This window comes from Ambystoma mexicanum, chromosome 10 (assembly GCF_040938575.1).
Source record: "Ambystoma mexicanum isolate Mex_15411 chromosome 10, UKY_AmexF1_1, whole genome shotgun sequence".
In the NCBI taxonomy this organism is placed as follows: domain Eukaryota; kingdom Metazoa; phylum Chordata; class Amphibia; order Caudata; family Ambystomatidae; genus Ambystoma; species Ambystoma mexicanum.
Window position 1 is genome coordinate 229043366 of NC_090932.1, and position 576716 is coordinate 229620081.

The following is a 576716-nucleotide window of genomic DNA, read 5'->3' on the forward strand; positions in this document are numbered from 1 at the left end:
CACAATGTGCATGCCCCTAGACTGGAAAGGCAATTCCACAAAAATCATCCTGAGAAACCCAAACCCGAGCCCTTCCGTGCGGGGGGGGGGGGGGGGGGGGAGTACTGTCAGGGTACAGGGAGTTGTAAGGGGGAGTCAGGGCTTAGTGAGAGGCCCAGGGCACAGAGGAACCAGACACAAAACAAGCCCAAAGGAACAGCCTCCAGCCTTACAGTAGGCTTCTCTGTCCCTTCTGCAGGCAGAAGGCTCGCCGGACCACAACTCCCAGCAGCCTCCGGGCCAGGAACTACTTTTCCACTCCCAGGTTGGGAGGGGCTCGCGCATGCGCGCAGAACGAAGGCACGGGGCTTGTGCTTAAGCTCCCGACCGGAACGGACGCATCCAGCAGAGCTCCTGCCGACGGGGATTACGCGAGGTGTCACGCCCCAAGGAACCAGCATTCCGGCCCCTCGCTCACAACAGATAAGTGCGGCCAAACCATTGCGAACGAGCGGCTACTTCCTACATGGAAATCAGAAGCGCAGCAGCGGGGGGAGAGCGCAAAAGAAGCAGAGGAGCATTGGGACATCCAGTTCGCTGAGGGGCTCGCGCAGGGGGCACCGCCCAGCGATATTACGTCCCTGCAAGGGACAAAAGCTAAGTGTTACGCAGCGCTCCCCCGCATACAACCAGCCTGACTTTGGGCTACCAAGACCCATTACCATTAACGCATGCAGCGTTTGTATTTCACGTGTTATCGGCCACATGCGGCGAACTTTGGCAGCACGGAGAGCATTTCTGACCACAGCCACGTGCGGCAAACTTTGGCAGCACGTAGTGCTTGATACAGGCCACGTGCGGCAAAACTTTGGCGGCACGATGGATCTAGCTCCTTTTAAGCCACGTGCGGCGAACTTGAGCCACATGTTCTGAGACACACGCTGTTGTTGGGAACAGCAAGCCTTAAGAGCATGTAATGTGCATGTGCCAGCACTGTATGTGTGTGAAACGTATTATGCCTATGTGAGTTAACACAGGTCACTAATACTAAAACTCTCTTGCAGCATTGGAACTGCTCTGAACTCCGGACCCGGGAGTGCACAGGCAGGAGGCAGGCCAGCACTCAACCACAGAGCTAAGTGCCTTTTGCATCAAAAGTTATTGTAAAACACTGTGTGTGTTGGTGTGATAGTGCATATTACTGTTGTTTTTTCCTATATGTCCCCTTGCCTGTCCACTTCCCCTCTCCTAACCCTCACTCCGGTTATCCTCTGTTCGAGACCCATCCAACCAACGAGATCCTAAGCCTCTTTCCCTGCTGGGGTCTCGGCGGCTTGTGTAAGCTCGCCTTGCAGGTGCTCAGACCGCAGTGGGGGTAGTTGGTTCGCGCCACTCCTGCACCTGGACTTTGGAGCCGTGACACAATTCATCCATTGCATTCCAATGAAAGCATAGATGATGCACTAGAAACTTACCAAATGCGACAAGCCAAAGGTTCACCAATGAGCATATGGGAAAAAAGTATAGAAGCACGTGGTGGAAGATATGATGATAGACCCACTCAGATTACGGCATCAGACAACCGCTCACTACGAATGTAGTCGCAAGATCCCAGATTTAGACAAAATGTGGAAAATATATAATATAAAAGTGAACTAGCAACCCTATGTTACGGAGTTGCACACATTTTGAAATCTGGAACCCACTTTCAAAATATGTCAGCTACGCAATTAATACAAAAAGTACAAGAAAAAGATGAGGTTTTACAATCAAGTATAAAAAATTTGTTTGCAAACATGCGTGGTACAAAAGAATACTGGTTCCGACGGCACGGAGACGTACATTGTATGATCAGAAACCTTGGACCACCGACTTGGTTTGTTACACTAAGTTGTGCAGAATATGAATGGGAAGATTTACATGAGTTCCTAAGCATATCAAACAACAACAAAACCAACATAGATATATTAACACCTGGAGAACTTTGCTCTCTAGATCCAGTTAATGGGTCAAGATATTTCCATCATCGTTTCATTGCGATTCTACACTTTATTTGCAATAAAACTGTTCCTCCCCTCGGAGAAGTGCAACACTTCTTTTGGAGAAAAGAATACCAAGCGAGAGGAGCACTACATATTCACATGCTTTTATGGATCAAAGGTGCACCTAAATTTGGTCACGACGCTGATGCCACTGTTTTGCAGTTCATCCAAAAATATGTCACTTGTGAAATCCCTTCACAATGGACACAGTGACGTGCGCATGGGCAGATTGTACAATTTCAAAGACACAAATGTGGCAAATACTGTCGTCGCAAATACAAAAACAAAGGGAAATACTACACCAAATGTCGCTTTGGTTTCCCTAGACCAGTTACCGAAACAGGTGAAGTGAACAACTTCATGTCTTCAGTTCGGTAAATCACCTAAGAACACGTATTACATAAAAAGAACAGAAGAATCAAAATATATCAATGATTACAATGCATTCATTGCCCTCTTATGGAATGCAAACAGATGTGCAGTACATTGCAGACAATTCCACTGCTGTTGCATATGTTACGTTACAGCCTACTTAACAAAAGCAGAGAAAACAAAGCTTCAAGACCTCTGGGATGACCTATCATCAGACAAAACACTATCTCAGAAATTGTACAGCCTAGGCATAAAAATGCTCTCTCATAGAGAATGTGGCGCCTATGAAGCAGCAGATCGTTTAACCGGTACTGCTTTGTATGGAAAATCAGACAACATAGTATGGCTAAGTCTTGGTACTGCTAAATCTAGAAAAAGAGTTCTGAAATCATATGAGGACATAGAAACAATTGCCAGAAATGATCCCAACAGCCAAGACATTTTAAAAAACAATTTACTGGACACATACTATCCGAACAGGAGTAGCACTTTGGAAAGCATGTGTCTATACCACATAGCTCAAAACTTTGCATACAAAAATAATATAAAACCCGATGAAAGCAAAGGTAGATATAGAGTGACAGATTGTGAAGGCAGCTTAGTGAAACTTACCAAACAAAGCTTAATTAATCGTGTTCAATTGTCATTAAAAACTACTTTATTACATGTCTCTGCTACTACTTTTTAAACCATGGAGAAAAGGGGAAGAGATACTAGATAACTGACTGCTATGAAGATGCTTTCAAAGCAAATGAAAGCGCCATCACCGATGTGAACTTTACACAGTACAAAACAATGTTGCACAATGAACAGCAACACGAAGAAGAACTTCAGGCCCAACTAGATAAGGACTCTTCCAACAGTAGTCAACCTTCTGTAACAGGAAGCCACAAACCACTAGGACATCCACTAATAGCAAATGAGGCAGAATTAGCTATGACAGAAGTGGAAAACAGCATGTGTCACTAGCAAGAAGATATAGAAGACTTAACTGTACAACAAGCAAAACTTAAAGATCAGCGCAACATTTTTGAAGACGTAACATGGTGTACAACACGAAAATAAAGAATGCATCTGCCAAACTTACAAACATATACTGCTGTACGTCAGTGGTGAAGCTGGGTCGGGAAAAACATTCTTAATCAAAATCATCAGCATGTTCCTTCAACAATTGACAAACAACAAACTGTCAGCTGTTGTAACTGCCCCCATAGGTTTAGCTGCCTACAACATAGGCGATGTCACTTTACACTGATTACTACTCCTTCCAGTATAACACCAAAACAAATTAGACTATTACAAACTTTCTGCAGAAGCTGCAATGGAACTATGCAGAGTATTAAAACTAATGAAAATGCTACTAATAAATGAAGTGAGCATGGTCTCCTACCTAATGTTGGCTTTGATTCACCTCAGATTGCAAGAAGTATTCAAAACAAACTACGAAGAACTCTTTGCAGGGAAACACATTATCGTTTTCGGAAATCTTCTACAATTGACACCAGTGAAAGGTGAACATATTTTTAAAACCTTAGGACACAAACACTGCCGTAAAACTGTTGGCAGCATAGGAAATGTCAACCTTTGGCAACATTTCCAATACAGAGAATTAACAGAAAACATGCAGCAATCTGCAGATCTCACTTATGCCAACATCTTAAAAAGTGTTTGCGTTGGTGTACTAGCTCAAGAAGCACAAGCAATATTGAGAAACCGGCACATTCATGCACTTTATGGTGATAATGCATGTGCTACTGATGTTATGAAACAATTAGCGCACAAAAATGTCATTTGTATGGCCTTAATGCCAACTCTTGCAAGCTGTTTCAAATTCAATGAAACAATGTTAAATAAAGAAATGCAACCAATAATGGAAATTTGCGCCACAGACAAACTAGACGTACATGGTATGACAGTACCCATGTTTGAGCAAGCCACAACAAGACTAAATAGCTCAGAAAATTAAATCTCCAACACAGCTGGGTTGGAAAAAATATTAAAATTATCCTTAAATTATAGAGTAATGCTTAAACGTAACCTTGACGTGGAGCAAGGGCTAGTTAATGGGGCACTGAGTACAGATGTTGGCTTTTTTTTTCATACAAAATGAAAGTCTGATAGTCTATTGGGTGTCATCTAAACACTCTTCCCACATCAATTGGCATTAATTATCACAACATTTTATTAATTAACAATTGATACATTTCATAAAACAATCAAAAATGATCATAATGCATAAGACATATACAATATGTTTAAACAACACAAGTAAGAACACCACAGGTGAGTAATGTTGTAATGTTTTTTTAAGGATCACAATGATGTGTATAAATATCACACCTCAATTCCTAAGCTTCACTACTTTCAGCCTATTTTATATTACTGTAATTCAAAACAACCCGACTTGTACAAGTTTCTGTCCTTGATAAACAAACATGTGGAACATTCTTCAGGGGGAAGTGTCTTGTGCCGGAATTAAAAAAAATCTTTTGTTGGGAGAGAACCCTGTTAATCAAAACATGGACACCCTATTAGTATTACAAATCACAAAGTCCCAATCTCTATTGATATAAAGGTATACCCTTATCCCTAAAAGGGTATTACGGGTATGTTAATTATTGCATACCTCTCTTTCCCGTAATTAAATATGGGGCCTGTTCTGGTACTTCTTGCAGATTCCAAATTTCTTCTGGAATTCTTGCGATTCCACTTTCCTTTTCTACACTAGTGTACAATTGAGGTAAACAGTGTTATAATTCTTCTAAAGATTCCTATTTCAAAAGTCATGCAGTGTCAGGAGCATCTGTATATAGGGTCAATTCTATAAACAAATTGAAGGTACAGCAATGGGCTCACCTATGGCTCCAAATGTCGTGAATTTGTATGTATTCGAAGAAACGGTAGTCTAGAACGAATGCAATCCCTATCAGAACAATATTCTCCGTTGGCTGCGTTATATAGACAATGTTTTCGTCATTTGGAAAGGGAGTGAGGAGGAAGCAAACAACTTTTTGCAGTGGTTGAACCAACAAAACAGATACCTCAAATTCACCAGTAATATGAGTAACAAGGAGGTAAATTATTTAGATATCTGCATTTACCATCAGAATGGGTCCCTCCTCATTCGACTTTATACAAAAGCCACCGACAAGAATGCTTTGCACTTTAAGATTCACCATGCACAACATGTTAAGAATAATCTCCCGTTCGGTCAATTCTTACGGTTGAAGAAAAACAGCAGTACAAATGAATCATACGAAAATGGAGCTAGTAAAAACTCAGAAAAAAGCACTCAGGTACAGAACTAGCTGGTCCATTAAAATTTTCAAATGAAACTGGTGTAAGTTGCTATGCAAATATAGCAATGAATATTCTATTTCAATTGCTACCAATTGTTAACAATATTTACTTACACAGTTCAGACCAATTGTGTTTGCAAATGTTAGTCCTTCATAGAAACGCAACAAACAATCCTGACAACACGTACAGTGTTCACGGAATAAGACAAGAATTGGACTACTGTGCTGGAATGGTGAGATTCACTATAAACTCACAAGAAGATCAACAAGAATGTCTAATGTACTTACTACAAGTACTGGAAAACAAAAGCATACCTATAAATGAAATCTTTCAGATTTCATACATGTGGAAACATACATGCACTCTCTGTAGCAATGTGGTACAGGAACAAATTCCTAATGATGTATCCATACCTAATTGTGAATCCATTCCATTTCAGCAACTTGCAAACCATGCCAGATTATGTACTATGTGCAATTCAGACAATCGCTCCACCTTACTGATACAAACTCATAGTAACTACATAATACTTTTGCTTCTACGTTATAATGCAGATGGTACCAAAAACAACTGCAAGAGGACTGGATTCACACACGGTCAAGTGTCACTTGGAAGGGAAACCTTTACAACAATAGGTATAATCTACCACGCAGGAGCTACAACCAATGCAGGTCACTACACTGCAAACATTAAAAAGAAATGTGGATGGTTGGAATGTAATGATAGCACGATTACTCTAAAGCAGAGATTGCCAGCTAATCTTACAAATGTGTATTTAATCTTCTTAAAGCCAAAATTTAATAACTAATGTGTACTTCAACATTACCAAAAAATTAAGTAAAAGACTACAAACAGTTAGAATATGCCAACAGGTATCTAACTGCCCAAGCATATATAACAACACAGATAAATGAATACCACAGATCCGTAACAACAAATGCACAGTTAGAATACGCCAACAGGTATCTGTTAAAAATCTGCAACAAGGCAAAACATAACATTAATCAGAAAGAACAAGGAAACACTCAAAGAAAACAAAGAAAGTTTGTAGCATAGCAAATAAAGGGTTTTTTTAATCCGACAAGATTTCTTTTCCCCCAGACCCAAGGATTTGAAAAACAAACACAGAAACTGAGCAAAATGCACAGTACACTGGTTTGTAAGCCAAATATGAGGGTAAAAAAAGCTAAACTGTCTATTATACAATGTAATAAGTCTTCATAAAATGCAAACACTAACATGCTTTTTTCTTTTATCACAGAAATTAAAAAAGGATAGTTCCGCAAAGTAGTAAAGTCATGTAAGACATATATGAATTCTGAACAAAGTAAACAGTAAGTATAATTACAGTCATTTCATACATATTTCAATCTACACGTCCAACCTATGGCAGGAATACGGTGCAGTGGCTGTAGGATGGGCCTAGCATCTTCGATGTATAACCTACCACCTACAAGCTATGGCCAAGCAACCAAGACTACATGTCCTACCCACAACCATTGCTGCATATCAAAACCATGGTGCTTGTAATTTGACTACTTATAAGTTTACTCTTGGGTGCATGGTCTGAAGCCATGCACCTAAGACGCTAGGTCGTGCACACAACCACCACACCACACCCATGTTCACTTATAACCTCACTGCTTATGACTTCAGTCTTGGGTGCATGCAAGACTCTGGGTCCTGGCCACAACTACCACACCATATCACACCCATTGTGGCTTGTAACAACACTACATATAAATGTGCTGTTGGGCGCATGGCCTTCGGCCATGCACCCATGACTGCAGGTCCTCCCCACAGCCACCTGAGTGATGTTCAATACTACGGGTGTATCTATAGCGGTGATATGCTGCAGTGGTTGTGGCCAGGGCCTAAAGTCTTAGGTGCATGTCCATACATATTTCAATGTATGGGTGTGAAGTGGCTTATAACTCCAATGCTTATAACTTTGTTCTTGGGTGCATGGCCTTTGGCCATGCAGCCAAGACTTTACACACTCCCCACAACCATCTGATCTGATCGATAATGAATACTACAGGTGTACCCATTGCTGTGACATGCTGCGGTGGTTGTGGTCAGGGCCTAGAGTCTTGGAAATATGGCCTACGGCCATGCACCCAAGACTCTAGGCCCTGGCCACAACAACCACAGCCTATTACACCCATGGTTGCTTATGAATCAGTAGCACACCCATAGAAGGAAGCATTGTAACTGTAGCATGTACTCAATTTGTACCCAAGACTCTAGGCCCTGCCCACACCTACCAGATACATATTGATATTTTATTTCTATCGCGCTCGTACACAAGTGTTTCAGAGCGCGACAAGGCAAGGGAGGGGAACAGGTGAGAACAAGACAGCGATCTTACTAGGCCCAGTGACATTGAGAACGCGCAAGTGCATGGGAGAGGGGAGAGGGGAAAAGTGCATGGAAGGGGGGAGAAGTGGAAAGTGCGAAGCAGAGGAGAAACATATAAATAACAATAAATAAATAAAGGCAACAAACAGTGGGAATGCAGCCAGCAATTTGCAAGTGCTAGGTTTAAGGCAGCAAACAGGGTAGGTCTGATAAGTGCAGGAAGAAAAAGGGGCGGGCTGTATGGGTACAGATACAGACCCCAGTGCAAGGGGTGGCCCGGAGGCAGTGCGGGAGGGTGGCAGGATGAGCAGGTACCTAGGCCCGAAGGACAGAGGTTCATGGTGCCAAGAGAGAAGAGATCAGCAGGGGAGAGGGGGAGCGAAGGCAGAAGAAAAGAGGAAGGACTTGAGGTGCTTCCGGAACCGTAGATGGTTCTCCTCAAGTTTTAGAGTGGCAGGGAGGCTGTTCCAGAGGGAGGCCCCAGCTGAAGACAGATCTACCCCCAGCTCATTTCTTAGAAAAACGACTGACCCTGAGAGAGTTGGAGGTAGAGGAGCGAAGAGTTCGAGAGGGGAGGTATTTGCGGGGGTATAGCTGAAGGTATTTTGGGCCCAGGCCCCAGAAAGCCTTGTGGACAGTGCAGAGGGTTTTGAATTTAATCCTTGCATCCACTGGGAGCCAGTGGAGAGATTTTAGAGCTGGAGAGATACGATCCCAAGGCTTGAGGCCAAGGACAAGTCTCGCAGTCCTGTTCTGGATTCGTTGCAGAAGGCGGAGAGTAGAGGCAGGTAGGTTTAGAAAGAGGCTGTTACAATAGTCCAAGCTAGAGAGAACCAGAGCTTGGGATACCATGAGCTTCTGGGGGAAGGAGAGGAAAGGCAGAGTACCTCTGAGGAGGTGCAGTCGGAAATTTGACTTTTTAGAGACTTCAGAGATGTGGGCGGAGAAGGAAAGGGTGGAGTCAAAGATGACCCCGAGGTTCTTAGCCTCGCAGGTGGGGTTTGGAGGAGGACCAAGGGAGGCCAGCCAGAGAGTGAGGGGAAAGGATGGTGAAGGTGTGCCGATGAGGAGGATCTCCGTCTTGCTGGCATTCAGACAAAGATCATTGGCAGCACACCAATCTTGAATGGCAGTTAGGCAATCAGAGATGGGAGAGGAGGTGGCAGAGGGCAGCCTGAAAATGAGTTGAGTGTCATCAGCGTAGCACTGGAAATTTGAGCAGAAAGTGGCAATGCAGTGGGCGAGAGTTGCCAGGTATTGGTTGAAAAGCCAGGGCGAGAGGTTAGACCCCTGGGGAACACCACAGGTAGAGAGGAAGATAGATGAAAGGAAGGACCCAAGTTGGACCTGGGAGGGTTGATCTGAGAGGAAAGAGGTCAGCCAGGCCAGAGCCTGATCAGTGATACCCAGGTTTTCACGGAGACGGTTGAGCAGGATGGTATGGTTGACCGTGTCGAAGCCAGAAGAGATCGAGGAGGATGAGGACAGAGGGAATGTTAGAGTCAAGGTTGAAGAGCAGATCTTCACGGATGTTCAGGAGCGCAGTTTCCGTGCTTCGAACAGCTCTGAAGCCAGACTGGTGGTCATGGAGACAGCCAACAGAATTGGAATGAAGGTTAAGCTGAGAGATGGCCAACTTTTCCAGGAGTTTGCCAAGAAAGGGAGTAATGGAAATTGGGCGATAGTTGGACAAGAAGGATCAGCTGTGGGTTTCCTGAGAAGAGGATGCACAAAGGAGTGCTTCAGAGGGGAGGAGAAGGATCCAGAGGCAAAGGAGTGGTTGCAAAAATCAGCAAGGGCTGGAGCAAGGGTGTCAATGTGGTCCTTGATGGTTTTCGAGGAACAGGGATGAACCTGTTTTGAAGAGGCTTTCATAGATCGGACTTGTCTAGTAACCTCATCAGGGGTGAAAAGAGGAGAGAACGAGAAGGATGGTGGGAGGGTGGCTAAAGGAGAGTCAGCAAGCACAGATGGAGAGGGAAGAGGAGGGGTGTGGGTGGAGAGGGTGGACCGGATTACCTGGGTTTTGAAATGAAGTGAGAGGCAAGGGCATTGCAAAGAGCCTGGGAGGCAACAGGAGGGGTAGAGACTTCAGCAGGTTTGGCCGGCTCCTTGCAGATTTTAAAGAGTTTGGCTGAGTTGATAGATGCCGCAGAGACACGAGCTTGAATGTGGACTCTCTTCTTGGTGAGGACAGAGTCGGTATTGCCTTTGTAGCAGGCGACAGGCCAATTTGTCAGAGGACGAACAGGAAGTCCTCCATTTCCTCTCAGCTGCCCTACACTTACGTTTAAGTGTAGCTAGGTCAGAGTCATACCAGGAATTCCACATAATAATAATAATAATAATACATAATTGATTGTATGGGTGTGATGTATGAATGTGATATGCTGCAGTGGTTGTGGGCAGTGTGTACATGCTTGGGTGTATGGCATACAGCCTGCAGCCATGCACCCATAAGTCTACGTCTTGCCCACAACCACCGCACTATATAAAACCCATGTTGGCTTATAAGTTAAGAGGTTATAACTTTGTTGTTGGGTGCAGGGCCTCCCCACAACCACCTGAGTGATGTGCGATACTACAGGTGTATCTACAGGTGTGGTATGCTGCAGTGGATGTGGCCAGAGTTTAGACTCTTAGCTGTATGTCCATAGATATTGCAATGTATGGGTGTGCAGTAGCTTATAACTCTAGTGCTTACAACTTTGTTCTTGGGTGCTCGGCCTACAGCCTACGGCCATGCATCCAAGATTCTAGGCCCTGGCCACAACCACCACAGTATGTCACACCAATGGCGGCATTCTAATCAATAGCACACCCATAAGAAAAATGTATTTAATTACGGCATGTACTCAATTTCAATGTTCGCTAACACCACGTGTGTCCTTAGAACAGGTTCAAGTTTCCTGCGCACAGCACAGACTGAAGTACTACCCTTATGAAACCCCTAATTTTCTGTACGTACAAACATCCCGAACAAGGCGGGCATAGAGAATACATCACTAACACCTACCGCCTGAACAAAGACAGTTTTTCACCCATCTCTTACTGTCTGAACCTTCCCAAGCATTATGACACAGCAAAATAGTTTTCGAAATAGCATGTTGCTGCTGGTCGTCGCTGCGCTGTCGGCGGATCGAAGATGTCGGGCGCATTCAAACAATCTGACGCAGAACACGTCTCACTGCAGCCAATCGGCAGAGACGTCGCATGTCTGCGGTGATGACGCCAGCCCCTTAGCCAATCGGGATCTTGTCCGCGGAGCAAACAGGGAAGTAACACCGCAGAGCGGACATAGATATCACACATTTTTTTAGACCTACTTTTTGGTCTTTTTAAAGAAAAGTACTGCACGGATGGTCACCAAATTTACAAAAGCACGCTTTCGGGACCAAGCCCCTGCCCCTGCCGCAAATTTGGTGAAAATCCGTCCAGCGGTTTGGCCTGTAGCCATGCGCAAAGTTTTTCTCCCATTCAATCTATGGAAAAAAAAAATGTTTTGGGACCCCCCGTATAACTTTTCCCCCCCTAGACGAATCCTCACCAAACTTTGCAAAAAAATTCAGAGTGGCACATATTTTTTTTGTTGCAAAGTTTGGTGAAGATTCGTCCAGGGGGGGCGGAGTTATAGGTCACCCAAAAAGTGGTCCTCCTATGGAAACAGCAACTTAACCATAACTACACAGCCACTACTGTGGCTGTGTAGTTATATATATATCCTAATTACTTACCATAATCTTATTTGTGATGCTTGTATCTGCTTAGATTCACATGCTATGCATAGGCCAACATCTAGTGGTATTCGTTGAGTATTGCAAGATTTGTTTTCAAAATTTGAATAGGGACGTCGACTGGGTGCAATTGTAATACTATCCCTTGTGTGACGTCTACTGTACCCATGGTCCTTCACACGTTGAGGTCCCCAAGATTGTTTTGTTTCTGACATGACAGAACATGAAGTGTTTGTGTGAGTACAAGCAAGATAAAGAAAGATAAATGTGATGTGAAAAACATCTGTGCACCTTCAACTCCATGAGGGGAGGAATGGTGAGCGCATGTGAATCTAAGCAGGTACAAGCATCAGAAAAACGATTACGGTAAGTAATGTATGCCTTCTAAGGCTTGTGTGTCTGCTAGAATCGCATGCTATACATAGATTAGCAAGCACTACCTGGATTAGGAGGTGGGTTGTGTGAAGGTATAGCAGCAAATAGATGTTTGGTGTGAAAGGCAATTACTTTTTTGAAAGTGAGTAGCAAAGCTGGATGCCTTGGACTATCCATCTTGAGATCGTTTTTAGAAACATGATCTCCTTCTCTAGCAGTTGCTATGGAAACAAACAGTTGATCTGTTTTCTTGAGCAGTTTAGTCTTATTTAGGTAGTACATGACTGCTTGTCTTAAGTCTATGGTATGGAGATTCTTTTCGGCTGAATTTGTTGGAAAAAGCAGGAAGTTCAATGGATTGGTTAACATGGAATTTAGATATGAATTTAGGTGAGAATTGAGGATGGGTTCTAAGAACCACTTTGTCCCTGTGGATAATAATGAAGGAATCTTGGACTGAGAGTGTTTGAAGTTCACTGAGCAATGGGAACAAGAAAGGCAGTCTTGCAAGTTAATTGTTTAAGACTGGCTTTGTGCCTTGGTTCAAAGGGTGGAGCCATGAGCTTTGTGAATACAACATTGCAGTCCCAACCTAGTGGTGGATTGGAAATTGGAGGATATGGTCTTTTAACTCCTTCCATGAACGCTTTAATTACTGTGACTTTCCACCATACTTTATTCTGAGATGCAGTGTAAGCAGAGAGTGCTGCTAAATGCACCTTTAGAGAATTGAACAGTAGACTACAGTCTAGAAAGTAAAGCATATAGTGTACTATACGCAATGGGGAACAGTCAACTGGATTGATGTGTGTTTTGCAAAAAATAACAAATCTCATTTGTTAAAATAGCAGTGTTAGCAGTGTCTTGTATTAGGCTTCTGTGCTTCTTTAAGGATGTTCATACACCTTTGTAGACTGTTTAAATGTCCAGGTTCTATGACCTCAGGAGCCACGCTGCGCAACAATGTCCCCTTGTACTGGGACAGGATGTAGTATGGGCATGGAAGCTTTATTGGTTTGCACAGTGCCAGTTTGAACAGGTGTGGAAACCATGGTTGCAGAGCCCACATTGGAGCTATCAGGATTAGCATGACTTGTTCCTGGTGCATCTTGTGCACTATTTTGTTGAGGAGCGTTAATGTTAATGTTAAAGGACATTTGTACCGCGCACTATCACCACCGTAGTGGTCCCTTGGCGCTCTGGCGGCTCTGAAAGAGGAGGGGAGGATGAGTTAGTGGGAGGAAGCAGGAAAAGTGCAAGAGCAGTGATGTGCTGTTGGCGGCCTCAGCCCGGTGGGTCCGTTGGCTGGGCCTGGGGTGTTTGCGGCCGGTAGTCGTCGTGTACTGTTGTGCAAGGCTATGTGCGTTTTTGTTTTGTTGTTGCCATGTAGTGAAGTTTGTACGGTTTGTTGTGTTGTAGGTTTTGGTTGTATTTGGTTTGGAGTTTGAGAGGTGTATGCAGAAAGGGAAATTGTTAGTAGGGTTGGTTAGTTTGCATCTATATCCTGAATTGAAGCACTTAGCTTGCGTAGTCTCCCCTTTTGCGGCTCTGTCCTGAACTGGGTCTGACTGGCATGCAGGTTCCATACTCCTCTAGTCCCCGCCTCTAACATGCTCTTTGATAGCTCCCCTTATCCTCCATTTAGACTCTAGTGGGCCTGCCAATGACAACCTCTCGGGTAGTGGGGGAGGTTGCCAGTGTCTCGATAATTCCACACCAATGTGGTACCTGGCGGTAATTTAAATTAAGGGGCGGGCGAAAGTGTTGGTGGGATTGTCGGGGTTAGTCGACTCAGTCTCTGTGCGTGCCGCCTGTGTTCCTGTCTATCCGATGTCGCCCGTCCAGCTGCCGTGGGCTTTACTCTCCCCGGTCAGGGATGTCCGTGTCTTTCCAGTTTAGTTATCCTTTTTACCAGTTTCGTTTTCCAGGTTTAGTCTGTGGTGTTGTAGAGCCATTAGTATTAGACAGAGTATTAGTTGAAAAGAGTAAGCGCATTTCCCTGACCAACTCATCCACATGGTGTTCCCCTTTGGCTCTATGTGGGTAAACCTGGATGCAAAGTCTGGGCATGGTGTGTTTTACTTTGTTGCAAATAGGTCTAGAGGTGGTTGCCCATGTTGTGTGAAGATATTGTGTAAAATATCTGTATGAATCTGCCACTCGGGCTCTGCAGGCAGATGTAGAGTTCTGCTTCGAGTGTCTGCTAGTGAAGGGTGTTCCTCTGGAACGTTTTGAGAGACTAGTTAAATGTTTCATTTGAGAGACCATTTCCAGATCTTCTGTGATAAACTGAACAGACAGAGTCTGTCCTGCCCTGTTTTTTTAGATAGAAAATGACAGTGGTACTGTATGAGAGGACTAGAACTGTTTGACCTGATAAGTATTGTTGAAAAGCATATAGTGCTTTGAGGACTTCTAGCAATTCTAGAAGGTTGATGTGGTTTCTCACCGTTGACTGTGTCCACACGCCGTCCGCAGTGTGATGAAGGTAACGTGCTCCCTATCCTGAGAGTGAGGAGTCTGTTGTGAGAGTGGCCTGTACCGGTGGGTTGCAAAAGGGTTTCCCTTGTAAGAGCTATAATTTGGTCCACCAGCATAGAGCTTGTACTAATGTTTGTGAAACCACTGGATAGTCACACTGACCACTTGCCTGAGACCATTGTTTCTCTAGCCATTTTTGCGCAGGGCGCATGCCCAGCTACACATGTGGGACAAGAAAATTGCAAAAAGCCATCATGCTGAGTGGGCACACTGCCTTGCGCACGGTTCTCAGACAACCACCAGCCGGTGGTCAGTCATAAACCCGAATTCAGAATCCCGGAAAAAAAAATCTCGAATAAAAAAGGCCGAAAAAAAAATATATCGAATTTTCATATTTTTTTTTGGCTCTAGTTATATAATTAAAATAAGTAAAAACAAAAAAAACAAAAAAAAGGGGGGGAACCACCCCCCCATTTCGAACAAGAAACGTCAAAAAAAAAAACATCAAAAAAAAAAAAAAAAACGATTTTTTTTTTCTGCCTTTTTTATTCGAGATTTTTTTTTTCGGGATTTCTAAATTCGGGATTATGACTATAAACCCCACCAGCCACATTACCTGGAATAGCATGTTTTGGACTCTCGTTTGAGGGGAAAACCGACCCTTCTTGGGGCTTTATAATTGCTCCCAGGAATTGTTTTACTTGACTGGGGACGAAACGTGACTTTTTCTAATTGATTGAGAACCCCAATTGGAATAGATCAATTGAAGCATATTTATTAAGTGTGCCATTCGCTTGAAGGCATCTTGGTGCTACTGGTAGAGCACAGGAGATAAGGACCAAGAGAAAAAAGCTTTACGGAAGACAAGGTGGTCAACTGTAGATCTTAAGGGATGTGGAAGAGCGTGCCACAGGCCTGCAGCTACCACCAAAAAAGAATGCCCTCCAATGTGGCAGTATTTCACTGCTGGAACAGGGAAAAGACAGGCTTCGGCAGAGAAGCAAAGGCCCGACCCGGAACATAAGGCTGGAACTCGGCCTGCAAATATTCTGCTCCTTGCCGATAAAAGCGCAGTGGACCAGGCACAAACCTTTGAAACTAATGCACGTGGCTACAGAGAGCCAATGCAGCCTGCGAAGAATGGGGGAAATATGTGAGCAGCGAGGATTGTGTGGAAAAAGTCATGCCACGGAATTCTGGAGAACCTGAAGGCGCTGTATGACATACGCAGGTTGAGCAAGGAAAAGACGATTACAATAATCAATAGATGAGGCAACAAGGGAAGAGACCACAGTGGCATGAGGATGTGTTGGGATAAAAGGGAGCACTCGGAGAAGAAGCTTAAGCTGAAAATAACCCCGCTGACAGATAGCACTTACCTGGGGTTCCATAGAAATATGACAGTATGACCCCCCCCAGATCTTTAACTGTAGAAACAGCAGAAGGCAAATGGTTTAAGGAGGAAGGCCAGAAATCGGAGGTCCAGAAGGAAGAGGCCGAAAGGAGGCCCCAACACCAGAACCTCTGTCTTTTCTCCGTTCAACTTGAGCCAGTCCGGCATCCACTCCCCCACGGCCACAAGGCAAGCATCGAACCTGGCCGCTGACTCAGATGGACAGGTCAAGGTGAACCAGGATGCGTGCGTCCTCTGTGTAAGAATAGCAGAGAAAGCCATGGGAGTACATAGGCTTGGTTAGAGTTTGAAGGTAGACATTAAACAAGACCAGGGAGATGGCGACCCTTGAGGGACACTACAAGTGAGGTCAGTCACCTTAGAAAGAAAAGGAGGAAGAGACTCACTTTGTCGACGACCCGGAGGAAAAGAAAACCAGGCCAGGACAGTGCCCGAGAGGCCGGCCCCCGGTCAGGCGATCCAACAGGACCCCATGATCGATGGTGTCAAAGGCGGCAGAGAGATCAAGCAAAAGTAGAGCACCGACTCAGTCTCAGTCATGGGTCCACACCAGATCGTCCAGAACAGAGATCAGTACACTCTCAGTACCACGTCCGGGATGAAAATAAGACTGAAAAAAAAAAGAGTATCCTCAAGAAAAGCAATCATCAATGGACAGACTAAAGATTCCAAGAGCTTCATAGAGAAGGGGGAGGAACAAAATATGTTGCAAATTCACTGGAATCACCGGTCCAGGGAGGGCTTCTTAAGCAGCGGGATGACAATCACATGCTTGAGGGAGGCTGGAATCACACATGTAGAAAGGAAGGTGTTAACTGCTTCAGTCAGAATATCAATAAGACAGGGCGTAATAGCTTTAATAGAAAGAGGGATAGGATCCTGAGAAGACAACTTCAACTAAGAAACAGTGGAGGATTCTAAAGGAAGCACAGATTGAACAAATGCATCAAGAGGAACATGGCCAATATTGATCCTAATGGTGGCAATTTTATCTACAAAGAAATGGAACAAAGAGTCACAGAGCTCCTGAGAGGAAGGCACAGGATCTGACGCCAAAATGGAAAGTCCCCAGACGGCTTTAAAAACAAAATATGAACAATTGCAGAGGCTTCAAAGAGCTAGGCATAATAAGATTGTTTAGCATGGATAATGGCCCGATGGTTCTGAAGAACAATTTGGGACAGTGCAATATTGGGAGAGGAGATATAGGAAAGTCTCCATTGATTGATTGTTGCCTGGGTGTTCTTTTGGAAAATTTGTGACGTTTCCCCTGTTGTGAGCCAGCAATCCAGATAAGGGTACTCTGAGATGGATTCCCTTCACAGGTGTGCTCCCAACATGGATAGTACTTTGGTGAACATCGTTGATGCTGAAGGGGAGTAACTTGAATTGGCAGTATATTTTCGGGTTGAAAGCGCAGGTATTTTCTGTGTGCTGGCAGCATTGAAATAAGAAAGGATGCCACTTTCATATACAATGTTTCCATGTAATCCCCCTGTTTTAAGAGTGGAATTACTTCTTGCAGTGAAGTCATGTGAATGCAGTTTCACATACATGTTGGCTGGACGCAGGTCTAACACAGAGCGCATAGTTAAATCCTTCTTTGGTACCAAGAGGTACACAGAATAGATACCCTGGTTTACCTGGTGAGCTGAAACCAGCTCTATTGTGCCTTTCTGAATAAGAGACTTACATTCTTCTAGAAGTATTTTTCTGATGTTGTGAAGACATTTTACGGTTTCTTGGCAGATGATTCTGGGGGTTTCGGAAAAACTCGATGGAGTACACCCCTGCCACTGTAGATAGCACCCACTGATTGGATATGTTCCCCTCCCATGCATGGGTGAATTGACAAATGAGACCTTCAACTGAGTGGCATGGGAGGGAACTTGTACTGGGACATCATTATTTAGGTGGGGAGCCTCTATCAATGGAGACTCTCCCTCTGTGAATGACCCTATGAAGAGTACTGTCTCTGACTGTAGCTTGGTGAACGTGGGTATCCTTGCCCGCAAAAAGAGCAGCGTGTATTAAACACCCCCGTTCTATAAAGGGTTTGTTGGTGATTTGACCCAATGACTTTAGGGTCTTGTGTTGTTCTTTTGGACTTCTCGGTGTGTCATTAACAGCTTTAACGCACAGATCTATGGGCTCAATTCAATGGGCATGTTTAATAAGGAAGCCAGACTTTCTAACTTGAAGCCGGATTGCCGTAACCATGCATGGAGTTTTAAAATTGTTCCTTCTGCAATGATATGGCCAGCATTGTCTGCTGCATCTAAGATGTTTTTGAAGATACAGCTGGCAACCTGTTTACCCTCAAATGCTGACTTTAAAAGATTTGGGAACAGTTTCTGGTGGTTGTTCCCCGCTGCCCCACAGATGGCAATTATAACCTGCTAACAGGGTTGTATTATTAGCAATGCGTGTCTGGTACGCTGCTGTGGTTGCCAACTTCCTGCCCATTGTGTATCATTTCTTACTCTCCTTGTCAGGTGGTGCCTCTGCAGGTGCTAGTTGGGTACCCGCTCTTTTTCTTGTGGTTACCAGCAAGGAGTTTGATTTTAATTGTTCCCTAATGGAGAGGGCATCTGTTGGGGCAGGTTTAAAGATATTTTCAATTCTGGGATTAACTGCTCTGGTTAATGTTGGGGTAGGTAAAGACAGTTGGATGCGTTTTTGCACCGATTGGAGTGAAGGGATGAACTGTGCGACAGGCCATTTATCTCCTAAAATGCTGTCCACAAAATGTGTATCTGGTAGGGCCTCAGTGTTAATTTTAAAGTGTTGGGCTGCTTAAATTAGCAGTTAATTGTTTATAGGGGATTCAGCGGTTGGTTGGTTCTGGTCCTCTGGAGATGGTAAGATATAGATGTCTGGGGCATCGTCATAATATTGGTCTTGGATGAAGTACTCAACCGGGGAGTGGGGGGGGTTGAAGTGTCTAACCTCTGTCTTAACAGGTTTCCCTTCCCCTTGCGGGTTAGCAAATTGTTCAGGGTGCCTGTCCACTCAGACTTGGGAAATGGATTTGTGGGTTCAGAGAGATTTGTGCCCAAATGTTTATCCTGATATAAAGCTTCTGGTACGGATGTCCTGGAACGAGTATAATGCTGGTCCTTCGACGGGTTATCTACTGGGTTCGAAATTCCTAACGTTTTGGATGGTTTTGGTTTTAAAAGTTTTTGATTTGTGTATTAAGTATATTTGTTGCATTTTTCGACAGTACTGGAAATCTATGAAGACAAAGATTGCACACACAGTGCATGTCCTTCCAGGGATATTTACGGTTACAGGACGGGCAAGAATTAAAAGGGGTGTTTTCAATTTGGAATATATATGGCAGCTTGACGATTAATGTAAAGCGGATGAAGAGTAAAAGGCATTCTCTAAGCGGAAGAGTAAATGGCCACCCCCCACTCTCCCTACTGAAATAGGCCGGGCCTGGCGTAGGCCGAAGCCAACTGTCTTCAAAAGTTGAAGATCCACGAACGTTGTAGCTGGAGCCGTCCGTTGAAAGCGGCTTGCGAACCAAGCTAGCAATGGCTATTATAATTGATAAACTTTATATAATCAATGGTGTTAACCAGGAACTCTGCAAAAAGCGCCAGACTACGATGACGGAAAAAAATTCCAGGGACCTCGATGAGTAAAGAACCATGGTTAAATAGATGTCACAAGGGAAAGTATAACAATCACACCCAGTCGACGTCCCTTTTCGAATAACAAAATCAAATCTTGCAATACTCTGTGATTACCACTAGATGTCAGCCTATGCATGGCATGTGATTCTAAGTAGATCCACAAGCCTCAGGAAAAAAAAAAGAATAATAATATATATCTCAGACACACACACACACATACACATACACATACAAAGAGTATTTCTGGTGCTTATATCTGCTTAGATTCACATTGTGCATAGGCCGACATCTAGTGGTTGTCGCAAAGTATTGCATGACTTGTTTTCGAAATTCAAAAAGGGACGTCGACTAGGTGAGTTTGTAATACTATCTCTCGTGTGATGTGTACTTTGCCCATGGTCCTTCACGCATCGATGTCCCCCAGATTGAAGTGTTTGCGCGAGTACAGGAAAGTCAATATAGAAAAAGTAAAAGGTGAAAGACATCTATGCATCTTCAACTCCAAGAGGGAAGGAAGGGTGGGCACCTATGAACCTAAGCAGCTACAAGCATCAGAAAAACAATTACGATTCCCTTGTGTTATTATCTTACATGTACTTGTTTGAAACCAAAAAATAAAGATGTTAAATAAAAAAAAACAATTACTGTAAGCAATGTATGCTTTCTGAGGCTTGTGGATCCGATTAGAATCACATGCTGTACATGAATTACTGAGCAGTACCTGGAGAAGGAGGTGGGATGTTTGAAGGTACAGCTGTAAATAGATGTCTTAATACCGCTTGACCCACCTGGGAATCTGCTTCCGAGTGTGCGTCTAAGCAGTAGTCTTGTGTAAATGGGTGAATGGAACTCCAAGTAGTTGCTTTGCAAATTGCATCTAATGGAACATTTGCAAAGAAAGCTAAGAGTAGTGCCTGTACCTAGAGCAGAGTGGGCTGTCTGTGTGAAAGGTAAGGATTTGTTAGAGCGTGAATAGCAAACTTGGATGCATTTGACTATCCACATTTCGATCGATGACTAGGAGACATGATATCCTTCCCTACCAGCTAATACGGAAAACAAAGAGCTGATCTGTTTTCTGTAATGTTTTAGTTTTCTCTAGTAGTACATGATGGCTCTCCTTACATCCACAATATGGAGGCTTCTTTCTGTAAAAATTATGGGGTTTTTGAAAAAAGCTGAAAGTTCAATGGATTGGTTAAGATGGACATTTGGGATGCATTTAGGTGAAAAGTGAGGATGTGTTCGGAGAACCACCTTGTCTTTGTGAATAGTAATAAAGGGATCTTGAACAGAGAGGGCTTGTAGTTCATTGACCCTTTTTTATTGACATGATGGCTGTACGAAAAGCAGTTTTCTATGTTGGATGTCCAGGACTTGCCTTTTGCACTGGTTCAAAAGGTACCCATGAGTTTTGTGAGCACAAGTTAGGTCGCAACATTTAGGAGGTGGATAAGAAATTGGAGGGTAGAACCTCTTTACTCCTTCCATGAAAGCTTTGATTACAGAACTTTCCACCACAGCACATTGCTTTGCGATGTGGTGTAAGCAGAGAGTGCTGCTACATGCACTTTGAGGGAATTAAAGACTAATCCCCAGTCTACAAGGTAAGGCAGATATTGCATTATATGCAAAGGGGAACAGTAAATTGGATTGATGTTGCATGACTTGCACCAAATGACTAATCGTTTCCACTTGCTAAAATAACAGTGTCTTGTGTTGGCTTTTCGTGCCTCTTTTAGTAGGTCCATACACCTTTTGTGGAAGGTTTAAAAGTCCAAACTCTATGACTTCAAGAGCCAGACTGCCAAATTCAGAGTTTGAGGATATGGATGGAATTTTATCCCCTTGTGTTGGGACAGCACGTTATATGGGCATGGAAGTTCAATTGGTTTGCATAAGACAGTTTGAGTAAGTGTGGAAACCATGGTTGTTGAGCCCACAATTGGTGCTATTGGGATCAGAGTGACTTGTTGCTGGTCCATTTTGTGAAATTTCTAGTTGAGGAGTGTTGTTGGGGGAAAGGCATAAGTAAATGTCCCTGACCCATCCCCAGGGTGTTCCCCTTGGTCTTTATTTGGGGAAACCTGGATAGGAAGTCTGGGCATTGTGTGTTTTGCTGAGTTGCAAACAGCTTCAAGTCTGGTTGTCCCCATTGGGCAAAGACATTGCGTAAAATATCTGAGCAAATTTGCCACTGTTCTTCGGGAAGCTACACATTTCTGCTTAAGTTGTCTACTAGTGAATTGTGTTCCCCTAGAATGTGTTGAGATAGTAGGAACACGCTGTGTTGGGGGAGACCATGTCCAAATCTTTTGGGCTAACCTGGACAGACTTAAAGAGTGTGTCCCGGCCTGCTTCTTGAGGTACAACACGGCAGTGGTACCATCTGTGAGGACTAGAACTGTTTATCCTGCCAAGTGATGTTGAAAAGCTTATAGGGCCTCGAGGACTGCTAGCAATTCTAGTAAGTTGATGTGATATCTTTGTTGTTGATTGTGTCCACATGCGATGCACAGTGTGATGAAGGTAACGTGCTGCCCATACTGAAAGTGAGGCTTCTGTTGTGAGAGTGGCCTGCACAGGAGGGTTGCAAAAGGGTTTCCATTTTAACCTAGTATCTCTGGACCACCAGTGTAGAGCCTGTACTAAGGGCTGCAAAATGACCACTAGATTGTCCCACTGCTTGAGACCATTGTTTCGCTAGCCACTCTTGCACAGGACGAATACGCAGCTGTGCATGTGAGATCAGGTATATGCAAGAAGCTATTGTCCCAAGAAGGCACAATGCCTTGCGCACAGTTCTCTGCCGATCAGCGACATAACGATGGATTTGAAACAACATATTGTGGACTCTTCGGGTGATGGAAAGACTAATCCTTCTCAAGTTTATTAGTGCTCCGAGGAATTGCTTTACTTGACTAGGGACAATACTTGACTTTCTCGTTGATTGAGAACCCCAATTGGAAGAAACGATTGATTGTTGCTTGAGTGTTTTGACACATTTGTGGTGTGTCTCCTGTTATGAGCCAGTCGTCCATATAAGGGTAGACTGGGATGGATAGCCTTTGCAAGTGTGCTGCTACCACGGTTAGAACTTTGGTGAACACGCTTGGGCTGAAGGGGCGTATTTGAACTGATAGAAGGTTTGCCTTAATTTGAAGCGTAGGTTTTCTGTGCACTGGCAGCACTGAAATATGAAAGGATGGATCTTTCATATCCAATGTTGCCATGTAATCCCCTTGTTTTAAGAGGGGAATTACTTCTTGAAGTGTTGTCATATGAAACCTTTTCTGTTTCACATGTTTTAGCTGGATGCAGGTCTAACAGAGGGCGCATAGTTAAATCATTTTGGACACTAGAATATACACTGGATACCCTGGTTTACCTAGAGAAATGGAACCAGCTCTATTACACCTTTTTGTTTTTTGTAGGAGACTTGATTTCTTCCTGCAGAATTTCTTGATGTTGTGGAGTAATCTTCCTGTGTCTTGGTGGAGGATGTTCCGGTTTCTCTCGAAACTCTATGGAGCAACCCTTTTCCACTGTTGACAGAACCCACTGATCCGATGTGACTCCCTCCCATTCATGGGTGAATAGGCAAGTACGGCCTCAAACTTCAGAGACATGGGAGGGAACTTGGACAAGAACATCATTGCTTAGAGGCTGCAGCGTCTCTAGCAGTGGCAGCTCTACCTCGAGTTCCTCTGTTGTCCCTTTGAAAATAGGACTGATAAGGGATGGATTGACTTTGAGAGGCAACCCAAGAAGAGGACTGTCCCTGATTGTATCCCGCCCGCGAAAGAAACTGTGTGTGTTAAATACCCCCTGTAGTATAGGGGTTGATATCTGCTGTAATGTGTTTAGAGTCTCATCCGCCTCTTACGCACTTACGAGCATCGTTTACAGTTTTGCCAAAGAGAACACTGGCTTCAATGGACAGGTTTAATAAAGTAGCTTGTGTCTCTAGCTTAAAACCAGACTGGCGTAACCAAGAGTGGTGCTTTAAGAGTGTCCCTTCAGCAATAATAGGGCCAGCGTTATCGGCCATGTCTAAATTGTTTTTGCCCTCAGAGGCTGTTTTTTGGATTTGGGACTTTAAGGGTTCAAGAACTGTGTTTAGTTGTTGAAGTACAGTATTCCATAGGTGGAAGTTATAACTAGCCAATAAGGTAGTATTAGCAATGCATGTTTGGAATGCTGCTGACATGGCAACATTTCTGCCTAGGGTATATAGCTTTTTTGCCTCCTTTTCAGGCACTGCAGATGCTAATGAGGTACCTTCTCTTTTCTTTGTGGTTGCAACAACCAAGGAGTCTGGCCTAATTTTCAGACCTAATATAGAGGGGATCTTGGGTGCAGATTTGAATTTTTTTTCAATTCTTTGGTTTACAGCTCTGGTTAAGGAGGGAGTTAGTAAAGAGTGCTGAATGCGTCCCTGAACGTATTGCAATATGGTATCATCTTTCGTCTCCTAAAATATCATTGACAAAGTCTTGTGTCCTGTAGGGCTTGTGTTTCAATTTTAAAATGCTCTGCCACTTTAACGAGTACATTGTTATATTGCAGCTGGTCACGTATAGGAGAATCAGCAATGGGCTGATCCTGATCTTCAGGTGACGGTAAAACAAATATCTGGATCATCATCGTCATAGTATTGATCCAGAGTATATTGGCCATTCTGAGAATACTGAGCACCATGCTAGTGTTGGTCATCAATTATGTAGAGATCCCCTGATAAGCTTTGATCATCAGGAGGGGCAATTTGTGCAAAGGAAGTGTCAGGGGTGGGGGGGGTGCACCTAGTGCAACCTTAGGGTGTTAGTAAGAGGCCCTCTTTCCCTCTTGAGGGTCTGAAAATTGGTCAGGATGTCTGTCCATAAAATCAAAAAAACATCAAATTCTTCTCAAGAATCTCTCAAGTCCACTGGCGACAATATGAAAGTGAAAAGGATCCAGTGATCCTTTCCTTGATAATGCAAAGCTCCTCTAAAAATGGAGACATGGAAGCTGTGTATTGTGCTTGTTTCGATCCGCTGTCATTGGGCGCAAAACTGTAGCTAATTTAATAGGACTACCTATGGGTTTAGAAACTGTTTTTGAAACATGTTGTAGGCGTATCTGTGAGTTTCGACATACTGTGTACATGCATTAAAGATTTATGTTTCAGGGCTGGTTTTTCAGCACGCGAAAGGAAAGAAACTTTAGGTGAGGTTTCAGTAGTTATCCTGCTCAGCGCTTGAGGTTTGTCATGCAGCAATCGAGTAGGCGAGGGCCGAGAGGACAAAGGACGCTTTAAGCCTGAAAGGATATTACTACGTTCTTGTGACACCGTGTGGCCATGTTTGTCCAACGATTTAGTTGACGTCCGGCTTTGGGTTCAGTGCTTAGTGCGGTGCAAATGTGTGCCTTTGTCGCCGAGCTTTGTTTCCATCACAATACTTCCGGCCTACTTATCGGAGGCGGGGACTGGCAATGGGGATTCTGAAGAACCAATGTTGTCTTTGGCGTCACTGTGTGCCGTAGCTGCCTTGTTCCTGCTCAGGCTCTTTGATGCCCGTTGGGATATCAATGGAAGCCTCGGACTGCACGGCATGCCCAAAGTTTTGTACACCATTCTTTTAATGTCTTCGGTTTGAACAATTTACTGGACTCACAATGTTTTTCTGAATGATCTCAGGTGAGGCAATGATTACACACAGTGTGTGTCCTTGCAAGGGTATTTACGATTGCAGGACGGGAACACTTTAAAAGGTGTATTTTCCACTAAGTGTAAAAGGCAGCGCAAGGACAAGTGAAAAGGGGAGAGGCAATAAAATACATTTTGTGTGAATGCAGTATATGAAAATCCCCACTCTCCCTACTGTAAAAGACTGAGGCCTGGTGTAGGGCGAAGACAACGGGTCGAGTAGCAGGGAGCTGTTGAAGAAAGCTTTTGGATGTGTAGGTGTTCATTGAAAGCCACCGAATGATGGACCGCGATGCGTGAAATACCATGGTTACAGTACACATCACACGGGATAGTATTACAAACACACCCAGTCAATCTCCCTTTTTCGGATGTCGGCCTATGCACAGCCACTGTAATCGTATTTCTTATGCTTGTATCTGCTTGGATTCACATGGTTTGCTTAGGCCGACATCTAGTGGAAGGCAAAGTATTGCACATGAAGTTTTTGAAGTTCGAAAATGGATGTCGATAAGGCGTGACTATCCCTAGTGTGACGTGCCCTGTACCCATGATCCCTCACACATCGAGGTCCCTCTGATTATTTGTTTCGGACAACAGGGAGTATAAGTTGTAAGTGTGAAGTGTAAGTAGAGACCATGAGGTGTGAAAGATCTATTCATTTTTTACCCAAGCACCTTCTACGCCATGAGGGGGCAAGGGTGGGCGCATGTGAATCTAAGCAGATAAAAGCATCAGAAATATGATTATGGTAAGTAATTTTGAGGCTTGTGGATCTGCTTAGAATCACATGCTTTGCATAGCTTAGCGAGCAGTACTAGTAGAAGATGTGTTATTAGAAGGTAGTACTGCAAAGAGATGTTTCAGCACTGCTTGCCCCACCTGTGTATCACCCCTAGAATGTGTGTCCAGACAGTAATGTTTGGTGAAGGTGTGTACTGAACTTAAAGTGGCAGCCTTGCAAATGGCATCTCTAGTCATGCTTGCTATGAAGGCTAAAGTTACCCCAATGCCTCGAGGCGAGTGTGCTCTGGGCTTAAAGGCCAATGTTTTCTTGGCAAGAGAGTAACAGAGTTGGATGCAGTTAACAATACATTCAGAAATTGCTCCTTTACAGAGAGGATCCCCTTCTCTTCCAGCGGCTACAGATACAAAGAAACAATTTGTTTCTGATAGACTGTCTTTTGAAGGTAGAACATGACAGTTCTGTGTGCATCCAGCTCTGTGTACATCAAGTGTATATGTCTCTGCTGCGTTTGTTGGGTTTTGGAAAAATGTGGGAAGCTCTAGACTTCGATTGACATGGAATTTGTATATGAATTTGGGAGAGAATGAAGGATGTGTGCATAGCACCACCTTGTCCTTGTGTAGAACTACAAAGGGGTCTTGTATTGACAGAGCTTTTAGTTCACAAACCCTTCTGATTGAATAACAGCTATTCGGAAGGTCATTTGTATGCAAGGTGTTTAAGGCTGGCTTTGTGCATAGGATTTAAGGGGGCCCCCCCATGAGCCTTGCGAGTACGAAATTGAGGTCCCAGCCGGGAGTAGGATTAGAGATGGGAGGGAACAGTTTTTTAACGCCCTGCATGGAAGCCTTAACTACCGGCGCCTTCCACCACTACATTCTGTTCTGAGAGGTGGCGTAAGCGGAGAGAGCCGCTAGGTGTACCTTGAGGTAGTTAAAGACTGATCCTGAGTCAAGTAGGTTAAGCAGGTAAATTGACTATATTAGTGGGTGATCAGTTGGTTGGATTGAGAGACTGCCTCGAGTATTTCCATGCACCTTTGGTCTAGGTTAAGGTTACCAAATTCAATGACATCAGGAGCCAAGCTGCTAAGTTCAGCTTCTGAGGGCATGTTTGCAGTGTTGCTCCCTCATCCTGGGTCAACAGGTTGTCCTTGCAGGGTGGTTTGATGGTAGGACACAGCAACATCATTTGTAGGTGAGAGAACCAGGTCTGGCGGGCCCACATTGGAGCCATTAGGATCATTTTCTTGTTTTTGTTCCCCTTCCAAGGCCCATTAGGATCAGTTTTACTTGTTCCCGTTGTAGCTTGTGGACTATTTTGTTGAGCAGTTGTCAGGGTGGGTAGCTTATGCAAATTTCCCTGACTAGTTCATCAGAAGTGCATTCCCCTTGGATCCTTTATGTTGAAACCTGGATGCAGTCTTGGCATTGCACATTTTCAAGGGTTGCGAAAAGGTCTATCCCTGGGAACCCCCAGTTTGAGAAGAAGTTGTTTAGCATGTCTGTGTTTAGTTGCCATTCGTACTCTGAGGGCAGCATTGTACTCTTGCTTACTACGTCTGCCAGAGAATTGCGGTCCCCTTGAACATGTTGTGCCACTAGGAACATGTGATGTGGTGCCCATCGCAAGATGTTCTTGGCTAGTTTGGACAGCCCTGGAGAATGTGTACCCTTGGTTTGTTTACATAAAACGTGGCAGTGGTACTGTCCGTCAAGACTAGGACTGTCTTGTGCTCTAGTAGACAGCAATGCAGCAACCCTTTTTTTGATGGACTCTAGGAGAGGAATAGCCTGGCTAACAGACTTTCTTGAGAATATTTTCAACAAGGTCAGACCCAGCGGGACTAGATTCCTAAGTGTCGATGCCAAAATGGTGAGCAGCCTTTTTCAGCAGTTCATTGTACAGAGCGTGTCTGCAATAGAAGACGAGTGATGCCTACAACTACAGAGGGGTTGACAGGGTCAACAAAGATGATATCTGGGTCGTCCTGGTCCTGAAAGTAGTCGTCCTCATCTGCCTGGCCGGGGTCATCGTGGACATCCACCCACATATCCTGATCAGCCTGTGTGGACTGCATGTCCTCCTGAAAAGGTCCTCCTGAAGGCTCCCCTGCTGGCAGGGCTGGGAGAGAAGGCAGTGTTGACACTGGGGGAGGTGTATAGGAGGCTGCTCAATAGGCGAGTGAGTGGGCAGCTGTCATGAAAAGCATCTAGGCACTGGCATTAACCTGCACTTGTGTTAACCTACTGTGCTATCTTGCATGTATTTAGAGCTTATTCGAAGCGTGGAGGAAAATCCTGAACCAGCCAGGCCTCTAGGACTGAGTGAGCCAGCATGCTTGCGAGGGGTTAACTGCGAAGGCCCTTCTTGAGATATAAATATCTAGTTTTGCAAGAAGCCCTACGCAGTGTTTAGGAGCCAGTCACTGCCATTCTCTTCTGCGCTCTGCGCTTGCCAGGTGCACTGATAACACAGCAATGTAAAAGGCGCTTCCCACAACAACATACTCCGAGCCCGAGAGCCGAACACTGGCAGTAACTTTCCAGTCAAAAACATTTTGCTGGATGGAAGTTTTTAGCCTAGAAGATTCTCGAAAAGCTGGTACGTCATAGTGAATGACGTGCAGCGCCTAATAAGAGAACTGTACTTGGGCCAGTTAGGGGAGGACTCTTCCTGGGGTGTTTGCGAGATGCGTGCACAGAGAGAAACAGCGCCTGGATGACCAGCCAGCACTAGAGGGCATAGGCTTCTGGCATCACATCCCTGCTCTGGTGTAGGCTTTTGGGGGCTGGGCTAGGCCAGTCCCTGAGGGTTGCCGGGCACACTGAGTGGCGTGGGTCCTGGGTGTGATTTTATCATATCATCAACAATTCCTAGGAGTGTAAGATAAATTGCATATTCATCTGTAACTGATAATTCGTATTATTCAGCTTGAACTTTCATTCCCATATTACGCAAAACTGCTGCTTGATTATAATAAGTGTATGTAGTAAATAAATGCAAGCATAAAATCTTCCGAGTGAGTGGCTTTCTTCCAGATGGAGCTCATTGTGACTCGCATAGTTTTCTTACTTGTGAGGGAAGGTGGTTAGAAGTTATATTGCACTACGGGCTGGCCCCGGGGGGGGGGGGGGGGGGTGCGGGCTCCTCTTTTCACTACATTTGGCGTAGTCGATAGCAGGATTTGCGAGCACAATGCCTTTCTGGAAGAAACAGGGGAAGGATGAATGCAATGGAGGAGATACTGCACTCTCACATTCCAGGGTGGCCGACAACAAATGCCTGGTCGTGTGTAGCAGACATTTTGCATCGGTACTCTGCGCCGAGGGCATGGGATATGCTTGAAAATGATGTTTCCCCGGCAGTAATTAGTGAGTGTTTGGAGAGTTTACCGCTTGGGAAATGCAGAAGGGAGCAAAAGGCAGCATGAAACGTGGACTGGTTGTTCCTGCAGGCGCTCAGGAAGTTGCATGAGAATGAATGGCTTAGAGATGCACAGATTCGTAAATTAAATGAGATTTCCCTGCTCCAGGTGCAACAAATCATAATGAGAGACCCTTGAGTCGTCCGTTAAGCGGGCTGATTAGATGGAGGACAGGTGTGCCTCTTTAGCTGTGCGTGTAGCGCAGACAGTGGTGAGGCAATCCGTCAAAGATAAGGATTTGTGCATTAATTAGGAAAGATACTTGGGACCCAAATTCATGGTCTGGTGAGATTAGTGATAGCGAAACCGAACAGACATTTGACTGGGATGAATCCGTTGAAGTCAGACTTGCAGAGCTAGACTGTTCTGAGGAAGAGGAGCCGGAATGTGCTCCAAAGAAAGGTGTTTATCCAGCGCGGCCGTTAATCACTAACAAGTCAAAAGGCCAAGCTGGCAGTGGAAACATTCAGAATACTAGGATTGTCCGCGATTATACACAGACAGAGCTTTTAGACATTGGCAAGTGGTTTAGACAGAAAGCAGGTGAACCGATTTTGAAGTGGATTTTGAAAGTGTGAGACACCAGGGCAGATGGCATCTTCTTAAGCCCAGAAGAGTTGTTAAAGATGGGTTCAATCACTACTAATGTAATGCTGGGACAGATGTTGCGCAGCGGGCTGGGGCAGCAAGGGTCGCATTCCTTGTTTAATTGGCTTCAGACTGCTTTAATAAATTTGTATGCAAGTCCGATGGATATGGAGGAAATGTGGGGCCCCTGGGGTTCACTACCCGAAGCGACAGATCAGCTTAGAGAGATAGGGTTACAGTGCGCAATGTACAGTGCAAATTTTGCAGGGCCTGACATGGAGAGGTTTACAGCAGGGATACGCACGCACTTACTGAGGAATGCCCCGGGTCATATGAAGGGAGCATTGCTTTCATTGCTGGGTCCAGCGCAAGGTAAAGCCATTGGTGAGGTTGCACTGCTACTAGGGCAATTAGTAGGGCTGGATGTGCGCAAAGCCGCGCGCCTAGTGGCGGCGAGTAATGATTCCGAGAAAAAGCATGGCAAGAATGCAAAGTCTAAAGCAAAAACTGACACTATTGAAATTACACGCAGGAAAATGTGGGTGGACCTACTAAAAGCAGGAATTCCAAAGGAAGAGATAGACTGTAAACCCACATCTGTGCTGCTTGAGAAATGGAAAAAATTGCAAAAGCAGGGGTCAGGCAAAACTAGGCCTTCTGCACCATCTGAGGAAGAGGTGTTGAAGCTCAAAGTGCGGCAAAGGTGAACCCTGATTTGGCAAAGGACAAATGGGAGGTCCCAGACCCCATTTTTGATTGAAGGGCTGGCTCTGTCTTTGAGGTACGGTTAATAAAGAGAACCAGTCCCAGAGACAGACGCCCCTTTGTACCATTTACCTTGTATTTGAATGACAAAGTGAAACAGGTTTTGGCTCTATTAGACACGGGAGCTGAGGTAACCATTTTGAATGGCAATCCCAATAAATTATCTGGTCCCAGAGTTTTGGTCAATGGTTATGAGGGAGCAGAAACTGTTGCAAAAGCATTCAATGTAAAGATGTCAATTGGCGAGGGATTGCCCTTCACGGCAAATGTCCTGATTGCAGACATACCCGAGTATATACTAGGGATGGATGTGTTGTTGGGCAAAAGTGTGACTACAGATTTAGGTGAATTTGTTTTTGGCAATCGGAAAATCCATGTGAGATTTGTTAACCCCATGGTGGTTGGGCATGCAAAATGGTCCCCCTTGCATTTACGCCCTCCTGCTGAGCCAGTGTGCGTGAAACAGTACAGGCTGCCAGGCAGGCACAAAGAGATCAGTGAAACTATTGAGTCATTGGTGAAAGCTGGTATAATGAGGCCGGCAGTCAGTCCATTCAACTCGCCGATCTGGACCTATCCGTCGCCCAGATGGGGCGTGGCGTCTGACAATTGATTTTCGTGCTTTGAACAAGAAGGTGCCACCCTTAGCTGTGGCAGTGCCAGGCGACATTACTCTGATTGAAAACCTCACGAGAGAAGTGGGTGAATGGCATGTGGTCCTTGACTTGGCCAATGCATTTTTCTCCATTGATATTGACGCTGAATCACAAGACAATTTGCTATCACTTGGGGAGACAGACAATTTACATTTACTAAATTGCCCCAAGGGTATTTGCATAGTGCCACTCTGTGTCATGGATTGGTTGCCAGAGACTTGAAGAATGTACAGTTGGATGATGTGTATGTTGCCCACTATATTGATGACATCATGCTGACCAGTGTTGAGAAAGAACATGTAGAAAAAGCTGCTGAAAAGTTGATCAAACACATGCAAAACCGGGGGTGGGCCATAAATCCCAAAAAGGTACAGGGGCCCTCTCAAGAGGTAACATTTTTAGGTGAAATCTGGTCTGGGTCAGTTAAGAACATTCCTGTTCCTGTGAATGACATGGTTCAGCAGATGAGTCCACCAGCAAATAAAAAAGAGGCACAAAGGTTAATTGGCTTAATGTGTTTTTGGAGAAATCACATACCTCATTTAAGGCCAATACTGAAACCCATGTACAAAGTCACCAGAAAGACATACTTTTACATGGGGCCTAGAGGAACAGTTTGTCTTTCAGCAGGCTAAGGACGCTTTGCAGAATTACATCACGGTTGGCCCCATGATGAAAACTGATCCTTTTGAACTGGAAATTCTGGTCTACAATTATGTTGCTGTGTGGAGCTTGTGGCAAAAGCAGGGACAGAAAAGAGTGCCGCAAGGTTTCTGGTCAAGAAAACTCACTGATCCTAGGACAAGATACACTCCGCTTGAGAAACAAGTTGCTGCAGTGTACTGGGCTCTAGTTGAGACTGAAAGAATCACAGGCGAGCAACCCGTGACAATTTGCACAGAAATTCCGATCATGGGCTGTGTGCACGACACTGCTGCAAGCGGAAAAAGTGGCAGGGCGCAAGACGCCACTCATGTCAAATAGAAATGGTATTTACAGCAACGTGCGAAAGCTGGCCACACAGGGGTTTCCAGACCGCAAGAACAAATGCTGGAGGCAGTGGATCTGGAAGCGATGCCTGAACCGAGCACCCCATTGACGTTGCCAGAATCTCCCTTCAAAGTTGCACCCGCCTATGATACATTGACAGAGGAACAACAAAATTTGCTTGGTTCACAGACAGCACAGCAAAGTATGATAAACGGCAAAGACACTGGCAAGCTGTTGCATTCCAGCCCCACCGAGAAACACTGCTGATGAGAGAAGGTGTGGGAGGATCCAGTCAATATGCTGAACTGCAGGCGGTGGCCTCCATGATTGAACAGGTGAAAGAGAGAGACGGCGTACATATACACGGACAGTTGGGCCACATATCAGGGCCTGACGCATTGGGCACCGGCATGGAGAAGAAACGGCTGGCAGATCAAAAACACTCCAATCTGGGGAGGGCCGGACATCTGGGAAGAGATGTGGCACAAAGGTGAGAGGTGCAAAATCTGCATTGGGCATGTCGATGCACACATGCCCCCTGACACCTCACTGGCTGCCCTGTTCAACAACGAAGTGGATCAAATGGCTAAGATTCGCCCAGTGACAACACCTGAAGAAGCTGAGGTATTGCGAGGAAGGGCAGACTGGGCACACCAAACCTCAGGGCATCTAGGGCAAGCAGGAACTTAGGAATGGGCTAAGAGGAGACAATTGCCCATTACCATGGATCACGCCAAGCAAGCTGCCTCCCAATGTTCTGTGTGCTGCAAAGTGAAGCACTACCCACTGGAGAGGAACCCTCAAGGCCCTTTGAGAAGAGGTGAAAGAGCTGCTAGCGTATGGCAAGTTGACTACATTGGCCCTCTGCCTCCCGAGAATGGGAAGCATTATGTGTTGACCATGGTAGACACATATTCGGGACTGCGGTTAGCCTACCCAGTCGCCCATGCAGATCAACGGGCTACCTTGCAAGGAATGGAATACCTCATCAGGCACTATGGCATTCCAAATGAAATCCAATCAGATAAAGGCAGCCATTTTGCTGGACATAATGTGCAAAACTGGGCGCTAGAGCAAGGCATCAAATGGACTGCACATCAGTCGGTACCCAGAATCCTCTGCTCTGGTGGAGTGCAGCAATGGGCTGCTCAAGCAACAAATAAAGAAACTGACTAAGACTCACGCTCTCAAGGGGTGGTCCAAACACCTAGAACAAGCACTGTTTGAACTGAACAATCGTCCGTTGGGAAACCGGCAGACACCCTTTGTGAGACTGACAAGTGAGAAGGTGGAATCCACAAAGACTCTTATCGTGTGGAAAACAGACAAAGAAGCTGTCTGTGCATGCTACTGCGGGTAGCATTGTACTTGATTTATATACCTATGAAGATGATGTTATACCAGCGGGGCAAACCAAATCCATTTCGCTGGGTATTGGCATCAAATTGCCAGCTGGCACTTATGGACGCATTGCTGCACGATGCAGCCTGGTGAAAAAAGGCATTGACATTTTGGGAGGGGTGATTGATCCTGATTATCGAGGGACTGTTTTGGTACTTTTACATAATGCTGGTGCATCTGCGGTACCATTAACCAAATCTGGCCGAATTGCACAATTGATTTGTGAGCAAGCAGTTGTTCCCCTAGTGGTTGAAAGTAAGCAAGCCCCAGACACCACACTGAGGGGTGAAGGAGGCTTCGGTAGCACCGGGAAAAAGGTGTGGGTTCACCATCCAAACAAAAAGCCTGAGGCTGGGGAGGTGTTAAGTCAAGGTGTTGGAAGTACTTATGTTGTACTATTGCAGAATTCTGACATGCCTGTTTATATCCCTGCTACTAGGCTCACACCACAAACTTAGTGCGACATGAAGGGGATGGGACTTGCCTTGCTGTGGGTGCTCCTGACCTGCCAAGCAAACACTTTCTCTGTAAAGAATGGGTTGATGCAAGACGCTACATGGACTCTGAGAATCGCATGCACTACACCTGATGCTCCAGTCCTGCATGATGATAACAATCGCACCGTAATCTGTGAGAAACGTGCTACAAATGAGTATCCACATGGAACTGCTAATGTACTGGCTTGACATATTGTCGGACACCTTTTGTCACCGACTCATATGACTGGTGCTTATGAAATCCTAGGCCCAAATGTTTCAGTGAATGGATCCAACAATTTGTTTGATGTTTCATGTTTTTTCTGCCCCAAGAACTGCAGTGAGTGTACTCGCCAAGATTTTGTGGACTATAACTTGACTAAATGCATTTCATACAATTGTGCGATGAAACACCCACTGCCGGATGGTAGTATGGTGTTTATATCTAAAACTAATATTGTTTATGGAGGGCATGCCACTTGGAGAATGGTGTTCTTTAAATCACAAAAGGTAGAAACTGTACACATGCTAGATTTTCCAGTAGTAAGACAACATTTAAATTGCAGGTCCGTAATGCACGCCTCTATTATTACAGAAGTACACCTAGATATAGATTTGTCACGAGGCAATGTTTCAGTATTACAACCAAGCTGCTACAAATGGAGTCAATTTCTGTGGCCCATGCCCAAATTGCGCGTAGCTAGGGGGCTAGATTCATTGATTGCGGGAGCAGCGGGGGTGGGAACAGGAGCTTTAAACGCTTTAAACGCCTTTGACATAGAGACAATGCGCAATAAGTTAGCCACCATGGCACCATGGATTCTGATGCCAGCGCTGCTATAAAACTTCTGGCCCAGTGGGGCCCTTTGATAAGCCCTACACTGCGAAACACTGCTACAAGTATTGGCAATGGCTGAATTTTAGCTATGAAGACATCTTTTCTGCCAATAAGACACCCGATGCATTTTATGGCAAACCTTGTTAAATCAGCAAGTGTTCACTTTTCGCTCCGAGTGGGGGCGACTATCCTCAACCCACTGGCACACAGAGCTAGTTACCAGAAAACATATGGATTAAACCGCTTGCTTTTGATTGCATGAATAACACATGCCACGCTTTAATGCTAGTTAGTAGAACCGCTTATGCTTTAGAAATATGGTGCCCTTTTATAGTCTTGCCTATGAAAATAAATGGTTCCTGGTGGGTTCCGCAGATAAGAGGGGAATGGTTAGACAGCCAAAACTACACCATCCACAGTCACACCTGCATGCCCTGGGAACAGGGGTGGGTGTGTCCCCAAACAGAGGATTCCGGACCCATGCATGCATCCCATAGCCAGGAAGTGCACCTGGATGCAGTACCACATTAATGGGACTGACATTTTCCAGATAGACCAGCACAAGGCCTGTATAGTTACTAATCATTCCTTGCTTATTAATAATTATAGGTTGCTAGGAAACCCTCAAGAATTTTGTGTAGATCAGGTTGTGACGATATTAGACATTGTTACTCACACCTTATATTCATTGACCCGATGGTCTCATACCACTCTGCATGCCGAACTCACGCAACTGCTTAACTGGACTCTACCCTATGGAGTGATCACTGCCAGGCTTCAAACTATAAGACAATTTGCTCAAACCGCTTGGAAGGATTTCCAAACATTAGCTACCTCGGTTATCTCTGCAGAGTGCAAGATGATGATTGACAGGAATCAATTAATCAAAACTGCCGATCATCTGCAATCAGTTACTACTCACCATTGGTGGGATGTATTCACTGGATGGTCTCCCTCCTCCACAAGGCTGCTTAATATAATGCTTCATCCCTTGCTGTGGCTGCTGATTTCCCTAATACTGATAGCTATAGTTTTCATTGGGCTCTTGCGCAGAATGACTTTTCTCTATAATAGAATGACTGCGCTAGAAAAACGATTGATCGGCCTACAGCACACCGTACATGCTTCTAGATCATGGAACTGAGTCAGCATTTTCAGACCTCACTTCGAAAGGGGTGGAATGTCATGAAAATTATCCAGGCACTGGCATTAACCTGCACTTGCGTTAACCTACTGAGCTATCTTGCATGTATTTAGAGCTTATTCAAAGCGTGAAGGAAAATGCTGAACCAGCCAGGCCTCTAGGACTGAGTGAGCCAGCAGGCTTGTGAGGGGTTAACTGCGAAGGCCCTTCTTGAGATGTACATTTCTAGTTTTGCAAGCAGCTCTGCACAGCGTTTAGGAGCCAGGCACTGCCATTCTGTTCTGCGCTCTGCGCTTGTCAGGTGCACTGATAACACAGGAATGTAAAAGGCGCTTCCCACAACAAGGTACTCAGAGCCTGAGAGCCTAACACTGGCAGTAACTTTCCAGTCAAAAACATGTTTTGCTGCATGGAAGGTTTTAGCCTAGAAGATTCTCGAAAAGCAGGTACATCATAGTGATTGACGTGCAGCCCCTAATAAGAGAACTTTACTTGGGCCAGTTAGGGGAAGACTCTTGTTGGGCTGTTTGCAAGACGCGTGCACAGAGAGAAACAGCACCTGGATGATCAGCCAGCACTAGAGGGCAGAGGCTCCTGGCATCACATCCCCGCTGTGGTGCAGGCTTTTGGGGGCTAGGCCAGTCCCTGAGGGGTGCCAGGCACACTACGTGGCGTGGGTCCTGGGTGTGATTCTATCGTATAACCATCAACGATTCCTAGGAGCGTAAGATAAATTGCATATTCATCTGTAACTGATAATTTGTATTATTCAGCTTGCATTTTCATTCCCATATTATGCAAAACTGCTGCTTGATTATAATTAGTGTATGTAGTAAATAAATGCAAGCATAAAATCTTCCGAGTGAGTGGCTTTCTTCCAGACTCATTGTGACTCGCATAGTTTTCTTACTTGTGGTCGAAGGTGAATAGAAGTTATATTGCACTACGGACTGGCCCCAGGGAACGGGGGGTGCGGGTTCCTCTTTTCACTACAGCAGCTTACTCATGAAGTCCACAAAGAATTACATTTTGCCCATAGTATCTTCGAACTGTGATGGGGTCCAGGGGCCAGTAGACAAGATAGATCTTGGCGGCTCTGGAGTGACCTTAGGGGCCACAAGAGATGCTTCCAATGGACACTCCACTTCAGGGGTGTCCTCTGGCTCCTGAGGGTGCTTTTTGTGGAGAATGGAAGACAAAAGGTGAGGACTCGTCTTCAAAGAGGTCTGTTGATCTTGTTCAGAATGCTCTTGGTGCTGTTTGCAATGTTTTTCTGGGTGAAAAATTTAATTTTTGCTTTTTCAGTTTGTCTGCCTCAGCCGTCGAGTGGTGTTTGTGCACACCCTTCGCCAGAGTGTCTGCGTGATCGCCTTGTGGTAGGCACATATTGTCGGTGGGCGTCGACCAACGGTGTGCAGCCTCTCATCGATGGACCTGTCGAGGGACAGCTAGGGGATGTTTATGGGAAGTATGCATGTACACCAGCATCGCCAGAGGCCTTCCTCATAGCAGCACGCTGCGACTGCCTTTCAAGGCTGGGGATAGGCGTGCAGAAACTAAATTGTTCCACGGTAGTGTCCTCGAGCTCCGAATCAGAGTCTCGGGTGCCTCAGCGTTTGTGGTCCGACTAAAAAATTCCAGCAGCAGTTTGACTCCGCAGACATGGCATATGCCGCCCACAGATTGATCTGACGCTCCTTTAGGGTCTTGGTCCTAAAGAGCTTGCACGCCATACAACAGGATTCAAGATGGTCACGTTGAAGGCAGTGGTTGCAAACTGTGGTAGTCGGCCCACAGGAATTTTCTCTTGCAGAATTTTAAAAAAGGGTGCGCTTCATAGTGGAAGGAGGACATACAGAGGCAGGACCAAAAGTAGTAGGGACAGAAAAAGGGGGTACACCTTCTTTAACAAAGAAGCATCAGTCCCCCCAACTCTCCCTACTGGTTAGGCCGAAGCCCGTCGTAGGAAGAGAACATTTGTTTCTGAATCCGGGATCAGCTGTCAGGATGTTCAAAGGAAACAACTGTCAAATTAGTGCGTCGAAACACAAACAGAAGAGGTTTGGATGAGTTTGAACTCACAAAGTAGTTCAAGCTACGGACTCCGTGAAAGAAATAACTTACCACGATGGTGGAAAAAAAATACCTGTGCGATCATGGGTACGTCACACTAGGGATAGTATTACAGTCACGCCCTGTCAACATTCCTTTTCAAACTTCAAAAACTTCAAGTGCAGTGCTCCGCAACTTACACTAGAGGTCAGCCTAGGCAAAGCATGCCATTCTTTTTTTTCAAAACTTTATTTATACATTTAGAACTTTACAGAAGCAATAGAATATAATACAATATCTCAAATGCACAAGGTGATACTTATTCACCCATAATTTCCTAAATAAATCTTGAAGTAGTAACAGAGGGAACTAAATACAGGGAGTAAGGCGACAGAAGGTAAAGGAAAGAAATAAAATGAAAAAACAAAAACAAAGCAAAATAAGAACCCTAGAACACGATCAATTCTAAGCTATATATATCATGCATTACTCACCGTAATAGCCTTTCTGATGATTGTATCTGCTTAGATTCACATGCTGTGCATGTAGTCCACCATCTAGTGGAAATCGCGCAGTATTGCATCTTTCTTTTGAAGATGGAAAGGGGACGTCGCCATGGGCGTGACGAACACTATCCCCAATGTGACGTGTAGTGTACCCAAAATCCCTCATGCGTTGAGGTCCCTCTGGTAGTGTTCTCTGCCTTGAGGGAGCCTTATAGTCCGCTTGAGCAAGTACAGAAGAGAGAAGGTGTAAGAGGTCTATGTTCCTTATACTCCACGAGGGGAGGAAAGGTGGGTGCATGTGAATTTAAGCAGAACTAATCAGAAAGGCTATTACGGTGAGTAATGCATGTCTTCTGATGCTTGTGGATCTGCTTAGAATCAAATGCTGTGCATAGACTAGCAAGCAGTACCCAGAGATGGTGGTGGGATGTGTGAAAGAACAGTAGCAAAGATCTCTTAGCACCGCTTGTCCCACCTGAGAATCAGACAGTGTGTATTTAGGCAGTAGTGGTGTGTAAAGGTGTGTACAGAACTCCAGGTTGCTGTCTTGCAAATGGAATCTAGGGGAACATTTGCAATGAATGCTATGGTAGCCCCTGTGCCCCGAGTCAAGTAAGCTCTAGGCGTGAAGGGTAGATCTCTCTTGGCAAGAGTGTACCGCAATGTGATGCAGTTTACGATCCACTTGAATATTGCTGATTTAGAGACAGCGTCCCCTTCTCTACCAGCTGCCACTGATAAGAAGAAGTGGTTTGTTTTCCTTAGTGGCTTTGACTTTTCCAGATAGTAAATTACCTCTCTCTTCACATCTAGTGTGTGGAGGCTTCTTTCTGCCACATTAGTGGGGTTCTGGAAAAAGGTGGGTAGTTCTATGGATTGGTTTACATGGAACCTTGAGATAAATTTAGGCGCAAAGCGACGGTGTGTGCGCAAAATCACCTTATCTTTGTGAATCGTGACAAATGGGTCCTGAACTGAGGGCCTACAGTTCACCAACTCTACTTATAGAGGTGATCGCCACCAGGAAGACAGTCTTGTAAGTGAGTGCTTTAAGGCTGGCCTTGTGCATGGGTTCAAAGGGAGGTCCCATTAGTGTGGTAAGAACAAGACAAAGCGCTTCCAGCAAGGCCTGGTGGTAGGTTTCTGTGCCTCTGAGTATCTCCATGCATCTTTGAGGGAGCTGGAGGTGCCCAAACTCTACAACCTCAGGAGCCAGGCTGCTAACTTTAGAGTTTGAGGGCATGGATGTAGTGTTTCCCCCTGTTCTTGAGACAGCATGCTGTACAGGCAAGGCAGCTTCCTGGGTGGGGAGACTGACATTGCCATGAGATGGAAGAACCAAGGTTGGCGGGCCCACACAGGGGCCACCAGGATCATCGTGACTGGTTCTTGGTGCATCTTGTGCACTATTCTGTTGAGCAGGGGAATCGGGGGAGGGAAAGCATACACACATTTCCCAGACCATGTTATCCAAAGACTATTCCTCTTGGAGCGGTTCTGAGGGTACCTGGGCGCATAATGTGGGCATTGGGCGTTCTCCAGTGGCAAATAAAATTGATCGTTGGGAAGCCCCATTCTGCAAAGACATTGAGTACAATGTCCTCCTGCAGTCACCACTCGTGCTCTACGGGTAGGGGGGAAGTCTCTGCTGGGTTACATGTATTTACATCGAAAGTTATATATCGAGTGCATGTTTTACCAAAATGTTTTCACCTAAAACTGATTTACCGAATTCAGATTCTTAAAGTGAAAAGTGTTTATATACCGAAACTCTTTTACCGAAAAGACCCCAGATTTGATGATACATTGAGAGGTCTGAGAAAGGACAATGAATATTATTTTGAACCACTTTTGGATTATTTTGATACCACCTGGATCGTCCAATTAACGAGAAGCGGATCACATAGAAGAGAACTTTTGATAAGAAAATTTGGAATTGTTACAATGCTGTATTACATGGAATTTCGAAAACAAACAATAAATAAGAAGGTTGGCACAATGGTTTGAGAACATTGAAACATACAATCCAAGCTTGTGGAGATTTATTAAACAATTAAAAAAAGAACAAAGTCACCAAGAAATGCAAATTGCTCAAGTAATCTCACGCGAAAAAAATGCAAGCGCAACGAAAAAAATATTGTGATACCCAACAGAGATTAAAAGAATGCATTTTATCATTCGAAAAACAAGAAAAACTGACATAATTGAACAGTATAGCAATGAACATAAAGTGTTAAAAATTTGACAACAGACAACACAGCAAGCTGGAAAAGTAGAAACTACACAAATACAGAAAGAAATCCACATCCATGGGAATCCAAAACACCAATATATCCAGAAATCCAAGGAAAAACCAAAAAAAGATATATATATATATAAAAAAATAGTGCAGCAGAACGGGCGAAAAAACCATAATTCCCCAAAAAATCCATAAAAAGCACGAATCCGGCAAGAAATCTACATCCATGGTACAGAAAAAGCAGAAATCGACAGGAAAAAAAAACATTCAAAATCCAAAAAATGCAGGGAAACAGCCAAACAATCCATAACAGGAACTCCAAAGAAACACTGCCTGGTATCCAATGGAAGAAATCCAAAATGGCCGGAACGGATGTACTTCAATGCAAGTCGATGGAAAAAATTGGCTAAACAGCGACACCAGGTGGTCAAAAAACATATCCACAAGGAACAAAACATTTGAAAGTTTTTATCTTAATTATTTTAATGGTTTGTAATGTTATATTAAAAGTTGAATGCAGTTTTTTCGATATTTAATCATTCAAATTATAATTATTTTGACATAAAAGTTTCAATAAATTGTTGAAAAAGCTCTTGAGAAAAATTATTTAGATATATAGACTGTATACAGTCTCTGCTGAGCACATCTGCCAAAGATTGAGTTCCCCTGGAACATGTTGTGAAAGGAGGAACATGTGCATATGAACGCGAGGAACTAGGTAGACACAGGAAGCCATCATCCCCAACAGTCGCATGGCTTTGTGTACGGTCACCGGTGATTGGCTACATAGTGAGGGATCTGGAACACAATGTTTTGAATCCTCTCACTGGAGGGAAAGACGAGGCCATCTTTAGTCTGGATTAGAGCCCCAGAAACTGACCCGATTGGGGTCTGGACTGGATTTTTTCTCATTGATCGAGAATCCTCGGTTGAAGAGGAGATCTACCGTCTTCTGGGTATTTGTCTGGCATGTTCCGTACAAATCCCAGTAAGAGCCAGTTGTCAAGGTAAAGATAGACTGGGATGGACTGCCTGTGCATATGAGCAGCTACTACCGTCAGTACCTTTGTGAATACCCTTGGCGCTGAGGCAATGCCGAAAGGGAGAACCTTGAACTGATAGTGGGTGTCCTCTATCATGTGCCTGAGGTACTTTCTGTGCAATGGAAACATTCAAATAGGAAAGTATGCATCTTTCATGTTCAATGTGGCCATGTAATCCCCCTGCTGCAGCAGTGGGATTACCTCCTGCAGTGTTGTCATCCTGAACTTTTGAAGTTTGACGTATTTGCCTGCTGGGCGCAGGTCTAGAACAGGACGCATGGTGAGATCCTTTTTGGGCACAAGGAAGTACACTGAATAAATACCCTCATTTAACTAGAGAAGGGGACAACTTCTATGGCGCCCTTTTCCAGCAGGACCTGAACTTCTAGCAGGATACCAGGTGTTCTGACGACAGGCGTCTACTTCTCGGTGGGTGGTATCGAGGTGGCCAGAGAAACTATGCAGTACCCGTGGGCAGCGGTCTTTAGTACCCAATGGTCTGAAGTGATCCCCCTCCCAGGCGTGGATGAATGATAAGCGACCCCCGACCGGGGAAGCGTGGGAGGGGACCTGAACCGGCGAGTCATTTTGAGGCTCCTGCATCTACCCTTGCCCCTACGAGGGCCTCTTTGTTGGTATTGGTTATTAATAGATGAGTCTTGGCCGGAGGACCAGGGGGTATTCCCTGAGCCGTTTTGTCCTTCAGGAGAGTGGGAAAAGGAGGTCAGGTCCTGATTTCTTCATCCGCACGAGCTGCTTTACCCCACAGCCCCCCCGAAAAATGCAGACAATTACTGATCAAGAAACAGCAGAAGTCTTAACGTCCCCGGGGGAAAGGGGAAGTGGATAAAATAAACTACATCACTCCATCAACCCACAAACTCTCAGCCCCTAGAACCTTTAGTACCGGTTCGCCTCTGGATAGTACTGAGTGGAGCCGATTAATCCAGGGCTAGGATTAGAGTCTTCTTTTGAAAGCTCTGAATTGATGGATAAATCCAACTAAGAGTTCTGGTTCCTTGAAGTATCTGTGTAATTAGAGAACTCTGCTTTTCTAAACATGAAATCTACTCATACTTAACATTCATCTTTTAGAAGCCTCAACATTTTCAAAACCTTTTTCAAAAGAACGTTGATGGTCTTCCCAGCGCTGCTGCTTGAAACATGCAATTAATACATTCATTGTATTCTGTACATTGATGATTTTGAATGCTCAAAGACCATCTATACAAAAGAATGCTGTATTGCCTTCTCAACGTTGCAGCTTTAAACATGCCATCTACTCATTCCTTGTTTTCAGAAGTCCCTTGGTTTTAGAATGTTCAAAACCTTGCTTTCAAAGTTTGCTGAATTGTCTTCCCTGTTACGTTGTACTATAACTCCTTTATTTCTTCATACCCTTGTAGCAATGACACTGATTGGGTTCATTGTGAGGTCTGTGTCAACGTTTTAAGAAACAAATGTCTTTCAAACTATGCGCTTTTGAGTTCTGCGCATGCGTAAGCAAAGGTTGCCTGACTCTGTCCTGAGTGATCACTACAGTCAGTCAGGCCCTTTGAACATGCGTGCAGTGAATTTCTAAGGCGCATTTCAATTAATGTTGTGCATGTGTGAAAAGAGATTGCCCGACTCTGTCCCGAGAGATCACAACACTCCCAGACAGGCCCTCAGAGCCTGCGCGCAAAGGATTTCATGCGCACGGGATAAGGAAAGAAACACTGCCCTTTTAACCAGGTGCAGAGAAAAGCAAGTGTTTAACAAGAACGCTACTCCTTACACACACGCATCAGACTCAGTAAGGGAAAAAGAAGCTGAGTAAACGCGCATATGAATTCCAGACGAGTTCATGAATAAGCATTTTTCTTGAACGGAAAAATAAACGTGACGCATTGTATAAAGAACAATATCCTAACTAAATACCTAAACTAAAGCTTAACGTTAATTAAGGCTCATTCCTTGAAAGAGGATATTAAACTCCTAACTTCTCCCGTCACAAATCAGAGCGCTGCGCTCCCACCATAAACACAGGTTGTCTTGTCCCACGAGGAAGTAGATTTACATCAGGATTCATACACTGCTCTTCCCAAACAGGCCCTAGAACAGAGCCTCATCAGCACATGACCTTCCTTTTTGAGGATGAAAAATGAAAGGCAGTTGGAAAGACCAGTTTAGGTTCCAAGTTCAATGGTTCCCCTATCAACTAATCAGACCAACCTGGCCAATCAGCAGCCATGATGGCTTGGGGTATTCTTTTAAATAGCAATCAAGGATCAAATAAAAATGGGAATTCACCCACCCCTAGATTAATCAACCCACATTACACTCAGTCAAAATCCACAACATGACCAGACAAAACTCCCAGTCCAGAACCTGATAAAGGATTGGCCACGAAAGGACTGGCGTGAGTTAGAGCCTCCACGCTGGTGAAAGGGTTTAGCCGTGATCTAGATAAGCGACTTCAGTGTTTCGTGTTCTTTCTTTGCCATCTCCAGAGCATCATCAACAGCCTTCCCAAAAAGGTTGGAGTCCTCCACCGGCTTGTTGATCAGAGGGGCCTAAGTTTCGGGTTTAAAGCCAGAGTTCTTAAGACACGCCTGGTTAAAGGCACCCCTGAAAGGCTTTGATAAATGGAGGGTAGGGGGGCTATACCAAGTAGCAGGCTTTTACGTCAGCGGGATCCCACTAACATTCGGAGTGCAAAATGAAATTTCTGGTCACAGAGGCCGAAAGATTCAGATTCCGATATGCGCAACTTAGTCACTGGATGTCCCAAAGCAATACAAGAACACATGGGGGCAGGGAATTAACAACACTAGAGCGCACCCTAACAGCATCAGCCCACAAAGGGAACATTTCAACTTTATATAGGATACTTGACAAATACGACCCCAACAAAAAAGAAAACAACTTGCTGAAATGGGAATGGGACCTGGTAAGAGAGCTAAGGGTGGGGGACTGGGGAGGGATTTGGGCCCGAATGCACAAGAGCTCTAACAGCATCACGAACAAGGAGGGGACAGTAAAGGTGTAGTATGGGTGGTATGTAACCACAGAAATTCTAAATAAAAGCAACACAGCAATACCATCACAATGCTGCCCAAACACAGACACACGGTTTCATCTCCTATGGTGATGCCCAAAATCAACCCTGTTCTGGAGAGAGGTATTGGAACAGATTTGACTAATCACAGGGTTGACAATCCCATGGGACCCATGGATAGTTCTGTTGGGGGACACGGGCGAAGAAGTATTCCTGCTGACAGGGCACCTGGCGGACCTATGCACACATCTGCTCACAGCAGCTAAAATTACCATAGCACGGTTATGGAAACAACCCGAGGGCCCTGCGGCCCCCACGTGGTGGTCCAAATGTTGGGATACAATAGACGCTGAAAAAATTACTGCCACCCACATGGGAAGCATGAGCAGATTCCACAGCATATGGGAACCCTTTCTAGATTATGCAGAGCAATTCCGGGAATGGTTCGCCCAAACCACCGGCGCTCTGATGGTTCACGAAACATAACTAAAAGGCAACCCCGGAGCCACGGTCACTCCAAGACCCCTAACAGTACGGATAAGACCAGATACCAGGTCCGCAACAAACCACTACAGCCCCTTCCCTGAAGTTCTACAACAAAGTTTATGATTGTAATAACGCTTCTATGTTGATAAATTGCCTGTACGATTACTGCAGCTCCCCTATGTCACCCACTCGATGCCATTTTGTTTAAGACAGAATATGTTGAATTGTATTTTGTTAAAAATCCTAATAAAACAATATTTTGAAAAAAAAAGTACGACCCTCTGGGCTAGGGTGCGTCCAGCGATCTCAGCACAGTCCAGAATGTTTTTCAATATGGGTGACTTGTCTGACTTCAGCCATGACTGCCAGCAGGCGTGGTCGGGTGGGCTGTGGAACATCTTGAACACCATCCTGAACTAAGCCCCATTGGACATCACTAATTTGCCAGGAGAGAGAGAGGTATTATTTGCGATCCTTGTGCATTAGGACGCAGAGGCGGTGACCTGTTTACCCAGGGCATAAAGCTTTTTACAGTCTTTGTCCAGAGGGAAGACAGTGGAACCCCGCCCTCTTTCGAGTGGTAGTGACCACCATTGAATCTGGCGTAGCATGACCCCTTATGTAGAGTGGGCCGGAAGGTGATGGCAGAATAATTTTTCAACACCCCCCCTCCCCCATGTGTGAGAGACAGGGACAGCAACGAAGGGGCCAGGTGTCTCTTTATAGAATTTAGGAAGGGGATGGTTTGACTCATCAGAGCCTTCTCCTTGAGGATATCCTCTACGAAGTCTGAGTATGGAGCTGCCTCATGTGTTGCAATTTGGAAATGATCGGCTGCTCTCTTTAAAATAGCATTAAACATCATCTTATCGTTAACAGGTGACGAATCCCTCTGTGGAGGAGAAGGGGGGGTTCTAGACAGATGACGTCCAAGTCAAGGGTATGCATTGGTGATAGCCAAGGGCCCCGATCCTCTGCCTGATCCTGATCCCAGTCTGCGTCTTGATCAACCGTATCTTGTGCAAAAGGATTAAGGTCTTCATAAGTATCCTCCTGTGTTGGGTCCTCTGGGGCATCCACGATATCTTCATGGTGTCCCTGTGCAGAGATGGGTAATTTCTGCAGTTTGTAAGAAATGGGGCAGAAGTCCTCTTCCCTGGTTCTTTTTTGTTGTAATGTACCGGTCTGAAAAGTCAATACACTGGGCCATCTTGTCCATGGCCTTGGGTCAACCCTCTCCCTAGTCCATAGGGAAGAGGCAGAAGGGTCTGGAGGTGGAAAAGGTTGGCCAGGAGGGTCTGGAGGTGGAAAAGGTTACCCAGGAGGGGGTGATTTTCCCAATAAGGCCATAGAGAGAGGCTTGGCGGCTTCTGAATACTCCTCTCAACGAGAGGATGTACCCTCGTGCTGTGTTGCAGCCAAAATGATAGCCACAAGGCTTTCGCACATTTTTGGCAGTTGTATCGAAGGTCTCAACGCGCCTGAAGGCGCAGTGGCGGTTGGGGACTCCACCAAGGCCTTAGGTGCTTGTGCGCCCTTGGACGGTGTGTCGATGACGGTATGTTTTTTAGGGTGAACGCCGGTTGCAGGAGGATGCCCAGTCGCATGCCGTGAAAGCGGTTGCGTGGAGGGCGCCGAACCATTCAGAAGGTGCCGTTGAAACTGTCGGCGGTCCTGTTGACATTATGCGCTTCTTCGATGATTCACAAGAGGCATTAGGGGTTGTTTGCTTTTGTACCCGTGGTGCCTTTGTCGCTAGGGTGTGATCTCCCTGACAAACGGGCCACTGGCCCCGTTATAGGGACAGGGATTTGGGAGCCTGCAGGCTCTGCTGAAAGGTTGATGGCTTCCAATTCGGAGACATGGCTGCCGATTGATTCCTCGTCCTCAAAAGCAATGGTGCCAACGAGGGAAAGGCTTTCAGCTGGCATAGCAAGGCCACCCACCATTTAGTCCACCTGTCTTTCAACGTTTTCGGTCGAAAGATACAGGCCTTGCATGAGCGCTCATCGTGGTCTTGAGGAAGACACTGCTTGCATCAGCGATGGGTGTCCTTCCAAGGAAACTTGCCTTTACACGACGGGAAAAATTTAAAGTGTGTCCTCTCCATAGCAGAGGCTAGCAGTAGCCAGACCAAGAAGAGAAAGAGGGTTAGAGGAAATACATTCTTAGAGATACATAAAACCGGGGCACCCCACTCTCCCTACTGTAAGGGCCTGGCTGGAGGGTAAAGGCCACGCGGTCGACAGTCGCTGAGCAGTGGTAGTTTTTGTCGGCGGCAGGAAACCCACGAGGCAGTCATCAAGTAGATCAATCGGGAGACTAGACGACCGTAGGTCGTTGGGAGAAAGTTAATATAAAACTCTTGTGAGCTCTGCATTAGATGACCAACTAGGTTGGCGTAAAAAACAAGGGACCTTGACGAGTGAGGGATTTTGGGTACGCTATGTCACATTGGGGATAGTGTTACAGTCACGCCCATGTCAACGTCCCCTTTCGATCTTTGAAAGAAAGATGCAATATTACGCGATTTCCACTAGATGTCGGACTATATGCACAGCATGAGATTCTGAGACTCGCAAGGTTCAGAAATATATATATTTATTTCTATTTATTTGGCATCTGGTTTGTTACAAACCATGGCCAATTCTTAGAAAAACAATTTGTTTTCTTTATAGAATGTGGTTATATCATATATCAGAAATATAGGTATTTAAAACAGAATTTACATTCATATTTAAGTTAAAAATGGCTTAAACTATTCAATCAAAAAAGAGGTTAGAGCAATTGACATTCTAACATTGTCACCTTTACACAACAATTTCCACCAAGTATCCACTTCTAGATTTCGAAAGTCAGACATCAAAGCACCTACAAATTTAGTTCACAATATTGCTTGGGACGTATCAGAGCTATGTGCATTAGGGTTTCACTCGGGAATTTGCACAATCTACAAGAATCTGTCTCTCCAATACTGTTTTTTCTTGTTGTTAATACTTAATTCGTAAGAAAAAGATTCAACCTAGCACGTAAAAATAAGTTACGATGACAAGGGCTAGGAAATAATCAACTATTTTGGAACTACACTTTTTCGTTTAGTATCAGTAGTTATATAACCATGTGGATTTTGCACCCTAGTCATTTCAACAGTTTTCATCCAATCCCAGTTCCACAGGTTTTTTTTTTCCGCCGCCTCTGGCTTATTAATAAGGGCCTCTAGGTCTACATCCACGTCGGTCATTACTTCGACACAGATTTGACCACAGGGCGAGTATCCAATCTTGTGCCACCAAGGGATCCAGATGAATAATATCGTATTGTATCGGGCCTTTTTGGATAGACAAAGTTCTATACAGGGAAATTGATTTCCATACGACTGTTGCGTATATAGAGGTCAGACCCAATTCATGGCGGATGAAAGCTATATGGACACATCTTGGTAAGTTTAAATTTTTTCCCCAAAACAGAGCCTATAAGGTGTTCCATATCTCCCATGGGAGGCATAGTGAGGCTTCTGAACGTAAGTGAGGATGGCATTATCTTTTGTCTATAAAATGTTAGTATAGGGATCAGTGAGAATTTTCCCAACCTTTTGTGGATGACCAGTGCTTGTGTTGCCAAATTTCTGGTTTTGGATTTTAACTCACTTATCCGTGGTGTATCATTTCTGCTCAAGTTTATATCAAGGCCAAGGTATCTCATATTAGTCACCTCTTCTATGCTTCGATTGCCAATTCGCCATGAAATTCTTTCATCTTCTTCCTTCCAGTTGATTGTTGTAGAGTCAAAACAACTGAATTTAAGTCTTTGATTTTTAACCCATTTGTTGTCACATAGCGGTCTAGTTTAGCAAGTATTCTTTGTAGGCCAACTGGTAATTGATCTAAAACAATAAGATCATCAGCATACTTGCAACCATCATACTGGGTAGCCATGTAGCTTCAGAGGAGAGGATCTATCAGATTGCATTTGAGGTTGAATGTCTGAAATGAAGATGTTAAATAGTTCTTGCAGCAAGGGGGCAACCCGGTTTTAGTCCTTTAAAGGTGGGTATTTGTTCGGTCAAGAGTCCTTCATGGACTTACTTGAATTGATGTTGCCGTGTAGAAAGCCTTTATGGGTTCCCGAATTTCAGACAGGCAACCCCAAATTTTCATCTTAGATCACAATAATGCTCGATCTACACTATCGAATGCTTGTGCTAAATCTACTGCTGCTATGTACATCTTTGTTTTGTCTCTTAAAGCCCAAAGTTTAAAGATGTTTAGAATTAACAAGTTCAAAGAGCAGCCAACTTCCTTGATGAAGCTTGTTTGTCTCTGATCGAATTGTCGTGAGCTTTTAACCCATTCTTTTAGACGAGTAAGAACTAAGGAGGCAAATAGTTTGCCTAGGACATCAAGGAGTGCAATCGGACGATAACTTTTTGGATCTAATCTGCTGCCTTTTTTTTATAAATCTGAATAATGACAGCAGATTTTCATGTGTCTGGTATTTGTCTATTTGTTATAACAATATCAAATAACGTTAGGCAAAACACTACCCATTCTATAGGGGCTTTTTTAAGCATAGCATTCGAAAGGTCATCCGGACCAGGGACCCTAGAACTACTTGCTTTACGGGTAAGTCCTTCAATTTCGTCTTTGCTAAATGATTGCAGCCAAATGATTGTGTCATATTCGGTGGTACACTATATAGCTTTGTGTAAAAGGTCATCCATACATCCTCGTGGATTGTGGAGCTTTGTAACAGTTTGTTTTCGCTATAATTCGATGAGCCGTACCCACAGGGTTCAGGAGTCGGTAGTTGCCAAAGTCTTCAAAATTTGCTCTGCATCTCTCTGAAGCATAATGGCCTTGTGTTGTTGGATCCAATGTTTAGGTTGTTGTTGATACTTTTTTGTAGCTTTATTCATGTCTTTTCTTTGTCTAGAACGTAGATATCTGACTTCGGTGTAGCTCTCGTTTTTTAGAGGCTACATCCAGATCGTAGATATGTTTCGATTTAAAATGCGGTTTCCCATTGGACACTTTGGTGATGACAGTCATTAAGGAAAGATGCATAGTTTGAATCCATGGCCAAATTTTCAATAGCAAGTTTATAATTAAAATGTAATTGAAGAATATCACAGGGCAGAAGGTATAGCCTATTTCTGCCAGAGTTAAGAAAAACTTTATGATTCCTGACATCAGTCGTAGTTTTAGTTGGGAGATAGAGTTGCACTTAAAATAAGTCATGGTCACTGTGTGTTGTTTCAATGATGACTAGTGATTTAACTAGTGAGTAAATTGAACGACACAAAAAAGTAATCTAAAATAGCAGCTTGTTCACCGCTTCCAGTTTGGGGCTGCTGGAATGTCTCCCTAGATGTGGCTATTCAGTAGATGAAAATTCTGTTCGTCCATTTCTATTTTCCAAGACTTCGCTTTTGAGCTTTCAACGTTAAGACTTAATTCCAATTTGAGTTTTTACATTATATGTGGATTTGCCAATACAGTTCATGGTAAGGGCACCACATAGTATAACAATTGGGTTTACATTAGTTATCTCATCAATGGCAGCAACTGCAGTCTTAATAAAACACTGGGTCGTCCACACCACCGGGGTCCAGTATAAATTCATGATAACTAGGTGCTGCGAAATGATATCAGGTTGAGGCAGTTCTAGGATCATAATCTGCAGATGCGGATTTAGATTCTTTTGATTTACAATTTTTAAGCCTTTCCCTGTTTTGATTATTATCATGAGACCAGAAGATGGTCTACCCTTTTGGCCTTTAGTTGCTGGATTTAAAAACAGTAAATAAACATACATAAAAATCTAGGCCTTTTCCTCACTATTCAGGACTCTCAAACTTAGGTGCGTTTCTCTCCCGTTTAAAAAAAATTGCTTTGTGAAAGTAGTGCCGTTCTGTTGCTTTGCCTCCTAGCAAAATCACTCATCTAGCAAACTTTTCTACCCCTAAGCGTCTGTCGCTTGTCTAATTGTCTACTTGTCTCGTCTCTCTGTCTCGTCTGATTGCACCCTGCCCAGTGTCCTTCCCTATTGTCCTCAACCTACCCCCATTACCACTCCCTTCCTCGTCCCTCCTCTCCCGACCTAATCTAAGGTGCTCTCTGTCTCTATCTTTTCTAACTGCTACTCTATTTACTATCCTGCTCTCCTCAGTAAATCTGGTAGGAAGAGTTTAAAAAGGACATGCTGGTCTCCAACTCAGGCCTCCCTATCGCTGACACCTATACCAGTGCCTCCTCCAGGCAAACCTTCACTGACATCTTTGTCGTTCCCCGCCAGACCTATGGACTCTACATATGGTCTCTGTGCTCTTTCCCTTCTCTTCCTCTCATTAACAGTGGCAGCCGATGGGAAGCCCTCCTGGCCTCCTTTCACTCCTTTAAGGTCATCATTAATGTTTACTTGAACTGTACAGTCTTGGTCCAAGGCCCTCAAGCCAACCTCGTCCTCTTGGATAGAAGCTTCCCACACCTCATCAATTCCCTTTCTTCTCCTGCTGTCCCCTCTCTCCCCTCAACGGCTTCCTCGCCTCCCACTGCTGTCTTGTCCTTGGCTACCTGACCCTCTACTCCTTCCTCTTCTGTCCCCACTTGGGCTGCTTCTACACCTCCGCAAGGAGTACCTCTGATTTGTACCCCTCCCCGGAAGTCTTTCAAGGACGGCAACATGCTTCTATTATTGCCACTCTAAATTCTCGCTCTGCTGTCAAAAACGTCTATGACATCTGCCGTCTCCTGGAGGAACGCAACCTCAATGTCCTAGGTGTCACCGAGATATGGTTCACGGCCAGCTCCGTCACGAGCTTGGACACTCTCCTCCCTGATGGTTACAAGATCCTCTCCGCACCGAGGTCCAACTGTTCCGGAGGGGGTGTAGCCCTGATCTTCCCCGAGTGGAATCTCGCCTCTGTCATTCCTACACAGGCCTACTCCTCTTTCGAATGCCTCATCTGCAGGCTCTCTCTTTCTCCTGGCCACTCCCTTACTGTGGCTACCATCTGTCGACCACCTGGTCAGACCCCCACACCCTTCCTTTGAGTGGGCGGACCTCTCCTCTTCCCTCCTGGTCTAAACCACTCAACTACTCCTCCTTGGAGATTTCTTTATCCACCTGGATGCTTCCTGTCCATCCACTGGACTCTTGTGACCTTTGCGACTCTCACTCTCTTTTCTCCCCTCTGGCCCGACTCACTCTGGATGTTCTGATCTCTTCAGACCTTCCACTTTCGTCCCCTTTGAGCACTCCTGTTCTCCCATCTCACGCTCTCTACCCCTCAGGCCAAGCCAACTCCAGCACTGCCACCCACCTTCTTGGTTATCCGACCAATGAAGCATGTGCCAGTTGAGGCTTTCGCCGCCACTTTCTCAACCCATCTCCCCCTTGGCTGACTCGCACCCCGACACAGCCCTTTCCATGTTCCACTCTGCTATATCGAATACCCTTGATGTTCTTGCCCATGTCATGAGGATCCGCTTGAAGCCCAAAGCCAAGTGCAACTCTTGGTACGACTCTGACCTCGTCACCCTTAAACACAAGTGCAGGGTGGCTGAGAGGAAATGGCATGCTTCTGGTACATCCTCTGACAAACTGGCCTGCCGCCTGCTCCAAAGGCAATACCGGCTCTCTGTACGCACCAAGAAGAGAGCCCACATCCAAGCCTGCGTCTCCGCGGCATCTAACAAATCAGCAGAACTCTTTAAAATCTGCAAGGAGCTGGCCAATCCTGCTGCAGTCTCCAACCTCTCCTGTTCCCTCCCAGGCCCTCTGCACAGCCCTGGCTTCTCATTTCATCTCTAAAACCCAGGACATCCTGCCCTCTCTCTTCCTCTCCTCCATCTACTCACTGCTCTTCTTCTGGCCCTTCTTCAGCCACCTCTCCTCCCTGCTTCTCTGCCTTTCCCCTTTTCTTCCCAGATGAGGTTTCTAGACAAGTCCGATCTATGAAAGTCTCGTCAAAACAGGTTCACCCCTGTTCATCCAAAACCATCAAGGACCACATTGACACCTTGGCTCCTGCTCTGGCTGATTTCCGCAACCATCCCTTCGCCAATGGAGTCTTCCCTTCCCCCCCATGAAGCCCTCCCTTGTGCACCCTCTTCTTAAGAAACCCTGTGCTGACCCTTCCTGCCCGGCTAACTATCGTCCAATCGCCATCACTCCTTTCCTGGGCAAACTCCTGAAAAAGCTGGCCATCTCCCAGCTTAATCTTCACTCTGAATCTGTTGGCTGTCTCCATGACCATCAGTCTGGCTTCATAGCTGCCAGAAGCACAGAAACTGCTCTCCTGAACATCTGTGAAGACCTGCTCTCCAACATCGATTCCAACACCCCGTGTCCTCATCTTACTGGATCTCTCTTCTGCCTTTGCCACGGACAAACATGCCATCCTGCTCAACCGTCTGTGATAACCTGGGTATCATTCATCAGGCCCTGGCTTGGGTGACCTCCTTCCTCTCTGATTGACCCTCCCATGTTCAACTTGGAGCCTTCCTCTCCTCCATCTCCTTCTCTACCTGTGGTGTTCCCCAGGGGTCTAACCTCTCTCCCTGGCTGTTCAACCAATACATGGCACTTCTTGCTCACTGCATAGCCGGTTTCTGTCTCAACTTTCAGTGCAATGCGGATGACACTCAGCACATTTTCAGGCTCCCTTCAGCCACCTCTTCTTCCATCATCGCGGACTGTCTGCTGTCCAGGAGTGGTGTGCCGCCAATGATCTCTGCCTTAATGCCAGTAAGACGGAGATTCTCCTCATCGGCACACCATCTTCCTCCTTCCCTGTCACTCTGGCCGGCCTCTCTTGGCCCTCCTTCTGCTCCCACCTGTGAGGCTAAAAACCTTGAGGCAATCTTCGACTTCACACTTTCCTTCTCTCCTCACATCTCCAACGTCTCTAAGAAGTCACACTACCAGCTGAACCTCCTCAGAGGTATTCTCCCTTTCTTCTCGTTCCCCCACAAGCTCACTGTCTCCAGAGCGCTGGTTCTCTCTAGGCTAGACTACAACAGCCTCTTTCTAAATCTGCCTGCCTCTACTCTCCGTCCTCTGCAACTCAGCATCTCTCCAGGACTGAAATTGCTGCACTGGCTCCCAGTGGCAGAAAGGATTAAGTTCAAAACCCTCTGCACTGTCCACAAGGCCTTCTGGAGCCTGGGATCTCAATATCTTCAACTCTCTCTTCCTAAATATCTTCCTTCTCAAGCTCTTTGCTCATGCGCCTCCAACTCCCTCAGAGTTAGTTGCTTCTCTTTCTGCTGCTGGTGCCTCCCTATGGAACAGCCTGCTTGCCTCTATGAAACTTGAGAACCATCTCTGGTTCCGGAAACACCTCAAGACCTTCCTCTTTGCTTCTGCTTTCTCTTCCCCTCTCCCATGCTGAATCTGAAACTACACTGGTTTACTTGGCTACCCTCTGATTTCAGGCCTAGGCCCCTCCACCCCCGCTGCCAGTTGCACACCTACACTGACCCCCTGGCAACCTTTGACTGTTTCTGTATCCCTACAGCCCCTACCAGCACTTGACACCTGATGTCTGCACTTATCCTTGCGACCAGCTGGCTGCACTATTTATTTATTTTACTGTCATCCTATGTACTGCATTGCACTGCCCTCTCCCCTGCACTTCTCCCCTTCCCCCTCCCCTGCACTTGCGCGACCTCAATGACACCTGGCTTAGTAGGATCGCTGTCTCAGTCTTCCCTCGGTTTCCCCTCCCTTGCCTCATCATGCCTTGAAACACTCGTGTATAGGCGCGTTATAAATGCCATATCATTACAGGTTGGTTTGAGATCCAAGTTTCTTGTAGACATCAAATGTAAAAATGAGTTAATTGGGACATGCTATTGCGGAAGAGAAAGCCAGCCAGCAAGCAAAGCTTACACAAGTACCAACTGATTCAAAATCAGGCGATAAGAGTCAAACTAAAATCAAGGAGAGATCACATCAGCGTAGCCAGACGCGACCTACATTGGTTGAAAATGGAAGACCGCGTACAATTCAAGTCCTTGTGCCTAACCCATAAATGCCTTTATGGAAAAGCACCTGCCTACCTTAAGACCAAACTTACACCCTACAACCCTACCAGAACATTAAGATCTGAAGCCAAGGGACTGATAACTCCAAAATTAAAAAAAGAACTAGGTCTAGGAAGAGCTTTCCCCACTCGTGCGGCAGCATTCTGGAACAAACTTCCGACTAGCCTTAGACTGGAATCAAATCTATTTTCCTTCCGTAAAAAACTAAAACCTTGCTTCTTAAGTAATTCGAGATAAGGCTTTACGACCTCTGATGGACAACCCCTATATGTAATGAATCGTCCTGTATATTGTTTGTCTTCACTATTTGTCTACGTCTTCATGTAAGCGCCCCGATGCTTGCGAGCAGTTCGGCGCTCTACAAATCAATAAATAATAAATAAAATAAAGTATAAACCAGAGTATTCCAACTTCCCACAATCAAGGTGGCCTTATTCGGTTTGACAGTTAGCTGTTATTGGGTGCTACTGCTGTTTAAAGTCCCATATGTACACAAAAAAGAACACATGTCTAAGGTATGATTAGTTACAAAAGTCGCCAGTACAATGTTATGAAATATATTAGAGAGAGATGCAATGATTGACATATTTTAATCAATATATACAAAACGTACAAACATTAAAAATAAATCACATTAAAACACATTGTGAAAAAAAGCCTTGTGGGGCTGGCACAAAAAAACCCATAATTAGGCCAATGCAGTCCACTTATCACAGCGTAATCGTGAGGTTAGTAGGGACGTGAGGGAAACATTTCAATGAATTAATGAACCCTCTTGTTGTTGTATGCTTATCCTCGACTTAGTCGACACTAAAAAAATGTGTTTCTAGGTCCTAAGGAACTCCGACTATATGCAACCGACTTAATCTGATTTACACCGTCCAATGGACCAGTCTTCAGGACACTGTGTGGTAGCACAGATGGATTACAAATGGCCCATCATATGGCTATCTTCACTCTTGGCAATCTAAAAAGCCAAAACGAATACGTATTGGTCACATAGTAAAAAGAACAAAAAACGTTTTGTATCTGTTTATTGGCGAATGCAACCATCATCACTAACCTTATGTTTTCCTTAATGGCGTGTTAGGCTTCATCTACGATGAAGATGACAGAATTTCTTGATTGTTTGATGTATTTATCCCCATGTTAATGTGGCTATGGCACGCAGAATAGAATAAGAAATGATACATCCCGTTTCTCCTTATAGCATATTGCATACTTTCAACTAAAATTACCCTCGCGCTAGGATTTGAAGTTCTCAAGCTGTCTTTGTATGACTGACTGATCAAGTCTATTTGAGCGCTGCCGAGTGGGGTGCCTCACAATCCAAGTGAAAATAACAATAGCAGAGAGGGCACTGTCAGGCTGAGTGTGCAATCTTTTAGTTTGTGCCAATAATATATGGAAAAAACATTTGTGGTACCCTGTAGAAAAGCACTCAGTTGATACATAAGAGCCGCGGTAGAAACGTCTGTCGCATTCGATTTCCGCATGGAGAATGCCCGAACGCTAGCCTGCAGCAAGACAGACTGGTAGTGGTCACAATGAAACAGTAGAACGTGAGGCTAGCAGCGAGATGGTTAGTTTGCAATGCCATCTTGAATGTATGATTAAAGCGCAAAATACTGCAATCATGCATGTTGGTATGGATGAACTGGAACAACAGCTCAATTAAAGAATGACATTTCGTTTTATTTTAGCTTGTAAAGGCCGCACATATATATATATATGCTAACCAGTGTAATACGTCTTCAGACACATAAGTTTATTAATTCAAAATGACATCAGGTCGGAGGCTAACCACAGTGTACACCTGAGTGATGTGTTACCATAAAATCAGACTCCTGCCTCCATGTGGTCTAGATGCAGTCTAATAGGCATGGGGGGTGTCCATGCCATTGTGGGCAAATTACACATATTGGTGTCATAAGGCAACTGAACTTGTTATGTAATAGGGAGAGTGGTGCACATCTATATATGTTATCATAGGTATCATTTATGAATAAACTAATTCCATTCAATTCCAACGTTTAAACCGGCATGGACCGTGTTCAAATCATAAATCCATGTTTGCACCAGTTGTTTAAGTTTAAGATCTTAAATGTTAAATGTTCATAAGTAGCAAAATGATAACCAGGAGATGCAATGTATTCTTGCATAGGCTTGCATTATGTTAAGTAGTATGGCTCAAACAGAAACCCAGCCATGCAGGAAGGAAGAATGAAGCATCCCTTGTACGGGAAGGAGGACAGTATTGATGATCCACGGTGGTGGTACTGACAGCCCTGTTCAGGGATCTGAGGAAAATGGTAAGCGAGTTTGTTTGGGAGGGGAAGAGGGCAAGAGTCAGCAGGCAGATCCTGATGGCTCGAAGGAGGGGGGGCCCTTGTCCTTCCCAAGCTCCAACAATACAATGAGGCAACGCAACTCTGGGTGCTCAAGGAATGGTTTGCGGGGGAAGGGGACAAGCAATGGGCCACGATGGACAGGGCAGTGACGCAGCACGACTTAAGGGAGTTATTATGGCTGTCAAGACAACACAGACGGCAACACAAGTACAAGAGCACGATAACCAAACTAGTAGCGGACGACTGAGACAGACTAGTGGGGAGAAACGCAATCACGACATTCCCCCTCCCCCTTCACCTCCATCTTTAATAATGGGGGGCGTTTTGGCAATGGAGGGAGTTGCAGAGTAATTCAGGATATGTTCCAGGGCCAGGCCATACGCTTGTTCATAGACTGCAAGCAAGCGTTTGGAGTAGAAGGTGAGAGGCTCAGATAGAAGCAGGTAAGGCATTGGTTGTTGAGTCCGGGAATCAGGGAGGCAGCCACTAGGCAGGTTGCCCGATACAAAAGATTCCTTCTGACACATGACAGCTCGAAGTGATTGATATCTGATCTATATAGAATCCTTGACGACACTACACCCCACAGCGACATGGAACTATATGAGTCCATGGGAACAGATGCTGGGGCGAGAGATCGGGAGGGAAGACTGGGAAAAACTGTGGAGGCGAATCCCCAAACTGGCCAAACCTTCCCAACTACAGGAAACATGGTACAAGACCCTTTATGGGTGGCATTACACTCCCGCCCGCCTAAAACGCATATACCAGCAAACCTCAGGGGCCTGCTGGAGGGGTTGCGGTCAGGAGGGCACGGCGGCCCACATATGGTGGAAATGCCCGAGAATAGTTCCATTCTGGGAGTGTTGTCTTAGGCGCAAACTCAGGCCTTTGGACAAGGTGACACTAGATCCCCGGAGCACATTTTGTTGGGATTGCCAGGAGATAAGGGGGAAAGCAAACCTAGGAGCTGGGAGAAGGCAAGAGTTGTCCTCACTTTGGCCGCAAGGACTCTCGTAGCTCAGAACTGGAAAGGGCCAACTATTCCTACGATTCAGGACTGGCTGCTAAAGGTATGGGATCTGGTCGCCCTCGAGTGGGCATCATACGCAATGAACAAAAATGTGCTGCAATTTGCAGGGGAATGGGGAGAAACATTGACACTCTTGAAAGACGACTACAGGGCGCAATGGTGTCCACAACGCCTCAAGCTACTGGATCTCTACTGAGTACATGGTCTGCACTGGTCCTAGGCGGAAGAAAGAGACAAGGTGGTCCTCCGGAGAGGGTGGGTAAAGTTTTTCATTGTTGTAAAACCAATACACAGAATAAAAAATAAAAAGATCAGAATGAGTCATTGCTAATAGAGTCGCTTGGTCTCTATAGTTGTCATTTATTGACTCAAAGTTTAAGAAACGAGCTAAAGATATTGTTAGCGCTGACATAAGGGTGCAATGGAGGCGGTCTTATAGTCTTTGCCTTTTTTGTCATTTTAATGCCTCGGTGCTCGTTTGTATCTCTCAGATGATTCTTCAGACGAGTTGCTAGACGAGTCGGAATTTATTAAGTTTTGTTTCAATTGTTTAGAGTTCCTTTGTGGATTGAGGCTCAAGTTTGTTGATTTGGAGCAGTCAGATTATGTTTTCAGAATTTCAGGAGAGAAGACTCAAAAGTCTGAGCGACGGCTGTTAGTCTGTCTCATTAAAGGTTGTGCATCAACAGTTTTCACAATTGACGAAGTTAAATGGACTTGTGGCTTTGTTGTGTACAAATTTGCTTTGTAAAATCGATCAAGCATTTTGGTGACAATCATTATAGCCTTGAGGTTTCACTTAACCTAGTTGCTCAAGCTCAGGAGGCGAGTTGGAACAAGGAAAACTCAGAAAAAACAGGTGATGGTAAGGGCGCTAGAGAGCCATCCAAGATGGCCGCCTCCTAGAGAGCTCCGTGTGGCTTTCCATTAATCCTGCGACATCCTTGCCTCTGCGGCATCCGATTCACCCAAACCTACCACCGGGTGCGCTCGGCAGGCGCCACTGATCACCCAAAATCCTCTCCAACGGCGGAGCGCCTGCTGAGTTCCAGCCCGATCGCCAAGGCCCGCGGACCGCGCCAGCAGCAGGCCGAGGGGGGAGGAGCAGCACGGGTACGAAGTTCAGAAGCAGCGGCTGGGTCAGAGAGCGAGGCCGCATCAAGAAACGGGTGGACGTGCGCACGACAGCGCCAAGAGACACACGGTCTCCGTCCCCGCTACGGCCTGGCAGAAAACCCGGCAGGGAGCACGAAAGACTACGCCACCCTCGTCGGACACGCAGGTAGGATCCCCATTCGGCACGCACGGTCGGCTTCTCGACCCCACCAGACTGCATGAGCCCCTGCGCTTTCGCCAGACACCGAGAAAAGCTCAGACCTCGGCACCCATCCGAATAACGGCCACGCTCGACCTAACCTGCACATTGGCAGCATAAAATAAAAGGGAACCTCCACCCCAAGAAAGCAGACAACAACTGGAGAAAATTCCCGCTGCCCCCACCACCCCCTCGCCACACAAGCCCTATTACCTGGCGACAACTCCCCACTCCAAGTCCCAACAAACTGTAGCCGGAACGCCCTCCAAGAGCAACGGAGGTCGCCCCCGCCACCAGGCGCCACGAGTTCCCCTCCAAAGTCGGATACCAGCCACATAACACAAGAGAACCAGGCCCCAAATCGGCCCCACACTCAGATCGACAAGGGTGAACATCGTCGGCCTATTCTACAAAACAGTGTAAAACCCACCAGTACGTCCAAACACCGGCACGGAGACCACCCTTCACCTCCAACGCGTCGGAAGCACCAGACACGTTACAAACGCCAGTGTGAAGCCGCCAGCTCCTTACCCACCGCACTCTCAAGCACTCAAGGTAGAAACAAGAGCATAATGGGGAAAACAGATAAAACCCAAAAGAAATTGAACTTCGAAGCTAGCCATACCAGCAAAACCCCCAACGAAGGGAGCAGAGCAGCGTCCCCAACACCCACTGCTTCCATGTCGGAGGACCAAACACCAAGCTTCGACATTAGGGAAATCCTGATGGACCTCAAAGCGGGAATAGGCGACCTAGGCAGCAAACTCGACAATCTCTCGTCTAAAGTTGACCAACTCCAACACAGGCTCGACAAGCACGCCGACAGGCTGGACACTGTGGAACAACGGGTCTCCGACATGGATGACAGCACGTCGGCCCTGACCACGCGTATCTCCACCCTCGAAACCCAAATGAAGGCAGTCTGCGCCAAAAACGAAGACTTAGAAGGGCGCTCAAGAAGGAACAACATCAGAATTATAGGAATCAGAGAGAAACAACTTCAAGGGAAAATGGAAGACCATGTTGAACAGATCTGTACGGCACTCTTCAGGAAAGAACTCCTCTCCCAGTTGTTTGTAGTCGAACGCGCCCACAGAATTCCAAATTCAAGACCAGTCCCAGGCGCAAACCCACGGCCAATTATTGCAAAACTACTAAACTACAAAGATCGAGATGCGATACTCAAAGCAGCCAGGGAAAAAGGGAAACTCCAGTACGACGGAGATTCAATTCAGTTCTTCCCAGATTTCTCTCCCAATGTACAGACACAGAGACGCTCCTTCACTGCCGTAAAGAGGAGATTGCAAGACAACCAAATACTTTACTCAATGCTATACCCGGCAAAGCTTCGCATTCAACATGAGGGGAAAGCACTTTTCTTCCACACACCTGATGATGCCAACGACTACCTGGACCGTGCCGGTTGCAGACCCGCCCCAAACAACCCCAGGCCTCAGCGCGAAATCCAAAGGCGCAGAGACCCACCATAATAATCGTCCCGGGCAGCCAGGAGAGATGAATTCCTGCCTCCAACACATCTACACAAGCTCATGCCGCAGAGATAAACTCCTAGTTCGTAGGAAGGCCACCCTTACCTCTCGGGAGGCATCTAGTGCCCCAAGCACAGCAACCCTTATTGTTTGTTAATGGATGGGGAACATTGCGGGTCTGTTGGGGGTTGCCCGCGCGTGGGAGGGAAGTTACGTACACCACACCACCTCCAGTTGAGGTGTGCACCCTCACAATGGTTTAACAGTGAGGAGCGTCCAGGTTCCGCGCCATCTCCCCCATGCCCCCCCGTTTCACCAATGCCAGCACAGCGTCCAACCTCCGAATCTCCTGACTCCATTCAATCCGCTGAACTGTTCCTAGCTGCAACACCATCAACCTTGGGAAACAAACGTCGAATCAACATAGACCCTAACTCATTCCATTCAAAGTCATAACCTGGAATATAAGAGGAGGCAATGTCCCATCTAAAACCAGGAAAATCCTCCAATACCTTAGAAGACACGAAGTGGACATAGCCATGATTCAAGAAACACACTTGCTCCCAGGGAAGGATCACCAGTGGGCCAAGGGTTGGGGGTGTCACAGATACTTTTCCTCATACTCTTCATATTCCAGAGGAGTCGCAATCCTAATACACAAGAGGATTGGCTTCCGCCTTGTCCACACATCAAAGGACTCCGAAGGGAGGGCAGTCCTCGTAAGTGGCATCATAGAGGGTCAGAAAATCACTCTCGTCAACTCCTACGCACCAAACGTAGACGGCCCCGACAACTTCAGCTGGGTACTATCCCGTCTCTCGTCTCAAGACCCTGCAACCATAATCTGGGGTGGAGACATGAACACAGTACTGGACCCGGTGAAGGACAGATCCCACGCTACCCCATATCCTCCGTCCAAAGCCTGCCTCCAAATAAAAGAAATATGCAAAGCATTCGACCTGAAAGATTCGTGGAGAGCATCAAAAGGAGAGCTGCGGAATACACATTCCACTCCGCGCCACACAACTCGAGCTCCAGGATCGATTACCTCTTCACCTCAAGGAACGGCCCATGGACCGGCGGCTCATGCGATATCCAACCAAGAACTCTCTCTGACCATTCCCCGGTAACTCTCGTCCTCAACCCAGCCAACCCCAAACCTCCCCTACTGAGGTGGCGATTCAAAACAGGCTCCATGCGAGACGAAGTCTTTGCCTCAGAACTGAAAGAGGAGATCTCAATGTTTCTAGAAGCCAACACAGGGTCAGTTTCATCAGCCAGCACTCTCTGGGAAACTCTAAAGTGCTACATCAGAGGGGTCTGCCACGCCAAAGAAAATGGCATTCTAAAGCTAATACGGCGGGAGCTGGCAACCTGCGAAGAGAAACTAAAGCAACTAGAACTTCAATGCTCTAACACAAACAACCCAACAAGATCAGTCGCCCTGAGGGAAGAGCTACAAAAATTTAGGAACGCTGCCGATCGCGAAGTGAAATTTCTAAACCGTGACAGACTGGTCAGGCAATACGGCGAAGGGCAAAAGCCAGGCGCTCTTCTGGCAAACTTGGTCAGAGCTGACAACAAACTGTCCCCGATAGAAGGGATCCGGACCAAACAGGGACGGATAGTCCACACCGACGAAGAAATGGCAGAAGAATTCAGGCTTTTCTACCAAGAACTCTACAGCACTAGACATAACGGAGACCCAACCGCCGCATTGGAGTACCTAGAAGACACTGAGCTGTACTGGGTCGAACATCCCCAGCGGGAACCGCTGAACGAGCTAATCACACAAGAGGAGATTACTGAAGCCATAAAAACCCTCCCGAACTCCAAGGCTCCCGGCCCATACGGCTTATCCGGGGAATTTTACAAAGCTTTTGCACCCACCATCGCTCCCCTCCTGGCGGCTGTATATGAAGAGTCGTTGGATAAGGGATCCCTCCCCCACTCCACCCGCGAAGCCAACATCATCCTTCTGCACAAACCAGGCAAACCACCAGAGGACTGTGCATCATACAGACCCATCTCCCTCCTCAACCTTGACAACAAGATACTCGCGAAGGTGCTAACCAACAGGCTACTACCACTGATGCCCACCCTAGTGCTGGCAGACCAGGCGGGTTTCATACCAGGCCGCAATACAACCTTTGGCATCAGGAGGCTGTTCAGCGTCATCGAAGCACTAGATCCTTCAAATCAAGCTATCGCAGTCCTCCTCGACGCCGAGAAGGCATTCGATTCTGTGGAATGGCCGTTCATGTTCGCTGTACTCCCCAGAATGGGGCTGGGTGCCCGCTTCATCAAACTCGTCTCTTTATTGTACAACAAGCCACGCTCCAACGTCATCGTAAGCACGGCAAAATCCGCTCCCATAGAGCTCCAACGTGGCACCAGACAAGGCTGCCCGCTCTCAGCACTCATCTTCGCTTTGGTAATGGAACCGTTGGCCTCCAACCTAAGAGAGCATAGACAACGAAGAGGACTCACTATTGGACCACACAAGCTCATCACATCTCTCTACGCAGACGACGTGGCACTGTTCATTCGCGATCCCGAAGAAAATCTGAACCCGGTCATGAGGGAAGTGGTCAAATTTGGGACAGCCTCCGGCCTGAAGGTCAATCCAGCAAAGTCCATTATATTCCCTTTGACCCCTGCTACCAAACCATTTGCTGATGACTATCAGTTCACTTGGAAAACGTCCAAAGTCCGATACCTGGGAATCCAGATGTTCCTGAGTTACCACGAGGTGTTCCGCGACAACTACGAAGAGGTAGTCAAGTCCCTCCAGGATAAAGTGACGCGATGGAAGTCCCTACCACTAACGCTCTGGGGGAGAGCCTCCCTAGTTAAGATGGTGATTCTTCCGAAACTGCTGTATCTATTCACCAACATCCCTATACTTCTATCCCACACCTTCCTGAAAAGACTGAAGAGCATGATTCTTGAGCTGCTTTGGGCGGGCAAGCCAGCCAGAGTGGCACACACAACACTGACACTCCCAGTGACGAGCGGAGGCCTCGCCCTCCCAGACCTGGAGAAGTACTTCTGGGCAGCGCAGGCACAATTCCTCAGCCACTGGTATGCCACCCAAACAATCAGACCTCACGTGCAGGTGGAGCGAGCCCTGGCTACACCAAACCTGTTAACGGCAGTCGTCTTCAGCCAAATTCCCGTTCCTAACTACACCATGAATGCAATGCTCTCAACATACAAAGTCTGGAAGAGACTAGCTCAAAAATATGGGGTACAAACACGATACTCTCCCCTATTGCCCGTCAAGTTCATCCCTGGGGTTCCACTGACATCTGAGAAAGTATTTCATCAGTGGGTTGACAAATTACGAATAAAGACCCTAGGAGACCTCTTCACAGAGAACGGCTTTTTAACACCACAGCAAGCAAAATTGAAAGGCGGCAACACCGCACTTGACGTATTCCTATATTTCAGGACCCGGTACACTTTACAAGCTCTCATGCCGGACTTCCCCCGACAACCCCCAACCTGGCAACTGCTACACAATGCCATACAGGCGCAGGGCGAGGGCAGGTTGGTGTCGCAAATCTACAAATCCATCATTATAGATACGACACCTAACCTTATCCGGGCAAAGACCAGATGGGAAAGGTCCCTCCACAGAACTATTCCAGATGAAGACTGGACCTACATCCTGAAACAGACACAAAGAATAGCTCTCAACTCTCGCCTTAAACTTATTCATTTCAACTTCCTCCACCATACTTATCACACACCAGCGAAAGCTAACAGGCACCACCCTGAGGCGGCTGCGAACTGCGAGAGATGTGGGACACGACCAGCAGACTTCATCCACCTCGCATGCGACTGCCCCGAAATAACACCTTTCTGGAGCCAAGTCTTGGAGACGAAAGCGGCAATAGTTGGAGAGGAGATACAGCCGAGCCAAACTGCAGCCCTACTTGGTATGACAAACTTACTCTCCGCCCCGTCAAGGAAATTGGCAGGACTCCTGTTGACACTTGCCCGCAGGAGAGTGGCCATGGCCTGGGGTCGCGGCCCCCCTCCATCATTCTCCGCCTGGCGCAGGGACATTCTTTACTGCCAGGATGTGGAAACGGACTTTATCAAATCACTACCCTTACATGCCCGCCCACCCGACATCTGGGGCCCACTGGTACTATTCCTGCTAAATGAAGCTGAGGAGACACCTGACGTCCGAGTAGACACCTCTGGCACAGGAACAGCCCAGCCGTGAAGACACAGTGCTAGCAGCACCGTCCACAAGTCTCAAGTAATCGGAACAGGACAGCTCAACCAAAGGAGTCACAAAATTGAGCGGGGAGACGGGGGGGAGGGGAGGGTGGGGGGGGAAGTGGGACATGGCGCAAAGTTAAATCCACCCTAATGTGGGTGTGTAGTTGTTTTGTGTTCCGATAAAACCAAAAATAAAGGTTTAAAAAAAAAAAAAAAAAAAAACAGGTGATGGTATTTGCCCGCAAGCGCAGCAAGAAAGTCAAATTGAGGATCTAAAATTAAGGCCATCTCTTGGAGCAGTTGGGATTTTATGATAACCTAGGGATAAGGTTTGCAGATGATTTGACATGGTCGGCGCAATACATTAAGGCTGTGGCAATGCTAGAAAAGTACAGTGGTGAATCTGCAGTTTTTAGAATAGTTATGAAGGGGTGCAGTCTCCCCAGCCCTAAAACTGTACAGGGCCCAAGCTTGAGCAGCAACCACGCATGGATCCGAATTATGGGGTCATGGTGTATATGCCAGTTTATTGTGGTTGATAATACATTTTTGAGGGCTTTGCTTATGCAACCAAAGGGCGCTCACATGGCTAGTTTACATTGGGAAAGTGACCTGAAACCTATCTTGGAAGTTATAGCAAACAAACCCTTGAGATACTGGACGAAATTAAGGAGCGGACCAGGACTTGCTAAATACTGAGAATCGCTAACAAGTTTGCAGCATGTCTCTGGTCCAGGTTCTCTCCCCTGGTTTAGGTTTGCCGTAAGGGGTTGGAGGACCTGGACCCAACCGCCTTCTGGTCGAGTACTGATGGTTAATTACCAGGCTCGAGAGAATTGGTCAAAAAGAAGGCCAATGAAGAATCAATTAGGAACATGAAAAGGGCCTGTGCTAGGTTGTCCACAGGATCTTTGTATGTATCGATAAAGGAGGAAGAGGGTTTTGAGCCTTACTTAGATTGCATGGCACTGGGTTATGCTCTAACTTCATACCTCCAACTGCATACAAATACCCTGAAGGTGGCTCTTTTACGGCAAAATGGTCAAATCCGCCTGACACACAATGTAAAGTTTGTGGCAACTTAGAGGAATCGATCAATCACTTCCCATTCTTTTGCCCAGGTTATTTGGGCTTGAGGGATTGTTATTTGCTGTCACTTCTTTTAGGGGAATTAGACAGATTGCTGTGGCATCCTGCAAGAGTACTAATGATTTGAATGCAGTCTTATTTCAAAGTTCCTACATATGGCTTTCCTAAGAAGAGAACATTTTGTAAAATAACTTGTGATACAATTTCCTGGTAATGTGCAAAGTACTTTTTATAATTTAGAATTGCTGATTAATTGGTTTTATACAAGTGTTCGATGCATTTTGTTTATGTCTTGGAAATGTACACTTAGGTTTTCGGTTGTACTGGTAATATATGTAATTCTTATTGTTGGCTCTAGATACGTTCAATTTTATAATGTGATGTAATGCTGCTTTTATGATTCTCAAAGCCGAACAAAGCTATATATGTAGTCAAATCCATTTGAGCTGAGTCAGACACTCACAGCACCCCGAGAGGCCATCGCTGGAAGTTCACCTCCAGTTCTGAGCCACAACAGCAAGGCATTGGGGTATGCAAATCAGTACAAATGCAACTTTCTTCAGGAACGGGACGTTCTGGTTACAGGTAAAACCTAAAAACCCCAGAAATGTGCAAGTTCTGGTACAGTACGCAACCATAACTTGCGCTACCACTGTGCACTGCAAGGACTAACACCCATGACATCAAAGATGACATCACAAATGTCATTGATGACATGACATTACCATATTCTACCAGCCACCTCACCTGCGGAACCAAACATACACACCTGCCAGCTTATTTGTACTGCTCCATGGCGTCTGCAACGTACTGCACAACCATTCTTTGCAGGTCATCACCGTCTACCAGATGCACAGTCAACATTGCATTAGTGGCGTGGGATTCCTCAAGTCGTAGGCTCTTCAATCCATGGCGTACAGCCTACCACCTTTGGTCATACACCCAATGGGCTACACCTTCAACACAGGCACCGCAACTCCATAGTGACAGTATGCAAACCCAGAATCCACTGCCCACATTGCATCACTTTGCACAGCACCATCTCCAACTATACATCAAAAACTTTACCAAGTTTTAACTGTGTCCTCACCAGCAAAACCAAACATGCAGGAATGGCAGCTCACTTCTCCTGCTCTATTGCGTCTGAAATTTACTCCACACCCCTTCTTTACAGGTTACCACCCTCTGCCTGCAGCACAATCTAAAATGCCTTACTACTGTGTATGTCCTAAAGTCCTAGGCAGTTGAGTGCATGGCCTACGGCCTTTCGCCATGCACCCAACAGTCTAGACCTTCAAGACTGTCACTGCTACATAATAGCACCATCCATTTCACCATCTTCGGCTATCCACATACACTCCACCAGCACTACTACCCAACCTGCGCACCGCCATGGACCTATAAAGCAAAAGATTGCACCACTTAACATAATGTACAAACACACCACACTATGCAGGCTACACCCTGCACCAGATGTACACCCATACTTGGTTCACTGCAGAGGATATGGTAAAGCCCTATGCTCTTCACTGCATGCCCTACAGTCTACGGCCTTCGTCCATGCAGGCAATATTATCCTTCCACAAACCCAAAGCAGGTTCCTTAACCCATGCATGCCACCATGTGCCCAAGTACCGCTTCCATCCACATTTCACAACCACACACGCTCCCACCCAACCTATGTCATGTGTAATTCATTCCCCTTCTAAAATGTACCTGCCACCACTTACCACAGGAAGAGGCGGCCACAAACAGGTCACCTGCACACGCATCCATCAATCACATACTATACCTCTGCATTGCACCCATTCGCTAATACAGGTCGCTGTGAGCAGAATCCACAAACATACCACAGGCTCCACCACCCCTACCCAGACCCATTCACAAACTATTGTGTCACTACCAACCTAACCACAACTGTTTCACAACATTGGCCCAAGTGCAACAATTCAGCACACAACATAGTTACCAAGCACAATGAAGGTGCACTTCTACCATATCCTCCTCCATATTAACAGTATGCAAACCCAACACCCCGTCCCCACACTGCATCACTTTTCACATCACCACTCCAATTACACAAACAATTTACCATGTTGTAACAGTATCCTCACCAGCAAAACCAAACATGCAGGCATGGCAGCTCACTTGTTCTGCTCTATAGCGTCTCAAATGTGCTCCACAACCACTCTTTACAGGTCACCACCCTCTACCTGCTGCAGATTGCAAAATGCATTACTACTGTGTCAGTCCTAAAGTCCTAGCCTCTTGAGTGCATGGTCTACAGCCTATGGCCTTCGGCCATGCACCCAACAGTCTAGGCCTTCACCAGTCTCACTTCTACAGAATGGCACCATCCATTCACCAGCCTGTAACTGCTGCAGATTCCGAAATACATTTGTGCCTTGTGTGTCTAACAGTACTAGACTCCTGAGTGTATGACCTACAGCCTTCGGCCATGCACCCAACAGTGTAGACCACCACGACTGTCACTGCTACATAATTGCACCATCCATTTCACCATGTGACCAACTTAGCCTATCCACATACACAGCACTACCACCCAACGTGCGCACCGCCGTGTACCTATACAGCAACAAATTGCACCACTTACCATATTGCAGAAACAAAACACTGTCTCCTGCACCCCTGTGCACTTTCATTCACATACTACAGCCATCCCCACTTCCATTCCCAAACTATACTGCCAAAGTAGCCACATTCAGGACGCAACACTACCATGCAGCCAATATTGTAATCCTGCCACAGACCCAAAACAAGTTCCTTAACCCATGCATGCCACCATGTGCCCTACTACCGCATTCCATCCACATAGCACAGCCACCTGCACTCTCACCCAACCTATGTCATGGGCAAATTCTTCCGCTCTAATTTACCTGCCACCACTCACCATGGAAAGAGGTGGCCGCAAACAGGTGCCGCCACAATCTATGGGGCCGTTGCGGCACCTGCCTCCAAACACCACACAAAGTACTCGCCTGCGTAGGTACCTGCAACTTCACGCAGTACACGGGAACGCTACAGGCACTCCTCCGTCTTCTTCCACCTACACACATTTCACATGAACCACTTCTCACTCCCCCACCCGTTCCCTCCCTTCTAGCCTCCAACACATTCCGTATGGTACATTTTCGACAACCTTCCGCCGCCAATGACACTTCGGTCCGCAGAGCGAACAGGGAAATGAAATGGGACCCATATATCACACATTTTTTGGGACCTACATTTCAATAATTTGCCAAAAAAGTACTGGTCGGATTTCCACCAAACACAAAAAAGCATGCTTTCTGCCCTAAGCCCCAGCTCCTACCGCAAATTTACTGAAAATCCGTCCAGCCGTTCAGGCGTGTAGCCATGCGCAAAGATTTTTCCCCATTCAGTCCATGGGGGGGGAGTGTTGGGGGGGCCTATAACTTTGCCCTCCTCCCCCACTAAACCTCTGCAAACTTGGAGACAAAATTGAAAGCCGACCATACACTTTTTTTGCAAAGTTTGGTGAGGATTCGTCCATGGGGAGCGCTGTTATAAGGTGCCGAAAAAGTGCTCTTCCTACGAGTTGAGCAACTTAACCATAACTACACGCCCGCTACCGCGGGCCGTTATATGGGATACATTACTCACCGTAATCGTATTTCTGATGCTTGTATCTGCTTATATTCACATGCTGTGCATAGGCCAACATCTAGTAGAAGCTGCAGAGTATTACAGTTTGTTTTTCGAAACTATCCCTAGTGTGACGTCCTATGTACCCATGATCCCTCACGCGTGTAGGACCCTCAGATTGTATTTTTTCTGATAGGAGGTAGCATGAGGAGTAGCGCGAGTACAGGGTATCCAAGCAGAGAAGATAGAGGAGACTACAAGCCTCCATGCGCCTTCTCTCAGAGGGGAGGAAGGGCGGGCGCATGTGAATCTAAGCAGAAACAAGCATCAGAAGAACAAGTTGCTTCTTACCTTGTAACGTTCTTTCAATGGGATGTTCCTCCGACGTATTCCTTATCTTGTTAGATTACATCCCAGCTTGCTGGTCTCGGAAAGTTTTTCAGTAGAGGGTGTTGCGCGTAGACGTCCCTCGAGCCGGTGTCCCTTGACAGCCTCCATCTCGGCGCCGATGTCATCGTGTGTATAAATAGACTCACGCAGCGACCGTTGCTCAGTTCCGTTTTGAAGCTTGAAATTAGCTGTGCATGAATTGGTTATTGACCTTGAAGGAGCGTAAGCTGCAACTACAAGGGAAGTTTAACTGCGGGGATGGATAGGAGGGGCGATGAGGATAAACAGCCCATCGAAAGAACGTTACAAGGTAAGAAGTAACTTGTTCTTCAAAGGGATTGTGTCCTCCGACGTATTCCCTATCTTGATAGACTCCCATAGCAGTGGTGTGAAAGAGGAGGTGGGAGTAAAATTGGAATATTTTCCTTTAAGAATGAACAGAATGTAACACAGCTTTGCCAAATCTTGTCTCCTGGCTAGAGGAGGAATCCAGACTGTAGAATTTAGAAGGTATGTGTGGACGACCATGTGGCAGCGGCACATATGTCCCGAATCGGTACCCCTCTTTGGAGAGCCAAAGAGGCTGCGATACCCCTGGTTGAATGAGCCCTAAGATGTTGAGGGGGCTCTTTACCTGCCAATTTGTAGCAATAATGTAAAATAATCCATCTTGAAATGGTCCGTTTTGTGATTGGCAATCCTAATTTGTGTCCTGCATAAGCTATAAACAGTTGGTCTGCTTGCCTTATCCTAGCAAGTCTGTTGATCTAAAAACTCAAGTCGCGCCTTGGATCCATCCTATGTAGCCTCTCTTCCTCTTTCCCTGGATGGGGAGGAGGATATAATGAAGGTAAGGTTATTTTCTGAGTGATGTGGGATTCAGAGACCACCTTTGGGAGGAAATTAGGCTTCACTCGTAAGACAACTTTGTCTTTGTGAAAAATTGTATGAGGAGGTTTGCAAGATAGAGCTTGTAATTCGCTCACTCTTCTGGCAGATGTTAGAGCCACTAGGAAGACTGTTTTAAGGGTGAGAAATCTTAATCAACAAGAATGGAGTGGTTCAAAAGGAGTACCCATCAGAAAATTTAAGACTAGATTTAAGTCCCACAAGGGAACTTGGAACGGCTTTGGGGGATAGACATTAGTTAACCCTTTCAGAAATTGGATTACTAGGGGTAATTTGAAATATGATGGCTCCTCCGCAGTGTGCTTAAAGATTGACAGCGCTGCGAGGTAGCCCTTGAACGTACCAACTTGAAGACCTGAATTCGCCAAATAGAGCAAAAAAGATAACACCATTGGTGTACTGCATGAAAAGGGTTCGATATTCCTTTCTCTACACCAGCTGCAAAATCTGTTCCAACGGCAGCAGAATAAAGTCTTTGTTGCTGGCCTTATAGCTGAAAGCAACACCTCCATGACGTCATCCGGGAGGTCCCAATCCTTGTATCTCAACCTTTCAGAAACCAAGCGTGAAGGTTCAGGGTTCGGATGTCTGGATGGAGAACCAGACCTCCCCTTCTGCGAGAGAAGATCCTCTCTTTGCAGAAGACGAATCGGAGGGCAGATGGACATGTCCAGAAGGTCCGGGTAGCACGTTCTCCTGGCCCAATCCAGGGCAATTAGGATCATAGTCTTCCGGAATCTTCTCAACCTCCTGATCATCTGAGGAATGACAGGCACTGGAGGAAAAGCATATAGAAGTGGAAACTCCCAGTCTACTATGAACGCGTCCCCTAGAGCTCGTCTCGGGGGAAATTCCCTTGAACAAAACTGATCGCACTTCCTGTTGATATTGGTGGCGAACAGATCCACTTGAGGGGTTCCCCAAAGGGCGAAGATCTCTTGAAGGACTTCCTGAGCTAGCTCCCACTTGTGGGAGACTGTGCTCTGCCTGCTCAGAGCTTCTGCTGTCAAGTTCTTCTCTCCGGCTAAGTGAACTGCCGAAAGAGAGATTCCTTCTTGAATTGGCCAAAACCAGAGCTGCAGCGCCTCTCTGCACAGTGGCAGTGATCCTACGCCTCCTCTTTTGTTGAGGTAGTCAATGGCCACTATGCTGTCTGTCATTATTAGGACATTTTTCCCCTGTACAGATGGCAGAAAAGCCTTCAGCGCTAGTCTGATTGCTCTCAGCTCCAACAGGTTGATATGTAGTCTGGGATCCGATGGAGACAACCGACCGCTGATGGTCAAGTCGTTGGCATGGGCTCCCCGCCCCGTGAGTGACGCATCAGTGACTACTGTTATCTCCGGCCATGGTTGCCAAAACTGTTCGCCTTGCAAAATGTTCTCCTGACAGGCCCACCACTGAAGGTCTTGAGCCACTCTGTCCGGGACTTGAAGGAGATCTGTCATTCTTCCTGAGAATTGCGACCATTGAGTTCTCGGCACCCACTGGAGAGATCTCATTCTCAGGCAAGCCTCTGGCATTAGGAAGATGCAGGATGCCATGAGGCATAGCAACCTCAAAAAGTCGAAGGCTGGAAGAAGTTGGGCATTTTGAAATTTGGTGACCATCTGCAGAATATCTTGGGCCCTCACCTCTGGTGGCGAGGCTCTCCCCAGGGAAGTGTCCAGGACCACTCCAATGAACTGGAGTATCTGTGATGGCATCATCTGTGACTTCTTTAAGTTGAGGGAGAAGCCAACTTTGTGAAGAAAGTGGCAGACATAATCTAGTTGGATCTGAGCTTGTTCCGATGATACTGCTCTGATCAACCAATCGTCTAGGTAGGGATAGACATGGAGCCTTCCCTCCTTAGACTCGCCACCACTACCGACATTAGCTTGGTGAAGACCCTCGGGGCGGAGGTCAGCCCAAATGGCAGAACTTGAAATTGATAGTGGGAGTTGCCAATTACAAACCTCCGGTATTTCCTATGTTTGAGATGGATTGGCACATGGAAATAAGCATCCTGAAGGTCTAGAGATACCAACCAGTCCTGAAGCTGGAGGGCCTGAAGGATCTGAGAGAGTCACCATCTTGAACTTGTCCTTCCTGAGGAATTTGGTCAATTCTCGTAAGTTCAAGATGGGTCTCAGTCCTCCGTCCTTCCTCGGTGCTAGGAAGTAGGGGAATACCAACTCTTGTTCCTCTCCAGTGCAGGTACCGGTCCTATGGCACATTTCTCGAGCAGGTCTACAATCTCCTGCAGGAGGAGCGGATCTGGAAACTTCAAAGAGTTGTTCCCCGGTGGATGACCGAGGGGTGTGTAGAAAAGGCAGGCAGTAACCTTGGGCAACTGTCTCCAATGCCCAAGCATCCGATGTAATAGCCTGCCATTCTGCCAGATGTTTAGTAGTTAACCTGCCCCCTACTGGTGTCTTGTGAGGGGAGACCTCAGAGGGGTTTAGAAGCAGCGGACGCAGATGCCGAGGGTAAAGTGGCACCTGTTGCTGCATTTTTTGTACCTTTAACCCGTCCACCACAGGGGAATCGTTTCTGCCCCCTTTGAGCTGGCTGTCCTCTGCCTTTTCCGAATGCGGAGTAAATGCGAAAGGACCTACCCCTCCAGGAGGTCCCTGAGGGGCGATTAGGAGTCTGTCGGATTGCAGCCCCAAGAGATTTCGCTGCTGCCTTGGATGTTTGTAACTTCTCCAGGCTGTCATCAGCCTTCTTACCAAATAAAGAAGGTCAAAGGGCATGTTCAAAAGTCTGGCTTGTACATCTGGAGCAAAACCAGACTTCCGCAACCAAGCAAATCTGCAGATTGTGGTACTTGCCGCCATGGCCCTGCTGATACTGTCAGCAGAATCAATGCCTGTTTGAAGGGACTCGCACATTGCATCTTTCCCATCGTTGATGATGTTTAAAAATGCTTCCCTTTCCTCTCCTTCTGGGAGACAGTCAGATGCAGATGAAGCACACTCCCAAAGTGTATGGCTGAATCTTGCAAGTGTGCAAGTGGCGTTAATAGATCTAAGCGCCATGCTACATGTCGAGAAGACTTTTTTTGACATAGCATCAAACCTTTTATCGTCCCTGTCCTGTGGAATAGTAGGGTATGCAGATCTATTTGATGAAGTTGCTGCTTGTACAACCAAACTCTCTGGAGTTGGAGGTTTGCTCAAGTATTCAGGATCTGTAGCAGATACCCTGTATTTGGCAGATAGTTTGTTAACTGCAGGGATAATGTCAGGAGTTTCCCAATTAGCAGAGATCTTTCTTTGCAGAGCAGTATGAAAAGGAACAGGATCTTCCTGTGGACCTTTAGCTAAAATGTCAGTAAGGTCATCCTGCTGAAAAGAAGGTGTAGGTGTAGACCACCCAATGAATTCTATTATTCTAGCCATCAGAACCCTATAAAGAGTCTCAGCATGCTCCCCAGGGTCTGGTTTACCAAACCCTACTTCTGGAGAAGTATCTAAACCACTTGCCTCATGTAAAGAGTCTTGAAGATCTTTTAACCTGTTCTCTTCAGAGATAAATTCCTCTGGTATGGGTGTTGTGGTCCTTTGTAAACCAAAAGGTCTCATGGTCGGAATCCTCCCCTTCCTCATATATAGAGGACAAAGCTCTAAAGTAATCAGACCTAGGATATGGTTTAAAACCCATTTCTAGAGCAGAAGGGGCCAAATTGGTTGTCACCGGTTGAGAAAACGTCGAAGTTGTCGACGTGGAAGACAAAGGCTTCGACAAGCCCGAAAAGGTCATCGAAAAAGATTGAAGAGACCTCGAAGTACTCGAGAGGATCGGAATCCTACTCTGAGTCGAAGTTGTCGACGGCATCCTCGAGGTCATGGTCGAAGTCCTCGACACCTCTACTGTCTGAGATGTAGTGACAGTTGTAGGTCTGTCTTATCTGAGTCAACAGTGGCGTCGAAGACGGTGTCGATGCAATCGATTCATGCATCGACGGACCCTTCGACAAAGGCGCTGACGCAGATTTATGAGTCGAAGAAACCTTCAACGACGGCGTTGATGACGCAGACTTGCTGCCTTTACTCGAGGGTTCATGACGCTCTCAGGTAGTTTCTTTCGCCGGGTGCAACGACTCGCAGCATTTTGATTTTTCGGGTCTTTCACCCAGGGTATCACCTTTAGCCGTCTGAGGGGGTCAAAGCCGCTTTCTCGAAGACGCTAAGCATTTTCTCATGGAATTCCTCCCACTTAGCTGGAGAGCTGTGTTTCGTGGGGCAGGTGACCCTTTCCGGGGAGACCGAAGAAGAGTGAGATCTACGACGCCTCTTAGAGGATTTTGATTTCGAAGACTGATGGGAACCACTTCGAGACCTTGAACGAGAATGTTTCCTGTGACGGCGAAGAGAGGAATGCCTCAACTCTGCCGAAGAAACTTTCGAGGGAGTAGAAGTTTTAAGAGTCTTACCTCTTTCTAGCTTCCCCTTGCGCTCCTTCAAGGCTTTCGCCGTCATGGACATACAGTCTTCGCATTCCGAACAGAGATGCTCCGATCCCAGGCACAACAAACAGATCCTGTGAGGATCCCTCAACAACATTTTCTTCGCACAATCGCAACACTTTTTGAAGCCGGACCGTGGGGTCGACGGTTTGGACAAGGAAGCCATTGAATTAAGATGATATCTTTGAAGAACAAGTCAAATCTTCTTGAAGAAAGAACTGAGCAACACGATTCCGAAGCACAGAAAAACGGAACTGAGCAACAGTCGCTGCGCGAGTCTATTTATACGCACAAAGACAGCCGTGCCGAGACAGAGGCTGTCCAGGGACACCAGCTCGAGGGACTTCAACGTGCAGTGCCCTCTACTGAAAGACTTTCCGAGGCCAGCAAGCTGGGATGTAATCTATCAAGATAAGGAATACGTCAGAGGACACAATCCCTCCGAAATACTATTACGGTGAGTAACGTATCCCTTCTGAGGCTTGTGGAATCTGCTTAGATCACATGCTGGGCATAGATTAGCGAGCACTGTTAGAAGAAGGAGGTGGGATGTGAGAAGGGTCATGGGCGAACAAATGTCTTAGAACCGCTTGTCCCACTTGTGTATCTGTCTTGGAATGAGTGTCAATGCAGTAGTGCTGAGTAAAGGTGTGAACAGAGCTCCATGTAGCTGCTTTGCAAATACTGTCTAAGGGGACATTTGCAATGAAAGCCAGAGTGGCTCCAGTACCTCTTGTAGAGTGGGCCCTTGGCTTAAAAGGCAATGGCACGAGCGCAGCTCCCTGCTGAGTGAGTCGCGATGGTGTTCTTTATCCCTGCCAGATGAAAGGGCAACAGAAACATCCCTTGGGCGACGGCCCAATGCCACAGATGCTGGGCTTCCTTCGAGAGGGCTGGGGATCTGGATCCTCCCCGCTTCCGGATGTAGAACATCATGGTGGTGTTGTCGGTGAAGATTCTCACCACCTTGTCCTTGAGGGACAGGAGAAAGGACCTGAGGGCCCGGAACACTGCACGGAGCTCCAGGATGTTGATGTGGAGCATCTTTTCCTCCGGGAGCCAAAGGCTTCTCGCGTGAAGTTCTCCAGTGTGCGCTCCCCACCCTTCCAGGGAGGCATCTGTCGTCACCGTTATCTGGTGGGATGGGGTCTGAAAGTCTGTGCCCGCTGTCAGATGAGCGCGGGTGCACCACCACCGGATCGCTCGTCGGAAGGTCTCGTTGAGGGATCCTGTCCTCAGAGCTGCCCGTCACTTGGATCCAGCGGGCGTCGAGGAACTCTTGCAGAGGGCGCATCCGAAGCCTGCACAGGCGCACGAGATATATGGAGGAGGACATCATCCCGAGGAGGGACTTGATGGACCTCACCCTGGCCATGTCCGTGGCCAGCAGACGCTGCACCTTGCCCAGGGTGGCCTTCGTCCTTTCCTCCGACGGCGAGGCCAGACGCGGCACTGTGTCGAGCTTGGCTCCCAGAAACAGTGTGACTTGCGATGGGACCAGGTGGGATTTGGGAAAGTTGATAGAGAATCCCAGGTCCGTGAGCAGCTGGACGGTCTTCGCTGTGATCTACGGCAAGCTCCCTTGTCCTTGCTCGGATGAGCCAGTCGTCCAGGTAGGGGTAGACGTGGATGCCCTGCAGGCGCAGCCGCGCCACCACCAGTGCGAGGCACTTGGTGAACACCCTGGGTGCCGACTTCAATACGAACGGGAGGGCCTTGAACTGGTAGTGCCATCCTTGGACCACGAACCTGAGGAACTTTCGGTGTCCTTTTAGAATGGGGATGAGGAAGTACGCATCCTCCAAATCCAACAACGACAGGAAACCGGCCTCCTACAGCTGTCCCAGCACGTGCTGGAGGGTGACCATCCGGAACTTCTGTGCCTTGATGTACTTGTTCAGTCGTCGCAGGTCCAGGATGGGGCACCATCCTCCGGTCTTCTTTTTCACGAGGAAGTACCTTGAGTAAACTCCAGAGCCCTGGAGCCTCTTCGGGACGAGCTCGATGGCACCTTTTTTGAGCATCGCCCTTACCTCCAATAGCAGTTGAGGGATGCGATTTTCCTTCCTGGCTATGGGTGGAATGCGGGGCACTTTTTTAGAAATTCGAGGGCGTGCCCCTGGGCCAGGGCGTCCAGCACCCAACGGTCGGTGGAGATGGACTCCCACATGCTGACGAACTTCACCAGCCAGCCTCCCACAGGGGTGCTTCGGTGGGGGCCCAACACCGCTGTCGGTTCAATCTTGCTTGGAGGACGCCTTGCCGCCTTGGCCTCCCTGGCGACGACAGCGGGGTCCAACCGACTTGCCTCGTCCTCTATAGGCTTCCTGCGACGAGAAGCGGGCCGCTTGGCGGTACGTAGAAGAGCCACCGCCAAATCCCTTGGAGGCACCCTGCTTGCCTCCGGCGCTCCAAAGGGACGGCCTTCGTTGCCGGAGAACGCCTAGGGCCTTAGCTGTCTCCGTGTCCGCCTTGATGGCTTGGAGGGACTCATCCACTGCTTTCCCAAACAGATTGTTCCCGTCGAACTGCATGTCCAAAACCTTGGCTTGTACGTCCTGGCGGAAATCAGTCGCCTTGAGCCACCCTCTTCGTCTAAGGCAAACACTGTTGCCTAGCTGGCGGAAACCAGTGTCGGCAATGTCCGTTGTCACCGTAATGGTGTGGTCCGACGCCACTTCGCCTTCTTGCAAGATATCCAGGGCCTCGGCCCTCTTGTCATCCGGTAGGAAGTCCAAAAGGGGGGGCGATCTTGTACCATAACTCCCTGTCGCAGCGGGCCACGATCGCGAGGGCGTTGGCTTCCTTAATCGTTGTTGCCGCCGACGAGCTAACTCGTCCCATTGCGTCCAGCTTCTTTCCTTCGCCGTCCGGCGGGGAAGTTGATGTTGAGGCCGTTGCGCCCCCCCCCGCTTTCTTCTTGGCCGCCGCTGAGACGACCGAGTCAGGGGTCGGTTGTGCCCTAAGGCACAAAGGGGCCGTGTCGGGGACCCGATACTTCTTCTCGTACCGATCCCTCTTGGCAGGCGTCGTAGACAGGTTCTTGAGAAGGGTGAGACCCTCGTCCCAGATGTCATTCAGTAGAGGCATGGCGAGGACTGTCTTCCTCTTGGCCTCGCGCCGTTGGTAAACAAAACCTTCCTTCTCTTCGGGGAAGAGCTGAAAAAGCTTGGATGCCCTGGCGATCATTGCATGGAAAGATCTGATCTCGTCGGGCGGGGAGGCCCGGGCTGGGGGCGATGGGAGCTCCGTCCTGTCGTCGTCGGTACCCGTCGTGGCCGTGTCCGTTCCTGTGCCATCCCCAGGGACGGGGGATGTGGGTAAAGGCTGAGCAGGCAGCGAGGGCAGAAAAGGCAGGGCTGGATGGATCCGTCTTATCTTGTTCGGGGGGCTTCCCGCCAGGCCTGGCTCTGGCTCCTCCGTCGAGCCTGGTTCCGGATCCTCCGTCGGTGGTAAGGGCAATCTCGTCCTTATCTCCGAACGTAAGGATTGTATCGCCAACAAAATGGCCACCGAGTTATCCTGCAGCTCCGGAAGCGGCGGGTGACTAGGACCCTCGCCGGTGCCGCCGTCACTCTCGTCGTCACCCCTCCGTTGGGGACGGACTTCTTCGACGCCCTCTAAGACTTCTACCAGCTCCTCCTCGGATGCTGTGTCCGTGTCCACAATGGCCACCGGCCCCCCCCTCTTTTTCCGCCGGGGTCTTCACGGGGGTCTTTTCGATGGGTCTGAAAGAGGCTTCCCTCCGCGGAGGCAGGGAGACTCTGGGCCCCAAGGTCGCTTCCACTGGTGTAGCCTCCACAGGCTGCAACAGGGCCACCGCGACTTCCTCGATAGAGACCTTGGCCAAGTGAATCTAGGCCTTTGAGGCCTTCACCTTGGGGGGAGGGTCACTGCCTCGGCTCCCCCTCGGCTGAATCCTTCATGATCGACCGGGGCCTCTCCAGAAGCTTACCCGGGTTCTCGGATTTCCTCTTCCCCGAACCAGAGCGTTGGCTCGTGGTTGATGGTGCCGGGGAAGGCGCGCTCTGCCTGGCAGCCAAAGAGCCCGACCGTTCGGCGCTCCCGGTGCCCGCGGATTCGTGGTGCTTTGCCTTCTGTTGAGCCCCCGTCGCCGGGGCACCCTCACAGGACTTAGAAGACCGCTCGGACTTCTTCTTCTCACCTGACGGGCTCTTTCCTTCCAGCCAGTTGGAGAGACGAAGGTGTCTGTCCCTGATGGTCCGTTCCGACATGTTCCTGCAAAATGCAGTCCTTCTCCACGTGCGTTTTGTCCTCATGAAGGCAGTAGAGACATTTCGAGTGCTCATCCTCCTTGAACACATTCTGCAGCTGGCATCCAGAGCAAACCCTGAACAGCTTTCCGGGCGTCGAGCTTCCTTTCTCCTGGGCCATGTTCGGGTAGGCCACAGAAACTTCTGGAAACCTCCAAGAATAGTAACTCGACGAAATCTTCACCCTTGAGGGGCGTAGAAAAATCCGACACGTATCCCCGTTAATCGGATGTAGAGACGGTGGAGCTTGAGGCTCTATTTGACCGAAAAATGAGAAATTCTCCTTGAAAAAGCGCGAAAACGCAGCAAAAGCTCGAGAGCTAAACAAGAGGACTCCCAACACTTGGGCGTGCGGTAAAAATCGGAGGATGGCTGCCAGAGGCGGGGCTTATGGAGAGGGCAGTCATTGGCTGGCGGCAGTATAACCCAGAGACCAGTGATTGGTTACTACTGAGAAAGACAGATCAGAAACGAAACTGATACTGGGTTTTTTCTTTACTGAGGATTCCCGGCCTGACGACAGGGAATATTCATGAGCATGTGAATCCATGCCAGACCTTATGCTGGAGAAAGAAAGGATCCTGCACTGACAGAGCCTGAATTTCACGGATCCTTCTTATGGATGTAATGGCTACTAAGAAGGCAGTTTTATAAGTCAGGTGTCTGAGACTAGATTTGTGCATGGGCTCAAAGGGAGGCTTAGCAAGTACCACATTAGGGTCCCAATCTGGTGGTGGGTTAGAAATTGGGAGGGTGGTGTCTCTTTACCACTTCCATAAATGCTTTGACCACTGGCACTTTCCACCATGACACTTTGTTATGGGAAGTGGTGTAGGCTGATGCCAGGCGTACTTTAAGTGAGTTAAACACTAACCCTGCATCAAGTAAGTGAAGCATATAGGTGACAATATTGGAAGGAGTACAATCAACTGGGTTGATTTGCTTATTCTGGCACCAAATAACAAATCTTTTCCACTTGTCATAGTAACAGTGTCTTGTTAGGCTTTCTTGATTCTTTTAGGATATCCATACATCTCTGAGATAAATTGAGATGTCCGAATTCTATGCCTTCAGGAGCCATGCTGCAAAGTTCATCGAGTTGGGCTGAGGATGCACTGTTAGTCCCTCGTGCTGGGAGAGTAGGTTGTACCGGCACAAGAGTTTGATGGGGTCGCACACCGCCAGTTTGCGTAGGCGTGGGTACCATGGTTGCCTCGGCCACATAAGAGCAACCAGGATGAGCAGCATCGATTCCATGTGTATTTTGTTGACCACCTTCCTCATCAGAGGGATTGGTGGAAAAGCGTAGGCAAACATCTCTGACCAATTCATCCATAGGGCGTTCCCCTTGGAGCCTGGCTGGGGAACCTGGATGCGAAGTCTGGGCATTGCCTGTTTTCGTCTGTGGCGAATAGGTCTATAGTGGGGAAACCCCATTGAGAGACAAGGTCTCCTACGACTTCTTCGTGTAGTGGCACTCGTGTTCCTCTGGGAGGGGATCCCTGCTCAGAGCGTCTGCCAGTGAGTTGAGATCCCCTGGAACATGTTGGGATGACAGTTAAGTGCCCATTTCCAAATTTTTTGGGCAAGCTTGGACAGATTTGGCGAACGAGTGCCTTTGTTTGCTTAAGTAAAACATTGCCGTAGTGCTGTCTGTTAGGACCTACACTGACAGGTTGGATAGGAGGGGTTCAAACGCCCAAAGCGCTCTGAAGACTGCCAGACGTTCTAATAGGTTGATGTGGTTCTGAGCCACTGTGTGAGACCAGAGACCCTGAGCTGTATGGTGCAGGTAGTGGGCTCCCCACCCTGCTAGGGAGGCGTCTGTTGTGACAATGGCCTGTATCTCTGGATCAAAGAAGGGTTTCCCCTTTGTGAGATTCTCTCTTGTCCACCAACAAAGACTCTGTACTAATGTTGGCGAAACGACCACTAGATCGTCCCACTGACCGCTTGCTTGAGACCACTGTTTCGCCAACCATTCCTGCATGGGTTGCATGCACAGCCACGCGTGGGGAACCAGGTAAATGCAAGATGCCATCATGCCTAGCAAACGCATTGCTTTGCGCACCCTTATTTAGCGACTGGCTTGGTATTGAGGAATTTGCAGCAACAAATTTCAAATTCTTTCCTCTGATGGAAAGGCCACCCCTCTTGGGTGTTTAGGATAGCTCATAGGAACTGTTTTGAGGTGCTTGGCACCAGGCTTTATTTTTTCTCGTTGATCGAGAAGCCCAATTGGAAGAGGAGGTTGATAGTTCTTTGGATGTTTAGTCTGCACATCAGGGGGGACTCCTCTGTAATGAGCCAGTCGTCCAGGTAAGGGGTACACTGGGATTGCCTCCCTACGTAGGTGCGCCGCCACCACCGCCAGTACCTTGGTGAATACCCTTGGAGCCGAGGCTATTCCAAAGGGTAGCACTTTAAATTGGTAGTGCTGGTTGTCTATATTGAAGCGCAAGAATCTTCTGTGTGCTGGGAACATTGAAATATGAAAATAGGCATCTTTCATATCCAATGTTGCCATGTAATCCCCTTTTTTAGTAGTGGGATTACCTCTTGCAATGTAGTCATGCAGAATTTTTGTGACTTGACATATTTGTTTGCAGGGCGCAAGTCTAATACTGGGCGCATTGTCAGATCTTTTTTTGGCACAAGGAAGTAGGTTGAATAAATACCCTTGCTTACCTCGCTGCCCAGGGACGACTTCTATGGCGTCCTTTGCAAGCAGAATGGCGATTTTCTCGAGAAGGATTTTCTGGTGATGCAACAAGTGTACCTTCTGTCGTGGTGGATGGTCGTGGGGGCGCCCTAGTAGTTCTATACAGTACCCTGCAGACACTGTGGACAGCACCCATCTGTCCGAAGTGATCCCCTCCGATATGTGGGTGAAGGTGGAAATGCGCCCCCCCTACTGGGGATGCATGGGAGGGGACGCGAAGCGGAACGTCACCGTTTGCCGGGTGGCATACCACCTCTGGCAGAGCTGCCTCTGCCTCTAGTGCAGCCCCTGCGCTGCCCTCTGGGTGAGCCTTGAGCTGTTTGGAACCGATTGTTGCCCCATGAGGTTCCTTGATTTTGGTAGTAGTTAGAGCCCCTCTGTGAATTTTGGCTGCGAAAGCGCCAAAAATGACTGTTTCCCCTTTGACCTGAGGGTTTATTTGTGAGTTGGCCAAGAGACTTTAATGTCTCGTACTAATCTTTAGCAGTCTTTAGGGCCTCCTCCACTGCTTTACCAAACAGAACGTTGGGCTCTACCGGCATGTCTATGAGAGTGACTTGAGTCTCGGGTTTGAACCCTGACTGCCTCAGCCAAGCATGGCGTTTTATAGCCGTACCCTCGGCTATCAGTCTTACAGCGTTACCTGCTGCATTAAAATTTGTTTTAAGAATGCAACCAGACACGGACCTTCCGTCTGCTGCAATTTGGGCCAACTGGCTTTTTAGGGGCTCAGGTGCAGAGGATACTAAGGCAGCTACCTCTTCCCATTGATGACAGTTATAGCTTGCCAAGAGAATGGCACTGTTGGTGATGCGTGACTGATAGGCTGAAGTGGAGGCCACCTTCCCACCCAGAGAGTATATTCTTTTGCTCTCTTTATCGAGGGGGAGGGGGGTGCTTCAGAAGAAGCAAGAGGTGTAACTGCCCTTTTTCTGGTGGTTAACAACCAGGGAGTCAGGTTTTAATTGACCCCTAATGTACATAGGATCAGAGGGTGCACCCCAAAATACTTTTTCAACTCGTGGATTAACCGCACAAGTCAGATTTGGGGTTACCAGCGAGGGATTAATCCTTAGTTGGATAGATTTTAATATTGGAATAGGCTGGGTAATGGCTCTCGTCTCCTAGGATCTCTTCTGCAAAATCCCCATCTTCTTGCACACCTTGTGTGTCGATATGGAAATGGGCTGCTGCCTTAGCTAGCACCTCGTTAAGGAGTGGCTGGTTATCTATCGGTGAATCATTCACCGGAGGGTCTTTAGGAATAGGGGAGTCAAGATTGTAGGCTTCACCCTCATCCTCATGGTCCTCGTCATCCCTGTAATAAGAGACCCTGTCTGGTCATCTACCATTCGTGGTTCTGTCTCCTCGCAGTATGATTCGGGGTGGTAAGATTCAACCACCAAAGGGTCTGTGACCAAACTCTCAGAGTGTACCTCAGAGTGGAGTCTTTTAGCAGGGGGCTGAGAAGCTTTAGCCCCTGAAGAGGTAGCAGGGCTGTTAGCCTAACTATGGAAATAGTTAGGGTCTTTCTCATAGAAGTCTGCCATAAATGACATCCTTCTCATCACCCTATCAATATCAGCTGAGTTCCATTCCCTAGAACTGGGAATGAACCTCTCCTGTTCTGGTTCCTCATCCATGCCCATATCATGAGTGGGAGGGACAATTTTACTCTTAGGAGTAGTGCCAGGGACCTTGGACTTCTCTATTATTTTAGGAGTCTTTTGTTTTTCCTTATGGTGTTCTGAAGGTTTCTTGTGTTGTTTATCCCCCTTCCCATGACTAGAGGAATGTTTTCCGGAGGTTTTAGGGGTTTCCGAGTGTTTCGATGCTTCGAGTCGAGGTTCGGAGGTGGTCTTCGGCGCTTCGCGTCGAGATTCGGAGGTAGTTCGAATCTCGGGCGCTTTGACTTGGGAGCATAGAGGTCGGAATTGTCTGATGATCGATCCTCTAGAAGTATTGGGAGTGCGGCACCATTTTCAACCTTAGACAATTGGTCATTGTCATGTGGCGATCGCAAGCGAGAACGCCCAGAGGACACAATCTTTGGACCGCTCTCTCAGTGCCTTCCGTTGCCGATCGCTCGACACACGTGTCGAGCCATGGCTGGGGCTGATGTGTTTGGAGGAAGTGGTGTGGGTTGCACTTCTGCCGCCGGGTGTGGTCCCCATAACTGGGCCGCTGGCCAGTCCTCCGAGGTCGGGGGTTTGCGCGTGGGTGTCCGAAGTCACCCCTCTGCCCTCCGATACGGCAGCGTTGCTGCCATCGCTGAACGAGCCCTCTACTTCCATGGCCTCTAGCTGCCTGACGTAGTGGGCGCAGCGCTTCATTGAGCGGTCCTCGAGTGTTTTTGGCTTGAAGAGCTGGCAAGCTCGACAAGTAGCCTCGGGATGGTCTTGTGGGAGACAAAGGTTGCACATATTGTGCTTACCTACCCAAGGGAACTTCCTGTTACACTTAGGGGCAGAATTTGAAAGGAGAAATCTCCATATGTGTACATTTTGGCAGCAGGGCTGTGTATGTGTAGGAAATAAATGTGGGAAGTTATGACCACCCCCCACTCTCCCTACTTGTACAGGGGCCGAGGCCAGAGGCCTTCCAAGGCCGGTCGTGTAGCTTTCGAGGGCTGGTTCCCTCGATCTTCGCTGACGTCGATCTTCGGTGTAGGATGGAAGATAACGGGGAACGTTTTTAACAATATTTAAGTATAATTGGCAAATGCCAAGGGAACTCTGCAACATGCGTCCGACTAGTATGGCGAAGATATACAATCTGGGGGTCCTACACGAGTGAGGGATCATGGGTACATGGGGCATCACACTAGGGATAGTATTACTGGCACGCCCTGGTTCGACACCCCTTTGCGTTTCGAAAAAAAAAAACGAATACTCTGCAGCTTCCACTAGATGTCGGCCTATGCACAGCATGTGATGTAAGCAGATCTCACAAGCCTCAGAAATTATATATATATCTCCACCCACACTGTTAATATGAAATCACAATTAAAATGTTTTTAAACAAAAAGCGAGGAACACATTTGCAAGGCCCACTTGGTCTAAGAACACCTGAATGAGAAATGAAAATGATTTACTCATTTTCCATGCGTTCTGGTGAATTCTCCGATATCTCTCACTTGTCTGCACATCAACACAAAAAAAACAGGCACAGGTGACGTTCAGGCATACACTGAAAAATCAAGCAAGAAAAACACTTGAAAAAGTTTAATATTGCTTAAAAATTTACAAGTACAGACTTTGGCGTTAAAAAAGTACCATGGTCCGAGAAACTGGAAGAGAATGAATAATTCACTGGAGTAATCCATTTCAAGTACAAGGATAGTGAGCATTGAAGTGGGTGTGCAGAAACACACAAAGAGAAGCCTCCACTAGGAAGGACACGAAGAAACACAGCAATAAACTGTAGAAAAGTATAGAAGTTCAGGTGTGTGCGTGCGTACGTGTGTGTGTACATGTGCGCATGTGGGAAGAAGACATTCAGGGAGTTTGGTGACGGGCCGCTGGTCCCATTGATTGATTCCATCATTAATGATTGCTAAAAATAGATTGCAGCAACTCTTTTCCATAATCACGACACTGACATTTGTAAACAGGAGAGTGCCATGCAGCAGGTTGGAGTCCTCAGTTTTACCATGATGTCAAATGTTGGGCTTAGGTGGCAGCAACACTCCTAAGCAAGCAGGTTGTATAAGTACGATGAAGTTTCCATTGAGGGGTTCTGCATATAAACAGTGGTCATTAAACACAGTGCTGTATGGGAAGGTAAACATCTGATCAGCCCCTTCCATAAACAAGGTTTCAGGATTAGCAGACTGCATTTTATACGCACACATCATACAGGCAACACCACCAGTTTCTTGACAAATGGTGGAACTTGGGGAAACAAACGCAGCTCTCCCAACATGCTGAAGAGGGACAGAGGAAACTCTTTCTCTTTTAAAAATGAAAAAGGTATCTAAATATGTATCATATACAAATAAATACTAAAGAGCTGGACCCGCAACCCAAAGCCAACATATAAAAAGGAAATCAGGTGAAAGATCAAAGGTGCATAGTGGAGACGTAGGTGAATGCAGCCGAGAGAGTGCTGCTCACAGAAAAGGAAAACAATGGAGGTAAAAGAAAGATGCAGGAGGGACAAACACTAGTACATGGAAGGGCAAAGAGATACATTTGTAAGGGAAAGCTGCTTGTTCACTTACTTTATAAGCTTCTAAGGCGTCTCAACCTTTTCACATGAATTATTTTAATAGTCCTGTTGTGTAACAGACGGGAATGGATAGTAACTCAACAGCTAATCACACCAAAAACTGGTGAACCTCCAACAAACCAGACTCGGTGCCACCACTGAGGAATTCAGAAGTTTCTGGATCAAGTTTTCCAAATGACTTTAGGGTAAAAGGCTAAAAAGCAAAGCAATTGACTTAACTAAGAGTGAGAGGGTTTGGGAAATGGATCTGGAAGGCCTGTGACTCAATTAAGGCAAACAGCATCAATCCAATGGGATTCCTCATTGCTTGAGAGCGAGGTTCTGGAAATGCAGGGTATCAGACTGGAAATTAATTACAGAGATCAAAGGACACAGCTGGTTGGATAATATGGTGCTTGGAAAGGCGGTCTGAAAAAGAGGCCAAGTGGGAAGTCATTGGACCACACAAGGCCCAATAGTAAAAAAAAAAAGGTAATTGGTAATTAAGACCCTGCAGCAGTTAGCACTCAAAGCAGCTCTAGAGGGCGTAGATCAACGTCCTGATGAGCACCTCAAACAACATACAAATTAAGACAAGTAGACAAATGTTCTAGTCTCACAAAGAACCCCGTTCCTCTGTAACGGACTGGGAGCTGTAGCCAAAAGCATCAGTGCCAATAAACAGTGCGAGGACCGGGGGCTCGGCGGTCGCCCCAGAATCAGAGCAGTAGTGTTCATAAAATAGCTCTTCTGGCCCACTAGCTGTCCTGGTCCTGCACCACTTTCTTTTTGACACGGAGTTTCCCTGTTCGGGTGGAGCCCTGTAAATGAGAAAACACAATATTAGACTACTGTAGCAACAACAAAAAGGGCATCCGAGAGTTGGGCAGGGGCTGGTCAGAAATCAGATATGAGAGCGATATTTAACAGACAGGATGGGACACAATCGAAGTTGTACCAGACATGGGATATTGATCGAGGGCTGGCACATGTATTTTAGAGAACAGACTGACTGAGCTGGCACAGCTTGGCAGCATCAGTATTACTGCTGGAGTGCACTCTGCCCCTTTAAGTGAAACAGACGGTCATGTGCTGGGACTTCAGCCTCACTGCAAAAGGAGGATCTTTTCCTGTACCTTTTAGTAACCTTTCCATATTGAGGACCCCCTAGCATCACGGGAGGAAAATCAAGACCTTCTAGTTTAAAAAAAACAAATAAATCACATCCTCATATGGATAAACATCACTTTGAAGTCCTTGCTACTGCAAGACCCTGCACACATGAACATCAGTATCCAGTAAAGCCCACCCCCCCGACAGACGTTCCCGGGGGCAGCAGTCCCTGTTATGGAACGTTTCCCCAGAGCCCTTTTTTATTTGAAACAGTGCTTGATGGCACAGTTCTAACAGAATCCCACAAAAGGGATGCAATACCTTACAAAGGCCAAGTTCCTTCAAGACCCCCATCAATGATAATAATGCTTTTTAAGAATAAGACCCCCCCCCCCCCATCAATGACAATAGTGCATTTTAAGAATAAGATTGCACAGGTACGCTTCTAGTGGTACAAGTAACTGGCAAAGTTCCAGCTCTTGCAGAAGCAATCTCATGGGCAGAATTGGGTGAAGAACGATTTCTTAGACAACATCTCGTGGGCAACAGTAACCAGTGAAGTCTAGATTTCTCCAGGACTTTCTAAAGGGGCAGTGTATTTGCCTAAAGCCCCAGATATTTCAGGGTTGCTCCCATATGTATTACAGGACAAGGGTTTGGATTGCGTGACTCCACGTGCACTAAACAAAAATTTAAAAAACCAAGAAAAAAACCGCACTCCAGCACTAACTAGTACTTGCCATTTGTAAAGTGCTCATTTCCCATTGGAATGGCCACGTGGTATATTGGTTGCCTGGGGGGCGCAACACTGCACATGTCCGGTTTTTGGGTGAACCACAATCAGATAATGGCTAAACGGCAGTACGCACATCAGTATACAATTCGCACCAGAACGATCACTAACTTCACTGAGCACAGTATAACCATATGATACAAAAACGAAAACATTAAATACCATGCCATTATACAGCATTTTTTTCGTACCTGGATACCTCGCGCTTGGTTAATAGATTCTTAGTCTATACAATTAATTGGTACAGTTAGATCTATTTTATTGTGTTACTTGGTGGTCAGCCAACACGTGACCTCTCATTGTCTTTATCAAGGCTACCGCAAAAAATGTATCTGTGTGCCGGTTGGCGATTGTCAGAGAAAGTGGTGCTGTAAGAGTCTCAGGAGCCCCGGTGGGCTAGTGTCTGTTTTTGGTCGGTCTCTGGCGTTTGCTGCAGTCTCGTACGGATAGAAAGTATATAGCATACTATAGAGGAGCAGCTGAATACCTCTAGAGGAAGTCCCGCCCCTATTCTGGCTATACACTGGAAAATGGAAAAAATTGCGACATGTGCAATGCCAGTAATGGTACCTATACCACCAAGAATCTTCGAGAGAAGGTATCTGTTGAGAAGACCCTACCAGAAGTACCCCCGAAAGACTTGATTGACTTCTGAGAGGAGCACCTGAAGAAGTGTGAAGATTTGAAAAGGAGAAACTGATTACGTCACGAAAAGACGAGCGACGCATTGGGAAGGATGACCAGAGAAGAGAATGCATAGGTGATATAAAATCGAATGGCGAAGTAAAGAATCAAGAAGACTTTCATGTGTGGAATAAAGATTGCTTGTGTGAAGAGCACTGTAGAAAACAAGCAGTTTTACAATTGTACAGAAGCTGCAACGCAAGTAGATTAAGTAAGGCTGGCTACACGTAGTATATAGACTGCAGGCGGTGCCACCAACATATATGCATATAAGAGTTCTTGACATTCGATGACACATTTTAGTAAGCAAGTCTACACGGAAGAAGACAGAGCTATGCCTAGCAAAAAATAGGCTTGAATTCAAAGAAAGGCCAAAGAGGCTGTCTGGCGTGATGTCAACGACTGGAAGCAGTGAAGAACTGGAAGAAAAATACACGTGAGAAGGCAAGGCATCCCTTGTTAAGTTGCAAAGAGAACACCATGAGTGCTAAGTTTCTTCATTAAAGACTATTAAATGCTAGAATACAAGCAAATTCACTGTCTCTGATCACGTGAGCCAAGGATGAAAATAGATGAAGCGCATGGTGCACATGATTGAAGATAGCGAGTTCCTGCACTCCCTTATATTCCCAGAGACAAGAAGCCACTACAAGGCCGAGTTCAAAGACAACGTGAATGGAAAACGGCATGAGTGATGAGAGATGGCAGGCTAATTGGGTGGTGAGATACAGTCAAGTTCACCCACCAGAAACTGGGGTACCAGCTTACGTGCTGCTAGAGCATTGAATGTTCCAGAAGGGTACAAGTGTGCCAACCAATTGTAGAAGGCAGTATAACGAGGAGCCTTATAGTTTGAGAGCCAATAAGTGTTGTGTTTCTAATTACGGTTGAAGATGACATGCATTATGACTTGCAATAAGGGAGGGCATGAGTGCCCACCTGATTGTAGAAGACCCAATCACGATCCTATCCCATATAGAAAGTATACTTAGACGTCCCCGTAGAGCCAACCACAATCTCCCATAGGTTTTATCAGTTTGCCACGTAGTACGACATCACGTATGATGAACCTTTAGTATATAAATGTGATTTATTTACAAGATGCTTTGAGATTATGCTGTGCAATGTCCGTTGTACTCCATGTTTTAGAAAATTGATAGATTTATTTGCCAACATCCTGAGTCGGTCTGATTATTTAGTTTGAGAAGTTATTCTCCGTCCCAACCATAGTACGACATGTTAACTTGAGTAAAAGGGCCTCGGGGGCTCAAATACCAAAACAGTGTGGAGCAGAATTACACATGTTGCATATGTAACAAAATAACAAAAACAGATTATAGTGGTGTGGCATAGCATACTCTGGCCATGGGCAACTGAGGTAATTTTCCCAAGAGTGAAAATATGTTTATTTTATTTCTATAGTGCTCCGGACCCGGGAGTACAAGAGCGCTCAGTACAAGCTACAAGGCACAGTACATGGTAATGAGCAGTGATACTAGAACAACTTGAACAACAGTTAAAATACTAGGAACAACAATTATATACAAGATATACAGGCAGTGGAGGTGGTAGCAACCAAAATGACATAAATGAGGCATGTGCAATAAGTACAGTTTATAGCTGAGTCTAACTTCAAGGTTGACCTTCTCAGAAGCCACCCGATGGCAAGTTTCCTGAACGACTGGAAGGATTTGGATGATTTGATATTCAATGGCAGTGTGTTCCAGAGTTGGGAGGCGAGACAGTGAAGCTCGAACCTCTGGCTCTTTTAGAGGTAAATCTAGGTACTGTGAGACATAAGGTATTGGAGGATCTCATGGTTCTGAAGGAGGATTTCATGGAGAATAAACGTGCTAAATAAACGCACGTTACGTATATACAGTACTTTTTAATCCGTTCAGTTACTGTAGTAACCCCAGGGAGGAGCCCCATGGTGCTCCAGATGTCCCTTACAGGGATCAAAATTGGGATTTATTGACCAGGAGCAGAGAGCAGCTCATTGGTATCAAGCATAACCAGTTAGGCAGGAGCTACCTTTGGGGAACCAGGAGCCAGTGCATAGTGTGCAGTAAATCCAACTTTGTGCAAGATGCAGTGCCTCTAGCAAGAGGTAAGTTTCAGACTTTCGACCTCTGGTACCACGAGTTGGATTATATGCATGGGGCCGTGGGGGAGGGGGGGGGCATTAACTTGGGCAACAAAGCCCTCTAAAAGAATCTTTGATAAAAAAGGAAGGAACTGTGCAGAAAGATTAGTGGGATTCTTCTTGAAAACTAACCGCAGATAAGTGGCCGTTTCTGGAGGAAAACCGAAGACCACATTTTGCAGTATGAAGATGGAGTAGTATGGTACAGTTTATTCTTAATCAGGGAACGGCACTTGTACTTGAATATATGGAGTGCTGCACTGGAACATGCTGCTCCTTTTTTTGGACCCTGGAGTTTTCAACCAAAACCTGTTATCTTAGAAACTTTCACTGATTCTAATACAGAACAATGTAATAAATTATTACTACAACGTTGACTCGGCGTGTGGGATCCATCACTTGGATGAAATAAACCTAACAAGGTATTGGAACCAGATAGTTTTGAAACAAACGGAGCTTAAATCTTCAACTAGCACGCACGGAACAAAACGTTATTTGATTTGAAGCCATTGGGAGAACAAGAGAGAATATTCGAAAGGATGAAAAAAAAAAATTCTAATTTTGAAGCGCCAGCTTTTTTAGGGATACCAACAACCAGAATATTTGCCTTGAGGACGACAGAGGATTGAAACAAGTGTCAGCTGTGATCAATACCACTATTAAATCGCTGCAGAAACCTTTGATTTTTGCTTTCATCATTGGTTTACACAGAAGAACAAGTTACTTACCAACTGTAACGTTCTTTCGACTGGATGTTCCTCCCACGTATTCCTCATCTTGTGATAAATCGTTATCTCCAGCTTCGCTGCTTCAGAAAAATAAATTCTCTGCAGAGGGCGCTGTGCTCGAGGTCGTGGCGTCGATTGTCCCTCGACATACTCCGTCGACGTCACCGATGGTATAAATGGCTCGAGCCGCGCCCATTGCTTCAGTTCTGTTTTTTCGATGAAACATATAGGAGGAACACTCAGGGGTGTCCCATGACCGATACATTCTTCGTGAGAGGAAGTGTAAGAAAACGTAAACTGTACTGTGGGGTAGGATGGGAGGGTCGATGAGGAATACGTGGGAGGAACATCCAGTCGAAAGAACGTTACAGTTGGTAAGTAACTTGTTCGTCGAATGGATTGTGTCCTCCCACGTATTCCTCATCTTGTGATAGGCTCCCATAGCAGTATTAGAGTACCAATTTCAGTTTTCGTGGACAGAATGCAGAACTGCCTTTGCAAATAAATCCTCGTTAGAGGAGGCAGTGTCGAAAACAATGTTTAACAAAAGTATGCATTGTTTTCCAGGTTGCAGCTGCACAAATGTCTGCTGCCGGGACTCCCCTCTTTAGAGCCGCAGAAGTAGCCATTCCCCTTGTAGAATGGGCACGAAGCCCATCTGGTGGTTCTTTTCCCGCTAATCTGTAGCATTCAACTATGGCTAATATGATCCAGCAGGAAATGGTCTGTTTTGTTACAGATAAGCCTAATTTTTGACCAGTATAACCCACAAATAGTTGTCTCATCTTGTCTCAATTTAGCCATCCTAGAGATGTAAAAACTAAGAGCCCTCTTGGGATCTAATCGCTCCTCTTCTTTGCCCAGATGAGGAGGAGGATAAAAAGTAGGTAGTACTATTTCTTGTGACAAATAGAAGTCAGACTACTTTTGGCAAAAACGAAGGTTTAACTTTAAGGACTACCTTATCTTTATAAAAAATAGTATATGGTGGTTTGCATGAGAGAGCCTGAAGTTCTCTAACCCTGCGGGCTGAAGATAGGGCCACAAGGACAGTTTTTAGAGTCAAAAAGCCTCAATTGACATGAGTGCAGAGGCTCAAAAGGTATGCAAGTCTAGAATTTTAATACTAAATTTAAGTCCCAGGTTGGTACATGAAAAGGTACTGGAGGGTATACATTAGTGAACCCCTTTAAGAATTGAATTAACAGTATTTTGAAATATGAAACCTCTTCCGAGGAGCGCTTGTAAATGCACAGCGCAGCAAGGTATCCTTTGATTGTTCCTATCTGGAGCCCCAGATTAGCTAGATGTAGCAGAAAGGAAAGCACCATTGGGGTGCCACACTGAAAAGGGTCCATATCCTTGTCTTTGCACCAGTTACTAAACCTGTTCCAGCGACATCGGTACAAAGACTTTGTTGCTGGTCTTCTGGCCGAAAGCAAGATTTCCATTACGTCATCCGGAAGATCCCAATCCTTGTATCTCAACCTCTCAGAAACCATGCGTGAAGGTTGAGTGTCTTGACCTCTGGATGGAGAACCCGATCTTCCTCCTGCGAGAGAAGATCCTCTCTTTGCGGAAGACGTATTGGAGGGCAGATGGACAGCTCTAGAAGGTCCGGGTACCACGTTCTCCTGGCCCAATCCGGGGCAATTATGATCATGGTTTTCCTGAACTTTCTCAACCTCCTGATTACTTGAGTAATCCCGGGGACTGGGGGAAACGCGTACAGCAGTGGAAACTTCCACTCCACTACGAATGCAGCTCCCAGAGCTCCTCTTTGAGGAGATTCCCTTGAGCAGTACTGATTGCACTTCCAGTTGATCGCGGTGGCGAACAGATCCACTTGAGGGGTTCCCCAAAGGGCGAAGATCTCCAGAAGGACTTCCTGAGCCAGCTCCCACTCGTGAGAGACCGTGCTCTGCCTGCTCAGAGCGTCTGCCGCCGTGTTCTTCTCTCCGGCTAGGTGAATTGCTGACAGAGAGATTCCTTCTCGTATTGCCCAGAACCAGAGATGCATTGCCTCTGCACAGTGGCAGTGAGCCTTACACCTGCTCTCTTGTTGAGATAGTGCATGGCCACTGTATTGTCCGTCATTATCAGGACATTCTTTCCCTGTACAGAGGGCAGAAAGGCCTACAGAGCTAGTCTGATTGCCCTCAGCTCTAATAGGTTGATGTGTAGTTTGGACTCCGATGGAGACCAACGACCGCTGATTGTCAGATTGTGTGCTCCCCACCCCGTGAGTGAGGCGCCCGTCACTACCGTTATCTCCGGCCATGGTTGCCAAAAAGACTCTCCCTTGAGAATGTTGTCGTTGCAAGCCCACCATAGAAGATCCTGAGCAACTGCGCTCGGGACTTGCAGAAGATCCGACATATTCCCTGAGAATTGGGACCACTGAGTTCTGAGTGCCCATTGAAGGGATCTCATTCTCATCCTGGCCGCTGGTACTAGGAAAATGCAGGATGGCATGCGGCCGAGCAACCTGAGGAAATCGAAGGCCGGTAGATATTGGGCATTCTGAAACTTCGTTACCAAGTGCTGGATGTGGAGAGCTCTCACTTCGGGAGGCGAGGCTTTTCCCAATGAAGTGTCCAAGACTGCTCCGATAAACTGGAGCCTCTGGGATGGTATCATGTGGGACTTCTTGAAATTGAGGGAGAAGCCCAGTTTGTGGAGGAAGTGGCAGGTGATCGACAGATGTTCTTGAGCTTGTTCTGGAGAACTTGCTTTGATCAACCAGTCGACCAGGTAGGGCTATATGTGAATACCTCCTCTCCTGAGACTTGCTGCCACAACCGCCAACAGTTTGGTGAAAACCCTCGGGGCGGAGGTCAACCCGAATGGCAGAACTCGAAACTGATAATGAGAATTGCCAAATCGCGAACCTCGGGTACTTTGTGCTTTGGATGGATTGGCACATGAAGGAACAAGTTACTTACCTGTAACTGTTGTTCTCCAGCATGGGTCTGGCATGGATTCACATGCTCATGAATATTCCCCGTCGTCAGGCTGGGAATCCTCGGTAAAGAAAAAACCAGTATCAGTTTCGTTTCTGATCTGTCTTTCGTAGTAATAACCAATCACTGGTCTCTGCGTCATACTGACCACAGCCAATGACTGCCCTCTACCTAAGCACCGCCTCTGGCAGCCATCTTCAGATTTGGAAGCACGTGAAGTGGCAGTATGACCAAGTGAAGAGCCGCAGAGGGGTAGGCGGGAGGGTTCGCATGTGAATCCATGCCAGACCCATGCTGGAGAACAACAGTTACAGGTAAGTAGCTTGTTCCTTCTCCAGCATGGGGTCTGGCATGGATTCACATGCTCATGAATAAAGAATACATAAGCAGTACACACATGCACAACCACGGGAGGTGGCAAAGGCTCAACATTAAGCATCACATCAACTCAACATTAAGCATCTTACCTCCTCACCAGGCTCACCTCAGGCGAACAGGTTGCGCAGCACTGCTTGGCCGACCCTGGACTCCTCCCTGGAATCCCGGTCGACGCAGTAGAATTTCGTGAAGGTGTGCGTCGACCTCCACGTAGCAGCCCTGCATATGTCCAGCAGGGGCACACCAGATAGGAACGCCGTGGTAGCTGCGATCGCTCTGGTGGAATGGGCTCTCGGACGGCCAGGCAGCGGTCGGTTTGCCAACCGGTGACAGCACATGATACAGCCGGAGAGCCATCTGGAGATGGAAGCCTTCGAGAGAGCCTTCCCCTGATTGACAGGTCCAAAGTTCACAAAGAGTTGTGACGTCTTCCGAAAACCCTTCGTGCGGTCCACGTAGAACTTCAGCGCTCTAGCTACATCCAGCGAGTGCAAAGTCCTCTCAGCCGGCGACGAAGGCGACGGGAAGAACACAGGTAACACCAAGGGTTCGTTGAGATGGAAGTCCGACGGTACCTTGGGCATGAAGGAGGGGTGCGTCCTGAGCACTACCCTCGTGTCGTGGAAAGTCAAGTACGGGGCCTTGCAGGAAAGGGCCTGGATCTCTCCCACTCGTCGTGCGGAGGTGATGGCCACAAGAAAAGCTGTTTTCCACGATAGAAACTTCAACGGGGCCGAGTGCAGAGGCTCGAACGGAGGTCCCATGAGCTTGGTCAGCACCACGTTGAGCTCCCACGCCGGGGCCGGAGCCTTCACCGGCGGGAACGATCTGAACAGTCCCTTCATGAACTCTTTCACCAGACGATGAGACCACAAGGACGTCCGCCCCGTGGTTCTGGTGTATCGGGAGATCGCAGCAAGATGAATCTTGATGGACGCGTGTGCCAGACCAGCTTTGGCCAGCGTCAGCAGGTACGGCAGTACTTGGGGAGCCGTAATCCGTAGAGGGTTAATCTTCTGTGCGTGGCACCAGACAGAGAACCTCTTCCATTTGTGTCCGTAGCATTTAAGAGTCGAGGACGCCCTGGCCTTTGCAAGAACCTCTCTGCAATCGGCCGGTATGTCGTATCCTCCAAACTCTAGCGCTGCAGGAGCCAGGCCTGCAAGTTCAGCGACTTCGGGTCGTGGTGGAGGATGGCGCCTCCTTCCCTGGAGAGTAGATCCGCGTCCGCCGGCAGCTTGATCGGCGGGGACGCTGACAAGTCCAGAAGGTCCGGGAACCATATCTGCCTCGGCCACGCAGGTGCAACGAGGATCATCCTGCACCGTGACCTCTTGAGCTGGTTGACGAGCCGGATTAGCAGAGGCAAGGGAGGGAACGCGTAGAGGAACAGGCCCTCCCAGGGGAACGAGAAAGCATCGCCCATGCTCCTCGTCTGGGGAAACCTGCTGGCGAACCTCCGGCACTTGGTGTTCGTCGCCGTCGCGAACAGGTCGATCTGGGGTGTGCCCCACCGTCGGAAGAGGCGATCCACCAGATCCTGCCGTAGTTCCCACTCGTGGCACGAGCGCAGCTCCCTGCTGAGTGAGTCGGCGATGGTGTTTTTTATCCCTGCCAGATGAAACGGCACCAGAAAAATCCCTTGGGCGACAGCCCAATGCCACAGGTCCTGCGCCTCCTTGGACAGCGCTGGGGACCTGGTTCCGCCCTGTTTCCTGATGTAAAACATGGTGGTGGTGTTGTTGGTGAAGATCCTCACCACCTTGCCCTTGAGGGACGGAAGGAAGGACCTGAGGGCCCAAAACACTGCACGGAGCTCCAGGACGTTGATATGCAGGGACTTCTCCGTCGGGAGCCAGAGTCCCCTTGCGTGCAGATTTTCGGTGTGCGCTCCCCACCCTTCCAGGGAGGCATCCGTGGTCACAGTCTCCTGGTGGGCTGGGGTCTGGAAGTCCATGCCCGCCGTCAGATGCGCGCGGGTGCCCCACCACCGTATCGCTCGTCGGAAACTCTCGTCGAGCTTGATCCTTTCCTCGAAGCTGCCCGTCGTCTGGATCCAGCGCGCATCCAGGAATTCTTGCAACGGGCGCATCCGGAGCCTGCACATGGGAATGAGGTAGATGCAGGAAGACATCATCCCGAGGAGGGACTTGATGGACCTCACTTTGGCCGCGTCGGCCACCAACATCCGTTGCACCTTGCCCAAGATGGTCCTGGTCCTCTCCTCCGACGGGGAGGCCAGAAGGGACACTGTGTCGAGCCTCGCTCCCAGAAACAGTGCGACTTGCGCGGGCACCAGGTGGGATTTGGCGTAGTTCACGGAGAATCCCAGGTCCGTGAGGAGTTGGACGGTCCTTGCCGTGTGGACCACGGCGAGCTCCCTCGTCTTGGCGCGGATGAGCCAGTCGTCCAGGTAGGGGTAGACGTGAATCCCCTCGCGGCGCAGCTGCGCCGCCACCGGTGCGAGGCACTTGGTGAATACCCTGGGTGCCGACCGTAGTCCGAAGGGAAGGGCTTTGAACTGGTAATGACGCCCTTGGACCACGAATCTGAGGAATTTGCGGTGCCCCTTTAGGATGGGAATGTGGAAGTAGGCATCCTCCAAATCCAACGACGATAGGAAGTCTCCTTCCTCCAGCTGACCCAGGACGTGCTGGAGGGTGACCATCCGGAACTTCTGCGCCTTGATGAACTTGTTCAGAGGTCGCAGGTCTAGGATGGGGCGCCATCCTCCCGTCTTCTTCTTCACGAGGAAGTATCTCGAGTAGACTCCGGAGCCCCGAAGCCTCTTTGGGACGAGTTCGATGGCGCCCTTTCTGAGCATCGCCTTTACCTCCAGGAGAAGTTGAGGGACGTGAAGTTCTTTCCTGGCCACGGGGGGGACGCGCGGGCACCTTCTTTGAAACTCGAGCGCGTGGCCCCGGGCCAGGGCGTCCAGCACCCAACGGTCGGTGGAGATGGACTCCCACACGCTGACGAAGCCCGCCAGCCGGCCTCCCACCGGGGTGCTTCGGTGGGGGCCCGACCCCACGGCCGGTTCAATCCTGCTTGGACGCGGCCTTGCCGCCTTGACCTCCTTGGCGACGACGGCGGGGTCCGCTAGACTTGCCTCGTCCTCTGTAGGCCTCTTGCGACGACGAGCGGGCCGCTTGACGGTAGGAAGCGAAACCGCCGCCGGAACCTTTGGAGGCGCCCTTGCCTCCGCCGCTCCGAAAGGGCGTCCGTCGTTGCAGGACTCCAAGGGCCCGGGCCGTCTCAGTATCCGCCTTGATGGCCTGAAGGGAATCGTCCACTGTCTTCCCAAACAGGTTGTTCCCGTCGAAGGGCATGTCCAGGACTCTGGTCTGGACGTCCTGCCGGAAGTCCGTAGCTTTGAGCCATCCACGACGTCGAAGGCAAACGCCGTTGCCCAGCTGGCGGAACCCAGTGTCGGCGATGTCCGTCGCCACGGTGATGGCGTGGTCCGAGGCCACCTCACCTTCCTGCAGGATCTCAAGGGCCTCCGCCCTCTTGTCGTCCGGCAGAAAATCCAGCAGGGGAGCTATCTTGTACCAGAGCTCCCTGTCGTAGCAGGCCACGATAGCCAAGGCGTTGGCCGCTTTAATCGTCGTCGCTGCCGACGAGATGACTCTACGTCCCATAGTATCCAATTTCTTTCCCTCGCCGTCCGGCGGGGAAGTCGATGTGGAGGCCGCACCCCCCCCCCCCGCTTTCTTCCTGGCTGCCGCGGAGACGACGGAGTCCGGGGTAGGCTGCGCCCGGAGGCATACGGGGGCCGTGTCCGGGACCCGGTACTTTTTCTCGTACCGGTCTCTTCTAGCTGGCGTCGTGGAAGGGTTCTTGAGGAGGGAAAGGCCCTCATCCCAAATGTCGTCCAACAGAGGCACTGCGAGGACCGTCTTCCTCTTGGCCTCGCGCCGCTGATAAAGGAAGCCTTCCTTTTTCTTCTCCTCAGGGCAGAGTTGGAAAAGCTCGGAAGCCCTGGAGATCATGGAGTGGAAAGATCAGATCTCGTCGGGCGGAGAGGCCCTGGTGGGAGGCGACGACGGAAAATCCTCGTTGTATGCCTCCTCGTCCGTACCCGTCGCTGCCGTGTCAGTCCCCGTATCATCCCCTCGGGTGGACGGGGAGGAGGGCTGGAAGGGGCGCGACGGTTGAAAAGGAGGTGGTGGATGGATCCTTCTTTTCTTGGTAGGGGGAACACCAGAAGGTCCCGGTTCTGGATCCCCCGACGGGAGAGGTTCCTCCGTCGGTAACGGTAGCCTTGTCCTTATCTCGGAGCATAAGGACTGTATGGCCAACAAAATGGCCGCCGAGTTGTCTTGCGGCGCTGGCAGAGGGGAATCCGACGGGCGAGCAGGGGCCCCGTCGGTATCCTCGACGATGTCGTCGTCGTCACCTGCGTCGGGGTCCATTCCGACGGGCTGGCCTTCTTCCACGCCTAGGCCGTGGCTTAAGACCTCGATCAGCTCCTCTTCTGAGGTTGAGGCCGACTCTACGACGACGCCCTGCCCCCCCTTCTTCTTCCCTACGGAGGATTTCACGGGGGTCCTATCGATGGGCACAAAGGAAGACTCCCTCCGAGGAGGCAGGGAGATTCTGGGCCCTGAGGTCGCCACCACTGGTGCAGCCACCACAGGCTGAGCCAGGGCCGCCGCGACCGTTTCGATAGAGGGCTTGGTCGGATGGATCAAGGCCTTCACCACCTTAGGTGCGCTCACCGCCTTATCCTTGAGGGAGGGGGCACTGCCACGCTTCCTCCTCTGCCTTAGAGCTCGACCGGGGCCTCTCCAGGAGCTTCGCCGGGTGCTCGGCCTTCCTCTTACCCGACCCAGAGCATTGGCTCGTGGTTGATGGTGCCGGGGAGGGTGCGCCCTGCCTGGCGCCCGTAGAGCCCGACCGTTCGGCGCTCCCGGTGCCAGCGGACTCGCGGTGCTTGGCCTTATGTTGGGCCCCCGTCGCCGGGGCGCCCTCAAAGGTCTTAGAAGACCGCTCGGATTTCTTCTTCTTCTCGCCAGACGGGCTCTTACCCTCCAGCCAGTTGGCGAGACGTTGATGGCGGTCCTTCATGGTCCGTTCCGACATGTTGCCGCAAAACGCACAGTCCTTCTCCACGTGCGTCTTGTCCTCATGAAGGCAGTAAAGGCAGAAAGAGTGTTCGTCCTCCTTGAAGACGTTCTGCAGCTGGCATCCAGGGCAGACCCTGAACAGCTTTCCGGGCGTCGAGCTTCCCTTCTCCTGGGCCATCTCCGAGACCGGGCCTGAGAAGTTTCTGGAGTCCTCCGAAGTGTAGCTCGACGAAATCTTCACCCTTGAGGGGCACAGATGAATCCGACACGGGTCCCCGTTGATCGGATGTAGGATCGGTGGAGCTTGAGGCTCTTTTGACCGAAAGAATCGAAGTTTTTGTGAAAAGCGCGAAAAAATAGCACTAACGCTCGAGAGCAATAGCACGAGGATCCCAACACATGAACGTGCGGTAAAAATCTGAAGATGGCTGCCAGAGGCGGTGCTTAGGTAGAGGGCAGTCATTGGCTGTGGTCAGTATGACGCAGAGACCAGTGATTGGTTATTACTACGAAAGACAGATCAGAAACGAAACTGATACTGGTTTTTTCTTTACCGAGGATTCCCAGCCTGACGACGGGGAATATTCATGAGCATGTGAATCCATGCCAGACCCCATGCTGGAGAAAGTAAGCATCCTGAAGGTCCAATGATACCAACCAATCTTGGAGTTGGAGAGCCTGAAGGATCTGAGAAAGAGTCACCATCTTGAACTTGTCCTTCCTGAGGAACTTGTTCAAGTTTCTCAAGTCCAAGATGTGTCTCAGTCCTCCGTCCTTTTTTGGGATGAGAAAATATGGGGAGTACCAACCCCTGTTCCTCTCCGCTACCGGTACCAGTTCTATGGCACCTTTCTCTAGCAGGGTTAAAATTTCCTGCAACAGGAGCGGATCCAGAATTTTGGCGGAATTGGCTCCCGGTGGATGATTCTGAGGCCTTTTTAGAAAGGGGAGACAGTAACCTTGGGCTACTGTTTCCAGTGCCCAAGCATCTGAGGTAATGCCCCGCCATTCCTTCAGATGTTGAGAAATCCTGCCCCCCACTGGTGTTTTGTGTAACAAGGTCTCAGAGGGATTTGGAGGCGGCTGCAGGAGTGGCTGAGGGTACAGATGCCGCTCCTGAGGCTGATTTTGCACCTCTTCCTCGTGCTCCACGAGGGAAGTGTCTTTTACCCCTTTGAGAAGCCTGTCCTCTTCCTCTACCAAAAGAGGAGTAGTATCGAAAAGAACGACCCCTCCAGGAAGATGAGCCGGAATAGGGTTTTAGAGGCTGGCGCAAAGAGGCGCTAAGTGATTTAGCTGCCGCTTTCGAGGTCTGAAGTTTTTCTAGTCTTTCATCAGCCTTTCTGCCAAAGAGACTCGAGCCATCAAAGGGCATGTTAAGGAGTCTAGCTTGCACGTCCGGTGCAAATCCCGACTTCCTCAACCACGCAAATCTGCGTAGCACAACGCTTGCAGCCATGGATCTGCTGATACTATCAGCAGTATCCAGTCCAGACTGGAGACATTCCCCCATTGCCTCCTTCCCGTCTTTGACTATATTCAGGAAGCCTTCCCTTTCCTCGCCTTCCGGAATATGATCAGCTGCCGCCGAAATACAGTCCCACAGGGTATGGGTAAACCTGGCTAGGGTACAGGTGACATTTGCCGAATTAAGTGCCATACTGCCTGACGTGAAAACTTTACGTGCCCAGGCATCAATTTTTTTATCCTCTCTATCTGGAGGGATAGTTGGATAAGCAGATTGTTTTGAAGTAGATGCTGCCTGAATGACTAAACTCTCTGGAGTCGGATGTTTATTCAAATATTCAGGATCCGTTCCAGCTGGTCTATATTTTCTTGGAAAAGTGCTATCTGCAGCAGCAATAGTTTCTGGTTTCTCCCAGTTTTTCTCCACAGTCCTTTGAAGGGCCCTGTGAAAAGGGAGAACAGGATCTTTCTGAGGTCCCTTGACGATAATATCCGTCATGTCATCTTGTTCGAAAATGGGTGAAGTATTACCCCAACCCATGTATCCAACTACCCTGGTCATAAGACCCCTGTACCCAGCATCTGCATGCTCTGCAGGATCAGGTTTGGCGAACTCTAATTCTGGGGATGTGTCAACTCCACTAGCAGAATGTAGAGTATCACTCAGGTCTCTCATTCTAGATTCCTGGTCAATAAGTTCCTCAGGAACTTGTCTTGTACCATAAGTAACTCCCAAAGGAGTAACCTCGTCTTCTTCTGAAGCAGACTCTTCATAGATTGCTGACATAGATTTGACAAAGTCTGATCTGGGCAAAGGAGTGAATCTCCTTTCTTCCTCTTCCATCTGCTTCGAATGAAATGGCAAATCCCTCGAAGTTTTCGAGGGTGTCGTCGAAGTCTTTGAAGTTTTTTCGAAGACGCCTTCGATAATGGCGTCGATGACGCATTTGGCTTTGGCGTCGAAATTGTCGAGGGCGTCGACGAAGTTGTCGAAGTCTTCGACGACTTGTGTTTCTTGGCCGGCACTGGAGAGGTGCTCGACTCGAAGATTCTTCGTCAGTTTTACGTCGACTCGAGGTTTTTTGTATTCCTCGACGCTACTGGTCTTGGCCATAGTAGCCTTGGGACTTCCCTTTGTCGTCCAATGGAGCTACTTTAGGGGTATGGCTTTTTCGAGGTTCTTTTCGAGGGGAGCGAGGCCGCATTCTCGAAAACCTCCATCTTTTTGCGGAATTCTTCCCACTTACTGGGAGAATCCGATTTAGTCGAACAACGAATTTCTTCGGTCGACTCTGAAGAAGATGATGGAGATCTATGTATCCTCTTCATTTTTTTCGATGACGACGAAGAGTGTCTCGATCTACTCCTAGATCGAGATCTCTTCGAGTGCCTATGGTGATCCGATTCCTTAGAATCAGCCGCTTTCTTGTGTCTTTTTGATGAAACCTTTTTTGAGGCCTCCCTCCCCACCGACAGTTTACCTCTCCTCTCACGAAGAGCTTTTTCGTTCATCGATTGGCAGGACCCGCAGTCGTCGGTTCGGTGACTGGAACCGAGACACCAGAGACAAATCCGGTGGGGATCAGTGATTGACATCTTAGATCCACAATCTGCACACTTTTAAAACCCAGTTCTGGGTGTCAAAGGCGTCGAGGATGATGACATTTTCTTCACAGAAAATAGAAGCGTGCCGTTCTCGATAGCGAAGCGATCGGAAAAACGGAACTGAAGCAACGGGCGCAGCTCGAGCAATTTATACCATCGGTGACGTCGACAGAGTACGGAGTACGTCGAGGGACAATTGACGCCACGACCTCTAGCACAGCGCCCTCTGCCGAGAATTTTTTTTCCCGAAGCAGCGAAGCTGGAGATAACGATTTATGACAAGATGAGGAATACGTGGGAGGACACAATCCATTCGAAGGGTAATTACTGTAGAGTGGTAAAGCACAAGTCGGCATTAGCATATTTTCTGTACTAATAACTGCAGCTCACTCCTTTATGACAGGATAACATTGCACTAAGCATAGTGTGATGAATTTGAGGTTATCACTCATTTCCGAGAGGTAGCCTCTCCTCATGTGGCCATGGGACAGCAGCCGCTACCTGATGCTGACCCTAGGGGTGGCTATGCGGGGGAAGATCACATGAGGGGAGGTGACCCTCAGATGGAGGGACAGGCATAATCGGATGAAACATGGTATACCCCTTTCCATTTTAGGCATATCCCCTCCAATCCTCATGCCTTGATGACATACTCTGGTAATCCACTTCAACAACCCGTAAAGTCTGCCAACAGTATCCTTCAATATTCTGTAGCCATCATAATGACAAAGACTGACACGAGGAAGAGGGCAACCAGAATGAAGATTGCTCGACTGAAGCAAAGCAAGTAGTTTAGCAGTTGGAGAAATCTGATTGGCTCTGGATGACTCCCTTCCTCGAAACAGAAGTTCAAAGATGAACAGCTGAGCAACGCAGGGAGATCCGGCCGTCTAGTCACTGCAGGGGAAGCCAAGCTGTCAGGTGGACAGGCGAACAAGGAGATGCAGCGAAGTCTTCTCTGCGGTTCTCCCCCTCGGGCTGGAAATCCAGGAGGCGGCGGCGAGCTAGACAGAAGCGACCTGAAGAAAGCGGGAGGCAGCGTCTGAAGCGGTGACTCATTCTTGCAGGCCGGGGAGATGCCGAATCTGGATGTGGAGCAAAGGAGCTTTGTGACGACAAGGGAAGCCGGAGCAACACACAGACCGCCACCAGCCACAGACGCGCAACCAGAAGTGCAGAGAAGGACCACAGCGGGGGTCGAAGAAGCCAAGGGAGCCGTCCTAAAGCCGGAGAGCCACAGTGGAAGGTCGGGGGCACGCAGGGAGCTGGAGAAGGCAGTCCCTAATTGCAAAAGGAGGCACATTTTCTACGGTTTACATCACAAACCGATTTTCATAATCCCATTATTTGGTGAGATACAAATAAACGAGTGATAAGAGGTCCGGGGGTGGGCGAGCATATGCCCTCAGATCCTGAAAGTGGATAAACATAGTAAGAGAACCTGGCAGGAGAGAATACTAGGTGTTTTGCGAGTCTGGGAAGAGAATCCCAAGTAAGACTCATGCCCTTAGGATTGTGAATTGCACTGAATGTGGAAAAGACCTGGGTAGGAGAGTCATTTACCCTGGAGTGGATTGTAACACCAAGGAGGAGGGGGTTATCCTCTTGGGCTATAAAGAAAACATTTATTCTTTTAACTTTTTAGTGGAGAGAAACATGGGCAAGCGAGTCATTCCCTGGAACTGTGAACATTAACCATTTGGAACTTTTGTTGGATTTATACATTGAACTTTTGTGCTCTTTCCAAGCCAAAGATAATACCCTTAACACCTAAGAGTTACTTTCAGTTTGAGAGGGCTAGGATAGGATTCTTGGCACAGGACAGAGCCTTAATTTTTGGTTGAGATGGGGAAAACACCTCCTAGATTAGGGACAGTGAGGCATGTTCCAACCCCTTTTATTCTTTAATAAAATTGTATTCACAGTATATGCAGCGCTGCAGAGCTTTTCTAATACGTGCCAGGCTGTTGTGCCCGATCGAAAAAGAATGCTGCTGCCTTGCAGTTTTCTCATAAAAAATGTAACTATGTACGCAAGCGCCGTACCCTCTAGCTTGTAGCCTGAAATCTTTCTATAACTTCAGAACCCGCTCTCTCGCAGCATGGCAAGACACGTCTTCAGAAAATACATGCAGTCAATAACGGACATAGCTGAGACTGCTTGGAAGGTTCTAGTTTCAAAGTTTAACTTGCTTCTAACTTTTACCTCCTAAATACAGCCGATATAAAAAGTAACTTCAGTCTTTTTAAATAACAAGCAATTTTACTTGTAAGAGTAGAGGGTTCTAGTTCACTGTGCTGCCACCAGTAAGTAGACACTGCTCCAGATCTTCAAATGCTTCTTCAAAGTCGCTCTTCATTTTCCTAAACAGGCCTCTGTGGAGCAGATCTGAAAAGCACATCTGGTGTTCACAAAAGAAATTGATGAAAGGCAGTTTAGAACTGTGTCCACTTCCGATCTGCCCTCAACATTTCATTTTAGATCACTGCTGAGGTAACCCACCATCTTGCCCTGGGTTAGAGCCCAATCATCTTGAGCACTGAAGCTAGCTGATCTCTGAAAGGGTCCATTAAGGAAAACGGAAAACATTTTACTATTTTTACTATTTCCACAGCACACAGCCTCTGTCAGCTGACCACCACGCCTACATATCCCCGTCCATAGTCTGGTTCTTGTCCCAATCCCTTTGCATGCCCCCGACAAGATGGGAAAAATACCTCCTACATTAGGGACAGGGAGGAATTTTTCATCCCACTTTATCATTTAATAAAAGTTTATACCAATCATCACGAGTCCTCTTTGTCTGCATCTCATTCCTGGCTCCTCACAGTGGCTAATTTTTCAGTTCTGCTTCCGTTTGTTTCGAAGAATGAACTGGGACCGATTTAGGCTGAGTAATGTTTATATGTTTTTGTTTATAATTACACGCTAATAACCCGAACGCCTCAGAGCGCACACACTGGTTCATGTGATTTTTGAGTAGCCCCCAGGACCTACTTTCTAACTGTTTAACCCCTTCACTCGGTCTGAGTAGGACACAAAGTATAGGACAGATATCCATTAGGGTTTACCAGTGCTACAAAGTGATAGAACTGAGGAACATGGTTTACAACAATGGTCTGTGTTGTGTCAGAATTCCATCACAATGTATGGGAATCTTAGGTTTTGCTTTTTTCCCCTGGTTTTCTAGGATCTTTATGTGATCAGTGGGACTTTATTGATGTTGCCCCCATCACTGCAATCCGTTTTCCCATATTTTCTAATGGTGGGCCATAGGAGTCACTACAAGGCTGCTTTTTATACAGGCCATTTTAAACTTAACATGACTATCACCATACATTGGTGCTGTGGAGTAATCTTGTGGCAACTGTAATTTAGCTTTAGACTCACCTGTGGTGCAGCCTGTCCTACAGCATTATGTTATGTTACAAAATTGTACAAAGCGCGCATCCACCAGAGCACTGTGGCGCTATTTAACCACACAGACACAAACCAAAAGCTAAAGACTTAGAATTAGAACGTTTCAGGGCATGTCTAAATGCTAGCTGGTCAGAAGTGACCCTGAGTGACTGAGGGACAGACTTACATAACTTGGCAGCAGTCACTGAAAAAGCTTGACGACCAGTTCTAGAAAGTCTGTAACGGGGAATATGAATTAGATCTTTATCCTGAGACCGAAGATATCAACCCTCGTTATAGTGCAGAAACTATAACCAAAGGGCCTCTCGCGTGGAGACCTCGGTGTGCGCTCCCCAACCTTCCAGGGAGGCATCCGTCGTCACCGTCACCTGGTGGGCTGGGGCTAGGAAACCTGTTCCCGCTGCCAGACGAGCGCGTACACCCCACCATCGTATCACCTGACGGAACACTTCGTCGAGCGGGATCCTGTCCTCGAAGCTGCCCGTCTGGCTCCAGTGGCCGTCGAGGAATTCTTGCAAGGGCCGCATCCGAAGTCTGCAGTGGGGCACCATATAAATGCAGGATGACATCATTCCGAGGAGGGACTTGCTAGACCGCACTCTGGCCACGTCCGTGGCCAGCAGACATTGCACCTTTACTAGGATGGTCCTTATCCTTTCCTCCGACGGTGAGGCCCGCCGCGCCACGGTGTCGAGCTGTGCTCCCAGAAACAGGGCGACTTGCGACGGGACCAGGTGGGATTTTGGAAAGTTGATGGAGAGCCCCAGGTCCGTGAGCAGCTGGACAGTCTTCGCAGTGTTTTCCACAGCGAGCTCCCTTGTCCTTGCCCGTATGAGCCAGTCGTAAAGGTAGGGGTAGACGTGGATCCCCTGCAGGCGCAGCCGCGCCACCACCGGTGCTAGGCACTTGGTGAACACCCTGGGCGCCGATTTTAATCCAAACGGGAGGGCCTTCAACTGGTAGTGCCGCCCTTTGACCACGAACCTGAGGAACTTTCGATGTCTCTTTAGAATAGGGATGTGGAAGTAAGCATCCTCCAAGTCCAACGACGACAGGATATCGCCCTCCTCCAGCTGTCCCAGCACGTGCTGGAGGGTGACCATGCGGAACTTCTGTGCCTTGATGTATTTGTTTAGTCGTCGCAGGTCCAGGATGGGACACCATCCTCCTGTCTTCTTCACGGGGAAGTATCTTGAGTAAACTCCGGAGCCCCGAAGCCTCTTCGGGACGAGCTCGATGGCGCCTTTTCCTGTGCATCACCCTAACTTCCAACAGCAGTTGAGCGACGTGATTTTCCTTCCTGGCCACGGGAGGAATGCGGGGGCACCTTTTCTGGAACTCGAAGGCGTGCCCCAGGGCCAGGGCGTCCAGCACCCAACCGTCGGTGGAGATGGACTCCCACAAGCCGACGAACTTCGTCAGCCGGCCTCCCACCGGGGGTGCTTCGGCGGGGGCCCGACCCGACGGTAGGTTCAATCTTGCTTGGAGGCCGCTTTGCCTCCTTGACCACCTTGGCGACGACGGCGGGATCCACCTGACTTGCCGCGTCCACTGTAGGCCTCCTGCGACGAAGACCTTGCCGCTTGACGGTACGTAGAGGAGCTGCTGCCGGCTCCCTTGGAGGCACCCCGTCTGCCTCCGGAGCTCCGAAAGGACGGCCGTCGCTGTTGGAGCACACCCAGTGCACGGGCCGTCTCCGTGTCCGTCTTGATCGCCTGAAGGGATTCTTGGTCTGAACGTCCTGGTGGAAATCCGTCGCCTTGAGCCATCCTCGTCGTCTCAGGCAAACGCTGTTGCCCAACTGACGGAAACCGGTGTCGGCGATGTCCGCAGCCACTGTTAATGGCGTGGTCCGAAGCAATCTCACCTTCCTGCAAGATTTCCAGGGCCTCAGCCCTCTTGACAGGAAGTCCAACAGAGGGGCCATCTTGAACCACAACTCCCTGTCATAGCGGGCTACGATGGCCAGGGCGTTGGCCACCTTGATGGTCGTCGCTGCAGATGAGATGACCCGTCGTCCCATCGCATCCAACTTCCTACCCTCGCCATCCGGAGGGGAGGTTGAAGTCGAGGTCGATGCCCCCCCTGCTTTCTTCTTGGCCGCCGCCGAAATGACAGAGTCCGGGGTAGGTTGCGCCCTAAGGCACAAGGGGGCAGCGTCGGGGACCCGGCACTTCTTCTCGTACCGGTCCCTCTTCGCAGGAGCCGTTGCAGGGTTCTTGAGGCGGGCGAGCCCCTCATCCCAGATGTCATCAAGAAGCGGTACGGCGAGGACAGTCTTCCTTTTAGCCTTGCGCCGTTGGTAAAGGAACCCCTCCTTTTCCTCGGGGCAGAGCTGGAAGAGCTCGGATGCCCTGGAAATCTTTGCATGGAAGGATCCAATCTCGTCGAGCGGGGACGCCCGGGCAGGGGGTGACGGGGGACACGTCCCGTCGTCGCCTCCGTCGTCATCCGTAACCGTCGTAGTCGTGTCCATGCCTGTATCATCCCCATGGGTAGTGGACCGGGGGGAAGGCAGAGAAGGGGCCTAGGATGCGTCGTCGTCCTCTTAAGTGGTGGGCTCTCCGAAGGTCCTGGCTCCGGTTCCTCCGTCGGGTCTGGCTCAGGCACCTCCGTCAGGGAAAGGTGGCAACCTTGACCCATGCCAGGGGCATGCCAGACCTATGCTGGAGAACAACAGTTACAGGTAAGTAACTTGTTCCTTCTCCAGCATGGGGTCCGGCATGGCTTCACATGCTCATGAATACAAGAATACATAGCAGTACACACATGCACAACTACGGGAGGTGGCAAGGCTCAACATTAAGCATTTCAACAGCTCAACATTAAGCATCTCTTACCTCCTCACCAGGCTCACTTTCAAGCGAACAGGTTGCGCATCACTGCCTGGCCGACTCTGGACTCCTCCCTGGAATCCCGGTCGACGCAGTAGAATCTCATGAAGGTGTGTGTCGACCTCCACGTAGCAGCCCTGCAGATGTCCAGCAGGGGCACACCAGACAGGAATGCCGTAGTAGCAACGATCGCTCTGGTTGAATGGGCTCTCGGACGGCCGGGCAAAGGTCGGTTGCCATCCAGTGACAGTGCATGATGCAGCCCCAGATCCATCTGGAAATGGAACCCTTCGAGGGCCTTTCCTTGGTTCACAGGGCCAAAGTTCAAACACAGCTGTGATGTCTTCTGAAAACTCTTCTTGCGGTCCACATAGAACTGCAGCACTCTAGCCACATCCAGCAAGTGCAAAGTTCTCTCAGCCGGCGACGAAGGCGACGGGAAGAAAACAGTAACACCAAAGGCACGTTGAGATGGAAGTCAGACGGCACCTTGGGCATGAATGAGGGGTGCGTCCTCAGCACTACCCTCGTCTCGTGGAATATCAGATATGGAGGTTTACAGGAGAAATGCTGACTTCCAAGATAGGAACTTCAATGGTGCCGAATGCAGGCTCGAATGGCGGACCCATGAGCCTGGTCAGCACCACATTGAGCTCCCACGCCGGGGCCGGAGCCTTCACCGGCAGGAACAAGGGGAACAGTCCTTTCATGAACTCCTTCACCAGGCGATGAGACCACAGCGACGACCGGTGTAGCGGGAGATCGCCGCCAGATGGATTTTGATGGAGGCATGAGCCAGCCCCGCCTTGGCCAGCAACAGCAAGTACAGTAGCACTTGAGGGGCCATAATCCGCAGAGGGTTGATCATCTGTGCATGGCACCAGACAGAGAACCTCTTCCATTTATGTCCATAACACTTGAGTCGAGGGTGCCCTGGCCTTTGTAAGCACCCCCTTGCAGAACGCCAGGATATCGTACCCTCCGAACTCTAGTGCTGCAAGAGCCAGGCCTGCAGGTTCAGCGATCCTGGGTCGTGATGTAGGATGGCGCCTCCTTCCCTGGCGAGAAGATCCGTGTCCGTCGGCAGTTTGACTGGGGGGGGATGCTGACATGTCCAGAAGGTCTGGGAACCAAATCTGCCTCAGCCACACCGGTGCGACGAGGATCATCCTGCACCGGGACACTGAGTTGACTGATGAGTCGCAGCAGCAACGGCAACGGGGGGGGGGGGGTGAACACATACAGGAACAGGCCGTCCCAGGGGAATGAGAATGCATCGCCCATGCTCCCCGCCTGGGGACACCTGCTGGCGAACCTCCGGCACTTGGTGTTTGATAGATCGATCTGGGGATTGCCTCATCGTCTGAATAGGAGATCCACTTGATCCTGCCGAAGCTCCCACTCGTGGCAAGAGCGCAGCTCCCTGCTGAGCGAGTCGGCGATGGTGTTCTTTATAGCTGCCAGATGGAAGGGTACCAGGAACATCCCTTGGCAACGGCCCAGTGCCACAGATCCTGCGCTTCCTTGGATAGGGCTGGGGATCTGGTGCCCACCTGCTTCCTGATGTAGAACATTGTGGTGGTGTTGTCGGTGAAGACCCTTACCACGTTGCCCTTGAGGAATGGAAGGAAAGACCCGAGGGCCCAGAACACTGCCTGGAGCTCCAGGACGTTGATGTGCAGGGACCTCTCCTCCGGGAGCCAAAGGCCTCTTGCGTGGAGATCTCTGGTGTGTGCTCCCCATCTCTCCAGGGAGGCATCCGTCGTCACAGTACCCTGATGCGCTGGGGTCTGGAAGTCCATGCTCGCCACGAGATGCGCGCTGGTGCCCCACCACCGGATCGCTTGACGGAACGTCTTGTTGAGGTAGATCGTGTCTTCGAAGCTGCCCGCCGCTTGCATCCAACGAGCGTTGAGGCCTCCCCTCGCCGTCTGATGGGGAAGTGGAAGTTGATGCCGTCGCCCCTGCCGATTTCTTCTTGGGTGCCGATGAGACCACCGAAATCCAGGGACGGCTGTGCTCTGAGGCACTTCTCGTACCGGTCCCTCTTCACAGGAGCCGTGGACAGGTTCTTCAGCAGTGACAGTCCTTCATCCCAGATGTCGTCCAGTAACGGGACTGAGAGGACGGTCTTCCTCTTGGCCTCCCGTCGTTGGTAGAGGAAACCCTCCTTCTGCTCTTCAGGGCATAGCTGGAAAAGCTCCGATGCCCTGGCGATCATGGCGTGAAAGGAGCCATTTCGTCAGGGGGGGGGGGCCCGGGCAGGGGGTGATGGGAGATTCGTCCCGTCGTCACCACCATCGCCATCTCCATTCCCGTCACATCCCTCGGTGGAGGGGATTGAGGTGAAGGATGGAAGAGAGGGGGAGGATTGATTTGCCTCTGCTTGCTCTGTGGACTCCCCGACGGTCCAGACGCCGCTAGATCGTCCACTGGGGGTAAGGGCAACCTTGTCCTCATCTCCGTACACAGGGTCTGCAAAGCCATCAAGATTGCTCCTGAATTGTCCTGTGGCGTAGGCATCGGTTGTGGCGGGAGCGACGGCTGGGGCGCGGGGTCCTCCGTTTCCTCCACAGCCCGCGACTCCTCGTCGGCCCCACTGTTGCGCTCTACGTCCGCCTCGTCGGCATCCCTCCCATGGGACCGGACTTCCTCGAATTTCCTGTCCAGGATGTTTTTGACGCCAGCCAGCTCATCCTCAGAGGTGGTATCTGTGTTAGGGCTACCGTGCTCCCGCCCCCCTCTCTCTCGTCCCGGGGTTTCACGGCAGTCCTCAATAGGCTGGAAAGATGTTTCCCTCTGGGGTGGCAGGGAAACTCTAGGCCCGGAAGTAGTCTCCACTGGGGTAGCCTCCACAGGCTTCGTCAGGGCTGCCACAGCGCCATCAATCGAGGCCTCTGCCAGGTGAATCAGGGCCTTCATGACCTTGGGCACGTCTGAGGCCTTCACCTAAGGGGGAGGGTCACCGCCTTGCCCCCCCCCTTGGCTTTCTCTGTCGGGATCGACCGGGGCTTCTCCCGAAGCTTACCCGGGTTCTCCGACTTCCTTTTCCCCGAGCCAGAGCATTGGCTCGAAGATGATGGCGTCGGTGACATTGCGCCCTGCCTGGCAGCGGAGGAGCCCGAACCAACGGCGCTCCCGGTGCCCGCAGACTCACAGTGCTTTGCCTTTTGTTGGGCCCCCATTGCCGGAGCACCCTCAAAGGTCTTAGAAGACCACTCGGACTTCTTCTCACCTGCTGCTGGGCTCTTCCACTCCAGCCAGTTGGTGAACCGAGTACGACGGTCCTTCATTGTCCGGTTCTTACAGAACACACAGTCCTCCAGCACGTGCGACTTGTCGGCGTGAAGGCAGTAGAGGCGCCGGGAGTGCTCATCTACCTTTAAGACATCTTACTGTAATCCACATCCTGGGCAGTTCCTGAACATTTTGGGTCCAGTAGGCGTCAAATCTCCATTGTACTGGGCCATGCCCAAATCAGGGTAGCCCTCAAAGGACTTCCGGAATACTCCAAGAAGTGTAGTTCGACGAAAATCCGCCCTTGAGCGGTGTAGAAAATTCCGAAACGGGTCCCCGTTGATCGGAAGAAGAATCGGTGGAGCCTGAGGCTCGAATTGACCGAAAAAATAAGAGTAAACTCTTTCAAAAAATGCAATACGCAGTAAAAGCTTGAGAGCTAAGCACGAGGACTCCCAACACTTGAACTTGCGGTACATTGAAGATGGCTGCCAGAGGAGGGGCTTAGGTAGAGGGCAGTCATTGGCTGGGGGCAGCATGACCCAGAGACCAGTCATTGGTTATTAGTAGAAAGACAGTTCAGAAACGAAACTGAAGCCGATTTTTTTCTTTACCGAGGATTCCCAGCCTGACGGGGAATATTCATGAGCATGTGAATCCATGCCAGACTCCATGCTGGAGAACCAATGTATCACCTATGAAGGACAATAAGAATCCAAGTAAATGAAATAGAAGGGTCTGCAGGGAGCCAAGACAGCCAAAGTCAATTGGAGCAAAGTCTATGGAGCTGAGGCACTTCTTATATGGAAAAAAAGTCTTGCACACAGCTAGAGAGTTTGTTGTAGAAAAATCACTGTAGGGTCACAAGGTGTTAGACCTGTGAAAGTTAGAGCGGAGATCAACTCTAGGAAAGCAGCTACTGCAAGTCTCAACTGAGCAGAAAAGCTACAGAAAATTAGCTAAGTACCCCAAAGTCAGAACAGTACCTTTGGTTAGAAGAAGTGGGTCCAGCTGGCTCCTGTCTGGTTGCAGCAATGCAGATCTGGTGTTCCTGCGCCTCAGTCGTGGGGACAAGAGGCCCCAGGACGTCTAGGGACTCCTGCAACAGTAAATCGATGGTCAGCAGCAGCTACGGGCTATTTTCGGATCAGCAGCAGTTTGCAGTTTCAGCGCTCGGTAAATAGCACTACTGCGGATCTTGGACACCGGTTGGGCTTCCCTTCACTCTTTGAGTCGAGCACTCTGGTGAGGTGACGAGCTTTGGTCGCCCTGCTTCTGGAGGGTCCTCTGGAGATTACTGCAGCATTTAGCCGGCTAACAGACTTTGCACACGACTTCCGATTTCTGGACACACTGGAGCCAGTGGCGGGTTTTAGTACTGAAGCCCACCAAAGGCAAAATAAAGAGGTCAAACCTGGTTTGGCGTGCAGAGTAAAACCCAGGAAAGAATCTCAAACAGAAAATGGTGGAAAAAAAAGACCAGGGCCATTTTGACAAAATGGTCACCCCATGGGTGCTATACTGCAGCTGAGGATTCAGCCTGCAGTAGAAAAGCACAATGGTAGAAAAATTAAACCACTGCCACCAGCCATTTAAAGTAGTGAGGGTAACATAAAAAATGTTACATGAGAAAGTAGGAAAAGGGGCTACTGAGTAAGCCCCCAGCACTCCACATAAGATGGGGTGTGCTGGACCTGCAAAGAAAAGGTTAAGTAAAGTCAATTTCACTTTACTATTCTTAGGAACAGTAGTTCGCACAAGAAAAGGTATTTAAACCTTAAGAGAAATCTAAGGGGTTTCTCTGTGACACTACACTGAAGGTGCTGTGTGTCACCATACAAAAGGTAGATGCCTATGGAGTTTGTCAGGCGCCAAAAACAAAGTAAACACATAATCCAAACAAGATCAAAATACATGAGTGAGAATAAGGGCTCACTCCCTCCTGGGTTAAAATTAAAAAGTCCTACAGCCCAGCAAAAGAGCTGGCGGTCTCCAAGGTTGAAGGGAATTGGCACAAAAACAAGAATTCTCCCTTACACTTAATAATCCAATTACTGCTTTTGGGGTTTTGCAAACCTTTCCGATGGAATCTATTCTGCAATTCTCTTGTCCAGAAGCACAGTTGACGATCACAATTCGAATGCTGAATATTTTTCTGGTAGCAGCAGCAGCAATCAGACTATGCGCACATTTATTTGAGAATCCCTTCCCCATAAAAGAATGCCAAACTCAGGTGCCCAGTATTGTCGTCCAATCTTTGCTTAAAGGCCATTGCTGAAGGAGATGGAATCATTTGCATCATGGGATGTAAAAACACTGGCACATGTGGGATGAGGAAGAGGCAAGGCTTTAGGTTGCAGCTACTCAAAAGTAATTGAAAATGACTGATGAAATTGGGATGTTTACCCTCAAAGCCACCGAATTCTGGACTTGATTAAATATAATCAAGTCATCAATCGGAGAGGGACCTGATCAGAAAGGATCCTGGCAAGAAAGTTGGCCAGTCCGAGACAGCGTCATCATTAGATGTAGATGCGGCTGGAGGTGGTGTTGAACAAGGCTTTGTTGATATATGTCTATGTGGATTTCTATACTGTGTCCAAAAAGATGAGTACTTTTATTCAGGGTCTTATTCACCCCCTACATCTTAAACAAGTGCATGAGCCTCCGAGGAGCTGTTGCAGGTTTCTGAACCCGCCTTTCAACTTTATGTTGGAAAAAGTCACCTCTCCTCGACAGGATGGAGCTAAACTTTGTGGTGCGCTGCAGCAAAAAAAGAATATGCTACAGTTACGCGGATCTACTCAAAGGCACATGGTTAAACACTGAAAAATCAAAAATCTCTTGTCGTCAATAAACCTTTATAAAGTGACCAAGATGCCGCATGGAGACAGTTTTTGAACCAACCTTCATAGAAGATGTTACAGCAACCATCTTTAGAGGGAACTAATCACTGGACAAGAAAGGGAAGCCAAAGCACCACGCTACCGATATTTAACTCTCAGGTAGAGGTAGTTGGGGGACACAGGAGGTACAATTAGTTAACACAAGTAAATCTAAAAATACACTGAAAAAGAGACTTCAATAAAGTGACACAATAATATCAGTTCAAATAAGCACTTCAACATTAAGAAACAGTAGTAAAAAAGATAAGTATTATAAAAACAGCAACGCACAATAAGACTCTCCTAACCCCAGTGTACATATGTGGGTCTTTGCCACGTGCAACCACCCAACATAAAATAACAGAGTGGGGAGAACAAGGATACCACACAACCCAACAAATAGGTAAGTACCTAGAAGAATGCACAAAAGTGCAGTGTCCTAAAGACAAATCCCAACCCTAGCACGCGTGAAAGGCCCTTGTTTTGTGGCCAGCACCTAGCACATATGGCAGGGTGTGGGATTAAAACTATGAAACGCATTACTCACTGTAATAGCATTTCTGATGATTGTATCTGCTTAGATTCACATGCTGTGCATATGGTCCGACATCCAGTGGTAACCGCAGAGTATTGCATCTGGTCTTTCGAGGAATGAAAGGGGAAATCGGCATAGGCGTGTCTGTATCACTATCCCTAACGTGACGTGTAGTGTACCCAAAATCCCTCACACGCCGAGGTCCCTACGATAGTATTTTTTCTGCCATGAGGGAGCCCAAGGACTATCGTGAGAGTACATAAAGAGAGAAAGTAGTAAGACGTCTATGTTCCTTCCATTAGAGCGGGGAGGCAGGGTGGCCGCATGTGAATCTAAGCAGATACAATCATCAGAAGAACAAGTTACTTTCTTACCTGGTAACGTTCTTTCGATGGGATGGTCCGACGACGTATTCCATATCTATGACAGTTAATGTCCACAGCTGTGCTGCTTCGGAAAATCTTTGGCGTCTGCGTCCTGCGTCGATGACGTTGATGCGCCGTCCCCGAGGCCCTCCTCCGACGGCCGAAGCAATCGCAAAAGAAATTCTGCAGCGGGGAAGGCAGGAAGGGAGCGATATGGAATACGTCGTCGGACCATCCCATCGAAAGAACGTTACCAGGTAAGAAAGTAACTTGTTCTTCGAGGGGATTGGGTCCTCCGACGTATGCCATATCTATGACAGACTCCCAAAGAAGTACCAAGCAAGGAGGTGGGAAAGAATTTAGAATACAAATTTAGCATGCCCAATCAAATTGCGGAATAGAGAACTGCCTTGCCAAAGGCCAGGATCTTGCCCCCTGATGGAATCGTGGGAATAGTGATGTACAAAACTATGTACTGAAGCCCAGGTGGCTGCATCACAGATGTAACGAATAAGAACTCCCCTCTGCAGGGCAGTAGACGCAGCCACTCCTCTGGTAGAATGGGCCCGCAAGCCAGCCGGAGGGTCCTTACCCGCCAAGCGGTAACACTCGGAGATAGCTAAAATAATCCAACGAGACAAAGTCTGTTTCGTCACAGCTTGTCCCAAACGCTTTCCAGCGTAACCAATGAAAAGTTGATCGTCCACTCTGACCCGGGACATGCGCGAGATATAAAAGCTCAACGCTCTCCTAGGATCAAGCCTATGGAGCCTCTCCTCTTCCTAACCAGGATGTGGAGGAGGATAGAACGCCGGAAGAACAACCTTCTGGCTCAAATGAAATTCCAAAACTACCTTCGGAAGAAAAGAAGGACGAACTCGAAGGACAACCCTGTCCTTGTGAAATACAGTGAAGGATGGCTTAACTGAAAGTGCCTGTAACTCACTCACTCTCTGCGAGCGGAAGTAACCGCAACTAAAAACAGTTTTCAGAGTTAACAGCCTCAAAGGGCAAGAATGTAAAGGCTGAAACGGAGCACCCATGAGAAACTTAAGAACAAGGTTCAAATCCCAACCTGGCACCAAAAAAGGTGACGGAGGGAACACATTAGTGAGCCCTTTCAAAAACTGCAAAATTAAAGGAATCTTAAAATAGGAACACTCTTCAGACGAGCGCTTAAATATGGACAGCGCCGCCAGGTAACCTTTAATGGTCCCCACTTGCAAGCCCCTGTGGGCCAAAGAAAGCAAAAAAGACAAAACCATGGGAATGTCGCATTCAAAAGGATCCACATTCTGAACTCTGCACCAGTCGCAGAACTTTCTCCAACGGCAACGGTACAGAGACTTAGTTGCCGGCTGCCTGGCTGAGAGCAACACCTCCATCACGCCTTCAGGGAGGTCCCAATCCTTATACCTCAACCTTTCAGAAGCCAAGCGTGAAGATTAAGGGATCTGACCTCTGGATGGAGAACCTGCCCCCCCCCCTCCCGTGAGAGCAGATCGTCTCAGTAGGGAAGACGACGTGGAGGGAAGATGGACAAGTCGAGAAGGTCCGGGTACCACATCCTCCAGGCCCACGCCGGAGCAATGAGGATCATCCGGGAACCGAACCTCCGTAACCTCCGCAACACTTGCGGGATGACGGGGACTGGAGGAAACGCGTACAGCAGTGGGAATGACCACTCCACCACAACCGCGTCTCCTAAGGCTCCTTTTGGAGGAAATTCCCGCGAGCAAAACCTTTCGCACTTCCGATTGACACTGGAGGCGAAGAGATCCACTTGAGGGGTCTCCCAAAGGGCGAAGATCTCCAGGAGAATCTCCTGAGCCAGCACCCACTCGTGAGAGATCGTTCTCTGCCTGCTCAGAGCGTCCGCCGTCTCGTTGTCGTCTCCGGCCAGATGAACTGCCGAGATCGAAACTTCCTGCTGGATGGCCCAGAACTCGAGCTGCATCGCCTCCTGCACAGCAGAAGTGACCCTGTCCCCCCCTTTTTGTTAAGGTAGTGCATGGCCACCGTGTTGTCCGTCAGAATCAGGACACTCTTCCCGCGCACAGTCGGCAGAAAAGCCTTCAGGGCTAGCCTGTCGGCCCTCAGCTCCAACAGATTGATATGGAGTCTGGACTCCGACGGAGACCAACGACCGCTGACTGTCAGCTAGTTGGCATGATCTCCCCATCCCGTGAGGGATGCGTCCGTCACGATCGTCACCTCCGGCCAGGGCAGCCAAAATGGGGCACCCTTCATCAGATTGCTCTCGACGGCCCACCACAGAAGGTCCCGGGCTACTGAGGGCGGCACCTGACAGGGTCCGACAGCCTGCCGGAGGACAGACCACTGGAGCTTGAGCGCCCACTGCAAAGATCTCATCCGCAGACGAGCCTCTGGCACCAGAAGAATGCAGGATGCCATGAGGCCGAGCAGTCTCAAAAACTCGGACGCTGGGAGAATCTGGGCAAACTGGAACTTGTGCACCATCTGCTGAATGTGAAGAACCCTCACCTGAGGAGGAAAACACTGCCCAAGGGACGTGTCGAGCACTGCTCCGATGTACTGGAGCCGCTGCGTTGGTGTCAAATGGGACTTCTTTAAATTGAGGGAGAAGCCCAGCTTGTGAAGGGAGTGGCAGGTGACGGACAGATGATCCAGGACTTGCTCGGGAGAGCTCCCCCTGATCAACCAATCGTCCAGGTAGGGGTAGACGTGAATACCCCCTTTCCTGAGATGCGCTGCCACCACCACCATGAGCTTGGTGAAAACCCTCGGGGCGGAGGTCAATCCGAACGGCAGGACCCGAAACTGAAAGTGCGAGTCGCCAACCGCAAACCTCAGGTACTTCTTGTGCTTGGGATGGATCGGCACATGGAAGTAAGCGTCCTTGAGGTCGAGAGACACCAACCAGTCATGAAGTTGAAGGGCCTGGAGGACTTGAGAAAGAGTCACCATCTTGAACTTGTCCTTCCTGAGGAGTTTGTTCAAACCGCGCAAGTCCATGATGGGTCTCAATCCCCAGTCTTTCTTTGAAATCAAAAAATAAGGGGAATAGCATCCCTTGTTTCTCTCCGCTACAGGCACCAGTTCAATGGCGCCTCTCTCCAGCAGGGCTTGAATTTCCTGCGCAATGAGCGGATCCAGACTCTTCAAAGAGAGGTTCCCTGGTGGATTGTCGCGAGGCCTCTGCCGAAAAGGAAGACAGTAGCCGTGGGTTATGATCTCCAGAACCCACACATCTGAAGTAATGGCTTGCCACTCTACAAGATGCTGCGCCAGCCTTCCCCCAACCGGCGAACCATGGGACCTGGCCTCTAGGGATGTAACGGTATAACGGTATACCGTTAAAGATACCGTGAACCACTTAATTGAACAATAATAACCGTCACATTGTTTATACCGTTCATACCGTTAAGTGTGCTTTTCAACCTGATTTGGAAAGGCTGCAGTAAGCAATTGCTGCACAGTCTTGGTTTTGCACTGTTGGATGTGCCGTCTGTCAAGTAGTTTCAGTTGGAGCAGTTTTTAATGCCATTCCATAAACCACACGTGCCTTACACAAAATCAATATGTTAGCAGTAGGAAGACTAGATACAGTGCCAAGAAGGAAAAGGGTTTACTTTGGGGTGGCGGCTATTTATAATGGATAATGTTCTCTAAACATATGGCAATGGGGGATTTCGCTGGTTCTATCATTGAATTTACTTATAATAAGTCACACTGCGAAATTCACTCATCTCTGTGGGTATTCCCTGCTGCCATACCAAAGGGTAACATGTCAGTGATTACTGAACACCTTTTGGCCTGCAAGTAAACTAAAGTGTGTGTGTAAGTGCGTAAGTGCGTAAGTGCGTGTGTAAGTGTGTGTGTGTAAGTGTATACTACTGTTAAGACGGATTTCTGAACTCTGTCCTGGCGGCGCAGAAGTTCAGAAGGCCAACCTAATTACTTGGAACAGGGTAACCTCTGGACAAGCCAGACCAATCAGGGTAGCGATCGCGGCGGTCAAGACTAGGTCTCAAGAGGGGTGAGGGTGACTGAAAGCCTGCAATGAGCACACAAAGCAATGACACTTACAAACTACTCCAAACAGGAGTTATATTAAAAATATATATACACATTTATTCCAAGGCCTTTAAAACAATGACCGTAGCGAGAAATCACAATACAACTCTAGTAAACCAACACATACCATACCAATACAATATATATATACAAATACAAACAAGTCTCAAGCGTTAGATGCACAAAATGTGTAGTCCACCTAAAAGGGAAGGAAAACAGGCAGTGCGAAATAATGCTTAGACCCAGTCCGCCTTCAGAGGCGCCTAACTAAAAGGAAGTCCGAGCCCTACGAAGAGTGGAGCCTTGTGCTCAAAAGTACCTGCACACGCTGGTGCCAACGGGCAAAAGGGGAGTCTCTTCGAGGGAAATCAGGCAGTTCTGTTTAGTGCACAAATGATGAACAGTGTTCCGCAACTCAAGCGCAGCCTCCACTGTGGGCAGAAGCAGAGCGCGAGTACGGAAAGGCGTGCTGTTTTGACACAGCGGGGAAAAGCTATGGGCTCCTGCAGGAGGGCGACCAGTTCCTAGCTATGCTACTCACCGGTCCCCGATGCAAGCAGACCCAGGCTTCTCCGCGTCAGTTTCAGTCGCTGGCAGGTTCAGAAGAGCAGGGGACGTCTCGTCGTCGTGTTGAGTCTGCAGCAGCAGAGTTGAGTAAAAGACGTCCCAAACGAAGGAACCCGCACAGTTTGTTACCAGAGCAGGGCAACTTAGCGGCCCTGTGTATCCGAGCCAAATGTATACTACTCACTTCAGACCTGGGAACGCCAAGTGTACCAACCGTGTGAGAGTGACAAGGACTCGAAATACTACACAACCTGGTGGCAGTTACAGAGCAAGACTCCTGTGTAGGCTGGTCAGTCTGCTGGATGGCCCAGAGACGCTTCCGAAGGCTTACTAGCAGGAGATGGTGAAGATGCCGAGAATAGCTGTCCCCGCTATTCCAAGGGTCGAAGTACCAGTACAGGCCTTCTGGTTCGATCAAAGGTAAAAAGGATTTCACAAGGCGACAGCAGTGCAGAGGAGCAGTCCTTCAGCGGGTCACCAGCGATTCCTCGGTTCAGCCTCTTGGTTGCAGGATACTTGGCTCCTGTATTCCTTCGTTCGTGAGAACTCAGGAGATCGACATGGTAGTGGTGTTTCCAGCCCCCTCTTATCCACGGTGCCCTTCGCGCCAAAACGGAGGGGACCCAATGGGAGATCCGCTCATCAACACTCACACCATTCGTGGACCTATCACGGACCACGGTGGTCCCAGGCATTCACACCACCCTAGACTCTCTGGCACCCAGGATGTGTATTGGGACCAGACATCCCAGCCCACATCCTGGAGACACACACCGGGCATGTAGAAGCCCGCGAAAGCATCCGTGTTTCGCGGGAAAGTACATGCCCAAATAAGGAAGGCCCCGGGTCAGCTCGACCTGGGGAAGGTGAAGGGAGCAAGACGGTCAGCGGACAGGACAAAGGAGCCTCGTGGTCTGGCCATTTTGGGAGCCAGGCCACCATTTTGGGCTAAGCGCGAGAAACGCGCTTAAAACGCCAAAAGGAGCTCAAAACACAAGAAACGATCGCTGCCACAATTCCCGTCCGTGAATCACTTGCACCGATCAGTTACAATCCAAAAAGAGTATCTGGGGCCTGTAGAAGGCTAGAGACCCAAGAGAGCAGTAACTTGGCTTACAGTGCCCTCTTGTGTCATGTTGCACGAAAGCCGCAACATGATAAAAGAAACTACGGAAAACAGCGTTTCCCGGCATTGACTGTCTTAAGGGCATGTCAGTTTCCCCGTAAGAATGGAGCGAAAGGCCAGAGGAGTGCGGCAGAAGGCTGCACTTCTCTGGCAAAGTCGAGAACAAGGTTAAAAACAACAGCAAAAAGTTTAGGGGTTGCCACATGGAAGGAAAATTACCTACAATTACGAAATCTTACCTAACTACCATCACCCTCCATTGATCTGTGGCATGCAGGTTATCAAGATGGCAACATGTTCATCTTCACCAGTAGCCAGTGGGGGAGCAAAAAGCCTAAATGGCCACTTAGGAAAAGCTATTCAGTTTGGTTTGCCAGTTGCAGCAGGCCTCCACCCCACCAACTCCTCTGCACACGTGTGTTTGTGTTTGGTGGAAGCAAGGCATTTCAGTGGAAAGTATGTTGAAAAGCCCAAATCTGGCCCTGGGTGCCTGGTTTTGTTTGTGATGATACATCTGTCAATTTATGCCCTTTTAGAAAATATTTGTTAAGATTAGTTAACTCCACCTGCTATACCGCGATAACCATGATATACCATCATTTGGCAAGAAGGTTATCGTACCGTCATAAAACGAATACCGTGACACCCCTACTGGCCTCATGACTGAGTGGTAGCGGCGTTGCCTGAGGGCAAAGAGGCAACTGCCCGAGCGGCCTTGGCACCTCGAGTACCTTTGTTTCCACCTCTGGCACTCTTACGATGTCCTCTTTGACTGCTAGCTCCTCTCGCTTTACTGAAGGACGAGTAATAGCGAAAGGAACCTCCCCTCCATTGCTGTCCCCTAGGACGAAAAGGCGGAGGTTGTCGAACTGCAGCGCCCAACGACTTTGCTGCAGCTTTGGAGGTCTGCAACCTCTCAAGGCTCTTGTCAGCCTTGCTGCCAAAAAGGTGTTCACCGTCAAAGGGCATATTGAGGAGCCGGGACTGCACATCAGGAGCGAACCCAGACTTCCTCAACCACGCAAACCTGCGCATTACGGTGCTCGCCGCCATGGACCGGCTGACACAATCCACCAAGTCCAAACCCGACTGAACGGCCTCACACATGGCATCCTTGCCATCCTGAACCATAGCAAGGAAACCATCCTGTTCGTCCCCTTCCGGAATATGATCAGCCGCTAATGCAACACAGTTCCACAGAGTGTGAGTGAAACGAGACAAGGCACATATGGAGTTGGCCGCCTGAAGCGCCATACACCCCCAGAAGAAAACACTTTCTTCGCCCAGCCGTCAAAACGTTTGTCGTCCCTATCCGGAGGGATGGTAGGATACGACGCCTGCTTGGCCGGGGCCGTAGCCACCTGCACAACCAAACTCTCCGGGGTGGGGTGCCTAGACAAGTAGCAGGGGTCGCTACTGGCTGGACGGTATTTTCGCAACAAAGACTTGCCCACTGCGGGAGACTCTCCGGAGCGGTCCAAGCCGCCGCCACCCTTCTCTGCAAAGCCATATGAAAAGGCAAAACCGGGTCAGTGGGTGGACCGAGATCAAGGATGTCCGTGAGATCATCTTGAACGAACAACCCAAGTACTCGGAAACCCAAGACATAAGGCGCCGATATGACGAATCGGCATGAGTGCCAGGCTCCGGCCGACAAAACTCCACCTCCGGAGAGGTGTCCAATCCACTGGCATCATGCAGTGACTGCCTCAGGTCATCAAACTGACTATGGCCCGAGATAAGTTCATCCGGAACCGTAACCGGAACCAGAACCAGACCGCCATCAGAGCCTTCATCACCCTCTGAAATGTACGCCAGGCGGGGAGAGGAAGACCTCTGCGGACCAAAACAGTGCCGGACCTGAGCCATAGCCTTTATAGGGGCAAACCCCGTGCCACGGGGCCCCTCCGACACCACCGCCTCGAAAGGCGTCGAGGGCACCGAGCGAGTCGGCGTCGACAGAAAAGGCATCGACGTCTAGCGAATCAGCGGCGTCGACACAGTCCTCGAAGCCGGGGCTCCGAGCGTGTCTCTCGACAGCCTGGGCGCCGACGGCGTCGACGACCCCCTCGAAGACGGAACCTCGAGAGTAATCGTCGACGACCTCGGCGCCACAGGCATCGACGTCTTCTTCGAAGACGGCACAGGATCACGCGGTCTCGAGCGCGTCGAGGACCGGGACCTGGAACGGGCATGGCGAGAACGGCTACCCTTGTCCAAGCGGGACATCTCCCGCGAGCCGTGCCCACCACCCGAGCCCGAAGGCATGTGGGTGGTGTCTCTCGACCGGTGCCGACCGACCCCATTCGGAGGCGCAGACGGACCGGTGCCCTGCGATTCCGGAATCGCTAGCATCTGCTTCCCGAAGGAAGCCCATTCCTCTGGTGTCGCTTGCATGGAGGGATAAACGACCCGCCGACGGGCGGAGTCCTCGGAAGAGGACGGGGAAGGCGACCTATGCCGGCGCTTCCTGGAATGCCTAGAAGAGGCAGAGGAGTGGCGAGACCGACTCCTGGAAGGAGACCCACCGGACTTCCGACGACAACGCGGAGAGTCACCCCTCGAGTCAAAGGTCGAAAGCCCCGCAGACCTCAACTTCCGAGGCTTAGACACCCGACCTACCGACAGTTTCTTCTTGCGTTCTCGCAAGGCCTTCGCAGTGAGCGACTGGCAGTCGACACAGTCGTCCGTATCGTGGGCCTCCCCGAGGCACCAGAGGCAGGCGTCGTGCGAGTCCGTGACCGACATCTTGGACCCACAGTCCCCGCAGTTCTTGAAGCCCGGACGCGGGGTCGAAGATGAGAAAGACATCGCCACAAACAACTGAACAGGTTCAACGAACCGAGAAAGAAAACAGTAACTCCAACGAGTCGAGGCGTACCGAGATTCACGAAGCGAACACGTTCGCGGGAAAACACGGAACTGAGGCTATGGGCGTCGTGCGTCCTACTTATCACATCGGGTGACGTCGGCCGTCGGAGGAGGTCCTCGGGGACGGCGCATCGACGTCATCGACGCAGGTCGCAGACGCCAAAGATTTTCCGAAGCAGCACAGCTGTGGACATTACCTGTCATAGATCTGGAATACGTCGGGGGACCCAATCCCCTCGAAATGCTATTACGGTGAGTAATGCATGTCTTTTGAAGCTTGTTAATCTGCTTAGAATCACATGCTGTGCATAGACTACCGAGCAGTCCCCGGAGTTGGAGGTGGGTTGTGAGAAGGAACAGTAGTGAAAAGATGTCTTAGTACTGCTTGTCCCACCTGAGAATCAAACCTAAAATGAGTGTCTAGGCAATAGTGTTTTGTAAAGGTGTGTACAGAACTCCATGTTGCTGCTTTGCAAATGGACTCTAGGGGAACATTTGCAATGAATGCTATGGATGCCCCAGTGCCTAGATTAGAATGTGCTATAGGCTTGAAGGGCAGTTCTCTCTTAGCAAGAGAGAAACAAAGTGTGATGCATTTGACTATACACCTTGAGATTGCTGCCTTAGAGACAGGATCCCCTTCTCTGCCAGCCGCCACAAACGAAATATTGGTTGGTATTTCTCAGTGTTTAGTTCTATCCAGATAAAACATGACTGCCCTGCGCACATCTAACATGTGTAGGCTTCTTTCGGCCATGTTAGAGGGGTTCTGGAAGAAAGTGAGCCGTTTTATTGACTGCAAATCAAAGGGGGGGTCTGGGCGTCTTCTCTACCAGTACAAACACAGCCCATTGACCTGTTCTTGGGTGGATGGCCACTGGGAGAGTCTCAACCAAGTCTTTAGCTCACCGTCCTTTTCACAGAGAAGTAATATCCCTGCATATCAGTCTGTGTCCTGCCCAGAGGCAGTCCAGCACCGAAATGCTAGGCAATTCCTCTCTGAACAAGAGTACCATCAGCAACCCCATACACGTGTTTCAGCCTAGTTTGGCATCAACAGTGAGGTGGTCAGGCGTCTTGATTTTGGCAACCCCCTCCCATACAGTGAGGAAAGATGGTATACGGCCAGCAACCGGGGTGGCATGGAGGGGACTTGGATCCAAAGGTCATTTGTGACCAGAGGCCGGGGTGCCTCTGGGGTTGGAACCTCGTCCTCTACCTTTCCCAGCCGCTATCCTCTTGGTGGATAAGTGGTGGAGGTATTAGACCCTTGTCCCGATTTCCAGTTGTTTCCTGCATTATACTGGTTCTGGGGAAAACGAGATTGCCCACGAAAGGACCAGTGGGAGACTACTTCCTCTCAGAGAGGGTTTCTGGGTAATCTGTTGAAGGGACTTGAGTGATTCATGTTCTTTCTTGGCTGTTTCCAGTGCATCAACTGCCTTTCCAAACAGGTTGGTCTCCTCAACGGGTGTGTTTATAAGGCTGCTTGGGTCTCCGGCTTGAAAGTTCCTCAGCCATGCATGTCGCTTGAGCAAGGTACCTTGTGCCAGGGTTCTTCCCGCTGTCACTCTGGTTGACTTGCTTGGCTTCTGAAACAATGGTGAGCAACTTGGTCCGTGTAGGTTCTGGCACTTCCTGAAGGCCTTCTTGCAGAAGGTTCAACTGGAAGTCGCATAGCTGGCCAATAGCGTGCTATATTATTAGCTATTAGTGTGGAAAAAGCAGCAGCAGTTGTGACCCTCTTTCCCAGTGCATAGAGTCTCTTGGACGCCTCATCGGGTGGTGCTTCTCCTGTAGACAAGGGAACACCAGCCAGTTTTCTGGTAGTGGTAAACACTAAGAAATCTGGAGTGGCATGTCCCTTGATGTAGGCAGGGTTGGTCGGAGAAGGACTTAACTTCTCCACCCAAGGGTTCACCGCCCTGGTTTGGGCTGGCATCAACAAGGAAGGTGCCAATCGCCTCTGAATAGAAGTAAACAAAGGGATGGCTTGGCTGGTCGGAGGTTTTTCTTTGAGTATATCCTCCACAAAATCAGAATCTGGTAAAGCTTCTTGAGTGGCAATCTGAAAATGGTCAGCCGCCTTTTTCAAGATGGCGTTAAACGCCATTTGATCGTCCACTGACGCGCTGTGTTGTGAGACAATGTGTGTTGATTTCCGGGTTCTGCGTCACGTCACGTAGGTGATGACTTGGCGCATTTGACTACGCTGACCAGTAACGTCGCAGAGAATATCACTAGGTTTGGTGATGTCAGGCTCAGGGGTGGGGGATAGGATTTAGTGCCACAAGGGCAGTCCTCTCTGGGCCATGCGGCAACGGATAATATGATCACAAAATGGCCACACCCTGTTGCCTGATTTCGCATGTGTACAAAAGGGAAAAACTACAGTAAGGTACATAGGAAATGTTTGTACGATCGATCAACCTATGCTTAAAAACACATGCCTGAACCCTCAGGACAATAATATTTCTGAGCGCACTATTCCTTTAAGGTGTCCTGCGCCCCTGGTCGGTGCCCCAAGGAGACTTGTTTGTTGGGGGAAAGCAGGGGGAGAGGGGAACTCCTCCCTGCAAGTTGTGGGTGGGGGAGGGTGGGGTATGAGAAGTTTGGAGCTGGAGGGGGGGCTTCGGGAGTGGGGGGGGAACGTTGGGTGTTTAATATTGAAAATGATTCACATCTCATGGTTACGGGACTTGGTAGAGACACATCTCACGCCACAGTTGAGAAGTAACGGCTGATTGTACACGAGACACAAAAATAGAATGACGGTCAAGGGAATTAGCTGGAACCTGCGGGGCCTGAACAACCCACGGAAGGCCTGAAAGTTAATTCAATACTGTGAACAACACAGAGCCAAGGTGGTGCTCCTGCAAGAAACACCTAGTGGGTAGTGCAAATGAGGGTGTCGACAGGTCATGGGGAGCATGCAGCCACTACACCTTATACTCTATGTACTCGGCGGGGGTTATGAAACTGGTGCTCAAATCACTGGGTTTACGCATGGTCGAGGCGACAGTTGATCCCAAATGGTAGATTTGAGTGGGTCTGGATGTCTTGGCACAACGAATGTCACATTTGTAAACGTTTACGGTCCAAATGTGGACGATCCCGGTTTCTTTGCGTCGCTGATGAACAAATGGTAAGGGTTCATTCACACCTGCCTAGTGCAGGCGTCAGATCTTAATGTAGTGTTGGATCCGACAAAAAGATAGATCTGTAGAGGGGGACCGCCCACAGTCCAAGGCAGTGGTGGAGGTACTGGAGGGTATGCGAGATCTTGAGCTAGGTGATGTGTGGAGGTTGCTACAACCGGAGGGAAGGGAATCCTCATTCCAATTATCAGTCCACGGCACTTCCTCGCGATTGGACTACATACTCGCGGGACCATCGTTGGTTCATAGGACGGCCAAATGCAGCCTTCTCCCCAGAACACTATCGTACCACTCCCCGGTCCTCTGGTCGGTGAACCCGGATGGGGAAAGGGGGCAACGCCCCCATTGGAGATTTAAACTCTGAGTACTATAGGACTTTGTGTTTGGAGCGAGGTACACAAGTTAATTACATCATACTTAAACTCGAATCTTGGTTCAATGCCCGCAATGGGAACCATCTGGGAGGCTTTCAAAGTGGTGCTTCATGGGGGTTGCCTGTCCCTGGAACTGAGGGTCCTGAAAACAATCCGCAGTTTCCCGACTCTGAGGTGAGAATCAAGACACTTGAAAAGCAGGTAGACTAGGATAGGGGGCTCGGGCCTATGGCCAAACTGCGGGAAGAGCTGGGGAATTTCAACAACCTGGCAGAAAGGGAGTATTTCGCTTGCCCCGTCATGGCCCGCAGGTGAGAAGGGCAGGCCAGATAAATTACTAGCAATGATGGTCCGCCACGAGAGGGGTAGTGTAGACATGGCAGCCGTGAGGACGCCAGAGGGAGCCATGGTGGTGAAACAGGAGGAGATTGCCGAGATCTTCCACCAATACTATGAGAATCTATACGCCTCCAAAGGGTCGCCCTCAGGGGAGGAACTGGCCCTCCAAGTTCTGAGTGAGGGAACGATTCTAGTCCTTGGTCCCCCCCATCACAGTAGATTAAATCCTCGAGGCGATCCGCGCTCTGCCTCCCTCTAAGGCGCCTGGCACGGACGGTATTACGTCAGAGTTTTATAAGGAATGGGGTCCAGAGGTGGCCCGACATGCTGAAGGTGTGGGAAGAGGGTATGAAAGAAGGGTGTCTTCCTCCAACAATGAGGGAAGCTGTGATAACCTTAAGCCTAAAGCCAGATAAAGAACCCTTAAATTGCGCATCATACCGCCCAATATCATTACTAAATTTGGACACCAAAATCTTTTCCAAGATCCTAGAGGATCAGCTTCTCCCGCACATCTCTCAGATAATCCATGTAGACCAGTCGCACATCTCTCAGATAATCCATGTAGACCAATCGGGCTTCATACCCGGTAGATCGGCCTCATCCAATCTGCGAAGGTTTTTTGCGATGTTAGCTCAAATTGGCCCCAACGTACAGGCGGAGGCGATATTATTGGACATGGAGAAAGCCTTTCACTCCGTCGAGTGGGGCTACCTGTTTCGAGGTGCTGCGCCAGCTAGTGACCCCTCCTAACTTCCTGTCTGCGGTGAAACTGCTATACGCGGGCTCATGCGCCTGCATTGGGGTTGGTGGCATGAGGTATAAATCCTTTGCTTTGGGCCAGGGCACCAGAGAAAGCTGTCCGCTCTCGCCCCTGTTTTTTGCTGCAGCAATCGAGGCGATGGCGTCCAAATTGCAAATAAACCACGGGACCCATGGCCTCGCCATGGGGGTAGCCCGCGAACTGGTGTCGCTGTACGCAGACTATGCAATCCTATACCTCAAGGATCTGGTGACCAACCTGGCCCTGGTGTCATCGGAGGTGGAGAGATTTGGGGAAATCTCGGGCCTCAGGTTGACTAAGGGGAAATCAACCCTGTTCCCCCCTGAATGGAAATACAGTGTGCCTGCTAAACACCGAGGGATATAGATGGGAACCTCGAGCTGTCACATACTTTGGCGTAAGCGTTAGCAGAGACGCTCGTATGCTATTGGCGGATAATCGCCTTCAGTACTTTCAGGCCTTGAAAGAGAAAGTGGAGAGGTGGTGTAGGCTCCCCATATCGTTGCTGGGCAGAATAGCAGTAGCCAAGATGGCTGTGATCCCTAAACTAGTATATATGTTGCTGAATATCCCTGTGTGGCCGGGGGTAGGTTTTTTTGCTGACGTGAAGACAATTGCTAAAACTCGCTTGGCACCCACAGAGCCCCTGCATTCGTTGGGACACTCCCGACCTTGCCCTGGGATAGGGGGGGTGGCGGGGTCAGGGCTCCAGACGTGGAATTATATTTCTTGGCATCCCAGCTGTACTTCGCTTCAAAATGGATGCTGGGGTCCAGGCCACTCATGTACGTATTGAAAGATGCTCAGTCTACCCGTTCTCTCTCCAGGAGGTCCTGATGTCCTGCAGGGTAGTACATAAATGCAAGTTTGACTCTGCAGCGTGTACGCTCCATGCATGGAAGATGGCCCTAACAAGACTGAGGGTTGATGTCCCCCTTTGACCCGGGAATTCCGTTGTGCAATGTGGAAACGATTGCTCCAACCTGTGATGAAGCCATTAACCGGGAGTGGCGGGGTGCAGGAATACACTGTATTGAGGATATGTACCCGAATTAGTCCTTTGTCACCCAGAAACTCTTTACGGAAAGGAGGGGGGTGGGAGGGTCTTCACCGCAGTTTACAGTACCCAAGAATGAGGGCCGCCTGTAACGCTCACCTGATTCTCGCAGAGGCGCCGGTCTTGACTGGGCGACTACCGTATCTTCAAAAGTGATGTGTAGCACCCGGTTGGCTCTTTGGGCTGGACCTCTGTGCACTGTATGCCTGACTCGAAGAGTAAGATGTCTGCAGATAGAAAATATGGGATTAATGAACTGGGGTTATTGGGGTGTCCCTATCTCTTTCCTTTTCTCCTCTCCTGTAGAACCCCAAAGGTTAACGCTCTCACCTTAGGTAAGTGAACGCCGAGCTCTCCATCTGCCTCGGGGCAGGGTGCTGTAACCAGTTTCTTCACTGGATAGGTAGCGCAGGCCTCTTGACTTCAGAGGACTGCTGTCCGTCGTTTACTTCACGAACGGTGAGTTCCGAATATTTCAAATGTCTTTAAAAGTCTTTTGTAATGCTGTCTCTTATTTTGCAGGGTTCCAGCGATGGCGGTTGACTGGCTGAAGTGAGTTGAGGATGGACCCGTATGCGGAATAAAAGCGCCTGGAAGCGCGTAAGTAAGCGCTTGTTGCTTGCTTCACGATGCGCACTAACTGTCCTTTTATTTTGCAGGTACCAGTTCGGAGCTGCTGAAGGATGCCGGAATGCCCACTGAGTTCGGCGTGGATGGAGTAATGGCACGTGAGTATTTAACGTTACCCAATGTCTTTAAACGCACCTTCTTTTGTCTTACAGATGCGGGATGCAGCGCCGAAGGCCTCCGGAGCGTGCGAAGAGTTGGTAAGCTTTTGTCTTTCAGATGCCGGAATGCAGTGCGATGACCTCCAGAGCGCGTAAAGAGTAGGTAAGCCTTTGTCTTTCAGATGCAGGAATGCTGCGCGAGGCGTTGATGACAGCCGATGGACCAGGTAAGAGATGAGCTGTCACTGAAGACCGTAGTGCTAACCTGTTCTTTCTTGTCTTTATAGATGTTGCTGAAGACTGGATTCAGGATGGTAAGCCTCTTTCCTTTAGGCCCAGGATCAGATGCAGAAGACACGATGAGCGTTCTGCTGCAGAGGATGCAGAATAACGCAAAGCAAGATTCATCCATCGGGTGTGGTTTAAATAGCCTCCTGTAGTGCTTAAGTGTCTCCTTCCACAGCCACGCCTAGGTAAGAAAAGAGTTCCTGCTTTCCAGGAGAGTTCCAGTGTTCTGAACCTAGGGAGTGGCTCCTGCCCCACCCAACAGGAAAAGTAGTCCCAAACAGAAGAGGATCAGGGGTTCAACTGGCAGGTAAGTAAGCAGCATGGTCTGCTGCAGGTAAGTCCACCCAAGCATTATGAGCCCGGCGCTTGCAGCGCTGGGACTGGGCATATTTATGAGCCTGGCGCCACTGGCGCCAGGACAGGGTCCAAAAGGTCCCAATTGGGACTGGCTGGCACTCGGAACCTGGGTTATGGGTCTGCTTCCAAGGGAGTTGGGTAAGTCCTGGCCTTTTGGAAGCAGAGATCATGACACCGCCTTCAGGGAGTGGTCCCTGGTGTTTCCGGGGTGGCCCCAACTACCCCGCTCCTGAAATACATTGTGAACTCAACGGGCTGCAGAGGGGTGGTATCTGCACTGTACACGCAAATTCAACATGACACTCCACAGGTAGACCTAAAGTGCAGACAGCGGAGGGAGGAGGATGCTGGGACCCCCTTCTCAGATAAGCAGGTGGGCGGTGATGTGCGGGAATACGCAAAGGGGGCTTTCAACATGCGTTTACAGCTGATTTAGCTGAAGACTACACCGCGCGTATATATGTCTCTGGACCGTATTCACTGGTTCGATAGAATGAGCACAGCCCGAAGCCTGTGCTGCGGCCATGACCCAGCTGATTTTCTACATGTGATGTGGGCCTGCCCCAAGCTGCGTCCATTCGGAGAGCAGGTGGTGGAGGGTTTCTCTGCAATTCTGGGTCAGGCCATCCCTTGCAAACTCCTACACTGTATGTCGGATGGGCCCCTGATCTCCCTAAGCAACACCAAAAATGGATCATGACCTGTACGAAACTCACTAGGCGGTGTATCCTTTTGCAATGGACCAGTTCTTCTCCCCCAGGGATACAGATGTGGCTAAAGGACTTAGCATGGCATAATGACACGTATAAGGAATATAGACCGAAATATATTTGGAGTCCCCTCACTGCATACCTCCTATCCCAAAACACTGATTCAACAGAATAAACAGAAGGTGCCAAGAATGCATTGGCACTTGAAGCACACCTTATACACAAGCAAGTTCTGGGGATCAGACCTCTTGTGTCAACGGAAGAATGGGAAGCTGCATCTTCTGATGTCTTGTTAATGTAATATGATGATTCAATGTATGGTTACAGATACTGTGTGATATGAATCTCCAATTAAAGTTTATTAAATAATTTACATACTTGCCTATATGGTGTCTTGTTTTTCATGTTCTACTGGACAATCAGAGTAAAAATTGGATTTGAGTATTTATAATGTGCACTCGGACGAATTTAATCGTAATTAGGCGCAGATGTATAAATTCTCGTTAGACTGTGCCTTAATTCACTTAATCATTTAAGATCGATTACACTAACTCAAACCAGGAGTTCTAACAAAACAGATGGGTCTTCAGGGCCCTACGGAAAGTTGGGAGGGTTTTAATCTCCCGAATTTCACTGGGTAGTTTGTTCCATGCTCTTGGGCCGTAGACTCAATCTGCGGTCCCCCTTGCTCACATACCTAGTACATGGTATGTGAAGCAGATTCTGATCTGCTGAGCGTAACTGTCGGGTAGGAACATACCTCCTGATTTGATCTGATAGTTATCTTGGCCATATCTTATTAACACACTTAAAAACCGGGCACATAACTTTAACTCAATTCTCTCCTTTAATGGCACCCAATGTAAAGCTCTTCTTAAATGAGAGATTGGGGCCGATTTTTTTTTTACCCTGTATGCCAGCCTAAATGCTGCATTTTGAGCCACCTGCAATCTTCACAGCTGATGGGCTGGTATACCCGTCAGCAGTGCATTTCCATAATCTAGTCTCGAGTTGACCAGAGTCCCAATAACCACCACTCTGTCCTCAATAGCAATGAATGGTAGGATATGTTTCAGTAAACTTACTGAGTGGAATCAGGCTTGCACTTTCACGCTCACCTGCGCTCCACTTCCCATGTTATCCTCCCAGACACAGCCTAGATTTTTAATTTTCTAAGAGAAATTCAGCTGTGTCCCCAGGAAGCATGGGGTGTGTAATTGCTCCCTCTGTAAATGGTGTTTTGAGGCGAATAGAGACACCTCTGGTTTGCTGGCATTCAACAGTAACCGATTAGTACACATGCAAGCCTGTAGTTCTTGTAGGCACCGTTCCACTTTCTCATACGTCTCTTCTAAATTATGTATCCTCGTGAAACCCAGAGTTTCATATGCGTACGAGTGGAAATGTGTGCCGTGTTTCCTCAGGATATCCATGAGTAATTTAACATATAAAAGTTAAAGAGCATTGGGGAAAGGGAAGATCTCTTCGGGACTCCACAGTTTTGTAGCACTGAGTCTGACAGGAAGTCTCCAAGTCAAACTCTTTGTTCTCTTCTAGAGAGAAAGGATTCAAACCATCGAAGGGCGTAGAGTAAATTAGTCACTTTTGGAGGAACAAAATGGCAAAACACAGAACTAGGACAGCTAACTTGCATTATGTTATTTAAAGTTTACTAGACAAGAGGATTTGCTCTCTACTCTTGGGGCTTACCTGGAAACTGCACATAGGGAGACTTCCTCAATATTTATGAATCTTAATGAAGATCCGTTGATGGAGATACAGGCCTAACATGTGCAGCTCATGCAGATAACTCACCTCTCGCACCAATGGCTTCTTCTTGGATACACGCAGGCTCTGGGTCCTGCTTAATGGTTTGGAAGAGGGAGTTTCACGGTTGCGAGCTGAACTGCGTGCATCCATGACCTCAGAATCAGACCAGTGCTCATCCAAGGAGTCACTCTCCTGCCCAGAATTCCGACCGGTGGAGCCATCATAACCTGGAGAGTTAGAGAGGTTGGTTAATAGCAGGCCAGTGATATCAAAACATCAAGTGAGTGTAACATGCTGGTCAGACAAAGTGGATCTATCATTCACAGCCTAGAAGACCGGTCTGGCAAATTCAGTGTGGAAGCCAAAGGCCAGGCTCAAGATCCTTTTCACTAGAATTTGAAGCAGACTATTGACTTTGTCCTGTTCGCGTATGGAGGCACACTTATTTATAAGTGCTTAGAGGCTTTACTTACCTGCCAAACTGGTCAATATTTGTTAATATTGTGAATCAGGAGTTTTTAACACACTGTTGCTTATTCCCATTAACCGGTCAGTGTATATGTACATAATACTTTTCCCCCTTTCTAAAGCACTTACCTGTACATGTGTGCATTTTGTATTGCTTTACCTGAACTAAAGACAATATTTTTCAGTAAGTATTTTGTGTGTACATTCCTTTGTGTGCTTGTGGGTCAGAGAAGAACAAGTTACTCTCTTACCTGGTAACGTTCTTTTTCGATGGGATGGTCCGACGACGTATTCCATATCTTTGACAGTAATCGCCACAGCTGTGCTGCTTCGGAAAATTTTCGGCATCTGCGTCCTGCGCCGTCCCCGAGAACCTCCTCCGACGGCTGACGTCACCCGATGTGATAAGTAGGATGCACAACACCCATAGCCTCAGTTGTAGTTTTTTCCCCCAGAACGTGTGACACCAGTCTTCTGCCAGTCAGACACACAAGGCCTTGCGGAAACATAAGCTGCAATCGCATAAGAAATTCTGCAGCGGGGAAGGTAGGGAGGGAGCGATATGGAATACGTCGTAGGACCATCCCATCGAAAGAACGTTACCAGGTAAGAGAGTAACTTGTTCTTCGAGGGGATTGGGTCCTCTGATGTATTCCATATCTTTGGCAGACTCCCAAAGCAAGGAGGTGGGAAAAGAATTTAGAACACAAATTTAGCATGCCCAATCAAATTGCGGAATAAAAGACTGCCTTGCCAAAGGCCAGATCCTGTCCTCGGATGGAATCGAGGGAGTATGTACAGAAGCCCAGGTGGCTGCATTACAGATGTTACGAATAGGAACACCCCTCTGTAGGGCGGTAGATGCAGCCATACCCCTGGTAGAATGGGCCCGCAAGCCAGCCGGTGGGTCCTTACCCGCCAAGCGGTAACATTCGGAGATAGCCAAAATAATCCAACGAGACAGTATGTTTTGTCACAGCTTGTCCCAAACACTTTCCAGCGTAACCAATGAAGACTTGATCGTCCACTCTGACCTGGGACATGCGTGAAATATAAAAGCTCAACGCTCTCCTAGGATCAAGCCTATGGAGCCTCTTCTCTTCCTTACCAGGATGCGGAGGAGTATAGAATGCCGGAAGAACAATCTTCTAGCCCAAATGAAATTCCGAAACCACCTTCGGAAGAAAGGAAGGACAAACTCGAAGGACAACCCTGTCCTTATGAAACATAGTGAAGGGTGGCTTAATTGAAAGTGCCTGTAACTCACTCACTCTGCGAGCTGAAGTAACCGCAACCAAAAACACAGTTTTAAGAGTTAACAGTGTCAAAGGGCAAGAATGCAAAGGCTCAAACGGAGCCCCCATAAGAAACTTAAGAACAAGGTTCAAATCCCAACCGGGCACCAGAAAAGGTGACGGAGGGAACACATTAGTGAGCCCTTTCAAAAACTGAGAAATTAAAGGAATCTTAAAATAGGAACAGACGAGCGTTTAAATATGGACAGCGCCACCAGGTAACCTTTAATGGTACCCACTTGCAAGCCCCTGTGGGCCAAGGAAAGCAAAAAAGACAGAACCATGGGAATGTCACACTCAAAAGGATCCACATTCTTAACTCTGCACCAGTCGCAGAATTTACACCAACGGCAACGGTACAGAGACTTTGTAGCCGGCCGTCTGGCCGAGAGCAACACCTCCAACACGTCTTCAGGGAGGTCACAATCCTTATACCTCAACCTTTCAGAAGCCACGCGTGAAGGTTGAGGGATCTGACCTCTGGATGGAGAAACTGACCCCCCTCCCATGAGAGCAGATCGTCTCGGTAGGGAAGACTACGTGGAGGGCAGATGGACAAGTCGAGAAGGTCCGGGTACCACGTCCTCCGGGCCCACGCCGGAGCAATGAGGATCATCTGGGAACCGAACCTCCGTAACCTCGGCAGTACTTGCGGGATGACGGGGACTGGAGGAAACGCGTACAGCAGTGGGAATGACCACTCCACCACGAACGCGTCTAAGCCACCTTTTGGAGGAAACTCCCACAAGCAGAACCTTTCGCACTTCCGGTTGACGCTGGAAGCGAACAGATCCACTTGAGGGATCCCCCCAAAGGGCAAAGATCTCCAGGAGCATCTCTGAGCCAGCTCCCACTCGCAAGTGATCGTGCTCTGCCTGCTCAGAGCGTCCGCCGTCTCGCTGTCGTCTCCGGCCAGATGAACAGCCGAGATCGAAACTTCCTGCTGGATGGCCCAGAACTCGAGCTGCATCGCCTCCCTGCACAGAGGAAGTGACCCTGCCCCCCATTTTTGTTGAGGTAGTGCATGGCCACCGTGTTGTCCGTTAGAATCAGGACACTCTTTCCTCGCACAGTCGGCAGAAAAGCCTTCAGGGCTAGCCTGACGGCCCTCAGCTCCAACAGATTGATATGGAGTCTGGACTCCGACGGAGACCAACGACTGCTGACTGTCAACTCCTTGGCATGAGCTCCCCATCCCGTGAGGGATGCATCCGTCACAATTGTCACCTCCGGCCAGGGCAGCCAAAATGGGCCCCCCCTTCATCAGTTTGCCTTCGACGGCCCGCCACAGAAGGTCCTGGGCGACAGAGGGCGGCACCTGAACAGGGTCCGACATCCTGCCGGAAGAGTGTGACCACTGCATCTTGAGTGCCCACTGCAAAGATCTCCTCCGCAGACGAGCTTCTGGCACCAGAAGAATGCAGGATGCCATGAGGCCGAGCAACCTCAAGAACTCGGACGCCGGGAGCGTCTGGGCAAGTTGAAACTTGTGCACCATCTGCTGAATGTGAAGAGCCCTCACCTGGGGAGGAAAACACAGCCAAGGATGTGTCGAGCACTGCTCCGATGTACTGGAGCCACTGTGTTGGCATCAAGTGGGACTTCTTTAAATTGAGGGAGAAGCCCAGCTTGTGAAGGGAGTGGCAGGTGACGGACAAATGATCCAGGACTTGCTTGGGAGAGCTCCCCTTGATCAAACAATCGTCCAGGTAGGGGTAGACGTGAATACCCCCTTTCCTGAGATGCGCTGCCACCACCACCATGAGCTTGGTGAAAACCCTCGGGGCGGAGGTCAATCCGAACGGCAGGACCCGAAACTGAAAGTGCGAGTCGCCAACCGCGAACCTTAGGTACTTCTTGTGCTTGGGATGGATCGGCACATGGAAGTAAGCGTCCTTGAGGTCGAGAGACACCAACCAATCCTGAAGTTAAAGGGCCTGGAGGACTTGAGAGAGAGAGAGTAACCACCTTGAACTTGTCCTTCCTGAGGAGTTTGTTCAAACCGCGCAAGTCCATGATGGGTCTCAATCCCCAGTCTTTCTTCGGAATCAAAAAATAAGGCGAATACCATCCCTTGTTCCTCTCCGCTACAGGCACCAGTTCTATGGTGCCTTTCTCCAGCAGGGCTTGAATTTCCTGCGCAAGGAGCTGATCCGGACTCTTCAAAGAGGTTCCCAGGTGGATTGTCGTGAGGCCTCTGCCGAAAGGGAAGACAGTAGCCGTGGGTTATGATCTCCAGAACCCACACATCTGAATTATTGGCACGCCACTCTACAAGATGCTGCACCAGCCTTCCCACAACCGGCGAACCATGGGACCTGGCCTCATGACTGAGTGGCAGTAGCTGCGGCGTTGCCTGAGGGCAAAGAGGCAACTGCCAGAGCGGCTTTGGCACCTCGAGTACCCTGTTTTCCACCTCTGGCACTCTTACGGTGGCCTCTTTGACTGACAGCTCCTCTCGCTTTACTGAAGGACGAGTAATAGCGAAAGGAACCTCCCCTCCATTGTTGTCACATAGGACGAAAAGGCAGAGGTTGTCTAACTGCAGCACCCAGCGACTTCGCTGCAGCTTTGGAGGTCTGCAACCTCTCAAGGGTCTAGTCAGCCTTGCTGCCAAAAAGATGTTCACCGTCAAAGGGCATGTTGAGGAGCCGGGACTGCACATCAGGAGCGAACCCCGACTTCCGCAACCACGCAAACCTGCGTATTACGGTGCTCGCCGCCATGGACCGGCTGACACAATCTGCCATGTCCAAACCCGACTGAACGGCCTCACACCTGGCATCCTTGCCATCCTGAACCATAGCAAGGAAACCATCCCGTTCGTCCCCTTTGGGAATATGTTCAGCCGCTAATGCAACACAGTTCCACAGAGTGTGTGTGAAACGAGACAAGGCCTGAAGCGCCATACCCACTGAAGAAAACACTTTCTTCGCCCAGCCATCAAAATGTTTGTCGTCCCTATCCGGAGGGATGGTAGGATACGATGCCTGCTTTGCCGGGACTGTAGCCGCCTGCACCACCAAACTCTCCGGAGTGGGGTGCCTGAACAAGTAGCAGGGGTCGCTACTGGCTGGACGGTATTTTCGCGACAAAGACTTACCCACTGCCGGGAGACTCTCCGGAGCAGTCAAAGCCGCCGCCACATTCTCTGTAGAGCCATATGAAACGGCAGTACCGGGTCAGTGGGGGGACCAAGATCGAGGATGTCCGTGAGATCATCCTGAACCAACTCCCCTGGGGGAGCCAACCATCCCAAGTACTCGGTGACCCGAGACATAAGGCGCCGGTACGAAGAACCGGCATGAGTGCCAGGCTCAGGCCGACAAAACTCCACCTCTGGAGAGGTGTCCAGTCCACTAGCATCATGCAGTGACTGCCTCAGGTCATCAAATTGGCTATGGCCCGAGAGAAGCTCATCTGGCACCGTAACTGGAACCAAACCCTCATCAGAGCTCTCATCCCCCTCTGAAATGTACTCCAGGCGGTGAGAGGAAGACACCTGGGGACCAAAGCTATGCCGGACCTTAGTCAGAGCCTTTCTAGGGGCTACCCCCGTGCCACGGGTCCCCTCCGACACCATCGCCTCGAAAGGCGGCAAGGGCGCCGAACGAGTCGGCGCCGAGAGAATCGGTGTCGACGTCAGCCGCCAGCATTGGCGGCGTCGACACAGGCCTCGAAGCCAGAGCTCCGAGCATGTCCTTCGACGACCTAGGCGCCGAAGACCCCCTCAGAGGTGGAGCCTCGAGAGAGGTCGACGACGACCTCGGTGCCACAGGCGTCGACGTCTTCCTCGAAGACTGCACAGGATCACGCGGTCTCGAGCGCGTCGAGGACCGGGACCTGGAACGGGCATGGCGAGAACGGTTACCCTTGTTCGAGCGGGACCTCTCCCGCGAACCGTGCCGACCACCCGAGCCCGAAGGCGTGCGAGCGGTGTCTCTCGACTGATCACGACCGACCCCACTCGGAGGCGCGGACGGACCGGTGCCCTGCGATTCGAGAATCGCCAACATCATCTTCCCGAAGGAAGCCCATTCCTCCGGTGTCGCTTGCATGGTGGGATAAGCGACCCGCGATGGGCGGGGTCCTCGGAAGAGGAAGGCGACCGATGCCAGCGCTTCTGGGAATGCCTCAAAGAGGCAGAGGAGTGGCGAGACCAACTCCTGTAAGGAGACCCGCTGCACCTCCGACGAAGCGGCGAGTCGCCTCTCGAATCATCCGTCGAAAGCCCCGCAGACCTCGACTTCCGGGGCTTAGACACCCTACCTACCGACAACAACTTCTTGCGCTCCCGCAAGGCCTTGGCCGTGAGCGACTGACAGTCGACACAGTCGTCCATGTCGTGGGCCTCCCCGAGGCACCAGAGGCAGGCGTTGTGCGAGTCCGTTACCGACATCTTGGACCCACAGTCCCCGCATTTCCTGAAGCCCGGACGCGGGGTTGAAGACGAGGTAGACATCGTCACGAACAGGCTATTCACAAAAACCGAACAGGTTCAAAGAACCGAGAAGAATACAACAGTAACTCCAAAGAGTCGAGGCGTACCGAGATTCACGAAGTGAACACGTTCGCGGAAAAAACGGAACTGAGGCTACAGGCGTCGTGCGTCCTACTTATCACATTGGGTGCCGTCGGAGGAGGTTCGGGGACGGCGCATCAACGTTATCGACGCAGGAACTTTCCAAGCAGCACAGCTGTGGTGATTACTGTCAAAGATATGGAATACGTCGGAGGACCCAATCCCCTCGAACTGTACTTTAGGACTACCCCACTCCATAGAGCAAAGGTTCTGCTGTGCTCTCACATTAGCTATGGGAAAGTCAAGAGTAACAGGGTAGAAAAGTCTGCCTAAAAGTACAGGTTGGTTTTTCTAAGCCATCACCATAAAACACCACAAAACATCTGAAACACGTCCGTAACAATTTTCCTTAAGCAAATGTTTGTGCTGTTTGTGCTCAGATACAACTTCAAGAGTGCGTTTGCATGTTTGATGAAAATCCATGCAGCAGTGTCTTTCACATCTGGCCAAAAACTAACTTGTGGCACCCGATTGTCTAAGTGTATCTGGGTATCGGGTACTCCCGGCTTTTTTGTTTACACGGGGTTGAGAGGGGGGGGGGTCAATCTTTACAATATAGGGATAGTATTAAGACAACACACAGGCCTCTAGATTAACTACCCCTCTTCTTAGTCCCCAAATTATTCAACAGAACAGTGGCTTGTTTTTCTACCTTCTCTTCAAGTAGACAGACAGAATCTCTGTGAAAGTTAACTACTCAAAAATATTTACAATTTTATTAATACATCATGGCATGTGTTGTGTCCTAGATGTCCGAGGTGTATCTGAGGCAACAGACTAATTTAATTTCCGGGAGGAACAACAACTTGTACTACAGTTCTAGCAAAGGGCAACCAGATTGGCCATCTTTCAGGAGCTATTCTTGTTCGGGGCAGTATCATTAGTCTCTGGACATTTAGTGGGTGTCTGCTGGACCGCCGTTGTAATGTAAAGAGCATCTTGTAGACTTCTTGGGGGTCACCCAGATCATAAGGCAGCAAGAGCAGGCCTAAGCTGGGTACTCTATGCACCCAAATGTGAAAAAATAGCCTGTTCATGCTCCAACAGAGGTAGCAGGGTTTCATCACTGTCTTTCACTAGGGGTTTGGCTCATGGACAGCCCACAGCCACCAGTGCCACAGGTCCCAGTCTGCACTAGGGGTGTCACGGTATTAGTTTTATGGCGGTATGATCACCTTCTTGCCAAATGATGGTATATCATGGTTATCGCGGTATAGCAGGTGGAGTTAACTAATCCTAACAAATATTTTCTTATAAGGTCATAAATTGTCAGATTATCACCACAAACAAAACCAGGCACCCAGGGCCAGAATTGGGCTTTTCAACATATTTTCCACTAAAATGCCACCCCTTGCTTCCACCAAACACAAACATGTGTGGAGAGGAGGGGCGGGCTTCTGAGACTGGCAAAGCAAACTTAATAGATTTTCTTAAGTTGTCATTTAGGCTTTTAGCTCCTCCACTGGCTACTGGTGAAGATGAACATGTTACCATCTGGATAATCTGCATGCCACAGATCCATGGAGGCTGATGGTAGTATGCGCTTGTGTGCATTCACACGCACACACTCTCTCGCTCTTTACGTTACAGCCTTTAGTTTACTTGCGGGCCAAGAGTTGTTCAGTAACCACAGACATGTTACCCTTTGGTATGGCAGCAGTGAATACCCGCAGAGATGAGTGAATATGTGGTGTGACTTATATGTAACTTCAATGATAGAACCAGGGACATCCCCCATTGTCATAGGTTTAGAAAACATTGTCCATTATAAATATATAAACCCCAAAGCCGCCAACCCACAGTAAATCCTTTTCCTTCTTGGCACTGTATTTATTCTTCCTATTGCTAACATTGATTTTGTGTCATGCACGTGTGGTTTACGGAATGGCATTCAAAACTGCTCCAACTGAAACTACTTGTGCCATTTTGCATTTGAAGTTCTTTAACTTACCATTAAGTCAATGTTTTTTAGTTAACTTACGAATACGCAGGAAGCATTTTCTAGCTGTAGCAAGGTAGCATTTTGAAACTTGTCTCTGCACATATTTAGCTGACCCTCCAGAAATCTAAGGCGGCTGCAGAATTGGTCTTTCATGGCGCTCACTCGTTGATCGCCTTGAATGAAAGAGTGACTAGTCGAAGTGTCATAATGCACATTTTGAGCAATGAGCTTGCTGCTCAGTCACAGGTCATCGCTTAGAAAATAAATTGGCCTCGACTTGCATTTTTTTGGAACCACATTGCATGGGCATCATAACCCCTCGCTGTGACAAAGTTTGTTTTGACAACTCTTTATCCCAGTAAAGGGAGAAAAGTCACTCATGTGCGCTCTGAAAGCCCATGTCATTGTGTTTCTTTTGTCAAAATGTCATAGCCAACACAGACACACCGAAAGGTTGTATAGTGATCTAATCACTGTAGCTTGTTTACCATCTGCCTGGTGTATTATGAAGGTCTGATGTCGGAGTCACCACTGACCATGTAATCCTAAAGGGACAGCGTTCAGTGGGCGCTGTTGATTTCTTTCTTGATTCTTGCAATACATGTTCATTTACCTTCTTAAAGATAGTGGCAACAAAAAAAACCTTTGAAAATGACAGTTACAATACATATCGGCACAAATATGCCTAGACCACCACCTCACCACAGCCCCATCATTACCGCTTTACCCAGGTCTGAGTGCACTGGGACCTGTGTGATGCGAGTTCAGACGGAGGAATGCTTTCATGGGTGGTGTCACAAACTGAGAATAGACCTAAGAAATATTTCACCCCCATTGCTCTGGATACTTCAAATTGAATGTAGAATCGGTCCTGCCTGCTTGAGTCCAGTGCCATATACAGAAGGCAGGTAGGTGAAGGATCAAGTGAAGCAACAACTCCAGTGCCAATGTGCAAATCTATACAGAGAACAGTCGGGGTGGGCAGTTTTTTTACTAGCAGAAAGCACTGATAAGCCCAGTCTTCACACAGTCTACAGCAAGGTCGGACTGGGGCATAAAATTGTCTCGGGAACCAACATAAAAGGTGCCCACAGTTGCAAATGGGAATTCATTCCTTTTGGAACACTGTTTGAATAGTACCCAAGGGGGAGATTTTTGATAAAATGTGATGCAAATTGTACATTTAAAAGATGTATTCAACAACAGTGAAAACTATTAGCCGCATAGTGAAGTCACTCATCAAACTGGCCCACTTTGGCCAAAAAAGTGACTCACTTTGACCCAAAAAACTGGCCCCACAGAAGCATTTTCGCATTTTTGGTTCAGCCATGGGCCTATTGCCCTAAAGGCCAGTCCCATGCCTGGTCTACAGAACTAAAGTTGTTTGTGGACATGCATCAGAAGGGCATCCAGTTCACCCCCCCCCCTTTGAATTCTGGGATGTGTAGTTCCCCATCTTTCAAATTGGTGGGAAAACTACAAATCCCAGAATTCTAAGCTAAAACAGAACTGCATGGCTATCCGATCCATGACCTTGAGAAACTTAAGTGCCTTGAATCTAAACCCTGGGGTGAGTAATTCGATGTACATGACTTCACTGGTTGTCCTTTTTAAAAAAAAAGTGCTCAGCCAGAGCAGGAGCTGTTCCAATGTGTGTTTGCTCAGTGCAGTAGGACCTTAACTTACTGAACTAATGGCACATGATGCCGGGCCAGGCTGAATCGATAAATTTCTGCTCCTGCTGGCTGAGTGGTTTCTAAGCAAAGTGCTCCTGGCACCACTATTTTGCAAGTCACTGAACGTTTTATTATAAAATGCTCACTTTCAGTTCAGGCCCTCAGCTCACACTCGTGATGTCCCTGTGGTCTTGCTAATTGCAAATTGGAAATCGGGACAATCACCATAGAAGATCCGACCACTAGCGCGGAGCAGCATGACTGTGTGAAAATGTTTAAAATCTGTATGCTGCCTTTCAAATAAATAATGCCTGAAACAAAATAACTTTGTTCTAGTTTGCCCATGAAATCCAGGTCTGTCGGAGTCTATGAACTGCAGTCTTCGGTATGCTTATAGAGCCAGTCAGTCAGCTCATTGTTACCAGCTTTGGATGGGGAACACAAAGGTTCAGGCACTGGGCAGCTTTCAACACAATTTTCGCAAAGGCGGCAGATCTTTGACCCGACTCTACTGATCACAGAGAAAGAGAGGTCACAGCAGCAAAGCTGCATTTACTAATGTGGCCTCACTTCCCTATGCTTTTGTCTTGGCAGACGGCACATCCAACAGTGTAAGACCAAGACTGAGCAGCACTTGCTTGCTGCAGCCTTTCCAAATCAGATTGAAAAGCACACTCAATGGTATACCGGTATAAACAACGTGACGGTTATTATTGTTCAATTAAGTTGTTCACGGTATCTTTAACGGTATACCGTTATACCGTTACATCCCTAGTCTGCACAACTTAGAATTTCCCTTTTGCTGCTTTCTAACCTCGTTTTTCGATACTTTCAGCATATCTGCTTTATTAATGTTTTTTCCAGACCCGTTTTGGCAAGCAAGGCGATTATTTTCATGCCTTTTGGAGCTGCATCCCACTTCTTAGAAAAGTACTGGCTAGTCCCAAGATGACCTGTATAGGGGGACCATGTACCCTTGTTAGGACAGTTTTTCTAAAGTCCACCCAGGGGCTTCATAAAACTATACTTCAGGCAACACAGTAAACTCCAACTCTTACTATAGACCTGTACCACTTGATAATTGGTAGCAATGACAGAGCTGACAAGCTGATTTTAGGAGGGAGCAAGGGCTGTAGTTTGGTAGAAAGAAATGGTAGCATACATATGGCCCAAAGAGAAACCGATGTATTGTAAACCTACTGATTTACAATATATATACACGGGTAAAGAGAATTCTTTAGAAAAGTACTATTATCATTCATAAACAATTATAAAAACGAACAATACTTATGCAAACCAAAGTATAAACCTTATTTAGAATAGCAGGATGCAGTTCAAGATGAGTAAAACCAATTAGTAATGGGGGCGCCGCTAGAATCCAGAATACTGCACGGATTGGTGCGTTTCAGAACCTTACCCTATGCTAAGCCCGGAGACGTTCATGTGTAAATTTGCGTGCCACTCCCGCCCATTTTACAAGTAGCAGCCATGGAAAGGTGAAGGGACGTGTAGTCCCTTCTCCCGTCCCATGGCGGCCATTCTTTTTGTTTACTATGGCCGCCACAGAAAGGATAACTGAGTACGTTTTACCAGTCCGCAGCAGCCATTTCCTTTTTTTTCTGGCTGTGAAATGTGTCTGCTCACAATCACAACCGTAAAAAAAAAAAAAAAAAAAAAAAAAAAAAAAAGTGTTCTCTGGCATGGAAAGCTCATGAATATTCCCCGTCGTCAGGCTGGGCATCCTCAGTAAAGAACAAAATCAGTTTAATTTCTGAACTGTCTTTCTCCTAACAACCAATCACTGAGCTCTGGGTCATACTGCCCCCAGGCCAATGACTGCCCTCTACGTAAGCCCCTCATTTGGCAGCTCAGATTTGGTAGCAAGTAAAGTGGCAGTAGGACCAAGAGAAGAGCCGCAGAGGGGTAGGCGGGAGGGTTCGCATGTGAATCCATGCCAGACCCATGCTGGAGAACAGTTACAGGTAAGTAACTTGTTCCTTCTCCAGCATGGGGTCTGGCATGGATTCACATGCTCATGAATAAAGAATACATAGCAATACACACATGAACAACCACGGGAGGAGGCAAGGCTCAACATAAGCATCTCTTACCTCCTCACCTTCAAGCGAACAGGTTGCGCAGCACTGCTTGGCCGACTCTGGGCTCCTCCCTGGAATCCCTGTCGGTGCAGTAGAATTTCGTGAAGGTGTGCGTCGACCTCCATATCGCAGCCCTGCAGATTTCCAGCAGGGGCAAACCAGACAGGAACGCCATTGTAGCAGCGATCGATCTGGTAGAGTGGGCTCTCGGACGGCCAGGCAGCGGTCGGTTTGCCAACCAGTGACAGTGGGCGATACAGCCAGAGAGCCACCTGGAAATGGAACCCATGGTTCACAGGACCAAAGTTCACAAAGAGCTGAGAGGTTTTCCAGAAACTCTTTGTGCAGGCAACATAAAACTTCAACGCTCTAGCCACATCCAGCGAGTGCAAAGTCCTTTCAGCCGGTGACAAAGGCATTGGTAAAAACACAGGTAACACCAAGGGCTTGTTTAGATGAAAGTCTGACGGCACCTTGGGCATGAACGAGGGGTGCGTCAGCAGCACCATCCTCATGTCGAAGAAAGTCAAGTACGGTGGTTTCCAGGAGAGGGCCTGGATCTCCCCCACTTGCCGTGCAGAGGTGATGGCCACGACAAAAGCCATTTTCCACAACAAAAACTTGAGTGGTGCAGAATGCATAGGCTCGAAGGGAGGTCCCATGAGCCTAGTAAGCACCAAATTGGGCTTCCACGCCTGGGCCGGAGCCTTCACCGGCAGGAACAAGCGGACTAGTCCTTAGACGAATTCCTTGACCAATCAGGGCGACCACAAGGATGGTCGTCCTGGGGATCTGGTGTAGCAGGAGATGGCCGCCAGATAAACGATGGAGGCGTGGGCCAGTCCCAATTTGGCCAACGACAGCGAATATGGAAGTACCTGAGGAGCCTTGGCCCTCAGTGGGTCGATCTTCTGGGAACACCACCAAATAGCAAATCTCTTCCACTTGAGTCCATAGCATTTCAAAGTAGACAATGCCCTAGCCTTGGCGAGAACTTCCTTGCAGTCCGCCGGGAGATCGTAGCCACCGAATTCTAGCGCTGCATGAGCCAGGCCTTCAGTTTCAGAGACTCTGGTATAAGGTCCCGGCGCCGAAAATCCTGCAGGAGCAGACGTAAGCCCACCCTATCCTCCAACCCAGTCTACCCAACAGTCAAATGAACAACTGCTCGATTGACTAAATCGGGGGAAAGTGAAAGTGGAGAACAAAACTAACGGTCAGGATTCCTCTGATCTCCTTAATTCTGGAAACACCGGATAACCTGCAAATAACACATCTCAGATTAACATTCTATAATTAATCTTCACAAAATTATTATTTTCCATTTGAAAACCACCAATTACCCGACTACCTCTGCCCTAAGCTGAGAGGTAAATAAATACTTGTGAATTCGCTGCCACAATTATTGTCTTCTCACTGCTGTGTTGCTGTACTTTAGTTAGTGACTTTTTCTTCTAATCCTCAAGAGATTGCTCAAAATTTCATTGAAAAGTCTCTACTCAATATAATGTGATGCTTGGAATCCTTTCTCTGCTCACTACTGAATTTCAAAATATAGTCTGACTTCCTTCTAGAAATGTTCAACATTACACTGTTCTAAATAACTGCAAAATTAAAGACTTGTACATTATTTTTTGTATCTCCTATTAACTAAGGCTTCTTATTAATTCCAATGGTAAAGTTCAGTATTCACTTTCTGACTGCAAACTTCCTCTTGCTGCTTGGGTTGTTCCTTAAATACTTATTGTGTTGCCTTTTTATTCTACAACCTTTGACTTCTCAAATCATTAAATACTTTCACTTTTTTTTTTTTTTTTAATTCTAATTAACGCGCGCTTTCCTTTTCCAATATTCGCCCCTAGGGAAAAATGTCATTAAAACAGTACATGTGCACACGTACCTTCTGAAGACTCGACACTGGAAAAAGAAAAATCTTCCGCATTTCACTCACGCGCATGTACCTTCAGAAGACTTCCTGTATAGAAGAAACGCCTCGGACTTCACTGCATTCACTGCGCTTTTCAAAAATTCTATGCGGATTAAAAATAACTGACTTCCTGCTTGTCGCCACGTATTAATTAACACTACGCCACACCTTTACAGGATTCACACGACGCTACTTCCGAATAAACAAGTCAAGCAGCAAGGTGCCTTACTCATAGGCTCGCGAGAAAAACTCACAACGCTCCATGAAAACTAACGCCTTCGCGTTACATTCACGTGCTACTTCAGCAGTGGATAAAAACACGCGCAAACGATTTATTACTGAACGATTTTCAGAACATAAACGAGAACTTAACTTATTATCATACTTCTTAAAATTAAATGTCTTTTAACTTCACTTGAATTCACAATATTTACACTGCACTGGTAAATTGCAATCAGTCTTATTTTTAAGCTTTAAAACATTTCCATCTTTTCTTTTGAATAAACTTTGATCTTTTATCACTGTCACTTATCTGTAGTAGTTTCCAGACTCAAGTTGAAGATTGTCTTTTAAAAGATGTGCTTTCTTTACTCAGATTTCTTGTTTTACTCTGGAGCTCTTGTGGGCTGTGACCATTCCTGAGCTGATCTTGATGAAAGGCAGTTTAGAACCTCTCCAGAGGTTCCAAACAACATCACAATAGTCACTGACCAATCACTGCTGAACAGGAAGTTCTCCATCATGAGTTGGAACAATAGTTGCTGGCTAAATGGATGATCAGATTAAGGAAATACCTTTTCAATGTAAATGACCCACCTTAACCACTACTAATCTCTTGGCAATTAATAATGCCTAACCTGACACTTCCTGTTACCCAGGGACCTGACACCTGGATCGTGGTGAAAAACTGTGCCTCCTTCCAGGGAGAGAAGATCCGCAACCACTGGCAGCTTGACTGGTGGTGCCGCCAACATGCCAAGAAGATCCGGGTACCAGATCTGCCTCGGCCACGCCAGTGCGACGAGGCTCATCCGGCACCAACGCCGAGTAGATTGATAACTCGAAGTAAAGGGCAACGGAGGGAACGCATACAGAAAGAGGCTTTCCCAAAGGAATGAGAATGCATCCCCCATGCTCCCCTGCTGGGGAAACCTGCTGGCAAACCTCCGGCATTTGGTCTTCGTTGCAAACAAGTCGATCTGGGGATTTCCCCATTTGCGGAACAGATTCTCCACTAGGTGCCATCGAAGCTCCCACTCGTGGCACGAGCGAAGTTCCCTGCTCAGAGAGTCGGCGACCGTGTTCTTGACTCCTGCCAGAGGAAACGGGATGAGGAACAGCTGGTCAAGTGGCACAGCGAGTAGAGCGCTCGCCTTGACATCCGTGCAGAGCCTGCTAACCCAGGTTCGAATCCCGGCAGGGCCAAACTCAGCCTTTCATCCTTCCGAGGTCGATAAATGAGCACCACACACCATGGGTAATAATAAGCAGCGCTCAGATACCTGAGGGTTCGTAGCGCTATATAAATGCGAAATTATTAAATTATTATTATCCCCTGAGCGATGTCCCAATGCAATAAATCCTGCGCTTCTTTGGAGAGTGCTGGGGACCTGGTGCCCCCCCCCCCTGCTTTCCGATGTAAAAACATCGTGGTGGTATTGTCTGTGAAGACCCGCACCACCTTGCCCTTGAGGGGCGGCAGGAACAATTTGAGGGCCCAAAACACTGCCTGTAGCTCCAGCACGTTGATGTGCAACGGCTTTTCCTCCGGAAGCCACAGGCCTCTGGCGTGAAGACTTCCGGTGTGGGCTTCCCATCCCTCCAGGGAGGCGTCCGTCGATAGTCCCCTGATGTGCTGGTGCCTGGAAATCCGCACCTCCGTTCAGATGAGCTCACGCCCCACCATCTTATCGCCCGACGGAACCCCTCATCAAGAGCGATCTTGTGCTGCAAGCTTCCGGACACCTGAATCCAACGGGCGTCGAGGAACTCCACCAGTGGCTGCTCGGATGAGATAGATGCATGACAACATCATGCCGAGCAGAAACTTCATGGTCCTCAACGTGGCGATCTTTAGAGCGAGCAGCCGTAGCACCTTGCCAAGGATGGCCGCCCCTCTCTCCTCCGACGGTGACACCAGGCATGACACCATGTTGAGCCGGGATCCCAGGAACAGCGCATGCTGTGATTGAATCAAGCAGGACTTTGCATAGTTCACCGAGAATCCCAGATCCGTCAGTAAGCAGACGGTCTTCACCACGTGGTCGACGGCGACGCTCCTTGAGCTGGCCCGGATGAGCCAATCGTCCAAGTAAGGGTAGACGTGGATTCCTTGCAGTAACAGAGGTGCCGCCACCGGCGCCAGGCACTTGGTGAAGACCCTTGGCGCGGACTTCAATCCGAATATAAGGGCCTTGAATTGGTAGTGCTTCCCCTGAACGACTAAGCGTAGAAACTTGCGGTGTCCCTTGTGAATTGGGAAGTGGAAGCATGCATCCTCCAGGTCCAATATTGGGCCTTTAGCTTTGGGATGAGCTCTATCGGCCCCTTCTTTAGCATGGCCCGCAGCTCCAGCAGCAGCTAAGGGATGTGGTTTTCCCGACAGCCACCGGTGGTATCTGGGGACACTTCCGTTGAAAATCTAGTGTGTGTCCGTGGGCGAACGTGTCCTGCACCCAACGGTCAGTGGAGATGGTCTTCCACATGCTGACGAAGTTTGCCAGTCGGTATCCCAGCGGGGTGCAGGGGTGCGGGCCCGACGTCACGGCCGGTTACATTCCTGCTTGGACATCGACAGGCCCCCTTGGGGTCCCTGGCGACAACAATGTCCTCCAAAAGCCTTGGAACGGCCCCCGTTGGTCTCTTGGGCCGAGGAGCGGGAGGGCTGGCGGTAGGAAGAGGAGCTCCCGCCGTAACCCACGGAAGAGCGGGGAGACTCACCTCCTGGGGATTGAAAGGACGCCCGTCGCTGCTGTAGTGTGCCCAAGGCACGTGCCGTTTCCGTGTCCACCTCCATGGCCTGTAGAGACTCATCTACAGCCTTCCCGAAGAGATTGTCTCTGTCCAAGGGCATGTCCAAAACTCTTGTCTGGGCGTCCTGTCAAAAGTTGGTGGCCTTGAGCCAGCCACAACGACAAAGGCAATCTCTGTTGCCGATCTGGCTGGATCCCGCGTCAGCGAGGTCCATGGCCACCATGATGGCATGGTCCGACACCACCTCGCCTTCTTACAGAATCTCCAACACCTCCCACCTCTTGTCGTCGGGGAGGAAGTCCAGAACTTTGCATTGTTCAAAGAGAATCCCAGATACGTCAGTAGGCGGACAGTCTTTGCCGTGTGGTCGATGGCGATGCTCCTTGAGCTGGCCCGGATGAGCCAATCGTCCAAGTAAGGGTAGACGTGGATCCCTTGCAGTAACAGATTTGTCGCAACCGGTGCCAGGCACTTTAAGACCCTTAGCGCTGATTGCAATCCGAAGGGAAGGGCCTTAAATTGGTAATGCTTCCCCTGAATGACGAAGCATAGAAACTTGCAGTGTCCCTTGTGAATTGGGACATGGAAGTACGCATCCTCCAGGTCCAACAACGACAAAGTCTCCCTCTTCTAGCTGTCTGAGCACGTGTTGAAGAGTGACCATTAGGAACTTCTGGGACTTCATGTATTTGTTACGTCATCGGAGGTCGAGAATGGGCCTCCAGCCCCTGGTCTTCTTTCGCACAAGGAAGTACCTTGGACAGACTCCAGGGATCCGGAGCCGCTTTGGGACGAGCTCCATCGGCCCCTTCTTTAGCATGACCCGAACCTCCAGCAGCAGCTGAGGGTTGTGGTTTTCCTTACAGGCCAAGGGGAGCTAGCTTGAACCACTGCTCCCGGTCGTAGCGCGCTACGATAGCGAGGGCGTTGGCAGCCTTGTCGTCGCTGCAGAGTAGATAACACGTCGTTCCATAGCATCCAACTTCTTCCCCTCGTCGTCCGTAGGAATGGACGCTGCCGAGGAACAAGCGCCCAATGACGACTTCTTGGCCGCTGCAGAGATCACCAAGTCCGGTGACGGTTGGGCCCGCAAGCACTTGGGCACAGAGTCTGGCACCCTGTATTTCTTATCTAGACGGTCCCTCTTCACTGGGGCCGTAGAAGGGCTCTTCATGAGTGACAGGCCTTCATCCCAAATATCATCCAAGAGTGGGACTGAAAGGATGGTCTTTCTCTTCACAACGCTGGTACAAGAAGCCCTCCTCCTCTGGTGCGAGCTGAAAGAGATCCGAAACTTTGGAGATCATTGCATGAAACTGGCCTATCTCGTCCAGCGGGGAGGATCTGGGCGGCGGGAGGTCCCCCATCCCACTGCAGTCGTCCGTGCCCGTCGCCGGCATGTCAGGATCAGTCTCATCCCTCTGAGGAGAGAGGCAGTGGGTGCCTCTTCTTGGCCGGCAGTTCCCCCCATTGCCAGAGGGTCGGAGTCACTGGAGCCGTGGGCGGGGCCATCGGCGTAAAAGGCAACCTCCTCTGTATCTCAGATACCAGTGTATGTAGAGTAGAGAGAATGTCCACAGAGTTTTCTAGGGAGCAGCTGAGGCAGAGGGCAAATAGGAAGCTGTGGCGCAGGAAGAGAGCCAAGGCCCTCGTCGTCCTGGGGCTCTCAGTCGTCGTCGCCCTCGTCGTAGGGCCGGACGTTTCCCTCGTCGCCTTTGTCCTCCTGGATGGTCTGAAGGTAGACGAGCTCCTCCTCTGAGGAGATATCCGTGCCCTGGTGGACCTCTACGCCCTCCCCCTTTCTTCGCATTCAGAGGGGACGATCTCAGGGAGATGACCGACATCTTCTCCAGGGTCTTCTCAATGGGCTGGATTGAAGACTCCCTCCTGGCAGGGAGTGACATTCTTACTTTTGGAGTTGTGCCCTGCAGGCCCACTTCTGTAGCCTTCGACAGGGACGCCACCACCACCTCGATGGAAGGCAGAGCCTTCGTCGGGTGTACCTGGGCCTTCACGGTCAGGACCGGTCCCTTGTCCTGCTTGGCCTTCTCCTTAGGGGGAGGGTTGGAGCCTCGGTCCCCCTTGGCCTTCTCGGTCGAGGGCAGGCTGGCTTTGGACTTCTCCTTGGCCATCTCCGGATCCACCTCGAGTTTGCCCGGATAGTCCGATTTCCTCTTGGGACGAAGATCCTGAGCGTTGGCTGGTGACCTAAGTTGCTGGAGACGTCGGACGCGCCCTGGCTGCTGAGGAGCCCGCCGCAACGGCGCTCCCGGTGGCAGTGGACTCGCAGTGCTTGGCCTTCTGTTGGACCCCCGCGGGAGTGGTGCCCTCAAAAGGACTTCGAAGCCCGTTCAGAATTTCCGGATCTTGGAGAGGCATGCTCCAGGGACCCACCCAGTGGAGAGACCTGGTCTGCAGCCACTCATTCAGCCGCTTGCGCTGATCCTTCAACGTGCGTGTCGAGAATTCACTGCAAAATGTACAATCATCCTCCTTTTGCATCGGTTACAGGCAGTCAAGGCACTTGGAATGTTTATCGTCCGAGAAAACATTCCGTAAGCCGCAGTCGGGGCAAAGCTTGAAAAGGGGTGGAATCCTTCTGCTCCGACATGGTGAATGCACCGTAGGCCTGAAGAATCTTCTGGAAGCCTCCACGAAGAAACTCTCCGAAATCCGCCCTTGAGGGATGCTGATGTTAATCGGAAGGGTGATCGATGGAGCACAAGGCTCGATTGACCAAAAAGTAGAGTAAAACTCTTCCAAAAAGCAAAAAACACAGTAAAAGCTTGAGAGCTAAGCACAAGGACTCCCAACCATTGAAAGTGCTGTAAAAATCTGAAGATGGCAGCCAGAGGGCAGTCATTGGCTGGGGGCAGTATGACCCAGAGCTCAGTGATTGGTTAAGAGAAAGACAGTTCAGAAATGAAACAAACTGATTATTACTTTACCGAGGATTCCCAGCCTGACGACCGGGAATATTCATGAGCATGTGAATCCATGCCAGACCCCATGCTCTTGAAAAACATTACTACCCCGGTCTAACAATCCGGGGTACTAACGGAAATAAAGCCCAGAGCCAGTGGACTATTATTGCATAAGGTAATGCCCCCGGGGGCCTTAGTTAAAGCCGTTGCTACGCTCAGGCCTGTAACTATGGCCCGAGGGGGCATAACCTTATATGGTAATGGCCCGCAGGTTCGGGACTTATTGCCTTAGTGATACAAATTTGGAATGGCGAGATGCTATTCAGGGGAGTAAAACCACATTAGACTTTCTGAATGACTCAAGGCAATTCAAGGTAAGCAGACCCCCCCTGCAGTGTTCTTTTTCAGAAATACTATAGTTATACCAACACTGTCACAAGTGAACAGACACTTCCACTACCAAACAGGTAAGCACTTGGCAACATATGCAACTTCTTCTCTCATGATTAGATACAGTTACACCACTATCACTTATCAGTACACAGTTCAAAGGTAAGTAAATAAGACAAACTTTTCAGGGGCAGTCAGCTACTCATGGATAAGTAAGAGCTCAGGACACACATTTAGATTCAGTTATTCAAGGAGAGTAAAACCTTATTGATCATCAACTCACACTATTTCTATTACAGGAATCGTCAAGAGTGGAACACAATTCAAAGGTAAATAAAGAACTTTGTATACTGTTCAGAGGGGCAGAATGCAACTCTAGGATAAGTAAGAACTCTGTAATGCTGTTTTAGAAAGACACTAAGCAGTTCAGGTTAAGCAAAACCTATGTTACAACTCAAAAGTTAAGTAGGAACTTAGTGACACTTTGTAACTTATTCTGTTTCAGAAATCAAAGTTGCACACCAACACCTTTGCAAGTAAGCAATTTGCAATACAGCCCATATACTTAAGAGTCCTTCCCTATTCTAAAGGCATGAGTGTTGTCAGAGACAGAGGAGTCACTCTGGTGTTCCAGGAGCAGACAGTAGGCAGGTCAGGATAGGGCTTAGCTGCAGGAAAGAAAGTTCCAAAAGATACCTCAAACAAATAAGTACAGGCTTTAGAGTTAGTAGAAATGGTTCAGGGACTTCATAGTTAGGCCTGGGCGAACGGTATGGGCGAATTCCCAAACACACAAATCACCCACTCAGACCCACAGGATCGTCAAGATTTAAGGCAAGTACTACCCAGACAGACACCTTCACAGTGCAGCATCAGAGGACCGGCCTCTGGATTCTTGGTTGTGGCGACAGAAGAAAAAACACTTGATGGGAACTTGCAGCAGCAGTCAACAGGAAAAGCTCCCAACAAAGGATTCTTCAGTGCTTCTCGCGGCTCTGTGGATTTAGTGCCCTTTTAAGTGCCAGATGAAGAACGTTCATCGCTAATAAAATTCTTCTCACTATTTCAGTCCTGCACTCTAGTAAGGGGACTTTAAGCAGTTGAATCATGTCTCTGGAGGTCCAGCAGGAGTCCACCAAAGTTTCAGCAAGAATTCGGAAGATTATGCACAGCACCCAGGCTGTTTGCAGCCCAGGAAGGTCACAGCACGTTGTGGGATGCGTTAGAATTTTTGTTTGCTACAGTGTAGGGAATTAGTTAATTGGTCATCTGTTTATTCCTATGATTTTATTTGGGATCTTTGGCTAACGAAAAAGTCAGGCTTAACACTATACTAGGCACACTAGGTTTTCATATCGACTATAGTGGATATAGCAGACTTCACTACATATGACAAAATGACCAAGTCACGCAATAATAAAAACCACACACAGCTTCCACAATTATGCCCTCCGGCACTTTAGCTTCACTCAGCAAAACAGAGCAAGAAAATACAGTAAAACACATCAGCATTGCATCTCATTGAACAGATGCAAGAAACAGGAAGAAAGAACCCAACACAGCTTGGCAGAAACACAGTTTTCATAATCTGTCAATGCATTGATACTCGCACTTCTATTGAAAAACATCCCCCCACCAAGACAATGATTTCTCATTGACGTCCAGCTAAACTAGCTACTCCTTAGCAAAACCACATGCATTTTTATACACAACCTTGCAAGTATGACTGAAACTTTAGTGGTGCTGCAACTGCCCAGAGAACAAAATGTTTTTTCTCCCTTTCGTGTCTAATTTGATACTTCACTAGACCATGAGTTTGCTCTAATTATTTCTTTTTTTTTTAAAAACCTATACTCACCAAGAGCTTAGTGCCAGACTAATCTGCCTGCCCGTATAGACATTCTTGTCTCACGGACGGACTCTCTCTCACAAACAGCTGCCTCAGATTACAGAGAGTTCGCACTCACCAGTCTCCCTCCTCTGCAGTGAGTACAACTCAGCTAGCACCCGATCAGATCTCTTGAAAATGTATCCTTCCTCTCTTCTCACTATCCTCGCTCCTTCTGTGGCCAGTCACCTTTCTCCCCACTTTCCTCAGTTTTAAGCCCTTTCCTTCCTCCCCTCTGCCTATATTTTCATAAAGATTCTTTATTGTTTTATCACCCATTTTCAGGCATTCTATCGTGAGGTCATGGGATGCCTTTGGTCAATCACCACCCACCTTTTGGCCAACAACCCCCAGCATCTTTTCTGGCTTCATGACCTTTGGACAGTGCTCCTGTTCAATATTTCACGAACCCAGATGAAATGTGCAACATGACATCCTCTGCTTCTGGGTTTGCACCAGCTTGAACAATTAAATAGTTATTTTTCAAGCACACATTCTGCCACCTCATTGTGCTCTGCTAACATCCGCAAGGCACACTGCTGTTGCGCTTTCAATTTTTGTATTTATTTCCAAAGACAACATTGCAGTGTTAATTCATGCATTTACAGCCTGCAGCACAGGCTGTGACCTAACCAAACCCACTCTGCGCCTAGCCTAATTATTAATGTATGTAGGATTATATTTAGTTATTGTTAGCAGTGTTAGTAGTTAGTAATTTTCAGGTTAACACCCTACACTACACTAGGCTAAGCCCCCCAAATGAACCCCCTCTTTAGTTTACCCTCAATGCCACACATCAGGACTAATATCGTAACTCACACATAAAACCCATGCGGTCATTTTAGCATCACTTTAAACTGGTGCACACGGTCTCTGTTGAAATCAGTGGCCCGACTGCAATTAGTGCACGATTGAAATTTGTGCACTGCATTATTTCAACATCTTCCCCCCTCTTCTGTACAGACTTCAATTAACAAAGACCTCTGCAGAAGCATGAGCACTAGCTACACCTCAACAACCAATGCAATCCTAGAGCAACAATGCAAGTACATGTTTTGCAAATATGTTTATTTTTTTACCAAGCTGAAACATAACTTAATAAACTAGTAATAATTGTCCATGATTGAATGAATCCATCTTTCACGCGAGTATGTGGTCTGCTCAATATTGCAGTAACTGATTTTTTTATTTCTTTTTATTTATAAAATAACAATTGTGCATAAATTGCAAAATGAAATAAGCAACAATTGTCCATCCCGTCAACAAATATCTATACCTAGGAATAAATGGCAATAAATGTTGCAACAAATGTCCATAGGTTAAGAATAGCACACAAGACAATATAGAAATGAGGACAATGAACACCACAAGGCCCAATGTGGGCCCCAGCAGTCTGCAAATTGTGTTGGTTTGCCTGAGAGGTAGGTGTCCATGAACAGGCCCCGGTTACACAGCAGGCATCTACTGTTCACTGGAATCAGCAACAGCCGTCTTCTCTTCCTCTTCGGATTCAGCTGCAGTTGTTTTCAGCTTCCAGAATCAGACAGTTATGCAGGAACCCACACACAACTCTCCCTGCAGTTTACAGAAAGGGGCGGGTGGATGACCAATCAGGACAGCCCCTCTCACCACCCCAGTGGGAAGTGGTTTCACTCGGGCACACAAGAAGGCTTCAGTTTCGGACTCCTCCTTCACAGGACACTCTGGGGCATCGGCAGGCTACACAAAGGGTTCCCGCCAAAGAAAGGATCTCCCCCACCCAGGACAGCAGAATACCACCCAAGAAAGGACAATCACACTACAAATGACAAAGAAAGGAAAGACGACAGCATTCTAGAAGAAAGATGACCCTTCTTTGCATTAATGAGGTTGGACTAACAGCCTGTGTGACAAAAGTAATTAATGTATGTCCACTGCACCCAGCCATAATAGTTAGCTGGTCCAAGTAACAGAAATGTTACTGGAGCAGTGAGAAAGACGGGCATACTATGCATCTCCCCAGCACTCCACATAGGGTGTGCGGGTCTCAATGTAAAATGTAAAGGGGATGAACATCCCTCTCTATACTTTGGGAACAGTAGTTCACACAAGGTAAAGCAAGAGAAAATAAAAAGGGAAGCCCCAAAGGGCAACCCAGCAACACTGCACCGAAAGTGCTGTGTGCTGCAATGAATACATGTAGATGTTAAAAATGTCATAGGAAAGGATATCTTCAAAAACACACTATGGAGTGTCAGCAAAATGACACCCATACCAAGAGTAAAAGAAAGAGTGGGGAAAAGGGTTAACATTCACTCAGGACAAGGAAAAAGAAACCACATGTCCAGCAAAAAATGCTGGGGGTCTCACAGTGGAGTGAGATTTAGCATAGAAATTAAAATCTAACCTAACAACCCTATGCTACCTTTGAATGTAGCACCTCTACATCAAGGACAGTACTTCAGGGGGAACAGGGTTAGCCTGGTTTTCTGCTCCAGACATGCCCAATGCACATCTTGTGTGGGTGGACGCGAGAACATTTTTTTAAGGCATCCCGATTGTCTGGGCGCCCAAACCTCTGTATGTCTGCCTGCTGTATGACTAAAGAGCAGCTGAATGAACATGCTCATCATGGAGGGGCACTGCATTTCCAAGAGTAGATCATTATCTGAATTGCTGGAAGATTGCTACAAAGATGGGCCGCAGCACCATAGAATCTTGTTTGACCATATTGGCTAGACTGTGGCTCCTTTGTCTTAAGGCTTCTGCAAGTTCTTCTCAAGATGTTCTTTACCTCATTCTCCCCCTGGTCCTCCTGATTAGCTAGACCTGCTGTGCTGTCTTAGTGCTGTTTCTTGGCTGCTGCTGTGCTGCATCCCTGTGACAGCATACTGGACGAAGTGTCTCAAGGTAGGCGTGTTCATGGCCTGGATAAGCCGTGGGTCACAACTACTCCATCTCAGCTCAGTCTTGGGACATCCTTAGTCGTCCCCATCTGTTGGTGTAGTCGTGGGAATGTTCTTGGTTGGCTGGCTGCCCAGTTCTGTCCCTTGATCTGGCTGAATCGCCTTGCTCAGGTTCCTCTGTCTTCTTGATGCATTCTCAGTGACTGTGCTACAGATTATTTGTTTAATTCAATAAAGTAGTCTCTGGTCCAGGGTTCAAGTTGCTGGACATCAAATCATTGTTCCGGCTATGTAAAATACCTGTACTGGCTGGGCTCTTCATTTCAGAGACAAATCCTCAGTTACTGGCACCAAACCTGTCCCCAGTTCCTATGGTGCCAATGCATTCCATGAAACAGTACTGAGAGGTTGCTTGGATCCAGGAGTAGTGGGCTTTTGCCTGCCCCTCTACTGTGTTTTTCCAATGACTTCCATTGATCATCTTTCTCAGCTTGGCCTCAAACCTGCAGCTGAAGGTCTTAAAGGGGACTCCTTTGGTTACAATGGCCTTGCCCCTTCTTAATTTGCTTCCATCATCTCCCTATACTCCAGTTCCCATCCTCTTCGTTCCCATCATCATCATCATCTCCCTACTTCCCACAAACCCCTTTGTGCCCCTTATTGATTTCCCTCATTTTCTCTTCGGACCCCTACATCTAGTATCACTTTACCTCCTGACATTCGTTTCTCTACTGCCCTTCACATTTTTAATTCCAGTCTAAAAAGCAACCTTTTGGCCTCTCTTGCTTCCACCCACTATCTTTGCTTACTAATCATCTATCTTTTGTCGCCATTTCATGTCATTGTACTGATGCTTGTAAAATTGTGCGCAACGCGTGAAAAAGCTTTATAAACCTCAATAAATACAAATACAACTTACCCCACTAGAGGCCACTGCTGAGGTTCCCGATTACGCTGGGGACAAAATCTTCTGTGCTTGGTCCGGAGGAGGGAGGCACAGTGGACGTGGGTGCAGTCGGATGCAGAATTTAGTTAAATTTGGTCGCAGTGCTTTAACCTCCGTTCTAGGCACCTTCCAGCTGAACACCCTGGGAACAGAAAGAAGACATCTGTGGAGCTCCAAGGAGCGAAGATGATGTATTGAAACACTAGTCGCCATGGTCCGTCGACAACAGGTGATCTTCAGTGGACAAAAAAAAAGCAGTAGGTCCTGTACGGCTTCAGTTGATGAAAAAAGATGAAGGAGCAGATGTCTTGTAGTACAAGCTTAAGATCCAAGTTTCAAGGATGGACTAGCAACGGTGAGCACTGCAGTGCGGTACCCCAGGAGAGGGCTGGTTAGTCCAACAGTTGTGTCCAGGATCACTGCCAAAGGCACAGATCGAGACCAATTGTTCCCACCGGTCCAAGGGTCAAAGTACTCAACACATGCCTTCTTGAGATCAAGCCGAGAACCACGGCTTCACCAGGAATTCACTGGAGTTGGTGCTGGTCAGCTGCAAGAGTCATCCTCGGGTCATCAGCAGAGTGCATTCTTCTTAGGGGTGCTAGGCTCCAACGATGAACTATCCAATGGCTGCAGGAGTTCTCCTTTTATCCAGGATTTGGGCTGGAAGCTCGCCCAGGTCCACTAATGGTAAGAATCTGCAACATTCAAGCTGGTAGTGGCTATTCAATCATGGACAGCCACTGACCACACCATCTGCCCAGCAACAGACACTCTGGCACCTGGATGTGGACTGGGGCCAGACAGTCACAGTCCCCACATCTAGGATCACACAGACTACCCCTTAGCCTGCCTGAGAATATCCACTGCAACCAGCCCATCCTGGACACATTGTAAAGGTAACCAAAAAGCCACAAAATAAAATATTATAGGGAGACAGTATCCTAACCACGCTTCACTTTAATGTGTGCAGTTGTAAATATAGAAGAAATCCATAAAGAGAAATAGTCTATCAGTACAGATAGTCTTATGGCCTGATCAGTTTCCCCATAAAATGAGCAAAAAGAGAAAGGAAGTAAAGCAGATATATCTTACTCCCCCACCGCCTCCCAAAGAAGTCAGATCAAGAATCATAAAGCAAAAAGAAAGGTTATCTCATAGGAATCTCTGGGAGGAAAGCAACAAAAAGAAAATCTTTCCCAACAGTCTCCCACTAGCATGCAGAGAATGGGGCTCAGACACATAACTCACCCAAGGGTCTACGTCTAAGATCCTGTACGTCTGGGTATAGAGGGTCTCTGTAATGTATAGGAGCATCATCCGGCATGGACCTCAGGTCCTGCATGCTGAAACTGCGCAGACGCCCAACAAGAGCACCCTGACCCTGAAATCAGAGTAATAAGAAAAATAGGTACTTGTATCCACAAGAGACTTGGTGGCCACAGATGAGCCAAGACAGTTGCTAATAAGCACCTTATATCAGTTTCAAACATCCCTTGTCCTTCTTGTACCTACCTTAGATGCTGCTTGCACCGCAGCAGTAGCTGCAATGTTCAGGCCCTTCCTGCCAAAGTTAACCATTGTCTCATAGCTTTTTTCCTTTGCTTGGATTATGTAGGCATCTATTTCCTGTAAGACACAAAAGAAAGTGTTAGGCTCTTGTCCCATGTAACTATTCAGAGACCTCAACCACCCGCTTCACAAAACCTATAGAAGTATTAACAAGAAGAAAAAATTACTTGGTCTGTGTCGGTCATTCACAGTCTTAGTCCATGGACTAATTTACTATACCAAAAGTGGAGAAGAAAAACCACCAAATGACTAGGGATGGTAAAATGGTAACACTTACGCAAGACAACTATGTATGTATGGGATTTATACAGTTTAAATGTAGTTTGCATTGGCTCCTGTGCTATGTAACTTTCATAATGGTATTGTATACAAAGGAAAATTATATCCCACGATGAGAAGCAAGTGTGGGAACTATCGTCCAATTTCTAAATATTTACCATAATATATGCAGATGGTGCAATATTTACATGGAGTAACAGCAGAAATGTAGCCCAATGCAGTGAAGTCAGATCAAATTAATTTATTGCGAAGAACCAGCCAGGGATGCAGACGCTAACCACTCATTTAACATTGATTTAGAAACATTCGCTGCATACATTCGGCAGGAAAGTAGAATAAAAGGAACATCATGGGAAAAATCTTTGGGTCCATCCCCTAAGTCATCTCACTAAATGGGCAAGTGGCAGCGGTAAGCTTAACCGGTTTTGTGAACATCTTTAAATCTTTACATCATGAATATAGTAAAACTCCAAGCAATTAAACAAAAAGCTTGCTCCTAGCTAGCCTTCATCGACCTGGAGCAGGTGTTTCGACTGTGTTAAGAGAGAAGCTGTTCGGGAGAATTCTCAGAAATTTGCTAATTCCACTCTACCTTAGAGACCCCCAGCAACTTTGCTGGATTTTGAGGACTTTAATGTTTAACCTGGAGAGCGCGATACCCTTTTTCCCCCCAATTCTAACATGCATTTTAAATGTGATTTGAACGCGGTCTTTCTTTTTGGTTGTGGAGTCTAACAAACTCCATAGGCATCATCTTTTACATTGTGTCACAAAGCACCCTCAGTGCAGTGACAGAGGGAAGTCTTTCAGATTTCCCAAAGGTTTAAATACCTTCTCTTGGATAAACTACTGTTACCAAAAGCAGTGAAGTGAAATTGACTTTACTTACATTTGTAACTTTCTAGACCCAGCACACACTATCTTACAATAGGGTGCTGGAGGGGTTACTTAGTATCCCCTTTTGTATAGCTTCTCATGTAACAATTTTATATTACCCTTTCATCGATGAATGGCTGGTGGCAGTGGTTTACTTTTAACTACCGTGGTGTGCTTTTACTGAGGGCTGCATTCGCAGCTGCAGTAAAGCACCCAAGGATGCCATTTTTGTCAAAATGTCCATGTCGTCTTTTTTCACCGTTTCTTTGTGGAACGGTCCTTCTTGAGATTTACTCAGCGCGCCAAACCAGGTTTGGTCCCTTTGTTGGTTTTGTCTTGGGCGGGATTCACAAGTGAAGCCGCCTCTGGCTCCAGCGTGTCTGGCGGGGGCAGGAAGCGAGAGAGGTGCATGAACCTCCCTGCGCTTAGTCTCATGCGAGACAGGAACGCACTCTTAGGTGATTGGCCGGCTGGCTGTCCGGCAAGGACAGCCAGCCTGCTGTGCGACAGCTAGGCTGGAATGAATGTGAGAAACCTGCATAAAAGGCAAGGCTTTTTGACTTGGACGGCAGAGTCGACCACTGACCGAAGGAATCCGAAGAAGAACTTGAAAGAGATGCCTGCTGCAACTCCTGGACCGTTGGTTTGCCCAGTGAAGCCCTGCTGCTGTGCTGAAGCTCCGAATTAGTTTTGACGAGAGAAGCCCTGTAAGGACGACAGATCCTGTTGAGTTGGTGGGACCAATCAACTCCAAAGAAAGCCACCAGGACATCCTCTCGAAGCTAGTTGAATTTCCAATGCAGTCGCTGCTGGAAACCGTAGAGCCAGGGAGAGGAACACCAGTTTGTGCAAGTTGTTTTTAAGTTGGCCAAGGGCTCCAGGAAGATCCTCCAGACTCCCAGGAAGCAGGACTGACCGAGCCTGAGCTACGTCAACAGAGTGCTGGACCCCCGATGCAAGGAAAGCCCATCTCAACAGCCAAGAGGCCACAGTGATGCTATTTGCTGAGACGCGAGGAGCTGAAACCGCAAAATGCCACTGAATAGATGTTGGTCCTTTTCTGTCGCCGACCGTCCCATTGCAGTGCCGGAGTCCTCCAGACGTCCTCCCAGACGCCAGGGACCTGCCTGCTGTCTCAGCCGTGTCCAGGGTGTTTTTGATTATATTCTGATTCACTTGCCTGCCCTCGGCCACGATAGTGAGAAGTCTGTACAAGGTTCCATTGTGTGTCTGCATAACTGGCAAGCAGCGTAGTGTTATTCACTATGCGTGTGGTGTATGCAGCTGCCAAGGTAACACGCTTATCTAAGGCGTAGAGCCTTTTAGATTCCTTATCCCGAGGTGCCTCCCCCGTAGGAAGGGGTAACCCTGCTCGTTTCCAGGTGGTAGGGACTACCAAGGAGTCGGGGGTGGCGTGGCCTTTAAATATATTGAGGGTCCATAGGAGCTGGCAGAAATAGTTTTTCCACTCTTGGATTCACTGCCCGGGTCTGAGCTGGCGTGACCAGGGAAGGGGCCAACCTTCTCTTAACAGAGTTCAGGAAGGGAATGGCTTGAGCAGGGTTTTTCTTTGAGAATGTCCTCCACAAAATCTTGTTCAGGTACCGCCTCCTGGGTGGTGATCTGAAAGTGCTCTGCTGCCTTCCTTAAGATGGCATTGAAGGCCAGTTGATCGTCTACAGGCGAGGCCTGGCGGGCCGGAGTGCTGGGAGAATTCAGGCATATGACATCATTGTCCTGATCTTGCGTGGGGAGCGTCCATGGCTCCGTCTCCACTTGACTTGCTGGGTTTCTTCCCAGTTGTCCATGGCATCCGCCTCATCATCGGGGTAGTCCTGCAGGAAGGAAGGGTCTTCTTCCTCGTCGTAGATGTCTTGATAAGTGTCCATCAGGACCACATCTTCATGGTGGACAGAAGCCTAAGGCTGAGAGTCAAGATTTTCCTGGAAACGTGAAGCTGACCCCAAAATAGGGTCTTGAAGAGATCTCTAAGGTGAAGGCTCCTCAGAATGCAAGACGATCCTTTTGAGGCGGTCCATGCATCCTTCGAACCTCTCCATGGTCCACTTACATGAACCAGAAGGGCCCAAAGGTGAAAAAACGTTGTCTTCCTCTCTTTGGGGTCGAAATGTGTCCCCAAGGGTATTGGACAGAGGCTCCCGACTGTCCTCGTAGGTTTCGAGAGTACTGGGGCACCAGGGCGTGTCTTTAGACACGTCCGCGGCACGCTCCATGCGTTTCAACAGTATCTTAGGAGTCAGCCCAACCGCCGAAGTAATCCTTGCGATACTATCCTCAATCTCTGCCGAATCTGCATGAGTCAATGGGTCAGCGGTAGATCTACCGCGGCATCAGAGGGCCTAGCGGTAGATTTTTCCCCTGTGGAAAGGCTAGGAGGCCTAAGAGTAGGTTTCGTTCCTACCAGGGCATAAACCCCTCCACCCCGATTTAAGGGTATTGCCCTCATTTTCAGAGTGCCCAGTCGCAAGACGCTGCTGCAGATGCGGGGAAGGCTGCTGATCTACCAGATCAGAGGATTCAGTTGAAATTTTCAGCGGTCCAGTTGGCGCTTTCACCTTTTTCGACAGAACCATCGAAATCGGTGGTGGGGTTGTGTGCTTAGTGTTTCGTGATTTCTGTATGCTCTTGTCGCTGGGTGTTGTCCGAGAAGTGAGACTTACGTCAGGCCTAGAGGGGTCAGGGACGGGCGTGGCGAACCCAGAAGCGTCCACTTCATCATCAGTGCCTCAGTCACTTTCGGCGGGTGTGACGGTGGAGGAAGAGGGTTCAGGCCGCGAAAAAAAACATACGCGGCCCACCGCTTTACACATCGCTCCTTAAGGGTCTTATGCCAAAGGTGCTTACACGCTGCACACTGCTTCTCGTTGTGATCTGGGGTAGACAAGAATTATAAGTTCTGTGCTCGTGTTTCCACGGGCACCTGACCCTACACTTAGGGCAGAACCTAAATGGAGTCCTTTCCATAGCAAAAAGTATAAACAAAGATGACCAGACCTAGAGGGCAAAGGGGGAGGGGAACGAGGAGAGACATAACGAAAGATATGGCCACCCGGACCCCACCCTCCCTACTGTGTAGGCCGGCCAGAGGGCCCGGCCACGTGGATGGCTCAGCTGCCAGATCCTTGGCGCCAAAATCCACCGCCGTCGAAACTTCCCGCTGTCTTCATCAAGGTTGCTTGAATCGCCGAAGTGACTTTAGGGGAAATAACCGACAAAGTCGGAATAAAGATATAAAGATAAACAATATCTCTTATGAAGATCTCCGCTATAGGGCGACCAGTTATCTGGGCGGAAAAAAACAATCTGAGGGACCTTGGCACGTGAGCGTTTTTGGGTACACTACACGTCACGATAGGGATAGTGTTACAGACACGCCTATGCCGACGTCCCCTTTCGGTCCCCGAAAGACAAGATGCAATACTCTGCGGTTACCACTGGATGTCGGACCATATGCACAAGCATGTTATTCTAAGCAGATTAACAAACATCAGAAAGACCTATACCAAAAGGTGGGTTACCTAATATCAAGCAGATAAGTGTTGTGTATGTTGTGTAGCCTCACACAGTGCGACTGTACCAATTATTACCTAACACTTTGCAAATTAAGTCCGTTAGGGCTAATTTTCATTTCTGTGCTAATTCCTCCCACCTTTGAGACCCCCCAGCTCTTTTGCTGGATTTAGAACTTTTTAATTTTAACTCCAGAGCGAGTGGGACCTTTTTCTCACTCCCTCTTGTGTTTTTCCCTGACTAGAATTTTATGTTTTCGGAGTCTGAAAAACTCCATAGGCATCTGCTTTTTGTATAGTGACACACAGCACCTTCAGTACAGTGTCACTCTGAACTCCTTTGAATTTCTCTTAAGGTTTAAATACATTTTCTTGGGTGAACTACTGTTCCAAAGAATAGTAAGGTGAAATAAATCTTACTTACCTTTCTACTTTGTAGGTCCAGCACACACCATCTTCTCTGGAGTATTGGGAGGTTATCTAGTAGCCCCTTATACTACTTTCATGTAAAAAAATGTTACCCTCACTACTTTAAATGGCTGGTGGCAGTGGTTTACGTTTTACTACTATTGTGCTTTTCTACCGCAGGCTGAACCCTCAGTTGCAGTACAGCACCCTTGGGTGTCCATTTTGTCAAAATGGCCCAGTCTTCTTTTTTTTCCATTTTCTGTTTGTGAGGCCTTTCTTGGCTTTTACTCTGTGCATTGAGACATGTTTTAGCCCTTTGTGTGTTTTGCCTTTGGCAGGCTTCAGCCCTGAAGTCCGCCCCTGGCTCCAGTGTGTCTGGAAGGGCAGGAGTGAGGGAGGGTCCCGAAACTCCCCTGTCCGTGGTGTCTAGGTGTGCCTGAATGAAAACAGCCCCGTTTGGCTGGCTGGCTGTCCTGACAGGGCAGCAACCCTGCGGTGTGATTGACAGCCTAGGCTGTCAATGAATGTGAAACTTGCTTAAAAGGGGAGTGTTTTTGGACGAGAGGCAGAGTCGACCACTGGAAGAAACATCCGAAGCAAAAATTGTGAAGAGAAGCCTGCTGCCACCTCCAGGACCTCGAAGTACTGGTGAAGCCCTGCTGCTGTGCTGACCTTTTTTCGTATCGACGGAGAAGCTCCGGATGAAATGGCTTCTCCCCTTGGGCTGGTGGGACCAACTAGCCCGTGACAAACTTCACTTTGGTACAATCCCCGACTTGCTGTGCCTCTCCAGTCTTGCAGAAGCCCAACGCCAGGGGTCGAGTGTCCATAACCGCAGAACGAATCTGGCCAAAAGCTCCAGGAGCCTCCTAAGGACACTCCAGAAGCAGGAAATCCAGATTCAGAGTCCCCTCACCAGAGTGCAGGACCGAGGGAGCAAGGAAAGTCCAATTGGAGATATTCATTTTGCATAGGATCAACGAAGTATACAAAAAAATTAAGGACTGGATGGTGTGTAATGGCCTAGCCATTAATAGTTCAAAAACAGAGCTTTTACTCATCGGTTCAGAGCCCAAATTAGAGAAGTTAGGACCCCGGTACGAGTCCTTTATTATAGATAATTGCCACATAGAGGTCATGAGCAAGGTTAAAACACTGGGCATTTATCTTGATAAAAACCTGAATATGAATGCCCAAGTAAATAGCCTGGTTTCATCGGCCTCATACTTCAAGTTGTTCCGCTGCCTCAGACCTTTTATTTCAGAAACAAATTCCAAAACTCTGGCAAGGGCTATAATCGGATCTAAGATCGACTATTGCTGTAGTCTCCTTGTTGGGTTGCCGCTTTCTGACATCCATCGGCTACAAGTCATACAGAATGGAGCAGTTAGAGTAGTAAAACGCCTCTCTAGAAGAGATCATGTGTCAGAAGCCCGTCGAAGTCTACACTGGTTACCTGTGCAGGCTAGGGTTGAATTTAGGCTTCTCCTTATCACACATAAATGCGTACACGGAGTCATGCCCTTTTACCTGAAAGACTTAAAAACACCAGATCCCTCCGATCGGACGAAACAAATACATTGATCATGCCACGCCTGAAAACAAAAAAAAAATCTAGGATTCCGCATTCATATCGGCAGCTCCCCTTAAGTGGAACTCTGTCTGCTACTTTGAGGACCACCTCTTCTACAGAAATTTTTAAGAAGGGGCTGAAAACCGTACTTTTTTCATAAATTGCATCCATCTGTTCTGACCCTATTCTGGCTGGATTCTCGCTTGTGAGCGAGGTCCTGGATTCGGCTGTATGCATCTGTCCTGTCATGTTTGAATGTTTTGCGTTTGACAGCGCCCTTAAGCCTTAGGGTACCTGGTGCGCTATATAAATGTAAACAAACATACACATAGGTTGCATAGGTGCTGTTTTGAGGTGCTGAAACCGCAAAGTGCTGCTGAATCGAAAAGAACCCATAGCTGCCGAAGTACTTTACAGAGTACTGCTGCAGGAGCCCTCCAGACTTCCTCCCTCTTGTGTCCACGATGACTGAGGCTCAAGAACCAAGGTCTGCTTGGCTGTAGCAAGACTGACTCCAGCTGGACCACTTTCTTCAAACCAGAGGTACTGTGTGGGCCTCTACCTGGCTGCTCAGTCACACTACCAACTTGTGTAGTACAGACCTATACAAAAAGGTGGGTTACCTAATACCAAGCAGAGAAGTGTAGTCTTGCAGTGTGTGCACCAATTCCTACCCAACAGCGTCTAGAGGGACATTTGCAATAAAGGCTAGGTAGCTCCAGTACCCTTGGTAGAGTGAGCCCTGGGAGTGAAATGTAAAACTCTTTTGGATTGGGAATAGCAGAGTTGTATGCACTGGACTATCCATTTGGAGGTGCCGTTTGATTATACAATCACCTTCTCTCCCAGGTGCTATGGAAACAAAGAGTTGGTCTATTTTTCTTGGGAGTTTAGTTTTGTTCACATAGTGCAAAACCGCCCTCCATACATCAATTGTATGGAGGCTTCTTTCAGCCTATTGAGATGGATTTTGAAGGAAGTTAAGAAGTTCTATAGATTGATTAACATGGATATTTGAAATGAACTTGGGTGAGTTCTGAGGACAACTTTGTCCTCGTGGATTATGAAGAAAGGGTCTTGTATGGACAAAGCCTGTAGCTCACCGACTCATTTTATAGAGGTCTTACAGAAGTCATGGCTACTAGGAATGCAGTCTTAAGTCAAATGTTTTAGGCTGTCCTTGTGCATATGGTCAAAGGGCAGACCCATGAGTTTGGAGAGAAAGATATTAAGATCACAACCCAGTGGAGGGTTAGAGATGGGAGGGTATAGCCTCTTTACTCCTTCCATGAATGCTTCAATGACAGGAACTTTCCACCAGGACACTTAGTTCTGTGAAGTGGTGTAAGCTGACAGAGCTGCCAGGCGTATTTTGATGGAATGGACTAATAGGGCCGAGTCTAGAAGGTAAAGCATGTAATGCAGAATGTTAGTTGGGGAACATTCAATTGGGTTTATGGATTGTGACCTGCACCATATCACAAATCTCTTCCACCAACAGTGTTGTACGGGGGAGGCGACTAACTGCACCTTAAACCCAGCATTGGATAGATCTGATGCTAGGCACTACAAACTCGCCCCACAGTCCAGATCTCTGAAGACGCTCTTGACAGCATTTGGCCTAATAGACATATGGAGGACACTGCACCCGGACACTAAGCACTTTTCCCCACTTCTCAGCTCCACACGCAGTCCACACCAGGATAGACTACTTTTTTGTTGGTCAGGAGATTGCCGACAGTTTCACTATTGCTGAATATAGAGGCAGGGTTCTGTCATTTCATGCACCCCTCCAACTGCAATGGCAATATGTGCCCCTTGAATTCCCTAGTACCTACACGGAGGCTTAGAAGCAAATAGTTATATGACATCCCATTTCGAGACCACATCAAGAAAAGCATTGATGAGTAAGTAAATCACAATCTGGGCAGTGTCCCAAGCATTGGCATCCTAGGGGAGGGGCTTAAGGTTGTCATTAGGGGCGCTGCCATTGCAGAATCCAGCAGCGTTCAAGTCAGGGTGGGTAGACAGTTAACCTTAGCGGAGAATCAGCTAGAGAAGGCGAAGAAGTCCCGTGAGGGTCAGAATGGAGAAGGTGTGGAGGCAGTGATGATCAGAAATAAGTGTGTAGAGTGTTGGGAAAGACTGGGGAAACATAATTACACTAAGTATATTGAGAGATAACTTAAAGAGGGGGATAAACTAGGCAGGTTGCTGGCCTGGTTGTACAAAAGGGAGGCGAATCAGAGTCCAATTCAAACATTACAAATGCAGAATGGGGTCCTGTGCCATAAACAATAAGGAATGAATGTGGTCTTCAAAGACTTTTTCAGCACCATCTACCAGGAGGGGCCATAGATATCACAGGCACACGTAAGAGTGGTTGGACGGGATAGAACTGCCTTGCCTAAGCCAAGAGGCAATTTTCAGTTTGTTTGGAAGAGCCCATCACACTGGAAGAAATTCAAAGCACGATTAAGGGCATTGCCTGCAAGCAAAACCCCAGGTTCTGATGGCTTGGCGGAGAGTTCTACAAAGAATACATAGACAAGCTCGCCCCCTAGCTCCTAGCGCATTCATGGAGTCCTACGAGAAGGGAGTTCTTCCTCTCAGTCACAGATGATCAATTATCATCCCTCTCCTTAAATCACGAAAGCCACCTACGGAGTGCGACTCGTACAGGCCTCTATCCATGCGCAATCAGGATAGTAAGATCTTGACAGCTACACAGGTGAATCGGCTGAAAAAGGTGATCCGCACCATTACTCATCCAGATCAGACTGGATATGTGCCAGGTAGGAATGTGTCCAGGAATCTGCATAGGCTACATCACGTCATAGATCACACGGCATCCTGGGAGACCCCTTCCGCAATAGCAATGCTAGAGGCGGTCAAGGCGTTTGACTCAGTGAGGTGGGATTGGCTCTATACGACAATGTGTAGGTCTGGCTTTGGGCAGACATACTTAAGATGGGTGAGGTGGATTTCGCACTCAACCAGTTGCTAGAGTAAAAACTGGTAGACACATTTCAGAATCGTGGGGCCTAGAAAAAGGGACCAATCAGGGGTGCCCGCTGTCCCCATTGCTTTACATCCTGGCCATGGAGCCGAAACCGCAATACTTGAGGACTGAATACCTTGAGGCAGGCATATTTCTAGATGGGGTTAACCACCTAATATCACTGTATGCTGATGACACATTACTGTACATTCCGAACCCCGAAGACAACTTGATTATAGAAGCCCTGGTGCTGTTCGAAGTACTGTCGGGGATACAAATAAGCATTGACAAGTCCTCCTTGTTCCCGTGAGCGGGCCGGTCCAGACAGAGGGAGCACTAACTCCCAGTTTTGGCACTACAATGGACAGTGGACATGTTTAGATACCTGTGAGTTAACATATACCGTGTCCAGAGACAGTACACGTCAATATCTTGGGGGGTATTATAAATTCGATGAGGTTTTGGAATAAATTGCCCCTGTTGGTAATAGGTAGAGCAGCTCTGTTGAAAATGGTGGTTTTGTCTTGACTATTACAGTGTTTTGTTATTGTTTCCTAATATATACCCAAGTCCTTCTGCAGGACGTTAGACTCAGTATGCAGAGATTTCTTGTGGTAGAACGGCAGGCTCAGAATAGCACTGTCCTCCCTACGTAGACCCCACGAAGGAGGAGGAGGAGGAGGAGGAATCAGGGTTCCACACCTTTAGCTGTATTAACTAGCGGGACAGCTGCAATTTGTAGTGGACTGGCTGGCGGATGACCACCCCCAACCCTGACACACGGATGCTTCTGTGTACAGAGCCACATTTCTATTTAAAGGAACTACTATGGGACAGAATACCACGGGCACGTATTGGGTCGCACCTAGTGTCTTAGGGGGTGCAAGTGTGGGACAGGACACTCAAACACATAGGACTTACAGACCCGATCTCAGTACAGATTCCCTTAGCATCGGTGGTATCGACCTCCACACAAGCGCAACAAGCGATGAGTGTGATTTGGGAACCCAGTGGGGTGGTCACGATCGGGGATCTGTTAAGGGACATGACTTTCATTCCATTTGGCGAACTAGCGGACATTTCCGGGATGCAGGTCAATACTTACTAAATTGCACGATTAGGAAGGAGATCACAGCCCGTTGGCCTACCTGGAGAGAATTAAGGGAAAAACACGCAATTGTGGACACCCTGTATGACATTTTAGAGGGTGGATAGTGCATTTCCAGTATTTATGTATCGACTGATTTGCTGCTTACGGAAGGGTCACCCCCGCAGCAAAGTTAGCGAGATGCAATTGTGCGATAGATCTTGGAACCCCTTTCTCAGACACACAGTGGAAGGAAATTCTGGGATACCATAAGAGGGTGTCCCGGGACGCTAGATTACAACTGATGTAGCCGTTTGACACAGAGCTTATCTGGCCCCCTTGAAGATTTCCCGTTTCCCCGGGCAGGAATGAGACTTTGCCCACATTGTAATTCTGAGGAGGCGGGTTTATCACATATGTTCTGGGCATCCCCCACGGTGCAGAAATATTGGGATGAGGTAGCAGCTAGAATGTGCAGGGGAGGGCTAAAGTTGGATGTTCTTTCCCCTGGGACATGTCTGCTGGGTCGTTTCCCAGGGTGCGAGTCACATCTATAAGATGAAGGATTTGGTGTATATACTGGCCACCCGTAGAATTGTGATGGCATGGAAAGCCCTAGGGGGCCCTAAAGTAGAGGATTGGTGACGAGACCAGAGGAAATGGACGCATGCTGACAGAGGCTTGGAGGGGTGAGAGGCACCTTGGCCTTCCGGCTGCAGATGACGCAGTGGCGGCCTGGATTTCTCTAGTGCAGGGTTAATATGCTATGGAAGACATAGAAGCTATCCAGGAGGCCATTACCCCATAGACGTCACACAGACCAAGTATTATGAATATGGACAGTGACCGGTAATTAAGTCATGAATGTTAACACAAGTTATGGGCTAGAGCCAGAGGCGAATCGGTGGGGATGGACGGGTGAGGGGTGGTTTGCTGTGGTAATAGATTGTGTTAGGATTAGGTTGTTTGCAGTGAAATTTCATTGGAGTGGAATATACATTTGTGTTTGATGTTTGTATGATGTGAATTTAAAGCATTAAAATAGAAAGCAATCTCTTCCACTTGTTGAAATGGTGTCTGGTGTTGGGTTTCCATGCCTCTTTTGGATATCTAATACACCGCTGTGGAAGATTTAAGTGGCCTCTAGGACTTCAGGAGCCAGGATGCCAAGTTCATAGCTTGAGGAGGATGGAGGGATGCTCCCTTGTGCTGCGTTAGCATGTTGTAAGGGCACGGGAGCTTGATCAGGTTGCACATCGGCAGTTGGAGCAGATGTGGAAACCAAGGTTGTCTCACCGTTAGGCAAGAATTGATGTAGTAACCCTGTGGGAGACTACACAACACTTGTCCTCTTGGTATTAGGTAACCCACCTATTGGTATAGGTCTGTACTACACAAGTTGGTAGTTTGACTGAGCAGTCAGACTGAACTCAGGAAAGGCAAATGAGAGCTGTAGCAATGAAGTCCACCAATGCAAGTATCCAAATAACACTTGCACTCAAAGTTTGTAGTTAAAATAATTTATTTAACAGTCTTTTTTAAATAAGCATTCTTTAAAAAGGGCAATGTATACAACAATAAAATATACTTTGGATACTTTCACAGAATCAATACAAAGCTAGTAGATACTCTTTAGAGATGTTTCTTACACACTTCCTACACCCTGAGGTGACTTCACTAACTAGGACAGTAATTGCATTTGTATATCACTACTACACTTTGTAAATTCTGAGGTTGGTAGAAAGGAAAGGTTAAAAGGAAGGAAAAAGGTTAAACAGGTTCTCGGAGCATGTGATCACTTTAAATCTTCAAATGAAGTCTAGATAAAAACCTTTCCCAGAAATATTAGTTAAAAATAAATGTATCACCTATGAGAGACCGTAAGAACCCAAGTCAAATGGAATAGAAGAGCCTGCAGGGAGCCAGGACAGCCAAAGCCAATTGGAGCAAAGTCTATGGAGCTGAGGCACTTCTTAGATGGTAAAAGTCTTGCAAAGTTAGAGAGTTTGTTGAAGAAAAATCACTAGGGGCACAAGCTGTTACACTTGTGAAGGTTAGAGCTGAAATCAACTCTAGAAAAGCAGTTACTGCAAGTCTCAACTGAGAAGAGCAAGCTACAGACACTACGGTAAGTACCCCAGGTCAGAACAGTACCTTTGGTTAGAAGAAGAGAGTCCAGCCGGCTTCTGTCTGGTTGCAGCAATGCAGATCCTGTTTTCCTGGGACTCAGTCGTGGGGACAAGAGGGAGGACATCTGGGGACTCCTGTGGCAGAAATTCAAAGGTCGGCAGCAGCTACAGGCTCTTTTCGGATAAGTGACACTTTGTGGTTTTAGCGCTCTGTAAACAGCACCACAGCTTATCTTGGACACAGGTTGGGCTTCCTTCACTCCTCGAGTACTGGACTCTGGTGAGGCGACTCGAGCTCTGGTCGTCCTACTTCTGGAGGGTCCTGGGGAGACTAGTGGAGCTTTTGGCCGGCTTACAGACGTTGCACTCAACTATGGATTTCTCGACCCCTGGCAATCAGTTCCTGCAGCAGCAAAGAAGTGCAGCAAGTCGGGGAAGGTGTTCCAGCAGAGTTCGTCTCAGGGTTAGTTGGTCCCACCAACTCAAGGGAAGAAGTTGCCCCTTCCGGAGCTTCTCTTGTCGATCAGAAAAAGGAGTTTCAGCACAGCAGCAGGGCATCACCATGCAGTTCAACGGTCCAGACGGATGCAGCAAGCTTTGTTCACGGTTTTCGTCGTCGGGTGGATCTTCCCAGTGGTTGACTCTGCCTCTAGTCCCAAAACCCTTGCCTTTTAAGCAGGTTCCTCCCATTCATACAAAGTCTAGCTGTCACTCAAAAAGCAGGGTGGCTGTCCTGCAAGGGCAGCCAGCCAACCAACCAGGACTGGGTGCATTCAGGTTTACCTAGAGACGAAGGACAGGGGAGTTTCGGGCACCTTCTTAACTTCCTGCCCTTCCAGACACATTAGAGCCAGAGGCGGGTTTCAGTAATAAAGCCAGCCAAAGGCAAAACGAACAAAGGGCTCAAACCTGGCTTGGCGCGCAGAGTAAAACCCAAGAAAGAACTCACAAACAGAAAATGGTGAAAAGAGAAGACCAGGGCCATTTTGACACAATGGGTGCTATACTGCAGCTGAGGATTCAGCCTGCAGTAGAAAAGCACAACGGTAGGAAAGTTAAACCACTGCCACCAGCCATTTAAAGTAGTGAGGGTATCATAAAACATTTTACATGAGTAAGTAGGGAAAGGGGCAACTAAGTAAACCCCCAGCACTCCACATAAAATGGGGTGTGCTGGACCTATAAAGAGAAAATGTAAGTCAAGTCAATTTCACTTCACTATTTTTGGGAACAGTAGTTCTCACAAGAAAAGATATTTAAACCTTAGGAGAAATGTAATGGATTTCTCTGACACTGCACTGAAGGGTCTGTGTGTCACCATACAAAAAGTAGAGGTCTATGAAGTTTGTCAGACTCCAAAAAGAAAGGAAACGCAAAATCCAAATCAGATTAAAATACATGAGGGAGTGAGAAAAAGGGCTCACTCACTCAAGGGTTAAAATTCAAAAAGTGCTGAAGTCCAGCAAAAGAGCTGGGGGTCTCCAAGGTTGAAGGGAATTGGAACAGAAATGAGAATTCTTACCAACACTCGCTCCCAAAGGAGCAACCAGTATTAGAGTAGCTTGTTCCTGCTGTATCTTGTGCGCTACTCTGCTCAGAAGTGGTGTTGGGGGAAAAGCACATTTTCCTAACCAGTTCATCCACAGGGCGTTCCCCTTGGACCCTGGTTGGGGAAACCTGGATGCGAAGTCTGGCATTGTGCGTTTAGGCCTGTGGCGAACAAGCCAAAGGGAAGATGCCCCCATGGGAGAAGATTCCATCTAGAATTTCTGTTGAGTTGCCACTCGTGTTCCTCTAGTAGAGGGTATCTGCTTAGAGTGTCTGTCAGAGTACTGAGATCCCCTGGAACGTGTTGAGCGGTTAGGAATATGTTCTGCCCAAGTGCCCACTTCCATATTTTTTGCGATAGCTTGGTTAGACTTGGAGAGTGTGTGCCTCCCTGCTTGTTTATATAGAACATGGCAGTGGTGCTGTCTGTGAGGACTTATACTGTTTGACCTGTAAGATGTTGCTGAAAGGCTCGAGTGCCTTGAGAATTGCAAGAAGTTCTAAGAAATTCATGTGATTTTGGGCTGTGGTGTATGTCCACTGGCCGTGGGCTGTGTTTTGTGATGGAGAAATCAGGCTCCCTAACCGGCGAGTGAGGAGTATGTAGTTCGGATCGCTTGTGGTGGAACGCAAAACGGTATTCCTTTTAGCAGGTTGTCCCTGGACCAGCATTTACCAGGGTTAACGAAACAATCACTAGATCATCCCGCTGACCGCTTGCCCGAGACCAGTGTTTCGCGGACCACTCCTGCATTGGGAGCATGCGTGCATGTGGAACCAAGTGAATGCATGATATGATGTATGATATTTTATTTATATCGCGCCCATACACAGGTGTTTCAGAGCGCGACCATGCAAAGGGAGGGGGAGCAGGGGCAAAAAAAAAAAAAAAACAGAACGATCTTACTAGGCCCGGTGACATTGAGACCGTGCAGGTGCATGGGAAGGGAAAAGGGGAAAGTGCAAAGGAAAAAGGGAGGGGGGGCAAAGAAGTGCAAGGCATAGGAAAAATATAAGTTAGTGGATAAAATAAGTGAATAAATAAGGTGATAAGAGCAGTGATTGGTGCAGCCAGTGAAGGGAGAAGTGCAGGGCAAGTCAGATAGGGTAACATCTGATAAGTGCAGGAGAGGAGTGGGGGGGCCTGTAAGGGTACAGATAACAGGTCCCAGTGCAAGGGTGGCCAAGAGGCAGTGCCGGAGGATGTCCGGGAGGGCAGGTAGCTGAGCAAGGGGGCCCCGTTGGCAGGTGAGGCAATGCTGAGAGAGAAGGCAGATCAACAGGGGACTAGATGGCAAAGGCAGATGCGAAGAGGAAGGTCTTAAAGAGCTTCCGAAACCGTAGATGGTTTTGCTCCAGTTTCAGGGTGGCAGGGAGGCCGTTCCAAAGGGAGGCTCCGGCCGAGGACAGATCTGCCACCTGCACGTTTCTTAGAAAAGCGGCTGACCCTGAGGGAGTTAGAGGTAGAGGAGCGAAGGGCTCGAGAAGGGAGGTATTTATGGAGGGATAGTTGAAGGTATTTTGGACCCAGGCCCCAGAAAGCCTTGTGGACAATGCAAGGGGTTTTAAATTTAATCCTTGCATCCACTGGGAGCCAATGGAGGGATTTCAGTGCTGGAGAGATACGATCCCAGGGCTTGAGGCCAAGGACAAGTCTCGCAGTTCTGTTCTGGATTAGCTGCAGAGGTCGGAGGGTGGAGGCAGGTAGCTTTAGAAAGAGGCTGTTGCAGTAGTCCAGCTTAGAGACCATCATGCATGAGGCCATCATCCCGAGCAAGCGCATTTGTGTACAGTTACCTGGCGTCAGGCCTTGTAATGAGGTACTTCCAACAACAGGTTTTGTACTCTCTCGTTTCACAGGATAGCCAGCTCCTCTTTTGTTTTTAAAATGGCCCCCAGAAATGGTTTCATTTGGCTGGGAACTAGACTTTAATTTTTCTCGTTCATAGAGAAACCCAACTGGAAAAGAAGGTTCATCGTTCTTTGGGTGTTTTGTCTGCACATTTGAGGACTCCCCAGTGATTAGCCAGTCGTTCAGATAAGCATGTATGGGGATTGACTCTCTGAAGAAGTGTGTTGCTACCACTGCAAGCGCCTTTGTGAATAGTCTTGGGGCTGAGGCGATGCCAAAGGGGAGCACTTTGAACTGGTAGTGAACTCCTGCTATCTTGAATTGCAGGTATTTTCTGTGCGCTGGGAGCATTGAAATATGAAAGTATACATCTTTCATATCCAACGTTGCCATGTAATCCTGCCGTTTTAAGAGGGGGGGTGGGGTGATTACCTCTTGAAGCATGGTCATGCGAAACCTTTGAGGTTTGACATTTGTTCGCAGGGTGCAGATCTAGTACTGGGCGCATGGATAGTTCCTTCATTGGCAAGAGGAAGTACGTTGACTAAATAACCTTGTTTATCTGATTTGCTGGGATGATCTCTATGGCGCTTTTTTCCAGCAGGGACTTTACATCCTCCAACAGTATGCGCAGCTCTTCTGGCGTCATCTTTCTGCGTATTGGTGGTTTTTGCAAAAAATTGATGCAATACCCGCCTGCTACGGTGGACAACACCAACTTGTCTGACGTTATCCCCTGCCATTCGTGGGTGACGTGTGAGATGCGACCTCCTACTGGAGTGGCATGGGAGAGGACCTGTAACGGTGCGTCATTGCTTGGGAGGGGTGGAGCCTCTCCCAGGCAATGTTCTGCCTCTTCCTCTGGATCTTTTTGTCCTTGTTGAAAATTAGAAGAGGAAGATAGTCCTTGTGAGGGGCTCCATGTTGAAGATTATCCGCCCTGATTGTATACGGAAGAGCGTTGTGTGCTCTGTCCCCGAAACCTCCTGGAGTTTGAGGAAACCCGTCGAGTTTGTTGGTTAGTTGGCTGAGGGACTTGTGCTTTTGAGGGCATCTTCAACAGCCTTGCCGAACAGGACGTTAGGTTCATCGGCATGTTAAGGAGGGTGGCCTGTGTCTCCCAATTTGAAACCAGATTGTCCAAGCCAGGCATGAGCCCTCTGCAATGATGCAGCCCGCATCGTCTGCTGCATCAAGGTTTTTAAGGATGCAGTTAGATAACTTCTTCCCTTCCGAGCTGGTGCTTAGTCGTTGTGATTTTAGGGCTTCTAGAATCGCTTCAACCTGGTGTTCCAACTTATCCCACTTATGGCAGCCGTAACTAGCTAGGAGGGTAGAATTATATGCAATTCTAGCCCGATATGCCGCTGAGGATGCGACTTTCCTTCCGATAGTGCAGATTCTTTTACTTTGATTGTCTGGCGGGGCTACAGCCGACGCCAGAGGAGTGCCAGCCCCTTTCCTAGTAGTGGGAACGACAAGTGAGTCAGGTTTGAGCTGACCCATAATGTACAGGGGGTCTGTGGGCGCTGGCCTGAATAATTTTTCAAATTACAGAGTTCACTGCCCATGTGAGGTTAGGCGCAAGTAAGGACGGGTGTATAAGTCTTTCAATGGACTGTAATATTGGAATAAACTGAGTGGCAGATTTTTTGTCGCCGTGAATGTCCTCCACAAAGTCTGTCTCCTTGTGCCTCTTGGGTGTCAATACTGAAATGTTCGGCAGCCGTCAGCAGCAGTTTGTTGTATTGAATCCGATTATCTACAGGTGAATCTGCTACAGACTTAACGTTGGTGGTCAGATGACTGGATGACAGGTCGTCATCGTAGTACTGGTCCTGACTATTGACCTCACTGGTCTCCCTGAGAGGCTGGGTCTTGCGACCCAGAGGGATCGATAGCATACATGGCTGTGGGTCAAGGTGTGGTTTTTTTGGCAGCAGGTTGATATTTTGCAGCCCCTGACTGGGAGGCGTCTCTACTTCTGGGTCCCTATCCATGAAGTGAACAAAGCATGACATCCTTTTCATAATTTTGTTGAATTTTTCAGGGGTCCACTCTTAAGAGAGGGTGGGAAACCTGAGGGGGTGGAGGTGGAATAGGAGGGTGTCCGCTCTGTGCGTTGCATTGCATTGCCCCTGCGAGTATCTGCAGGGGAGGAGGAACCAATATCCTGGGAGCCCAAGGTCTGGCGAGAGAAGGGTGTTAAGGAGTCCGCTCTTTTCTGTGATTTTGTCTTTAAATGGGTAGCAGGGACTGCATTTTCGGCGTATGTTTGGGGGATGGGGACGCTGATGCGCCTTTCACTGTCTGATTTGGGGCACGCGAAAAGAGGGCTTTTTTATGCACGGTGTCCGAACCGAAATTTGAGGCCAGTTTCGGAGGCCTCTCGTGAAGTGAAGGTGTAAGCGATGGCCCACAGGACAGGGAAGATCTAGAGGTTTTTTCCCACAGACACCACATGGGTTTCGACGGTTGTCAAAGGTCAGCTATGTGCTTGGTGTGTTTGGAAGTGTGTGCCCTATGGCAGCAGAGTGTCGTCTCTGTCATATAGCCGCAGGCCTGTTTAGTGAAGTCGGGGGCCCGCATGTGGGGTTCTGACGACAACCTAAGGACACCGATACTGGATTCCCCCGTCACTTCGATGGAGGCTTTGGCCTGCATGGCGTGGACGGGCCAGTGCTTGGTCTGACGGTCTTCATTTCAGGCGGAAAGGCTAGCAGTACTTGCAAAGCTTTTGTGGGTGGTCCCTAGTGAGACAGTAATTGTGTGTCCTTCTATGGGAACTTCCTATGGCAGCTAGGGCAACATTTATAAAGGTGTCTTTTCCATAATAAATGGAAAGGGCAGTTTGGTGATAAAAGGGGAATAAATGGGTGGCAGAATATGCATTCTCTAAAAGGAGTAGCTATATGAGACCTCCCCCACTCTCCCTACTGTAAGAGAGGCCCGAAGAGGCCCATAAAGGCTGTGTCTGGTCGTTGAGTCAGTCAGGCGTCGACGATGGAGCTGAGGCAATAAGCGAACAGTAAAAGAAAGAAAGATAAGTCTGCAAATAAACTTTAACTAGTCAAAGGCATTAGCCTGGAAAGGAGGAACTCCGCAACTTGCGACCGACTACGATGGCGGAAATAAACAATCCGAGTGACCGTGACACATGAAGGCCCATGGTTACAGTACAATAGAGATAGGATTACTAACATGCCCTGTCCATGTCCGTTTGAGTTTCAAAAACAAATCTGGCAATACTTTGCGACTACCACTAAATGTCGGACTATGCAGAGCGTGTGATCTAAGCAGATCCACAAGCCTCAGAAGAACAAGTTACTTACCAACTGTAACGTTCTTTCGACTGGATGTTCCTCCCACGTATTCCTCATCTTGTGATAAATCGTTATCTCCAGCTTCGCTGCTTCAGAAAAAAAACGTGCGCTGTGCTCGAGGTCATGGCGTCGATTGTCCCTCGACGTCACCGATGGTATAAATCCCTCGAGCCGCGCCCGTTGCTTCAGTTCTGTTTTTTCGATGAAAAAAAAAAATATATATATATATATATATATATATATGACAATCCATTACTTACCGTAAAAGCATTTCTGATGGTTGTATCTGCTTAGATTCACATGCTGTGCATAGGTCCGACATCCAGTGGTCACTGCGGAGTATTGCATTTTGTTTTTCGTAGTCGAAAAAGGGGACGTCGACAAGGCGTGTCTGTAACACTATCCCTATAGTGACGTGCGTTGTACCCACAATCCCTCACGCGTCGAGGTCCCTCCGTTTGTATTTTTCTGCCCTGAGGGAGCCTTCTAGACGTGAGTGAGTACAGAAAAGAGAGAAATATAGAAAAGGATGTCTATGTTCCTTCCATCCGAGCGGGGAGGAAGGGTGGGCGCATGTGAATCTAAGCAGATACAACCATCAGAAATGCTTTTACGGTAAGTAATGCATTGTCTTCTGATGTTTGTTAATCTGCTTAGAATCACATGCTGTGCATAGACTAGCGAGCAGTACCCGGAGTTGGCGGTGGGTTATGAGAAGGAACAGTAGAGAAAAGATGTCTTAATACTGCCTGTCCCACCTGGGAGTCAGATCTAGAGTGTGCATCTAGACAGTAGTGTTTTGTAAAGGTGTGCACAGAACTCCAGGTAGCCGCTTTGCAGATGGACTCAAGGGGAACATTTGCAATGAACGCTATGGAAGCCCCAGTGCCTCGAGTGGAATGGGATCTTGGCTTGAAGGGTAGTTCTCTCTTAGCAAGAGAGAAATAGAGAGTGATGCATTGAACAATCCATCTAGATATAGTGGACTTTGAAACTGCATCTCCTTCTCTTCCTGCTGCCACAGAGACAAAGAACTGATTAGTCTTTCTCAGTGGTCTGGTTCTTTACATTGTAGAACATGACAGCTCTGCGTACATCTAGTGTATGCAGACTTTTTTCTACCAAGCTGGAATGGTTTTGAAAGAACGTTGGTAGTTCTATTGACTGGTTTACATGAAATCGAGATTAATTTTGGTGCAAACCTTGGGTGTGTGCGTAGAACCACCTTATCCTTGTGAACTGTTACGAAGGGGTCTAGTACAGAAAGAGCCTGTAGTTCACTTACTCTCCTAATGGAGGTGATAGCGATTAGTAAAGCAGTCTTAAGAGTGAGGTCTTTAAGAGTTGCCTTGTGCATGGGTTCGAAAGGAGGGCCCATGAGTCTAGAAAGTACCACATTTAAGTCCCATCCGGGAGCTGGGTTAGCTATCGGAGGGTGTATTCTCTTTACCCCCTCCATGAAGGCCTTGATAACTGGTATCTTCCACCACGACACTTTAAGTTGGGAAGTGGTGTATGCAGAAAGTGCCGCTAGGTGGACTTTAATGGAATTGAAGACTAGTCCTGAATCCAGTAAATGGGTCAAGTACAGAACAATGTTAGTGGGAGAGCAGTCAACCGGGTTGATGCTCTTACCTCTACACCAGATGACAAATCTTTTCCACTTGCTAGAATAGCAGTGGCGAGTATTAGGTTTTCTGGCTTCCCTGAGGCTGTCCATACATCTCTGCGGGAGTTGTAAATGTCCAAATTCTATGATCTCAGGAGCCAGGCTGCGAAGTTCATGGTCTGAGGGCATGGATGCAGTGTCCTGCCCTTGTCCTGTGACAGCATGTTGTACGGGCAGGGAAGTTTCACTGGGGGAGATAGGGACATCTCCATCAAGTGAGCGAACCATGGCTGCCGGGCCCACATTGGGGCCACTAGTATCATGGTAACCTGCTCCTGGTGCATCTTGTGCACCACTTTGTTGAGAAGGGGAGTCGGGGGAAAGGCGTAAACAAATTTCCCTGACCATTGAATCGACAGACCGTTCCCCTTGGACTGGTTCTGGGGGTACCTGGAGGCGTAACTTTGGCATTGTGAGTTCTCCAGAGTTGCGAACAGGTCTATTTCCAGGAACCCCCATTGCGTGAAGACGTCTAAGACGATGTCTTCGTACAATTGCCATTCGTACTCTTCGGGCAGGGGGAAGTCTCTGCTGAGTTTGTCTGCTAGCAGATTGAGTTCCCCTGGTACATGTTGTGATAGTAGGAACATGTTGTGTTTGAGAGCCCACTTCCATCTATTCTGGGACAGCTTGGACAGTCCTGGAGAGTGAGTGCCCCCTTGCTTGTTGAGGTAGTACATGGCTGTGGTGCTGTCTGGGAGGACCATCACTGTCTTTCCTTGTAGGTGTTCCTGAAAGGCTTTCAGTGCTTTGAACACCGCTAGTAGTTCCAGCAGGTTTATATGCTTGGATGCTAAGCTCGGAGTCCACGCTCCGTGAGCAGTCTGATGGGATAGGTGAGCCCCCCATCCTGTAAGGGATGCGTCTGTGGTTAGAGTGGCTTCCACTGCGGGTGTGGCAAAAGTTCTCCCTAATAACAGGTTTTCTTTTGTCCACCACCGTAGCGAGAGAACCAAGGCCTGCGAGACCACCACTAGATCGTCCCATTGTCCGCTGGCCTGACACCACTGGCTGTAGAGCCACTCTTGCATTGGGCGCATGCGCAGGCGCGACTGAGGTACCAAATAAATACATGACGCCATCATCCCTAGCAAGCGCATTGCTTTGCGTACCGTCACCTCTCGACCTGCCACATAATGGGGGATCTGAAACAGCATGTTTTGGACCCTCTCGTTGGAGGGGAAGACGAGGCCGTCCTTTGTTCGAATTGGAGCCCCTAGGAATTGTTTGATTTGGCTGGGGTCTAAGCTGGACTTCTTTTCGTTGATGGAGAAGCCCAGTTGGGACAAAAGGTCTACGGTCTTTTGGGTATTGGAGAAGCACGTTTCGTAAGAATCCCGTGTTATGAGCCAGTCGTCGAGGTAAGGGTATACCGGGATGGATAACCTGCGCAGGTGGGCCGCTGCCACTGCCAGTACTTTCGTGAATACCCTTGGTGCAGATGCTATCCCGAGGGGTAGTACTCTGAACTGGTAGTGTTTGTTCTGTATCTTGAACCCAAGGTATTTTCTGTGCGCTGGCAACATTAAAATATGAAAGTATGCATCTTTCATGTCTAGTGTTGTCATGTAATCCCCTTGTGATAACAGTGGGATTACTTCCTGCAAGGTTACCATACGAAACTTTTGGGGTTTGACAAACTTGTTCGCTGGGCGCAGATCTAATACAGGGCGCATGGTTAAGTCCTTTTTGGGTACAAGGAAGTACACTGAATAAATACCTTCTGTTACCTGAGATAGGGGGACAGTCTCTATAGCCTCTTTTTTCAGTAGCTCTTCTAATTCTTGAAGAAGAATGGTGAGGTGTTCCGGTGTCATGCGTCGGTTCCGTGGGGGTCTGTACTTCGGGGAACCGTTGAATTCGATGCAGTATCCGTGGGCTATGGTGGATAATACCCAGCGGTCTGACGATATTCCCTCCCATGCTGAAAGGAACGATGTTAGCCGGCCCCCGACCGGTGATGCATGGGAGGGGACCCGAATCTTCAGGTCATTTGTTGGTATTGGGCGTGGAACCTTTGGGGCTGGAGCCGCGACCTCTTCCTTTGCCACGGCGTTGGCCTCTTTGACTGAACTGGGTGTTACCCTGGTTAGAGGGCCAGTTGGTAGCAGAGTAAAATTGCTGTTGGTTTTGCTGCTGGCGTTGGCCACGAAAGGAGCGTCTATTGCCATAGCTGCGTCTGTTAGGGGGCCTAGAAATTTGGTCAAGAGTCTTGATGGTATCAAACTCTTTCTTCGCATGTTCTAGGGCCTCATCAACTGCTTTCCCAAACAGATGTGTTTGTTCTATGGGCTTATTTATCAGGGAAGCCTGGGTTTCCGGCTTAAATCCCGAATTGCGCAGCCAGACATGGCGTTTGAGAAGTATTCCCTGAACCAGGGAACGGCCAGCCGTCTCTGCAGCATCTAAGGAGTTCTTAACGATGCCCTGGTTTACAAGAGTTCCCTCTGAGATTATAGCTAACGGGCGTGAACGCAGGGGTTCTGGTGCGTCCTCTGCTTCGCTGCGCAGCTTGCTCCACTGTGCATCTGCGTAGCTAGCTAGTAGGGAATTGTTATTTGCAATCCTAGTTGAGAAGGCGGCGGAGGTCGTGATTCTCTTCCCAAGTGCATAGAGCTTCTTGCCCTCTTTGTCAGGTGGTGCCTCACTAGTAGATAGTGGTACCCCTTCTCTTTTTCTTGCATTAGTAACTACAAGGGAGTCCGGGATAGAATGTCCTCTGATGTACAAAGGGTCAGTGGACGAAGGGCTGAAGAGCTTTTCTATCCGAGGGTTGACCCCTCTGACTAAGGCAGGATTGGAAAGGGAAGGAGTTATTCTTCTCTTTATAGAAGCCAGGAGCGGAATAGACTGACTAACAGGGGCTTTTTCTTTAATAACTTTCTCTACAAAGTCTATGTCAGGAAGAGTCTCCCCTGTGTCCATTTCAAAATGCGCTGCTGCCTTGCGCAATAGTGCATTAAGTGAAGGTTGGTCATCTATGGGAGAGGTGTTTCCAATAGGTGAATCCTTGGGAGGAGAAGGGTGAAAGACATCAGGGTCTGAGTGCACTGATGGGGATTGCCAAGGCTGCACTGATGGGGATTGCCAGGGCTGCGAGGTAGCTGTATCTTCTTCAAAAGCTCCTGCACTAGTGTAAGGATCTTCTTCAAACCCCTCTTCCTCATGTTCTTCCTCTCCACCCAAACACTCCTCATCTTCCTGGAGGTATTGCTCCTCTTCAGTGAGGTCATATACGTCTGTAGAAGGGGGAAACAGCCTAGGAATCTTGACCCTAGGGTCATCCTGGGGCCATTCTCTTGGTCTTTTGGGTGTGGGTGGGTTTTGGCTTCCCAAAAACCTTTCCATTTTCTCCATACAAGAATGGAGTCTTTCAAGGGTCTCATGGGGGACCCCTGAATAGTCTAGAGGGGGGAAAACGGTGTCTTCACCTTCAAAACGCTTAGAACGCTCCCACAACGTCGAAGAAAGGTTTCCGTCGCCCTCTGAAAAGCCCTCCGGTAGTTCAGAAGTGCCCTTAGATGAAGGGGGCAGTTCCTGGCTACTCTTGCGCTTTTTCAGCGTTTCCATAGCTTTTTGTGCGGTATTCGACGTTTGTTTCGTCGTCCGCTTACGTTTGTCTTCGGAAACAATTCTCGCCAGGCTCTCGACAACGAGTTTGTCAATAGAGAGCTCTGGTGTCGACGTTGCCTGCGTTACGCGTTGTTCCTCGACGGCCGCTCTATGGAGCGTTACGTCGGATGATTTTGAGGTAGCGCCCGTGTTTGATGAAAGCCCAATCGCTGGTCGCGGCTGCGTTTGCGGGTGGGGCTCGAGACCCTTACGGTCTGAGGTAGACGCCGGAGTGCCCTGCGTCCCCTTCGGCGCTGATGGATCCTTCGTCTTCGACGAAGAAGAGCCGTGGGTTGTGTGCTTAGGCCTATGGGTTTTATGTGCGTCCTTGTCGCCGGGGTGTTCATCCCCATAAGCAGGGCGTGAGCCGAGCCCGTCGCGGCCGGGGACGGACGTCGAGGAGCGCGAGCGCTCCTTCTGGGGGTTAATGACTTCCGTAACGGACGTCGAGTTATCACCCTCCTCGTCACTTTCTCTAACAGCGGCGGCGGGTGAGGAAACCGACTTCGACATAGCGTAGTCCGCCCACCTCTTAACTTTTCGTTCTTTAAGAGTTCTTGGTTTCAAGAGCTTACAGGCCGCGCAGCTGTCCTCCTTATGATCGAGGGGCAAGCAACGATTACAGAGCTTGTGTTTGTCCTTCCAAGTGTATTTGCCCCTACAGCGTGGGCAAAACTTAAAAGGTGTCCTCTCCATAGCTGAGGCAATAATAACTGGTGATAACAACCCCAAGGGAAAGATAGGGGAGAAAGAAAGACATTCTCAAAGAGAAGATAAAAGTTCGAACCCCCACTCTCCCTACTGTATGTTGGCCGGCGAGGCGAGGCCACGTGTTCGGCAGCGCCGAAGGATCTCCTCCGTCTCTTCCCCTCCGTCGAATACTTGCTCGGCGGAGAAACAGCTTCACAGCTAACGTCGAGGGGAGGGATCTTTAACAATATAATAAGTATAATTAAGGACCGAGGTCCGTAGTAAGTATTTGCAATGTCTCTCTAGGAGCTCCGCGTAAGGCGAGCAGAAGGTGGGCGGAAAAAAACAATCTGAGGGACCTCGACGCGTGAGGGATTGTGGGTACAACGCACGTCACTATAGGGATAGTGTTACAGACACGCCTTGTCGACGTCCCCTTTTTCGACTACGAAAAACAAAATGCAATACTCCGCAGTGACCACTGGACGTCGGACCTATGCACAGCATGTGATTCTAAGCAGATTAACAAATATCAGAAATATATATATATATATATATAAAAAATGAGGAACACCCAGGCGTGTCCCATGACCGATACATTCTTCGTGAGAGGAAAGTGTAAGAAAACGTAAACTGTACTGTGGGGTAGGATGGGAGGGTCAATGAGGAATACGTGGGAGGAACATCCAGTCGAAAGAATGTTACAGTTGGTAAGTAACTTGTTCTTCGAATGGATTGTGTCCTCCCACGCATTCCTCATCTTGCGATAGGCCCCCATAGCAGTATCAATTTTTGGAGGTGGGAATACCAAGTTCAGTTTTCGTGGACAGAATGCAGAACTGCCTTTGCAAATAAACCCTCGTTAGAGGAGGCAGTGTCCAAACAATAATGTTTAACAAAAGTATGCATGGTTTTCCAGGTTGCAGCTGCACAAATATCTGCTGCCGGAACGCCCCTCTTTAGAGCCGCAGAAGTAGCCATTCCCCTTGTAGAATGGGCACGAAGCCCATCTGGTGGTTCATTTCCCGCTAATCTGTAGCATTCAACTATGGCTAATATGATCCAGCGGGAAATGGTCTGTTTTGTTACAGATAAGCCTAATTTATGACCAGTATAACCCACAAATAGTTGGTCATCTTGTCTCAATTTAGCCATCCTTGACATGTAAAAACTAAGAGCCCTCTTGGGATCTAGTCTGTGTAATCTCTCCTCTTCCTTGCCCAGAAGAGGAGGAGGATAAAAAGTTGGTAGTACTATTTTTTGTGACAAATGGAAGTCCGAGACTACTTTTGGCAAGAACGAAGGTTTAACTTTAAGGACTACCTTCCTTATAAAAAAAATAGTATATGGTGGTTTGCATGAGAGAGCCTGAAGTTCGCTAACCCTGCGGGCTGATGATAGGGCCACAAGGAGGACAGTTTTTAGAGTCAGAAGCCGCAATGGACATGAGTGCAGAGGCTCAAAGGGTATGCAAGTCAAGAATTTTAATACTAAATTTAAGTCCCAAGTTGGTACATGAAAAGGTATTGGAGGGTATACATTAGTAAGCCCTTTTAAGAATTGAATTAACGGTATTTTGAAATATGAAACCTCTTCCGAGGAGCGCTTGAAAATGGACAGCGCAGCAAGGTATCCTTTTATTGTTCCTATCTGGAACCCCAGATTGGCTAGATGTAATAGGAAAGAAAGCACCATTGGGGTGCCACACTGAAAAGGGTCTACATCCTTGTCTTTGCACCAGTTACTAAACCTATTCCAGCGACATCAGTAAAAAGACTTTGTTGCTGGTCTTCTGGCCGAATGCAAGATTTCCACTAAGTCATCCGGAAGATCCCAATCCTTGTATCTCAACCTCTCAGAAACCATGCGTGAAGGTTGAGTGTCTTGACCTTTGGATGGAGAACCCGACCTTCCTCTTGCGAGAGAAGATCCTCTCTTTGCGGAAGACGTATTGGAGGGCAGATGGACATGTCTAGAAGGTCCGGGTACCACGTTCTCCTGGCCCAATCCGGGGCAATTAGGATCATGTTTTTCCTGAACTTTCTCAACCTCCTGATTACTTGAGGAATCACGAGGACTGGGGGAAACGCGTACAGCAGTGGAAACTTCCACTCCACTACGAATGCGTCTCCCAGAGCTCCTCTTTGAGGAAATTCCCTTGAGCAGTACTGATCGCATTTCCGGTTGATTGGGGTGGCAAACAGATCCACTTGAGGGGTTCCCCAAAGGGCGAAGATCTCCAGAAGGACTTCCTGAGCCAGCTCCCACTCGTGAGAGACCGTGCTCTGACTGCTCAGAGCGTCTGCCGCCGTGTTCTTCTCTCAGGCTAGGTGAATTGCCGACAGATTCCTTCTCGTATTGCCCAGAACCAGAGCTGCATTGCCTCTCTGCACAGTGGCGGTGACCCTACACCACCTCTCTTGTTGAGATAGTACATGGCCACTGTATTGTCCGTCATTATCAGGACATTCTTTCACTGTACAGAGGGCAGAAAGGCCTTCAGAGCTAGTCTGATGCCCTCAGCTCCAACAGGTTGATATGTAGTTTGGACTCCGATGGAGACCAACGACCGCTGATTGTCAGATCGTTGGTGTGTGCTCCCCACCCCGTGAGTGAGGCGTCCGTCACTACCGTTATCTCCGGCCATGGTTGCCAAACGGACTCTCCCCTGAGAATGTTGTCGTTGCAAGCCCACCATAGAAGATCCTGAGCAACTGCGCTCGGGACTTGCAGAAGATCCGACATATTCCCTGAGAACTGGGACCACTGAGTTCTGAGAGCCCATTCAAGGGATCTCATTCTCAACCTGGCCTCTGGTACTAGGAAAATGCAGGATGCCATGAGGCCGAGCAACCTGAGAAAATCGAAGGCCGGTAGATGTTGGGCATTCCGAAACTTTGTTACCATCTGCTGGATGTGGAGAGCTCTCACTTCGGGAGGCGAGGCTTTTCCCGATGAAGTGTCCAAGACTGCTCCGATAAATTGCAGTTTCTGGAATGGTATCATGTGGGACTTCTTGAAATTGAGGGAGAAGCCCAGTTTGTGGAGGAAGTGGCAGGTGATCGACAGATGTTCTTGAGCTTGTTCTGGCGAACTTGCTCTGATCAACCAGTCGTCCAGGTAGGGATATATGTGAATACCTCCTCTCCTGAGACTTGCTGCCACAACCGCCAACAGTTTGGTGAAAACCCTCGGGGCGGAGGTCACCCCGAATGGCAGAACTCGAAACTGATGAGAATTGCCAATCGCGAACCTCAAGTACTTTGTGCTTTGGATGGATTGGCACATGAAAGTAAGCATCCTGAAGGTCCAATGATACCAACCAATCTTGGAGTTGGAGAGCCTGAAGGATCTGAGAGAGAGCCACCATCTTCACCTTGTCCTTCCTGAGGAACTTGTTCAAGTTTCTCAAGTCCAAGATGGGTCTCAGTCCTTTTTTGGGATGAGAAAATTTGGGGAGTACCAACCCCTGTTCCTCTCCGCTACAGGTACAGGTTCTATGGCACCTTTCTCTAGCAGGGTTAAAATTTCCTGCAACAGGAGCGGATCCGGAATTTTGACGGAGTTGACTCCCGGTGGATGATTGAGGCCTTTTTTGGAAGGGGAGGCAGTAACCTTGGGCTACTGTTTCCAGTGCCCAAGCATCTGAGGTAATGCCCTGCCATTCCTTCAGATGCTGAGAGATTCTGCCTCCCACTGGTGTTTTGTGTAACAAGGTCTCAGAGGGATTTGGAGGCGGCTGCAGGAGTGGCTGAGGGTACAGATGCCGCTCCTGAGGCTGATTTTGCACCTCTTCCTCGTGCCCCACGAGGGAAGTTTCTTTTGCCCCTTTGAGAAGCCTGTCCTCTTCCTCTACCAAAAGAAGAGTAATAGCGAAAAGAACAACCCCTCCAGGTAGATGAGCCGGAATAGGGTTTTAGATGCTGGCGCAAAGAGGCGCCAAGTGATTTAGCTGCCGCTTTCGAGGTCTGAAGTTTTTCTAGGCTTTCATCAGCCTTTCTGCCAAAGAGCCTCAGGCCATCAAAGGGTACGTTGAGGAGTCTAGATTGCACGTCCGGTGCAAATCCCGACTTCCTCAACCACGCAAATCTGCGCAGCACAACGCTTGCAGCCATGGATCTGCTGATGCTCTCCGCAGTATCCAGTCCAGACTGGAGACATTCCCCCATTGCCTCCTTCCTGTCTTTGACTATATTCAGGAAGCCTTCCCTTTCCTTGCCTTCCGGAATATGATCAGCCGCCGCCGAAATACAGTCCCACAGGGTATGGGTAAACCTGGCTAGGGTACAGGTGACATTTGCCGACTTGAGTGCCATACTGCCTGACGTGAAAACTTTACGTGCCCAGGCATCAATTTTTTTATCCTCTATCTGGAGGAATAGTTGGATAAGCAGTTTGTTTCGAAGTAGATGCTGCCTGAATGACTAAACTCTCTGGAGTCGGATGTTTATTCAAATATTCAGGATCCGTTCCAGCTGGTCTATATTTTCTTGGAAAAGTGCTGTCTGCAGCAGCAATAGTTTCTGGCTTCTCCCAGTTTTTCTCTACAGTCCTTTGAAGGGCCCTGTGAAAAGGGAGAACAGGATCTTTCTGAGGTCCCTTGACGATTATATCAGTCATGTCATCTTGTTAAAAAATGGGTGAAGTATTACCCCAACCCATATATTCAACTACTCTGGTCATAAGACCCCTGTACCCAGCATCTGCATGTTGTGCAGGATCAGGTTTGGCGAACTCTAATTCTGGGGATGTGTCAACTCCACTGGCAGAATGTAGAGTATCACTCAGGTCTCTCATTCTAGATTCCTGGTCAATGAGTTCTTCAGGAACTTGTCTTGTACCATAAGTAACTCCCAAAGGAGAAACATCATCTTCTTCTGAAGCAGACTCTTCATAGATTGCTGACATAGATTTGAAAAAATCTGATCTGGGTAAAGGAGTGAATCTCCTTTCTTCCTCTTCCATCTGCTTCGAAGAAAATTGTAAATCTCTCGAAGTTTGAGGTTTTCTTCGAAGTTTTCGAAGATGACTTCGATAATGGCGTCGATGACGCATCTGGCTTTGGCGTCGAAATTATCAACGTCGAGGGCGTCGACGAAACTGTCGAAGTCTTCGACGACTTGTGTTTCTTATACGGCACTGGAGATGTGCTCGACTCTCGAAGAGTCTTCGACGGTTTTACGTCGACTCAAGGTTTTTTGGATTCCTCGACGCTACTGGTTTTAGCCATGGTAGCCTTGGACTTCCCTTTGTCGTCCAATGGAGCGACTTTAGGGGTATGGCTGTTTCGAGGGTCTTTCGAGGGGGTCGGGGCCGCATTCTCGAAAACCTCCATCTTTTTGCGGAATTCTTCCCACTTACTGGGAGAATCCGATTTAGTCGGACAACGAATTTCTTCGGTCGACTCTGAAGAAGATGACGGAGATCTATGTCTCCTCTTCATTTTCTTCGATGACGACGAAGTGTGTCTCGATCTACTCCTAGATCGAGAGCTCTTCGAGTGCCTATGTCGATCCGATTCCTTAGAATCAGTCGTTTTCTTATGTATTTTAGACAAAACCTTTTTTGAAGCCTCCCTCCCCACCGACAGTTTACCTCTCCTCTCACGAAGAGCTTTTTTGGTCATCGATTGGCAGGACCCGCAGTCGTCGGTTCGGTGACTGGAACCGAGACACCAGAGACAAATCCGGTGGGGATCGTGATCGACATCTTAGATCCACAATCTGCACACTTTTTAAACCCAGTCCTGGGTGTCGAAGGTGTCGAAGGTGTCGAAGATGACGACATTTTCTTCACAGAAAATAGAAGTGCGCCGTTCTCGATAGCGAAGCGATCGGAAAAAACGGAACTGAAGCAACGGGCGCGGCTCGAGGTATTTATACCATCGGCGACGTCGACAGAGTACGTCGAGGGACAATCGACGGCACGACCTCGAGCACAGCGCCCTCTGCTGAGAATAATTTTTTCCGAATCAGCGAAGCTGGAGATAACGATTTATCACAAGATAAGGAATACGTGGGAGGACACAATCTATTCGAAATATATACATTTTCATTTTATGCTTTACACCTTAATACCAACCCCACTTCTGGAGTCTTACTATGTTAATCATACAACATCTAAAAGACATCACCCCCTGTTTCGGGGCCTTTACCTCACTGCTCAGAGGGTTATTCTTCTGGACGGCTTCATTTGCGAGTAGCCCTTGGCGGGAACACTAAAGTACTTACTGGTGGGAAGTTGCCAGTACCCCTGGTGGGAAAGCACTGGTTGTTTTGGTACCAGATTTGTTGAAGCCTTCATGACTACAGTACCCAAATATTTTAAGCTGCAGGGGTTTGACATCAATCAGATCTGAGACTCGAGGGGCAATAAAATGGTCACTAAATCCCCTCATAACATGCGTTCAATACTGTTGAGTAAGGAAGTGTGATCTGATACCTAATCCTCGGCACCAATTAGGTATCAGATCACACTTCCTTACTATATGTTTTTGTATTCCTGAGAGGAGTTCAGCATCCGCCCAATTGTGCATTATCCTCTTTTTCTGCCCAGAGTAAGGCTTGTCCCTCTGAAATACGTCTGGGCAGTTCAAGCCAAAACTCGAGTTGGCATTTGTACTTTTGACCTTTCCTTGGTTTAAAATTGGATGTTGAATTTCAGACACCTGCCTAGGTGCTGGGTCAACACACAAGTGTGGCCTAAGGTGTACACTTCATTAGGGGTTGTATATTGGGATTGTTCTTTTTTTTACACTAACTTTTTCCAGCCTGTTTGCTTAGTGTACAGGCTTCTGTCTGCACTTTGGTGGTGGAGACTCATTTTCTTTTCTTTTTCTGGGTCCTTCAAACTGGGTTCTTATTGGTCGTGTTTTGCACCGCGGTTGGTGCCTATATTTATTGCAGATGAATGTGCATTTAGAATTTATGTGTATTTTCTGATATGATTTTTTTATATCTGGCACTGCATTTAATTAAAACTTCAAAAAGATTCATCCAACATTTGTTACTTTGTGTAATGCAATTTACTTTTTTGCGCTACTCACAAACTCCGCCTAACTGACCCAACCACTGACAACTAAAAGAATGACTCCCTTCTCCTGGGGCTTTTGCTTCTTGCAAAAGTCTGTTTTTCAGAGTCTATTGTCAGATAGTCTCTAGTGACTGTTTTGATCATTCATAAAATTTGTTGAAGACTTTATTGTGCTTTTGTTTCTTCTTTCCTTGATTACTACTCTTTGGGATTGTATTATTCTCCTCTTGATTCTCTCTACAGAGTAGTTATCTCTTTGCATGGTAAAGTGATCCAATATGTACAACTCTCTCCTTTTATTATATTTGCTTTCTTTTCATACAGGCCATCATTTTTGATCCCCCTTCTTGTCTTCATCAAGTTACTTCTTACCTGGTAACGTTCTTTCGATGGGATGTTCCTCCGACATATTCCTCATCTTTGATAGATCATCTCCCAGCTTGCTGGCCTTGGAAAAAAATTTCAGTATAGGGCGCTGCGCGCCGACGTCCCTCGAGCCGATGTCCCTCGACAGCCTCTGTATCGGCGCCGACGTCATCACGCGTATAGACAGACTCGCGCAGCGTCCGTTGCTCAGTTCCGTTTTGACGTTAACAGTTGTTTTACATGAATTGGTTATTGACCTTGAAGGAGCGTAAGCTGCAACCACAAGGGAAGTATTACTGCAGGGATGGATGGGAGGGGCGATAAGGAATACGTCGGAGAAACATCCCATCGAAAGAATGTTACCAGGTAAGAAGTAACTTGTTCTTCGAAGGGTTTGTTTCCTCCGACGTATTCCTTATCTTTGATAGACTCCCATAGCAGTGGTGTGTAATTGGAGGTGGGAGTAAAACGCCATGTTTCCTTTTAGGAATGAACAGAAAGTAATACGGCTTTGCCAAACCTAGTCTCTTGACTAGAGGAGGAATCCAGGTTGTAAAATCTTGTGAAGGTATGTGCGGACGACCATGTGGCAGCCGCACATATGTCTCGAACCGGAACCCCTCTTTGGAGGGCCGAGGAGGCTGCGATACCCCTGGTTGAATGAAGATTTTGAGGAGGCTCTTTCCCTGCTATTTTATAACATTCCAGAATGGCCAAAATAATCCATCTGGAAATAGTTTGTTTCGTTATCGGTAGTCCTAATTTGTGCCCTGAGTAACCTACGAACAGTTGGTCTGCTTGCCTAATCCTAGCAAGTCTGCTGATGTAAAAGCTTAAAGCCCGCCTTGGGTCCAGCCTATGTAGCCTTTCTTCCTCTTTCCCCGGATAGGGCGGCGGATAGAACGAAGGTTAAGGTAATTTTCTGAGTGATGTGGTATTCAGAAACCACCTTTGGGAGGAAATTAGGCTTCACCTGTAGGGCAACTTTGTCTTTATGAAAGATTGCATGAGGGGGGTTTACAAGATAGAGCTTGTAATTCGCTCACCCTTCTAGCAGATGTTAAGGCCACTAACAAGACAGTTTTAAGGGTGAGAAATCTTAGCGAACAAGAGTGGAGTGGTTCGAAAGGAGTACCCATCAGGAAATTTAAGACTAAATTTAAGTCCCATAAGGGAACTTGGAATGGCCTTGGAGGATAGACATTAGTTAATCCCTTTAGAAATTGTATTACTAAGGGTAATTTGACATACGATGGCTCCTCTGCAGTGCGCTTGAAGATCGATAGCGCTGCGAGATAGCCCTTGATAGTGTCAACTTGAAGGCCTGAATTTGCCAAGTAGAGTAGAAAGGATAACACCGTTGGTGTACCACATGAAAAGGAGTCGATATTCTCTTCTCTACACCAGCTGCAAAATTTGTAACAACGGCAGCGGTATAAAGACTTTGTTGCTGGCCTTCTGGCCGAAAGCAACACTTCCATGACGTCATCAGGGAGGTCCCAATCCTTGTATCTCAACCTTTCAGAAGCCAGGCGTGAAGGTTGAGGGTTCTGATGTCTGGATGGAGAACCTGACCTCCCTTCTGTGAGAGAAGATTCTCCTCGAGTGGAAGACGAATTGGAGGGCAGATGGACATGTCCAGAAGGTCCAGGTACCACGTTCTCCTGGCCCAGTCTGGGGCAATTAGGATCATGGTCCTCCGGAATCTTCTCAACCTCCCGATCATTTGAGGAATGACAGGGACTGGTGGAAACGCGCACAGGAGTGGAAACTCCCAGTCCACTACGAACGCGTCCCCTAGAGCTCCTCTCAGGGGAAATTCCCTTGAACAAAACAGAACGCACTTCCTGTTGGTACTGGTGGCGAACAGGTCCACTTGAGGGGTTCCCCAAAGGGCGAAGATCTCCTGAAGGACTTCCTGAGCTAGTTCACACTCGTGAGAGACTGTGCCCTGCCTGCTAAGAGCGTCCGCCCGTCAAGTTCTTCTCTCCGGCTAGGTGAACAGCCGATAGAGAGATTCCTTCTTGAATTGCCCAAAACCAGAGCTGCATTGCCTCTCTGCACAGTGGCAGTGATCCTACGCCTCTTTTGTTGAGGTAGTGCATGGCCACTGTGTTGTCCGTCATTATCAGGACATTTTTTCCCCTGTACAGATGGCAGAAAAGCCTTCAGCGCTAGTCTGATTGCTCTCAGCTCTAACAGGTTGATATGTAGTCTGGGCTGATGGTCAAGTCGTTGGTATAGGCTCCCCACCCCGTGAGTGAGGCATCTGTGACTAATGTTATCTCCGGCCATGGTTGCCAAAACAGTTCTCCCTTCAAGATGTTTTTCTGGCAGGCCCACCACTGAAGGCCTCTAGCCACCTTGTCCGGAACCTGAAGGAGGTCTGTCATTCTCCCTGAGAATTGCGACACTGAGTTCTCAGTGCCCACTGAAGAGATCTCATTCTCAGGCGAGCCTCTGGCACAAGGAAGATGCAGCATGCCATGAGGCCTAGCAACCTCAAAAAGTCAAAGGCTGGGAGACGTAAACTTGGTGACCATCTGCAGAATATCTTGAGCCCTCACCTCTGGTGGCAAGGCTTTTCCCAGGGAAGTGTCCAGGACCGCTCCAATGAACTGGAGTCTCTGTGATGGTATCATCTGCAACTTCTTTAAATTGAGGGAGAAGCCCAGTTTGTGAAGGAAGTGGCAGACAATCTAGCTGAATCTGAGCTTGTTCCGGGGATACAGCTCTGATCAGCCAATCGTCCAGGTAGGGGTAGACGTAAATCCCTTCCCTCCTTAGACTTGCAGCCACTACCAACATTAGCTTGGTGAAGACTCTCGGGGCGGAGGTCAGCCCAAATGGCAGAACTCGAAATTGATAATGAGAGCCGCCAATTGCGAACCTCAGGTATTTCCTGTGTTTGAGATGGATTGGCACATGGAAATAAGCATCCTGGAGGTCCAGAGATACCAGCCAGTCCTGGAGCCGGAGGGCCTGAAGGATCTGAGAGAGAGTTACTTGTCCTTCCTGAGGAACTTGTTCAATTCTCTTAAGTCCAAGATAGGTCTCAGTCCTCCGTCTTTCTTCGGTATGAGAAAGTAAGGGAGGGGGGGGGGGGGGGGGGGGGGGGGGGGGGGAGTACCAGCCCTTGTTCCTCTCCGCTACAGGTACCGGTTCTATGGCACCTTTCTCTAGCAGGTCTATAATTTCCTGCAAGAGGAGTGGATCTGGAACTTTCAGAGAGCTGTTCCCCGGTGGATGACTGAGGGATGCGTAGAAAAGGCAGGCAGTAACCTTGGGCAACTGTTTCCAATGCCCAAGCATCTGACGTAATAGCCTGCCATACCGTCAGATGTTGAGTTAACCTGCCCCCTACTGGTGTCTTGTGAGGAGAGTCCTCAGAGCGGTTTGGAGGCGGCTGATGCAGATGCCGAGGGTAAAGAGGCACCTGCTGCTGCTGCGGCTTTTGTATTTTTACCCCGTCCACCTCGGGTGAATTTTTTCGGACCCCTTTGAACCGGCTGTCCTCTGCCTCTTCCGAATGCGGAATAGAAGCGAAAGGACTTACCCCTCCAAGAGGTTCCTGAGGGGCGATATGGTGTCTGACGGATTGCAGCTCCCATGGATTTTGCTGCTGCCTTTGATGTTTGAAGCTTTTCTAAACTGTCATCCGCCTTCTTACCAAACAAGGAAGAACCGTCAAAGGGCATATTCAAGAGTCTGCTTTGCACATCTGGAGCAAAACCAGACTTTCGCAACCAAGCAAATCTCCTGGTTGTTGTGCTTGCTGCCATGGCCCTGCTGATGCTGTCAGCAGAATTGATGCCAGTTTGAAGGGATTCGCACATAGCGTCTTTACCATCCTTGATGATGTTTAGGAACGCTTCCCTTTCTTCTCCCTCCGGAAGGCAGTCAGCCGCTGATGAAGCACACTCCCAAAGTGTGTGGCTGAACCTTGCGAGCGTACAAGTAGCATTGATGGATTTCAACGCCATGCTACATGCAGAAAATACTTTTTTGGCCATAGAGTCATACCTCTCATCATCCCTGTCCTGTGGAACAGTAGGGTAAGCCGATTTACTACCTGATGAAGTAGCTGCCCGAACAACCAGACTCTCCGGAGTTGGGTGTTTGGATAAATATTCAGGGACAGCAGAAGACACCCTATATTTAGCTGATAATTTGTTAACAGCCGGGATTACCTCAGGTGTTTCTCAGTTTGCCAATATTCTTCTTTGTAATGCCGCATGAAATGGCACCACAGGATCCTCCTGTGGACCTTTGACCAAGATGTCTGTGAGGTCGTCTTGCTGAAAAGCAGGTGAGGGTGTGGACCACCCCATAAACTCTATTATCCTTGCCATCAAGGTTCTATAAGGGGTTTCAGCATGTTCCCCTGGATCTGGTCTGGCAAATTCCACTTCTGGGGAAGTGTCCAACCCACTTGCTTCCTGTAAGGATTCTTGGAGGTCTTTAAACCTACCTTCCTCAGAGGTAAATTCCTCTGGTACAGCAGTTGCAGATCCCTGCAACTCAAAAGGTCTTTCCTGATCCGAATCCTCCCCTTCCTCATAAATAGATAATCAGACTCGAGTGATCAAGTCTTGAAAATGGTATAAATCCCATTTCCAGAGCAGAAGGGGCCAAATTCATCATGATTGGCTGAGAAATCGTCGACGCAGACGTTAAAGGCTTCGAAAGCCATCGAAAAAGGCATCGAGAAAGGTGGTAGAGGCCTCGATGAACTCGAGAGTATCGGAATTCTACTCGAGGTGGTCGACGACATTCCCGTGATCGAGGCTCTGGGTATGGTCACTGGCTGTGAGGTGGCCGTTGGTTTGTCCTTTCTCGGCGTCAACTCGACTGACCTGTGCGTCGAAGAACCCTTCGATAATGGCGTCGAAGACGCCAATCTATGCGTCAAAGGGATCTTCGACGACGGCGTCGAAGACGCGACTTTGCCTTTACTTGCGGGTTTGTGACGCTCAAGTGGCTTCTTTCGCCGGGTGCTGCTACTCGCAGCGTTTTGATTTTTCGGGTCTTTCACCCAGTGGAACGCTCACCTGGCTCCCACAGAGGCGCTGGTCTGGTCTGGGTTGCTGTGGCCTATTCAAGCGTGATGCGCAGAATTCGGACCACCGATTGAACAGGACCCCCAAATCTTGCTTGTCGGGCCCGTAGGATTATCCTTCTGCAGATGAGAAAGAGGATTAACTGTCTGCCGAATAGTGTGCTTGCTCCCCTCTTCCTCCCTTCGTTCTCCTCCGATTCCTCCAAAACCCTGGTTTAAGCTCACCTTATGGTTTGGAAGGATGAACTCTCCATCCTGCTTCTGGTGCAGGGGCGCGCGTTCGTCCAGTTACTTCACTGGTTTTCAGAATGGCGCTGGCACATCCACTTGACTTTTCTGAGCGATACGCCGTAAGTATGAAGATGCAAAAGTTCAAGTGTGAGCCTCCTTTTATGTTGTCTTTTCTGTCCTTTATTTCAGGTGCAGAACAAAGGCGATGCGTTGAGGGGTTAAATTGCCGGTGGTAAAATCAGGTGAGTTAGTGATGAGGGCGACCCCTCTAAATGTCTTTATAATTCCCCAGTAATGTCTTTTGTCCTTTCCCCAAAGGGTCCGGGGTGCGGTACCTGCTAAAGATGCGGCGCCGACCCGAGATGTGGAATGGTTCACCAAGAAAAGCCGGTAAGTAATATGGCTGAAAATTCGGCTTTCCTCATGTGTTCCCTTGCTCACCTTTTGTCTCTTCTTCTCTCCCCTAGGTGCAGAGATGTGGCGACCGGTGCTGAGAGCCGCGATGGAGCCGGGCGGCGTCTCGGGAACAGGCGAGTTAAGCGCGGCGCTGCAGCGAGCAATGCGGTGCTTTTAAATGGAAGTCTTCCTTCTGGAATGCTGGGGTGAAGATTCCGGATGCAGGTAAGAAGGTTGAATAAGTTCTTGGTTTTCACCTTTCTCTTCTCTTATTCCCTTACAGGTGTTCCAGGTTCGAGGCGGGCGTGGCTGGAGTCCTGGTGCAGGAGCTGACACGGTGAGCGTTCAGCTGCTGGGATGCAGAACAACGCGAAGCACGTGTGGCTGTCCGGGCGTGGCTTAAATAGCTTTGGAAGAAGTTCCAGGTGAGTATTCTTCCACAGCCCCACCCAAGTAACAAAATAGTTCCTTCAGAAAAATAGTCCCCCCTAAGCCTCATTTGGCTTGGTTCTTCATGCAGCATGGTCTGCATCAGGTGAGTGTGCAGCATGGTCTGCTTTAGGTAAGTGCACCAAACACTTCCCCTTATGAGCCTGGCGCCTATGGCGCCAGGACTGATGTCCAACATGAGCCTGGCGCCAAGACAGAGTCCAAAGAGCCCCAATAAAGGGCCGCTGGGCTTTTACCCGGGGGCGTGATGCCTGCTCCCGGGGGTGCTGGGCCTGGTCTTGTGCTCCGGGGGTAGGCATCATGACACCCAGGGTATCACCCTCAGCAGTCTTCGAGGGGGTCTAGGCTGCTTTCTTGAGGACGCTCAGCATCTTTTTCCTGAATTCCTCCCACTCAGCCCGAGAGCTATGTTTTGTGGGGCAGGAGACCCTTTTTGGGGAAACGGAAGACGAGGAAGGGGATCTTCGACGTCTCTTTTTTGAATGCTTAGATCTCGAAGAGTGATGGGAACTGTTTCGAGACCTAGAACGAGAATGTCTTTTGTGATGGCGAGGAGACGAATGTCTCGACTCCGCCGAGGAAACTTTCGAAGAGGTTTTAACTGCCTTACCTCTCTCCAGCTTCCCCTTACGCTCTGTCAAGGCTTTCGCCGTCATGGACATGCAGTGCTTGCACTCCGAACAATGGTGCTAGATTCCCAGGCACCACAAACAGATCCTGTGAGGATCCGTCAACGACACTTTCTTTCCACAGTCTCGACATTTTTTGAAGCCGGACCGTGGAGTCGTCGGTTCGGGTGAGGAAGCAATCGAGTACGAGTCGGTATTCACGAGGAATAATGAAGTATATTTGACTGAAGAACTGAGCAACGATATTCCGAGGCCCCACGAAGCACGGAAAAACAGAACTGAGCAACGGACGCTGCGCGAGTCTATTTATACGCATGATGACGTCGGAGCCGATACGGAGGCTGTCGAGGGACATCGGCTCGAGGGGCATCTGCTCGAGGGACGTCCACGCGCAGCGCCCTCTACTGAAAAAAATGTCCGAGGCCAGCAAGCTGGGAGATGATCTATCAAAGATAAGGAATACGTCGGAGGACACAATCCCTTCGAAGAGTAGGATTGGTCTCTTAACTGTTCTCGTTCACTCCTCTGGGTTTAAATAAAAGTCTCTTTACTTCGATGAGTATGATTGGTCCCAAAATGATTCTCTGTTCTCCTCCTCGGTCTCCCGTTCTGCATTACCTGGTGCGCTTAGCAATAACATCACTGGGTCTTCTGTTTGCTCAGGTCTCTTCTCTTTTCCACCAGCACAGTCTCTCTTGTTCCTGTAATGTTTCTTCTTTCTTGCTGTCATCTAGGATGGTCGTACAATATTTCCAATACCATTAGGTTCCATGTTGGCATGGTTTATAGGACCCTGGGTCCACCACAAGTCTTTTGTGGTCACGCCACCATCTTTTGTATCTCTAACAGGACTCCGGGACACTCTGCGTCAGACTTAACTTCTCTTGCTTTCCTCCAGATAAGACGTTGTGCGTCTAATTCTACTGTGCGCTCCTTTCCAAACACAGGACGCTGCACGTCCAGCTTTCTCTGTGCATCAGGCAGCTCACCAGTTTGGTAACTCGCATACCTTTTCTCTTTGCCATTTTCCTCCCTTCTTGTGCGTGACATAGCCTTGGGACTTCCCCAGTGTACTTCCGGGACTTCTCCAGCGTACTACCGGGACATCCCCTTTCTCGCACACAAGTCTCCTCTCCTCCCCCGTATGTCACCCTCCTCGTCCCAGTTAAGAGATTTGTCCTTTTAAAGACATATTTACAGTTTCTGGGTGACAGTAGCACATATTGGTTTCTTCTTCATATATGTTTCTATATGAGATCGTGTACAGGTATTGTTGAAATGTTTTCTGGGGAGTTCCTCACAGGAATGGGAGTTCTTCTCCCCAAAGGGGGAGACTCTCTAGACGAGGCCCCACTTGCCTCAACCTCTAGGGAGGGTGTTGTGGAGCAGGCTAGCCTTCCCTAGCCTCACAGGCAGGATGGATCCCCACTTGGGGAGAAGGGACAACTTCCTGCAATTCGTCATACTATAAATGGTCAGTGGCAGCAGGGCCCTTGGTCAAGGGTTGAGCGATTGTCATTACACCAATAACAGGGGGTACAGCCTCTTCAAGACTGCACTAAAAATATTCAAAAATCTAACTCTCCAGCCAGTTTAAGCGCTGTTGCAAAACAATGAAATGGTTCCATTTTCAAATGAAAGAAACTCAGCAAAACACGTGCCTGCAGTGGTAAGCCAGATAGGTCCTAGCGTGGTTTAATGTAGCGCTTCATGTGGGATTCCTCCAACTTCTAGCACAGTGATTATTATTAGCACAGTTGATAAACCGTTCACTGATTTCTGAAGGATGCAAGGCTAACTCGGGACAGCCGACTGACCACGAGATTAGATGTAGATTTTAGCATTGAGCACTTGCCTCTCTGCACTATCGTATCAAAACACTGGCATAACATTAAGCACTACTAGTTCCAGTAAATTGGGGCTTTCATTAATCATTAACAAGCGTCTGCTGTTCCGATTCTATGTGAGTGAAGCCTTGCATTTCTGAGGCCCTTCATTAACTGTTCAGTGTGGGGGTGCTTACACTGCTCCAACCCATGCAGTTTCTTCTTTATACGAGTGGAACCCTTTACTGCTGTGACCGACTTCACTGTGGTAATCTTGTACTGTTGAGACCCACAACGTTCATGTTAGATGTGAGGAAAGAATGCTCTACCGAGGTCCATGGCATACCTTGCTATATTAGATGGGGAGTGTGCACTCGTGAAGCCTATGTTGCACCTGTTTTATAGACCCATTCAGTCTGTGTGGGTATCTTCTACCCTTGCTTAACCGCACAGGCAGCCCTACAGATGTATCGGCCACTTCTACTACATACAAGTAGGGAAATACTCTCCAAAAAATAAACACATGGAGTAAAAAAAACTCCCAACAAAAAATGGGAAACATGACCACGTGCCCCTGCTTCCACTCAAACAGCTCTGTGGATATGTTTGGACCAGCAGTGCACGCAGTACCACAGGAAGAAATTGCTAGTATTACGGCCTGATCAAAATAAGAAAGCCTGTATTCTTTTAATGCGTATGAATAACTAGGCACAAAGAAATATTACAAAAACAGTTCAGTTTCCCAGTAAAAACATTTTTTACTCGCTTTGCTGTTTGTGTGAGCGAAGCCTGATCAGTTCCTACTGAAGATGCCCTGATCTGTGTCCCAGAGGCGTTAAACGGCTTATGCTGCTGTTGTTGTACCTATCTTTGCCTGCACGGGAAGCTCACAGTGTTAGTGCTCATCTAATCCATTTCCAAGAGGGCATCTGTTCTACTGCACAACGTACTTGATCTGTTAATTTGAGAAAAACCTACTATTGCGTCATGATGTGGACCGCTGCTGCATAATGATTTCCATACAGTACTTTTTGGATGAGTCAGCTGGATTTTCACATTTGTAATTTTTATGGAAGACAGCACTCATTTTTACTCCTTTGAAATTGCATTTACTCTCAATGCTTAAAAATAGGGAATAAAATGCTCCGACCTCAAAATCTTATCTGGATCAATGGGTATGTGCTAGTTGTTAACATGCAGGGAGCGGGGCCAGCAAGCAGCGGAATATAGACATCCGTAAAGCCAGCCTTCATGTAAATATCGTGCTTAAAAAGGGACAGCATGATTTTAGTTCGCTTTCCTGGCCCACCTGCAGATGCAGGGGAACCGGCCACCTGCAGATGCAGGGGGGAGAGCAGCACGACAGAAAAACATTCTATATACATCTTTATTTTGTTTGATTTGGTTTATTAAAACCTTTGGCGGTCGGAAGCAGCTGCAATTGGAGTGGCGAGAGGTGCAGTGCGGCTTGACTGCTACAGATGTGAGGTCCTTTCCTCTAAAAACGCCAGCACAACGCGAGTACGAATGAGCGCGCGAGTACGAATGAGCGCGCGAGTACGAATGAGCGCGCGAGTACGAATGAGCGCGCGAGTACGAATGAGCGCGCGAGTACGAATGAGCGCGCGAGTACGAATGAGCGCGCGAGTACGAATGAGCGCGCGAGTACGAATGAGCGCCCATGCGCTGCTGCCGCAACAGGGCGCAGAGGCGTGGAGCAGTGTGTGCCCAGATTGCTGAATTCGGTACTGTTGTGTCTGCTGAACCTGGAATTAATACTGTTAGCTCACGGTGACCAAACAGCGACCACCCCCACAGGCCTTGAGTGTGATGCCTTTGGGAGAGTGGCAAGTGCCCTGAGGTAGGGTGGCTTGATCCAGGGTAAGTGAGCAGTGAGCACAGTGGTGAGCGCACACGCACCCTATCAGCCTGAAGCAGCTTCTGTATCCAACGGCAGAGAGAAAAGTTCTTGGGGGCCTCGAGTCTGAGGATTGCCAATTCTTTAATTCGTGGCCCTACCAACCCCTACCCCCATCTGTAACCCTCCATTTTCATCCTCCTCCTCCCATAGCGCCTCATTCTTAGTTCTCAGCACCTGTGGAGGGCTAGGAGGAGTGGCCTTTGACAGTCCTTGGTGGGCAGTGAGGACTGAGACAGTAACACACATACTAAAGAGTGCTTCTGTGGCTATGGTTAAAACTAAAGCAACAAAGAATAATCTACAATTTGCGGGCTAATAAAAAGTTGCGTACTTGTAGCCAAGATATTGAATTGATTGATGTATTCACTGCCAGTGCTTCTAGCAATCATGAAACAACAGTCAGTCAACGGTGAAGGGGGATAAGAAGATTACCTCATATTTTGCATCCAAAAAGAAACTACTAAATAAATCACAGTCAAAGGATATGCAATGAGGTGACCATTTGCGGGTCAGACTCTGGTCATTTACCTGCTATTGATAATAACTTGTTGCTTAACTTGTTATTCATTACAGACAGTGACAGTGGCACAGGTGATACCTCCCACATTAATTAACCTGCTCACCGCAGATATTGAAACGGAGCCTAAAAGCAGCAAGCAAAAAGGAATACATTGCTGCCTATTAGGCTAAGCACAACACCATTATTATATGCAGACGCGACTAATGATGAATAGTCGACTCAAATTAGAGATCCATCTATGGACATACTATCTGCTATCTCCACTATGCAATTTGCACTTAAGATCTTATTGAAATTGGGTGGCAAATTAAATGAATACCTTAGCCTGCATCGTGAAAGAGTCCTAAAAATTGAATAACTGGTTTTGCAATGTACAGGATCAACTTTGCAAGGACATGTGGTCCAACAAGGCACAGGAGAAACAATCCGCTAGACCAACTAAGAGCAGGTGACCAGTAATCTCAGATGTGGCAAGAGGTAATTTACCAAATAATCTGCCCTTAGAGGAGGAAGAACTGACTGAACAAGAGCCCCTTATGACTCATAAACAGCATTGCCAGTTATAGGCAAACCAAAGACATTCTGAAAACCAACAATAAAAGGGATTAGATTGAGACAAAAAAGTATCTTTAATGAGCCAACCTCAATTACGGGGAGGGGCCATAAGGCGAGGAAAAGAATTAATCGAAAACGTAAGAGGGAGGCAAAGAGAAAATCTGGTACTTCAATGAGTTGGTTGCTGCAAGAAAAACAGCCAGTAAATGGGGATAGTAAATCAATCGGCAAAGATGGCATACATTAGTTTGCCGACTAAGAGATAAGCTCTGATTCGGATCGAAAGATGCTCGACAGAGCCAAGAAAGTCCTTCCAGCCAAAGCCAATTTTAAAAAGCTCTCTCCCACTTTTGGTGGACAAAAATACCAGCCACTACAGAAATTAAACAGAACTGATAACTGTAGCGATATTAACCAGGTTACTCACAGTGGTGACCACCTTATTCCTAGTCCATAGTCCCCTTTCCTCCATACTTGTGGGACATCTCTCCGTCCTGTGGGACGGGACCAGAGCACTTTGTAAAAAGCATCCACATTTTTTTTTCAAAAATGTGTCCTTCCTCTCTTTCTTGCATGGGCCTGACACGTGGCTGTAACCCCGCCCACCTTGGCTCCGCCCGGCGCATCACCCATCAGTCCTTTTCTATCGCCAGGTCAGAGACCTATTAGCAATAATAGAGGAACCTTATTAGAGGGGACGGCGGGCGGTTGTATGGAGGAAAGGGGACTATGGACTAGGAGTAAGGTGGTCAATACGGTGAGTAAACTGGTTATATGCCTATGTCCCGTCCACTTTCCTCCATACTTATGGGAGATTCCCAAGCACTCCTAACAGGAACTATGGGTGGATGGAAATACCCCTTACTGAAAAAGGTTCTTCAGCACCGCCTGACCAAACTAAGCATCAGCTCTTGAGCTCATGTCAAGACAATAATGCTTACAAAAAGCAGATGGGGAACCCAAAGTAGCTACCCTAGCGATGGACTCCAAGGGGACCCATTTCTGAAAAGCAACCGCGGCTGCATTGCCCCGCACCAGGTGTGCATGAATACCCTTAGGAGGTTTCAGCCCTTGGACGGTGAAAGACTCCGTAATGCTGGCAGCGATCCACCGATAAATAGTCGCCTGCTTACCCTGAGGGTTACCAAAAGTCACAGTTGAGATGAAGTCCTAAGCTCGGAAGTTCTGTCCAGATAGAACTTAAGAGCCCTTCTGACATCGAGACAATGCAGAACCCTTTCGGCCTCTGAGGTAGGGTTCGGAAAAAAAACCGACAGGGAGATCGACTGATTCAGATGGAATTCAGTTACCACCTTCGGCAGGAAAGCAGGATTCGTCCGTAGGACTACCTTATCCTTGTGAAAAACCAAAAAGGGATGCTCCACCGACAAGGCCTGAAGCTCACTTACCCGCCTCGCTGACGTAACCGCAACCAAAAAGGACACTTTCCAGGATAGGTGCTTGAGGTCCACCGTGGCCATTGGTTCAAAAGGCTTTTAGCACAAAGCCGTCAGCACTACATTTAGTTCCCACAGCGGGTGCGGACTACGAATTGGAGGGTAGCGGCGTGTCAAGCCTGCAAAATGCCTCTTAACCACTGGATTACACAGAGAGTAAGAGCATTGTCTGTAGAAAGGTAAGCGGAGACCACTGAAAGATAAGTTCTGCATGACAGAACATGAACACACGACTCTGCTAAGAAGGATACGAAGGACAGCACCGTGTCAATCGTAGCCCCCCCTTGGGTCCAACTGTTGTTCCAAACACCAATGACAGAACCTGAGCCATTTACTTTTGTATTGGGATCTATTCGAGGGTTTCCTGGCTGCCTGGATAATACGCATGTTATCCGCAGACAAGTTAAGATGTTCTAAAGACTTGGACTCAGGCACCATGCCGCCAAGCTGAGCGATTGTGGGGTGGGGTGCCACATCTGCTGTTCCCCCTGATGAAGAAGATCGGAGGTCACTGGTAACCTGATCGGCGGATACATCAACAGGTGCTGAAGTTCTGAGAACCAAAGCATGGACGGCCACCACGGGGCTATGAGTAGAAGGGAACAGTTCACAGAGTTCTTCAGCTTCCAAATTGCTCGATGGACTAGAGGCGAGGCGGAAAGGTGTAAGCTCTCATGTTGTGCCATGGAATCTCGAGCGCATCCCCCAGAGAGGAGGCTCCCAGCCCGCCTCTGGAGGCATACTGAGGAAGCTTCGTGTTTACCGCCATAGCGAAGAGGTCCACCTCTGGTGTGCCCCAAAGCAAGAAAATCCATGAGAGAACCTCCGCCTTCAACTCCCACTCATAGCTGACCACTGTCCGCCAGCTGAGGGCATCCGCTGTGACACTCAGCTGGCCACCTTGTTGGCTATGATCGGTCTGAGCGCCCTGAGCGCTAGGAAGATCGCCAGAAGCTCTAAATGATTTATGTGGAGGAGCTTGTCCTGAGGCGACCAGAGATCCGAGACCTGAAGAGGGTCTAACGTCGCACCCCACCCCAGGAGGGAGGAGTCCATCGTGATCGTCACCGTAGGGGCTGGGTCCTGAAAGTCTGCACCCACCGACAGGTTGCTGAGAGATCACCACCATTCCAGGTCCACTGTCATGGAAGCCGGAATCATTATCAGCTTGGAATCCAGATCCACAGCCTGACGCCAAGAACTCCGAAGAGCCATCTGGGTACGCCTCATCTTGAGACGAGCAAGCGGAAGAGCCAACACGCACGGGGCCATGAGGCCCAGAAGCCTCTGGAACCACCAGGCCGACATGCTCTCCGACTGCGCAAACATCTGACACGTGGCTAACAGATCCGCCATTCTGTCCCCGGTCAATTACACTCTGCAGTCGATCGTGTTCCAGCGAAAACCCAGGAAAATCAAGTCCTGCGAGACCGTCATGGAAGATTTCCGTCAGTTCACCGACAGCCCAAGGTGGAACAGGAGCTGAAGGAGAGACTGAAGATTACCCGCTGCTTCCAATGGACAAGGGCTGCGTAAGAGCCAGTCGTCCAAATACGGATACACATGTATACCCTGCAGACAAAGATAGGCCGCAATCACCGACATCATCTTCGTGAAGACATGCAGCGCAGAGGCCAAAAGGCAGCATTGTAAGTGGAAGTGCTCCTCTCCCAAAGAGAAGCGGAGATATCTCCTGTGTGGATTGCAAATCAGAATATGCATGTGCGCATCCTGAAGATCCACCACACTGAGCCAATCGCCCCTCTGCAAGGAAGACTGTATCTGGCTGGGCGTGATCATCTTGAATTTCTCTTGGGGTAGGAAAGGATTGAACTGGGAAAGGTCTAGGATGGTGCGCAGGCCAGCCTGGTTGGGTTTGGGAACCGTAAACAGCTGGGAGTAGAAGCCCTCCCCTCGCTCCCCGAGGGGAACGGGTTCCACAGCTCTGAGGTCCAGAAGTTTCTGAACCTCGGCTTTGAGGGAGGGCGAGCCTGACAGCTGAAAGGGAGGGTTGAAGGGTGGGGTAGGGGTAAACGGAAGCCCGCCCGAGCGACTGACAAGACCCATCTGTCTTCGGTGATTGTCTGCCACGCCTCCCAATGAGACACAATGCGTCCTCCCACCGGGGCCTTGTGCGAGTGCGGACAACCCTCATTTTCTCGGTTTGTCGGTGGTGTTGCCACCTGAACCTGAGGAGGAGGCTGAGCAGTGTGAGAAAAACCGAGACCGTTGTTGCCTATGGCGGTTATTCCCCAAAGGGGTATCCACTCAGCGAGATTTCCGATCTAGGATGCCCCTAAAGCCAGAGGAGGGTCGGTTCTGCACCAATGGTCTCTGGGTTTTGAAAGGGATCTTAACAAGGAGCGATAAGGACTTAGCTGTCTGAGTGCTATCCTTCATCTTGGTGAGCTCTGCATCTGTTGTAGAATGAAAGAGCGTCTTGCCATCGAACGGAAGGTCCAGCCCCTTGTCCTGCACTTCTTTCGAGAATTGAGTGGCATGCAGCCACACCTGTTGTGAGGCATCAACCCCCAACATAAGGCCCCGAGCCAAGGCGTCTACATGATGAGCCGCAGCCTCCAGGAGATCCTGGGCCAAGACCCTGGCGTCGGATAATCCCGCTTTAAAGTCTTCCAGCTTCTCGACCGGGATGCACTCCTCAAACTCCAACAGACGTTTCCACATCCGCATGTTAGCCCTCGCTAACATCAGTTCGGCATTGGCCTGCCTGAGCTGCAAGGCCGAGTTGGCGAAAATATTTCTCCCAAGGGAGTCAATGAGCTTATCCTCCTTTCCCAGAACCTGAGTAGCCGTCGTGGAAGAGGATGCTGCAGGTCTGGACTGCAAAATGGCCGCAGCCACCACTGTGGAGGAGCGGGCGAACAAGACGACAGGGCCACCTCTTCCGAAGAATGCAGCCTGTATCGCGTGTCAATTTTCTTATTGACGAAAGGTCCAGAGTGTGGCTTCTCCCAAAGCCTACGGACCTCAGCCAGAACGTCCTTCTGCAAGAACAGACCGGTACGCTCCGAAGGAGACAGGGAGAACGCCCCAGAAAGCACGCCCTCCTGCAGAGCGGGTGCCCCGGGTACCGAAACATCTAGGAAGGCCATCATGTCCAGTACCCGGTCATGGAAAGCTCTAATAGAGCGGGGCAGGTCCTCGTTGTCCTGATCGCCTTGAGCGTCATCCGACAGGTCAGAATCCTGCTGAGCCGCGTCGGGTGATGCCTTGTCCACGGGGGACAATGGGGGCAAAGGCGGAAGAGTCGGGGAAGTCACCGTAGGCAGGGGAGGTGCCGGCGGAACCACCGGAGGCGCGGGCGGACATATCTCTCTAAAAAGCCCTTTGAAATATTCCCTCATGGAGTCGGTATGCATGAGCGTTTGAAATTTACCGAAAAAGGCTTCCTCTGGGGACTGCTTTGGAACCTGAGGCGGCCTCTCATGAGGAGGATAATTCCAGGGACGTAACGTGGAAGGGTTCCACACCGGCCCCTCCACCGACGTATCCACATAAATCAACGGTGCCGACCCCGCAGGCAACAAAACTGTGCGGAAGGGGCATCCAGGCGTTCCAATCATAGACTGGCCGATGGGGATGCGCACAAGGGACTCTATGGTCACCCACGGAACCAAGCCCTACACCTGAGGCCGATTGCGTAGTTGTAGGGGCAGCACCTAAAATGGCCGCCGCGGTCGTGGCGGGAACGGGCGCCTTTTTGTCATCGCTTGAGGGGAACTGCGGCACATGAGGAAGTGAGGCAGGGGTCCCCTTCGATGGATCAGAGGTCTTAACTTTAGGCTTAACATTAGGGACCTCAGCAGAGCCGGTACTATGAGGCCTGGAATGTTTCTGTGACATACCAACCGCCAAATTAGCCTTCCAAGGAAGGTCCTCGGCACTGCCGGTAAAAGAAGAACTTTCCTTCTTTGCCCCCTCAACAGGTCTGGTGTCGCCGCAAGAGCGGGAACGGTGAGAAACAGCTTTCACCGATAACGCCTTGCCAGGCCTCTCAGAACTGTTGGTAACTTTAGCCTCTGTACGAAGGACCTCAGACCCAGGTCCGGCAAAAGCCTTATCCGCGCGTCCCTCGAACATCCGTTCGGTTACACCAAGCCCACCCAAGGCCTCGGGGCGCACCCCAGTCTTATTCTTGAGGGAAGCCGAAAGAGAGGCCTCAGAGCGAGCTCCAGTACCCCCCGAATCAGTAGAACAGGATCTACAAATAGCCCCCACAGGAGGGGCCTCGGAGCGTGCTCCGGTATCCACAGGCCCCTTACAGAGACCCTCGGAGAAAACTCTGGTACAATTATTAGGCCCAATGGGCACCTCAGGGCAATCCCCGGTGACAGAGCGATCAACGCTCCTCCCGGGCCGGGAGGAACCTGGGAAGGTATCCCCCGGCCGGGGTGCTCTGAAAAGTAAAGAACTTACCGGGCGTTTCTTCTTTTCGTCGATGAACGCTTGAAAATGCGAAGGAGGAGCTTGTTGGAACGCCTCCTCCTACCGCTCCAACCGACGTTGAAGTGCCCGGACCGAAAGGAAGTCGCAGTAAAAACAGAAGTCCCAACGGTGATCCAGACCCAAACACTCTAAACAAAGAGAACGGGGATCCGCCCTCACGAGGCGTCGGTGGCACGATGAACAATCTGGAAAGTCTAGTTTGAACAATATAGACAGACTAGTACATGATCTCTAGCGAGAGCCAGAGAGGAAAAAAGGGAAGAAAATCTTCAGAGGATGCAAGTGCGTCCAGTCCCGAATGAGGAAAAACATTTTTTGGATGCTTTCTACAAAGTGCTCCGGTCCCGTCCCACAGGACTGAGAGATGTCCCATAAGTATGGAGGAAAGGGGACGGGACGTACGAGTATAAGTATTTATTCATCAGGTAAAGACCAACCTATCAATCGGTCGATCGTGCTCAATCTGCCACAGCAAATTCCCACACTTCGAGTGTTAAATACGGAGGACCAGTCTTTTGTTGAAGACTAAAACCAATACAACTCGACTTCACTGTACCTCCCAAGAAGTGGCAGACCTAATACGTGCTCACATGCATCAATTTGTTAAATTGGGTTTTGTTATTAGTGATGTTCAATCAAAAAAAGTCAGTCACACTGAAGCCAAAATAAGGTGGTCTCGGCAAACAAACTGATCACTTGGAAATCAGTGTGTGAGGAGTCAGGGTGATCAAAATTAAAGATCTTCAAGGATGGAAATGGCCGGCGAAATTTTTAATGACTGCAATTTTGATCGATGACTGAATTGATATATTAACTTGGAACACTCATGGGCCTAAACATCTTTTGGGGCAGTCTGGCTCATTTGGTTTGATATAATCAGAATATATTCATGTTACAGGACAGTTGGGCCATTGGTGATTTAGTCATTGAAGGTTACGCCCTTTTTCAAAATAGGGCGGAGAAGGGAACCTAAGGAAGACCATACAGGGGTTGATTACAGGTGTTAGTCATGGTTTCTCCTCGAAAAAAGTTGCTATCCCGATAGCCCAAAACATTTTCTAGTGGTTGAAATCAGTTGTGGGAGGGGGATGTCAGGTCTGGGTATGATCATTAGTTTATCTTTTGCACTTCTAAAAAAAGTTCTTTCTGAAGTCTCTTGTTCACACATTTTCCTTATTCTTTTTTTTTTTTAAACTTTCCTCAGTCAGTATGCTCTGTGCACTTTTAACTTCTAGTACAGGAAATGAAATTACTAATGTTGTAATGATTTATGCAATGTTATCTGGCCAAGCTGTTATTGACTTCTGATTCACTTGATATACGTAGTAGTTGTACTACGCTACTTAAGTAGATTTTTATGTACCTGAGGCGTGCTTAAGGAACAGCTGCTAACACGCCACACTGCTCTGGACTGCCTTTGAATATACATGCATGCGCCTTTCACTTAATCTTTACACGCCGCGCAGGAGTTGATAATAGTCTATTGCTCTCCTCTCACGAAACAGAAAACCTGCGCACTCTATAGGCGGCAGCTGCCTCAGCTGATCCCGTTTCACTCTGCGCAACTCCACTGAAGAAATGAAACGCTTGGCGTGAGTTGCTTTACTTCCTCAGTCACACAGACATGCGCTGATGGGTCCTTTCCTCTAACGTTGCTCGTTTCACGAAGCGCTAGAAGCTATTATCATTACAATGCTTCGTAACACGTGCGCAAGCCTGATAGTAGTTACTGATTCTATTTCAATGCCGGCGCGCGCATTAAATCCTCCGGAGTTGCTAAAAGATTCTTTTTAAAACATTAACATTTATTTGAAAAACAACTTGAAACGCAATGCCGATTAATTCTTTTGATTTCTCTTCAGCAACATATTACAAACATGCAGCTTCTATTTAGTAAATTACTTTAAGATTCTCTTGGACCAAAACGTTCACATCAGTCACTTATCTGAATGGGTTTCTGGCACTTTCAGAAGAACTACTTCTTTGCTGTGTGGTTTCTTTTCTCTGGTTTCACTGTGTTCTCACTGTTTTCTCAGGAGCTCTTGAGCGCTGTGACCATTCCCTAAGAAATCTTGAATGAAAGGCAGTTTAGAACCTCTCCTGAAGTTCCAAACTGCATCACAACAGTCTTTTAGCCAATTACTGCTGAGCAGGAAGGTCTCCATCTTGGGCTGTGATAATAGTAGCTGGCTGATATGATGATTAAGGAAATGTTGTATTGTAAATACAACCAGTACAACTACTAATCCTCCTATAAATGCATAAACTAACGCCTCCCGTTACCCTAGGACCTACCAGCGAGTACATGGGACCTTGCTAATAAAACCCCTCATGAAATAGAGAAATGGATCTCTGAGTTAACGTTTAGACTTGTTATGATTAATGTTGCAACTGCTTTCCATGCCAAGATACCGGCATATGAAGGTAAGTTCGACAAAATAATCAGAAACAGCAAACGTTGAAATAGCTGGGGGTCGCAGTGGCACGACCTCGCAAACTAATATACGATAAAAACCACCTTGACTATTTATGTAAACTCGAACACAAACTCAATCTATGGGGAACGTTTCCACTGTGCTTAATAGGACGAATAGCCATATTTAAGATGATAGTTGCGCCCAAACCCCTGTATTTTTCACCACCATTCCTGTTTGGCCGGGAAGACAGTTTTTCAATACCCTCAGGAAGCTCTCAACGGGATTCGTGTGGGGAGGGAGAACTGCATGCGCAAAGAGAGGTTACCTTGCTCCCTAGGTTCCTCTATGCCTGCTCGTCCCTATCGGTGCCCTTCCCGGCCCAGACCCTCCACGACTTACAGAGGAAGATATCGAAATTCATATGGAAAGGCAAAAAGGCCAGGATCCCCCACAAGACCCTGATTGGTAATGCCAGGCTAGGAGGCCTAGGGGTCCCGGACCTGCAGGCCTATAGGACAGCGGCGCAACTATCACACCTACACGCCTGGCAGTCGAGCACAGCTCGCCCCAGATGGGTGGAACTGGAGCAAGCCCAGCTTCCGCTCCCCCTCCGGTTCCTCCCTCACATCCAACCCTCCCTCAGGGCACGTTGGAAGGACGTCCTACAGACAACGAAGCAGACCCTAAGCTCCTGGGACTGGGCTCTAAAACAGAAAGGAATCCCGAGGGGCCGGGGCCCCCTCTCGCCGATCTTTCACAATCCCGACTTCTCCCCGGGAACTCATCCCCGCAACTTCCAGAATTGGATAGACGGGGGCCTTGAAACCCTGGGGCAGATGTACTCCGAAAACAAAGCCCGGACCTTCGAACAGTGCAAGGAGACTTTTCGGCTTCAAGAGAGGGACAGATTCACGTACTGCCAGCTCCGCCACTGGTGTTCACACCCCCAGACCCTCCAGGCGGCAACTCGCCCCCCGACTCCTCTGGAGCTAACTCTCGCGGATCTGCCGGCTAGAGGAAGAACTTCAGCCATATATAGACGCTTCTCGGGGGACTTTCTGATGGCAAAAACTCGATCCATGGCCCAGTGGGAAGCGGACCTAGGCCACCCGATTGATGACCAAACTTGGGTGGACATATGGTCCCGCACCCACTCCTCCTCCACCTGCGTCACCAACAAAGAATATGCATACAAACTCACCCTGCGTTGGTATTACCCCCCCCCTTAGACTCCACCACATGAATCCACGAGTGGACCCCGTCTGTTGGAGAGGCTGCACTCAACCAGGCTCTTACTTTCACATGTGGTGGACTTGCCCCAAGATCCAGCAATTCTGGACCAGGTGTCTCTCAACCATTGAACAAATCACCGGCTCCGCCCTCCCACTGGACCCTGAAACAATTCTGCTGGGGATCCCGGTCCCCGGAATCTACCCCCGCTTCGGCAATAGGGCTAAGCTCCTCACATGCCTCTTGGCGGGCAAGACAGTTCTGGCCCGTTTCTGGAAGTCGCAGGACAGCCCCTGCCTAGCCCACTGGTGGGGAAAATTGTGGGACATCTTAATAGCGGAAAAGGTCACCGCAGCGAGAGCAGGGACTCTGCACCGCTTCCAGAATATATGGGCCCCAGTGCTGGACTATGATCAGCGATTTCCTGCAATGACGTTCAAACCAATCAACGCCCGTTGGGCCCTGAGGGACCAGGAGAGTACGCACCAGGTGGGGGCGATGGACAATCTCTGGCCCGGGAAAACCGGAATGATGGGGGGAAAGGGACACAAAGCCAGAATCTTTCCTTTGCTATGTTACACTGCCATCCGATACTGTTTGTAACCTATACTGCCTTGCTATAAATAAACATATTTAAAAAAAAAAAAAAGAGAGGTTACCTTACTAAACCATACAACATGAGGGGAGGGGGGGTTTGACAGCTCCCATTACGAGCTATATTATCTCGCAGCCTAGGTCCAATATGCAGGTATGTCGTATGATCCAGACATTGTATGTTCACAAACAGTCCTCTGCACCAAATGAAATCAAAACCACACTCGTAAGGGAACATGAACTAGACCCATGCCCCTTTGATCCGCAGCGTGCCACGCTAGATGAATGGCGGAGAATATAGACCAAATTGAATATCACGGACCCTTATACTAAACACATTCCACTCTGGGGCAATCCTAGTCTTCCCCAAACAATGGACCCCGACATCTGCAATTCCTGGGACCTGAACCGCAAAATGAAGCTAGGTGACCTCTTCCCTGAAGGACAGTGTCACACTGTCTGAATTCCAAAGCAAGCTGGGAGACCCACGTTAAGACATTGCAATATTATCGCATGCACGTGGCAGTGTGCAGGAAATGGCAGTCATTCCCAACCGAACCCACGTCCAATGACTTATCTTGAGCTGATAGTGCAACCAAACAATAAACGTAACGTCCTATCGGGGCTGTACTCCATGGCCCAACGGGTAATGCCTCAACCTAGTACCCTAAGAGAGAAATGGGAGGATGACAGGGACATCAATAGATGAACACAAGTGAGTGATCTGCAACCTGACCAAAGTAGCATCATTGAACGGCAGACTGAGGCCGATACAATATAAAGTGCTTAACCAGCTGCACTACACGCCCAAACATATTTCCAGGTTTAATCCTTCTCCATTACAAACATGCACAAAATGCAACTCCATGGATGCGGACACCATACACATGTTCTGGAGCTGCCCTCACATTGCAGAATTCTGGCATCATGTTGCCTCGACGCTTCACGAAATGGTGGGTATACCCCCCTGGCGCTCCTCCCATTAAAATACTTTTTTGGTGACATAGGCAAAACAGGCATCAAAATCCGTAGGCTGTTCAACGTTGGCTGTATCATAGCAAAGAAATGCATTCTGAAAAAGTGCAAAGCTCCAACGCTAAGTTAATGCCATCATGAAATGGCTTTAGTGAATGATAACAAGGTACATTTTGTACAATCTGTTGCAGCAGTGTCTAGAGACCCAAAGACACATGGACTCCGTACCGCTCCCATATGGAGAAACGGTCGGCAGGTACATTCTGAAGATCATTTACGCCACACTGGTATGCAACCTCAATTACAAAATTAATGTCCTTCATTGTTCTGAACTATAATTGGTTTACAGCGATGATGCGTTGTCAATATACTGTACAATGTATTCATAACTGCCTGTCACTGTCATATGTTAAAGTAAAAAAACAAACAACAAACGTGAGTTACAATTGAAAATCAGAGCTGCGCCGAAGGCTGATCCGGAATGCAAGAAATCGGTACACAAATTGGCTCTAGAGACATAGGTGCTCATTAAAAAATAGCCAATGGCAAAATATGTTGAGAACACTAGACAGAGGCAAAAAAACAATTTTTGGGAAGCTCTTGGTATGTATAGGGGCAATGCTAAGAAGAACTGCCTTAAGCCTATCCCAGCCAGTGAATGGCTTACATATCTGTGAAACCTTAAAGGGGAGACCTATCCAGAAGTGCTGGCGGTAAATGTTCCTATTATTCGGTTTGAATTGAAATATGGCATTGATATCCATATTCTTATACAAAAGCTTAAGCGATCACAGGCCCCAGGGCAAAATGGCATGGCAAATGTTGTATTTAAAGATAAGCGTGAGCAATGGGCCCCGATTTTGCTGATACTTTAGGCATTATCCTTGAATCATGGCAACACTCCATACCAATACCGGTGTATAAAAAGGGCGATAGGAATAATCCAGCTAAATACTGCCTTTTATCGATGCTTGATGCCAGCGGTAAAATGTTTGGTCTATTAGTGTTAAAAGCACTGCAAGAATGGGTTGAGCAACGGAAAATTCTGGGACCTTTTCAAACCAGTTTTAGGGCTGGCTCATTAACCACACAGAACATCTTGCTGTTTGATTCTCTGGCGAGAATGGCAATGGAAAAGGATGCCTTGCCTCTTTATGCATTATTAGTTGATTTATGAGCTGCTTTTGATGCGGTCAACCGACCCCGGATTATGGCGTAAACTGGATGCCATGGGGATTCTATCATGGGTATTAATGGCCATCAGTCAAATGCACGAGAATACTCGTGTGCACATTCAGTTGGACGGGGAGGGTTGAGCACTACCCACATTTCGTGGGGTTAAACAAGGCTGTGTGCTCGCCCATCTCCTGTTCAACTTACACATGGCAAATCTACCTTACCATTTGGCACAGTCTAATCGTGGTTTGCCTAAAATGGGAGGAGGCATGGTGATTGGCTCCACTACATAGACAACAGTGTTATTTGATTATACCTATGTCGGTCTGCGTAGGGCAGCCAATGGCTTGGTGAGCTATACTGAAGTTAATGGTCTGGCCATAAATTACGACAAAACTCAGTTTGTGTTTTGGTAGAGGATCTCATATAGACCAGTTAAGAACTTCGGTTGGCAGTGTGGACAATGTCAAAGCATATAAATATCTAGGATTAGAGCTTGAAAGAGGCACATATATTGCAATAAAGGCAGGGAAAATTCGTAAAGACTTAATACAAACGGCACTTATTACAAAATGTGCAGTTAACACAGGTGGCTTCAGTTTTGCTGGAATACTCAAACTAAAGAAAAAATGTTTTTGTCCAGCAGTATTGTATGGATTGGAGGTCATTTATATTACAGATCTTATATGGTTAAAAAGGATTGAAAGAAAGTTCTGGCGCTCCTTACTTGGCCTTCAACGGTCTGTCCCCATTGAGAAGATATGCTTGGAAGTGGGGTTGGCTTTCTTGGAATCCCAGGTGAATCTTAGAAGAGCAACTCTAATAAAATCTCTGAACAAACTTCAATTCCCGCTTCTCAGGCTTATGGGGCCAGATATGCTACTCGAAGGTGGAGGCAGTGAATTTGCACAATGGGCTAAATTGTCTTTTGACCCCTTTAAAAATCTGAATTGGTCCCCGGACTAGTCATTGATTTTTTTTTTATCTGAAGAACCAGCTGGGCACTAATGTCAGAGTGTCAGAGGCTGTGACTGGATTGCGAATTTCTCACATCTTGAAAGTCTTCGACGATATTCAAGTAATTCTCTATTGTCATAAACGTATGGAAATGCAAAGTTATATGTTGAAATGCCCTGCCTATGGGGTTTGTTGATTTTACCCGCTGCTTTGATGCGATCAATTACCTACCCTATCGGCCCTTGGCCCTCAGATGGGTATCCCTAGGGAAAACCGAACATGTCGCATTTGTAAGGACCCATAGATATGCAAGATGCCTCGACATGTTTTGACTGCTTGTTCTGATATGGAGAGGCTTTATGAGATATATCCTAAGACGTTTTGTATATAGACAAGAGAGACTGTAGGAGGACAGTTTTTGGGATTACTGTCTTAATTCAGGTAATACATCACCTATGATCGCATTATTTAACTTTTTGAAAGGTGGATTGGAGAAAATGGAGTGTTGTATATATGAGAAGCCACAGATTAATACAGTTGGCGTGAGTCAAGAAGGGAAATCATTGTGGGAGATCTGTTAAGCCTCTGTGGTTTGAACATGTCAAAACTTGAACATTTGAATATGTCAAAAGAATTGAGTATTTGACTTTTTATGTGTTAGGTACTAATTGGTTTTTATACGCTTTTAAGTATTTTTTCTTAATGTTTTGATGTTTTATTTGTAAAGAAATGATAAATATAAAATAAAAACAACTTTTATAGTGCAAAAAAAAAAAAAAATACTTTAGCAAGCAATACATTAATGTGCCATGAACCAAAACCAGTACAAATAAAATATACAGTTTAGGGACAATTGTTTCTTCAATGTATTCCTAGAATAAAAATCCAACCATAATTAACCTGATCTCATACTCCAATAGGAGTCATTCATACCTCTTAAGAAAGCATTTACAGAAGGTACAAACGTACAGAAAATGTAGAACCGTATTGACATGCACTACTGGTTGGGCAGGATTAGTAGATAAGTAAATGTATTGGTGCAAAGTCCTCAAAAATAGTTACATTTTACTTTGCCCCTTTGATACTCCAATTTCCTCTCCTCCTCCGATTCAGTTTCCTCTATAAAGGCTTCGATGCAGCTCACACGATGGATGACAACCGTATTAAAACGTACAAAAATGTTGAAAATGAACTAAATGGACACTTTTTTTATACTGGAAAATAGGCAGATCACCATAGATTACCAGTCTGGAACAATGCATGATATTTTGTGAATAACAATGCCATCTTTTATTTTCTAAACGGATTAAGGAAAAGGATTTCTCTGATCTCCACAATGTGGCGAAGACAACTCATGAGGATGAAGGAACCATTAACTGGCAACAAAGTAACATACTGTGAACACAAGACTCAGGGGCCTGAGAAAGAGGTCTCCGAATCACAACTATGAAATAGCTAAATTGGGCCATGTTAGGTCTTGGGAGCATTGGGAGAGCTGGGTGCGAGTCTGACGATATGACTAACAGTGGGCAGCATGGACCAGGATTAAAGTGCTTCAGCAGAGCAATGAATAGGTTTTAGTGCTGAAATATGTATACAATGAGGTGCTTTGAATATGGCTATGGGATGCAAGAGGCTACTAGTGAAATGCAATGAGAAATGCTGATTTGTGAAACATCGTACCTTCTCTCTTCTAGACAAAGCCGGATGGAGGAATTTGCGGTAGAGGAGGCTGGCTCCCTTGGTGTATGGAGACAGAAGCCAGACAACGAATGCCATTTTTATCTCGTAGTAGAAAGGAAACCTTCGGGTATGGGAGGTGGGAGAAGAAAGATATACTCTTGGTCAGCAACAAGACAGTCAGGTGATCCAAGACACACCCATTAATGCACATGCAGAAAACATTAGCACACATTTGGTAGAGGCACTTTGCCTCTGCCGCTTTACTTTATACTCATTTGCTAGTGGCCTTAGGAGGCTGGCGAGAGGAGGATGGCTTCCACCATTTACTTTTAGGTAGTAAGATTAGGAGGCCTTCATTCCCTCTTTTGGGAGTGGGAGAGTAGTAATCCAATCAGGTCATTATCAGTAGAAAGTAATGAGGGACGTCAGCAAAAAGGCGCATGTGACAGTGAGGAGTTTGCCCCGCATTACATCGCTTTAGATTGCAATGTGATGAGTTTTCATGGAGCTAAAGTCTAGTCACATCTGTGAGACATAGAAAAACACACATTTCTGCAGTGCACTCTGTAGCATAGAAAGTAACATCCCTGCAGTAACCGAAAGGGTTTACACTTTGTCCACTAGTTTCCAAAGGTGAACTAGACCCATTTCATCCCAGTACGGTAATTCCAGCTGTAATTAATTACTTTCCGTTAGCCCTTTGGAGCAGATTCCTATATTGTTCCAACCACTTTCTGCCTTCCATTTTAGGACTTCTATAGGCCTAGTACTTGCCTGTTCAGTTAAACGCAAGTATTGTGGGCCCTGGAGTGAAGTGGAATTTATGTCTTACCTCTTTACCAAGGTGCACAATTTAAATTCACTGCTGGCTAGTAACATTTGATACTTGGCAAGTAAAGAATGGTGTGCTGTGTGCATCATCATAATTGAGGTAGCAAATGACTATGGCAGGCTAGTAGCTGGCAACTTGAATTGCTGCCCCCTACATTTACTGTTTTTCTAATGTACTGTACAGTTTTAACCGTAATGTAATACTAAATCAACAGATACAGTTTTAACATATTTATTGCACATGGGTATGGCACCATTTGTGCATTGGTACCTGCCCATTCCTTTTTAAGAGTCAAGCCCGACTGCTACAAATTGAGAGTACCTTGGTCCAATGCCGCAGACTCCCCATTTCTCCTCTCGAGATGGATCGATACACATGCCTCACAAGAGAGGGATGTGGAAAACCTCCCAAACACTTCCTCTTCACAATGACTGACCTTTCCTGAAGTGGAACTGTATAATCAGCAAAGCGGCACGCTACCCAGACTTCAGCAATTCGTTGTTCCTCCAGATGGGTACCTTCTCCGGTGTGTCTTCAGTAACTTTGCTTGTCTGCAGGAATTCAACTGTCTACCCAAAGACTGGGATTACCCCTCTGACCTTGGACTTTGAAAAATCACAGGTTTTCACAGTCCAAGGTCTGGACCAAATGCATTTACCCAATAGGATACTTCTAGCACATGGGCCCCACAATTAACATTAGGACTGCGCTCAACGCAGAGGCTATGTTAACATCAGAACAGCATTCCATTAACAAATGAAAATATGAAAAATTACCTTCATGGTGATTCCGGTTCCCTCAAATCCTTGCTCTCCTTCCTTCTAGCGAATCCCAGCAATTGGCTGTTGAGTTCATACATATCTTCTGCTGTGGAATTCACCAGAGGTCTCTGAGAAAGTAGTCGTCTTTCCATGTCAGAGCTGGGACCCGTACCAATGGGAACAGAGGACTTCAAAAGGACCAGGAAGGAGGGAATCATTGGTAAAGAGACCGTACCTGCAGGTGGGGTACATGTTTCAGCATCGGTCCTCGATACCGAGACCACAACCCCAGTTTAGGGGTCTTCACAGGACCGTTTACAGGGAAACCCCAGGCAGCAACATCTGAGTATCGCTCAATGTGAAACTACTAGTACCTCTTGGTGGGAAAATGCGAGTACCTGTAAGTGGGAAAGGATCAAAAAGGGTCCACCCTGCACCAGATGGTTTGTTCATCCAGACAACATCATTACAGTATCAGGGAAGAGCTCTTCTGCCTCGGATGGAAGCCGAACAGTCAATATTAGCCTAAAAGAGGCAAGATCATCCGGGTCAAATCAGTGCAAACTGGTCCTCTGTAGCTGCATCAGTACCCACGTTGGCTACTGCAGACAATACTTTAAAATCTTTGGTACCAAAGAGTAGCGAGAAGGTCTCTTGCAAAAGGGACAACTCATTCTTTGTCGGCACCCGGCTGGTTACAGATGTCTCCAAAAAGGCATAAGAAAAAGTTGTCAAAGGAGAGCTGCAATACCAGGGGTTCAAAATGAACCAGTGGATCTCGTTTCTAATTCAGAGGAGTTTGATCAAACGTTTTTACAGTACCACCTGAGGAACGGTTTGGCACTCCAGCGAGGTCATAGAACCCAGCGACTTTGCCCCAGTAGAATGTAATCTAAAAGTACTTTTAGGTGTGACTTCCCTAGAACTCCAGTTAGGAGTTCCAAATACGGTTATATGCTTTGGCCTGTGTGCCTTAAAGTATAGTGGTGTATGTTTTTATAAAAAAGTGTTTTTGACCGACTAGTACTTACCCCAAGACCTAAATTGGCCTATATGTGTATTTATAATAAGCCATTCTTTTGTATAATACTCCTGGTTGTGAGTGTTTCTATTGTAGCCTTGGTGTACTACAAGTTCAATGCACTTTCCCAGAGCCCGCTCTCCCTCCTAAGGTAAGCCTGGCTGCTCGGTCTACGCTACCCTGGTACAGCCTTATACTAAGAGTGGAGTCTTGTACTGTCTCAGTTGAGTGGTTTTTACTCGGCCCTTAAGTGGACTTAAGGAAAGAACTGTCCCAACACAGACTCACTGGTCACACCCCCATCTGCATTTGCCATCACACTTCCGTCCCTAAACAACTTCGACCCTGCAAGCTCAATCGTTTGCTTTAAATTCTTCAGTTACAAGGAGGAGAAAGCTAGCAGAATGGCTGATGCTATGCAGTGTAAATCAAATCAACACCCCCACACTCACTTGAAAGAACATCCAACAAACAACCAGCGCAGTGTAGTCACTTCGGACTCTGCCTTCTCAGTGTTCATCCCGAGACGTCCTGTTCCCTACGGTCATGTAATTTCAAGGCTATTATTTAAAGTGTCACGTATTGAATGTTTGGAATACTGCCTTCTATAATTAGCAGGGAAACCTGAAAAAGCGACAGATCACTGTCACATTTTATGCGGACCGTATATCCAAAGATATCCAAAGATAGAGCCCACTAATTTTCTTGAAGCACAAATGAGACATATGCATAGATGTGTACCACCTGCTCCTTACTAAACGTAAGAAGTGTGCAAATTGTGTTTCCCACCAGATACACTGAAAAAACCTACCAAGCTATTAACTGGTCAGTGAAGGTTTCGACCGCCATGAAGAGTGCAAATACAATCCAGTACATCATCCAACGCACCTGCAGAAAGGGAAAGAGGGGTTACTGTGATGAATTGCAGGTTCCCCACATATTGTAGCCCACATAATATATTGGGGCGACAACCGCACAGGTACAGAGAGGAAGATTAAGACTATATGCAATACTGGACGGGAAAGCTAACCCAGGATAAGGAAAGGCAAGTATGTCCAGGGACAGAAGAGAATGCCGTCACATGAGGTAGCTAACATTTAGAGGACACAGCTGAGGACATAGAGCACATGGAGTCGAAGACACAGTCCCCACCCAACCCGTGGTAGCTTGGGGAAACTGGTTTATCAGGCTTGATCCGAGATTACCTTGCAAGCACCAGATTCAATTGCTTACATGAGGTGTCCGTAGCGAGTCCCAATCAGCCACAATTTGGCTGCATCAAGAGGCAGAACTATCGATGAGGGCGAGTGAGAAAGCACTAGAGGGCAGAGATCGCTGCACATCTAAATCAATGCTTGAACAAACAAGGTAAGTACAAGCTATGGGGGCAGGGAAAGACATGCAGCCTGACTCCATGATCACCCTTCCTCCATCATCCAGGGTCCCCCTACCTCTACCAACTCAACATCTCATCCCCAAGCTTGCTCCCCCACCACTTACTCTCTCTACTGAACTTGCGTGTACCGAATTCAACTCTGCACTCTCCACCCCTACAACAAACACTACACTGCCCACTCCTTCAGCCCATCACACCACATACTCAACCATCAATACCCCAGGCACCCCGCTGCAGAGGATGCGTTGTGGTGTAGTGACGCACATACCAATGCCACACTCTTCTACTGACCGCACCACAGCTCTAGAAATGGTCAAATCCCCTATCGCATTAATCTTGCTGATTCTCACTGCTCATACCTTTGCAAAATAGCCAAGACACAGAAGCCATGATTTTACCACTACGAACTGCTCCATTTCCTCCTTTGTCTCAGGAGATGACCCCCCCCCCCCACTTCTCCACTACAAAAGCGCCATAATACATGACACACTATCCTCCCTTCTATCTCTCCCACTCATCTTCCAGACCCTTTCTAGAACATTTATCCCTCACTAAACTTTTACCTATCCTTGGTCTCTCAACCCATCCTGCCCTCCAGTTGTCCCCTTTCCATCAGGAATTCTTAAGGAGCCTGCACATGTCACATCATACCTCGCCTAAAGAAACCAAGTGATGTTCCTTAAAAACACATACTATACATGGGTGTCTCCTTCAAAAATCACCCTAAAATCCTGAATAGGGGTGTCCTCAAACACAGTGAATTATCATGTGGTACACTCACTTGCTGACCGCTTCAAATCTGGATTGAGTTCCAAGCATTCAGAGACTACGCTCCTCCACATCACCAATTCTCTCAACTCTGCCAGCCTCTCACTTCTCCCCCATTCTCATCCTTCTAGACTGTTCAGCTGCATTTTGGAACTATGGAGAATCCCTCACTCCTATCTCCTAAAGCCCTCCTTGGTTTTAAGGACATTGCACTCGACTGGGTAAGCTCTCAGATCGCTCCTCCTCCATCCCAGTGAATTTCAATACATCCTACATACTGGCGTTCCTCAAGCATCAGTCCTAGGTCAGCTCTGCTTCACACTAAACACCACCTCTCCACAAACTCAATTCGTCCTGTGGCTTTAACTGTAACATCTTCACTCACTATACGCAGAACTTGCTCTCCTTCCACCTCGTCCACCATCAGCCACTGGGTGACTTTGCTGCCTAGCTGAAGTCAGAGGTCAACCTTCTCCCAGCCTTTAATGTCAACCTGACTCTCCCTTCTCCCATTTCTTACCGCAACCATCTCCCCCCTTCTCCCCACCCATGGCTCGCAACTTTGGGATCATCTTTGACAGAGGTAAAACTTTCAGTTCAGCATGACCCCTACAGACAGATTTCACGTCGTAATTATTAGAATATCTGCCCACATCTCATGCACCACTCATCTAAGACAACTCTACTTTTTGGTCTGCAAATTCCTAGGTCTTTGTGCCCTTTTCCACAAATCCAGATCATCCTCCCCACCTCGCTGGATGGTTCTCGATGCAAAAGCATTCTCTTTAAATTCATTCTACTCATCAACAAATACATCCTTGGTCATGGGCCCTTCCATTCCCACCCCCAACTACCTTGATGAACGCCATCAAAGCAATCTCTTTAGTGAAACTCTTCAAAACAAGGCTACAAATGTAAGCAGCCCCACACCACCAACTCTTCTATGAATTGAAATTCTTCTAGCCAAACTAACCATGCAATTCACCTCTCATATTTCCTATCCACAGGACTACTCTATGTAGTTTGAAAATCCGTCGATTTTATGCCTCAGTGACCCAATGTAACATATTTCCGTAGTATATTTTCGCACACTCTTCCCCCTTCATTCAAGCCAAGAATGCTATCTAAAGGCACCTTATACCAGGACTGCCTCATCTCTGTTACTGCCTAATTTGTAAGACACTTCTGTTCAAAATAACAGCAGTTATTTAATACATATAAATATTCCAATGCCAGAGGCAAATTTTTAGTGCCTAAATACAACATACGCATGTCACCCAAACTTAATGTCACCTATACTCAGACAGGGGTGGAAGAGAGACTTGGAAAATAGGGGGTTGCATGATGTGCACTTACAACCCAAAGGCCTGCAATGATCCCTACATGCATGTCCAAGTCTTACTCACATAGTCCCGAACATTCTTCGTCTTCACTGCTTTGTAGGAAGCATACGCTGGATACAACAGGCCAAAGAGTAAGCTAAAAGTAGAGGGAGAGAGAATATAACTAAGAGGAACACACAAGTGGATTGATACGAGAGATGACACAAATGATAAAAGGTGAGAGGTAGCAAGAGAGATGAGGTAAGAAAAAAAAAACATATGACGAAGAGAAGATAAACCAATCGCCGGAATTCACAGAGGAGAATTGTCAGAGAAGTCAATCCAGGTGATGATACGCCAGGTGAGACAATAGGGAAGAGGGAGAGAGCAGTTGGAAGTTGGGAAAGATGGATCTTCATAAGGAGGTAAATCTGTGAAATGGAGACTGAAGTGGCATGTTAAAAGAGGCTAATGACCGATCAGGGTGAAAGAAAGAAGCGAAACCTATAAACTATCAGGAGAAAGACCACAGATCAGGAAGAAGGAGAGAGAATAGATGAGAAGTTAGAGGATGAAAGTTACACAAGAGACTGCATGCGATGCCGTTTGGAAATGAGGGTAGCTGGAGAATCAGTAGAGAATGGAGGTGGTAAATCCAGAAGGAAAAAAAGGAGGAGACATGAGGCAAAAAGAGCAAACATGTCATATGAGGAAGACGTGAAAGGTGATAGGACGTCAGACAAAAATGATTAAACCTCAGGGAGAAAAAAGTAATTTGAGGAGAGTAGGAACTACAGCATACATTTTTTGTCAATTCAAGAGGTGTTGCCCAAGTAAATGTAGTGAACAAACTAACACAAATGGTGTAACCCTGAACATTGCAGTTTCCAGCCCGCTAAACGCACTTAATGGTTTTGAAACTAGGTTCACAACTATCGCCATGTATAGGCTTCACTTGCTGCTCTTTCTGCCACTTTTAGTCATTCCCGCAAAAGGGTGACTGCTTTCCCTCCTCCGTGTGAAGAGGTATCACTACAGAAGCCACACAGAGACCGAAAGCAGTTTGAAGGGTGTTTATTTTTTAATACACAGAAGTAGTATCAGAGCAATTATTAGACCTTCTTTTGCAGGTGCAGACTTCTTGGGTTTGGCACTAGGGCTGTCCCTCGCTCTCCCCATCAGTTGACCCCCACCCCAACCCAGGAGTCATTGAACTTGGTTCGGGCCATGGCTCGGTGACACCTACTATCAGAAGCTTTGTCGTCTTATACTAGGGTGGTTTCTTAAGAGTCGCTGGTTAGATTACCTCTTACGAGTTTTGTAGCCATCTTTTACATAGTCCTGCTTAGTATTCTCATGAGAGTTCGGGAATGGTGCCTTACACTCACCCAGTTAGAGTTACTCACACAGCACATGCACAGCTGTACCTTCCCCTTCTAATCTAGTGTCCTACTATGTTCTTCTCTCCACCACGCTTGTGTCCTTCTGACGTTACACTCTGCCTTTATACCTCCACCTTTAGATGGTATCATACGCTTACATTCCTCCTTTTTTTTCATTGCTCAATACCGCCTCCTCTTACTGCCTCTACTGCATCTCTTCTTACCACTACTACAGCCTCGTACTACTGCTAGGATTACCTCTCCTCTGCGACTACTGCTGCCACTTCTGTCCGTTGCTACCTCCATCCGCTACCACCACTCTTCTACAACTACTCTATTGCTACTCCAGTCCTCCTCTGGTTTCTTGGTTGACCTTCCACCCTCCTGACCCACATTAAATGCTTCCAGTTTCCGCTTAAATAAACCTACCCTCACAGGATTGACCACCTCTCCCTAGACAATCATTTACCTTCTCTAAAAGGGTGCAAGGGGAGGATATAGGGGGGGGAGGGCTATGTAAGGGTTTTTAAGCCCAGCCTCCTTTTTGTGTGGACAAACTGAGCGGATTTTGGGGAATAACATGCCCCCTCTTTAGGCCTACATAAACGCTCTTTTAAAAAGATAGTTTCCTGGTGGGCTAGTGGATGTCTCCCTTAATAGTCTCCTCCACTCTTAAAACGTACCAAAGGCCTGTGTGAGAGTGCTAGCAAAGAAAAAAAAAGATCTTTTTCAAATAATTGCAAACCAGAACCAATCAGAATGATACTTTTACTAAGGTTACTATATTCTGTATGGCAAAGACCAGTATGCGTTTACTTTGTTTTTAAAAAGCAGTCCTGCAATTCCATTTAATTACCTACCTAATGCATAATTCTATTTTGTCTACTGTAAAACACTATGGTCTCATAGTTTCAGTAAAGTTTAGGTTAGTTTATCTGAATCTCAAAGTGTCAGTTATATATTTTGTAGGTGAAGGGGCAACATATTGACGAGGCAACACGTTTAGCCAAAAGCTTTTGATGGAAAACCTAGTTCTGTGACCTGCATGTTGAATACATCCTTGCAGCTGGTGCTCTTTACGTGGGCTGATCCTAATCTTCAAATTCTTCCGCATCACCATGTTGCTTTATACCACCTACCCTAAAAGCAAAAATGCTGCCAATGACAAAATTCAATTCCACCTAGTTTGCCCAGGTCTCTGCCTGCTATGCCATCCACTGTGCTTAGACTTATGCTTTCTTTCCTCTTACATAATGAATATACAAAGCTAACTAGATGTTTACACAAGTCCTGATCAATAGTTCCATCCAGTCTGTACATCTACAGACCTACTGCAATACCAAGCACTGTTCCGTCTCCAGAGCTTGCTTTGCTCTAGGATTATGATTGCATCATAAATATTAGCACCTGGGGGAAGCGAGCTGGCCAATCAGGAGGCCAGGAACGCAAGCGGTATCTACAATATGCTGCATGTATTTCATGCCGGAATACTTGGGAGGAACATCCAGTCGAAAGAACGTTACCAGGTGGTAAGTAACATGTTCTTTGAATGGATTGTGTCCTCCCATGTATTCTTCATCAGCATTGAGAATTTGGAGGGGGGTAGCAATCACTCTAATCATGGACCGTATGAAGAACGGCCTTGGCAAAGAGACCTCCTTGGGATGAGGTCGAATCTAAACAATCATGTTTCACAAATGTATGCGTGGACGACCAAGTGGCCGCTGCACAGATACCCTGCACCAGGACACCCCTTTGAAGAGCTGTCAAAAGTTGCCATGCCCCTGGTGGAACGAGCTCTTAGCCCATCTGGAGGTTCTTTACCCACCAGTCTGTAGCATTCTCCGATTGCCAGAATTATCCACATGGACAAGGTTTGTGTTGTTACTGCTAGGCCCAATTTTTGGCCTGTATATCCAATAGCAAGTTGGTCACTTTGCCTAAACTTTGCCCATCTAGAAATATAAAAGCTGATAGCCCTCTTTGGTTGCAGCCTGTGAAGTCTTTCTTCCTCTTTATTTGCATGGGGGTTGGGGGTAATAGAAAGACGGCAAAAAGATCTTTTGAGACAAGTGAAATTCAGGGTAGGAAATTATAAATTACTCACCATAGTGACTAACATACTTAGTCCCCTTTCCTCCGTACTGCATGGGCATCCCTTCCAAGGGACGGGAGACGGAACCTTCATCATCAGAAAAAACCTTCTTCCCCTTTAAATTTAGAGGTCGTGCAGGGGTGCAGCCCAGGGAGCATGTGTTGCCCTGACTCCGCCCTCCAGCGCCACACCTCAGTCCCCATTGACGCGTCGACAGTAGCTTTAACATGGCCTAATGACACCAGTATTATTAGGGGGGGGGGGTTGGTGGGACGTATGGAGGAAAGGGGACTGAGTAGGTTAGTCACTACGGTGAGTAACTTATAATTACTCTTACGTCCCGTCCCCCTTTACTCCATACTGCATAGGGGATTACAACTGAATGTAGCCCCAGGGTGGAGAGGAGACCCTCCTTAAGCAAATAGGTTCCCAGAGACGCGCCTTTCCAAAAGCCGCATCAGATCTAGAGCCGGGATCCAAACAGTAATGCTTGCAGAAAGCCGAGGGAGGGGCCCAAGTGGCCGCCCTGCTTATGACTTGCCAAAGGACATGGCGCTGGAATGCGATGGCCGTTGCCTTTGGCCCTGACTGCGTGGGCATGCATGTTGGCCGGGTGTGGCTTGTGCTGGCCCTCATACGCTTCTTTGATGGCAGAGACCATCCAGCGGGATAAGGAAGCCTTGGAAGCCTGATAGCCTGGTCTTTAGCCTCCGAAAGTGACGAACAGGGCGTCCGATTTGCGCAAGCCCTTTGTCCTGTTCAGGTAAAATGTCATGGCACGCCCGACATCCAGGCAGTGCAGCACTCTGTGCTTTGTCCTTGGGATCGGGAAAAAACGTAGGAAGGACTATTTGCTCGTTCAAGTGGAACGCAGACAGCACCTTGGGCAAAAATGCTGGGTGTGTCTGCATGACAACTTTGTCCTTGTGAAAGGTAGTTTATGGTTCCAAGGTGACCAGCGCCTGGATTTCGCTGACCCTACGAGCCGAGGTGAGGCCGACTAGTAAGGCCGGCTTGATGGTGACCAGCCTGATGTCCGTCGACCCCATTGGCTCGAACGGTTTGTGCGCCAGGGCGCCCAAGACCATGTTACGGTCCCACACAGGGTGCAGCCTCTTGACGGGTGGGTAGAGCCTTGAGAGTCCCATCAAATGTTTGCCGAAAGGATTGGAGAAGAAGATGCCCTCCTCCGAGTTCCTGTAAGCTCCGATGGCTACGAGGTAAGTACGGCAGGTGTCAACTTGCATGCGAGATGCGCTGAGAAGGAGAGTATGTCGTCCAAAGTGCACGCCAGGGGATCAATTTCTTTGGGAGTCTGCCCAGTGGCAGAATCTGGTCCATTTGCTTTTGTACTGGGCCCTGGTAGCCTTGTTCCTAGCGCCCTGTATGATCTCCAGATTAGCCTGTGAGAGGCTGAGGTGCCGCAGCATTACCTGCTCAGGTACCACACTGAGGGGCTAGTTTCTGTGGCGCGGGGTGGATGACTCTGCCCCCTGTTGTGCCAGAAGATGTGCTGGGCCCATTGGGAGGTGAATCGGGGGCATCTCAGTGGCTGAGCAGCTCCAAAAAGCATGGCCTGGCCGGCCACCATGGAGCTATTAGAATGATGTGGAGTTGGCAAGACTCCTTGATTTTGCAAATTACTCTGTGAATCAGCGGCGTGGCCGGAAAGGCATAGGCCTTCATGCCGTTCCACCGGAGGTGAAATGCGTCGCCCAGGGAGCCGGGGGCCTGTCCCTGCCAGGAGGTGAACTGAGGGCACTTCTTGTTGTGCCAGGTGGCAAAGAGATCCACCAGGGGATGACCCCAGCTGTTGAAGATCTCCTGAATAACGAGGTAGTTTAGCTGCCACTCGTAATTGTCCGCTCCCAGCCTGCTAAGCCTGTTCGCTTCCAGGTTGGATTCCCCCGTGAGGTGGACTGCCGTGAGGTAGATGTCGTTTTCCAGGGCCCACATGCTGATTGCCAGTCTGCACAGAGGAGGCGATCTGGTGCCTCCCTGCTTGTTGACATAGTACATGCTGGTTGAGTTGTCCGTCTGGATGAGGACAACCTGCTCCTGAGAAGTGGTAGGAATGCCCTGAGCGCTAGCCAGATGGCGTTCAGCTCTAGCCAATTGATGTGATATTCCTGCTCCTATCGAGTCCAGGTGCTGTGGACTGAGAGATCATATAGGGTGGCTCCCCCTCCCTCAAGCGAGGAATCCGTGGTGATGGTGGCCTGCGGAGTGGGCAGCCGAAAGGGCTTGCCCGTCCGTAGGTTGCAGTCTCTGGACCACCAAGTTAGGTCCGGGTGGAGAGATGGAGGAACGCTGATCATCTCGGATTGAGAGCCCCGCTTCTGGTTCCATGGGGCCGCAAAGTGCAGCTGAATCCTCCTCATCCTTGGTCTCGTGTGCAGGACGGCTAATTATTAGACCCAGGAGATGTTGGTACCACCATGGCTAGGTCACTTCTCTGCTGAGGAAGTGGGTGGTGGCCCTATTGATGGCCAAGATTTTGTCCTCTGGCGGAAATTCCTTCTCGGAGCACGTGTCCCAGATGAGGCCCAAGAGAGTCTGCATAGGCAGCAGCTGCGACTTCTTCAGATTGAGCGAGAAGCCCAGATCGTGCAGTGTGTTCATAAGGGCATGGGAAGCTTGGTGCACCGCTTCCAGAAATATAGCCCTGATGAGCCAGTCATCGAGGTATGGGAAGATGTGGAGGCCCTGCACTCTGAGGAGGGCCGCCACCGCATTCATGAGCCTGGTAAAGAACCTGGGGGCCGAGTTGAGGCCAAAAGAAAGGACCTTGTATTGAAAATGGTAGCCCATGATCCTGAACCGTAAGAAAGAACGATGGGGCTGTCAAATCGGGACGTGTAGGTACGCGTCGCAGATCCAGGGAGCACATCCAGTCTCCCTTGTCCAATGTCTCCGCTATAAAAGCTGGCGTAACAGTCTTGAATTTTTGCAGGGGTAAGGAGAAGTTGAGGGTGGGGGTGGAAAGGTCCAGCACAACTCTCCGGTCCGCCTGGTTCTTCTTCTGAATGGAGACAATCCTGGAGTAAAAGCCAAGGCCTCGCTGGGAGGCTGGGACTTCCTCCACTGCCTGGCTCTCTACGAGCAACCGGGTCTCTGCCAAAAGAGTTGCTGTCCCAACCTGTGGAGTGGAAGGGAGGAGAGAGGAGAGGCTGGGATAGGGAGGCGGTACCCCGTGGGTACTACGGAGAGGATCCAAGGGGTCCGCGAAATTCTGGCGCAAGAAATGTGCATGGAGAGCAAGCCTGCCCCCCACCGGAGACATGTGGACCGGAGGGGCGTGTCATGCCTTCTTTCCCTCGGAGGCTGTCGCGGAGGAGGGGGACTGGAAAAAGCCCTTAATCTCCCTCCTCCGCCCCCCCCTTTTTGTTGCTTGCGTTGGTTCTGAGATGGCGAGCGGTCCGGCTGCCTGGATCGCCGTTCCTGGAAGCCAAGGAACCCTCCGTACGTACAACACCTGTCGGAGCGCTGCTGAGATTGGGTGTACGATTTGGGTGTGGTCTTTGTCAGGATGGATAAACACTTGGCCGTTTGTGAGCCGTTTCTTTTTGTCCAGCTCTTGTTCTGTGGAGGAGTGGAAAAGGTCCCCTCCCTCGAACGGTAGATCTAATATGCATTCCTGGACGTCCGGGTTGAATTTTGTTGCCCGGAGCCAGGGTGTCCTATCTGTGGTGATACAGATGGCATGGCCAGAGGTGTCAATATGAGCCACGGTGGATTCCATGAGATCATGCGCCACCAGCTTGGCATCAGCTAGCTCCGACTTACATGATTTGCTCTTCGTGTGGAGTTCCGAGAGGAAGTCTACAGTTTCCCGCCATAATCTTTGGTTGGCGGCAGCCAGCATGGCATCAGCGCTGGCCTGACGAAGATGCAAGGACGTGTTGGAATAGAGCTTCTTGCCGTATGCCCCCAAGATCATCTCCTCCTTGCATAGAAGCGCCGCAGAGGCGGCGGCTGAGGACGACTGAGGTTTGGAGTATAGTGATGCCGCAGCGATCACCGAGGAGTGTGGCTGAGGATTGGCCGAGAGCAAGAGTGTATCCCCCCCTCCATCTGCCTGTACTTGGCGTCTAGGCGTCAATTGACCGGCTGGGCCGAGTGGGGTTTGAGCCAGCCCTTCTTGGCCAGGGAGACTACATCGGTTTGCAGTGGATTCCCCGTTTTAGCAAAATCTCCTACGGCTTAGAAATTCCGTTCATTTCAGGTAAGCTGGAAATGAACCCATTGGAAGCTACCATCCTAAGAGAAATGACACACTGTCTACCAAAATGTATTCGTTGGTTGCCTTGAGATATGATTTTGGCCTTCAATCCGTACAAAGTATTATTGAATGGAAATGTCTTTCTCTTTTTCTAAATCTTATGATGGAAGGTGAAAATTAGTTATATTCGGATTTGGGTGATCATATGAAGGCTAACAATTCTAGATCTGCCTTCCTTTAAAAGCTAATGGAAATTTGCAAAAAACTTGCTCTGTGGGCGCTACCTTGCATACATTATTTCATAAACCAAAAAAAGTTAAACTATTGCAAAATGCAGATTGGGCACAATTCAAATATTGGTAAAGCATGGACTATATCTCCATTTGGTTTCTGACTATAAACCCATGGGTCTGCTGGAACCCTATTTAATTAGGTTTCCAAACAGGAATTTTAGAAATGTATTTATGAGATTCTGCTTTAATGTTCTGGCAACGGGTGAAATCATAGCAGTTAGAGATAAAGTAAAGGATTGTTTTATTCCTTATGAATTTTGCAAAGATAAACAAACTAAAGAAACATTGAGACATCTATTGATTGACTGTCCAGCATGGTTTCCACTTAGGTTTTCTTTTAGTTGTTTTTCTGAAGATGTAAATTGTATTGATTCCAACCACCTATGGAACTGTATGCTGCATGACAAACACACTCCTTTGCATTTAGCGATAGTGAGGTTTTTGAAAATAAAGTGTGGTTTAGCTTAGATGATTTAGTGTTAAGAATGCAATATTAAAAGTTCAGTACTTTTTGCAGGATGGTAGAAGCAAGCTTTTAATTATTTTTTTAAGAATAGATTTGAGGTATGGATTTCATTCTAAGAATTGGTTAATTAATTCAGTTTACTTCATGTATAATGTATTTTGTAAATGTAATAGAATGTTTTACATTTTATGTTATTCTTAATTTAATTTTGGAAAACTAATGTTTTATCCAATAACATTTTGTAAAGGTTTTCTTTTAACCATATACCAATAAATAAATAAAAATAGAATTACATTGGGAGGTAATAATGGAATTATGTATAAGGTGTGATACTCATTTTCTCTTAAAATTGATCAAACTATTGGTGGACTTGAAGGGAGTTACTAGTCATGTAGAATAATTGAACATAAGCTGCCTGTGAACTGCAATTCAAATCGGGTTACCAAGTGCCTTTGGGTACGGTTGAATTTGATCAAACTGTATGGGTTGATTTGAAGGGATTAACTTGTCAAGCGCAATAATTGGACATAAATTACCTATGGATTATTATTCTAATAGGAGGTAACAATTACTATTGAGTGCCGTTGAATGTGATCGTAATGCATTGAGGAACTAGAAGGGAACAACTAGACATGTATAATAACCTGTGGACTTCCATTTAAACAGAGGTAACAAATGCTAAATAACGAGAGGGAAAGTAAGTTAGCCACAAAAGGAATGGATGAAATGTGCTGACCCATTTTCCTACATTTTTGAATTCAGTGACCTAGAATGTGCGCATGGTGGATATAATTACATGGATGGTCGCTCAGGCTAATCAGACATTTCTGTCATGAATACAGGCTGAATACAGAGAGTGAACATCTAGTTGAATAAAAATAGATGAGGTAGGAACCTGACACTGCCCCACATTCGACTTATGGACATTGTAAAATATGTGTGAAAGATGAATTGCTATCCCCACATTTGGGGACCACATAATAGAATCGGCACCAGAAGGCCAAACCGTTACCCGGGCATGACTATTTCAACGTAGGCCAGGCACTAATCACTACCCCATTAGGGATCCGCATACAATAACTGGCAACATGAGGTCGCGCTCACGATGAAAGGAAAAAAGAAAAATATCAACATGAAATCACATCTAGATGCGATGACGTGTATAAATAAAAAGTAGCCATTTTGTTATTTCTTTTTTTCGCGGCTCGGGAGAGGACGTTTGAGCCACACAATGTACTGCAAAGGTAAGCCTCAGTGGCTGTTTGATTATATTAATACAAGATGGACTGTACAGGCCCAATTACCATAACCACAGGCCCCCAACAGATATTCTCGGTCTAATTTTCAGATCAGGTTACCATAAGAACCAGGTAGGAGCAAGAACGTACACATGGTAATCTGAGCTTACCCGAAACCGAGAGATACAAAAACATGTAATATGATTGCACTATATGTACTATAGGAGTAGGACTTGAATAGATTTACCAGAGGATATGTGTACCAAGAAGGGATTTTACACTACATACTGCCCTGATTGAACAAAGAGTGGTGTACCGGCTACATTGGAGTACAGTACAGCTTGGAGTACAATACGCCTATCCTTTTAACTGTATTGACAAATGAATGCAAAAATTAGATGCATTTTTAATCATTTTTGATTAGATAGATCCCCCTTCCATTTTGTACCTTTCCAGCTAATACACTTCACCAGATTGGAGGAGATTATGTACCCCAGACCAGACAGCAAGAAATAAGGAAGCTAGGAATCTCCCAATTATCCAGTTTAGGAATTACCCGTGAATCAAGAACATCATCCAGGTAATTATATATAAGAGACATGAGAGAATGGTGTTGTCTTTAAGAATAAGACGAAGAATCATTAGCTGATTATTTTTTATATAATTTTTTCTAGATTAATACAAGTGGAAAGATCGATATCGAACCAAAGCGCTCCCGAAGAGAACATTCTCGAAACACATTGAGAAAATCTTTAAAATAAGCCAACATTTTGATTTTACCATCATAATGAAATGCGATATCTCTATGAACTGATATTGTTTGAGCAATTAGAAATAACTGTTTTGATCACAAAACGGACCAATTGGATATGAAGCTTATAGGTTTATGGATATTAAAACATGCAATGTAACAGATTGGAACTAATAATAGAATATATTATTCAGAGGTGACTTACCTTATAAGAACAGTAAAAAATATATATTGCTATTTCATTCAGAATAATTTTGCAAAAATAATGCTCCCATAGGAGAATCTTTAATTTTGGGTATGCGAGGGACGGGAGAGTTCCATAAGTTTGTGGACATCTGTTTTTCATTTTGAATAGCACCTAGTGTCAAGGTTGGTTAATCTCCCTTGCACCCTGCTAACTATTGTTAAAAACATAAGCAACCGTAACAAAATTTGGGAGTGCTCCTAGCCTTCGGTAAAATATTACATATGCTTCTTCTGTGCCATTACAAGTATAGCAGCCCAAATGAGATTTGTCTGTTCTGAGCCATCACAGGTATAGCAGCCCCAATGAGGTGTGCGTTTGGAGCCATTAAAAGCACAGCGTCCTGAGAGTTGTGTTCTGAGCAATCACAGGTATAGCAGCCCTGATGTGTGTGTTATAAGCCATTAAAAGTATAGCAAACCTGAAGAGTTGGGTTCCGAGCAATCTCAGGTATAGCGGCTCTGACGAGTTGGGTGTGTGTGTTATGAGATATTACAAGTAGAGCATCCCGGATGAAATGTGTGTGTTCTGAATCACTGAACATTTAGTAGTCCTTTTGATAAGTCGAAAGTTAAGACAACTGTGTTACAATTGAATGTTACCTGCATCTTAAATGCATATCTCTGATGCAGACTGATTAACTCACCTATTAACAGGATTGGAACTAACAGGTTACACAATAATCTCTGCAGCAGGGTCATTGACACACTGAGCTGCCTTTCCCAACAGGCTGTTGACACTGAAAGGCAAATAGGGTTAGGGCACTTGCAGTTCCACGTGAGGCTTGCCTGACATAAATGGCTTGTCAAAAGCTCCAAGCCTGTTTGGACTATCCTACATTAGTCAGGAGATTCATAACAAGGCTTTAAAATGTGCTAGATTTTTGGTAGTGGGACTCTGTAATCAGACATGGGAGAAGCAGACGTTTTGAAAAGCGCAAGACTGAGTGGAAGGGATTGAAGTATATGACAGCAATGCCATCTTCTCACACTGTCGGAGGTTGGTGGGAAGAGCTCCGACACAGTTCTTGCACCGTACTTTAGCTTGCTGCAGAAAATGCGAACACATGTTTGTGGTTTCCTAACAGCAGCTCTGTTAAGAAATTCAGGTACTGTCCCAAAACATAGCAGTCCTGCTAAGAAATGTGGGCATGGTGCAATCAGCCCTGCTGTGAATATTTGGCATTGTGCCATGACATGCGTACGGTATAGCAGCTCTGTTGATAACGTAGGCTACTGTGCCTGAATATGTAGCAGTCCTGTTGAGAGGTACTGGTTTGTGCCACTGAAAATAAATACAGCACCTCTTCTACTTGCATCCATTATACCCGCTTGCGGTGCGTGGTCCGAAAGGGACAAGTTCAGACCACATACCTAGCTATGCAATTGGTGTGCTTCCGTGATGAAAAGAAAATAAAGTATGAAATGCCCATGCTGCTGCAACTGCTCTGTCTCTATTAACCCTATAAGTGGCATGGGTATTTCCCCCCCCAGTGCCAAGGCCTTTTTTGGTGATTTCGGTATATGGCCATTCAATGCCTTGTAACTTTTTGTTACATGAGATATCTCGGCCAAATTTGGCCCCTTTTTTACCCACATGTAGGCCGTCGTAACGCCACCCAGGAATCCTAGGTTGCTGTAGGGAGTTGAGAAAAAATAACCAAAAAGGGCAAACATGTTGTGTTTTTTCAAAAAATGCAAATAAAATGATGTACAAAGAAGCCTGTGGTTTTTTTCCTTGTAAGAGCTAGGAACAAATGGTTTGCTGTTTTGAATTCCCAATTTCCTGGCTTTCAAGAACAGGTTGAGTGGAAACGAAAAAACATTATTTTGATGTGGTTATCAACCGTTTTGTGAGAAGTAGGCGATTTTGGCAGTTTTTGCCAATTGGACATGCATGAACGGAATGGAAGAAAAGGGTAGGAAAGCTGAATTGGAGGACAGAAAGACATACATTTCTGAAAAGTAGACAAAATTCTAAGTTTAGGAAGGGGTGATTTGCGTAGGTCGGGCAACAACTAGGTAGGGGAAACTGCCATAGATTGGGGGAAAAGCAGGAAAATGACCAAAAAAAAAAATGTATGTGGTGGACATGGTTGGAGTGGTATGGCAATGGCTTCTATGAATTTTTAGAAACGCAATGCTCCGCTACATTCTCCCCGACTCTTGCAGTTAGGAAAGTACACATTTTTTGTAGCATTTCACAAATCAAGCAATACCACAAGCCAAACACTGAGCCATGGTACAAAGGAGTTTTATGCTTACGGCCTGAACAGACGTACTTAGCATGTGTAAATCAGGAAAACCAATGTGGTGAGGAACGGCAAGCATACATTTTTTGAAAGAGCACAGGCAGACCTTTTCAAGGGTAGGTGACTTGAGCAGGTTACAAAGGTGTATGGTGCCTAAAGCAGCGACTAAATGTAGGGCACATTAGGGAAATGAAAGGGTTGTGTGACAAAGGGCACCAGCAAATGGGTCACAACGTTATGAAAACCACACAAACACAATAAATGTCATACATTCCCGCATTCCCACACGTGTCCCGAGGAAAACGGTACCTCGCATGTGTGGGTGCACCTACCTGGGCGACAAGGGGAAAGCCGAACACACCCCTAACCCCAAGTCTTTTCCGACATCTGAATTTCACGATTTTTCCAGACGGGCACACCATACAGATATGGGCCTCGGGTGTCCAAGCCAGCAAGGAAAACAGGGAACCCCATGCATTTCCGAAAAGAGGACACCCGTGGGAATCCGCAGAGGTCTGACTCGCGCAAATCGGCCCAATAATTATTACCCAGAAACCCCGGCAAAGTCCAAAATCTGGAAAAAAGAAATGTATTTTCCGCACATTTCACTCTGCTCACCCACCGAAACACGCCGCCACCAACACATGGCCTACCGTCCCGTGTTCCCACAGGTGTCCCGATGAAAACGGTACCTCATGTGTGGGTGCACCTACCTGGGCGCCAAGGGGAAAGCCTAAAACACCCCTAACCCCAAGTCTTTTCCGACAGCTGAAATTCATGATTTTTGCAGATGGGCACACCAAAAAGTGTGAGGACAGGCCCCCCAGTGGGTGGGGCAGTAAGGTTTAGGCACCCCGCGGCCAGATTGGCACACCAATGTGCCTCTCTGCGCCAAGGCAAGTTTAGTGAACAAAGAAAATAATTCAAAATGGCAGACTGCCTTTAGCAGGGGCTGAGGGGCACCCAAACCCTCTACACCGCTGGGGAATATTCTAATGTGAAGGGGGGTGCACCTCTCCACCCCCACCCCAATTGGAGGGGCAGCGCATCTCATGTAGCCCTCCCCGGGGGCAGATAAGGGGGGGGCTGTCCTGCACTCCTCCCTGGGCTCAGGCATCCCTTCCTAGGAGCAGATATCTGGTCCCAGGGAGGGCTGCATGACATTTTTTTTTAGAAAAGGGTGGAGTCAACAGCTACCCTGGTCATTGACGCTTTGGTAGGATTCTTTTTTGAGAAGCAGTGGAGCTAAATTAGCACATATCGATTAGCTCTTAACATGAACACAAAGTTGTTAGATTCTATTTCAAACATAAAAAGTTGCGATTTATTAAATTTTCAAGAGTAGATATTTTTAAAAGCGAAATATGCCATCCTTGGCACAGAAAAACATTGTATACACAAAGTTATGTACGGATTGTGCATATAGGTGGGTTAGTACATCAATGGTGACTCTAATTACATGTACTGCTAGTGTTGCGGCAGTACGCAAAAATTGTCGACACACAGAGTTCAGGTGTTTCTAGTTCGGTGAGTAGATGGAGAGGCCAGTGGTTGATAGTGTGGAACCTACTGGTGGATGCACCGGACTGTCTTCAGGACTGGGGGAACTTTTGAGCACAGGAGTGCTCGTTAAGTGCCAGGCACCCAAGGTAGTTGGAGCGTCATGGCTAGCGTGGTTTGATAGGGGCCAGATTCTGGGTAAGTCGCTGGCGAATGGTTTAGTCCATAAAATGGACCGACGGTCTGTGGTCTGGTCAGAAAATTGAGTCTCAGGTGGTTCTAGATGAGAAGATGTCTATCTAGGGCGCGGGGAAAAGCCGCGGTCTCTGCAATCAAGCTGTGTCGGCGACTGTCCAGCACTCCTCCCTGGGCTCAGGCGTCCCTTCCTAGGAGCAGATATCTGGTCCCAGGGAGGGCTGCATGACAAGGCACACATTCCATTGCGGGTGAGAGGGGAAGGGGCGGGGGTCAAAGGCCCATCCCATTAGAAAATTCCCCGACCCTTTGGGGTGCCCCACAGCCCCCCCTCCCCCCCTAAAATGCGTTCCACCATTTTCACTTTTTTCCTTTGGTAACGCAACTCCCGTTGGCGCAGATGGGCACATAGGTGTGCCAAGCTGGCCCTGGGGTGCCCAAACTTTACTGCCCCACCCACTGGGGGGCCTGTCTCACCATTTTATGGGGGCCCTCTCCTCCCTCACCCCAAATGGATGGTGGGGGCACCTCATGCAGGCCTCCCTGGGCCTCCTACAAAAGGCTGCGTGAGGTACACCCTCCCTCCATTTGGGGTTGGGGAGAATTGTGGGACAGGCCCCCCCCAGTGGGTGGGGAAGTAAGGTTTGGGCACCCCAGAGCCAGATTGGCACACCAATGTGCCCCTCTGCACCAAGGCAAGTTTAGTAAACAAAGAAAATAATTCAAAATGGTACACTACACTTTAGCAGGGGCTGAGGGGCACCCTACAACGATGGGGAATTTTTTAATGTAATGATCGGTGACCCTCTCCCCCCTTCACCAAATGCAGAGGGGGCATCTAGTGCAGCCCTCCCTGGGGTCAGATGCCCCTTCCTAGGAGCAGATATCTGTCCCCAGGGAGGGCTACAAGGGGTGCCCCGATTTCCCCTTCGGGTGAGGGGGAGAGGGCCACCCCCCTTTTTCTGTAAACTCTTTTCTGTAAAATAAAACCCTGGTGGCTAGTGCCCCCCACTCCCACCCAAAATTCTCTTTTTATTTTTCATTTTGCCCCCTTACCTGGGGGCAGATGATCAGCCATCTGCCCCCAGGGGAGCCCTAACCTGCAGGCCCCATCCTTTGGGGGGCCTGCACACTTATTCCTGGTGGCCCTAAAATTGGATGGGGGGCCACCTCATGTACTCCTGCCTGGGGGCATAAATCTGCCCCAGGGAGGGCTACAAGGGGTGGCCCCCCTTTCTACTTGGTGGGGGAGGGCCACCACCCTTTCAGTGGGGCAAAAAAAATCCTGGGCCTCCCCAACCCCACATCACTGTTCTATTTCATTCTTTTTTTTGCCCCCTTCCCTGGGGGCAGATCAGCCATCTGCCCCCAGGGTTGTGCACATATGTGCCCCCATGCTTTGGGGGCCGGGGGGGCTGCTTACTAAAAGCAGCCCCCCTCTACCCCCACATCACAAACGTATCCCTGGTGGTCTAGTGGCATTGCTGGGCACGGATCGAGCGCTCCGCGCCCGTCTATACTGTCACAAAGGATATTGTTGGAAAGGGGAGAATCTCCCCTTTCCAACGACACCTCCCTCGATCTCCGCCTTGAAATACAGCCGGAGATCGAGGGGGAGAAAAGTGAAGACACCTATTTTCACAGCAGCAGCCCGAAATGGCTGCTGCAGTGAAAATTACTTTCACGTCGGCGTGCGTTACGCACGCCGATGTGAAACTGAGGGTAATCCAGCCCCCTGGCAGTGAGGGGGGGACCTCCCCCTCACATAGCCAGGGGGTTGGATTATTGTTTTGAGCGATCCCTTCTTTGCAGGGATCGCTCAAAACAGAGTGCCAAAAAGGACGAGCTATCTCGTCCTTGGCACCCTGGAGGGAATTCCAAGGACGAGATGGGGTTAAAGCCAATTAAGCAGAAATGAAGCCCTCGTTTAAGACAATTTTCATTTTTTACAATACTACCTGTGTCCTTAAGCAAAGTGAAAAGCATGTTCATGATGCTTTAAAAAACACTAACCTACAAAATTCAGGCAGTTGAACAAAGTGAACAAAACACATTACCTTTTACATTACTCAGAAAGTATTATCTTGATACAATCATTGACAGAGGAGAGTGTTAAAAAGAAAATTAAAACAGACCAGGACTAATCCCAGTTGCTTCTTTCAAGATACTGTGTCAATAACTAAAGTAAAGAGTGGATTTGCAAGCTGCTACTTGCCAGGGTATCACCAGTGAACTCCATGATTTATGGCGGTGCTGCCATAAATAGCCTGTGTAAGAGGTCCGCAAGGAAGAATTAAAAAGGGCCATATTGACAAGATTTCTGTGCGTAAAAAGGACTCATACGCACCTTATCTGGAGGGCTGTGCGTACCTTACTATGGTTAGTGTATTTTTTCAAGCAATCTTTTACAAACATAGAAATGTGTTACATATTTCTATGTTAATAAAAGATGGCTTCCATAGTACACAAACCATAGTAAGGTACACATACAAATATATAAATGCATACATATATTTATACATTTGTTTGCATACTTTTCAGGCCACGCCCCTCCTGCAAGCCATGCCCCCAAATCACAAAGTTACTCACCGTAAAGGACTACCTTACTCCTAGTCCATAGTCCCCTTTCCTCCATACTTGTGGGACATTCCGTCCTTCGGGACGGGACCGGAGCACTTTTGTTAAAAAGCATCGCCCTTCAGTCCTTTTCGCCGCACAGTCGGGGTCGGATGTACTAGCATCACTGGGAATTTCTTTTTATTCCCCTTGTTCTTCCTTCCTGCTCCGGCTCCACGGTCATCTTGTCCTCAGTCTACGCCGGAGCGTCTGGGATTCGTGTCCTGGTCATCCTGTGAACATTGCTTCGCTAGGGCGGATCCCCACTCTCTCTGCTGGGGTGCGCCTAGGCCCGGAACACTGTTGGGACTCATGCTTCCTTTGCAGCTCCTTTTCCATCCGGGCACTCCAGCGTCATCTTGTCAGGTGAGAGGAAGTGTTTCAACGCGTTCCTCCACCGCATTTGCAGCTCTTCATCGACGAAAGAAAGAAACGTCTGGCGAGTTCTTTCCTTTTTATGGCACCCTGACCTGGGGACTCCTTTCCGGGGTCTTCCAGGACCGGGAGGGGCTCAAGTAGCTCTTCTACCAGGGATATCCCTGAGGTGTCCTGCAAGGGGCATAATAGGCGCACCAGAGTTTCCTACAAGGGTCCCCACAGCTGCCTTGCCAATACCGGATCTTCTTCCGAGGTTACCCATTTGGGGGCTAAGGTTGGGCCCAGTTCTTCTGTGCCTCCGGGTAACAGGGTTCGCCCTGAGGTTTCCGTATCTGGAGCTTCCTGCACCGAGGAAATAGTGGGTAGTCACTGTAACAGTCCTATTGTACCCATACAGAAGTGAAGTGAAGGAAAGCCAGATTCTCCTAGGGTCCCTGACATGATCTCCCTTTTTACTATGATTCTGGTGGAATATTTAATTGCCATTGATCTTAAAAATGCCTTCTTTAGCATTCCAAGCAACGACGACAGTCGGTACCTTTTTGCTTTTAATGCTGAAGGCCGATCGTATACTTTCTGTAGAGCACCACACAGGGATACACTAAGTCTGAGCATATACAGCCAAACTTTAAAGACACAATTGGATATGTCCACTCTAACTACTCTTACAATGCTTTTACAATATGTTGACAATCTTTTGATAACAGCTAACACACAAGAGCAATGTGCAGATTGCACCGTGTATCTGTTGCAGTTCCTAGCACCCCTTGGGCATAAAGTATCCCCCAGTAAGTTGCAGTTTTGTAAGACACAGGTCACTAATTTGGGACAACTATTGTCAATGGGGTAGAGACTCCTGCATCCGCAGCGCTTGGAATCTATTATGAAAATAGCTGCCCCAACCATGCAGCAAGACGTCAGAGGGTTTCTAGGGATAACATTATGTAGGCAGTGGATCCCTAATTTGTCCCTCCTGGCTAAACCATTGCTAGAACTAACCTCGAACAACACTACTATTCCTTTGCCGTGGACTGTTGCTCACCAGGAAAGCTTTCACACACTAAATTCAGCACTTTCCGTAACTCACCTGCTTTGGGAACTCCAGACTATACGAACCCTTTTCCCCATTTGTGCATGAAAGCCAAGGCTGTGCATTGTCTATACTAATGCAACTGCAAGGGGGTAAAAATAAGCCATGTGCACGTTTTCCCCCCATTTTGGATCAAGTAGCAAAGGCATTACCAAACTGTTTGCGAGGTGCTGGTGCTGCAGCATTATCCATGAAACAAGCAGAAGCCAAGTTGTTGGGACATCCCGTCACTCTTTCAATTCCTCGTGCAATAGACATATTGATGAATAAAACCAAGACCCAACATTTAACCAATGCCAGGCTAACTAGATATATAATGACATTATTGGCACCTGACATTATAATATTGTAATACCCTGGATCCAGCCACCCTACTACCCTGTCCCTTCCAATGGTTCTGTTGAAATGCAGGATTGTGTACCAACCACTGATGGAGACGAAGGGACAGGTGATCCAGTGGACGTCCCTGTCAAACAGTACTTTGTATGTAAATGGGTCTCAAAATTACCAGATGGCACCTTTACAGCAGCATATGCCATTACAACCTTTAAAACATTAGTGGAAACCTGTAGTATTCCTCAGCATTCAGCCCAGGCAGCCGAAATTATTGCCCTTACCAGACAGGTGAACTCAGCGCAGGACTTTCAGTAAACATTTACACAGAGAGCCAGTATGCTTTCAGCATAGCACACAGTTTTGGTCGCTGTTGCCCTGAAAGAGGGTTCTTCGCATGGCACAAAAAACACAACATGGTTCTTTGATCCTGAAATTACTGAATGCCCCGACATTACTAAGGAAAATGCCAGTGCACACAAAACAATTGTAGATGATACAGGAAAAGGCAATGCTTTTGCTGATCAGACTGCCAAAGCAACCGCCAAGTCTTCTATATCGCTTATGTAGGTCTGCCACGCACAAAAAGACAACACTGACATTTGACAACACTATGGAGATGGTAAAACTCATTCAGTCCAACGCTACTGCCCAAGAATTAAAGGAATGGAAAGACTGGGAAATATGCAGATGGTTGTTGGCTAAACAAGTAAGATGAGGGAAAATGGAAAATAAGTTCATAAAAAGAAACAAAGAACAAAGAAAAGAAAAGAATCATACATGGACTTTTACTTCATGAGGCAATTAATGAATAAATTGAGTGTGCATTTCCTTAGCAGGCATTGTGAATTGCAGCCCCATGTCTGCACGTGTATTTCTGTCTTCATACAGCTGCAGTTGCTTTTCGAATTGCCCACGTGAGAGTTTTTTGCCCTCCTTAACAGTACCCTGCAACCCATTCCAAAATGGCCGCATGATTTTGGACTGCAACTTGTTCTGCAACTTTTTCTGCCTTTGTGACCTATTGATTGGCTGACTTTCCCGATTTCTGCCAATTTGTGTGGCCAGTAGGCTTGGAGCCGGCCTGTTGTCCCAAGGCCCACTTCTGGCCTAATTTCCTGTATTCCTTGTGCATGTTTGCACCCTGCTGAACAGGCGCTCCTCGCTGCACCGTTCTTTCTTCTTCAGTTTCCTTGTTGCATTCCAGCCTGTGTGGGCTCGCGTCTGTGCGCACACCTCTGCAATCAATCAGCCGCTGTCCTAGAATCAGCACTGGGGCCTTGCGCTCTTGCACGTTCCTTTTTCTGCTGTGCTGTTACCAGCTGGGCTTCTACACCACCAACTGACCTCGCGCTATGTGGCGAGCATTTGACTTCATCTTCAGCTGCGATCCCCAGCCTTCCTGATCTCGCGCACACCGTGTGCACTTAACCACTTGGTTACCAGCAGCGTGGGATGATAACACGAGTACGCTCTAGCAGTCAGCACCTTGCTTTTGTGCGGTAAGCCGTTTTTAAGCCCCTACTCTCTGTACTACTGCCACCCCCTCCTGATGAATCTTAGTTCATAAAAAACGGAAAGAAAGAAAAGAAAGAAATTAATCATACATGGACTTTTACTTCATGAGGCAATGTAACCTGAATGATTAAGATTGTGCATTTCCTTAGCGGGCATTGTGAATTGCAGCCGCATGTTTTGGAGAAGCATTTGTGCAGTTGCACTTGTTTTTCTGTCTTCATACAGCTGCAGTTGTTTTTCGAATTGCCCACCTTAGAGTTTTATTGCCCTCCATAATAGTACCCTGCAACCCATTCCGAAATGGCCACGTGATTTTGGGCTGTAACTTGTTCTGCCTTTGTGACCTGTTGATTGGCTGACTTTGCTGATTTCTGCCAATTGGTGTGGTCGGGAGGCTGGCCTGTTGTCCCAAGGGCCACTTCTAATGCCCCCGTCTGCTCCCTGTCCGCTTACTGGGATGCTTTGCGATACCACTACACCAGCTCGGCCCATTGTATTCTTTTCTGGGACCTCCAGCTCACCCAGCCATGTAACTGGACTACCAATGCCTCCCTTATGTTCCTCTCCTTGGGTTTCTCTCTCCTTTTATCCTTTCTCTGCCCTGCCTGTAGCCTCTCTCCCCTCTGGCTGCTCTAACCGTTCTCCATGATATACTATTTAACTCTCCCGCTCCTACACTCACCTCTACTCCCGCTCCTACACTCATCTCTACTCTTACTTCATTTCGCATACCCATGGTACCTTAGCATTTGTCACGGAAAATCAAATCTGGCCGTGTTTTTGAAAGTCAAATTTGGGTGCGTTTCTCATTTCACTTTGGCCCTCAACCTCAACTGCTAGCCCGGTGACTGATCCTTACCGCTCACTTGCTTCTTTCTCTCAATACCCCCTCTCTCTACCTGCCCATGGCGCTATCTGTTTCTCCCATCTACTCAAACTGCTTTACTATCAACTATCCCCTTCCTTCTCACCAAGTCTGGCAAGAAGAAATTTAAAAAGGATATCTTGGCCTCTAACCCTGGTCTCCCCATTGCCGATACCTATTCCAGCGCTTCTGCCAGACAAACCCTCACCGACATCCTCTTTGTAGTTCCTTAGCCTGATCTTTGGACCCCTCATATGGTCTATGTGCTCTGTCCTGTAACCTCTTCTCCCATAAATGGTGGCACCTGCTGGAAGTCCATATGGATTCCTTTCACTCCTGCAGAGTCGTCATTAATGTCTACCTAAATGGCACGGTCATGGTGCGAGGCCCTCAGGCCAATCTCCGTCTCTTTGATAGGCGGTTCCCTCGCCTCATCAAATTCCTCTTCTCCTGCTGTCCGCTACCCACTTCCATTGGCTACCTTGCCCTTTTCCTCTTAGTCCCCTGCCTCATCTCATACCCCCACCCCTCCGCAGGGCATACCTCTGATTTGTACCCCTCCCCGGAAGGTCTTTAAGGCCGGACACCTTCATCTTGCCACTCTCAATCCTCTCTCCGCTGTCAAACACTCCTCTGACATCTGCCACCTCCTGGAAGAACTTGACCTCGAACTCCTTGGTCTTGCTGAGACTTGGTTCACTATCGGCTCTGTCACAAGCTTTGACACTCTCCTTCCAGGCGGCTAGAAGATCCTCTCTGCCCCCAGATCCACCCAGCCCAGAGGGGGTGTAGGCCTGACCTTCCCCGAGTGGATTCCTACCTCTATCATCCCCACTCAGACCTACTCCTCTTTTGAATGCCTCGTAGGCTCTCTCGCTCTCCTAGCCACTCCCTTACTATTGCTACCCTCTAATGGACCCCTGGCCAAGTCACCTCTTTTCTCTGAGTGGGCAGACCTCACCTCCACCCTCCGGGCCTCTACCTCTCAACTTCTCCTCCTTAGTGATCTCAACATCCATCTCGATTCTCCCCGTTCCTCATCTGTGCTCTTTCGTAACCTGTGTGATACACTCTCCCTCTCTATCCTTCCCTGGCCCGACTCACTCTGCTGGCCATACACTTGATGTCTTGATCTCCTCTGGCCTCCCCCCATCCATCCCCCTCATCACTCCTCTCTCCTGGAGCAATCACTCCCTCCTCTCTTCTTCCCATCTCCTCCCCTCAAGCCAAGCCAGCCCCAAGACTGCCACCCACCTTCTCGGACATCCGGGCCATGAAGCGTGTGTCAGTTGAGGCTTTCGCTGCCACCTTCTCACTACCCTCCTCCAATTCAGGTTGACTCACACCCTGACTCAGTCCAGTCCCTGCTCTACTCCTCCATCACTGCTACTCTTGATGCTCTTGCCCGATCCGTTTGAAGCCCAAAGCAAAGTGCAATTCTTGGTATGACTCTGACCTAGCTACACTTAAACGTAAGTGTAGGGCGGCCGAGAGGAAATGGAGGGCCTCTTGCTCATCCTCTGACAAACTGGCCTGCCGCTTGCCCCAATGGCAATACCGACTCTCTGCACGCACCAAGAAGCGAGTCCATATCCAAGCCCCTGTCTCTGCAGCATCGAACAACATCGGCCGAACTCTTAAAATCTGCAAGGAGATGGCCAACCCTTCTGCACTATCCATCCCCTCTCGCCTCAGGCATTTTGCAATGACCTTGCCTCACACTTTATCTGTAAAACCAAGGACATTTTGTCCACACTCTCCTCCTCTCCCCTCCCCTGCTTGCTGATCCACCCTCAGCTTCCGCTCTTCCGTCTTTCTCTGCCTTTCCTCTTTTCTCCCCTGATGAGGTCGCTAAACAAGTCCGATCTATGAAAGCCTCATCGAAACAGGTCCATCCCTGTTCCTCGAAAACTATTAAGGACCACATTGATACCCTCGTACCTGCCCTTGCAGATTTCTGCAACCTCTCCTTCGCCTCTGGATGTTTCCCCTCCCCTCTGAAGCACTCCCTTGTGCATCCTCTTCTCAAGAAATCCACAGCCGATCCTTCTTGTCCAGCTATCGCCCAATTTCCATTATCCCCTTTTTGAGCAAGCTTCTGGAAATGCTTGCCATCTCTCATCTTAACCTTCACTCTGACTAGGTCGGCTCTCTCCACGACCACCAATCCGGCTTCAGTGCTGCCAGAAGTACGGAAACTCCTCTCCTGACATCTGTGAAGACCTGCTCTCCAACCTTGACTAACATACCCTCTGTCCTTATCCTACTTGATCTCTCCTCTGCTTTCGATACGGTCAACCACACCACCCTGCTCAATCGTCTCAGTGACAACCTGGGTATCACTGATCAGGCTCTGGCCTGGCTGACCTCCTTTCTCTCTGACCGACCCTCCCAGGTACAACTTGGGTCCTTCCTATCCTCCATCTCCCGCTCTACCTGTGGTGTTCCCAGGGGTCTAACCTCTCGCCCTGGCTGTTCAACCAATACTTGGCAACTCTCGCCTACTGCATTTCCATTTTTTGCTCCAACTTCCAGTGCTATGCTGACGACGCCAAACTCAGTTTCAGGTTTCCCTCAGCCACCTCCTCTCCTTCCCTCATCTCGGTCTAATCGCCATTCAAAATTGGTGTGCATCCAATGATCTTTATTTAAATGCCAACAAAACTGAGATCCTCCTCATTGGCACACCCTCTCCATCCTTTCCCCTCACTCTCTGGCCGGCCTCCCTTGGCCCTCCTCCTGCCCCTACCTGCAAAGCTAAGAACCTCAGGGTCATCTCTGACTCTTTCCTTCTCCGCACACATCTCTGAAGTCTCTAAAAAGTCTAACTTCTTAGTACGCCTCCTCAGAGGTAGTCTTCCCTTCCTCTCCTTCCCTCAGAAGCTCAGTGTCTACCAAGCTCCGATTCTCTCTAGGCTGGACTACTGTAACAGCCGCTTTCTAAATCTAACTTCCTCCACTCTCAGACTGCAAGACTTGTCCTTGGCCTCAAGCCCTGGGATTGTGTATCGCCAACTCTGAAATCCCTCCACTGGCTCCCAGTGGATGCAAGGATTACATTTAAAACCCTTTGCATTGTCCACAAGGCTTTCTGGGGCCTGGGTCCAAAATACCTTCAACTATCCCTCCATAAATTCCTCCCCTCTCAAGCTCTTCGCTCCTCTACCTCCAACTCGCGCAGGGTCAGCCGTTTTTCAAAGAAACGAGCTGGGGGCAGATCTGGTCTTCGGCTGGGGCCTCCCTGTGGAACTGCCTCCCTGCCACCTTGAAACTTGAGGAGAACCATCTATGTCCCGGAACCTTCTCAAGACCTTCCTCTTCGCCACTGCCCCTCTTCTCCCCAGTTGATCCGTTGTCTCTCTCGGCCCTGTCTCACCTGGCCACGGCCCTGTCCTTCGGGCACAGTTACCGGCTCACCCTCCCACCCTGCCTCCTGGCCATCCCTTGCACTGGGGCCTGTTTCTGTACCCACAAAGTTCCCTCCCATTCTTCTTCAGCACCTATCAGATATACCCTATCTGACTTGCCTTGCACTTTGCCACTCACTGGCTGCACTACCACTGTTCTTGATCACCTTTATTTATTTATTCATTAATTTATTAATTTATCTTGTTTCTCTCCTATTCTCTGCACTTTCCAATTTCTTGCCCCACCCATGCACTATCCCCCCTTTCCCCTTCCCCATGAACTTGCGCGTTCTCAATGTCACTGGGCCTAGTAAGATAGTTTGTTTTTGTTTTCTCCCCTGTTCCCCCTCCCTTTGCCTGGTCGCGCTCTGAAACACCCGTGTATGGGTGAGATAAGAATAAAATATATCATATCATAAATCATCACATATGTATTTGACTTTAATGTTGTTCTATACTCATGGCCCGTCTCATGTAGGTGCGGAGGGAATGTATAAGTTGCTCACTACAGTGTGGAGTAACACTAAGCCAAGACCAGCAACAGTTGCTTTTGGTAAAAGCGGTTTAGTATGTGCATCCTAGAACATTGAGATGAGTGAGGAGCTGCAAAAAGACATTTCCGGCCACCAGAATTACCCTTTGAAGCGTTACAAATAGATTTCTATTGAATTGCCTCCCTGTCAAGGAAAACAATATGTTAGTGATGGTATGCATGTTTAGCAAATGGGTAGAAGCATTCCCCTTAAAAGACAATACTGCATTAAGTACTACTAAAATACTCGTAAAGGAGTATTTACCCTGATTTGCACTGCCATACACTGTCGGGAGCGGCAACAGTGTGCATTTTGTTAATACCACAATAGAATTAGTGTGTAAGGAATACAGCACAACTTCCATGCAATTTATCATCCCCAAGCAGCAGGATTGGTGGAGAGAACAAACTCCACTTTAAAGAATGAGCGGTCCAAGATCTGTGCTAGCAGCGCCCTAGGACGGGTAGAAGCACTCCCACTAGCATTATTCTCCATGAAAACTGTTATGCACTCAGGTGTTGGATTGTCTCCTTACGAAGCAGTCATAGGCCGCCCAGCAAATTCATGGGGCGTGTTAGATTCAAAGATACTTAAAAATGTGCCATATTCACTGTTCATCGACTACTGTAAGGAGTTAATAAGAACCTGTCCACTCTCCGCAAACAGGTTGCGGATTGTCTCCCAACACCATTTCAGGGGGCAGGCGATTGGGTCTCTACAAAGAACTTTCAGTGAGCATCAGGACTGCAGCCCAGGTGGAAAGGGACGGTGCAGGTATTGCTTGCCACTCAGACGGCTGTGAAATGTCATGGCCACAAGCATTGGGTCCAGGCTTCACATGTAAAGAGTACCATCTTCTGCTACCCACACCATTGCCTGCCGTGTCCAGTGCTGAAAGCACCCCTTCTGCCGAGACATTTGACACTTGCATCATTGCCACTAGCCCCAAAGACATTGCTGGAACAGTAGAGGGGCCAAGGTATAATCTGTGACCAAGGGAACTATAAGGAATCTCTTTCCGCAAAGGACAACTGCCAGGCGGTCAAGACTGCCAACTTTGATGAACTACTTAGGGGTGCAGTAGCACAAAGTGACACTCCAAGGATTAACTAAGCTCTGTGAAACCGGTCTTGTTGGAATTTCTTTTTGCCTTTTTGTTTTGCTCCGTACACAAGCTATGCCAAACCATGACCATGAGTGTACAGCCCAGAGAGGGTCCATGCATCTCTATGCTTCTGTCAGAATAAAAAAAAAAATAAAATTGTATTGCTCCAAAGGGTACGTATATGTAGTAGTTAGGATTTATTGTGTTAGGTGGGTGATGCTTACTATTATGTGGCGCCATCCTTGTTTGGTATCGTAATAAGTGTTTACAATGGCACCCTATCTCCGATCCAGCATCTTCATAGGGAAAGGATTATAGGAGAAGAATACTTTTGTTTCACTGTTACATGATTTAATCATCAATAGAAGCAACTGTTCTATCTGTCTGTAGTACCCAGCCTATGTTGGCGAGGGCCTCCCATTACCATTCTCAACCTCAGGTTATGCGCTACATATAGCTGTGGCTAGGGGAGGCCCACCCCCTTTCTTCAGCATATACGCAAAAATAGGTTGCACCAAGCACAACTGGCCAGGGATCCCGTATCAGTATCTTTATGACAATCTTCTAAAATAAAAGAAATACAAATGATGTGAGGGCATCACTATGCCTAATGGAACCTTCCCGCTAATGGCCCATTCTCTAGAGAATGGCAGGAATGGTCCTTCCTTATGAACGCGTCATCATACAGCAATCAAGCCTCAACCATATTTCCATGATCCAACTCTCCATATAAGGAACACTGTCTTGGTAGTATGTGCATCTCCAGCAATGGTGCAAAGGATATGGACTTTACCTTCAACCGTACCTATACATTGCACCAACCGGCCAGGGTGTTTAAAGGCCCTCTCTATGTAGGGGAATCAGATTTTATTTGCACTTCCAATGCATATTCTTGGTTACCTTCTAACTGAGCACGGTGGTGCCACATTGAGTTTGTGCTACCTGCTATCACAGTAAAAGAGCCCTTGGTTTCCTCTTTCACAACAATAGCGTCAAGTAATACAGGAAGATACTGGACTCCAGATAACGGGAGATCTCCTTAAAGCAATAATTTCCTGGTATGGCCCTTCTGTCATCTCCAGAGATATACGCAGACTGTCAACTGTTATAAGTGAAATATCAGATGTCCTTGGTAATATCACTTGACTTAAAAGCTGCACGCCTTGTAGCATTAGAAAACAGCAGTACTCGGTATGATTTTGGCAGAGAAAGGTGGGGTTTGCCAAATTATTGGAACAAAATGATGTTCATTCATACCAAACACCTCACCTTCAGTGTAGCATCCTATTATTGCAGACTAAGCACACGTCCCTACGGGCACATTAGATATTGGCGAATCCTTGTGGTCCCGAAGGACAACATTCAGGTGGAAGTTGCTATCAATTTACATGGTAGTATTAGGAATAGTATTTTTTATATGTTTATGTATCAACTGCCTTCCTGCAATATGTCAGACAATAACTGTGCCTCAAACCGTCCGCCACTGCTGTTGCAACCACAAATGCTTTCATGATGCAGGACAATGCCATTAAGGACATTATGGCCACAAATTTTACTGACTACTGTTGTGCCGCTCACGTATGTGCATAGTTGAGGGTTCCTTAGTTCCAAGAGGTGGTGAAAGAACTGATGCTCAAAGGGCTGTTTGTGAATCTAGCTCAAGCATATGTGCGATTACTTAAATGAACAAGCAGTTTTTTCTGCGTGCAGGGAAAACAGGAATACACTTGGTGGGCTAATTCTGTTGGCCTAGCTTGACGATGTACATTCCAAACTGTGCGACAAACCAGGTGGCTGGCTGATAAATGTGTGCTAAGAATATGTCTTGTACTATTATGTTCATTGTGGTCCTTTTTATGGTAACCATGTGTCATGTAATCCTGCTGGTCAATGTATATAAATATGAAGACTTTGTGACAGAAGGCAGAGGTATGGATGAAGCATTTGCTGTCGCTTTGCTCTCTGTTTAAACGCATTGTGGATGAATAAACCTTTGACTGCCAAATAGCACTGTACCAGTATCTCATTCTCTGTGTGTGTCCACAAGCTGGCATTATGAATGGATTATTTTCCAAGTCCTTCTCTAGCTCATTTGAATTTAGGTTGGGCAAGGCAGTGTGAATGGGCGGACCTTTCTGGTCTTGTGGGGTTAGCTCTCGCAATTTCGAGACAAGTATGCATGTGCTGGGTTGCACAGGCATCTGTGCGTAATGGAGGGATTTTTGAAAATTATATTTTCTAGAATGGGGAGCAGTAACATTTCTACTTGCAGCTGAAATGTGATTTCTTTTTGGGATGTTTAGGGCAGAGAGTGTAGGGCATTGTTTTGGAACACCTGCATCTTACTGATATTCTGCTTTGATTTAACAGCAAACAGGGCCTTGCAGTAGTCGGGCCTTGAGCCAATGACTGCTCGAGCAATAGTGAGGCAGCTGGAAGGTGTGAGGAACTGTCTGGCAGCATTAATTTGTTTGTGTAGGCAGCCGAAAGATGCAATAGAGTTCACTTGTCCTGTAAGTGAAAGGGTAGAATCTAAGTGAACGCCCAGAGTTTACACTGAGGCAGAGACAGTGATCGGTATGGCGTTGAAGGAAGTGTATATGTCATTGAGCTTCTTCAGCACTGCTGGGAGACAACCAGTAGAAGCTCAGTCTCGTCATCGTTTAGGCATAGATGGTTTGTCATAGGTGCCCGATAACAGGAGGATTTGTGAGTCATTGGCATAGTTGGCATCAGACCCTTTTTCTAAAAATCTTTGTGACTTTTGGGAAAAAGACCCCACTCCATCATATGGATTGGAGTTCTAAAGTTAGGGTGCATTTCTTGTGACTTGGTTCCATCTTACTACATCATTTCTTGCCTTCCCTTTTTTTGAAAAAGTCACTGAATGCATTTCTAAGAACCAAGGGGGAATGTAGATCAGTTGATAATTGAGCGTTGTGTAATATCACCTGCTTGCTTCATTTCCTGGTGTGTGTTCAGGGCCTAGAATAAATTAAAATTGCTTACCCCTGGTAATATTCTTTCTACTAGATGTTCCTCCCACGTATTCCTCATCTTAGGTATATCAGAAAACCTGCTTGCAGCTTTGGAAATGTTGACAGCATAAGGCACCGTGCGTCGTCAACTTGGCAGCTTGCATCCCGCTCCCGGCTGTCATGCTAATGCTGGTATAAGTAACACGCACCATGCCCATTGCCTCAGTTCCTGCTCCCCACCCCCTTTTAAATCACAGCCGTATCGAAGATCAAAGAAACCTAGACGTTGAAAGAGGGGAAGGTGTAAATAACAGAAATTCTCCCAATGATAAAGGGGTAGGTGATAAGGAATACGTGAAGGAGGGGGGGGGAATCCAGTAAAAGAACCAGTGGTAAATTATTTGTTCTTCTGATGGATCCAGTCCTCTCATGTATTCCTCATCTTTGAAATACTCCCATAGCAGTATGTAGATGGAGATGGGACAAAGAATGTACTTCTGATTTACGCTCTGAAGAACAGCGTTGCCTAATGTAGCCTCCTGACCCGAAACAGAATCAAGGCAGTAATGTTTTGTAAAGGTGTGAAGAGAAGACCAGGTTGCAGCACTGCAAATGTCCTGCACCAATACCCCTCTTTGTAGAGCCGAAGAAGCAGCTACACCACTTGTGGAATGCACTCTCAGATCCTCAGTGACCTCCTTGCCAGCCAGAGTGTAACATTTGGTGGTACACAAAACGATAGACCAAGGCAAGGTCTGTTTAGTAACAGCCTTTGACCCGTATAGCCGAAAAAGAGCCGATCATCTTGTTTAACCTTAGCGATCCTGCTAATGTAAAAGCTCTGCGCTCTTTTGGGATCAAAGCCATTAAGCCTCTGGTTACTCCTTGGAAGGATGAGGGGGCGGATAAAAAGCTGGCAAGACAATTTTTTGTGCCAGGTGAAATTGACAGCACCGTAAGCAGACATGAAGGGTGATCCCTCAAAACAATCTTAACCTTAGACGGTAGTAAACAGTGGTTTGGTAGGCAAAGCTTGAAGTTCCCTCACACTGCGGGCAGGGGGGAAATCGCTGTCAAATAGACAGTGGTCAAAGTCAGCATCCTAAGAGGACACGAATGAAGGGGCTCAAAAGGAGCTCCCATCAAGAAGCTTTAGACCAACTTAAGATCCCAAAACTTATCAATAAAAGGAACCGGTGGGACGATGTTTGTCAGTCCCTTCAGGAAGTGGATAACAATAGGAAGTTTAAAATTAGAGTCTTGTTCAGGCAAGAGCTTGTAAATGGAGGGCGCTGCCAGACAGTCCTTTACAGGGGAAACCTGCAGCCGCTGATGGGCTAGATATAACAAGAAAAATAACACTGATGGTGTGTCACAAGGAAAAGGGTCTATTTTCTTATCGCTACACCCGCTGCAAAACTTGTTCCAACTGCAGCGAAGTAGAGCTTTTGCTACTAGCCTTCTTGCCGAAAGCGAAACCTCATTACATCTTCCGGGAAATCCAAAATCTCACTATCTCATCCTTTCAGAAAAGAAGGCGTGAAGGTACATATTCGGATTTCTGAATGAGAAGTTCTGCTCTTTGAGGAATGACGAATCGGAGGGCAGATGGGCATTTCCGGGTAGCACATCCCCCTAGCCCAATCCGGAGCCATCAAGATCATGAATTTCCCATACTTCCTCAACCTCCTGATGACACAAGGAACAACAGGGACTGGTGGGAAGTGCAAAATTCCCAATCGACCATGAACACATCCCCCAAAGCTCCTTTCTGAGGAGATTTCCCTGGAGCAGAACAGGTTGCATTTCCTGCCGATACTGGACGCAAACAGATTCACTTGAGGGGTTGCCCAAAGGGCAGAGATCTGAGCCAACTACCCTTTGTGAGAGACTGTGCTATGCCTGCTCAGAGTGTCTGCCGACATGTTCTCTTCTCCAGCTAGGTGAACGGTGACAGAAAGATTCCTTCTTGAAGAGCCCAAAACCAGAGCTGCGTTCTCTCTCTGTACAGTGGTAGTGACTCTGCACCTCCTCTCTTGTTCAGGCAATGCATGGCCACTGTGTTGTCCATCAATATCAGGACATTCTTCCCTCACTGGGGGCAGAAAGGACATCAGAAAAGCCATCAGTGCCAGTCTGATTGCCCTCGGCTATAAAAGGTGTATGTGTAGACTGGAATCCAATGGAGGCCAACGACCACTGATAGATTGTTTGCATGAGCTTCCAACATGTCAGGGAGGCATCAGTAACTACTGTTCTCTCCGGCCACGGTTGCCAAAAAGGTTCTCCCTTCAACACATTTTCCTTTCAGGCCCACCACAGGATATCCTGAGCAACCGGGTTCAGGGAATGAAGGTCCATCATCTTGCCGGAGAACTGTGATCATTAGGATCGGAGGGCCAACTGAAGGGATCTCATCTTCAGCCTCTGGCACTAGGAAAAAGCAGGATGCCATGAGACAGAGCAACCTCAAAAAAATAAAAATACAAATATCGAAGGCCGGTCGATGTTGGGCATTCTGTAATTTCATGACCATCTGCAGAATATTTATTTATTTATTGTTCGCTTATTAGGTGCTTATACAGCAAGTACATACTGTTTCAAAGCGCCCACAGGGCAAAGAGGGAACAAGGGTGTGATACAAATTGAACACACACAACAGAGGAGGGGTAAGGGAAAAAAAGGACGACCCTACTATGACTTCTGAGTATTCAGAACATGTAGCAAGGAAGAGGGCAGAGGGGGTAGGTGCTGGAGTGTCCGTGCTTGTGAGTGAACAACAGATGAAGTGCATGGTGTGCTAAGTGCTACATAGCTTGGTGCCGTGTTGGGTATAAGTGCAAGCCTCCAAGGAGGAGGGAGTGCCAAGGCAAGTGCTGAGAGTAGACAGAAGCTGGGCGATTGGATGTGGGGTAGTCAGGTGCCCATAGGATGCATAAGGGCCCAGGACACCAAACACAGCAACTGAGATTATCAGGCGAGCGAAGATGGGAAGGAGGAGGTAAACAGGAAAGTCTTGAGTAGCTTCCGGAATTTAAGAAAGTCCTGCTCAAAGCACAGAGGGAGGGGGAGGATGTTCCATAGTAGGGAGCCACCTGAAGAAAGGGATCACCCTCCTGACCTCTGTTTAGCAAAGCGCTTTAAACACAAAGAGTTGGTGCCAGAGAAACTTAGAGGTCTGGAGGGAGAGTATTTAGTGAGCTAAAGTTGAAAATACTGAGGCCCTCGGGCTCTGACAGCCTTGTGGATGATGCAGAGGGATTTGAATTTGATCCGTGCAGCAACCGGGAGTCAGGGATGACGTTTTAGGGTGCGAGAGATGCAGTCCCTGGGGTAAGGCCAAGAATAAGTCTTGCTGCCCTATTCTGTATTAGCTGGAAAGGTTGCATAGTGGAAGAAGGTAGATTCAGGAAGAGGCTATTGCAATAGTCGAGCCTAAAGAAAACCAGGGCTCAGGTAACGTTGACCCTCTGGGGGAAAGTGAGAAAAGGGAGAATTCCCTTGAGAAGGAATAGCTGAAAGTGAGACTTTTGGCAATGACCAGAGTATGAGGGGAAAAGGAGAGAGGGGAGTCGAAAAGGACTCCAAGGTTTCTGGCTTCAGAAGGAGTGGGGCGGGGTGAGAGCCCATGTTGGAAGGCCAGAGTGAAGGGAAGAAAGAGGGTGCAGGGGTCCAGATGGGAAGGATCTCAGTTTTACAGGCATTGAGGAAAAGATTGTTGAGGTGCACCAGGACTGAATGGCAGATGAGCAGACAGGGATGATGGAAGGTGCAAGGGGTCAGCAGGAAGTTTGAGAAAGAATTGAGTGTTGTCTGCAGAACACTGGAAGTTGGGGTGGAAAAGGAGGAGATTAGGCATTCTCGCAGAGCAAAGTAGATGTTAAAGAGCCAAGGGGAGAGGATAGAACCTTGGGGGAACCACAGGTGGAGAAGGAAGTAGGAGAGGAGAAGGTGCCAAGCCCTCACTTCGGGTGGCATATCTTTCCCCAAGTAAGCCTCCAGGATTGCTGCAATAAATTGAAGCTTTTGAGAAGGTATGTGGGACTTCTTGAACTTGAGGGAGACGCCTAGTTTGTGGATGGAGTGGCAGGTGATGATGAGATGATCCAGAATCTGTTCAGTAGAACGAGCCCTGATCAGCCAATCGTCCCGGTAGGGGTAGATGTGAATCCCTGTGCTCCTTAGCCTCCCCTCTCCTTAGACGTTGCACCACTACTGCCATCAACTTGAAGACCCTGGGGCGGAAATGAGACGAATGGCAGAACCCAAAATTGGAAATGAGAACTGCCTATGGCAAACCACAGGTACTCCCTGTGCACCGGAAGATCATCCAATCCTGGAGCTGAAGGGCCTGGAGGACCTGCAATCAGCAACCATTTTGAACTTGTCCTTCCGGAGACACTTTTTCAAGCGCCATTCGCCATTCTTCCAAATGCTGTGTAAGTCTTTCTCCCACCACAGGACCAAGGCCTCAAGAGGTTTTGGTGTTCTGGCAAGAGGCAGAGGTTGTGTGGGCGGCTCTACCCCCACGTCCCAGTGAACCACGAGGTAGACTCCCCAGTCCTCTTCAAGAAATTGTCCACTCGTTCTTCAAACCGAAGAATCGAAAAGACCAACCCCTCAAACTATGAGGGGGCGAATGGGATTGCTGTGGTTGCCGAATCGCTGCTTCCAACAATTTTGCAGTTGCTTTGGAAGTTTTCAGCTTTTCCGAACTCTCATCGGCCTTTGAGCCGAACAACTGAGCCATCACAAGGCATACACAACAGCCTCGCCTGAACGTCTGGGACAAAACCAGACTTGCACAGCCACTCAAACCTTCTGGTTACAGCACTCGCTGCAATAGCACGACTAGAACATTCTGATGTGTCTAAACCAGCCTGCAGAGACTGGCACATAGCGTCCTTGCCATCCTGCATAATGTTGAGGAAGCCTTCCTTTCCTCACCGTCAGAAATGTATTCTGTGGCCTTTGCCACAAACTCCAACAAATTGTATAATACTTTACTGGGGCAAAAATAGCATTAACGGCTTTTAGCGCCATGCTACCCACCGAAAACATTTTCCCAGGACGTCAAATCGTCCCTATCTGGAGGGATTGTGGGATAGCCGCCTTGGAGGTTGATGTAGCCACCTGAACAACCAGACTTTCTGGAGATGGATGTTTCAACAGAAATTCTGCATCTTTAGCCAAAGGCATGTACTTTGTAAAGTCCTTATTTACTGCCGGAGTAGTATCAGGTTTTAAGTCTCTGTTTCTCACTGTTGTACGGAAAGGTAGAATAGGATCCTTTTGAGGGCCCTTATCAAAGATGTCTGTGAGATCATCCATCTGATTTATAGCAACAGGTCTTCTCCAGCCTAAATACTCCATCACCTTGGCCACAAATTACCTATATGAGGCATCAACATGCCCAGTCACAACTGATGTGGCAAATCCACTTCTGGAGAAGCATCCAGGCCACTGGCATCCTTTAAGGTGTGCACTAGGTCTCTTAACCTCGACTCCTCAGAGATTAACTCTTCTTGAGCATTTGGAGTGCCATATTACAAACCAAACAAAGGATCTCTCCTCTTCATAAATAGAGCTCATCGACTTGAAAACGTTTTTTTGATAAGGGCGTAAAAACTTTTTACGAATCAGTCGAGGATGTCGATGGCTTTGACACGGATGGCTTCAGCGTCTAGAACTTGACGCCGATTCCTTTGACGGAACAGAAGAGGAAGAGGATGGCTTTGATTTAACTTGAGGAGTTGAATCGCTCGACCACTCGTGGGAAGGTTCGAGGACTTACTGCCCGGGCACAAGCAGACCATTTTGACGACGCCCTGGTGGCCTCACAAGGCGTGATGGGGTCAGAAGTACACTGGAACAGGTGTATGTTGCCGCCTTTGAGAACACCTAACATTTTGAGGTGAAATTTCCACAATTCTGCCTTTGAAGCGATTTGCCTGGAAAACGTACCCGTTGAGGAGTCCGAGGAAGACTAATCGGGATCAATGGCGTTGCTTGCTAGACTTTATGCGATGGCGAGGAGCGTCTGGATCTCGACCCAGCGCGCTTTCCATGTTTGCTGTGCTTTTTACCTCTATGAGGTGAAACCTCCCTCAAGCGCTTGTCGTCAGACAGACTTCATCTTTGACAGGGTAGTGGGAGGGTATTTGGACAAGGGCCTATCTAGGGTGGGTTTCCCTTCCTCTCCTTCAATGCCTTAACGGTCATCGACTGGCATGATTGTGGAGAGGTTAGCTGGGCATCACTGAGATAGTGAGTACAATTTCTTATCTCTAAAAATGTTATTAAATTGCTGGTGTTAAAAATGGGGGAAGCTAACCATAAAGTGAACCTCTTCACCGACGTTGTCCTATTATATCTTTCTAACCCATCCCAATCAGTCGCCGAGGTGCTACATAGCCTAGAGCAATATGGGGCCCTTGCAGGCTATAAAGTAAATCTAGACAAATCAGTCGCATTCCCAACAGGCCAACTTAAAGACACAGAAAGGCGATATGTTGAGGACCTCCGACTTTGTAAACAACCCGAGGGATTTTGTCACCTGGGGATCCAGATACCAACATACCTGGCAGACCTCTTCAAGGCAAATTACCCCCCTCTTTGGTCAGCGATTAAACGAGACCTTGAACGTTGGACAAAATCCGGCCTCTCATGGATGGCACGCCTTAATTCCATAAAGATGGTGATCCTCCCCAAATTCCTAAACTCCAAATTCCAAATGCTCCCAACCCAGATACCAAAGCCCTTCCTTCTAGAAATCAAGCGGAAACTTCTCCGCTACCTTTGGGCGGGAAAATCCCGCAGAATTGCCTATGACACCCTGATAAGACCCAAGGACGAGGGCGGAGTTAATTACCCACACTTAGACACCTACTATAAGGCATCACAACTGCGAATCCTGGTGGATCACCTGGCGACGGGCCCGAAAAAGGAGTGGGTGGGTCTAGACAACTTGCTCTTGTCCCCGGTCACGCTAGACGAGTGGTTGTGGGTTCCCAGGGTGAGTATCCCGAGAAGAGTTGTGAACCATCCAGTACTGGGAGTGTTATGGACAATATGGAGGGAAGGGGGCTACCTTCGGTGGCTCACGACATGGCCTTCGCCCCTGAGCTGCATTTGGGCCCCTCCACTTTGGGAGGGGATCAACGAGCCACTAGCCTTCGAACAATGGTACGAGGCTGGCCTTTGTAGAGCTGGACAACTCTGGATGGAAGGGGTGTTTATATCATTGGGGATCTGAAGGAGGCCTTGGGACTCCCCAACCTCTCCCCCTTTCGCTACTTGCAACTCAAAGGGGCCCTCACTGAAAGCAGATGGGGGACACCCTCAGGCGAGACTTACCAGACTGAGAAATTTCTTATCACACACAAAGGGACCAAAGGGGTAATATCACGGCTCTACAGCTTTTTATTGTTTACCACCCCACGGGACCCCCCATCCTCCCAAGTACAATGGGAAAAACATCTAGGCATACCCATCACCGAAAGGAGATGGACCAAGATATGTAGGCAGGCCAATCGCTCCACGGCTGCACCCCAATACCACCACCAGGCACTCAAGCTGATCCACAGGTGGCACTATCCCCCGCTGAGGATAGCCAAGATGAGAAGGGGCTACGACCCACACTGCAGGAAATGTCACACTGAAAAAGGGGACTACATACACATGTGGTTGAAGTGCCAAGTGGTACAAACCTACTGGAACGAGGTCCTTTCCTGGATTAAGGAGGTAGATGGGATGGAAAGGACCCTATCCCCCCTGGCTAATGTTGTTCGGCATTGAAGTGGAGGGGGGGCCAAAGGTGAAACATGACCACATGCTGCACGTGATGCTTGTTGCGGCAAGGTGTTGTTGGGCCCAAAAATGGAAATCGCCCCAACCCCCAGGGGAGGGAGAGTGCGTCTCTAAGGTACGAGCAATCTATGACATGGAATTCCTAACCCATCTGATTGATGAATCTAGGTCCAATATTGAGGGCCTATGGCTTCCCCTTCTTCGATAAATATGGGAGACCAGCATAAGACTCGATAAACACCTTGAACGGCCTCTCTGGAATCGAATATTCCTGTCCAACTAAAACCCCCCCCGGACCCCCCCCGACCAACCCCCTGACACCCCTCCCCCCCTCCCCCCGAGTACCCCCCCAGACTCCCTCCCCCCCTCCCCCTGAGTATGAAGGGACTGACTGGTGCGGGAGAAGTTCCTTGCTTCCCGAGCGACCCCACCCCCATTTCGAGCTTACCTTATATTTGCGTTATGTCTTCGTGAAAATAATGTGTAGAACCCTGCGGTTATTATTCTTTACTGAACCATGGTGTGGGAGAGGGAGGGGGGGGGGTGGGAGAGGGAGGGGGGGTGTGGGAGGGGGCGAGGGAGCAGGAGGGAAGGGGGGGGACAGAAAAAGTTGTGATTGTTCATGTTCATTTATCCTGTTGGTTATATTAATGGATTACTTTTGTTATAATCACAAAACCTTAATAAAAACCGAATTTGCAACCAAAAAAAAAAAAATTGCTGGTGTAAATAAATTCAAATTTAAAGGAGCCGTCTGGCATAAAGGATCCAGTGACACCAGGATCTGTAATCCAAAGCAACAAAAAAGAAAACTTGGTGGAACCACACAGTTATCCAGACGCTCACACACTGCTCTCTCCGAAGAGATGCCATGTTGATTCAAGGTATAGTTCTACATAAATCCTCCAGATGTGGATATTATGTAAATAGATTGAAATGATTCACCTGCTCACAGCATATGTCCTGCCTTTCAGCATCTGTGGACCGTATATTTTCAAGACTCAGAGGTCCCCACTGTAAGTGCTTAGCCCCGAAGAATGAGTTTTCTCTGAAATGCATCGGCTTAAGAGGCCATATTGATGAAGATGCTGTTTGCCTCCATTGTCCTGTCATTAAAACCTTTATGATACAAAACACTGTGGGATTTTGACAACTACTTCATATGGAACAATCTATTTACATAATATCTCCATCCGGAGGCTTTATGTAAAAATATACCTTGAATCAACATAGAAGCTCTTTGGAGAGAGAGAAGTATGTGAGCGTCTGTATAACTGTGGTTCCACCCAGTATTCTTTTTGTTGCATTGACTGGCATGAGCCAAACCAGAGACATATTCGGTGTGGATGCGTTGGCATCTTAGACCCACAATCTGAACACCTCTTGAACCCAGTCTTCACAGTAGACCCATCTAAGATTTTGATAAACGCAGAAGATAAAATCGCTAAGGCGAACTAACCTGTTCGAAGCATGCTGAGTGGAAAAACAGAACTGAGGCAACAGGGGCTGTGGGTGCTACTTAGACCAGTGTCAACGTCTTGGCTGAGAGCGGAATGGAAGCTGCAGAGGGACCACGAGTTGACAACCACTGCGCCCTCTGCTGTTAAAAAGTTTCCAAAGCAGCAAGCAGGATATCAGATAAATCAAAGATGAGGAGTACGTGGGAGGACACCATCTATAAGAAATAGTATTTTTGTACTTAGCAGTCTAAATTGACTTATGGTGTGGAGTCATCGTTGACCCCTGATCGCACTCACACTCTTGTCCAAAATAGTATTGCCTACACTCCACGCTTGCCTTGATTGGGATTTGGGTAACCTCGCAAAATTCCCCTGTTCACTATACCTAAGTGGCCTGCTAAAAATCAGATTCCCGGAATCCATCTCAACAGTTGGCAACTTGAAATGTTTACCCTGCCTACAATGAACGATTTGCCTGCTCAGGCAGAACCAGTGACTCAAGATGACCACTTTGCAATTGCTCACCAGTCATGGTGACCTCACAGGAAACCCTACTCCACAATCAAATCCTTTGAAAAAACACTCCTCTCGAAAAAATGAGCCAACATCCCACTAAAAGGCCCTACACCAAACGTGAACAACCTTCTGAAACCTGCAGATCCCTATGGCAAGGCGACCTATAGCACCCCACCCTTTAAAAAGGAACAATAAATACACACACACACACACACACGAAAGCTCCCACACTTAGTGCCGGCAGAGAGCAAGAGGGGGGGGGGGGGGAGCGCAAGACACATGAAACGAGAACCCACTAAGCAAATCCTAAACAAATACAAAATGTACCACCAGATCGAAACATGCAGCCATGATGTAATCCACTCAAGAGCAACCCAACAGATGGATGAATTACAACTGAACTAAATGGTAAGCCAACCGCCTCCACATAAATTATATATCGATTTCCAAACTGTTCTTACATCTATGACATCCATAGAAAAGGCAACCAGCATCACTTCTTCAGTACAGAGACCAAAGTGATGGGTATCGCGTGTACGTTACTGCAGACAATGTTTATGGGGGTGGGGTGTTAATGTTGGCAAGTACCGTATGGAAGATCAGGTGGGAAAGAGGACAGATTGGGTGGTTCATCCAATGCGTTACTGTGAAGTATTTCAAGACTAATATGTAGCCGTTCTAATCCTTTTCACATTTACAATCCAATGCATCCAAGGAGGGTCCAGCAGAGGGTGGAAGGGCTGTTTGGGAGATCACTTGTTTTTCTGTTGAGCAATCATACAGCAATCGGTTTGTTTTAGGGGAGTGTTAGATATGTTGGAAGTCTGAAATATTTCAAACAGTACAATTAATAGGCTGTATTCGTGAACTGTAACGTTTGTATATTAATCCAGAATATTCAGCAAGGTTACCCTGTTATGGTTTGCATTGCTGTATATGGTTCAAACCTGTTCACATTTTTTTTATCATTTTAAAGTTAAAGAAAAAAGTGAGGGTTCTTTGCCTTCGGTGGCACCTACTTCAGTCAGGTTTCTCCCTAAGCATATGACCTAGGAGCCTCCAGTGACTCCTGCGGATTGCAAGTTTAATACAGTGTGTATTTGATGGGTCATTTCTCCGGAATGCTGCCACTTCCTTTGTGAGCATGTCATTGTAAGATGCTTCCTAAACACGTTAGGGCATGCCTTGAGTAAGAACGCCCTAGCTAGGCTTTCCTCAGAGAGCCGCCTCACTCAAACCGCACACAAAATTAATTTTTACAATGAATAAGCTCGATCCGGATTCCCCCATTAACTTGGGGTAGAATCCCAAGTCGGATCATGATGGTCTCATGTTTACAGGCTTCTGATCAAGACATTTAACCCACTGAGGCGGCCGGGTAAACTATCGAATTGATTGAAAACAAAGAAAAGCTTTCTGCCCACACCAAGGGATCGAATGGGTGACAAATCTTTTCTACGCCGATTGGCTGACCGGGATACTAACTACTCACAACAATGTTGCATATACAGAGTCTCCAGCCAGTTAGGCAAGAGAAAACATGCAGCCCAACAAAAGATTCCTTAGGATGCCAGAACCTACAGTGTAGAACTTGAATTCAGTAAAAAACCTTGTTTGTGCACGGGAGTCATCTAGACTAACTGCCAGGGTTCTGAAACTACTTTTGTGAAAGCGCTATAATAAAGTATAATAAATTAACAAAAAGGCACATAAAAACAGTTGATTTTTAGAAAAGGGTTGCTTTACAGGCTCAATGCAGGTATACATTTGGCATTTTGCCTACGACAGCCCAGGTGCTGCACGTTGCATTCATATTATAACAGCCTGGTACTGCATGCTGGAAATATAAAAACCAAATAACTTTTGAAAAAGCCCAAGCTGCATATGCGCTCACAACAATTTCGCACTCAAATTAGATCAATGACGTTCGGTGTTGAGGTGTTGGCCCACAGATCAGAATAAAGTGTTGGTTGTGCACGGGTTACATTCCGACATGCCCGAGGCAAGCATGTGACTAGCTCTGCCCTACGCCAGGTCCTGCCGGTCTTTCAAATGTATAAACAGGTTACAAATTACCCTTCGCTAGAAGCCAGCAACCTCCAATTGGAAATGTGACTTACGTTGAAGACTGTGGTTACTGGTTTCCATACGCGACCACAATTTGGCAGCATGGGAAAATCTCGGCACCTTGGAGCACTTCAGTTGCCACTGGATAGCTTGGAAATGGCCTAAACACCATTACAGAAGCAGTGCAAATGTATTTAAAAAGACAATTTAGCTAATGCTGCTTCTTAGAACAAGTGCTGCTTCCTGTGGTCCATTGAGAAGAGCAAGTTATGAATGACTATGCCCCATCTTTTGCATCGTTATTTCCATCTTGAATATTTTTTACAAAGCTCATCTATACCACAAATGGTTTCTTGGTGCCTACCTGTATAAAGAGGCAGCCCTGTCTGAAGAAAGTGTCCATGAAGAGCAACAGCTTGTGCCCAACTTGGCTCACCGAAGAAAAGCATGCCAAGGAAGTAAGTCCCTTGAATATATTCAGGATTATTAGCAGAGTTACTAATAAGGACCAAGGGGCACAGTCTTTCCCTTCAATTGCCACAGCCAAGTACTTCCGGTCATCTACATCCCATCTCTGATGGAGCTTCCCCAATGATCCTGATGGAATACTGCGTACATCACTTTAAGAGGCTGCCTGCCAGGAAAACAAAATACAACCAATTCCAACAACGTATTCAGCGTTTGGCAGATGGAGAAGGACCCTGAAGGCTGGTTTGTGATACTGAGGGGCCACATAACAGACAGAGATATGCATTGTGAACTCGTACTTTCCCAACACTAACACCCCTGCCCATCTGAACTCGATGTACACTAAGACTGCACAACACAAACTGTGTCTTCATTTGGGGGGGGGGGGGAGACTAACTGAATACACGATCCGAACCTAGACAGATCTACACCCCCCACGAGAGGCCCAACGGCGGCCTCATCAGCATTCTGCGCCATGCTAGACCGACTGGAATTGGCCGACATCTGGCGCGAACTCCATGCATGGGGAAAAGGGAATACTCTTTTTCGTCCCCACGCGGCCTTCACACTAGACTTGAGTATATTCTCATTGGAAAGGAACATGCATTCCAGATACAGAAAGCCCGATACCTGGGAAGAACCGTCTCTGATCACGCACCCCTTCTGGCCGAGTGGAACAATACGGGACCCAGACCCCCCTATACCCATGTGGAGAATACCGACAGAGTCCTTAAGGGATCAGGCTTTTAGGGAGGAACTCCGAGATGCTATTGAGTCCTACATAGAGCTGAACATGGGAAGTGTGGGCAGGGTGGGCACTGTGTGGGATGCGCTGAAGGTGGTAATGCAGGGAGAGATTATAGCAAAAGCAGGTGGGATTAGAAGACACCTGAGATCAGATCTGGAAAACCAAGAAAAAGAAATCGAGAGGCTTGAAGCTGCCCGCCTAGGTGGAGCTGGAGGAGAGGACATCCTTAGACGGCTAAGAGAGGAGTGCAGTGTTGCCTGGGGTAGTCTAGTTAAATTTGATTACACCACCAGAACTGCCAGGGAACACGCGGAAGCAGATAAGCCTGGCCGCATGTTAGCCTGGCTTTGCAGGAAGGAGCATCCCAGATCCCCAACCACAGCACTAGTGGATGAGGATGGCACCTTGCACCAAACACAATCGGGCATCAATGAAGCCTTCAAACGCTTTTATGCCAAACTATACTCCCATGAAACGCAGATCCCTAGAGAGGAGATCATAGACACACTGGAAGAAATAGGGCTGGTCACTAGCACAAGTTGAAGCACTGGACGCACACAGACATAGAAGACATAACGGAAGTAATTAAATCTCTAGCTACAGGCAAAACGCCTGGCAGCGATGGGCTACCCTCAGAATTTTATAAGACCTACGAATCGACCCTGGCACCCATGCTGCACAAGGTCTTCCACAAAGCATTTGAACATGGAGTCCTACCCGAAAGCATGAGAGAGACACTAGTGGTCCCAATACTTAAACCCAACAAACCTGCCGAAGAATGCGGCTCCCATCACCCCCTCGCAATGTTGAACTAAGAGGTCAAAATTCGCACCATGATCCTGGCCACGAGACTGTCCAAAACCATAGGCGAGATTTTGCACCCCGACCAAAACGGTTTTGTACCGGGCCGAAACACCTCCCTTAATTTGCGCAGGCTCCAACATATAATAATAGATCAGACCAACCAGAAAGATGGCTCATATGCACTGCTGTCACTGGATGCCATAAAGGCTTTTGATTCTGTTTACTGGGAGTGGCTGCTAATGGTCCTCGAAGGGTTTGGATTTGGGCAAGGGTTCATTAGGTGGGTAAGAGTGCTATACACAAGGCCACGAGCGCGAGTAAAGACCGGGAAATATGTCTCTGCAGCATGGGATATAGAAAGGGGAATCAGGCAGGGCTGCCCACTGTCACCTATGCTTTATATCCTGGGACTGGAACCCATCGCAATTTTCTTCAGGAAACAATTTTTTGACGCAGGAATAAGGGATGGGGGCAGGACCACATAATCTCACTGTATGCGGACGACGTACTCCTGTACATCAGAGACCCGCATCTAAATGTACCAACTGTACTAGAGGTCCTGGATAACTACTCCAGAGTTTCTGGGATACAGTTCAGCAGGCAAAAATCATACCCGTTCCCCCCTGGCAGACCCGAGGGGACGAAACGCAGCACACCTCCCTTCAGTGGGAGTACAGTGGCAAACTGAATCCTTCCGCTACCTAGGGGTAAACATCCTACATACTCCCACACTAATGCACGAGAACACCAAGGCAGCGCTCCCCGCCCTACGCAGATTGATTGGGTTCTGGTCTAGGCTTCCCTTATCTGTGATGGGAAGGGCATCAATCATCAAAATGATTGTCCTCCCCAGATTCCTATACGGGTTCCAGAACGTGCATTACTACATTAACGCCCCCCATCTTTCGCTTGCTAGACACACTGCTAAGAGACTTCCTATGGGGGGGAAAAACAGGCACAGAATTGATTGCATTCTCCACGCTAGTCCTACCACATAGGCAAGGGGGGACACAACTACCACACATGGAAAAATACTATTTAGCGGCACAACTGTAACGCTCACCTGATTCTCGCAGAGGCGCCGGTCTTGACTGGGCGACTACCGTATCTTCAAAGGTGATGTGTAGCACCCGGTTGGCTCTTTGGGCTGGACCTCTGTGCACTGTATGCCTGACGTGTAGAGTAAGATGTCTGCAGATAGAAAATATGGGGTTAATGAACTGGGGTTATTGGGGTGTCCCTATCTCTTTCCTCTTCTCCTCTCCTGTAGACCCCCAAAGGTTAACGCTCTCACCTTAGGTAAGTGAATGCCGAGCTCTCCATCTGCCTCGGGGCAGGGTGCTGTAACCAGTTTCTTCACTGGATAGGTAGCGCAGGCCTCTTGACTTCAGAGGACTGCTGTCTGTCGTTTACTGCACGAACGGTAAGTTTCGAGTCATTCAAATGTCTTTAAAGCCTTTAGTAATGATGTCTCTTGTTTTGCAGGGTTCCGGCGATGGCGGATGACGGGCTGAAGTGAGTTGAAGATGGAGCCCGTGTGATGAATAGAAGCGCCTGGAAGCACGTAAGTAAGCGCTTGTTGCCTGCTTCACTATGCGCTCTAACTGTCTTTTTATTTTGCAGGTACGAGTTCGGAGCGGCTGCAGGGTGCCGGAATACCCACTGGATTAGATGTGGAAAGGAGTCATGGCACGTGAGTATTAAAGTTCCCCAATGTCTTTAAACGCACCTTGTTTTGTCTTTCAGATGCGGGATGCTGCGCCGAAGAGTAGGTAAGCCTTTGCCTTTCAGATGCCGGAATGCTAACCTGTTCTTTCTTGTCTTTATAGGTGTTGCTGAAGACTGGATTCAGGATGGTAAGCCTTTGCCTTTCAGATGCCGGAATGCTAACCTGTTCTTTCTTGTCTTTATAGGTGTTGCTGAAGACTGGATTCAGGATGGTAAGCCTTTTTCCTTAGGCCCAGGACCGGATGCAGAAGACACGATGAGCGTTCTGCTGCAGAGGTTGCAGAATAACGCAAAGCAAGATTCATCCACCGGGTGTGGTTTAAATAGCCTCCTGTAGTGCTTAGGTGTCTCCTTCCACAGCCACGCCTAAGTAAGAAAAGAGTTCCTGGTAAGAAAAGAGTTCCTGCCTTCCAGAAGAGTTCCAGTGTTCTGAATCTAGGGAGTGGCTCCAGCCCCACCCAACAGGAAAAGTAGTTCCAAACAGAAGAGGATCAGAGGCTCAACTGGCAGGCAAGTAAGCAGCATGGTCTGCTGAAGGTAAGTCCACCCAAGCATTATGAGCCCGGCGCTTCCAGCGCTGGGACTGGGCATATTTATGAGCCTGGTGCCACTGGCGCCAGGACTGGGTCCAAAAGGTCCCAATTGGGACTGGTTGGCACTCGGAACCTGGGTTATGGATCTGCTTCCAAGGGAGTTGGGAAAACCCTGACCTTTTGGAAGCAGAGATCATGACAACAACTCAGCCAATGGCTGGCTGATGACACCACGTCTGAAACGACACTGCTACGACAAATGATCTCCCAAATACAATTGAAAGAACTAATCTGGGTGCCCAGACAGCTCCTGAGCAGGGTACCGCTACTGGTTGAACTGGGCAGGAAAATATGGCTCAGGGCCAGAACAGTCTTGCACATGAGACACCCATACTCACCGGAGATCCCGCTGCTGGCAGACATATGTACAACCAATGCAGACCTGAATAGCGTCAGACTCTGGGAGGATTCGGGGTATACACCTGGGGGGACCTGTACGCAGGGGGCAATTTCCAGGAGTTTACCACACTACGAGAGGAGGAAGACATGCCAGGCGGCCAGTTCTTGTGGTACCATAAGATCCGAGGGACAGCGCGGACAAGTGGGCAGCATGGCCTGACGAACCCAAGGCAGACCCCCTAGTCACGCTGTTATACAACCTGGGGGAAGGCGGCAGGCCAATGTCTCAAATTTATGGCCAACTCAATGATACCCCAAACCCTAAAAGTGACATGCTGCGGTCTAAGTGGGAAGAGGACCTTGGAACCGAGCTGACCAATAAAGAGTGGGACAGGGCGCTCATTTACCCGAAGCAGGTGTCCAGGAACTCAAGGTTCCGTCTTATACAACTGAATGTACTGTACCGCACGTACCTAACGCCACACAGAATAGCAAAGTTTAATAGACAGACATCATCCAGCTGCGCATGGTGCAATAGCGGAGAGGCAGATCTGTTCCACATGCTATGGGCCTGCACAAAGGTACAGAACCTCTGGACAAGAGTGGAACACGCCTGCACGAGAGCGGGCGTGACGAGATACAAATGGTCACCCAGCACATGCCTGCTGGGAACTTAACCCAGACTAGCCAAATCTAGACACACAATGAAACTCATGGACATGGCGTGTGTACTAACCAAAAGGACCATAGCAATGGCCTGGAAACGCCCCGCAGGCCCACAGTACAACACCTGGATCAAAGAGCTGGAACGATGGGAGGGTGCGGAAACCAAAGCCTGGGAAGACAGCGTGGCCAGATCCACAGACTGCATGAGCGGGGCCCTGGACGCATGGAAGGAACTAACATGGACCATGTTCCAACCCTCAGATGATAAGCCCCCATGAATGCCTCACAGACCCGCAACGTCAACTCGCCAATCATGAAACCACCTGAGCAGGTACGCCTTGGAAAGCTATCTGAAACCCGTTCCTATCCCCCCTGCTCCCCAGCATCCCCTCCCGAGCTGAGATAGCTCGCACCGGACTGCACAATGAACATATGGAGACAGTTATTGTTGTTTACATTACTTTGTACTTTTCTCTCTTTCTTCTCTTCAATCTCTTCCTTTATTTCCTAAGAATAAATGCCAGTATACTCATGTTTCTATGACAAAATGCCAATAAAGAAATTTACAAATAAATTCAGCATTTGGCAAAAGACTGACAGATTGCGGAAAGAACCCGAGGGAGAGTGGGATAGAATTCCAGATGAAACATTCGAGAACTGAAAAAGACCAGCATCGATTCTGAACAGGGCGATGTGTAGGAATTGTCAAAAGAGCATGACCAGCACAGGGAACCTGGTTGGGGGATAGAGTTGGTCTCTAGGAAAGAAATTCAGGCCCAGTGTTTGAAATGCCACAGTAAGCTATGTAAAAGTTCCTAAAAAGGACCTTTCCCCACCCCCAAAAGGTAGCCAGTGAAGTCTGGCTAGATATGGGGAAGTGTATAAAGCAACAGAGGCAGAAAGGATGCAAAGATTGAGTTAGAATAGCGAAGGCGGGGCTAGGTCAGCAGAGAAGTAGAGGAGCTACCAGCAGGCAGTCTTCTTTGACGACTCTTTTCTTTCCACATTAAGAAAGAATTGATAAGTGGAGACCTGGTTGCTTTTAGGAATCTGGGTTAAAGTAGAATTGAATTTGACAATTCATTTTTATGATCGGTACCAAGTTAGTTTAAAAAAAACCTATCAGATTTTCAGCAATTCATAACAACGTCACATAGATCTAATAAAATATTGCAATAGGCATTCAATAACCAAAGTTTCTGAACATTTCACATCGTATACTTCATTAACATAACATTAGTTGTCAGTTTAATCTGTGAAAAGGTGCAGATGTGTTGCGCATGTACCTAGAGATAGAAGACATGCAAAATTGAAACCGACATGATGCAGCACCCATCTCCTCATCCAAATGGATCACGAAGGAGGTAGGTGTTTTCTGCAAAGGAAAAGAAAAATAAACAAAAAGAAGAAATGAATGAGACCAAATGCTAAATTTATAGATTAAAAAGAATAGAAGGCATAGAGGAACTCTGTGGTATGTTGCACGTGAGAAAACAGGGGTGCCAAAGAAAAGGGAGGTAGGGAATCGGATTGGGAGTAGATGGAAAGAAAGTTAGAAAAGCACGGCAAGGCAGCACACCAGTGATGCCACTGCTATGGAAGCAGGTAAGAAGAATAGTATAATCCATGGTAAATGAAGCACAACATGTTAGGTTAGCAAATATCTGTCCTGCGCCTATCGCCACAATAGTGGTCTCACGGTGCATGACCATGTCAGAGAGGTGGCGTATTGTAACCCTCAACCCCAAGGTTGTTGCTAGACCTATGCTTATGGATAGTAAAGATGATGGGGCAGAGAGTGAGATAGTGATGGAAAATAGGTATTTGCCATAAAACCTACAATTGACCAGACAAATTGTTTAAGATTGCCAATACAATCAACAAAACCGCATTAAAACAATTGCTGCGACAAAAGGTTAAGCTTGACCATAAAGAAGTTATCACAGGCAGCTTGGAGAACAGATTCAAACCAGCAAGTAGGACAAAAACCGACCTTGCAAGGCTGAATAACACCAGAAAGTTCAATTAAGTAATGATGGTGGGGAGTGACTACAAACTCCAGAATCTTAGCAAAAGCAGAAGAGAAATGGGATGACAGTTTGCAAGTGTAAGAGGGTCAAGTGGAGACATCTTTAAAAGGGGTGTGATTATTGCATGTCAAAGGGAGAGGGGTGCACAGATAAAGATAACTAGGTGTTTAGAAATGAGTGCCACGCAAACGGGAAGACTGTATAGTTTCATCACATTAAAGGGACATAGCTAAAGGAAGAACGGAATACAAGTTCAGTAAGACGACGTGAAGATTGCCAAGAGACAAAAGGGGGTGAAAGAATAAAGCAAAGGCATAACCGAACCAAGGAGAGAATCCAAAAGGAAAAGGAGGGTTGTGGGAAGAGGACAGTGAAGGTAGCATGAATAGGATTTTGTTGAAGTACAAAGGCAAACAGGCATTCACAAAACTCAAATGAAGGAGTAGTTGAGGACACACAGCAGGGCGAGGGTTTGTTAGGATCACCCAAAAAGGAAGCAAACATCCAGGATGACCCGGTTGTCGTGGCTCGTCTTGGGATTCCCGTTTGGTACAGTCTTTTTCCAGTGTCTCTTAGCAGGCTCTCAGATTCTTGCAAGTTTCAAGGCCTCTCTGCATCCACAACCTGAGTCTTAAAAGTGCCCACTGCCTTCTGTATGGACTTTGGCTCTAACTCACTATCTTGCCAGTTTCTCAATGCTCTACCAAGCTCTTGTAGACCCCTCTGGATCTTCAGACAACAGGGCCCTTGCAGATGCCATGGCAGACGCCAAACACCTGGGCATGGTCCAGGAGAGGACGGTAGCATGAGAGGAGGGGTCACTGTTTCAATCCTTTAGATGGATGAACCACTTCCTAAACCCTCCTTCGGCCCTCCTGAGCCATCATATTCTCCACTTCCTCCTTCCCAAACTCCATGCTATTCTCCACCTGAGGTTACACTTCTTACTCATTTGCCCCTTAGGGCCCCTTTTACTCCCCAACCTACTCTCCTAAACAGGGTTGCCTCCCTCAACCTGCACCTGGCAATTCTTCTCGTTCTGCCTCCTTCCTAGTATGCTCTTTACCACTCCCCTCCTTGGTGCTTTTCTCACTACTGAAGATGCCTTTCACCCTCCATTTACTCCTCTTTCAATACAACGAGTCACCTCTCTTCCCCTCCTGGCCTCCATCTTCCATCTTCCATCTTCTAGCCTGCTCCAACAGTTCCTGCCAACTCCTGAGCTCTTGCCCCAAGATCAAATGCTAATCACGGTCAACCTCCCGACATGTGCTACCCTCCTATTAACACTCCTGGCCCCTCCTTCAGATGTTCACCTTCTCCCAGCACTATGGCGTGTTCACCACCATCTTTGACTTCCTAATTTGACCTTTCCCCCCTGCTGCCGCCCAGTGTCCCTTCCCCCCTCTGCTGCCGCCCGGGATTCCCCTTTCCCCCCTGCCACCGCTGCCCGAGATTCCCCTTTCCCCCCTACTGCCGCCGCCCGGGATCCCCTTTCCCCTCCTGCCGCCGCCCGGGATCCCCTTCCCCCCCCCTGCCGCTGCCCAGGATCCCCCCCCCCCTGCTGCCACCCAGGATCCCCTTTTCCCCCCCTGCCGCCACCCAGGATCCCCTTTTCTCCCCCTGCCGCCACCCAGGATCCCCTTTCCACCACCGAGTATCCCCCAACCCCATTTCAACTACAACCCTTGCTTGGCATTCTCCCTCACCTCTCCAAGCCCCTTCTGTTGCCACCGCCTGGTAGCTCCTTTCTCTCACCCTCACTATGGGGTTCTTTCTCCCATCTCCACCTGTGGTATGACTAATTTCTTGCTTGATCATTTTTCTCTTTGTCCACCACTCTCAGCCCGCTTGCCTCTGGTGTAAACTGGGCTTGCTTCCTCCACCAATCTCCTGGGTCACTCAACTACTTTCTCTCCGTATGGTGTTTGTACCTCTGCCTTCATTGTTGCTCCTGGTCTTTGCACATATACCGATTGGGGATAGGCTCTAACCCCACACTTGATATTTGCCAGTCTTCCCTGCAGCTTCTGGACTTGATCCTTTCTCCCGGCTTTTCCGAATGTCTGCCAACTCCTGCTTCTGTGTTACCACTCTTTCCGTCTCTCTCCCTCTGACCCCTGCATCACTAGGTCATCCACATGGACAGTCCGGCCGACTGCGAAAGTTGTGGGGCACACTCAGCAGTTCAATTAAACCAGTTGTGCAGCCCTGGTTTACACGATTGGGCACCACCCCTGATGTGGGACTTGGGGCTCCCTAGTCTTTCCTAGCTGCCCCTCTGGATCCTGCTAACACAAAGGTGTGGCCAGATAAAGGGTGTGCAACCCTTACACTGCAGGCTTTTCAAGCCTAGGTCCACAGCTTTTCGGGATGTGAAGTCGTACTGTCAAAACCAGCCATAGAGGTGGTAAGGTGTCCAAGTGCAAACCCAGCAATCTACCCAGCAGAACCAGTAGAGGAAGGGGATTACAGACATGACTGTGCAGCACAAATGGACAGGATGGAGAGGACGTACGGGTAAAAGAGGAAGAAATAGAGGCAGACATGGTCTATATTGACGGGTCCTCAATTATGGACCTAGAGACAGGAAGGAGACGTACTGGTGCGGCAGTGGTATGCTGAATTAATGGGGAGTATGTAATAGCATCCCAGCAGTGGCTACCATCACATTATTCCGCACAGGTAGCAGAATTGGTGGCGATAAGAGCACTACAGATGATGAGGGGCATGCAGCAAATATATTTTCTGATTCTGCCTATTCCGATTCTGCCTATATCACATCAACTATCCATTCCGGACTGGCACGGTGGGAAAGGAGGGGAGTTAAAAGAAGTGATGGTTCTCCTGTACAACATGCACAACTATTAAGGGAATTAATTGAGGCATTAAAAAGGTTCAGTAGAGGTGGAAATAATATAAATGTGCCACCCATACAGGAAAACAAGACGGGGTATCAATGGGGAAAGAAATGGGTGAGAGCGGCAAAAGCAGCAGCAAATTTACCAGAGGAGGGTTGGGGGGGTGGGGGGGCGAGTGCTGAGGTACCCTGAGGAAGGGGAAAGGGTTCCACTGATCACAGCGGAAATAAAGAAGAGTGGGGAGAAAGAAAGGGAAGAAAGTTTCAACATGATCCCCATCGTACACATAATAGAATTACAAGGAGCAGTGTTGAAAGAGGAAAATGAATTATCGATACACAGAGGGTGTTCATTGTCACCAACAGACCTAATTTGGTAGCAGAATAGCAAAGGGAAGCCTCTGATGTCCAAAACATTGTTAAATGTAGCTTTAGAACAGCTGCATTTCCCCACTCATCCGTCCAAAGAGAGCATAGCAGCAGAGCCGAGTGCGGGATGGTACGTTCCAAACATGCTTGAGCGGGTAAATGAGTTTGTGGGAAATTATGGTTTGCAAACAGTTTGGTCACACATTGAAAACTTTAAGGGGACCGATACCACAGCCAGAAGGGCCCTTCCCGCACTTGCATATCAACTTTGTTGACATGCAAGCGAGATGTGCCTCCTACAGGTACCCAATAGTAGTAGTCTGTCCATTTTCACATTGGCTTGAGGTGGGATCCTGTGCAAAGAATGATGCCAAATCCACAGCAAAGTTTCTAGTAAGGGAAGTATTCCCAAGACGGGGCATGTGTGAAGAGTTAAGAACAGATAATGGTCAGCACTTCGCCAATGATCTCAGAGTTGATAACACGTCCCCTAAGAATTAAACACTAACTTTGCACAGCTTACCGGCCGCAGGCAAACAGAATTGTGAAAAGGATAAATGGCTCACTAAAAGAGTGATTGGCTGAGCTAACAAATACTATGTGTGAAACTTGGCTTTTTTGCCTTCCTCTTGCACTCTTTGCCCTCCGTAACACCCGCAGATCACCACCTGACACTGCATGAAATTGTAACAGGAAGGAGAATGCATGCACCTGTCCCTCCAAGTTCAATTTCAGACGCTAACCCTAGCTCAGAAATCCATGTAAATGAAACACTATCTGAATGAGTGCTTCGCTCCATGTCACGCCAGGTCCAGCAATCTACAAGTGCGCCAACCAACATTGAAGAGAGTGCACACGCATTTCCACAAACATAGCCACTATACCCGGGGGACAAGACAGTAATTCAAAACACAGTAAGTGGAAAGAGCCTCGGTTTTGTGGTCTGTTTGAAGTAGTCTTCTCAACACCCACAGCAGGGAAGATAAAAAGAAAGTCGTGCATGGATTCATCACACCAATGTTCGACGAGCTACCTGCAGCATGTTGGAAAGAGGAGTGACGAAGGGGAAGTATAACACAATTTACATTAACATTCTGTACTATAATAACGTGTTACAGGAAACCCACAATGAAGATGGAGGATGGACAAGGAAAAAGAAAAGGGTCTGGGATTAATGAGAAGAATGGGGCAAAAGTAAAAGGTATTATATTGCTCTGCATCTTTATTTTCTGTCGTCTTGTCTTCTGGTATTTAGCACATATGGATAATTGAGCCCATCAGGTGGTGGTGAGAGGGGAAACACGCTCTAAGAGAAGTGTAGCTAGCACACTGGAATTATTAAACACTGTCGGGAAGGAGTAGATCTGGCCTCAGAAAATATATGGTATGGGGAAATAAAGAAAGTGGGACGGAGAGCACCAATGATACCCGCTACGTGTGCTCACAGATTCCACACCTCAATTCTTGGCAATTTTTGCCACAAGAGGCGACAGGAGAAGAGGGAGGGTGTCTTGTACATCTGGCCCTATGCAGAACTAGGGGTATGTTCAGGGACATACAGTAGAAGTAAAGTGGATTGATGAGGGTGGGGGGAGGGGAAGGTGTATACAAGGACAACTTTATACAACTGGAAAGCATGGCCCAGGAGGAGAGAAATGGTTCTGGAATATGTAACAGAGTGGGCCCAAAAGGGAAAACAGGTTGCCACTGTCCATAAAACAATGTATTGTAAAACCTCCACCGAGAATGTCGTCGCAGCATGCCTTTGATGCAAATCCACGGTTCGGTGTTACACAATGTGAAATGGAAAAGAGGGATGGAACAGTGTTGTGCAGAAGGGCTGGTGGGATTTGAAGAAAGGGTGGTCAACAAAATATGCTGGATGTAAGAACATTTGGAACAGTTATATACACGCTTTAACCCCTTAAGTGCCAACAGCAAGGTATCTCGTCCTTGGGATTACCTCCCGGTTGCCAAGTAAGAGATACGTCGTCCTTGGCACTTAAGGGGTTAATGAAACAGAAAACGTTTCAAGGCATTGAATGGTGAAATACCAAAATCACAAAAAAATGCCTTGGCACTGGGGGGGGGGGGGGAACGCCATGGCAGTTAAAAGGTTAACGTGGATAAACGAAAACACATGTCCAAAAAACAAAGCCACCGACACAATATACTAGGTTTTACAGCCAATGGAAGGACAATGCTGCAGGAGGACAATGGACATCGTGGCATTGCAGACGGGGACTGCTGCTGTAATGGGACACTTGGTGGCCGTGAAGAGCAAGAGCATACACCCAACTACCACCAGATTGGAAGGGAGTTTGTGCAATGGTAACTTCATAACCCGACATAAGTGGTGTCCCGGGCAGACCTGATACCGCTCAATGGGCTGTCCACAGCCAAGGAGAAAATGGCTGCAGAAAAATCAACCAACATAAGTTAACAAGGAAGAAAGGGTCCAGTAGTAACTATATCTCGGCTCAGTCCACCAAGAGCTTCGAGAACATTCCTTCTCACTTGAAATGGTTCCATTCAGCATCAGTTTTCTTCACTTCTATTCTGGTACCTGGGGTGCAAGCAGCAGCCAATGCAAAATGGCAGCAGATCACCCACTACGAACTGCTCCAACTGGCAAATGCAACTGAAAAGAGACTTGCAGTGCATGAAGAACTAAAGGCTCTATGGCTGGTGACCCTCCAAAACCGTTTCGTTCTCGATCTTATGACAATGGAGGGAGCGGTGCATCATAAGATAGGCAGCTTATGCTGTACTGCAATTCTTGCCAATGACGGTACAAATGGAACAATCCCAGATGATAGAGGAAAGAAGAACAATACATGAGAGAATGATGAAAGAGGTGCAAGACATTTCCATCAGCGTCCTGGTTAGATTAATTGTTCACCTGGGCACCCAACTGGCTTGTGGCTACGTGTAAAATAACTGTCCCTCTGCTCGTCGCGATCCTCATCGCCATCTGCATCGGTCGTCTGATAATCCAGTGGTTTAAATGCCACCAGCACAAAAAAGGGCATGCAATGGCAATGTAAAAAAATGCAGGTCAAGGAGGTATTCGGTGAGGAACACCCCAGTGTGAATGAGAGAGTGAAGAAGAAATAATATTTTCAGCACCACCACCAGACTTGGAGAATTACCATGCATTATGGGGGAAGCGTTCACCTGACGGGACAAAAATATTGATTTTTGGGGAATACTTGGAAGGATAAAGAGGAAGAGCGGACATGACCAGGGTATTAAGGGTGTGGTTGCATAAAGAAAAGGAAATGAAAGGGGCAGAATTATCAATCGAAAGATCGATCAAACGGGGCAATGTTTGCTAATTCAGCACCAGGTAGGGGGACGCACCTAGCAACTGCGGGAGTAAAGAAGATGCACAGTGGGGGTGGCCACATCGGGAATAACACAGATACTCAGCCACAGAGCCACTGCATGAACGGACTTCACTGGGAATGGTAGGGGGGAAACGATGCATTGGACGTAAAGTTGGTCCAACACACTGCTCTATGATTAACTAAAGGAGGGGAGAGAAAAAAAAAAATAGGCCAATCACAAATGTGCGTAATGGGAAATCCCTCAGGACGGGCTGGATCTGGGAACTTTTCAATTCAAAACACACGAGCACAACGACAGGGATTACAAAGGGGGAGGAGGCTCAATTTACTCATCATATGGGAATTAACACAACCGGAACTGGCTGATGAAACTGTAGGGTGGTCAGCCAAACAAGTCGCCCTGCACGGTAGCAGTGAGGGTGGCTCTGTACCAGTGTGCGGTTCACATGTGGGGAAAGGAAAAGTCGACAGAGTGGCATTCCTGGAAGGACCAATCAGACAGTACGTTCCTAAGCTCTGACGAGGTGGCCAGCCCTCAAAGTTTCTACCACAGAGTCCGCGAAGGATATTATCTACCAGGTATCATGTGAATGTCCCCTTTCCCACCCGCTGCAGGGTGTCTAGTGTCCCGTTCTCAATGGTGCTGACTAACGGCAGAGTATTAAAGCTCCAGAGGTCAGGATGTTCTGGGTAACTAATCGAGGAGGAGGAGATTACAAACCAATCAAATCCCTAGAAAGCACAGAAAAAGCAAACCCTCCAACTGCAAGTGTTTCTCCTGACTTCCGACTATTGTATTTCTTGTTATAAAACTGCTGTTCATACACCATTCAGAATCCACTGTTCCGTTTGATTTGTGCGCACCCAGCTGTAATAAAGAGCGTTGCTTCTTGCCCGGTTTGTGCTCGATTTAGTATGTGGTTTTTATTATGCACTAATTAGCAGACCCCTGACTAGACCAAGCTCAGGTCTAGAGCAATGGGAAGAAGGGGGGCGGGGGGGGAGGTGGAGCGAAGGGTGAATGCTAGGATGATTTGCAGGTTTTTACTAAGAAGTTTCTCCAAGGTCTGGAAGTATGCCTCATGCCATCTGCCTGGCACTGAAACCCAAACGAAATATATAAATACCCAAGCACCACGTGTTACACAAGTTTCAAAACACTGCATTTCACTTTATGAAGCAGGAATTGACAATATGGACTGCTGGTCGTGCTCCTTCATGCATAGGACAATCTGGCTCATACACAACTCCATAGCTCTTTCAGAAGTAGTGAACAGTTACTTTTCGGGAGAACATGTGGCCTAGTGACGAAGTTGGTCACACTTGCATGACTAGAATTCCAATGACCTTCATTGTTCTCTCTGCCAACTATTGCACACAAGCGTTGTTAAGAGCCAACAATCAACACAAACCTCTTAGTCCGATTTGCAACCTTTTCTTTTCGGTTTCAACCTCACTTAAATTAATATACTCAGTCCTACAGATAAGGGGTATATTGTCCACTTTTACTCACTAAAAATAGGCAAATACTCTCTCCCCCCCCCCCAAAAAAATAGGGAGTAAAAATACCCCAAACATAAAATAGGAAACACACACGTAGAACCATGTGCTCCTGCTTTCACCCACACAGCTCCATGAATATGTTTGGACTAGTAGTTCACGTGGTACCACCGGAAGAACATAAAATGATTTACCACTGGAAATGTTAGTTCAACTGTATGTTCCCCCCCACGTATTCCTCATCTTTGATATACTCAGATATCCTGCTCACAGCTCAGATAAATATGCTGAGGGCGCTGCGCGTCATCGACTTATGTCCCTCGAGAGCCTCCGTCCTCCTAGAGTATGACGACAATATATATGGCACGCACCGCGCCAGTTTGTGTTTTTCCTCTCACCAGCACACCAGTCTTGAAGATGAGAATACTTAGTCATTATTGGAGAGGAAGGTGTAAACCACAGAACCTCCTTCTTGACAGAGGGGAAGGATGAGAGGGCGATGAGGAATACGTGGGAGGAACATCCAGTCAAAGTCTTGTTTGTCAGATTAAAAGAGGGACGAACCCTTAAAACGACCTTGTCTAACGTGAATGGTAGTTTTCAACACAGGGCCTGAAGCTCGCTCACTCTGCGAGCAGAAGTAATGGCTGTTTAAAATACAGTATTTAAAGACAACATCCTAAGTAGGAAGCTTAAAACTAGGTTAAGATCCCAGACCGGAACAATAAAAGGAACCGCTGAGAAGATGTTGGTCAGCCCTTTCAGAAGTTGGATGACTAACCTTCAAGTAGGAAACTTGTTCCGGAGAGCGCTTGAAAATGGACAGTGCAGCCAAATAGACTGTAGCTACCTGTAGCCCCTGATGGGTTAAATGTAGTACAAAAGACAAAACCGATAGTGCGCCACAAGTAAAGGGATCAATTCCTTTAGCTCTAAACCAGCTGCAAAATGTGTTCCAAAGGCAGTGGTATGAAGATTTTGTTGCTAGCCTTCTGGCCGAAAGCAACAACTCCATGATATCTTTCGGAGGGTCCCAATCTTTGTACCTCAACCTCTCTGAAATCATGACCTCTCTGAAACCATGCGTGGAGATTGAGGGTCCTGATCTCTGGATGAAGAATGCGACCCCCGCTCTTGCGAGAGAAAGTCCTCTCTCTGGGGAAAATGAATTCAAGGGCAGATTGAGATTGCCAGAAGTTTCGGGTACCACATCCTCCTGGCCCAGTCCAATGAAATCAGGAGCATGTATTTCTGCAATTTTCGTAGCCTCCTGAGAACATGAGGAATGACGGGGATCGGCAAGTGGAAATTCCCAGTCCACTACAAACGCATCCCCTAGAGCTCCTCTCGGGAGTTCCCTGGAGTAGAACTGTTTGCACTTCCAGTTCACACTGGTCGCAAACAGTTCCACTTGTGGGCTTCCCCAAAGGGTGAAGATCTCATAAAGGACTTCCTGAGCTATCTCCCGCTCGTGGGAGACTGTGCTGCCTGTTCAGAGTGTCCGCCGCCACGTTTTCTTCTCCAGCCAGATGAAATGCCGAGAGAGATTCCATCTTGCAGTGCCCAAACCCAGAGCTGCATTGCCTCTCTGCACAGAGTCAGTGACCCCCACACCTCCCTCTCTTGTTGAGGTAATGCATGGCCGCTGTGTTGTCCGTCATTATCAGGACACTTGTTCATCGTACAGAGGGGCAGGAAGGCCTTCAGCGCTAGTCTGATTGCCCTCAGCTCCAAAAGGTTAATATGTAGTTTGTACTCTGACAGAGACCAGTTTCCGCTGTTAGACCACTGGCGTGACCTCCCAACCTTATAGGGAGGCGTCTGTAACCACTGTAATCTCCGGCCACGATTGCCAAAAGGGTTACCCCCTTCAACACATTCTCCTTGACGGAGCACTACAGGAGATCATGCGTGACCCTGGGATCCATACCAGATCAGTCATCCTGTCGTAGAACTGTGACCACTGAGTCCTGAGGGCCCATTGAAGAGACCTCATTCTCAGATGGGCCTCTGGCACCAGAAAAATGCAGGATGCCATGAGACCAAGCAACCTCAGAAATTTGAAGGCCAGAAGATTTGAGGCGCTTTGAAATTGGTTTACCATCAGCGCCATGTAGATAGCCCTCACCTTGGGTGGCAGAGCTTTTCCTGAGGAAGAGTCCAGGGCTGCTCCAATGAATTGCAGCTTCTGAGAAGGTGTTATGTGGAACTTCTTGAAGTTGAGGGAGAAGCCCAGCTTGTGGAGGGAATGACAGGTACGGTTCAGATTTTCCAGAGCCTGTTCGGGTGAAAGTGCTCCGATCAGCCAATCGTCCAGGTAGGGGGTAGAGGCGAAATTCAACCTCGCCCAATCCGTAGATCGCTGCCACCACCGCCATCAGTTTGGTGAAAACCCTGGGGTGTAGGTCAGCCCAAATGGCAGTACCCCGAAACTGAAAACTGCCAACGGCGACTCTCGGGTATTTTCTGTGCTCGAGATGAATCGGCACATGCAAATACGCATCCTGAAGATCCAACCACACCAACCAATCCTGGAGCTTAAGGGCATGAAGGATCTGCGAGAGAGTGACCATCTTGAACTTGTTCAAGCATCTCAAGTCCAAGATGGGTCGCAACTCTCCGCCCTTTTTCGGGATCAGAAAATAAGGAGAGTACCAGCCTTGAATTCTTTCCGCTACAGGTACCCATTCGATTGCACCCTTCTCGAACTGTGTCTGAACTTCCAGTAGGAGGAGCAGATCTAGTACTAAAGGACTGGCCTCCTCAGGACAGTCTGGTGGTCTCTTTAGAAAGGCGAGGCAGTAACCATGGGCGACTGTTTGTAGTGGCCAAGCATCTGTTGTAATACTTTGCCATCTTTCAGATGCTGGGATAACCTGCCTCCCACCACTGTCGAATGTGGATTCGGTTGGTGTAGAAGGCAAGGCAGCGGATACTGCTGCAGCTCCTCTGCCTGTATGTCCTTGACCGCCCCAAGGTTGCCTTCTCCGTCCCCTCTGGTAAAATGGACCTCTTCCTCTGCTAACTGAGGAAGAGTAGCGAAATTAACGATTTTGCCATCCATGAGAAGAAGATGGAGCTGTTCGACCTTGTTGTGGATGCCTAACGGCCTGACTCATAGATTTTGCTGTTGCCTTAGAGGACTGCAACTTTAAGACTTTCATCTTCTTTAGATCCAAACAAGACCCTTCAAACGGCAAATCCAATTATTTCAGGGGTGTCAAAATCAACCTCTGGAGAGGTGTCTAGACCACTGGCATCCTGCAGGGTGTCCAAAGGTCTCTCATTTGGGATTCCTGGGATATCAGCTCCTCTAGAACACCAGGAGTGCCGTATTCTCTAAGAAAACTATAAATAAGGCTTTCTTCCTCCATCTCTTCCTCATAGAGGCCATGGATTTTGTCTTTTTCCCTGAGGTTTAAAAACCATTGATGGACTTTCAATAATCCTCAAAAGCTTCAGCCCTCGGCGTCGATAGACTCGACTTAGACGCCTTCGACGAATGGGTCGGAGAAGGAGGATCCCTTTGAGGCGCTGAGGCCCACGAGATGCCTTCGAAGCCTTCGACCTACTGTCCGGGCCCTCGGTCAGTGGTTTTCACAGACCACAGTGGAGTCTCCAACGACTTTTAAACTAAAGGGCTGGCTTTGCCGCCTTCTCAAACATCTTTAACATCTGCCATCAGAACTTTTCCCTTTTCCAGTACCACTTGACTGGCCCCCTTTTTAGGAAATCTTAACAGTTTCCCTTCGGGCGAGGAATCCATAGACGACGATCTGGAGCGATGACTCCTTTTCTTTGATCTCCTCGAAGATGACAAAGGCACGCCAGGATCTCGAACGCTTTGAACTTTTACCGTGCCCCTTGGCCTGGTGCGGATATCTCCCTCTTGGGCTCTTATCTTCAGACGCAATTTTCGTGGGGGTCACCGAAGACTAACTCAGGGATGGCTTGCCCAAAGCAAGTTACCCCTTCCTCTCCTTGAACGCTTTTACAGTCATGGACTGGCACGAGCCACAATCTTCAACGATGTGGCCCACGCCCAGGCACCAGAGACATGCTCGATGAGGATCCATTATGGACATCTTAGCCGAACACTCAGCACATTTCTTGAAGCCCGGTTTCAGGGTATGAGTAGACATTTTAGTACCGATACTCACTACGCAGTAAATAACTGTTACGCTCACCTGGCTCCCACGGAGGCGCAGGTCTGGTTTGGAGTGTTGTTGCTTCTTCTATGGTGAAGCGCAGGACCCGGAAGATGGACTGGACCGGACCTTCGAATCTGGCTTGTCTTGCTCGCAGGAATATCTTTCTGTATGTGAAAAGGGAGTATTAACAATCTGCGGGAGAAAGTATAAGCCTCCCGCTCCCTTTTCACCCGTCTACGAAACCCTCCTGCGACCCCCACGTGAAGTCTCACCTTAGGGTTTGAAAGGTTGAGCTCTCCATCCTGCTTCTCATGCAGGGGTGTGTTGTATCCAGTTACTTCACTGGGATTTTGATTGTAGAGGGTTCAAGTTTTGTTTTCCCGGTATAGTACCGTAAGGATTCTGTTAATGAGTATGATTCCGCAATAATAATGGTTTGTTGTCTCTTTTTCAGGTGCGGAAACTATTCCGAGAAGAACTGTGGAACCGAAGAATGAGACTCTGGTGAGCTTGAGGAGTTCTCAGTGTCCTTGTATCAATGCGCTCACTAACGCTGATGTCTTTTTTCCCCATAGGGGCCAGGGTCCGGAAATGCCTGGATGCGGCACCGACCCGAAACGAAGCTCAATCCAGAAGAAATCAGGTAAGTCTTAAATGGGCGTTTGGGTAATGTCTTTTCATGCGCCCACTAACGCTAATGTCTTTTTTCCCCATAGGGGCCGGGGTACGGAAATGCCTGGATGCGGCACCGACCCGAAACAAAGATCAATCCAAAAGAAATCAGGTAAGTGTTCACTAGGAATCCTAGGCTGGAAATTAGCTCTATCGCCCATTGAATCTGCTTCTGTAAGCGATCTTTGTTTTCGGCCATAAATAGGATGTCGTCCAGGTAGACAATCATCCGACACCCTTGTTCCCGAAGTGCTGCCGCGATGGCCTCATAAGCTTGGTGAACGCCCATGGTGCTGACGCTAGGCCGAACGGTAGGCATCTGCACTGCCAGAGTTCGTCTCTCCACCTGAATCTTAGAAAGGGTCGACAGTGGGGAGCTATCGGAACTGTGAGGTAAGCGTCTTTCAGATCTAGGCGCGCAAGCCAGTCCCCCTTTCTGAGTAAGTCCCCTAGCAGATGGATTCCCTCCATCTTGAAGTGCTTGTACACTAACCAGCTGTTGAGTTCTTTCAGATTGATTACTGGACGAACTTTGTCCTTGTGACAGACTAGGAACATATTGCTTAGGAAAGAATGGCCGCTCCCTGTAGCCCTCTCTATCGCGTTTTTCCACGCAAGATCCTGGATCTCTGCGTCTAGTAAATCTTCTTCGGCCTGTGCCATTTGGATTCTGTGGGGGGGGGGGGGCGATCTTGCACCGGATGACCTAGGAATTCTAGAATGAAGCCTTGTACGGTCTGAATAACCCATGCATCTGACGAGACGATAGATCGCGCCAGTTGTGCAAATAGAGCAATGTCCTGCACCCCACAGGGGGGTAGGTCGCTGAGCGTTCTCTCACCTGAGTTATTGTTCTGGTGTCGGTAATATCCGCCTCCCCGACGTCCCCGAGAACCTCGTCCTCTGTTCGGGAAAAAGGCGTCTTGTTGCCGGGTCTCCCAATACTGGGCTCTGGGGCCTTGTGCTCTTCTGTTATTGAATCGGCCGGTCGAGCGGCCTCTATATCGGCCGCACCTGAAAAAACTCTCCCCGGGAATACCTTCCTAATGGAGGCTTGCGCTTTCTCCAGCGCTGTGTAGGTTCCGACGAATCTGTTCATTTCTTTCACAAAAGTGTCACCGAACAGGAGCCCTTCGGCGCTCTCCCCGGCTTCGTAAGACGCCAGGTCTCCTAGTTTGTTATCAATCTTCAGTAAAGCCGATCTACGTCGCTCTGAAGATATTGCGCAGTTTGCGTTGCCCAGCATGCAGACTGCGCTTTGTGCCCATCCTGCCAATATTAGAGGGTCGACTGGCTCCCCAGTGTCTTTAGCTCTCTCAGCTAAATCCATTATCTTCGCTATGGGGCCGGCTAGGTCTAACAGTTTATCCTGGCACGTCTTCCATGCCCTATCCATGCCTTTCCTGGTGTCCTTTCCTGTCTTCGTTATGAATGTTAGCATTTTTGCGTCGAGTTCGGGAGTCTCTGCTACTTTCCCTGTTAGCTCTGGTCTCGGACACTCGGCTTTAAGTCTGAATCTAATGTCTTTCTCCATAGGTTTTCTTATTTTCTAGGACATATACAGGGCTACTCTTGGCGATGGGGTCCAGTCTGTTGATCTGGGGTGCCTTATTGTGTCGGGTTCAAACATGTCCGACATGTCTTCTTCGTCCAGAGGGGCCTCCACACCGCTGGCTTTAGGCTCGCTTGTAGTTTTCTGCGAGACTACGCTCACTATGCTTATGCTCTGATCATCATCCTCTCCCCTTTCCTGGTCCGAATGCTCTGAGGATGATGAAGTATCCCCTATATTTGACGCCCCTGGGTTAGGGGGTACGAGATTTGGCACGGCTGTCTTAGTAAGAAAGGCGCTTTTCAGCCTATTGAAAGCATCAGCCACCTCTAGGGACTTATCCTTCCCTGTATCTGTGCCCGGGGGAGTAGAAGAGTGTTTCCTCTTCCGGGCCACTTTCTTCCCCTTCTCAACTTGTCTCGGAGGCTCTTGTGTGGAGGTTCCCTCACCGGGGTCGTCGAGCGTGCCAGCTTTTTTGCCCAGTATTTCTTCCAGGACCAATAACCTGTCTTGTAGAGACTTTACTCCTAGTGCTACCGCTTGAACCAATGAGTCGCCTAGCACTCTCTTGAAGCTGTAGGAGAGGTCTATATCTTCTCCCATGTATTCCACCTCTTGCTCTGGTTCTCCGTCACTCCCTTCACTCCAAGCCTCGTTACCCATGCTGTACGCCATGGTAGCGTGTGTGCCTCACAGAGGATGGCTATCAGGTTGAGAACTGTAGCTCCTCTTTTGCTGCTGGCAACAACAAATATATTTTCGTTTTCTTTTTTTTTTTTTCTCTTGCTTTGAATGCCTCTGATGTGCGCAGGTGACCCGTTAACAAAATAGCGAATTTCGCGCGTTCGGGAGAGAAGAACAGGAGCGTAGAATTGCTGTTGGCTTTCTCTGTGCGAGAACAAAACTCAGAGGAATACAGTAATGCGCATGCACGCGCTTCCCTTGTTTCTAAGGGGAGTGGGGTTTACCGCGTACTACACGTTGCCCGCGATACTCTATTTCCGTGCGAGTTCGTTCGCGGCTGACTGGCCAAGCCCTAGAGCGAGTGAGATCACTCGCGGGCTCGGCAGTCAGCCGTCCTGAAAGTCTAACTTGTCCGCGAAATGAACGCGTGCGTTTCGAACTCGAATACTAATACGTTTGCGCTAATGGTATGCGCGCGCTTTACAAATATATAAACTTAACGTATCGACGATTAAGTATCATAAAAACACAGCATAGCAAGGTACTGTTAGAATTGATGTCACTTATCTGTGGTGCAGCAAAAAAGAAGAGGAAGGGACCCAGAGAGGCAGTGACTTATAGTAGAAGGGATTGCCTGATTGGACAGTGAGAGAGGGGCTATTGGACTACCATATTGAAGAGCCTCATGGGGGATGTAGTTTAGCCGAGTTAAGGCTGATGTTTCATTTTTTCTGTTTATACGAGTTATAAAAAAAAAAAATAATAATACATTGAAACAAAAGAAAGATTTAAAAAGCTGTGGTTAGCAGTAATTAAAGAAGTTAAGCATAATGCTCGCCTCCGGTCTTGTCATAGAATTGAATTTGATGCTCGTAGGAATTGACTCAAGGAGAAAGTTTTAGGTAAGGAAGGAGTTGAGTGGACCAGTGGTGGTCGATAGAAAGCCAATACAGTGAGAGAAGGAGGGAGAAGTTGAATAGTGACATATTAAAAGGAGAAAGGGGTGATGTGATGTCAGACAGATGTAGAGGGGCAGAGCTGATGGCCTTATTTTTTTTTTAATAACACATTTTGTTGATTTTATGAGAACGCTTAGTCAACACATTCCAAACATACAGACATACTTAATGCACAGCTCATCCGTTTAGGCATTGTATGGGTACTTCTACATATCTCGGCCGGTAGCCTTGTGTTATATATACAGATCAGGTTGGTCTCACATGTTTATCAGGCCTCATGTGTTGCAGATTAGTGTCACTAATTTTCCAGTATAGACAGCGAAAATTAGTGTCACTCATTTTCGCAGATGTTGCAGATTAGTGTCACTAATTTTTTTCCACTGTAGACAGTGAAAAAAGGAACAGCCCAAGAGAGGGAGAAGGTAGTTGGATGTGTGGAAACCGAAGGTGGAATGGTTGGGTGAGAAGGTGTAGGTGTACGTTTTGAGGTGGGCTAGAATGGACTACAGGTAACCAAACGACAGTTAACAGGCCCGAAACAGTAGTGTTCCTTGGTCCTATGCGAGAACAGAAGCTAGCGGCGAATGATTAGTCCATGGGGCACAAATTCAAGTTGAACTGTATGTCAGGTTGGTCTATATACAAAATTGCAATACGCTACTCAACAACCTAGCTAAAGGTCCAGTTCTTGATTTGCCTTGCTTCTTCACAGGTTAAGTCAGTCAACCAATTTCCCTATACTTACTTTTAATATTGTGCAATTCAAATGTGGAGTTACAAAAGGTTCCTCTAATCACATTCCCCCATTCTCTAATATACAGGACCATGGGTGCAACACCATTAGGCTAATTGGAATCCACACCTAGTCTGCCCCCACCCCCTTGCATAATAAGAGGGTTAAAATCTAATATCACTGAATTTTCTGCAGAATGTGGAGTTTTTAGAAGTGACTTAGTTGACATAATACAAAAGAAAGCAACCTTACAATGGGGCAGATTTCATGATTTTAGGGAACATAAAGGTCTCCTTGTGCCACCTAGAAGTTTGTTATGGTTGCACAGACAGTCCCATAACACTTAATTTGTATTTGCATTTATCGATTTATAAAGTGCCTTACGCCAAAGCGCTGTACAATGGAACAACATAATACATAAAACAAACGATATAACGGTTGAAGCAATTACAATATGAATCAAACAATAAAACAGTGAGAAGAGCAATTAACTGAAGGGGATAGGGAGGAAAGGGAAATGGGGCTGGATAGGGGGAGTGGAGGAGAAGAGTAGGAGGAGGAAAGGGGACGGGTGGAAGAGGGGAGGCAGGAGGGGGGAGGAAGTCGGGGGGAAAAGAGTGGGGGGAAGGGGTTTCAAGGAGGAGAGATTTAAGGGATTTAATTTAACAGGTATATATAGAAGTTGCTATGCTCTGTTATGTTATGGAGTCTTGCATAACACACCATCTCCCTTGTTCATGGTTTCTTGGCGCTTCAGGGTCTGTAAGAATTGGGTTATGGGACTAACAGGGCAGGGCAAGGATGTTTTGGTGCAATGTTGATTTATACAGATCAGAAAAGATAAGGCTGTAGTGTAAGATGTAACTAGGTTTTGATTGGTCTAGAGCAGTTGTTAAGCTGCACTCCAAGTTACTAACAAATTGTGTGGTCGAATGGGGTGTGTGTCAGAATGGTGTTTAAGAAGTGAGGAGAGTTGTGTTGGTGGTTAGTGTGGTGTTGAGGGAAAATTAGTGTAGACATTTTTCTTCAGTTGGTGTACATTCCATTGTATAACTTATGTGGTTTCGATGCTGGTGTGTGTTGAGATGCGTTAGGCTATGGGTTACCATGTCAGATGACACTATGCCATAACACAAATTCAGGGCCCACAGTATCTAGTCAGTTTTTGGGCTCACCCTTCAGACTTCACACTTAAATCTCAAACACACTGCACAAGTGTAGTACCACTCAGTATTACATCTAACTATGGTACACTAGATATACATCTAAGCCAACTAACAAATCCAACCATGCACCACATCAATACCTTACTGGCAGTTACTATTCAAAAAAGTGCATTTTGTAAAATCCCCTTCATGTTTTTAGGCCATGGCACTGGCACAATGGGAATGGAAATGGGGCACCATGAAAATACGTTTTCCCTGCCAACACAAAGTCTCAGAATGTAACCCCTTACCTACCATTTGATGCGTTAGCCATCTCGCCTACCCCCTCCAAAGTTTCGGTCTAGTGGCGCCCCTGTGCATGATGACGCCATTAGCCGATGTATGTGCAGCCCACGGCCCAGCAACCGTTTCAGACAGGACTCGCGATTTTGGGGAAAATGCATGACGTGTCCAGTGATCACCACAAGAGAGTCCAATGCAGATACTAAAGTAACTCGGATATACAAAACTGCCTTCGGCTCCAACCCAACCCCTTCCTCGCCTCCTCCACATCAGCAAGTGCATGCATTCTTCATGCACATGCCAAGCAAGTCCTGGCTGACTCAGACTGTTCTGCTGCCAAGTCAGGCAACTTGAGACATATAGGGAGACGCCAAGAATCTTTGGATGCAATCCTTGCCATAAACCATCGCTACAGCCGCGGCGCGTCTCGCGCTACAAAAGCAGTACTACGTATAAATGAAAGCCATGAGAAGAACACAACCGGCGCGATGGATATCTTCATCGATATCATAAACGCACAAGGAGAGAAACTCTTTACAGAGCCTCCTTCCCTCTCTGCAAAAGTAATTCATGTTTCACGAACACACCCCGAAGATCAGAATATTTTTCCCCTCCTCCTTTCAACAACTGTTCAAGATAAATAAAACTGTCACGTTTAGTCAAGCCATATAAATACATCGGTCAGTGTTCGGCTTACTTCTTTAGCAGGTGAGCCGGGTCTGGGGGACTGAAAGCTGATCGGCCTGCCCTTTGCCCCCGTGTGTGCGGTGGGTAGGAAGTTGAAGAGCGAGAGAGAGGTCGGCGGGGGTGTGTGGGGCTTGCGCGAATGAGTCGTTCACCTGTTTCTTACGTGAACCCCTGGTGAGTAGAGTCCATTCCCACCCGGCAAGCAAGGGCAGGCGCCAATTAAGAACGTTTATAGAAATAACAGGAAGCATCTGTCTGCTCACGGTTAAAGGCCACCCAAAAGTCCCCAAACATCCGAGTCGTGCACACACCTCTGCCACTACACATCAAGCGGCTATTGAAATAGTAAAGCCAGCACCTAGTTGCCTCATACCCCAAGTCCGGGTTAGACTCCCCGATCTTCAAATCGCACTGCCTCCCAAACGTGACCTCAAACCCTTTCTTGCAATACTAAGAGTCGGACACACTCGCAGAGCCCTCTATGCTATGGAGTACTATATATGATATATGCAGGCACCCATTTCGCCAACGAACTTTAGTCTTGCACAGGAGCACTTCCTGCTATTGGTGAGGCTCTGCCAACATACACCTTACTATTCAAGCACATTAACCGACAGGAAGCTGAGGCAATGCACCAATATCCTGACATGAACCCAGCTATTTCAGAACTGTGACGAATGCAGCCCTTCTAAGGTACCTCAATGCTCACTATCGGCACCTGCTGCTAGCACATCTTTCATATCTGCAAACTTTACGTATAAGTATGCAGTGATTTAATAAAACCTTTCATACTATAAAACATACAAAATGCATACACACTTAACATACAGTTTACAATAGTTAATTCACAATGTTCAAGTATCAAGAGACTGTACATTGTTAGCGAACAAGTATGAATACAAACCAAACCCTCATTAGCAGCGAAGCCCTGGTTCGGAGCAAATTGCGAGCTGTGCACGTCCACGCCACTCCTGCAAAAAGGCTAGCACTCTGCCACTGGCCCTGCCAAACCTCGGCCCCACTCACCTGGACTACCAACCTGTTTATCCTAACAGTGGCTGGCAGAACCCGCCATTGAAATGGAGGAAGGGATATGCATGGAGCCACGCCTTCCATTTCCATGGCAGACATTTTTGAGTGAGATTTTTGTCTGAAGCAATAGGGCACACACTTTTCATTAAATCTTAGCACCACTGCGCGTAAACCCAAACCTTGGCGACATCCACAACCACTATATCTTTAGCATAGGCCAGCCACTAACCCAGGTTTTGGGGAGAAAGTTCAAACGGGTGCCAAACACCATCAGGATCGCCCATGTAGAAGTTGAAGAATGTGGCAAGAACACACCCTTGTTTTAGTCCTAGCTTAGTATCCTTTGGTCTGGTCACAGACCACCAGCACCTATAACAAAACCTATTTTCCCACTTGGGGTGCCTATCATTTCAACCAAAAAAAGGGAAAATTAAAACTTTTCTTTTTCAAAAACACAAGAGGATCGATTCTGCTCCATTCAACTTTATCTGTAGACGATCAGATCTACTCTACCAAAACTGGCGGATTAATCCAAGACGCCACATGAAGAGGTGGAGAAGCTTTCTTAAGGAAATGCAGACCTGAAAATCTTACAACCAATTGTGTGCATTATGTTACTTGAGATTTGTACTGCACCTCCACCATTGATAACGCCTCGAAGCGCTATGGGGTACACGGCCCTTCAACAGATCATAATCTGAACATTAAAGAGAATTATAAATTAGAACATCAAATCCAAGGACTATTGTCTGCAGTTGAGGGCCCTATACACTTTACATGCAAGTTTGAGAGACTGGGCATGCAACAGAAGTTAATGTGCTCTAAAAGGGATTCACAGACAAGAAACGAGGACCCGAGCAGCTTGTACACCTGGTGAACCCTTTGAAAACCTTTGAGAGGGCTTATATGTCAACAATGTGCCTAGGCCACGTTTGCAAACTTTAGAAAAATGAGCACAATTGACCTTTTGTTTTCCCCTTGTATGGTAAGAAGTTTATATACTGCGCCAAACTAACCAGGCAGTAGTCTCAAAGTGCCTAGGCTTGTGCAAAATGCTAAGGACACTGAACGCGGTCTTTGGCTAGCATCAGTCAAGCCTATATGCCTTCCACGGTGCAAGGGCCTGTAGAAACCAAGCCAAATAAACCAGCCGGGCTACGAACAAGGAGGGTTTATAGACAGGAAAGCTGGGAGGAAAAATGGGCACTTTAAAGCGAGGGTGGGTTTTGAATCAGAGTCCCTCTGGGAGAAAGCCCAGGACCTGGCTTCCTGGAGGTTCTTGAGGCCTGCTAGGAACTTTATTGGGATGTTATATTAGTGCGTGAGGAAGGAGTCCGCTTAGGCTAGGCTCTTATGGGAGTAAATCTGTATAATCAAGCCTTTACAATATCCTGCTTGACTTGCGCTTCAGCAAACTTGCCCCGTTACTGGAAGGCAGCATCCACATCTTTGGGAAAAACAGGGATGTAGAGTCTGCTTACCAGATTACATTTCCAGGTCTACTTTAGTCGTTTTGGCACCAGTTTCATAAGGTGAGTTTCTGCGCCTGTTTTTTCTTTATTTGGATGTTCTGGGCAGTGCCATCTGCCACCTTATGACTATTTCAAGGGGCTTCAACATTAATGCGAAGCAAAATAATGAAACATCACATGATGTAGCCTAAAGTGAATTGTAAATGAGCCTATGGAATGCAATGAGAATTTAGTGGTGAGGTTGTGAAATAACACACAGCAGGATATAAGCAAAACACTGTAGGTGGGCAACAATCCGTGATAAGATCCATATGCAGAGTCTGGCACCTAAAGCACAAGCTTTGAGGCCTTTCTATAAAGCACCATGTCGTTTATTGCATTTGTTACACACCCAAACCCAAGGGTATCACGGCATTGGTTAAACATCACTTGTTACAGATTTGGAATACTGATTACATACATACATTGTTGCAAAAAGTAGGAGCATTGACGCGGTTAGCTGGGAGTTAGTCGAATTTGTCAAAGAGCCAGGTTTTGATCATGGACTTAATCGCAGGTGCGATTGCTCATTTCTAATGTGTGCCGGTAGTGTGTTCCAAAGCGTTGGTGCAGCTACTGGGAAACTAGAGCCTCCCGCCCTAGTGTTCTTGTAACGAGGGACGTTCAGGTGTGTGCTGGAGCATGATCTTAAGGATCGGGAAGAGACCTTTTGGGTTATGCTGCTGTTCAAATAGGAAGGGGTGTCATTAAGGATGCATTTGTGAGCAGGGTCTTGAAGAGGATTCTCACTTTGACAGGGAGACAATCAACTTCTCTTCTAATATGGGAAATGTGATAATTCCATTTTAAACCAAAGGCTGCGTGTAGGGCTTTATTCTGCAGTAGTTGCAATTCGGCAAAGTTTGTTGTCGTGGTACCCAGTAAAAGGATGTTGCAATAATCTAATTTAGAGAGAATGAGGGCTTGTGCTAAAGTGATGCAGTTCTGGGGAGTGAGGAATTGTCGGATGAGTGAAACATGTTTTGTGGTATAAGCGGTAGAAGATGAGAGCGTTGATGTGCTTGGTCATGTGCTAGATTAGCGTCTAGGTAGACGCCAAATGTTTTTACTTGTTTCAGGAGTGGGATGGATGTACCATCAATATTTATAGCAGAATAGCTACCATCCAGAGTTTTTAAGCGGGCGGGGGAGCCTATGGGGAGGATCTCCGTTTTCTCATTGTTCATAGGCTATGGGTGGCCATCTAGTTTTGTACGATTGCATATTGAAAGTAGCAGTGTCTTGTTTGTAGACCCCAGTGATAGGAATCAGTATCTGGGCGTCATCTGCGATGTTCGTCTAGATGACGCCCATGGCCTGAAGCGCTGCAAATAGTAATTTGGTGTATGTATTGTAGAGAGTGGATGAGAGGCAGGAGCCTTGAGGGACATCTAGAGGTACTGTGATAGGGTCAGGGGAGAGGGTCAACTTTTGTCGGCTAGTACTTTTTTTCTCGTTTTTCATTTTCTCTTGCAGGGGGACGATTTTGAGTGCCAGGGCATTTTGAATTGTCGTACACCAGTCTGTATCTGTACGGACAAGTGATACTTTGGGAATCGGCAATTCTAGTTCCCCAAGTATGGAGAATAGTTCTTTGGTACTTGAAGATACATTCGTAATGCAGGTATTGAGGGAGTTTGTTTTGCGTTTTACCACTGCCGATTTGTAGGTTTTATTTGCTAGAGCAAACGCATTGGAAGTGTTGGTGGATGGGTTCTTTTTATGGAGGTGTTCCAATGCTCTTTTGTTGCAGTGTAAGAGTGAGAGTTCTTCATCAAACCAGAGGTTCACTTGCTTTGGTTTGAGTGGTCTTTTGGGGGGTGAGTGGGGCTACTGTGTCAAGAATGGATTTCAGACAGGTGTGATAACGAGTGGAGATACTGTCAGGGGTGGTATCTCCAGTGGAGTGAGTCTTGAGTGCATCTACGAGTAAAGGGTTGAGATTTTCTGCAGGGAGTTTACGGGTGTTTCTGATAGAGATAGGGCTGTGGTGGGTGGAAGGTCCAAACCCTTACTGGTGAGTAGGTCAAAACGTATTAGGAAGTGGTCGGACCAGGTAACTTTAGAGATGGATTATAAGTTTATAGTTACATTGGACGTGAAAATCTATTCCAGGATTCTTCCTTTAACGTGTGTAGGAGAATTGACAATTTGTGTAAAGTGCATGTCATGATATGCATAGAGGGAAGAAGTGAGAGCAGTGGCTTTGCGTTCTGATTTATCATTGCAACCAAGGTTAATGTCCTAGGATAATGAATCTGGTGAGTGGTTTTATGAGCAAAGGGTTATCAATGTCGGGATGGTTAGTGTTGGTGGGTTGTCTATAGATGAGGAAGTGGAGTATGGAATTGGGGTCAATGGATAGTTTCAGGAGTAACCTGGAATCGGATCTACAGGTCATGGTCTGAACTCGAATGCGTATTTTTTTTAAATTTTTTTTTTTAATTACTGCTACTCCACCCGCTATGGTGTCCTGGCAGTCTGTCCTGAAGATGGTGTAGTCGGCAGGGATGGCTAGTGCGAGAGGGGGACCTGATGCTGGATGTAGCCATGATTCCGTGATGGCTAAGAAATCTAGTTGATGATCGAGTATTAGGTCGTGGATGTCGATGGCATGAGCTCCTATGGAGCAAGCGTTGATCAGTGCGCAATTAAGTTTATTGCTAGTGGCTACTGTGTAGGGCAGGGTGACCGTTATGGGTGGTAGGTACGGTTGCAAATACATTTAAAAAAAAAAAAAGACATAATATGGCATGACATCTCACAATCTACATAATGTTCTTATATAAAAAAGGGAATGGATTTTAGTTCAGTAAGGCAAAACATTTGCAAATACCTCTTTAGCAATGCACACTAATTCTGATAAACAGCACCCAATAATAACTACTGGGATCTTCACACCCACTCAATTTTTTAACTTCAGCCCGAAAAAATGCTCCAACAAGTACCACCAAGTTACACTTCCAGCAATACACTTAAAGGGCCGAGGTTCACATACAGCTCCTCCAGTATCGGATCATAACAATATCAATGACCCAAAAAGGTTTTGTAGGAGGTTATGTGTAGGGAACATGGCAAGACATTTAATTTGTGGTCACGAAAACTACTTACATCACCACCCGGGATATGAGAGAAGAAACCATCGTGCTTGCCCTTGAAAGAGAAAACAATTATGTTAGAAGTGATTAGTACATACATTTTTTCAACAGTAAACAAATATAATGCATTAACTCCTGCTGCTCCTCCTATTCACCTCTCCCTACGTTTTCTCCAATAACGCTACAACGTCCTCTCTTACCTCTTTTGAATTTCCCAGATCTACTATGGCTCTCCCTCACCCGGTTTGCATCATCTCCATCACCCACCTGACCTTTCCTCACCACTTGCTTCACCAATTACTGAAATTGTACACCTTCTGCCATCCCGCCACCCTTTCTTTGTGACCTACAGTTTTCACTCTCCTCACTCACCTTCACACTCGATGCCTCTTCCACCAACACAGCCTTCTCCATTTTCAAATCCCTATTATACGACTCTTTCTCCTACTGCTTACGTTCACCCCCAAATCTCAGCATCAACCATGGGTCACCATATTCACATGCTCTCTCCGCACAGACATGTGTTGGCGGATGAACAAATGAAGGCGTACCCACTCACATCAGGACCTGCAGCTATCTCTCTGTCCTGAACACTCATGTCTACACTTGAGAGCGAAAAGGGAATTGTACCCGACCCTCAATGACTTGGACTCCATCCAGCCTCGCTGGCTACAGGACACCCTAAACTCACTCCTCCCAAGTCTATGACTAACAACTGCACTCTCACAGTTATTGACCTAGCTAAAAAAATTGCTGCAAACGATTTGCAAAATTAGAGACTCTCTCCTGACCTTCCACATACTCCCTCCTCCTACATTTTACAATCTGCCTACTCTCATTCTCTACCTCCCACTTTAGTCACACTCGACCCTACCATAAGGGGTGTCATCAGCCACTTCTAGTTCCTAAAAATAGGCAAATACTCTCAAAAAATAAAAAAAGGAGTAAGATGACTCCCAACAAACAAAATAGGAAACGCCTGGTGCCCCTACTTTCACCCACAAAGCTCCATGGATAGGTTTGGACCAGTAATGCACGTACCACCACAGGAGGAAACTACTGTTATAACTGTGTGATGAGAAAAAGTAAAGCTGTTGCTTTTAATATGCATGAATTAAATAAGTGCAAAGAAATACCAAAAAGAAATTCACATTTTCGAGTTAAAACATTTTTCTCACTTATAAAATACTCCGATTGGAAATTCAAATTATATTTTCACTACCAAAAAGTCATTTTACTTCCAACTTTAAAATAAATGGGGGGTAAAATACTCCCACTGTCAAATCTTAGCTGAAACACTGGTCACACCAATACTGACCAAGTCCTATCTCTAATGTAGGCCAAACCCTCTTGTGCCCCACCGGACCCTCTTGCTCCAGGGTGGTTGAAATTAGCATTTGTTGACCAGGAGCAGAAAGTAGCTCCTGGGTATCGACATCACCCATTTGGCAGGAGCGGACTCTCGGGAAACAGGAGCTAGCACACCAAACCTTACTTGTGTGCAAGATGCAAAAAAACAAAAACGTTTGTGCTCTATATATAATCCAATATGCTTTACGTGTCTCTTAGGTATGTCCTTTATTCTCTTGTGGACACATTCCCAAACCTACAGTTGATATCACATATCTATGTTTGTATAGCAGCACTTGCCTAGGGAATCGCAAGTAGCTACGGCAGCTCTTGGTTTCAAGCTAACCAGGCTTCCATTGGCTATCACCAGGAGTTAAATCGCTCCCAGCTCCAAGCAATTTCGAACTGTGTGCTCCCCTGCTAGGCAAGCCTATTTGTCCCTTTAGTAGCCTCTCACCTCACTGAACTCTTCAACCCATCATTCGACTATGCTTGCTTTCCCTCTGTTTTCAAAACAGCAATGGTCATCCCTCCCCTAAGAAAAACCAAGGCGCACACCCAAACCTACCGGCTTACTTTTAACCCTATGTCTCCTTCTGGACTACTCTAAAGTGCTCAAAAGGACTAACAGTCTTACCAATTTCTTAGAAATCCACAAAATTCGAGACCCCCTACAAGCAGGTCTCTGCTCCTGTCACTCCACAGAAACTGCTCATGAATGTGTCCAACTTCATCGCCTCTGCTAAGCACTCCAACCTATTTTCTATCTCAATTCTCCTTGATCCGTCTGTGGCCTTTCACATGGTTGATCACTCTTATCTCCTTAATACTCTCTTCTTGGGATTCTCAATCACATCTCTGCCTGGATGGAATCCTGCCTTGCATCTCGCCAATTCTCTGTCTCCTAGAGCAACAACACCTCTCAATTTACTCCTCTAACTGTTGTGTTCCACAAGGCTCTGTCTTGGGACTGCTCCTCTTTACACTCCAGACCTCAGCTTGTGGGGCACTAATCTCCTTCGGGTTTCTGTACATGTTAAGACACCCACATTTTTTTTCTCTTTTCCTGAGCTCTCCTCAGATCTCCATCAACATTTCCAAACGTCTCCCTGCCATTAAATATTGGATGGCTTGGCACTTTCCGATGTTAAACTCTACCAAAACAGAGGTGCTCGTCTTCACAGCGAAAAGACCCCCTCATCTCTTCCCACCGGACACTGTCCCCCTGCTCTTCTTCAGGTATAAATCTCTACGTAGAAGGCCCCTTTTAAAACCTTCTCCACTTTCATCTCCAAAACTGGAACAGCAGCTCACCTCAACCTCCTAAATATTAGGAAAATCAGGCACCTCCTTCCTTCCAACACCACCAAGCATCTCTTAACCACGTCTTTCCTAAACTAGACTACTGTGCCAGCATCTTCTTTGGTCTCCCACAACTATGCTTTCAGTCCTCTCGACAAGATCATTAACTTCACTACCAGGACTCTTTAAACGCCCTCAATTTACACCCACTGCCTCATACCGTCACCAGGATGGATGGCTGACTATGCCAAACCGGGCCAGATTTACATTTCATCTACTCATCCCTTAGTAAGAAGCCCACGGCTTCCTGTCAAATCTAATTTGATATCTATTGTACGTTATTTTGTGTTCAAAAGAGCATTGTTCCTCGTGTTTATAAATAAATCCATGAGATATGATGGGGATCATAAAGATTTGATAAGCAGGAGCTGGAGGAAGCTCCTGGGTGTTCGGCGTCACTCAGTAAGCAGGAGCTACCTCTGGGGAACAAAGAGCCGTTATATAGCATTCCACAAATGTAATTCCCATATAAGATGAAAACTAGAATAGAAGACCAATTCTGCTTCGACTGCCGTCTAGTTGTGTCCCAATTAATACACATACTTACAAACACAGATTTAATGTTGCATATGTATGTTTGCATAGCATAAATTATCTTGGGGAGCCAAATGTAGCTTATGGTTGCGGTTGGTGTGAAGCCAACCAGGCTCCCTTAGGCTATACCCAGAACTAAATTGGCCCCCAGAAATATCGAACCCTGGTATGGAGTTAAAACTTTTTTAACAAAAAATAAAAAAGTACTACAGATTGAGAGCAAGTTTATTTTGTCAGACAACCGGCACAGAAAAGGTAAGTATATTGTGTCTAAACTTCATTATTTTATTTTTTTTAAATGAAAGTGTTGGGGGGCGGGCACTCGGATGTCACAGGCAGTGAACTTGAAGTCGAAGAAATGTGCATATTTAATTGTAGGGTGCTTTTGCCAACTCAGAAAGTGTACATGACAAATAAGCATTTCATAAAACATTGCTTGCTACATGGAAAAGGTGCGAACCTCTTGTCTTCAAAAAATATATGAAAACGTATCCTGTACAGCAAACAGTCAATAGGAGGGTTATACAGCCAGCTTCTTAGAGGTTCTTGTGGTCTCACGGGTACGTTTTGTCTCTGAATCGCACGGCCTGGGTTCAAATCCCAGACACGGCTACATTTTTCAAGTGGCATGAGCACTTTTTAAAAATGGTTTCATTAACTGCAAAAAAACCAGGGAGGAGACGGCATCCACCCTTTGCTCTCTCGACTTGAGCCCTTGTATTAAGTCTTTCGCAGACAGGGGAGCATGTGTAAAATGTCACGGAAATGAACAGCTTTAAAAGGGCCCGATGAGTGTAAGTGCAAGCACTGAAAGGAAACGCGTGTAAAGAAACAAAAATAGGACCTAAAGGAAGTAGGTGAAGTGAGGCCTAGAGCATATGAAAGAAGGCGCAGAGCATTGCAAGTTCCAGTTCACTGTACATGAAAGGACAGCGGAATGGAACATGCATATACAGCCAACCTGGTACAGAAAGGATTCTGTTATCTGGAGACTAGCACAGGTAGGGAGCGGGTCTATGGATTCAAGAAACAGACAAGTAGACAGGACAGGGTTTGAAATTAAGATTCGATGAGTAGTAAGACACCGTTGGCCTGGGGAGTCAAAGGTAGCTCATGATTTCAAGATAATAGAGTTCTCCTAGGCTAGAAGAAGGAGCCAAATAGCATCCAGCAATTTCAAACCTTGGCTGGGCCAAAGAGTGCCAGAGGCACGGAGCGAGTGCACATAGGCAAACATAGGCAGTGTACGTGTACTGGTGGCTGGTCAGTGTACGTGTACTGGTGACTGGTCAATGAAAGCAGATGGTGTAGAAAGTGGGGAATCTATTTACACAAAAGGATAGTAGGATATTCCGTCTGGCACCGGTTGTATAGTCAGGAAAATACTATGAGATGTATATGTCGGCAGACTAGCACAAGCAGGTGGAAGGGACAAGGAAAAAAAGCAATCAATACGAGGTCAAGTGCATCGGTTCTGACAGGAACAAGCAGAGAACAAGAGCCGGTCTAGCAAATTCTTTAAAATCACACTATCTGCAGAGCGAGTGACTTTATTTAGATATTAGACCTATGAAAAATGCACTGCCCTGTGGGGACATGCGACACATTTACCAGTGCTTTCTGTAAGGTGGGGAATGTCATCATATGCGCACTTCTCATTTGGTGCAATGCTGTCACCAAAGGTCAACCATGAACAGTGAAATATTTATTTGCCATTTACTGCAAACAAAATAAAGTTTGTGCGCATCAAATGTCAAATAAGTTTCAAACATAGCCACACTCGCCAGCAAGATCAAGTACCATGCAAATGGTACTCTCCCTTCATTAAATATCCTCACCAAAGTGAGTGGGTTGGTAGATTTATTTTGTGAGCCCCGATATGTAGAGGGTCAATGGACTAATATAATTAAATTTGTAAACAATGTATGGCAATAATTCAGCTAACACTTAATAACTGCGCAAAACATGCATTTAATTGATTCTCACTCCTCCATAACTTTACACAAGGGACCCATCATCACTCTTTGGTAATTTATATAGCGCTTCATACCAAATTGCACCAGTATCTAAAAGCAGTAACAACCAATGTCACTGGTAATACCCACTTGAGGAACTTCTCATTGACCACGGGAGGATGAAGTCTCCATCAGCCCAAAAGGGACAACAAACCCATATTGCATGACATTTTCATGTTCCAAAGAGATTGTGTTGCACTTGTGATATCTGCCCAGTGTTGTTTAAGTGACATTTGAAGGGGTGGGGTCTGTCCCCTAAGCAGAAAGTCAGACTTCAGGACTAAGGGGGTGGTGCGCAAGTACAGGTGACCACACAGGCACAAAATATACAAATATATTATTTGTCCTTAACACATTAAGCAGGTAAACTTATCATACAACACACGCGTGTGTGTAATATATACATACATACATACATACATACACACACACATGGTTATTTCAAAGCAAGATTATCTACACTTTACATTAGGGGGCAAAGTTGCAAGCAACTAGACAGCCATTAGTCACTTGCCACCCCAATTTTATACATACACAACACAGCACGCCATTTCTTACTCGCCAAGAGACACAATTGATTACCCAATGGCTAGTGCAAATTGTGCACCCTGCTTTACAGTAAAATAGTGGAAGCAATTCAATAATGCAAAGCAATGAAAATGTAGCAAGTAAAGTGAATTAAAACAAACCATATGCCCTGGATTATAAATATTGGCAGACATTAGCAGTCCTTCTCTATCAATTAACAGAGTCAAGTTCCGGATAAATATCTCAGAAAGGAGTTGACAGAGTATCAATAGTTCCCATGCACAAGCTTTGGCAAAATCAACAGGTTGGTAGAAGATGACATTTAAATCCACCTTTTACATTATTACAGGTAAAGATTTTAGGGGTACACTTTTGACCAGTCCTCACCACACCAGAGACTACCCTAGAAGGGGGGGCAGGGGAGAAGTCCCTGGCTAGAACGTCACACATCACAGCCAGGAGAGAGTGTTAGTGTGGACTGCACCCTAACAAACCCTATGAAGGGAGGGAGGCAAGGAAAGAGGAAAGCACACTCGTGCCCCATGTTGAGATCTTCCAAGTCACCACCACTGGGGTGCTCCGAAGCACTGGAGATACTTCTGCTGTTGGTCCAGAAAATGGAAAATCTATGAGGTCGCAGGTGCAGTGGTTGAAGTTGGCATTTGGATCCGGATACGCAGTGGTTCTCATATAAGGTTCGAACATAATTGCAGCTGGACAGGCCAGACATATCAGGACAGCAGCCACAGCCACTCAGTCAATGAGGATGAACATCAAGGACATGACACATGAAGTGCAGTACTGAAGAAACCCTGGTCATATTGTCAAATGAGAAAGTATATCGTGCCTACTATTGCAATGAATATATGTATATTGGCCTACACCAAGCTGCTTGTAAGTCACTTGCGAAGAAATCTGTGTCGCAAGGCCCCGACCTTAAAATCAATGTAAGCCGCCATTTTAGGTCAATCCGCCATTTTCGGTTCGCTTTGTAAAGTCCCCTGTGAGTTAAAATGGTGGACGATTTCATTCCGAAATACAACATGGCCGTCTTGACCTCTGCATGTAGCTAATATGTAACTTGCCTGCAGACCACTTGTTGAGGTCGTGAACTGAGACCTTGTCCTTCGTTGACCTGTCTGTAAAGGATTACTCGTGCAATGAAACTAATCCACAAGCATAGGTTGAGAACAATGTATTCAAATACTGAACATAGAACACTTGTATAACTACATTGTATTAATGTTCGAGAAGACCTGCATGGGAAATCCCCGAACACACAGTTGCCGTGTAGGCTTGTTGATATATGTATTAAAAGCAAGGGGGCGTGGCTACGAGGGCCATGTAGGAGGACGTGATCTGGAGGAGCTCCCGAGATCCTGAAATGATCCGGGCGTAAAAGTGCGCAACGATGGGCTGACGACTGCTGAAAATACACATGTCGGTGTGAGAATGATTGGACCACGCTTGGCGAACTTTTGGAAGGTGTAGGAAAAACGGCGGCAGAGTTCTGTGCGGAAAAGACAAGGAGCGCCGGAGACAAAAGACAACACAAAATGGCCGACCAATGTCCGGAACAAAAGAAGGAACAGGCCGCACGGTGATCGAGCGAAAGAGGCGTACTGGGTGCGCATTTGTCACTTGTGCAGAATACAGGGCCTCTGGGTTATGTCTAATAGAACGGTGAGGCCGAAGGCGAAGCAGCCCACCCTGGACGACTTCGCTAAAACGTCCCCTGGTCAAGAAAATACCAAGAGCAAGGATAAGTCGCCTGCAGGCAGCATGACGGCAACGGGCACCAACCAAGAAGTCCTAGCTGCGATTGCAGACTTAAAGGCGGCCTGGGAAGCCAAACTCGAACTAGCTGTCACTGAGCTGAAAACGGCACTGGACCTTAAGGTCGGAGAGGTGCAGGAGGAAGTTAATCTACTCTGGCAGGACGTCAGGGCCTTGGCGGAGCGCACGGAGACCCTTGAGAAGGAAGTGAGCCCGAATACCGCGGATTGTGCCTCCCATAAGGCCGAATTGCATGCCCTGATACAGAGTGGGCAACTTGGAGAGCAGAGCGGAGGAGGCGGAAGGACGCGCCCGACGAAACAACATCCGCATCGTGGGCCTGCCGGAGGGATTGGAGGGCCACGATCCCACAGAGTTCATCGAGTCCATGCTACTGCAAGAGATACCCGGAGGAGCCCTATCTCAAGGATTTGAGGTGGAACGGGCACATAGACCTCTAACAAGGAGGCCGCCGCCAGGAAACCCGCCTAGGTCGGTGATAGCCAAAGTTCTTAATTACCAGGACCGGGAGAGGATATTGGAACACTTCCGCAAGGGAGGAACGATTATACGAGGAGCGGCAAACATCACAGCCTACCCGGACTATACCCTGTCTGTGCAGCGTAGCCGCATGAACTTTGGGACGGTAAAGCGGAGACTGAGAGAGGCGGGCCACAAATACATGTTGCTGTATCCGGCAAAATTGAAAGTTATACATAAACACAAAACTTTGTTTTTTGAGACCCCGGAGGATGCCATGGGATGGCTCGATGCGCAGGGATGTCCCCAGGAGTCTGAAGTTCGGACGGAGAGAGAGCATGAAAGAGATAAGTAATGCACGAGGAGGGTGCCACAAGATGGCGCGGCACGGACCCATGGGTCTTGAATATAGTCAATTGCGCAGCCTTCAGTTGAGAAGGTCAGACTGTTACACTAGATGTTATGAGCACTGTAATTATTATTGAATTAATGGGAGCCTTGCAGAGCGGATCTCTTTACCCCCACAGTAATCTTAGTTAATTGGCCATTAGGGCGACTTCACCCTACTGAGCTCTGGGCATCGTTTGGTGCTTGCAGGGCTAGATGTGGGGGTGCCTGAGTTCCGGGAACGGAGGTGGGCAGCAGTTGGGGTGTGTGGTGTGGGGGAAGGGATGGGTGGAGGGTGGGGAGGAAAGTGAATAAGTTGTTGTGTACATAGTTATGGGTAGTTTGAGCTTGTACAAGAAGCTACAAGTAAAGGTGGAGAGCTGTATCTGTATCACGTGGGCAAAGGGGATTCGCTACACGGAAGGGAAGAGGACACTCATGAGCTATGGGGGACCTTAAGATCGTAACAAGGAATGTCAGGGGACTCAACAGTTACTTAAAGAGAAACAAAGTCATGATGTACTTGAAAGGACAGAAGATTGATATTGCGTTGTTGCAGGAAACACATCTGACCCGGCAAAAACTGGAACTGGTGGGGAAGAAGTGGAGAGGTACTGTAGTAGGCTCTCTGTATTCTGCCTATGCTAGGGGAGTGCTGGTCTGGGTGGCACCGCACGTTCCGCTCCAACTTACACAAGAGGTGGTGGACACGGAGGGGAGGTTGGTCATATTAAAGGCTTTGGTGGAGAATAGAGAGGTGTGCATTATAAATATGTATGCCCCCAACCAAAATACTTTGGCATATTTTAGAACCCTGTGTACTCATCTGGGCGCGTGTATGGGAGGAGCGGTTATTTGGGGAGGGGATTTCAACTGCGTGCTCAACCCCAAGGCAGACAGATCCGATGATAAGGTTGATAGGCCCACCACAGCAGCCAGGGTATTGCAGACATTACTCGACGACTTCGGGCTGGCAGATGTTTGGAGGCTGAAACACCCTAATGAACACAGTACTTGCATTACTCAGCCCCGCAACAACTGCATACGAGACTTGATTATTTTTTTCGCCACGCCAGATGTGGTGATAGAGACCACCCAAATAGACTACAGAGCGAGGGTTCTGTCGGACCACTCGCCTCTGGTTCTGAGCTGGCAGTACTGACACACCAGGGCGTGGATACCGACGTGGCGCCTCCGGGCGGAGGCGCTCCGGGACCCGGTCTTCAGGGAAGATATCAGGGATGCGATCACACAGTACTTTGAGGAAAACACAGGCAGTGTGGACTCAGCGTGCACGCTCTGGGAAGCCTTGAAGGTGGTATTGCGGGGTGCTGCTATTGCTAAATCAAAAGGCCTGCTGGGTGGGGTCCTAACGGAGTTAGAGAAAGCGGAAGTGAAATTGGAACGGGAAAGCAACAGGGCAGGAGGGGATGCGGAACTTGTACTCTAACTACAGCAGCGGTGTGCAGAGCTTTGGGACAGGCTCTGCAACCTTAACTATAAGAAGTATGTTGAGAGGCAACATGCAGGTGGGGATAAAACTGGCCGCTTGTTGGCGTGGTTATATAAGAGCGAAACCCCTAGGCCCCCAATTAGGATGATAACTAGAGAAGACGGGGAGGTAGTTGACACCCAAGAGGGAGTTAACGAGGCATTCTTAGACTATTATAGGACATTATAGGAGGACAGAAGAGGGGACAATCGAGAGGAGATAAGAGAAACTCTAAAAGACATGGAATTACCTAAGATTAGTGCTGAAGAAAGGGAGGAGCTGGACGCACCGATTACCTTAGAGGAATTGGAGGAGGTGGTGAAGCAGCTGCCCACCTGTAATACCCCGGGCGCGGACGGATTCCCTGGCGAGTTTTATAAAACATATAGAGAGGAAGTACTCCCCCCTATGCTAGAGATGCTCAATGAGTCTTTTGAGATGGACCGGCTGCCGGAATCGCTTAGAGAAGCGTTAATTGTGCCGCTTCCTAAGCCCAACAAGCCAGGGCATAGCTGCGGCTCCTATAGGCCTTTGTCAATGTTGAACCAGGATAGCAAGATATTGACGGCGGTCCTGGCCAATAGGTTGCGTAGAGTTACTAGCAAACTGATACACCCGGACCAGACAAGCTATGTCCCCAGCAGAAACATAACCCATAACCATAGGCGACTCCACCGGGTGATTGAAGAGGGGAACAGGAGCGAGGGGGAAATGGCGGTTGTGTCCCTAGATGCAGTCAAAGCTTTTGACTCAGTGAGGTGGCCATGGTTGCTGGAGGCCCTGGGGGAATACGGGATGGGGCCGGGCTATGTTAGGTGGGCAAAATTACTATACAGTGAACCACTGGCCAGAGTGCGCACAGGATCGGTTATATCCGAGAGATGGCAACTTAGTAGGGGCACCAGACAAGGGTGCCCCTGGTCCCCGATGTTATACATTCTAGCCCTGGAGCCCCTGGCAGTGTACCTCAGACAACAATATGACATGATAGGTATTGAGGTAGGGGGAGAGAAACATCTAATATACTTGTATGCTGACGATTTGCTACTATATCTGAAATATCCGGAGGAAAATCTTCAATATATTCCAGAGGTTATGGAAAGGTATGCAGAACTGTCCGGCATAGCGGTGAACCCCCAAAAATCGAGCATGTTCCCATTGGGGAGCTACAGAGGAGCCAGTGTTGTCTGTACCATGGGCGGTTGATTCCTTCCGCTACCTCGGAATAGATGTGTATCACACGGTAGAGGAGGAGCACTTGCATAATACCGAGGTGGCTGTGGGAAAAATCCGAACAAGTATGAAGTTTTGGGAGAAGTTGCCGCTGGCGATGATGGGACGGGGGGCGATGCTCAAAATGGTGGTCCTGCCCAGGCTGTTACATTTCTTCAGTAATATACCGTACTTGATACCCAAAAAGTTTTTTGGCAAACTGAATAGCATGTGCAGAGACTTCCTATGGCATGGCACCCGAAATAGAGTGGCGCTATGGAAGCTGCAGAACTTCTATGATAGAGGGGGCATTAAGCTGCCAAATTCTGAGGCCCATTAAGTAGCTGGTCAGTTGCAATATGTAACCAAATGGCTTTCTGATGAGGTAACTCCTGAACTTAGGCTGTTTGGACAGGACTGCACTCCGTTTTACCTAAAGGAGATTATCTGGTTGCCTAGACTTGAAATGAAAGAACGCCCGGGTATGATGTTGCTTGGGTGGAAGATGTGGCGTAGAGTATGCCGACTGATGGAGAACCCGTACCTGTGTTCCCCACAAGTGCCGCTAGTGGCCTTAGCAGGGGAAGACAACCAACTAAGAATGATAATCAGGACTGATTGGGAATCGGTCGGGCTGGTCACATTGGGAGATGTATGGCAAGAGGGGATCAGATGTATGGCAAGAGGGGATCATTAAGGATTTCGAAGAACTGGGGGAAGAGGCAGGCTTGCACAAAGGCCAATATGTCACGTATCTTAGGCTAGTGCAGATTATTCGTAAAACCTGGCCAGAGACTGTACTGGCAGAGGAGCCAGACGCCAATATGGGGACAATATATGACATATCAGAAGGAGGGCACGAGATCTCTAAATTGTATGAGATGGTGATGACCCGGGTGGGGAAGGATTTGACGCATTTGAGGCTGGACTGGGAAGCGGAGGTGGGGGCACAGATGACCGATGGGATGTGGGAGCGTGCTATGGGATAACACAAGAAGGTGTCCAGAAATGCCAGATTGCAACAAATACAGTTATACATAACGCATAAGGCCTATATGACCCCGAGGAGAATATCTAAGTTTGTAAATGCAGGAAGACAAGCATGCCCAAAATGCGATAAAGAAGACGCTGATATGACACACATGTTCTGGTCTTGCCCAGTGATTGAAGGTTTTTGGGGGGAAGTGGCACAAAAACTAGCGGATAAAGGGGTCACGCTCAACATAGATACGGCCTGGGCCTGCCTGTTGGGAGGGTTTCCCAGACCACGGAATACTAAACATGTTGGGAAACTGAGTGACCTGGCATATGTGCTTGCAAAAAGAAGGATTGCCATGGGCTGGAAGCAGTGCCACAAGCCACGGGTTGAGGTGTGGTGGCGGGATTTGCAAAAATAGGCGGAGGCTGAGACGGTAGTATGGCAGGAGGCATGTAGCAAGTGCGGGGAAGAAGAAGTGGGTAACCTGATGGCATGGAGAGTTTTAATAACAGGACTGTTTGGCACAATAATGGATTCTGCAGCTTCGGAAGGAAGCGATACCCGGCCACACGCAGCAGATACAGAATGAGAAACGCATACAAGCTCTTGAGGGGGGGAGGGATTGGGGGAGCAGTAGTGTGCATTAATTGATGTTCATGTGTCTGTCGCAAATAATGCTGCTAGTTTGGTTTGTATTGTTTATTTGTTTTTAAAATAATAAACACTTTAAAAAAAAAAATATGTATTAAAAGCAAACCAGTTACATGTGGATATGTGAACTCGGCATGAACCCTAGATCAGTGATGTATTAGAAGAATATTAACCCGAAGTAGGGTTGGACATCGTGTTCGCGAATAGTATAAAAGAGCAATGAATTCTAATGTACAGCGTCTCTCACTAAATACACCGAATCATGCTGGAGTTCGCTGTGTTGCACCGAGGGCCGATAGCTATCTGATTTTGTTCTGTTCTTTGTAACTGAATTCAGTATAAATTAAAGTACTTTGTATGTTCCTTTGTAACCCGTGTCCGATGTATTTCCTTTTGGGGTACTCAGCCTCGATATTTTGGTTTTTGTTTTCACAGTTGGCGCCTGAATAGGGACCCTCAAGATTGATGCCGGATTATCGAAGGTTGACCCTCGCTATCGGACCGGGATTGGACGGTGTAAAAAAAAAAAAGGGGCCCCACCGAACGAGACGCGACACCTCAGCAGCGCTGCACGACCCGATCCCTGGACGATTAGCTTGTGGTCCGAGAACGGCATCTTGACGAGGGTCCACTTATCGAGGCGGGCAGATTTGCCAAAATCACCATACACGAGGTAAGATTAGTTAGGTAAGATTCTTTGAAATCCGATCGGACCTCCTTAGGCTTGATCAGGTGAGTCGTGACCCGGCTCTTAATATAATCCTGATAATTTGATTTTGGCATATTGTATCTGAAGACACAATTATTGACCAGGTAACACCAATAATTTCATATGCCTGGGAAATTGTCTACCTGCTTCAGGGCGTTGTTCCGCAGCGATAGACAATCTTTGGAATTTAGCAGTCCCGCACCACAGGAGGGGTCACCGGCGTGTACTATGTACTGTAAGCATGGCATTGGAAGTATAGTATTTAATGATATTTGGCACAGACAAACTAGACATGCCTCCGAACTTCAGTGGCCAATCAATGGTAGTTTTGAAATCCCTCGTATTGAGTATTTAGAGTCAATTCTATTAAAGAAAAAGGCTAGACCTGAAGCATTCGATGTTTTGCAGAATTGGAAAAAAGAAGCGTTACAGCCTTAAAAGTAGAGAAAAACATGCGCGCCGTCAAAAGATGAATGCCAAAAAAGCATTATTGTATGACCAAGATAAACATTCTGAATCGAATAGGAATATGGATAGGGCTTGCTCACTTGGAATTCAGAAAATCTACCCTTCTAAAGACCTCCATGCTTCCGACGAATTCATAGACAAATTGTTAAATGAACGAAGGCCTGGTGCCTCTGCGCCACCTTCGTATGTTCCTCTTCCTGCTGCTTTGCCTCTTCCTCCTGCTATTCCTGCTCTACCTGCTGTTGTTCCCGTTGTTCCTGCTCCTCCTAATGTTCCGCTTCCTCCAGCTCCTCCACCTCTTCTTATCGCACCAGTAACAGTACCCCCATTGAATTTGCCTGCTCCCTCTCTTCAAAGTGGTCCTGAGCCACTTGTAGTTGATCGAGGTGCAGGGTCGAAGGTCGTCACTCGCAATACTGTACCACCAGAGAAGAAACGTGATTTGATTGCATGGGCTAAGCATTGTATGGAGAGGGATGATCAAGCTAATGTTTTTGCCACACTTTGTAATATGAATAATTTTCCTGAGAAAAACGTTTTTATTGAAGGTTTAGGGATTCATATATGTGTAATGTGGGGTAAATTAAATAATGCAGATCTCCCGCAAGGGTTAAGGGATCTAAATACTTTAGCGTTTTCTAGAGACACTGTGGAGAAAGTAAATGAGCATGTCGAGAGGTATTTGGGTATAGAAAGGAGTTGGAAAGGTTACAGAATGAGGACGACGAGGGGGAAAGTATGTATGTACAGAAACGGTTCTTTCCTTGTCGAGAATCGATATCTGAGGAAACACAAATTTGTATGAAGGACGCGCTTAGATGGATTTCAGATATGTTGATAACTCCAGTTGAAGTATATGACACATATAGTCAGTATACGCCAGAAATGCAGAGGAAAGTGATACAGGTAATGATAAGAGTACCTACAGGATGATTGTGTAAAAAGAAAAATTAGTTGTCCCACAGAGTTAGAGTATTTATAAGAGAGCTTTTTCACTTGACACTTCTTCGACTGCTTTAGCGCTTGACTTAGCTCTGTTGCTTAGTTAGCGTTCAGAGTCACCTACTTCTCAGTTGCCTATGAGAGAGGTTCCTCCGACATTTGTCCCGAAGGTTGAGGTTTCAGCCGATGTTGCACAGGGTATAGTTGCTGTGAACATTCCTGCACATTATGTATCGGAGTTTGCTCACGTCCCGTTCGAGACAGGAAGTGAATACTATTAGACAATCTATTCCTGATATTAGGAAAAATCCGACAGGATTCTATAAAGAAATAGAGTCCGTGTTGCAGTCCTCAGTATTCACCTTGGGCGATATTGATTTATTATTTCCTGTACTCCTGCCCGTAGATTTGTGGAAACAAGTTAGAACTATAGACGACGTGCCAGGGTTGGGAGATACATGGGCGAATATAACTAGACTCGATGGAGAAAGGCCAGCTGGTGAAAGACTGCCTAACTACTAACTTTACCTGATAGAATCATTGCAAAATTGAAAACTATAATTCCAGAGAAAAGAATTATTTGGGACAAACTTACGGCCTGTGTTCAAGGGAAGTCTGCGGTTGCTACCGAGTTCTTTAATCGGTTCGAACAGGTATTCTCTGATTTCAGCGGACAAGACCTAGGCACAGAGTCTGGGAAAAGGTTATTTGTGGACAGATTTGTGCATGGATTGCTGCCTGACATCCAGTCACAAATTATGCCTTCTGAGAGCGCTTGGCAGGCAAGTCCCAATCAGAAGTACTGCATATGGCTCAGTACTACGAGAATCATGTCAGTAATGAAAAAGATAGAGTCGAGAATCGAAAAGGTGATTTAAAGACTAAAGTGCTATTACAGCAAATTGTTAGAGGCCCCAGAGGGGGTAGTTCGCAGATTAGAGGTCAGTATGCCCTGCAAGGGAATGTTCCCTTGGGTCCTGTGAACATTAACCAGTGTGCCGATTGTCGTCAAGAGGGTCATTGGCGTGCACAATGCCCAGTCCTTCGACAAAGGTCGAATAACACATTTGGGAATATGGGTAGACGATCCAGAGGTCGCCCGGGTGTAGGGGGCCCTGGAAGAGGTCAGTTTACACAGGATCCTCAGCAACCTTTTTCACAGGATAATCAGACTCTGAGTGTGGACACTAGGAACATATTTGATCATCCTTCTGCTGCATATTTATCTGAAGAGCTTCCTTTTGATGACATTCTGTTTCGTTGGGATTGCCCGAAGCAGGGTTTGGAACCTACACCTATCCCGTCAATCAGAAAGGTCCCTACGTTGAAATGGTGGTGGGAAATAGGAAACATCAGTTTTTGATAGATACTGGAGCACAGAAGTGTTCCATTGATCATTCACAGGTTCCAAACATTCCACTGTCAGGGCAAACCAATGTTTCTGTAGGGTTTTCTAGCACACCAGTGGTTTGTCCAGTTTCTTCGCCGGTACCCATTTCTTTGGGTCCCTTTACGGACCACTGTCCATTTCTGTTGACTTCAAATTGTGGAGAGAATTTGCTGGGGTTGAACCTTTTAAAAGAATTAAATGCAGTAATTTATTGTTCTTCTGATGGAGTGCGCTTGACGATTTCACCACAGCAATTTTCTGTCTCGTAATTCTTGACTAGACCTTTGCCGCCAGAATTCATTGATATACCAGAGAGCTTATGGGCTGTTGACAACAATGATGTCAGTGTTTTACAGATTGAGCCTGTTAAGATAGTATTGAAACATGGAATTGAGCTGCCACGCATTCCCCAGTATAAGATTTCAGTTGAGGGCGAGCGAGCTTTGAAATGCATTGTTTCCGATTTTGTGCATCGCGGGGTGATTGAAGAAATCTCAGGAAGTTTGTGCAATAGTCCGATTTTACCCATGTACAAGAAAGGCGATAATGCAATTCCATTCCGTTTCATAATTAATTTACGTGCCATTAATAAAGTCGTTGCTCCACAATTTCCAATTGTGCCTGATGTGACGACAATATTAACCAGGATTCCAGCTATGGCTACTTACTTTAGTGTTGTGGATCTAAAGAATGCTTTCTTTAGTATTCCTATACACAAGGATAGTAGATATTTGTTGGCGTTCACCTGAGGGGGATGCTCGTTCACATTTACTCGTGCATCTCAAGGGTACACAGAGTCCTAGCATCTATAGTAGGGCTTTGAAAGAACAGCTCGATACCCTTGAATTGCCCTCTACTTGTACATTGCTTCAATATGTTGATGACTTGCTTTTAGCTGCTGACTCCGAGAGCGCATGTAAGGAGGGCACTGTGTTGTTGCTTATTCATCTAGCTAAGCATGGTCACAAAACTTTGCTTAAAAAGTTTCAATATTGTTGCCAGGAGGTCGCCTATTTAGGCTATCTCCTGTCAAAGGGGGGGGAGAAGATTGACACCTAAATGTATAAAACACATTTCTGTCATGTCTGTCCCAAATACACAGAAGGAAGTTAGAGCCTTGATAGGTATGGCTCCTTACTGTAGGTTGTGGATCCCAAATTTTTCACTAGCGATCAAACTGATGTTGGCTTTGACAAAGAAGGGCATTTCTTCGCCATTGCCGTGGAACGCGTGACACCAGCAATCGTTTGACTTGCTCAAGACTGCATTACGCTCTGCACCAGTTTTGGGCAAACCAAACTATGAAAAGGCATTTGTGTTGTGTGTGCATGAATGTGATGGATGGGCTTTGGCTGCATTAACGCAGGAACATGGAGGGAAGAATAGGACGTGCGGTTACTTTTCTTCCGTCCTTGATCCTGTAGCATGCGCTTTGCCAAGATGTTTGCGAGCTGTCGCTGCTGCTGCTGCGTCTGCAAAACAGAGTGAGGGAATGGTCCTAGGCCATGATCTAACCCTGATGGTGCCTCACTCTGCAGATGTTCTACTGAACTGAACCCAAACGCAACACCTCACCTCCGCACGGTTGACAAGATATGAATTGATCTTGTTTGCTCCTCACATTCAAATTAGGAGGTGTGTTCTTAATCCGGCTGAAATCCTACATTTCCCGCAAGATACTACTTGCGGCGATGAAGAGTCACATGACTGTTTGTATACTACCGAACAAGAAACAAAGGGTAGAATTGATTTGAAAGACACTCCCTTGGATAATCCGCAAGGAGAGCTGTTTTGTGATGGCTCCTGCTTTAAACTTCCGGATGGTACATTCACAGCTGGTTATGCAATCACCACATTAAGCACGGTCGTGGAAACCAAGAGAAGCACGCATAACTCTGCGCAGGCCACAGAGATTATAGCATTGACCCGAGCTTGTGAACTTTCCGAAGGGCTTGCAGTAAACATATATACTGATAGTCAGTATGCCTTTGGGGTGGTTCACAACTTTGGGAGACTTTGGTCAGAGAGAGGGTTCCTAACTTCATATAGCACTAAAATCCAACATGGCTCCCTAATAGTACAACTACTCTCAGCGCTTGCACTCCCTACTCAGTTAGCGGTTATGAAATGTGCAGCACATCGCAAGATTACAGATGACATAGGAAAAGGGAATGCTTTCGCTGATCAGATAGCTAGACAAACTGCTACCGATCCCCTTACGGAGATGTAGGTTTCAAGGGAGACTGTAAATGCTTATGCAATGGAGGAGAGTGTTGGGTCTGTACGGGATACCCAAGCTGATGCCACGTTAGAAGAATCCAAGAAGCGGGCTGAAGGCTTGGGGAAACTTGAGGATGACGGGTGTTGGGTGGACATAGTTGAAGGGAAATGGCTACTCCCCGACGCGTATGTAATGATGATGGTCATCATGGCCCATGGTCCTACGCATGTATGTGCCCAGAAACTGACAAAAATGTTAAGAGAAAGTTTGGGCAAATTACAAAATTACGAAAATTGTCCAGCGCTATGTGCAGGATTGCATGAGTTGCCTACAACACAATGTGGCAAAGGGGACAGCAACTTCAAGGGGAAGTTTTGGGCCACCCTCTGTCCCCTTTGAAGTTATCCACTTTGATTTTATTGAAATGGAACGATGCAACAATAAGAAATACGTGCTGGTGGTCATCTGTGCTTTTAGTAAATGGGTTGAGGCTTTCCCCGTAAAAGATGCTACAGCCATGACCACTGCGAAAACCATGTTAAAGGAGTACTTCCCACGGTTCGGGCTACCAAGAGTTATCTGGTCGGACAATGGTCCACATTTTGTCGCTGCTGTAATTCTGCAGATATGTGCGGCATTGCAGATCGACAAACGGTTCCATTCGGCCAGACACGCTCAGAGCGCCGGACTAGAGAAAGACACAATGGTATAATCAAGAACAAGCTCACCAAGACGTGTGCCGGCACTAAATTAAAATGGCCGGACGCCTTACCGAACGTGTTCTTATCCATGCGTACAACCCCTCAAACTAAGACTGGGCTCTCCCCATTTGAGGTGGTAATGGGGAGACCTGCCAATATCTGGAACCTTCCTAAATGTAGCTCTTTAAGAAACGTTGAAAATGTATATGGGGAGACCTGCCAATATCTGGAACCTTCCTAAATGTAGCTCTTTAAGAAACGTTGAAAATGTATTACTTTCAGATTATTGCAGCCAGTTGACTAAAACCTGCATTTGATTTATCACCAGGTACGAGAGGGTTTACCTGTGCGATATGAGGGCCCAGGCCACAGCGTACGGCCTGGAAGCTGGGTGCTCATCAAGGCATTTGAGCGCTCTTCCTGCCTTGCACCTCACTGGCGAGGCCCGTTCCAAGTCCTGTTGGTCACCCAAACAGCGGTGCAGGTTTCTGGAAGAAAGAATTGGATCCACGCGTCTCACGTCAAGAAACTTCCTCACCCAGTGCCACACGATACAGAAGAAACAGAACCCCTCGCTAACGCTGCAACCAACGATCCCAAAGCAGTAAATAGCGCCGAGAGTGTCTCAGAGAATCTTTCTGAGCCGGTGAGGCTTGGGGAAGCAGCCATTTTGTCTCTCCAAAAGTTTTGCATCCGGAAACTGTTTCAAATTCGGCATCGTCACTTGTTTCTGATCTGTTGCTTCCAACAGGTAGTGACGACACATTGTTTCCGGATTAATCAGTACAGGGAAAAGCAAGGTACAATCTGCGTCCAAGAAAATAGACTTACGGCACGGTTCGGCTGTGCATTCGGAGAAGGAAAGGATCAGAGGGCTTGTTTTTGCCCAAATTTGAGAAAGGGGTTTCTGTTTGCTAGGGTTGTGGAAGGACTAAGAAGTTGCGCGGCTAGGAGGTCACCAGCAACGAACATTTGGGTTTCCGTTTGAAGACTACAATGCCTGCCACCGCTACCGCTCGTATGGGACTTGTAAATGATGGGGTGACCAATCGGGACAACGGACAATGCACCAGGGCCGCTAAAACGTATTGCTGTGTTTTTTTAATAATATTTGGGTTTATAACAGTCACTGTCAAAGGTTTGTGGTACCTTGAGGAAACTCATCCTTTAGAGTCCTTGTTACCTACTGAAAGTATACCTACTGTTCCTACTCCCTTTGTACATTTGCATACTCTGTCCCCTAGGGACTCTCAGCATAGACAAAGGTACCACAATAATACTCTGCTACTTATCATGAATGCAACACATGCCATTTTTAATAAGTCCAACTATTGGGTCTGCTCACATTTACCGCAAAATGGGGATAAGGGGCTAGATTGGTATATTCATCCTTTACCTTTGACAACCGCTTGTTATGCGCCTCTCTTAGAGCACGGTTCTTTGGCCGTTGGAATGATAGCATCTCAGAGAACTTTGACGGCACTAATTTGAATAGTTTTGAGAAACGTCTTTTGACTCCCCTGAGATGCTCACTTTTCGCAAACAGGAGTAAACCTAACGTTGCTTCTATTAGGCCTTCTGATAGACTGTGTCGTCCTTTCCAATCTTTGATTTCCTTTAAGATGGCTCCGATAGGCAATAAGGATGCCATGCCTCCTCCTTATACTGTCAACCATAGCCCCGATTCAGTTTCTTTTTGCATACAGAGGAATGGCACTCAGTCAATGGGAGATTTTCTAGGTTGTGCCAACGTTGCAAATTTGACTGGGGAAAACAGACCTTTGTATGTAGGCGAACCTGTCTACTTTGTCTGCGGTAAAATAGCATTTCCATGGTTGCCCAGGGATTGGCAGGGAACCTGTTATTTAGGGATCCTGTTACCTGGGGTGTTTATAGCTAGTACAATAGAAGTTTCAACGGCTCGTCCACGGCGGGACGAGATGGTGACACTCCAGCACAAATGTTGGGAGATATAGCAAAATCAGTAGTGCCATTTTGGGGGCAGATAGCGAATTCCGAAGATATCAGAAGACTAGCGAGAGTACTGGAGAGAACCATCAAACGGACCACGGACATACTTTATAATATGACATTAGAACAGAAGGCGATAAGACTAGTAGCACTTCAGAACTGGATGGCATTAGATGTCATTCTGGCTGAACGTGGTGAAGTGTGTGAATTAGTGGGGTCCGCTTGCTGTGTTTTCATACCAGATTCCTCCCCGACTATCTTCAAGACAATACAGAATCTGCACGTCCTTAGTTCAGAAGTGCATGTTACCGAGGGAAACTGGGATCTTAGCGCTTGGTTCTGGAACTTCTTGCGATCTTGGGTTTGGAAGGTACTTTCGGTCTTGCTGATTATTTTGGGAATTCTGTTGTTTCTTTGTTGCTGTATTCAGTGTCTAACTAGTATATGTTCGATGCTAGGGGGATGTTGCGCACAAGCGATAGGTACGATAGGACATAAAGTGTATGCCCCAGATAAAACTTTCAAGGAATATGTGTTAAAAGAAATTTTAGCGAATGACCTAATGGCAATAGATCTTTCCGACAGCGATTCAGGGTGCATGGACGATTATGCATGGTGTTATTTGCAAGGAGATCAGAAGTAGTTTAGCACTTGGCATAGGCCAAAAGGAGGGTTTGTCAAATGAGAAAGTATATTGTGCCTCCTATTGCAATGAATATATGTATATTGGCCTACGCCAAGCTGCTTGTAAGTCACTTGCGAAGAAATCTGTTTCGCAAGGTCCTGACCTTAAAATCCATGTAAGCCGCCATTTTAGGTCAATCTGCCATTTTCGGTTCGCTTTGTAAAGTCACCCTGTGAGTTAAAATGGTGGATGATGTCATTCCGAAATACAACATCGCCGTCTTGACATCTGCATATAGCTAATCTTGCTTGCAGGCCACTTGTTGAGGTCGTGAACTGAGACCTTGTCCTTCGTTAACCTGTGTGTAAAGGTTTACTAGTGCAATGAAACTAATCCGCGAGCATAGGTTGAGAACAATGTATTCAAATACTGAACGTAGAACACTTGTTTAACTACATTGTATTAATCTTTGAGAAGACCTGCATGGGAAATCCCAGAACACACAGTTGCAGTGTAGGCTTGCTGATATATGTATTAAAAGCAAACCAGTTACATGTGGATATGCAAACTCGGCATTAACCCTAGATCAGTGATGTATTAGAAGAATATTAACCCGAAGTAGGGTTGGATATCGTGTTCGCGAATAGTATAAAAGAGCAATGAATTCTAATGTACAGCGTCTCTCACTGAATACACCAAACCACGCTGGAGTTCGCTGTGTTGCACCGAGGGCCGATAGCCATCTGATTTTGTTCTGTTCTTTGTAACTGAATTCAGTATAAATTAAAGTACTTTGTATGTTCCTTTGTAACCAGTGTCCGGTGCATTTCCTTTTGGGGTACTCAGCCTCGATATTTTGGTTTTTGTTTTCACAATATGTCGCCAGGATCGGTTCGTGCCACCAGTAAAGAACATGCTCCAGCAAGGCCACTCTTCATGCAGGAGAACAGCAACACCAGCAAAGTTCTTAGTACGCAAGACCTGCTGAGTCCGAAGCTGCATCTCGACAGAGCAACCGTCACAGCAAAGAGGCCTCATCAGTGGATGGGCAGCCCACAGACAGTCCCAGGATACTTCAAACTTCCACCGGTTGCACGCTTCTGGTGTGAAGGACCGATTGATCCCACCAGCCACGGGTAAAAGCACAAACAAGGGCCTTCTGTGGTCACAGCAAGAGCAGCAGGGATTCACTAGGAGATGGCTCTATCAATGTGGGTTGTACATAACAGCAGTCACCCGGTCTTCAACTTAGGTTCATCTTTGGGTTCTTGCCGCAAGTGGATGACCTATGGAGCGGCTGCAGGGCACCCATTATCCAAAATTCAGGCTGGGGATAGCCCCAATCCACCAATGGCAGGGATATGCACCATTCAAACAGGCAAGGGCTGTCCAATCAAGGCATGTCAGAAACTCCATATCTGCCAAACAACAGACATGCCCTGGCCTAACTTAATTAGGACAAAACCCACATTTCAGGCTAACAAATAGGCACTATACAAAAAAGGTAGCAGGCGGCCCGGCCCCTCTCTAGAAAGAACATGGTATGATAAACTGTTCTGCGTTTTTTTCCCCACTTAGAGTCCACAGCTATTTTTGCTCACTGTACTTTTTACAAAGGAGGAATACTCATTTGCATAAAGTGTGTCCCACCCACAAGGGCAGTCCAGCACCGAAATACCAGGCAAGCCTCCTTTGAACAGAGTACTAATAGCAACCCCAGACATGTTTCAGCCTTGTTGGGGCTCATCAGTGAGGTTGAGCTGGGCACTAGCCTGGGAAACATAAGCAGGACCCCAACAGGTGCATAGCCTTATACGGATTGTTCTGACCCGAGAGGGCAGGAAGACAGCCAAAGAACAAGATGGCCAAAGGACAGGAGTCGAACCGCATGGAAAGGTCCTTTTGAGAATATGGCACCAAAAATGGTACTACGCGGTAAAAAAAGATGGTGCATTGTACCACACATGAAACAGAGTCCACTCCTACTACCTCGTCCAATGCACAAAGATGCAGAAAGGGTGCTAAAGAAAACAAATGAAAAGGGGGTATGGAGTTTCCCTTGCAGTCCTCCAATGGAAGGTGATGGGTGTTGCATAAAAACAACATAGGAAATAATTAAACTGGACACAAGACCCCCTGCACGGGTAACTATCGGCTGACGAGCGCCAGGGATCGAAATTGGGATTTGTTGACCAGGAGCAAAAAGCAGCTATAGTGCATCTAGCATCACTCGTTAGGCAGGAGCTACCTCTGGGGAACCAGAAGCCAGTCCATAGCGCACAGAAAATCCAATAAGTGCTCAAGAGGCAAACTAACTTTTGTCTATTACATATTATACAATGTGCTTTAAATGTCCCTTAGGTGAGTCATTTATTCTCATTTAAACACATTCGAAACTGTACACAATTAATATCACATAGCCCCCAGCTCTTGGCCATTTCAAACCCTGCAGTTGCACCCACAAAATTAGTTGAGCAAGGTAAGTGAAGCTAAAAGGGCTTTTTTTTTTTCTTTAGCTTCACGTACCTTGCTCAACTTTTGAGGGGCACTGGTCAGCGAATAAGGTCACTAGTCACGGAAGGGTTCAAGATACAGCAAATAGCTGGAGATTACACGGATGAAACGGAAGGAAAGTTCCACAGTTTCTCAACCGCTAGGTAGGCTGGTGTACAAGGATTTGATGCCTTATATGTGATGCATATGTATAGCACATGTCTCCATTAAACTTGATAGAGTAAGGCCCATTCAAAGACAGCTGACACTTTACCGAGATAGGTCGTCAATGTCTTAAACCACACGTTTGGACATAATTGCCCGTGTGCTCCAGACCTGCCCCAGATATTTGTACTGAAATGCCTTTTTTTTTTATTTGCCACATAAACTCATGTTGAGGTTAAAGCTGGAGACAGTGTTGCTGTGTAAGAAGAGTGTACAGTGTTGTTGCAGAGAGAAATATTAGTTTAGCTTGACCTTGTAAGCATTTCTAACACAAAGAAGAAGTGATCACACATCTACCTAAATTTGGCAACACCAGCGCAGAAAACTACAATGCCCCTTTACTATTAGCAGAGAGCTAGCACTGGGATAGTGAAATGTGGCACCAGCTGTCTAAAAGTACCGTGTTGTGAAGTTGGAAAAAGTGATAGTTTAAAAAGAAAAAAAAAGTAAAAACAAGTTTAACAAAATATAAGTTTACTTTGCACCAGTTTAGCAATTAGTGCTAGCTTACATAAATTGACTACCAATTGCTGCTGTCCTATTATGAACACGATTCCCTAGGACAACATGCTGTAAAGCCCATCCTCTGGCAGTACCGTGACAAAATAAATACTTGGCTAGAGTCAACCATAGCAACGGTCATCACTACTACTTACGGACACAAACGAGTGCCGTTCGAACATCTCATACCAGGTGTGCAGGCGGCGTACACTATCAGCATTTAGAGTTGCTTAAGGTATTAATGGCGTCTGTACTCGCTGTATTAGGGATGAAGGTTTTGTTAGAAAACTGAAGGGGGTGGGGGGCGTCACCTCACAGGAGAGGCTTGCATTTCTTCCTGGGAGCTCCCACTACAGAGTGGGAACAAGACGTCGTTTGCCTTGATTTCTTTGCCGACCGCAACGCATCTTGGGCAGCAACAGGTATAAGTTTAGATTGTGAACATCTGGGACAGTTTCATCACGCCACAGACCCCTCCTCGCCCCCCAGCACCACCCCGCAAGTCGTTTACATCTCTGGCTCTCTACAGACACAAAGGTCTCCAAGAGTGTGCCAGTGTCGCTTCAAGGCACCGTTCCAGCTAGGTGCGGCAGAGACACAGCCACATACAGGCCACCGCTACTGCTACGCAGAGCAGCACTTATGCTTGGACCGACATAACTGCGGCAGGCGAGCCTCTCTGCACTCCCTCTCTCGACATGTGGCTGGGAGGGCTCACAACGGCCCGAGGCCCAACGAAACATTTAAGTGGGACAGCCACCACACAGTTTAAACGTCACTTGGAATAAATAGGCAACTGAAAGAGAAAACTTTTCTCGCTGGGCTCCCTTCCCTTATGACGCTGGGACACAGAATTATCTGCCTACAGTAATTAACGTGCAAGGGGTGGGGGGAAGAGATCTCTCTGCATGACTTTCAGCAGCTAGTGATCCTTTCAACGCCACTTGAAATATATTGGCCCCTTGCCACTTCAGCCTCCTCCAATGTGCGGCTTCTGGCTGCCTTTTCTATAAATACTCACCTGCAGTCAATTGCCATCACGGCCTAATGAAGGGGCACGTGCAGTAGCCCAGAGCCAGACCCAACTCTTTCCACTGCTACAGACAATTTCTGGATAGATTTGCACTGCGTCATGGCAGCAAGTCAGCAACAATGCCCAAGCAACAGAAAATAATGGATTTCAAAGATGCATTGACCACTACAAACCAAAATAAAGATGCAAGCCCTGCGATCCCTTCCTCCACTCTAGCCATGGGTCGGCCCAAAGGCAAATCCTCCACTATCAAGTCTGATATTGCTTTGCTGCTTCAAGACTTTAAAACAGATACTTTTTAAATAGCTAAAGCGAGACCTCTCAGAATGCAAGGAGTTTCAACGCATGGTGGGACAACTTAACAAAAATACTGAAGCTATGGAGAAGAGCCTTGAAGAAGTTGTAGCTTTATTGGTGGAAGATTCAAATGGCCAAGCAAGCATTGAACAATGTCTTTTGGCTGTGGAAGAACACTAGGCAGTAATGCTCACGAAAATTGACGATGAAGAAAACAGAATGAGGTGAAACAATCTGTGGGGCCCCAGTCACAATCACTGACGCAGACTTGGAGGGATATATACAAGATCTGGCCAGTGACATCTTGAGCCTTCCAAAAGAGGCAGATGTGATTTCTTACCACATGCACACCATGTTTTCAACATGTCAGAAGCGACTCCCTAGGGTTCACTATTTTAACACAAAAGGGAATGTAATGAAGAAAACCAAGAACCTTCTATTCCTTTCATGGAACCAAACTATGTCTTTTTCCAAGACCAATCCACTCTTCAGAAAAGAAGGTCCTTGAAACCTGTAACCTCCTGGCTTTAGGATCACTCAATCCCGTGCAGATGGGGGCTTTCCTTTCAAGTATGACAACTAACAGCACCAGCTCTTCTCCTTGGATGAGGCTTCTTCGCTTCAACAGGTGGACTTTGAGTCTAGGGCTAATCAAGACCCTTCCCCATTATCACTACAATCAGGCTGGACCCCTCGCCCTACTCGTTTTGAAGAGACGCCAATTCCAACAGAAACTCACATTAAGATAGGGAATGAGTTGCTGAGCATAAACCAGTAGGATTTAAACTCTTTTATACTGAGCACCCCCACTCAAGTACAAATATTGTTGTCAAGACCCCTCTTACGTATACATAGGATTGCTGGGTCCCCTAGATCCCCTGCATCTCTGCAGCTGGGTCTCTGCAGCTCTGCTGGGTTCAAAATCAACATTTGAATCACCCCATAACATGAAGGAGCAGGAGAACACTGGCCACGATTTATGCAATGCTCAGCCTGCTAATATGGCCACACCAGGCTCAACGAGCACCCGGAACCATGGAGCAGGAGGATTGGCCAGCAGCACCTGAAAGAAGCAGCCCCGACCGTAGTCGGATGGCAGAGCCAGCCGCTATTATAAGCTGTGTTTTAAGGTCAATCGGACTCTCTGCTGCTCGCCGCAATGGATGCAGACCAAACTGAAAGGTAAGCCTGACGCGTACTATTGTACAATCGGCTGCTATGTTGCTGTTAAGGTCCCCCCTGCCAAACCCCCTTTCTCCCCCCCATCCTCCGCAGTCTCACCTCTGTTGCCCACACGGATGTGCTCCCAAGAGATCCCAGACACCACCTATATAACTGCCCAACTAGCTTGCCACAACCATAGCCAAAACCAACCCCTACATGTGCCACAGTCCATTGACATGTCACTCCCCCACACTACCCAACACCAGAACGTACTCAAGCTATCTGCCCACTGTATGCATGAATCTAGTATAATCGAATTCCTACGCAACCGCCTGTGATAAAAACCCAAGAACTAGCTAAAGCAACCTTCTCTAGCCCTGCCACCATTGCAGCACGAACAGTAGGCTAGGCTACAGCTCATCTCACCTTCTGGCAGCCACCCAAGGTAGAAACACCAGCTCGGCATAAGAAGGCATCCCAGCCACCTTTTGCCTACTACTAACACCAAAGGGACATATCGAACAAGCACCTCAGAACGAAGCAACCCAGGTATAGCAGTCAGACGCTTGGAAGGAGAATGCAGACCGCTGTCCCTTTCAATCGCCACCCCACCAGAAACACCAATAGCCCCCCCCCCCGAACCCACACCCATGCCACATCCAACGCCAAGGATACCACATGCATCACCGCCAAACAGCAGACATCAGGGCTGCCTCACACTACATCACCTGCACCCCAGCCAGACTTACCTTACCCTCTCCTCAAAGGAGCTCTCATTAATGTTAGATCCCTGCCGGCCCACACCATAGAGATGAACAACCTAATCACCTCTCAAAAAGTAGACTTGTTAGCCATCACAGAAACCTGGCTCCACCAGGCCTCAGGCCCTGCACTATCCCTACCACTCTCTGAAGGCTTCACCGTTCTTAGACGCAACAGAATGGATGCAAGGGGTGGAGCGAGGCGTAGCTCTGATTCATAGCCGCTCCTACAAGTCAGGCCCTTCGACAGTCCAATGGATGGCAAATGTGAGCGCCTGTCAGTGAAGCTCACATCATGCCCCTCTGACTGCACCACCTTCACATCATCTATCGACCCCCAGGCCCAACCAATGCATTGGAGGAAGACAGCATGCATGGTGATACCATCAAGCCTTTCGGCAAGAATCATACTCCTGGGGGAAGTTAACCTAGGCCTCCACGACCCCTCAGACACCACTGCCAAAGCGGTTGCTAATGCTCCATCTGACCTGTGCTTCAAACACTGTCTTGGCCCCCACCCATACTAAAGGAAGAAAGCTAGACTGGATAGCCGACCTGAACAGTCAGATCACCATTACCGCCAACACCCCTATTCTGTGATCAGACCACCATACTCTTACCTTCACCTTCCCACGTCGGAAACAACAACCCCCGTCCATAGCCATGCTCCCCCCCCACACCCTGGCCTAGAGTTCTCTGAAAATATCCCAAAAATCCATCTGCCCCTCCTTGCCTCACTCTGCCGAGAACACCTTAACTCGGCAGACCCGAACAGCCTAGTAGATATCTATACCAGTACCCTAAGCAAAGCAGCAGACCTAGTGGCCCAATTACTCACTAAGAAAGCCAAACCAGCAATTCACACCAACGCTTGGTTCACCTCAGACCTCCAGGCTCTGCGTGCAAAAAAAAAAAAAAAACACAACAACAAACAGGCAGAAGCCATCTGGAGAAAAGCACCCTCAGACATCTTGAAAAATGCATTTAACCTCATAGCCAAAGAATATAAGCAGGCTATCATCTCAGCGAAAGCAGAACCCTATAACAATAGAAAGTCCAATGCCAACTCCAATTCCAACTCCCATGAGATCTTCAAAATCCTCAGAGTTAGAATCGCCCTCCTCCACCCCATCCACCATCACCATAGATGAGAGCTGGTGAATTAATACCCATAACGTCATGCGCTTGAAAATAAGCACCTTACAACAGAAAATTGAAAAGAAACAAGCTTCAGCTAAATGACTCCCTCCCCACACTACTTCCACTAAACTGCCAAACTTAACCCAACTTAGCTTCAGGGACATCTGGGAAATAGAAACTACCAACATACTTCAAATCCTAAAACCCTCAAGATGTAAAGGTGACATCTGCCCAGCTAACATCATCAAGGACTGTGCGGAAGCCCTAGTACCATTCATTACCAAATTCCAATGCCTCCTTCACCTCTAGCCTGGTTCCGTCCAGCCTCAAAGAATCTTGGGTCCTCCAAACAACTAAAAATAAACAAATGAAAAAATAAACAAATGAAAAAATAAACAATCGACCCATCATTCATAAACAATTACTGCCCTACCACAACAGTACTGTTCCTGCTAAAGATCCTGGATAGAACAGCATACAGCTGAATACAATCCTATTTAGAACCAAACCACATCCCAGGGATGCGCCGATCTGGATTCCAGCTGGGCTACGGAATCTGTACTCCTCTACCTTAAAAATCAGCTAGACTCCTTTAGAGACGAGGGCAAACCAGCGCTACTACTACTACTCGACCTGTCGGCCGCCTTTGACCTGATGGATCACAAAACCGTATGCCACCACCTCACAGTCGCAGCTAACTTCTCGCTTGCAGCTACATCCTGCCTGCCAGCAAAGACTAACAAAGTAGGTGTGGCTGAGGCAGGGGTAGAGAAATTACACTACCCTGGAAGCTCTGCCATTTCAGAGAACAATCCAAACATTGAATGCTGGCCTGCGCCACACTTTGAGAAACTGACCTCTATCAAACCCTCTCTCGCTGCGCCGATTGCCACCTAGAGGTACCTACTGTGACAGTACTGTAACTAATTACCTACCTGACTTGCCCAGATCCGCTTGTAGAAAACACCCTGAGAGAGATTACTGTGTTCCATCTTTCCTGTGATAATAATGTGCCTCATTCTACCTGTCCCAAACATCTAGAAATTGTTCCTGTTGACTAGATTCACATCTAGAAGGCACCCCTGAGATACTACTGTGTTTCATTCTCCCTAAGACATTACAGTGTTTTAATCTGCCTGAGATATTACAGTGTCCTATAGTGTGTCACATCTAGAAGGTACCTCCCCACCAGAGTTATTAATGTGTTTCTCTCAGATATTACTGGATCGGACTGGGACATTACCGTGTTTAACTCTGCCTGCCCCACACACCTAGAAATGGCTCTGTGTGGCCAGATTCACATCTAGAAGGAACCCCCTGAGACATTACTGTGTTTTAATCTGCCTGAGATATTACTGTGTCACAACTAGACATTCATTTCGTTTCATTCTTTCATTCTGAGATATTACTGTGTTTCTCTCTGCCTGAGATATTACTGTGTTTAACTCTGCCTATCCCACTCACCTAGAACTTGCTCTGTGTGGCCAGATTCACATCTAGAAGGAACCCCCTGAGATATTGCTGTGCCTCATTCTACCCGAGAAATTACTGTGTTTTAATCTGCCTGAGCTATCGATCGATGGGTGACAATAAACCACCTCCTCTTAAACCCAACTAAAACTGAAATCATGGTGTGCAGCAACACCGCCCTTCTACCTCATCCGCTCCCATGGCCCCACGTGTTTCCTAAGTTCTTGCATCTTGTTTCACGTTTACATGCATTCAGGTTCTGCAAGGCACTGATTAAGGACTTTTTGTCTTGTGTGTAACTGGTCTTGCAACAGCACCCTGATGCCTTACCCACTTATATTTTCGACTGAAAACAGTGACCATACTCCCCTTTATGAAGTGCCTTGCTCCCAGGATTCAGGACACCCACCGCCCCCCATAAGATTATTAGACTCGGTCCATGGTGCACGTATTGGTAACAACAAGATTCATTCTGATCATTCCCTTATAGAGCCATCTGTGTCCTTAAATTTTGACCGACTCCTCCTCCCAACACCTGGCGATTGAATGATCTATTGCTGAGAGACCCCGTTGAGAAAACCATTAAAGATCAAATATTGCACTATTTTCAGACGAACAACAATGGCAGGGTTTCCGTGCCATCCCTGTGGGAAGCTTACAAGTTAGTCCTCAGAGGCTAACTAATTAAGCTTTCGGCCATTAATCATGTTTAGGCGTGCTGGAGACCAAAACCTGTAAAAAGAGTACAAATAACAGGCGCCCAGGCTGAGAACGCTTGGAGGGACGATAGAAACATTTCTCGCCGAGTAAGCTACCAAATCTTTACTGCGTGTCAAACAATTCTATTCAACTAAGAGTAACAAAGATAACAAGAGTTTTAGCTTACAAACTATGACTCAAATCTAGAAATAATATTCTACTGAGTGAGGAACTTCTTGAGTGGGGATCTCATAAGGTGTACTCTCGCGACCCTTATGTTAGTGCTATTAAAGTTGGCAATGGTTTTCTTATATTATTATATTATTCTTGTGTCGCAAGGATGTAGGTCAACACGGAGACATAGAGTCCCTCAGCTCCGTTTGTAAAGTAAGCAGTAGTTTGTTTGTGCCTACACCTCTTTGCGCCAAATTTCTGATGTATGGGGAGATCCTATATATGGGCGAAACCGCTAATCAGATGAAAGTTAAACAGATGAGAGGCGAAATTAACATCAAACCACAGGTACCACAATGCACTATTCTGAAATTGTGAAAAGAATGTGCACTGTTAAATCATATGTTTTAGATATACACATGGGGAGATCCTAAATGGGCGAAACCGCTAATCAGATGAAAGTTAAACAGAAGAGAGAGGCGAAATTTACATCAAACCACAGGTACCACAATGCACCATTCTGAAATTGTGAAAATAATGCTAATAAAATATAGTGAGAAAATAATGGTCAATGAAGAAAACTAAAGTTACCATAATGCACCATTCCCAACAGGAAACTGTCTTAGGTATACATAATATAAAGGAAAAATTAGTTACTCCTTTAACTTTAATTTTTGTAAATTTGGACATAATAATAAGTAACAGATCAGCCGCGCAAGATAAATACGGAAGTTTAAATTCAAATCAATGTTACACTAAACACAAATGCAACAGATCATTTTAAACATCAAAAAGGAAAAAAGGACTTACGTACTAAAACTCAGCCCAAAGTATGACCGCCGAATTTTGTAAATGAACAAAAGGAAAGAGGGACTAGCAATCTGTAACTCTTTATGAACAAGGATTTGCCAGAACCAAAACAGGACCCCCGATGCTTGAGGCATGAGCAAGAGAATTTTGTAGGTAAGCGCTTTTAAGGGGTGGAAAGACCACCGCTACAAGCATGCTCAATGTAGAATTCAGCACGCTTGATGCCGAGTGGCATAAACAAAATATATTTTGGTTGAGATTTCAAACTCACGCGAAAGGGTGTTTTGGTAAACACAAATGGGGAGCAAATCGGTTACCAGTCATTGTAACTGAAAAAGTAATTCCTAGTGACCGCTAGAGTAACAGAATGCATGAGACCAAGGATATGTAATGCGATTGGAGGATTGTAAATATGAATAGCACTTTTTACACAAATGCAATGAGAAAGATGTTACTAGTCATGCTTACTAGAGTTTAAAATGTGTCTAAATATATGCTAGGGAATCATGCATAAAGAATCAATCCGATAGAAGGTTAAAAGGCTAATGTTAGCATAACAGAACAACCAAATTTGTTCTAGGTGGGATTTAACCCTGGAACTACCGTGATACACTTCAACTAAAAACTAATTCCCGGAAATAAGGAAAGAGAGATTCGCATTACATTCAATAAGGGTAAGAAAACAAATTCACATGCTTTTCTGACAGCCAAAAATTGTTAGGTCCATGCCATCCCATACTTACTTCTTTTTCGGATTGCACAAATTTAATTTTAAAAAACTAACAGTCACTGTAATGGATTTATTTTTAACCATTTGAGGTAACTAAGAGGTGCTGCACTTTTAGGTGTTCATGCAATTTGAGAATGCTAAAAGGATATACTACACAGCCTAAGTCACTATTCTAACTACTAAATGTGTTATAAAATATGCTAAAATGCTATTTCATATGTTATATTTTGTGTTTTGTTTTATTACATGTTACGCTTGCATTCAGCCCGGATTTGAAAAAGGCGCCAATGGAACGCCGAAACACGTGTCATCCATATGGGCAGAACATATATCAAATAAATTAAGAAAATATACTTGAAGAAACTTGACTACGTACTTTTATTCATTTACATCAGAAATTTGGCGCAAAGAGGTGTAGGCACAAACAAACTACTGCTTAGAAATAATATTCATCAACTTAAAAGATCCATAGGGCAATTTTTCGTTCAGATGAGGACTCTAAGCTTAACATTTTCTCTACATTTTACACAGTTCTATCTAAAACTGAAAACCTTGAAGGCACAGTGAAACAATATAATCTAGATCCAATACATTACCCTACTTTAACTGAAGGGGGAGGAGGAATTAAGAGTGATCAAATCATTCCAGTCAGGAAAAACTCTGGGCCCAGATAGCTTCGCAATTGCTTTATATGAGAAGTGTTCCTCTCTCTTAGCCGACCCTTTAACCACTCTCTTTAATCACTTCCTAGTTTCCGGTAGTGTAGTGACTCTGATGTCCGACTCAAAACTCGCTCTTTCTCAAACCAGCTAACGATCTTCAAGACTCTATCAGCCCATTGTTATTTTGAAGTCGCACCTGGGAAAGACAGATTGACCAACCACAATCTGCCTTTCCCAGTGCAATTGGGCCTAAACAGCCTGCACCAGCAGCATAACAAAAAAATGGACTAAGTTCCTTTTCAAATGACAGTGGTCATTTTGGAACTTGTTTTGTATGGCCGCTGTTGGGGGAGAGGTAGCATTGTCCCATCCCCCCTTACCAGTCCCACAGTGAATAGACCATGTGTAAGCAAAGGGGAGAGACGCCTCCACCTCCATGACAATCATCTGCATGAACTAACATTAGACTCATACAAATAACCAAATCAATGTCGATGCCTAGAGATTCCATTTTGTGTTACACCAGATGCCATCTTTTACTAGGCCCAAAAATGATCTCTCTGTAACTTCAGCTCTCCCTTCCCCAGCACCCCGCACAGACAGCCCAATCCACCGCTACCCCGTCAGCTCCGCGCAAGCCTTGTTCTCACGGAAGTCCAGCCATTTATTGTCGCAAAGGTTTAGTATCATTTCGTACCAGATGAGATCACTGCACTGTCTGAGACCAGAGCATGCCCCAGCTCATGTGTCCATCCATGTCCACAAACCTACCCATGCTCCCCCGAGCCCCACCCCACCAGGCCATGGTCCACTGGTCTTTCGCCCTTCACCCTCTTTGATACAGATACACATCTAACCCCTGTGCACGGACCATTCCAGAACACCCACCATAGACAATCCTATGCACCAATATATTCTCCCTGAAACTAACACATGCCTATTCGTATCATGAGACATCAGGTAGATCAAACCCCCTGGGGGAGACATCGGAGAGTGGGATCTCGGGGTCCATGACACCCAGGGTGCAGGGTTGGAACGCCAATATATTAGCCTATGTTTTCTAAGTACCCCCATTAATGCAATGATTTTTATGGTCGCCATTATTGTTGCATTGTCAGTTCCTGTTGTTTAGTTAGACAGTAAGATATGCTACACTTTTAACCCGACCTTCACCGCGAAGATGAGCCCAGCTGACCCGTCGCCAGACAGACTGGGACGCAGCAACCAATTGCAGCCTGGCATCACCTATAGAGCAGGCTGTCCCATATGGCCCTACCAATCTACAGCACCATTTTGTACTGTATGTCATTTCGTTATCTGCCAAACAATACATGGGCAGCACATAATAAACAAACCTGTTTATTATGTGCTGCCCGTGTATTGTTTGGCAGAGCGCTCTCGGGCAGCAGAGTTCTGATTGCTAACTTACCTCCTGGTTTCGTTCCCTAATGGGGTGTGTCCATTATTTTGGTCTTTTGGATATAGCGTGTCTTTAGGGTGCCTGCCTTCACCGCCGTCACCTGAAAAGGGACCTAACCCTTTTCCATGTTAATGATGGCATCCATTTTAATGATGGCAGCCCTTACCCTTCCCCCCCCTCGGACAGAAGATGGCCTCGGGCTGAGCTGATCTCCGGTCGGACAGAGAAAAGAAAAAATCCACCTGCACCCTAGTAAATATGTGAATTTGTAAAGCGCAGTGGTTGCCCAAAGGCGTAATGGTGACAGCCCTCGCTTCTGTCAGGCCTAACTTGGCGAGGGCTTGCAGGCCGTTACTGGCCATGCTAGCCCCCCCCGCCGCTGGGATGAAAGCTATATTACGATGTCAGAATCTATTTGAACATTTTGACAAATCGATTGGCCCTGCTTCTTCCAAATCTGATCAATCAGGCTTCATACTCAATCATCAAACACGTCATTTTATTTGCAGGGTCCTTCATGTAATTGATCTCGGCCATAAAAAGAAGACATTGCTCGCTCTATTAGGTTAAAACAAACACATTCAGAGCTTTTGGTAGAACTAATATAAGTATTTGGTAATGGTCCTTAAAGCTTTTGGTGCCAATTTCACATGCATGTCAATTAGACAAAATAAAAGGCTGTCGGACACCCCCCCCCCACCACCCCATCTCTATTCATCGAGGTATGTGGAAAAATTGCCCTTCTCCACTTTGGTTTGCTTTGGCATTGAAACCACTTGCTTGCAGAATTAGGAATAAACCCCAAATTACTCGAGTTGAGACCATCTATCCACCAATAAACTTGCTTTTTTTGCTAATGACGTATTATTCATAATAACGCATCCCAAATCTACCTTTCCTGCTATTGTAGATGAATTGGATCAATTTCGAAGTCATCAACTATACCAAATCTAGTGCCCTAAATGCATCGGCTGCCAAGACCGAAATCCAATTCATAATTCAATAATATGCAATCAAATGGGAAACAGAAAAACGTAAATATTTGGAGAATTTTCCTCACATGCTCCCTGCAGACACTTTACCAGCACAACTACCCAAATCTTTTACACTATCCGTTTCAAGATTTTGACCAATGGGAAAAACTCGAGATGTCTTGGTTTGGCCATTGCAGAAAATATATTTCGGACAAACAACCCATTTGATTACCATAGACGCTCTTCCATGGCTTCCTTCTAAGCATAGAACCCCTACATCACTTATGACAACGTTCACTCTTACTAGCCTTTCCTACTGGGATGTGGCAGTTTGCAAATTGAGTCTTAGTACTTACCCATCCCAATTGACTCTGATCTTTCAAAATCCCAGCACCAAGCATGGAATTTGAGCGTTCATAAAATGGCGGGGAGGGATGTCTCCTTAGATTCGGCCAATAATATGAGGAAATTCTGCTGACCTCCGAACATTGCAAAGTGTCCTCCCTCCCCAAAAGATTCCAATAAACAGATAAGGCATTTGATATCTCACCTAGATAGCAAAGCGGTGGGTATAGAACGTCCTTCATAAAATTAAATATCTTTAAACCCATCTCCACATAAGATCTTATATATATTATTCACTCAAAAAAAGTTAGTAGTTAACCATCAGTTAAGGTAAAAAAAGTATCGCAGCAACACCCTGGAAATTCAGCTAAAGCCACCTTAACTTTGCGTCCCCTGTTGCGCAGCCTATGACCAGGTACAAAAAGTCAAGTTCATTAATTTCAAACATCCAGGGAACCTCGTAAATCTAAGGTGCCCATAATGACATCCTCCCACTATCCTCCTCTATAACTTCTCGCTACCCTAACTTTTCTGTTGTCTGGGCTTCTCTTTTCTGTCTTCTCCACCAAAATACTTTAGCTTAACCCACATTGGATTTGGTTTCACACCCTGGATTCCAACCCACAATTCCGAGTTCACTAACCAGTTTAGTATCAAACTGTAACTGCTATATCACCACACCACGGAAATTAGACCGAATTAAAACAGCACAGAAATGATGCGAGTGCTACTGAAAGAATATATTATGTGGTTAAGCAGCAAGTCTTTCAATGTTCTCCACGTGTTCTTACGCTTGTTACAGTACTCAGATTTTATATTGTATATGTGATCTGGAAATGTTTCTGAACATCTGTTGTATTACAGACTAAACCTATTAAAAATACAAAAAGGAAAATGGAGGACTGTTAAATTGGGTACTAAAACAGGTGTTTGCTTTTAGGAGGAATCCAGCATGAAATGCTTTATAGATATGATTATTAGTTTACAGGTTCAGACTGAAATTTGGAGGTATATGGAGTCAAGTGACTAGTACAGGAATGGGGCAAGTAACAGTATTCGGTGTACAGGATCAGAGTGACAAGAGTATATATATGAAGTCATGACTTGTACAGGATGTGCAAGTGATAGAATCAAGAGAATGGAACAGGAGCTGACTCACAAGGAAGGCACAAGTCATATTGGTACAGATACAGAGGAAAACAAATATAGACATATGGAAACAGACCGGCAAAAAAAATGCAGGTGTACAGGGCAAGGCTAAGATTAAAAGGGACCAGGCTTAAATGATCGCTCCGACTAATCTGGTAGTTGCTAGCGGGGGTGGGGGGGAGCAGGTATACAGGTTCAAGCAGTGGCATACTTGCCACCCAATGAGCCTCTTTAGTGTGGTCTTCCTGGTTTTCTGCCTATCTTACTCTCTCTCCCAGTCACCACAACCCCTTCCTTCCATCTCTCCAAATCTCTCACATGCCTTTGAAGCAAAGAATGTGTTATATAGCTTCCACTAGGTATTAAAAGGTGTACCATGTCAGTTTATTGTTATGCTCAATTATTTTTCCACTCTATGTAGGAACAAACTTTCTTTAAAGTACACCATGGCCACCCCTAACCCTATTTAGCAGCTACATTTGCCTGCATAATCTAAAAGGGGCCTGTGCCGCTTTTGGTTCCCAGTCCCCACCATGGGCTTAAGAGACTGGTAAAACAACATAGAATGTAAGGAGTGCGATACAGGAAGGTTGGGCATGCATATAGTCATAAAAGGCAGCCTTTGTACATCGAAGACTGGCAGTGGAGAGGGTGTGAAGGAGTATAGGGCCAAGAGGGTATGGGATGGAGTGGAGGTCATGACCCTCTTCACTTTCCGGAGACGTTCCGGAGTAGGGCTAGTAACAGTGCCATGGAGGCGAGTAGGGCTCCACTCCTGTCCCAGACCCACAGGTAGAGTTTAAACTAGCTCCTGTACAGCTGTTGAAATGCAAGCTATTAACAGTCATAACAATTAGTACCATCATACGGAGAGAAAGGCACAAGAGGTGCATCTTTGGAGATACCAAATGTTTCCAGGATTGTGTTATTCACAGCCTTTCAATTTTAGAGTTACCAGGGGGACACCTCTTTCAAATAAAAATATGTTGGGCATTTTCAGTATGGAGACGAATAGCAAGCCCCTAACACACACAAACATGAACATGACAGGATTATTTGCAGTAAGTTTTAACAGAAGTAATCAAACTGTGGAATACCTAGAGTCCTGCTGAAATTTCATTACAGAACCTACTGTACAGATTAGATATAAATAACTTTTATTCCCAACGGTGGGGGAGAGTAGTGGTGTATCCTGGCCCCACATCTGTTTAATCTTTATCTTGCAGATGCGAGTGCATTTAGTATTACATTCGCAATTTTCAGGTTGGACTTGGAGGATTAGAATATGCTTGGCTCCCCTTTGCGGATGATCTTGCTCTGCTAGATAGAAGACGTCGAGCTTCGGCACATGCTTAAAAGCACCATCTAAGTATTCATAGCAGAATAATTTGCTGATTAATAACAAAAAGTAATGTTAACTTTTATATTCAAATCATACAAAAGCTAAACATTACACAATTTATCAATTCCTCAAAATATTCCATATATTTCCAGCACAAAATAAAATATTTCACAATTTAACTCAACAAATAAAAATATAATGTATTCTCAATACAAAATCTCAGAATTTCTTCATCTCTAAAACACGGGCAACAAATCTTATGGCTGATAAAGTTAATTATATTTGTTTGCCAAATAAAACAAGTCAGCTGAAGGCTTTCTTATTCGTTCTACTAGTGCGATAACCACTTGCAAAAGAAATTCTCTCTTAGATCAACGTCTTAGATCAGCAAGTTTATCACAAGTCACACAAATGTGAAACAAGGTTTCCCGTAAAGATTCCACTTTGCGACTTTATCAGCCAAATTCCAAGGCAACATGTGGCAAACATGTTCATGTAAAGTAAATGGAGTTTGTCTTTCTGAAATTAATTAGGTGAAATATCACCAATGCCAATAATAAAATATTAGATTAAATATGAGATGATTGTTCCTTAGTTAAAAATATCAATTTAAGTCATTGTGACTATTCTTTTCTGCTCTTAATAAATAGTAGACACAGAAAAATGTAACTTATCTTTTGTATGGTATATTTTGTACGGTGTTAATGTTATCAGTACCTATTCAGGATGTTCATAACAAATTATGGTTACGGTTCAAAAAGGTGGAAACTAATTTAAAAATGTGATCAGCCAGGCCGGCTACTTCACTTTTCTAAATTAGAATATTACGGGAGAAAGGAAAAAGCACTTTTCTTATACGGGTGAGTTTATATTAAAATAGGATTTTCAAATGTAAACCCTAAAGAACAAACTTTTTATGGATTTAAATAACATTTAGTATGGCATTTGAGCTGTAAATGTATTACATCTTAAGGGGCAATTACATATTGTAACAATGAAAACCAGTCTATCCTGTAAAATTAGAAACCTTTTTTTTTTAAAGAATCTATGAATTCCAGTTTATGTACCAAAGGGATCTAAAGTAAGCCTTATAGGATTTAAACAGTGACATTCTAGTTTTTTTTAAAGTGCATTTGGTTGTTCATGATCAACCTTTTACACTGTATTTAAAAGATGTACATGAATCTACAAAGTTAACATTCTTCTAAAACAATATACATTTCAACATAAGACAGTATATGGATCTCACATGTGTTATAACAAGAAATACATTATCAACCTCCTTACTTTCGCCAATTGCCATATATGATAGGCAGCAGTTGTCGCCACCAGCGAGTAAGCACCAAAAATCAAACTCCAGAACTGATCAGTGTGGTAGGATAAATTTAACTCCCTCATAAAATGTTCTGAATGCTTTACATTGTGTAAAAATATGGCGAGATGTTTCCACTTATTTTTTGCAGTCGACAGAGCCGGTCCTCCCAAGGAATGTCCTTCCAAGCACCCATATTTTCTAAAACAGGTAAAATTTCCAAAATGTAGTTATAATATAAAACGGATCTAAGCAGGAGTTCGTAGTTTGATTAGATAGCTTTGCGGAATTGGACTAAACATTCCTTGTTGGGAATAAAGTGCATATTTGTGAATCATTGCCAAGTGAGCCAATGACTGGATTCGATCATAAAGCCTGGTTTTCTTTTCAAATTTAGACAGATATAGGGCTTCCACAGACTTCTGCAAAAAAAGGCAAGCTAATGTCTATACAATGGCAAAGGACCAAGCTCTCCATGTCCATGAACCATATACTACGTGAACACCGCCTCATGTGCCCAACTGTAAGGCTTACAAGCAAACCATCACCAGGCCTTCCATAATGATGTTTGGCCCAGAACTTACAAACTAAGGTTTTCCAAAGTGAAATCAAAGACTGCAAGCCCCATTCTAATCCAATAGCCTCTACAGGTACAGCTCCAGGAAGACCAAGCAGTGATCGCAAGATCTTAGCCTCAGGTTTCGTTAACCATGTGACAGTCTTCTCATTAAATACTTCCAAGACATACAAAATACCAGGGGCAATAGATCTCTTATAAGCATTAATCTGACTCAATGGAGCAGCCCCCATAGCTATCAATAACTTTCTTAATAGACAGTCATTACTGCCAGGCTTTCAAAAGGTATAACGTCTGCTAAGTAAGTTGTGGAGGGACTAGCTCTGATGCAAATTCCTAGGTACTTATATCCTTTTATTTGTTCCAGTCACGTGCCACCCAAGTTCCATGTGAAGGACGGCCTACTATATGCCCGGTTACCCATCGTCAATATCTTGGTCTTAAAAGTGTTAGGACAAAGGCAATTTGCATCAGGAAATTGGTGAAGTGCATTTAAAGAACGTTGAAGACCCACAGCCGTTCGATCTAAAATTACTCATCTGCATAAGTTAGACAGTGAATATGCTCAATGCCATAACGAGGGGGATGGTTATGTGTGGTCTTCAAAACCAGGGCAATATCATCAACATATAAATTAAATAGCAGTGGCGCAAGCACGCATACCCTGCTTAAGCCCTCTATCGATGGGAAAAGACTAGGAAAACATACCCTCGTGGTCCTGGAAAACCTAACCTTGACATGTGTATTGCCAGGTAATAATTTAATAAAGTATAATAGTGAAGTATCAACGCCCCACCTTTCCAGTTTAGACCTTATAACACTGTCATAAGCTGCACTGTGCCCTGTATCTAGATAGGTTTCTGAATGTTAGCATGTGCCACACTTAGAATTGAGAACATTATCCTGCGCCGTATCTAGACAGGATAGTGAATGTTAGTTCTGTCTAAGTGTGGCACGTGCTATGTAGGTCAGCATATTCAATCTCATATAACCCACTAACCAATATAAGCTCAAACTCTTCGCATACTTATAGCACTGAAAAACTCACACAACCACCTCTCGCACAACAAGCTGCACACACTTCACCACACTGCAACACTTAAGCTGCACCAACAGCTCACACAGACTGACATCAATCCAATACTTGCACCAAAGCTCAGCACCCGGTGTCCCCCAGTTGAAGCTGCCAACAGTATACCACCCCTCTCACTATCCTACTCCCCCATCACCTTACTAACCCTTCCCACCTTCTCGTTTACAGATCCGCCATAGCGCCTGGGGATCAATTCCGTTGGTGACAGCGCGCTATACAAGTACCTTTAACATGACATAACACTGTAGTCCACATAGCACATATAAAGTGCTGTCTCTGGATTTAGGTACGTGTCCGAAATTAGGGTGAGAAGGACCCAAATAGAATGTGTAGTGCTGCAGCCCTTCCTAAAAGGCGTCTGTCGAAATAAATTCTAGTTATAGATGGCAACGAGATTCAATAGGAGATATCGAACAAAAGCAGCATATATGCATTTGCCTTAAAATTTCTGTTCAAGCTCCATGAATCTATTGTGTTGGAAGCAAATTAAGTTTGAAATACACAAACGTACTCAGGAAATGGTGCTCAGGAAATGTCATTACAGAAGGCTGTATAACATAAGGTTCAAGAAACGAATCAACATAACGGGTAACAAATCATTTATGTTCAACTTGTGAATTTAACTACGGTTTGATGCAAACCAGAAAGAAAACATGAAAATGTCTTCATAAATTGCATTGATCTTCCACTAGAAGAGAGGTCTTCAAACTGTGGGGCACGCGAGCCCAGCAGGAAACGTAAAAATATACATCATTTTTTTTTTAGATTGGAGGAAATGGGCTAGGGCGGCTCACATGGTCAGACTGGTGCATGAAACCGTCTCAGGCACCAATGAAAAAGTGGCCCGCAGTTGCAAATGGATATTCAATCCTTTAGTCAAAGACTGTTTGAATAGGACCCAACAAGGGTGTTTTTTTATTCAAATTTAAGTAAATTGTGATATTTAAAGAATGTTAACAATGGTCAAAATTACTAGCTGCATAGTGAAGTAACTCATCAAACTGGCCCATTTTGATTGGCCCACACTAGCATTTTGCCTTTTTGGTACAGGCATTGCCATATAGGCCAGTCCGAGCCTTCTGGCTCATCCATAATGGTGAGGCGGCGTCCACCCAGTGGCCCCCTCACCCATTATGGAGGAGCCAAGGAGCCAGCCGAGTGAAATACTGAGCACTTCCTCAGCTGCTTTTTCCAGCTGAGGGAGTGCTCCTGAGCTGGCTGAACTGTCAAAGGGAAACAATGTTCCCTTTGACAGTTCATTTCAGTTCCCAAGCAGCACATGCTCACTGAGCCATGCGAGGCTGGGGGCGTTTCGCTTCGGCAGCCTTGCATAGCTTATTGGAAATGCTGGCTGGGGCCCTGCATGTCTGTAAGCGTGAGGGGGGGGGGGGGGAACACCTGCGCCTCCTCGCACATACGGACAGAGCAGCCTGGAGCGGAGCGTTTCATCACCCACGCGCAGGCTCCTGCAGAAGGTATCTTAAGTTGCGTGTGTGTGTTTTGGTCCGTTGAGCTCATTTTGGCGGGTGGGGGGGTTGTACATGCACAATCCCCCTACCTACCTGCCAAATCAGCTCTCCTGAGGTGCTGTGGAGCCCAGGGGACAGGAATGGTATTTTCTTTACTGGATGTCCATCATGGGTGTACAGTCAAAAATACCATGCTTTCCCCCTTGGTACCCCAGTGCCTTGCATACACACCTAATCATGTTGATTGCGTTAGGCGCAGTGGGGCCCAGGGGACGGGGATGGTATCTTTTTACTGGACATCTATGATAATGTCCAGTAAAAAAATGTCATGCATGCCCTCTGGGCCCCCCAGCACCAATTGCAAACTGTTTGGCTTTTTAACCATTTTTCTTGAGTGTGCTCTACAATGCAACATTATAACCCATCATTTTAAAAAAAATGCATGGGGGGGGCATCCCGGACCCCCCTTGATAGTGTTGGGCTCCCTCAATGAGCCATTTGTACATACTGTTAATTAGGCATTATGGGGGGGGGGCGGCATGCCCACATTTGTTTTGGAAAGCACATCCAAGGCCGGGAGTGAGTGTGTGAGAGAAAGAGAGAGAGAGAGACCTCCAAATATTAAAAGAAATTAATAAATAAAGCGACAAACGCGCAATGGATTGCAGGGTTGTGGGAAGAACACACTGCAGCTCAGTTAGGGTGTAATGGTTTGTAAAACTGAAAGAAAGTATGGTACCATAAACAAACATACACCTCTGAGGGTCCTGAAGCCTGCCTCAATATGGTCCGAGTTGTGTCAGTAACGACGTCCATTGTTAAATCCCCAACTAGAATGTGTATGTCTCGTAGCGCCAGGGGCGAGCTGCCTGTCAACAGAAGACGACGACATATCTAATGCGAGTGCCGATTATTGCCACACAAAGGCAGGCTGTGTTCGGATCAAGGGAACGGCCAACGAAAATGCAGGTATAAGGGGTGAGACTACAGAGCCGCAAGTGAAAAACAGCAAGCGAGCACGTGAATAGGAGCCAAGTAAGAGAAATCGGGGTGAAAGGACTGCCACAGTAGTTTGATGTTAAGCGCATTAGTATTGAGAAGCTTGGAGTGAAGGCCATCATACCGGCATAGGGGAGCGCGTATATCGAGGGCAAAGGACCAATGCATAACTACTAGCGAAGGGGGCAGCTACAGCCAGATCAGAGGAGATTTTGCAAGTATGGATCCCGAGTTACATCAAGTACCCTTCAAAAGGGGAGCAATGCCACCTATTAAGACAGCGCATAGTAGCTGGGGGAGCCTGTCATGAAGCGCTATGCAAGAACACAAGAACTAGGAGGATGAGACAAAGGAGGGGTACGGGAATTGAAACTACACAGACACGAGTTGGGTACAGATGAAGTAAGGCACTCCGTGTACACTTCCAGAACTTGCTTGGCAAAGGCCGAGGTGCTAATGTATCGGATCGAAGAGCCACAGAGGAGGTTTTTGTATTGAGTCACAGGATTTAATGTATCCAAAAACCTGACGTGTAGGACTTTGGACAAAGTATAAGGGCTTTAGGGTAGCAGGTGAGGCGCACCACGTCTGATAGAATATCACTGCTGGAAGTCAGCTTGACAGATGTCTAAGGGTGCATCAATTTGGAGCATGTCTCTGCGAGACAGATCTTAGATGGAGCTTGGTTGTCAAGGCTGTCTGTACCTGGTATCGGCGAGTAGCTCCTCTCTTCCTCCCGCGAGTTACTTTTTCTTCGTGTACTTTCTCTCTACTTTCAACGCAATATACTGGAGTTCCGGGGTCCAAACAGCTACCCCCAGCATCCGGTAGCTCAATCCCCCACTTCCGGTCCCCCGCAGTCCCAACTCCTGTCACCTCTCAATGTTGAAGAAAAACAAAAGTCGTCTAACCGCCGCCGGTAGCCAGAGCGCAGGCGCGGGCGGCGTCACAGTTGAGCGAGGTGACGGCTCAGGGCGTGCTTTTGGGAGGCAGGAAAGAGACTTATTTGGAGAAGGCACTAAGAAGCTGGAACTCTTAGCTCGGACGCCATGTTTGTGCGTGTCTTGTGGGTAGGCTGGGAGGCGGCGGAGCGGCACACAGTTCTTGGGGCTGTGCCGGTGTCCACCGCCCCCTTCACGAAGCATGATCTCTACTGTCCCACGGTTGATACCCACTAACGTTTAGTGACGTCCAGCTAGCGTAAAGCAGCGGATTATCAGGGTCTGCCGGACCACTATGCGCGATTGCATTTTTAGTTTTGGTTGGATGTAGCGTAGGTGCTGTTGTATGCATAGGTGCGATGCTGCACTTTGTGTTGTGCCTGACCTCTCGGGCCAGTCGCTGTTTTTCCCATTGCATGCTGGGACTACCAGTTCTGTTTCCCCTATATTTCATGTTAGGACTTGTACGAAGTTGTACTGTGTTGTGCCTGACCTCTCGAGCCAGTCCTTGTTTTTCCTTCTTCTTCTTAATTATCGGAGGCGTGGGCGGACCCACGCAGGCGCTTCCCCATCCTATAGGATGATGTGCACCGTACCCACTAATTATTATTTGGCTCCATTTAAGCTCACAACTCCTCCCACCTCCCGTCTGCCTCACAAAATCCAACATCCCACTACTCCTCCTCCTGCCTCTCTCCCCATCACCTCCCAGTATAGTCCTCTCACTCAGCTCAGCCACATCCAACGCAGTCAACCAAACCCTCATCAATTCTCTCTCTGCAACATGTCTTTCACACCTAATCAAAAAATGTCCCACCGTTTCATGCACCCCACACACCGCACAGTCCCTTGATTCACGCTTCCCTATTCGAAATAGACAGTCATTCAGCCCCACCCACATGACCTATCCTCAACCGATTCAGCATCACCTCCTCCCACCTCCTCCATTCTGAACTCCCTGCATCCACCTTCACCGATACTTTCCCACGAACACCGAACATCCACCTGCCCTTCACCCCATTCACCCACCTCTCCTGCCACTCATCCAGGACCCGTCTCACCATCACAGCCTTCACCTCATCCACACTCCAAGGCAACCTCACATCAATCGCTCCCCTCATACCCTCACCCGCCGCCAGATCCACCAACTCATTTCCCAAAATGCCACTGTGACAGGGAACCCACGCCAAATCCATACCCCCGCGCACACACCGATCAATCTTCATCCTAATGTCCAAAATCACATCCTTCCTATCGCCATCCCCTGCCACAATCGCCTGTAACCCACTCAATGAATCTGAGAACACCACCACTTTCTCATACCCCAACTCACAAACCCTGTCAATCACCAATGCAATCGCCACCAACTCAGCCGTACAAATAGACACATCATTCGTCAGGCGTCCCAATGCTTTCTAGATAATACGCCATTCCCACTCTCCCAGACATAGGATCCTTTGAACCATCTGTAAACACCTTGTATCCTTCCTTTCCTGCCACATACTCCTGACCCAAAGCTTTGATCTCACCCCACATACCTCTCTTCTTCGATACCACATTCGCCAACTCCAAACACACCTTTGGAGATCTCATCATCCACCTCGGCCTTCTCTTCAAATCCGTATCTGTCACAATCATCAAATCACCCACACCCCACTGCACTCCCTTCTCCCACATGTGAAACCCAAAAGTGCCCCCCTTCCTCCTCCACCGATCCCTGTAATAGTCAAACCTCCAATTATACTTCAAACATTCACGCACCGGATGAGCCACACTCTTCGCACTACACTTCACCCACCATCTCATATATAACACATCCCTCCTCAACCCCAATGGCATCTCTCCCACAAGCACCTGAACCGCATTCACTGGGGAGGACCTCATCACACCCGAACACACTCTCAATGCCCTCGCCTGTACTCTATCTAACCGCAACTTCTGACTCGACGTATAACCCACTGACACCCGACACCCAAAATCCATCACACTCAAAATCAACCCCTTATACAACATTCGTAAACACTTCTGTTGCGCACCCCATTCTTTCCCAGTCACCGCCCGCAGCAAATTCAGCCTGCGTTTACACTTATCCACCACACCATCCACTTGCACATTCCAATTCAACTTTCTATCCAGAATCACCCCCAAGTACCGAAACTCTTCCACGCTCTTCACCCTCACACCTTTCAAAACCAAATTCAACTCCTGCTGCACTCTTTTCCTTGAGAACACCATACTCACACTCTTATCCACAGACACCGAGAAACCCCATTTCTCACACCACTCCTCCATGCGTACAATCGCAGCTTGCAACCGTCTCTGTACCAACAACAAACACCGCCCTCTTACCCAGACCACACCATCATCCGCGAAGAAATCCACCTGACACCCAATTCCCGCCAAAGCTCGAATCAACCCATCCACCATCGCATTAAACAGCATCGCACTAATCACACTCCCCTCTGGCGTCCCATTCTCCATCTTCCAAACTTCAGACAGCACCCCCCTCACTCTCACCTGAAATGTCCTATCTGCCAAGAATGCCTTGATCCACAGAAACATTCTTCCCTTCACACCCATCTCCAAAAGTCTCACTAACAACCCTCCCTTCCACACCATATCATACGCCTTCTCCAAATCCAAAAAGAACGCTCCCACCAACTCTCCATCACATAATGCCTCCTCCACCCCAGTCACTAATCTCACTAATGGATCAGCCACCGACCGATTCCTCCTGAACCCACTCTGAAAGTCACTCAAACATCCATTCGACTCCAAATAAAACCCCAATCGCTCAACCACCATCCGTTCCATAACCTTACACAACACAACAGTCAACGCAATCAGTCTATATGACTTACACTCTGTAGGAACCTTGCCACCCTTCAACCTTGTTTTTCCCATTGCATGCTGGGGCTACAATTTCTTTTCCCCCATTGCATGTTGGGACTTGTAGTTTGTTTTCCCATTGTAATTGTGGGCCTATAAATCCCAGGGTGCAATGTGAAAAAAACAGGACTGCTTGAGGTCATTACACAATACACAGGTAAACTTGGAAGCTCGGAGTATAACGCCCTTCTGCCTTGCATGTGGCTCTGGAAGCGCGTTCGTGGGATGAGGCGGGGCACGTTCAAAACCTGCAATGTAGAAGTGTCAGAAGTATGTGCCAATCTGCTTTCTATATTTTTGCTTGAGATACTTGGGAGTATTTTATCCGTAGGAAAGAGCCCACAATCTGATAGACTACAGTGCTAAAAGATAGAGCTTAGCCATGGGTTAGTTATTGTTTGTGGGCTAATGCCTAGTCCGGCCTTTGTGGGGTATATATATCCGTGTAGTGTAAAGTGTTAGAAGTTCTTAAAGGGGTGTCGTCTAGTCGGGAGAAGACGACCTTAAAAGGCAAAACACTCTGCACTCCTACCACTAACTGCATTAATACAGCTCCCATTTCACAATCTCTCATTGTCACTGTCACTATCTCTCTTCAAATACCTACATTGCGCCCCATGTGTAATGCTACAAGGATCTGCTAATTGGCAGACGAGAGACGGGGAGACTGGACTCATTATCATAAGCTATATGCTAAGAGTTATGGGAGGCAAGAAACGTTTGGTTCAGAGAAAGCACTGCTTGAAATCTGAGGCCCGGGGCACCCATTTAATTTCTTTAGTATGCTGTTGCCTGAAATACGTCTCAAACCTCACCCTAACATGCTCAGGTGCTGTAATAAATGGCCTGCTGGGACATTTTCTCATTGGGGCAGCACAACGCATCTATAAGGGCCAGGATACCTGCTAGATTCTCCTAGCTATCTACCCTTGTGATGAAAACATTTCTACTCTGCACGGTTACAGGGATGAATAGTGGCTAAACCGCCAACTGTGCACCTACACTACTGTCATGCCAAATTCACCACAGAAACAATAATCCACTCGTTGGGTAAGTTGGTAAGCGTCTTAATGGCAGTCAGCAAAGCAGCATGCTAACAATTAACACGACAGATAGGTTTTGATATATATTTGTGAAAAGTTCTATGTGCTATAACACAAAAAAAGACAGGACACAAAACCAATGTTCAAAATGTATATAGCGCAGCGACCCCCCTTCCGGGGTTTACATGGTTTATATATTGTCAACTGCCGTATTCTATCGAGCTCTCCGCGAGACATCGGCTCGTGAGGAATCCAAGCTTGCGGGGTGCTTTTGCTGCATGTGCGGGCATCACAGAATCTAGAGTGTGACTTGAAGAGATACAGACTGTAATAACTGTTGAGTAAATTAGAAATTTCCAGGAATAATAATCTCCCTCTAAACATGCACCCACTGACCTGTTCCAGTAGATGTGTGTGTTGAATATGAGTGGCCACCTGGGGAACCTCTTCCTCTCCCTAGATAAATGAATCAGGAGGGAATGAGCTCACCAGGGAAACCCTCTGGGGTAAAAAACCCTGATCGCTTAGTGGATGTAGTCTTCTATGTTGCACCGGATGGGGTGAGTTTCCGTTGCGGTTCCAGGTGACTGAATGCAAATACAACAAGGAGATAAGAAAGGTAAAGATTATAGAACAATAGGTTCAGGAGTAGAAATAGAGGTGAAATAATCTCGATATTGGATAAGGAAATAATTACCCTATGGAAATAGGAAATGTGCAATGAAGTGTTCAGAATAGCGAGAATGCGACTTCTTTCTGAATGATTGAAATATAGAAGAAAGAACGTTGAAGGTATTGAGTTTCCTAAATGTCGTAGTATGTTCTATCGATTGAGAAAAGGAATCTAAAATACCTGAGAAACAGAATTAAATCGTAAAGAAATGACATGTGAACCTTGTGTTAGGAGTTCTGGAATCGGCTGTGAGCCGGAAAAGAAAATAAGAGACGTGATGAGAAAAAGGCAGTGCTAACTAAGGCGTCGGAGTTGTACTAAGCGTGCGAAAAAGATACCTGATAAGCAGGTTCCAATCGTGAAAGATGTCGGAAATGGGTCCGGGGTAAATTGCCGGGAATGTCTGGAGAGACTGGACTGACAATGCAGGCACAATGCGTCCAGACTGGAATGAAGGTAAGCGATCCCGGATGGCAAGAAAAGGATCAGGTCTGAGTCGACCGATGGCTCGAAAGGAACGGGTGTGATGAGGCGGAGCCCCAGTCCCAGAGGAGCGGTTGGAAAACTTCTAAAACACAGAGACAGAGAAGTATTAGAATCGTACAATAAGAAATGTAGCAAGTGGTAAAGCCTAGGGGCGAATTTACGGAGCGCTGACTGATAGGAGTAGTAACGCACTCGAGCGTTGTGCATGTCGGTAGATAACCGGAACTTTGCTGAGGGGGCGGAGCCATGGCTGCAGGCATCCACTGCAAGGCTGGAATGCCGTGACCTGCCGGCGCTGCCATCTTGGGAGAAACAATGGCTGCAATCCGTGCCTGGGACCATCAGTGCCACAAAGACCATCTTCTGTGAGATATGACACAGACAGTTGATAGCTGGTGGTTGGTGGGGCTCATATTCCTCCTGCCTGCCCCTACGCTTACCATATATATATATATATATATATATATATTTCGCCTTGCGTGATTACATGTGCCTCACCCACTACAAGTGGCGACGAGGATCGAAACAGAGCCCCACCGCCTGCTTGTGACCAACTCACCTTATAGGCATTGTAGCGGCCCCTGCAGCCCGTGGAATCTGCTGCTGCCGCTCTGCTTTCTGCTGCTGTCCCGCTCTCTTCCTCCGTGATACGGTGATCAGGTACCGTTAATGTTCTTTTTTAATGTATGACCCAGGCGAGCCTGGCGGGAACATTGCAGACCTACAGAAACCTCCTCGATGACTGGATTTCAGCCTCTCATTGCCGCGCATGCGCGGTATGCACTGCAAGGATATTTAGTGATACACACATTGAAATTTCCAATTATATGGATTTAAAGAGACAGTGCTATGTGTCTCACCACTAGCCAGACCTGCACGTTAAGAGCCTTGTGGGCATAGTGACAAGTTATTCTCAAGCAATTCAAGCTCCTATCAATGGTAATGTCAATTGGAGAGTGTTGTTGAAATACACCACATTGCTATTGGAAGTTCCATACACATAGAGAAGCATATCTTTCAATAGTGTGTCCCCGCCTATGTTCTTCCTGCCAGAAGTTGGTGAGCCAGCGACACCATGGAAGAGGTGGATTAAGTTTTTTTAGCACTATGCGGGTGTTGTCTGCGGCCGAAATTGCAGTATAGAAAAGAGAAAATCATTACTATTACATTGTCTTGGCCCAGCTGGACAGGAAAAGTTTGAAGACTTACCAGAACTCCCTGCCAATGAAGATGTTGACTTAAATGAATACGAACGCACTGTCAAGCAGATAAGTCAACACCATGAAAAGAAGTTGAGCACTATTTTGGGATGTTACAGATTTGGAAAGAGAGTGCAAGAAGAGGGAGAAAGTGTTGAACAATACATAACTGAATTAAGGAAGTTGGCCAAAACATGCAACTTCAATGCACAATTGGATGAAAGGCTGAGAGATCAGTTCATGTTGGAGTTTAGAAGTAGTAAAGTAAGGGAGAGACTATGGTCTGAAGATGATCCACCTTTGGATACTGTTCTACGCGTGGCCAAAGAAGTTGAGCACACAGAGAAGTGTGTTAAAGAACTGGAAAGCAGAGTCCAAACAATTGAGATTAAGCACGAAACACCAAAACCCAATGTCGCAACAATAAGTGTCCATAACAATTATGAGTCAATAGCTCAAGTGGCTGATGTAGTAGGTAAGCGAAGTGCACCCAGAAGAATACGCAGACCATTGTGGAGCGAAGACAGGAAAAATAAAATGTCCTTCAAGGATCAAACTACAAGCTCAAGGAGGAGAAGTCCATGTGAGAAAAGAAACAGCCCAAGAAGAAAAACACAGGCAGGTGTTTCAGATATGATAGTTTGGATCATTGGGGGGATGACCCAGATTGCCCTGCTCTGAAGATAATTTGTGGTAAATGCAAAGGTAGAGGACATTATGCCAGATGTTGCAGAGTTCAGAACACTTCAACAAATTGGATAGGGGATAGAAATTGCAGTGATGAAGAAGCAGAAGAATGTGTGTTCGTAATATTAGATGATGAGAATGAAGAGGAAATGGAAAGCCCCAAGGTTTACAGTGTGTGTAAATGGAATTGACATGCACATGATGATAGATTCTGCCGCTAAATACGCTCTTGTACCACAAAACCAATAGAACAAGAATAAGCATGAATATTTGCATGAACCTGATATAAGCCCCAGAGCCTATGGAGGGGTGAAAATTGATGTTATTGGCTGGTTTTGGGGCACACTAAAGTTCAAGGACAGAAAAGCAAATGGGACAATATATGTTACAAAAGCAGGAAGGACACCCTTATTGATTTGGACTCATCAAAGCAAACTCAAAGTGAAGTTAGATGCCAGAGCAATTGAGTCTGTACTATCAGTAGAGAATACAACAACTAGATCTGACGAGACTGACAAAGTGATGGAAGCAGTATTCCAAAATGAAATTGGATGTCTTCAGGGTTTTGTACATGAAATCAAGATGAAAGCTGGCCACGTCCCTGTAGCGCAAAAATTACATACATTATCCATGAGGGATGAAGTAAAGAAAGAAATCAAGACCTTGGAAGATCAAGAAATCGGAGAGCATAGATGCAAGTGAGTGGGTCTCACCGTTAATTGTCCTCAGGAAGAAATCTGGCAAGCTGAGGATATGTGTAGACATGCGTGAACTTTATAAATGTTTTGTTCCCGACAGACACCCACTTCCAAATATTCAAGAGATTGTCTCCACAATGGGTCCATCAAAATATTTTTCCACTCTGGATCTAACTTCAGCATACCACCAAGCAAAATTACATAAGAATTCCAGGAAAATGACAGCATTCATCACACCTGATGGATTATATCAATACAAAAGGTTGCCTTTTGGGTTGGTGTCTGCTGCGTCTGTTTTCCAAAAGATAATGCATAAACTCTTTGAAGGAGACCAAGGCATTATCTGTTTTCAGGATGATATTTTAATACATGCTGATAACCAGAAATTGCACAATGAAAGGTTAAAATATGTTTGCAGAAAGCTGTATGAGGCGGGAACGACGCTGAGTAGGGACAAATGCAACATAAACAGTTCTGAGATCGAATATCTTGGACACACAATTTCGGCGGAAGGTATACGACCAAAAAAGCAGTTGGCTGATGCCAAAAAGGATATGCCCAAAACAAAATCTAAAGAGGAAGTGCGTACCTTTGTTGGGATGGCGGAGAACTATTCAAAATTCATACGCGATTTTGCGCTTCACACTGTTCTGCTACGTGAACTTTTGTAGAAGAAGACTTTTGAATGGAACATGGAAGGTGAAGAAGAATTCGAGTTAATTAAATCAGCATTGGCCAAAGCACGGGCATAAAAAAAATTCAGAAGTGACAGAAAAACTATAATCACTACGGATGCCAGTAACTTGGGTTTAAGAGCAGTTGTGACTCAAGAAGTTGATGGAAAATATATTTTGATTGCCTTTGCATCGAGACTATTAAAAGGTGCTGAAAAATAGTATGCTGCCATAGAAAAGGAGACCCTGGCTATTAAATGGGCAGCGGAGAAGTTCAGACATTTTATATGGGGTGTGGAAGTAGTATTCTGCACTGACCACAACGCACTGATAAATGTTATCATGAGTAAAGGTTTGGATAAGGTTTCGAATCGAATAAGGAGATGGGTGATACTTCTACAGGAATTCAGTTGTACAGTGTGATATGTACCAGGAGTAAAAAATCTTGCTGCTGACTGTTTGTTGCGCCTCACCGGTGTTTCTGAAGCAGATGATGGAAATGAGAATGACTCAGAGGATGTGTTCAACATAGAGACTGTGTCCATAACACAAAAGGAATGGGAGGAAGCGGAAGAGCAAGATATTTTATTAGTGCGTTTGAAACAACTGATCCAGAGTCAGTGCTCACCAAGAAAGACAATGTTTGAAGAGCTTGGCCACATGGAATATTGGAGAATTTCCGACGAACTTAATGTAGAGAATTGCAGAGTCATGAGAGGCGACAGGATTATTCCGCCAGCAGGATTGCGGCGGAGAATCATCGAATTGGGTCATGAAGGTCACCAAGGGTTCGTAAAACCAAGCAAAGGATAACGTGGTGACTTTTGGTGGCCGAGATGTGACCTGCATATTGAGAGATTCATTCGAAATTGTACCCTTTGTAATTAGAGTGTGCATGAGTGTGAAATACCCTATGGTGGTGATTGAAATTCCAGGGAAACCTTGGGATGAACTGGGCAAGGATGTTTTAGGCCCAATTTATAGTGATGGTAAACAACAGTTTTGTTTAGTAGTAATTGATTTCCTAACCAGGTGGGTGGAGGTATTAATTAGGCTGTGTATAACTGCAAAAACGGTTACCGATTTTTTTTTTTATTTTTTATTTTTTTTTTATTTTTTTTATTTTTTTATCTGAGATTTGTGGGAGAGAAGGATTTCCAAAAAGAATTATGACTCACAATGTTGCTCAATTTCGCTCAAAAGAAATGGAAAATTTCTGTGTGAGGAATTCTATTGAGCACAAAAGAAACGCCATTTATCACCCTCAGACAAATGGAGTGGTTGAGTGTTTCATTAAGGTACTCAAAGATGCCATTCGATGGGCTTGGTCAAACGGGTTAAAATGGGAGGAAGCGGTTAGAGAAAAAATTGTTGCTCACCGTTTCACCCCGCACTGTACGACAGAATTATCCCTGTTTGAGTTAAGTAGAAGACGGAAGGCGAACACCAAACTAACACCGTCCGGGATGGAGAGGGAAGCCAATGTAAAGAAATCATTTTGTCTGTATGTGAGAGCATTAGGAACTCTCAGCTTAAAAACAAAGTGGCCCATGACAGATCCCTACCTCGAAGAAAAAAGCTGACATCTCCACCAGTTAGGGGGATATGTGAGAATCAAACTTCCCGCTGTTCTAAGAGATGGGCCGTGTAAGTGGTCAAAACCCGTGGGAGTGGTTGAGGTTTTCAGACATGCAGTGAGAGTGGAAGACCGAAGGGTTTGGAGTATGGAAAGGGTGGGTGTGGTAAAGCCACAAAGTGTCCGAGTTGCACAAGACGAGAAAATGACAGTTGGAAGTGAGAGTGCAGAAGGTAGAGTGAGGAGAGTGGTAAGGGATACAGGATTGTCAAATTTTTCCTTGCCAAAAATTAACCCAGATAATGCATGCACGTCAAGATGGGGAAGAGTTAGTTACAGGCCTCACCACATGAAGGACTTAAGGAAGAATTTTCTGTTTGGTTATGAGGAGCCAAAGGAAGGGAGATGTGCAGTATTCCATCCAGCTCTCCGCGAGACATCGGCTTGTGAGGAATCCGAGCTTGCGGGGTGCTGTTCTGCATCTGCAGGCGTTACAGAATCTAGAGGATGACTTGAAAAGATACAGACAGTTGATAGCTGGTAGTCGGTGGAGATCATATTCCTCCTGCCTGCTCCTACGCTTACCACACATATATATATATATATATTAATAAATCACTCAAATCATATTTCGCCTTGCGTGATTACATGTGCCTCACCCACTACAAGTGGCGACGAGGATCGAAACGAAGCCCCACCGCCTACTTCTGATCAGCTCACCTTATAGGCATTGTAGCGGCCCCTGCAGCCCGCAGAATCTGCTGCTGCCACTCTGCTTTCTGCTGCTGTCCCGCTCTCTTTCTCCGTGGTACGGTGATCAGGTACTGTTACTGGTTTTTTTTTTATGTATGACCCAGGCGAGCCTGGCGGGAACGTTGCAGAGCTACAGAAACCTCCTCTGTGACTGGATTTCAGCCACTCAGTGCCGCCCATGCGTAGGCACTGCAAGGATATTTAAAGTGATACACACATTGACATTTCCAATTATATGGATTTAAAGAGACAGTGCTGTGTGTCTCACCACTAGCCAGACCTGCACATTATGAGCCTTGTGAACATAGTGACAAGTTATTCTCAAGCAATTCAAGCTCCTATCAATGCTAATGTCAATTGGAGAGTGTTGTTGAAATATACCACATTGCTATTGGGACTTCCATGCACATAAAGAAGCATATCTTTCAATAGTGTGTCCCCGCCCATGTTCTTCCTGCCAGAAGTCGGTGAGCCAGTGACACAGTGGAAGAGGTGGATTAAGTCTTTTGAGCACTATGCAGGTGTTGTCTGGGGCCAGAATTGCATTATAGAAAAGAGAAAATCACTACTATTACATTGTCTGGGCCCAGCTGGACAGGAAAAGTTTGAAGACTTACCAGAACTCCCTGCCAATGAAGATGTTGACCTAACTGAATACGAACGCACTGTCAAGAAGATAAGTAAACACTATGAAAAGAAGTTGAGCACTATTTTGGAACGTTACAGATTTGGAAAGAGAGTGCAAGAAGAGAGAGAAAGTGAAGTTGGCCAAAACATGCAACCCCAATGCACAATTGGGTGAAAGACGGAGAGATCAGTTCATGTTGGAGTGTAGAAGTAGTAAAGTATGGGAGAGACTATGGTCTGAAGATGATCCACCTTTGGATACTATTCTACGTGTGGCCAACAAAGTTGAGCACACAGAGAAGTGTGTTAAACAGGAAAGCAGAATCCAAAAAGTTGAAATTAAGCATGAAACACCAAAACCCAATGTTGCAACAATGAGTGTGCATAATACTAATGAGTCAATAGCTCAAGTGGCTGATGTAGTAGGTAAGCGAAGTGCGCCCAGAAGAATATGCAGACCATTGTGGAGCAAAGACAGGAAAAATAAAATTTCCTTCAAGGATCAAACTACAAGCTCAAGGAGGAGAAGTCCATGTGAGAAAAGAAACAGCCAAAGAAGGAAAAACACAGGCAGGTGTTTCAGATGTGATAGTGTGGATCATTAGGCAGATGACCCAGATTGCCCTGCTCTGAAGATAATTTGTGGTAAATGCAAAGGTAGACGACATTATGCCAGATGTTGCAGAGTTCAGAACACTTCAACAAATTGGATAGGGGATAGCAATTGCAGTGATGAAGAAGCAGACAATTGTGTGTTCGTAATATTAGATGAGGAGAACGAAGAGGAAATGGAAAGCTCCAAGGCTTACAGTATGTGTAGATGGAATTGACATGCACATGATGATAGATTCCGGCGCTAAATACACTCTTGTACCACAAAGCCTATGGAACAAGAATAAACATGAATATTTGCATGAACCTGATATAAACCCCAGTCCTATGGAGGGGTGTACATTGATGTTATTGGCTGGTTTTGGGGCACACTAAAGTTAAAGGACAGAAAAGCAAATGGGAAAATATATATCACAAAAGCAAGAAGGACACCCCTATTGAGTTGGACTCATCAAAGCAAACTCAAAGTGAAGTTCTATGCCAGTGCAAATGAGTGTGTACTATCGGTAAAGAATACAACAACTAGATCTGACGAGACTGACAAAGTGATGGAAGCAGTATTCAGAAATTAAATTGGATGTCTTTGGGGATTTGTACATGAAATCAAGATGAAAGCTGGTCACGTCCCTGTAGCGCAAAAATTACGTACTATTCCATTATCCATGAGGGATGAAGTAAAGAAAGAAATCAAGACCTTGGAAGATCAAGGCATCGTAGAGAGCATAGATGCAAGTGAGTGGGTTTCACTGTTATTTGTCCTCAGGAAGAAATCTGGTAAGCTCAGGATATGTGTAGGTATGCGTGAACTTAATAAATGTGTTGTTCCTGACAAACACCCACTTCCAAATATTCAAGAGATTGTCTCCACAATAGGTCCATCAAAATATTTTTCCACTCTGCATCTAACTTCATCATACCACCAAGTAAAATTACATTAGAATTCCAGGAAAATTACAGCATTCATCACACCTGATGGATTATGTCAGTACAAAAAGTTACCTTTTGGGTTGGTGTCCGCTGCATTTGTTTCCCAAAAGATAATGCCTTGGTCTCCTTCAAAGAGTTTATGCATATCTGTTTACAGGCTGATATTGTAATACATGCTTATAACCAGAAATTGCACAATGAACGGTTAAAATATGTTTGCAGAAAGCTGTATGAGGCGGGAATGACACTGAGTAGGGACAAATGCAACATAAACAGTTCTGAAATTGAATATCTTGGACACACAATTTCGGCGGAAGGTATACGACCAAAAAAGCAGTTGGCTGATGCCATAAAGAATATGCCCAAACCGAAATCTAAAGAGGAAATGCGTACCTTTGTACATACATGATTTCGCGCTTCACACTGTTCTGCTACGTGAACTTTTGCAGAAGAAGACTTTTGAATGGAACATGGAATGTGAAGAATTTGAGTTAATTAAATCAGCATTGGCCAAAGCACCAGCATAAAAAAAATGTCAGAAGTGACAGAAAAACTATAATCACTACGGATGCCAGTAACTTGGGTTTAGGAATAGTTGTGATTCAAGAAGTTGATGGAAAAGAGATTTTGATTGCCTTTGCATCGAGACTATTAAAAGGTGCTGAAAAATCGTATGCTGCCATAGAAAAGGAGACCCTGGCTATTAAACAGGCAGCAGAGAAGTTCAGAAGTTTTATTTGGGGTGTGGAAGTAGAATTCCGCACTGACCACAAACCGCTGATTCATGTTATCATGAGTAAAGGTTTGGATAAGGTTTCAAATTGAATAAGGAGATACTTCTACAGGAATTCAATTGTACAGTGTGATATGTACCAGGAGTAAAACATCTTGCTGTTGACTGTTTGTTGCTGTCACGAACCCGAGCCCTGGCTGTGGGTCTTGGGCACCATGGCCTCCACCTCAGTACCGTTCCAAGGCCAGAAAGGCCCACACTAGCCCGTCGCGGGTGCCTTGGGCACAATCCTGGCGCCGTTTGCACCAGGCGCACTTGGCAAGTATGGTTTCCAGTGGACAATAAGGGAATATGGCTGCCCCTACAAGGATTATCGGGGAACTGCAACAAGCAGGATAGCTTCTGGGCGGGGTCCGCCCCTAAGGCACCTTGTATACCTGCAGGTATTTAAACCACGCCCGACCTGAGGCACGTGCTTCACGTTATTCTGCTTTGCAGTGTGACGTTCACCGGGTCCTGCTCTGTATCCTGCCCCGCTTGAACAGCCTGGAAGAACATCGCTATTCTTACCTGCTCAGCTCCAACTCTTCATCCAGTAGGAGCCTTCGAGGGTATCTCCAACAGTCCTCGGCTACATATTCAGGATTACGAGAGGCAAGAACAAGAAGCTACTTACCATCTCACCTGGAATGCCTCCGCCATTACGAACCTCACCTTTGGCGCTCAGTCCCCCAATCCATTGTCGCTTCCAGGAATTCTCCACAACCTGAAAAGAAACAAGGCACAGGTCAGCTCATTTGCAAGGACGCTTTCAGCACTGCATCTAGCGCATCCTTACCTTCTGGAACTCTGCAGTCAGCCTTGGCATTCTCCATCAGCCTCTACAAGACAAAAGAAGAAGGTTACTGTAACATTCATCAACATAGACTTTTTTTTCAAAAGAAACATTAAAAGACTTACCTGAAAGGAGGAGTCGCAGCCGGTCTGGACTCTAGGCGAACGCCATTGAAGTAACTTGGCGGAAGCCAACAACGACGCGCCCCTGCCAAGCACAGCAGGACGGAGAGTGCATCATAACGAAAATCAAGGTAAGCGGAGTCCCAAGGGGAAATCGCAAGGGAAGACTGGGAAGTGGGCCGTGGGAGACAAGGAGAAGTCGCTAAACCCCCCTCCCTTTTTCTAGAACTGATCCCAGGTAGAACTTCCGGGGGAGTTGCAGAGAGCCCAGAGGTGTCCCGGACCAGTCCAGAGGCGTCCCTGTGGATACAAGGTGAGCGTTGCAGAACGCGAAGCCATACCTAATAATCCACCTGGGCGTCCGGTATGGAAACCTCAGAGACAGATCAATTGGACCAATTGTTGGGGCAGTTGCGCGCAGAGGTCCTCGTCGCGGCAGGAATCCAATGCCTTGAGGAGAGAACTAATTGTGACCAAGGAAAGGACGGACGACCTTAGTAGACAACTCCAATCACAAGCTGGGCAAGCCTTGTTGCCTGGGGTCGCCCCCTCTACATCAACGCCAATTAGTAACCCGGTCCAGATCAACCTACCTGGAACTGTGCCACTAGCCCCTCAGGAGCGATTCTCTGGTGATCCCCGACAGTATGCGACCTTTATGAACCAGTGTCACCTTAATTTTCTGTGCAGGCCCGGGGCATTCCCAACCGACCAGTCGAGAGTGGCCTTCTTTCTTTCTTACCTCAGTGGGAGTGCGGCTGATTGGTCGGTGACATTCATCAGTCGGGATGATCCCCTATTGCAGGACTTTGGAGGGTTTCAGCGGGAGCTGGAAAAACTTTTCGCCCGACGCCACCATGGGCAGGCGTTAGATAACAAACTTCTCTCCCTTCGACAAGGGAACCAGGACCTGCTAACATATATCACCACTTTCAATAGACTGGTGGTAGAGGCAGATTGGCCCGAAGACAAGCGGACTACCCTGTTCCATCGGGGCCTATGAGGTGAGTTGAAGGATGTGTTAGCTCAAGTGGTGGACCCACCCCGGGATTGTGCTGAATTCATTAGCCTTGTAGTGCAACTAGATCAACGATTGCAAGACCGAAAAAACGATTGTGGCAAGACTGAGGCCCATCCTGTTTTTGTGCGACCCAAGGACCAAAAGCCCCGAGGGTCTGAAGGTGCCATCAAACCCATGCAGATAGAAGGAGTCAGACCTCCTTTAACCAAAGTCGAACAGGAAAGAAGGAGAGAGTTGCAGTTGTGCTTGTATTGTGGCAAGGCGGGCCACTTTCTAAAGGAATGTCCTGTCAAACCGCCTAGGAGAACCGTCGGGGCTACCGACAAGGAGAATCCCGTTGAGGAGTTGGAAAACTGCCAAACCCGGCAATTGTAGGGGTCCAATTGTCGAGCAAGGAAATTCATCTACAGACCTCCCATTTTGCTCTGCCTGCAATCTTAATCCCTCACCAGCACCCATCGGTCATGCATTCAACAGAACCCTATATTGACAGTGGAGCAGTGGGGAACTATATTGATCAGGACGTCGCAGCAAAGATGGGGCTACCACTCTGCCCTAAGCCAACCACCGAGATGGTCACAACCGTTCACGGCACCGAGATCGCCTCGGGACCTGTGTCTGAATGCACCACAGAACTCACTCTCTTGTGTGAGGATGGACATTGTGAAGTCATCACCTTCGATTTGATCAAGGCACCTCAGTTCCGATTAATCCTGGGAATGCTGTGGCTAGTCGCACACAATCCCCAAATCAACTGGCATGCCCGTGAACTGGGTTTCACCCATAGTTGCACGCACTCTTGCTACACTGGGGGTCGGAAAGAGAAGCACGCCAGGTCTCCAGTGCGTGAGGATGCGGCGAGAGTCCTGGGGGGTCGCTACGTTGCCTGTACACTATCAAGACTTTTGGGACGTTTTCCAGAAGGAACAAGCAAATACTCTTCCCCCCCTCACAGACCTTACGATTGCCAGATCGATCTGTTTCCTGGAGCCTGGATCCTGTGTGGGCGTATCTATGCGCTCACAGAACCAGAAAACCAGCACCTGAAAACCTATCTAAAGCAATACCTGGCCAACGGCTTCATCCGCCCGTCTAAGTCATCGGCTGCGGCCCCGTTATTCTTTGTGCCTAAAAAGGAAGGGGACTTGAGAATGTGCATTGATTATCGTGCCCTGAACCAGATTACCATCAAAAACCGCTATCCTTTGCCGCTGATCCCAGAGATGCTAGTCCAGGTCAAAGAAGCACAGATTTATACTGAACTGGATCTTAGAGGGGCCTACCACCTGGTGCGCATTAGAGAAGGGGACAAGTGGAAAACGGCATTCCGTACCAAGTACGGCCTATACGAATATCAAGTAATGCCGTTCGGACTGTGCAATGCCCCAGCCGCATTCCAATACTTCATGAATGACGTGCTTAGAGAACTCATTGATGCGTGCGCTCTAGTGTAGATTGATGACATCCTGGTGTACTCGACATCGGAGCAAGAACATATAGGGCATGTACGGGCCGTCCTGACCAAGCTTCGACAACACCACCTCTATGCCAAACTGGAGAAATGCTTGTTTCATGTCACGGAGGTGGAGTTTCTGGCTTTTGTCCTTTCACCTAGGGGAATACGCATGGACGCTCATAAAGTTGATGCAGTACTCAACTGGCCAGCACCAAGTTCCATCAAGGGGGTCCAGAGTATGCTGGGTTTCACGAACTTCTACCGCCGCTTCATCCCCGGGTTCTCTCAAATTGTGCACCCAATTACTTCACTCTTACGGAAGTGTAACAAGACCTTTCGCTGGACAGAGGAGGCGGACAAGGCGTTCCAGGAACTCAAAGCAAAGTTTACCACGGCCCCGATCTTGCGGCATCCACGACCAGACCAACCCTATATTGTAGAAACAGACGCGTCCAGCATGGCGATGGGTGCAGTGCTGTCGCAGAAAGACCAGCTCACAGGCCAACTGCATCCAGTGGCCTTTTGGTCGCGGAAGTTCACGTCGTCAGAGCTCAACTATGCCATCACCGATAAGGAGTTACTGGCCATTAAGGCCGCATTCAAGGCTTGGCGACATTACCTATTGGGGGCAAGGCATACCATCACAGTGATAACTGATCATCGGAATCTCCAATATTTGAAGGACGCAAAAGCTCAGTCCTCTCCAGCAGCTACGTTGGGCTCTTTTTTTGTTTTTTTTGTTGCAGAGTACGATTTTGTAATCCCGTATTGACCTGGGGTTAAGAATGGCAAAGCAGATGCCCTTTCGCGCATGGGCACCGAGGAAGCGGCACTGGTACCCCCCAATTCTGTGGCCATTATCCCTAATGACAGAATCCTCGGCATCACCACCACTATGACCCAGGATGAGCTCTTATACAAAGTTCGGCAAGTGCTAACTCAGGAAACTACAAGAATGGGGCTCCAGAGGCGAGCACTTTTGTGTTAAGGACCAACTGCCGTACTATAGGAACCGGTTGTCCGTGCCGGAGAAGGAACTGCAAGAACAAGTTTTATCTGAGTACCATGACTCTCTTATAGAGGGACACCCGGAATTGCGAAGACCTTGGCCAAGGTGAAAAGGAGTTACTGGGGGCCGACGTGGCGCAAAGACGTCATTGAATTTGTCACATCTTGTGGAATCTGTGCCCAGAACAAATCCTCCAAACAGAGACCCGCAGGACTCCTCCAACATCTGGACATTCCACCGGCTCTGTGTCACACACTGTCCCTAGACTTTATCACGGACCTCCCTTCTTGTCACGGCTACGACACAATCCTAGTGGTCGTGGACCCATTCTCCAAATGGCTCATTTCTTCCCATTCAAGGGTTTACCCAATGCCTCCGGCCTCGCTCGGATCTTCCCCGAGCAGGTAGTGCGCTTACATGGATTCCCTTCGGCCCTAATATCTGATCGCGGAACTCAGTTTGTGTCCAACTTCTGGAAAAAATGCTGCTCTCTAGCCCAGATAGACATCTGACTGTCCACTAGTCACCACCCTCAAACAGACAGTCAAACCGAGAGAAAGAATCAGACCCTTTAGCAGTACCTACGCTGCATGCTCCACCAAACTGAAGGGGATTGGAAGGACCGAATATGCCTACACTAACTCTTTACACAGCAGCACGGGACAAACACTGTTCTTTGCGGTTTACGGAAGACACCTGCGCACGTCTGAGCTAGACATTCCAACAACTCTGGAGATGCCAGCCGTCACCACTCTCCACACGACCATCACCCAGGCCTTCAAGAGGGCTCAGGAACACCTGCAACTAGCCAAGGCACGCCAGAAAAAATATGCAGATCAATATCGCATCAAGGCTCCGGACTAACAAGTAGGGGATCAAGTATGGCTAGCCTCAAGACACATACCTATTAAGAAGAAAAGGACTTTTCGCCCACGGTTTCTAGGACTGTACCCAGTGGAATCTGTCATTAACTCAGCTGCAGTAAGGTTATCATTACCTGCCCACATGAAGATACACCCAGTATTCCACGTGTCACTTCTAAAGCCAATAAAGTTGGGAACCAGGCTTACTACCCCTCCAGGGCCAGTAATCGTCCATGGAGAACCGGAGTATGAAGTAAAGGGCATCCTGGACTCTAAGTATGTGAGGACAAAACTCTACTACCTGGTGGACTGGAAAGTGAATGTATCCATGCTCCGCGCCTGCTTTAACGTTTCCATCAAGAGCACCCACCAGGCCCGGACAGGAGGGTCACAGTGAGAGGGGCTTTGGGGGGGAGGGAGTGCTGTCACGACCCCGAGCCCTGGCTGTGGGATTTGGGCACCATGGCCTCCACCTCAGTACCGTTCCAAGGCCAGAAAGGCCCACACTAGCCTGTCACGGGTGCCTTGGACACAATCCTGGCACCGTTTGCACCAGGCGCACTTAGCAAGTATGGTTTCCAACCCCACGAGGATTATCGGGGAACTGCAACAAGCAGGCTAGCTTCTGCGCGGGGTCTGTCCCTAAGGCACCTGGGATACCTGCCGGGTATTTAAACCACGCCTGACCCGAGGCACGTGCTTCGTGTTATTCTGCTTTGCAGTGTGACGTTCACCGGGTCCTGCTCTGTATCCTGCCCCGCTCGGGCGAACAGCCTGGAAGAACATCGCTATTCTTACCTGCTCAGCTCCAACTCTTAATCCAGTAAGAGGGTATCTCCATCGGTCCTCGGCTACATATTCAGGATTATGAGAGGCAAGAACAAGAAGCTACTTACCATCTCACCTGGAAGGCCTTCGCCATTACGAACCTCACCTTTGGCGCTCAGTCCCGCAATCCATCGTCGCTTCCAGGAATTCTCCACAACCTGAAAAGAAACAAGGCACAGGTCAGCTCATTTGCAAGGATGCTTTCAGCGCCGCATCTAGCGCATCCTTACCTTCTCGAACTCTGCAGTGAGCCTCGGCATCCTCCATCAGCCTCTACAAGACAAAAGAAGAAGGTTACTGGAACATTCATCAACATAGACTTTTTTCAAAAGAAACATTAAAAGACTTACCTGAAAGGAGGAGTCGCAGCCGGTCTGGACTCCAGGCGAACGCCAGTGAAGTAACTCGGCGGACCACGCCAACAACGACGCGCCCCTGCCAAGCACGGCAGGACGGAGAGTGCATCATAACGAAAATCAAGGTGAGCGGAGTCCCAAGGGGAAATCGCAAGGGAAGACTGGGAGGTGGGCCGCGGGAGACAAGGAGAAGTCGCTAAACCCCTCTCCCTTTTTCTAGAACTGATCCCAGGTAGAACGTCTGGGGGAGTTGCAGAGAGCCCAGAGGTGTCCCGGACCAGTCCAGAGGCGTCCCTGTGGATACAAGGTGAGCGTTACAGTTGCACCTCACCAGTGTTTCTAAAGCAGATGATGAAAATGAGAATGACTCAGAGGTTTTTTGAACATAGAGACTTTGTCCATATCATAAAAGGAATGGGAGGAAGTGGAAGAGCAAGATATTTTAATAGTGCGTTTGAAACAACTGATCCAGAGTCACTGCTCACTGAGGAACACATGGTTTGAAGAGTATTGGACAATTTCCGATGAACTTAATGTAGAGAATGGCAGAGTCATGAGAGGCGACAGGATTATTCCGCCAGCAGGATTGCGTGAGAGACTCATCGAATTGGGTCATGAAGGTCACCAAGGGATCGTGAAAACCAAGCAAAGGATACGTGGTGACTTTTGGTGGCCGGGATGTGACCTGCATATTGAGAGATTAATTCGAAATTGTATCCTTTGTAATGAGAGTGAAATACCCTATGGTGATGACTGAAATTCCAGGGAAACCTTGGGATGAACTGGGGAAGTATGTTTTAGGCCTAATTTATAGTGATGGTAAACAACAGTTTTGTTTAGTAGTAATTGATTTATGAGATTTGTGGGAGAGAAGGATTTCCAAAAAGTATTATGACTGACAATGGTGCTCAGTTTCGCTCAAAAGAAATGGAAAATATCTGCGTGAGGAATTCTGTTGAGCACAAAAGAAGCGCCATTTATCACCCTCAGACAAATGGAGTGGTTGAGCATTTCAATAAGGTACTCCAAGATGCCATTCGATGGGCTTGGTGAAACGGGTTAAAATGTGAGGAAGCGGTTAGAGAAAAAATTGTTGCTCACCTTTTCACCCCGCACTGTACGACAGGGTTATCCCCATTTGAATTAAGTAGAGGACGGAAGACGAACACCAAACTAACACCGTCCTGGATGGAGAGGGAAACCAATGTAAAGAAAAATGTTAGATCTGTGTGTCAGAGCATTAGGAACTCTCAGCTTAAAAACAAACTGGTCATGACAGATCCCTACCTGGAAGAAAAAAGCTGACATCTCCAGCAGTTGGGGGATATGTGAGAATCCAACTTCCCCCTGTTCTAAGAGATGAGCCATGTAAGTGGTCAAAACCCATGGGAGTGGTTGAGGTTTTCAGACATGCAGTGAGAGTGGAAGACGGAAGGGTTTGGAATGGAAAGGGTGTGTGTGGTAAAGCCACAAAGTGTCTGAGTTGCACAAGACGAGAAAATTACTGTTGGAACTGAGAGTGCAGAAGGTAGTGTGAGGAGTGTGAGGAGAGTGGTAAGGGATAAAGGATTGTCAAAATTTTCCTTGCCAAAAAATAACCCAGATAAGGCACGCACGTCAAGATGGGAAAGAGGGTAGTCGCAGGCCTCACCACATGAAGGACTGTGTATAGAAGTGCTGTGTCGTGAAGAACCTCAAGGAAGAATTTTCTGTTTTGTTATGACGTGCCAAAGGAAGGGAGATGTGCAGTATTCCATCCAGCTCTCCGCGAGACATCGGCTCGTGAGGAATCCAAGCTCGTGGGGTGCTGTGCTGCATGTGCGGGCGTCACAGAATCTAGAGTGTGACTTGAAGAGATACAGACAGTTGATAGCTGGTGGTCAGTGGGGCTCATATTCCTCCTACACTTATCATATATATATATATATATATATATATCACTCATAAATCATATTTCAATATTTCACCTCGCGTGATTACATGTTCCTCACCCACTACATCAACTCACGCCGGTGTTCTATGGATGGGGTGGATTATGAATTTTAAAATGACAACAGTATACAATGTTTCAGGTGCTGTCAACCTGTATTACATGATTCTCATAGTCTGGTCTACAAGCATTGGTGCAGTTCTCATACCTTGGCGAGTCAACTTTGCAACGTGCAGCAGACCTTTTCAGTGCATTTCTAGCAAGTCACCGTTTTCTACTACGAATACAGTCCTCACACTGCTCAGGCCTGTAATTTCAATGCTGAGAGGGCTGAACATCATTTATTTGGACAATGTTCTATTAAATGTCCCCATCCAGGCACACAGCTGTGCATCATCTTCAAATCACTAGGCTCTTTCACAGAACCTGGGATTTGTAATAAGTTGGAAGAAGTGTCATCTTGCCCTGTGTCAGTACATCGTTTTTCATATTCCAGGCAGACGTACTCCAGACTTCGCTGCACCCTCTTCCGACCAAAGTTAGGTCTAACAAGGAGTTCAGGCTGGATCTGGGAGCACAAAGGAAATCTCTGAGAACTCTGGCTCAGGTTGTAGGGCTGTTATCTGCATTTCTTCATGTGATTTTCCAAGACCATCTTTGTTATCAGGCATTACAGAGGTTGAAAGCCCTTCACTGCAGAAAGCGCTCAGTGATTCAGAGGAGATTCGTCACTCCTCGGGGGCCAGAATAGAGCTCCAGTGATGGTTGGACCACAGGCAGGATTGAAAGGGGAAACAATCTTTGCAGTGTTCCCATATTTCATCATAGGGTCAGATGCCATCCTGTTGGGGTGTGGGGAAGTCGCAACACAACGTAAACTGACTGGTCAGGAGAGGGAGCTTCACATCAACTGTTTTGAGTTGATGGTGGGTTATTTCGCTCTGAAAAGTCTACTCCAGGATCAGGTGATGTGCTACATTCTTGTTAGAATGGACACCAGTTCATCAGTTCAATATATTAACAAGATCAGGGGTCTGTTAGTCTGTTAGCGGAATAGCTTCCTGGTTTGCGGAGTGCAGTGGCCAACTTGAATTCCAGACACCTTCTCAATTCCAATGACTGGAGACTGCATCCATCTGTGATTCACAGAATAGATCTTCTGGTTTGTCCCTTAGAGGTTGATCTCTTTGCAGCTTGTCTAAATACTCGGCTCCCACAGTTCCTCAGCTGTAGGTCTGATATGGAGGCAGTGGCTTGGTATGCCTTCCTGCAAATTTCGGCAGAGATCAAGGGTAATGCCTACCTTCCTCTTTTATGATTCCCAGGCTGATCCAGCATGTGAGAATACATTGATCTTTAGTGGTCTTGGTGACCCCTCTTTGGCTGTCTCAGATTTGAACCCCACTGGAACAAGAAAAAAAGAAGCTGATGACATGCCTTCTCGGTCTACACCCAAGACTTTGGAACCACCTCCCTTTCAACACCAGACTTGCCCCTTTGCATCTTCATTTCAGGAAGCATGGCAAGACCCGCCTCTTCCAGACATTGTTCCTCGCTATTGCCTAGGTCCACACACCCTACACTTGTCACCTAGCTTGAGACTGGGGGATCTGCGCTGCCACTCCCCCCCCCCCCTGGTTGCTTGTAGATCCCTTGCTCCCAAATTGTCTGCAGTCCCCCTCCCTGTTGTTAGGGGCCCACTCCCTTGTATCTTTCCTTTCCTTACTGTGTACTTCCCCCTATGACTTGAAAAGTTCTCAATTCCTTCCTGACGCTTGGTTAGCTCAATAAATACCCATAGAATAATAAATGATATCCATCCCTATTGGAAATGCCCTTATATGTGCGCTTCTGATACCTATGTTCTCTCGCATCCTGTTGGACCCAGAGAGCACCACACACAACCTTGTGCTTCAGAGATCCCTCCAGTTAGTTGTGTTGGCAACTTTAGGGTTTCCCAATACGTTAATGGGCTTTTAACAACAGATGCCTCTATCATCAGGAATCCTGGGCCCCTGGAACCTCTAAGGATTATTGCACGGCTTGGGTTCGCTGGTTTGTGGGTAACCTATTGGATCCCTCTACAGGATCTCCTATAGAAGTGGTACATTACTTATCTCCCCATTTTGAGCAAAGTAAAGCTTTTCATACCATTAATATACAATACAAATATTCTTTATTTCAGCGAAAAACACCATAAAAGACCACATATCAAAACAGTTGTAAGAATACAAAGGGAAAGTACAAGAGAAAATAAATGTAAAAGTGGCAATAACGCCATATGTTCTCTAAGTCACACCAAAGACAACATGTAAGTAACATTACAAATTCAACAGAGTTCCTCTTTTCTTAAAAGCAAGTCTAAAAAATCTCACAACTGCCCCCAAAGACTTGGTGAGAAGGGCATTGTTTCATCACCTTCTGGGCAGCACAGATGGTTCTTACATTGAGCTGGATCCACATTGGTCTAAGCCATTTGGACCTATCCGAAGAATACATTGGGCAATTAATAATAAAATGTGCTTCACCCTCAAACTGGGTAGGGCAGAACGGGCATAGAGGTGAGGATACAGAGTTCTTGTCCCATTTAGCAGTATATTGGGCAACTGGCAAGCTTCCTAAGCAAAGCTTGGTGAGAATGCTTTTCAACTTCAAACTTGAATGGTAGTCAAGATACGGTTCCAGACCCAAATTAATTATTAGCTAGGTGCCAGCCTTCCTTCATAACAACTGTCGATCACCTGTCCCCAGACACAGTCTTTAAAGTGGTTCTTGATGCTGCATTTGTACTTAATACCAAGTTTGGTGAGATCTACCATTAATATATACAGATCAGCTTTCTCGGCACATTATGTTTTTGTCGATGGGATGGCCATCATTACACATCCCTTGCTTTGTCACCTACTGAAAGGGGTTAATCCCACACCTATGGGACCTAAGGACACAGCACTTAAGGTTGTGAATTTTTGTCCTAGCCGCCAAATGAAAATTTAGCATTAAAATAGTCATGTTATTCTGTCTCATTTCATTCAGAAGACTTTCTGGTGTTAAGGATCTACGTGTTAAGAGGTCTTTTTTTGTTTTCGCTATTAGGCGGTGCTTAATCACCACCTATAAGCCAACATTATTACATTGGAGTATAGATAGGAGGGACATGACATGAGGAAGGACACACAGCTTGTGGGTGTTTTATGGTTATTTACCAGCCCATGACCTTATGTACCTGACCATGGCCATCCTAATCCCAAAGGCCACCCATTACCTGCCCTTCCTTGCCCAACTCAGACCCTCCTGGGATTTCCTCGAGCTAGATCTATCAAGCAGTAAAATCCTACTTTGGCCAACCAGTGTTATTTCTAAGCAGTTTCCTTAGAGTTTGAAAGTGAGAGTCCCCCAAAAAGGCAGTTAAACTCTACAATGAGAGGCAATAATGGACACACCCAAGCATGGAATGAGACCAAGACAAAGAGCGGGTGAGATATAAAAGGCTTTATCTAAATCAATATAGGTAATGCAAAGGAATCTGCAAACTCCGAGAGCGCTCTGTCTGACAATAGCAAAGACAGTCATACTTATTACAAAAATACATCATGAATTAGATAAGCTATAGGGGGCACATAATCGCGGGGATCCATGATTGGTGGAGATCCACATGGTGGCATCGCTGGGTGCTTGGGTCAGCTGGGCTCATCGGGGTGGAGTATCAGGTCGCGAGCTGTTCATGTGGATACATCGCTTCTGCTCTAACATTTTGCCCTTGTGGGCACACATACACATTCATCACTAATTTCTATGTCAATTTAACCTGTAAATCCTACAACTCGTTAATCTAATACCATAAAAGAGACAGAGAAAGACAGTATATAACTCTGGGCATCCTTAATACATCATCATAAAACTGCTGGCACAAAGGACCCAGCTTCATGAGACCAGGTGTCTTATCAGGGGGCATGGGTTAGGGTATCTTTATGATTCTGCCTTGTTAGATGTAGTAAGAGACAGCTTTATGGTCTGTTAGTACAAAGGTAAGAAATTGCCTCTGTGGTCAGACGAGGGTGGGGTGAACTGGGGTACCACTGGGTCAGAGGGGCACATAGCTGGCACCTTAGCAGGCTGTGGGGCCGTGCTGCTCATAATTCTTTATGATCAGGGCCTGGCAGTACACAGTGATTTTATGGTGGCATCAGGTGTCAGAGGGGCATAGGGACGGGAATGCTTGGTGCAGGCTCAACAGGAATGCAAGGGGGGTGTAGCTGTATTATTCTAACCCCAGCAAGCCAGGGACCTTCAAGCCTCAGCCGGGCCTTGGTGGGAGGAGGGTGGGAGTTGAATACACGGCTCGCTAGGAGGAGGGGGAGATGGCCTTGTAGTTTCACACGGGTCTACATTTATCTGGTAGCATGCACATCATTATAGAGATGGAAAACTGAGGTATTTTAGTACACTTACAGGTTTACATATAAGACTGTATTTACGGAATCAAATAAAAAGGCTTTTGGTAACATCACATCATTTGCAGATCTTCATTTTGTTGCGGGGACACATGGGGAAAGCTAGCATACAACGTGAGGTAGAACGAGGTTGGTGTATATGTACAAATTACAGTGTTACACTTATACTTGGTCTGATGTACATTCTTGAGGGTGAAAACAATTGCTTCAAACGACACCTCGTATGTCAACAGGTGGGGCGTGTTACTTTAAATGACTTGTATCTGTTACAACACTTAAAATCGTGTCATGCATAATAATTTTAGATGTTGCCCTTTAAATATTGCACAGTTGTAATGACCTTTGGTTGGTGACAATAGGTTCGGACATATGTACGTTGGACAACTTTACATGCATTGGTTCTGGGGTGAGAGAGGGTCACTTTATTTTAATATAAACATTCATCTCAATATGCACAATCAACGTTATAAGTTTTGAGTCTCCTCGCAAATGGTTTAGCAGCATGGGTGGGACTGGGTGGCACATGAGTTCAACATTCAGGTCTCATACTTCAAACGGGGAACAGGGTAGGGAATTAGACACAACATATATCATGAGTGTGGTGGTCTACAGGGGGTCAAGATATGTTTGTAGGGGCAGCTTTGTTCTCTCCCAGGCCTCAACTTAAGCTCCAGTCATCGTCAGGGCAATGATGTACTGCGGAAGGTAAATGATACAGTGATTGTTCGGTTACTTGTTCGCGCCTAGTTGCTCGTGAGAACAGGCCTTCAGTGGAGCCGCCATGGGGAGGAGGCTGGGGCAGAGCTGCAGTTCTGCAGGCTGCTTGTTCCACAAAGGCCTGAATTAGTGTACTCAAAATGGAGTCTGAGTATATTACAAAATGGAGTCTATATCATGCTACAAGGTGAGCCGTGCAGCCTCATGCGTCAGCCAGCAGCCAACCTTCATCCCGGACCCAGGCGCATGGGGGCTGCCGACGAGTCCTAAGCCTTACATGGGAGAGAGGTGTAGGGGGGCCTAAAAGGCATGTCTTCCCATACAAGTTCATGGCGTAATTACAGCTGTGAATGCACCACTTGTATGATAAATATATCTTAACTAAGTGCGGCCACTTGACTTAAATCTGTTCCTTGCACTAAAGTCATGTAAAAAAACAAGCATTGACAAAGCCAACAGTTTTGCCTGTGGTGTAGGCATTGCATAGGCATTTGCCAGACAGTGCTATCATATTCCAAGGTAATCACACTATTTTCCAGCTGTTGCCATTTAGGGCCTGGTAGTACCATTATGGCAGTGCATGGCAAATGCATATCGCATACCTACACAAAAGCCCAAACTGTTAGTTTTGCCAATGTCTGCTCTCCTTTGTGTGTGTTTGAAAATTACTGGGCATACAACACGTGCTTCTGTCATATGAAGGTTCGATGTGAAAATGTCCCCTGGGAAAAAGTTGCCAGGTAGGCGAGCCTTCCCCCACATCGTCTAAGATGGGTATTAACAAATGTAATAAATAAAAATTGTGCAAATTTGCAGAAATGTCACCCCCTGGAGACCCACGTGAATTGTTCCATTTTTTCTGAACAAGTGAAATGATGTGGGGTTAAATTCTGAAACAAGCATCTAACGGTGACGGGCACTCTCAGGAATGCCATTCACTCAGAGCTACTCATTTCTTTCAACAAATCATTTGCACCCTTGCCCTTTCCTTCCCTTCTAGGTGGGTTAGATGGGTCATGTCCCTCTTTTGTACTGATATTCCCCTGTTTGGAGCTTGGTTGTCCTGGGGGCTACAGCATCTAAATCCTTTTAGTTTGGTGGTTCCCTTCAGGACATTCTGAAATTGGTTGATTGGTCCAACGGCTCGACTTTCAAGGCATTTTAAATCAAACCAATTCTACATGCTTTGCTAGCGATTGTTGATGTGCTTTGCAGCCCACGACCCGTGCCTTGATCTAAAATTCCAATTTTCTCAGCTTGCCACATAGGAAAGCACAGTTTTTCAGATTTAATAAAGGCATGCATGCCTAGATTTCCCCACCACCTCCTTCCCAACACCCATATTATTCTTTATTCTGTGGTAATTCATTTAGTAGTCATAAAGAAAATCGGTGAGTTGTTCCAGGTCCAAGAAGGATCTTGTATATTTTCTCTTTGTTTGTGAATTTTTCAAATGCACAAAGATAAGGAAGTGCCTGTGGAAGTACATGCAGTTATAGACTCTATAATAATTATGGCCGCATTGGTTCACATTAGTCATGTTGGTGGAGTAATTTATTTATTTATTGGTCACTTATTAGGTGCTTATACAATTAGCAAAACTGTTTCAAAGCGTCCAGAGGGCAAACAGGGTGGGGACAGGGGAAGGTAGACAATGAATTACAGCAAGCATAAATAATTGCATTAATAGTAAAAACAAATATTGAGAATAGAAGGAAGGGGAGACACACCTACTATGCCTTCTGAGTGTTCAAAATGTGCAAGTGCTGAAGGGGGGAGAGGGATAAGGTGCTGTGATGCTCATAGAGAAGTGCTCAGGGTAAGTGCAGAGAGGAGAAGAAAGTAAGTGCAACCATCGATGAGTCAGTGAGCCAAGTAAATGCAGTAGAAAGCCAGTGGCTAGGATGAGAGATGTGGGGGGGTCGAGGCCCAGAGGACACATAAGGGCACTGCACATCAGTCATGCTGCTATAAGATTAGCAGGGAGGAGAGGAGGAGAAGGAGGAGGTAAAGAGAAAGGTCTTGAGGCTTTTCGGAATTTAAGGAGGTCTTGCTCAAGACGCAGAGGGAGAGGTAGGCTGTTACGCAGGATGGAGCCGGCCGAGGAAAGTGATCGCCCACCAGCTCTCAGTTTGGCAAATCGCTTAACAAGCAGGGAGTTGGTGCTGGAGGAACGGAGGAGTCTAGAAGGAGAGTATTTGGTCAGGAAGCTTTGAAGAAAGAGTGCTCTGTGGCCCCATATAGCCATGTGTATGATACAGAGGGATTTGAATGTAATCTGTGCTGAGACCGGGAGCCAGTGAAGGCTTTATAGAGCAGGAGAGATGCAATCCCTGGGCTCGAGGCCAAGGATAAGTCTCTCTGCCCTATTCTGAATAAGCTGGAGGGGTTGCAGGGTGGAGGAAGGAAGATTAAGGAGGAGGCTATTGCAGTAGCCTAGCCTGGGAGAACCAGAGCACAGGCAACATTGAGTCTCTGTGGGAAGGTGAGGAAGGGTAGAGTCTCTTTGAGAAGGACGAGCTGAAAGTGGGACTTCTTGACAGTATCCTGAATATGAGGGATGAAGGAAAGGGAGGAGTCGAAGATGACACTGAGATTATTAGCTACAGTGGAGGGGAACGGGGGGGCCATGGAGGAAGGCCATAGTGCAAGGAAGAAGTATCGTGCAGGCCACCCAATAGGGAGAATCTCTGTTTTGGTGGTGTTGAGGCAGTGCACCAGGCCTGGATGACGGAGAGGCAGTCAGGGATGAAGGATGGTGCAAGAGCGCCAGTGAGAAGTTTGAAGAAAAGTTGTGTATCGTCAGCGTAGCACTGGAAGTTGGGGGAGAAGGAGGAAAAGCGTTGTGCCAGTACAGTAGGGTATATGTTAAAGAGCCAGGGCGAGAGACTGGGGCCCTGGGGGACGCCTCAGGTAGCGGAGGAAGAAGGGGAGGAGAAAGGGCCAAGAATGGTTTTGGAGGAACTGTCAGTAAGGAAGGAGGTAAGCCAGTCCACTGCCCGCTCCGAGATGCCAAGGGTTCATTGAGCCGTTTTATGAGGATGGAATGATTCACTGTGTCAAATGCAGAAGAGAGATCTAGTTAGATGAGGAGAGCAGGGGAATTGGAGTCAAGAGATGCAAGCAGTTCTTCACGGGTGTTCAAAAGAGCAGCTTCCGTGCCTCTGGCTGCTCGGAATCCAGACTGGTGGTCATGTACACATCCAACAAGTTCGGTATGGGAGTTGAGTTGGGGGAGGACCAGCTTCTCAAGCAGTTTTCCCAGGAAGGAGGTGATGGAAATGGGGCGGTAGTTGTCTGGGCAGGAAGGGCCTGCAGAGGGTTTCTAAGGAGGGGGCGCACAAGGGAGTGCTTGAGGGAAGATGGAAAATAATCAGTAGCCGAAGGAATGGTTGCAGAGATCAGCCAGAGCAGGGGCGAGAGAGGTGATGTGTTCTTTGATGGTTCTGGAGGAGCAACCTGTATGGCGAGACCTTCATGGAGTTGACAACTCTGGTGACTTCTTCAGGGGAGACAGGAGTGAAGGAGGGGAAAGAGGAAAGAGGAGGGTGAATGGTAGGTATTGCTATGGTACTGGTAATGGTATGGTATTATTCCTCTGAAAGGGATACTCTTACTACCATTCCAAAAGAGGTTATGGCATGTTGTCATTTGAATGGGTTTCAGCCTACAGTTAAAACCAAGGTACTTAAACCTAAGATTGACTTATCTAAAGCTATTTCATCAAAATAACTTGTCTTTTCTTTATCTGTGGGCTTAAATGTCCCCCTCAGTATCAAGGGTACATAAATGGAATGATGAGAGGGTTGCATTCTCTGTACCATCTGTCTCTAATAAAACTAAAACTCACAATCCCTCTTCTGAAAATATTAACGGAATTACAACCACCCTTAAAAGTGTAAAAGAAGTGGCAAACCAAATTTTCTTAAAATGAACTACGTGTCCCAGAATCCCTCAGGGACTGTGACGAAGAAGAGGGCCGAGGAGGCATGCAGAAGTAAAGGACAGGCATGTAGGCCTAACAGCCTTTGCCAGGGTCAGGCAACTAACATTAAGGGACTGCACCTGAAGTCAATTTCCCGACCTGAGAAGCATAAAAGGCAGCAACAGGAAAGGGCAGTAGGAAGGAGCTGGAAAGTTGACAGTAGTAGAAGGAGAGGAGCACAAGGCTGGCAGTTCACAAGGAAATGGGACCACTTAAGGGGTGCTGGAATGAGAGAAGAGTAGCTGTTACCTGCAGGTTCTGAGTTGGTCCTGTATTCACACACCTTGTCTGGCTGTGGCTGCACTGAGAGAGACTTAGAAGTTAATGGTTTCCCAGGTGCGTCTGATAGGTGTGACTACAGAGGTCGGTTTGCTTTGTGTGGCAGGGGTGTTGCTAGGTCTGCAAATGATCCGGGGCTGCACTAATGTTGAAACTGTCAGAACACTGGGCTAGCTAGCTTTTTGGTTGTAACCTCTGAGCTTCTATCCGGGACTACAACCAAAAGACCCGGGGCTATAGCCTGCCCAGCTCCCTATCCCTTAGCGACGCCTCTATTCAGGGGGCTTAACCCTGTCAGGGTGGCCCCGGGGACCCCTCTCAACCTAGGGATTTAAACCTACCAGGGCATTCTCCAAGGTAAGTCCTGCATCAGGTTGAGGGAGTTGTGAGGACTCCAGTCCCTTCCCCCCACTTATGTGCCTTGCTGCATGTTGAATGTACCACGGTCAATCACTCGATGCCTGCTGAACCCTATTCTGGACGGATTTCAATTTAAGTCATTTTTGGACTACCTGTCCTTGAAGGTCATGCATCAGACGAAAGTTGCCATGCTCTGCTGAACAGAACTACCAGCTTCACAAACTAGCTGAAACGCCAGCATCGGTCCAGCGAACCGTTCCAACATAAAGAAAATAGACTCACTGCATCTAGACTACCCAAGCACAACCATCGAAACCCGCACCAGAGAGACTGATTTGAGCGCAACGTGTGGAAAGTGGGTGCTGCTAATTAAGGGTTTTAAAGTGTCTCGCTGCAGTAGCGCAATTTAGGGAAAAAATCTGATTGGCCCAAAGAAGTAAGGAAACAGACGAACCAATGGGAGTGGGAGGGAAAAACGGACACAGGAAGTCTGGGTATGAAAACCCAGAGAGAGACAGAAGGAGTGAGAGATGTTCAGGTGAGGTCAGGTGAAGTGGAGTCTGAACGAGGGACAAGGCAGAGGAAGGACCGTTGAGCACAGTATTGAGAAGATTGTATTGGAGATTGTTACAAGTGAGGTGTTGGTTGTGAGATAACGTGGTACCTGATTGTAATAGTGAGGCTGTGATTGAGTGAATATTTTTTATAGACCATGCAATAAAGATGCAAATTCAGTGCTGCCAAGGGGGGCACACCTATCAAACTGATGGGGGACGCAGCGGGGGAGGGGCACTCCTGGGGGTGAGCACTTCCTTGACTGCTGTGCTAGGTAATTTATGCGCAGGTGCAGCAGGAGAAGTCCATGGGGAAGAGTGGGGTTGGGGGTATAGATTGCGACATGGGAGAGATGGGCATGCAGGTGATAGGGACGAGGGGCAGGGGTATTGGTTAGAAAAGGTAGTGTAGCAGCAGGGCGTGGCAACACAACAGCGAGTCTGGACTATAGGCCTCAGGTAAGTAACACATTTGTCTTTTCACAGCCAGATGCCTCATTTCCTGGGTAACCATGAATTTCTCGAGTGCACAGCTACAGCAGTGTGGTGGCAAAATGTTGCAAGATGGCTGTTCGCAATAGAACGTAGCCAGGGGACTGGGACCAGTAGATACTTTCGAGGCCAGCGAGCTAGGCACCTGGGCGCTCGCTGGGAACTTGTAGGGAATTAGAAATTAAATGCAGTCAAAATCCAACCATAGTGGGTACACAGTTTCAAATCACCCCTTGTCAGATGTTTATGGGAACAGGGCTGTGGGGCGAAGGAACGAACGACCGGGAATCAACCACCAGGAGAGGTTTTGGTGTCCCCAGGGCACAACAGTGTTTTGTGTCCTTGCTGATGTCCGCAGGCACTTAATTGGTCAGATGCCATGTGAATATCTCCCTTTTGCCAAGCTCAGGTTGTTCTGTGTGTTGGATGGGGGCTGACCAATGGCAGATGAATAAAGTTCCAGCGGTCAGCCCAATTACGTAATGCTTTCAAACATAATTGTGGGGCGGTGTGGGAAGGTTTGTGACATCACAATTGGTGATGTTGGACAATGGGGGGCAGGATGGCGTGAACCAATTACAATCATTCAATGTATGCCTGATGTGAGAGACCTGAAGGGGTCTCACCCGCCAGTCCCTGGGGACCTGTCATCCAGGTGGCCAGGACACGCCATTGTTTTTGGATACAGTGCCTAAAGGTGGACCAGTGCGGGAGGATCACCTGGATGATGGGTTTTCGGGGAGTGTAAGTTGGACACTGGAGGGTGAGACACAGTATCCCCTTCCTTGTAACACCTTTTCCCCATCCTACCAGATAGGATACCTAGGAACTCAACCTCCTCCCTTTCCTGACACAAACACTGCCTCACTGACAGGTCAACGGAATAACACCAGAGGCGTATCCCTGACATGTCCTAACACCATGATCAAGCAAGATCAGGCAAAATTGGATCATTACACACATCTGACTTCCATCACACTTCCCCACGCTGATAAAAGACGGAGCATGAAAAAGCATACTCTGAGCAAGGAAAAAAACATGAGGAAACAGCAGTTCCAAGGTGGCAGTTTAAAATAAGGAGAATGACAGCGAGACCGGAGAGGGTTGCAAGCAGGGAAGCACCCTTGACCTATAAAGACTGTTACTTTTATGAACGTTGGAAAATAAGAAACCAAAGACCAGGAAGTAAGGCTGATCAAACCTGTACAGTGTGCCGAAGGTACCCGGGGCTCTCCTGCGTCGATAACCAACGCGGGGAGAAGCAATTGCCACTGTGGTACTGTCCTTGGCCTCTACAGCAAAGCGGCACCCGAAAAGAAAGCACAGCTGGTGATTCGCAGTGACTGATACCAAATCAGCTTGTGTTTTGAACCAAGGTTGCAAGCAGAAACATTGTATAGAGAGAACAGGGTGTGAAGCGTTTGGGATAAATGACGCAAATACAACTGAAAGCCAAAAGAAAAAGTTGAACTTTGTAACTGAGCTTTGGGAAAACTGAGAAAAGATACCATACACAGGGCCTCATCACGACTTCGACGGTAACCCTTAAATCCGGTGGTAGCGCTATTACCGCCGGTTTTAAGGGTCCGCCAAAGCAGGACTTCGCCAGATTTCTCCCCAGCTGTGAGCTGGGGGGAAATCTGTCGAAAATTCGCGCTATTACCGCCGGCGGGAAATCTGCCGGTGGTATTAGCACGAAATTTCCCCATTGAGCCCAATCGGGAATGGGGCATTCCCGAATGGGCTCAATGGGGATTGACATTACTGCCGAACTCGTGATCCGGCGCTATTAGCGTCGGGGAGTTCGGCGGTAGGGCTAATACCGCCCGCGCTAATAGCGTTACCGTTACCGCCCAAGTCGTGATGAGGCCCACAGAGTGGTCCGGCACCACGTGGGTGCTCTTTCGAAAGTCTCTGTTTGGTATCCAACTGATGCTGAGTGTGAGAGAAATATTGAGTTTGAAGTGGTCATGCAACGGGTTAAGCTAAACCCTGTGCACATTTCGAAAGTCTTCAACAGTTTAAAGTAAATCCAAATTGGTCTGAGCCCGCCTGAGGGAGACTAATTGAACCTTGTCTGAAAAGGGTCTGAGCCCGGCAGAGGGGGATCCAACGATTAACTATTTTGTTCACGTAAAGAATCTAAGCCCGGCAGAGGGGGATCCAATGTTGAACTTTTTTGATTATGAATAGGATCTGAGCCTGGCGGATGGGGATCCAGGGTGAACACCCAAGTTGAATATTGAGGCGAAAGTTTGTGTTGTTTCTGGCACAGCAGGACCTTCTCGCCAAGAGACTTGTATAGAGAAGTAAAGAGACTTGGAAACAGAAAGTCCGGAACTGGGAAAATGGAACTGTATCCTTGTGCCGCAGAAGTCAGAGTGTGTGCTTTGCTCGAGTGACCCCCATTGCCCGGTGCTGAAAACGGGAATGTAGGCCAACGGCCTGAGGACCCTGACATATTATTTTGTGAACACTTCTTTCTTTTTCATGAACATTGCCCCACATTATTATTATATTTTTTTTTATTATTTATTTGTAAGATTTACTCAAAGATAAACAAGCAAGTCAGTTAATACAATCAAACAAAACAGTTAATTACACGAATAATACAATATACAAATAACCATCAAAGAACTAGTATAGAAAGTCATCCCAAATCTTTTCATGTAATCTTAACTTTCCTTGTCTCTTATAAATCACCCTCTCCATAGTTGCAAGATCAGACATCCCCTCAATCCAATCCTCCACATTATTTGTAGCTTAGTGTTAAGGATTGGCAATAGGTTTTTTCAGTATAGGCCCTTTTCATTTGACAAGACTCCACTAGGACTGTATTTTTATTATGTGATGGTCGTAGCTTGCTCACATCTGTAGATTTAGGCTTAGGTAGGTGTTTATCGCACCCTTGCAAAAGTTCAGTAAACACCCATGATCACTTGTGTCTGTCTTACTATTGCCACTATGCTTTCCTTACACTTGATATAGAGGACTGACACGGTCCCACAAATAAGCTTTTGTAAGGTGTTTTATAAAAATGTTCAAATGTGTGTATACAAATTGTGCCCGCTGTGGGCGGCGTTGACAGCTCACTTCACTCAGTTCCGTTCCACTGGGCTGTTTGAACCATGCTTTCGCAGTTGGGTTCTGGGCCTAAATAAATTGTGTAACTTCCTGATTGTTTTACGTTACTTCTTGGATTACTTTGGTATTCCAGTCGTTACTTGGCTTGGAGTGACCCCTGACACATTTGGAGGCCCTCAGTTCCCGCAGCAAGCTGAGAGTATCCCGGTTGTCCTCCTAGGGGGTGCAGGCCAGCGCAGGCCAGTCCGAAGTGCACAACCGAGGAGGACCTGCAGACGCTGAGTTTACAAAGGTCTGCCTGGTCCCGAGCACTACCCTTGCTCAGGTGTAGGTGGGGGCCATAGGGAAGACTCTGTACCGGGAGGACTCAAGGATCCCTAGGACTCGTGAGTGTACCCGCGCATGAACGCGTGATACCGTGGCTGCTTGCCCATACAGGGTGGAGGAATTTGTTATGGTGTTTAGGATGCATCCTACAGGGGGGAGGTCAATCGGCCGTAGTAGTTTTAGATGTTAGTTCCACCCCTCCGATAGGGAGTGGGTGTGTGGCGGGCACATCTCCGTTCGAGCAGAAGGGTGCGTAGACGGTGGCAGGCCACATTAAATGGGAGTTCTGCATAGTGAAGGTGATTGTATAGTTGCGTCATTTTGTGGGACGGGGTGTTGATGAATTGTTGATTTGTTCAAGGAAGGCGCGCAGTTGGATAGTAGGTGTTGGGTACGTCTGCCGGTTTTCTTTTTTTGTGTGTTCTGTCGGTGTATTTGTTGGAGTATTAGTTGATTTATGTGGGGTTGGCCGAGGTGAAAGGGTGAACACCAGAGGTAGTGTGTACATTTGTGCACTTGGCATAGCAGGGGCGAGTGCATGGCCGAAGGAGGGCATGGCCAGTCATTGACAAACTAACATAGAGTACGTTAGGGAACAGGTGGGCCTGTGGAGAAGGACATAGTTGTACTAAGATTGAGTGAGTAAGTGAGCCTGTGGAGAAGGCTGGTGAGCGTGATAGGTGTAAGTGGGCAGGCCTGTGGAGAGGGCCAGTGAATGTGGGTAGGGTGTGAGCAGGAGGAAGGTTAAGTATAGATGTGTGAAGAGAAGGTGGGGATGCTTAAGAGGTAAGAGAGAGATTGGGGGAGGTTTGAAGGAAATAAGGGAAACTAGGATATTGTGGGGTTTAAGGTGGTAAAAGGGAGGGAGCTCCAGACGATAGTACAGTTGAAGCACAGAAGTGGGTGGGAATGGCTTTCAGGATGGACATGCCCCTGGATCATTTATGTAATAATTAGCCCCAATATCGTGATAAAATGCTCAAGTACCACTTTCAGTGGTGTGACAAACCTGAAGATGTCTCACTTACTAGTCCCAGCGGATCTGTCACACAGGTGGCCAGGACATGGCCATCGCTATTGCATCCAGTTCCTGGGGGTGACCAGTGCGGTAGGATCACCTGGATGGGGAGTCTTTGGGGTATCAGGTAACAATGTCCCCATACATAATGTCCCCGGGAAAAGCCATTGACGACATTATGTATGGGGACGGGTTGCGAGGATGTCCCCTGCTCCCATTAAAAACATTAAAAAAACAGGGGTTGCGGGGTTGTCCCCCACATGTTCAATGAAATAATGTATCCACAAAAAACAGCGACTTTTTTGTCAGGGGACATTTTTTAGCAGGGACATTATTACATGGAAATGTATTCGGGAAGTGGAAGTCGGACACCGACAGGTGAGATGCTGTACCCCCTTTCTTATGACACCTTTTCCCCATCTTACCCCATAGGATATTAAAAAACACTACCCCCCCTTTCCTACATGAACACTTTCCCACACAGCAAAAGACAACAGACTAACACCAGAGCTGTTTACCTGACATGTTCCAACACAAGGGTCAGGCAATTGCAGATAACTACACACACCTGACGGCCCTTTCTGTTCCCCACGGGGATAGAAGGCGGAGCACGAAAGCACACTTTGAGCAAGGCCGAACACACTAGGAAGCAGCTATTCCAGGACGGCGGTTCAAACGGAGGAGAAAGGCGGTGGAAACCGAAAGGACAGCAAGGAGATAATTGCCCTTGCCCACTTCAACCCAGAGCCATGCAGCCTTCGATAACAGAACAGAAAGACCGGGAATTGCAGCTGACAACTCGTGTGGCAGATGTCAACCGTACATGGAGCCTTCCCGCACTGATAGTGTGGCTGGGGAAAAGAGCTTGCCGCCGTGGTACCATCCTTGAGTCCAACAGAAGAAAAGCCAACGAGTTCAGCACAGGCAGTGAGTCGGAGGAAATTGATAGTAACCCAGACTGTGTTAAGCTCAAAGTTGCAGTGGCAACATTTGTGTAAGAGAAAAGAAGATAATGGACAAAGGTCTTTTGTAAATAACCGAGGTATTAAGGTTGGAGTGGTCTGGTGCCGCGTGCGCACTCCTTCGAAAGACGCTAGTGAATACCCTACTCCTGAACAAGGAGGATATGCTGAATTGAGAAAACTACAAGAACCAAGAGGCCCCAGGAGAGACCAGCGAGAGAAGTCAACGTGGTTATACAAGGATCAAGCCAAAACCCCTTGTACAGTCGAAAGTCTTTGACACATTGGTAATTGAATGGTGTTACTGAGGAGAATACCACATAGATTATGATAGAGTGAAACCTACACTTGCCGTAGAAACACAGAGTGACCCAGCGAGATGTGCTTATGCTTCAAAGGTCTCTGTGTAGAAAGTGTGTGAGAAACCTGAAGGTGTCTCCCTGACTAGTCCCCGGGGGTCTGTCATCCAGGTGGCCAGGACACAGCCATCGCTATTGGATCCAGTTCCTGGGGGTGGACTAGTGAAGGAGGATCACCTGAATAGGGGGGTCCTTGGAGAGTGGAAGTGGGATACCGACGGTTGAGATGCAGTATCCCCATTCTTCCGACAACTTTTCCCCAACATAGCACACAAGATACACAAATCTCAAACACCCCAACTCCGAGAATTCTCCTTTTTCTGTTGTTCCCCGATTTCACCATTCTGACGTTCTCAACACCCCAAGGACGAAGAGTATAATTTTCCATGACAAAACCTCTCCTGCCGGCGCGAACACTTTCACATATTGCGATGGACGACGGACTAACACTCAAGCCATGTCCCAACACCAGGGTCAGGCGAAGTCAAGTAATTGACTAGAACCACACACACCTGACGGCCCTTTCCCTTCCCCACATGGATAAAAGGTAGAGCACAGGAACACAAAATGAGCAAGGCAGACCGCAAGCCGAGGAACCTAATTCAGCACGGCAGTTCAAGAGAAGGAGAAAGACGGCGCATAATGAGAGGGTGACAAGGAGAGAAGCAACCTTGCCCTTTCCGACCAAGGCCTGTGAGACCTCTTCATAAGGAATCGTAAGACCGCAAACAATAGCCAGCGTGTGTTTCAACAGGTTGTCTTCGGTGCACAAGACCCTCCTCTGCTGATAACCAAGACGGAGAGGGACGCTTGTCTCCGTGATACCAACCTTGACTCTGAGGAGAAACAAAAGCAAGCGGTTCATCACAGCTGCTGAGTCGAGGGGAGAGTCGATAAGAAACCAAGCTGTGTTGAATGAAAAGTAGCAAGCGGCTAATTGAACCATGAAAGCATAAAGAGCAATTGTTGTGAAAGGGTGAAAACCAGCAACAGAGGAGTCCGGCACCACGTGGGTGCTCACTGAGGAAACTCTGGCTGATTAACCAAGTATTGAAACTACTGTAACCAGAAGGCCTTGGGAAAGGCGAGATGAGGGGTCAAAGTGGTCATACAGGGGTCTTGTAAAATACTCTGTACAGTCCAAAGTCTTTGACCAACAGATGATTGTGAAGCAAAGGGGAGTGAATCCCGCATCGTTAGAGTTGGATGGAAAAGACAAGATTGGCAAGAGTGAACCCAAACGAGGGATGCCAGTTAAGAGGGGGTGACGTCTAAAGTTCCGAAATACAGTGTGTTGACAAGAGTGAGCCCAAATGAGGGATGTCCACAGTGAACTGTACAAAAAAGATATTAAGACTTGTGAAGAATGCCATAGTGAACTCGAACGAGGGAGGCGAAGAGTTGAGCAGGGTCTGAGCCCGAACGAGGAAGAACCAAGGGGTGAACAGTCCTCACCTGAAGATTTGTGAATGCCAAAGGGATCTGACCCCAAACAAGGGAGATCCAGGGGGTGAGCAACCATCACCAAAAGATTTGTGAATGCCAAAGGGGGCTGAGCCCGAACAAGGGAGATCCAAGGGGTGAACAGTCCTCACCTGAAGATTTGTGAATGCCAAAGGGATCTGAGCCCAAACAAGGGAGATCCAGGGGGTGAGCAACCATCACCTGAAGATTACGTGCAAACGAAAGGGGCTTTGACCTCTGTATTCATTATTTGAATACTTATTTGATTACATCAGGCCCACGGTGGCAAAGAGACTTAACAACTGAATGCCCTGATTGCTGAAAGCGGAACTGTTAGCTCGTGCTGGGAAAGCTCGAGCATGTGCTGTGCTCCAAAGTCCACCATTGTCCCATGCTGAAAACGTGGGGAAGGGCGACCTCAAGTACCACATCCTGACTTAAAATTTGTGAACACTACCTTCATTCTTATGAACATTATCCCACACTTCATTTTGTATTTAGCATAAGGATTGGCAATAGGTTTTTCTTAGTATAGGCCCTTTTATTTGACACAACGCCACTAGGACTGTCTTATTATTATTTGATGGTCGAAGCTTGCTCCAGCTTAGATTTAGGTTTAGATTAGGCGTTTTTCCAACCTACTTTTGCAGTTTAATAAACACCCTTGAACTGTGATCACTTGTGTCTGTCTTTACTGTTGCCACCATGAGTTCCTTACAAGTGCCAAGTGTCTTTGGAAAGCAGATGAAGGAGGTCTGAGCCCGAATGAGGGGGACCTAAGTAAAGGGGACAGCAGTAACCAGGTGAATTGTTTAAAAAGACATTGAGATTCCTGAATATTGCAAGACGATGATGAATTGAAAAGCTGAGTGAACTGCATTGTGGTGACAAGCGTGAACCCGACTGAGGGATGTACACAGTGAGTTGTTGGTCTGAGCCCGAATGAGGGAAGCTGATGTTTTGAAGGGGATCGGAGCCCGGCTGAGGGAGATCCTCTGGTGAAGAGTAATCACCCAACATGAAGATTAATAGAAGGAACTTTTGTTTATTGTTTGTGATACATCAGGCCCTCTGAAGCAAGAGAATTTGCATGAAAGAGACTTGGGCACATAAGGACGTGATATAGTCAAAAGGAACTGTAAACCCGGGCCGGAGAAGCTCAAAAGTGTGCTGTGCTTGAGAGTCCTGCTTTGTCCTGTGCTTCAAACGTGGGGAAGCGAGACCCCAGGTATAACATCCTGACTTATTCTTTTGAGAACACTTCTTTCTTTCTGAACATTATCCCTCACTATCTTGTATTTGGAGGTAAGGACTGGCAATAGGTTTTTCTTTGTATAGGGCCTTTTTATTTGACTAGACTCCACTAGGACAGTATTATTATTATTTGATGGTCGTAGCATGCTCCTATCTTAGATTTAGGTTTAAATTAAGCGCTAGTTTCACCCATTTAAACAGTTTAATAAACACCCTTGTGTTACTCACCGGTATGCGGAGTGTGTAAAAACAGACCGGTCCTCTTGTGCTGGAGATTTGCTTGAAGGAGCTGGGGTTGGAGCCTCCTACCCGAGCCTCCTCTCTGTGAGGGAATGAACTCTTTAAACTGATATGACCACCTGCTGAACTATACAGACAAGGGGACCGATCAATCAAAAGAGCGGGGAGAACACACCGCCACGGACCCAGCTGTAAAGAAAAGACAAGAGATGAATATTCTATCGAATTCAACCCTGGCTTTGCCCAAGACTATTACCCTTAATAGAGTACCTGAGTGAGTTCCCCTTAAGCCACAAAAAAGGACCTGGAGCAACCTATAAAGCAGAAGAGACTTTAGATACTAGCTAAATGTGAAACTGCCCAATTAAGGTAATCAAGGAAATATACTTTACCACTGGTGGAGGTAAGAGTAGCACAAAGAATCCTGGGCAACAACGAAAGTATAAAACAAAAAAAAGGAAGGTTGGTAGGGTAGCTATCCCCGGGCGGAATGAGGGTCGCACTGGTTTCGGGATGGTGCACCACAGTAAAGCGTTCCAAAATGCACTTTAGTAATGAAGCAATGTTATCCAAAGATGAGGTAACAGTTCGATGAAGACAGGATTCCCAAAATGAAGAATTGTTCTTACCAATGTTATTCCCCAGAAGAACGGAAGCACTCTGAGGAATGGGTTCAAAAGTCTGTGGCCAAGTGATATGGTATTCAAACAGGAAGTAGCAGTAGCAAAGTCACAATCCAGGAGTCCAGGAGCAGGCAAAAGGTCTGGAACACGGGCGGTCAGCAAACGCAACAAAATCACAATCCAGTAGTCCAAGGAGCAGGCAAGGGGTCTGGTATACAGACGGTCAGCAAACAATACCAAAGGAGAATCAAGATGTAGGAGTCCGTGTGCAGGCAAGGTCGGTACACGGAAAAAACAGGAGACTTCCGGAATTAAGGTACAGAAGTAGCACTTCAGAAAATGCCGGTTGTAACTATAAACAGAAGCGGCGTTCTGAAAACCGCTGTGGTTTAAATATAACAAGGAGGCATGACATAATAGAAAATGAGGCTCCCGTATTAATGCCGGGAACTACAACCCATGGCAGGTTTTCTGGGAAATGTAGTTTGGTGCAGCTATTCTCCATGGCAGCTGCCAGCGTGAGAAAAAAGGTGCATGACGGCGCCGTAGCCCCTTATGAAGAGCAACCACTTTCTTGTCCCTCTTTCTGGCCTTACATAGAGCTCCCCAACTGTCCTTGTTAATGCGGGAGACTGAAGAGGCACGGGGCAGACCCCGGGGAGTGTGATGCGGTGAAGGTCGGGGTGTAACACCTTGAACTGTGATCACTTGTTTGTCTTGCTTTGATACCATGTCTTCCTTACAGTGGATACAGGACACTGCAGGACAGTGTTTCCACGAATGGCCAGGAGAGGGATCGTTCGATAGTGGAATAATAGAAAATATTGTCAGACAGGCATGGTATCAAGAGAGACACAGACTCAAAGATGTTAGTTTCAAACCCTTTATTTACTAAGGTTCATGGGTTGGTGTAATGTCGAACTTCGAATTATTGAATGCGTGGGCGGACCCACGCAGGCGCTTCCCCATCCAAAAGGATGATGTGCACCGACCCCACCAATCTTACACACAGCCCTCACATTCTCATAACTCCTCCCACCGCCCCGTCTGCCCCACAAAATCTAGCAGCACACTGCTCCTCTCCCTGCCTCTCACCCCGACTCCTCCCAGCAAAGCCTTCCCACTCAGTTCAGCCACTCCCAGTGCAGACAACCGAACCCTCATCAACTCTCTCTCCTCAACTTGCCTCTCACACGCAAGCGTAATGCCTAACTGGCCCTAACTCTAAAGGGATGGATCCCTTAACTGGTGTTTGTAATGGCGGTTGATGTCTGACAGTCCAAAACAATAATCTGTCTGTGTCTAAACCCATGCGTGCCCTCAATCTTTATAAAAATGTGTAAGAAAGTCTTTAAAAAGGAAAAATGGTGGTTCTAAGTAAAGGAAATGTAAACCACAGCTGGTTTCAGATAGTCTTACCAATGGGTGTAGTTCTGCAAGTGCAAGATAGTTCAATTCAAAAGGGAGCCCTTGGAACCTTATTTATTTATTTTATTTATTTATTACATTTATATAGCACGCAGGCAGCCCAAGGGCATTGTGGCGCTGTTACTTTTAAGGGAACTTAGTTACAGGTACAGGTATAGATTGTGCCTTGGGTTACAGTGAGGCAGGATCCTGTGTCAAGCGATAAGGAGAATCATACAACAGGGTACATCATACATCATAGTACATCATACATGTTAGTCATTAAAGTTTAAACATGAGAGGTTTCTATGCAGGGCTCTTGCAGCAAATTAACAAAGTTTACAATATCCTTGGATCTCTTGGCGTTCCCTTCCCCAAGCCCGGATTCTTCCAGTTCCAAACAAAAAGAATACACAGGTCCGGTCAGGCCTCTCAGGGTTCAATAATGTCTCTTGCACAACTCTTTTTAACCCTCTCAGGGTTCCCTTCACCAAGATTGGGCCCCTTCCGTCTTTTAACAAAGTTTCTCTGGTCGGGATGTACCTTTTTGTTTCTTATACAATTCTTCTTAGACCTCTCGGGGTTCCCTTCCACTGAGCTTAGGCCCCTTTCATCTTTAAACAAACATAGCTCTCCTATTCATGGTGTACCTTTCACTGTACAGTTCTTACATAGGGTAGTATCAGAGACTTTCGAGAACGCTGGGCTATTTCCTCCTCCCAAGCGTGACCACTCTGACCTGCAAGCCCTCTCCTTGCTCTATGTACCTTTCATCTGGCACCTTTTCTCTTCTGTGCCTCTTTCACTCTGTTCTTTTGGGACGTTCTAAAAGGGTTAGTGGGGGTGATGGGATGATTGCCTGCATTTCACTTTGCTGCCTCAACATGGTAGTGTTATTTAGTGCACTTTAATAAGCACTGAGGTTTCACTTGCTGTTGGTTTCTCATTGTCATTGTTCCTGTTTTCTGTTCCTGTCACCAGTTTCTTTAACTGTAGAGTGCTCTCAAACATGACAAGTGCCGTCTTGAGTGGCCGGATCCCAAGAAGCTACGAGGTAACGTACCAAGCCTTTGTGGTGTAATCTGGCCCCTGGCACAAATGCTGCACCTGCTGGTGCCTCACCCTGCACCTGCAGTCATGCCCCGGCTGTGGCCTCATCCTTAAGCAACAACGACCAGAAACTGTAACGCATTTTCGTGGCTCGCAATAAGATAAAAACACCTTTGCCATGTCTGTACAGAATAGGATACAAATACATTCCAGCTGTTCGGTTGGTGGAAACCGGATCAGTTGCCACTGTTCGAGCAACTGTGACGCAGCTGGATTTGACTCTGCTAATCTGTGTGGTGTTCTATCTGCTGATGAGAAGGAGCATATATCGGCCTTTCTCTGGTGTAGGTGGCATGAATTCTGTGGACGTGACTGTACCGCACCAGAGGAGCCTTGACCTTTCTAAACTTATGAGGGACAGAGGAACAACTGAAAGATAATACCATCAACTGGAAATTGTGATCTTGAATCCGGAACCATCAATGTTTCTGGAAAACATCATCCAAATCTAGGGAATTCCTCAGGTCTCCTTCCATCTCCATAGATATTATGGCCTTTTAAGTCTCTAACTGGAATGGCTCATAACGCACATATTTGTTGCTTTACGGTACTCCCCTGAGGGCTTCCTGACCATACAAAATTAATAAAATCCATGGCCAATCCCATGCGCCGGTACTTGAATCATTGCCTTCTTCCTCTGCAGTATTTGCATCCTGGAGAATAAAGCCTGTCGGCATGTTACATTCTCCAGGAGAGACTCCTGTAAGGGACTTTAGCATGGCAGAACGAAGGACAACCCTTCAGGGTTTTCTTTCATTCCAAGTCTATGGCAGGCTTATCTCATTATAGCAAAGACCCAATCATATGAAATGCAAACTTGCCATTGCTTGAAGAACATATCGAATGTGACCTCTGACTATCCACTGCTTGTCCTCAGCGATGGGATCATTAGGACCTTGTGCTAGAGACATCAGTCTTTGGCTTTGTGTGTGTTCCTGGAGACACACCTGCCCTGAAAGGATCATCCACAGGCAAGTTGTTCTGGACTCGGACATGGCTAGAATCATTTAAGGTGGGCTCTATGCTTGTACAGTAAGAAACTGCTTGCTTCTTATCTTGCCTTTCAGAGGAGCTCATCCATCCAAGGGCTGAACAATCTTGCTTCAGTAAATGGCAAATGGAGTAGGGATTTTATTCTGTCTTCCATGGACACAACAGAAAGACCCTGCATCCAGTAGCAGTTGATCCAGTGGCTGCTGCTAAATCCCCTAGGCCATCGAAGGTGACATCTGATAGCAAACAGGTCTGGAGTTCCATTGCCGCCAATGACTCTGAAACACTCTTCGCCAGACCCAATCACCCAATCACAGCTCTGAAATCCCTCAGTATGGGTTGAGCAGCATAAGCAGCATCCGCTCCTGGCAAATAGAGTACTTTCTTGAAGCATATTTTATTTTTAAGGCATAATGACGAAAGAGCCCCAACGGGGCCAAAGAACAACCACTTTGTAGGAAAACAGAAATTCTGGCTCAAAGCCCTTTTAGGCACAATGCTTTCACATACAGCCCTGCAAAGAGTCAGAGAATCAGGTGGAGGGCTTTCATAGTCATATAAACATCATTCCCTTCCTCTGCTAGAGCACAAGGTAGAAACAGGTTGCAGGGCATCTGCATAGGGCACATCTCGTACCAACGTACCTGTAACCACTTGAAGTTCTTCTAACTGATCAGGTTCTGGATAAGACTTCTGGATCCATTCCTGGTATCTTGCCACCTGGGTCATGACCTCTGATACCGATTTATGAATAAATCTGTTTAATTCTTCCCTGGATATTTTCACAATATCCTACAGTGAGTAGCCATCACCACTTGATGTTGTCACATTACATGCTCTCCACTGGACCAACTTGAACTTGCTCCATTGGAACAAACCTGAGAGAGAAGAGAAGCAATAACTTTTCCAAGCCTTTTAAACCCTTGGTTCCGCCTCTCATTGACCAATAAGCATGGATCCGTCATTTCATGGTAAGGTTTCTGACAACCATGCCGACAGAGTCAGTCACTTTACGTGTGGCCTTGTACTGCACCAGAGGAGAAATGAGCATTGCAACCAGCTTATGTGGAGAGAGGGAGGCAGACCCTCAGTTAGAGCTGAAAAGTGTATGCCCAGCCACCTGTGCTCCCTTTCCACTAAACACTCAATAGAGCTGCAGAGTACAACGGAACAGTGGTGATCGAGGGCTGGTGGCAGCCGCACTTAAGCACCTGCAATGTTTTTAATCGGTGTACAGTTGCAATGATAAGGCTTTCCGTGGTTGACTTGTAAAACATGAGTAAACCCATGTGAGTGGAAATTGTACTATGATTTATAGGTGCCTATTTTATGAAAATAGTGCAGTGCTTGTCTCCTGGGCAGTGCTCACTTATCTAATATGAACTGGAATGGGGAAGCTATGTGGTCCATGGAATGCCAATGTTATGCTATGGAACAAGCATACCAAATGGAACTGATACTTCATTCTTGTAAAAGATCTGGTAAGTAGTAGAAGGATCCTCCTTTTGTCTCCAACATTTTGACAGGTGGACATGCCCCCTGTGTCCGGTCTTAGTCCCGCCCCTTTTGATATGCTATGATATAAAATTAATATAAATTTGGTATAAAAAGATATCAAAGATTATATACATTTAATATACATTTTATATCAAATGTATATTTGTATAGGAAGTGGGTATAATTTTATATCAATTAATATAAAATGTATATTGGATATAAAATGGGTATACACTTTATATGATTTGATATAAGTGAATATACATTTTACATCAGAATACTGTAAAGATGAAAGCATCCAGCGGCGGTTGTTTTTTGGATGAGGGTTGAGGGTGAGTGAGCTCCGAAGAGGGGGACTGTGAATATAGGGCTTTGGAGAATGACACAGTGATGAGGTCGCAGAGGGGTTCCGTCCCGATGTGCTAGAAAGTGGATATACATTTTATAGATGACATCATGATTTTATAATTGAAATGACATAGGCTAGAGATGGCTATAGATTTGATATAAAAGGATTGTGCTATAAATAGGTGTGAGCCGAGCTTAAGGCTATATTAGGCTGGAGGAGGGGCTTACAACCCGGATATATAGCGGTTGTGGTAGGTGTAGGAAACACATGCGCTCTTTCAGCTTCTGTGGGGCTATTTGTGATGCCGGAAATGCATCGGAGGGACAGGGCCTCCGTATCCTTGTCCTTTACTGCTTTTTATTGTGTGTTCTGTCATGTTTTCCGCACAGGAGTTCATGTGGGACTCCTGGCAGTGCAGCTCTCTTTCTTTTGGTTTGGTGAACGGACCCGTGGGATACCCTTATGGCACCCATGGGTGGGGGTACAACCCTGTGCCCCTAGTGTATGTTTTTGGGCACCTGTGGGTGGCCCGCAGAGCAGGGTATGGGCTGGTGGCAGCTCCATGCTGAATGTGACAGGTGCGCAGTGTATCCTCCATTTTGGGATACCCCGGCCCTGCCATTGGGATCCGTTGATTCCTGATGGAAAACAAGATGGCCCCTGTGGCCTCTTGCTTTCTATTCCCCAATACCTTGTTTCCCAAAGTCCTGGGAAGCCCTGACTCTGTCCCTTCCCCCTGAATGGCTGTTGGGTGAAAATGCTGTATATGGTGTTGTTGTGAAGGCCCGGCCAGACTAGCTGGAGCCTTCCCGGTGATGTATGTTGTGGGTACCTCCTGTGGGTGGGACCTGGGTGAATAGAGTGTGTGACGAATATGCATTCTGTGTTGTGGGTGTCTAGTATCTGGTGGTTGACACAATGACTGAGACAACCCTGCCAGAAACCGGTATGAATGCAGCTTAGAGTGTTGAATGGCTCAGTACTTGTCCCAATACACATAACTTGTTGTGAGTGTCTGGAGAGAAGTGAATGGCCTGAATACCTCGTGTGCCTGATTGGCTGCCTGCCTGCATGAATGCCCATAGTCATGATTGGATGCTTGAGTGTGACCCAGCGGAATGAATGGGAGATCAACAGTATATCTGGGGACCTCTCACTGCCAGGAATCGTGTTCAGAAGCTGAAGTCCACTACGACGAGTAACTGGAGTAACTGACGCTTGACCTTGAAACCCCCGCTGGACGAGAAGGAGTGCTGTGGCTCTCCCTCGCAATCTGAAGGCTGCTGTGTTTCCAAGGACTGACCCAGAGAGGACCTGCTAAGGCGCCCTCTTCCCGAGCTGCGAGGGACCATCGTGCACAGCTGATCTTTGCCAACGCTCCCTGGTAGACAGACCTTCGACAGGCTGCCGACCCGATACGGGGACTGCTGCGGAACTCCAAGGAGAAGCACCCGGACTGTTGTCCGCCACTGTCGACGACTGCCGTCGCCGACCGGAGCCGCCGTGCTCCCGTTTGCCTAAGAACTTTAATTGATCATCGCACACTCTTGTCTACATCGTCATCCGCTTGTCTCCCACTGGAGAAGGCCTGACCGTCGACGCGCCGAGGAGCATCCACCGGTGGGTTTCCCACCACCTAAAGACCGCAGAGACGTCGACGACTCGACGCCCTTGCTGGGCCACAGTTCTTCATCAATCTCTTTGCGGTCCAGAACTATCGTCACCGAGGTGCCCCGCACGCCTCTTCCTTGCAGGACGCCAACGCTCTGTCGTCGACAAGCACCGTTAGGAATGAAGCTGCAACTTCCCTGCCGTAGTTCACCCTGTTCACCGTCGGACGTTCGACGACCCGTGACTCCCGCCTTAAAGGGAGGGCACTCGAGAAAGGCCGTCGATTCCCGGACACCGAACGCCAAGTTCCCCGACACCTCTCGACGATCCGTGGCTCCCACCTGAAAGGGAGGCACTCAAGAAGGATCGGTCGACGCATCGTCGGAGAACTCTACTCCACCAGGTACATTGGGGGGTAAAACCTTAATAGGAAGAAGTGAGACTATTGAACATATGGACTGGGCTTGTGCGATATATCTTTATTTACAGGTTGCCCAGGTGGGGGATCTCCACACAGAACTGTGTCTAGGGTAAGGGGCCAGTATTCTGCCTACTGTTTCAACCATCTTGCGTTCCTTCCTATCTCTATTGATGGTTTCCTCGTTATTAATTTGTGTGACATTTTAACTGTACAGTTGATGCACTTTAATGAGATTTGATACCATTGGTGGTACCACTTTAGAATTGTATATGTTTATCATTATTGACTTCCAAGTACAAAGTGCGTTATTGTGATCGTGTACATACCCTTGAATATTATTTATATAAAGACTGTGTTTTCAGTAATACAGTGTGTGGACATTCTTTGTGGGGGTTCGGGGACTACACTGTACTTAAGAACCAGCCTGCATCACCTCCTGAGAAGCTAGGCCTTGATTGCTCGTCCATTGCTACCTTATAGAGAATCTTGGCTGGGGTCCGCTGTGCCTCTCCTCTACCATAGAGAGAGCGGAAGTACAGACACCCCCTACCAGTCTTTACACTATTCAGGAAACAACGATTATGAACAGCTACAGTTATGATGAGGGGAAAACACCTCCTCGAAGCCCTGTGGGCTCTGAGTATAGTTATACCCCTTATTGTCTATTGGGGGGCGGGTTGATGAGCTGGAAGATGTGCAGGACTTGATGGCGGAGCGTGAGGCCGGGGAGCTCTGTGAGAATATGTCTACACTCTCTGTCAGCAGCGAGCCGCCGATTACTGTTACATTTATGGGTTGGTCTGTTGGAGATTACATTCAAAGCATTCAGGAGCATGTGCCCATAACAATTGCTAATCTGGAAATGGTGACCTGGAATGGCAATGACGTGGTTCTGGAGCAGCACTGAGTGTGGTACCGGAGAGACCATGTACAATAGATGTGGGTTCTGAAGAGAGTGGATATGACTCTGCAGCCGGTCATGACACCGGAGGGTGACTTCCTCCCACTGGAGCACAGGAAAAATGGGGGCCAAGCACCCTGGCTATTGAACGGACTGTTATCCTGTGGGTTTATTTTAAAGAGAGTGTTTGCATTTTATAGGGCATAAGAATGAGCTAATCATGCATCTCTGTTTTGCTTACGGCCTCTAACTGATAAACCAGACAGCGTTGAAGAGAACCAAGCTGGAGCAGAGACTTTACTGTGCTTGCTGTAAAACCAAATTGAAAATCCAGGGGATCACGATAATAGCCTGTGTAAGGCATGTGTTTTGCTAATGGAGACCGGTAGCATTAAAGATGATATGGTCACATCGGCTGTGACCAAAATTGATATTCTGGCCATGCAGGGTTTTACAGCCATTGTGGTGAAAACGTGTTTAAAACAAAAACTTTCATGGATAGTGCTCAGGACATAAAATTGATTACCCCCAACAGGATGCTCATGAATGTTTGGAAATATCTTACACAGATAAGTTGCTACATGCCTTACTATGGAGAGCCATAAACATGGTTTTTCCCCCTCCCCCTATCAAGGGTAAGATTTGTGCTTTGGAGGAGAGTTGGTTACTAGTCACCTGAATTAAAAGAATCGTGCGATTACATGTACCAGAATCCTTAGAGACTTTAATGAGAATTAACCAGACACACCTGAAAAGGAAAACAGCCTGCCTGATGATTGATAGCGTCAAGAAAACGTTTGGAGGAGAAGACTAACTGTTGCTTTAGCAGGTAAATATGACTGGAAACCAGAGTGCACGCCTCATCCCCATTAATTTTACAGTGTTTCAAGAGTCCCAAGCTCAAGAGGCAGCAGCACCAGGGTCCTCATGCCTTACTATGGAGAGCCATAAACATGGTTTTCCCCCTCCCCCTATCAAGGGTAAGATTTGTGCTTTGGAGGAGACTTCGTTCCTAGTCACCTGCATTGAAAAAATCGTGCAACTAAATGTACCAGAATCCTTAAAGACTTTAATGAGAATTAACCAGACACGCCTGAAAAGGAAAAGGAAAACAGCCTCTGTGATGATTGATATAGTCAAGAAAAAGTTTGGAGGAGAAGACTAACTTTTGCTTTAGCAGGTAAATCTGACTGGAAACCAGAGTGCGCGCCTCATCCCCATTAATTTGCCAATTTATAGTTTATAGTTAATCCTGTGGCCTTCCGCCTTTTAAGCCAATTAGAGTAACTATTCTTGGCTTTTCTGATCTCAAATGGATCACTATGCTAGAACATTGAGTACTTTTTAATTCATCGTATTTCCCTTCATACATTTTGTTTAGCTGCCTGCACATCAGGGTCGAATGGACCGGGTCTCTTTTTTTCCAGAGCTACTAGTGTCCTACTTCTGATAAGCCCTACCATATGGGCACTTTTGGAAAGCCATTCTTCGGTCTCATCCCCAGTAAGCCTGAATAAAGATACCAAAGGATCGGTTAACATATTCCTAAGTGCTTTACATGCCTTATTTCCCCAGTGACCAACATACACGGTTACCTTCTTGGTTTACTTCTAAGCCACCAACCCCCTAATCTTTCGTCATCCCCTCCCATTTCAAAAGCAAACTCAGTAGCGCATGGTCGCTGAAATTATTAGAGATCACATACAAATCACAAATTTGTTCCAGCAGTAAATTATTCCCACGCATATAGTCCAGGTTCGCCCGTTTGTCACACAGCTGCCAAGTGGGTTTGCCCGGAATATCACTACGGGTTTGGCCATTTAAAATTATGAGATCCCATTCTTTTAGGAATCTCAACCATTGACAGCCCCTGGGATTAGACTCTTTCAGAATTAAACTACTATTGACCAGTATATGGTGGTATGTTGCTGACAGCGATGACTCACTGAATCTGGCATTAAAGTCACCCCCTACTAGGCTCATATCACTGTCCACAAACATCCCCATGCGTTCATGATCTGATCACTATATTCAAATATATCACCAGTTTTTATTCCTCCATAAAGATTAAACATTAACAGCCTTTTCTTCCCACTACCATTCCCAAACCTGACCTCCACTGCCAAGACATTACTGTTAGTGTCTGTGGGTGTAACCAAGGAAGAGCTAAATTCATGCCTAACACCCATCATCAACCCACCAAGCGGGCAACCTTTTGGGCCTTTTTTTGCAAGCTGCTGGTAGATTATGAAACCTTCTAATTGAAAAGGCACCATTAACCACGTTTCTTGTAGCATAAATACATGAGATTTAAGCAACCAATTTAAGGATCCCCTCTTAGTCACAAAGTGAGAGTGGCCCCTGGCATTCCAAGAGGCCACCTTGCAAAGGTAAGCCCTAGGTGACTCCTCTCCTGGTAATTCACTTTTTAACCAGTTCCAACCCTTCACTTTGTCATAGCCATTAACATCTTTTGCAATTAATTTAGGGGGAACGACAGTATCCACCTTTTTTGTTGGACATTTACAATGATTACAGTATTCAATTTTCGCCCTTAACTGTGGTTCCCTATCAAGTTCGTAACCCAGGTATACCAACGAATCTCGCTGTGCTTGTATAAGTGATGCAGTTGAAGGTAAAAAGCAATGGATCTTGGACATGTTGCTACAATCTTTAACTAATGGTTCAACAAAATCAAAGTTGAAGGAATTCAAAAATGCAATGCAGGAATACAAATAGTTTTAAAAGTACCGATCAGTTTAAGAACTTTACAGGACTTTTCTCTCGATGTCGCACTTATCGTGAAAGTATCCAAAGGCACACTGTGTAAAACTTTACTAAACACGCCCTCTTCACCTGTGGGGGCATTAGGTATAGCTGCTGCTTTAAATTGTACTGAGATTTCCTTTGGCTCAAATCTAATACTGGCCTCACTCGCACCTGCAGACTGAATGCTAGTGTTGGCAAGAGGTTTACCAGAGTTTACTGCACTAGAATTGTTGTTCCTTAGGGGCCAGCTGGTCAGAGTTCCCACTGATTGTTGCTGCCATTTTTTGTGTCGTAATTCTCTTTTCCTCACTTTCTTCGTTTTTTGACATTCTAATGCCTCAGATGTAATTCTATGTCAAGACGGAGGCGAGCATTAAGCTTCATCTTCTTTATTTTCTACTCTCCAGCAGTTTCAACAAATATAAACTTAGTAAAACTTTCATTTTAAAATGTAACCTTTTTTTTTTTTAAATAAACTTCAAGTCCCATCATTCCTGTAGCCCCATAGTCTCTGGTCATGTGACCTAGTCCTTCCTGTTCCTCTGTCCTCCCTCTTATTTTCCTGCTCTCCACAAGATAAGTACCATTTCGTCTTAGCTGCGTAATGTTTGGCTAACAGAACGTGTTTTGATGTTGTATACTTATATGGAGTCATACACCGGTTGAAAATGATAGAATAACCTATACAGCCGAGCGCGCGAGGCAGCGTTGGTGATTTTATTTAATATGATAGAGAGATTCGGAAGCCCTGTGTCGTACTGTAGGACACCTCAGGGGCCTGCCGAACTCCCTTGCATGAGCCGCGAGCACACAGCCCACACCCTTGGAAAGGTGGAGCTCTGCACGAGCGGGAGACTTCCCCGCGAGCAGACCAGAGGAGCACAGCCCCCACCCTTGGGGAGGAGGAGCGGTCAGTCCGCGTAGCTCGCGACGCGATCATGCACTTTATAGTGAACAGCCCCCACCCCTTGCGAGGGCGGCCACGTGCAAGGAGTAGGCCAATAGAAGGTACAGAGCTCCGAGCAGCGGCCCCCACCCTCGCGGGGGCGGGACTTCATACACAACGCTCCGAGGGGATTTCTTCCCTTATCTCTACGCCGGTACGGAGCAGAGACACACGAGTGATTAACACAAGCAAGAGCATTTACAGTCAGAAACTGAACAAGAATATTCTTTTTCCCAACATGAAGGGAACATCTGGCAAGATATATCCTGCAAACATACAGCATACTGTACAGTGAAGGTGCAGCCTCGAAGCAAGGTGAATCAGTGGACGTGCCACTACACCTAGAAAGGTATTGATTCAGGCACCTGTCAGCACGTAAAGAAAGATGTCAAACTTCGAGTTGAGCGAAGAGGAGCAGGAGGCAGTCTATCAAGAAGACTTAGCCTATAGCTTCAAAGAAGTGCTGGGAGATTCACTGACAGAGGCAGTGGCTCAAGGAGTGAGACCCTTACAAGAAAGGCTAAATACCATAGAACTATTTCTGAGCTAGAAGGAAGAACGCACCAAGAAAGCACGTCCACAAGGGCAACTTTTAAAGACCCTAAGGGGTGTAATAAGGCCCGGAAGAGCAAAGACTCTTCTGACCCCCGGGGCCAACCAAAAGGGGCGGGTACAAGAGCCCCATAGGCCACTGATGCATTCCTCAGACTAAAGGAAGCGTTCATGAAAGATTCTCAGGTGCCGAGCCTCCAGACCCCCTACCCAGGGGAAGACAATATGGGTTATCCAGAGGAGGAATCCCCAGAAGGTTTCCCAGAAGAGGAGCTGCCGATGTCCCCCACATCCACTCATGAGGATGCAGATAATGAAGGGGACGAGGGGAGCCAGCCTCCGGCTAAGAAAAGGCAACGAAAACTCCACCACGACACTCCACCATGACACGGTAGATATGTTTCAGCCAGAGGACATCAGAAATCCGAGGTCCTCGGAGTGGGTACCTTCACCGAAAGTGGCGAAATATATGACGCGGTGATTGCGAAAGCTCTGGAAAAAGAGGTTAGACAAAGACTGAGAGCTGAATGTCCAAGACCAGACCTACCAGGCAAGGTCGCGGAAGCCCCAAAATTAGACCCTAAAATGTTGTCGTTTGTCTCCAAATCCAACAGAGACCCGAGAAACGGCATAGACCGCTCATGGAGAAATTGTCAAGAAAAACTCCTCGACCTAGCCGATCCTTTAGCTAAAATAATGGACCTGGCCGAGCGAGCCAAAGATACAGGCGAGGAGGTAGACCCTGGAGTCCTAGCGAATTGGGCCCAGCGGGCCGAATGCATGTTAGGAAACGCAAATTGCGCTATTTCATCTGAGCGCAGGAGAGGCCTCCTACTCAAAATTGACCGTAAATTAGGAGATCTATCGAATCTTTATGGGACGTATCAGTGGTACTGAAACTAATAGCGGAATGGCCCGATAACAAGTATTTGTCACTAGGGCAGCTGTCGGAAAAACTAGCCATGCTATTATGCATGGTGTCATGCAGGAGAGTAGCAGACGTGAGAGCTCTAGAAGTGAATAGGAAAATGCACGGACCGGAAGGCGTAACGTTTAACCTAGCTAGAAGGGCTACAACTGATTCTACCACGATCACGTACCCTTACATGCAAGAACACCCGAAATGGTGTGTAGCAGCATGCATAAAAGAATACGAAATTAAAACAGCCGAGCTAAGACCGGCAGGGACAACCCAATTGTTAATTGCGCACAGAAAACCACACAGAGGAGTAGCAACAGCCACCATAGCGGGTTGGGTCAGAAACATCATGAGTTTAGAAGGAGTAGACATGACAAGATTTAGCGCACACTCCCTTAGAGGAGCAATGGCCTCGAAAGCATTAGGACAAGGTGCAACATTACAAGACATTATGAAAGCCGCAGACTGGGCTAGCGGTACGACATTCAGAACGTTTTACTACCGACCTATTAATACACTGACAGAAGTAGTAGTAAGAAGCTTTGAACAAGCTTAATGCTCGCCTCCGTCTTGACATAGAATAAAGATTCCCCCTGCTAATAGCGCAGGGAGCTCTTGATTCTATTAAAGACTAGGAGGCGAGCATTAAATTCCCGTCCCGAATACACAAGTTGATGCAATGTTGAATTAAATGATGTGATGCATTGTGGATAATTAACATGACTATTCCTTCCAGAATAGGGTGTGTATTCCCCGCCCTAACATACACAATTTTGTTTCCTCTTGAAATTAGGGGATGAGCAGAAGAACAGCTGAAAGCCCTAATCAGATCAAGTTGCCTGGAACAAACTCGCAAGTTCGAATGTGAGAAACCAATCCAGCACAAAGCAGGAAGTTCAGCGCAAATTGACCAGTTGGTTACGCAGTTAAAAAAGGATTGCAGTTCGAGCAGTCAAAGAAGAGGAAGGACAGAGGAACAGGAAGGTCTAGGTCACATAACCAGAGACTATGGGACTACAGGAATGATGGGACTTGAAGTTTATTTAAAAAAAAAAAAAAGGTTACATTTTAAAATGAAAGTTTTACAAAGTTTATATTTGTTGAAACTGCTGGAGAGTAGAAAATAAAGAAGATGAAGCTTAATGCTCGCCTCCTAGTCTTTAATAGAATCAAGAGCTCCCTGCGCTATTAGCAGGGGGAATCTTCATTGTAGAATTCAGCGGCAGATTTTTTCGGCAGGCGCAATCCAATCACCAGCTGGTGAGGGCCACCTACACCAGTCAAGAGTTTACGCTTTCTCAATCATATCTGCTTGCACGTTGGGTAATTTAAAGGCGACAAGAGAGAAGAATTTGGAAGATGTGCTTCATTAACCACTTCCTGAGACTCAATGGTAATAAAGTCACTTACCACAAGCTGGGGCCTCTGCTCAAGAGGGGTTTCCTGCCCGTCGGTCTTCTGGTTCATGCCTTTCAATGAATCACCATGGCTCCAATGGCTTCTCTTTGTTTTAGCACATCCTCATGGATACGTCCGCAAAGCTTCAGCAGTATTTTTATGGCGAAGTGAAGCACTTTGTTGTTTACCGCAACCCCCATTCCAGTCATTGTACTCTGGGTGCTATTATTTGAATTTGCTTCATTTAGCCCAGTAGCATGGACCGCAGTGGAGCAGATAGGAGTGTCAGGGCACAAAGCTGGGGTAACGGAAAGTCACGATGCACTGTGCCTACACAAACTTAGAACAATTAGGGTCTGAGGCAGGGTTCAGTTCCTCCGCATTCTCGTTTGTACCGCAGGAATTTAAAGGCGCATAAAGGCGCAGAGCACCCCACGTTACACAAGGAGTAGCATAATTCTAAAACAGAATTATTGTCAATGTCACCAAACGATGTGTACAAATCCTGTCGTGCTGTAGATTGTCCTGCTAATGTAATTCTGTAATAGCATGCTCCCCCTGCTCGTTCCCTACTGTATCCCCCATCGCATCAGGGTTAACTCATGCTTTGAAATATGTTGTTAGTTTACCAGTGTCTGATGTCAGGGCGGGGGGGGACAATTCAGAATTTTTGGGGCATTATGAGTCTCGCCACCCTGCAAGTTTGGATGCTCCATTTCCTGATGAGAGTGTCTTTTGTAACCGTTGGCTTTTCCATAGGGTTTAGGTTTCCTCAGATTATAATTTTGAGGCCTGTAGGGACCCTTACCTGACATAACTCCTCTGGTAACAGCACCACCCGAAAACAAGTACCCAACAGGTGTAATAGTTTGCGCTGTGTTTAAAGGTAAGAACATTGCAGACTTACCTTCAGGAAATAAGGTGTTAAATACTAGCCAGGCTCAAGGCCCACGGCACCCATCGGACCACAACAGACCACTCTGACACCCACTCAGCTGTCCGCGCAGCGCTTCGCGCTGGGTCTTCAGTTTATAACTGTTCAAGTAAAACACCACCTCCAGCAATAGAAAGAATAGAGAGACTCCTGCTTCAGTGACCACAACAGACCACTCTGATTCCCACTCAGCTCTCCGCACAACGCTTTGCACTGGGTCTTCAGTTTATAACTGTTCAAGTAAAACACCACCTCCAGCAATAGAAAGAGTAGAGAGACTCCTGCTCCAGAAACCACAACAGGCCACTCTGACCCCCACTCAGCTCTGTGTATGACAACAGCAATCCCTTCATAAAAACAAATGTACCTTGATTCAATGCTACTATATAATCTTGAAAGCATTCCGCTTCTTGAGCTTGAATATTAGCTCGTCTGAATCTGTGCTCAATTATAGACCTCTCGTGAGGGTATCGAGGAAAAAATGGGAAGAGCCTTTTCATTCAAAACAGGCTAAAATACTCTCATCAACCAATCTAGTCTCTCCCATAGTTCAAATGTTTTAGAGTTCTTAGTAGCACAATCGTGGCTGAAACATCTCTTTCTAACTACTCTGTTAGCTCATCTGTTGTCTGCATTTCACAATTCATAGCCATAGGGGTTCATAACGCCACCTGGTGCCAGCATTCTTTTATTAAACACAACACTGAGCATCTTTTGTAGTGTGTGAGAAACCTGAAGGTATTCTCCCGAGTAGATCTTGAGACCCCCTTATTCAGGTGGCCAGGGAAGGGCTGGCACTCTCAGATCCCAACCCTGGTTGTGGACGAGTGAGGGATGATCACCTGGGTAGGGGAACCCGTGTTTATGCTGTGGGACATGCCCCAGGTGAGACACAGTACTATACCGTGGAAGAAGGAGAGGAGGATGAGAACCCGGAGACCTTTTGTAAGCTGTACCACATCTGCCTCCCTTCCTCACAATAAAACTCTCTTACCCAGATCCAACAAGCCCTCTCAATATGACAAGTCCCCTAGGAATCCAAACCCTGTTGCACGTGAACACTATCTCTCCTAGAAGCCCTATTTCCATGTGTCCTACCCGAATACTCCCAATCGTTCTACTTCGCATCCCTTTGATTATTATTTCCCGAACTCACAATCTGCTTTGACAAAACACCACCGTCCCCCCTATTCATTTCACAAACCCTACCAGACTCACCCTTCCGAATTCACCTACCTCGCTAGGATGAAGAATATGATTCCTCATTACACCTTTTCTCCATCCTACCCAGTAGGTTACTTAGAAACTCTACACCCCCCCCCTTTTCTGACATGAACACTAGAGTTGTTTACCTGACATGTCGCGACACAAGAGTCAGGCAGAGTCAGGAAATTGACAGGGACCATGCACACCTGATGGCCCTTTCTGCTCCCCACAGGGATAAAAGGTGGAGCACAAGAGCACATAGTGAGCAAGGCAGACAGCACAACAACACAGCTAACCCAGTGCGGCAGTTCAAGAAGAGGAGAAAGGTGGCGGGAACCGACGGGGTAACAAGGAGAGAAGTGACCTTGCCCTTTCCGATCCAGACCCGCAAAGCCTGCGTGGAAGGAATCATAAGACCGCGAACAATAGCCAATGTGTGCTGCAGTAGATGTCACTCAAAGCTCGCCCACACTGATAACCAGGACAAAAGGAGACGCTTGCTACCGTGGTACCGTCCTTGACTCCAGATACAAGGAAAGCCAGCCAGTTTAGCACAGCCGGTGAGTCGGAGCAAGCTGATAGTAAACCAAACTGTGTTGAGCCCCAGGTTGCAAGTGGCAACATTTTTGAACGCAAGGAATCCAAAAGACAAGGAACTTGTGTGTGTGTAGAGAAAACCAGTTGAGGTCCAGGTGCAGAAGGGTCCGGTGCCACGTGGGCACTCATTCATAAGACTCTGACCGGAACCTATTCTTTCAAACTACGAGAACCAGAAGCCCTAGGAAAGGGTGGCCTGAGGCGTCAGAGTGGTCCTATAAGAGTTAGGTCAAATCCCTCATACAATCAAAAGTCTCTGACCCATGGCAATAAGAAAGCTAGGGGAAGGGAAGCCCGCTTTCCGATAAGATTGCAAACTGTGGAATAAGGCAAGTGTGAACCCGACGGAGGAATGCCAAGGGAAAGCAAGGAGAAGGAAACCCCTGCTTTCTAATGAAAATGAGAAATACATTAACTGTTTTAAAGAAAGGCCATAGTGAACCTGACGGAGGGAGGCCCAAACTACAAGGAGGATCAGAGCCCAGCAGAGGCAGATCCTAGGGGCGAGAGGTGCAAGACTACAGAGAGAACATTTGTTTATTTGATTAAGAGGCATCAAGAGTAATACTCCACTCAACATTGTGTCGGCAAGAATAAACCCGGTCGTGGGGAATTGTTAAAAAAGCACATTAAACTCATACAAGCAATATTCTAATGGCTGTAGTGAACCCGACGGAGGGAGGCCCAAGTTGCAAGAAGGATCCGAGCCCGGCAGAGGGAGATCCAAGGGGCGAAGAACAATCACCCAAGGTACCAGAGTACCAAAGGAACCTTTCGTTTGTTTGTTTGTCGTTGTGAAGAAGCAGACCTTCTAAGGCAAGAGACTTTATCCGGAGAGAGACTTAGCCTCTGAAGGTTTTGATATCATTGAACCTAAACTGTGAAACTCGTGCTGACAAGGCCCAGGAGTGTGCTGTGCTCAGAAGTCCCCCTTGTCCCGTCCTTCAAACGTGGGGAAGAAAGACCCAGCCATACCATTCTGACTTTTCATTTTGTGAACAGTTCTTTCTTTTCTGGTGAACATAATCCCATTCTCTTTTTGTAATTTAGCAGTAAGGAATTGGCAATAGTTTTTTTTTAGTATAGGCCCTTTTTATTTGACAAGACGCCACTAGGACTGTCTTATTATTATTTGATGGTCGTAGCTTGCTCCCATCCTAGATTTAGATTTAGATTAGGCGTTTATCTCACCCATTATAAAGTTCAATAAACACCCTTGAACTGTGATCACTTGTGTCTGTCTTTACTGTTGCCACCATGAGTTCCTTACAAGTGCCAGTGCTAATTTCCCATGGTTTTCTATCACGCACTTTACCCAGATATGTAACGATGATAGACTGCTGGGTCTTACACACGGCTTCCTGTACAAATGATTGTACCAGATCTTTCAAACTGTCACAATGTATCGAGACAGTGATGTTAACGTTCAGCATTATACTTTTCAACTTCATTCTGACGGCCCCTAGAAATGTGCGATAGGCGTATGTTTTGGGAACCTGCAGATAGAAACTCCACAATGTATTCACCGTTAGCTAGCTCAGAAGTTAGATCCCAAGATAATCGCTGTTGTGTGGGTTGACATCCCCGGGGCAGCTGACAAAAATAACGCTATAGATATCATTGTACGCAACCCATTCTTGCAATTGATCCATCACAGCAAACAGTTTTAAGCGAGTGTGAGAGGTTGTGAACACCGCTATAAATGTGTTTGTGTTGCCTGAAGTTGTTGGATATTCCACAGTGTAGCGCCAGCACAGACAAGCTGTTGTTGGGAAGGAACCAGGGTCCTCCCGAACCCCCAAATACTTTAGAGTTAGGCAAGACCTCTTTAAGGCTCTATAATGGACTAGGGGAGGGGCACTAGGAAGGCTCTCTCTTGCAAACATAAACACATATACAGACGTAGGCAAGCACTGAAGAAGGTAGTTATTGTCTATATATAAAGCGCATATATCTATATCAGCTGGATAGATTTGTAATGTCAGATCCTAGGCATTATAAAATCTTAGTGCTAAAGAGGAGTCGAGCTCCTTCCCAGAAGCAATGCGGCCTGTGGGATCTACAATTGGCCACAGAAGCTTAAGTGTGTGGTGTTCGTCACCATGGCCAATATACTGACTCTCTAGGTGTCCACTGTCCATCAAGGGTCCATGCAGGTTAAAAATAGGAATCACATGTTCTGTGCGACAAAATGCAAAATGAATAAAAACTACTACCAAAACTTATAAGAGAAACCACCAAGGGGGAGCTTTATAGGCTGCAACATCTATTTCATATTGGTTCTTCAGAAGCCCCAGGCTGATCCGCCTACAAACTCATAACCCGAATGGAAGAAGTATTTAATATTAGAAAGGCTGAAGCAGAAGAATTATTTATCAGACATCGCCAATCACGTTCATCTGCAGCAACACAGAAAAGTAACCAATCTGTAAGGTATCTCTTTGAACAATTGAAGAATCTTAGTAAACAAGAACTCAACAAATGGTGGGAGATGAAAACATTAAGAATGTATTTGGAAGTAAATCAGATCCCAAGAGGTCTCCGAATTTGTATCTTCCCATCATTTGATGGAGATGACAGATCAGCCCTAAATGAATGGGTTGATCTTTTGACTAACACGTCCAAAGAGAGCAGAGTGCGAATTATTAAACAATCGGCACTTACACATGAAAAAATACTCAAAGATATAGAAACTCTCAAAGACAAAATCAAACAGCTACAGTGCCCAGAGATAACTTTCAAAAATTATCAAATTCTAGATTAATTCCTTGGCAACTATGAAAAAGAACTGAAAATAAAAACACAAAGAACCTTTATCAGAGATGAGAATGTTTATATCAACAATAGAATTTTCACGTTTCACAGAAAATGTGACACTAGCTCAAGATTTCAACACAATAAAAGAAAATATCCAAATGAAACTAGTAACACTTCTACGCCTTCATCATCAGATATAGAAACCACGAGTGACAAAGATTCTTGCTATATAAGCTGCACTGTGAAAACCTATATTCATCATCTGTTTGATTGGAACACACAATATAAGGTGTGATGTAACACCTAATTTTTTCATTATTTTTTATGCAACACATAAAATTGGATTTCCCTCCTTTTTTGACTTCAAGTGAGTTTCTATGGACTATTTTTTTAAATGGACTCACCAACTAAAAACCTAATAAACCAGGTTGGCGCATTTGAGTTTCCTTCTCATCAATATTTATCTTGACCAAAATGCAGAATGAGATAAATTAGAAGTATTAAGTGTGGAGGAAACTACAGGACCCAGATAACATTAGCAGAAGGATTGAAATGTGGATAGAATGAATGAAAATTGGTTGTACATAAAAATGTTTTGTCTTTCCTTGGGCTAGGCCTCAAGGTTTGTAAAAATTTGCAGAGCTGCAGGGTGTTTTTGCATAAGCTAGCAAAATGTAGAACAGCATGCTCTGACAAAACCACTGACAATGAAGAAAGAAGGCTTTGGAGCATACCTATTAAGGAAAAGGGACAGATTGGGATGAAGCCATGATCCAGATCTGGTGACACCACCACAGCAAGCCATTCCTATATCAACCCTTGACTGAAACCGCTTTGGCAGGAAGGAACGGAAGAGGGACAGGAGAAGACTGTTCAGGCAGCAGAGTCCTTTGCTACCATCCTCATTTTGTAAGATTAAACTTGTTATCCTTGCAAGATCGCCTTTTTCGCTTATTTCCCTAGAGGAGTGTATTTATTCTGCTGAGAAAGTAATTAGGGACCTCCTTACACGTTTCATCCTCTATGAACACGCAGCTTCTCACGTCGTAAGAATTATCAAGTAGATAGGTGTGGAGCACCTCAGAGTCTGTGACAATGGTAGTATTGGGTAAATTAACTCTTTGTGCAAACTCACCCGACAACTAAGGCATAGTTTTGCAGGGTTGTCCTCGATGTGTTCGATACGCAAGCGTATGCTTTGATGTTTAAAATAATCATCTATGTAGGCCTGTTTAACGGTATCGCCCACACAACCGACTGGAAAGCCAGGGGCTTCATGTTCCTGCTGTAGGAACATGCAGACATAATCATATAAGAGATCGAGGGTGATTGTTTTATAATGCCCTATTTTGTGTATGTGCCCTAAACGATAACCCCGTTTCAAAGCCATCTGTAGTTCTATCGCACACCAAGTCCCTGGCAGCCTTCGCTCTTCATCCGTGTGCCCGCAACCAGCCTGTTTTGTCTCGACACATGTATGGCAGAGCTGAACCATTAGTTTACCCTCACATCTATAAGGTAACATGGGTATGTAAAGACCTCGGGTGGGTAGACCTTGCACCTGATTAGACTGAAATACTGGTCTGTATCACCAAAAGGATTACAGATGATTTTGAGATGCCCGGGCACAGGATATAGTTTGTAATTATTTACAGATGGATGTAGATATGTAAAATGTAGGTAGTGTATTTTCTCACCCTCCGAAATGCGATGATGTAACTTTAAAGCATTAGTGCGGCCACCATATAACGCAACTCATGGGTTTAGGGGGTAAGACAGATCCCTCTCTTTATGAAAATGGAACCCAACAGGATTGTTCTGCACCATCGCATGCCACTCTTGTTCCCAGATACTGATAACGCGAACACCCAGACTGGCTTGGAAAGTCTGTTTGAACAGGGTTTGTCTATACAACTGTTCATAAGTAGTGCCCATAAAAGTATTCAAACCCCTGGCATGGTAACAATTGAGACATCCGTGATTGATAAAAGCAGCTGTTGAATTTGTAGCCTGTTTCCACCCCCTGAACCACTGCATAGCCGTCCAACCAGTATTGTCCATAACGTTTCTCACCACCACCAGTTAGGGCATGTTGTATAGAGATGTTTTCGGCCTCTGAGATGTTTAAGAGCCATTCAATTGATACTGTGGAATAAATTTTCTATCGCCCATGATATGAATCCTGTTATAAAAGTGCTGACAAAGGCCTCCACACATGAGCAACCTGTACATTCCCAACAACTGTCACTGGTTGGATGTCTGGCATATATCTAGTTTGGTTGGTGAGTTAGATTCTCTTGGTGGGCCTCCAAGTCATACACTATGTAGTCCTCGGTTTTATTTTGAGGACTTCCGGCTGTCAAGTAACACATGTGTTCAGTCATGTTCACAATGGAAACTCTGCACACCCTACGGATTATTCCGTTGCCGTTATGACCCTCTGGAAGAATTGTTTTGCAGGCGGGGCAAGCAATGCGCAGTTTGCACACGACCACCCCCAATGCTGCTTTCTGAATGTGCGTGCCTAGACAGGTCCGAGAACTCATGAGCGCCTGACACCAGGGACATTCTTCTGGTTCTTCCTTAAGCGTTTGACATTCCTCTCTGAAACACACGCAACAGTGATACTGACAACTGTGTTTGTTTGTTCATGGAAATGTGGTGGCAGTGCTGACAGAGATTTTTAGCCCCCAGAAAACATTTTAGATTGATTACACCATAGGAATGGTTGTTGTGGTGTAAAGCATACAAAGTGTTTTTGGCTGTTTTAGCTGTTAGCAGAAAATACTGCCACTCCCTATTGTTAAAGTAGAGTATCTTGATTGGTCTATCAAAATACTTTTCAAAGAGATTCAGCTGTCCAAACCCTACAGGAGTGTCTGTCGGGAGCCCCAGATCTTCGTGTACTTGCAGAGCTTTTGCACGTATATCGGCTTCTGTTATTCTCGGTGGTTTGATTAAAGCTGTAAGACTAGATGTCAGGCAGAGATTTAAGGGTCTGTGATCAAAATGTAACCACGATCTGCCTTTGGATTTTTTTTTAAAAACAATTTCTTTATTAGCATTTCACATAACAACATAGCAATCAACCCGACAACCAGACCCCCCCCCGCCCCATGGTACACATGTAGGCAGCGTCCCAAACCAGAGTTATCTTGAGCAACAAGGCCAGTGTCTTTCTGGGGATCTGCCCAATCTAATTTCCAGGTCCTCCACCGCACACATGGCAACACACTAATTCCTCGGGCATAGTTCTGCTAAGGGGATGAATGATGCACTTCAGGGACCGACCGAACAGGAGATCCCTGCACCACAGGGGGCCCGGACTCTCCCCTCCCGGCTGACTGAGAAGATATGACGTGTATGCATCCCACATCCGACTATCGCTTCGGCGGTTCCCTCTCACCGCATACCATCTGGTTTCCATATCATTACAGTACAATATGTCCTTCGACCATTGGGCGATTGTTGGACTCCGCCCACTCCCCCACTCCATAGCTATCTGCCTTTCTGCCAGAATTAAAAGAAGACCTACCAACTTCCTAGTGTCTTTAGGTATCTGCTCTGTATATCCTAACAGGGCTATCACCGGATCTGGCGCAAGCCTTTGCCCTACAATTCCCCCTATCACCGCAAACACTCCTTGCCAAAATTGCACCAATTCCCTACACTCCCAAGCCACATGAAGAAAGCCCCCCATCTCCTGTCCACATTTGAGACATGCCCTAGACCTCTGGGGAAAATAATCTTTTAGTTGAGCAGGAGAGTAATAGCACCGGTGCAAAAACTTAAAGTGGACCAGTTTAAAGTTCGAGTTATCCGCCCCCTTCTTGGTCATCTCACAACAGTACTCCCACATATTTACAGAGATATCCCGCCCTAACAGCCTCTCCCACGACTCTTTGGGCGACCTTCCACCTACAAGTTTGGTCTTCAAGGCTAGTTTGTACAACCCGGAGAGCACCCTTTGTCCAATACCTCCCCCCAGCACCTTATCAAGCAAAACATCCTTTGCAGGCGACTCCGGAAAGGAGGGGAGCAGCCGCTGCAAAGTCCCCCTCAGCCTATAGTACAAAAATACATCCACAGCTGACAGGGCCCCTTTCTCCCTCAACTGGTCCAAGGAGATGAACTTCCCACCCGGAAACAGGTCTCCCAACTGAGAGATACCCAGCTTTTTCATAGTGGCCACATAGCACGCCTCACTGGTCAGAGGGACACCAGGGATGAATATCGGTGGGATTTCCGGCGAATAAAGCACAATCCCGACGGGCGCACGCCCCAAAGTGGACCAAGCCCAACACGTGAGCTCCACCAAGTTCCTAGGGGACCTAGCCCGGCTCGGAGTGGTCAGGATAACCAACCTTAGCAACGCAGGCGATGCAATTGACCTCTCTATCTCCACGTGTCTGTGCTCCGCTGCCATCCCGTACCAGTGCCTAAGGTAGCTCGCGTGCGCCACTATATAATATAATTTGAAATCGGGAAGGGCCAAACCCCCCACCCGAACCAGTGCCATGAGCCGCCCCAGAGAGACCCGAGCTTTTTTCCCAGCCCATATGAAACTCGTGATCGACGAGCGGAGGGAGGTCCTGAGAAAACCTCTGAGGAACTTTTATGGGCACATTAAGGAACACATATAAGAGCCTGGGAAGGATAGACATCTTGATCACTGAGATCCTGCCGTACAAATTAAGAGGTAGTAAGGCCCAACCCGACATCACCTTTTGAACCGAGTGCAACACCTCTAGATAATTAGCCTTATACACCATCTCTTCATCCCTCGCAACTGTAAACCCCAAATAGCGAGTGCTCTGCAGGTCCCACTGAAATCCCCAGGTATCCGGAAATTGCGACACCCCACCCGTCAAAGGGAAGATAACAGACTTGCTAGCATTTATTTTAAGCCCCGAGAGATCACCAAAGCGCTGGAGATCCCGCATGATCGGGTCCAGATTGATGTCAGGATGGCGGATGAACAGAACCATATCATCTGCATACAGTGATATTATCACCTTATGGCTATGCAGTTGGATACCTCGATGTAAATGAAATTCCCGAACCCATTCAGCCCATGTCTCTATTGCCAAAGCAAAAAGTAGGGGAGACAACAGGCAGCCCTGACGTGTCCCTCGCTCAAGCGACAACTCCCCCGTGGTCTGTCCATTCACCCTCACCTTAGCCACTGGGTTGGTGTACAAAAGTGAAACCAAGGAGATGAAGAAGTTGCCCAGGCCCAATCTGCGCAATACTGTAAATAAAAACGGCCATTCAATGGAATCAAACGCTTTAGCGGCATACAATAGGACCGCGACCGCCGGATTTTCCGATGGCAACGCCGCAATCAGACCAAACATCCTCCGCAAACCGAACGAAGGGGAACGCCCTGGAACAAACCCTGCCTGATCGGCCCTCACCAGAGTTGGCATCAGCGGTGCTAGCCACCTCGCCACAATCTTCGCTAAAATGTTATTATCGAGATTAATACGCGAAATCAGCCGGTACGATGAGCAATCATCTTCAGGCTTACCCGGCTTCAGCATTACAACCACAACAGACTCCCTAAGAGAATCAGGCAATCGGCCCAGAGATACCGCCTCCTGGTACACCTGCAACAAGTATGGCGCTAAGCTTTCCGCATAACACATAAAATTCGGCAGTAAAACTGTCAGGACCTGGGGATTTCCCACCCGGTAGCGACCTAATGGTATCCACCACCTCCTCACACGTCACCGGCCTATTTAACCAGCTCCTCTGTTCCTCCGAACACCAGTGTAGCCCCACCTCATCGATGAACGCTTCTACATCCGCATGTGCCACTGACAGACGGGATGAGTATAATCTACCGTAAAAGTCCCGGAACTCATGAAGTATCCCTTTATCCTCATAGTGACCGACTCTCCTTTCATCTGTGATTGACATCACCCTATTCTCCCGGCCGCCCATTCGAGTGAGTCGCGCGAGTGACCGCCCCGGGGCCTGTCCTTCCCCGTACTGCCGAGGGGCCACCCTATCCCACATAAACTTAACCTCCTGTTGGGCAAGGGTGTCAAACACCTGTAGCTTCTGCTTGATACCTCCCCTCTGAGCTGCATTTGGAACAGGTGCCTCCTCCTGCAGAACCTGTATTTCGTCCTCCGTGACCGCCAGATCCCTCCGTAACTTCTTTAGAATCCCAGTTCCTTAGCAATACACTCGCTCCTGATCACACACTTAAACCCTTCCCGCAGAATACCGTCAGATGACACCGACCCATCATTCATCTCGAAATATGCCTCTATAGCCTTCAGCAGTTCCTCTTTAAAGGCCACATCTGTGAGTACCTCACTTTTAAATCTCCAGGGAGGCCGCTCCCTATTGCGACCCTCTACTCGAGTAGTCAACAGAACAGGAGCATGGTCCTACAGAGTGCGGGCCAGAATATCGACCCCCACAGACCGACCAATAAGTGCACCGGACACTAGGAAGTAATCTAACCGGGCTGCCGAACCATGCGGAGCGGAGTAGTGCGTAAACTGATGCACCCCAGGATTTCTCACCCTCCATATATCTTCCATATCCCACACCGGGAGCATGTTCCGAATCCTGGAGGATGCCTTACCACCAGAGCGCACCGCATCACCCACCCTATCCAGCGAGGTATTCAGGACTGAGTTGAAATCCCCTGCCCAAATAATTTCCCCATCAGGAAGAGCCCCCAATTGTTTCTGCACCCAGTCAAGTGACTCCACCGTATCATGATTAGGACCATAGTAACTTATCAACGTATACAACTTCCCTTGTACTACCCCCTTCACCACCAAAGCCCTACCCTCTTGATCTTTCGCAACCTTGACCAGACAAAAACCCACCGACCTATGCACCAAAATACACACTCCCCTAGAGTAAGAGGAATAGGAAGAAAAATACTTATGGCATCCCCAACTCTTGCCGAACTTAGACTCGGTGGCCGCGGTCAAATGGGTCTCCTGAAGGAAAGCCACCCCCACCTTATGACGCTCCAAGTAGTGTAGAACTTTCCGGCATTTGGGCCAACTATTCAGGCCCCTGACGTTCCAAGTCATAAAATTCAGCGTCGCCATTTGAGAACACTAGAACCCCTACTGACCCACTTCCACGCAGCCCCCCAAGCACCCAAACCACCCACGTGTACCCCCAACGTTGCCCACCCTCCCCCCCCACTCTACCAGCAACCCCCCAACCTGCCGGTGATTCCCTTCCCTACCCAATCCCACCACCTGTCATGATGCCTATCCCCGGGGACCCAGACCAAGTCCAGCAACCCCGGAAGCAGGCATCAAGTTATCCCAAGCAAGCCCAACAACCCCTGCTAGGGGCTATTTGGGTCCAGTCCTGGCGCCTATGGCGCCAGGCTCATATGGAGAGTCAGTCCTGGCGCCATAGGCGCCAGGCTCTTAGATTAAAACTTACCTTATGCAGACCATGCCATGCTGCAAGAGCTCCAAGCCAAAGGAGGCTTGGAAGGGACTACTTTACTTAGGGACTGTTTTTTTTACTCGGGCGGGGCTGGGGAGGAATACTTACCTGGGACTACTTTGGAGGCTATTTAAACCACGCCCGAAGAACAGCACACGCTTCGCGTTATTCTGCATCCAGCAGCGTAATGCTCACCGTGCCTGCAAGTCTGCATCCAGCCTTCTGCCACGCCCGCCTCGAGTTTGGAGCTCCAAGAAAAAGGGAGAAAGAAGGAGAAAAGGTTAGAACAAGCAATACCTTTGATCCTTACCTGAATTCCCGATCCATCGCGCCTTCCAGCTGGAAGAAAGAAGTTATTTATGCCCGTCGCCTCGCCTGCTGCAGCGCCGCGCTGAACTCACCGGCCTTCGCAGCATCTTCACATTCCAACGCATCCTCCTGCATGTTCCCGCCGCACTCCAGCACCTAAGGAGAAGACAAGAACAGCGGGGGTGGGGGGATTTACGCTCAACTCCACGGGTGCTTAATTCCCTTTCTCCATTTGCAGAAGAATATTCCTACAGGCCAAGCAAACGAAGTTAGGTGGGCCAGTCCAGTCTGTCATCTCGGCCCTACGCGTCACATTGGTGGAGACTGCAGCTGTCCAGTTCAGATCGACGCATCTGTGGGAGCCAGGTGAGCGTAACACCACCCCATTAACCCCTCCCACAACTCCAGATCCCCACCCACCATGCCGAAGACCCCAACATTCCGGCTCCCCCACCTCTATCAACTTAAACACACCCAGCTTTCGCACAGGGAGCAGCCAGGAGCCCAACCCTCCCCATGCCCCACCAAGGTAGGTACCTCCGCGCTCAGAGGAAGCCCCCAATGACACAAGTAACTTCTACAGCAGGAGATCATACTCTGCCCGAACCCATTCAATCACCATCTGCCCGCAGCCTAGGTGACCGCGGCAACATGTCGAGGAAAGCGGATGCCTCCTCTGGAGTTTGAAAAAAAAACGATTTGCCCTCATGCACCACCCGTAGTTTAGCCGGAAACAGCATGGCATATTTCAGGCCCCTTTCCCTCATCCTCTTCTTGACGTCGATAAAGGTCTTTCTGGCCGCCTGCACCTTATCTGAGATGTCTGGGAATAGTCTGATAGCATCACCTTTATACGACAAGGCGCCTTTCTCCCTAGCTTTCCTAAGTGCCATGTCTCTGTCCCGATAGTTCAGTAACTGAGCTATCAACGGGTGAGGCGGGGCACCCGGGATCGGTCTCCGTCCACTTGGAATTCTGTGAGCCCTTTCGACCAAACACACTGAGGAGAAGCCCTCAGAGCCTAATGTTTCTCGAAGTGTGTCCTCCACCAGCAACTCCATATTCCCCTGGTACCCCGATTCCGACAGGCCAACAATACGAATATTATTCCGACGTGACCGCGACTCCAAATACTCTTGCTTCTCTCTGAGTTCCTTTAAGGCTCTCCTACCCTCAGACATTTCGCCCGTCACTGTTGCCGCCGTTCCCTCCACGCCTGTAAGGCGTCCTTCCGCTTCATCCAGTCGCTCCCCGTGCCGGTCCAGGCGGACCTGCATGTGGTCCACCTTGCAAGTCAGAGTATCCAGCTTACCATCCAGGGACTGGATTCCCGACTGCAACTGCGTGAACATGACTTTAATGTCCTGAAAGGCGGCTGCCGGGTCTGGACCCATCTCCGCGGCGTGTGACCCTGCATTTTCATTCATTGCAACACAGTCCTTAGGCCGCACAGGCGCCTCGAAGTTCAGCTTAGCCTGATTTTTGCCCCCTTTTCCAGACTTATACATGGCTGGCGTGGTAGGAGTGATCCAGACAGGGTGTCACTTACACACAGCAGGGGTCAGACCCCCACACTGGGCCCTAAGGCAAGGGCCCCTCGCGTGGGTATGGGAAAAAAAAATGTAGTCCTTCCCCCAAAGCCGCCCTGCGCCCGATTCCGGGAGGGACATGTCATATGCACCAGAGGGCAAATATATTTCCAAGGGGCAGCCAGCAGGAGTTCTCATGGAGCCAGGGGCAGTCGCATCTCAAGCGCCGCAGATATGATAACGCCCCCCAGCTGCAGCCCCCACTAGCCCCACCGCTGATCTCCAACGCAGCATCCTGTCACCGGGTGCACAAAAGCCAGGAAGGCCAGGCACCCCTCAATCCGAGCTGTCAGCACTCTCCACCAGACAGCAGGGCCAAGAGCCCACAGCACATCTCCGCAGAACAGGGTTCGGGAGGAACTGCGCAGGACCTACACTCCTCCTGTCTGCTAACACAGCGTCCACACAAACTCTGGAGGCCACCCTGATCTGCCTCCCGAGCTGCGACGCGCCGCGAGGCCCCGAGGCGATCCTCTCCTCTAGGTCCAGTGCGCTGCAGCAGCCACCCCCGAGGGGCCAAGGCGCAGAGGAGTCCCGCGCTGCTCAGTCTATCCCATAGGACGAGCCGCCAGTTCCCGCCTCACCTTGCCGGCTCAGTGGCTCGTAGTGCACGGCGTCCGACAGGAGAGGGAGGCCGCCGCAGCACTCAGGATGCGTGCCCGTGGCTCAGGCATAGGGCCCCACTGCCCTCCGTCCGTCCACCCGCAACCCTCGCCGGCCCGACTCATCCGGCTCTCGCAGCAATCTGTGGGCACTCCCCCGCCACTCCGCCAGCACCGTTGGTCCGCGGGAGGAGTACCAGGCGGCCACGGCACCTCACCTCTGCCGACACCACTCCAAGGTACCTCACCCTCGAGGGTCCACCGCACGCCTCCTCCACCACCAGCAGGCTCGGACCCCCGGGCACTCCTCCACACAGGCAAGCACCGTTCACCGGCGATGGGGTCGGAGCACCGCCCCTCCCCCTCCTCACTGCACCAGGCCTCAGCCGCCGCTTCGCAGCTGCAGTTCCCTCTCGATTTGGCTCCGTTTTCTGCCCAGAGGCGTCTTCCTCCACCCTCAGCACTATCGGGCAGAGACCCCCGCAGGGGCTTCCTCCTTACATCACGGAGAACGCCGGATTGATGACAGGATGTTCGGGGTGTGAGGGAGCTTCATGGGCTTGTGGCCATCTTGGTCGGGCTCACGAGCACCCCCTGCCTTTGGATTTAATGATGGTGGTTGTGCAGAATTTTGCTTAAAGGTTTATAAGCACTCCATACATTCTCCAGAAATTGTAAAATGCAGAATGTATCACAAGGGGATTGCCTTGTAAACAAGGGTCTGCTTAAACCCTCTGCCTCCATTCTTATTTGAACAAAATCATTCGGCCCAACAGTTTCCAAAATCTGTCGAACCAGTGTTTCCACAGCCTCTGTTATGACTGTTAGGCCATGCCCCAGGGAGCACAACTGGTCCAAGGTCATAAATCTGAACTCCTCATAATGCTCCATGGCCGAGAACATTTTATAACTTCTTTGATAGGTCTGCACCCTCTCCAAATAAATTGGGGCCTCTAATGTCTGGGGGATTGGTGCCTGTGTTGTAGAAGCCTGATTGTGTCTAGATATAATCAAACGGGCCTTTCTAAAGATTTGAAATAGCCGATACCTATGAGCTTGAGACCTGGCCCATTTTAAGTTCTGCGCCCTGTCTTTAGGGCTCCGCAGAAACAGACAGCCACCCCCACGCTGAACAATCACTTTGTCTTTGACAATGGTTGTGTTTTTAATTTGACTCGCGGCCTAGGAGCACAAGGGGCAGTGCGCCTGTACTTGAGTGATTTTCTGTTTTCTATTAGGGCTGGTTTGAGGGGTGTCGTTAATTGCTAGTCGTAACTCTTTGTGGTTGCCTGATATGTATGGTATTTGGGATATTCCTGGTGTGGATATTGACCGAGGGTTAGCTGAGTTAGAACCCACTATCACTGTACTAGGAACAGGGGATAGCTGTGGATTATCGGTTATGATATGATTTTCAGAATTTGTGGGGTCCTCAGGAGATGTGTTTAACATGTGGGAGTGTATCTAGCGCGGTATCGGGCTGTGTCCCTGTAGGTGTTCCACAAGGCACCTCATAGGGTACCCCGGGGCTAGTGTGTTATGTTCAATAACGGACTCATTGGCTAGTGGGTTATCGGACTGCACCTCTATGGCTGCCCCCCATGTTTCAGCTGCTAAGGCGGTAGTATCACCCACCAAATGTTTTATCAGCATAAAAAAAGCCCTCCACATCTTCGAAAGCGCCACAAACAACAGATTGTACAATCTCCTTCCTCTTGCAGTACGGCTTTAAACATTTGACGGCAGGAATTTTCTTGCAACTTTGGTTTAAAGTGAGGCCCGTCTGATTTTTACATCTGTCGCACTCTGTTGGGGTCTTTTTTCGGATTCTTTTAAATAACCAATACACAAATACATGTAACCATAGTAATATTATTGGGGTTAACAGCATTTTAAATGTTAATGTCACCGGCATTGTGACCCATCCCCGCATCATGACCACCGCCATTCAGAGTGTCTACATTGACACCTATAAATACACCAGTTTCACTGTCCGTGTTACTAACCTCTGACTCATGAATATCAAATACAGGCAGTGTCACATAACCCTGCTGTTCAGTTGTACCAACAGTATCACTAGGCAGAATTGTGAGGGGGTGTTAGGAGGGGATTCAACAGCTGTATCGCTGCTAATGTGCGATGCTGATGCAAGCTCAGGGGCTTAATCGGGCTGAAGCTCAACACTTACCACCTGGTCATTTGCAATATTAATGACACCGGCGAAGGATTCCTCCCCATCATTGTGCACACTCGCCTCTTGAGCATCAACGGCTGCAACATTCACAACCCCAACACTTTATTCCATCCTGATCCTTGTGCACACTCTCTTCTTGAGTACCAACAGGTGCAATATTAATAACATCAGCATCTTCAGTGTCAGCAGTAGCGATGCATACACATGTTTCAGTGGGACTTCCAATGCTAACAATGCCAGCATCCTTAAGAAGCGCCTCAAGGGTTGTATAACAATTAGTAGACATTGGGCCTCATCACAAGTTGGACAGTAAATCGGCACAATTACCACCGGGTGCAAATAGCATTACCGCTAGGTCATGCAGCGGTATTTGTGCTGCATCACAACCTGGCATGCATGCACACCCATCTCTGACAGTAATGCTATTAGCGCCCGGTGGTAATTTCGCCCAAATAAGGGCTACCGCCAGGAAAACTGCACTATTAGCGCCACCGCCAGAGAGTGCAGCGCTATTAGCGCCAATGCAAATTGCATCACTGCCAGAATGGGAGGCACATCGGCAGCCATTTTGGAAAACACAATCCATTTAAAATCTCCACTTCCTGCAGCCTTACAGCACTGCAAACCACAGAAAATGACACAGGAGAGGCTGAGAGGCAAGGGTGCTGAACATCAGCTCAGAAAGCCCAGTTCAGTGAGGGTGAACTCTTGGTACTAGCTGATGAGGTAGTGGGGCACAGCGATGACCTTTAAAGACCAAGGCAGAAGAAGGCCAGTGGGCAGCGGCACACAGCCATATGGGCCAGCATTGCTCATAAGGTCTCAGGTCTCGGCAGTGACCAGCATACCCCGTGATGGTGAGGATTACCAGAAACAGTGGAATGACCTGAGGGTACGGAGCGCTGGGAGTCCCTTGCGACTGGAGGAGGCACTGCCCAGCCACTGGTCCTCACATCATGGGAGCAAAGATGCAGCACAGTGCTTGACCTCAAGGGCATAGGGGGAGCTGGCAGTGCAGTTGTGGAAGCCAGCAGCCATGAGGCAGGAGGTGAGTGAACCGCCCCAATGCATGCACAAATGACAAGCCAGAATAGGAAACCCCAGTGAACATGGACCCAAGTCAGCAGACCCCAAAACTGAGAATGCTGACAGGACAGAGTGAGGGACTGTGACACCAGCGACCCCCACAGCAGCCATAGGTCAGAGCACCGAGGGCACCCCTGAGCGTCACAGTAGTGGGAAGGGCAGGCAGGTTAAACCAAATAAATTTGCCATGCGCACCTCACCCCTACCGGTGCACCCTGCGCTAAGCGGGATAGAGGTGCAAGAGCAACCATGACACCATGCATCAGTCAACCCAGAATGTAGCGGACCCAGTAAGCTTTCCCTATGCGATCATGACAGACAAGCCACAGGGAAGTACATGTCCCACACACAGACATATCCACAGCATGCCAATCATTGTGCACCACAGAACAGCCCTGCCGGCTGTGCAGCAGTGGGCCATAGAGCCATGACGGTGCCATAGAACAGGTCTCCCACCTACCCACTATGTCACTGCCATCCGGGGAGGAGATATGGGGCCATGAAGGGCCACAGTAATGCATGTCAGACAAAGTCCGCCCCTGCATGGACCCCCTGCCCAACCCATACACAAGCCAGTGGCAACAGGCCATGGGCCACCCACCCATCTCCACATGCATCCTATGACAGTGGGCCCACATGCAATCTCCCATGGCCAAACTTGCCATTTGCCCACATGTCTGAGGTCACACTCTGTACCATAGCAATCATGTACTGCATGCCAATACATGTGGTCGAACCATACCTGATGCAATGTCATATGTCCTCTACAGGCGTGCATGCATCGCCACCTGTGGCCCCTGAGGAGAGGATGAGTCAGCAGGCCCATCAGGCAGCGGCGCCACAAGGCACTCAAGGCCTGCCACCTCCACCCCACACAAAAGTTCACGACGGCGTCACATATGCACAGGGCCCGCTGTTCCACACCTCCAGCCAGCAAGGATGAGCCTGCCGTTGTCACCATTCGCCCTGCAGCAAAAGCAGCAGACACCCGGGCAGTGCAGGCCAAGCTGCACCCACACCTGCAGTTGCCAGCACAGAAAGGGAGGCAATACCTGCTTCCAGTGACACTGGGTAGCCACAGGAGGACAACATCCCTGAATAAACACCTGGCCAAGGCCCACACACACCAGGGAGCCCTCCATGCCATCAGCGTGTAGCAACACCCAAGGTGGATGTGGAGACACCATACTAGGGTTAACTGCATGCAGCCCGTGCCTAATGCCTACCACACCTCCCGAACTGCATACTCTACCCAGCAATGTGGTGCTGCAAAGGCTGGACACCATGGAGCGTAGGCAGCGGGAGTTGGAGGCCATCGCCCATACTCGGACCACCTGCATGCCATCAGGGATTCCATCCAGGGGGCGACCCACAGGGATGTGCGAGAAAAGGCACGCAGTAGGGCGGAGACGAGTGCCAACACATTCGCCCTGACGCTATATGTCCAACGTGTGCGCAAACTGACAGAGGGTGTCTCTGCCCTCGTGGGAGCCATCCGAAAGGGGAATGAACTGCAGCGTCAGCAGAACCATGTGCCTGTCTCCCTGCCATCCACCTCCACAACACCCACGGTCACATAAGGGCACTCCACAGCAGTAATCACATTGCCTACTGCACCACAGATCACCTGGGGCTGGCAAGGGGGAAGAGGCCACGACTGTAAATAACTCTGGACTCTGGCAGCCACAAGTGGCTGTGCTGGGGAGTTGGTGGTGAGTGGGGGAGGGAGGATTTTGTGCTGGGGAGTTGGTGGTGGTAGGGGGCGGGGTGATTGTGTGCTGAGGCGTTGGTGGTGGGAGGGGGTTTGTTGGGGAATACATTACAAAACATTACATAAACACTAACTCATCTACTATGAGGACATTCCTGATTGTGTCATTATCGTTTTATTGCTTGGGTAGAATAGCACAGTCGTGCATCGCTTGGGCCATGTTGTTGCATATCTCCCATCCCTCACGTCCTCACCAGCAATGCGTGCATTTGCCTCAGGCAATGGCCCTGCTTCCTCATCCTTTGGGGGTGGCATGTCCATGTCAGCTGGTAGTTGGACATTCCTACTCAGGCAGATATTGTGCAGCATGGCACACACAAGCACGATTTTGCCAACTTTCTCTGGTGCATACATCAGGGCTCCACCAGTATGGTCAAGGCAGCAGAATCGTGCATTCAGGAGTCCAAAGGTACGCCCGATGCACACACGGGACCTAGTGTGGGCGTGGCTGTAGGCAATCTCCTGTACTGTTTGAGGATCACACACAGGGGTCATCAGCCAGGGCAGCTGTGGGTATCCGGATTCTCCTGCATCGGGGGAGGTACAGGCATTAGACATGGTAATGGATGTATTCAATATCTGTGCTATGTACTACTTGTGCATGCAGATGGGCCTACATTAATAATAACATTGCAGGGCATGGGTCTATTGCATTTCTGTGCATGCAGTGTGACTTGTGTAATGCATTGTTGGTGCTTCCCATGCACCCTGTCGACTTTTGACATATTTACGTTAGGTGTATGTGGCTGTCTTGTGCCGCAGCCATGGTGACTGGCATGTGTCTGTGTGTTTACTTGTGCCTGTGGCATGCTGAGTACACCATGGGCCCTCCCTGTGCATCTGGTGGCAATGGGTGGGCATTGTGGGCTAGATGCACATGTGTACATGGCTGTGGGACTGGCACGGTGGTTGTTGTGTGTGACAATATGGCCATTACCAGCCTGGAGTTGGTATGTGCATGTTGCATTGTAGTACCTGTGGTCATGTTGGGGTAGGTGGTTGGTACTGTATGTGTGCTACTGTTTCTCCATGCAGGTAACTCTGACATGTGCTTGCTCCATGTCCTGTAATGTGACGTTGGTGTGGGGTGAGCTGATGTAAATAGTTTTCATTCACTTTTCATGCCATCCTTTGTGTAGTCTTTTGCACCCACCAACCCCACATTTGGGCATGTGCTTCGCGGCACATATGCACTGTCTTTTGTACTCACTCACTATCCAGGTCTGTTGTCCTCTGTGCCTCTCCTGTATCCTGGTAGTGTGCTCTCACGTAAGACAATGGCATCGTGGGTGGAACCAGGGTAGCGGGCACAGCAGTGGGTGATGATGAGGTTGGGGTCGCTGGTTGCCTACACATTCAGGGTGTGGTAGTGCTTTCGGGTTTTGGTGCACTGCTTCGTGGGCCTGGGGGGCCACCAGCACAACATGGTTACATTCCAGGGTGGCAATCACATTTGGCATTTGGGAAATGGCATGGAACTGTGCCTTTGTGACATTGACTTGGGTTGGAGTTGCGATGTGGCATTGCACTTGCCACAGGAGGGCTTCCAGCACCTGACCCAACACTGTGCAGAATGTGGGCTGTGCCATGCCGTGCATCATGGCCATGGAGTGCTGGAAGGTGCCTGTTGCCAGGTACTGCAGGACTGCCACCAGCTTGACCAGTGGGGGCACAGCTGTGCTGATGTTGATTCTGTTCCCTATGTCTTCCTGGATTGTGGCCACCAGCTCAGTGATGTTCTCCCTGTTCAGGCGGTACATGGTGACCAACTGGGTATGAGTGAGGACCCAGGGTGATGGCCTAACCCTGGGGAAGGGTGCTTGCCTTGCTTGGACAGTTCTCCTCACCCTCCTCCTACCCCTCCCATGCCCCCCCTGCCCTGGCATGGTTGTCCTGCATCTCAAGATCCAGACGCAGCATGAGCAGCTGCCTGTTCCAGCTCACAGCAAATAATTGCAGAACCGTGTTGGAAACAGTGTTTGGGGTAGGGGTGTGCTTTATGTAGCCTTCTGGAGTACATTGGATGCACCTGTGGCTTCATTTCTGGCACCTGTGTTCCTTTACCTCCAGCTGGAGGTTGGAGGTAAATCTCAGCTGTATTAGCACTGGTTTTTGGGGCTAATGCCGCCATACATTGACTTGTGATAGGGCTGTAATTGTGCTTTGTTGTTGACAGCGCTATTAAGACCGGTTGTAATTGCACCAGCTGTGATATTGCCGGCTGTAATAGCGCTGGCTGTAATAGCACTGACTCGTGATCCAGCGGAGAGGTATTGGTGGCACTAATTCAGTTACCGCCAGATTTAAGGACTAACAGCCAACTTGTGATGAGGCCCATAGTTTCTTAAAACCCCAGGGGCTTTGGTGTGCCGCTAAATTGCTCCCCATTCCCCTGCAAAGCAGTCATCAACACATTTAACTCACTCAATGTGTCAGTATGGATAACAAAAGTAACACCCAGTTGTACATAGCCCATGGCCCTCTCACCCATCACCACCCGCGTGTCTTCCTGCAGAGGCAGTGCAACCTCGCCATGATGGATAGATGCAGAATGAGCAAAGGAGTTGTTGACAGGGTTCACTTCTGCATTAGCTAGGTCATCTAAAAGCCGCCTTCAAAACTAGCAACAGCTGCATTCTCAGAATGAGTTATTGGTGCAGCTCCTTGATCGTCGCTAATCACAACCTCTTTGCTCGTGACAACCCCCAGCTTTACACAGTTACTTGCAGTGAACACCCCCTTCTGCCCAGGTTAAGAGCCCATACCCTTCTCTTGGGACAATTGTTATTGAGCCACAGTCTGGACCCATGACACCATGGCTGTCTTATGATCTTGGGCTCATTCTCAACATTGTGTGCCGCTTGGAGCATCCAAAATGTACATTGTCTCATCCCCGCTCCTGCTTTAAATCCAGTCTGACCTGCTGCTGTACACTTTTAAAGCAGGTTGTCAACCACAAACTAGCGGGATGCGTGCCTGAAGCCGCTGATAATATCAGGGCCCTCACCCCCATCCTAGCCAAAGAAGTTTGGGGGTTTAAGGATCTGGTAATATCCGCTAGAGCCGTCGATCGTACCGGGGTTGAGGGGAACTCCATGGACAGGGTTTGAAACCAGACCAACCCGTATGCCGCTCCATGGTTGGTGATGTGTTCAATGTGCTACCCCCACTGCCCGTCCCGTGCACTGGTAGAACACAGGGAGGTGGGTTGCTCTGTCAGACCCTGTGATAATGCGGTTGGGACAGACCACACAACAGCCACGTTAAGTTGAACAAATACGGCTTTATTTTATCAATGCAGTTCTTTTTCTTGGTAGCGTGAACCGGGAGTTAGCACAAGGAAAGTTTTATAAATCTCAGCTGCTCAGGAAGGTTGTACTCTTTCTTTCATCTGGGTTGTCTCCTTTTAACTCACCGCACAGTCTTATATTCTTTTTAAGGGTTTTCTGTATCAGGGGAATCTGGGCTCTCTTCAGGGGTTTCTTTCAATTTCTTTTTATTCTTAGCTTGTGTAAGAGCTTTTAATTGTCCACTTGACTTTACATGAAAGTCTCCAGTCTTTTATTCAAAGGGGCACTTCCCCAACTTCACCCCTTCCTTATATGTTCTCAGGGTTAATCTTCCCTTCTCCCTTCAAGCCTCTTCGCTTCCTTCCTCGTCCCTGCTGTGCCACTTACAACGTTCTCCCAGGGACATCCGCCCCTTCCAAAAGGTACAGTTCAGTCCTTTATGGATCTCACCTTTATTACGGCTCCAATGATCTCCGATTCCCTCTTACACCACCGTCTTCACAGATGGACGTTTGCCAGCAGCGTCAGCGGTGCAGGATACTTTTCAGCCGAGCCTCCTTCCTCTTCCAGCTCCGTTACGTCAGGGGTGTGGAGGCGACTCCTCCCTCCGCAAGGTGGGGGCCTCGCACAGGCTCCCTCAGCTACTTCCAGCCGAGCCTCTTTCTCTCTCGGCTCTGATATGCCAGCGTGTGTGGAAGCGACTCCTCCCACAGGAAGGTGGGGGCCCCGTACCGACTTACTCAGCTGTTCGGACGCCGGGTACGACCTTCCTCGTTGCGATTCCTCCCACAAGAAAGTGGGGGCTCTGCAGGGAGTCGGTCACATACACGGCTGTCTCCTCGGCCCTCGGTGCGTTTTCTTGGTTCGCTGAAACCTTTGGCTGACTCTTGGCCCTCAAACTTTTTTAACTTTAACTCAGGCCTTTGTTGGCCAACTGGAACTTGCGCGAGCCGCACAACAGGTGCTTCTCTCAACTATTTTCTGTAATATCTTTGTTTTCTTAATAGGCCCACTCGTATGTAATCTCCTCTTCATTCAGACACTTCTCTGGCTCGCCCTATTTTCAAAATATATCGAACAGAAACATAAACAGGACCAGTATTAGAAGAGAGAACCTTATAGAGAAAGAAAAACATCATCTCCCCATTGGAGGAATCGTCTGTCCTTCATAAGAGAAGACCTCCTCTCCTATTTACATCATCCATTAACCCTTCCTTGTTTCACAAAGCACCTCAGAAAGCTTTGATTGGCTCTGTACTTCCTTTTCTTCCTTCTCCTTATTACACATCCTCCCCCTCAAGCCCTTTCGTTCGGGAAGGGCATGTATTCTATATAAAAAATCAGCTTGGGCCATTTTCTGTCCAGGTTGATGAACGGTCTGTAAGGCATATGGTTGTAGAGATAGGAACCAACGTAGAACTCGGAGATTAGTGTCCTTGTTTCTGGATAACCATACCAACGGAGCATGATCCGTAACTAATGTAAATGTCCTGCCCAACAGGTAGTATCTCAATGATTATATGGCCCATTTCACTGCCAAGCATTCCTTTTCTATTGTTGCATAACCTATTTCATGAGGCAACAGTTTCCTGCTGATGAACAGGATGGGTCTTTCCTCCTCCCCACGATTTTGGAATAATACAGCGCCCAATCCTGACCCCGATGCATCTGTGTGTAAATAGTAAGGCATGTTGAAATCAGGGCACTGTAGGACAGCCCTGTTTGAGAGGGCATTTTTCAAGGTGATAAACGCTTTTTCCGTCTCTGCGTTTTTCAGATCCTTTTAGGAGGAGCGGGCGATTTTAACAAATCCGTTAAAGGTGCGGCAATGATTGAGAAATGGGGAATGAACTGTCGGTAATAACCAACAAAGCCAAGGAATGCCCTCACTTGTCTGCTAGTCTCAGGAAATTGCAGACGAAGGATGGCCTCCATTTTTTCTTGTTGAGGTCTGATTGTCCCTTGACCCACATGGTATCCCAGATATTTGGTGTAGGCATTTGTGTGTTTTTATAGGATTAACATGTAATCCTGCCCCTCTTAAGGTCTGAAAAATTGCTGTCAGGTGTTTCAGATGATCTGACCAACTCCTACTATACACCACAATGTCATCCAAGTAAGCGCCCACATAGTCTTCATGCCCTTTTATTAATTAGTTCATCAATCGCTGAAAAGTCGCCGGGGCACCATGTGGACCAAACGGAAGTACAGTGAATTGATATAATCCTGCAGGAGAAGCAAAGTCAGTTTTCTCTTTGTCTGGGCCATATAATGGGATCTGCCAATAGCCTTTCGTCAGATCAATTGTTGTTAGAAATTTGGCCTTACCTAGTTTGTCTCAAAGTTCATCAATTCTAGGCATGGGATACACGTTGAACTTGGAGACTTTGTTGAGCTTCCTGAAGTCCATGCAGAAACAAGTGCTACCAGTAGCCGGTTCTCCAAACAACGAGTTGGGGGCAGATCTCTCTCCGCTGCAGGTGCCTCCCTCTGGAACAGCCTTCCTGCCTCCCTGAAACTTGAGGAGAACCATCTCTGATTCCGGAAGCACCTCAAAAACGTCCTCTTTGCCTCTGCTTTCTCTCCCCCTCTCCCCTGCTACACTTACTGAAACTGCACTGAATCTGCAACTGGGCCACTCACCGTTCTCGGTCCTTGGTCCAGCCACTCTCCCCTGCACTGCCTCCCTGGCAACCCCTGCACTACAGGACTGTGTCTGTATCCCTACAGCCCCCCTTCCCAGCATTTGTCTGCACTTACCTCGCACTTGCCACTAGCTGGCCCTTGTTTGTTATACTGTATGCTATTAACCCTGTACTGCACTTTCCCCTCTCCCTTTCCCCCCTGCACTTATCCCTTCCCCTCTACCCTTGCACTTGTGCGATCTGAATGATACCTGGTCTAGTAGGATCGTTGTCTCTCTCCCCCTGTTCCCCCCCGCCTCGTCGCGCCTTGAAACACTTGTGTATAGGTGCGTTACAAATGCCATATCATATCATATCATACCATCCGGCTTTGGGACCATCACTAAGGGAGAACACCAGTCACTGTGTGATGGTTCGATTACCCCTAAGTGAAGCATTTCTTGCACTTCCTTGTTGACCGCCGGCAGCCTTGTTTCAGGAATTCGGTATGGCCGTATCCTTACCTTTGTGCCGGGTACGACCTTCCTCGTTGCGACTCCACCCACAAGAAAGTGGGGGCTCTGCAGGGAGCCGATCACATACACGGCTGTCTCCCCGGCCCTCGGTGCGTTTTCTTGGTTCGCTGGAACTTTTGGCTGACTCTTGGCCCTCAAACTTTTTTTCAACTTTAACTCAGGCCTATGTTGGCCAACCGGAACTTGCGCGAGTCGCACAACAGGTGCTTCTCTCAACTATTTTCTGTAATATCTTTGTTTTCATAATAGGCCCACTCGTATGTAATCTCCTCTTCATTCAGACACTTCTCTAGCTCGCCCTGTTTTCAAAATATATCGAACAGAAACATAAACAGAACCAGTATTAGAAGAGAGAACCTTATAGAGGAAGAAAAACATCATCTCCCCATTGGAGGAATCGTCTGTCCTTCATAAGAGAAGACCTCCTCCCCTATTTACATCATCCATTAACCCTTCCTTGTTTCACAAAGCACCTCAAGAAGCTCTGATTGGCTCTGTACTTCCTTTTCTTCCTTTGCCTTATTACAGACCCCCAGTTAGGTGTCCATTTGTCAGGCCATTTCCAAGATATTGGATATTGGTTGTCACGTTCCAATGTGGGTACAGCACAGAAAACATAATAGCTCTCCTGGATCTCAGACACTCCTTTATCACTCGATGGGGCCCCCAATCCAGCCATGACCATTCCCGCGTGTAAAGAAAAACTTTGCTGCGTTGAGCCCTCAAATCCGGCTGTCCATGTTGCTGATCTGGCAAAAACATGCACCCACCACCTCAGACCCCCAGAACATCTGAGGCGTGTTGCATCAACCGTACACATTTCCATAAATCCAACTGGTGATGCTTGTCGGTTGGCAGAGGTAATTTTTTTAGAATCTGCCTGCTGCAACATCCAGTTGTTGGAAGAGTTCCAGGCTCTAAATAGAAAGAATATGGAATCAGAATAGGCCATCTTCTACACAGAAACAGTCCTCCATTAATACATAACACATCACCAAACACCTCAAGCCCGGTATAATACCTTGGTACTAACCACCCTTAAAAAAAAACTACATTCCGGCGCTTTGTGCGAATAAATCTCGGCTACACCACTTCATCACAGGTGTGATCTTTGACACATACTGAAATCCACTGCATCTAGGGGCATGTCAATATTGTATCAAACATTGCAAAAGTTAGACTACATTTTAAATTGCTAGCATACATTTAACAAAGCGCTGCTTTAAAAGATTGAAAGATGCCAGGCAACACTCTACGCTTCCCTTGCATACAGAGAATAGCCACATTTAGTTTTACTTTGTGCCACTCTGCGCACAAAATAAAATAAATTGTAGCGCCTACTCGGAAGTACAAAACAAATCCAGCATAATCTAAAACATGAACTGGTACAGTCATGAAAACTTAAAAGAAAGTTCACATCCCCAAACTTCTGAAGCCCGCTATAACATCCTGTTACTGGCCACACTTTTAAAAAATGCACATTCCATCATTTTTTTATTAAACACAACATGTGTGATATTTGGCAAATTTGCGAGCAGCACCTTAGATTATGAATAGTTAGCTTCCTGTTTCCTTATAGCAACATCTAAAATTAAGCTCATCCTGCAGCTGTTTCCTGTGCCGTCCTTCTGTTATAAGTTCAAAATAGCCATGCTGTCCACAGTTGGGTTTAGTAGATAAACAAAATGTTTGTGTGTATTTTCCTGGGGTGTATTTACACAGCTGTTGCAGAACATCCTGTATTCTGCTGAGTTAAATATAAAGACCCGTCTGTGTTTCCTGCTGCCCTCCACGAAAATGCACAAACCTTGGTGTGAGTCATCAGAATTGCTGGGTTGCTTGGCATTCCATTGTGTATTAATCATCTGTGGTTGAGCAGCACAAACCCCCTCCGACAGCAGTGCTGTTTCACAGCTGCTCAGCTCTATCCTTCCCCTGTCACATGCTTTTTGCTGCATCACAGAGCGGCAGAGGAACACATACAAGCTGCGCAAGAGGTGCTGTAGATTCAAAAAGACAATAGTTTGGACTTTTGTATGGGCTCTGGGAAGCACAGTTTACTTATAACTTGAACTGTTTTCCATTATTTAAGAGAAACATGCCTTTTCAAAGGCAATAGTTTGAACTTTTGGACAGGCTTTGAGACGCACATTTCACTTATAAAGCGAATCCACGTAGGTCTACCGTGCCAGTCTCTATTTACACTCTGTATCAAATCCAGTTCATATAACATTGATATACATTTTTAAACAATGCTTGATATCATTTTTGTTTTTGGGCAGCTTTATATGAAAGTTGCATATAAAAATATGATATCAAAAAATATTAATTGTTATATGCATTTAAATATAAAAAATATGAATTTCTATATGGATTTCTATATAGATTTCTATGTATCATATTGATTTTTATATACATTTTTATATTAAAAAGATATCAAAATTGTTTGATATCATTATCCACTTCCTATCACATCTGGCCCACTCTCCCAAACCCTAGATTCAATCCCTGTCTTCGTGGCCCACTTTCGCCTCAACCCTCGTACAAACAAAACAACACCGCCGCTGAATGCTCTCATCTTTACGCATTTTGATACAAAATGTATATTTACTTATTTTTATTTATGTTTATTTTTTGTGTGGCCTAGATTCAACAAGTGAAACTTTACATACATAAAACAAGATACAACAAGCAACTAAACATACAATCAATACACTCTTTTATATAACAGAAACAAGAGAAAAAAGGGGTCAAAATATATAAAAAGTAAAGTTCCTAAAATTCCATATATTCACTTATATCAAATGATATAAAATACATATTGACTTTATATAAAATATAAAATTATACCCATGTCCTATAAAAATATGCATTTGATATCAAATTGATATCATCTTTGATATCTTTTTAATATCAAATTTATATTAAGTTTATATTAAAGCATATCAAAACGTGGGTAGGGCTAAGACCAGAAACAGGGGGCGTGCCCACCTGTCAACATTTTGATGGAGACTACTACTCTGGTTGAATAAAAGCATTCCACATAAAAAAGTATGGAGTAATGTGCACGAAGGTACTTTGAGTGCATGAGTAGAAAACATTGCCATTGGTTTTTCACATTAAATTAGAGTACAAATTGAGGTCCATGTCACTTCAACAACAGCAATTACTTTCAAGCGATATACTTTTAAGTGATTACTTAGAAATGTTACTTTGATTTAAAAATGTTCGCATTTGGTGGTCCTACCCATGCTCCCCCTTACCTACAACCCCTACCCCAAACCTCTCCCCACCCACTTTTTCCCCCTAAACCTACAACTACATATATTTTTTGAAGTATTGAAGTAATTTCCAAGTTATCACTTTGAAGTAAATTACTTGGAAGTAATTACTGTCGTTGAAACCACGGGATATGACAGGCTGCCAAGTTCAGTAATTTAAAAACTAAACCGTCTTCCAAGAATAACAAGAAATCTGAAACTTGGGGTAGGTTTGCCAGCTGACCAAATACAGGATACATGATTGAAGGTGCAATGTGTCAGTTTTCCCTCCCCATCTTGAGCAAGAAAAGGGCTGGGAGCATTCTTTGAAACAACTGCCCAGAAAAGGTTTTCAATATAAAATCTGAAATCATAATGTATGGTCCATCTATAGGATAGATTTGTCCCTCACTCATCTGAAGCCCATGTGGGATTCTGTTCTCGCCACACTGCATTTAATCCCATTGGTGTCAATGGGGAAAGCCTTCAGCAGGCCAGACATTATGAGAAGTGATGTTACCTGGTTTGTCATCTTGGATATATTGCTCCCTCACTCATCTGAAGCCCATGTGGCATTCTGTTCTCGCCACTCTGCGTCAAATCCCATTGGTGTCAATGTGGACAGCCTGCAGCTGGCCATACATTACAAGCAATGAAACAACTAAGTTCCCTATTAGGGAACTCACGTCCCCTGCACACTTTCTAATATCTGGATAAACCAGATCAATAATTCATAAATGATTTAAACAGTTTGTCATGATTTTTTAGGAAACCTAAAAAGATTTCAGGTTAGCTTGATTTAGGAAAAGAAATTATTTGAACAAATAAACTTTCAATCAGATGCGGTCACAAGAACCAATCTTCAATTTATTCATCATGTAGAAGCTGTGGAAGGGCCAACGTGTTTCGAGTGAAAACAGCACTCTTCATCAGGGGCAGAAAACAGCACTCTTCATCAGGGGCAGATCCTTGATCTTCCCCTGATGAAGAGTGCTGTTTTCACTCGAAAAGCGTTGGGCCTTCCACAGCTTCTACATGATGAATAAATTGAAGATTGGTTCTTGTGACCGCATCTGATTGAAAGTTTATTTGTTCAAATAATTTCTTTTCCTAAATCAAGCTAACCTGAAATCTTTTTAGGTTTCCTAAAAAATCATGACAAACTGTTTAAATCATTTATGAATTATTGATCTGGTTTATCCAGATATTAGAAAGTGTGCAGGGGACGTGAGTTCCCTAATAGGGAACTTAGTTGTTTCATTTTTTGATCAATACAGCCTAGGTGTCAAGGCTGTCTCCTTCTCCTCTGCACCTCAAATCCTTTTAACTCTCTCTCGCTCACCATTTGCTCAAACTAGTACGATTTTCCTGATTTCTAACAATAGGGTGTGCTACTACGGTTCATTCCTTTTCTTTGCATACATTACAAGCAGCCTTGTCACCTGGGTTGTCATCGTGGATAGATTTGTCCCTCATTCATCGAAAGCCAATATGGGATTCTGTTCTTGCCACTCTGCATCTAATCTCATTGGTGTCCATGAAGACAGTATTTAGCAGGCTAGACATTACAAGAAGCCTCGTCACCTCGGTTGTCATCTTGGATAGATTTGTCCCTCACTCATCCAAAGCCCATGTGGGATTCTGATCTTGCCATTCTGAGTCTAATCCCAGCAGGGTCGACAGGGACAGCTTTCAGTAGGCCAGGCATTACGAGAAGTCTTGTCACCTGTGTTGTAATTTTGGATAGATTTGTCCCTCCCTCATCCGAAGCCCTTGTGGAATTCTGATCTTGCCACTCTGCGTCTAAACTTAACACCCATGGACACATCCCCCTTTGGTATTTAGTGCTGCTGGTTGTGAGTATGCCACAGAGCAGTTCTCTGAGAGCAGGGAAGGGACAGACACAAAACAAAATGTGCCTGTTGCATACCTAAAAACTGCAAGTCCAATGGTTATACATATTGAGACCTCTGGCAACACGAAGAAACCATGAAAATGACAAACATTAAAATGCCTAACGTAACATGTTTTAGAAAAGGTGATTAAATACCAGACTGCGCTATTCAACATATGACACCTGTCAACTCTGTGGATAGGACCACCTACCAACTTTACTTTCATGTATTGAAGACAGAGATCAGAGTACAGTAATGATGAAAGGGATAGGGAGGTTTCATCGCAGGAGATTTGGTCGAAGCCAAATCTATTGAGGTTTTTTTGGCAGAATTTGGCTGCAAATATATATGTGGGTGGGTAAGGGTAATAATTAATGTGGGCAGAGGCAATGGAGGACTACGGGGGGTGGGGGTTGCTGCCACATATATTTGCAGAAAAATGGCTTGAAAAAATTAGATGGATTTGAATTCATCCAAATTTCCTCTATGAAATCACATAGAACCATGATGAAAAATACAATTCCCAATCCCCCACAAATCCATATACTGAGAGTTGGCACACTTTCTACCCACCTCTTATTCCATACTCTAACTCTCTGTTAGAAAATCACTTTATTCTTTGAGGTGCAAGGGAGCGGCTTCACATGCTCATGTGCCATATTCCCAACAGCACCTCCTTAGATTCCCCAGTGGGAATTGTGAGGGGTCAGTAATGCGAGGCGGACAACTGTTTGATGATTTATCAAAATATGCCTTTTTTTTTTTAATTTGATTTGGCTGAATTTAATCAACCTTTCAAAATTCATTCAAAACAGATCATGGTACAAAAACATTCATAAAACTTATCTTAAAAGTTCATTACATTACATATTCGTTTCTAATCATCTCACGCACTGTCATCAGACTAATATAACACATTTGGGAGAGATTAATTAAAACAGGAAAAAAAAAAGAATTCAAGCTCTTTTGAATATTTTAAGCAGACCAACCAATCAAAGTAGATAATCAGGAAAAATTATTGACAGACAATGTCACTCTGATCTATTTTCTCTTCTTCCAAATTTAGGCTGTGCAAAAAGTTAACAGCTGCAATTTGTATTGCCATGTTGTTACACCCCAACAATACCGCCCAGCATTCGATTTGTGATAAGTTCCCCAAATATTCACAATGTCTTGTAAAGACAATTTCTCTTTTAGACCTAAGCATTGTACATTCAGTGATCAAGTGAGCAAGAGTTTTTGGAATAACAACAACTTTACAAAAAAGACATACATTTTGATCTATGCTCACAAGACGTCGTCTTGCTTTGATGTCATTTGTGATCCACAAATTGAAACAGAGTCGTAATATTCCATTACGATATTTAGGTAAAGGACAACGTATCAAATATGGTGGTAGGATGCCTGCCCTTTTCAGGGGAAAACGCAATGTATTGCCATCACAAAAGGTTAGACACTGCTCACAGCTGTTGATCCAATCCGTTTGATGTATCTTAAGTTTTGCTTTATCGGGATTGGTCAACAACAGATCAATCGTTATGTCAGCTTTGGCTAAGATGTAATAGACTTTGTCTAACCAATTGGTTACAAAAGCATATTTGGCAGTAAACAAATGGTCTGAACGTTTTTTTAACAGTACATTTTCCTTTGTGGACAGCAAGCATTTCCTGAACAAGGCGCACAGGTGCCAGCTGTAATGGGCCTGGAGAGAAAGCAACCCAAGCTCATATTGCAACCATGCAATTGGTGTGTATTGAGGCAGATGGAGCACAGATCACCAGAATTTGGCTTCCCTTTGATTAAATTTGAATGGGGACTCAGTTTACATTGACTCTAGGCCATATAACAATATTCGGATGATTATTTTGGTCCAGAAATGCCACACCGGCAAGATCGAAAATTTGCCAAATTTATGCATGATAATACGTGCCTGAGATATGGCTGGGATTAACTTGGTCACCACCCGTTCCAGCTGTCCTTGCCCTTTCCACTTACCCTCGAAGATCATTCCCAAGTAGCAATAGTTTGGTACTATCTGAATTGGAATGGAACCGATAGTCCAAACAAACGAGAGAGGCCCTAGACGTCTGGGTGAGTATTGTACAATTTGCGTTTTAGAAGAATTGATAGTTCATTTAACTTTACATATTCTAGAAACGTGTCAAGTAAGCGCTGTAGACCAACTTGAGTTCTTGAGATGAGGACCAAATCGTCAGCGTACATGAGCGCTTGAATTTGGACGTTGTTTATCTTGGGAGAATCTGAGATGATCTTTGACAAGGATTCTTTGATATCATGTATATAATAGTTGAAAACGGCAGAGGCCAGTGAACACCCTTGCTTTAATCCTCGATAGGTGGGCATTTTTCCTGTTAGTAGCCCGTCCACAGTTATTCTAATACGGACGGATGTTTCATGGTGTAGTGAGAAAATGATATCATATAAAGTGGAAGGACAATTGTCTCTCACTAACTTTTCCAGTAGGCGACGGCGACTAACAGAGTAGAATGCTGCGTTTAAATCAATGAACCCAAAAAAGACCTGCTGCTTGCTTGCCTGACATTGTGCTTTGATGGCATTAAGGGTCAATAAATTGATGTTTGTTCCCATTCCCGCCATAAACCCTGTCTGGTTTGAATCCCGATGATTGCAGGTCCCTGTCCAGCTGTTGAATTCACAGAGTACCAGCCTTGTAAAGATCTTGCACGGAGGTCTAAGAGCGCTATTGGGCGATAATTAGCTGGGATAGTGCGATCGCCTTTTTTAAAAATGGGAATGATTATGGAAGATTTCCATGATAGAGGTATATTACGTGTCTGTAACATATCTGTGAAAATTGTAAACAGTATGTTTGTCCAAGTCTGTGGGTGTGTTTTGAACATCTGGTTAGATAACCCATCAGGCCATACTGTTCGTGAAGAGCTAATTTTCTGTATGATGGTGTAAATTGTTTCATGAGATGCTTCCACCTGCCATGTCGATGTAGAGACCGGATTATAGGCGCGACTAGCATACTGAGAATCGGAATATAAAGTGGAAAAATGGTTAATCCACACTTGCTCAGACACACCATTTAGCTGAGCATCAGCTTGTTGATGGCAGGTGTGATTATTTAGCAGAAACCACATACCAGAAGAATTTTTATTACGCATTGCGTGAGCCATTGCTTCACTATCTTGTTGGAAAAGAGCCGACTTCCTACCACGCAGCCAATTCTTGTATTTGCATTTGGCAGATTTCAGGCCCTGCCACTTGGAAGTTGACATGGAAGTAAGAATTTGCCTTTTGAGGGCCCTAAATTCGGCTCTTTTTTTTGCGAGTCAAAGGCATGTGGATGTCTGATGATATCACCTTCAGGGATTGTAACTGTTTGAGCAAAAGCATGCAGCAGGTTGGTGTACTGGTTTCTATAGAACATATTTGAATTGTCATCAACCAGACGCTCAAAATGACTAAATGATCTCAGATTCCATTTCAGGCATGTGCGTGAACTATTGACTCCTAGATTTGCATGAGAGTAGACCTCACTTCGTTTTGGCAACTGTGCACATTTTAACTGAAGGATCAGTAGACTGTGATAACTCTTTGGGTGTTCTTTGATGGCTAAGGAGACAATCCTTTGAAATAATGTGAAATCAAAATACATATAGTCAATTATGCTAGTAAGGAGACCGCAGTGCCAAGTATGATGGGGTGGGATATCACCCTGCACTACGCCATTTACCATATAATAGTTTAGCTCATGCATGAGTGATTTCCACTTGGACACTGCTTGATTCTGGAGACTATCTTTCCAACAATTTTAAGTTTAGATCTCCCAATAGGATGGTATATGTGATTGAGTTGTCTAATGAGATGAGATGGTACATATCATGGAGAGCAGCAAAAAAGATTTCATCAGCCATACTAGCAATGTTTCTATATACATTAATTACGGCAAAAACTTTCTGGCCATGAATGATTTTGACTAACTGTAAGTGTATTCCCAGAGAGGCCCATGGAACAATTGAGAAACCTGCTTTAATATTTGCTGCAATGAGAAGGCCAGATGATGGTCTACCTCCAGTCGTAATTTCTGGAATAAGTGATAGTTCGTAATTGTCCCACACTGGAGGTTTATTTAGCCATGTCTCCTGCAATGCTATAATGTGATAAGATTCACACATCTCTCTAAATGAACTGGACAGATGATTATGCACTCTGGAATTCCAGATAACAACACTCACTTTATCAAACGAAATACATGGTGAGGATGATGTTTGTAATGGTTATTGTTGTGACCTCTCACTTACCCAATTTTCTCTAGTTTCACGCTGAGTTCCTTGGTAAATCTTAGGTGTAATAATGTTTGTTTTTGCTTGCGGTAACACATTTTGAGGGTCCTCGGCTAACAGAAATCCCATGTCGAACAGAAGCATTTTGCTACGCCAAATCGAATGCCAAACAACTCCTGAGGGAATCCAAAGTCTCACCACAGAAAGCGGCGAGTCAGTTAAGAATTCAAACTGATCTATTTCAAGTGTGGAAATGTTGGACAGATCATCAATTTCACCAAATATGTTTAGTACACTTTGATGATTGAGGTCGTAGACTGGGTAGTTACCCTCTATACATTTTAAGATCAATGTATGAAACTTGGCACGTCGAGGATGTAAATGTCAAGAGGACTACCGAATGTCAGTCTTACGAGATATCTATTTTGGAGGGACCGGAGTACCAGCTGTTTTAGATTGCCATTCATTCCTTTGCTTCTGTGAAGCTCTTGGTTCACCTGAGTTAGCTGAATTAGGAAAACCAGCCAAGTCACTTTTCCCTTGAGACACATTATTCGAACAAGATGGCTGAACAACTACTTGCAAAACTGCCATCGCAAGATTACTGGATAGATATTCATCCACTCTTTTTTTCAGCTCATCGGTCATTATCTGAGGTAGTATGGTATCCAGTGAACATGGCTGTTGTGGTGGAGGTGCAAAGGATACTGATTTGGGTTGAATTGGAGTAACCAATACCAACTGTGATGGCACAGGTGGGCCCAGCGAACCAGCTCCTACTGCCATCTGGCAATCAGTAGTCAAAATTGACTTGCCGCATGCTGAGAGGGCATTTTCTGTACATCACGAAGAACATGAATCAGCTGTGTTAATGGAGAAAGAATCACGGCTGTCTTCGTTTTTACATTATTATCTGGTATTGGAAATGTGGCTTGGTTGGTTACTTCGGCTGCTTTCGCTTGTTCGGGGGCATTCGGAGCAAAGACAAGAGGTTGACGCACTTCAGACAAAGTCGATGATTTGCCAAGTGCTTTAATAAAAGTATTAAGAGTACTTTTGGGATTTTTGGTTCCAATCATGTTTTTTGTTTTCTTAATTGGAATTGTTGATTTTTTTAAATTGTTATTGAGCTTAGGATTTTTGGATTTCAATTGTTGCAAATGACTTTGTCCGTCCGTACAGACGGGTTGCACCTTGGATTTCTCCACATGTCGAGAGGGCACGTCATTACATGCACTTGCATTTGGTAAACGCAAACTAATATCCTCCACATGAGATGCCTCAAGGCCAATAATGCCAGAAATTGGTGGAAGAGGACAGTGGGCCAAAGCAACCGGAGCCATCACCGGAGATGTTTGTGTCGGTGAGTGAGCACTGGAAGGGTTTTCGTTACCTACGTCTGCATGTCTGGAGATCATTATAACGGACTCATCAGGATATTCTTTGCTTTGGGAGGCTTTGGACAGCTGTTACAGAGACAGCCATTTCATTAATTCCCCGAATTGTAAAGTTTGGCGCATTACTTTGGAATCTAGGGATTCAAAAACTTTACACAGACTGTACACAGCTGTGTTGATTGCTGTAAGAGCAGGTTTTATCAATAGTAGAGATTGTGCAGTATTGTCAGTAGGATAGACTTGGTTGGGACGGGAGGTTGGTAATGCAAATGATTTAAGCATTGGTAAATCATTCGCATACAATGCATCAGAAGACGCAGAGATGGCACTGGATATATATTCAATCCCCTTAGTGGAGTGATCAGACTCACGTATACTGGCATGAATTGAAAGCGCCGTAGAGTCTGATAATAGTTGGGGAAAGGCAATTGGAGAAAAAGACAGCCTCGAATTGTGGACCCCCGGGCAATTTTTGGTAGATTCCATCATTGTCATGTCCGAGATTGGTTGAGTATTGATACGCGTTAATGGCGTGCAGTGAGACGCGTTGACTTTTCCAATGGTCAAGGGAGAAGGTGTATGTGCCTCGCTTGATGGGCTAGAAACTGGAGACCGTGGTAAGGGGTCTGCCTGTTCTGCTATTTGAAAAATTAAAAGGAAATCTTGTTTGCATATTACCAGATCGAGGTGTAATCGATGTAGCAGAAAAAAAGGTTTGTGGAAACAAGGCAGAGTCTAGGGGACCTTGTGACATTGGATTAGATTGGCAAGCAAGCGACAATGGTAAAATGGGAGGCATGCAGGTTGTTAATTTATAGGAGGTATACGCAGTCATTGGGAGAAGAAACAGTGAGAGCACAAAATTACAACACAACACAGAAGTAATGCAGGGCACAGTTCAAAGGACAACCAATATGCTGTGTGGAAATTCATCAATAATCAGTACCACAATGGAGGACAAAAAGGAGAGCCAATGTATGTTAAACAGACCGCTTCACCCAAACAGTGCAATCATAAAAGAATGAAGGAAGAGTAGGTAATTATGAAAATAAAACAGAACTTAACCGCACCTCCATGTCTACGCTGCTAAGTGCCAAAGCGGTACTTATCTCGTACTTGCCCGTGATGCGCGCGCGCAATGCGCTTGTAATCTGTTACAAGTACACAATCCAATGAATGGGCCGGAAAACAGGCCAATCCGGGAACAGTGGAGGCGGGCCAAATTTGGCAATGTCAATCAAGCTATGGGAGGAAACAGAGTGAAGTCAGCAAAATGTTCGAGCAAATGATTGAGCAAATGATTGAGCGTTGCTTGTGGAGGGCAGGGAGCAATGTACTCAGTCAGTCACCTGGTGAAATCAGTTCTCAGCTCTTCACAGCCACAGGCAAAAACGGCACTCCAGCAGAAGGAAACAGCAGACTGAGCAGCAGCAAGGAGAACTGCGGCAAAGCGGTACTTATCTCGGTACTTGCCCGAGAGGCGCACGCGCGATGCTCGTGTAATCTGTTACAAGTACACAATCCAATGAATGGGCCAGGAAACAGGCCAATCCGGGAACAGTGGAGGCGGGCCAAATTTGGCAATGTCAATCAAGCTGGTTAAATTAGTTCTCAGCTCTTCACAGCCACAGGCAAACACAGCACTCCAGCAGAAGGAAACAGCAGACTGAGCAGCAGCCCTTTTATTCTCAAAAGAAATATGGTAAAAAATGCCTTGATATCCCTACTCTGCTGAGGATTTTGCTGTGTAACCAGAGCTAAGGGGAAACATTCTAATACAATATAACTGGCCCTCACACTAAGCAAAAAATATACAAAGAAAATATATGGCAATACAACATTACATGAACAACATTCATAGTTTCTGAACACACTTTTGATGTCCTGGGTGCATTCCCCTTCCCAGGATTCAAGGTCAACTCTGCTAATGTTCAACCAAAGAAAGACATGTCTCAAATTAGTTCTTGATGTTTCAAACGCAAAGTACAAATTTGTTAACCAAAGTTCCAATGATGGCAAATTTCTTCTGCTTGGTGAAATATCCACTTTCCACTCCCACCAAATAGCACCAATGCTAATCCCAACCGTGATGCTTTGTCACCTCTTCAAGAAGACTTGCCACATTTCAAAAGAATTGTAATAACCACAACTGTCAGTGACACTTAGTACTTGGTTAATAGTTAGTATTTCTTTAGTCACAGTTTTAGAATTCACAATGGTCTATTTGTCAGGATGTCTTCTCGGTGCTGCTGCTTCCACTTCATCAACTTCTACTTGATTCACTATGAGAACAATCACTTTTTTCTCACATTACTCCACTTTGTTTAGACTACTACAATGTTGCATCTACTGACAACTAGATATACCACCACAGCTTCAATAATTTGGATTACTACTCACAGCTTCAATGATTTGTACTTCTAGACAGGCTTTAACAAGACACGCTTTAAAAGTACCCCAACACCTTCAAGTAGGCAAGGCACTCTTCCTCTGAATACCTCTCTTCAAAAGGGAAAGCCTCTTTGCCTTTCTTGTATGTCTGCCACCATAACAATCTGGGTTTGCCTTTAAGACTCACTTCTCTCTGTCTTCCACAGAATTTGGCACAACAGGTTGTGTCAACTTCAAAATAATCTTTACAAGCAGACCGTTTCCATTCCCCAACTTTCTGAGCCCAAGTAATTACTCAGAAGCCTTGGTGCCAGTCTCCAAGCTTCAGGTAATGCTTGAACATATCTATCTTAGGCTAGTTGAACCGTTATTAACTCCACAGCAGCCATTATATGGCTTCTTAACTCTGAGAGAGATTGGTTTCATTGTTAATATAGGGAGACTCTTGACTTTGCAATGCTTGTTCTCTTCTTCAATAATATATACACTTTAACTTCTTGCATATGAAAAGCATGCTGCGTTAAAGTGCAGGATAGAGTTCAGTCTTTCTTTAGGACTCACAATTAGGCACACACAACCACTCCTTGGTGTAGTTTTTACAAGTTAAAGGTTTCAACAATTGTATAATCAAGGTTCAGTTTTTCGATAGTTGTCTTTGCAACGTTCACTCTTCCAAATTCGTGACACGCAACCACTCCTTCAGACAGTAACAGTCTTTTAAGGGTTGAACAATGGATTTAAGCAGCGTTTGCTTTTAACACAAATAAAAAGGACTTTCATATTATACGCAAGTGCTGCATTTCCATTGTTCAGATATCACTGCTTCAAGAAACAGCTTCTACTTACCTTAAACCATACACAAGTGAATAGGGAACTGGATACTGTTTCTGACAATACTTGTGCAAGTTATTAGAACACAGTGTTTCACTCACCGGCTTCTTTAACACTTGCTCTTCGTATCTCACTGCTTCCGCGACTTCTGCCACAACTTCTCCTGCTTCTGGCTTCTTAGGGACCCACACCCTTCTTCTGTGAAGGTATCTCTGGCCCGACCACATGTTTATAGTGTCCCTCCACAGCTTGACAACTGCTCCTCACCTCTTTCTCCAGCATGTTCACTGCGTGGCAACCATGCCAATCAGGCTCACATGGGGAAAGACAGCCCTCCTGCACACCTTCCGTTGCACAGCCTCTGCACTTCAGAGTTTGGGTGAACAGGACCCTCTCGGAACAAGCAGGTGAAATCTGCTGTCTCCACATTCTGGCATCCCTATTTTTCTCCCACTTCTGCTTGGTTTTCCAGCCTTGTGCCTTCTTCCTTCTGCTACAGCTCGCATTCCAGTCACAGTTCCAGCTCCTTTCGATTGCCTGCACCTTAGGGGGCCTTGAGTCATAGATCTCATATGTGGGTCAGGGATATTATAATGACAATATGCCATCACCTGTTTTGGCAACCCAGAAAGGCACTTTCTTTCACAGGACAAATACTGCATCTCATGCCACGGGATCTCCTCACCATCCTGGGCCTTGTCTCCTCCTAGATGATCCTCCCACAGTACACCACCCCCAAGGCCAGGACCAAGAGGCATATGCCTCTCCCTGGCCACCTGGGAGGAAACTCTTTGCAGGGTTTTAGTGAAGGTTCCACAGGATTCATCACAGAATACAGTCCACTTTCTGCCAAGATTCCTCTAAACAGGGCTTAGCCAAACAAATACTACAGTGGGTACTATTAACATAAGGAGTCTTGCTGCTAGGCAACATGCTTTCTTACCCAGCTTGCCCCTATACAATGAGTCATATTTTGGCGTTGACCAACATTTGCCACTTTTCCTTATCATTGATGCTGCGAAATTCTGTAACGCTAAAATTAACCACTGCGTATAGGTGAATATCCATTGTGTGCCAATGCTAACATCACAATGGGCAGTCAGAACATTAGGTCAGTCTCAAAACAAGTCTCCTTCTCCTTCATTAAAAAGAACGGCCAATAGATAGCATCTAACCATCACCTTGCCGCATGACTGCAGTAGTCGTTCAAAATGGGGAAGTGGATCATATTTAGACATTGGGCCTCTTTATGAGGTATGCAGTAGAGGGATAACGGGCCGGTAGGGATGCCGGCCCCGTTATCCCTCCATTGCCCCATTATGAGGTCTCCTCGCGGGACCCGCTAAGGACGCCTTGTTTTACCAGGCGTCCACAGCGGGTCCCGCAAGCAGACCAGGATGCAAACAACGGGCCCGTCAATAACAGGCCCATTGTTTGCATCCCCCCCATTCCCATTGAACACTCTGGGGGCTGGAATGGGAATGGGGATGTACCGGGTCCGGGTTCCCGGGAAGGGGAATTAACGGGCCCTCCAAGGTCAGAATGGCCCAGTACTTTCCCATTCTGGGAACCCGGACCCAGTACCCGGTATGGGGGTAACCATGCCACAATTAGCGGCATGGCTACCTCCATACTTGTAATGAGGCCCACAGCCTCATTACAAATATGGAGGTTTTAGTGTTGCTAATACCTCCTAACGGAATTACTGTCACCACTATTTGTAACACTGGCGTCTCTGATTAATTATGAGTTTCCATTATTCCCCGTTATGGAGTCCCATTAAATGTAATTGGGGAGTTGACGTGCTACTGCTTGCACCATTTTTTTGAGAAGTAATATAACCATGCAGTAATTTGAAGATTGGGTACCTGTGTTCACGTGCGCTAGCTCCCTTCCAATTTGAGAGCTTCTGAGTTTACAAACCCATAATCGGGTGCACAGAACAAACATGCAGTGTTACCATAACTGCCAGATTTTTCAGTTACCCTCAAACTCGCCATAAGGCCCACCGAACCCAATGAACGCACAACTTGCAATAAAAGGTGTGCATCTTTTATAATTTCGATTCCATTAATTTATTGCAACCTCCCCTTTGAGGGTAAAGTTCACATTGGCTCTGTCATATGATAGGCCTGCAGGGAGCCTAGGAGGCTGAGTCTCATTTAGAAGCAAGTGAACATGTATCAGGCACACATAGAGGACATAAGGCCTCAACGCATTTTATTATTATTAACGATATGCTGTTTGGGCTACAAAATGAACCTCAAGCATACGCTATTCAATAGACAGTACATAACTACAAACATACACCAAAACACAAAGCATATATACTATACAAACATAAAACAATGTTGCTCTTCATTTTCAGAGAATTTGATCAGGAATTTAATACATCTAAACAAAATTTGAAACATGGTGAATCAAACTGATGTTCCCACATACAATACTGTCAAGAATTACAATTCATAATTGCATCCATATTATGACCGACAATTTGGAAATACTTTTTTTTTAAAAGTCTTTGGTTATGGAGCCCTTTAATGTTTTAATACGCTTTCTGCGCAAAGCGCTCACTGGTGGGATCTGTGTGTGCTCTACATGCCACTGGTACAGGTCTGAAAGGGTCGATCAAGACTTTCACCTCTTTGTAGCTTGGTGAAATGAGGGTCCTCTGCTCTTCTTAGCACATTTAAAGGCCATTCAGCAATTGCAACACATTTCAGTTGTTGACTACTAGAACTATGTTCTCCCCCTTAAGGTCTGAATTTAGCAAGTAAAGTAAAAAGTGGGAAGGCAACTTTCCAGGCTGTCAAAAGCTGAATGTGCACTTCCCATGTTGACTTTTGTTCTAACCAGAAAAAGTTCATTAAAGCCCCTCACTGGTCACATATTGCTCAATGTTCTGCTTAAGTGTAATTCAGTTCGAAGTTCAAACAGCGCCCTCGTTCTTATTTACTGCTTTCTCCTTTACACTTTGCACAGCTTTGGGTAGGCACTGTTTGTATTTGGGGTGTAGTCAGAGGCAGGTGTTGATGCTGAGCGACGACCCAGCGTGCAGTGTATCATTAGAGAGGCTCGCCATCCAGAATATTCTTGCAGGCTCAACAGCTTTCTTGCCCCGTGGCATGTGCCAGTAATCAGTGAGGCGCAGACACCGCACGTTTTGCCCCAAGGCCTGCATGAATAGAAAACCCCTTAGGCACATGACTCTGGATCGATGTTTTCAAGTGTGACCACACCCTGCGCACACTCATATAAAGGCTGGCTGGGTGGGGCCGCACCAGTTCTGTTGGAGAAACATGGCCTAGGTGTCAGGATTCCAGACTGGTATTTTGAGATTGTAATTCATAATCACCTTCCAATCACATTTCATGATTATATTTTCTCTCCATTAGTGAGGTGGCTATTTCCAGATGTTGGTCCTTGCTCACTGCGGCCTTGGAAACCAAGCTGCACCTCACTGATGAGGCCCAACAAGCCGGAAACATGTTTGGGGTTGCTTGTGTTTATGTGCAAAGGGGACGAGGCCTAGCAGTCAGGCTGGGCTGCTCCCATTGGTTGTATGACCAAGACTGATTTGCATATCGCTGGTCCATCTGCAATGCCGTAGATTGTAATTGGTTACTTTTAACACGCTTAATAGCCAGAGGTTTCTAAGCGCAAACTCGGTGATCGGACCTGTGTTGCTCCGCATCGTCTTGTTGCCAAGGCAAGCGCATTTCCCCAGAGCTATCCTCCCGATACATGGGCTAAAAAATGATTGCTTCAAAGGTTTCCCAGATCAATGCCAATGGTTAAGAGGAATTCATAACCTTCCTCCCATGACATTTTTTGTTTTTATTCTGAGCTTTTAAGACATGCGCTGAAGCACAGATAAGGGCCCTCATTACAGTTTTGCTAGTATCCCTCTGGTAATTCTGGCAGGATACAGCACAACTGCCTTACTGTTTCTGCCGCCTGATATCCCGGTATTACCAGGATATTACAGGTGGCGGAGACGCTTGTAACTTCCCATTCCATGGAGTCCCATGGGATTTCCGGAATTACCGAGACCGGTCGTACCAGTGTCGGTGATGCTGGCATTTATTTGCTGGTAGGGCCGGTAGATCACTGCCCCCACCGGCAAACTTGTTGTTCCCCAGTCCGGAATAATGACGTGTTGGTATTACCAGCAATTTTACTGGCATTTTTTCCAGACCGGGAACCTTGTAATGAGACCTCTTTTCATACTGTGAGGCTTTGGATCCCTTCGGATTGGCTCTGTTTATGGATGCCAAGCCCATTTGTATCCGTTGTGCTAAAGAATGTACACAGATCTGTTGCCTGTACCCACAGGCAAGCCATGGGTTTCAGGTTTACGTTTGTGCACTGGAACCTTGCAAGAAGTTTTCGCAGATTCTCTGCACACAGAATTGTGTGATTTTTCTGTATAACCCTACCATTGGTAAATAAGATTTCAATCTACCTCTCCGTTCTTTGTATCTCACTACTCCTTTTCCATGCTGTCATATATTCCATGTATACTTTGTGTATGTGGAAAATTCAAGAAGGTGTGGCTGCAGTGAGGTGTCACCAATTACATATGTCGCTTTGGAACTGCTACTGTATCATTCTAAAATTGCTGACTCTGCCTCTTTCTCTATAGCCTACCAGCACTCCCTCTCTGAGCCTCAGTAGGCTCCATGTCACTTCCGTAATGCCAAATAATGCCTTGTATGTATTATTTAAGGGAGAGATGATCAGGGCCTGCATCGGGGCCCTGCTGAGGAGCCAACAAAGGACACGACACGCTTAATCTGGCTCGTGCCCGGAACTGCCTGCCTTCCAGCAGGGCAGGCCCTTTATTAAACGTGTGCCTCACGTCACTGCACTTGCGGGACGTGAGGCGTATGTAACATTCCTCCTTTTTTCCAACCAAACGCAACGACACACAAAAACAGAACCACATCAAACACCATCACTAACTTTCCTGTGCAAATCTAGTCGGCACAGTTCCGCACTCTCCACCTTGTCATTTCACCACTCATAGGGCCTCATTACGAGGTGGGCGGTAAGGGATTACCGGTACCGGTAAGGGCACTGGTACCGGTAATCCCTTACCGCCCTATTACGAGTTCCCTATGCGGGTCCTCCCTTAACACCTGGTTTTACCAGGCGTTAAGGACGGGACCCGCAAAGGGACTTTGGTGCTAATAACGGTACCGCAATTTGCGGTACCGTTATTAGCGCCTTCCCCATTCCCATTGAGCCCTATGGGGGCTCAAATGGGAATGGGGAAGGGCCCTGGTGAATGGGGAATTACCGCCCCCGCCAACCTTGGAATGGGGCGGTAATAGCTCCATTCACCAGGGCGGAGTCGGTAAGGATTTGGAGGCAGCTAATAGCGCCATGGTTACCTCCAAACTCCTAATGCGGCCCATAGACTCTTAGCCTCTCAGGAGCCTTCGGGCTGCCCTTAGGTCAAGCCGGCTGGGCCTTTGCCAGGGAGCTGTTTTAGGGCCAGGCCCCCACACCCCCTGGCTCACCTTCATCTTCTGGCCCCCTCAGATCCTCCCTTGCCCCAGTGACTCGAAATGTCTGGTGCCAGCTCTGTATCAGCCTGGGACTGTCTCTCTCCACAAATGTGGACTGATGGTCGGGGCACCCTCTTGAACCACAAAGCATTCCTGGCAATCGTCTGCTGCCCTTGTGCCGCTGTCACCATCTTTCCTTCCGTTCGGGTCACTGTCCAGGGTGCGCAGTCATACCGTGTTTCAAGCTTGGACTTTGTGGGGTTTCGCAGCACCAATACGTCATCACCGACCTTGTGTCTCGACCTTCTTCCGTGCCTTCTAACGCTCATGTGTTTGTTTGCTTCCACTCTCCTTCATTGAGTGCGGTCGCTGTCCAAGGTGTCTACTCCTCTGCTCGGGTGGTGGGGTATGGTTGAGTTTACCAATGTCCCGAACATGAGGTCCGGCAGGGGTAAACCGGTGGAGCTGTGGGGCGTCACCCGGTAGTTCTGTAGGAATCTGTATAGATCCACTCTCCAGGGGCTGTTTTGAGCCCTGCTTATGAGTAGCACTGGGTTGATTGTCCACATGAATCTCTCCACATCGCCATTCGCCTGTGGCCACCGAGGCATGATGTGGTGATGTTTGATGTGCAAATCATCCAGGTATTTCCTGAGCTCTGTCCCCTGGAATGGTGGTCCATTGTCACTCCTGATGCGTCTTGGCAGGCCATGTGTTGCGAACATCTTCTCAAGTACAGGTATCACGGTCTCCGCTGCTGTCGAGGATACGATCTCCACTTTTGGGTATCGTGAGTGGTCGTCAATGGCCACCAGCAGGTACGTTCCTTCTGTTACTGTGCAGAAGTCGATGCTGATGGCGTCTCACCTTGATGACCCACGCTCTGCCCACTGTATAGGTTGAGGGTGTAGAGGTGCTCCTGTGATTTGGCAAAGGAGGCAGGATGTAATGACTACCTTGGTGTCAATATGAGGAAACCACACCCGGTGTCGAATTCTGGCCTTTGTCCTGACCATTCCCTGGTGGCCTTCGTGTGCCATCGTCACAATCCTGTCCTGCAGGCTGCTGGTGACGGACAATTCCTGTCATACTGGGAACCTGCCAGTAAGGAAGTCTCTGGCCCCTGCAGGCGGTTATGTACATGGCGGAGGAAGGATTTCCAATCACCGATATGATGGTGTTCTTGACTATGTCGCAGCAAGGTTCAGTGTGCGTGGCCTCCACGATGTCTTCGATGCCGACTGCCTTGGGCTTCATGGTGTGAATGATTTGGCATATGTGCTCCTTCATTTCCTCTGCTTCACTCATTTCCCCCAAGGTCGCAGCCTTCTAGTGCCTGGATAGGAAATCCACCGGATTGTCCGTGCCTGCTTGGTAGACCAACTCAAACTCATACTGCTGAAGGTGGAGCATCCACTTCCCAATTCTGGCCAGAGAATGTGCTGATGGCCCTGTGAAAATCGTGATGAGTGGCTTGTGATATGTGTAGGCCCTGAATTTTCATCCATAGAGGTAGATGTGGAAATGGCAGCAGCCCCAGAGTACTGCAATGGCCTCCTTCTCGATGTGTGAGTATCGCTGTTCAGTGGGCGTGAGGGCTCGACAGGCATATGCAATGGGGCTTGTTTCGCCTGTCTGTGATATTTGAACGAGGATAGCCCCGAGGCCGACGGGGCTAGCATCGACATATAGCTCAGTCGTCAACATTGGGTCATAATATGTCATTGTTGTTTCCGATGACAGGGACGTCTTGGTTTGCTCGAACACCTCCTGGCATTCAGAGCTCCAGTTCCATTTGGTGTTCGACCTGTTGAGCTCCCTGAGCGGCTCGGACATTGTTGCCAGGTTAGGGATGAACCTCCTGCAATAGGTTGCCATCGCCAAGAATCTGCGTACCTCTGAGGGTGTTGTCGGAGGGGATGCCTCCTTTATATCTGCAACCTTTTGTGGGTCGGCTGACACTTCCACGCTGTTGCAGACATGCCCGAAGAATATTATCTCCTTTTTCAGGAACTCGCATTTGTCCCGGTGGATGGTTAGGCCTGCGGTCTCCAGCCTGCTGATCACCATCTCGTGGTGACGCATGTGTTCCTGCCTGTCACTGGCATGGATAAGGATGTCGTTACTGACATTCAGCACCCCTGGGTTTCCGTAGATTACTTCCTGGATAGCCTGCTGGAACACCACCGGCGCTGAGGAGATACTGAAACTCAGTCCCTTGTACCGGCTTAGACCCAGGTGTGTGGAGAAGGTTGTGATGTACCTTTAGTTGTGGTGTAATTTCAACTGGTGGTGTCCAGCGTTCAGGTCGATTTTTGAGAAAACCTTCCACCCTGTGAGGTGCGTAATTATCTCATCTAGCGCGGGGGTGATGTGACATTCCCTTTTGATTGCTGCATTTGGTAGGCGCATATCAATGCAAATCCTTACTTTCCCCGGTTGCTTCGGTTTCTTTGTTACCACCATTGGCGAGACCCAGGGCGTTGCTCCTGTGACTTGTTCACTAATGCCAGCCGTTTTGTGTTCGCGTAACTCCTTTCCGACCAGGTCTCTTATATGAAATGGGGTTCTCCTGTGGCGTACCGCCCGGGGCTGTACCGTCTGGTCGATATGAAGCTTTATGAGTTTGCCTTTCAAACATCCGTGTCTGTTGAGGATGCCCGGGTACTTCTCCATGAGGTCGAAGATGTTTGTTGAGTCTGTGACATCTCAGGTGAACCGGATCAGTCCTAGGTCTTCCGCTGCATCCCCACTTAGCAGACATTCAATTCCTGCATTGACAACATATATCTTTGATTGGAGGACTCTGTCGCCCCTGCTTAGTGTCGTTCTGAAGCGTCCTTCCACTGGTAGTGGCGTCTTGCATCCATAGGCGAACAGGAGTGTTTCAGATGGCCTGAGGTCAGGTCGAGGACGCTGTGTCCGGAACGTTGTTGATGGCATGACATTTACTGATGCTCCGGTGTCTATCATCATGTGTCTCCTGGCCTGTATGGACACAAGGCATTTGTGTCTTCTCTCTTTTCTTCGTCTCCGTGCTTCTGTGCTCAAGTGCTGAGATCAAATGGACCATTCATCTTCTCCTTGTTCCCCCAGTCCCCACATCCGTTGCTGGGTCGCCATTGTGATCTCCGGATTCATCTGTCAACGAGTTAGCGACCTCTACGCGAGGCGTATCCGCTTGCTTCTTTTTCTAGGAGAAGGCTTTAGCTTGTTGCGGTTGGGATTGTGTGCGTTGAGGCTGCCCTGAGGATCTGCAGACACGTGCGTAGTCGTCCTTCCGGCCACATGCCCCTCACGTGGTCCCCTAAGCTGGGCAGTTTCTTCTTCCATGACGTACACCACCACATCATCCACATTCAGTAGCCAGTGTTGTATTCCATGTATCATTTTATCCTTAATGTTTTTTTGTTTTAAAAAAAAACTTCTAAACAGAGAAAAACATGAACAATTCAATCCCACCTAAACCCGCCCAGGAAGGAGCTTCGTAAAGTTTGCATCGTTGGAAACGGTCACATAATGTCTAAAATCTGTATTTTATGAGGGCACCATTGAAGCATATAGTCACTTTGGAGGTAGCCCAACACGTCCTCCCAGTTACACTTAAAGGCGGCTTGATCTCTTTGAGCCATGTGGGTAGCCCATTCCAGTGATATAAAGCGCCATACCTTCTGCAGCCAGTTCCTAGGGTTGCCCAGGTGGATTGCCCGATGCCGTTGGCCCCATATACAACCCAGAGAAACTTTGTGGGGAGTCCTAAACCCCACTCTGAGATTCCAACCAACTGGCCACTGCCTCGTGGTCCCCTAGGGCCGCTGTCTTACTTGTATTCACGTGTTCTCTTCCGTTGCCTCTTATAAAGCGTCTTTGCCCAGTTGTGTTTCTTTCCCTTTAACTTCCCCAACACCTCCAAGTGCATAGGCCGGATTTTGTTAATTTCCATTTGTCACTTTTCATCATAGACTTCCATTCCCAAGGTCTCCGGCCCTTCCTGATCTGCCCTTCCGTCTTTCTGATATTACTAGAAGACTCGCCTTCGTCTTCTTGAATCTGCAGTATTTGCATTCCTTCGTCACAGGTCGTGATTCAGTGCTGCCGGTTCTCCCATCTGAATAGCAAACCGGAAGGGAACGTCCATTTGTATCTCACTTGTCTTTGTGCGAGAAATCGTATTACCGGGCCCATGGCTCTCCTTTTTTGTAATGTTGACTAAGCTAAGCCCTGATATAGTTGCACTTCTGACCCGCTGATGTTTATCGACCTGATGTCCTTGCTGCTCACAGAATTGTCTCTTTCTGAGTGTAAGAAGTGAATGCCGCCAACACGTCTCTTGGTCTCGCGTCTGGTTCCGCACATCGCAGGTTGACCCTATGAATCCGATCAATACTGATGGCTTCCTTGCCTTCCCCCGTGATGAGGTCTGCACATATATGTTGTGCTGTGTTTTTTAGGTCTTTTTCCTCCACTGATTCAGTCATATTTTTGATCTGTATATTGAATATACCAGAGAGGTTCTCCAGATATTCACATTGAATTTCCAGATTGTGAGATAGTCTTGAGAGATGTACTAACGCTTCTCATTCTTTCTTGTGTCATCCAACATTTCTCGTAATGCTTTTTCCACTACGTCTACCCTTTCCTCCAGTCTAGCAACGTCGACCTTCACTTCCTGCAGTGATTGTTTCAGTTCTGCTTTTACGTGGTTAAATAGCATCTGAAAAGTTGCCATAAATTGATCCGGGAATTCCTTTAAGCACATTTGAAAGTCTTTTTTTTGCATCGCCATGTTTCCGGCTTCTCTGCTTGTTTACCGTTGCTTATTGGGCTCCTCCTTCCCTTCAGTGGGCTGTCATGGCTTTCCAGGGGACCACAGCTTTTTGATGCTATTGTGTGTGTTTCTCTTTAGATTTCTTTGCCTCACCGTTGACGTTTTCCCCTTGCTTTTGGACATGGGGGTAATGTAGATGTCCTCTATCTGCCGCACAACCTTTAGGCCTCTCCTGAAGGTAGGTTCTGGGTGAATTGGTTGTATATGGGTCCTAGGCACATACTTGATCCCACCAGCCCTCACCGTGACACAAGAAGGTTATATTCCCTGCAGACTTGCAGTGCAATTTCCGGGGGCAGAGGGGGGTACTTGCCTATTCCTCTGTGCAATAGTTCTCCCCCTCCGGTAGCTCCAGTTTGGTTGAGCGTCTCCCCCTAAATTCATTCCACCGGGCCCTGTATGGTTGCCTATCCGCTCCTTTCTTATTGTTAACCCTGTTTTCCTAGGGCACTGAGCTTAGTTTTGTTCTGCAATGATGCAAGGTTGATAGGAGGCTTTTCCAAAGGCTCCTAGAGCGTTCTTTTTTGTTCCCCTACATTTGCCGGTCCACCCCCTTTCCTAGGCTATATGGGTTAGGGGGCCCACCTGGCAGCTTATCAGGAGAGAGTCTCACTCTAGCTTCTATCCTCGCCTTCCTGGTCTCTTTAAGCGGCCTTCTCTCTCACTTACCTTGTTCCCGTGGCTCGTTGGCTCCGAATGACCCCAGATTTAGCTAGAAGTAATTAACTCCTTTGATACGGGCTACAGTTGTTCTTCGGTCTGTCTCCTGAGACGGAGACTTGTTCCTACCTCAAGGAGCTTATCTGAATGGATTCCGTTCTCCCTCTGCTCTCACCGCCGATCTGGGGTTAATATTTTCACAGAGCCTCCCTCTCTTTGTGTGGGGGTTTGATTGTCAATGTGCCTTAGGAGAGGACGTACTCCGCCTCCCCTTGTCCTGCTTGTGCGTTTCCCGCGCCTGTCAGGTGCTGCACCTAGATGTTTCGTTTTGTGCCGGGGGGGGAGTTCTGCTTTTAAGGTTGCCTCACTTACAGGGGTGGAGACGACATCTGACATCCCCCTTGCCGCCCGGTACCTTATGTGCTCCGGGTCCCACCGGCCATTCCGTTGGGGGTGGATCATGCTGCTACGAGTCTCGTGTTCCGAACTCCGCTTCAGGGTCGGGGGAGTGTTTATGCCGCTGGCATATTTACTGCCTGGCTCTTCACAGATTGTGTTATCTCTTCTCTTGGCTCATCAACACGCCTGCTTCATTTACAGCTTTATAGTGTAGCCAGAAGGGACGGAGCGGTTCACACATATCCCGCTCTGTTGGTCGCCATCTTGGAAATCCCACCTTAATGTTTTTAACTATCAATTGAGAGCACAAGAGGACACCAGGTTGCAGGCACATGCTTTTATTTGCATCACTGTGCTTCAAGCTAAAGTCACTTCCCAACCAAATAATACCAGTAGCCAAAATGTCCAAGTCGACCCAGAGTAAAGGCATCAAAGCCCTTAGTAGGTGCCTCACCATGCATTAGTACATGATATGATATGTAATTTATAACGCGCCTGTACACAAGTGTTTCTAGGCGTGACAAGAAGGGAAGGAAGACAGAGGGAGGACAAGACAAACCATCTTACTAGGCAAGTGCGAGAACGAGAAGTGCAAGGGGAAATGGAGGGGGGGGGGGTGCAATGGAGAAGGAAGTGGAAAACAGGCCAGCAATGCTCTGAGTAAGTGCAGCCAGGGCAGCGAGGCTCTGGGTAGTGCAGGGAGAACAAGGGACTATAGGGTTACAGTTACAGCTAAGTGCGTGGTAGGCCTGGAGGCAGTGCAAGGGTGACTGATCAAGAAGGCACCTGCAGAGAAGAGAGAACTACCCACCACTCTCTGCCTGGAGAAGAGTATAACCCTTAGAGAGTTGGAGGTAGTTGAACGAAGGGCTATCCCTTCTAAGGCGATCTGCTGCTTTATTCTATGCGCTACATAATGTAGTTGGTCCTATCATTATGTGTTTGGGCACCTCCTTCCCACAGATGAGAGTGGGGAGATAAGGATTTCTTTTTTCTTAATAATTCTTTTTATTGATAGTTGATAGTTTTTCAACATAACCAGCACAAAAGCGCTGGCATTACAGAAAATGAGAAAACAGTCACTAAACCAAGACAACACAGTAAAGCCCTCATTCCGAGGTTGGTGCAAAGGGAAAAACGATGCCGGTAAAGGAATACCGGCATCGATTACTGCTACGGCATATTCTGACCAACCAGACCGCTATTAACGGCATCGTAAAGTACAATGTAGTTAATAGCGGTCTGGTCGCGCGCACGTGGCCCACCATGCCGCATTAGCGGCATGCCGTAAACCGGAGTAGATCACAAGTGAGGCAGACATGCAAATAACGGCCTCATGAAGGCAGAAAAAGTGCTTACCTGCACGCCGTATATACCGTCATCGCCGACATGCCGTTAAAAGCCCTGAGCAGTGTTCCAAACTGCCACAGGTGCACACAATCAGCACAGGTGGAGGCAATGGAGTCAGGCCCAGTACAAAAGGAGCACACCCACACACTACACCCCCTCCCACACCAAGATGATTCCAATAGTAGTAGCATTACTGGAGCTGGAGGACTTGCTCGCATTGCCACAACATCAACAACAACAACAAAAGCCGTCACCACAGAGGAGATGCAGGATGAGAAGGAGGGTGAGACAGGCCCAGCATGCCCCACCAGTGCAGCCACCATTACCACGCCGGCAGCCCACAATCCCTCGCATCAGAGCCAGTCCTTTCAATCTAACCCCTGAGCAAATCCACACCCTGTACCGGCTGGACCGGGACACCATCACCACCATAGTGGACCTGAAACACAACGACATAGTGAGCCTCATTGAAATACGCACCGCCATCCCCCCTCTACTGAAGGTAGTGTCTGTGCTCCACTTCCTTGCCACAGGCACCTACCAGCACACAGTGGGGCACATGCATGACATATCACAACCCTTATTTTCCCGGATTATGAACCAAGTGCTGGATGCCCTCCTCAAGCACACAAGGTACTACATATCCCTACCAAGGACTCCCCAGGAGATATTCGATACAAAAGTTGCCTTCCATGCAATGGCAGGCATGCCAAATTGTGTAGGTGCCCTTGACTGCACCCACGTGGAGTTGGTGGTCCCACATGCCATGGAGGTGGTGTATCGCAACTGCAAGCAATACCACTCCATCAATGTGCAGATAGTATGCACAGCCAGCAAGATCATCACACATTGTTGTGCCCGATATCCCGGATCAACTCATGACTCTATGGTCCTGCGTAACTCCACGCTACCACGCTTCATGGAGCGACATGCTGGGACGACGTGCCTGGCTGCTTGGTGAGTTGCCTGACTGGGCCATGGCAGTGCATCAGGGTTGTGAGGTGGGTGGTTGCGTACTCCACCTGGGTGGGAATGGGGGGATGCATACTCCACCTGGGTGGGAATGGGGGGGGTGCATACTCCACCTGGGTGGGAATGGGGGTGCATACTTCACCTGGGTGGGAATGGGGGCGGGGATGCATACTCCACCTGGGTGGGGATGTTGATGTGACTGCACGATGTGCACATCACTGAGCACTGTGCCCCAAAGCATCACAAACGGTACATGACACCCAAATCCCATAGTAATGAAGTAAGGTCGACACCCATCACTACATGACTAACAGGAAACCACCCCACATCCCACAGCACATGCACCACTCATAAGTGACCCTCACCCTCCGTAAGGCCATCCTGCACCATGCAGTGCATATGCACTATGTTGCTGTCTCCAGTACATCACCACACAGGACAATCATCCCTGGGAGTGCATTGAACAGAACCAACTAGGGAATCCACAGTGTGTCACCGGGTTGGCACACCCACAGTAGTGCTGCATGTCACCATGGGAATGATCAGCGCTGAATGCTCAATATTGCACAGACTACTGCCAATGCTCCCTCCAAGTAAATCTCACAGAACACAACACATCACTAATTTGACTCCAACATTGCTGTATGCATACACGATGCACATGCAACAAGATGTCAGTGCACACCATGTATCATCTTGAAGATGCAACCCACACCATTAGTCCATGGCACAGCACCCATAGAGGGACTTAAAATGGGGCCAATGCATCCAGGGACACGTGCATGTGGGCAACGATTACCTGCAGGCATGTGTGACTAGCTGTCCATCATGATTTGGCAAACATTTACCTTCATTCCCCTCTCATGCAGGTGATGGGGGCTATCCCTTGAAGCCGTGGCTTCTCACCCCTGTCCGAAACCCACAGAACAGGCACGAGGAGGACTACAATTGTTCCCATACCCGTACACGTGTGGTCATCGAGCAGACCTTTTGCCTGTTGAAGGCACGATTTCGCTGCCACAGCCGGTCGGGTGGGGCCCTCCTCAACAGGCATGAGAAGGTGGCCAAGAGCACCATGGCATGTGTAATGCTGCACAATATGTGCATCCACCGGAACATGCTCCTGCCCCCTGACATAGAACTGCTACCGCAAAAACAAAGAGGTGATGGCTGGAAGGTTTAGAATTAATCTTAACCACTGGCAATGCTCTGGGCAACCCTCCAGACCACCGTTCTTCGTCTGCCAAGTCATTACAGAAGGGGAAAGACCATATGCAAATCAGGCTTGGCCCTACCCCAAAAGGGGCAGTCCAGCCCGAACTGCTAAGCTACATCCCTTCTGCACGAGACCACAAGCATCCACAAACATGTTTCACCCTTGTTGGGGCTCATCAGTGAGCAGTAGCTTGGGTCTCTAGGCCCAGCAGGCACGGGACCCACGCCAGGACATACCCGTCCCACTCAGGGTGACAAAGCAAAATCAAAGAGGTGATGGCTGGAAGGTTTAGAATTAATCTTAACCACTGGCAATGCTCTGGGCAACCCTCCAGACGGGCTAAAAAATGGTGGTGTGGAAGGTTGCCCAGAGCAATGCCAGTGGTTCAGATTAATTCAAAACCTTCCACCCATCACTTTTTTGGTTTCAGTTTGTCTCCCTATGTGAGAGAGGGTATGCCCAGACGTGGGTCCCTTGCTCGCTGCGCCATAGGGAACCAAGCTGCACCTCACTGAGGAGGCCCAACAAGGCTGAAACATGTCTGGGGTTGCTTGTGTTTCCGTGCAGAGGGGATCTGGCCTAGCAGTTTGGGCAGGGCTGCTCCCATTGGTGGCAGTACCTGACTGATTTGCATATGGCTGGAACCCTATTGCAATGGCGCAGACAGGCTAAAAAACGGTGGTGTGGAAGGTTGCCCAGAGCAACACCAGTGGTTCAGATTAAATCAAAACCTTCCACCCATCACTTTTTTGGTTTCAGTTTGTCTCCCTATGTGAGAGAGGGTATGCCCAGACGTGGGTCCCTTGCTCGCTGCGCCATAGGGAACCAAGCTGCACCTCACTGAGGAGGCCCAACAAGGCTGAAACATGTCTGGGGTTGCTTGTGTTTCCGTGCAGAGGGGATCTGGCCTAGCAGTTTGGGCAGGGCTGCTCCCATTGGTGGCAGTACCTGACTGATTTGCATATGGCTGGAACCCTATTGCAATGGCGCAGACAGGCTAAAAAACGGTGGTGTGGAAGGTTGCCCAGAGCAACACCAGTGGTTCAGATTAAATCAAAACCTTCCACCCATCACTTTTTTGGTTTCAGTTTGTCTCCCTATGTGAGAGAGGGTATGCCCAGACGTGGGTCCCTTGCTCGCTGCGCCATAGGGAAACAAGCTGCACCTCACTGAGGAGGCCCAACAAGGCCGAAACATGTCTGGGGTTGTTTGTGTTTCCGTGCAGAGGGGACCTGGCCTAGCAGTTCGGGCAGGGCTGCTCCCATTGGTGGCAGTACCTGACTGATTTGCATATGGCTGGACCCCTTTTGCAATGGCGCAGACGGGCTATAAAACGGTGGTGTGGAAGGTTGCCCAGAGCAACGCCAGTGGTTCAGATTAATTCAAAACCTTCCACCCATCACTTTTTTGGTTTCAGTCATGGAACTGCTACCACCTGATGATGAAGGGGATGAGGAATATGTGGCAGGACATCATCACGGTGGCGATGCACAGGAGGGACGTGCTGTGCGCCAGTCAGTGATCGCACAATATTTCTGACATACATGTCAGCAGAGGTGACATGATGTTTGGACATAGGGCACTGGGTGTGGGGGTACATGTACACTATGCACTGTGAATGATTAAATGACACATGCGCAATGATGAATGTCCACTCTGGTCTTCTTTTTCACACACGGTGTATTGAATGTAACAATCTTAACGTTAGTGACAAAACACTCCCCACCGTCAACCCCCTCCCCTTACCCCCACAACTCCCCCACACACCCTCCCCCCTCCCCCCACAACTCTCTCTCACACACCCTCACCCCCTCCCCATCCGCCCACAACTCCCCCACACACCCTCATCCCCTCACCCCTCACCCCACAACTCCCCCACACAAGTCCCATAGAGTCCACAAAGCCTACATGAGGCTGCCATTACATTCACTCGGCACTCCCAGAGCCAGGGGGTGGCATGTCCCGTCGGTGCAGTGCACGGACCGACCGGCGGAGCGGGCTGGTTTGTGTTGAACTGATGGTGGATGGTGTGGCCTCCTGCTGAGGTTGTAGGGCGGGATGACCTGCCTCCAAAGCATCAGCGATGCGCCCTAGCACCTGCCGGAGGGCCGAGACCTCCTGGACGTGCCCAGTGCTGACAACTCTGTGCACCACTCCTCCCTGGCCTGATGGTTGTCCTGTACAAATTTACAAATTCTCTGATGAGTGCAGTGAGCTGGTCAGCCCGCTGTGGTCCTGCGGCTGCACCTGTGACTGTGCTGGGAATCTGGCTGGCATGCCCAGCCTGCTCATCCTCCCCAACACTGAATACTGGACTGATGTGTCCCTGGTTGTCGTCATGGTCAAACTGCTCTGGGGTTTTATCGCTCGTAGATACATGGGGGGATGCAATTTGGGTTAGGGTATGGACCACCCTCAAGTAGTTGTGCTCATACAGTGTAGTTGGGGCTCAAACAATATTTATCCCTAAGTATCAGGTATGTACCCATGCCATTGGAACCCCCATCCATATGTACAACGCTCAGCGCTGTCCCTTAGCGGAAAGAGAACAGATTTGGTGATATTGATACGAAGCCCCGAATAGTCCCCAAACACCAGCATGTCGCGCATAACTGGATCAAAATTTTGCTTGGGGTCAGTGATGAAGAGTACCATATCATCCAAGTATAGGGGCATGACCAACCTGTGTTTGCAAAGTTGGATCCCTCTGTGCGAGTGGTGCTCCCTAATGGCCTCCGCCAGTGGTTCAATCGCCAATGCGAATATCAATGGCAACAGGGGGCATCCCTGCCTGGTACCCCTTCCCAGTGCTACGTTTTGGGTGCATTGGTTGTTCACCCTAATCTTGGCCACAGGCAGTGTGTACAATAATGAGACCAGTGAAATAAACTGCTCCCCATCCCCATCCTACATAGTATTGTGAACATGAAGGGCCATTCAACAGAGTCAAAATCTTTCGTGGCATCCAAGAGCGCGCCCACAGTTGGGATGTTTTGTGGTACCGCCGACAACAGCCCAAACATCCTGGGCAACCCATTTGAGGTGGATCTTCCCAGAATGAACCCGGATTGGTCTGCCTTTACTGCCCTCTGCATAGATTTGGGCATCCCAATGATTCTCAGGTTATTTGTATGAGACTAAGATTCATGGTCATCTTGCTTGTCTTTCAACTCCTTAATCACTCTCTTGACCAGGGTGAGGTCTCTCGTGGCAGTGTGGGCTGCATCTTCGTCCAGTTGTTCTCCGTGTTCGTCCGGGCGTACTTGCATGTGGTCTACTTTGCAAGTCAGGGTGTCCATTTTGCTGTCTAGAGACTGAAAGCTTTCCTGTACTTGACCGAGCATTGCTTTGATGCCATTGAGCGCTCCTCCCGGGTCCAGCCCTGTAGAGTTCTCAGCGTTATTCGCTGAATCTTCCCCTGAGGCCAGGTGTTTTGGTGTACGCCCTGCAGTGAACTGCCCCAATGTATATGGCTCAGTCCTCCTCTCCAGGAGTTGGGGGGATACTACCCCTCACAGCATGTGACCGTGTGTAAAGAGTTTATTTATGCCAGGAGGTTTGGGCATGCAAGCGTGAGACAAGCGTAGCCGGTATTGCTTTTCTTTGGTGAGAGGGGCCTGATTGTGGTTCATTTCTGTAGTGATCAAGCAGGCCCCTGTGTGGATCGAGTTTGATTGCACACACAGCCCTGTATGGGCTATAGCTAGCCCTCTCCTCCTCAACCCCATTGATATGACATGATATTATTTGATATTTTATTTATTTTGCGCTCATACACAAGTTTTTAAGAGTGCGACCAAGCAAAGGTAGGGGAACAAGTGTGAATAAAAACAACTATCTTACTAGGCCCAGTGACATTAAGAACATGCAAGTGCATGGAAAAGGGAAAAGGGGGAAAGTGCAAGGAAGGGGGAGGAGTGGAAAGTGCAGAACAAAGGAGAGAACAGAACAAATAATGAGTGCAATAAATAAATAAATGCAATAAATGAGTAAAATAAATGCAGGCAGATGCAAGTGCATAATTAGTCAGATAGGGTATATCTGATAAGTGCAGAAAAAAATGTGGGACTGTATGGGTACAGATACAGATCCCAGTGGAAGGATTGGCTCGGGGGCAGTGCAGGAGGGTGAGCAGGTACCTGGGCCCGACAAAGGGTGGCCAGGAGCATGGTGCCAAGAGAGAAAACAAATCAGAAGGGGAGAAGAGCAGCAAAGGCAGAAGCAAATAGGAAGGTCTTGAGGTGCTTCCGGAACCGAAGATGGTTCTCTTCAAGTGTCAAGGTGGCTGGGAGGCTGTTCCAAAGGGAGGTCCCCGCCAAAGACAGAGATCTACCCCCAGCTCGTTTCTTAGAATAACAACTGACCCTGAGGGAGTTAGAAGTAGAGGAGCGAAGGGCTCGGGAGGGGAAGTATTTACAGAGGGATAGTTGAAGGTATTTTGGACCCAGGCACCAGAAAGCTTTGTGAACAATACAGAGGGTTTTAAATTTAATCCTTGCGTCCACTGGGAGCCAATGAAGGGATTTCAGAGCTGGAGAGATACAATCCCAGGGCTTGAGGCCAAGGACAAGTCTCGCAGTCCTGTTCTGAATTATTTTAAAAGGGCGGAGAGTGGAGGCGGGTAGATTTAGAAAGAGGCTGTTACAGTAGTCAAACCTAGAGAGAACCAGAGTTTGGGAGACAGTGAGTTTCTGGAGGAAGGAGAGGAAAGGCAGAATACCTCTAAGGAGGTACAGTAGGAAGTTTGACTTTTTAGAGACGTCAGAGATGTGTGCAGAGAAGGAAAGTGTGGAGTCAAAGATGACCCTGAGATTCTTAGCCTTGCAGGTAGGGGTAGGAAGAGGGCCAAGGGAGGCGACCAGAGAGTGAGAGGAAAGAATGGTAAAGGTGTACCAATGAGGAGGATCTCAGTCTTGTTGAGGGAAAGAGAGGAGGTGTCAGAGGGAAGCCTTAAAATGAGTTGGGTGTCATCAGCATAGCATTGGAAGTTTGAGCAGAAAATGGAAATGCAGTAGGCGAGAGTAGCCAGGCATTGGTTCAAAAGCCAGGGCGAAAGGTTAGACCTCTGGGGAACACCACAAGTAGAGAGGGAGATAGATGAAAGGAAGGACCCAAGTTGTACCTGGGAAGGTCGATCAGAAAGGAAAGAGGTCAGCCAGGCCAGAGCTTGATCGGTGATACCCAGGTTGTCACGGAGACGATTGAGTAGGATGGTATGGTTGACCCTGTCGAAAGCAGAGGAGAGATAAAGTAGGATGAGGACAGAGGGAATGTTAGATTTGAGGTTGGAGAGCAGGTCTTCACAGATGTTCAGGAGAGCAGTTTCCCTGCTTCTGGCAGCTCTGAAACCAGATTGGTGGTCATGGAGAGAGCCAACAGAGTCGGAATGAAGATTAAGCTACGAGATGGCCAGATTTTCCAGGAGCTTTCCCAAAAGGGGAGTAATGGAAATTGGGCGATAGTTAGCCAGACAGGAGGGATCAGCTGTAGGTTTCTTGAGGAGAGGATGCACAAGGGAGTGATTGAGAGGGGAGGGGAAAGATCCAGAGGCAAAGGAATGGTTACAGAAATCAGCAACGGCTGGAGCGAGGGTGTCAATGTGGTCCTTAATGGTTCTAGGGGAGCAGGGATGAACCTGTTTTGATGACGCTTTCATCGATCGGACTTGTCTAGCAACCTCATCCGGGGAGAAAAAAGAAAAGGAGGAGAAAGAAGGAGGGGCAGTGTCTGAGGGAGGGTCAGCAGGCTGGGAGCGAGAGGGGAGAGGAAGGGGGGCGGAGGAGAAGGAGGACAAGATATCCTGAGTTTTGGATTTAAAATGAGCAGCAAGAGAGTTGCAAAGAGCCTGGGAGGCAAGAGGAAGGGTCGAGACTGTCGCAGGGTTGGCCAGCTCCTTGCAGATTTTAAAGAGTTGAGCTGAGTTGTTGGATGCTGCAGAGACGTGGGCTTGAATGTGGCCTCTAGAGCGGACAGCGAGACGGTATTGCCTTTGGAGCAGGCGGCAGGCCAGTTTGTCAGAGAATGAGCAGGAAGTCCTCCATTTGCTCTCAGCCGCCCTACACTTACGTTTAAGTGTAGCTAGGTCAGAGTCATACCAGGAATTACACTTGACTTTGGACTTCAAATTGCAGTTGCACAGAGGTGTACTTACTCTCCGGCCAGGAGTTGTCCCTCGAAGGGACCTACTGCCCTCCCCTGGTTTATTTTAGTCGAGATGGGGATGAGCAAGTGGCAGAGAGGGGGAATCCAGGAGTGGGCCCCTGTGGACCAGACAGGGTCCACCCCCTACACCCTGCGGTCCTACCTTCTGTCTGGAACACCTCCCTAGCAGGCACACGTCAGCCTCCAAGTGTGCCCACCTTTGAGTTATGAGTGCTTCTGGTGTCTGGGTGCATGCAGTGCGCTCCTTGCTTCAGGGCAGCATCCTCCCCTCGCCCGAGCTCGGTCGCTCTGGTGCCTAGGTGTGATTACAGTGCGATTCCCAGAATCCCTTCCAGAATCCCAACAGTCCAAGTTAATTCTTTCCTTTCAAAAGTTCTCACACCCATTGGTCAAGTCTGCAGTCAATGGGCCTCATTACAAGTTTGGCGGTATGGTAATAATGGTGCAGGTAAGATACCGGCAATGTTGCTACCGTACCGCCATACTACGAGTTCTGCGAGCAGGTGCCTTACAGCCCGCCAGGTCGGACCTGGCAGGCTGTAAGGCACCTGCTCGCAGACCTACACGGTAGCACCGGCACCGTTATTAACGGTGCCTGCCGGTGCTACCATCCTCCCCATTCCCATTGAGCCCTGTAGGGCTCAAATGGGAATGGAGAGTCATAATTACCAGCACACGGCAATGGGCAATTACCGGGTCCGCCGGGACTGGAATGCCTCGGTAACTGCCCATTGCCGGGGGCTGGTAATTTCACGACTCTGCCGGCAGCCGTACTGGTTTTACTGGCACGGCTACCGCCGTAGTCGTAATGAAGCCCAATGTCATCTTCCCTGGAGCCTCCCTGCTGCTATGCACCCCTGAATGCAGTTCTGAACAACTCAGCCAATATAATGCTAGCATGACATATCAACCGGGAACTAGTGCACTGAAAGCTTAACCCTTTCCGCTCCAGCTAGCAGTTTAGCCTATACACTGCAGTTTAAGCAGGGAAAACACTGTTAAAGACTAAAATAAATTACATTAGCACCCTGGGCGGAGGAGCCAGCCAATTGGGTGGCTAGATATGCGGGCTTGAACTGCCGGTATAAGGCAGCATTCCAAGGTGCTTCATGGCCGGCTCCCCCTGCCGCCATCTTCCCCACACCCTCCGTCCCTGTTTTTGTTTTCTTTATTAACCCCAGTCCCCTACAAACCCATACTTACCTTATTTCGGCTGTGGCACCTTCCCCTCAACCTCCCATGGCCGCCATGGAAAGGGAAGTGGGGCACCGTATGGAGCCCCACTTCCCTTTCCATGGTGGCCATGTGTATGGATTAGATTTACGGGTTGCGCACATAAAGCGTCCTGATAGAAGGCCTTTGTTACCGTTGGAAACTCTCAGGTCAAGTCCTCCAGTATCTAGGCATAGGTACCTTTAGTCACTTGTTCCAATTTCCCAGCCTTCCCCAAATTATCATGTTTCCAAACGTGGACGTATTTAAAGATCTGGATACAAGGTAAACAAGAGTAGCGCAAGGGGTAAGCCGTGATTTCTTACAAAGTCAGAAGCGGCGTCTCAGGAAACCCGGAAGCTTAAGTAGCTCTTCCGTAAACCCTCCTGATTCCGCCCCCGGCACAGCGCACGTTGCAACGGGTGTGCAGAGGACGCCACAATCGCCATGGAAACCCCCAACAACATTGCCTAGGAAGTCGGGAGCATTTGGAAACATGATATTATGGGCAAGGCTGGGAAGTTGGAACATGTGACTGAATGTACATATACATAGAGACCGGAGGACTTGACCTGAGAGTTTCCAACGGTAACAAAGCCCTTCTATCAGGACGCTTTATGTGCGCAACCCACAATCTAATCCTGACACCATGTTGGTAAAGGATTTTCAATCCTACAACAGGAAGTACCCCAGGTTGCCGCTTTGGTAACCCGGAGTGTTAATGGCCTTATGTACCTGTTCCAGAGGCAACACTGGGGGTAACAGCCCTGGTCCCATGTTAATGGCCCTCGCTTAGCTAGGGCCGTTAACTGGGGCCGCGGGACATTATCCCCCGGTGTTGCCCATGGAACGGGTACATAACGCCACATTAATTCTAAACTTTCAACACCTTTTTTTTCTCCTTCCACCACCTGTTGTTCTCCTCGTTCTAGCCGTTGCTGTTCTCTTTTATCCCCATCTCTTTCCCAATTCTCTCTACTACTTCCCCTCATTCTCCACTCTTCCCCTCCTCGTAGCTTTCTCTCCCACAATCAACTCAATCCAAACTCTGCTTCTTTCCAACTCCAAATGGCCACACTATCCTGGCCATCTCTTTTTTTCCCTATCCATTCCTCGCCTAGGGTTGAGTTGAGGCTCAGAGTTTCCAGGTGTGTGCCATTATTTACTTTGATTTTCCATTGGTTCGATTTGAAAAAGAAATGCAGTTCAGCTATTGCACAAACCGGTGCGAAGGAAGTGTGCATGTGCTAGACTTTGCCTTTTAAAAGCTGTTTCGTCATCTTGGGACTTGTCACTTGATAGCATATGAGCAGGAGTGCACTCCTTCTGGAGTAGAGGCATGTCTCATTTCTTCTGTTGGGTAAATGCTTGTGAAGCACTGATTCCATATAGAAGGCCATTGCGAAGTATGGTCTCCGTCCTCCTGAACATGTTTTGCTGGGCGTGAACAGGGTAGATTTGGGTTGCACTTGCTCAAGGATGTTGCTGCACCGGGTCCTCATCCTCGGGGTTGGTAGAATAGGTCTGCTGGTGTGGGCTAAGTGGGGTTGACGATGGGATCATCCCCATTCCACTTCTAACCCATCATCCACTGGCTCCGGGATATGCATGGCCCTTGAGTCATCCCACTAGAAGTCCACAGAACAAAGGAGGGGACTTTGTCACATATCACCCCTCTTCCTTTTAAGACCCTATGTTTCTGGAAACGTCTTAACTAGTCTACACTGCTCCAAAGCGTAGCTTCTCTATGTTTAACTGTGAAGTACCCTGGAACATCAGGAACTGTCTCATGACTGTAGGGTTGGTGTCCTTTGTCCAGGACAACCAATATAGAGGGACATGGTTGATGACTAAGGTGAACTTCCTGACCATTAGTTAGTACTCAAGAGCATCTATGATCCACCCGATAGGCAGACCTGCAAGTTCAACAGTGGCATAGTTCTTCTCACAGGGATGGAGGTTTCAGCTAAGGAAGAAAATAGGTTGTTTGTTCCACTCCATGCTGGACTTGAGACCTTACTTCCCCTAAACCCATTTTGGAGGCATCTGTTTGGAGGATAAATGGGTCACAGCAACTGGGCATTAATAAGGGGGGGTTGCACAGAGAGGTTTTCAGCATCCTAAAGGCCTTGGCAGTACTTTAAGTGTATTGCATACAATTCCATTCAGATCTTTTTAGCTGGGCTGTTAAAAGACCTGCCATGGTTGAATATTTTAGAATGAAATAGCGATAGTAGCTGACTATTCCTTGAAAAGCTTGTACTCCTCCTTTGTTTCAGGAGTCTGGATGTTCTGTTTGCTTTCAAGCCTTGTCTCTTGGGGCAACACTATCCGCTTTCTGGCCTGAAATCCTAGGTATTGAACTGAAGGGCATATGTAAGAAACCTGACAGTTTTCTCCCAACCACTCACTCAGGATCTTCCATTCAGGGGGCCAGGGAAGGGCATCGCTTTTGAATCCGGACTCTGGGGGTGGACAAGCGAGGGAGGATCACCTCAGTGGAGGGTCGCAGGGGATTGGCAGGAGAATACCTGAAGGCGAGACATGGTATTTCCCAGTCCTAACGATACCCTAACCCATTCCCCCTCAGCTTTTGTAGGATGTTTACAATCACACCTCATCTCCCCCTCCCCATTCTTAAGGAATATTGAGACGAGGAAGAGGCTGCAAAGATCCACCAAGATTTGCCAATAGAAACAACATGGGTAAAGTAAGGACAACCGACTGTAGAAAGAGCTTAGATTGTCGCATTAATAGGGTCAGGCAGAGTTAGGCACCCAATAGTGACTGCTCACACCTGACGCCACTCGACAACCTGGTTCATTATAAAAGGTGAGGTCATGCACAGATGAATGAGCGAGCTGTGGAAGCACATTGGACCCGAAAAGCTGAGAAGCTGGGAGCTGCAGGAAGGAGGATCCAGAGGAGAACCTGCTGGAGCAATTGCCCGGTGTGCAGAGAGGGCTGCAGCGTGTCGGAGGATAGTGCCTCCTGCGAGCCAGTGCAAGGCAGCTAGGACCCTACTGGCTGGGTCCATTTTAAGTGCTTGTTCTCTTGGGCCGTGTGCCCGGCCCAACAGAATCAGAGGGGCAGGTGGTGAGACCCTGACCTCGACCCACAGCACCCTAGAGAAACCGCTTGCCAGCACCACGCTACCCGGTGAGTTTCGTATGAGTGAGAGAAACTCGGGAGCATGCGGATGGCTGGGGCAGGGAAAAGGACAGAAAGCAGATTGATGAAAGCGGCAGAAAGCGATTGATGAAAGCAGCATAAAGGTAGAAGGCAGAAAGGACAGAAAGCAGGGCAATTTGAAAGTGGGCAAGCAGCCTGAAAGTAAAGTCAAAAGTGGACAGCAAAATGAAGTGGGGCAAGTAGACCGAGAGGAGCGAAACGAATAAAAAGCAAAGTGGGAAAGAAAGGAAAAGTGCAAGAGCACGCGAGTGAGCCACGAGAGAGCAATTGGCTCGGAAGGAAAGAAGTGAAAGAACCGAAAAGGTGCAGATGCACAACAAAATAGGAAGGTACAAGAAGCATGAAACAGGGAAAAGGAGAAACGAACAGTGCAAGAGTGTACAATCAGGCAAAGAGAAGGAAAGCCAAGAAAGTGTTTTTGGAAAAGGCTTGAAAGAGACCAAACAAGTGAGAAACCAAGAGATGGGCAACGGGGTCAGAGTGGTCGCGCCTAGGAAAAGCTAAGAGCCTGCCGTTTTCAGAAGCCTCTGGTCCTACTCCAAAGAAAGGCAATTTCATAAAAGGAACTGTTAAGCAAAAGATATCATACACATGGTTTTGTGGTTATGAATTGAAAACTTAAGAAATCAAAGTGCATCCTGAGAAAAAGTGTTTTTTGAGTTTGAACATTGCAAGGGGCCTGAACTTGAGGAATCGAACCTTGAGTGCCCTGAACAAGTTGAAGCATTTTTATTGGTCTGTAAAAAGGTTTGAAGCGTGGGCAAGGGAACCCCAAAAGGCTTACAGAAGGAACTGTGTTATAAACCTGTATGGTGTTTTGGAAAGTGAAGCTTGGGGAAGGGAAGGAACCCCAGATTGATTGAACTCATTTGTGCAACGGTGCAGCACCTGGAACCAACCCTGGGTCCCCTTTTTGTTGTACCACTATTTTTCTTATTTTTGGAAAAAACTCCCTATCACATTTTTGTATAGAGTGAGGGCATGCATAGGTTCAGACACAGACAGACTTTTGTTTTGGACTACTAATCAATGACGGCCGTTAGAAACATCAGTTGAGGGAATTATCCCTTTAAAGTTAGGGCCAGTTAGGCATTACACCAACCCAAGAGCTTTGATAAAGGTTTTTGAACTAACCCTTTTGAGTCTGTGTCTCTCTTGATACCATGCCTGTCTCACACATAGCTAGGTGGTACTTAACTGGATTGGCATTTACTCTGGCTTATCTGAGGCTTTGAGTCATTATTTTTGGTGGCCAGATGTAGCTATACCCAAGCTGCGGTTTGTGTCTGAATCTTAGCTTCCCTTACGGAACCATATCTATTCACACCTGTTAGCCTGAATGCTGGCCTTGACTGGGGGAGCAGCTTTCAGTACATGGAGTAACTTTTTTTAGCTTCCTAACATAACTTTAAAAAACCCTTCATTGTCAAAAGACGATTATGTGGGGAGATGTGCAAATAAGGTTGTATGTTGATGATTAATGTCAGCAGTTAATACATAAGCTAGAGAAGGCTGCTTTTTTGAATAAGTGATGTAGGCATTATGGTTATATGGTATGCTCATGGAGCAATAGATTTAGCTGAGTGGCGTGGCAAAGTCAGAATTAGGGGTGTAAACTCAAAAGTCAGGTATGACAAGTGAAGAAAGAATGAAGCAAAGTCAACACAAGAACGGCAGGGAAGACAGGCAAGCAGAAAAACAGCCATAAAGCCAAGACCTAGAAGGAAGATGAGACGTCATTGTGTGAAAGTTGTTACCTAGACAGCAGGGCTATAACAGACTGATGAAGAAGAAAATGTTTTTTTTGTTGGTAAGCAAATTTACACGCAGATTAGATTCACTGTGTAGTTTATTGCGCTCCTTTCAAACTATTAATCTAGGTACATGGTGAGATAAACAGAAATATCCACAGAAAGCACGGGCGTTGCCTGATGACATCAGTGTATCAAGCTAGCGGTTGAGTATAACGCCCACAACTTCCGGCCGGCCCGGCCGCTCCTGTCAGCCCCCGCGCACACTCATGTGTGGCAGGGCATGACAGTTTGATTTGAAAGACTGCTTGGAGTGGTCTCCGAGCGGTCTTTCTAAATCAATTTCTTTTTTTTTTTTCGCTAAAACTAAAGAGTTCTTTTCACTCTAGTGGCCTTATTACACGGATGGCGCTAAGGGATTACCGGCACCGGTAAGGGCACCGGTGCCGATAATCCCTTAGCGCCATACTACGAGGTCCCTCAGCGGGTCCCGTCCTTAACGTGTGGCCAGACCACACGTTAAGGAAGGGACCCGCTGAGGGACTTCAGGCCAAATAACGGTACCGCTTATAGCGGTACCGTTATTTGCTCCTTCCCCATTCCCATTGAGCCCTATGGGGGCTCAAATGGGAATGGGGAAGGGCCTTGGTGAATGGGGAATTACCACCCCGCCAACCTTGGAATGGGGTAGTAATTCCCCCATTCACCAAGGCGGAATCAGTCAAATACCGGCGGCAACCATGGCGCTAATAGTGCCATGGTTCCCGCCGTCTGTGTAATGAGGCCCTATATTTCAAATTCGAAATGGAAGTGCTTGCTCAGCCCCCATTAGAAAAGCCTTCATGTTTAAAGCATTAGGTACTCTGACAAAATCTCCTGCCTTGTTCTGGGGATGTCTAATGGGATGACTCAGGTAACCAGCGGATGATGGGTTTTGGGGTGGCGTGGGGAGTATCCATTAGTTAACTCGATTTTTCCCCCTCCAGCAGGCAGGGGCCTGTCACCTATGCACACCAATTGCTTGTTACCCTTTAAGAGAAAAAACATGTACAGCAGAAATGACCATGACCCTCTAACCCTGATGGTCAGGACCACATGCAACAAAATCCCAGATCAGCACAAACCCAAATCTACAATTGCACCTCTGCCACCCAGCGAACCTTGTTCAGCGAATAGCTTAATGTACTTTGCAATCACCCGCTACATACAATCTGCGCTTCACAAGCGGTTACCCGACAGAAGAAGTCAGACATGACTCTGCTCAAGAAAGAGCCTGTGCCATTCGCTCATGAGCCGGGAGAGTTGCAATCTAGTCCTTAAATGAGGAACTTGCTTTTTAAGGCATGGTCCAGCCTCTGCATACTTCCTAAGAACTGGCGCACACATCGGCTGTCTTTGTGGACCATCCGGTTCACAACTTCATACATGGCATCAAAACAAATCCTCCTGAATCAGTACTAGTGTCAGCCTGTTGACTCCCTAAGGTCCACGAAAAGCCGTAGAAGACGAGGTAAAGAAAATGCTGAACTCTACAGCGATTTAGCCGTCATAAAGCCACTGGTCTTCACCATTTGTTATGATGCTTACACCTGATGGAAGCAGGTGGTTTTGCTTAGATTTCAGAAAGGTGAATGAAATCTCTCGCTTTGACACCTACCTTATGGCAAGAATTGAAGAGATGATCAAAAGGATTGTACCAGCAAAATACTTTATTACTGTTGAATTGACCAAAGTATATTGACAGATTCCCTTGATGCAGGGAGATAGAGAAAAGGCCGCTTTCATCATCTATTCCAGTCTCCTCCAGTTTACGATACTATACTTTGGGCTACATGGGGATCCAGCAACCTTCCATCAATTAAAAGATACTATACCACAGGCTAATCAAACCTTAACTGAAGGCTATCTGTGATACATTGTAAAAATTGACCTGATCACAAGACATCTATATTCTTCTGCTATGGCCACTTGCGACTTGGGACAATGTAGGCTAAAAGACCGCGAGTGTGCTTGTTTTTTTATGTCCCTTCTTTTATTCCCAGGAGACTCCCCCCAAGAATTTTCCATGAGAATATTCTGCAAGAACCGCTGTGTGGGTGTTCATTCCCTCGAGAATGCTTCTCACTGCTACACAATTGGCCTCATCGGGAGTCTGGCGGTATCACAGTGGTAATACCGCCAGCACAAATGGCGTTACCCCTGCTCGGTCCGGGCGCTATTAGTGTCGGATCATGAGTAGTGGTACAGCAGTAAGTTCCTTTCCCCATTTCCATTGGACCCAATGGCATTGGGTGGCACTATTACCACTAGCGGTAATTGCGCCCGGCAGTAATATCGCCGAAAACAGCCAAAAACAGGCAGTAAAGGGACATTTTTACCTCCAGAAAAAAGCTGGAGGTAAAACTCTCACTTACCGCCTGAATCATGATTGGGCCAACCCTTAACCCTTAAATGCAGCAATAATATGGTTATCGCCGCATTTAAGGGCTAAGGCCCAACTCATGATGAGGCCAAATGCCTTTTTATTCTCGAAGAAAGACGAAAATGGAATGAAATTGAAATATGCTCCAGCCTACCCTACTCCCCCAAACCTTCCGGACAGTCCCTGGCCCTTTTTTGATCTTCCCACTTCCCCGGTGTAGTCAAACTAATCCAAGACCCTCTTCTAATATAATTTCCCCTCGTTCCTTCCTGTGACACACTTCCTGCGACATTGCTTTGGTAATCCCACGAAATTTCTGCAGAAAGATGAAAACAACCTGACTTAGAAAGGCCTCTCTTAAGTGTCCAACTTACCAATCAGCCCTCTTTCACCCTCCTCACGCCTCACCCTTATGTGAAACCTCCTTTTGCTCCTCCAAATATCTTTTTCTTTTTACCTTTCCCACAGAATTATCATGAGAACCACTTGGATAAGGGCAAAAAAACAGATTTTCATTTCTACAACGCTTGAAGCCCAACTTGTTTCTGATTTGGTGCACATACGTCCATCGGTTTTCTCTGGGAACCTGTTCAAAGGAAGTACTATTTTGCCTATGGGACAATTAATGGAATTGGTCAAAAAGCAACTTGTATTCAAGACTTGAGCAGGTGCATGTGGATCTTGTTCACATGTCCCAAGCCCCACCCACCTGTCAATCATTGCTAATCTTCTGTCGCCTTCTTGATTTGTCACCCTTTCTCCCTAACTAAGCAACCCTTCAGCCTCTTTTCCTTTGCAATTGGCGGGCAGAGGCAAGTGGATCTTGGTCACATGACCTCAGCCTTACCCAGCTGCTTAGCCCTGTCCCTTCCTTTCCTTTTTTAACTCTTAGATCAAGGGTGTCGCTCGCGCAGGCGTCCAAAGCGAAAGGCAGGCCAAGAAAAGGGCAATACCTATTTGGTCCAGGAGGACCCAGGACCAGACCCCCTGCTTCTCTAATATTTTTTTTTTTATTTGTGTTTGGTTCTTCAAGAACCTTTACAAAAAAGAAAAGTAACACATTCTTTACAATTTATAAACGTAATACAAACCAGCATATAAAACTCACAAAACACAAAATCCATGTATAAGAAACTTTCACAATAATGTCAAATTACCTAAAAAAGAAATGATAAAAGCTCTACATATACAAATGTTGACTCGCAGATACATGACATGTTCTGACAATATGGAAAATCATTTGACGCAAGTGCAACATATTGGAAGAAATAGTTTGAAGAAGTATTTTGAAGATCTTCTGTCAATTGTCTCTTGATGTATACACAGTAAGATTAGTTGGCGGTCATTCATAAGAAAAGTAAATAGTCATTCAGTATATTACACTGTACATGGTTGTTCATCAGACAAGGTTACATTGACAGTGAGAAAAACTTCTATTTTTTATAGAAGTCTTGAGAGTGCTAGTACCAATCCAATGCTATCTCCAATCATACATCTAGACCGGAAGAGCTGTCTTGCGAAGACTTTGAATCAGTAAGTAAGATGGTTCTGTCCGTTTCAAAGATGGAACAATCTAAAACCAGATGTTTAAGAGTTTCAAACAGAATCTACAATCTGTGTTTAGTGCGTTATTCTCTAGTTTAGTCCAACCCTGGATGCGCTCATAAGTTAAAAACTGGTTTAATTTAAACCACAAATAGATTCTATGTGCCTTATCACAAGGACATTTAAGTATGTAAGATGATCTAATCGCTCTCTTTTTTGGAAAGGCAGCATATTCAACATACATTTTATATTTGTTGTTTGTGTCAAAAGTACTAATCCAGTCTGAGGCGAATAGTTTACTCTTGACAGTCGGTAATCCTTGAATGAGCTCATTGATAGTTTCACTTATATTATATAGAATCTGTTTCATCTCCAAGTCAAAGTCTACGAGTGAAGGCATGTTGCCTGCAGTCAGTAACGTGTTCAAGTGTTGGTATAGAGAATTACGTGGGGGTATCATCATTTTAGCATAGCTAAACAATTTGCGCCATGTGAATCTGGTAGATAGAGCTATAAGACGCAGCTCATGACGTATGATTGAGTTCGGAATCGCTAGAGCTATGCCAAGAGTTTGTTTCCAAAGCGTGCCTTGGATTCTGTTGAGAATGTTATCTAGATTCAGTAGACATGTGTCTAAACCAAACAGGAGAATAGGCTCAACCTTCATCAAATAGAAATCAATAATCAGAATTAGTGAACATTTACAGAATTTTTAAAAAATGATTGTCATCTGTGACTGGAGGGGTTGCAACTTAATATTGAGTGTAGCTGACCAAGACTTGACCAAATTGGTGTCACTAATTGTGTATCCCAGATATTTCAAGGAATATACACGTTGCAATGTGACATTAGAGAGTTTTCACGTGTATGTTTTGATTTTTTTTCTATTTGTAAAGATAATAATTTGTGACTTAGCGGAGTTGGCCTGCAAGTTGTGATGGGAGGCATATGCAGTAAAGATATTTAATTTGTTCTGTAGTCCATACGGAGTTCTGTAAAAAAATATGACCTCATCTGCAAATCCCATGCAGTGCAGGTGCAAACTGCCAAATCTGATAGGATAAACAGAATCAGTGATCCATAGTTCGTCAACGTTACAGATGTAAAGATTTAAAAAAGTTGATGCAAGGTTGCATCCCTGCTTAACACCTGTAACGGTGAGTATGGGAGCTGTAAGAGTACCCTCTTGGTTTATGCGCACTTGAAATGTTGTTTTTGTGTGCATTAGGCTACAAGACGCACCACTCTAAATGGAAAGCCCAGCTTAAGTATTTTCGCCCTTAGGATGTCTCTGATCACACAGCCAAAGGCTGATGACATGTCAAGGGCAGCCATATAAATGGGTCCTGTGTTAGCTGTTTTTGATTTAGCCAGTAAGTGTGCAATAATGGAACCATTTCAGGGAGGTACCCATTGCTTTCCGGAAACCTACCTGAAATTACGAATAGATGTCATGATAACAGATGTAGGTTTCAAGAATTTTCAAATTCAAGATGGCAAAGACTTTGGCTGTGGCGTTCAAAAAAGCTATGGGACGATAATTTGCTGGGTCATGTGGGTCTGACTTTTCATTCACCGGAATGATTACTGCATTGCGCCATGAATCTGGAATAAAGTTGGTGCACAATATGTGGGTGTATTTTCTATGTAATAATTGAGCCAAAAAATAAGGGTTGGAATTTAAAACACAAGAAGGAATGCTGTCCGGGCCAGCTGCCTTTGAGTACTTTAGCTTCCCAATCGCCCACAGAATATCTTCAACAGAAAATGCAACATGCTCAGTGGATGGGAGGTGGTGAATGTTAATGGTGGAGCTCTGAAAGTATTTAGGTAAACTGAATTTATCATGGATATATGTGTGCCATTTTTCACCAGATATAGACGAAGTAAGTAGTATGTTTGAGCGAATGAAAATGCCCCTTAAGATGGTCCAGACGTTCCGGGTGTCTCGTTTGCACAAGAGTGTCATCATTTTTTGATTTTCATAGAGCCATAGCTAATGCCTTACTAATTTGAGAAGGTTTTTATATCTTTCGTATATTCAACGTTTATGTTTGAGATAATCTACCATGGACATTCCACAACTGCCCAGTCCCCTGAGTTCAGAATTCTTAGTTTGTTTCAGATGTACTATTTTGGAACTGTAAGTGTGAGTGTGTGAAGTTCGCAGGTTAGTGGACCTGGTTGACAGCTCCTGTAGATGAAATTTAACAACGTCGTTGTTCCAGCTTTCCATTTGGTTGTGATTGGAGTAGCTGGATGGTCTGTCGGACAGTCGCTGTATATCTCAGTGTACCAGTAAAGTAAATTTCCTACACAATTTGGGATTCCAATGAAGTGAGATTTTGGGTCGGTCTGTTTCAATTAATGCAAGCGAATGGTTGATGTCATAAGGTGTTGGATTTACGTTAATTATTAATTTTATAGGCTTGTGATCACCTTGGGTTGAGGAGGTGATGATCGTACCATAATAGGTTGTGAGACACAAAGAAGAAGTCAATATAAGAGGATGCGGCGCCTCTAATCCATGTTCCTTTAGAGTACCATCCTTAAAGTTAACGAAGTGAATGTTCCAATCACTTAGGTGGTTGACCCATAATTTACCTCTCTGTTGAGAGCGAGATCGTGTGTGTAGCCAAGCAGTAGGACAATTAGTTGGATCCGGTTGCTGGCATGAGGCGTTAAAATCACCAGCAAGTATTATGTGTTAGTTAGGATTGTACACGAATGCGTCTTCTAAAACAGTGTCTAGTGTCATAATAAAAGCATCTAGGGGAGTTTTAGCTGGATTCCAGTAAATGGAAATAAAGAAAAATGTGATAGCAAACTCCACATACATAATGACTTTAGTAGCCAAAATCTTGTTGCAACATACCATCAGTTTTGATTGTACCTTAATTGTATTGCTTACTAGAATATCCAAGCCGCCAGAGTGTCTCCCAGTGCTTCCCTGTTTAGCTGGAAGAGTGGATGTTGTAAAGCCATCAATGCCAAATGGATGGATCTTCATGGTTTCCTGCAGTAAAAAGATGCTAGGATTTTCCTTAGTGGAATACAAGTTTAGCCACAGCACCAAATTGGAGAAGCCACAACAGTTCCATGAGATGATAGACAACGGCAAGTGGCTACAGTTGGATATTCACTTTGGTAAGATAGGAAAGACTGGTCAGGAGGGGAACAAGCGAAGTAAGATTGTTCACTGTGTCAGCCAACGTAAATAACGATGCCAATAAGTTCACGCTCGCCTGTGCACCATTTTGTTTGGGAGTTGAGCTTTCATTGGAAGCCTTAGGTGGAATGATTTGAGTGTGAACAAAATTAGTGGCTTCCGCTGGAGACTGAAAAAGTTGTAATGACAGACCCCAATGGACAAAATCAGCTCTGTGTTCCCATACCAATTTAGTAATGATGTGGGATTGTAGTACACAGATCATGCGATGATTGTTGTGGATGGGAAGTGTGATCCAGTCAATGTCGTCTGACTGAAGTGTTCTCAATTGTGAACACAACTTGAATGTGTTAAGCAGATGGGAGCAATTCAGTCTTCTCTGCCCATTGATTGCAGGGTCGCTGATCCATCCAATTATATTAGGAGTGTCAATGGTGAGGGTTAATTCATGGATAGCCCCACCTGCCTCATTGGCAGATGACGAGGGAGCAGAAGCTCCCGAGGAAATATTAGTAGCTGTGTGGGCCAGTAATGTGCTGTTTATGACAGAGGGCACTGGGATTAAATCAAGAGGATTGGTTTCTGGAGAGACTTTATGCATTGTCAGCCCAGAGCCTTCTATGGGCACATAGTTGGCATTGTGACTAGGCAAAGGTGCTTGTTTGGAGTCTGGTAACTCTTTGTGCTGCACATGAAAGCCATCACTTTTATTCAGGATTGCTGATGGAATCACCTTGGCGTGTTGTGTAGTGTTGCTGCATCCAGGTTTTCAGGTTCTTAGTTGCTTGACACAGCTAACTGGATAACATTGCGATAGTTGACTGACGCTGTTTGGGTTGTTGGCTGTTGCCAACTGGCTTTGTGGAAATAGAGATTTTCAGTTTGTCATGTGAAGTGGCCCCTGTTTTGGGGACTTTTCCCTGAGGCTTAGTGTTATGCAACAAGTTGTTATCAATCGTGTTGGGTGACAACTGAACAGATAAGTCAGTAACTGCGATGGTAGCAGATTTGTCTTTCAAGTTGAGGACCAATTTCGATTCCTTGTTTAGTTGAGTGAGGTCTATTTTTTCATCGTCCTTAGATTGATTAACAGATGTTTCAACAACACCAATTTGGCCAGTTTTTCTAATATCAGGTAAGCTCCCTCGAATATATGCCTCACCCTTCTCTTCCAACAGCCCATCCATTCCCTTCCATCACCAACCACCACACTCACCAGCATCATCATGGACACCGCATTGCAGCAACCTCACTGGCGTCAACATAGACCCTGTCAGCACTCCATCCTCCACCACTACATGAAAATGGATGCATGCCAATGCCCGCTCAGCAATCAACCATGCAGCAGACATTGCTGACCTCATCACCACACATGACTTGGATGCCATCTTCATTACTGAGACGTGGATGACCTCCACCTCCACCCACATCCAAGATATCCTCATTCCCAACGGCAACAGAATTCTACAAGTCTATCCAAACAAGAGTATTGCAGGCCTTGCCATCATTCACAAGACATCATGCCCTTGCACCCAACTGGAGGTTGCCGCCATTGGCTTTTTCGAAAACCTTTCCCACCACTTCTCCCTCTCCCCAACGGATACAATCACTTTTTACCTCACCTACAGACCACCCTAGCCCAACACCTCCTTCAAGGACTTAATGATCACCATTTCTCTCACAAATACCCACAACATCTTCCTCAGCGACATCAACATCCCTGGTATCCTGTAACGCTCACCTGATTTCCACAGAGGCGCTGGGCTGGACTGAGCTGTCGCCGTGTCTTCTAGTGTGACTCGTAGATCTCGGCCTTCTCCTAGGGCTGGTCCCCTTCTCACGATGTACCGGACGTGTAGAGTGAGGTGTCTGCAGACGGAAGAACAAGGATTTAGGAACTGGATTGACTGAACTTCTCCTTCCTCAGTCCTCTTATTCGAACCAAGGGCGTGGCTTGCTCACCTTAGATATATTAAGGCCGGGCTCTCCATCCTGCGTCTTTGCAGGGGCGCAAGTACCAGTTACTTCACTGGTTCACTGACAATCCTCTTGATTGCAGAGGTTGATGTTGGAAGATACCTCCGTTTACCGCACGAGCGGTTTCTTGATAGTTATTGGAGCACCCTTAATTTAGTCCCTTGCTCAGTCTCAGGGTGTCAAGATTGAAATTGTAGAGGAATGATGCGGCGAGCAGGTGAGTAGGAAAGATGACCGGTTGCTGTCACCCTTTCTAATGTCTCTCTTTGTCCTGCAGGTTTAGGTGCAATGGACGCTGATGAATAAGTGCCCAGGATCGTGCAAGCGCGTATGTACGAAGAAGATGAAGCGCGGTGCACGTAAGTAAAATGACTGCTGTTTATTTCAAAAGCACACCTTAATGTCTCTTTTGTCCTTGCAGATCGTGGATGCAGAGAGCGTTGCTAGATGGATGCCGGCGAACGTGCGAGCGCGTAAGTAGAAAGTTTATGGTTGGTTTAGAATGCGCCTTAAAATGTCTCCCTTTGTTTTGCAGATGCCGGCATGCAGCGCTTCTTGAAGTTCAGAACGTGCGGAGCGCAGGTAAGCAATTCAAGAATGCAATGCTTAATCAAGTCCTTTTCTTTGCAGATGTCGATGGGGAGCCGAAGAAAGCGGCGGAAGGCTTTGGAAGATGCGCCGTATTTGGTAAGTAAGAGCGCTGCTCTCGAATTGAATTCTGCTAACCTGTTGTTTTGTCTTGGCAGGTGCAGCTGAGGATCGGATCTCTAGCAGGTAAGGAATTCGTTTTCACAGGAACTGGAGCTGAAGAATCTCAGGAATACTGGAGCTGACACGGTGAGCGTCCTGCTGCAGATGCAGAATAACGCGAAGCACGTTTCATCAATCGGGTGTGGTTTAAATAGCCTTCTGTAGTGCTTAGGCGTCTTCTTCCACAGCCTCGCCCAGGTAAGAAAAGAGTTCCTGTGTTCTGATTCCAGGGAGTGGCTCCTGCCCCACCCAGACAGGAAAAGTAGTTCCAGGCAGAGAAGGATCAGAAGACCATCGAGCTGGTAAGTAAGCAGCATGGTCTGCTGCAGGTAGGTCCACCCAAGCACTCTTAAGCATTATGAGCCCGGCGCTTGCAGCGCCGGGACCGGTCATCTTTATGAGCCTGGTGCCACTGGCGCCAGGACAAGGTCCAAAAGGTCCCGATAGGGACTGGCTGGTACCCAGGATCAAGGTTATGGGCCTGCTTCCAAGGATGTGAGGCAAGTCCTGACCCCTTGGAAGCAGGGATCATGACAGCACCCCCCCTCAAGGCCCCTCCCAAGCTTGACTTCTCCAGGGGTCTTGGTTTGTTAGGAAATGTTCGATGAAATTTCTTGACTAAACGAGGTGCGTGGACATGTTCTGCAGGTTCCCAAGACCTTTCCTGGGGGCCATAACCTTTCCAGTCAATCAGGTAGTATAGCCTTGATTTGGAGATTTTGGAATCTAAGATGTTTTGATTTCAAACTCGAGTTCTCCATCAACTAGGATAGGTTCTGGAGATTTAGTCAATCGGGTCTCTGGCTGCACAGGTTTTAGTAGCGAGACATGGAAGACTGGGTGCATTTTCATATGAGGGGGCAAGTCCAACTTGACTGCCACTGGGTTTATTATGGTAGTGATTGAGTAGGGTCCCAGGTATCTTGGGTTGAAGGTGCGCGGTCCTTTTAGGGGTAAATGTTTGGTGGATAACCAGACTTGATCTCCTACTTGATATTGAGGGGCCTCCTTCCGATGTTGGTCTGCTCCTTTCTTGTATTGTTCCTTAGCCCTTTGCAGATGAGAAGTGGCTTCCTTAAAGGCTTGGGTGATTGCAGAATGCAGGTGGTCTACTACTGGTGTCCCTAGATCCTGAGGTGGATCCAGATTAGAGGTTCGAGGATGGCTACCATATAAAAGAAAAAACAGGGTTTTTCCGGTTCCAGAGTGGACTGAATTATTGTAAGCGTACTCGGCTATCCAAAGGATGTCCTTCCAAGTTCTTTCTGTTTGTTGCAGCATGCAGCGTAAGTACTGTTCCAAAGTTTGATTGGTCCTCTCGGTCTGTCCGTCGGTTTGGGGGTGGTGACTGGTTGAAAGCCTTACATCAATTTGAGCCAACCGACAGCAACTCTGCCAAAAGTGGGAGACAAATTGACTTCCTCTATCCGAGATTAAAACTGAAGGAAAGCCGTGCAACCGAACAATGTTTTCGAGAAACTCCCGGGCCAGGATTGCTGCTGACGGTAGACCTTTCAGTGGGATGAAGTGTGCTATCTTGGAGAATAGGTCCACGATTACTAAGATCGTATTATATCCGGAACATGAAGGTAAGTCGGTGATGAAATCCATGGAGAGAGTATGCCAGGGACGAGGTGGGATGTCAAGTGGGCGTAAGAGGCCTGCTGGTTTCTCCTTTTGACTTTTATTTTGAGCGCACACTCCACAGGACATTACAAAGTCTCTGATATCCTTTCTCCAAGACGGCCACCAGAAGTGACCCTTGATCTTTTCCGAGGTCTTGGCCATACCGGGGTGTCCCTCCATTAGGGAGTCGTGATAACAAGAGATGACTTGATTCTGTAAACTAGCACAGGGTAGATATAACCGTTCTTGGAAGTACAATAGGTCGTTCTTCACCGTGAAGTCTTTTCCCTGAAGATGCCAATTCTGTATGTCTGCTGGAGTTATAAGTTGTTTGACTTTGGCTTCAACTTCTTCGATGGATTGTGTGCCGATTAGACCTAGGATTCTTTGTTCGGGAATGATAGGTACGGGTTCAGGATTGACCATGTGCTCTTCCACTCCCATCCGGGAAAGGGCATCAGCTTTACCGTTCTTGTTGCCTGGTCGGTAGGTAATGACGAAGTCAAACTCGGCAAAAAATAGTGCCCAGCGGAGTTGTCTGGAGGATTGAGCTTTAGCTGTCTTTAGGTATTGTAAGTTGCGGTGGTCTGTAATCACTGTGACTGTGTGTCTGGCACCCAGAAGATAGTGTCGCCAGGCCTTGAAGGCGGACTTAATAGCCAGAAGTTCCTTATCGGTAATGGTGTAGTTGATTTCAGGAGCCGAGAATTTGCGGGACCAAAATGCCACGGGGTGTAACTGGTTTGTTTCTGGATCTCTTTGCGATAGGACTGCCCCCATCGCAAGACTGGAGGCGTCGGTTTCTACGATGTAAGGAAGCTCTGGGCGGGGATGTCTCAAAACAGGAGCGGAGATAAACTTGGCTTTTAACTCTTGGAAGGCTTGCTCTGCCTCGGTAGACCACACAAAGCGTTTGTTTTTCCTTAGAAGGGCAGTAATGGGCTGGACTATTCGGTAGAATTCTGGAATGAATCTACGGTAGAAATTGGCGAAATCCAACATGCTTTGGACTCCTTTCACCGACGTTGGTGATGGCCACTTAATGATAGCGTCTACCTTTCTTGAATCCATGTGGACTCCATTTGGTGACAGAATGAATCCCAGAAATTCAACCTCGGTGACATGGAAAATGCACTTCTCAAGCTTGGCAAAGAGTTTATGTTGGCGAAGCCTCTCAAGAACTGCCCTGACGTGTTTCCGGTGATCGGCCTCAGAGGACGAATATATAAGGATATCGTCGATGTAGACAACTGTACACACGTCAATTAGTTCTCTGAGGACGTCATTCATGAAGTACTGGAAGGCGGCCGGGGCGTTACATAGTCCAAAGGGCATTACTTGATACTCAAATAATCCATACTTGGTGCGGAAGGCCGTCTTCCATTCGTCGCCCTCTTTTATTCGGACCAAGTGGTAAGCTCCTCTGAGATCCAACTTCGTATAAATGCGAGCATTCTTGACTTGGTCTAGAAGTTCAGGGATCAATGGCAAAGGATATCTGTTCTTGACTGTAATCTGATTCAGGGCGCGATAATCGATACATGTTCTGAGATCCCCTTCCTTTTTCGGAACGAAGAACAGAGCTGAAGAGGCTGGAGACTTAGAAGGACGAATAAATCCATTGGCCAGGTATTGGTCCAAATACTGCCTAAGGTGGAGATTTTCTGGTTCGGTGAGAGCATAGATCCTACTACATGGAGGAGTGGACGCAGGTACCAGGTCTATCTGACAGTCGTATGACCTGTGCGGGGGTAGGGAGTTGGCTTGTTCTTTCTGGAAGACATCTTGGAACTCTAGATATTCAGGAGGCAGTTGGGGACCCTCGGATGTAATTGCTGCCAGCTTAATGTCGGACTTCAGATAACAAGTGGAGGCACATTCCGGAAACTGAATCGTCTTTGCTCGCCAATCAATTTGAGGATTGTGTTTTTCTAACCAAGGGATCCCCAGGATAATTTGAAACTGAGGGGCCTTGATCACATCAAACACGATCTCCTCACGATGTCCATTTTGGCTTACTAACGTCACTCCCTCGGTGGTATGGGTAACTGGTCCGGAAGCTATTTCCGTACCATCCACTGTGGTTATAACGTCTTTAACCATTTTAGGACAGAGAGGTAGATTCATCCTGGATGCCATCTCGCGATCCACATAATTGCCGATTGCTCCACTGTCAATGTATGCCTTGATGGCATGCAAACGATCTGGCTTCTCGGGGCTTATTAGGACCATGGGCACGATGAAATGCGAGGTCAAAGAACTGGTTTTAACGCTCGGCAAGCGGACCTCTACACTTGTCGGGCGAGGTCGTTTCCCGATTCTGGCTTTTCGATGCTTTTGTCGGAAGCTCCCACGGTCTTCTTAGCAGGTTTCACCGAGCATTCACGAAGAAAATGTCCTGAATTCCCACAATAGAGGCACAATTGCAGCTGTCTTCTTCTTTCTCGTTCCTTTTGTGTTAATGGCCCTTTCACGACTCCTATTTGCATGGGTTCTACGGTATCGACTCCTTTGGCGGAACTCTGTGGTCTTGAAAAAACCCGAGCTTCGAATCTGGAGCGATCAGCCTTCCTATTCTGTAACCTGTGATCCAGTTGAACCACCAGGTCAATATATTCAGAACAATCTTGCGGAGGATTTACTACTTGGGCCAGGACATCTTTGAGTTCTCCACGCAACCCCCTATAAAACAGCGTAATCCTTTTATCCTCGGGCCATCTGGCTTCAACTATCAGTCTGTTAAATGATGCAATATATGCCAGAAGATCCTGATTACCTTGCCGTAAAGAGAGGAGTTTGTTATCTAAGGCCTGTCCCTGAGAGTGTCTGGCAAATAGTCTTTCCATACTGGACTGGAAGGCCTGAAAATTACGAAGAATCGGGTCATCCTGGATTACCAGGGGGAATTGACCAGTCTGCAGCACTGCCACTTAGATATGAAAGTACGAAGGCCACTTTGGCCTGATCAGTGGGAAATGCAGCTGGCCTACACAGGAAGTGCAGACGACATTGATTGATGAACACTGCAAACCTTTTGGGATCGCCTGAGAAGCGTTCGGGTGGAGCCAAAGGCACATTTCCAGGTAGATTAATTTGTACAGGATTAGTGGAGGTCGCTGGGATATTACCCCCCCTGGGGTCGGCAGCGGTGTTTGCCCCGCCTGTGTTTGTAACAACTGTCTAGCAAGATCATCTGTGCGCTCTTTGGACACAATTAGCTCCCTCCTTAGGGCGTTCGTTTCCTGGCGCGCTGCTAGTACTTCTGCTCTTAATTCCCCTAGCAACTGGGCTAGTTGGTCAGTATCTGAGGTTTCCATTGCGCCGGGGTGGAGGATTTGTGGTGGGCTTCGCGTTCTGTAACGCTCACCTGATTTCCACGGAGGCGCTGGGCTGGACTGAGCTGTCGCCGTGTCTTCTAGTGTGACTCGTAGATCTCGGCCTTCTCCTAGGGCTGGTCCCCTTCTCGCGATGTACCGGACGCGTAGAGTGAGGTGTCTGCAGACGGAAGAACAAGGATTTAGGAACTGGATTGACTGAACTTCTCCTTCCTCAGTCCTCTTATTCGAACCAAGGGCGTGGCTTACTCACCTTAGATATATTAAGGCCGGGCTCTCCATCCTGCGTCTTTGCAGGGGCGCAAGTACCAGTTACTTCACTGGTTCACTGACAATCCTCTTGATTGCAGAGGTTGATGTTGGAAGATACCGCCGTTTACCGCATGAGCGGTTTCTTGATAGTTATTGGAGCACCCTTAATTTAGTCCCTTGCTCAGTCTCAGGGTGTCAAGATTGAAATTGTAGAGGAATGATGCGGCGAGCAGGTGAGTAGGAAAGATGACCGGTTGCTGTCACCCTTTCTAATATCTCTCTTTGTCCTGCAGGTTTAGGTGCAATGGACGCTGATGAATAAGTGCCCAGGATCGTGCAAGCGCGTATGTACGAAGAAGATGAAGCGCGGTGCACGTAAGTAAAATGACTGCTGTTTATTTCAAAAGCACGCCTTAATGTCCTTGCAGATCGTGGATGCAGAGAGCGTTGCTAGATGGATGCCGGCGAACGTGCGAGCGCGTAAGTAGAAAGTTTATGGTTGGTTTAGAATGCGCCTTAAAATGTCTCCCTTTGTTTTGCAGATGCCGGCATGCAGCGCTTCTTGAAGTTCAGAACGTGCGGAGCGCAGGTAAGCAATTCAAGAATGCAATGCTTAATCAAGTCCTTTTCTTTGCAGATGTCGATGGGGAGCCGAAGAAAGCGGCGGAAGGCTTTGGAAGATGCCGCCGTATTTGGTAAGTAAGAGCGCTGCTCTCGAATTGAATTCTGCTAACCTGTTGTTTTGTCTTGGCAGGTGCAGCTGAGGATCGGATCTCTAGCAGGTAAGGAATTCGTTTTCACAGGAACTGGAGCTGAAGAATCTCAGGAATACTGGAGCTGACACGGTGAGCGTCCTGCTGCAGATGCAGAATAACGCGAAGCACGTTTCATCAATCGGGTGTGGTTTAAATAGCCTTCTGTAGTGCTTATGCGTCTTCTTCCACAGCCTCGCCCAGGTAAGAAAAGAGTTCCTGTGTTCTGATTCCAGGGAGTGGCTCCTGCCCCACCCAGACAGGAAAAGTAGTTCCAGGCAGAGAAGGATCAGAAGACCATCGAGCTGGTAAGTAAGCAGCATGGTTTGCTGCAGGTAGGTCCACCCAAGCACTCTTAAGCATTATGAGCCCGGCGCTTCCAGCGCCGGGACCGGTCATCTTTATGAGCCTGGTGCCACTGGCGCCAGGACAAGGTCCAAAAGGTCCCGATAGGGACTGGCTGGTACCCAGGATCAAGGTTATGGGCCTGCTTCCAAGGATGTGAGGCAAGTCCTGACCCCTTGGAAGAAGGGATCATGACATATCCCACCAACCAGGTCAATGTAGGAAAATCTCACGCTGTCTACTCGACAATCTAAACCTCACACCACACATGAGGGACGCAACTCACAGGCAAGGTAATATCCTCAACCTCATCATCACTGCCCTGCCTACCTTGCGTCACAGCTCTCCAATCCCGCTCGACTGGTCAGACCATCAGGCAATCCCCTTTGTAATAAGTCAAACCAGTCAAGCAAATCCATCAGAAACCCAGCAAGCAAGCCTTCAGATCATTTAAGAACTTCCCAGTGGAGGCTCTCACGGAAGACCTTGCCAAACTCCAACTCACATGGGCTGATAAACCTCTGATGAAACAGTACTGTGACTCGCCTCTCCAAGAACTCAACACCACCCGCAAAACCAACATCAACCACCATGCACCAGTGAAACAATACCTTTAAGCCTAAACCTTCCACACCCATGTACAATCAAGAACTGAACTTCAACAAACAAACCATCAGCAAACAATAAAAGACTGGCCGAAAGCCCTGCAGCACATCCAACATTGCCCTGCTCAAGGAGCTCTGTGTTACACACAGACGAGTAATCACCACTGCTAAGGCCAACTGCTACCAAAACACCATAGCCAAGGCCAACAAAGAAAGCAGAGCCCTCTTCAATGCCTTCAAGCGCTGAATCAACCATCTGCCTGAACCACCCCTACCGCACTCCATTTAAAAATCCACCACAGTTGACACTTTCTTTATCAACAAGATCAGCATGATCTGCCAACGCATAGTCACCAACGTCACAATTTATGGCACATTACATATTCCATCTCGCAAAACCACAATTAACTGGACAATTTTAAAGACACTCAGTATGGAACACCTCACTGCCACCCTAGCATCCCACAAGGCCACATTATTTGCAGATGACATTCTTCCTGCCTCCTTACTCAAGACCCTGACTGCTGAAGCACTCCTGCTTTACCTGAGAATCACCAACAGCTCCCTAACTCAAGGCACCTTCCTCTTGACCCGCAAGACCGTACAAATCCTCCTGCATCTCAACAAGAAAGCGAAACTGGAAACTGATGACCTTAATACTTACCGCCCCATCACCCATCCTCCCTTACTATGTAACTTCCTTGAGAAAGCAGTAGCCATGCAACTCCCACAAAAAACATCATAGCCACCAACCTCCTACAGGCCTACGAATTTGGCTTCAGACCCAGATGCAGCAGAGAAACGGCTACCTTTTAAGGTGTTCAAAGGTGCCCTTAAAATCCTTGAAGATGGACATCCTTGCCACCTGGTTTTCCTTGAGCTCTCTGCAGCATTCAATACAGTAGACCAGAGACACTCACGACAATCTACATCGCTGCATGGGGATCAGGAAGATAAACCTCAGCTAGTTCAAAGAATTCCTTACTAATTGCCACCAGTTCATACAAATGGATTCCTCCAGATGACCAAATGTACCCATCACCTTTAGAGTCCTGCAAGGATCCATCCTCTCGCCATGATCTTCAATCTTTACATGGAAGTTCTCAGAACCCTCCTCACTCGGCACAGGAATCACATCCACCAATATACAGATGGCACCCAGCTCTACCTCACGATACCCTCCATCAAAGACAGCCACAGACTCAAGGCCTGCCTCACATTTGAAAAGTCAATTACAGAGATACAACCACACTGCGCCAATTAGCCCTCAATATTGTATTTAATTAGTATTTTTGACAAGGCAAAGCAACTTCTGAACCAGCCGACACGTGTCTCGAGCAGTGCTCTTTCTCAAGGCTTATGTTCCTGCTACAAAGCATTCCGTGCTAGAACAATTACAGAAAAAATGCGGTTCATTACCCAGATGCTTGTTCTATAATATTTCGCTATTGCGATAGCTAGCTTATTCTCGCAGTGTCTATGTTTGGCAGTTCTTTTCTGCTTCTAGTCGGTTTCTGCCTCACATTGGTCCAGTCATGGATGTCCAGTGCCTACCTGACTGAATTCCTAATACTGACCAACAACACCGAACACCCTGACATCTACACCTGGCTCTCTGCAATGAACCTTGAGGGTTTCAATCCCCCAGCTGGCTGTCTGCGCCAAGTCCCTTGGGTTCAACATCAACAAACACCTCTCCTTCAAACGGCACATATCAAAAAAGACACAAATGGCTTGATATCAACTTTCTCTCCTGTTGAAACTCAAGCTCTTCATCCCAGAAAATAACTTCAGATCTGCTCTGCAAGCCTTGGTCCTCTCCCACCTGGGTCACCTACCCAACCCCTCAGCAATTGGCTCAGGCAGTCGGGTGTCTCTTTGACTCTCTCCTGGCAGCCATCTCTTCCCTGTTCCAGAGAGACCACTTGGTAAGCAATCTTGTCTGATGATGCTTGGTGAATGCCTTTCCTTTGATTCTGATCCATTTTTTACCTGTTTTTGAGTGCCTTTTGGAGGGATCTGTGTGTATTTTGAAATCATTTTCTGAGCTCGTACCTGGTTTTCCAAGGGATTTTTTTTGTGTTTTCTTTCGACGGCCAACCCGGTTTTTGAGCTGGTCGACCTCTAGAGTGGCCTGCCTTTGTGCTGTAGTCCTTTGTTTGTTTCTCAATTTTGGCATAACCTTAAACACTAGTCAATGTACACATAAAACACACAAACACGCACCAAACATAACAAACATTCACACACAACAAATAATCCAGGTACTGGGCCTAACCCTTACCGATACACGAGCAAGTGCTCTCAACCACAACCTTAAATACTAGCCAATTTTCACATAAAAAAACACCCACCCAGCATAACAGACATTCACATACAACAAACAACCCAGTCATTGGACCTCACCCTTACAGATACAACAAGCCAGTGCATGTAAACAACCCATCTACAACCCAACACACACAGCCACCAGTTTCTCCTGGTTCTTGACCTATACTATCCCTCAATCCTCACTAACCAACCCCGTTGTCTTTCTTGCAGTCACGTGAGCGCTTGGAGACTGCTCCTGGATGGTAGCGATGAATGCTATAAGTCAACATAACAAAACATCTGGAAATCTTTGAGCAGAACTACATACCGAGGGCCTACTAGCACCTATATTGAAACAATAATTTGGGCCAGCCTGGTTGTCTTCATCGACTAAACATAAATGTTCTCGAATCATGCAATACTTATTCTGATCTGTCACTCAAGGGTCTTTGATGCAGTGTAATTTCACAAATACGAACAATGAACTCGGATGGGAATACCCGACCACCAGCTGTAAACAATTACCTGGGACATGAAACATTTGGATCCAATAGCATTTATCTTCCACCTTCAAGGGAATGCGCTCTAGAAATCAGGCAACGAAACTGGTGAGGCAAGCACCTGCAAGGCACATCAATGTGTTGTGTGTAACTGTGTTGGTCAGACACAGCACAAACAAGGCCAGATGCTGGACCTTCCGGTTCACTGGGTACCAGTCACCATATCTAGGAAATGCATATGCGCCCGTTAGTACAGAAATTGATGCTACCGCACACTTAGAAGGTACCACTGACAAGCAATTGCAGACTCAGCAAGACACAGGGATGACCATAGACGCTGATGCTGGACTGGGCTCACAAGCACCAGACATAATCTCTAGGATGTAGTGTTAGGGCCGATAGAACTGATCTCGATGAAGCAGTACTCCAAAAAGCAACTGAAGACCCAACAAGACACATGGATGACCATAGCCTTATAGCCTCAAACCCAAAGGGAGTTATTGTCAGCTCGACAGACACTGAACGGTCGTCAGGAACAGGGCCTCCCTCCAATCCACACAGACACTCAAACATACCATTATGCTAACTCTCTCCTCTGAACCAACAAACAATAGAATGCAGCTATACTTTGTTAAACTAAATTAGATAGTGTTTGGAAGTAACACAGAGGAGAGTTAATGAATGTGTGTAGGGAGGTGAAGACACACTGAACAAAGTTGCGGATTAAAGAACCCACATCAAACAACTTATAAACTGGGAACTTGAGCAAGAAAGAATAACAGCAACAAGTAAAGACAGGGAAATGTTCATGTATTTTTCTCTTGAGCAACGAGACGTTCTCTGCCCCACACGCACAACTATGGCAAGCTGAAACATCTTTAATAGTGTTTAGGTATGGTACTCCAACGGTCTGTGGCTGCTTTACAAACAGTGTTTCTTGAGAGATTGCAAATAGAACTGCACAAAGCCTTTCTATTTGAAAATGAAGGCTTTCATATAACTAACCAGCAGGTGTGTCATTTGGGGGGGGGGGGTGTTTTCATGTTCAGAGAGGCTGTGGCTAATAGCTTCTAGTTTTTGCTTACACATTGTCACTGGAGCAAGTGCTTTCCATTCCGGGAGTCGGGCCATTGAGTATGCAGCAATGAGAGTGAAATTCATGGAAGTTCCCCGGGAGGGGGGGTGGCAAGCAGAGGGAAGCACACCTATGACACTGCATTAGAGTGCCCCATATGAACGTAATGCAGCACCAATTAATGTCGGATTTGCGGCGCTCATGTGTAGAAATGTCATTTGGTGGCTGGAGCAGTGTTTTATTTTTGGTCACGATCAGCGTTTACTGTTTCGTTCCTGTCATAGCGTTCCCCATATGTCGGATGGGAGTGTTGGCCACAATTGCAGACCGCATTTTTTTATTTTTATTTTTGGCAACATGATGTGGCTTTGGACATTTCAATAAAGTTATGCCACTGGGACGTGAAATACCCTGTAGGCTGCAATGTTTAGTTGCTGCCTATTTACCGATGTGCAAACTTAGGCCATTTGTTGCATGGCCACTGCTACTTACATATGCTGGCCTGCCCAATCATTATATTCTGGAGGTTATCTGTGACTTGAATACATGTTCATTCGGAGGTTGTCTGTCTTCGCCGGGATTATTTAGATCTGTGGAGTGGTGCAGCTGCTTCCTCTCCCCGGCACCTTTGTGGTTTGCGATCTCTGAATGTAACAATTGGAAGGGCTGCACTGCCTTAGTGTGACATAGACATGATCAGAATATTGGTTTGGGTTAGACATGGGATTTTCAGTGAACAATATTTCTTCTTGAGGGGTGTTGGTTTATGTGGGGTTTTAAATTGCAATGGTGGGATGGTATGGGGCTGTATTTCTGCTTCCACATTAGTTTTGAAGACTCGAGCCAATGGCAAGTCAATCTGGTACGGTTCTTTCATTGTACGTGAGGCTTATTCTTATTTCAGGCTGACAGCTCCTGTAGACTGACATTGTTTCATTACCTCGGGCTGCTTGGTACTCTTCTGCTTGGGGTTATGTGCCGCATATATATATATTTTTCTTTTTTTTCTTTGATTTTTGAATTATTCTGTGTTGACATCACTGTCGGTTATGGTTTTGGAATCCAGGGTAGGGTACTGTAGTCTTGTATTTTATGGCAGGGTTATGGATATGTGGAGTATGTGTGTAGGAGTTGATATGGGAGGGGAAAGTTTGGTATACTAGAGATGGGATTTGCACCTTTGGCAGGTAGACTTTGGGTGGCTTAGAAGGGTAATTATTAATGTTTAAGGGGACAGAAAGAGTGAGCACATATGTTCTGACCAGTGTATTTTTGGTCGGTGCTTTCTTGCAGTTTGATTCTTGGCAATGTACTTCAGGGGATAATTACGTCCTGTGGGGAGGATAGACTGGTATAGGTACGGCTTGTAGTAGGACGGTAGAGTTGGTATTATGTATTGTAGCGAATTTAATGCGGCACGGTTGTGGAGGCTATAGTGTTTTGGAGGACTTTTACTGGATTGTTTATTATGTGGGTTCCTCTTTTGGTATTCGGGGACTTATTGGGGTGTTCACGTTATTTGGGAGAGGAGTCCAGGGTGTTGGATTTCTAGGAATGTGTTTTAGAAATCTTTGTTTTACGCTGTTATTGTTGTTCTGCCTCTGTTTCAGAAGGGGGGGGGTCTGGGTATTCGAGTGGGGTCACAAATGCATATCAGGGTCCATTGCATAGGTCTATTTTGAATTGGGTGGGGGTGGATTTTCTATGGGTCAAAATGAGTGATCAACTACAAGTTATCTCGTGGAATGTGAATGGTCTGAACAATGTACAGAAAAACCAAAAAGTATTGTCTTATTTGAATGATTTGAAAGGGGATGTTTATTTTCTCCAGGAGACACATCTATTGAAAACAGATCTAGATGGTTTAAAAAACAGGCTGGGTTGGGAGAGCATATGGCTCATCCTTTGAATCAAGGTCCAGAGGGGTGGTTATTCTGGTCAGAAAGCATGCACCGATCAAGGTTGTTAAAGAAATTGGTGATAAGGAGGGTATAATGGTTGGTATCTTAACAAATATTCAGGGCAGAGATGTGACATTTTGTAATATTTATGCACCAACATCAGATGATGGTACTTTTTTCAGGAAGGTGGCTCAAACACTTCAAGACCTAAAGTCCAGTAACATAATCTTGGGAGGGGATTTCAATACAGTTATTAATTTTGATTTGGATAGGAGTAATACTAGACACTACGGGAGGATCGATATGGAGTCTCGGGCGTTAAAGGGGCCGATGGAGGAACACAATCTGAAAGACTGTTGGAGGATTGAAAACCCTTCATCAAGGGAATATAGTTTTTATTCTGGTGCACATGCTACATGTTCCAGAATTGATGTGGTATTGCTGGCAGGGGACATGTTACAGAACGACAAAACAAGAAGTATTGGCAATATTGTACTGACTGACCATGCTCATGTTTCAGTGGATTTGAAGTGGAGTTATAATGTGTGTCGACAAAAGTCTTGGAGGCTAAATACCATCTTGTTGGATAATATAGCAGAGATGGACAAAATTGCAACTGAAATAGACTTTTTTGTAAAGGAGAATTGTAATGGAGAAGTTGGATCAGACATGGTTTGGGAAGCATTTAAGTGCACTGTTCGAGGTATGTTTATAAGTCTGGCGAGTGGGTTGAATAAAAAATGGGACAATTCACAAAAAGAACTTGAATTGAAGATTAAAAATGTGTCGGGGGTTTTGATGGTGGATCCTGTGAGAGTGGAAGTGCTTCCCGAATTAAATAGGCTGAAAAGAGAGTTGAAAACATTATTATCTAATCGGGTGGATAAGAAGCATTTCCATCAAAAATGCTCTTATTTTGAACATGGGGAGAAGTGTGATCGCTGGTTAGCGTACAGATTGAGGCTGCGAGAGTCGGAGCGCTCAATCACATCTATTGCAGACTCTACTAGTCAAATCACATACACTCCAGAGGGTATAAATGAAGTTTTCAGAAGGTTTTTTGAGGAACTGTATAAAAATGAACCCCATATTGATGCGGCAAATGGAGACTTTCTGGAGAAGATTCAGGTCCCAGAAATTTCGGAGGAAGAGGCTACCTTACTGGGGGAAACTCTCGCGGTGGATGAGGTCAAATTGGCAATATCAAGTCTCCGGGGCCAGATGGATTGCCAGTAGAATTCTATAAGTGGTTGCCTTACTCAGCATTGACATTATTGACGGATATGTACAAGACCTCCAAGGCTAAAGGAATACTTCCGGCCACGACTAGACACGCTACAATTTCAGTCTTTCTAAAGAAAAACCGGGATGAATCACTGGCATCCAACTATAGACCGATTAGCTTGATTAATGTGGACAATAAGATTCTGGCCAAGATTCTTGCCCTAAGGATGGAAAATCTTCTGCCAAAGCTGATAGATCAGAATCAATCTGGTTTTGTTAAAGGTAGGATGACGTCCAGTAACATGCGGAAATTGCTATGCACTATCACCAAAGCATCAGAATTGTCAGAAGATTCGGCTGTACTGTCACTGGACGCCGAAAAGGCTTTTGATAGAATTAATTGGCATTTTATGTTTAAGGTGCTGGAAAGGGTGGGTTTCAAGATACAGTTTTGCTCCTGGATTAAACTGCTATATACCAGGCCAACGGCTGATGTTAAAATGAATGGTCAGATGTCTAGAGCATTTGAATTAGAACGTGGTACAAGACAAGGTTGCCCACTGTCTCCTTTGCTGTTCGTACAAAGTCTTGAACCTTTGGCTATAACAAAGAGGAAGGTTTACAAGGCATTAGATGCTGGGGGATGCTACAAAAAATTTGGTTGTACGCTGATGACTTGTTGTTAGTTCTCAAGAACCTTGGTGAGTCGGTGCCTGTTCTCAAGGACATTCTAGAAGCCTTTCACCAGTGCTCTGGGTACAAGATAAATTGGGCAAAATCAGAGGTTTTACCATTGGTCCCGTTGTGTGATAGACAATTTATTACACAGTTGGGCTTTAAATGGTGTGCTGAAAAACTGTTGTACTTGGGGGTATGGATTTTGCCAAATGTTACTGATTTTATGAGAGAAAATTTGAATATGGTGTGCACTGCTATTAAATCTGACTTGGAAAGGTGGTGCTTGTTGCACCTTTCCCTTTGGGGGAAGGTGAATGCTTGAAAAATGGTGTCAACTCCTAGAGTGAACTACGTATTGAGTATGATCCCATTAGATAGTGAGAAACATTTTTGACGAGAGTTGGATAGACTTATACAGGACTTCTTGTGGGACCATAAGCCACCTCGTTTGAAAATTGGCAAATTGCAATTGCCTTTGTCTAAGGGTGGGCTGGGAGTCCCTAATTTCAGAGCATACCATCTGGCTTTTATGTCACGAACTGTGTTTAACTTTCTCGAATCAGAACATGATGATTGGATTTGTGCAGAATCTAGTCATGTAGGCCCATTATCGCCTTGGGCTCTGTTGACTAGTAAGCCACATCGATCAAAGGTGGAAGACCCACTGACTAGGAGTTTGCGGAGTTCATGGGTTGCCTTGAGTGAGTGTTTGGGTTTTACTGCGTTGAAAGATCCGAGTGCTTCAATCTGGCTGAATCCAAGTATTTTGCATGATGGAAAGATTTTGTTTTGGCATGAATGGTACCTGGCTGGGGTGCGTTGGATTGGAAATCTATTCAATGGTTTGAATTGGATGTCAGCTAGAGAGCTTCGGCTGAGGTTTGAAATTCCTAATTTTTGTTTGGCGGATTATAGAAAGATCAGGAGAGCGGTGGGAGATGTGGATATGGAAAGGAGGAGCAATATAGACATGCTTGGTTGGGAGTCTGGGGTGAGTGGATGTGGCCTAGTGAGCTATGTTTATAGACTGATTGTGTCGAACTATAAGGCTAATGATGCTTTGAGATTGGATTGGAATCAGCAAATTGGTGAAGATTTTGAGGAGGATGATTGGGTGCGTATTTGTGAGAATGTGAAATTGTGCTCTCTGAGTCTGGCTGACAGGTCGCGTCAAATTAAGATATTGAATAGAACGTACTGGACACCGGAGAGAATGATGAAAAGGGGAATGACTGATAGCTCTGAATGTTGGGCATGTTTACACGAGGTGGGCACCTTTGAACATATGCTATGCGAGTGCTCAAGGGGGCGAGGTTTGTGGTTTGAATTTGACCAGATCTGTGAAAAGATTATTGGAGAGAAGGTTCCGATGAATTTTAAGACCATTGTACTGGGTTGTGGGGATCTGTTGGATGACCTGACTACTTCTCAGAGGAAGTGGATTTTTCGTGGGGCAATGGTGGGGAAGAAACTCATTTTGAGACATTGGAAAGCATCTACCCTAGTTACCATTGAGGAATGGATTGCAGAGATGCATTCTCTAGCGGATATGGAGAGGGTGTTTTATCAGAGAGCAAAGAAAAATACATTGTTTAATAAGATTTGGGGCAAATTTCTTTTATTGTATTAGACCTATTTATTGATTGTATTGTGACTCCTGGGGGAAGGGGGTGTTTCTGATGCATATAGTTTTGTTGGTTTTGCTGTGATTATGGCAAAATGTTAAATACTGTACAAATCTTTCTATTATGTGAAATTTTTGAAAAATAAATATATAAAAAATTAAACAAAAAAAAAAGAATGCAGCTATACTCCTCAATTAATTCAGCCTAGCTGCACACATACTTATGCACCTCCATGATCACCTCAACAGTCTTTAGAACGCAGCTATACCCCACAAAAATCGTCGTTGCTGCAGAAATAAATCCATCATTTACTAACTCCACCACTGGCAGAATGCAGCTACCCAAATACAACTGGCCTTGCTGCACACATTCTGCTAATGACACACAACCATCGCACCACACCTACCACTAGAATGCAGCTAGACACCATTAATGAGCCCTGGCTGCACGCAAACTGAGTGCATCCAGACACTATTTACTACACTGCTATTCTCCACTGACTTGGACAAAGGTCCCAGAAGGTATTGGACCCACATTGCTTTGGAATCATACCAATGGTAAAAGGTGCTATACAAATTCCCAATAACATAACATACCATACCATACCATACCATAACATAACATAACATAAGGTTGTCACCCTGAAATCCAAGAAATCAATGAACTTAACACTAGAATTTTTACTAAACCAACCGATCGCAATAGTTTACTCTTGGTTACGAGTTTCTGCCTTAAATGCACACTTGATAGTGTCCCATTAAGTCAGTTTTTTGCGATATAGGCGTAACATCTTAGATCCTGAGGAATATCAGAGACAATCATTAATGCTGCAAGGAAAATGTTATGAAACACAATATAATGAAAGTTTGATCCAAGGACTTACAGCGAAGGCTGAACAGATCCCACGCAAGGGACTGCTCATGCCTAAGCCATCGAAAGCAAGTCCATCATTGGTATATGTGACAACATACTCGGTTCAAAGTGCAAAGATCAAACAGATCATTAAAAAACATTGGCCTATGATGAGGATGGAGCGTACATTAGAGGAACTCTTTCCAGAGTTATTGATATTTCCTTACAAGAACAGTCAAGCTCTTAAAAAGACCCTTGTGAGAGGGAACTAATGCATCCCAAAAATCTGTTAGGTCATTCACAGGTACACAGCCCTGTTATAACTGCCAGCATTGCAGTAAAATCATCAAATGTAATCAAATATCTCACCCACATACAGGGAAGAAAATCAAACGAAGACATTTGTGTACGTGTGATTCATCCAATGTGATATATGCACTTAAATGCAACTGTGGGCTTCTCTATGTTGGAATGACAAGGAAGGCAAAGGTCCATTGGACGAAACAAAAGTTGAATATTTGCACTAAGAACTTGACACCCCCGGTGGCTACACATTTTACTGCATCTAGACACAATGTGGGGTAAATGAAATGTGCCATCGTGGAACAAATAACACTTACAAGAAGGTGGTTGATATACAATGGAAATTGTTGCATAAGGAGCCGGAGTGGATTGAGCAGCTAGATTGTAATGCCAAGAGGGATGAATTGTGAATGTGATTTGACATGTTTTATCTAAATGTGAGCAATATGGTTAGTGACCTTCATGGATGAATGGACCTTGGGTCAATGTACTTTGATATGTTGAATAAAGTGTCAAGGGGTGGATTGGTGACCATCAGATCAGAATGGGAGCAGACTGGTCCTGAGAGTTTACGGCAAACCTTAATGAGAACATGTACAGTTCCTGAAATGATAGGGGATGTATATTATTCATCATGTCACTAAGAGTCCAAGATTCTGAACAGTGTAGCACTGGGAGGTTTCGGAATACGGCACTCATAGAAAAAGATAATGCTAAAATGAGAGTAATGTAGATTGGCATAGGAGTACCTTGATAACAATGTTATGGGAGCTTGGACTGGTGGAAGTAGTTTGTTCCAAAATGGCGTGTATTCCTTCATTAACATGTATTACTGTTTGAAAGCAATCGCTGGGCACCCGACCGGTTCTGCCGGTCTTGTGCCTCTTTGATCAGTATCTGTGAAAAAGAGTTACAATTGGATAGGTGTGTTCTCGAGTTTATTTAAATTCCTTGTAAAAAAAAATATGAATATGGTATGAGCCTTCAGAGAAAAATGAAAATAACTATGTAGTAATTCTTGGATTTTTGTTATATGTCAAAGGAGAGGTCTACGTCTGTGAGGCATGAAGGGGAGGGAGACAGGGGCTTTCTTGCCCGATAATTGAATTAGTAAGGACTTCCAGACCATTTAAGATGGCCGCCAGGATTACGGCTGAATTTCCAACCCTGATTGGGAAATGGAGTTTGAATGGATCTTTATAAGTAAGACGCACATCACTCGATGGGTTGATACGGTCTGTTGCTGCGGTATCTACAGAAGTAGATACATTATAATTGTAAGTGTTACTGGAAAGGGAGGGAGTACTTAATCTGAATGTTTATAAAAACGACATTATGTTGTGTTACATTGTTACAGATTGACTCCAAACGATCAAAGCTGGTATAAATCCTGAACACTGTGTAGCCCTGAGGGGGAATTGGGGTGAGTGCACTTTTAACAATGGTTAACTATGTTACGTTACCTAATGGATATTGCAGTAATTTTCGATTGTCTTGGATCTTAAGTATATGCTCCTGGGATGGATATTAAACTGATGAGAATGTATGGTTTTGATTTTAGGCACACGCTACTATGAAGAGTGTAAATACAGAAGAGGTTAGTGCAAGATATTTGTTTGTCATGTTGTTTACCATGACATATAGTTATGAAAGTAAGGGAGGTACATATTATTACAAGAATCCTATTTATGTCTTATAGGTTGCTTCGAAGAAGTGCATTTTGAACATTTAATATAAGGGACAGTTAACAAGCCCTGAAGATGGATTTAAAATCAGAAAAGCGTCGGCATGATTAGGAGTTAATGAACGCCACATCAAATTAACTCTTAATATTAAGTTGTTTTCTGTTTGAGGAATATGCAGGTCTAACACCACTGGGGTGGTTGAGAACAGCCTGTGGAAACTGAATACTGTGAATTGTGAAAATGTTGTTTTCGATAATGGAGAAATAATTGTTTTTTGAGAAATTGACCTTAATGTTGGAAACTATAAATACATTTTGTTGAAAGTTGATTGTTTTGAATGTTTTATCATAACAATACATGCTTTGGCCCCGGGGGGGGGGGGGGGACAGATGAACCAGTCTTGAAGTTACAGGGGAGATATTATCACAGGAGTGCATTGGGGTCATCTGCTAGCGACAGCAGGCTTTTGTTTTTTTCTGTTTTCATTTGGTTCTCCCTGGCTGGGAGCACTATACCACGTTGCACCTGAAGTGGATATAAGTAATTAGAGAGTGGGTATCTATCATTTAAGATTGTCATATAGTTCTACAGAATTTCATGGTGCACCTCACACTTTTGTTAGTTGTCACCGTGAAGCCCCTAAGCTACCTCACTGAGAATCTGAGCATCTCCAGTAGCCTATGATCCACCAGAAGTAAGCACATGTGCAGACTTGAACTGCGCTTGTGCACGAAAGAAAGAAGACAGACCTTCTTTATCTATGTCCCAAGACTTTGGAACCACCTCTAAGTCAAAATCAGACTCGCAACTCGCTTCTATAATTCCGGAAGGATCTCAGATCCTCTTTTTCCATTAATGGCTCCTCCCTAACACCTAGGTCCACACACCCTCCACTCTCCAGCCTATCTGAGATTAGGAGATCCGCTCCCCACTGTTTCCTCCCCTGATTGCTTGTAGATCCCTTGCTACCAAACTGCCCCCTCCCACTCCCCTGTTAGCTCCCTTGTTTCGCTGCTTCCCTCACCATGTTCTTCCCCCTATGATTGTAAAGCACACTGTTGCTTCCTGAAGCTAGATCTTGAAGCGAAGAATAAATAAATGCTAATAAATAAAATAAATAAATATGCATACAATAATTACCTAATAATAATAATAATTATTATTATTATAATTATAATCATAATGTTTCATAATGTTTGAACCGCTAGACGAACTTGCCCAGAATTTTCCAATTTGGGGCCATGGGGAGTCAGGCCCAAGGCCAGACCTTCCCACTCCCAAATTTCAGACAGCTATGTCAAAACAAGTACAACATTATTAACAATGGAGTTTTTCGCAAAAAAAGTCAATAGTTCATAGATTTTCTTAACTATATTGCACATAGATAGATAGATAGATAAATAGATAGATAGATAGATAGATAGATAGATAGATAGATAGATAGATAGATAGATAGATAGATAGATAGATAATGTGACAGGGTAAAGCTCATGGCACCTTCAATGGGGCAGGATGAGGCCCCTCCTCAATATGGGGCAGAAGGTTCACCAAGACAAAAACCAGAACCAGCCCTGCCCCAGATATGTGAAGTGGTAATTAGGGGGGGGAAGTCCCTGAAAAACTCCCATGTGCCATAAATGTCATTCCTGGTCCCACTCTTTATCTCCAACTGCATCCCAATTCGGGTGCTTCTCTTTTTCCTATTTCCGAACAGTAACTCCACCACGGAGAAGCCAAGGAGACCCGGACCGGAATCCAAGTAATGGGAAGACCGAAAAACTGTAACTGAGACGTAAGTACAGCCTTCACCACATCCCAGTAATGACCAGCACCTCAGAGAAGCACAGAACCCACCACAACAGAAGAAAAACAAACCACCAGGCCTATAGCACGACAGAGAAACAGCAGGGAAACCAACTGTGCTGGAAAAGGGAGAGGGGCTTTGAGGTTTTTTAAAGTCTATCACCTAGGTCCTGGGCAAAAGACAGGCACCAATTGGTACAAAGTGTCAGGTGAACGCTGCAGCCATTGAAGGGGAGAGGCAGGCACAGGACCACCAGCTCCACAATATAAAAAGGAACGAAGCAGAGGCAGAATGCTGATGTTTCGGTTGAGTTCACAGGGGGAGTTGAAGGTCCAAGAGACGAGGTGGAGGACAGACGGAAGAGCAGCGTGTTGGAGAGTTGGTGGTAAAGCTTAGTATAGGGGAGGTATTTGTGAGAGAGAGTGGAATCAGTTGTGTGTAGTATAGTGTGGGAAGTGGGGAGGGGGTGTTTAGACGGTGGGAGAGAGAGAAGGAAAGAAAGGGCTAGAGTGGGAGATAGCAGGAGGGGAGGGAGGGGAGAGAGGGTAGTAGTTAGCAGGAGGGGATAGAGGGTAGTAGTTAGATTGAGTGTTAGAAGAGAGTGAGGCTAGTAGAGCAGGATGGTTGCAGTGAGCTGCGAGGAGAAGGGGTGTGCGAGAGAAATTGGGTCGGGGTGGGAGTAGTGAGAGTGAGTGTAGAGGAAGGGTGAGAAGGGAATCATATCCCTGAGTTTTGGGAAGACAAGGGAAGTAGTGTAGAGTGTTAGCATGGTAGTGCAGATAGTGAGAGTTGTATTGGTGTGGAGTGTGGGAGGGTGGCAGCAATGCAGAGAAGGGAGAGTAGTAGTGTGAAGGATGAGGCAGTAGTGCTGAGGAGAGAAGTAGTGGGGAGTAGGAAGGAGTAGGAAGGAGTAGTAAGCATGGAGAAAAGGTAGTAACATTAAAGGGTGGTGGCAGGTGGTAGTAGAGAGAATCAGAGGAGAGAGATGTGGGAAGCAGAGAAGGTGGGCGGAGTTGGATGGAGCAGAGTTGGGGAAGGAGTGGAGTAGTAATGAGATATGGTGTACTCGAAGATCAAACGGCACAGTCATACACCACCCTTTAGAACTAACTTTCAGTAGTGTAGGGCCAGTTAGGAAGTCCCTGAAGGAGTTGAGTTAGCCGACATTTAGGGAAGACCCCGATAGATACAGCTAGAGATTAGGGTGGGGGCCACTGGGACATGTGTACACTTTTGTTCAAGTTCCTAAAGTCAGCACACAGCCACCATTCTACCTTGGGCCTCAGGATCCCCTATGTAAGGTTCTAGGTACTATTAACTAGGAGAGTACATTTACAGTTGCCTACTTTTATAATCATCTCTACTAGTCATTCTAGGAATGATAGGGTATCGGGTACTGTTTACCGAACATTGGATCTGTGGATCTGTGAAAATAGTGATGACATGCAAATTAGACAAGCCACAGGTGAAAGAATCTTTGGAGAATATGTCCCGGCTCCCTTGGATCATTTATAAGAGTTGCTGTCTCTCCCTGCTCAATGGCACAGCTGTGGGCTCAATCCACATGTTGCTTTAATATGTCATTACATCGACTTACATCAAATTCATAAGTTTCCTATTTGAGAGTTGAACAACCTTGAAGTGACTGTTTCTATTTGGAAGAAGTGTCATCAGTCTAGTTCTCATGGAGAGGGATCAGAGCTATGGGTTTGAAATATTACCTCATTCCCTTTCACCGCACATGTAATATTTCTGCCTGCATTCTGGCAAGTGTCCTGGAGGTTGAATATCCTCTCAGATTGCATAGCAAAATGTTTAACATGGCATTCCAGCTGCCTCACCACAGTGGAAGGTCACAAGTGGAATATTCATCACTGATGGAAAATCCAGTTAACGTATCTTTCCCCAGAGAGATCTGATGAGGCCTGTTGTTATTCTCCAGGGTCATAACATAATTAAGCCTTGTAGACTGAGGTAGGGGTCATTGTCATGGCATAATGACCCACCCTCAAGTTATTTTCCCAGGCAAAGATGTGCACTGTAAGTTAGGGAAGGGCCTTTATGCCAAGCGTTAATGACCCCTTCCAAGGTATTTACGTCTATTAGCACATGGTGCAGCGCAAGAAAAGGAGAGTATTTTGATTGTTTTTTTTTTCATTGTGTGGAAAAAAGAAGCACACCGAAGTAACTTTTAACCTTCAATTATGCATGCATGTAACTAATAAAAATACATTGTATACATGTTTCATCTTGGTTTATTGGTTTGGGGAATTGAACTGCACATGCCCCTCTTGCACTTTACACCCCTGTAGATAACTGTTTCCGTACTGCTCCTTTTCAATGAGCAGTAACACGGAATTCACTAATGTAATATTTGTCTTTAGTGAAGCCCCATTTAGTATCTACTATTTCTGGAATTGCTTTCGACTGCACACCAATAAACATTAGACCTTGCTCTTTATTTTGGCAATTACTGCGTTTATGGAGTGGGAACTTACTGAAGGGCAAGTGCGTTTGGATGAGTTACTCATTAAAATCTAAAAATATCTCCTTCGAATTCTGATTGCCATTTTCCATTCGATTTCAGCAAGGGCCCATGGTGTCTGCTAACAGGAGTCGCGGCGCTAATAATTAGTCAGCTGCCGAGGTCTCCTACACAAGTATTGTTGTGGGCCTGAACCTCTGCCAGCCCACCTTGAAGCCTTGGTCTGTGGACCCAGAAACTGAAATGCGTCTCCCAACAGAGGCCATGAAGGTCCTATTCAAAGGTGTAACGTGAAGTTGGTGCTGTTCTCCCCCTCTCTTCATTTAATGTGAAACGAGGGCATGGGTGAACTAGGCACCCAAAAGAGGCCCGGCCCCGGACATGTTTTGCAAAGTGGCTCTATGTTAGACAGTGCGAGTGCTGGGAGATATGGAGAGAGGGGAGGAGGAGCAGAACACCAGGGCAACCACACAAATGAGGCCCACAGAACATCTCCAGAGTTCCCTGTAGGCCAGTAGAGCCCTGAACTCGCAGGACTTGAGAACCTGCATCTAACAATATCTCTGTAGGAATCTGATTCTTAATGAACAGAGACATATTCTATCACTCTTCTTCGACTCATAATTTATATAATAAATATGAGTTGTAGGCAATTGCTTGCCATCTCCCTCTCTCATGCTTGTTATTTAGTTCTCTCTCACATCCCCCCTCTCTCTCTCTCCCTCTCTCTCTCTATCTAGCTCTCCCTCAGTAATAAGGCGAAGAGAGAAGTCATTTTGACATTTAATCTACTGGTTGTCTTCAGTGTCTGATAATGTATAACCTTTATTTACCATTGTCCCAATAACCACCATTGCAGGGCCTAGGAAAATAATGATACGTTTATGTTGCCTTTTCTCATTGTTCTTTGCTGTGGAATATGAGGTTATGTCTATACTATATGTTGGTGTCTTCAAACTATTTCCCTCATGTGTGTCTAAGGATTTTGCCCAACCAGTTTTTAAAAAAATGTTTCCGGTAGAAATTAACATGGACTCTGGGGAGCCATTTCGATTGACTGACTCATGGTTTCGTACAACATGTGTTTTCAAAATGAAGTCAAAATCTGGGAAAGCGTCACTTCTTCTAAAACAGAGCTCTGCAAACATTGGCCCTCCAGATATTTTGAACTACAAATCCCATGATCCCTCACCACCATTGAGTATACTAGGGAGCACTGATGGGAGTTGTATTCCAAAACATCAGGAGAGCCAAAAGTTGCAAAGCCTGCTCTAAAAAGTCCTGACATTTAAACTACAGGGTTACAAGGATCAGTGGGAAGGCACCATTCATTTCCTTCTCCCTGGCTGTAATCATCTATATAATGAGTCTCCAGAACTACTGAATGGTGGTGACATGAAATTATTAAAAGAAAATACTAGGTTAACCTTTTGGATCAATATCTTTTACTAGGTTGTATTGAATGGTTTGTATGGGCCACCAAATTTCTTTTAAATTTGTATTAACTGTATGTTTTTCTGTAAGGGGGCGGGGGGAGAACTGTTTTAACTGCTTTTTCTCTATGTTAGTGGATTAAATTAGTAGGCGATCGCAGGAAAAAGGTTACTTCCATGTTGAGTTTACACCCCCCTAGAGTTTCCTGCAGTGAACCTCATAATTACTTTTTATTTTTATAATGAAAAGCATACTTTTGTCATTGGGGAGCATTCCTTGATGAGGAATCAGTCAGAGAGTAATGTTCTGCTGCCCCTCCAGAGTGACCGCTGTTTTGATGGCTTATGATTTGTTGTAAAATCTCATATATCTATGTCACCACCCTCTTGAAGGCTGAACCACTATTCCCTGTCACATAGTACATTGGCAACACCTCAGTTCATTTCATCTTTCTCTTTACGCACAATTATTCCTGTCCTCAGAAGATGATTGAGATAATTTTGAAACCCCCACCATGGTGGGCTGACATTTCTCTGGTCCTCCTAGGTTTAACACTGTGGGTTGTGATGCCTATTTACTATAGGTGGGTCCTGAAACCTAGATGCAGGGCAAGATATTGAATAAACCCTTGACAAGGGCCATATCTCTGGGTTTATTGGTTAGCATGAGCTTCTGGATTATTTTCTTCCCTTTTGCCGGGGGAAACATAGTGATACTCTATGTCACAGGGTTCCTCTTGGGATAAAGATGGACCCTGTGTTTGCTATTTTTATTCGGGGATGGTTACAAGATCGGGCAACTCAAAATAAAACCGGATCTTCACAAGCAAGGAAAAGGATCAGGATGTTTCTTCTCTTCAGTGGTGTTTGAATTCTTTGCCCTCAGAAACCTCCCCTTCTCAAATGTCTCTTACCTTGTCCAGGTGCATTGGCCTTCCTGGCATCCGAAGCAAGTGTCCTACAGTTCAAGAGGGCGATCTTAATACTTCTTCTTGGTCTGTTCTAGTTTCGGGCTTTCTGGGGCCCTATACTCCAAGCCTCACTATGGTGTTTAATCTCATCAGAAGACTGATCAGTGGACATTGCTATTCGGGAGAGCTTGGGAGGGCCTCTGGGGCTTGCCCATTAAGGTCCCTGTTTTCTCTTTCCCCACCTCTCTACACTTACAGTAATCTTCCTGAACCTATCTGGCCTCCCCTACAACTGTCTCGTTATGCCTAGGGCCAACTGAGCCCACCCAAACATGCCTGTTCCTACAAGCGAGGCGTGACTGACCTTTCTCCTCCTGGTCCCTTTCATTGTCACCTGAGAAGAGAAGTGGGAAAAAATAGAATCCTATCTGAGCTTCATAAAACAAACAGAACAATTACTGTAGTTGCGCAATATAGCCTTATAGACCGAGGCAGTGACAGAGGATGGTTTAAAGTACATGGATGTAGTGGTTGTCTAGTGAGACATTAAAAGGCAAACCTCACATGAAACGGTCTTGCCAAACTGCAGAGAAAAAGGATTTTTTTCTTTTTTTCTTTTGCAGTTCTTTACATGGCGTGCAGAGACTGAGTTACTTGGAAATTTTGAAACTTTTGAAAAATCATTTTTTGCTAAGAAAATGCTTAATTACATATCCAAAATGTGACCAGTATTTGGAGTTACTGGAGAATGAACTACGTCAAGAAGAACTTTTGGCAGCTGAATTGGCAAAAGAGACTCTGAGGGCAGTCAAGATTCTGCAGCAGGAAGTCAAAATGTTCTTGGTGAGCCAATTATTCAAACTGATGTTGAGCTTTCTATGGAGGAGGTAGAAATCACAATGCAACAAAGTAAAGTTGCAGATGTGAATTGTGATGAAATTGTTAGTAAACTTAATATATAAGTTTATTATAAAATTAAAGATAGGTTCTAACATACTTTACTGCATGTCAAGTGTGAATGCTCTTGTGTGCAATACAAACCTGTATTGTTGTATGTTAGTGGACAAGCAGGAACAGGTACATCTTTTTTAATTAATGCAATAAGCGGTATGATTCAAAATGTAACAGATTCCTCTTTGCCATGTATTGTAACGGCTCGGACAGGTTTAGCAGCATGTAATGTAGGAGGTGTTACTTTACATCGCCTGCTGATGTTACCAGTGGGGCATGACAACAAACTAGAGTATCGGAAACTTGCATCAAGTGCAGCACAAGAAGTAGGAAAAGTTCTTAGAAAATGAAATACCCTGATTCCAGATGAAGTGAGTATTTATTTATTTATTTGTTTGTTTATTTATAAAGCGCACCAAACCCAAAGGTTTGCATAGAGTTACAAGTGGTTTAATTTACAATTTACATTTGAAGGTATATACAAAGGTAAGGTGACACATAAAAATACAGTAAATAGTACAGTTACAGTGCAGGTGTAAACACATTTAGATGCAAGGCAATGCACAGTTGTAATATACATACATTTCTCTACGTGTGTCATCTAATTTTTACGTAATATTATTCTTTTGAGAATAGCCAAGTTTTTAGGTTTTTTGAAAGGCCCAATAGGCTGTCTCAGTTCTCAGGCCTGATAGCAAGGCATTCCAGAGTTTAGAGGCTAAGACTGGAAAACTCTTGCCTCCTGTTTTTTCTAATTTGTACCTAGGTGTCGTTAGTTGGTTGACCTGCGAGGCTCTGGTAGATATGTAAGTTTGGTTCTTGGTGAACCTGCAGTTTAGGTATTTAGGGGCTTTGTTCGCAAGGCACTTGTGGGTTACTGATAGTGTTTTGAAGGCGATCCTGTTCTTCACTGGAAGCCAGTGGACCTTGGTGGCAGTAATGTGGTTAGATTTCGGTATGTTTAATGCCGCTCTTAAGGCGTTATTCTGAAGTACTTGGAGTTTGTTTAGGTTAAGGCAACCAGTGCCGATATATAGGGCATTGCAGTAATCCAATTTTGATAATATGAGGGCTCTGGGCAAGGTGATACAGCAGCCAGTGGATAGGAATTGCCTACAGGCTGTGATGAGTTTTGCTGTATAGGCCACCGAGGAGGTTGTAGCATTAACTTGTTTGGTTAGGGTGAGTGTTGCGTCTAGATAAATCCCTAAAGTTTTAACTTCTTTAGCTACTTTGATGGTGATATCATCGATAACAAAAGATTTGAATTGATCAGACAGTTTGTTTAAGCGGTTTTGGGAGCTGATCAATAGTATCTCTGTTTTTTTCGTCATTCAGAGGCCATGAAGTTTGAATTCGGTATCATAAGAGCCTGAGAGGGGTATTAGTATTTGGGTGCCATCTGCATAGTTAGTGTAGGTGACACCCACACTGTTGAGGTGGTCAAAGAACGGCTTTGTTAAAATGTTGTACAATGTAGGGGAGATGCACAAGTCCTGGGGGACTCCGTACAGAACAGGTGCTGGGTCAGGCATTGCTGTCGGGGCAAAAACTCTCATTGTCCCGTTAGAGATGAAAGATTGAATCCATGAAGTGGCTTTGGCTGAGAAGTTTGCAGCTGAGGTCATGTGTTTGCAAAGGACGTTATGGTTTCAGAGGACGTTATCGTTGTACAGGATGTATGGTGTCTTACTTGATGCTAGCTTTCATTCACTTGCGAATGCAAGAGGATTTGAAGACTGACTACAATATTTTGTTTGGAGGTAAACATGTACTTTTTGAGACTTGTTACAATTAACTCCTGTGGAAGGTCAACCAGTTTTCAGAATGCTGCAATCTAAGTATAGGAAGTATCGGTCATTTTAACCTTTGGAATTGTTTTGAATTCCAGGAACTTACCATTAATATGAGGCAATCTAGAGACTTAGAGAATGCAGAAATGGTTAATAATATTCGTATAGGTGTTCTTGAGGAAAATTTGAAAGCAGTTGTAAAGGGAAGACTGTTTTCTAACATGTTTCATGCAGTTTGCGATCTGTCTGATGTCATGTTGACTTTTAAGGAAAGACACATTTCTTGTGTTGCATTGATATGCACACTTGCAGAGTGTAACACGTTTAACTCTACAATGCTACTGTCAGAGAAGCAAAATATTGTAGAGATAAAATTGTGTGATGTTTTAAATGGTCATGTTATGCCTTTAGAGTTGGATAAGCGAGCAAAAGCTCGAATTAAGTCAACTAGAGAATTCAATTTCTAAAACGGCAGGTCTGGAAGGAGTTTTAAAACTGTGTATCAATGCATGAGTAATGTTAAAGAGGAACTTGAATGTAGAAATTGGTCTAGTCAATGGAGCGATGGGAAGAGTGATTGCATTTCACACTTTTCCTCACAGTACAAATATTGAACATGTTGAAGTTAAGTTTGATCGTGTAGAATGAACTCCCTTAATTTCTCGGAGCTCTGCACATTTCATGCTTTTTAAGGACCTTTGTGATAAGAGGAGTTTTTCTTTTGTGCTATGCTTATGCAATAACTATTCATAAATCACAAGGGTTGACTTTAGAAGCAGCACTTATTGACATTGGACATAAAGTGTTTAAAGAAGGAATGTTATATGTAGCTTTGTCACGTGTGAAAAATATAGAAGGTTTCTTTTTAATAAACTTTCATGAAAGGAAAGTGACAGCTGACATTTCTTGCATCGAAGAATATAATAGGTTGCATGTGCTGCATGCTCCTCACCTGAACCTTATACCTGTACCTGCGAAGCACTCATCCAGGAAACGTAAGGAGTCGGTGAAAGCACATTCAAATGAAATCAGTCCTTGTAAGACTAAAAAACGACAGAATTTAACAGAGTTGGAGAGTCGTTCAACTATAACATACTCTCATTGCAGCTTTAGTAATGAAACAGGAGTTGAATGCTTTTGTAATGCAGCTTTGTGTATGTTGTTTCAAATGACTCCACTGATGCAAGAAATAGCTTCTACAGCAGAGAAGCAACTATGTGTTGAACTTTAATTTCTTAAGATATTTGTAGATGAAATCCACACAGTTTACATTTGGCAATGTCAATCTGAAATGTAGTAGCTGTTGCAAGTGGAAATCAACAATTTTCTCAAAATACACAGGAAGATGGTCAAGAATTTTTAATGTCTGTCTTTGAGTTATTAGTGAAGGAAACCTTCAATGTAGATGGCAATGTAGGAATTAGTTGTGAGTGGTATCATATGTGTCCAAAATGTAAGAAAGGTTATTCTACTGCAGATTTATGTGAAAGTTTTGTCTATCTGCATGTGCCTGATCAGAAAAGTTTAACATTTTCTGATCTTGTAACTAAAGCATTCAATGACATGCAATGCAGTGACTGTGGTTGTAATTTACAATCAACACTGCAAAATCTAGTTTTAGTATGTATTGATTATGTTTCAAAGATACAGTGTAGATGGTAGGAAAATTAACACGTCAATGATGCATTTTGTAGATAGTCAAGTTTCTGTTAATAAGAAAAAAATGTGTGCAATTATTTTTCATGAGGGGTCATCCATTGAATCTGGACATTTCACGACATGGGTGCGTACAAAAGTAGATTGGCTTGTTTGTAATGACTCTATAGTCATATACCAAGCTAGATTGCCAAAGGGTTTAAAGAATGCTTACGTAATGTTGCTAGATGCAAAGTTTTAAAATATATGTGTAATATTGTCTGTGAATATAAACATGCAAAATAAAAGTTTGAAATGGAAAAATAGGCTAATATGTGTTTTATGTAAAGTAGGACATGGATTGTTACTTGGATGTTTTTTTAAAAACATTACTAAATAAATCTAGAGGTAATATTACGGTATTAGCCAATGAATAGAGGGATTTATTTTTTAAAAAATCAAACTTTATTGGCATTTTTGTTAAGACAACACAGATCAGCAGTAAATCATTCCCCTATAACCAAGACAATTAAGTCGATCTCACCGCCCATGCTTCTCAAAGAAAGGGAGCCATAGGCCTTCATTGTCAGACCTGGACTCATCTACGAAGTGTGTGAGATATTCCATATCATATATAGCACAAATCTTTAGAACCCAACCCTTTTCAACCCGCATTCATGTTTTTTTCCACAGTTGGGCCAGGCAGCATCTCGCGGCAACTATCATGATCTGAAACATGTGCCCCTGTTCCGGCTCCTCTTCTGTGCCTACTTCTGTGCCTACTCCGAAAAGGAGAAGCCATGGCGAGAGCTCCCTCTGAATCCCATCGACCACTTTTATCCAGGACAGGACCTCCCCTTCAGTATGCCTGGACCTTTGAGCAACCCCATGAATATAGTCCCCCTTTTCCCAGTGGCACTTCCAGCAATGTGGGTCATATCACTCCCTCATGTGGGCAACCATCATTGACGGGGTAGTGCCATCTATGTAATAGCTTCAGGGCCTGGTGTCTATACTGGAGCGAGGTTGTGGAGTAATGAGCCCTCCTGCACATCTGAGCCCATACAGTGTCCTCAATATCCCTGCCCAGATCCTGTCCCCATTTGATTCTGGATGGAGGGGGGTCCCTCGGGATCGGCAGAAGGATCCTCCTATACAATCCAGCTATCAGCCCTCTGGATCCCCTCTGTGTGATGAACATTTTCTTGAAGCTCGTCAGTTCCCTCTTAGATTCCCCCCCCAGCGTCCCTCAGACAGAACCCCCTTCAATTGCAAGAAACAAAAGGGTGACAATTTGCAAAGTCCCAGGGCCTCCTCCAGTCTACTCAGGGAGATGAAGGTGTCCCCTTCACACATTTGCCCTGCCCTACTCAGCCCAGCCTCGTCCTGGGCTGGAATGCCAGTGGCTCCTCAATCCCACCCCTGAGTGGGGGATCCCAGATGCAGCTCAAAAGCAACTGCCACGTTGTGAGCCACCATTGTCCCCTTCTTCCCTCCACATGGACCACAGGACCTCTAGGATTGGGTGATGAAGCACTCTCTTCGGGAAATGGGCTATATGGACCAACAACCATTCATCTAATGTAACCGGGGCTAATACCACATTATCCATTGCAACCCATTGTTTCCCTAAAAGCGGGCCAAAGTGATCCACTAAAGCCCAGAGCTGTGTTGCCCTGTAATACGTCACCAGGTCAGGGAAATCCCACTCCCCCTTCTCCTTTGGCAGGGTCAGTGTCCTGTAGGTGACCCTATGTTGGGCCCCCACCGAGAGAAACCGCAACATTGCCACCTTGACCTCAAAAGAAAAACAACGCAGGTATTGTTACGGGCAACATCTGATTTAAGAATAAGAATTTGGGGAGAACCACCATCTCTATGCACTTTAAACGCATCATCCAGGACAGCCCTGAGCCCGACCACCTCTTCATGTTTTATGGCGGACCAAAGGGGGAGGACATTTCTGGGAAAAAGATCCTCAAAGCGCTGTGTCACTTGGACCCCGAGGTATTGGAAAGCATCATCCTGCACCTTAAACGGAAGCCCCGTAATGTATTCCTTTTCCATATCCAACAGTCCCCCTGTCACATATGCCACTGACTTTCCCAGATTTACTTTGAACCCTGATAGCCTCCCATAATACTGCAAACTCTCCAGCAAAGGGGGAACTGAGTGGTACAGTCTAGTGATGTAGGGCAGGGCGTAATCCGCAAAGAAACTGATCTTACCCTCAACCCCACCCACTGTGACACCTCTAATCCCCTCATTGTCCCTGATTGATGCCGCCCATGGCTCAATTATCAATGCATAAATGAGCGTGGAGAGAAGACACCCTTGGTGCGTTTCCCGCTGTAATGGAAAAGTCAGTGATTCAATGTTGACCACCACCTTAGCTGTCGGCTTTGAGCATAGGGCCAATATCCAACTCGCTCATCTGGGGCCCATCCCTCGAGATGTAAAGACCTCCCCTATGAAGGCCCAACTCACCCAGTCGAACGCCTTCTCTGCGTCCAGGGCCAGCAAGAGTACCCCCTCCTCCTTCGCCACAGCCGCTTTTAAGACGTGAAGCCTCTTTCGCATGTTGTCCGCTCCCTGCCTGTGTAGCCCAAAGCCTGCCTGGTCAGGGTGAATCAATCGGGGGAGGTAAGACTCCAAGCGCAATGCCAGGTTTCTGGCAAAGATCTTGGGGTCCACATTAAGAAAGGAGATCGGCCTATATGAGGAACAATTGGCTTGGTCCTTCCCTGGTTTCGGGTTGACTGTTATTAGGGCCTGAAGAAACGTCAACAGTATTGTGTCCTCCCCCACTATAGAATTAAACAGTTTAGCCAGGGGCGCCGCCAGTGGGGCTTGGTATTGCTTGTAAAAGTCATCCGTAAAGCTGTCATCTCCCAGAGCATTCCCTGTCTTCAGCCTTTGGATGGTCCCCAATACTTCTTCCCGGGTTATCCCGACCTCTAGAGCCTCGTTCTCTGCCCTCGTGAGCCTAGGTAGATTTTGCTCAGACAGGTACTGCCAGACCGCCTCCACAGCTTGCTCTGCCGTTCTAGCATATAGCTCCCTATAAAAATCTGCGAAGCCAGTCAAGATGTCCCTACCCCCTCACCACACATCCCCCTGTATCTCATACTCCTATCCTCCTTTCCTCCCTACAACCCCTCCTCCTATTCACCAGGAGGGTCCCCACCGTACCCCCCTTTCATAGTACCTCTGTCGGGTGAATCACAACCTCCCCAATCAGGACCATGTGAGTTCTTGTCTCTTGTCCCTCATTTCACCCAGTAGCCCGTCCCTGTCTGCGTCCCGTTTGGGTCAGCTTAGAGCACAGCGTTTCCAGTTCTCTCAATTAACTTGAGAGAACTTCTTACCCTCAATTTACCCCCTTTTGTGCTTCCTACGAGACCCCTCCGCGATAAGTAGTCCCCTAAAGGTGGCCTTGGCTTCCTCCCAGACCGTCGGCATACCCGTCTGCCCATTGTCATTAGTTTCAAAATAAGCCTGTATCTCGCTCCCCCGGAAATCCTTAAATTCTCGATCCCTCAGCAAAGTGTCATTGCACCTCCACCTAAAACCCTGGTGGGCTCAGGGAGCTACCAGTACACCACTACCAGCTCATGGTCTGACCACGTGATCCCCTCCACCCTGCCCAACCTCGCCTTCCCGCTCTCTCAGGATCAGGAGGAGGTCAATCCTTGTACAAGTCTGATGTGGGGGGGAAAGAACATGTAGCCCCCGGACCTGGCTAATGTTTCTGCCAGACATGCACCCAAAAGTGATCTTGCAGGAGGTCTCGCAGAGCTAAGTTGTCTTTGGCCGCCCCTTTCATACCTGCCCCTTTCGCTGACCACCAGTCCAGCTTGGGGTCCACCACCAGGTTGGAGTCCCCCCTAACAACATCGCACCTTCCACCCAGCCATCCATCATCTTAAACACCTGATGCAGGAACCCCACCTGCCACACGTTAGGCGCATACAGGGTAGCAAGCGTGATCCGTGTTCCCTTGTGCGTGCCTTTTATACCTAAGAATCCCCTCTTGACCTGAATCCACGTTAATCGGATGGACTTACCCAGCAATATGCCCACCCCTTCCTTCTTAGAGTTTTTGTGAGAGGCCCAAACATTCCTACCAATCTCTTTACCCTTTATCAGTGATTCTGCCCCCTGCCAGTAGTGGGCCTCTTGTAGGAAGAGGACCGCCAGTTTCTGTTTGCAGAACATGTTGCTAGTCAGGGATCTCTTGTTTTGGGAGTTCAGTCACTTCACGCTCAGCGTACCTACCGCCACCTCAACCATACCCCTTCTTTACCCTTCGCTGGTTACCCCTAGTATATCCTGTGAGGCACATGGCCACTGATGCGTATGAATTTCGTTGAATGAGATTCCCCATCTTACCCTCCCCTTCCTCCCCTCCCATCGCCAGCATCCCACCCCCTCCCTTCACACCCTCCCCTGTCCTAATCCCAGGCCCCCATCATGCTGGGCACGCTTGTCGAACCATGATGGACTCGTCCCCTGCCTTGAGCACCATATTAAGCAGCCCTTCTGTCCCCCTTATCCCCAAACCATCCGGGGGGAGTGCCCTCTCACGACTCTGAATTAAACTGTGAACCAACTCACCCAACTCCCAGATACCCCCTCCAGTAACTGTGTGCCCTCTACCCGCACCCCCCCTCAAATTCCATAACTCAATTTATGATGACCGGAACAACTGACCGCCCTTTCGGCAGCCATAAATGACCTCCCCTTTAAACTTTTTGACTCCAGTGAAACCCCCGAAAGTGTTCTGGGGTGACCCCAGATAACTCAGGGAGCCCATATAGGAAGACCGTCCTACCCTTTCAAGTATCATCGTTCCACATTGGGGGTTGTTGAGTTTCTGATACTTCCAGACTCATTTCGCCTTGCACTTTCCTCGCGCCGATTCCGGGCCTCGGGTCCCCGGTTAGGGTCCAATCCATGACCACTGCACTCCGAAGTGGACCCTTCTCGGCGGCCCCTTAGTCCTCCGTGACCCATTGTATCTCCTCCTCCTCCGCCACCAGATGGTGACGCTCACCCTCCCATTCTAACACAAGTGCAAAGGGGTACCCCCAGCAGTACCTCACCCCCTTCTCTTGCAGCCATCTACTGAGAGTCCCGCACTTCTTTCACCTCAATAGCATGTGGGGCGAGAGGTCCTGGAAGATAGCCACCCTTGAGTCACCATAATTCACCTCCTTCAAGCGTTTCGCTTTTTCGAGAATCCTCATCTTGTCACCGTAGTAATGCATGTGTGCCAAGACTGAGCATGGACCAGGCGTATCCCCTCCTGCCCGGTGCACCCTGTCTAGGGTGACCGTTTCTCCTTCCGTGGAGCCTAGGACCAACCCTATTATTTCTTGCATCTTTTGTTGTAGGCCGCTGGTGACTCGCCCTCCACCTCCTGCAACCCGAAGAACCTCACCAAACTTTGGGGAGAACCTAAAATGTGTCGAAATCCTCATAGACTCAATAGAAAAAATGTTTTGCTCACGCCTACAGCCCAGACCGCTTGATGGATTTTCACCAGATTTGCACCAGGAGCAGTGGTTTGGTTCTGAAAGTGCGCGTTTGTAAATTGGATGTAAATCTGTCCAGTAGTTTTTTTAAAAACGGCCAAAAGGTAGGTACAAATAAATTTGTGAAATCTGGATCTGGTCCGCGGACTCACTTCCCTATTCGGTCCATGGACACCCCCATGGACCAATCAGGGTCTGGCATGATGTCCGCGGGCAATCGGATGCGCACGCTGATTGGATGGTGAAAAGCATGCAGTGTGTCATATTTTTGGGGAAAAAGTCTGGAAAACACATCTGGGGTTATTTGGTGGTTGAAAGAGGGGTTTGAAAGGGTGGGGGTAGAATAAAGATGATATGGAGCTGTTTTTTAGGTGAAAAAAGTGGTAAGCAGACAGCACTGAGAACTAACAGTCTGGAAAACACATTTGGGGTTATTTGATGGCTGAAAGAGGGCATGGAAAGGGTAGGGGAGTAGAATGAAGATAATATGAAGCTGTTTTATAGGTGAAAAGGGGTGTGCAGGTGCAGCCCAGTCCTCAGTCACCTCTTACTGTTCGCAGAAATTATATAGATGGCAGGGGGTTCTGGGTGAGTTTTGTTATTTGAAGGCGTATTGTATGTATTATGGTATGTACTATGCGTGGAATCTGTTATGGTGGTTGTGGCTAGTGGCCAGATTGTTGGGGGAATGCCCATAGGCCATGCCCCCGAAAATCTGTCCATTGGCAACACACAGTATAGTAATATGTGTATAGTAATTATAGGTAATGTAGGGGGAGTATAAAGTATTTGTAATATGGTGGAATTATATAATTGAAGTGTATATGGTATGCACGAATGTAGTACAATTGAGGATAGTGCTCCTTGATGTCTCGCCCACCTTTCTTATGGTGAACCATTGTATCTTTATTAAAAGATTACATGATACCTTTAGCATCATGGACCTGGCACTGGACTGGCGATCTGTTTTCCTCACTAACCATGCTTCCCAGCTGCAACTGGGCTGTTTGTACTCTACCACCTCACTGTGTATGTGCACAGCACCCCAGGGCTTTATCCTATCATTGTACCAATTACATTTCTATTTCCTACCTCTGGCTCACCTAATGTGTTTCTTCTTTTCTCATTTTCAATGTTATGTTACTGAGACACAGCTTTCCTTAAACTTCCCTCTAACTAATTTGTTCTCCTCATTTATCATCCCCGATTGTCTGAAAGCCATTGAGGCATTGTGTGCGGCTAACAATCTCTGTCTCAAAAGTGTATATGGTATTTATGATTCTACTACAATTGAGGATAGTGCTCCTTGATGTCTTGTCCAACTTTTACACAGTGAACCACTGTATCCTTATCAAACGGCTACCTGATACCTTTAGCATCATGTACCGGGCACTGAACTGGCTCATCTGTTTTCCTCACTAACCAACCTTCCCAGCTGCAACTTGGCTGTTTGTACTCCACCACCTCACTGTGTACCTGCAGAGTACCCCAGGGTTTTATCCTATAATTGTGGCAATTACATATCTATTTCCTCCCTCTGGATCACCTGATGTCTGTCTTCTTTTCTCATTTTCAGTGTTATGTTAATGACACACAGCGTTCCGTAAACTTCCCTGAACTAATTTGTTCTCCTTGTGTTTTATCCCTGATTGTCTGACCATCAGTGAGGCATTGTGTGCGGCTAACAATCTCTGTCTCAATGCCAGTAAAACAGAGATCTTTCTTATTATGACACCTGTACCCTGTTTTTCTCCTACCCTGTGGCTGCTGTCATTGGGCTGTGTACTCTTACAATGCGGTGAGGTCAAAAACCTTGGGGTTATCTTTGTCTTCTCTCTCTTGTACTCCTTACATTTTGGAGCTTGTAAATAAAGCCCATGATTTGAGGTTGACCTACTTGGAGGCATTGTACAGTTCCTTAATTTCCCCCAGAAGCTCAATGTCTGTAGAGCCCTGGTACTGTGTAGGCTGGACAACTGCAACAGCCTCTTTCTTAACCTCCCTGTTTGTTGTATATACCGCTTTGGCTAATCTAGAATAGGGCTACAATACGTATTCTTAGCCTGAAGCCCAGGGATTGTATCACTGCAGCCCGAAAATTTGCACATTGGCTCCTGCTAATTGAAAGGACTATAACATGTCCTCCGTAATCGTAACTGGGGAAAACGGTCACCTGCTCGTATCGAGACGCCCCAGTCTACATCTTGTTGAAAGTGAAAGTACAAATCCGAGGGCTTCCTGCACTCATTTCTACAGTGCCTCTGATCACTTAGGCGTTATGTTACCGCTCAGACCGCAGCTGTCTACAACACTGTTGAAGATGACAGTGTGTTCTGTCTCCCACAAGACTGGGCGGCAGTAAAGGGGATTCACATCAGGCAAACTCACAAACCCAGCCTAAATCCAAGTTTCTTGATCCAAAAGATCCAAATGACTCACAGTATAACGACAACAGACGGAACTTGCTGGAAGTTGTTAACAAACTGTTAACTGATGTTACTCGTCTCAATAAAGTAAGAACCTTAAAAAGTACATCGAACTCTACATCTGTACCCTTAGTGCCAGTCACTGAGTCTGCTGCTGCCGCAAGCCTCCTAGTGTTGGATCAACAACGGCAAATGGCTATCTGGGAAAAGAGTCTCTGCAAACGCAGAAAATTTGACTGTAACCCCTCACCCAGTATCAGTTGCTCACAGAAAAAAAAGCTAAAATGGTGAACACCAGTCCAAAAGCTCTTTAAACTCTTCAAATGTTCAAACGCCAAAAGGCAGATGTGCCACAAACACTCGCCCATTTGCTGTAGACTCTTCATCGGAGCTATCATCTTCTTCAGACTCCTCGCTAATGGAATGCCCGTTCCAAAAGATCAGGAGACCGCTCAATCGCCTAAGGAGTGGCACTCGGCGTGCTGAAAAGGCCGAGGGCAGCTCGGAAAATCTACACTCTGCAAGATTTACAAGCGACTATAATGTCATCCATAGCTATAACCATTGCATCATTCATTAAAATGCATCAGCATTTCAATGACAACATTAAAGACCTCTCTACTGGTCTCTGTAATGAACACTAAATTACTGACTTTCGAAAATTAAAACACCTACTGTAAAGATGCGCTGCACGGGCTGAATAAGAAGATGGAATGGGCAATGGACTCTATGGTTGAGCACACTAAAAACGCCTATTCGGACAAAAACCTTTTGGCAGAAGTTGCTAAAGAAGCTTTGAACCTCTTCAAACAAAAAAACAAGTCATGTGACTCAGTTGGAAGAAACAACCGAGTTAAACATCAACATACTCCATGCGCTAACGGAAATCAGCTTCACAGCAACTACATGCTTCTAGATTCAACCAATGTAGATCTGCGTGCGTCTGTCGCATCCAAGGAGAACGCAGCAATCTGTGTTGAAATCGAGTATGACCTGGTGCGGCCAGACGCTTTGTCTCAGGGAGAGGTGGTCGGCGAACAGTCTTTATTGCCGACTGTAGCATTGACTCATTCAGATGACGTGCCTGTCGATACAAATACAGACAAGAAAGTTCGAGCGAATATACAACCTTCAGTAAATGACATTTCCATTCAAGACGATTTGCCAACTGGCCTGTTTACAGAGATATTAAAAAAGAGTCAATCTACAGGAAATGTGGCACTCCAAAACCCCCAAAAGGCGTCAACATCTAATGGAATTACCAACCAACATCCTGGGATTCCTGACAACCCTTCTTCAGAGCATGTGAACGAAGTTACTCATCTCGACTTATTTGACATATTCAAAGGCCAACCGAACAGCCAAGGACCGAAGCTTTCTAAACCACAGCCTTCGAGTGTGTGCCTGAAAAAACCTAAAAATCAACTAACAAAGAAAGTGAGACGGGGCAATGACTCTCAGAAGTTTCTACGGAATATAAAAACAGTAAACGTAACAGTCAATAGAACTATTGTCAAAGGTAAAGCCCAAGAAACTAAATGTAATCCGTTCGTTTCTAAGCCATCGTCAGTTGAAGCAGTGGCAGACCAGATTTGTATCAGTGACATATCTGACAATATGCTGAAAATGTCAACATATGAAGACGAGGATGGCCCTGAAACGGGCGAGCCTGACGCACCCCCGCAGGCAGTATGTGAGGACTCCCTCGTGGAGCCTTGTGGAGCGGTGTCAGGAGAAACAACTGACTCGACTTGTCGAAATAAGGTGTCAAGATCATGCCAACTGATTCAACCAACTGTTATGGCTCTAAACGAAAAAGTACAAGTAGGAGTCTCCTTTACGACCCTGGACGAAAAACGAGCAAAGTTATCTACACCTACGCAGGCAGTATGTGAGGAGCCCAATGTTGAGCCTTGTGAGGCGGTTTCAGAAGAGGTGACTGACCTGACTCGGCGAAATAAGGCATTAAGATCATGCCAACTGATCCAATCAGCTGTCACGACTCAAAACGAAAAAGTACAAGTAGAGGTCCATTTTATGACCATGGATGAAAAACGAGCAAAGTTCTCTGCTAACTACCAATGCACAAGTGTCCTTACAAGTGAGCAAGACACGACAGCTAGACCTTCCCCTTGCAAATCAACCCAAGTCTTACATAGCCACCTTCGTAACGCCCAGATTGGTATGCTTAATGACCACAAACTAATGGCCAAGCCAGATCTGGCCACAGGCAATCTTGCAAATAATCGCTCAAATGTGACAGAATCATTAAAATGCAATTTCAAACAACTGGCAAAAGAAATAACCCTTCAATACCAAAAAAGCAAACCAGACATCATCTGTTATTGGAACGTTTAGAGTCCTCGGACGATTTAATTTTAAATCGACACAATGTGCTATGGCTATGTCACCTTGTTCTGAGTCTCAGAGCCATTGAATCAGAGGACTTAAGAACCGTCAAATTTTTCAATGAAAAGAAAAATGACGCAGTGATTCTCCATCTACAGTCCAAGCTGATAGCTGACGCTCTGTTGGAAGCTGGGCCTATGTTGCTGTCACTGGGACTCGACATCACCAAAGTTGTTGACAATACCTTGCTTGGGCCCGAAGGAAATGGCGTTCCCAGATCGTCAGACCCAAGAGCGAACCTGAAGCAAGCTGATGTGTTGAAAAACCATGTCGATGCACTGCCCACACCAGCCACGCCGATGACAAGCCCTCTAATCTCTGAATCTTTAACCAAACTTCAGACGGGTGATCTCATAAGGATAACAATTAAAGGCTCAAAAAGATCAACACTCAAACCAGATGATACTGAGCCACAGGTGAACTTGGCAGACAGAGTAAATGACTGGTCTTGGCTTGCTGGCACTTTAAAAATGGAACATGACAAGTAACTCCATGCACCGGATGGATTCACCATTTGTACTCTGGGCTCCTGGAATACAAGGGGCTTTATGCACTTTTTATCAACAGCATGGGCTGAAGATCTCGACCTTGTGTGCCTGCAAGAAACCTGGATAACTGAAAATCCATCATTAGAAGTATATGAAATAGCATTAAATTCAGCTATAAATCAGTCAAAAGGTAGACCAATGGCAGGCCTCCTCTGCTCTCTTTTGGTAAAAAAAAGCCTCTGGCTTCAGGATTTAGAAATCCTGTAACATTTTACCATGTATTCTGGTGACCACTGTCAGCTCACTGAAAACTGGAAAGACTCATGTGTCACTTATCTACATCATCAACCTATATTGGAACCATTCAGCTACCGGCTCTCTAGACTTTATCGACCAAATAACAACCGTCATCGACGACCTACTCAAAGGAAAACTCCACAGACATAATTCTATGTGGTGACCTAAACATCGAATGTACCACAAACAAAGAGCCACTTAGCGGCAAGAAGCTTCCTAACAGATCACATGATCTGACTGTCCGCAAATGGTGTCAAGAAATGGACCTTCGTAGGCTGGTGATGTTAAATGAAAAGACAGCAGGAGAGATTCCAGCCCAGCCTACTTGGAGCAGATCAGACCAAAGCTTGGTGCTTAATTACATATTTGTATCTGAAACTATTCATATGAGGACAATTAACCTAGAGGTCACCAAAATGAGCATTAATGATCACGATATGGTTAAATTCAGATTCAATCGCGCTATTGTAAGAGGATTCAATTCAGCACTACAGCTAAGTTAACGCCTAGTCTAGAATACTGAATGAAAACCCTTATTGATATATCTTTAGGTCCGGTTCATGCGTTCTGGATGACTACCCCTATATAACACCCCTCTCTTGGAATCCCCCTGACCCCACTGAGCCAAGAAGTAGTTCTGTTTTGCAAGTTTAAAAGGTTTATTTGATAACTTAAAATAGATATATATATCACGCTTTATAATAAATTAATAATTGAACAGCACACTGAATCTGATATGATAAAGATCAACAACGGAGAATCTGGCACTAGCACACTTCTTATAATCAATAAGGAGTTGACATGAATGGATAAGGTAGCACACTGGTAAATAGGAACAAAAGTATAATGTGGTAGAGGATGCTTTATGTAAGCTCAAATGGATGTAATGTTGAATGAAAATGCAATACAGAAAATACTCAATATGATTTCAACAAACAAGGTAATCACTTTTCTCTGGCAATCCCCTCCCCCCCTTGATGCAATGCAAGGAAATGGAAGGAAGCACACAGTTCTCAGAAATGCAATCAATATAATCAGTTCAATCCCCCCAAGCTTACAGAAAACAGATAGGAGTTTTGAAAACACAGGCCCAAATGCTTTGATATGTGCTAGCAATGGATGAGAAATATGCTGGAAATGCTTTTTAATTCCCTTTCAGAGGTTCAGGGTGAGTGGTATCTAGTTAATATCAGTCCAGGCTCACACTAGCAGTGAGGCAGGGATAGTTAGCAGGTTAAACGAATTTCTGGCAAATGGAAGGCAAGCAGCAGCAGTTTTTACATGTGAAGAAATTGCAAATCGCGGTAAAATTCGCGGATGCGTGTTCCGCGATTGCGGTAAAACTATAAGGGGTAGGAATGCGGTTCTTGGTGCGATTCAAAGCTACGATTCTAAGCTATCAGAGGAAAGTTACTGCAAGTCTCTAGCCCAAACGGTCGCGGAGATATGAGCGATTTAATAAAGGTCGTTTTTGGGTTTGCAAATTTCAAAAGCTCAAAATGACAAGTGCAGCTTGCAACTAGAAATGACAGGTGACAGCTAGGAGGCAGTTCTACTTAGGTTAAATAGATTGAATTAGATGAATTTAAACTAAGAGATTGGTTCTACACAGTTCTGCTGGGTACTCACACTATATTCTTGAATTAAATGGGCCTCATCACGGATCTGGTCAGGGTTTTAGACTGGGCTCTGGTCACTCTCTCTGCTGGTCTGGGTCTCTCTGGGTACAGCACTGCTTTCTCTCTGGTCTGGTCTCTTAGTACAGCACTGCTTTCTCTCTGGTCTGGATAGATTGAAGTCTCTAGTTTGGCTTTCTGTAGGTTGATGAAGGTAAGTATGGATTTTTCCGGCAGAGCGTCCCGCTGCAGATGGATTTGGAAAGTCCCTATCTGTCCTGTCTGTCTGCTTTTATGTGTTTAGAATGTGGGTGTGTTCTAGCATCACTGACCCTACCTCTCTCTCAGCTTCTAATTGGTCAAACTTCCATTTATCATTTGATTGGGGAATGAACTGTGAGTCAGAGTGATGTCATTTTACAGCCTGCAGAAAGTCCACTCCTCCTGTCAACTTACACACAAATCTAGATTTGAAACAAATACATATTTGCAGAGGTACATATTATTTTAAAATCATATGCACCCATCATGCATTACAGGAGGTATACCCTGTTCAAACTCTGCTCTTCCTGGGAGCTTGCATTCAGAACTGGCACATATTTCACTTTTTAACTGATTTTGCAATTTCTGACATTGACCCAACTTTACATACATGTGTGCAGGGAGTAGGGACATTAACTGATGAAGTTTCAGATTTTTAACATGCATACATTTAGAGTAATATCCACTTTTCCGCTAAAACCCCCCTGAACATGCCACCGGGTCGAAAAACCTCTTAAAATGTGGGCAGAAAAATCACAAGAATTATGGTATCATTTATAAAATTTTCACATGTCCGCTCTATGAGTTATTCATCTTTTTAAAGTTATGTTCTGGCTCCAAAGGGGTGTGGTTTCCCAGGTCACATGGTATAGAAACCAGTCTTTCCAGTTTCTGCCAAGCCAGCTTGCTCTCACAGGCAGTGCCCCTCCCAGCTCTTGCCAAGAGGAAGCTACATTTTACGACTGCGGTAATAAAAACCTTTGCCTGAGTGAAGAGGGCTTTGTTCACTCTCTTGCAGAGCACAGATAATTCAATTATCAGATAGATGGCATATCCTTAGTGTGGGCAGCAAAAGGAAGGTTGGCCTGGGAACACAGTGGTGACTCAAGTTTCACTGCTGATGGGGGTAGTTGCCAGGCAGAATCAAGTTCCTTAAGCCAGACTTTCAGCTACTGTCATGTTATTTGTTGCTTTTTAAATTAACTTGCAATTCTACACATGCAGCTAGAATGCTGATTCTAAGTGCAAAACTATGACATTTAAACAATTACAAAGGCATGTGACACCAAACATAGCTCACTCATTTAATCTAAACATTTTCGATTTTAGTGTCTTTTAAATCCAGTGCAACTTAAACTGCTGACTCCATAGCAGTTTTGTTATAAGCATTGTTTTGGGCTCTTCATTTCCCAGATTTTGTAGACACACAAAACTCCATTCTGCCAAATGTCTGCTGGTGTTCAGTAAATATTTTGCACATATTGCAATGTTTGAAAATAGGCATTTTGACTTGCCTTCAGGGAAACAGAGTGGTTTTAAAACGCCGGCTTTTGGATAGTGGTGAGTACTGGTACTGCACCCATTTTTGGGATTTAAGAAATGAATTCCCCACAATTCTAGGTTGCATTTGGCAATCAGCATTGCCATTCCCAATGGTTTCAGACTACTGTGCGGGTAGTCCAATGGTGGTTTTAGGCAGCGTCCTTCTGTGCCCATAACATCGGCAAAAATGGGTGGCAGCCTATTCTTCCTGCATTTCCCTGTGCATTTTCTGGGAAGCTCTGGCCATCATGATGTTTTCCATGTCAGTACTGCACAGTTTTGAGGTAGGGCTAGGATGCATGGGTAAATACATCCCACACTATGCAACGTGAACAAGCTCTCTTGGCTACACGCGGTGAACATTGGAGAAAGACGGATTCGTCTAAACCTTCGAAATGTTGAGGTAACTCACATTACATCTGACTTTCAACATGAATCAGACACACCTGAATATCAACACCTTCTGTCTCAATTTGAAGAATGCAAACACAGTGTGCATCAGGTGGAGTTTGTTCAAAAACAAATTTGACTTAGAGGTTTTGCAGCGAAAAAGATCAATGAGGTGCGATTTAAGAAAGCTAGTATGCCTCGACAATACCATCTTGTATGATTGCAAAAGAGCGATCAAACATAAATAAAAGAACTGGATCAAAGCGCATAAGGCAGTTATGTTACAGAACAACTCAGAACTGATGCTGTCAAAAATGGAAAACAAAAACTCCTTTAACTACAGGAGACTGATAAACAACAACTTGGCACCCCAACATGCGTTACAGGCCAACTCAGTCCCAGAAGCCGAGTGGGTGCGGTTCTATACAAACCTTTTCCGCAAGGATGCAGTGATTAAGGATTGGAAAGCCCCAGTTATGAACCACTGGGACTTGGTGTTCCAGAGAGAAGATATTTTACATGCAATTAACAACGTGCACGACTTGAGCGCACCTTGCCCAGATGGATTTACAAACTATACCATGAAACGTAACCCATGTGGGCAGATTTTTGTGTAATCTTATTCGACAGAATTGTTAAGAGTTGTCTAACTCCAAAATCGTGGAAGAGTGCCGTGGTGGTCCCGATTTTCGAAAAGGGGGACAGAACCAACCCAAAAAACTATAGACCTATAGCACTTCTCGACATGTTAGGAAAGGTTTACACCAATCTCCTGCAAAAGAAACTCCTTAAATGGTCTACGGAAACCAATCATGTAGACCCAAGACAAGCAGGGTTTGTAAAGGGAGTTGGGTGTGGTCTTAAACTGCTACTGTTGAATCTGCTAAAGATGGAAGTGATAAGAACTGACACCAAGGTCTACTTGGCTCTAATTGATCTTTCCCAGGCTTTTGATTAATAGAGATCTGTTGTGGGAAAAACTGAGCAGGTGGAACTGTCCCCCCAGTTTGTTGGATGCAATCAGGGAGCTACATTTAGACACCTCTATAAGGATCAGATTAGACTCCAAAGGCATGCTATCCGCTCCAATTAGTACCCTTAAAGGCGTCAAACAAGGCTGCCCTTTGGCAGCCATCATCTTCAATTTGTTTATATCCGATGTCAATAATGCATTTAATGGAGCTGCTACGTTTCCACCGAAAAATTCACGACTCCTATATTGACTATCTTGTTTATGCAGATGACCTCATTTTATTAGACCTGACCCTTATAGGGCTTCAGCGAAACCTTGCTATCCTTGAAACCTATATAACATCTAATGGTCTCTGCATCAACAAAAAAAATGTGAAATATTGGTGCTAGAGAAACTGACAGGAAACAGTGGAAAAAGGAGAAAATTCAATTGGCGCCTTGACAAAGATGCACTTAAGATCGTAAACAACGCTACCTATTTAGGTATGAGGATCAGTGCTAGTAGAAACGACGCCCCTTGGGCTGAGTTCACGAAGAGCAAATGTCGACAGCTGGCATGTCAAGCTGTAATGATCAATAAAAAATATGGTCAATTTTCATTGAAGCCAACTGTTATCTTTTTCCAACGAAAGGCGGTGCCGGCACTGATTTACGGTGGAGAAAATTCTTTTGGTTATTCTCATGAGCTGTGGAACACACTCGAAAACATATTCTGGACTCAAGCATTACATCTGCCGAAGGAAACTTCAACGGTTTGCATACGTTATGAAATGGGCCTTATCTCAATTCAAGCAAGAGTTTGCTGGAACCTGTTAAATCTGTTTAGAAAAACAGCATTACAGGTCCCAGTGGCGCAACGGCAAATACTGCACAAGTTACACACGGCAAAGGAGTATACTATCCCTTTCAAATGGAACGCCCAATGTCTCGAAGTGATGAACGTTTATGAAATTACTCTACAAACTTTGATTGAAAATCCAGATCTGGCCAAGAGGAAGCTCTGGAGATCAGACTGGATCAACACATGTGACCTAAGATCCAAATCAAAGCTCGTGAATGAGGTCCCTGGTGAAGCCAGAGCATATGGCCAGCTCCAAGCCTACTTAGATCGCTTTCCAGATCAACAAGCAAGATTACTATATATGCAATTCAGGCTTAATGTGCTGGCAACCAAGGAACGCCTAAGTTCCTGGACTCAGTTCGCTGACTTAGATCTCACATGTCGTCTTTGTGGAGCCCCCAAGGAGACGCCAAAACATTTAACGCTTTCCTGTCCCACACTCCAGTCCCAAAGAACAAATATTTTTGGTCCTGTGATCAACAAACATCAATCACTGAGTGCATAAGACTGGTGGAAAGCGATGTTTGATGGGTCAAACAAATCAATGTTATTTGCTTTAACAACTTTTCTGCATGTTATAAAAGAATGTTTAAATGTGGAGCAAGCCATCTCAGAACGCAGCTAAAAACTGGGGAAGAACTTATTCAGCTGTGAAATTGGAAATGTTATATATTCTAAAGTTTGCCCAAATGTTGAGTTCTGATGATTTGAAAGTGCGGGAGGGAAAAACATGTTTTTTGTTGCATTCACTTACCTCTGTATCGGTTTTTGTCTTGGCTGTTTTTTTAAATGTTTGAATAAACCAAATTAAAACAAATAAAAATATGTCCAACTTTGTTTCCCTAAATACTGCCTGCTACCGCTCTCCGCTGCTGTAACTCCAATACTCTGCTTGTCAAATGCTTTTTGAAACAGAGAGGGGGAGGCTTATCTCTGTCTTCGGTTGGTGCCTCTCTTTGGAACAGCCTTCCCTCTCCTCTTATACTTGAGCTGGACTTCCATAAGTTCTAAAAACGTCTGAAAGCTGTGTTTTTGTGTTCCTGTGTTACTTAAAGCCTTCCCTGCTAACTCATACCACTGCCACTGGTGGCTTGTTCCCTCATAAACCTCACAGGTTCCGGTATTGTACGAAATTACCGAATGCAAAAAGTCTGACCCCCATTTTTCTGCAGATATATATGGGGGGGTGGTAAAGTTAATAAAAATGTATAGGGGTAAGGCTGTGGGGGGTCTCTCCCCTCCCCCCACATATATATTTGCGGAAAAATGAAGAAAAAAAAAGTCAGAGTTTTGGTTGTCAGACTTTTGCATTTGGTCATTTCACGCAGATCCCAGTTTCCAGGCCCTGTATCTAGTCGACACCAATACACCTCTACATCCTTCAGCACTGCCCTTCCGGGTGTTCCGCCTGGTAGCTGTGTGCCACACCCTTGGGACGCCTTTGCCCCAGCAGGTAGTTAGGGGCCTCCCACTTTGGCATGTCTTGGTACTTTCCTTCTGTGCTTCTATGATCACTTGGTAATCCCTACTCCTCTTTCAATTCATGCACTTCTTTTACTGCACAATGCATATATGCATTTGTAGCAGCATTGTGTATAATTGTCTTGGATAAGCAAGAGAAATGCATATGGAAAAGATTTCTACAACATTTTAAAGTGACAGTTGGTGTGTGTAAGTTTAATATTCTGATAGGGTTATCTGTAGTGTTTTTTAAACTATTTGGTGGATATATGTGTGACTGTTTCAAAGTAGGCAATGAGGGAATGCTACACACACAACAGTAAAAAGGGTTGTCTTGTATGATGGTGTGCACGTGCAATCCAGGTTTTGTAATAAAGCATGGCCTAGAGAGGGGACTGCGAGATCACGCATAGTCATAAAGGGCCATGGATTATGGTCCTATTGTATGCTAGAGAAACGCATTTGGGACAGAAAATAGTTTCTGTGTTTTGTTCTTGTTCTTTAGTATACAACTGTCCATTATTTCTGTTAGCATAGTAGAAAATGCTAATGGGAAGGTTTGAGAATCTCATTGTGTCGAACTACTTTACTGAAAAATGTCAAGTAGACGCAGTCTAGAAGCTTATATTTGTTTACTTCTATTTGTTAACTGTGAAAGGTGGAACCTTTTTTTGGTGTTTTTTATTTGATTTTATTTTTTACACGAGAGTCCAGGAAGTAAGGTGGGGAGGGAAGTAAGGGAAGGGGCAGCAAGCACAGCTATGGAGGGGCCGGTGAACAGGGGAAGATGTTGGGCATGCATTAAATCTAAGGTAGGGGGCAGTGTTTCACATGCTCCTTGATTGCAGCCTTGAAAGCACTTCAAAACTGTTCCCCACTGCAGAGTGGTGTGTTGCAGTATATAAAAAATACAGTTGTCTTAGAAAGCTATGGATCAACAGTCTCTTTTATAGCTTGCAGGATAGGTGGTGGGATCTTGTGCCCCACAGGAGTAGCCTGTGTGGTGGTAGTATTGGTTGTGGAAGATGAGGTAGAGGAAGACAGCCTACTACTTCCTGAGAAAGGAAAACCTTTCTCTGAGCATCCCACTGGTCGGATTTGGTGTGGCAGAGCATGGAGGTTGTCCCATAGGAGTACAGCCCAGGTTTTCCGCGACTGTAGCTTTAGCCTTTGGTACACCGCCAACGGTGATAAAGAACTGTCATGTTGCGTCCGTGGCAGCTCTGGAAACGCTGGCGGCTCCATTAAAGGGCCGCGATGTCCATCATGTTTCCAGATGAGCGGTCTAGCTCATTTCCAAGATGGCCACCGCCACTATTTACTCACGTCCAGTGCGAATCTCGGAGCATTGCAACCCATATAGTTTACAGGTGATCAGGCTTGTAGTCCGGTTCTACTCTCTTGCCTTTTCTTCCTTGGTTTCCCTCTTTGCCTTACCCCCACCTAGCGTTTCAGCCCTGAGTTGCTCCTCTGTGCTCCCAATCGCCCACGGTCGGAGGCTCCTTCTGGCTCTTGCTTCACCCGCTTTCCCTCTCTCTTCCTCTCGCTTTTCGCCTTCCCTGGAATCCCCTCTCATCGGTGTATCCCGGGTTGGATCTCCCTCCTGTCTGTGCCTTAGGCAAACCTTTCACTTTTCTCACAGTCTTTGCCATGCCTGTTATCTGAAGGTAGCCAGTGTGATCTTACCTTGCACTGTTGTTATCTTTCCTCCTGCACTTCTCACCTGCCTTTCCTTGTGGAAAATAAGTTTAGAGAAGCCAGTCATTGTACTCCTACATGGTTGTAGGGAGTTCCCTACTTATCCTTCACAGCAATCAAAGACACCACGCCTCAGGATCCACAGCGATTCCAGGACACCAGAGTATCCTTGGACCTAATCATCTTGCCTCATCCCCAGGGAACTTTCATCGTCACCTAGTCATCCCAGGGTTTTTTCAGCCGCAAGGCTTTTTCCCTGGTTGGGGTTGGCTCCCCGGAGTCCTTCTCTCCCTGAGGTGTTCATCACCTGGGCAAGGTGGCCTACCAGGGAGCTCGCCCTTATCTCTTCGAGAAGAAGGAATAGAAGACAAGAAAATCCAAGACCAGCAGAAGAAAAAAGAAGACGGAAGTGTCGGGAAGTTCATCTGAAGAACCAGGTGAGGAAGGATCACTGTTTTTTTAGAAGAACTGCCACACCCATCATTCTCTCTGGGTGCTAGAGGCAAGCATTTACTCTGCCTCATCTTCTAAGGTCCTCATGATTGTTTTTGAATTATTGTGCTTCTTCTGTTGTCTAGGCCCTCCAAGTGGTTTTGGTAGTAGTGGTGGTGGCTCCTAGGGAGGAGGGATGTCAAAAGTTGATACTATTTTTGAAGATATATAGCAGTTCTGCTAATATTCTTCCAAGCATGTGCGGTGTCCTAGATACCAAATGGATAATAAGTAAAAATCGGTTTAGGAGGTGTGCAAGGGTACATTTTCAGTTTTAAACTTCCTAAATCAGATAGAAATGCAAGCCGTTTATGAACACGTCATCATGCCACACTCGAGCGCGTGGTCACGTGAAATACATCCGGAAAGTTTGCCGGGACGTCAGTCATTCACGAACATCGCCAAACACAAAAAAAGTGGAAAAAGTTGCAAAAAGTGTATAGAAGTGTTAAAAAAGCTGCTACGGGTGGGGAATGCCACAGTTTTAAGTTCAAACTTTGTACGCCGGTCAAAAATGCGGCTATATTGGGGGTAAGTATTATATTAGGAAATTGTAGCAAATTGGTGTGCACTGGTAAAAACCAATGAAATTCAGTGAAAAAACTTTGTAAAATGACGTTATGGTTAAGTTGCACTAATACAAACCTATGCAATTTAGCGAAACAACTATGTTAAAGGGACATTATGGTTACAAGGAAAACCGAAAAACCCCAGAAATCCGCCAGTTATGCTAAGCTAATCGACGAATCTGCACAAATGTTTGCGAAAAGATTTTAGACCCAGATCTGAATGTTTGTCAAGAGGGGGCAAAATTAGAGGGGGGTGTCTCAACATTTTTAGATGGCTTATAACTTTTTTGCCGTTTGACGAATGTGCACAAACGTTATCAGAAAGATTATAGACCCAACCTTGAATGTTTGTGCAAAACCTGAATGGATTTTGTCAAGTGGGGGCTGAGTTATATGACAATTTTATGAACGTACTTTTTGGCACTAAACCATGGACGAATTTGCAGAACACTAGTGCAGGGAGAATTGGCAAGGACCTGAAAGCATGGTTTTGCAAAAGTGTTCATGTTTTATTTTTCGGAAAGTGTCATAATGTAGGTACAAAAAATAGTGATATACCTTTGGTGACTGAGGTATATCCTGTCACTATGCGCAGTGGCCAGATTGTCCGGGTCATGACCAAGAGGGACCAGCAATGGGGTTAAAGTGGGCATGGCCACCAGAGGCCGGCTACGTGGGAAAGTTTTTCAAAATCGTCTAGGATTGAATGGGAAACAAAATTCTGCTGGTGGCTGAAGCCCGAAGTGCTGGACAGGATTGAGCAAACATTTGCGAGGAGCATCAGCAAGGACCTCAAAGCATGGTTTTGCAAATCTGTCCTGTGTTTTATTTTTTCTAAAGTGTCAAAATGTAAGTACAATAGATTATGATATCTTTGGAGCCTGGGCAATGGGCCTGGCCCTGAGCAAGGACAATGTGTACTCTGATTTGCTTATTGGGGCATGCAGCATGGCCGTAGCCCTAGGTTTGAATGGGAAACATTAATCTTCTTGCGGCTACAGCCTGTAATGCTGCACTGGATTACAACAAACATTTGCGAGGAGCATCAGCAAGGACCTGAAATCATGCTTTTTCAAATCTGTCCTGTGTTTTATTTTTTGCAAAGTGTCCAAATGTAAGTACAAATAATAGTGATATAACTTTGGTGCATGGACAGTGGGTCTGGCCCTCAGCAAGGACGAGTACTTACTCTGGCCATGGCCAAAGCCCTAGGTTTAAATGGGAAAACAAATTCTGCTTGCGGCTGCAGCACGAAGTGCTGGACGGGATTTCAGCAAACTTGCACGAGGAACATCAGCAAGGACCTGAAAGCATGCTTTTACAAAGCTGTCCTGTGTTTTATTTTTTTGAAAATGTCAACAAGTAAGTACACAAAATAGTGATATAACCTTGCTGCCTGGGCACTGGACCTGGCCCTCGGCAAGGACAAATGTCTACTCTGATTTGCCTCTTGGGGAATGCGGCATGGCCGAAGCCCATGCCCCATGGATTGTGGACACTGGCCATGGCTGCAAGCCATGATCACTGGCCATTGGTCATAATATGAGGGTATAGTGGAAACCAAACTAGGATGCAGGGTAGGTGCAGTGGATAACAGGGGTGGTTTAGTAGGGCTGGGGTCATGGTCGAGCCTCATGCCCTAGGTAATTCACCCATAACGTGCATCCCCAGCATGCGCTGCTGATAACGACACACAACAGAATGTGCTGCAAAAAATGTTTTCTTAACAGAGGTTTATAGTTCTTTCATATATGTTAAGAGGAATTATTAATAACTTATATACAGTGATGTAACATCATGAAACATTTTCACTCATGAAAACCTATGAAATTCACAGAAAAATCACAGAAAAAACTTTGTTGAAGGGACGTTATGGTTAAGCTGCTCTAATAAAAACCTATGAAATTCAGTGAACATTTTTTGTTAAAGGGACGTTATGGTTAAGTTGCACTAATAAAAAGGCTATGAAATTCAGTGAAAAAACATTCTTAAAGGGACGATGGTTACAAGTACAACCGAAACCCCCAGAAATTCACCAGTTATGGTAAGCTCAGCAACCATAACTCGCGCTACCAACATCCACTGCTAAGACTAAAACCCAGGACATCAAAGATGATATCACAAATGTCATTGATGACATCCCTGATGACATCACACCTGAAATTAATTGTGATGAAAAGTCCCTACAAGGGTTTGTGTTTACAATGTTGCTAGCAATATGTCAGGGATGATTGGGAGGCCTCTCATGAACTACTTAATGTATTAAAAAATGTACTCATCTAAAGAAACCATTATATCGGAGTGTTGTTGTTAATACAGGAACCTAATTGTACATACATATATATACATACAGATATGTAATGGATGCAGCATGCGCCATAAAAGTACAATATTTGTAATCTGCTAATTCTAGCTAGTAAAATAATTAATGCTACCTTATCAGAGTTTTGAGTAATGTTAAACATGTAATAAATAGCTAATAATTCAAGACTTACTTCATACTTGTGTTAGTACAAACAATATATAGAAAGACCCGCAAAGCATAAAAATCAGAGGCACATACAGGGAAACTAAAGTAAGAAAGAAAGAAAGAAATAACATCACCAGAAAATGTCAATAACATTAAAAGTCATCAACATGTATACAAATTAATTGTGTGTTTGAATTCGGCTTATTGCCCCATATATGGGCACCATGAGCTGATACCAAACCCTAAGGAAAGCACTTTAAGAATACACGACAAGGTTAATGTCTAGGTATATAGTACCTCATAAATGTTCGTATTCTGATTGTCCGTGAACAAAAACATGTGGGCCAGATATGTGATGTCATCAGTGATGTCATCAATGACATTTGTGATGTCATCTTTGATGTCCTCGGTGTTAGTCTTAGCAGTGCACGGTGGTGACGCGATTTATGGTTGCTTTGCTTACCATAACGGGCACATTTCTGGGGGGTTTCGGTTTTACTTGTAACCATAACGTCCTTTAACAAAGATTTTTACTGAATTTCGTAGCTTTTTATCAGTGCAACTTAACCATAACGTCCCTTTAACAACTTTTTTTCAACCATAACTCTGTGCCAGTCTCCACCTTCTAGTAACATTTTTAACACTTCTATAAACATTTTACAACTTTTTCTACAGTTTTTTGTTCACTGATGTTCGCAAAGTCTGACGTCAACACCGACATTCTGGTCAGTGTTACGTGACCATGCATGCGTGTAGCATTATGACGTGTTCATGAAGGGGATGGCGCTTTGGGATCAGGTCCATGCTTCAGGAACAGTTCAATAATGCATGTTTAGCTGATCCAGTAAGTTTGAAGCTGAAAATGTACCTTTGCACAGCTCCTATAGCTATTCTTACTGATTATCCATTTGCAATCTAGGACAGAGCACATGCTTGGAAGAATATTAGCAGAACTGGTATTTATCTTCAAAGACGGCATCAGCTATTGCCATCCCTCCTCCCCAGGAGCCACCACCACCAGCTGGTGGGCTTGGACAACAGAAGAAGTGCAATGATGCAGAAAACAATCAAGAGGACCAGAAAGGTGAGGTAGAGGCATGTCCACCTCTAGCACTCGGAGAGAATTGTGGGTGTGGCAGTTCTTTATCACCGTTGAGGGTGTACCAAAGGCTAAGGCTACCAAGGTGAAATGCACTTAGTGTGTACTCAGTCGCGGAAAACCTCTGCAGTACTCCTACGGGACCAACTCCATGCGCCGCCACATCAAATCCAACCATCGGAATGCTCTTGAAAAGGCTGTTCCTTTTTCAGGAAGTAGTAGGCTGTCTTCCTCTACCTCATCTTCCTCAACCAACACTGCCACCACACAGGCTACTCCTGTGGGGCAGAAAATCCCACCGGCGCTTTCAAGCCATAAAAGAGGCTGTTGATCCATATCTTTCCAAGACAACAGTACTGTGTATCTACTGCAACAGGCCACTCTGCAGGGGGGAGCAGTCTTGAAGTGCTTTCAAGGTTGTAATCAATGAGCATGAGAAACCCTGCCCCCTACCTTAGATTTAACGCATGCCCAACATCTACCCCTGTCTACCTGCCCATCCATATCTGTGGTTGGTGTCCTTTCTCTTATTTCACTGCCCCACCTTGCTTCCTAACCTCTCCTGCAAAAAGAAAAGAACAAAAAATACAAAATCAAAAACACAAAAAAAGGTTCCTTAAGGCACTACCTTTCACAGTTTAAAAATAGAAGTTAAAAAAATAAGCTTATAGACTCCATCTACTTTACCTTTTTCAGTAAGGTAGTTAGACTCAATAAGATTCTCCAACATTCCCATTAGCTTGTTATACTATGCTAATGGAAATAATGGACAATTGTATACTAGACAAAACGAAAAAATCACACAAACAATTTTGTGTCCCAAGTATTTTTTTCTAGCATACAATAAAGACCATAATCCATTGCCCTTTATGACTATTCCCGGTCTGCGCAGACTCCTCTCTAGGCCATGCATTATTAAAAAACCTGGATTGCACGTGCAGACCATCGCACAAAACAGCGCTTCTACCCTTTTTTTTATTTGTTTTTTTTTTAATTTTTAATAAAACAGGTTTAACATCAAACAGGGGTTAGTTGGTGCACAACTTTTCAACAAAAACCTGACCCCTCCTACCCACCCTCCCATAGACCATAAAACCCTTTCTCAGAACAAACGTATCCCTTGTCCCCCCGAACCCCCCTGAAACAATGCGTTATCCATGATTGATTCAGATTCCGGTCTCTTACAATGCTGTGCGTTATTTAAGAAAGGTGCTCTCAGGAGTACATTCACATATTCAATAGGTGAGCGTTTCTCAACAGAGTACATTATTGTACCGCTTGTGCATCTGTGTGCTATGATTTGCATATCTTAAGGTTCCAAGCTCTACAATTGCTCAAGTAATGGTTATATATTTGTTAACAAAGTCGCTCCATAATTTCTCGTATTGTGTGGATTTCCCATGTAGCGCTGCAGTAATTCTTTCCATTACACAGATATTGGTAGCCACATTCGTCCATTCCTTCTTACTCGGAGCCATGACTGCCTTCCAGTGCAACACAATACATGCTCGTTCCACCAAGAGGAGGGTCGTGACTATCCCAGTCACCCTTATAAGTTCATTGTCACTTTTTTTCCAAACCAAACAACACAAGAAAGGGTGTAACTTCACGATGGATTCCGTCAAATCCCTAATCAATCTGAGGACCTCATCCCAATACACTCTAATCCGAGGGCTTCCCACCACATGTGCCAGTAATCAGCCCTTTCGCCACACTGACGCTAGCATAGGGGACTCGTTAATTGGAACATTTTAGACAGCCTGTGGGGGTCATATTGCCATCTATGGAGGAGCTTAATGGGATGTAGTTTATACTGACAGGCGATCGATACCAATGAGGCCCCGTACACATTTTTGTCCACAACTCAGGATCTATTTCTAGGTTCATGTCTTTCTCCCACCTATTCTTCAATTTAACAGTGGACCCTTTCCCAGCATCTATCAATGTTTTGTACATAATTGAGATGAGCCTGTTGGTTTCTGTGAAAGTGTTGAGTGTTTCAAAGGGGGTGAGGTCTCTCTGTATTTTCTCCTTCCATGGTTCTCTCATTAGAGTACCTTTTAGGTTGTAGAAAAGGAAAGACAGGGAGGGTCCCTATGCCCAATGCACTTTCAAGTTTTGTAATCGTGAGGAAGTTACCCTCCTTCCAAAGTTGTCCGACTCTCTCGAGGCCAGCCTCAAACCAGGACTGAAATCTGCTATGATCCGGGATCTCATCTCGAATCCCTGGTGCCCAGATATGGCTCAAAGGCGATGGCCACGTTGTGATACCTCTCATGTCTGCGCTCTCCCTTTCAGATCTCCCATATAGTGCCTAGAATAGGATGGTGTTGGATCCTACGAGTCAGTTTGTTTCTCAGTACCCAGAGCCACTCCGATAAAGTGGCCGGAGCAAAACTATAATTATCAAGGGTTGCCCACTACAAGTGTATCTGGTTTCTCAATTGGGGTACTAGGATCCTTAACTGCGCTGCTGCATAATATTTTCGAGGTCAGGTAAACCCACCCTCCTTTTTCCTTGGGTAGAATCAGGACCTCATATAGTATTCTAGGTTTTTTCCCTTGCCACAGAAATCTCAAGATGGCCCTCTTCACCTCCCCAAAAAATGGTTTTGGCATCCTTGTTGGGAGCATCTGGAATGGATATAGAAACCTTGGAAGACACACCATCTTGTCTGCAATTAGCCTCCCCATCCACGAGATTGTGAGCTTCTGCCACTTTGCTAGGTCGGCGTAAAACTTAGCGAGCAGAGGAGGAAAGTTGGCTTCATATGGAGTATCTAGGTTTTGTGTGAGATTTATCCCTAAATAACACAGTGTGGTTTGTCCAAGGGTAAGGCCTAGTACAGAACACCTATCAGTGTCTTGCTGAGTACGTTCATTCAAAGGGAACAGGACTGACTTAATATTGTTAAACTTAAAACCAGAGAGTAGTCTGTAACGTTCAATCAATTGTATGGCTCTTGGTATAGATACTAATGGATTCAATACGTGTAATATTAAGTCATCGGCATACAAGGCTATCTTATATTCCTTCTCATTCACTCTCATTCCTTTGACTAGATGATCAGATCTGGTTACCTGTGCAAGAGGTTCAAGCGATAAGGCAAACAATATTGCGGACAGAGGGCAGCCTTGCCTTGTTCCCCTGCCCAGGGCGAACCATCTCGAGCAGTCAGAATTAACTGATACCGAGGCTTTGGGTGACGTAGACTGCCGTCACCCCCTGTCTGAATCTCTTGCCTAGCCATACCTTCCTCAGGACTGCCTCCAAGAATCCCCATTCTAACCTGTAGAAGGCTTACTCAGCATCAATGGACATAAGAGCGGGTTCCCCTGTCATTGTCTTTGATTCGTGTATGAAGTGTAATGTTTTGCACATCGTATCTGCCGCCTGCTTCCCCAGGATAAATCCCACCTGGTCTGAGTGTATGAGCCGAGGCATATATCTCCCCAGCCTAGCCGCCAGGATCCTTGTGCATATTTTCGTGTCGATATTGAGAAACGATATCGGGCGATACGATCCACAACATTTGGGATCCCTCCCTTCTTTGGGAATAACAGTAATCAGTGCCTCTGAGAACGAATCTGGTGCAATTGCCTTCTCCAATATGCAATTAAATAATTCAACCAAAAAATGGAAGGAGGGGCGACATGAAGGTCTTATATAAGCCTGCCGTGTAGCCGTCTTTCCCTGGGGCCTTCCCAAGCGGTAACCTCTTCACTGCCTTCTCCACCTCTTCAACCATAATCGGGGCATCCATTGCGTCTGCCTCTAGACGGGTGAGTTTCGGCATCTCCACACTTCCCAAGTATCCCTCTATTTCAGCTCTATCTTGGGCTGTTTCAGATTTATATAACTGCTCATTAAACCGTGTGAATGCCTCTGGAATGTCCCCACCCTGCATGCCCTGGGTATCTTCTCCCCCACTGTCTATGGCTGTCACCCCTCTGTCCTCTCTCTGGTCTCTTAGTCTAGCTGCCATGAGAGCATCTGCCTTATCTCCTTTCTCCTAATGTTTTTGTTTAAGGAGTTGTAGTTTACAGGCAACTCACCCCTCCTCAAGGAGACGGAGTTCTTCCCGCTTCTGTCTTGCTACTGCAATCTTTTCTGCCTTGCTCTCAGTGGTGGTCCGTGTGGCCCAATCTAGGTGTGTGTTATCTCATCCCTTAGTCTGCTTTCCATCAAAGCCCTTTCTCTTTTCTTCTTGGTGCCCTCCCTGATCAATATCCCCCGCCATGTGGCTTTCCCTGTGTCCCATACGGTTCTCTTTGATATCTCCCCCGTGTTATTCACTTTGAGGTATTCCTTTATCTCTGTTTCCATTTCTGTTCGGAAAAGAGGGTCTTTTCGCAAAGTCTCATTGCATCGCCACTTTGAGCCTTTGCATGGAAGGGCGCCCAGGTCCATGTCGGCGACGACCATATCATGGTCTGACCAGGAAATGGGTATAATCTCAGAACGGGTCGTTGCTTCTACCAGTTCTTCTGAGATGTATACATAATCAATTCAAGTATAAGTGCCATGGGGTGCCGAGAAGAAGGTATAGCCTGTTTCTCTCGTATACCTATTTGTTGTCATCATCTCGACTACAGCCGTTCGACCAGCATCACTCAGTTCAGGCAGGTCGGAGTTAGCTGTCTGTCTGTCCATTCTAGCGTTTGCCCAAAGGTTGAAGTCTCCCCCAAGTATCACTTGCCCGGCGGCTTCTAACATTATCTTTGATATTGTTCGCTGTATGAACCTGGCTTTTCCCGCATTAGGGTCATACCGTGTTGCTGGCGTGATCATTAGATCACACATAGCACTCAATACCATGCGTGCCCTACCTTCCAAATCCGTCCACACCTTGGAGACCTTTAGATTCACCCCCTTTCTGATGAGTATTCCCACTCCTGCTTTCTTAAGAGGACCCGATCCCCAGTATTTCATCCCCACCCTAGGTTGCAGGATCCTATGTTCATCCCCACATGTGTATTTGGTCTCCTGTAGAAAAAGCACGTCTATCCCAGACCTCTGAAATTCCCTGCACACAAGTGACCGTTTTGTAGGGGAGTTTAACCCCTTAACGTTGAGTGTACTGACTCTGAAGAGCTTACCTTTCGTTGAATTAGATATTACCGCCATTTCCTATCTGTTGTGTGTAGTTCTCGTATAGCAGACCATAACATATCTGACTTCTGTATGTAACATCCTAGACCACATAGCTCCCCCAATTCAGTACATTTCCCTGTTGACTCAACTCAAACGTGAACACCTCGCGAGTACCTCATGAGACCCTTTGAAGTTCAAGGCGTCAGTAGTTCCTTCTGCCCCGGTGCTCATACACCACCAAGAGAGGTTCTACTCGGTCCATGGGGCCTTGTTAAAGTTCTGCCATTCAGGTGCAGTACATTTGTAGCATCCAGTGCCTGCATTTATTGTCACCCCTCACTTATATGACCACAAACGGTCTTCTTAGTAGATCCCCGGTGCCAGTGAGAGTATGCCTTGCCGGTCACATGGCCACTCCCAGCAGGAATGACGCGCACCAGTAGGGTCACCAGAGGTCCGCCCCTGGCGAGGCATTCATCCTCCTATACTTCCTGGACCTTGGTATTCGCCTCCGTCTCGGGCCTTGTATGCGCCATTGCCTGTCGTTATCTCGTCTTCCTCCCTGATTTGCCTCATTCTCCTGGTTCCCCAGTAGATCAGTTGTGCAGTTCTGGATGTCCCTCTCCGTTCTTAGTCGTATCGTATTCCCTTCCCACTCAAATGTGAGCGGGAATCGGTAACCCCAGCGGTACCGGACACCTTTTACTTTAAGCCATTTGGTAAGGGGCATACACATTCTTCTCATGGCCAGCATCAATGAGATTGCCATAACATAATCAGAAGGTGAGGCATCCCCCTGATCCTATTTAAGTTGCTTAGAATAGTGCTAGGGTCAGTTAGAATTAGTTTTTGGACAGTGGACTCATTCATTTGAGACTTACTGACGACTGGCGAGCACCTTAGTTATTTATATAGGTTGGTCAATACCTGTATAGCGATAGGGAAATATAGGCCTTCTTCTTCTCCTTTAATAAATACCTAGTGGAAAGTTCATCAGTGCCCGTGTCCTTCTTCTGACCCGCCACAGTTCTTTAGAGGAACCTGCTAGCCATACCTTTTGGCCACACCCATTAGGCCCCACCTCACTGTAGCTGTAAAATTCTCGTTTTGTTTGTGTTAATATCATTTTTTGAACACTCTTTTTTGTAAACTTTTTTTCCATAACCGCCATTAGTAAAGGTAATGTACTACAGATACCTAGGTTTGAGTTAAATTGTTGTGCAACATTCATTCAATATTGTTTACTTTCAGTTCAGTGTTCAATGTGCACTTATGTTGCTTAATTTTAATGTTCCATTAATTTCGGTATTCAATATGCACTTATTCTGCTTTATTCAGTATGAATGTGTTTGCTTACTTTAACAGACCATTGTTCACTCCCTTTAGAGCACCCCGGTGCTCGAGAGCCCTCCTAACACTCACCGGCCTTCTGCATCTCTTCCCAGTGGTTCCCACTACTTCCTCCGTGCTCCTGAAGCTGGCAAATCCACTGGCAAAAGGGTGTAGTCCTTATTACTCTGTCTCCTCGTCCTCGTCTCAGTACTATCAAGTTTCACATATTGGGAAATGAGGGGAGCTGGCTTATAACAGCTCATAAAGGGCAGGGCAGGGTTAGGTTGGTCATCAATAGAGAAAGGGGGATACCATATCTCTCCCAAAGGCACCCCACTCCCAATCCTCAAGGACCCTCCATCCAGGAGATCCTCCCTTGCTTCTCCACCCCCATGGTCAGGTTCCAAGAGCGATGGCCTTTCCCTGGCCACCTGCGCAGAGGATCCAAGGGAAGTAGGAGTGAGAATACCCTCAGGTTTCTCACAATGGGTGTTCCCTTTGATTCTTGTTCCCAGGGCAGCCTCCTCTGGAGTATCTATCTCTCTGGGGGAGGTGTTACCTGCCCTTTGTGAGAGACCTGAGGGTATCCTCACACCTACTCCCCTTGGGTGCTCTTCTCAGGTGGTTAGGGAAAGAAAGGCCATTGCTTTTGGATACTGACCCTTTGGGTGGAGAAGTGAGGGAGGATCACCTGGGTGGAGGGTCCTTGGGGATTGGAAAGAGGGTATCCACAGGTGAGACGTGGTATCCCCCTTTCCCTTGTGATTACCAAACTAACCCTCCCTCACCTTTATGGGCCCTTGCAAGAGATCTGCCCTCATGTCCCCTCATTCAACCAACTATAGTACTGGGACAAGGAAGAGGCTACTAGGAGTAGTTCACCATGCAACAGCATCTCAATGCCTCTGGGTTGTATGCGCACTATAAAAATGAAATAAATAAATACATAAATAGTACTGAGATGGGGAAGAGGCCTGCCGACGGTTGCAAAGGTCAGGCATATCTCAAGTGCTCCACTAATTGCGACCAGGCAATTACAATTTGGAACTCACACCTGCAACCTGTCAAGTGGTTGCAGGTGTATAAGAAGGGAGGAGACCAGCAGCAAAGAGACCAGCAGGGAATCCTGTATTCGAAGAGGCATCCGAAGTGGGTCCTGCAGGAGAACCAGGACACTGGCAGACGACCATAAGGAACTGTGGAGTCCTGGGACATGCAGCCACGAGAAGACCACAGGTGTGGGAGCCTCCATTGTTGGAGATACGCAGCCGGAGCTGCGGCATGGAAAAATGAAGCAAAGTGACCGTCAACGTCCGCGGAGAGGAAGCAGAGCTGCTGGCGGGAACTGGAGAGAAAGCAAAGTGCAAGCGAGGCTCGCGGTGAAAGCCAAACAAGTTGCTGAAGTGAAATAATAGAAAGCAATCTCATTGAACTGTTATTTGTTTTACATTTTTTTATAGTTTATTACAGACTTTTAAAAAGAAACAACAGCATAATCTTAATCTTAGACATTACTGCACATCATTTCATATTACTTCATACAGACCTTTTATCCTCTATTCTCCCCCAAGTTCGTTATTTAAACACCAACAGTTGCTTGTATAGCTGTTCAAGGCACAATGTTAAAGCTATTGTTAGATTTTTACATTCGCTGCTATACATTCTTGGCCACCACTGCTCGCTACTGTAGGATGAGGCCTTTCCCAACTCTTGGCTTAGATAGTTCGTTCTTAGGTCTCTCAGTTTAGTACAATAAAGTACCAGGTGCTTCAGTGTTTCATCTTCGGAATTACAGAATCTACACTTTAGATCATTCAGTCTTCTTGTCTCAGCCTTTGGATTTCATTTGTCGGGAAGAGGTTCAGAGGGAATTTTAGAAAAACACTTCTTAGCCACTTACAAGGAAATAATTGCATATATTTCGGTAAGCTGTTTAGACCTTTAGGTCCATTTGCCATACATCTATGGTTTTGTCTCTTCTCTATAGCCTCAATCCAGTCCTGTTGTAATAGCTTTTTTTTAACAGAATTTGGATTTCTTACAAGTGTAATTTCTTCTGTGTTCAGTTGTTTTAGGATGCCCTTGCATTTTAATTTCCACCTCTGTAATAGTGGTTGCTTTTCTTGATTCGCCCAGTCAGTTAATATTTCAAATTGGGGTGAGAGATTCTCACCTGTAGACTTACTGTATAGCGCTAGTGTGTTCCACATGATTCTTGCATTTAATGACGATAGACTCATTTCATATAGAATACATGCTGTTGGAAATCCTTGTGGGAGCTTTAAGATTATTTTCCAGAAGATGTTTTCACATCTGGACCAGATCTGACTTGCGCAGCAAAACATACTTTCAGCCCCATACACTAGGACTGGAACCACCTTGCTCTTATAGAAATGTATAACTGGTTTATGGGAGAATTTACCATACTTCTTCTGGATAATTACTCCTTGTGCTGTCAATTGCTTACATTTACTGGCTATTCTTTTAGTCATGGGCTCATCATTTATACTTGCGTTGATGTACATACCCAGATATCGTGCACACTTTACTTGTTTCAATGAGTCGTTTCCCATTGCCCATCTGTACTTTTCTATTTTGCTTTGAGCTCTCTTAGATTTTTCAATACCAGGATTTCAGATTTGGCTACATTTATTTCCAGTCCATTTGCATCTGTGTATTTCTTTAGGGCATTCAGCAGAGTCAAGTCAAGTAGGACATATCATCCGCATAGAGAATCCAACTAATATGCGTTCCATTTAGTTTAGGTGGGAAGGAGTTTACTCCGTCCAACGCCTCTCCAACCTCTGAGATATAGAAGTTAAACAATGTTGCGCCTAACGGACACCCTTGTTTGACACCTCTCGCTGTTCTTATTGGTTTAGAGAGATAGCCAGCCCTATACAATCGGATCTGGACTTTCATGTCTGAATAGAGTTCTTTTATTGCCAGTATCAAACTATGAGGGCATCAACATTCTTTTAGTTTTGACCATAATAATTCACGGTCAACACCATCCATTTTTAGGAGGTTGAGGATGAAAAGATTCAGTCCACACTGACTCCTCTTACAAAGCCAGTTTGTCTCACATCAAAAGAGCTATTGGTTTTGATCCATATTGATAATTACGCTAGAAGAAGTGTTGCGAATATTTTGCCTAACACATCTAAAAGTGCTATTGGCCGATAATTTGATGGCTCCATTCTGCAACTCTTTTTAAAAATCGGCACGATTATCGCCAATTTCCAGGAGGCTGGTATTCTTTGTTCTTGTATTATATTTTTAAATAATAATACACAAAGCTCGGTCCACTCCTCCTGGTTGCTTTTTAGCATTTGGTTGGATAGCCCATCAGGACCTGTTTCTCTAGAGGAGCTCTTGATGTCGTCTCGGTCCATTTTAATATCCCACTGTTGTTTAATGTTAAGCTGTGGGCTCTCAGCATATTTTTGTTTGGCAAACAGCATACTATAATGTGTGGTCCATAGTGCTTCTGTTACCATACTCGTTAAGACAGCCTTCTGTGGGTTTTCCAATTCATTTAATAAGAAGCCTCTTGAATTTCTTTGGGCAAGGGACTTGAGTATTGCTTCAGCATCTCTTTGTTCCATAATCTCTTTGTGAGATGTTAACCAGTTTTTGTATGTGGTTCTTAATTTCCTTTTCTGCTCATTTCTGTTTATATCTATTGCATTGTTATTGTTTCTTAGTCCTTTCCTATATTCTTTTTTTTCTGTGCAATTTCAGGATCAAATTCATGCTTCCTGTATATCGTTTTTTTAGGCTCTGTGAATGGATTTTATATACTTCCATGAAGTGTTGGTATTCAACCACATCTTTCTCAGGCTCTCCAACCTTGGATCTAATTTCGTTGGCTAATAGAGTTATGCCATTATTATTTAACCGAAGACGATTACGCCCAGGTTCCAGGCTTACATCCTGTCTCCACTGATCTTTGTGGATAAGATTACCTTGTTTCCACATTACGGTTACCATATTGTGGTCACTTTGAGTGGTCTTAATCACCTTTAGTTCTGTGATTTCTTCGGCCATCACTTCTAATATGAAGCAGTAATCCAAAATAGACTTTTGGTTTCCTCTATCCCAAGTTTTTCCAGGTGGCATATCACCACTGATGTTCCCATTCATCATGTTCATATTCCGAACTTGCATTTCTTCTAACCACATTTTTTTTAAGATTCTCCATTCGTCGTGAACCATTGCTGTTCTTGGCTAAGTGGGATGTTAACTCAATTAGTTGTATGTTCCGATCACCCCACAGTACTATGTATGGTTGTATATTTTCGATGAATATTGTGTCAATATGGTGCAGTATTTCGTCTATGAAGTTTTGCATATTGACCGCCTGATGGTTCCAATATACATTGATAATATGTACTGTTTTTTGAACCCCTTTCTTATTCACAATAGCCTCTAGAATCACACTCTGTATGTATGGAGAGTGGTTATGTGACGATTTGATCACAAACCCCCTATTCTGATTTACCAAGATGAGTTGGCCGGACATCGGCCTTCCTTTGTTCTGTTGGATTTGGGGATTCATAGCTATTTCAAATCCATTGATTCACGGACATTTGACCATCCATATAATATCAAATAGGACTTTAACTCTTTTGTGGCATATAATATCATAGGACTTCAACTCTTTTGTGGGATTATTCACTAAGTGAGAGAAGCCTCCAAGAAGTGAATATTATGCATTTTACAGGCTCTCTGCGTTAGCTTCTCCTGGTCTCATTTAGATATTTTGCTACCCATGACCAGGGTTCTTCATCTTTATTTCTTACGCTCCTGTCCTCAGGACTGTGTTCTTCATTTGGGTTTCCCTTATGATTCTCAACCGTCATTTTAATTGTTTTCCTTTTCACCTCAGCATTTAGTGCTCTAACACTCACCATAGACTCCTTCTCCTCCACATTTTCGCCTGTGCCAATTGAACTCTCTTGTTATCTTTATAGACGCGCAATTCCACTTTCTTTTTTGGTTGCAGCATAGCCACAGGCATTCCTGAATCTTTCAATAAGTTGTCTACTTCATATACCTGAAAACCGGCTTCCAAAAGCTGTCGCTTGCACATCATTACAAGTTGTACTACCTTTGTAGACTCGATGTGCAACAGTGCGCTCTCACGATTATTGTCTTCCAAGATTTCCACTCGCTTGATTTCTGTCGTATTTATGGTCTCAGTACTGGAATAAAATGAAATAGCTGCATCACGAGGCTTCTGTTTAGTGTTGAATTGCCTTTTCTTGGTTCCAACTGTTCGGTAAGAAGTCTATAGGTCTTCCCTTCCGATTGCCTCCTGTGCATATTGTGAGGTTGATCAAGATGGTACTTATCAGAGTCTCTCAAAGTTCCATTTTGTTGGTCATTGCTTGCTAACTCTTTCTTGTCCATTTAAATCTTCACTTTTCCAGCGTGAGCTACTTTGTTCGCTTTATCCAGTTGTTCAATAGAATGGTTTTTTAGGCTTCTTTTTAGCTTCTCTTCGATGGTAAGAAAAGGTTTTCATCACTGTGTAATTTCTTTTCACTAAGATTAGCTTCAGAATTTTTCTTTGGTGAAGGCGACATTACAACCACTCTTTTTTTGTTTGAGTCCGCTAGAGCAGGTGCAGATACCTTCTCAGATTCAGTGTTCTTTTCTGCTTCATTATAATTTCTGGACGTATTTATTGGAGTCTACAATCGTGGCTTTCCCACATTGTCCAAACTCCCTCCTCTTCAGACTCTTCGGCAGAGATGCTGTATGTAGACGTGTTAATCAGGTCTACAACACAGCTGTCATCATTGCTTGCTACCGTGTTGGAGTTCAGCATTTCCCTATTTTCATTCTCCTCTATGTTCTCCTGTGTCTTATTTCTCTTTTTTCCTTCAACTGTATTTTTCAGATTTGGGTCTGTATTTTTTTTCTGTATTATTGATCGTGACATTCAGGGATTTGATATTCCTGAAAAAATGTGACGCATTCCTTGCATTTTTATTCTTTTGGGCTGGCAAGTTTTTAGGTTTTTTTTGTTGCATTTCCCCTGTTTCACTAAATTGTCATTCTTCTTATTAGAGGTAGATGCTTTGTTTGATATGGGAGCCTTATCAAATATGTCAAACCATTCCGTCTCTTTTTGTGTCGGTATCCTTGTATTGCTCATGGATTTACTCTTGTCTGTCATACAACCCACCGCATTAGCCGATGTTGATGGTTCTGACATTGGGACTTGGAGGGGCAAGATTTCTTTATCCTGTGTGATTGACTGAATGAGTTCCACTTCGGCTATGGTTAGTGCATCCACTAGGACACTCTTTGCCGAGACTCCAGAGCTACTAATATCTACCAGAGATGGCTCCATGGCTTTTCATATGGCCACCAAACTCAAGCTGTTATCCTTATCATTTACACTCGATTTCTTCTCTTTAATTTTGTTCGGCTCGTTCTCTTTTTCTGGGGTTCTCGCGTCCGAAGAGCTGCCAGACCACGCCACACTTCGTTCGACAGGCGTCTGTCGGTTACATGTGTCATTGAGCCCTGCTTCAGCAGTGATTCTCTCTGTGAGCACTCTCAAATCTTGTTCTTTTTTCAGGATTAAGGGTGCTTCACGAGCGACCTCAGCCAATAGTTTCTTATCTTCGCCATTATTTTTCAATGCTTCTCTCAGCACTGCCATAGAGAGATCATTCTTGCTCCATATTGTAGCATTTTCACCTGCCATTTCGACCAAGTTCATCTCCAGATTGGTGATTTTTGTGTTTAGCAAAGCTATCAGTGTGCTTTGATCTCGATAATTTTCATTCAATTGCTCGAAGAGTTTTGTCAATGGAGCCACTGCGATTGACGTTGCTGACATCAAGTTAGGTCTTAGTTCGTTTGTCACCTTTTCAATTATCGCAGCTATAGAACAATGTAATTTTTTCTCACTCCAGGTCATAGCTTTGTACGTCTGTCACTTTGGTTTGAACACTGATGGCCTCTCACTCTCATCTTCTGAGGAAGAGGATGATTCTTCAGTTATTAATTGGGCTATTGGCTGTGATTTCTCCACTGATTTCTCTACTGATTGGGCAGTTACCAGGGATTTCTCCACATTGCACCCCGCTGTCTTATTGGGTTCTCTGGTATTTTGTAAACTTGAGCTTTTCAGTCTTTTCTGTGAATAGCAGAAGTCATTTTCTGAACTATTTTCGATTCTTCGGCATTTCCCCCTGCTTTTATGTGATCTGGCATGGTTGCTCTATCTGCCACTCTCACGTCTTCTCCGGTCTTATTCATCCAGTCAAAGGGGCCTGCTGAATTTTTCACAGGCGAGTCCCACCCCTCCTGCCTGGCCATTCACTTAAGTTATTTATTTCTCATTGCTATCACATTAGATGAGGACAAGGACAGCTTGGCATTTAGTAGCACTAGATCTTTATTCACTTGGTCTGGTAGTCCAATTGAATGACGGCGATTGTTGCTTGGGTTATCCTTGGTCTTCACGCCTTGAGGGAGGATTTCATCAGCCACTTCCCACATATCTTCACTACCTACGTCGCACCTAGCATGAGTGGTTATTGTATCACTCCACGTTGCTGGTAACCCTAATGAATTGATCATGGGGCTCATTGCAGCTGTCTTCTCTTTGTGTGATGGTGGGAGCAGTTCACTCGTTTGTACGGCGGCCAAGTTAACATTCAGACGGCTAGTTGAAGTTTCTTTGAGGCTCTCTTCAATGCTTGAACCATTAGCTACGCCTTATCCTTTGTCCGTTGATTCATGCCGTGGACAATTTGACATCTTCGGGGAGTGATGTGGATCATCAGAGATACCTAAGTACCCACTACTATTTCCCTTATCAAGATGCATAATTGCCTTTCTTTGAGCCACCATCTTTTCTGAGTTCAATTTGCCACACTTTTCCACCACTCTCCAGGCTAATAGCTTCAGCATCGGAATTGTTAATAGTGTGTTTGAGTCTTGCAGCGCCATGTTGAATGTTGTCTCACCCTCTTCAGGCGACATACCCGCGCCCCCAGTTTTTTCCATATCAGTTTTATCCGTGGATGTTAATTTATGCTGCTTGTCGGGATTACTTGCTAGATCACTATTATCTTTTTTTGCGGGGTCTTGCGCACCTTTGCAACCTGCTGACGTTTTTTCAATTGTGGCTGCTGCCGGCCTCCGGACAGCTGGCAGTGTTGTGTAAGGCTCTGCTTCTCGAGCGGTACACGCTCACCCTCCATTTTGGAGAGACTCTAAATTAACGCTAGCTGACATTAGGCCCGGTAAGGCAGGACTGGCTGCAATATTATCAGTTCCGTTTTTCAAATTCATAGCTGCTATTTGAGCAGCAGTCCCGCCCGATTCACCCCCTTCACTTACTTCATGGGTCGCATTGCTTGCAATGACGTGTGTTCGGAGCTTCTTCCTCACAGCGTACCTTCCCACGGGCTGCTGCATAGGAAGCACGGTGCTCTTGCTGTTGCTCTGTTTCACCTGTGCACGTGTCAGGGGTATACCAGACCTTTTGTCCACGGGTTACACGAGTCCCACAAGGAAAACATGAAACACCAGCCACACTCTGCGACGCTCCGCGATGCTCTGCGTCTGGTAGGGTGTTATGAAGTGTTTGCTCCTCCCTTCTGTAGTAAACAGCAAAAAAACACTGAGATCAGGATTCGGGCAGCACCTTCACACAAGAAACACTCCTGCCGTTCTGATTGAAAAAAACCAGAAGGAGTGTAAAGTTGATCTGGAGCTGTTTTGAACATTGAAAGATTGAGCATAACTACAAGTTGACTGTTTTGAACGTGGGAAGGGAACCCAGAGGTTTTGTGGAACTGTCTTGAACTTGAGGAAGGGAACCTCAAGGTTTTGTGGAACTGTCTTGAACTTGGGGAGAAGGCATCCCAAGACGTTTATGGAACTTTCTTGAACTTGGGGAAGGGAGCTGAAAAGTAAGCTAGGAGCTGGAAGAAGCTCAAGAACTTTATTTCAAACATTTTCTTTTATTGCTGACATCCGTACACATCGTTTAGCTTTAGTTGTGACAGCAAGTATAGGTTTTTGGAAACAGACAGGCTTTTAAGTTGAACTTGCTGATTCAGACTTTCCTTAGTTACTTTAGGTAGGGAAATCCCACCTTAGTATCGGGCAAATTAGGCCTTCATCCATCCTGACTTTTGAGTTAATAAAACAATTCTGTTTGGAATTTGAATCTGTTGTCTGTGTCTTGCTTCATGATGCCTTCACGCCTTGCAAAGAAACAAAGAGAGGCAGCCCAGGACTACTGTCTTGCTACCAGCAGCAAGGAGAACCTGGCTGGGGGAATACATATAATGCTATATAATGCTTTCACAGCTAAACTGGGCTCACATGGCTGGCACAAGTGTGATATCAAATTTCTGTGGCTTGGATAATTATGAGAGATTCTGGCCACCATACCCTAAACTCAGGTATGGCTTATATTTACAGTTTAACATGCCACCAGGACATCATTCTCACAGTTATGCAATTGTTGGAAAAGGGGTGCATATCTTAAATGCAGCTATTTTGCTGCAGAGACTTGGCTGTCACTGCAGCTGTCATATGGGGTCCTGTGAATTTGCTCTTTGCCATTGGAAAGCAGGGACTGCAGGTCAGGGTACTGATGCAGCCGGGAACAGGCGTAGGTGTAATCTGGGCCCTCTTCCTGCCACTTCCTGTGAGGCTAAGAACTTTGGTGTCATCTTCGACTCCACCCTCTCCTTCTCTCCTCACATCTCTGACATCTCTAAGAAGTCAAACTATCAGCTGCACCTCCTCAGAGGTATTCATCCTTTTCTCACTTTCCCCCAGAAGCTCACTGTCTCCACAACTCTGGTCCTTTCTAGGCTGGAAAATTGCAACAACCTCTTTCTAAATCTTCCTGCCTCTACTCTTTGACCTTTCCAACTTATCCAGAACAGGACTGCAAGATTTGTCCTTGGCCTCAAGCCCAGGGATCGTATCTCTCCAGCTCTGAAATCGCTTCACTGGCTGCAAGGATCAACTTGAAGACCCTCTGCATCGTCCATGAAGGGGCCATTAGGGGACCCTCGCGTATGGAAACAAGGCACAATCACCACACATGAACTTATACGACAGACACAAGGTTGTATTCCCAAAAACTAGGGTTTATTGCAAAGCAAATAGTCTCAGTTGGCCAACTAGATCTCACGCCCCGCAACGTGTGTTTCCAGACTCTGGGGGACGCAAGAGAGAGAGAATCGTACAACAGTTACATATATACAAAGCAAGCATCTTACCATCAGTGGTGACACATTCAATACCACCCATAATGTATTTCCTTTGAATTGGGTTCGATGATTGACAATTGTGACGAGTATGACACCTTCAGACATTTATTTTAGCAACAGTTTGCAATTTCATGAGCCTGCAGACACAATTCTTTGTTTTAAGAACCCACTGCTTCTGTTCTCTGCAAGCAAGCTGCGTGCAGGGGAGAGACACATTCCAGGCCTCGCTATCTCCTAGTTTCTATTTGTGTACTGAGGGTCAACTCGCTCTCCAGGGCTCTACAGGGCTCAGAAAAGGGGGGCCGCAAAGAAGAGCATAATTCAAGCATTAAATGTTTGTTTCTAACATTTCTACTGCATTAGCGAGACTAGCTGGCACTTGTGTAATGATTAAATGCCTTCTTGCTTACTTTCAAGGATTTATGCGGGAGGAGACCGGGCATTTCTGTCTGGGTCGCTGAGTTATGTTTCAACAAGTCTCTCGCGGCCTTGCTCTATGCATGAACAAGAATGTACTAGTGGAGCAGAATAAGTTTTCAGCAAAGCAGTTTTAACAGGAGGCAAGAGGCAAAGGTTAGAAAACAAAATGGCGATTTCAATCACTTCAAAATGGCCGCACTTTAGTCAAGTTTATGGCTATGTTTTTATAATCCTAAACACATGAGGCGGTTGGTCTTCGGCCAACAGAATATATTGCCTCTATCATTGAGGGTTGTCTACTTTGTCTGGACTGACAAACCCTCCTTTTGGCCGTATCCCAAACGCCTCATCCATACATTGCATCCTCTTCCGACCAAGTATCTGATTCTGAATCTTGCATACTACAATTCTCCTCCCCATTGTCATTGTCATCAATATTGATTGACATGAATTCTTTCACTGTCTTCAATTCATCATTTTCCTGAGTACTTGAAATAGTAGTGTTCTTTTTTGCTACCATCTGTACACACTCCTCACTTATTTCAGTACATACTATAGGTAAGCAGTGTATACAACAACAATATGTCATGAATATCCTAGCACTGCTACTAGGATCCCAAATAATTTCCATCCCCATGAGCGTAATACCTCCCAGAACCAGGAGCTTATGTTCAATTCCCAACTTCCTTCAGGGGGGTGTAGGTCAGAGCTTAAAACATGCAACTTTCTTATAGCTTAAAAAATCGTAGGGGAGGAGTCGCTTACAAATACGCAACACGCTGATCCCACGATTTTACAAACTCCCCCACGATCAACCAAGATTACATCAAGATCCATCCTATTTTGGAGTGTCATTAATCTAATTCCTTTTTCCTCTAATGTCATATTGTATAATATATCTGTTGTTCCATTTATTGCTTTCTCTAATATTTGGGACAGTTGTATTATATTATAGGAGTTTATTGCTTGGCCCCAAAATGGTATGAATGATTTTGCCATGTCTTCCGCGATCAAACCTCCTTCCTCATTTCGCTGTGGTCTTGACCTGGCCTATTTGGCTATATCTGCTGTTCTTGAAAGGAATACCCCCGGGAACAAAAGTCCCAGGTAACAAGTACCTCCCCAGTTTCTAGGTAACCAGGGATACGCTTTTTCTCCACATATGAAATAAACGGGGTCACCTACATAAACTGGCTCTACCTCTTTATCAAGGAATGCTATATTCATGCATCTAGTAAATGTCCCCATCTAATAGGAACCCTTTTTTCTCAGGCAAAAGGCGACAGAGCGTGGACTGTAATTTACTGTATAGGAGGGGGGCACTGTATCTTTGTTCCCTTCTGGGTTCATATGAAACGTGATTACAGATGATTTATAGGGCACAAATAATCTGTCTTGTGGCATCACTACTGGTGTGATCTGTCATGCTTTGTGAAATATAGAACAACCTACAGGTTGCATAATAATCTCTTTGAATTAATTTATATTTGTTCTATCTAATTGACCAGTTTCACTTTCGTTCCATTTCCCATAATATAATGCACTCAAGGATGCGTAACATGCAGAACTCAATGGCAGCGGCTGCACAAACCAACCAATTCCCTTACCACCATGCTGCGGCAAGTGGGTACATACCCAGCAATTATTTTTTCTCAATATTGAATGAGTCATATTCATTATTAGCAGTAATGTGTTATTCCAATAACTTTCCCTGTGTCTTTCTTCCATTGGGGACAGAGTGTATGTGATCACATGGACCGGGCTTTCAGTAGTGGAGATGTTTCCAACAGGCAAGAGTACTTCCAATGGGTGTATTTCTTCTAAATACCATGATACCAGTACTGTCATTATTGGGGCTAATATACTCATTACACACATGACTCGTTAAGATCAGCATACAATTTTTTTGGCAATTTCTTTTTTGTAACCTTCCAGTCTCTATAGTTAACTCATTATCAGCAGTGGTGCAGGAGGGGGCAAAAGCTGGTTCCGGCATTTTTCTCTCGCTGTTCTTCTTCTCCAACAATGTTCGTCGTGAATGTCTCTTATCGTTGCATTCGTTCGAATGTCAATAAGTCCGGAAAATGTCAACAGCTTGTTCTGCCAGTTCTTAGCAGCCTGGATTGCTATACGTTGGGCAAGATTTCTGTGCATCTGCACATTGCTCAAAGAAATCCAGAGCAGTTATCAATTGCCTTCGTACCATGTGAGCCCCTCTTGTCCGTAAGGTGTGATCTGCACATGGATATTTTTTTAGCACTGAGGAGCCTCGCTCTTGGGCTGTCCGATTTGCACAACCCTCACGCCGCTCTTCTCTAGGCCTCCGGTTCCTACTTCATCCGTGATAGGAAACAGAGGCAACAATGAAGATTTGACCACTCCTTCTTCCGGTTCCGTAAATTATACCGCCTTGCTCCTGGTATCGTGTGATCAATGAAAAGTGCAGACGCACTTCCAGACTCAAGCTCGGAGTCAGCCTGTGGTGCAATGGCAGATGGTGGGCGCCAAAGTGGTACACGTTTCGTGTCAGCCAGCAATGATGCAGATTCTGCTGGACAACGTTGGGGCACTCTTTGCACTTTCTCCTTTATAGCTATTTTTTCAGGCTTCGTTTCAAGCTTTATTTCGAGATCAGGCAGATTTTGTGGCAAAGAACTGGTAACAGCTTCTTTTGTTTCTGGGGCCGCTGTCTCTTTCTGATCGTCTCGATCAGGCAGTCTTTCAGACGGTGATGAGACCTTTTTGGCATGCGTTGCATGTATCCACGCTTTCCTTCCATCTACGCGGATTGCAGTTTGTGTTGTCAAAAGTATCTGGTAGGGTCCACGCCATCTGGGTGCAAGTGATGACTTCCTCTCAAAATGTTTCACTAGAACCCACTGTCCGGGTTCCAGTGAATGCCCAGGACAAGTGTACTTGATGGGTAGAGCCTCCTGATGATGAATCAAACGCAATTTTTGAATTAACAGATTGCAGTAAATGCTGAGCACAGAATATTCAATCTCATTTAGCCGCCTTGGCTGCGGTGCACACCAACCATTCGCCGGCCTCCCCATCACTATCTCGTATGGGGAGAGCCCAGTTCTTGCCTGCACAGATGTGCGCCTGCACAGTAACGCTATCCGTAATGCGTCCACCCAGCTCAATGTGTTTCCTGTGCAAATTTTACTCATTTTGGCCTTTAAAATGCCGTTGTGACGTTCAATAAGACCGGCACTCATGAGGTGCCTAGAACAATGGAATCTCTTGTCAATCTGGAGACCTGCGCAAATCTGTAATATCACTGCACCCACAAAATGTGGGCCATTATCTGACCATATGACACGGGGCAGACCAAACCGGGAGAAATACTCCTTCAACATTACTTTTGCAGTGCTCAATGCGGTGCAGTCTTTTAATGGATATGCTTCCACCCACTTACTGAATGCCCATATAACCACTAAAACGTACTTCAAGTTTTGGCACCTGTCCATCTCTATGAAATCAAAATGGATTACCTCAAATGGCATAGAGGGAGGGCCGAAACTGCCTGTTGGAGTCACCGTTCCCTTCCCCACATTGTGTTGTAGGCACGTGATACAATTTTGGACCAGCCTCTCGGCATTCTTCTTTATGTGTGTGTTTTCCCATAGCGTGGCTAGATGCTGGACTATCTTCTTAGCACAAATGTGTGTAGGGCTGTGGGCCATCGTAACCATTGCAGTTACATAGGAGTTGGGCAGCATCCAGTTTTTGCTTTTCTTGTCTACCCAGCAATCTTCTAGATCTAATTCTGCAGACCCCTCAGCCCACCCTTTTATCTCGTCTGCAGTAGCTTCTGCCTGCATCTCTTTGACAGTGGCAATTCCATTTTCTATCAAGCAGGGCACTTCCTCAGACTGTACCGTCAACATTTTAGTATTCAAATCAGTGGCAGTTTGCTTCGCAATTCTGTCTGCAAATGTGTTTCCCTCTCCCACTTTACATGTTACCTTTTTATTTGCCTCGCATTTCACTATTGCTAGGCGCTTTGGACACGTAAGTGCAGACAGTAATCGTACAATCAAAGGGCCATGTTGAATTCTGGCTCCATGTGATGTCAAGAAACCCCTCTCAGCTCAGAGTCGGCCAAAGTTATGAACCATGCCAAAGGCGTATTGGTTGTCAGTGTATATGTTTACACTCAGGTTTTCAGAAATCTCACAGCCTCTCGTCAAAGCTATTATCTCCGCGGCTTGTGCAGAGTTGTAGGGGATTCTTTTGGTCTCCACAATTCTTTGCAGTGTAGTGATAGCATAGGCAGCAGTTGATGTGCTATCAGGTAATTTAAAACAGGAGCCGTCACAAAACAGTTCTCCATATGGCTCTTTTTGTGGGGTATCTGTTAAATCAATTCTTCCTTTCGTTTGTTCCTCAGTAACCATTAAGCAATCATGGGGAGGTGATTCATTTTCACCTAATTCATCCGTGGGCAGTGGCATTAATTCTGCAGGATTCAAAGCGCTACACCTCATAATTTGGATGTGGGGCGCAAACAGGACAATTTTGTATCTAGTCAATCTAGCAGATGTGAGGTGTTGCGTCTGCGTTCTATTTAATAGAACGTCTATGGCATGTGGCACCATCAAAATCAAGGTGTGCCCCAACACCATTCCTTCAATTTGTTTCACTGACGCAGCAGCTGCTGCAACAGTTCGCAAACAACGTGGTAGTGCACGCGCTACAGGGTCCAGCGCGGAGGAAAAATAGCTGCATGGCCTATTACTTTCACCTTGTTCCTGTGTCAAACAGCCAACGCGCAGCCCTCACTTTCATGTATAAACAACCTGAAATTTTTTTCATAATTTGGTGTGCCCAAAACTGGAGCAGAACACAATGCAGTTTTGAGCATATCAAATGCTCTCTGACATTCTTCATTCCACTGCAAAGGCATCACAGTATCCTTTTTTGTCAATGCCACCATTGGCTTCACAATCAATGCAAAATTCACAATCCACTGCCGGCAATAAGAAGCCATGCCTATTATAGCTCTGACTCCTTTCTGTGTTTTTGGAATAGGCATACCAGAAATACTCTCTATCCTTTGCGGGGTCAGTCTTCTCCCCTCTCTCGAAAATAGGTAGCCCAAATAAACCACCTCCTTTCAACAATATTGGAATTTCTTTAAGCTCACTTTGTGGCCATGCACTGCTAAATGTGACAATAATAAAACAGTACTTCTTTTACAAATCTCTTCTGTATCAGCAGCTATTAATAGATCATCTATATATTGTAACAACACACATCCAGTTGGTAATTCTAGCATATCTAGTTGTTCTTTCAATGCCCTACAGTAAATACTCGGACTCTCTGTGTAGCCCTGTGGAATGCGCCTGAATGTAAATGATCGTCCTCCTAATGTGAAGGCAAACAAATATCTACTTTCCTTGTTTACTGGAATACGGAAGAAGGCATTCTTCAAGTCTATAACACTAAAGTACTCTGCCGAGGCGGGAATCATTTTCAAAATCGTGGTGACGTCTGGGACCAATGGGAATTGAGGATCTACTACTTTATTTAATGTGCACAGATCAATTATGAAACAATACGGTACCTCATTACCCCCTTTCTTATATACCGGGAGAATGGGGCTGTTACATGTACTGCCTGTAATCTCTTCGATTACCCCCAGTTTTACCAAATCTGAAACAATACTCTTCAATCCTCTCTCTCCTTCTGCTGAAAATGTTATACTGTGGAATACGCGGTAGCGTTACTCCTTCCTTTAAAACAATCTTTACTGGCTCTATTTTCAAACATCCCACGTCATTGTCATTCATCGCCCATATGCAAGTTGGCACTTTACCCAATTCTCCTGGCAAAGGTTTGGACAGAAATTCAGACACTGGTACATTCTGTGGCGAGATTGTCAAGAACACTCCATCGGGAGTGCAATGGATAACTGCACTCAGTTTTTTCAATAGATTTAAACCCAAAAGGTTTTCCCCACAATTTTCTGTTAAGAGAAATTGACAATATCCAGTGAATGGACCTAATATCACTGCTACTGGTTGGGACACTGGATTGATCACTGGGGTACCTGCGAACCCTACTGAAATATTTCTGTGCCCTGACAGTGGTATTTCCGGAACCAAGTGATGGTCTATCGAGCACTTTTGCACTCCTGTATCTACAAGAAAGCTATGCTCTCTATTCTCGACTTTCATTTTCACGGGAATAGGCACTGGTTCCGACCTCTGTCTTGGGCTGTCCTATTGAGGGAACAATACATCATCCGATGTGTAATCATTATTATAATACGTATTTGGTTGTGTATCAAAAATTTTCCCGCCCCTCCCTCTATTTCCATTTTGCGTGTTCTGTTGGCTCTGATTTTGGCTAAAAGCAGTCTGATTTTGAGCTTGGTTCTGATTCTGGGTAACATTGCCTTGATTATTTTGGTGCTGCTGCATATTGTTTCTATTCTGCCCATTTGTTCCTGGGTGCCCCCTATGCTGTCTTCTCTGTCCATATCCATTTCTATTTTGCAAATGTGGACATTGTGCTCGCCAGTGGCCTTCCTCTCTGCAGTACGCACACTGATTTAATCCCAGAGGCCCTCCATGCATGTTTGAATTACTTCTGCTTTGTGCGTTTCCTCTCCCTCTATTGTGTCCCGTCACTTGCTGAAGTAGCACTCTTGTTTTCAAATTGGCCCTATCCTTCACCTCTTTCTAGCTCTGCCCATATGGCGCCATAGGCCACGTCATCATCCAGTTTTCTTATTTGCTTCCATATGTCTGCTGGCACAACTACTGGGAATATTAAATCTATATCATTCATAGTGAACCTGGATGTTTTCAAATAGGACTCTATTTCCTCATAGAATCCCACTGGATTCTTTCTTATATCGGGAATTGTCTCTTTTATGTTATTCACTTCCTGTCTGGAGAAGGAGGCGTGCACATATTGTGCTGTATAATGCGCTTCCGTCACTCGCGCTGTTTGATCGCCTGTTGCAGGAATCTCTACCTTAGGCACAAAAGTAGGTGGGACTTCACTCATAGGAAATACCACACTCACTCCCCCCCTTCTATCATATGTACTATTATTCCCAAATCAAGTGATAATGCTGTTTCTCCGGTTCCAGGTTCTAATGCTCTCTTGTATACTGCCATCAATTCTGGGGGGCTAGCTTTCTTATCATCTATATCTCTGTCTACTAAATATTCAACCATCGTCTGTAGCGCTTTTCTTTTCATTGGCAAGGGGTATTCATCAAATATCTCATGTATTTCCATTGTGGGAATATTAGGATCTGTAATCCATCTTAACACCTCTCGTATCCATACTTTTAGTTTATCATCCGTTTGTCTTGACGACGAAAGAAATCGCTGCTGTACATATGGTATCGCAAACTCCCCCTGTCTCTCCTTATATCCTTTCCCCTACTTCCTGGCATGCTAAACATTTCAGCATATTCATCATCAAGTTCATTGTTAAATTCAAAAAGCCTGTCTACGTGTTCTAAGCCTACGTGTTCCTTTATTTCTTCATCTCTCTCTCTCTCTACATCATGCCAACGTATTCAAATCCAACAACTGCTGTTGCGGTACCCTCCCAATCAACTGCTTCAATTTCCCCTTTAAATATTCCCCTATGCATTCCAACACTACCTGTCTTTCATTGCTCCTCCTGAAAACATACATCGAAGTCAGCGTCGATGTTTCATCATTCCGTCTATTAACATCTCAGCCTGTTCTTGCCGCTCCCGCTTTCTCTCCTAGCTAATCGCGCTACGGGTCACTCTAGTACATTCACTTTGTCCCATCCCCTCTCTTCTTTCAGTGAGTTCAAGTTCAATAATTGACGGTGCGGAAGGGACAACAACAATCTCTTGGGAGGGAGGTGTGGATGGGACAACGGGAACGGGAAGTAACTGCTGCTGTACTGGCTGGCTAATGGGAGGTGATGCTTCTATGATTTGTGGCTGTGCTGGGATATGAACAATAAGTAGGGGCTGAGCAAGTGGAGGGGGCTGCACAGTAGACACTGGTTCCGTTTTCTTCATCCCTCTTATTGGGCGCTCGCGCCTTGTTTTAGTTAGTATTTTGCTTATCAACTCATCTGATGAATGCAGCTCTTGTTGTGGACATATCTTGTCTATACTCAATTGATCATGTCTGTTTGATTTTCTCAAACTATCATCCCACTCCTCCTCCTGCTTTTCTTTCACTCTTTCTGCTTTCGACTTATGCCTGCGCGCACTCTTCTCTCTACTTTTCCAACGAAGCATACCATCCTTTCTCCAGTCCCTAAGGATATCAAATGCCGCAGGACGTGTTTTCTTTTTCAACAACACCTTGTCCAAATAATCTATTCTCAGAATCTCAAAACTCCCATGATTCGGCCATTTCAAATCTTCCTCTTTTCTGGTTTGCCTATGCCAAATCTCACAAAACATTATCGCCCCTACACCATACTTCACATACATCTCATATGCTGGCGACCCCACGGGTGGCACGACCTGGCCAGTTTCCAAAGATTGTCTACCGCAGTGGAAAAATCCTGCTAAGGTGGACAATACCCCAGGTATGTTTTAACCTTACCTTCGGCTAATCAACCTTACACTGGGCGTTTGATTTTGCAAAATCAACTCTCAACCAATATCAGGGTTACTTTGAATCGGGGCACGACTCACCTGATCAATCAAGTCGTCTTTCAAGACGCGATTCGTCCGTATACTGATGCAACCAATAATCGTTGTGTCTGCGTATCTTGGCTCACTCTGCCTCGTTTCGGGACCCTCTCCTCCTTGTTCTCTGGCCGGGAACATCGATCAGGGATCAGTTATGTGCAGATCTGCAAAGGAGTTTCTCATCACTTTCACAGGGGCGCCCTGAACACCTCTTGATCCCGTCGATCGTCCCGTCCTCGCCGTTCTCTCTGCCTTCCTTATTTTACAACGTACACGATGGAACAAGTGGGGGAGGGTCCCTCTTCGGGCACCATCTTGAAGGGGCCCCTAGGGGACCCTCGCGTATGGAAACAAGGCAAAATCACCACACAAGAACTGATACGACAGACTCAAGGTTGTATTCTCAAAAGCTAGGGTTTATTGCAAAGCAAATAGTCTCAGTTGGCCAACTGGGTCTCACACCCCGCGACGTGTGTTTCCAGACCCCAGGGGACGCAAGAGAGAGAGAATCGTACAACAGTTACATATATACAAAGCAAGCATCTTACAATCAGTGGTGACACATTCAATACTGCCCATAATGTATTTCCTTTGAATTGGGTTCATTGATTGACAATTGTGATGAGTATGACACCTTCAGACATTTATTTTAGCAATAGTTTGCAATTTCATGAGCCTGCAGAGACAATTCTTTGTTTTAAGAACACACTGCTTCTGTTCTCTGCAAGCAAGCTGCATGCAGGGGAGAAACACATTCCAGGCCTCGCTATCTCCTAGTTTCTATTCGTGTACTGAGGGTCAACTCGCTCTCCAGGGCTCAACAGGGCTCAGAAAAGAGGGGCCACAAAGAAGAGCATAATTCAAGCCATTAAATGTTCGTTTCTAACATTTCTACTGCATTAGCGAGACTAGCTGGCACCTGTGTAATGATAAACAGGGTAATTCATAGAATTTTGCAGAAAAGTGTCGCAAGCGGCTGGCGCAGAGTGTCCGCGTGCGATTGACTGCGCCAGGCACGTGCGCTAAAACCGATTTCCGCGCACAGCGTATTCATGGATTTCATGCTCCCAAACCAGCCGTGGCGCAGAGTATCGCAGCGACCCTGCAGCAGCGCCAGTAACGCCCCCAAGAACGCCCTCGCGCAAGGAAAAGCCATCAAAATCGCTAAATCATCGCAAAGGGCTGCGCTAACCCTGGACCAGTTTACAGGGCAGCCAAACAAGGAACGCAAAGCGGGTAACGTGCATATCAGGGGTACACGTGAAGTCATACACGCGATTAGCCAGGGTACGTGTATTACAGGGGTACGCGGGAAGTTTAACACGCGATTGGCCAGGGTACGTGTATTACAGGGGTACGCGGGAAGTTTAACACGCGATTAGCCAGGGTAAGTGTATTACAGGGGTACGCGGGAAGTTTAACACGCGATTAGCCAGGGTACGTGTATTACAGGGGTACGCGGGAAGTTTAACACGCGATTGGCCAGGGTACGTGTATTACAGGGGTACGCGGGAAGTTTAACACGCGATTGGCCAGGGTACGTGTATTACAGGGGTACGCGTGAAGTTATACACGCGATTAGCCAGGGTACGTGTATTACAGGGGTACGCGGGAAGTTTAACACGCGATTGGCCAGGGTACGTGTATTACAGGGGTACGCGGGAAGTTCAACACGCGATTGGCCAGGGTACGTGTATTACAGGGGTACGCGGGAAGTTTAACACGCGATTAGCCAGGGTAAGTGTATTACAGGGGTACGCGGGAAGTTTAACACGCGATTGGCCAGGGTACGTGTATTACAGGGGTACGCGGGAAGTTTAACACGCGATTAGCCAGGGTAAGTGTATTACAGGGGTACGCGGGAAGTTTAACACGCGATTAGCCAGGGTAAGTGTATTACAGGGGTACGCGGGAAGTTTAACACGCGATTAGCCAGGGTACGTGTATTACAGGGGTACGCGGGAAGTTTAACACGCGATTGGCCAGGGTACGTGTATTACAGGGGTACGCGGGAAGTTTAACACGCGATTAGCCAGGGTAAGTGTATTACAGGGGTACGCGGGAATTTTAACACGCGATTAGCCAGGGTACGTGTATTACAGGGGTACGCGGGAAGTTTAACACGCGATTGGCCAGGGTACGTGTATTACAGGGGTGCGTGGGAATCATCACACGCGATTAGGCTGGGTGGGTCCTCACAGGTGTTCCCTGTACACCCTCCACGGCCCCTGCAGGCAGCCTACAAAACAGGGGACTACCCTGCACACCTGCTCATGTCCCCCTGCACCCCCACCCCCCAGCAGTGCAGGGGCAGCCTCCACCAGGCCCCCACTCATGTCTCCCACCACCCCCACCCTCCCGCCACCAGGGGCAGCCTCCACCAGGCCCCCACCCATGTCTCCCACCACCCCCACCCCCGCCACCAGGGGCACTCTCCACCAAGCCCCCACCCATGTCTCCCACCACCCCCACCAGTGCAGGGGCACCCTCCACCAGGCCCCCACCCATGTCTCCCAACACCCCCACCCACCAGCACTGTGGGGCACGTGGCCAGCAGGCAGTCAGGCAGCAGCAGATGGCAGGTGGGAGCGTGCTCAGGGCTCTGGGGGGCAGTAATTTCGCCTCCTGGCCAGGAGCGTGGTCTCTCGTGTGTGAACGCGTGGACAGCCTGATAGGTAGTGAAATCCCACACGTCAGCAAAGGCCCTTAGCGCGTAAACCCGTCAACAGCATATGCGCGCCTATAGTCACCAGCATATGCGCGCCTATAGTCACCTGCACGTGCAGGAAATTGTTGCGTGACACGTCCCAGTGTCAAAGCGTGTGATTGGTGAAAATGGATGTACACGTAGAAGTGACAAAGCGTGTGATTGGTGAAAATGGATCTACACGCAGAAGTGACAAAGCATGTGAATGGTGAAAATGGATCTACACGCAGAAGTGACAAAGCGTGTGATTGGTGAAAATGGATCTACACGCAGGAGTGACAAAGCGTGTGATTGGTGAACGTACACGCCGCGTAAGTGACGCTGTACGTGTGGGCCTGTATATAAGGTACATGTAGAACACCATTTCCTTGTACGTGCTTTTCGTGGAGAGCGAGTGGGTGAAATCTGTACTTCTTGTCGTTTCACACGCGATTTACTTCACGGCGTTTCCAGTTCGTATTCCCTGTTACCTCTGACAGCTTTTTCTCTTTTTTCTCTTTTACTGGTTTACCTGGGCCTGTTCCCTCAAACAGTGTCCCCTTCTACTGTTGTCCTGTCTTCTCAGACAGCGTACACATCTTCTTTTGGCGGGGGTTTAGCCAGCCAAACGCGCTCATTCTTCACGCTCTTTTACCTGGCAGACGGTGAGTCACGCACGTATCCAACTTCTGTGCTTGCCCCGTGTGTAGCCTACCCCTTCAGAGGTCATTCTAAGCTGCGTGTGACACGCATACGTTCATTCTTGTGTTACTGGGTGCCACAGCGTAGTGCAGGTTTTTCTTTCTGCACACGTGGTCTAGGAGGGGTTGCGTGCACGTCATCTCCCTTTTTTGGGCCTCCTGTGCGTTGCGTGACCCGTCATCTTTCCCCAGGGGTTACAATCAGCCGTGCTAGAGCACTAGGGTACAATTACCATCTGGTACCCAACCCCTTTGACCCCCAATTGCCCAGGACAATTGTCTACAGCCACTCCCATACGCACATTAATATCAGTGCCATGGCTGGGAGGCGAGGATTCCGTAAGGGTGGCAAAGGTGGAAGAGCCACAAGTGGTGGCCGTGGTGGATCCGGTAGGGGACGTGGTCGTAACTTGCAGGGTGAGCCTGTCCCCCCATGTGTGGAGGACCAGTCAAGGGCACCCATCATCCCCCCCCCTCCCCCCCCTCCCCCCCTCCCGTTGAGGCTGAAGTGGCTGACACCATCCATGCTCAGCCCTTGTTGGACCAGCCCATTGTGGCACCAGACCTGGCTGACTCCATGGCTGACTTCCAGGTCAGCAGGGCTACGACACGTGCGCTGGTGCACGTTGATGCCATCATGCCACGTGGATCTGGGGCAGCAAGGTCATCTGCTGCACCAAGGAGGCAGGGCGGAGTGGCTGCAGGGGCAGCTGCGGCTCCATCCACCCCAGCCCTCACACACCCAGCCAGGACAGTGTCGGTCCTAGTCCATGCTGCTGACATTCCCCCTGACACCATCACACTAGAGCCAATGCCTGCACCAACTCCCATGCTGAGTGTGCAATCCCACACTCCTGATACAGAGTCCACCAGGGCTCCTGCCCCTAGTGTCCAGAGCGGCGCAGGACACTCAGGATCACCACCACCTTCCAAGCGGAAGAGGAAGAGTGCTCGTCCGGCACAGGCTGATGCCCCAGACACGGCTACACAGTCCGGCCCGTCCAGGAAGCCCAGCTTCACGGATGACGAACTGAATGCACTTGTCGAGTATGTGTCCGGACATGACAACGAGATGGTCATTGTTGCAGGATCCAAGACCACACCTGCACAACGCCAGGCACACTGGCAGACCGTTGCGGACATCGTAAGTGCCCTTGGAATCGTGAGGCGCACAGCCAATGATTGCTATAAGCGCTGGAATGACCTAAAGCGCAGGGCAAAGAGTAAGCTGGCCTCAAGTCATGCCGCAACTCTAGTGACTGGAGGTGGGTCTCCAGTAGTAGACATGGAACTCACTCCACATGAGTCAGTCGCTGGGACCTACGTGACGGAGGAACAGATCCAAGGCGTGGGAGATCTGGCTGATTACGAGGCATTGTCCGGTGAGTGCACATGCATGTGTGTGTCATACATGTGCATGGTGTGTGTGTGAGGGCTTCTGTTTGGGTGCCAGGTGAGAGTGTGTGCGCCTCAGTCGTATGGGTCAGCCATGTGCTTCATGCAATACTTCCTGCGCAGCTGCATTTGGCCATAGCAGTATCCCTTCTGCCAACAGTAGACATCTAGCACAACTGCACGCCAGTTGCCCTTGAAGTGTCACCTTGACACAACAGATTTGCTTATTTTTCACTGTTCATTCAGTCAGTTTGTTTGCATTCCACCACTTTCACTAGGCATGTCGCTGTCCACTAGTCACATGTCTGACATGGGTATGGTAAAGGGGAGTGACTTTGTTACCTGGATATCATTTGTACACACATGTCCCTGTGCAATTTGACCATTACAGACTGGCAGCTCCAGGTGAAAAATCTGACCTGTTAGAATCAGAAAAGCTATTACATGCGGGAACTGGACTGAATGAATAGGTGCTGCCCTCCTCTCCATCTTCACTCAATAGCAATGGTACATGCCATCTGTGTGATGGCATGTGTGTTTCACCTGCCAATCACAGGCCAATGTGTGATGCCACTGCCAGGCAGCATGCAGAAAATCTGTTCATCTTCCATCTTGGTGTCATCAGTGTGTGCCGTTTGCCTGCACTTCATACGCAGTGAGGGTGCATGCATGGGAGGGTTTTAGTCATGTGGGACATGTGTCAATCAAGTACTGGTTCTCTTGCTTCTCAGCCCTCAATGTGTGCCATGGTGCTAATGCCTGTTTCCATTACTTTGTTTTCATGTCTTTGCAGGGGAAGACGCACCTGATACTGCTGGGGTTGTGGAGATGGTGCAGACCCAGGAGGTGTCCCAGGGCCGACCAACCACCAGTGAGGGACGTGGTGTGGTGGTGGGGGAGAACCCACAAGTGCTGCAGGTCGTGCTCTCAAGGGGTGTCTCTGGCTGCACCTCCCCCGAGCTGTACTCAGGTGTTGATTCGGATGAGACCTACGTGCCGTCGCTGGTGAGTGTTCCAGGGAGGGATTCTGTTCTGTCTCACCCACCTGCACCAGGGTCAGTACCCTCCATGGGGATGTCAGTGTTGGCAGCTACGCCTTCGGTGGTTACGGATGCAGGGTCACACTCCGCGACATCTGATCCTGTTCCTGGGCCAGCAGATCAGAGGGGGAATGCAGTCCTGCAGCCTCAGGCAGTGCCGGCACAGCAAGGCGCAGTTCGCCTTGCCCCAGACAGGTGTGGTGCCCGCCGACGTGGTGGCCGTACGCCACCCGGCAATACCGCATGGGAGCAATCCATTTACGGTATGGCTACCCAACAGGCTGCATCATCCGAGATGATGGCTCAGGCCATGGATAGGGTGGCCACTTCCATTGTCCCCCCAGAAAGGCTGATGGAGCGACTAGAGCAGGCAACCGACTCCATCTGCCAGTCACACAGGGAGGACATGTTGGGGTCCAACAGGGACAGGCGGGCGGCACTGGCGACTCTGCAGGAGGCCATCTCCATTGAGTCCCAGGGCCACAGGGAAGCCCTGAGGCAGGTGCTCCTACACCTCAGGACGACTCTTGTTGAGCTTGAGGCTTCAACACACCAAAGGACAGAACAGCAGCTGGAGCGTCTCACCTGTACGCTCTCAGCTGAGATGCAGGCAACGAGGGCGGAGGTCCGGGCATCCCGTGAGTTGTTGCATGGGGACCTCCGCACACTCATCCTCCAGAACCAGACCTACCACACCCGCATGCTTGCAGCCATGGAGGAGCAGACTAGGGCCTTGCGTGGGCTGCCTCCCATAGTGCAACCACCTCCGGATGCAGCTGCACAGGGTGATAATAGCGACAGCAGTGACACTCCCACAATAGGGTAGCCGTGTGGGCCATGAGCCCATGGAGGTGTTTTATCTTCCCAGGATCCACGCAGGTGGGTTCTGGTGTGCATCCTGTCCTCGGACCTACTGGGTGGCCTCCCCAACCCCCCCGGGCCCATCAATGGCCATTTTTGATTGTTTCTTATTTTTATTTTTATTTTGATTTCTTTTATTCCCAATTTTTTTGGGAGGATCTGTTGGCTCCGATCTGTTGGCTCCGATCTGTTGGCTCCGATCTGTTGGATTCCGTGGTTCCTGTGGGCATACGCTGCATTGTGGCTGGGCACATGCAGGCTTGTAATGTATTTGGTTCAGATGCTTGGGTTTGAGTCACACACACCCCTCCTGCTTCCCGTTTCCATGGGCTTGCAAAGGGTGTGCCCAAGTGACAGTGAATTACACAGTGACGTTGGACTCCCATGAGCTGTGTGGCCAGTCTGTAGTCAATACTGTGTATACATTCATAGTGCATATTGCTGTTGTGTTGTACACTGCATGTTGCATTGATGTGTAACTCTTCTTCTGTGTCTACCTCCCAATTTGCAGGTCCCTTCCTCAAGTCCACACAAGGACCTCTAGTCTGGCGAAGGGGACCATGTTGGCAGCAGTGCACCTACAACTCTACATGGCGCCAACACTGCACAGTTGGTAGTGGTGGGAGTGCAGGCATTTCCAGGTGGTGAGACTACTAATATGTAACCTTTTTGATGTCATGTTAATGGTACTACGTGCTCAAGTATGTTGTTGGTCCGGCATTGCTGTGAGCATTTCAGGTGTTGCAGGTTTCTAATAGTGCCACTGTACATAGTGAGAGTGATGTCATGTTGTGGGGATTACTTTGTTTACCTGCAATTAGCATGACATGGCACGGTGTGTCGTGTGGCAGTGCTGGGGTTGGGTTGGCTGACATGGCACTGTCCTCTTGTTGCATTTTGCAAGTGGGTATTCATTTTAGCTGCTTCAATGTGTAACTTCACAAAACTGCATTGGTGGTGTCTGTGTGGGTAGGGATGCACACATTGTGACACTTCCAGGTGAACAATCTCAGGCTGACATGGAATTCCCGGTTCATTCTCCACACATTCAGGATCAGTGTCAGGTTGAGTCATCATTGATTGTCAGATGGAATGTGCCAGGGCAGTGTGCACTCCACAGGGGTGTGATTTCTATGTGAAGTAATTAGCCACTAGCTGTGCACGGGCTGCCTCCCCCCGTGCCCTTTCCCCTCCCATGCGCAGCGGCTGTGCATGTGGTTGGGGATGTGGGGCCACCACCATGTCCACGGCCAGGCCCCGGCGTGTTGCAACGTTGTGCAGGACACATGCTGCCACTATGATCCTGCACACTACTGGGGGAGCGTATAACAGCTGCCCGCCAGAACGGTCAAGGGAGCGAAAGCGTGACTTCAGCACTCCGAATGTGCGCTCCACTATGCCCCTGGTTGTAATGTGGGCTGTGTTAAATCTTACCTGGGGTGGCGTGGTGGGGTTCCGAATTGGCGTCATCATGTGGGGGCTGAGAGGGTAGGCACTGTCCCCTGTGGAGGTGGGGATTGGTATCATTGGTGAGGTTGTGACCTTGCTCAGTATCCAACATGCATGCATGTGCAGTGGCATACATACTCACCAAGCAGCCATGTATCGCCATGCCGCCCAGCTTCTAGGTCCCGGCTTAGGGTGGACATTCGGTAAATGAAGCTGTCGTGGGTGGAGCCGGGATAGTTGGCATATACTGAGGTGATGATTCCCTTGGCATTACATGCTACCTGCACGTTGATGGAATGCCAGTGCTTGCGGTTCCTATAGATGTGCTCAGATGCCCTGGGGGCACGTAGAGCCACATGGGTGCAGTCGATGGCACCTAGCACTTTGGGGAATCGTGCCACTGCGTAAAAATCCAGGGCGGCAGCATGCCTTTCTGCAGGTGTTCTGGGCAGGTATATGTGCCTGCGGACTGATGGGCGTGCAGTCATGATGTTCAAGACCTGGTGTAGGCAGCGTGACTGGGTGGCCTGTGACACCCCACCCACTATGGCACTTGTCCGCTGAAATGATCCAGTGGCTAAGAAGTGCAGTACATTGAGGACCTTCTCCAGGGGGCTGAGTGCTTGGGAGCACAGGGTGGGTGATGTGAGGTCATCCTCCCACTCACTCACCAGGTCCAGTATGATGTGTGGTGGAAACCTGTACCTCCCATACACCTGGTCATCAGGCATCCCGAAAAGGCTGGTTCTGGGTGTGAATATTCTGGCCCTGACTATCCTCCTCCTCCTCCTTTGGTAGCCCACTGCCACTGCTGCTAGGAACGGTATGTTCATCCTGGCGTCTGAGCTTGTTATTGTTAAAGTCCGCAATTTATGCTTAGCGCGTGTTCTAGGCGAGCGTGTGACCCGCGCACCCATGGAATCCAGTTCCCAGTCCAATAGCGTGTGGAAATTCACACGCACCACGGGATACAGCGTGTAACCCGCGCACCCCTGGAATCCAGTTCCCAGTCCAATAGCGTGTGGAAATTCACACGCACCACGGGATACAGCGTGTGACCCGCGCACCCCTGGAATCCAGTTCCCAGTCCAATAGCGTGTGGAAATTCACACGCACCACGGGATACAGCGTGTGACCCGCGCACCCCTGGAATCCAGTTCCCAGTCCAATAGCGTGTGGAAATTCACACGCACCACGGGATACAGCGTGTGACCCGCGCACCCCTGGAATCCAGTTCCCAGTCCAATAGCGTGCGGAAATTCACACGCACCACGTGATACAGGTTCGCTGACGTACTTGCGTGTGTAAGTGGCCGCGCACCCATTAAATACACGTACATAGGCCAATCGCGTGTACGCACACTTTTGTCCAATTACACACGATGACACTCTGACGTGCAGTATCTCCACGTGTGCCCCGTCATCACGTGCTGAGTGGGGAACACCCGTGCGGGTCACGTCACAGACGCGCTTACGCGCTGAGGGACTCTGGTCCAATAGAATCGCGTATGCGTGCTGACGCGCTTACGCGCTAAGGGCCTTTCCTCGGATTTCACGCTGACGTGCAGGATTTTCACGTGCCAAATCACTCCGTATCAAGCTGGCCACGCGAAAACACACGGAAGCCCACGCTCCTGCCCAGAAGGCCGAGTTACTGCCCCCCAGTGCCCCGAGCAGCCTCCCATGTGCCATCTGCTGCTGCCTGCCTGCCTGCCTGCCTGCTGCCACCGTGCCCTGCCATTTGGTGCCTGCACATCAGCCATCTGCAGGGGTCCAGTTGCTGTGTGCACCCCTGCTGGAACAGAAGACTCCCGACTGGTATTACATCGCTCCACAGCCCAGCCCCAGGACCCAGTTGCCCACCCACACCTGCCTCTGGCGTTGCCATGTCGGGCACTTCCACATCTGGCACCAGTGGCAACCCCAGGCCAGAGGGGCAGAGGGGCACCAGCTTCACTGTCACCGAAGTTGGTGTCCTGGTGGAGCATGTCCTGGGGCAGTATGATGCCCTCTTTGGATCGTCCCGCGCCAGCAAGGAAGGACGGCAGAGGATCTGGGCCGACTGTGTGGTTGCCATCAACGCGGAGGGGGTGGCAACCCGCGACGTCCTGAAGATCAAGAAGCGCTGGGAGGACTTGAGGTCCAGGACCCTTGTGAAGGCCCGGCGCCTCGTGGAGGGGGGCCGGGGCCGCATGAGTTCCATCCAGATGAGGGTCCTGGAACGCGTACGCCCAGCGCTCCACGCCCAGATCCTTGAGAGGGAGGCCCGTCTGGAGTTGAGCGGTAAGTGTCCATGCATTACTGTGTGAGACAGGGCATGTTGCGGTGTGCTGGTTCTATGATACTTGCCTGTATGTGTGCCATAGGCCATGTATGCATGTATGTGTGCAGGGACATCATGGTAATGCATGTGCGACCAGTGATGTGTGATGCACATGGTTGTTGCATGTGTTGAAATGCCGCATGGGGAGCCCTATTCAGATTTTGAACATGAGAGCATGCCAGTCTCTGTACGTGGACATGGGTGGGGGTGAGGGATGGGTGCTGATGCCAGGTACATATATGGTAGCCATGTCTGTGTGCCTGACCTGCGTGTCTGTGACTTGTGCATGCCATGGATGCATGACACATGTGTGTGACAATGCAGAGATTCAGTAAAGCAGCCAAATTACCCTTGTAACCGCTGTGTTTGGTGTGTTTGGGGCCAGATGGATGTGACTGAGGTGAAGTGTGTGCATGTGATGGGCATGAGGCATGATGCATGTGAGTTACATATCATTGAATGTTTCAAGAGTCCATTGGACATGCATGGAAATGTCCATGGCATGCACCATGCCTGTTACTGTGTGTGTTTTGCCTGGACTGACCCATGTGTTGTGGAGGGACATGATGGAAGTGTACTTTGACAGTGGTGCTCATCTGCTATTGCTTCCTGTCTAGGGGACCATTGTACAGTGCCCTGATGCTTGTGTTCTTTGTCTCCCTCTACGCAGCGGCTAGTGAAGAAGAGGGCGGAGACGGCGCTGTGGAGCAAGGCGGCGGGGATGCCCCCACGGCTGCAGCGGAAGGGGTGGGTGAGCCCCCACAGGGGCCTGCTACGGTGGGAGACGGTGAGGAGCCATCCAGGTTGGTGGTTTGCACAGAGGAGGAGGAGGCCGCCACTGGGGCACACATGGGGCCTGGTGGGGGCATCCCTGCTGGTGCAAGTGGTGCAGTCCAGGGCCAGGGGCAGGAGGCAGCACAGGTCACCGTGGAGGGGCCTGTGCATGTCGCTGTCCCTGACCCTGTGAGTGCACCACCATGCACCAGCAGGGATGCCCCGTCCCAGGCCCGTCCGCAGGTAGAGGGGATGTCCATGTCACCTGACTCCCCTTCACCTGCGGACGTGGGAACCCCTGGCCGTGCGGAGAAGGTCCTGATTGGGGTCGCGATGCGCACGGCTGTGATTCGTGATGCCGTGCGTGCTTCCCGGGAGGAGCACGCACGTCATCACGAAGTGCACCGTGCCGACGTGGCCCAATTGGGATCGGCCATGTTCGGGGGTTTCCTGCATGTGTTGGCCAATGTGGCGGCCCTCTCCTCCTCTGTGCAGGCTATCCACCAGTCGTTCTCCTTGCCGTCTTCCAGCCCAGATGCCACCAGGGCCCCCTGTGGACCTGCCCCGACCAATGCAGCCAGCTCGGTGGGGATCCCATCCCTGCCACAGTCGGGAGTCAGAGATCCAGCAGGGGTGGACACCAGAGCAACTGGACCCCAGCAGATGGAGGATGTGACGGCATCATCGGGCAGGGCACGTGCACGACGGCGTCGGTGGTTTCCATCAGCCTGGATGCCGTCGTGCTGGCACAGGCAGTTGCGTCGGAGGCAGCAGCAGGCTCAACGTGGGAGGCATCATGGCTCGGGGCCATCAACATCGGGGGTGCAGGCATCGGCCGGAGGGCAGGAGAACCCTGGAATGGGAGTGGCTTCCGTGTGGGAGAGGTTGTGCCAGCGGATAGGTGCGGAGCGGCAGCGGGCAGAGGAGGAACGGCTCACGATGGTCAGGGCGGAGGACTCCATGCGGAGGGCGCTGAGGCGGGCTGAGTGCCTCGAGGGTCTTCGCAGGGAGTTAGAGCTGGACACTGCGTTATCCCTGCGGGACCTCGGGGCCAGGGAACATGCCCGCCTCCAAGCCATTGACCAGGAGTTCGATGATGCCCTGGCCCATGACAACAACCAGTGAGCCGTCCGAATAGCCCGCTGCCTTTGTATATAGTTGTATAGTTAGGGTTAGGTTTCCTTTGTTTTTTTTAATTTTTTTTGGTTGCGATTGGACAATGCACCACTTTTTTGTATATAGTTCACTTTTTAGTTAGTAGTCAGTTAGGTTTAATTTGGTAGGGCTCATGGACCCAGGATGATCTTCTTAATTTCCTTATTTTAATAATTCAGAATTTTTTCTTGGACATTCATCTTGTTTAGTTTGATTTGCTTTGTGTTTTTTCTTGTTTGCTGTTCAATACATGATATTTTTTTATTCTTCAATGTGTCGTATCATCTCATTGCTTTCAGGCATGTCATGTTGGGTGTTTTGTCATTCACTTGCAGCCATTGTGTGTGACAGACATGTGTTAAATTGCATTATTTACATTGGGGGTGTAACATGTAATTGCCTTTGATATGTGGGTGGGTGTGATAGTTGGTTGGGCCTTTTGGCAGGGGAGGATGGGCATTACGGACATGATTGGGGAATGTTGGGACCCAGGTGCAGGGGGGCATGGATTGGACATGGGTGGGGGCCTGCTGGCAGGTGCCCCACAGTGCTGGGGTGTGGGGGTGGTGGGAGACATGAGTGGGGGCCTGGTGGAGGGTGACC

The 576716-nt window shown here is 46.9% G+C and overlaps 1 protein-coding gene across 2 annotated transcripts; it reads right to left on the bottom strand.

The window, feature by feature from the left end:
- Positions 1–86934: 86934 nt before the first annotated feature.
- On the bottom strand, positions 86935–348634 carry REEP4 (receptor accessory protein 4). 2 transcript variants are annotated; one of them, XM_069617742.1, is made up of 10 exons: positions 348161–348297; positions 332512–332583; positions 302837–302878; positions 229614–229686; positions 226855–226931; positions 223430–223550; positions 163855–163968; positions 163591–163723; positions 136390–136571; positions 86935–88755 (listed from the first exon to the last, which is right to left on the bottom strand). In XM_069617742.1, the coding sequence occupies exons 3-10, from the start codon at positions 302866–302868 to the stop codon at positions 88693–88695; spliced, it is 795 nt and encodes a 264-aa protein (XP_069473843.1). In that variant the 5' UTR covers positions 302869–302878; positions 332512–332583; positions 348161–348297; the 3' UTR covers positions 86935–88692. The 2 variants fall into 2 exon arrangements, with proteins under 2 accessions (XP_069473843.1, XP_069473842.1); XM_069617741.1 differs by lacking the exon at positions 332512–332583 and having other exon boundaries at positions 348161–348634.
- Between the last annotated feature and the right edge of the window lie 228082 nt (positions 348635–576716).

Bases quoted from the DNA above. Each gene is read 5' to 3' on its own strand.
- REEP4 (XM_069617741.1), bottom strand. From the start codon at position 302,868: ATGGTTTCTTCTCTCATATCCCGGGTGGTGAT. The intron at 223,551-226,854 runs GTAGGTTTTTTC...CCATACCCGAAG, and splicing joins ACTGACCAGTTAATAGCTTG to GTTTCCTTTCTACTACGAGA. The intron at 88,756-136,389 runs GTGAGTTATCTG...TCTCATTTACAG, and splicing joins AGAAGCCATTGGTGCGAGAG to GGCTCCACCCGAACAGGGAA.